Source organism: Typopeltis vanoorti, chromosome 12 (genome assembly GCF_054136105.1).
Source record: "Typopeltis vanoorti isolate ZY-2024b chromosome 12, IOZ_Tvanoo_1.0, whole genome shotgun sequence".
In the NCBI taxonomy this organism is placed as follows: Eukaryota; Metazoa; Arthropoda; class Arachnida; order Uropygi; family Thelyphonidae; genus Typopeltis; species Typopeltis vanoorti.
In genome coordinates this window covers 8,327,848-8,818,329 of record NC_143560.1, presented here as the reverse complement: position 1 = coordinate 8,818,329, position 490,482 = coordinate 8,327,848, and the positions used below count along the sequence as shown (strand labels likewise).

The 490,482-nt window shown below is 35.8% G+C and overlaps 2 protein-coding genes, 1 non-coding gene and 1 pseudogene across 3 annotated transcripts in view; 2 read left to right on the top strand and 2 right to left on the bottom strand.

Moving 5' to 3' along the window:
- Positions 1–68,035: 68,035 nt before the first annotated feature.
- On the bottom strand, positions 68,036–373,560 carry LOC150100569 (uncharacterized). The gene is made up of 12 exons (XM_090401835.1): positions 373,382–373,560; positions 342,322–347,439; positions 230,555–230,622; positions 216,570–216,634; positions 216,382–216,452; positions 199,380–199,443; positions 185,863–185,989; positions 172,104–172,308; positions 159,362–159,425; positions 150,225–150,356; positions 108,429–108,533; positions 68,036–72,884 (listed from the first exon to the last, which is right to left on the bottom strand). Exons 2-12 carry the CDS (start codon positions 347,376–347,378, stop codon positions 72,660–72,662), a joined length of 6,183 nt encoding a protein of 2,060 aa, XP_090257961.1. The 5' UTR covers positions 347,379–347,439; positions 373,382–373,560; the 3' UTR covers positions 68,036–72,659.
- Positions 77,166–77,270, top strand: LOC150100570 (U6 spliceosomal RNA). The gene has a single exon (XR_016549206.1). It is a non-coding gene; the product is annotated as a U6 spliceosomal RNA (small nuclear RNA).
- Positions 373,561–453,297: 79,737 nt separating the features above from the next.
- On the top strand, positions 453,298–454,179 carry LOC150100568 (syntaxin-1A pseudogene; annotated as a pseudogene).
- Positions 454,180–475,619: 21,440 nt separating this feature from the next.
- LOC150100567 (cilia- and flagella-associated protein 161-like) overlaps positions 475,620–490,482 on the bottom strand; it is a 27,952-nt gene continuing 13,089 nt past the window's right edge. The window contains exons 4-7 of the mRNA XM_090401731.1: positions 489,180–489,261; positions 482,229–482,387; positions 479,874–479,947; positions 475,620–475,953 (exon numbers count right to left, since the gene is read on the bottom strand). Of these exons, the coding sequence (XP_090257857.1) occupies positions 475,731–475,953; positions 479,874–479,947; positions 482,229–482,387; positions 489,180–489,261 (538 nt within the window). The 3' untranslated portion in view covers positions 475,620–475,730. The remainder of the gene's footprint in view (positions 475,954–479,873; positions 479,948–482,228; positions 482,388–489,179; positions 489,262–490,482) is intronic.

The window sequence follows — 490,482 nt, the reverse complement described above, 5'->3', positions numbered from 1 at the left end:
TAATTTTTTGTGTTGGGAAGTTCGTTTTGGTACTTGGGTTGTTTTGGCGGTTTTTTGCCGTCCTGTTTGCGTAGTTAATCAGTTGTGTAGGACAGTTGCGATTTATGAAGATCTGTGTAAGTTTTTTTATTTCTGCGTGTAGACTATTCTGATTGGTTGAAAATTTGTAAGCATTTATGAATTGTGATAAGATGACCGATTTCTTAACAGAATATGGATGGTATGAGTGAAAATGGAGGTAGTTACCAATATGCGAGGGTTTGTGGTATACTTTCGTGGCTATTTTGTTGTGTGTTCTGGTTAATGTCAAGTTTAAGAAATTGATGGATTTGTTCTGTTCGGTTTCTGTGGTGAATTTTAATCTGTTGCTGTAACCATTTAGGGATGTTTTTAAGGTGGTGATGTGTGTGGGATTACCAATGCACAGAATATCGTCCACGTATCTGCCATAAAAGGTGATGCCGGGGGGGAAGGCAATGAAAGATGTTTATGAACTTTTTATTATCAACTATATCCTCTCCAGCAGTTGTTCTTATACCATTTTTTCCAATCAATGTCATCCTACCATAATCGTTCTTATTTTTGCTGGCTACATATTGAAAGAACTATAGAAAATTCCAAAAATTTGGAATACATTTAGACATTACTTCCTAGATAGTTCTGGAATAACATCCAAACTGCACTGATCTCTTTTCTACCCAACTCCTCATTCCATGTTACAGCTCCAAGTTGTCTCCTGGCTTTTCATAATCGCCAGCCTTGTAGTTCTACATACACCCTTTCCTCATAGAAGTCCTCGCATGGCTTGCAACCATATAGGTAATCACTTCATAGTCACTCCCACCAACTAGAAAGAGATTTGATACCTCATTTATGATAATGTCCTCTGATTTGATGATCAAATTCAAGACCCTCAATCCTTGTCTGCCCTCTGTTACATACTGCCTAAGGGTAGTTGTCCCTTAAAAACTCAAGAAACTCATTTTCTTTACTTCCAGTTGCTATCTCGTCATCCCAAATATATTTCTGTAATTAAAATCACCCATAATGGTCACCTTTTTCCCATTTGGTTTGCTATTTTTCTTATACATTTCCTGGTCACCACCCTCCACATTACCAGGATTATAGCAACATCCAACAAAGTATTTCATTCTATTCACCTCTATCTCGTACTATACTGCCTGAAAACAATTACCACTATTTCCCCCCCCCCCCCCCCTTTGCATCTCTAACTTATATGGACATAACGTTTTTTCTATCATCAAAGCACCCTACCTCCCTTTTTACTCTTTCTATCTTCACAAAATATATATGTACATCATACCCTTCCATCTCCATTCCTGTTAGGATGTCATCCTCATCAAACCATGTCTTACTTATTCCAACAATTTTTTCTGGTTGAACAAAATCAATGCAACCATTTCATTCCCCTTGTTTCTGATACTTCTAGCATTTGTATAAAAACATAACAGCTCATTCCTGGGACTACGACTCGTTTTACTGTTACCACTTATTAGATGTGATCTCTCCATACTTTCCTTGAGCCATTTCTTTTTTTTTCTTACTCAACCCAGAACCTTCAAATCCAACTGTTTTCCCTACATTTCAGGTCATCCACTTCCCTTTTTGTAATTCACATCCTCTTGGGGTATCAACCTTTCTCCCCGTCCACCCTGAATCTCTCCATTTCTCTTGCACACTTGTTCTTTCATTCTCTACATTGTGCTACCCACTTCTTCATTCATAATACCACTTCAATCTCTCCCTCCTTATTCTCCTGCTGTTTCACATTGCTTCTTACTTGCTCAGATTCATTACTCTCCTTTTCAGCAGAGCCTCTCCAAATAACACACACACACACTAAAACCATTCAAATGCAGTCAATCACTTATACTACTCAATTCTTCCTTCAAACTCATTCCACACATTAACAAACTGCACTCCTTTCTCCTTGCACATTTCCGCTAACATATCATTCACAATCTTTGCTCTCCGCATCATTTCATCATAGTCATACCTGGGCAACACACTGACTACCTTTCCTATCACACTATTATCTTTTATCCTTCTCATCAACCTCCTGTGTTCCTTGTTCCCACTCAAGTCATTTATCCCTATTATCACTATCAACTCTTTTGCTCACTTGCTCCTCATATCCAGTGTCTCCATCCTTTATTCATTTTACCTCTAGGAAAACAAACCTTGTGAATCTTCTCATTTACCACACCTCTAATAATCGAATCGCCATACAACATCACTTGTGGGTCCTTCGTTACCATTTTCATACTGACATCATTTGTTTTCATCTTCTTCACTCTTCCATACATATCTGCAATTCTCTTCATTTCACTCTGCATCTGGCTCATCTTCACTAACTCAGCTTTCAAATCTTGCACCCTTTTTTGCTATCATTCACTCTTGCTGTTTCATCACCAGTCACACACTTGTTCGGCATCAGTCCCACTCACCACCTTACCATTAACTTCTTTATAGCACTTTTATCCCGTTTAGTGCAGGTTTCGCTATGATTATGCGACTGTGGGAAACCCCAACTGACTTGTCGCAGAGTCTGGGGTGGGGGACAATTTTTTTGACTGTAGATGTGTGTTCATGGGGCTAGTTTGCCTGTTCTGGTGAATGAAAAAGCCAAGTTTCTGGGTGAAAAACCTCCCAACATCTGTACAAGACCAGCTAACTCACTTTTAGTAGAAAGAGACCAGATAAAGGTTCCTTACATCTTAGATGGGAATCAAACCCAGTTCTTTTGAACCAAGGGGTTTCATCTATACCAGCTGAGCTACGGAGGCTCTAACACCTTACCATTAACTGCGCTCTGTTTTTTAACGCCGTATAAATTATCACCTGCTTTATCATCAATCAAACTTCTTTCCGCATTATCATTTCCACAGTCTTCAACTGCTGTATCAATTATGATGCCATGTGGAGTGCTTAAGGGTCAAAGCTGTATAACTGAGAGGAGACCTCCACATAGCCTTTAAAGGAATGTGGAGAACCGACCAGGGCTTCTGACCTAATGTCCAATCCTCACCTTCTCGTGGTGCACCCTGTTGGGTAGCTACTTGGATACTGAACGAACGAGGATGGGCTGGCAATTTGGGATTTAGCCGACTAAATTGTATTCTTATTGGTTAAACCAAAATAAAAAATGATGGTACGACATGACAAAATTTCATGCCAGCTGGGACGTCGCCCAGTTAAACAAGGCCCCCGTTGTTTTCGCCAGGGAACCAGGGCAAACAGCAAAAAGTCAGCTACTGCAACAAATCTGAAAACAAACCCCAACTCAACATCACCAGAGTTAAAGATCGGTACTATCAATATAAGAAGCCTGAATGGCAAAGAAATGGAGCTAGCTGAGGAATTAGATAAGTACCAGATCGACATAATAAGGGTGACTGAAACAAAAAAGACAAAAACTGGTGAGATCTTTCTGAACAATAAATACAAAATGTTATATTCAGGAAATGACAATCAAGGAAAAGGAGTAGCCATAGTATTCAACACAAAATACGAGGCTAATCTTCTTGAATGGTAGTCAGTCTCAAGTAGAGTAATGTGGGCAAATATGAGAATGGGGAACTGGATAATGAGACTTATTTGTGCCTATGGTCCCACAGAAGGTTCTACTAAGATAGAAGTGGAGGAATGTTTTGAGGCTTTAGAAAAAGCAACTGACACAATGAAAAAGGAAAATTTGGTTCTTGTTGGGGATCTAAATAGCAGAGTAGGAAATGATTTTGAGAAATACAAAAATATTTTGGGAAAATTTGGAGAAAAGAGCAAAGCTAATAAAAATGGCAAATATCTGTTGGATTTCTGCTCAGGACATGGACTGGTTAGTACTAACACCATGTTCCAACATAAAAATGTGCAAAAATTCACATGGAGAGAACAGGACAGGAATAAGAAAAGTCTCATTGACTATGTTATTGTTGATAGTGATGTTTTCTCCCAGGTTCAGGACACCAGAGTGTACAGAGGATTTGAAATTGGAAGTGATCACTATTTAGTCTTGAGCAGGATAAAATTTAATTTCATATTGAAAAGAATATGGCTGACGGAAGATGATATAGTTAGTGGGATAGAATGTGTAGGTTATAGTATGTTTAGGAGGGACAGAGAGAATAAAATTGGGGGAGGGGTGTTATTGATGATAGCTGATGAACTGCAGCCAAGGAGAATTGAAGTATTGCAGGATAGTGAAAGGAGCTCATTTGAGGCTATTTGGTGTGAGATTGATACTGGCAGAATAAAATATACAGTTGGGTGCTGCTATAGACCAGGTGATGGAATAGATGGTGGAGATGGTATGCATAAACAAATTAATGAAATTAGTGGAAGGAGGGTAATTATTATGGGGGATTTCAACTATGGTAACATTGATTGGAAGGAGGAGAGGACACATGTGAGGAAGGAAATGGATTTTATTCAATTATTAAGGGATAACTATCTGAAACAGCATGTAATTAAAAATACTAGGGGTGTGAGAGTGCTTGACCTGGTAATAGTATCTGAGAATTTGACTGTAATGAATATGACCATGTTGCCACCTATTGGTGAGAGTGATCATAAGGTCTTGACCTGGGAGGTGGCTAAAGGTGTGAAATTTGTGATTAAGACAGGGTATATGTGGAATTACCGTGCTGGCAAGTATGACAAGCTTAGGAGATTGCTTGGATCAGTGCCATGGCATGTACAACTGCAAGGGCTGGCCGTCGATAGAGCATGGGAAGTGATCAAAGAGCATTTACAGGAGGTTATGGCTGATTGTATACCTAAGGTCCGAATAGTGAAACAAGGAGGGGTTAAATGGATGAATAACACCATTAAGCTTGAGCTGCAAAAAAAGAAACAACTATGGAGGGAATTTAAAGAAAGGGGTGACCTGCAGGCACACGAAAGGTATAAAGTACAGGCCAGAAGGGTAACGAGTGTGGTAAAAACAGCAAAAGCCGATTATGAAAGGAAACTAGCTATGCAAGCAAAAGAGAATCCCAAACAGTTCTTTCAATATGCTGCAAGCAAGAAAAAAACTGTACATGGCAAAATGATTTTAAGGAATGACGATGGTAAAGAGTTCACTGAACCAGTCGATATAGTGGAGTTACTGAGCGCGCCCTTTGCAAAAGTATATCATCCAGGTGGTGACGTTGAAAAAATGAAGGAACCGTTAGTTTATATGGGAATTGTGATGAATGAAGTGGAGGTGAATAGTCTATTACAGAACCTTAATGTGAATACATCTGTGGGATTGGATGGTATACCGGCACGGGTTTTGCATGAAGCGGCTAATGAATTATCAGTGCCCTTGACGATGTTGTTTAATCTGAGTCTCAGGTCTGGCTTAGTCCCGAAGGCGTGGAAAGAGGGGAAAATAGTTTCACTGCATAAAGGAGGATCCAAGACTATGGTTGCAGATTACCGACCGATCAGCATATCAGGAGTCGTTGTCAAGGTCTTGGAGAAAGTAGTCAAGGGAAAAATACAGGAATGGATTGATGAAAATGAGATACTGTACAGAGGACAGCATGGCTTTGTGAAGGGTAGATCATGCCTCAGTAACTTGCTCAAGTTTTATAACAAGGTGACGGCTGAACTGGATAAGGGAAATGGGTTTACAGTGATACTGCTGGACCTGGCAAAGGTGTTTGACAGGATACCACATGGAATTCTAATCCGTAAACTACAACATATGGGAATGGATATAGGGTTGGTGAGATGGATAGCTGGGTGGTTGATGGAGAGATATCAAAGAGTAGTTTATTCAGGAGTAGAGTCCAAAAAACGGCCTGTGACTAGTGGTGTGCCACAGGGTTCTGTTCTTGGACCACTGCTGTTTAATCTGTTCATTAACGATATAGGGAAGGGTCTAAGTGGGACAGTTCATTTGTTCGCTGATGATGCAAAGTTGGGTAGGGCGATAGTGAATGCAGAAGATGTCAAAGTCTTGCAAGATGACTTAGATAGATTGGAGTTCTGGACTAAGGAGAATGGATGTCAATTTAATATGACAAAATGTAAGGTTATGCATTTCGGAGTGAAAAGATTAGCAGCAGTATACCACATTGGTGGAACTGTACTCCAAGAGATTGATGAGGCCAGGGACTTAGGAGTGTTGGTGGATAGGGAGATGAAGTTTAGGGGGCACATTGCGAAAGTAGCTAAATCAGCTCATCAACTCACTTGGTTGTTGAAAAATACCTTGACGAGCAGAGAAAAACAAGTTATTGTACCTCTGTACCGAGCCCTGATAAGACCTCATCTCGACTACTGTGCCCAGATTTGGTCACCTCGGTTCCTTCTTGATGGGGAGGAGGTTGAGAGGATCCAGAGGCGAGTGACTAAGATGATAGCAGGTCTATGGAATGAACTATATGAGAACAGGTTGAAGATTTGTGGGTTGCAGAAACTAGTTGATAGGCGGAAAAGGGGAGATATGATTGAGACATTCAAATTGCTAAAAGGATATTTTTGAGATCAGGACTGGTGGTGGGAGAACTAGGGGACACCCATGGAAGCTGGGCAAGAGTGTGGTTAGCAGGGGTGTTAGAGCTGGGTACTTTACTTTTAGAGTGGTAAATGAGTGGAATAAGCTGCCAGAGTCTGTTGTGGGTGCTATGACAGTGAGCGAGTTCAAGGCAAGGTATGATAGATACTGTGAGAATGTTGAACAGCTGTGTGAACATGATGTTTAGGACCTCCCTCAATGAGTCTAAGGACTCCTGGAGTAGCCTGTGGTAATAATAATAATAATAATAATAACATGTAAGAAAGTTTTAAAGTGAATAAAAGCTGAGCAATTCTCAGATGTGAACTGTAGACTAAAATACACAAAGATTATTGAAGAAAAAATGAAAGAGTTTGAGAACAGGAATCAAACCTTGGAGATTCAGTGGCAAACTCTGAAGAAAACATTGATTGATTCTGCCAGAGAGGCATGTGGTGAGGTTGTCTGCAAACTTAAAGAGGTAGTGAAGGAAAAGAAGAAAGCACACGAAAAGTTCCTGGCAAATAAGTCATCTTGTGCTCTTAGAGAATATAGAGACAAATGATGCAAGAATGCTAAACACTATGTAAAACTAGCTAAACAAAAGTCATGGGAAGACTTTGGCAAGAATATAGAAAATAAATATCAAGAAGGTGGCAAAATATTCTGGAGGTTGTTGAAGAAGCTTAGGAATGGAGGAAAGAGTGCTGTAAAAGCAGTTAGAGATGATAAAAGGTGACATGAAAATGGGAGAAAAAGATATCCTTCAAGTATGGAGTAATTACTTTGAAAAACTACTAAATGAAACAAGCAGTGATGACAGCAGAGTGGTAAAAAACACTGACCAGGCATGCAGTCAGGAATACATATCCATACTTGAAGTAGAAAAAGCCATCAAAGGCTTGAAATGTGGAAAGGCAGTAGGAGTAGATGATATTCGACCAGAAATGCTGAAGTATAGTGGTATAAGAGTCTTACAGTGGCTGCACTGCATAGTTCAGAAAGCCTGGACAGAGGGATGAATTCCCGATGATTGGAGTAGAGCTTTCATAGTACCCATACATAAAAAGGGAAATAAAACAATGTGAGAATTACAGAGGTATTTCCCTACTGAGTGTTCCTGGAAAGATCTATGCAAGTATACTTGAGAAACGGTTGAGAAGAATTGTGGAAGAAAAGCTTGGTGAAGAACAAGCTAAATTCAGGCCAAATAGAGGCTGTCGGGATCAGATCTTCACTTTATGACAAATAGTCAAGAAAGCATGGGAATATAACAGAGATCTGTATTTAAGTTTTGTTGATTTGGAAAAGGCATATGACAAGGTGCCAAGAGAGAAGCTATTCAATACGCTACAGTTATATGGTGTCAATGGGGCATTATATCAAGCAATACTTAGTCTTTATTTGAGTTGTGAGTCAGCAGTTAGAATTGAAGGAAGTACAGGAAGATGGTTTAATGTTAAATCTGGTGTGAGACAAGGATGTACATTATTCCCTCTGTTATTATCTATATGGATCACATTACGAAGGAAAGTGGTATTAAACATGATATCAAAATTGGAGATGTTAATGTCAGCTCTGCTTTATGAGGATGATGTTATACTTCTAAATAAATCCGCTACAAGTCTGCAAGATTCTCTGACTAAATTGAATAGCTGTTGTAATAGATATGGTATGAAGGTCAGCAATAAAAAGACAAAGACAATGAAAATAGGCAGAATCATTGAAAATATCAACTGTGTTGTGAATGGAGAATCTGTGAAACAAGTAAAACATTTCAGCCACTTAGGCACGATTTTTACTGAAGATAGTAAATTAAATATAGAAATAGACAACAGAATCAGCAAAGCTGGTATGGTGAGAAGTCAATTGAATAAATTCATATGGAATAAGAGAGAAATTAGTCGGAACACTAAATTAGCTGTATACAAGACAGTATTCAAACCAGTTTTAACTTGTGGATCTGAGAGCTGGGTCAGAAGTATAACACTTGACCAAAGACTAGAGACCGCAGATATGAGAGTCCTGAGAAAAATTATAGGCATGAATAGATGGCATCAATGGCAATATCATATGAAAAACGAGGATATTAGGAAAGAACTTGACATTGTCAGCATCCAGGAATGCATTAGCAGAGCTAATCTCAGGTGGTATGGTCATTTAAACAGAATGGGTGAAGAAAGATTTGCAAAAGAAGTGTTCTCTGCCAGGTTGGCAGCAAAACGACCCAGAGGAAGACCAAGATATAGGTGGATTGATACGATACAAAGTGCCTTAGAAGATAGAAATATAAGATCTGATAATGTTGGAGTCTTGACAAGTAACAGACTGATTTGGAGGAAAATTGTAGATAGGAAGTTAGTAATGATGTAATTTTTTTTCATGTAGTACTATCATATCCTGTACACCCCTTGAGGGTACATGGCAGGAATTTGATGATGATGAAATTCATATTTAAGCAAACTTCATGGTCCATCAGAATATCACATTTCCTACATACCCACACTCATTCTTTTTTTCTTATTCAGCCTTTCTACATAAATATCTGTGGCGTCTTCTTGCTCATACATATTACATTCACGGCACCATACCATTTTTGAGAAATCTATGCTGTCTACTTTATTTGTCTTTCATGCAGACCTACACAATGATTTACCTTTCACTGCCATGCTGTATCAGTGTGCTAAGTTTTACGATTTTGTAAACAAACTAGCCCAAACGTTGCAAGTGCACAACTTCTACTGCAACTCTTACACATAAACATACTTATTTACATTGAGTTAGTCAAAAAAACTTATCTGAATTGGGAGCCTTCTTTACACAAACCTTCCAGCAAAACACCAACTTACATAGAGATGTGATAGGAATTGTGTGAATATTGGATCTTCCATGATGAGTCTTCTGATTCCATGGAGATGCCTGTATAATAATAAAGTAAAAAATAGAATGCCTCCAAAACAGACCCCTGGGGTAGCACACTTGTCTTTTCCGGGACACTGCTCTTTCATACTTAACTTGCTGATACCTGTTTGACTGTTAGTCACTTATACAACTGACTAATCTGCTATCTAATCCCCATTGTTTCCTATTTAGTTAGAACATGTCATAGTTATCTGTCATTGCAAAATTTAAATATACCACTGTATATGCATTTTCCTTTTCCAATGCATTTACCATTTTGTTATGTTACATCACCAGATCTGGCTGGCCATCACAGAGAACACTGCTGTTATCAACCTATTTCTGTATCTTAGTCCTCATTTTCAACTCCAACACCTTGACTACAACTCCAGACATAGATTGGCTTATTTATAATCTTAGTATTATCTTCTCTTTTTTCCACTCTTTGGAACTCGCCCTCCTTTCTTAAATTCATTGCATCATTTCATTTTTGGGTGACTGTTATTCAGTAGTTTATAACCATTGTACATAACCTCACTACTGTTTAAAATGAAATGTAAGTGCTAACATGGTTGCCATCGAGACATGGAATACAAGTTGCAGTGATGTTTGGCATAGGATTGTTACTGTAATAAGACATATATAATTGCACCATTTCTGTACATACTTTTGTAAGGATTAATATTATAAAAACAGCAATGTGTTTTTTAATGTTTTCATCATCTTTATCTGTAAACTGCAGTAACAATAGGAGTCAAAGCATATATATATATAATGTGAACAAAGAAATTCAATATATAGTATAATATTCCAACTTAATGTTTATAATATTTATAATACTGTAAAAAGGAACATAATTATTTACTAAAATAAAGAGCCAAAAGGAGATGCAAAAATATATAAATTAAGTGGATATTAAATCCAAAGCCGAATACAGAAACTATAAAAGTTTCGTGCAAAAAATGACCAGAGAGCTTGTGGGAATACACCGCTGCCATACTACGAGTTGCCCTATCCAAACCTTATAGTAAGTGACAAACGCTCAGAGTGCCCGTATATTCACCTCCTATCAGTTCATTTTGATAAGGTTTCACTAGTCTGATAGCTGTTTCAAACTCATTGATTTTTGTCAGAGACTAGGCAGAAACCTAAAAGAGCAAGAACTCTCAGAAACCTCTTCAACGCTTCAAGTTCCTTAGTACTGAGAGTTCTTGCTCTCTTAGGTTTCTGCCTAGTCTCTGACAAAAACCAATGAATTTGAAACAGCTGTCAGACTAATGAAACCCTATCAAAATGAACCAATAGGAGGCGAATATACGGGCACTCTGAGCATTTGTCCCTTCCTATAAGGTTTGGCTAGGGCAACTCATAGTATGGCGGCAGTGTATTCCGCAAGCTCTCTGGTCATTTTTCGCACGAAACATTTATAGTTTCTGAATGAAACTTTTATAGTTTCTGTATTCGGCATTGATGGATTTAATATCCACTTAATGTTTATAAAAGGAATATAAGTAATCATTTATGATATTTCATCTGTGGAAAAATATAAACTGTGAACTATTAGTGACTGACTGACATGTATAGTAGGCAGTCTGTGTTACAAATATTGCAGATATTCATTTGGATAGATCAGATTTTACATCTGTTTGAACTGTGAGAAGAATCATCACACTAAATGTCTTGTTTTGGACAAATTGGTCATAAATTATCTAGCTCTAGATTTTGAGTTTTAAGTATTCAAACAGTTGTATTTGTCTAAAATCACTGTTGTCTTTCAGTGATTTGGATGGACTCATCTCTTCTATACCAAGTGGTCAGGCAGGCAAGAGGATTGAGTCTTTAAAGTTATACAGAACATTGTCTTGTTGCTGTTCTGTACAGTTTCTTTTCGCTACTACTAAGCAAAATTATTGTAATGCTTAACAACTAAGCATTTACTATGAATCAAGAACATGCACTCTTATTCGTTGCTTTTTTTGCAGACTGAACTGAATTGAAAATGCTAAAGATCATCTGTTGAAGTTCTTTGATATCTTGCCTGAATTCAAATAACTACAACATTTTATTTCACGATTTATTCTCACCATAGCAGACACTGCTATAACAAACTACTGAAAAGTTCTGACCAGAGACACATGGGTATAATGCTATGCTAAAACAAATTTGACACAGCAAACTATCCACTATAACAAACTCTTTTTGTGGTCCCAACTAGTTAGTTATGGTTTTTCAAGTACGGGTATAAACTTGTATCTTTCGTTTTGCATGTTTTTGTCCTGCAGTGAATCTTATTTAATGTCACCTTTTTATACTATCCTATTCCACTTAAATATAAATGTCTTAGACTTATATTATTATTATTATTCAGGCCTCCATGGAGTCAAAAGACTCATCGTGGGAGGTCCTTCCTAAGAACATAAAGTCTGTCAAGACTCATCGAGGGGAGGTCCCCCCTAAGAAACACAAAGTCTGTCATACCACTCTTTAAACTCATTGACCGTTCTCGCTCCCACCACTCCATCAGGCAATGCATTCCACGGTTCAACTACCCTCCATGCAAAGAAACCACTCCTTACCTTCTTGCTCACAGTTTCCTTTCGTAACTTCCAGGGATGGCCTCTTGTCATCACTCCTTCCCGCTGTTCAACCAAGCTAAAGAACTCCCCAGTGTCAACCCTGTAACCACCTCTCAACAGTTTAAAAGTCTCAATCATATCACCTCTCCTTCTTCTATCCACCAAACTCTGCAGTCCACATTCCCTCAGCTGATCCTCATAACTATGCTTGTACAGTCCTGAAACCATCTTTGTCATCCGTCTTTGTATCCTTTCCACAGTTAATTTATCCCCTTCAAATCCTGGGGACCAAATCTGAGAACAATAGTCCAAGTGTGGTCTGATCAGAGACTTATACAACAGAATGATAACCCTCTTATCTCTGCAGGTCAGTATCCTTCTCATAATTGCAGCAATCCTCTGTGTTACCTTCACCACCTTTGCAATATGTCCCCTAAATTTCAGGTTTCTATCAATCATCAACCCCAGATATCTTATAGTTTGGAAATTAATCCACATCCAATCTATTCCTAAGAAGTATAAGAAATCTTCATCCCATTGGTCTTCAATTTTTTTTCCATAAAGTAGTGGAGAAATTCATTAACAGTGACTTTCGACATTACTTGGAAATCTCCAGACATAAATGTTCACTGATATAGATTTTCCTATTGTTAATAATGGGAGGCTTTCTTGCTTATGTTGCATACCACTGAAAAAGTTTGAAGAAACACAAGTGGTTCTTGGTCTTTAAGCTATTTGATCAAGCTTGATCCAAAAGCCTATTAAGTAAGTTCATAGGTTGTGGTCTGTTCTTTTGTGTTTTACAACTGCATTGCAAGCTTTGTAATTAATGCTGAGCTACTACAGGGCTCCATTCTTTCACCTACTCTCTGCTTCTGTATTTGAGCCACCTTCTTTAACAATTGTTGTTTAAGACGGTGCTTCCCAAACTTATGGATGTAAAGGCCCCTTTGAAAAAATTAAAAATTTCACGGTCCCCATCAAAAAAAAAATCATCGTAATACAGACATATATTATTATAATATTTATTGTTTTATATTCAATACAAAACATACACAGCGAATATTGCAAAAATCAAATGCAAATATTACATTTTTAGCATCTTACATACACATTTCACATGTTCTTAAAACATTTTAAATTTTTCATTATTTCACGGCCCCCAAGGGGGCCGCGCCCCACAGTTTGGGAAGCGCTGGTTTAAGAGATACTTGTGTTATAAGAGTATCTTTAAATTAACACGAAAAACAAAAGGAATAAGTAATGCTGTTTATTTATTTAAGGCCATATATTTTAGCCTGAATATTACATTACAGGCCATCATCAGTGGCAACAGTAGTTAATTACAAAGTAGAATGTGAGCAAAGGATTGATTTGAAAAAGTAAGAGCATTTTATTTTTATGTTACACATAAAAATAAAATGCAATGGTATAAATGAGGAAATATTGCAATATTAATTATTCATTAGCTATTAAAAATTAATTATTGATATGTGATTGAAATAAGACTTTCTCATATCTTAAATAGAGAGAGAGGCAGTCATTCTGATGAAAGGCCTCAGTGCTTTTCTTTAAACAAGCATTCAAATTTATACCGACATCGATGAAGTAAGTGTGTTCCAGACCACTGGATGTTGTGGTCTGTATCTATTCTGTGCTGTCATGCCAGGTTTTTCAAATTTACTGTTGCTAACATAAAATCCATTTTCTTGTAATCTCTTTTCTAGAGAGCATTCAGTTTGTCCAAAGTAAGGATGATGATAGTCACAAGGAACTTGGTAGACACCAGGAAGAGCTAGAGGAAACCATTTATCTTTTGAAGATAGAAACCTTCCTATTCAACAAACTGATAATTTGTTGAATAGGAAGGAAAGTAACTACTAAATTGTATTTATTGAGAATTCTGGAAATAGGTTCTGAGATACCAGAAATGTATTGGATAGGAACTTGATGTACTGTTCCTTGTTATTTGAGTCATCTATGATGAATGGTGAGATGATTGCTGTTGAAAGTAGGTGGAGTGAAACAGAAACTTTTTAATTCCTATAATTCCTAGAATTATAGGAATTAAAAAGCTGTTGCATGGTTCTTTCTGAGAAGCCATTGAGTTTAATATATCATTCATATGTTTCAAGTTCTTGCTTTAATAGTTGAGGTGTAGAACAAACAGTATGAGCATGTTGTAATACAGTTTTTATAATTCCAGTCTTCTGTGATGGATGGTGAGCTGATTGCTGTTCAATGAAGCATCCAGTGAAAGTAGGCTTTCAATAAATGGAAGTAATTCATTCACATGATGATGAATGGAGGAATAGAATAAACATTCTATATCTGCAAATTAAATTTGCTATGGAAATGGAAAAAGACAACGAATTGTCCTTTATAGATAGTCTACTCCTCCACTCAACATCAGGTGAAGTAATTACTTCTGTTTCACTCCACCTACTTTCAACAGCAATCATCTCACCATTCATCATAGATGACTGGAATTATAAAAACTTGGCTGCTACATGCTCATGCTATTTGTTCCACACCTCAACTATTACAGCAGGAACTCTTAAACATCAAACAATATATGAAACTCAATGGCTTCTCAGAAAGGACCACACAGCTTTTTAATTCCTATAATCCTAGCTCAAATAACAAGGAAACAGCATATTGAGTTCCAATCCCATACATTTCTAGCATCTCAGAACCCATTTCCTGAAGGGGTTCTGAGATGCCACTAAATTGTATTTCTTAAGAAATGCAATTTAGTGGTTACTTTTCCTCCTATCAACAAATTATCAGCACAATTTCTATCTTCAAAAGATAAACTGTCTCCACAAGCTCTCCTAGGTGTCTAACAAATTCCTTGTAACTGTCATTGTTCTTACTTTGGACCAACTGGATGCACTGTAAAAAAGAGAATACAAGAGCGCCAATTTTATATTAGCAACAATAAATCTGAAAAATCTGGCTTAGCACAGAATAGATACAGGCACATTCTATGGATGAAACATGCTTACTTCATCAATGTCAGTATAAATTTGAACACTTGTTTAAAGAAAGTACTGAGGGCTTACTTCACTGTCTGAACTTAAGTCAAAATGACTGCCTCTCTGTGTCTAAGATATGGGAAAGTCTTATTTTAATCACACATCGATAATTACTTTTTTTAAATAGCTAATGAATAATTAATATTGCAGCATTTCCTCATTTATACTATTGCATTGTTTTATGTATAACATCATGCAGCTCTCACTTTCAATCAATCCATTCCATGTGTTTTACTTTGTAATTAATTATCACTGCCACTGACGATGACCTGTAATATTCATATCTACTCTATACTATAAAATGATTTGCTGAAATTGGAAATGAAACGGATGCAGGCTGTAACGTTTTTGTCAAGTTATTTGAAACTCAGGGGCTACCCTGAGTGTCGAGTCTTCAAAATTCGAGTCATCAGAATTTAAGGAGAACTGGCCCACCAGTCCGGAACATGGGAGGTTGGGCGCCGTAGGCGTCAGGGGGCGGAGTCCCCTAGTATAATATACAGGGTGTCCCAAAATTCATGCAAGAAGTAATTTTGATAGAAAACACAGGTTTTTAATTAAAAATTGTAATTTCTTATTGATTCATAAAGTATACAGTATAGGGTTATGCATGGAATAGCATATCGGGTAAATGGCCTCCACGGCTTTGCTGGCACATGCGCACTCTTTTGTTGAAATTTTCCATGACCGTTTTGCATAAATGTGGCTTAATTTCGTTGATACAGCGCTCAATTTCCTCCTTCAAGGCATAGGTGGTCGTGGGCTTGTTGGCATAACCTTAGACTTCAAAAAACCCCAAAGAAAAAAGTCCAACGCCGTTAAGTCACATGATCTGGACGGCCAATTCTGATCACCAAAACGGGAAATTACACGACCAGGAAATGACTCATGCAGTAATTGAATTGTTTCTCGGGCTGTATGGCATGTGGCACCTTCTTGTTGAAACCACGTCGTCCACATCCATATCTTGCAATTTAGGCACAAAACACTGGATTATCATGTCGCGATAGCAAATACCATTAACTGTTATTGCCTTACCAGCCACATTTTCGAAGAAGAATGGACTGATGATGCCTCCAGCCCAAAATCCGCACCAAACAGTGACACGTTGTGGATGCATTTGTTTCTCAACAATCACGTGTGGATTTTCTGAACCCCAAATGCGACAATTTTGTCGATTAACGAAGCCATCAAGATGAAAATGAGCCTCATCGCTGAAGATGATTTTGTTCGAAAAATAAGCATCCACTTGTTATTGTTCCATAATCCATTCAACGAACTCTGTTCGCTGTGTGTGTGTGTGGTCAGTAGGCTACAGTTCTTGAATCAATTGAACTTTGTAAGCATAAAGATGCAAATCTTTTGTGAGAATACGCTGTAGAGAGCGTCTCGAAATGCCCAATTCAAGACCACGGTGCTGAATTGATGTTCCTGGACTCTCAGCGACACTCTCACGAACTGCTTCGATGTTTTCTGTTAAACGACTTGTTGAAGGACGGCCAGAGTGTATAAGATCACTAATTGATCCAGTTTCCCTGAATTTTTTAATTAATCTTTTCACAGTTAATGAAGTTAAATCACTATTCCAACCATATTTTGTACGAAAATTGTGAACTGTAGCTGCCAAACCTTCATTATTTTTAAAATATTGCTCAACAATGAAAATGCGTTGTTCTTTCGTGTAGCGCTCCATTTTTAATAACCCTGAACTGTCACGCTGTCTTTTTTTTCTCATTGGCAACACTTTGCTGCACAAATGGCGCTAAATTTAAATCTTGCGTGAATTTTGGGACACCCTTTATATATACAGGGTGTTCGGGATAAATTTGACAGTTTCGTAAGGAAAAAGAAAATCTTCTTTGTATCTATTAAATTTAATGAATTGACAAAAAAACATTACAGGCAGAGTTAATTACAATACTATCAACAAGATTTACTCAAAATAACCACCATTAGCATCGATCACAGCTTCAATTCTGCTTCGGAACCTCGAACAAGCTGATGCTACAGTCTCCCTGGGAAGGGCCGCAAAAACTGTTTTAATTTTATCCATTAACTGGGCTTTTGTATTACTGGAAGTGCGATTGGTGTCTTTTTCAACTGCGCCCCATACAAAATAATCCATGGGGTTAAGGTCTGGGGAGTTTGGAGGCCAAACATTTGGACTGGTGAAGTCGTAGAAATTTTCAGACAACCATTTTTGACTTTTCCCAGAGGTGTGGCAAGGGGCCGAATCCTGCTGCCATACATACGGCCTACCATTGGCTACCCTTGTTATCCAGGGCTTGACTACAGTTAGCAACTCCACGAACAAAGCCCGAATTCCAATGTCAGGGTTCTTCAACACCTGTTCCTGCAGATTTGCGAGGAATTCTGCTGTACGAACGCAATCAGATCGTCTGCTAGGGATCTTTCTTCTTGCTACATCCTCGTAGTCACCATTGCAAGTCTCTAGTTCATGCCTGATTGTTTTTACTGTATTCAGGGAGCATTGGGCAGCAGTCGTAATATCCTTATTTTGATGGCGGGCACGAATCATCATGATACAAGTTATTCTCTTCCATGATTCAGGTGGGTTCCAGCTATCCATCCTTTCTGACATCTTGTATATGAATGAAGAAGGGTCCAAACTTTTAAATGAAGAGAAGTGTGTGTTAATACATGTAACTTACGGAAAAATATAATTAATTATAAATATGTCAAATTTATCCCGAACACCCTGTATATATGGCCTTAAATAAATAGTATTATTTTTTCTTTGTGTTAATTTAAAGAAACCTTCTTTAGCAGATCGCAAATTCAATCCAATTTTGGCTGATAACAATACACTACATTTCTCTTTCTTACTTGACAACTTTGTGTTACACCAATTAGCAAAACTTTGAGAATGTCTTCTTCTTCTGCAATTTTATGTAGTGATCTCAAAACCTTTCTGAAAGTCTCAAATTTCTAGACAAGATTAGATTTTCCTTTCTGATCTAATTTTGCTTGGCATAAATATATAAGTATTGCCTTCTCAGTATCCAGGAAACAACCAAGTTAGTTCTTACAATCTAGATGTCACTTTACATTTGAACACTTGTTAGTTCTATACAAATTATGTACCTATTCTATTGAATTTCTGTTCTTCACACATCAGATACTTCTGTGGTCATAAGAGAATTGGCATCAGTAATTTTTCACTTATGCATCTTGCTGTTCATTCACTGTGCAGTTCCAGAACACATTTTATTCCTATTCATTCACTTCCTCTACTTCTGCGTTAGTCATGCACTATAACAAACTGTTCCTATAGTCTTTATGAGTTCAATATAGTGAGAGTCAGCTGTAATTGTATACTACGCTGGTGTCCATAAGCTAAGGACGGACTACATTTTCACTTGTATATGAAAATATTTTCATGACTGCAGCCAAATGTGGACATAAATTTATTGCCTGCATACTAATAAATTATATTACACAAAAAATGTGTTATAAATCCCAGATACATTAAATTGCAATATGTTTTTTGGCAAAAGTTACAACTTTCCTAAGGACATAGTCAAGGAATTAATGCACAGAACTTACAGAAAACTATGCAGAGAGACATTTCAGTGTAGAATATGACCATCCCAGAACTGATGCAGTTCTCACAACGTCATACTTAACACCAAGTGATTCAGGAGGCAAACTGGCCAACTCTTCCTCCAGAGCAAGGATGAGGCCTTGTTTGTTTTCTGAAGTGGAATATTGAGCAGCAATGCATCTTCCTATTGTATCCCAAATGTGTTCTGTGGGGTTAAGATCTGGGGAGCATGCTGGCTACTAGATTCGATTAATATCTTTGGTCTCCAAAAGTATCTCCACTGCTTGTGTATGATGTGGTGTGGCATTGTCATCCATAAAAATGAATTCTTCACCCACATTGCACCACAAAACAATCAAACATGACGTTGAAGGACTTTGTTGCAATATTGTTCACCAGTCATAGTCCCTTTTTCCAGCACTTGTAGCTTGGTGCATCCATTAAGCATAATGCCTATTTGTCCCACACCATGACCCCAGCACTGCTGTATCTGTCCTTTTCAAGAACATTCTTGTGATGGTAAGCAGTACCACTTTGTGCCAGATCATGAAGAAGTGTCATCTAGAATTGGAGGAAAGGCTGAAATGACTCTCATCAGTAAAAAGTACATTAGTCCATTGATGTCTTTCCACTTTTTATGGATACAACACCACTGAAAATGGGCTGTACGATGAACTGCAGTTAAGTAATGAAGACTACAGGCCTTCGGGTGTATAGGCCTACTTGTCACAGTTTGTAAAGATATCCACATACCTGTGCTTGAATAGAGCAGACTCAAGCTGACCTGTTGTGGTGCATAAATTACGTTTTGCTGTTATAACCAAAAATCTGTTCATGCTTCATGGAAGAGCAAGGGCACTGCACCCTCTTAGCAAATGTCTGGAACACACTCCATTGGTTTGAAATGCTGCCCAGAGCATTGTATCCAGGCAGCATTTCTGCCTGGAGAAATGCTAAGGAGAAAGGTGACCTGCAGGCACACAAACAGTACAAGGCACAGACCAGAAGGGTAACTAGTGTTGTAAGAAAAGCAAAAGCAGGTATGAAAGGAAGTTAGCAACACAGGCTAAATAGAATCCCAAACAGTTCTTTCGATATGCTACAAGTAAAAGATAAAATGTATCCAGTAGGATGAGTTTAAGGAATGCTGATGGTGGGGAGGTAACTGAATCAGTTGAAATAGTAGAATTACTAAGTGAACGGTTTTCAAGAGTATATCATCCAGGCAGTAATACTACAGGAATGAGGTGAATGAAATGAAGGTGAATAGCATATTACAGAACCTTAATGTGAATACATCTGTGGGATTGGATGGCATACCAGCTCGAGTCTTGCGTAAAGTGGCAAAGGGAATTATCAGAGCCCTTGAGCATATTGTTTAATCTAAGTTAGCTCTGGGTTAGTCCCTAGGGGGTTGGAAGAGGGGAAAATAGTTCCATTGCATAAAGGAGGCTCCAAGACTGATGTAGCAAATTACTGACCGATCAGCATATCAGTTGTCAAAGTATTGGAGAAGTTGGTCAAGAGCAAAATACTGGAATGGATAGATGAAAATGGGATAGTGTATGGGGGGGGGGGGAGGGCAAGCATGGATTTATGAAAGGTAAATCATGCCTCAGTAACTTGCTCACGTTTTATAATATTGATGGCTGAAATGGATAAGTGTAATGGGTTTACAGTGATACCACTGGACTTTGCAAAGGCCTTTGACAGGATAATACCACATGGAATTCTAATCAGTAAACTGCAGTACATGGGAATGGATATAGGGTTGGTGAGGTGGATAGGAGAGATATCAGAGAGTAGTTTATTCAGGAGTAGAGTCCTAAAGAAGGCCTGTGACTAGTGGTGCCACAGGGTTCTGTTCTTGGAACTATTGCTATGTAATTTGTTCATTAATGATATAGGAAAGGATCTGAGAGGAACTGTTCAGTTATTTGCCAATGATGCAAAGTTGGGTAGAGCCATAATTAATACACATGATGTCAAAAATTTGCAGGATGATTTGGATAGATTGGAAGACTGGGCAAAGGAGAACGGATATCAGTTTAATGTGGCCAAGTGTAAGGTTATGCATTTTGGGGTGAAAAGATTATCAGCAGTATAACACATTGGTGGAACCATACTCCAGGAAATTGACAAAGTCAGAGACTTGGGAGTGTTAGAGTGGATAGGGAGTTAAAGTTTAGGGGGGGGGCACATAGTAAAAGTGGCTAAAGCAGCTCATCAGATTACTTGGTTACTGAAGAATACTTTGATGAGAAGAGACAAGCAGGCCATTGTTCCTCTTTATCGAGCCTTGATAAGACATCTTCACTACTGTGTACACATCTGGATGCCAGGGTTTCTTGGTAATGCAGAGGAGGTAGAGATATGACGGATCCAGAGGCAAGTGACCAAGATGGTAGCAAGTCTATGAAATGAACCTTATGAGAACAGGTTGAAGTTCTGTAACCCAGAAAGCGTTACAGAAATTGGTTGATAGGTGGAAAAGGGGTGATATGATTGAGACATTCAAATTACTGAAGGGTTTTTACAAGATTAATTCAGAGGAAATTTTACAGGTGTGGTGGTGGGAGAACTGGGGACCATCCATGGAAACTGAGCAAGAGCATAGTTAGCAAGGGTGTTAGAACTAGGTTTTTTATTTGGAGAGTGGTGAATAAGTGAAATAAGCTGCCAGAGTCTGTTGTGGGTGCCATGTCTGTGAATGCAAAATATGATAGATACTGTGCAAGTGCTGAATAGTTCTTGACATGATGTTTAGGGCCTCCCTCGATGAGTCTAAGAACTCCCTGGAGTTGCCCGTAATAATAGTTTTCTGTAAGCTGTACATTAAATTGGCAACTTTTGCCAAAAACGTATTGCAATTTAATTTGTATGAAATTTATAACACACTTTTTGTGTAATATAAGTTATTAACCACGCTACCTGCCAAGACGTCTATAGACGTCAAGGTTATCATGGATGCGAAGTGCATATTAAAATTGTAATACCATTGATATTACATTGAAATATATGATGGATACAAAGTGTATGAGGATGCGTATTTGATCCATAATGGCTGGTAAGGTGGATAATATGCTGTCAATAAATTTGTCCATATTTGGCTGTATTCATTAAAATATTTTCATATATACAGGCAAAAATATAGTTCATCCTTTGCTTTTGAACACCTGTGTACTTCTAGATAAATCCAGTACCAGTCTGCAGGATTCCGACTAAATAGAATAACTGATATAATGACTATGGTATGAAAATCAGCAATAAGAAGACAAAGACAATGAAAATAGGCAGAAACATTGAAACATTAACTATATCCTAAATCGAGAACCTATAGAACAACTAAAACATTTTAGCTACTTAGGCACAATTGTTAATGACGATAGCAAGTTAAATAAGGAAATAGACAACTGAATTAGCAAAACCTGTATGGTAGGAAGTCAAATAAATAAACTTACATGGATCAAGAGAGAAATTTGTCAAAACACTCAATTAACTTTATACAAGACATGTTCAAACCAATTTTAACTTATGATCTGAGAGCTGGGTTGGAAGTAAAACTCTATCAAAAACTGGAGACGATATATATGAGAGTTCTGAGAAAGATCAGGGGAGTTAACAGATGGTATCAATATCATATTAAAAATGAGGATATTAGGAAAGAACTTGGCACCATTAGCATTCAGGAATGTGTTTAGTAGAGCTAATCTCATGTGGTACAGTCACTTAAACAGAATGGGAATGGAAAGATTAGCAAAACATGTTCTTTGTGAGGCTGGTAAGAAAAAGACTCAGAGGAAGACCAAGATCTAGGGTGGATCGATGCAGTAAAAGGTGTCTTAGAAGACAGAAATATAGAATAATATTGGAGTCTTGCCAGATAAACACAGTAATTTGGAGGAACATTGTTGACTGGAAGTTAGTAATGATGTAACTTTTCATGTATTACTATCATAACATGCTGTACAATACATGTCAGGAATTTGATGATGAAAAGGAGAAAGAGGATATGATGGAAACATACGTAAGCTGCTAAAAAGGTTCGAAAGAATAACTGAATGGGAACTTTTTTTCAAACTTATCATTATAAGTTGAGTAAAAAGGTGATCAATGGTGATACAAGTAGATGATTTTGTTTACTTGTAGGGTAGTGAACAAGTGGAATGAGTTTAAGGAGAGGTATGAGAGGCATGTGTGAATAATGGTCACTGCAGGTCTCCTAAGATGAATCTTTGTGTATGTGTGTGTGTATATATATATATATATTATATATATATATTGAGGCAAGGTTTTTTTTTTATTCCTGGAAACTTTTTTTTACTCATGCATTTCAGAAAAATTGAGAATAAAATCACCCTTGGAAGATGTATAAAGGATCTTGTAAGAAAGAAGCTGAAAAGTAAATTTTTTACAGCATGAGTGAATGGAGGAATTGTCTGAATGGGTGATAAGTATCTGTTATCTCATTGATCTTTCATTCCCAGTCAACATTAATTCAAAACTGATCATAAAAAGCATTATTTCAAGCATCTGGAGTTATAAGTCTCATCATGGGAAGTCCTTCCTTCCTCTCTATAGATTTCAATAAGTATCTCACTTTGAACAAATTCAACAGTGGTGCAATTAACGTCCACTCAGGCAATGCATCCATTCATTCTTCATGTAAAAAAATTTACTTTTGAACTCCTTACAAGACCCTTTATACATTTTCCAAGGATGATTTTATTCTTTCCCCAACCTATGTCTCAATCATATCACTTATCCACTCCTCATCTGTTAAGCAAATCCACATTTCTTGATCAGTTCTCATAACCAACGTTCTACAGTCACAAGAGAGTCAAATCACTCACCTCTGGATCCTAACATTTTCTTAGGATATCCAAGTGACCTGACCTGCACACAAATTCATATGTAGATTGATCATTACAGTACCTTATACAATGACACTTCATCCAATTATCTATACCCGTCAGTGTACTTCATATTATGATAATTTTCTGAGGAATTTTCACAACTTTTGTAATGTCTCCTGAACCTTAACCCTTTATTACCATCATTCCAGATCTCTTGCCTCCAAAACCAATATAATACACCTTATTCCATTTTCTCTAATGTTCATGACTTCAGCTATATTACTTCATCGCTGTCTTCCATTCATTTGACCACCGTGCCTACATATTTAAATCCTATAAATCCTAATGGGACCAGAACAGACCAATTTGGTTTATACCCGTAATTAGTGTTATGATGATGCTGGTCTTTGTAAAGATTCTCATTTTCATTAATCCACCATCATCATGACACTAATTACGGGTATAAACCAAATTGGTCTGTTCTGGTCTCATTATCCATCATTTTCTTAGGATATCCAGGTGACCTGACGCACACAGAAATCCATATGTAGATTGATCATTATAGTACCTTATTACTATTATTACGGCAACTCCAGGGAGTCATTAGACTCATCGAGGGAGGCCCCAAATCATATTCATCACAACTATTCAACATTCATACAGTATCTATCATACCTTGCCTTAAACTCATTCACTGTCACAGCATCCACCACAGACTCAGGGAGCACATTCCACTCATTCACTACTCTAAAAGTAAAGAACCCAGCTCTAACACCTTTACTAACCACACTTTTGCCCAGTTTCCGTGGAAGTCCCCTAGTCCTCCCACAACCAGCCCTGTTCTCAAAAATATCTTCTGAATTAATTTTATAGAAACCCTTCAGTAATTTGAATGTCTCAATCATATCTCCCCTCCTCTGCCTATCAACCAATTTTTGCAACCCACAAATCCTCAACCTGTTCTCATAAGGTTCATTCCACAGACCTGCTATCATCTTGGTCACTCGCCTCTGGATCCTCTCCACCTCCTCCCCATCAAGAAGAAACCTAGGTGACCAAATCTGGGCACAGTAGTCGAGATGGGGTCTTATCAAGGCTCGATACAGAGGAACAATAACCTCCTTGTCTCTGCTTGTCAACGTATTCTTCAGCAACCAAGTGATTTGATGAGCTGATTTGGCCACTTTTGCAATGTGTCCCCTAAATTTCAATTCCTTATCCATCAACACTCCTAAATCTCGTGCCTCATCAATTTCCTGGAGCACAGTTCCACCAATGCAGTAAACTGCCGCCAATCTTTTCACCCCAAAATGCATAACTTTACATTTTGCCACATTAAATTGACATCCATTCTCCTTAGCCCAGACCTCCAATCTATCCAAATCATCCTGCAAAATTTTGACGTCATCTGCATTCACTATTGCCCTACCCAACTTCGCATCATCTGCAAACAAATGAACTGTTCCTTTCAGATCCTTTCCTATATCATTAATGAACAAATTAAACAGCAGTGGTCCAAGAACAGATCCTTGTGGCACACCACTAGTCACAGGCCATCTTGTGGAGTCTACTCCTGAGTAAACCACTCTCTGATATCTCTCCATCAACCACCCTCCTATCCATTTCACCAACCCTATGTCCATCCCCATATGCTGCAATTTACTGATTAGAATTCCATGTGGTATCCTGTCAAAGGCCTTAGCAAGGTCCAGTAGAATCACTGTAAACCCATTACCCTTATCCAGTTCAGCCGTCACTGTTATTATAATACATGAGCAAGTTACTGAGGCATGACCTACCCTTCACAAAACCATGCTGTCCCCGATACAGTATCCCATTTTCTTCTATCCTCCTCTTGACTATTTTCTCTAAGACCTTGATAATGATTCCTGTTATGCTGATTGGCCGGTAATTTTCAACAGCAGCCTTGTAACCACCTTTGTGCAGTGGAACTATTTTCCCCTCTTTCCACCCCCTTGGGACTGACCCAGACCCGAGGCTCAAATTAAACAAAATCGTCAAGGGCACTGACAATTCTTTAGCCGCTTCACGTACGACACGAGCTGGTATACCATCCAATCCCACAGATGTATTAAAATTGAGGTTCTGTAATAGACTAGTTACCTCTACTTCATTCATCGCAATTCCAGTATAAGTTGTTGGTTCTTCCATTCCTGCAAAGTCACCACCTGGATGATATACTCTTGCAAAGTGCTTGCTCAGAAATTCCACAATATCGACTGATTCGGTTACCTCCCTACCCTCAGCATTTTTTAAGATCATTCTACCATGAGCATTTTTCCTTTTACTTGCAACATATTGAAAAAACTGTTTGGGATTCTCTTTAGCCCGCATAGCCAATTTTCTTTCGTAATCTGCTTTTGCTTTTCTTACCACCCTTGTTACCATCCTGGCCTGAGCTTTATACTGTTCCCGCACCTGATGGTCACCTTTCTCCTTAAATTCCCTCCACAATTGTTTCTTTTTTTGCAGCTCAAGCTTAATAGTGTTATTCATCCATTTAACCCCTACTTGATTTATTATTCGGACTCTTGGTATACAGTCAACCATTGCCTCCTGCAAACAGTTCTTAACCACCTCCCATGCACTATCAACATCCAGCCATGGCACTGAGCCAAGCACACACCTAAGCTTGTCATACTTACCAGCCCGGTAATTCCACATGTACCCTGTCTTAATTGTAAATTCCACTCCTTTAGTCACCTCCCAAGTCATGACCTTATGGTCACTCTCACCAATTGGTGGCAACATGGTCATGTTCGTTACAGCCACATTCTCAGTTGCAATTACAAGGTCCAGCACTCTCTGCCCCCTGGTATTTTCCACTACATGTTGCCGTAGATAGTTGTCCCTTAATAATCGCATAAAATCCAATTTCTTCCTCCCATGTGCCTTCTCTCTTTCCAGTCAATGTTACCATAATTGAAATCACCCATAATAATTGCCCTCCTTCCACTCATTTCTTCTATTTGCCTATGCATACTATCCCCACCATCTATAGCAGCACCTGGTCTATAGCAGCACCCAATTGTATATTTTGTTCTGCTAGATTCTATCTCACACCAAACAGCCTCAAATGTGCTCTTTTCTCTATCCTGCAATTCAACTTCTATACTCCTTGGCTGCAGCTCATCAGCTATCATCAATAACATTCCTCCCCCCTTTTTTATTCACCCTGTCACTCCTGAACACGCTATACCCGTCGCATTCAATCCCACTAGCGTTATCATCTTCTGTCAGCCATGTTTCACTAATACCAACAATCTGTGGCCTGGAAGTGCCAACCATGGCCAAAACCCCTTCCTTCTTGTTCCTAATACTCCTGGCATTAGTGTACATGAATTGCAGAAGCCCATTTGTCCTATCCCTACTTTGATGCATTATACTAACTATCCCATTCTGATTTGTTGTCCTTCGTACTCACTCGGGCATAATATACTCATTCATACACTCAACTGCCTCCCTAAAGTCTGCATATCTACTCTCCCCCTCTTAATAAATCTAGTTTCCCTGAGTCTGTACATCCACTTCCACATCATTCATCAACACTTTTTCAAGTCTCCATACACCAACTCCATTCAAATGTAACCCATCCATCTTATATAAGTCCTTTCGCCCATCGAACTCATTCCACACCACTCTCCATGCATAACCCACGCATAAAGTCATTGGCAATTATGGCCCTCCTTCTAAACACTTCACTGTCATACCGCGGTAAGATACTCACCATCCTAACTCTCTCACTCTTCTCTTTTGCTACCTCAAATAATTCCCTCACATCCTCTATCATTTCCATTTTGTCCTCTTTCAAATCATTTGTTCCTGCCACGATTATCATCTCTTTCACCCTCTGTTTTTGCAGTCGAATAGATTCGCTGACGTCCTTTATGTTCGCACCCGGCTGGTACGACTTCGTTAAACTCTCAACTATTACACCTCTTAATAGCGAATCCCCATACAGCACTCGCTCCTTCATTTTATTGACGTTTACGAACATTCTATTATTTGCCGTCACAGACTTTTGCCGGTTATTTGTCGGTATGTTCAGCACACATTTTTCCATATGCTCCAGTTGCCTTTTAGCTCTGTGTATCGCACCGTTCAAACGGGCAATTTCACTACTCACATTGATCTCACCATTTTCATTATCAATCAAATCATCCATTCGTTCTGTATTTCTACCTTCATTTACACTTTCAACGACGCTCTCACACCTATCTGGCACTAGCACGCAATTCTCTAGCACACCGCCATTTTCTACATTCTGACTACCGTTAACGATATTACTCTCGCCACACGAAACACGCTTGAAATCCTCATTCTCTTTACACTTTCTGCACATATTAACTCCACTATCACTTTCTAACCAGACTCCCACCGCTCTTCGCAAGGCATTCATCTCACAGACAGCACATTGCATAAATTCGTTTACATCAAAACTCTTAAATAAACATGGCGATCTGACCGCCATTTTTTCCTTTATTGGTGCCATATGTACGCTATCTTATCTTAAAATTAATAATTAGAATAACAGAAAACATGCAAAAATTGCACAGACACACCAAGAAACAAAAAGCAAACAATACTACTTAAAATTCTAGTAAAATTTCTAATGTTAACACAAAATAATACTAATCTTTTCAGGAGCTCTCGACAAGCCGACGATCTAATCAGTGCGACACCAAGCGACCACTATTGAATTATACAATGACACTCTCATCCAATTATCTATACCTGTCAGTGTACTTCATATTATGATAATTTTCTGATCTATACTAATTTTCTGAGGAATTTTCACAACTTTTGTATTGTCTCTAACAAACTGTTTCAATATACCCAGATCATATTTGATTCAAACTGGCCTACAGTTTGCCACCACTGATTTTAATCTTCCACCTTTTATGCAGCAGTACTATTTTCCTTTGTCTCTTCACAAACTGTAACTGTTACCAGCAGACTGTTGAAAATGCTGAATATGCCATTAGCTCCTCTGCACCTTCCCTTAATATACATGCCGATGTCCATCCAGTCCAGAGATCATATTAACACACAATTTCAACACTTCACGGTCATGGATTTTCTGTCTTTCATCAGTGATCTGTTAACCTCAACATGAAACACACTGATAAAATACACACACATTAAACATTTCATCCATAACTTCCGTTGATGTTATCCTTGTATCATTTCCAAATGAAGCCAGTCATTCATATTCATTTTTTCTACTAGCCACATAGCTACAGAAGCAGCAGATCAAAATTCCTGGGTTTTGGCAACTTTTCCATTTTGCTAATTTCTTCTTTGCTTCTATTTATACTCCTCATGCAGATGAGTATAAATGTCAAGCAGCCCTGCTTAATTTCATAATTAATCTATTTCACCTCCATCATCCTTCTATCTTTAGAAATATAATGAATACTGCCACTTCAAATAATTACAAACCACTTCAAATAATTAATTACAAGTTAGTAATGGTTTAAGTTTTTCATGCAGTACTATCATATCCTGTACACCCTTGATGGTACATATAAGGAATTCGATGATGATGAGTAAATTATTATTATTATTATTATTATATGGGTATCTGAATGGAGTCATCGTGGGAGACCCAAACTATCAAAACAGTATCTATCATACCTCTTCTTTAACTCATTTACAGACGAAGCACTCACAACTGAGTCAGGCAATGCATTCCATTCATTCACCACTCTCCAAGCAAAAAATCTAGTTCTCACACACTTGTTAACCACACTTTTCCTTAATTTCCAGGGATGACCTCTTGTTCTTCCATCACTACCACACAGCTGAAATATTTCCCTTGCATCGATCTTATAAAAAACCTTTAAGTAATTTAAATGTTTCTATCATATCTCCTCTTCTCCGCCTATCAATGTAGGGAGCATTTTTTACACCACTCACCAACTTAGTCACTCTCCTCTGAGCCCTCTTCACCAATTCCTCATCTCCAAGGAATCCAGGCGATCAGACTTGAGCACAGTAATCCAAATGTGGAAATATCAATGCCTTATAAAGAGGAATAATAACCTTTTTTATCTCTGGATGTTAGTGTGTTCTTCAATAACCAAGTAATCATATGTGCTATCTTGGACACCTTAGCAATGTGACCTCTGAACTTCAACTCCCTAGCCTCATCAATCTCTTGGAGTACTGTTCCATAAATGTGGTACACAGCTGGTAATCTTTTAACCCCAAAATATGATTGAATCTTCTCACATATTTACATCAGACAATGATTCCATGGACTAATTTTTAGGTACAGTACCATATTTGGAAGAAAATTTCTTAGCATTGTTTTTAAACACAGATCTTGCCAGTCGGGACTGGCAGACCACGCTTTGGACACTCCTTCACACAGGATTAGATGGAGGAAAACGAATGTGCTATTTAGGAGTTGTTATAGATCTGAAAGATTATTTTTTGAGTCAGCAATGGCTTTGAAGAATTCCCCCAACCTTAACAAATATGGTTGCATTAATTTGCCAAAAATTTGGGAGACGGTTATCCTAAAAAAAACTCCTGGATAACTGTTTTTTTTTCTCTCATTAGAGGGCACCAAAAAATAGGACTTTAGATCTTTTGTCTTTTGCAATTATATTGTTTCACTCACTCACTGGCGCATTTACATGTGTGTTGTGCTCTGACGATGCCGAGTTGAAAATCAGCGAAATATAAGCGTTTTATTAACATCTTTGTTGATAAAAGTGTTTGTGGTGTTGTTAATACCATGAAAAATAAGTAATGAATAGCCAACAGCTGATATAATTTATGCAGCACAGGAATGGGATTCATATTATGTTCCATTATTAACAGCTCATCTATTGCACTTCTTTGAATTGATTTCAAAGTGTTAATACCAAAGAATCCCAATGGAAAATTTAATCTTTGTGCCATAACATAATTTGTGTGCAATACATATGCAATGATATAATTATAAGCGAGACTATAGCTAACTTTTTTTTTTTTTTTTTAATTATATTCACAAAATTTTACTTACAGAGAATGAAAATGACAGTTTTAGTTACAATGATTGATCAGCACAATAAAAGAAACATAGAACTATGAACATATGGTTTCAACATTCAGGACAATGCTTACAATCGCACAATCCTTGCATAATTTTATGCAAGAATTAGAATATGAATACAATAATACATGAATTCTAACAATGAATGATAATATTCATCTATGCAAATTAAGAAACTAAGATGTTTTGCATCTGTTAATTTGCTTACTAAAAAAACCCACTTAAGACAGTAACTATACATGTTATTAATTTTTTTTTTGATATCTATAAACTACAAAAGTATCATGCCCGAGCTTCGTAATCATTTAAAAACTAAAAATTTTTGTTCCCTTAGAGTAGCAACTTTTAAATATCTGCTTTCGTGATATTTAGGTGATAAAGGATATCAGCATAACTGAAGTAGGTACTCCAATTCTAGAAAAGTTTTGGGAACGATGAAAAATTTCAATATCCTGCACTATTTTTAAAATAAAATGATTTAAAGTATATCAGTTCTTCTGTTTTAAATAATAAATAAAAAATTTCAATATCCTGCACTATTTTTAAAATAAAATGATTTAAAGTATATCAGTTCTTCTGTTTTAAATAATAAATAATTTGATATTTATTAATGTCATTAATGGAAATATAAAAGTACCTATGTATGAGTTATAGGTAATAGTATTTATTAGCTCACAGAAGTGGAAAGGAAGAAAACATAACAATGCTTTTGATTTTAGTCAAATATAATATATAATGCTGAAATCTTAAATAATGTAGACACAATTTGAACTAACTGGATTGTGAGTGAATTTTCTGGAGGTCTTCTCTCAGTTAAGCAAGAGAAATACCCTTAAATTGCAACTGATATAAAATATATTAATCATGGCTGTTTTGGAAATTTTACATTTAAAGAAAGTGGTCAATTTGTTCATGAGGGAAAAGTGGATGAAGTCCCAAAAGAGGAGAGTAGTAGTTGAGCCTAATTCATCTAAGAAGTTATCATAAAAATCAGCTATGAAAGCCTAGGCTGAGAGAAAAATACTAACTTAATACACATAACACCTTCTGGGGAGAAAATATAAAAAAGAATGAAATACGTTAAGGGAAAAAAAAATTTAAAGAAATATTTTTGTATCTTGAATTTATCTGTTGGTTAATTGTCAGCGTACCATAAGCATCTTTGCAATGCATTCATGTATTACTAAGATGCATTTAGTGGTATACAAGTTCTTTTACAGTGCACAACCTAAACATGCATCCTTAGTTTGTAACCTTAATTTTTATTAGGATATGATTACAGATGGCCTTCATGTTTCATTAATCACTTTAAATTATAGATGGTGTTTCAAGATTACATTGTCCCGTATAACATGAAATCAGAAAAGTTACTACATCAAACCAACATTACATAATTATCTGGTCTTTCATTACAAGTTTAAATTATGCTGGAATTGAATGGGTATTTAATAAAAATTTTATTCTCTAAGTTAAAACTGTAGCTTTACAAATGTTTATCAAAATTTCTTTCCATCACAATATACTGGAGTCTAGAATATAAGAATATCATAGAGAAATCGGGTTATTCCTGAATAATTCCTATTCATGAATTATAGGAATATTCCAAAGCAGCAATACTTCAAAGTAGTTTACTGCTTTGAAGTATCAAGATATTTGGTAATTGGAAAATGGTGCAAAAAATCTCCTACCTCATTATCTTGAATAATTCATTTAAGTTAAATAACAATCAAAGCTTTATGTAATACATTTTAATATTTCTCAAAAATCATTTCATAAAATGTAGTGTGCATGTGCCTGTGTGTATAATATATAGACATACACAAATACATATGGATGCAGGGCTTTCATATATGGATTACTGCAATATTTTCCTTTCAGTGTGAAAAGACTTGAATTTGAATCCCCACTGATGAAGTAAAGAAACTTTTATATAGGATTTTTTGACTGAAGATGAGTTAACTGGACTTTTATGGAAGTGTCAAGGATTTTCCTCTTGGTTTTTTCTTTTTCAAAAACTGACACTGTGAATACACACATAAGCAGACATAATATCCCACCCATAAGGAACTAGCAAAGAAATAGTAATCTGGTTGCATTACATGTCTGTAATCCCTTCCCACAAACTATGGGCAGACTCAAACTATCCTAAGATGGAAGTGAAGAAGCTAAGATTATAAATGCAGGTTTATATTTTCTTTATTGTTTGTACTCTACATTCAGTGTTTAGCACACATTGTTTCTTTGTTCCCCAAAGGAACACTGATTTATTAAAAATCATATAAATTTAAGAAAATTATATTATGACTTCTCTGGTTAGTTTGAGAATATAGTAGATATGCCATTCTTAAAGAATGAATGCTAGCTAATAATATTTCTTAAACTGGTCTCATAGTACAACATTTTAAGTTTCATCCTCAACATCCACTAAAAGTAGATGCACAAATATAAATGCATGCATTGTACACTTTAGTAATAACACTGATGTATCTATTATTCCATTTGAAGCAGAGTATAAACTGTCAAATAAATAATAAGTATCACATTTCCATAGTATTTTTATTTATTTATTTTTTTTTTTGTATGTTTTGCATAGTAATTTAAAACAGGAATCGGAATCTGTATAAAATCTTAATTTGCTAGTGTGTGTGTATATGAGAGAAGAGTAATAATCAGCATAAATAAATAAATAATTTCTCTACTGCAGATAAAGTGTGGAGAAGATGATAGTAATGGTTGGGATGAATGCCCTGAGAGGTAGCATGAATTGTGTAGCACGAGATTTGAGGTTGATATCAGACACAGTGCAGTAGAAATGTGTTTGAGGAAAGATAGTGAGCATGTTGTCCCAGTATGATAATGCAGAATACCAACAAAAAGAAGAGCAGAAGAGAAGCACAGTGGGACGAATGAAATGACAGCGAGAATGTGCAGGAAAAGGAGTCTGGAAGATGTGGATGCATGGAGTATGTTTGAGGATAGAAGGGAGCTGTATGTAAGAGACGGATTGCATTTGAATGCAGAAGGGTGCAGGCATTTGGAGAGAGTTGTTTTCTGGGAAAGTGAGTGTGTTGGGACAGAGAAACTAGAATTGCACAAGTGAAATATTGTAGGGATGGCTTCATGTGGGGATAGTGGCTTGAGAAATAAGGGGCTGTACACTATATTACAGAGCCAGGCGGAGTAATAATGGCTATAAGAAGGCTAGTAATAAGCAGTTTTTTCTATATACAAATGCTAGGAGTATTAGAAATAAAAGGAATGAGTTTGTAGCATTGATTGACTCAGTCTCTCCAAAGGTTGTTGGTATCCGTGAATCTTGGTAACTGAAAAGAGGATGTTTTAACAGGGATATATTTCAGTAAGGAAATACCATGAATAGACATATTACTTAAAATTATAATAACGAAATTAACGCACGTAAAATATTATTTATTAGCCTGAGTATCACAGGCATCTTCAGTACATGTAAAAAGCTAATTAAACAATAACTGACAATTCCAAGGGTGCCACCTAAGTAGCTCATGTAAGATAACTTATAATACTTTTTTTAAAATAAGTTCCTTAACTTATTTAAAAAAAAACAAAACACATATATATATACAATTAAAAGTTAGGAAAGATTAGCTGATTTAAAAAAAAATACTATCTCCCATAAAGGGGATAGATGTAGACCATTGGATCTGTTTAAGTTGGGAGAGTGAAGTAACAGAGATGGGTATAGCATATTTCGGCAGGACAGGGAAGGTAAATATGGTGGTGGAGTGTTACCCATGATAAGAAATGAATTGTGCACGCTCAGGGTGGAGTATCAGTGGAAATAACACTAATGACTTTGAAAGTATATGGTGTGAGATGGATGTTTGTAGGACAAAATATTTAGTGGGATGTTGCTACAGACCAGGGAACATAGATGATAACGAGCAGGAAATGTTTAAGCAAATTAGTTTGGCAAGTGTGTGGGAAGGCTTATGTGTTTGCTGTACGTGTTGATTAATTTTAACGGTATAAATGAGAACACAGACTGATAAGAAAATAACCATTTTAACTTACTGCTGATATTTTGCTGGTATTCTATCCAGCATCTTCAGAGCACCAAAACAGTTTGTCACAATACACGAGACAACAACAATCCGGTATAGCAATGGGACTAGTTTGAACAATTGTAACGACTAAAGTCCTAATTAGGTGCTATCTATGTTGAGGGGAAAAAAAAAACACAGAGAGAAAGCAGGTATTAATTTGGTCTTAAGATGACTGTCTTCCAAATCTTTGGTAAATCTATACAACCATACTTCTTGAGGTTTGGAGTATGTTTCAAGGCGTCTGTTGATTCCAAGAAGAACAACCTCTCTGATTTATATATAATGTGTGCAGGGGTATCTAAAGCATGATCTTCTAGACTTGACTTGTCATAGTGATAGCGTCGGATGTATTTTTTCTGTTCACTGAGGTGGATGTCCACAGTCAACATAAAAAATACATCCGTCACTATCGCTATGACAAGTCGGGTCTAGCAAACCTGACTTGTCGTAGCGATAGACACCCCTACATACAGGATCAATTGGAAAAAAACAAAAGTGCTGCACAGAAGCTTTTATAAGTCAGAGAGGTTGTTCTTCCTGGAATCAACAGAAACCTTGACAACATACTCCAAACCTCAAGAAGTATGGTTGTATAGATTTGCCAAAGATTTGGAAGACAGTCATCTTAAGACCAAATTAATACCTGCTTTCTCTCTCTGTTGTGTTTTTTCTTCTTCTTTTCTTTTTTTCCCCCTCAACATAGATGGTGCCTAATTAGGACTTTAGTCTTTGTGTTGTACGTTACAATTGTTCAAATTAGTCCCATTGTTATACCAGATTGTTGTTGTCTCGTGTACTGTGGCAAACAGTTTTTGTGCTCTGAAGATGCTGGATAGAATAGCAGCAAAATATCAGCAATAAGTTAATAAATAGTTATTTTCTTATTAGTCTGTGTTCTCATCTATACCATTAAAATTAATCAACATAGTTTGGCAAGTGCAAAAGCAGATGATCATTATTGAAGGGCTTCAACTATGTGGATAATAAACTGGGCAGAGGAGACAGCATGCAATAATAAGGAAATTGAATTTCTGGATTTCCTGAGGGACAACTGTCTTAGGCAGCATGTAGTGGAGGGAACATGAAGATTGAGAGTTCTGGATTTGGTCATAGTATCAGAGGATCTGAATGTGACTGAGATGGCATACCCCCTGTTGGTGGGTGACTATGCAGTCCTGACTTGGAGAATAAATAGGCATGGAGAGGTATCAAAACAGAAGGAAGCTATGTGGAATTATAAGGCAGGTGACTATCATAGACTTAGAAACTAGCTTGCAGTAGTGCAATGGATAAAAGAATTTAAAGGAAGATGGGTCGTTAGTGCATGGGAAATATTTAAGAAAAACTGTTGACAGTAGAGACAGATTGTATAACTCAAGTGAAGAGGATAAAGAAGTTTCGAGTCAAATGGATGATAAAAGGAATAAAAGGGGAATTGTGAAAGAAAAAAGAGATTATGGAAGGCATATAAAGAGAGGGGTGGAGAGCAGTTGCATGAGGAATATAGGCTAGGAAAGTGATTAGTATTGTAAGGAGAGAAAAATTAGAGTATGAGAGATGACTGGCAAGGAGCTTTTACGCTATGTGGTGAGTAGGAGGAGAAATGATAGTTGAAGGATTATCTTGCAGGATTGAGATAGGAATCAGGTCACCAAAACAGGTGACATAGTTGAGCTATTTAATGATCATTTCATTAGTGTTCCATCCTGGTACTATAGGCTTTATTCCTTGAAGGATAATGAGTGGGGGAAGTGTAGAGGTGAATGATGTATTCCAAATACTGAGTACACTAAATCAGTAAAGCGGGGGGGGGGGGCTAGATGGAATTTCACCATGTGTTTTAAAGGAATGTGCTGTGGAACTGACTGTGCCATTAACTTGGCTGTTTAATGAATCTTCTAATGAGGCAGGTTCCTAAAGAGTTGAAGGAGGGTAAGATGTAATGAGGCAGGTTCCTAAAGAGTCGAAGGGGAGTAAGATGTAATGAGGCAGGTTCCTAAAGAGTCGAAAGAGGGTAAGATGGTACCATTGCATAAGGGTGGTGGTAGAGTGGAGATATCAAATTATAGGCCTGTTTGTATTTCTTCTGTAGTTGTTAAGATTTTGAAGAAATTGGTAAGAACTCATATACAGAATTGGGGAGATGAGAGTAATATTATTTATGTGGGCCAGCATGGATTTGTTTTAGTAATCTGGTTACCTTTTACAATTGAGAAACAAGAGCAGTGGATGAAGATAAGGCATACACTGTAATTTTTTTTGGATTTTTCCAAAACAGACTGACAGCATGCAGACTGCAGAGTTTGGTGAATAGAAGGCAAAGCGGTATATGATCAAGACATTTAAAATGTTGTAGGGTTATTATCCTATTAACACTGAGGAGATTTTTCATATGATAGAACTAGGGAAAGGAAGAACAAGGACAAGAGACCAGCCCTGGAAGTTGCAAAAGGAGGTGGCAAGTAAAAGGATAAGAAGTAATTTTTTTTTTTTTTTTGCATGGAGAGTGGTAGGAGCATGGAATGCATTCCTGAGAGGATGGTGAATGTGCAGAATGTGGATGATTTTAAGGAGTGGTATGATAGACTTTGTGTTCATCAACATCTCATCGTTGACCACCCACGATGAGTCCTGACCTCCATGGAGTGACAGGACTCATCGTGGGCAGTCAACACTAGAGAACACAAAGTCTATCGTGGTATGATAGACTTTGTGTTCTCTAGTGTTGACTACCCACGATGAGTCCGGTCACTCCATGGGGGTCAGGAAATAATAATAATGATAACTTGCATGTTGATGATTCTTGTGTATATAAACAATGAGAGAAAAAATAGTTTTTGAACTCACTAACATTACTGTTTGGCTAGCTTTCTAAACAGCATCATCAGAGCAAAATTTCCAGCTGCAGCAAGCACACAACATTCAACTACATAGTTGTAGAAACAACTATGAACTAATGTCCTAAGAAATATGTTAAGAAAATATCCTCTAAGAGTTAGTTAGTTAACCATAAAGTAAATCTGGAAAAGTCAAGCTATATTTCATTTCAGAATTTTGCAAATGAATACAGCCATATTTATTGAAGTTGGGAGAGTGCTTCATAATTGATGCTGATTCTCTCTCAGATCTATGGTGACTTCTATTTGATCTTGTACAAAGGAATATCCAGAGCATGGTCTACCAGTCCTGACTTGCATACAGATGGTCACAGATGCAACTTCTGTTCTTCAAGGCAGATGTTAAGAGATCTACCAGTGTTTCAAAACAGGCTAAACTGCACACACACTCCAGGATGTGCAAGATGATGAAGGTAGTTAGCTGAATGGGTGGTTTGAAAGTAGCATGGAGATTATTATATGCTGGTGTCCAAAACCTATGAATGAACACTATTTCTGAAAATTACAGCTGCAAATTCAGACAAATCAACTTGTGGCAATTTGTATAACTAACAATTTCAAGTAGAAAGAGAGTACAGATTCAAATTTTTGAATTACATGCAAAGGAGTCATGTGATAGAATTCAATAGGATAAAAGGCAGTGCTAAGCGAATTGTGTTTGAAGGAAGCTCTTTTCATGAAGGAATAAAGTTGCACACTTTGATGTCTTGTAATTGTCTAAACATCATCCAGATGATTTCACACAGGAAAGAATTATTGGAAAGCTTGAAGAAGGCCACAGAATTACTAATATTGTCAGAATGTAAAAAAAATATAATCGACGAAACACAGCAGGTCAGCTCCATTCAAGCACAAGTCCACAGATATCTCGACAAACTGTGGCAAGACATTTGTAACAAGTAGGCCTATATATGCCTGAAGGCATGTAGTCTGCATTGCTTTATCCACAGCTCATTGTAAAGCACTTTTCAGTGGTGGTGTTGTAGCAATAAAAATTGGACAAGACACCAATGGGCTAACATACTCTTTACATATGACAGTCATTTTAGTCTTTCCTCGTACTATGACTGGTGGACGATATTGCAATGAAGTTCTTCAATGTCATGTTCGATTGTTCCATGGTGGTGTAGGTGAAGAATTCATTTTTATGGATGACAGTATACCACACCACATCACACATAAGCAGTATAAGCAGTAGAGATACTTCTGGAGATCAAGGATATTAATCAAATCAATCTCTCCAGATCTTGATCCCCATAGAATACATTTGGAATGCAAAAGGAAGATTCACTACTACTCGAAATTCCCCCTCCAGAAAATAAACAAGGTCTTATTCTTGTTCTGAGGGAGTGGGTCAGTTTACCTCAAGAACTCCTGAATCACTTGGTGCTAAGCGTGGTACGATGTTGTGAGAACTGTATCAGTTCATGGTGGACATAATCTATACTGAAATGTCTCTCTGCATAGTTTTCTGTAAGCACTGTACATTAATTCCTTAATTTTATTTATTAGTGCATGTATCGACATATATGCTTGCTTTACGAGATTTACATTTCCCCCAAAAAAGAATATTAGTCCATCCCAATTGCAGAAATTAATCCAGAATTTATTTACAAGCCTTGAAATTTCAATCATCATATCTGATTTAGAATGAGAGTTGAAATCTGGCAATTCACTAGGTTCTCTTTTTTTATTTTTTGTAACACTTTTAGTTTCTTTTCTTGACTATCTAATGAAACCATGGATTTTATGCCAAAATCTATAGAACTTTTTGGATAAGGTATTATTAATCTAATAGTGCTGTAAAGCACAACTTTTAATCCCTCTCTTGTGTATCATTACTGCAATGCTCAACAATTTTAATAATAATAACACTTTTATTGTGTGTTAACCTCATGAAGGGTTATAAACCTATAACATATTAGTACCACAGATAGGAACCCTCCTCTAGAGACAAACATGAACTTTTTTTTCCAAGCCATTGTAGACCTCCAATAAATAGGATAGCGATTTCATACAAGGAGATGAAATTCACCTACCACTTAAGGACATTCACAGACACACTCATAGTAGGATTTGAATGTACAGCCTGATGGGAAGGGGAACAGAAATGCTCTTCACTTGGGTCAATAAGACTGCCAAACAGGTCAGCTAAAATAGATATCGATACTCACACCGAGAAAAATACATTTTGAAATTATTGAGATTTACTAGCTACCTGAAGTTGAATTCTGCCCTTCTATTTACTGCTATGAATTCTTCTATGATCAAGTGCATAGAAACTATTATTTTTAAGAGTTTTTATGACTAAAAACAATGAGGATTAAAAAGGAGTTTTTATTGGCAAAAAAAAAAAAAAACTAGTGGCTTCTTCAGGGTTTATAATTAGCACAAACCCTGAAGAAGTTTTTGTGTGAGTAAAACTAGTTGGTACAAGATTTAAATTTAATAACTAATAAAAAATTCTTTTTAAATCCTCAATTATTATTATTATTTTCTTTAAAACTATAGATGAGAAAGTGAGAGATGACTCACTGTCTAGTTTAAAAGCCATGCTGTTGCTATAAAATCACTTGAGAATTATTTTATTGAAGGCAACACATACTCAAATATGCCTTTACAGACTTGTATCTGTTTAGTGAAGATCCTGAAGAAAGCAAGCTTTAAGTTTGATGTTGAATTTTCACAATTCAGGAAACCAAAAACAAAATTTTCAAATGCTTGAAAAATGAAACGAATAATGATAAAGCTGCTGATGAATTTGTAAAAAATCATCAAGCTTTATCCTCTTCCCCACATACAGAATCTACTTCACTGTTACATTTTGCCCTAATTAAGAACTTCTGTAGATGCTGAAACCATTAGTGCATGGAAAGTAACATTTAATAATCTTCTCTTGTAGTCTAGTGAATGAAGCATCTGAACATGCAAAAAACAGAAGTAAAAAAACTTTCAAATGTGATTTTTTGTATTCAGTCACTCCATTTTATCATACAGACTCCAGCCCTCCTAGTCTTCCATGCTTTTGAGATACTGAAGATTGAGATGCCGCATTCCTCAATTATATTCTCCAGATGAGCACTGAATGGCTGTCTAGTGACATTTCCTTTTTATGAATGCAAAGACAGCAATCCCATTTAAGGTGGATAATAATATGCTGCATTTTTTTAATACTGGTAAGATTCTAAAGAAAGATTCAACACATATGCATAACAATACAAGCAAGGCATGTGTGGATGTATCTTTAATATTTTATGCTGAAACCGTTCAAGTTATCAATTTATACGTTTCAGCTATAATGATTAGATTCCACTTTGAACTATGAAATAGCATTTAAAACAGAATTTAACATAAAAAAATAGCATTTAACATCAAAATTCATATTATCAATTATTTCAGTAAAACCCATTTATTTTTTCTGAAAGTTACAGTCATGAATATTTCTCAAAAACTGTGTGACCATTTTAAAATCAGAAGTTTTATGTCCAAAATAATGGCTATATAATATTATTTGCTTTTTTTTTTAATGTCTTAATATTTTATCTAGTGTCACTTTAAGACTAGCTTTCATCATATCATTTCAAATTGCACATAGCTTTTTTTGAAAAATGGCAGGTGTGTCTAAACGATTATTCAAGAGAAACATGCAAGAAATTGCAATAATTTAATGTAGTTAACTATGTTAAGAGATGAATCGGATTTATCATGATCTGCAAAAGGGATGTTTCTGGTAACCAAAATATAGAAGGTCTGGTCCAGTATAAATTGCAATGTGTTAACAAAGTGTTTTTTTTTTCTCTTTTTTTTGTACATTGTACAAGTCTTGAGGTTCTCAAAAAAATCTACTGATCTTCAAGCATCATCACTTTTTTAAAACAGTAACCTTAGGCAAAAATTAACGTAATCCAATATTTATAACCTCTTAACCATATATATGTATAAATCACTGTAAAATTAGAAACATTTCTGTATAAATATCTTTCTTATTCACTTCTGAGATAGGCAAAGTGGAGGAGGGACAGGATTGTTTTCAGCTTTTCCCACAAATTTCTCTTTGAAAAGTGAATTTCTAATGTTTATTGAATTACATTATCTACATCACAGAAGTTCAATGTTCAGCAACCAAGTTACAAAAGTCTAAACAACTTTTTAATTAAATATAATAATTTACTGTTATCACAAGGAACCACACTGTTCACCAAGCAAGCAGGGTTAAACTGCAAAATCTGTAATATTCAGAGAAGTGTGTTCTTCCTCTCACTCTTGCAGCAATTCACGAAAAAAAGCACAGTTGTTCAGAGAGTAGTATAAGGCACTAATCAGGCCACATTTGGTTTTCTGTGCAGTAAGGAGTGGAGGGGGGGGGAGAGTGTGTGTGTGTGTGTGCGTAGAGGTGAATAATTAAGACTGTCTTAGAACTCTGAAATGTTGACTATGAGGACAGTTTAAGGGAATGTGGTCAGCAGAGCTTAATAGATAGTAAGAGGAGAGGTGATGTGATTGAAAGTTGGTGAGAGGAACCTAGATAGATACATGAGAATTAGTGCATAATAGGTGATAGGAAAATGAGAGGTCATAACCTAAAACTGCACAAAGGGCATGTGAATTAGGAAGTGAAAAGGAGATTTTTTGCATGGTAAATGGTGAATGGAGTGTCAAGGAGGGATAGTACCCTTCCACTTGGACGGTCACACATAATTGTGGTTCAGATGAATTGGTTCTCATTGGATATCCAACTCTCACTTATGGCTCCAAGAAGCTACTGTAAACTGGTAGCAACCACACCCCTGTAAACTGTGTTGACCCACAGGCTAAACTAAGTGAGGGTAGTCAGATATGGTGATCCCAAGCAGTGACTGTATTCAGTGATTCGGCTGCAAACAGCATTTGTACTTCATGTTAGGAGCGGGCGAATTCAGATCAAGGAGTGGTGGTTGACACTCGATAGGAAAATGAGAAGTCATCTGAATGAACTCAAACCAACTTAAATATACATGCTGGCTCGATTGTTGCCCGATGAAACAAGGGTTGTGCCCACTAATAGGGAATCAAGATAGTGAAGGTGAAAAATATGTTATTGGAACAAAACATCACCTAGTAGACAGGAAAAACATAACAAGCATACGAACATGGAATGTAAGAACCCTTCACTAGGAAGGGGCATTGGAAATACTTTTGCATGAATTAGACAACTATAGATGGGAAGTGACTGGACTCTGCGAAACCAGGTGACTGGAAAAGAAGAATTTCACCATGGACAGTACAAAATTTTAACTTCAGGCAGGGAGGACAACAAAGATCAAGAGGGAGTAGCACTTATATTAAAACCAAAGGCTCAAAACTTTCTATTATCTTACAATCGTATCTCACCTAGGATAATTAAAGCAAGATTTAAAGCATCAATTGAATCACTGACTATTATTTAAATATACTCACCAACTTCAGCATCATCAGAAGAAGACATTGAGGAGTTCTATACAGATCTGCAAAAAGATAGGAGATATCAAGTCAAGACCTCCTCATTGTAATGGAGGACAAACACAAAAGTAGGCAAAGATTTGGATACCTGGCCAAGAATAATCGGACAATTTGAATATGGAAAAAGTAATGAAGTGGCAAAAGACTGCTAAACTTCTGCTCAAATAATAGACTAACAATAACAACACTCTCTTCAAAACTCCAAAGAAAATGGACATAGATATTACCAGATAGATACACCAAGAATATGATTGACTATATTATTGTAAACCTAAATTGCAGATCCTTTGCTGCAGACTGTGGATCAGCCATAAGCCAGTATTTGCAAACCTAAGAATAAAGTTAAAATCTGGAAGCGCTTTTAGAGTCAAAAGGAGACTGAATGTAAATAAACTACGAGACAATAAAATTCTAAGAAAATATCAACTAGAACTAGATAAAAACCTGAAGGAATTACCAAAACAAAACATAAACATCAAAGAACATTGGTACAAATTAAAGCAAATAATATTAAAATCGGCAGAAAATACAATAGGTAAGTTAGACAGAAAGAGAAAGTAAGAAGGAATTGATCTCGAATGAAGTAAAAAGGTTAAGCAATCAAAGGAAAAGCATGAAATTAAAAGAGAACAAAAATAACTAGTTAGAATAAAAATGTAAACTATAGCAGAGAAGCTATCAAAAGAAAATAACCTCCATGGATTATAATAAACAAATAGATCAAATTGGTAAGACACAGATAACAAAAATGATAATGATCAAAAACAAAGACGGACGACTAACTGAAAGTAAAACCAAAAGAATGGACAGATGGGAAGAATACTTTAGAGATTTATATAATAAAATCAGCTCTCAGGATATTATTATTCTAGCCACTGAAATGGAAGAGGAAACAAATATCTTTACCAAAGAAATAATAGCACACAGCATAGATAAACTTAAAACTAGGAAAGCACCTAGTATTGATCAAATACACGCAGAATTCTTAAAAGCAGGAAAGGAACAACTTTTAATCGATTCCATTAAAAACACTTGAAAGGATCTACAAAAATGAAGCAATACCTACTGATTAACAACTGATTAACTGATTAACAGTTATAACTCCTATATATAGAGGCATTAGCCTGCTCAGTATTCCAAGTAAAGTTTTTACTAAAGTACTCCACAAATAAATTAAGCCATATATAGAACTAGCATTAGGAGAAAAACAAGCAGGGTTCAGACCAGGACAAAGCACAACTGACCAATTATTCACCATAGGACAACTAATAGAAAAGATGCTAGAGTACAATCAAAGTTGCTATATAAATTTTATAGACTTTCATCAGACATTTGATTCAATCCGTAAAGAGAACTATGGGAAACCATGAAAGAATTTTGAATTCCCAACAAAACTAAATAAAGAATAAAGAATCTACATGAGAAATCTGAAAGTGCAGTACAAGTGGAGGACACCTTAACCAACTGGTTCCACACAGAGAGTGGAGTAAGACAGGGGTGCAATCTGTCACTTGACCTGTTCAATCTTAAGAAGAAGCAACTAGCAAGGCCTTAAACAAAGAAGACTCTAGAATCAAAATATGTGGGAGAAATATAAACTTAAAATTTGCAGACGATATTACATTACTTGCAAGCCTGGAAGAAGATCTACAACAAATATCTGATAAAATAAAGGAAGAATGTATAAAATTTGGATTAAACCTAAATATAGACAAAACAAAAATTATGCAAATAGGAAAAAGGAACATCAATCTGAAAATTGAAATTGATAGTAAGAATCTAGAGCAGGTAGAAAACTTCACCTACCTCAGAGGAGTAATTGAGTACGATGGTGAAATTACAAAAGATATAAACAGACAAATCAATCAAGTGTCCCAAACTTTTGGGCAACTAAATAAACGTCAAGCGACATCAAACAAGTAATGAAAGTAAGAATCTATAAGACAGTGGTCCTCTCAATACTTCTCTGGAATCTCAAAAAATTATTGGGAGGCCCATTGTCTCATAGATTCTTACTTTCATTTTACTTACATTTCATTACATTCAATATAAAAATTATTAATTACTGAAACGACTAAAACAAGGAATAATAATAATAGACAAAATCCAAGAAAGAAGGCTGCAATGGTTTGGCCATGTGACCAGAATGGAAAAAACCCTGTATACAATGATGGAAGGTAAAAGATACAAAGGGTGGCCCAGAATTAGATGGTTAGACAAAATAAAAGACGACCTGAAAACCAAATCACAAAAAGCAACACCAAACTGGACAGGATTATTCAGGGACAGAAGTGGAAAGCATTCATTCGGTCTCATCATCATTCAAATAGATGATGGAAGAGAGAGAGAGAGAGAAAGAAGAAGAAAGAAGTGGTGAATGAGTGCAATGCATTGCTAGAGCAGGTGGTGAATGCTCCAAAAGTTGAATGCCATCAAAGCAAGGTACGATAGTTGTTTGTGGTCTGTGATGAGTCTTCAGATGCCAAAGAGGTTTGAGAGCAACAGATACTAAAATTTTCCTAATATGATCATTAGTAAATTGTGTGAAATGGCAGTGCTCCCATGCATATGCACACACACAGCTTTTAATCTGTTTTTAAGAAGAAGCCATGAAAAACTTTTATTTGTTATGCTGAAGTTACAAAAGTAATAATACTGATGTGCAAACCAAGTCTGTCAATATAAAAAGCAAGAGCACAGAACATATGGCTGTAGTTGAAAAGAAAAATAATTAAAATTTCAAGTTATCCATTTAAAAATAATATATACCAAAACAGTTTGCATTTCCTAGATTTACTGGAGATGACTGGCTGCTCTACTGATGCATTATATCTCACTCCAACATATCACCATATGTCAATACAATGTAAACAAATGTTTGTCTGTCTGTGATGAAATACTGATTGCATAACTGAATTTCTTTTCCTGCAGCACCACAGCATAAAAATAAATAATACGAAAGAAATAAATCTGCATAAAAAAACCCAGATAAGACAGTTAAAGGACCACTTCATAGCGAATGTTAAAATTTCATTATGCTGGTAGTGTATCACTATGTGCAGATACAGCAGTTCTACTATAATCTACATATGAACAATTGAAAATCAACTATACTAGAAATCAAAAGATTTTTTAAATATCATACTGTATCAACATTTAAAGATTGACTTAAGAAATGCTTTTAATTTATTCAAGTACATTATGTAATTACAGTAAATTATATCATACAAAATACAGAGATGATGTAGAGATAAATAGAATCACACCACCTTTCAGGAGAGTTTCTGCATAAGCTGTGATCCCTTGCATCTTTTCACCAGAATTTATAATAGAAACAGAATACCAGTGTTTTAAATTGATTTTCAATTTGAATTTGCAAAATCAAAACATGAATCTTCTAACGAAGTTTAAAATCTTAATTTTGATTAATCAAAGTATAATGTAATTACACAAACTCTAATATAATTTCAAAAGAAATTCAAGATAAAATAAAGTGGGAAATTAATCAAATCAAATAATATAACTGCAAGAATTGTAATATAATTTGAAAAGAAATTAGAGTTAAACTAGAAAATCAATATATCTCAATTTGTTTTTTGCAAAAGAACCAGACATTAATCCTCAAAAATATAACAGAAAAAAAAAAAAAAAGCAAACCATAACAATATAATTTATACATGTTCAGAATGTGCTCTGGCTAATATATTTTAGTAGAAGTGGGGCGAATAGAATGAAATACTTAGTGGATAGTGACTATGAAATGTATAATAATTAGCCAAGCAAATAGAAGGTGACTATTTGAGTAATTTTAATTATGACAATATAGCACCTGGAAGTAAAGAAAATAAATTTCTTGAATTTTTGACAGAGAACTACCTTAGGCAGTATGTAAAAGAGGATATGTAAGGATCGAGGGTCTTGGATTTGATCATCTCATTAGAGCATGTAATTATAAATGAGGTGTCAAATCTCTCTCTGGTTGGTGAGAATGACCATGAAGTGATTACATGGATGGTTGCCAGCCATGCCAGAACTTCTGTGAGGAAAGGATATATGTGGAACTACAAGGCTGGTGATTATGAAAAGCTCAAGGCCTACAGCTATAGAATGAAATAAGGAATTGAGTGGAAAGGAAATTAATGTTGCTTCTGTGCTATTCAAAAACTATCTAGTAGAAACAATGTCTAAATATATTCCAAAAGTCAGAAGATTAAATAAGGTAGGTGTGAAATAGATGAATGAAGAGGTTATGCATGCAAAACAGAGGGAGAAGACATGGTGGTTTCTGGTCTCTGGAATGAAGAAAGGTTGAGAAGATTAATGTTGAAGATGTTTTTCAGAGAATAGTGAGAGATGGAGGAAAACAAGAGGCCATTCTTGAAAACTGTATAAGGAGGGTGCAAAAAAAAAAAAAAAAAAAAAGATTGAGAAGCAGGTGTTTTGCATGGAGAGTGATGAATGAATGGAATTCACTGCTTGAGAGTGGTGTCTGTAGAGAAACCACACTCTCAAGTGTATGGTATGACAGAGGGACCTCACATGATGAGTCTTCAAATCCATGAAGATCCAAGGGTGATGATGATAATAAAAAGTTTGCCAGGGTGGCCAAATATATAGTCCATCTTATTATCCCCCCCCCCCCCCCAAAGCTATTATTTAATTCTATAATGAAGGGAAATTATCTTGAAGGAGTTTGATATTGTAGATGATATTAAAAAAATAAATAATAAAACACTGAGCAAATGACTGAAATACTGAATTTTATTAAGGTTATAATATACTATACCTCCAGCAGAGCCTATTATTAGTATAAATCCTACAGTTAAGATTTAGAAATTACTAACTAGCTAAAGTTCTCAAAATATTTGTTATTAAAATATAACACATTCTTCTCATCATTCTCTGCTTGCAGACAGGAGGTAGCTAAACCATTCTGGTGCTTTCCCATTCTCCTTACTAATTTGATCTTGTCCTATTTGATTTATATTTCTTTCTAAGCATAAAACAAATTTTTAGGGAAAGTCACACTTCAATGGTCTTGAAGAAAACAGAAGTAAATCCCTCAGCTAAGGAGAGCAGTTACTAATCCCGTCACTTAAAGTAAAGATTAAGTAACTTCCTTCTGAATTAGCAAAGCAATACACAGAATATTAAAACGCTGCTAATTAAATAAGCATTATTTATCGTCAACTAAACCAATCTGAAAGATGATATCATCATCAACACTGAATCTGTACCATACAAATATTTTGCATGACTTATTATTATTATTATTATTAGACACCTCCAGAGAGTCCAAAGACTCATTGAGGGAGGGCACCTGCTTAACAACTCCTTCAATCCACCAACTAACTGCAACTACACCAACGCCGACTACCACCACTAGTATTTCCAAAGACAATTACAACATCCATGCCCACGGCAGGATTCGAAACTGCAGCCTTTTGGCTGGAGAGCGGATACTCTAACCACTCGGTCAGCCAGGCTGGCCATTTATAATTTCTGAATTTGGTAAAATACCACCAGTAAGCAACAAGAGCTTATGATCCTCATTTAATGTGAACTCTCAAAGTAAACACACAAAATACAAAAGTCCTGCAAATGAACTGGTTTTTTTTACTGTCAAGTGAACCAATACGATATATCAGCATTCATCTGCATAAGAGATAATTTCTGAATTTGATAAAAACAGTAGCATTAAGAAACAAACTTTTCATTATTTACCTTCTAATTTAAACAAACGAATTTAAAAAAGTAAAGCATGATACAAATTATACTTTTTATAACTTACATGAGTTCTTTAATTTCTAAGCAAAAATCCTTAACTTTCTTGGTCATCCATGAAGAAACAATTATAAGTTGAGCAGAATATGATGCTCTTTATTATAAATGTTAAGCAATTACTGATCTTAACCCTATTGGATTATAATGATAGTTCTAATGAGCATTTCCTCTGCAGCGAAATATCAACAACACTGGTGTAACTTTTAATTTTTATGTTTAGTTTTATTGTGTTTTAATGTATCTATTATTTTTTGAAAAGGCATATTTATGCTATGAAAAAGATTTTGATAACTTATCTGAACATTGCAATCTAAAGGTAGTAATCATATTAGTTTATTTTTACTACATTCAACTCTTTCATACGAATAACTTAGAAAGGAAAGTAATTACACATGACAAGAAATTATATTACTATTTTCATCTTCACTTCAGTCAAACATGAGCAAACAAAGTTTGTATGTGTAATGTCTTCATGACTTCACATCAAGTTGATTTTGTATTTAATAACGTACAACATACTCCATTTTCAGGTGCATACAATGGTGTGCATTACAATAGGAGTAATGACTAAGCCAAGTTTCAATCTTTGTCGAGTCCTACTATAATGCACTTAAAAAAAATCATTCTAAAACTTATCAATCTAAAATTAAATCATTCCAGAATACCCACATTTGGTTCAGGTCGATAACACTATGTCAAATCTTTACTAAATGGTAAACAAAAATCCATTACTGTACTGAATGTTGGCTTTAATTGCCAATAATTTACTATTAGGATAACCAAAAAAAGGTACATGGGTGTTCTCAAAAACTATGAGTGATCTAAAAATATCACTCTGAAATTTAATACATTCAACCCAAATTCCAGGACATGCAGCATTGGTTTTTCTGACAACACTGTGGGCAAACATCAGCTCTAATACAGCAAGAGGCTAAAAAAAAAAAACCTCACCACCACACTGAATCTTGGCTCCTACTGTACTCTTGGGGTGTGAAAAATATGTTAAATCCTAACCATGATCACAAACTATGAGTGATTATAAAAACAAAACAACAACAACAAACACAAAAACTGGATCACTCCAGGATACTGGATCAACATTAAACCACTGTGCTGAAATTTGACCACAGCAGCAAGTCAAACCTTCACAATGCCAAACTTCAAGTCTATGTAGCAAAGAGTAAATCTGCTCTTACTTATTTTGTAGGAACGTTTGTTCAAACATCTCAATGCATCTAAAAACTATGAGTAATTCAAGAGTGATTATTTCATCACTCCAGGATACTGCGTTTCTGCTGGACAGAAATGTGCAGAACTTCAGCCAGCACAGCAGCAGCAGCAGGCTAGTTATAATTATTTTGAATTACAACTGAAGCAACTAAGGAAATGAGGCTTGTGAAATGTCTGTTAATTGTGTGTGTGTAGATTTTCTTGTTCTTCTGGCTGGTCTGTCTGTTTTATACGATGAAATACCCTGCTATGAGATTGGTCAACACCCTCCAGTAAAAAGCCCTTTGCATCCTACACAGGACTGAAACCCAGGTTTTTCCAAATGAAGAAGGCTGTCATTACTAAGCACTACAGAAGCATGAAAAATCTCACTATGTGGAATCCCAGGTCTACAAAGCAGTAGATAAAAGCTACCACAAGAAAACTGGCTGAACTCAGCAAAATGTAGGAGCTTGCCACTGTGCCAAACCTTGCCTATAGCTAGCAGGAACCTATTCAACTCCTAACTCCCTCAGTCAATGTAAGATACACCCAAAGGCAGTGGCGTATTTAGGTATAGGCCCGGGCCTAGAGCGGCAAATTTTGAGGGACGGCGGAAATTTCCGGGCTCTCATTTTTGTAATTATATTTATATTATGAATTTGCGATATAAATAGGTTATGCATGTAAATCAACATGTTCATTAAATATGGGGGGGGGCACTTTCTGCAGGAAATACCTAAATATGCCATTGCCCAAGAGGTTACCGAGATTTCCACATACAAGTAGCAAAATGGTGTACAACCATTTTATTACAATATTCTGGATTAAAGAGAAAGAGACTGATGTAGTAAGTTTTTTTTTTTTCCTACCAAGAAAGAAATTAAATTACACTTGAAAAGAATCATATTCTTGTTTTCATCCTTATTTTGTGCAATGTGATATTTGTGCAGGCTGATGCTCACTACAGCAAACTTGTATATGAACCACAGGAATATAATAATCCCTCAATTATATGACTAGTGGGAAATCAATTTGCTGATCAGATAATTGATAATTTGGCTAACTGAAGATACCAAACAATACCTTGGTGATATACTGACACCCTAATCTGTTCAAGGGTTAGCTAATTGAAGATTTAGTTATTTGAGATAACTTAAGATAATTGAGAGATCACTGCAGTTTATTGTAGTATATCATACATTATACCAATCAATGATGAAATAGCTAGAATTTTTCAGCAGTTTGTTATAATGGTGCATGTTATAGTGAGTGAGTATACAAAATTACAACCTCACGTTAGAGGCTTAATGAAGTGAAAAAGCAGTGGGAAAGGATTAAAAATAATATTCAATTCTTCCAATATTTCATATTATTATTTTGTAAATATTATTTTCAATCCTTTCTCAGTGCTGTTTCACTCCATTGAGCCTCTAACATGAGTTTCCCCCAGCATGAAATTATGATTGCTATTGAGTTAGCTCTCATCATTTTCATGGGTCTAGCTCTCATTAATTAGGTCTCAATAAAGGTTGAAGTTGAAATTGGTTTGAACAATGATATGTGGCATTATACATATTCAAGAAAAGAGTATGCTATGTATTATGGAATACAAGAACAACTTGACTTGAAGTCAACTTCTCTCTCTACATGGCAAGTAAGCCTTGACACGAAGTTATTTCTTGAGCAAACTTTTTTTTTTTTTTTTTAAGAGTAAATAAAATAATAATGAAAAGTGAATATAATTTCATGTCAAGTATAATTAACTATGCTGACCTTCAGATGATAGAGTAAAAACAAATTATTTCATCAGGTTGCTTCGAAGTGCCTATGGTTCCATAATTTATTCTGTCTATACTACCCAGATCTATAGAAAATATCATACATGGTGTTTCACCTCTCCCATGTAGAACAATCCAGATACTTGAAACCTTATCCACAACATCACATAGCAGGAATTATAAATGCATTGTCAATATTGCTAGCACACTTATATTTTCAAGTTTGCTTGTATGTTGAACAATCTAGTACTCGATGGTGTTTCTAGAAATTTCACTTCTTTAGGTTTCGGTAAATTGTTATAAAGACAACAATGCTAAAAAAATAATAATAAATAAAAGACACTAATAGTAAATAAAAAAATAAGCTAAAAAAAACTAAATGGAAAATATTCTTAATTCAGACTTCTGAACAGCATCAAAATTAATTGACTGACTACAAATCAAGTACATTTTGAACTCATGCCAAAATTAAAGTCTCAATTTGATTTCTCAAACTAAATACTTGTTAATCTATCTCAGAAATCTTAAGAATCAACTCCTAGAAATAAATAAAATTATGTAATGTCATGTATTAATGCTTAAAGATTATTTGATTTTAAAAAAATGTAGAAAGTTTTACTAGATTAAAACAATTATATTGTTTTAATCCTTTATTCAAGAGTAAGTAAAGCAAGCAAAGTTTGCACATAAAATATCTTCACAATTACTCATTTGGAACATAGAGGCTATTAAATTCATATCAACTGCCTCATTATCCCACATGCAAAAATATTTTGAAAAGAGCCACTATCCATAATGGTTTTGACCATTGAGATCTCATCAATGGGAACCAGATTCAGAAAGATAACAAGGATAAATCAATGCAGATTTATCTATTTTTTTTTTCTTTTCTATATACAAGTAGAAAAAGTTGTTTTATTAAATATGAACCTCCATAGCTCATTCAGTTTTGATGATGCCCTTTCATTGGAAAGACCTGGTTTGAATCTTGTCTAGGATGTGAAAAACTTTTATCAGAGCTTTTCATCTGAAGGTGAGTTAGCCAGTTTCATATGGAGGTGGCAGTTTTTTCTCCTGAAAGAGAGGCAAACTTGCCAGAAGAACACATGCAATATACAGAAATAGGATACTACAGGAATATGGCTAATCCATATTCCCATAACTTTAGAAGTACAACCTATTCCAACAGATCCAATTTCATTAACCTACATTGTATTGTGTGGGGCCTATGTATAAGTGAAAAACAGGATTATTAAATACATAGGTGGAAAGTTTAACCACTGGATTAAAAAGTATATTACTTGACAATCCTTTCTTTCATGCTTACACGGTGATCAGAATACATTATGGAAAATTATGGAATTTTCTCGAATTTTGAAGATTCAAATGGGGAGGTTATGCCCCCCCCCCCCAATTCCGGACTGGTAGAATGGTTCTGCTTGAATTCTGATGACTCGAAAGGAGGGTTTAGTCCCCCCCTGGTGCCTATGGCACCCAACCCTCGATTTACGGACTGGTAGGCTGGTTCTCTTTGAATTGTGATGACTTGAATTTTGACGACTCGACACTCAAGGTAGCCCCTGAGTTTCAAAACGTTTCAAATAAATAAAGTGACATGAAATGACTTATCATTTTATATCTATAGGGGAGATATATATATATAAACATATTGCTTTTGAGCCCAATTTAATTTTGTAACCTAACAGATAATAATAATAATAGGAGTCTAGCTTTGATGTGGTAAAGGTTTCCCCCCCCCACACACACACCAGAGGTCAGGCCAATAAATGTTGTAACGGTTGGTCAGTAACTTTAGCAAACCATGTAGATTGTAGTGCAGCTTGTTTCTATGTATATATGTGTATGCTCCAGGTGACACCTTGATATGAAGGTTGAAACGTCAAGGGTTCATTTTGGTTTATATTAAACTAAAGTTTTGCTCTAACACAGTATTTGTCTCCACAATTTTCCATAATGTATATTACTTTACAAGATTAAACTACATTCTTGATAAAACTATGGATGGTTGGTTGTGGTTGGTTAACACAATTATGCAAGTTTTATTTCTCAGCAGATTATTATAGTATTTGTACATGAATATTTCATGTAAAAGTAAATAAAGTACAGTATAATATCTTTAATTTCTCTTGATTATTAATGACCTTCAGATTTAAAATCTATATTGCACTTTGTATTTATAAAATGGTCTACATCAAATATGGCTGAGGCAGCTCATGAAGCTGAGTATATATATGTCAGTTTATGTGTGTTCTTAAGTCCGTTTGTTTCCTTTATAGGAGATTTGTGGAGACAGTTCCACTGTTGAGTAAAATAATTTATTACCTTAAAATAATTCATTCTATGTTTTGATTTTATATCAATGTTATCATTAGGAGTAATATACATATATACAAAACGTGCAAATATTATAACAGTGCACAATGATAAACTACAAAATTAACCTTTGCTAGTCGAATACTCTCAAGGCAAAAAAAAAAAAAAAAAAAAAAAAAAAAAAAAAAGTTAAAATGTTGGAGACTTCACTTGTTAATAATGACCTAGAGTCATAGTGTTAGCATTAATAATTCATAGTGTTAATAATTATCATAATTTTAAGGTACTGATCACGTTATCAATTAGAAAGAAAAAATGCTATCCTTTAGACTACTACAGTATTTCTTTTCTAATGAATTGATAGTCTAGAGCTGTGAAAATAGTATATAAAACTACAGTAAGTGTAAACTTAAAGGCTGGTGTTAAAAAGCCTGGTTCTCAGCATTAATTTATATATACAGAAATATTTATTGTTTGGGTACTTAGTTACCCAGTATGAACATGATTAAAAAGTTACAGATGAAGTTATCTGAAGGAGTACAGTTTGTTTCATGTGAGTAACTAGCTAACTCATTTTTTATTATAAAGCTCATATGAATGTTCTTTATATCCTAGATAGAATTGAAACCTGGGAGGTTTCAATTCTATTGTTTATTGGCAATGTCTCCTCATTCAGTATCATCTTATACGGCTCGATCCTTAGTATTTTGTGTTAATACTTTTTGCTATTTGAGAAATCAAGATGACAGTAATAATATTCCCTGCATATTTTTATTAACTTGCATCAGTTGGGTTAGTATCCAGTCTTTCTTGATCATTTGGATAGCTATTTATGGAAGTTTTTAACCAGATGACACCCATAATACCTTTATAAGTATGCAAATTAATAATAATAATAATAAAAAAATAAATAAATAAAATAAAAAAGCAAGTTTCTTCCATTCTTCCAAGGACTACAACATGAAACTCTTAGGAGTTTCACAAATATATGTTTTTAATAAAAACTTTTTTTTTTCATGTGTTTTAGGAAGTGTGCTCTACATTATGGGATAGTTAGAACTTTTAGCAAAATGCTGCTCTTATTATACAAATAACCAGCCCTGAAAATCATATCATATGCAAACTGTTTCTAGCTTACACTAGGATAAAATATAGATGAACTTCAAGTCCAAATTTCATATCAAGTGTAATATATTATCCAACCAGAATCCAAAACAGAAGTAAATACAGTATTTAGGCAGTTTTCATATATTGTTATAAGACATAATTCACATTTATAAAATGACTGGTCATTATATTATTATTATTTTCATGACACCTCCAAAATGCTCATCGAGGGAAGACACCTACACCACAACTCCCCGTCTCCACCATTATATCGAACCTCTACTACCATCATCTATATCAACACCATCTACTGCCCACCTCCACTAGTATTTTTTGTCTGTAAATTGTATTCTGAAGAGCCGATTTGCAGGATGAAAAACCCCAGTTTCCAGGAGAAAAAACCCTGCTACCTCTGTATCAGATTCGCTAACTCACCTTCAATTGAAAAAATTCATATAAAGATTCCTCCCATCATGACGAGAATCGAACCTAGACTTTTCTAATCTAAGGATGCAACTAATATATAATATATTAGTAGGAGTGATGACAGTGGTGCTAGTAGTGTTTTTAATTCCACAACTCTCTCACTCCCACCAATTATAATTTTTTAGCCTTTGTGTTTTTCCACTTAATTTTATTTTCATGATGTTACATAAAATAATACCCATGAGACAAGAATTTGGTTTATACAGTTCTATGATCAGATCAGCCTGGTATCCAAAAAATTGTTTGGCAATCCCTGCACCCTCTCCCTTCAGCTAGAAGTAGTAGTTATATTATATACCTTCAAGTCACAAGCAATTTATAGATGCATATGTGGGTATTTATAATGACACATATAAGCCTGAGAGTACTAGCTTTAGATTTAATTTGAATAATCTAAACATTCTGGCCTCACTTTCATTAAGCATAGAAAAAAAAAAACATTTTAAATCATTCATCAGAACTAGTCTAATTAGATAACATCTCTACTCTCCAACCAACCATGTGCTCTGGTCACTACTGTGGCAGTGGTATTTGAGATCTTTAGATAGATGCTTTTTGTTACTCATTGTGAGACCACCATTACCCTGTTTACTGGGAGCCAAAAGTGCTCTGTAATGATGCTACATTTGATCTCTAGACTAGGAAAACTGGATTATCTAATCCTCAGTCCACCCATGATACTACAACTAAATGTACAATTTTAAGTTGTAATTATAGGTATTACAACTTTATTAGTGGGCGGGAATCACATTAAAAAAAGACAGTGTGAAAATGTTAAGAACAATTACGTTTGCAGAATTTTGCATTTAAACATTTGAGCTTCTTTCTTAAGGATATACTACCTGCCATTTAAAAAAAAGTATTTCTGTTTATAAAATAAGAGCTAAATTAAATAGAAATTGAAAAAAAAATTTATTATTTATTTTCATAATGATACGAGATTTTGTTTTTGTTATTATTTTTTTTTAAGAGCTAAATTAAATATAAATTGAAATAATTTTTTTATTATTTATTTTCATAATGACACAAGATTTTGTTTTTATTATTTATTTATTATTATTATTTTTTTTTACACAAGAAGTTTATATATAAACATTCCTTACTATGTAGCTCGGATTAATCAGGTTTTATCTGTCTATATGTCTTTAGGACATGTAGCTTTATTTAGTAGATTAAAAAATTATAGCTTCTAATGGGAAAAACAGAATTGGTTTTAATGAAACTGTTGTTTTATAGCTAACTGCACTGGTAAACTGTATAATGATAGTGTATCACTGCTTCTTAATTCTTAAGATAAGATAGATTACTGAATAAAGTTCTGAAGTTTGCCCTTTTTTTCCCTTTTTTTTTTATGTACATTTATGCTTTTATTATTGATACTGCTTTTTTGTAGAAAATATAACTTGATTTAGCAGAGGTGAAGATAATAAGAAAAACATTTATGAGTGAATATATTAATGTTGCTTGATCATTTACCATTTTACTTATTTATAAGATATTATATCCATCTTTAAAAATGCATACTTAGATGACTATCATCCTATAACTTAAATATAAAGAGCCAATAGGCTTCACTTCGGCGATGTAACATTGTTTAAATTACTTAAATATTATTTAAATTAAGGGGATATTAAATCCCACATTGTTTCAAAACTGAATAAGAAACTCAAAGATCGGAATCAAAGAGTTTCATGCCGAATATAGTAAACTATAAAAGTATCGGCGAATACTAGCGTAAGCTAAAGCACATAGTACAAACTAGGACAACTCGTAGCAAAGGTGGGTAAAGATCTGATCTATTCTTAGTATTTCCCATAATGTAAAACACATCTCCTAGGAGATGTATGATGTTATACATTATGGTGGGAGGTCACTGCCCAGACCTCCCACCATAATGTACGGTTTCGACCTTTATTGAGGTCTCATCAGTGAGACCTCAATAAAGATAATGTTACATCGCCGAAGTAAAGCCTATTGGCTCTTTATATTTAAGTAATTTAATGGGTGCACCTTTTTGACAACTTGTATAGCAAAGTATATAAGTTCTTTTCGCTATACCCTTAGTATTAATTTGATCTACCTACTCACTGATGAGACTTCAATAAAGGTCGAAACCGGTCTGGGTAGTGACCTTCCACCATAATGTATAACATCATACATCTCCTAGGAGATGTGTTTTACATTATGGGAAATACTAAGAATAGTGATCAGAGCTTTACCCACCTTTGCTATGAGTTGCCCTAGTTTGTACTACGTGCTTTAGCTTATGCTAGTATTCGCCGATACTTTTATAGTTTACTATATTCGGCATGAAACTCTTTGATTCCGATCTTTGAGTTTCTTATTCGGTTTTGAAACAATGTGGGATTTAATATCCCCTTAATTTAAATAATCATCCTATAAAATACATAAGAATGTATATATAATATATTTCGTTTTGTTTATAACATATAAAAAATTTTATATGTTATAAACAAATATACACACACAAAATAATCTTATCAGTCATGTGTGTACACAATCAGGTAGACTCTGATATTCTTAAGGGGTAGGTGGAGTTTTCATTAACATTTTGCAATCTGATCTACTAATATGCTATAAATTAGAATCAAAAATTCAATACAATGAAGGGATCTGCCAAAATTATAAATATGCTCTCCATCATTTTGGTATATACACCTTCCTTAATGAAAGAAAGGAAAGAAATAAAATCCAGCCCTCATCGATTTTCAAAGATGTATAAATACCAATGAATACTTTGTACTTTAATGAACGTGAAATTAAAGCCAGCACTGAAGAGTGGTCTTATGAGGCACTTGGATCAGATATAGTCTGACCTAGTTAAAAAAATTGTAATGTTTTCAGCAATAACTCTCATGTATTTCTATTAAAATTAAACATAATGTGTCATAATGATAGTGTGAAACAAAATGTCATTATGACATACGAATAATGAATTTATTGAACTAATAAAATTAGCAGTTCAGTATTATTTCCACATATATCTGCAAAATTCAAAACATAGCAATCACTCAATTACCCAAATAATTCTCAGCTGGCTGGATGGTTGGGAGGTCAGAAAAACAGAGTAATATTATAACATCAGCATGTTCTTGTTTTCTACTTAGATGGGATAGCAGCTCTAATGAAATTACATGCTATTCTATAAAACATAATCACTTAAATAAAGTTTAAGGATGACGAAGAGGGAGGGAAAAATATGCTTTTTTTAGGTGGATGCATAACAGACATCTATGCATTTATGTCTCTACAATCTCCAGATTAAAATTTTACAGGTACACTCCTGTTCATAGAAACCAATCACCTTACATAAATATAGTTTTTAGAAGTTAAAAACTTCTATAAACCAGTGAAAATGGTTTATCTAATGATAAACCAATTTCACTGGTTAAACTATTTTAACCTAATTTTAAGCTAATGATAAACCATTTTCACTGGTTTATCATTAGATATTTTGTTGTATTGCATCATCAATCATTCCCTCAGTCTCTGTATATGTAATAGTTGTTGTTATTGTGACAGAAATTTTTATGCTATAAAAAGACAGCAAGAGCTAGTTTTTGCATTTTCGTGCTGAGATCACTATGGCTAGTTACATGCAGTTAACACCTTGCAGAAAAAGTATGATTCAAGCTTTGAATAGAGAAGGCTATTCCCCTCATGAAATAGCTAAAAGAGTTACTGTAATCAATCAATCTACTGTGGTATGGCTGCTGTTCAAAGTGAAGGAAACCAGATCTGCTGAACGGAAGAAAGCCACTGTCTACACCAGCATTTCCCAGATTTTTCCTACGACAGAACACTTCACAAATCCCAAAATTTTCATGGAACACCTTGGTTATTTTGTAATGTATTAATAATTAATTATAGCATAATCATAAAGAGCATTAGTACTCTTATGTATATGGTGTGACATGTTGACAAATATAAAATTACATTTAAATCAATTATAAAATTACATTTAAATCAATTATCAATCACTAGATTAATGAAATCTTGTAGCATATTGTAATTTCCTCAGGCCAACATCATTAAATTAATTTGTGCTGATTTTCATCGACATATCCCATTCTGATCACCAAAAATTTATAATATTATTATAAGTACTTATGAGTGAATGCAGACTTTTTCTTCTGTGGTGTGCTGGTAGTTTTCCCCTCCTTTTGTACATCCTGGAGATCGCTTTGTAGGCTGGAGGTGGATGAATCACTATCTGTTGCATCACCTTCAATAAGAGATTTCTTAACACCAAAATTAAACAAAGTCCCTTGTCTCTTATTCATATTAAAATTTAAATCTGTAGTCCTATTACTTTTAAAAAATCATGGCATTACGGTTTCAAAACGAGCACTTTCACCCTACAATACAAACTTGTAAAGAAAGTATTCAGTATTACTAGATTTGAGAACCAGATACAGACTGCCTTGATTTTCAATTTCAGTGGAAAAATTTTTTTTTTTATTCCTTGCTGATTGATCACTAACATTTGCAACACAGATGCTATTTTGTTCAGTTTTGAGAACAGAGGATATGCTGCCCATTGTTATTGCAGGTAATTTTTATGACCGGTCATAAACAGCGGTATTCCGTTTCCCGAATTACTTCCATTTTTAAAAATGCACGGCTTGGTCACTGACATCACGGAACACTTATTCACTTTCCACGGAACACAATTTGGGAAACCCTGGTCTACACTATGCCAAGATCAAGTTCTAAAGTGGCCCTGCCACTTTAGAACTCGACTTAGAATTCAAAAATTGCTGTGCATCATCCAGAGAACTGAAATGGGACTGGGAAGAACAAACAGGAGTTGTAGCAAGCTTTGTAACTGTCAGGAGAAGATTTATTTGACAGGGACTAATAGCCTAACCTGACCAAGCACCCTAAAAAGAAGACCTTGTTAACTAAAAAAATGAGACTGGCTTGGTTAATTTGGTGCAAATAGCATACCAAATGGACCCCTGATCCGTGGCAAAGAGTAATTTTTTTCTTACAAGAAAAAGTTTAACCTGCAGGGTGCCGATGGCAGACAGTTGGAAGATGATCAGGGGAAAAATTCAACTCTGACTGTCTGGTATCAAGTCAAATTCTCAGCCAGTTAGATAATCTGGGGGCTGCATGTCGTATCATGGTGTTGGTCATTTGCATTTCACAAAAGGTTCACAGTGAATGCACAAGTGTACTAGAAAATTTTAGAAGAATTGCAACCTACTATCAGAGATCACTTGACTGCAACGACGAACTGCATCTTTCAAGATGACTCTGCCCCTTGCCATAGGGCAAAACGTGTAAGTGTCAATATCATACGAATTGAGTTTAGTACTTAAAATAGCTTTAGTTTTTGTTGCAGATTAATAAGTGGAAATGAACACTCAATTCAGCAACTACTGTGACCAGGAAACAGCCCAACTCTCAACCCCATTGAGAATTTGTTATACAAGCAAAATAGTTACCACTTTAAAAACTACAATGATCATAAAAGAGAAGTTAATTTTCCGACGTGTAATAATAAACAGCTCATCCCACAATATAGATTGATTACCCTATTATCAGAATGGATTCTCCTTCTGTTGACATGTGCAGAAGTGTCAAAGGGTCTCGTATCTGTGGGTATACTATACTAAAAAAGAGCCAAATATTAATCAAAAATAAAAATGTTATATTACCTTCTTCATTATTTGTGACCATTGTGTTATTATCACATTTAATTACCAATATATATATATATATATATATATATATATATATATATATATATATATATATATATATATATATAGTTGCAGCAAGTGATGCATTTTCTGTGAACATGAGTGTATTATTATGAGATTTGAAGTTTTGACACGTTGTCAAACACTGTTAGTGAAAATAAGACCCTCTATACTCACGGCCCTTCACTCTTGAAGATATTAACACTGCTCTAATGGATATGAAACCAGGCAAGGCTCCAGGTTTCGATGGAATTCATCCTGATTTCCTGCTGAAAACAGGCCAAAAAGCTCGACAGTGGTTGGCTTGCTTTTTCTCTGACATCCTCCAGACTGGTAGACTTCCAAAAGAGTTTAAGAGGACAAAAATTATCCCTATCTTAAAACTAGGAAAAACCAACAACAAACCAGAAAACTACCGACCAATTGCCCTGCTATAAGCTCTTAGAAAAGCTCATCCTTAATAGAATTGCCCCTAAGATAATAGAACAAGTCCCAGTGGAACAGGCCGGATTCAGGACATAAACGAAGTTACTGTGATCAGGTTCTGTCACTCACCACACATATAGAGGCAGGCTACCAAGAATGGCGGAAAACAGCTGTAGCTTTTGTAGATCTTACTGCAGCTTATGACACAGTCTGCAAGTTGCTCCGTGCAGTCCCATGTAAAACAATAGCAAAACTAATTGATAACATGCTAAGCAACCGCCTGTTCCAAGTGTGTATGGACGAGAACAAAAGTAAACAAAGAACACTGGATAATGGATTACCACAAGGGTCAGTTCTGGCTCCCCTCCTTTTTAACTTATACATTGCAGATATGCCTCATACAGCCTCTAAGAAGTTTTATTATGCTGATGATATTGCTCTAGCCACCAGGCACACCAATTTTATTACAATGGAAGATACACTAACAAATGACCTTGCAGTCCTAGATGAATACTTCAGCAAATGGAGATTATGCCCGAATCCTAACAAAACACAAGTTTCATGCTTCCATCTGAACAATAACCAGGCTAACAAAGAACTCATGGTCTACCTCAACCACAAACTGCTACACTACAACAGATTCCCGAAATATCTGGTCATCACTCTAGATAGAACACTATCTTTTAAACCACATCTTATTAACACAGCATCCAAGCTAAAAACAAGAAACAATATACTGCAAAAACTATGTGGAACAACTTGGGGTGCCTCAGAAACAACGCTTCGCTGCACTGCTCTTGGCCTCATTTATTCTACAGCTGAATACTGCTCACCCGTATGGCTGAACAGCGCCTATGTGTATTTGGTTGATGCCCAGCTTAACACCACTATGCACCTTATTTCTGGAACTGTAAAATCAACCCCAACCTACTGGCACCCAGTGCTAAGCAACATTCTGCTTCCACACATCCGCAGATCCAACTTTCTTCTGCATGAATACAGCAAAATCATGGAAATTCAAACGCTCCCAACCCACAAACACATCCCACCCCTAGAAATAAACAGGCTAAAGTCAAGGCACCCTCCAATCTTAACAGTAAAAAATCTTGCAGAGACAAGCTTCAACATAAAAGAGAAGTGGAAAGAGTCCTGGTGTAACACTTCAACAGGGATCTTCCATGAATTAGTGGATCCAACACAGATACCTTCGGGTTTTGACCTACCTTGGAAAACTTGGTCTGCCCTTAACCGAATCTGCACCAACCATGGCAGATGTGCAGACCACTTTTACAAATGGGGCATGATTGCCTCACCCAGGTGCGACTGTGGATCACCCCACCAGACAATCATATTATAGCAGAATGTGTCCTACGTGCATACAGTGGAAACCTGTCAGACTTCATCAATGCTACACCAAGTGTAGTCGACTGGATAATCAACCTAGACATTCAGTTGTAGCCTATTCTTGATTCTTGAGTGTCTCTTTTATGACTGTATTATGTCTTCTTATTGTACATATGTCTATTACTATGTCCATATATATTGAGGATTAATGTAATGTAACTTTTCATGTGTGAGTAATATGCTAAATAATAAGTGAAAATAAGTTTTAAAATTATAAATATTGTAAACATTCATGCTATGCTAAGTAAAAAGCCTAATGAAAATTTGAAAATAAAAGTTTTTAAAGAATAGAATAGATTAAATAATCTGAGGAAATGCAATATGCAGAACATTTTCAAGTTTTGGTACTCAACTGAGGGGGGGGGGGGGGAAGAGGAGTAGAAAGGAAATGTAATGACTTCAGATTTTTTTTGCTTGTCAAGTTTAAACCATTCTTTTTTTTATTATTAAAAAATTCATTTTATTTTTTCCCATTGTTTTAAAAGCAGTTAAATTCTTTTTTACAGTATATCAGATAATGTGCATTATGCCAGAAAAAAATCTGACAAAAATAATTCGAAACTTTCAAATTACCGTTGCAATGAATAAATGCATTTTTGTTTAGTATATGGAAATCATTTAGTAACCACAAATGAATGAGAATAAGCACAAATTATGACTTGTACTGTAATGTCTAGAACAAAAAGTTGTCACATTTCTTTCATATTTTCACTTCCTCTGTATATAAGCCAAATCACATTTGAGTGCCTTATTTTTAAGAATAAATTCCCTGCTTATTTTTATATTGATAAAGCATTTTGTACTGTACATGAACTCAACATGTTTATATATACAATCGTCATTGCATTGTTCAGATATAATCAGAGCAGGTTTAACAAATTATGCCTGTGTTTAAAAAATAATATTTAATACTACAGCCACCCAGTACCATAGTATAATGTTCATCTAAGAACATTATACTATTAAAAAAAAAAAACTAACATCAAAAGTAAGTTTAAATTAATTGCAAATATTTCACGATGATTAGCATGCATTTAAACAACATGTAATGCATCATTTTATATTTATTTTGAAATATATGGATGGTTCCTTCAAATTAAGTTGGTAAAAATGGGAATAGAACATTTTTTTTAAAATTTAAATAGCCAATATTAAAAGACAATTACAAATAAAAAAACATATTATATCCAACTAAGCAAATAATAAAAGTTTGTATGTGACATAGTTCATGCTAGCTACTTGCATAGTGAGAGTAGCTGATTTTACTAAAGTTATCCTAGGCATCCTACAATGCATAGTGTATGTTTACATATTGCTGTACATCATGAAAAGTGCACCAGGTTGGTTCTGACTATTATAGAGGTCAATTCAGTAGGAAACCAGACTGTGCAGATAGTGAAGTGAACTCAATAGCAGGGAGTCATATTTCTCATGTATTAATCACATACCAAATGATTACATTACCATATTTTTGCTTGCATTAGGAATATGGATGACAACAAAAATATAATTTCTTGTCAAATATATTACTTGTTTTCTACTGATGGGATCTCAATAAAAAGTCAAACTAGTCTAGTGAATGATTCTCATTATAACATAAAACACACACCTAATTATGGATACTGAAGTCATCTTGAAAAGTCAACTACTTACAGTATGCATTAAAAGCAGTCATGAAGATATTTCATGAAAAACTTTTATTTGCTTACACTAAAGTAGCATATGGGTAAAAATATGTAATTTCTTGTCAGGTATACAGGTTACATATTCCAGTAAAAAACCACACTATGATATAGGCTTCAATTTTGAGTATAACAATCATGTAGCTTAAATTTATGCACCTACACTGCACTAAAACTTCTCTTATAATTAGTAATAATCTCTGTGGTGAAAAGCTTTGCAGTAAATGTTGAAATAGTGATAATGTGTAGAAAATAATAAATATGATATCAGAGTACCTTTGACAAGGTCGATATCTCTGCAGAAGAATTATATAATTTAAATTAAAAATGAAGCATATTTTGAAATAGCCAAACTATTCATGAAGGATTTTTAGTTCAGTATGCAAGATATATTCATTAAGTGTTTTCTACAAAATGAGTACAGTATGCTGGCTTCACTATAAGTTTATTGGAAAAAAGACCCAAGAATTAAAATACAGCTACTTAATTAAACTAATATTTTATTGACTAATAGCTAAATATCATCTAAGCTATAAAACACTAAACATATGCTGAGTTGTAAACATGATAAAATACAATAATAGTTAAGAACAGAAAGGAAAAGCTCATCTTCACTTACCTGTGAAGATGAGCTTTTGGGTTAGGGTTTTGGTTTGTTATAACCTTAATATTTAGTAAAAAGATAGATATAGAGAGGAATAACACCCCCCCCCCTTCTCTCCTGCTCATTTCCCTATCTATCATTCTTTCCTATATCAATCTTTATACTTACATTCTTCCCTTCCCTATGAAGAACATAAAGCCTTTCTTTCCTATGAAATGCTTTACAACCAGCAGTATATGCCTTCAATCCAAGCACTCATCCAGTACAAAGGTAAGCTACTTTTCTTTCCTTTCAATCCCTAAAATTTAAAAATAGTTCGGCTAGGGATAGTTAGAGATAACAAAGCTAATTATTAGCTTTGTTATCCTTAAATTAAATATATATATATATATATATATATATATATATATATATATATCGCAAGGAAAAAAAAATCAAAACTGAAATATGGATTCTGTTGCAATTTAATATATTTGAGGGTTTAGTTTCAGACCCTGTAAGGGTTGAAATGCATTCAAGTGGACATAACCCTTAAATGCACTAGTTAAAAATAAATAAAAATAAAAAATAAATAAAAAAGGTGCATGCATTCTGATTGTAAGTTATGTAGTGGAACTAAGCAACTCATTATACAAAAGGACTGTCACAAATATAATACAAAACTATTTGATTGGGATGGGGGGAAACAGAGAAGGAGAGTTTAGTTTCAGACCCGGTAAGGGTTTAAATGCATTCAAATGGATAAAACCTTAAATACACTATAATAAAAACAGTGCATGTTTTCTGGAGACATGCATTCTGATTATATGTTACTTAGTGACACTAAGCAACTCATTATACAAAAGGACTGTCACAAATATAATACAAAACTATTTGGTTAGGGGGGGGGGGAACAGAGAAGGAGAGTTTAGTTTCAGACCTGACAAGGGTTTAAATGCATTCAAATGGATAAAACCTTAAATACACTATAATAAAAACAGTGCTTGTTTTCTGGAGACATGCATTCTGATTATATGTTACTTAGTGACACTAAGCAACTCATTATACAAAAGGACTGTCAAAAATATAATACAAAACTATTTAGTTAGAGGGAGTGGGGCCTAGGTAAATATTTATTATCAAATTTACTTGGTTTTTCTGTAAGCTTTAAAAATCATGACAAAAGCACATGAATGACATTTTTAATAAAAAATTATGGACACAATCTCTTGACATTTATAACACCAGGCATGTTGGTTCTGAATTTCATTTTTTCAAAGTATCTCAAAGCAATATCAAGTAGTAGATAGAGGATAAATTAAGGGTCTCATAATAATATTCACAAGATAGTAATTTTCAAATGAGTATACATCAGTTTTTATACCATTCTTAGTATGAAACTAATATATGGATTACTGAAGTTATAATTCATCACAGTTAGTTACTACTAAGTGTATCTATAATAAATTTAGTTTAATCCTTTATCCAAGTGTGAGCAAACAAAGTTTGCACCTGAAAATATTTTCAGTAGTGGGGTAAGGTAGTACAACACCAGGCAACTCGTGGCAAAGGTGGACCAAGCTAACATCACTCCTATCTCAGTATCACCCATAATGCAAAACACATCTCCTTGCGGATATGTATAATGTTATGCATTAAGGGCCACTACCCAGACTAGTTTCGACCTTTAATTAGGTCTCTTCAGTGGGAGCCAGGCCCAGAAGTGGAGATACCAGGCAGAAGCAATGGCGAGGTCATCTTTACCTATAGGAGTTGCCAAACGGTGTGCCACCTTTTTATTAAATTACTCTGGATTTAGAGAAAGATGTTGAAAGTTTATTTTTCACTTGGTTAGACTATAATAAATTTAGTTTAATCCTTTATCCAAGTGTGAGCAAACAAAGTTTGCACCTGAAAATATCTTCAGGACTGGGATAAGGTTGACCTTATCCCAGTCCTGAAGATATTTTCAGGTGCAAACTTTGTTTGCTCACACTTGGATAAAGGATTAAACTAAATTTATTATAGTCTAACCAAGTGAAAAATAAACTTTCAACAAAAAATAAAATAAATAAAATAAGTGTATCTATATTTACTCGTATATACTGTTATCATTCCTAATGCAACTGGCAATTAATGTATTAGTGCAATTTAAATTGGAGGTGTATCAATGATTTATAAATATGTCACTCACTTTAGTCTCTTGGATGTGCACTTATATTTGATTTGCCTAATTTTTGTGTTAACACAGTAGGAAATACATGCAATGACTATTTACTGGGAGTTTATTTTACATCTTCATAGATGTTTGTTACTTGGTATCAGGAAAAATACTTCTTAACGTGAATATTTTTACAATGAAAGAGAATGACTGAAAGTCTGATATTCCCTGGTCTGGTAGTCAGTCAGGATTATGGTGAAGCATCTAAGGTCATGAGGCCAGTATATATATCATGTCTATTCAATACATTTCCTATAGATACTTGTTTGGCTAATTTAGCTGGAAAGAAAGAAAGAAAGCACTATTGCTCACAACAGCATGGTATACAATAATGGTTTTATCTACAAAAAAACAGTTCTTCAACCCTAACTACTACATCATGCCTCACACTGATGCTAAAACAACATGATTCATAATGTATCTACCTGGAAAAAGCAGAACTATTTTAGTACTAACCGCAAAATGAAAACTATCTATATTTTTGATGCCAAAATAAGCATAACCAACAACAGATATATACATTTGAGATCTTATGCATTAAGAAAGTTTTATCCCCGAAATTGGGATCAGCAACACAGGATCTACTCAATTAAATACAGTTACGTAAACCAAACATATATATATATAGTAAAATTCTTTTTATACTTTAGCTATTTATAAAAACATGTATTTGTGTCCACTTTTGTAGAAAAAGTTCTTTCTTGATTAATTTGGTGAAATAGTACTATGACGTTTTATCGAAAAGAAACTGGACTGTGCTGGATACTCAGCAACAGATTGAGTTACAGTCTCATGCTGCCAGGTGTCAGTGGCACAGACATTGTTGAGTCAACCTGCCAGATAGTTCTGAACTGTGTGCACCGTAACTTGTGTAACACACATTATTCTTATCATGTGTTTCTGCCATTCTGCAATTTCGGTGTGAGTGTAAAATTAAAACAAAGGGCAAATGTAAAATTTTGTGTAAAACGGGGGAAATCTGCCACAGAGACCCTTGAATTACTTTGTAATGCTGGTGGATGGTCATCCTGGCTTTTCGTCATCCTCCAAGGTGGTTCTGCCCTTCTTAAAATGAAGCCATGAACTGAACTCAATGTTCTGAAACTGAACTCAATGTTCTGAGTGGCACTCATATTTAAGAAGGGCAGAACCACCTTGGAGGATGACAAGAAGCTGGGATGACCATCCACTAGCACAACCCATGAAGATGTCAAAAAAATTTGACAGATCATCCATGCAGCTTGATGCATCACCATCCAGGAAGTTGTTGACAGAGTTGGGATTTCATATGAAGCAGCTCAAGCGATCATCACGGGGGATTTGAACATGCATCGTGTCACTACAAGTTCATTCCCTGTTTCTTGACTTCTGATCAGAAGGAGCACTATGTGGACGTCTGTCAATATCTTCATCAAAAACCATTGATGACCCAACCTTCATCTCAAGGGTCATCACGGGGGGGGGGGGGGAGACTTGGGTTTATGGCTACGACCTGGAGACAAAACAGCAATCGTCACAGTGGAAGAGTCCACATTCCCCAAGGCTGCAGAAGGCAAGGCAAGTCTGTAGTGTGACAAGGAGCATGTTGATCATCTTTTTTTTGACATTAAGGGGATTGTGCATCGAGAATTTGTCCCACCCAGTCAGATGGTCGCTGCAGAATTCTACTGCAATGTTTTATGGTGGATGAGAGAATATGTTCATCATAAAAGACCAGAACTGTGGCATAGTTATAACTGGCTCCTTCACCAAGAAAATACTCTCTCCCACAGCGTTTCAGTAACATGAGAGTTTTTGGTGGCTAACAGCATGGCAGTCATCTCACATCCTCCTTACTCACCAAATTTAGCCCCTTGTGATTGCTTTTTGTTTCCAAAAATGAAATTGAAGCTGAAGGGGGTAGCACTTCAACACCATTAAGGAGATCCAAGATGATTCGCAAGCAGTGCTTGATGAGCTTCAACAAAGACTTCCAGGAATCATTTGGAGAATGGCAAAAGTGGTGGGATCATTGCATGAACTCAGAAGGGATTGAGTGCAAATTTAAATGGGGTAAATTGTAAACATTTTATAGCCTAGTCCAGTTTCTTTTTGATAATATCTCGTATTATTAAATAACCTTTGAAGTTCTAACATTCACAATGAGGATTTCTAATTCATGTCCACTTCATTAGAGAAATAACTTTAAATAAAGTTACCCACTCAACATTTTGTCCTCCTTAGTGAGACTCATGAGAAGATAAACATATATTAATGTTACACTTGTCAAGAAATCATCCACATTTTACACTAAGTAGGCTGGTCTGGTTAGCTGAGTGGATAGCATACCCTTTCTCCAACCAACAGGTCATGAGTTCAAATCTCACCATGGGCATGGATGGTGAGTTGATATAACTCCTTAAGTTTAGAGGGCTTGTCTTTAAAAAAATTAAATAAAAAATAATAATAAAATAAACTACAGCATGAAGTTTGTGAATGAAGCATCTTTACAGCTAAGCTATCTGCATATCACTTAGTTTATGAAGTACTTCACATGTTCTTATACAGTTCTTATGATAAAATGTGGATGAAAACGAGAATGTAATTTATTATCAAGTATAACATACTTTCAGACCTAAGAAATAAAATCCTACAAATGTTATTACAGCAGAGTAACTTATACTGATGCAATTTTGATAATCACTGGTAGGATACAGTCCAAGAGAAACCCCCCCCCCCCCAAAAAAAACAAATGATGCACTAAAATAATAATTTATCATTGTATTGGATTTTTTTACAAGTTGATAGCATAATGTGGATAATAGAAGGAAACATTAACCAGGAGGAAAAAATATATAGCCATGTTTATCCTGTTACAAAATTCTCATATATGCCATTGATGGTTTCAGTTTAGTATGCGTGTATGCACACACACACAAACACTAGACTGAAGCAGTGGTGATAACAGGTAAAAAAAATTTTTTTTCATTGATTTTCATCTTGTGATCATTTAATTCCTTTCTTTTTTTTTTAATATCAAACCATATGCAAAATGTAATCTTTGGGAAAAACAGAATGAGGGAGGCTGTTCTAAAGGACAGGGACACAAAATGAAAGAGGAGGAAGAGAAGTTGGTTCAGTAAGTTTCAAGCTGGACAGAAAATGGAGGAAAAGTTTAATGCAGTCATCTCTGTTTAAATTTGGCCTATGGAATGGAGCTCCACAACTTCACAATCCAAACAGGTAACACAGGATGGGGTTATATGCAAAGCCATGTTATTAGTCACAGTGATTAGAGAGAAGTAATATCTTTTACACTGAGATTGCTTGAAATTATTATTTAGAACTTGAAACTCTGCTGAAATATTTGTTTGCAAGGTGAATTGGTTTCTGTTATCTGCTGACTAATTAATGACAAATTCAATCCAATTCATGGTCAATGTTTTATACAATGAGTATTCATAGATAAATAGTAAAAAAACATGGCCTCATTTGATATGTGTATATATATATATATATGTATGCATTTTTTAAAAAAATTCTTTCCAAATGAAGTTATGTCTAGAATAATGGTGATATAATGTACCATCTTTATTTACCAGAATGACTGCACATCAATGTGTTTACTCTGCTGTTTATATATTTTTATGCCACTGAAGACCACACTAAAAATATTAGAATGCTGAGTAATAATTTTGAATAAAGTTATTTCCCAATATTGTAATTTCGATAAATTTTTACCATGAAACTTTGAAATTGTATACATTTTTAAAATCAAAAGGCATCAACAAACAGCTATATAAAAATAACACACACAATATTAACAAATAATAAACTATAGAAAAGTTCTTTGCAATAAAAATGAATTACAAAAAAATTTTTTTTTGGATATTATACAATGAGAAATCACTAATTTCTTTACTGGAGTGTTCACATATCATGACACAACACATTAGTCTATATGTTAAAGCATAATGAATAACAAATCATAATTCATCAAAAGCAAGATTATGTTATTCTTCCCCTTTAATTCATCAACTGTATTTCTCAAAATCATTTCTGGTTATTTAACGGATGTTGTCTGTGAGCAAGACATATTCAGAAATGTTAAAAATGAATGTGATATATTCATGTATGGCTTGGAAAAAAATAATTTACATGTTCTCAAAAGTTAACAGCAATGATCCTCTAAAATATATATATATGTATATATGTGTGTGTGATTAGACAGAAAATTGCAGAATGAAGGAACATATATTGATTTATGATATAAAAACTGAAAATTTGTACAACATACTTTAGATATTTATACTGCAAACATCTATCAAATAGTTGAATTACAAATGACGATGGGAAAAAAAACAAAAAAAAAAAACAAACAGGAAAACAAGATTTTAAATAATTTTGTTCAACAATCCTAAAACATAATCCAAGAATGAGTAGTTGTTTTTGGAATTCATTTTGTACAGTGTGTTTCAATTATCTTCAAGTAACTGACACAAATGGGTTAGTGTGTCAGACAAGCTCTGGTATAGCCATATAACTGCACTTTCATTTAACCAATTCTTCAGTTATCTGACCAGCAAATTGATTACCCACTGCAGGCAGATAACTGAGGGATTACTGTAAACATCTATAAGTAAACCATATAATTTTTAAATACTTACGTATAAAAATCTTTATTTTTAATTCGGAAGTGAATTTTATTTTTCAGAAACCTTTTGAATTTTAAACCTCTAACAAAGTTAACATTTTATTATTTCTTTCATAATTCACTGACTACTAATTCTAAAGTATCAGTCTTAGCAGATTAATAAAAAAGATAATTAAATATACAATTCATATATCTTTCAAATAATATCCATTTTTATAACTGAACTAAATCTCATACGACTGGCTTTAGTGCAATATAAGTGAATGAATACCCTTTTCTTTTTAATGTAGAAAACTTTGAAGATAAACTTCTACATAGAGAGTGTCTCCAGAATTTCTTGAGAAATTCCTGTATCTTTCATTCTCAACATCATTCTTTCTTTGTATTCCTGTTTTTCTTCTTCAGTAATAGAAGCTTCAAATTCTTTCTCAGCTTCCTCTTTTTCTAATTTATTCCACTGCACTCCTTTGGCAAAAATTTCTTCTGCATCACTCATGGTTGTTCTTCTTACCCTTGAAATAGCTTTTACAATAGCCTAGAAAGTAAGCAATAAACCAATAAAAATATCTGATCCTGCATTGAGTATAAACTTGCAAAATTCATTATAATGATTAAATGAATAATGAATACATTCTTTTACTTCTCATGTTTTATATAAAGTGAGAGTCAATGTAAAAAAAACCAAGCTGCACAAAGCATAATTTTTTTTTTTTTTTTGTTTTAACTCTGCCATAGTCAGTGCCAAGCTTGGTAGAGCAAGTTTCCATGTGATTATTTCAGGAAGAAAGCTCTCAAAACATTAGAGAACTGAAAGGACAGAGATGAGCTAGAAGTCAGCCTTGAGAGGGCTGTCAACAAATCTCTGTCTCTTCATCATGTTAGATTACTGTAAGCTAATCCTTATCATATCTGAAAAAATAATCTGATTAAAAGATAAATAAAAGCCAAATGGATTGTAAGGCCTTTGCATTAACAAGGATTGAGGATATTGGAACATGGAAAATGAAAGTTCTGATTGGAAAGTGTGGAATCATTGAAGATAATTACATGCTTCTTTACAGTGGCATCCTTGCATGCATGAAAGAGGGCAAGAGCAGGAGCTAGATGACTCATTTGGAAAATGAGTCATCTAGCTCCTGCTCTTGCCCGCTTTCATGCATGCATTTCACCACTCTCCATGCAAAAAATCTAGTCCTCACACACACACTAATTTCTTGCTCAATTTCTAGGAATGACCACTAGCTCATCCCATCCACCAGTCATGTACTGCAAAATTTCATCTGTATCAATCCTACACAAATCTTTAATGACTTGTATGTCTCTATCATACTTCCCTTTTCTGCCTATCAACCAATTTCTGTAATCCACATAAGGGGCATTCCACAGACCTGACACCACCTTACACTTTGCCTCTGGATCTTCTCACATCTTTTTTATCCCCCAAAAATCCAGATGACAAGATCTGTGCACCTTAGTTCGAACGAGACTTCATCAAAGCCCTATAAAGAGGTTTTATTATTATAATTTTTTTAATGTGACTCTCCCTCTTATTTTGTAAACCTATAATACATTTGTATCATGGGTGGATTAAGGATTTATTTTTTTTTAAATAGTTTTTATTTTTATTTTTTTAGATAGACTGCAAACCCTGCTCTAGAGATCAAACATAGAACTTTTTTTCAAGCACTTCAGGACTCCAATAAGCAGGGAGGTAGTCTTACACTGGATGATGAAATTCATCTCCCACCTAAAGACAATCCCAAACATCCATGTCCATGGTGGAATTCAAATCCTCCCTCTGCTGATTGGAGAGCAGTTATGCTAACCACTTGGCCAACCAGGGTGGTATAATAATCTCCTTATCTCTGCTTGCTAAGGTATTCTTCAATAACCAAGCAATCTTATGAGTTACCTTAGCCACTTTTGCAATATTCACTCTGAATTGTCAGCCTGGTTGGCTGAGCGATTAGCTTATCTGGTCTCCAGCCAAGAGGCTGTGAATTTGGATCCTGCTAGGGGAATGGTTGTTTGTAACTGTCCTACTAACCATTTACCATATGTACTGCTATAACCAGTGTCCTGGTGCAGAATGACCAATTGATGTCTTTGTGCAATAAAAATCAAAAATAACTAATTAACCCTCTGAACTTTAACTCACATTCTACCAACATCCCCAAATCCCTAGTCTCATCAATTTTCTGCAATCCAGTTCCATTAATGTGTTACACAGCTGGTAATCTTTTCATCTGCCATATTAAACTGGCAGCCATTCTCTTTGTATATACTGTCAGTCTATGTAAATCATTGTGTAAGATCTCTACATCACATCATCTTTATTAATTACTGCTCTACTCTCAATTTTGCACCATCAGCAAATGGCTGAATATTTCTCCTGAGATAATTTTCCATATCATTAATGTACAAATTAAATAGCAGTTCCAAGTTGGACTACTGAATAAACTACTCTTTGATATCTCTCCATCAGTCACCATCTTATCCATATCACAAGCTTTATGTTCATCTTCATTTGTTGCAATTTATGTAAGAGAGTTCCATGCAAAATCCTGTCAAATACCTTGGTAGAGTTCATCAGTATCACTGTGTAACCATTAACTTTTTCAATCTCAGTTGTCATTTTATTATGAAAAGTGAGCAAATTACTGAGGCATGACATACCCTTCACAAAACCATTCTGCCCCTTCTTATAGTATCCTTTTCCTATCTATCTAGTCATAAATTTTCCCCCCTTAACCAACTTCTCCAGTATCTTATTACTATTTCTGAAATGCTGATCACTCAGTAATTAATAGCCTCACTCCTGGAGCCTCTTTCATGCAATGGAACTATCCCAGAAGAAATATTCAGTAATAAAAACACACCTGGAGCTGAGCCTTAAATTAAACCATCTGATGAAAGGCATTGCCAATTCCCTAGCATGTTTTTGTAATACACTAGCTGATATATCATCTAATCCCATAACTATATACACATCAAGGGTGTGTAATATCCTATGCACCTTCAGTTTATCTATCCCTATTTCCACATCAGTTCCTGCCACCACTATTACAGCAATATCGTGACCTAGATGAAACAATCTGCAAAGTGATCACTCAGTAATCCATACTTATTTCATCTGTTCCAGTCACCTTCTAACCATTGGCATCTGTCAAAATTATTCTACTGAAATCATTCTCTCTTTTATTTGTCACATACTGAAATAACTCTTTGGGATTACTATTGGTTTTCACAACTAATTTCCTCTCATACTATAATTTTGGTTTCTTTACCATAACTAGTCATCATTTTGGTCTGTGCTTTGTGCTTCTCACGTCTGCTGATTATCTTTATTCTTAAATTCTGTCCACAGGCTTTTTTTTTTTTTTTTTTTTTTTTTTTTTTTTTTTTTTTGCAGCCTGCTGAATGATTCTACTCATCCATTTAACTTCCACTTTATTTATCCTCCTGACTCTAGATATGCAGTCTACTACTTCCTTCAAATACCCCTTTAGTATTTCCCATGCATTATCAACATCCAACCCTTGCATTTTCATATGCTATGTCACTACTCCAAGCACTCTTCCAAGTTTTGTAATTACCAGCTCTGTAGTTGCACTTATACCTTAACTGAAAATTTCATATGTTTAGTCACCTCCCAGGTCAAGACTGCATTGATCACTCTCACGAATTGGTGGCAATATGGTCACCTTGGTTACGGACAGATCCTCTGATGCATTACTAGATCCACTCTTAAATCCCTGGTATACCTTCTATCACATGCTGTTTTTCAGTTAATTATTCCTTAATAACAGCATAAATTCTATTTCCTCCCAACTGTGTCCTTTCCTCCTCTTATCTATGTTCTCATAGTTGAAGTCCCATATAATAATTACTCACGCTCTGTCATTGAACTTATCTGCTGATGTATACCATCCACATCATCCTTTGCATTCCTCAAGTCTATATCTCATTGGATGGCCTCAGTACTTATCTGCTGATGTATACCATCCACATCATCCTTTGCATTCCTCAAGTCTATATCTCATTGGATGGCCTCAGTACTGCTTTCAATCTTCTGCTGAAACTCTTACTCTTTGTGGCTGCAGTTCATCTGCTATCATCAGCAACATTACTCCCTAATCCTTTTCTATAATATCTGAGAATACTATATCCTTCACAATTTATCCCACTAAGTATATCATCTTCAGTCAGGTATGTCTCACTAATGCCAGTAACATTTGGCCAAGAAGAACTAACCAATGCCTAAAACTCCTTGCCCTTGTACTGAATGCTTCTGGCATAAATGTACATAAATTGCAGCCACAATAATGGAGTGCCTTTAGGCTGAGTCCTATCACCTACTTTCTTGTACATAAATGACCTACTCACAATCACACTAATCCTATCCACAGCTTTGCAGATGATAGTACGTATACAGCAACTTTATTCACAAGTGAATGAAGTTGTTACTGTCATTGTGGAGCAGGTCACGAATAACATCGTTGCTTCGTGCAGTTCATGTGTTGTTGCATCAAGACACATGAATGTGCCTTATACAACTGTCTGGAAAATTCCACGGAAGATTCTGCTTTTCTACCCATTCAATTTCTACTCTTGCAATAATATTCCTGCAAGGTTTTGCAGCATGTGGATCACTGGGTGGCACTCTAAATGGCCTTAAACAGGGATACTTTAATTTTGATCACCCTGTACTTTCCCCCCATCTTTGTTACTTGCCTTTGGAAACTCTCCACCTGTTCCTCATCCTAAACACACAAAATTATGATAATATCATACTTGTTTATCTTACTGATGGATGATACTGTACTATGACAGTATGTATACTAAAATTAGAATGATTCACAGAAAATTAGTATAGTTCATGTGCAAGTATGGCATGCAAAATCATTATGCAATCCATTTTGGGTGCTAGCAGAAAGCAGAGCAAAGGCTGTGCATTGCATGCATTTTACAGATAATCTTTTATTTTAGTGGATATTAGTAATCTTAGTAATTATTTTTAGTTATATCTTATGTATTTTAGATTATAAAGTTGAACATGTGTGTGTGAAATTTAATACAGAATATTATTTTATAAAGCATTTTAATTCATGGCACTACCTTCACAGGACAAGGAAAATGGTGGCTGACTTTAGCATGAGGGATCTAGTATGATGTAGTGTATGCTATACGTATGGATTGCAAAGAGTGAATGGGTTGTGGTATGAAAGTGTAAATGGAGAGAGAATTTGTCATAAATTTTCATGTACCAGTGCAACAAATGCAAGTTGCGTAGAAAGCAGGAAAATAAATTGACGAATGTTAGCAATGCAATGAAGGTTAGCAGATGATAACTTAAATGAAAAGTTAAATCAGATGTGAATAATACTGTTCAGAATGAGAGCATGAAAGAAGTGGCTAATGAAGTGATGGTAAGTAGTGAAATAGCGTGTTTATGTTGTACCCTTCACAGGACAAAATAGGAACTAGAGCGACTGGACAAACAATTGTCGTGTGGTTCAGCAAGAGATGAAAAAAAAATAAAAAAATGTGCATTCGGAAAGGATGAAAGTGCAAGAAACTGCAAGTAAGGATATGGTATTGTATGGAGATTCGATGATAAGAGGTATACTAAAGGAGCAAGTGACAAAAACATGTTTCCCAGATGCAAAAATCAAGAATGTTAAGTGATCTGTTAGTTTGCAGATGGGAGAAGTGAAAGAGATTATTGTTATAACAGGAACAAATGATTTGAAAGGGAAGAAATATGCAATGAGAAAAAACATGAAAGAGCTGTAGCAAGCAACAAAAATTACGAGTAAGGAAGTAAAAACTGAGTCTGCTGCCGTGGTATGATTGGACAGAGTTCAGAAGAGGGACTGCAATTGCTAACAAGTCAATGAGAAGATTGTGCAGGAGGAATGGTGTGCAGTTTAACGTATGGAGTGAATTTGATGGACAAAAGGATATATATGCCTGATGGATTACATTTAAATGGTTTTGGAGTTAGATGTTTGGGGAAAGTGTTGTTTAGTGAGAGTTTGGAAGTGCAAAATCAGGTAAACTAGAGATATTAGGGAGGAGGCAATCAAGCATGTGTCTGGCTACCCCTGTGATAAACGAGCATGTGCACAAAAATGATTATGCAATGCTGAATGCGATTTCACAAGTTTCTGATTCAAATGGGTTGGTAATGATTACACAAGGGTAATTGTGGGTATAAAGGAGTACTGAAATGCAAGCACATGAATGTAAGAAGTAGAAGGAATAAGGAAGAGGAGTTTCTGGCATTATCTAGCTTGACTTGGCTAAAAACTATAGGCATCAGTGAGACCTGGTTGACAGAAAATGATATAGTAGTGACAGGGATAGAATGTAAAGGATATTGTATTTTCAGGGAGGATAGAGAATAGAACAGGAGGTGGGGGTATTGCTGATGATAGCTGAAGAATTATAACCAACAAAATTGGAAGTTAACGATGCCAAGAAATTATATTCTTGTTTTCATCCTTCATCTAAGTGTAAGCGAACAAAGTTTGTGTGAAGTAACTTCACGACTGGAAGCTACTTGTATATAGAGGCTAATGAGTCCACATCAATTAACTTAGTTTCCCATAATGCAAAGCACATATCCTTATGTACATGTATATAATGCTATGTATTATGGGAAGGACTACTACCCATAACTTTTTGGCTTTTATTGCGTTCATCAGTGGGAGCCAGACCCAAATGTGATACAAAGACAATTGACAATTGACATTTATTCTTTAAGGGTGAAGCAAAATGCTTTTCATATTCCCCGCTATCTGTCGTGGTTACAGTGAGGGTAAAATTTACGAGCAGTTTGCTCGCCCTGAATGGGCATGGAGATTACGTATCACTATAGGAGGCTAATATAGTTTTTGGTCTTCTATATTTAAATATGTCCGTTGGCTCGTATGCTGCAGCTTGTTGAACCAAATCGTTGGGATGTGTGGACGTCTTTAGAAAAAATTTGGAAGCTAAGGATTGTAGATAAGAGAGAATATAGGGAATATTTGTGTCTCTGTGGAGTTGGCTGTTTCTAACATACCACGGGGCGTTCAAAATCATTCTCAAGCACTTGTTCTGCACTCGCTGTATCTTAATAATGTTAGTATTAGAGGTGTGGCTCCAGGCTGGAGAGGCATAGGTGATTATAGGACGAATCGTCATCTGGTATAGCTGCAATTTGATTCTGTTGCTGAGTTTGCTATTTCTATTAATTAGCGGGTAGATCTGAGCTATGGCTTTAGATGCTTTTGCACATGCAGACTTGATATGTTGGTTGAAAGATAGCTTTTTGTCGAGAATCACACCCAAGTAATTTGTTTCTTTCTGCCAGGGAATTTTAGTATTGAATAGTAATACATCTCCTGCAGGAGACATTGGCCTTTTTGAGAAGAGAACCGCTGAGCTTTTCAGGGGGTTGACTTCCAATCTCCACTTGGAGAACCAACCCTCCAGCTTTAGAAGATTTTCTTGAAGCTTTCTGGTAACGAAGTGGGGTCTGAGAGATCTGGTTAATATTGCCGTATCGTCCGCATACAGTGCTAAAATGGAAGTCATCGGATTGTGTGGGATGTCTGACATGTATACAGAAAACAGCAATGGAGCCAGTAGAGATCCCTGCGGCACTCCAGCAAAGATATGGCGCTGGGACGATGTAGAACCATTAATTTTAACTTGCATTGATCTATTCTGAAGATATGAACGGATTAGATGAACCATTTTTAGTGAGATACCGGCTGAGATAAGTTTGTGCAGGAGTCCAAAATGCCAGATTTTGTCAAATGCTTTAGATAGGTCTAGGAATACCGCTCCTGTGCACTGGCGCCAGTTGTAGCTGGTGGTGATATATTCCACAATTCTGTGGATTTGCTGGGTAGTACTATGGTGTTGTCGAAATCCAAACTGTTCTTTAGGGAGGATGTTTAGGTCATTTACTGAGGTTTGGAGTCGTGAGAGGATGACCTTCTCTGCAACCTTACCCAGATTGGAGATGAGACTGATTGGACGATAATTCTGCGGTAAGTGTGGGTCTTTGCCTGGCTTATGTATAGGAATCACATCAGCCATTTTCCAGGTGGAAGGAAAATAGTGAAGTCTTAAGATTGCATTAATTATACTGGTCAGATGCACTATAGCTTTTCGAGGCAGCAGCTTGATCACCCTGTTTGAGATGCTGTCTGGTCCAGGAGCTTTATTGTTCTTAAGTTTTTTAATAATATCATATAATTCAACAGGTGATGCGGGTGCAATATGATCGGCACTGGTGTCCGGGAGGTTTAGTGCATGCCTAACCTGTCTGTGGATTTTGTACAGATGATTGAAATCAATGTTGTTATAAGAAGGTTTGCACTGATTCTCAAGATTTTTAAGTATGGCTTCTGCCTTATCTGCATCTGTGTGGACTATGCCCTGGTTTGAAATTATAGAGGGGAGGGATCTAGTTTTATTTTTGATATTTCTCAGTAGGCCCCAGATAGTGATCAATAGGTGAGATAGAGGCTAACTTTTTATCCCAAACTTCGTTTCTATGTGTTTTAAGTGCATCTCTTACTGCTCCATTCAATCTGTTAAGCACTGTCTTATCCTGAGGTGCGCGAGTGTTATGAAATCTCTTCCTAGCTCTGCTCTTCTCTCTGATCAGGTCCATAATGTCCTCAGGCAAACGATCAGGCTTGGGAACAGGTTTCTGGTAGAATGCAACCATTATAGCGGACTTAATCTGTTGGGTGAGGCTAGTCACTGCAGATTCCACATCTTCTGGTGTGCATATGTGAGGGACGGGTCCTATTTGATCCCGAAGTGCTTTAGACAATCTCTCCCACGATATGCCTGAATGAGAAGGAGGAGACAGGCATTCTTGTTCTCCCAATTGCAGTAGAATTGGGTTGTGATCCGACGACAGCTTGTTTAGTGATGTAAGGCTGTACTGTAGATTAATGTCTTGCAGGATGGCTATATCCAGGACATCAGCAGTGCCAGATGTACTGAGATGAGTTGGTTCGGTAGGTCCAGCCACAACAGCATGGTTTAATCCTGTGTAGCTAGAAAGGATGCGACCATTTTTGTTGGTAGATTTACTGTTCCAAGCAGGATGCTTTGCATTGAGGTCTCCAGCAATGATGACCGGTCCTTTTACTCCAAGGATGGCATCCAGATCTGAGGTCAATAATGTCTTTAATGGAGGGTTGTATGCAGAAAAAATTTTGAGGTTTCCAATTGAGTTTGTGAGAACATTGATTCCTGTGATTTTGAGGTTGGTGGTAGTAGGGTTGGTTATTGAGTGATGATTGATATAGTTTTTGATAAGGGTGGCTGTACCTCCACCTCTATACCCAAGCCTGTCGTTTCTGTAAATCTGATACCCTCTGATTTTCAGGGTGTCAGCAGGCCTCAGGTGAGTTTCATTAATTAGCAGTATATCTGGGTTGTATCTATTATTAAATTCCTGGATTTCTAACAGTTTGTTTTTTATACCGTTGGCATTCCAACCGATAATCCTAAGAGAGTTTGGGACAATTTTTTTCCTATGCATCAGAGAGTGCCGATAATATGGATTGGGTTTGCTGTAGGAATCTTTTTGTGACACTTAAGGATGGATTTGAGTTGCTGAAATCCTGCAACATGTTTGCAAGAGAAGAGGTGATAACAGCTGATAGATTTGAGTGTGGATTATTCCGATTCTGGGTTTGTACTATCTGATTGGAGCGGGCCACATCAGCATATGTTCTTACTTGATGTTGAAGATTCGTTTTCTTAAGGGGCTCAGTTAATGATGGGCAAGCACCTGTTGTCATGTATTCACTCTTGGAGAACTGAGTAGCCTGAACTTCAGGAACTCTCGCACTAGATGGCGAGGTAGATTGATGACTTGTATCATTCCATCTGTTTTTGGGGTTGTGATACAAAGGTTGAAGTAATGCAGAAGTCATATTTCCATATACAAGTAGTCAAAAGGTGTCACACCTTATGATTAAAATACTCTGGATTACAGATAGATGTTCAAAGTTTTTTTCACTTGGTTATACTATAAATTAAAGATGCCAAGAAATTATATTCTCAGTTTCATCCTTTATCCAAGTGTAAGCAAGCAAAAAAGTTTGAGTGGGAAGTAACTTCATGAAGCATAACATTATACATACCTGTAAGGATATGTGCATTCCACAATGGTACTAAGGCAATTGATGTGAAGTCATTAGTCTCTATATACAAGTAGCCCAGTTGTGAAGTTACTTCACTCACAAACTTTGTTTGCTTACACTTGGATAAAGGATGAAACCAAAAATATAATTTCTTGGCATCTTGAATTTATAGTGTAACCAAGGGAAAAAACTTTAAACAAAAAATCAGAAGTTAAAGAGGATTCTAGGTCTTGAGAATTTTGGTTCATATGATGCTGTCTGGTGTGAGTCCAATAGCACAAAATATGTTGTATGGATGCTGTAATAGACCAGGGGGTCTACAGAAAGATGCAGATACTATCAGCAGATCAGCACAATGAGACAGGTCAAGCAATCGTTACGGGAAATCTATGGGGGGAGAAAAAGATTGATGGGTAGAAAGGGGGCATAGCAAGATGGAAATGGAATCTATACAGTTGCTAAGGGATAATTACATAAAACTACATGTTATAGTCTTGTTCTGGGAAGTTGCCAAACATGCAGAATTCTCCATCAAGAAAGAATTTATGTTGAGCTATAAAGCTGGTATTCAGACTTAGAAGTCATCTTGGTGCAGTGGCATGGCTTGACAAGCTATAAAGAAAGAATGTCAGTAGTGTGTGGGAAGTGGTCAGATATTGTTCGAGAGAAGTAGTATCAGACTGCATACCCAAGGTCAAGAGGATAAACTAAGTGGAAATTAAGTAGATGAGAAGAGATATAAAGCACAAGCTGCAAAAAAAAAAGAAAAAAGACATGGTGTAGGGAAATATAAAGAAAAGGTGATGAGCATACTCATGAGCAGCATAAAATGAAGGCAAGAAGAGTGACTAGTTTGGTAAGAAAGACCAAATCAGATTGTGAGAGAAAATTAGCTAAGCAGGTCAAAGTAAACCCAAAAGAGTTTTTTATGTAGCAAGTAAGAGGAAAAATGACTATGGTAGGATGACTTTAAACAATGCTCATGGTAGGAAGGTGACAGAGGTAAAAGAAATACAAATACTTGAGTTGCTGAGTGATCATTTTGCAAAGGTGTGTCAACCAGTTAGAGATTTTGTAGTTGCTAATGTGACAGAGATGCATATCAAAATTGAGGTAAATGAAGAGGTGTTGAGCACATGGAAAATATGATGTGAACACAGCAGTTGGATTGGACAGCATTGGACAGAATTGCCTCTGATGAAGAAGTTGTTCAATCTAAGTGTCATCTCTGACAGGATTCCAGGGGAATGGTAAGATAGTTCCACTGCATAAAGGTGGCCCAAGACAAAGGCAAACTACCTTTCAGGACTGGTTGTTAAAGTATTGGAAAACTTGGTTAAAGGTAAAATTCAATATTGGGTGGATAGGTATGTGATACTCTGTGGCAGCATGGCTGTATAAAGGATAGGTCCTGTCTTAGTAATTTATTCACATTTTATAATGAAGAGAAAGTGGAACTGGATAAAGGAAATGGCTACATCGTGATATTGCTGGACTTTGCAAAGGTAATTGACAGAATACTACATGGAAAACTATTAGAAAGTTGGAGCAAATGGGAATGGATATGAAGTAACATGGATGGGGGGGGAGGGAGGAGGCTGACAGACAAACACCAGAGAGTAGTATATGGTGGAGTAGAATCTAGTAGAATGAGGGGTGACTAGTAGAATACCTCAAGGTTCTGTAGTAGGGAAAGTTTCAATGATATAGGGAAAGATTTAAGAGGGGATATTCAGTTGTTTGCTGATGATGCAAAACTAAGCATCATCATCATCAATAAAGGTGATTGCATCAAACTGCAACCACCTTTATTTACAATAGTAAATAAAGGTGATTGCAGATATTCTGTAGGATGATTTAAATAATTTGGCGTTGTTTTCAAAAGCTAATGATTGGAATGGATTGCCAAAATAAATGGTTGTGAGTTAACTAACGGTGAATGCATTCAAGGAGAAGTATGATAGGATTTGTGTGTATGATGGATGATTTGGGTCTCGATGGGTCTCTGGACTCCATGGAGATGCGTAAATAATAAGAATACCAGTAATGATTTAATAGCTATTTTGAAAATAGATACAGCAAGTAGAATTTAGAAAGAAGGAATGCTTTATGTAATTTTCCTAGATAGGATTAAAGGAGGAATGCTAGACAATGTTTGAAATTAAGGATTTTATTGTCCACATCTGAACTTTTCTCATCTCTTACTATGAATAGCAAACCTACAGTTATTTTCAAAACTTTCGGAAGGGAAAAACTGGTCTTTAGTTTTCAGGATAAGGAACTGTTTCTGCTGAAGAGATAAAGAAATTGTTCTTTCAAGAGATGTCCAGATGCAGTTCAGAAACATAATGTTATTTTTAGCTGGCATTGTGCGCCCAGATAATATAATTATTATACGGACATCTCCATGGAGTCCAAAGACTCACTGCAGGAGACCCAATCTATCCACAGAATCATACCTCTCCTTGAGCCCATTAACAGAAAAAGCACTCACAACTGACTCTGGCAACCTATTCCACTATTTACCACTCTCCAAGCAAAAAAATCTAGTCTTCACACACCTACTGACCACACCTTTATTCAACTTCCAGGGATGACCCTCTTGTTCTGGTCCCTCTAGCCAAGTGCTGAAACATTTCCTCTGCATCTATCCTATAAAATCCTTTAAGCAATTTAAATTGTTTCTATCACATCCCCTCTTTTTCTCCTATCAACCAACTTCTGCAAACCACACATCTTCAATCTACCTTCATAGGGAACATTCCACAGGCCACTTGCCTCTGAATCCTCTCCACCACTTCCACATCCCAAAGAAACCAGACTTGAGCACAGTAATCCAGATGTGCATATCAAGGCCTTATAAAGAGGAATTACAACTTCCTCATCTCTACTTATTAATGTGTTCTTTACTAGTCAAGTAATCTTATGGGCTATCTTAGTAATATGTCCTCTAAACTTTAACCATCTGTCTACCCCCACACCCACCCACCCAAAATCTCTAGGTTCATCCATTTCCTGGAGTACAGTGCCATCAATGTGATACATAGCTTGTAATATATTTATCCCAAAATGAATGACTTTATATTTCTTGACATTAAACTGACACCCATTAACTTTTGCCCATACTGGCAGCCTATTTAAATCATCCTGCAACTATAGAGATATTTAGAGATATATAGAGATTATCATTTATTTACAAATTAAACAGTAGTGGTTCTAGCACTGAACCTTGTGGCACACCACTAGTCACCTGTTTTCCCCCCGATTCTGCCCCTCCATATATCACTTTTTGATATCCATCTGGCAACCACCCTCTTATCCACTTAACCAGAGTCATATCCATTCCCATTTGTTTTAATCTGTGTAACAGTGTTCCATGTGGTATTTTGCCAAATGCTTTTGCAAAATCCAGCAAAATCATTGTGCAGCCATTTCCTTTATCCAAATCAGCCGTTACTCTATTATAAAAAGTTAGTAAATTAGTACGGCATGACTAATGCCTGTACTAATTTACTAAATCCTTCACAAAGTCATGTTGACCCTCATATATCATCATATTTTTATGTATAAATTCTTGGATTCCCTTTTTTACCAATTTTTCTAATACTTTTACCATCATGCCTGAGATACTGATTGGTCTATAATTTGCTACTATAGTCTTAGATCCTTCCTTATGCAAAGGAATAATTTTGCCCTCTTTCCACTCCCTTGCAACTCTTCCAGAGCTGAGACTCAATTAAACAGCTTCATCAGTCATTGCCAGTTCCCTTGCACATTCTCGCAAAACACTAGCTGATATCCCATCTAATCCCACAGCTGTATTTACATTGAGATTCTGCAATATCCCAAGAATCTCCAATTCATCCATCTCTGTTCCACATTAGTGTCTGTCATCTTGGTTAAAAAGCAGTAACCTTACTAAGAAGATATATTCTTGCAAAGTGGTCACTCAGTAACTAAACTATTTCATACGCTTCTGTATTCTGTCACATGCCTTTGCAAAATCCAGCAAAGATCTGATCCTATGATTTTGCCTTCCTTGCATTGCTGGCCAGCTTTCTTGCTTGAGTTTTGTAGTACATCAGCAGCTCATACTTCATGATATTACTCATCCATTACCCGACTAACCCTCCTTACCTCTAGATGACCCTTAACTATATCCCAGGCACTACTAAAATTCTTACTCTGTGATGTTTCATGCCATGGTACAGATTTAAGCATTTCCCTAAGCATGTCACAATCACCTGCCTTGTAGTTCCACAAATACCCCTTCTTCATAGAATATCCCTCATGTTTCACAATCTCCGTCAAGATCACATGGTCACTTTCACCAATTGGAGGCAATGTTGTCACCTTGGTATGGATAGCTCTTCTGATCCTATGACCAGTTCCAATACTCTCCAATCCCTAGTCCCCTCTATCACATGTTGCCTTAATCTTTTAGCAGGTGTATAAATTCTATTTCCTTTCTGCCATGTGATCCTTCTTCCTTCCAGTCCATATCTCCATAGTTGAAGTCACCCATAATAATCACTCGATCTGTACTCATTGTACTAATTTGGCAATGCATGTCTTCCAGATCATCTGTGGAACTCCCTGGCCAATAGCAACAACCAGCTGCATATTTTTCTTATTGGTCTTAATCTCACACCAGATTGCTTCAAATGAACAGCCACCCTCCCACCTGTCTCCTATTCTTTTGGCTGCAATCCATCTGCTATCATTAGCAGTACTCCTCTCCCCCTCATCCTATCTTCCATGAAAATAGTAAACCCTTCACATTCAATCCCTGTAACTACATTATCTGCTGTTAGCCAAGTTTTGCAAATGCCTATAACTTTTGGTGAGGTTGCACTAACCAATGCCCAAAACTCCTCTCTCTGGCATTAGTATATAGAAACAGTAACATCTCTTTAAATACAAAATTAAGAACGGAAAAACTCACGTAAAAAGATTAATTAATAGTATAATTTTCGCTGCGTGTCACAGGCATCTTCAGTACATTTTAAGCTAAAATTAAACAATAACTGACAATTCCAAAAAGCACCACCTAAGTAGCTAATGTAAGATAACTAAAAAGGTCAATAAATTTCCTAACTAAAAAAAAAAAAGTCCTTCACAAAAGTCGGTTCCTCATGGAATGGCTTTATAAAGAAACATGTGAAACTTTACTTCACTCTCCTAACTTAAACAGATCTGATGGTTTATGTCTATCTCCTTTAATGGGAGATAGTACTTTATAAATCAGCTAATCTTTCCTAACTTTTTATTATATATATGATTTTTTTTTTTTAGTTAGGAAATTTATTGACCTTTTTAGTTATCTTACATTAGCTACTTAGGTGGCGCTTTTTGGAATTATCAGTTATCATTTAATTTTAGCTTAAAATGTACTAAAGATGCCTGTGACACGCAGACGAAAAAAGTATACTATTAAATAATCTTTTTATTTGAGTTTTTCCATTATTAATTTTGTATTTATATCTCTGCTCACGGTACTCCCTTATTAAAACATATCTAACATCTCTTTATCCCTCCCACGTTTACTTTCTGAATTGATTATCCTATTCGATATTTTTGCTTGAGAGATTAGATTCCTCACTTGGTCATTCTAACACTAACTCACTTCATGGGTACCTCACACAAACTCACTTGCTTCCATCCTAATTGCTTATGTTTCCCTGAATTTGAATATCAACATGCTTGGTGAACAAAGCTCTCTCTAGACATCTAACACCAAAACCATTCAGATGCAGTCCATCTGCATTGTACAAATCCTTCTTTCAGTCAAACAGTGATCACATATCCACAAATTCTACATAATTCCTTTTGTACACTCTACGTATAGACTCATTGACTATCAATGCCCTCCTCCCCAGTTTGCCTCTACCATAGCATGGTAGGAGACTTACGATCTTCACCTTCTTGCTCTTCAGTTTTGCCTCTTCTAACAACTCCTTTACATACTTCCTCATAGAATACTTCTGGCCTCTCAAATCATTGTTACCAACCAAGATAATCATTTCCTCCAACTTATCTTTTTGCATTTGGATAGCATAGATTATATCGCAAATTGTAGCTCTCAGGAAACACAATTTTGTGATACTTTCGTTAAATACTCCCCTGATTATTGCATCTCCATATGTAATTTTCTCCTTAACTTGTTTTTCTTATTTGCTCAGTTAGTCTTTAATGTAATTAAGGCAATTTAATATTATTAAACTATTTTTGTTTTTGTATATACAATTAGGAAGACTCCATCATCATCAAATTCCTGATATACACCCTCAAGGGGTGTATAGGATAATTGTGACAGTACTACATGAAAAAGTTACCATTACACCATTACTAACTTCTGATTAACAATTTTTCTCCAAATTAATCTGTGATTTGTCAAGATTCCAATATTATCAGATCTTATATTTCTGTCTTCCAAGGCATTTTTACAGTATCAATCAACCTAAATCTCAGTCCTCCTCTTCATGCAAAAAATCCAGTCTGCACGTTCCTACTAACCACACTCTTACACATCTTCCATAGATGGCCCCTAGTTCTCTGATTACTTTTCATATATTGAAAAATTTCCTTTGTATCAATTTCATAAATCCCCTTTAACATCTTAAAAGTTTCTATGATGTCCTCTCTTTTCCACCTATCCACAAATCTTCAATCTGTTCTCATAATGAGTATTCCACAGACTTCTCACCTGATTAGTGACTCATCTTTGAATCTTCTTTACCACCTCCTGGTCCCAAAGAAACCCAACTGACCAAGTCTGTGCACAGTAGTCAAGATGTGGATGAATCATAGTCTTATAAAGAGGGGTAATAACTTCCCTATCCTTGCTTGTTAGCATGTTTCTTTAACATCTAGGTAATCTTTTGAGCAACTTTACCAATATGCCATCTGATGGCAATTTATTTAAATCATCCTGCAGGATATTTACATCACTTTTATCTACTATTGCTCTCCCTAGTTTTGCATCATCAGCAAACAACTGAATATCCCCTCTTAAATCTTTCCTTAAGTTGTACAAGGCAGTGATATAATTTTGTCTTTTATATTTTGATTTAATATTTAGTACCTCAAGTGCATGATTTAATTAATTAAATTAAAAGAAATTATTCCAATTAAATTTAAGTTATAAATTATGTTAAAAGTACAATTTTTAGGGTAGAAAAATCAACATTCTGAAGGAATGGAATAAATTATCTATTTTCCCATTGAAATAATCATTTGTATTACAAAAAGTTGACATAATGAATGAACTTCATAAAACCAATTAATTTTGTTGTGCATGTTGAGTGTGTGTGAGAAGTACACGATAACAAATTAAATAAAAGTCTTTCAAACACTAGCACAATTTAAGGAAATAGAAGTACAGTGGTCCTTATTCATAATGGAGCCACATATACCATAGATCATGATATAATATTGATATCAGAATGTCTCTCCCCACCTTATTCTCTTTAAGTTACCCAGTATTTGCATATGTTAGCTACTGGCTTATAGCTTATGTATGGAGAGAATACAAAATAATTATGCAAAATACAGTGGTACCTCAACTTACGAACTTAATTCGTTCCTGACCGCGGTTTGTATCTCGAAAACCAATTTTCCATTGTATCTTATGGGAAATCAATTAATCTGTTCTCAGATTCAAAAATTTTAAAAAAATTCAAAAAATAAAAAATTATTCTCAACTAAATAAAGAAAATGCAAAGAAATGGAGAAGGAATGAGAAGGAGCAGTTTTACACTATAAATATGCATTTTGTATACCATTACATATTAATTTTTATTTATGAAATCTTTGGTTTTACATGATTAATATGAAAATCATCTTCCATTAAATTGTAAAAAAAAAAAAAAATCAATTTTCTTGTGGCTGGTTTTGTGGTTCAGGAGTTTTTGATTTGTTGTCATCAGTTGCTTCTTTTTGTCTCTTAGGTGAGGGAGATTTAAAAAAACCTATCCAACGTTGACTGAATCTGTCGTTTCCTTAACACCCTTCTAAAGTGATTAATGACATTGTCATTGAAGATATTGGTGGCTCTAAAAACAACACCTTGATTTGAATGCCACTCAATAACCAATTCTTGTAATTTGCCCCAGTGCTACAAGATTTCGTTTACGTCACTTGTTGGAATTGCTCCCTTTTTGTTGCTGTCTTCTTCGTCTTCTGAAGGCATTTTGCTTTTCCTCCTCATCCCTTTCTTTTTCCTGCTCTCTTCTTAACTCCTATAGTTCTTCAGTGGTCAGCTCAACGTTGTGCTCCACTATGTCTGCTTCATCAACTTCCAAATGCACGGTCTTGCCCAGGGAGACAACTGTATCTACAATGTCAATTTCGCTTTCAGGTCCTTCCAATGCAGTTCCTCGGACACAGTCAGGCCATAACTTTTTCCAGGCTGATTTTACAGTTCTCATAGAAACATCTTCCCATGCCTGACTAATAAGACACAAACAATAAAGAATATTGAAGTCATTCTTCCAGAATTCCCTGAGGGTTAATTCTGTGTCGGTGATAACTTCGAAACATCTTTGGTAAAGAGCTTTGGTATAAAGCTTTTTGAAGTTGGAAATAATATATTGATCCATTGGTTGTAGGAGTGGTGTGGTATTAGGAGGCTAGAACTTAATTTTGATGAAATTAAACTCTTCATCCAAATCTTCTTCCAACTGTGGTGGATGTGCTGGAACATTGTCCATTATAAGAACTTTCTCAGGCAGACCCTTTTCTTGTAGATACCATTTCACTGTGGGAGCAAAGACCTCTATCATCCACTCACAGAAGAACTGCCTGGTTACCCAGGCTCTGCTGTTACCTCTCCACATAACACTGAGTTTGTGCCTGTTAACTTTCTGCTTTTTAAAGACGCTAGGATTTTCAGAGTGGTAAACCAACAGAGGTTTTATCTTCAGGTCACCACTGGCATTGTCACAAAAAGCAAAGTTAGTCTGTCTTTCATTGGCTTGTATCCTATCAATGCCATTTCCTCCTTAGTGAAGAACGTTCTCTTGGGCATTTTCTTCCAGAAAAGCCCAGTTTCATCGCAGCTGTAAACTTGTTATGGTCTGTAACCTTATGACTCCATCAGTTTCTGTAATTCCTTCATGAAGCTTTCAGCGACTTCTTTGTCAGCACTAGCACCTTCTCCATGTCTAACAACATACTATGGATACCGGTTCTATTCTTGAATTTCTCAAACCATCCTTTGCTAGCTTTAAACTCTTCGCCAATGTCTTTGCTACTGCTAGTGGATGGCAAGTTCTGCGAAAGATCTTTGTAAATAGTTTGAGCTTGTAAACAGATCATGTTTTGTAAACTCTTTGTAAACAGATCTCCTTTCAATTGCATGACATTAATCCAGACGAGTAGTAAAGTTTTCATTTCTTCCATAACTTTATTTCTTCGAGATGACATGATAGATACTCCTTTGGCCACATCCAGTTCCTTATAAAAACCTGCTTTCTTCACAACTGTAGCTATGGTGGATTTGGACAAGTCATACTGCTTGTACAGATCACTTTGCCTGACTCCATTCTCATATTTTCCCACAATCTTTTTCTTAATTTCTATTGCAATTTTCTTCTTCTTTTCTTTGCCCCCATGTTGAAAATAATACGCTGATCAGTGAAATGATGCTTATCTGGTAGATTATTCAGAAAAGAAACGTGAAGTTACAATAAAACACGCCACTTATAAAAAGAAATACATACAGTATGCATAATAAATACAAACCTAAAAAAAAAAACTTCACGAAATGTACTGTTTGTTTACACAAATACCGAAATAGATACACAAAAAAGTAAATACGTGCAGTGTTCGTCATATTTCAGATAAATACAACATAGTAACAACAATCGTTACACTAGAGATGGTTCAGCAAACACTCAGCTAAATGTGCATAAAAAAGTTTAAAAAAAAAGTATAATGTAAAACAGGCTTTAGTTCATTTGAAAAGAAAAGCATCACAGTTCATATCTTGAGTCTAGGTTTGTATCTAGAGGTCAAAATGGGATATGAAAAAAGTTCATATCTCGAAAAGTTCGTAAGTTGAGGTACCACTGTATTTTGCTAATAGAATTTTTGGTCAATGGCCAATTACAATCACCTATAAAAAAGAACAGAATAACAATTTTTAAAAAGAAAAAGTACATGTTAAAAACCAGAGAAGTTAGAAGCATGTGAACAGCACAATTGTCATTATAGTACAATATGAAAAATAAATTCTGCTGAAAAAATCTTGGTGAGGAGTATTAGCAAAATTGCCTCCCTCAAACTGGGATTCTGTAGTAGCCGTCATTATTTAAATTAGGCTGGTGAATCAGAGGTTTACAACTCTCTCTTTATATAATATTTCTCTTTCAAACCAGATGGAAAGAAGATGTGCAATTTAGTACATAAAAGGTTAGACAGTTTTTCAGATAAACGTTTAATGTAAGAAAAGGAAATTCTAACAATGTCTTCTGAATAATTTCCATCCAGAAAACATCCCCAGTTGGAAATATTCCTATGCAACTTTTCTTCATCTTTTTCCTATGTACCATCCAGGAGTCTACTGAATTCTTAGCTCTTGTGGTCTTTCATACTATGAGAAGATGGGTAGATCTGTAGTGGAAAACTTAAAACAGCACCAGGATTACACATGGTTCTGTGAATCAGATAAATCAGGTCTTACAATGTTATATCTACTAGATATAGAGTCCATTAGAAAATATAAACAGCTATGGGAAAAGAAAAAAAAAGGCACTTTTTCTATTAGAAATATTGTACAAGAAGTTAGTCAGAGATAGTCATTCTTATTTAAATGACTGTCTTAAACTGAAGAAGAAAATAATGATTACCACTATTATTTTTTTTTTTTTAATTTACACATACAAAGGTAATCCCATAAGTCTCTGGCCGCCTGACTAACTTTTAGAGGTGATAGAAAGAAAACAACTGTGTCACTTTTCAACATAATCCCCCTTTACTTCAACACACTTTTCACATCTTTGAATTAACATTTCTATGCCCTTGAAAAAATAGTCTGCACTTTTGTCTGCAAAATGGTTTAAAACTGCAGGTTTCACCTCATTGTCATCTGCAAATTTTCTTCCTTGAAGGTCTTTCTCCAGTCTCGAGAAGAGGTAATAGTCACTGGATGCTAAATCTGGTCTGAAGGGTAGGTGTTCAATCCTGAAAGCCACAGTCCACTGCAGTGTTTGCAACAACAGCTATATGGACTGGAAAATGGCCATGAAGCAGGTGAACACCATGGCTCAGCATTCCTAATCTTTTCTCCTTTATGGCATCATGCAGTTTGTGCAGGAGTGAAGCAGAATATTCTGCTTTCACAGTAGTATTTCTTTCCTTGAAGTCAATCCCAGCAATCCCAAAAGATTATTTCCATGATCTTGGTGGACTGAGTGATCTTCTGAATTGAAGAGAGAAGATGGGGGTACCCATCTTGCGCTGACCTTCATCATGTAAAGCTTCTTGTGAATGATGTGAAAGACAGTTGTTATAGAACGCTCCAATCTTCCTGAGATTTCTTTGAGTTTCAGCCATCTATCATTAAGCAGATCCTCTTCAACAAGAGAGACATATTTCTCAGTCATCACTTCCACAGGCATATCATCATGAAGATCATCTTCAATGCTCTCTCTTCCTAGGTGAAACTGTTTAGTCCATTTTATATAAATCAAGTGGATATTAAATCCAGCATTATTTCAAAGCCAAATACGGAAACTATAAAAGTTTTGTACGAAATCTGACCAGAGAGTTAATGGGAATACGCTCGTCAGCATTTAAAAGTGACCCTAGCACAGAACTTATAGGAGACATGATCGCTGCCCGAGCATCCATATATTCACCTTCTACTGGTCCATTTTTATAAGGTTTCACTGACTTGGCAGCTGTTTCAAATTGGTTGGTTCTCCTCAGAGAACAGGCAGAAACCTTAAGAGAGCAAAATCTGTCGTTCAGTACTAAGGAACTCAAAGTGTCAGAGAGGTGTATTTTTTGTAAGCAAACTCTCGGTCAGTGTGTAAAGTATTTACTAAAATACTTTAGTAAAGGCTTCATTTCAGCAATGTAAAATTATATAAATCATGAAATTTGACCAGAGAGCTTGCAAGCTGATTTATATAATTTTGCATTGCCAAAATGAAGCCTTTCGGCTCTTTATTTTAGTAAAAAAACTGTTTAGTTCATTCCTTCATGGTGGAATATGAAGGAGAAGCTTCCCAATAAACATCATCCAACTGCTGTTTGATAGCACTTGGAGAAAGCTCTTCTTTGGTGAGAAACTATCACAGTGCAGTATACTCAATTATTAACATTATGGCCACTTCAAACAAGTACCTCCAACTGAATGACACAGGTAGAGAGTTGAAACTGGTACACTTAGCTCCCCATAGATGGTGCTATCTGTCAAGGATGGCATTTTAAAATTGGCATGTCAGGCTGGAAACTTTTGGAACCTACCTCGTAACTTTATTAAATACAGATGGTACCTCTATGTCCCAAACAGATGCAATTGTTAAAATAATGGATAATCACTTTACTAAGATCTATCAATGTGTCTGTGCACCACATATGCAATGACCCCCCCCCCCTCTCCACACAGATGTATATGACAGTTTTTTTAGTTTTGTTTCTTTTCTTTATTTTCATCATTTTAACTTATAGTTTGTTTAATATATTTTTCATTACTAGTGTTATTCATGTTTTTTTGGGTAGCTGATAAGTATCTCTAAACTCAATTATTGATTCTACATCGCCAGTCACTCCAATTACATACCATCTCGGCTCTGATCAAGTCCTGTTTCAAGGTGTATGTCATCCTTACCTCCAAAAAATGCACACAGGTATGTCAAATTAATAATTCTTCTTTAATATAATCTCATTTAATTACACAGTCCAACACAATTTTTACTGACTTTTATATGAGACTTGTTTTTTACTAATTTGAGTGTGCTGATTTCAAATATCAAACCCATTTTTCTCTATCATGTCAGGTTTTTCCTCTATGGCATTTTCTTTTTGCTAATTTGTAAGTTTTTGATAGTTTTAAGGAGGCAGTACTATTTAGAGGATCAAAAAAATCGATTTTTTAATATTATTTTCTGAAAGAATGTACTTTTAAAAATCTGTTCCTAACTTTTTATCAAGAAATTCGAAAAAATTCCCAAAGATATAGCCTATTATTCAAAGCGGTGCGCAGATCAGAATCGGAGTGCTCACCGCTCTCGCTTGTTAGTAAACGAATAAATGCGTAAGAACCTGCAATGGCACATACTGGCGCTTTGAATGCGAGAGAGGCCGAAAATTAGATACATAACTACTTAACAATAACAAAAAAATTACAAGAATAATAATAAAATTATTCTTGTAATTTTATAAATTACAAGAATATTTATAAAAAAATAACAATTTTACTTACACATGAGTTTCAGGGAATAAATTTTTGTTTGTAGCAATTTCTGCTGTGTGTTCTGTTTTGGCAATCCCTTTTAATACTCCAACAGTAGTCGGCCATCATGTGAGAATCCCATCTTCCTTGGTACCGATCTTCCATAGTTTTTAAGTCTTGATGAAATCTTTCGCCTTGTTCATCGCTTACAGCACCTAAATTCTCGGGAAATCTATCGAGATGACTGTATAGGAAATGAAGCTTTATGCTCATGTTGCAACCTAGGTGTTGGAAATTTTTAAGCATCGTTTCCACTAGATCTTTGTAATTGCACGCTTTTTTGTTTCCAAGAAAATTATTCGCAACTATCGTAAATGAAGTCCAGGCCTCTTTCTCAATTTCGTTCATAGAGTTGATGAAATTTGGGTCTCTCATTAAAGTTCTAATTTGCGGTCCATCAAATACACCGGCTTTAATTTTTTCATAACTAAGTCGTGGAAATTTTTCAGATATGTATTGGAAACAGTCACCTTGTAAATCTAAAGCTTTAACATACTGCTTCATAAGACCTAGTTTGATGTGTAGAGGTGGAAAAATGATTTTTTCTCTGTCGATTAAAGGTTGATTTATAACATTCTGTTCTCCAACATTTAAGGATATTCTAAGACTCCAATGTTTCTGACTTCAGTGTTGGTTTCTAGCTCGACTATCCCAGAAGCATAGAAAACACGGAAACTTTGTATATCCTCTTTGAAAGCCAAGTAAAAAGTTCACCATTTTAAGATCCACACAGATGATCCGGTTATGGTCTGTGTATTTTAATAACTTCAGAACCTTTTTAATGTCCTCATATGTTTCCTTTAAGTGGACTGAATAGCCAATAGGAATTGAGCCATATACATTCCCATTGTGTAGTAAGACACACTTGAGACTTCTGCTTGAACTGTCGATAAATAAACGGCACTCATTTGGATGATATTGTACAACACTCATTTCAGTTAGTAAACCTGACACATTGTTACAGTAAACAAACCCACACTCGTGTTTAAAATATTGTACAAGATTACTTTCCCTGCTACGATAAAAAGTTATCTTCGTATCTTGCTCCAGTAAGTTTTTTTTCATTTAATCTTGAAGCTAACAATTCCGATGATTCCTTTGATAGGCCCAAATCTCTTACTAAGTCATTCAATTCCGCTCGAGTAAAACGTTGCGGTCCAGAACTAGAAATTAAATTTTCATTGTCTAAATCAACATCCGCGTCTTGTTCCTCAAGAACATCTGGCATATCCCGATCACGCTCGTTCTCAAGTAAAGGAAGTCCTTTATAAATTGGCACGGCTATTTCATTGGAATGAGCAACTGGCCGAATTGCTGAGTCGAGATTTGGATACACAATTTTTTTCTTATTATAACCAGAAGTCTGAACTAAACAAAAATAGCAATCATCTACGTGATTTTTCAGTTCACGCCAAATCATTGGAATGCCAAAAGCTAATTTTTGGCGTTTTCCCTTGCTCCACTGTTGTAAATTTTCTACACATGACTTACACACTTTATTTGGAGCCCATGAATTGTCCTGATCTGTAAGTTTTACGTCAAAGTATGCAAAGTACACTTTCTTAACGAAATCAGCGATATTTGTCCTTTGACTGGAAACAGTAAAGCTGCCACAAATGTAGCAGAAGGAATCTACACTATTGACACATTTTCTAGTAGTAGACATGATGTATTTTCTTCACTGCCGACTAACATGCAATTACAAGACAAAAAAAACCAGAGACTTTATTGAAACGTTATAAGCGCTCATCATACTTTCACGATTGATTAATGATTGACTGATTTCGATCATTCTTTGTCCGCTATGACGCATATAGCATTCATTTGTTTTAGGCAGTTGTCATCGCCTACTTTTCATCACCTAAATGTATTAGGTCAGTTATCAGTCTCTCTCGCATTCAAAGCGTCAGTACGTGCCGTTGCAGGTTCTTACGCATTTATTTGTTTACTAACAAGCGAGAGTGGTGAGCGATTTTGATCTGATCCGATTCTGATCTGTGCACCGCTTTGAATAATAGGCTATATCTTCGGGAATTTTTCGAATTTCTTGATAAAACGTTAGGAATAGATTTTTAAAAGTACATTCTTTCAGAAAATAATATTAAAAAATCAATTTTTTTGATCCTCTAAATAGTACTGCCTCCTTAAAACTATCAAAAACTTACAAATTAGCAAAAAGAAAATGCCAAAGAGGAAAAACCTGACATGATAGAGAAAAATGGGTTTGATATTTGAAATCAGCGCACCCAAATTAGTAAAAAACAAGTGTCAGATCATAATCAGCAGAAAAAAAATTTTTTTTTGTTGGCCAGTGGTATTATCTCTTTAACCTGGTTGAATAAAATGTACCAAAATAACTTTAGTTTTACCAGTTTAATATCCAATTTTAGGAGCATCATGATTTTATCAGGTTATTTTAAGTATAAAACTTTATTTTTGACCATTATTATGATCTGAGACTAACAAATCATCTTCACTGTTAAGCCAGTTCAAACAAGGAAGAATGTTAACAATGGATTTTTTTAAAAAAAGTTGAGCCACTATGGTATAATGAACAGAAAAGGTATTGAGAGATATAATGAAATAAGATATATGGATAAAAGCATTTTTTAAAAAATTAAAAAAAATAACAAAAAATAAATAAATGAAAAAAAAAAGCTATTGATGATTGATAAGGAGACTTTCCCAGATTTTTAGTATGGAGAGGCAGTCATTCTGATTTAAATTATGGCAACATAGTAAGGCTTTGGTATTCACTTTGAACAAGTGGTCGAATTTTTAATAGCACTGATAGGTAAGTTCTCGACTAGAAGATTCTGTGATCAGAGTCAATTCCATGCTGTGCTAAACCAGATTTCTTATTAGTGATATACAGTTGTTCTCATAATTTTTTTACACAGAACGCACAGCTTGTCCAAAGTAGGAATAGAAGAGGTAGCAATTACACAGAACTTGGTACATACCTGGAAGGGAAAGAATGTTTATCCTTAGAGAAAGGCAACAGAGAGAGAGAGAGAGAGATTTTATTGATAGAAAGAACACAGATTCTAGGTGTTGCACTTCTTGAGGATTTTTAAAATTGGTCTAGAGTAGGGTTCCCATAATGTTTTACTAAAATCTGGGACAATCTGAAATTTTTATCCCCCCCCCCAAGTCCTGCTATGCTGCCTCACCGTGGCGGCTAGTAGGGCCTCCCAAAGCGTGAAGGCCATCCCACTATGCCCAGCTAAATGCTAGCAGGTGAAGACAGAAGAGGAGATTGGCACCATCTGTCTTAATTTACTGCCCATTAGACATTCATGTCGAAGAATTTAACACAGCACACCATGCCGGCTCGGACGTCGCCCGGTTCAACAAGGTCCGCGCTGCCATTTGGTAGCAGCTCCAGGGGTGGCAATGCGAAGTTAGCGACTGGCGCTACCACTATCACTGAAAAAATAATGGAAAAACTGGATCCAGATTCAGACTTCACAACCATTTAATGACCGGAACTTGGAATATTAGGACTCTACTACAATCAGGTCAACTCAAATTACTACAACACGAACTAAAAAGATATAAATGGACTATTATGGGACTTTGTGAAATTCGATGGCCCAAAACAGGAGAGATAGTAACAGATGAAGGACATTTGCTTTTTTACTCTGGGTGTGACTGCAGTGGAAAGGAAGGTGTCGGGTTTTTGATACACAAATCATCACAAAATTCTGTCATGGAATTCAACCGTATCAATAGCAGAATTGCTCTAGTCCGCCTGAGAGGAAAACCACTCAATATCACCATCATACAGGTCTATGCTCCAACCACAGATCATGAGGACTCCGAAGTAGAGGAGTTTTATGGTTAACTTAATGCAACAATCACCAGAGTGAATAGAAAAGAGCTTTTGATTGTACAGGGCAATTGGAATGCCAAAATTGGAACAGACAAAAATACTATTGTCAAGAATTGAAAAGAAAATAGAAACAGACTATCAGATGAACAAGCAGGTTTCCAGAAGTACAATCGACCATATTTTTACAATACACATACTAGGTGAAAAATACATAGAACATAACAAAATAATCTGTTACAACTTCTTAGACCTTCAAAAAGCTTTTGACTCAATATGGCACGAGGCATTATGGAAAATTTTAGAACATTATGGTATTGACAACAAAATCATTAGGATTATTAAATCTCTTTATTCCTCATCTAATATGAGAACTGAAATTAAAAATTACAGCAGTGAACCGTTTTGGGCAGAACGGGGGGGGGGGGGGGTAAGACAGGGATGCATCTTGTCCCTTCTTCTTTTTAATTGTTTTCTGGAATATGGAATATGTCATAGATGAAGCTCTTTATGAATATGACACTGGAATAGTAGTTGGCGGACTAAGAATAAATAACTTACGTTTCGCTGACGATATCGATCTTCTGGCAGAAAGTGAAGAAGAATTACAAGAGATAACCAGCCGTGTTTTCGGAACATTAAAAAAATATGGATTATACATAAACCTACAAAAAACAAAAATAATGATAACCTCAAAATCAGACATTGAATTCTTAAAGATACAAATTGGCAATAAGCAAATTGAAAATGTAAAGAAGTTCACTTATCTAGGAAGCACGTTGAGTCAAGATGGTCGTTTAAAAACCGACATTAAATACCGAATTGCTAAGGCAACCGTGGCCCTACAGAAGTTAAAACCATTGTGGGGCGATAACAGAATAGCAATCACAACCAGACTAAGACTAATTGACACCTTGATGAATTCTGTCCTTTTGTATGGTTGTGAGGCCTGGACTTTATTGAAGGAAGATGAGAGGAGACTCCTGTCTTTCGAAATGAAAACTTACAGAAGACTTTTGAGAATTCCGTATACCGCTCACGAAACCAATGAAAATGTCCGAAAACTGATTGACTCAATAGATGGGAGAAAAAGGGAAAATATTCTAACAGTCATCAGAAGAAGATAGATGAAATGGTTTGGACATGTGGAGAGGGCTAATGGCATTCCAAAGCAAACCCTAGAAGGAATTGTTCCGGGATCAAGGGTTAGGGGCTGACCTCGATCAAAATGGACTGATAATATCAAAAAATGGACAAATTCCTCCTTTTCTCAACTGACATCAAGAACAAGAAACCGAGACGACTGGAGGAGGCTAGCAAAGAGTATCACCTACCAGCCATGAATGACCCAACGGTTCATTTAGGACTATGGGAGAAGAAGAAGGGTTCCCATAATGTTTTACTAAAATCTGGGACAATCTGAAATTTTTACTTAAAAAACCCAGGACATTTTGTAAAAAAAAACGGGACATGTTAAAAATTAAGAAAACCAAAAATAAAACTATTATATATCTTGCACTTAAAATTAAATATTGCTATAAACATACATTAACATTAAATCCACTTTAAAAAAAGGATTATTAATCACAAACATATTTAATTAGAAAAATATTTATCAGATTTATGGACCTGTTCAAAAATTTTTTTTTCTTTTGATATTTGATCATAGAACTCAGTACAAGAGAAATTCTTAAAATATGTCTTTACAATGATTAAAGCTTTTACAGTCTCAAATTTAAGTTTGTTTTTTCTATCTGTCCAGAGCGCATTTATTAATGGAAAAACACGTTCAACAGCTGCATTAGTTCCTGGCAGTGGTAAAAAAAAATAACTAGGCATTTAATACTCCCAGAATTTATACCCTGCTTTGTAAAATGAGTAAACATTTCACACCATTTATCACTGACACTTTGATCCTTCTGTTCACTCCACACTTCAAATTTGCTTTCACAATATTTTTTCACACATACAAACTCATCAAATAAGTCCTCTTCATTCACAGTAAAACTTGGTGACACTGTCTGCATGAATATGTGGCTTTCTTGTATGCTTTTCCAAGTCACAGGATCCTTTCCCTTCAAATTAATCCAATCCATAGACTGAAGAGGTGTGAGAAATGGGGTACACCACTCTTGAATATATTCAATACAGGTGCAGTAGAAATCTACTGCATAGCTTTTAAACTTTTCAACTGTTATGTGTCTTTTTTTTTCTAATTCTTGCAACTGTTTTCTCACAGTAGTTGTAAGAAACTTTTCTGCCTTCCTACAATTTAACCTTTCCACCAGTTTGTTTGTTTCATCCTTCACTTCAATTACTGTTATATCTTGCTTTTCAATACATTTAATGGTATCATAAAAGTTTTTTAACTGGCTGGCAAGGAAATGCAGGAGTGTAATTGAAAGTGGATTTTCAAAGAAATTTTTGAGACTGATAGAACATTTGTCAATAGAAAGAAAATATGACTTCAATGAAGGGAACATTTTAATAACCCTATGGATTGCAGGCAAAAGAGAGTCATCTTGTCTTGCTGCTACCCAAAACAGTTTTATACTCTGTGTTTGTGAATTCACAAAATGATTTAAGTTCCTCAACTCATACACAATATATGTGGAAATGTTGGTAAATCTTGTTAATTATTAACTGAAGCTCAATAGGTAAGCAATCTGAAGCAGTCTGCACAGTATTATGTATCACATGTGCAGGGAAACCAATTCCAATTAAATTGTTCACAGTGTTTTCTTGCATTTTGAAGTACAGATTATCCTTTCCCTTTCTCTTCTTTCCACCAAAGTTTGTATTTGTATTATCTGCTAATATAGCAATAATCTTTTTCAGGAGATCTAACTTCTGTAACACTTCCAATACATAAGAAAATAAAAGTTCTGAAGTTTCACCACCTAAATTAACTAACTCTAACACATTCACCTTCACACCTTTTTCTGGATGATAGTATCTAATGACCAGAGGAACTAATTTCATGTCAAAGTGGTTTGATGAATCGATTAGCACTGATATAAAACACACTTTTTTAGCTCTTACTCAATCTGCTTTGTCGCTAATGGCGCAATAACATTGGTTATTATTGCCTTGCACTTTGTTTGCGAACACCTGAATTTATCGTTGAAAATTTTTTTCATGATGGTTGTTGTGCAGTCCATGGAGTTAAAGCTGTGGTTATGCCCACTGCGTGATACGCAAAGGTTGCTGCCTGCGCTGACAGTGATAATTCTTTTTCCCTTTCATTCTTAGTTTTCACAATTAAAAAATTACTTATACTGCAGTTGGAAGCCTTACTTCGTACAGCAGCTTTATGTTTTTTCATTTTCACGTGGTTGCCTAAGTCTGACCGACCACCATGCGAAATGCAAAATTTACAGTTACATAAAGTACATTCCGCATTTTCATCTACACCTTTAATGAAAGGAAATTCTCTTCTATTATCATCATTAATACTGCACTTATGTTTCAGCATTATATGGTTGGAAAGCGATAAAAATTATAAAACGCAAAGTATTGATCAAGTAAGATACTGTAATAACAGAAGCATGGGAAAAAGGAACATCGCCATTAGTTACTATTAGTTAGTTATATTATTTATAATACTAATGATTATTATTATAAATAATAAATAAATAAAATTTATTATTATCAACATTGTAATAGAAATTGGTACTAAAAATGAGATAAAATCCGTTTATCCATTTTTTCCTGAAGGATACTTAAAAAAGCAGGACTTTTGGAATTAACTCGGGATATTTTTATAAAACACGAGACTGTCCCGGGAAAAACGGGAACCCTAGTCTAGAGATACATGAAATATATGGAATTGGAACCTTCCACATGCTGTTTCTGGGTTAATGGAAGTGGACTTGTAAAATTTGCTGCATTTTTGAATGGTATTCTCAACTTTAGGTTCATGTTGCTCCTTAAGTTTAAATATAAGGATATATAAGTAAGCATTTATTTTATTATGCACCCTAATTTTTGAATGAAATATTTTAAAATCATCTTAATATATATATCATCATCATCAAATTCCTGCCATGTACCCTCAAGGGGTGTACAGGATATGACAGTACTACATGAAAAAATTACATCATTACTAACTTCCTATCTACAATTTTCCTCCAAATCAGTCTGTTACTTGTCAAGACTCCAACATTATCAGATCTTATATTTCTATCATCTAAGGCACTTTGTACCGTATCAATCCACCTATATCTTGGTCTTCCTCTGGGTCATTTTCCTGCCAACCTGGCAGAGAACACTTGTTTTGCTAATCTTTCCTCTCCCATTCTATTTAAGTGACCATACCACCTGAGCTAACGCATTCCTGGATGCTGACAATGTCAAGTTCTTTCTTAATATCCTCATTTTTAATATGATATTGCCATTGATGCAATCTGTTCACGCCTCTAATCTTTCTCAGGACTCTCTTATCTGTGGTCTCTAGTCTTTGGTCAAGTGTTTTACTTCTGACCCAGCTCTCAGATCCATAAGTTAAAACTGGTTTGAACACTGTCTTGTATACAGCTAATTTAGTGTTCTGACTAATTTCTCTCTTATACCATATGAATTTATTCAGTTGACTTCCCACCATACCAGCTTTGCTGATTCTGTTGTCTATTTCTATATTTAATTTACCATCTTCAGTAAAAATTGTGCCTAAGTAGCTGAAATGTTTTACTTGTTCCACAGGTTCTCCATTCACAACACAGTTGACATTTTCAATGATTCTGCCTATTTTCATTGTCTTTGTCTTTTTATTGCTGACCTTCATACCATATCTATTACAACAGCAATTGAATTTAGTCAGAGAATCTTGCAGACTTGTAACGGATTTATTTAGAAGTATAACATCATCCGCATAAAGCAAAGAGCTGACATTAACATCTCGAATTTTGATATCATGTTTAATACCACTTTCCTTCATAATGTGATCCATATAGATAATGAATAACAGAGGGGATAATGTGAATCCTTGTCTCACACCAGATTTAACATTAAACCATCTTCCTGTACTTCCTTCAATTCTAACTGCTGACTTACAACTCAAATAAAGACTAAGTATTGCTTGATATAATACCCCATTAACACCATATAACTGTAGCGTATTGAATAGCTTCTCTCTTGGCACCTTGTCATATGCCTTTTCCAAATCGACAAAACTTAAATACAGATCTTTGTTATATTCCCATGCTTTCTCGACTATTTGTCATAAAGTGAAGATCTGATCCTGACAGCCTCTATTTGGCCTGAATCCAGCTTGTTCTTCACCAAGCTTTTCTTCCACAATTCTTCTCAACCGTTTCTCAAGTATACTTGCATAGATCTTGCCAGGAACACTCAGTAGGGAAATACCTCTGTAATTCTCACATGCAGTTTTATTTCCCTTTTTATATATGGATACTATGAGAACTCTACTCCACTCATCGGGAATTCGTCCCTCTGTCCAGGCTTTCTGAACTATGCAGTGCAGCCACTGTAAGACTTTTATACCACCATACTTCAGCATTTCTGGTCGAATATCATCTACTCCTGCTGCCTTTCCACATTTCAAGCCTTTGATGGCTTTTTCTACTTCAAGTATGGATATGTATTTCTGACTGCATGCTTGGTCAGTGCTTTTTATCACTGTACTGTCATCACTGCTTGTTTCATTTAGCAGTTTTTCAAAGTAATTACTCCATACTTCAAGGATATCTTTTATCCTGTTTTCATTTCACCTTTATCATCTCTAATTCCTTTTACAGCACTCTTTCCTCCATTCCTAAGCTTCTTCAACAACCTCCAGAATATTTTGCCACCTTCTTGATATTTATTTTCTATATTCTTGCCAAGGTCCTCCCATGACTTTTGTTTAGCTAGTTTTACACACTGTTTAGCTTTCTTACATTTGTCTCTGTATTCTGTAAGAGTAAAAGCTGACTTATTTGCCAGGAACTTTTATATGCTTTCTTCTTTTCCTTCACTGCCTCTTTAACTTCCTGTGTCCACCAGGGAGTTCTTATTTTTTTATCCTTACAGACAACCTCACCCCATGCCTCTCTGGCAGAATCAATCAATCAATGTTTTCTTCAGAGTTTGCCACTGAATCTCCAAGATTTGATTCCTTTTCTCAAACTCTTTCATTTTCTTTTCAATAATCTTTCTGTATTTTAGTCTACAGTTCACATCTGAGAGCTGCTCAACTTTTATTCGCTTTAAAACTTTCTTACATGTTATTCTTTTCAATATGAAATTCAATTTTATCCTGCTCAAGACTAAATAGTGATCACTTCCAATTTCAAATCCTCTGTACCCTCTGGTGTCCTGCACCAGGGAGAAAACATCACTATCAACAATAACATAGTCAATGAGACTTTTCTTATTCCTAGCCTCTTCTCTCCATGTGAATTTGTGCACATTTTTATGTTGGAACATGGTGTTAGTAATAACCAGTCCATGTCCTGAGCAGAAATCCAACAGATATTTGCCATTATTATTAGCTTTGCTCTTTTCTCCAAATTTTCCAAAAATATTATTGTATGTCTCACAATCATTTCCTACTCTGCTATTTAGATCCCCAACAAGGACCAACTTTTCCTTTTTCATTGTGTCAGTAGCTTTTTCTAAAGCGTCAAAAAATTCCTCCACTTCTACCTTAGTAGAACCTTCTGTGGGACCATAGGCACAAATAAGTCTCATTGTCCAGTTCCCCATTCTCATATTTGCCCACATTACTCTACTTGATACTATAATATATATATATATATATTTTTTTTTTTTTGTGTGTGTGTGCGTGTGTGGTGAAACTGATGAAATTTATTAGGGATCACTGTGAAGTCATAAAATAGGATGCTCTATAAAATAAAAAGCTTACTTATATATTTTTGCTGTATTTTTTGTTGATTGCAGCCTTCTTTGGCAATATGTTCAATGCTGCTAAATTCTGGTTTTCGATCCTGGAGGTTAACATGAGCGCAATTTAATAAAGTTTTTACAATGCCTATTTTTTTTAGATGGGTGATGCACAGAATTCTACTGTATGTAGAAGTCACTGAAGGTAGGTTTGCATTCACTAGATAATTAAAGATGTCTAAGAAGTAGTTTACTGTCCTTTTCCAGTTCCATAGTGAAGTTTATATGGAAATGGGAATAGGCTATCCAAAAGATGCTCTATCATTGTTAGAAACGATAGAGCATCTTTTGGATGAGGCCAAACAATGAAGATATCGTCCATGTTAGGTAACCTGAATAATGGTTGGGGTTATATGGAAGAAAAGAGAATTTCCTCTGTATGTTCAAGGTAAAAATTAACTAGTGACAGCAAGAGGTATTGTTGTTAAAGAACATTTGTAAATAAGGATTTGATATCAAAACTGTAACATAATCAGATTATTCAACTTTGTCATTCACACATCAGAAATTTGATGATGATATAGAGAAACCAAGCTAGTATGGCGAGAAGCCAGATGAGCATTATATGGAATAAGAGAGAAATTAGCTCATAATTCTAATGGAAGCACAACCCATATTCAAACTGGTTTTAACTTATGAATCTGAGAATAGGGTGGAAAATAAAATAGTTAATCAAAAGTTACAGACCACAGATAAAAAGATCTAGAGGATGACCAACGTTCGAGTTGATGTTATTACTAGTGCTTCATAAGACTGAAATGCTAGATCTGACAATAATGGAGATCTTCTTCTTTAGTTTCTTTCCATCCACTGCTAGATATAGGCCTCTCAATTTTTTTTTTTTTTTTGTTAGATCTCCATTCTAGTATTTCTCATTTCTTCGAGGGCTCACTTTAGTGACTAGGGGAGTGGCAAACCTGAGGTACCTGATGCTGAAAAATGCTTTACTTCGTGTAATATACATCTGATATATTATTTGTAGGCTGGTCCCTACTTTTCTTTCTTTCATTATTTTCTTTTTGCCCCTTCCCCCATTTTACTATATTTTTTCTCCTCATGCAGTGGAGGTCTGCATTCTCTCCCAATGTTGAATGCTAGAAAACTATCACCTTACCTAACAGGCTGAATTCCAAGATACCCAGTCAGCATGAGAGGATTAACCAAACAATAAATTAATTTGGAAGAAAGCTATCAATAGAAAGCCAGATGTAAACTTAATGATGTTGTGCTATTATAGTGTCCTGTACACTCTATTAGGATGCACATCAAGAATTTGATGATTATGGCATTCATTTCAAAAATAATTTCATCATTCTTGAAATGAAATAGAAAATGAATACAAATTTGGGGTGGAAAATCACTTAACACAGCCTGCATGCAAACAACAACCTTTCCTTAATCTTACCTCTGGATAAGGAGATATTAATATTTGAAGACAAAAATGAAATCTGAGGTCCCACAATCAATGCATGCATAAAACTTTTCTCTGACAAATATGCCTTTCAATGTATGCAAATAAACTATTAGTAAAGGATTAATCACTATCTTAGCAATAATTTGATTCACGAAAGCCAGTTTTTCACTTTGATATGTTCGGTGGGCAATTTTTTTAATGGAACAGTAAAAAAATATAAATACAGAAAAAAAAGTTAATTACAACAATCATATTTCCTCTAATAGTGTTCATTCTGGCAGAATATATAAATGACAACTTACCTCAGGAACCCAAACTTCAAAAACATAAGCTACAACATCAAAAGACTCATTATACTGAACACTGGTCTTAAACAACTGAAGACAATATTCATAAATTTCTTCTTGCTATTAAAAAAAAAAAAAAAATTGAACTCTTTCTTTCAATGTTGAATGCTAGAAAACTATCATACTATCATGTTGAGAGAGAGATCTGTGGTAATCTTAGGAAATGTTCTTTTTCTTCCCTTTTAGCCAATCATTAATATTAATTAATAATATTACTAATGATCAATATTTTCTCATTATTTAATATCTATTTTGTGATATGTCTAAATTTTCACTTTTGTAACTGGAAAAAAAAAAAAAAAAATGCTACAGCATAAAATTTTATTTACTTTCAAGATTATAAGGAACTTCTCCCACAGCACTCTGAAATAATCTGTAATCCAAGAGATAACTCTATCTCTGCCTTCCCAATATAACTCCACAAATATCAGTCTAAGAAAGAAGCTCTTTTCTGTTCTCGGATCTTATTCCAAAAATGTAGTGATGAAAACAAGGAAGTAATTCATTTGCTTCACTGACTTTGAGAAAGCATTTAACAAAGTCCAACATACTAAAATAATTGAATTATTAAAAAGAACTGGATTAGATGGAAAAGATAACAGGATCATCGAAAACTTATATTGGAACGAAAAGGCATCTTTTCTTCAAGTTGATGACATCATTACAGTCCATTAACATCAAATGAGGAGTAAGGCAAGGATGTGTGCTGTCGCCTCTTTTTTTTAACATATACTCAGAAGCCATACTTCAAAAAATCTTAAAAGAAAGAAAGGAAGGGATTGATGTAAATGGTGAAATCATCAGTAACATCCAATATACTGATGACACAGCTCTCTTGGTTGACAATATTCAGGATCTTCAAAATTTTCTGCAACTAGTGAACGAAGAGAGTGAAAAATGGGATTAAGAATAAATATCACCAAAACTAAATTCATGGTCATAAGCAAGAAACAAATCTTAATTCAGCCCTTTTTTAAATGGGTAACAAATAGAAAGAGTAACAAAATTTAAATAACTTGGATGCTGGTTAAATGAAGAATGCAATCCAGAAATGGAAATAAAAGTTAGAATTGAAATGGCAAGAAAAAATTTTCTCCTGATGAAATCGACACTATGTAACCGCAATTTAAATTTGGAGATTAGAGTATCATCATCAAATTACTGACATGTACCCTCAAGGGGTGTACAGGATATGATAGTACTACATGAAAAATTTACATCATTACTAACTTCCTATCTACAATTTTCCTCCAAATCAGTCTATTACTTGACAAGACTCCAATATTATCATTATCAGATCTTATATTTCTATCATCTAAGGCAGATTGTACATATCAATCCACCTATATCTTTATCTTCCTCTGGGTCGTTTTCCTGCCAACCTGGCAGAGAACACTTGTTTTGCTAATCTTGCCTCGTCCATTCTGTTTATGTGACCATACCACCTGAGATTAGCTCTGCTAACACACTCCTGGATGCCGACAATGTCAAGTTGTTTCCTAATATCCTCATTTTTAATATGATATTGCCATTGATGCCATCTGTTCACGCCTCTAATCTTTCTCAGGACTCTCATATCTGCGGTCTCTAGTCTTTGGTCAAGTGTTTTACTTCTGACCCAGCTCTCAGATCCATAAGTTAAAACTGGTTTGAACACTGTCTTGTATACAGCTAATTTAGTGTTCCGACTAATTTCTCTCTTATTCCATATGAATTTATTCAATTGACTTCCTACCATACCAGCTTTATTGATTCTGTTGTCTATTTCCATATTAAATTTACTGGGCATCAGTTGGGAACCCCTGGATTAGAGTATGCATGGTTAAATGCTATGTATGGTCTGTACTGCTGTATGGTGCAAAAACATAGACCTTGAAGACAACATTCATAAAAAAACTAGAAGCCTTTGAGATGTGGTTATACAGACGAATGTTAAAAATCCCAGCAAAAATATCCAATCAAGAAGTACTGGAACAAATGGGGAAACACGTGAACTTTTAAATACCATAAAAAGAAGAAAAACTGCATATCTTGGTCACCTACTTCATAATGAAAAATATAAGAAAAGCAATTATATTAATATCTTGTTTAGGGTATCCTCTAGTAAGAGGTAGTTGTGAGTGCCCTGACAGTGCGATTTAAGGTAAAGTATGACAGGTACTGCACATAGAAAGTTTAGTCTGGGTCTCCTGCAAAGAGTCTCCTGACTCTGTGGAGATATTGGTATAATAATAATAATAATTATAAGCTGACAATTTGTATTTGGTACTGACTTCAAGCACACATATCATATGATGGTATGACATAACCAAATGTTATGTTCAGCTGAGACTTTCTCTAGTTAAACAAGGTTTTTGCTGTTTTTATCAAGGAAATGAAGCAAACAACAGGAGGCCAACTACTGGAACAATCTCACACCTAACAGAACTCTGGACACCATCAGATTATCTAGGTGATGGCTATCTGCAGTTCTGAAATATCGGTTAAAAAGAGTTAAAGCAAGAAGAGGAATTATAAAAATACAATATCAACAAAACTGTTGTCACCAAGATGAAAACAGGGAAAATGCTTTTAAATAACTATAAGATGATTTTTTAGGCACTAGTGACTACAGAAAGGCGGGGGGGAGATACAGTATTCAATGCAAAACACAAAGATAAATTTTTTGAATGACAAGCAATTATGAGTTGAGTGATGTGGGATAATTCAATTGGGAAAGTGACAAAGGTCAATTTTTACCTATGGTCCAAGTGAAGGAGTAGAGGAATTATTTTTAGAAACATCAGAAAGCTGCTGATACAAAGAAAAGGAAAAGCTGGTTCTTGTTGAACACCTAAACAGCAAAGTAGGAAACAAATCACAAACTTATAGAAATGTTCTGAGAAAGTTTGGGGAAAAGGTAGAATCAATGTACTGGATTTCTGTTCAGAACACAAACTATTCAATGATAATTTGTTCAAGATAAATGTGCTTAAATTTATACAAGAAGAATGAAAAAAAAAATAAAAAAAGCTTTATAGATCACAGTATTGTTCACAGTAATGAATTGCCAAGGTAGAATAAAAAGGATTTCAAATAGATTTCACTATTTAGTTTTGTGCAGAATAAAACTGAATTTCATATTGAAAAAAACAAAGACATGTAAGAAAGTTTTAAAGCGAATAAAAGTTGAGCAGCTCTCAGATGTGAACTGTAGACTAAAATACACAAACATTATTCAAGAAAAAATGAGAGTGTGAGAACAGGGATCAAACCGTGGAGATTCAGTGGTAAGCCCTGAAGGAAATGCTGATTGATTCATCCAGAGAGGCATGTGGGGAGGTTGTATGCAAGGATAGAAAAATCAGAACTCCACGGTGAACACAAGAAGTTAAAGAGGCAGTGAAGAAAATGAAGAAGGCTTATCAAACGTTCCTGGCAAATAAGTCAGCTTGTGCTCTTAGAGAATACAGAGACAAATGTAAGAAAGCTAAACACTGTGTAAAACTGGCTAAATAAAAGTCATAGGAGGACTTTGGCAAGAACATAGAAAATAAATATCAAGAAGGTAGCAAGATATTCTGGAGGATGTTGAAAAAAGCTCAGAAATGGAGTACACGTAACCACAGTAATAAGATTTTTAATAAGTAAATATTTCGTCCTACGTATCATAGGACATCGTCAGTATAGTTAATTCAAACAATACTAGGAATCACATGCAGTTAGGGCGCATGCATACAATGGAATCCCTCCATGCGTGCATTAATGTGTTTTGAATGAAATTAAAATATATCTGAAAAAAAGGGGGGGGGGGAGGGGGGGTACATTAAAATGAGATAACATATATAAAATTATTTTATACAATTTAGGATGACAATTTCCCAGGCTTTAGGGATAGTAAGAACATCATTATGGTTCAAATCGGGTCTGTGTTATAGGACTTCAGCACTTTCTTTATATAAATGTTCATGTTTACATAAAGATCTAAGTAGAAGTTTGGTCTTTTTCCAATGGATCCTTTTTCTAATGGAACATACTTGATGTTCCGAAATGCATTTGCTAATGGATCTATCTGTCTGTCCATAGTAGGACAATTTACAGGAACATGGGACCTCGTACACGCCAAGTGGCATCAGAGGTGAGAGTTTGTCTTTAGGAGAAGGTAACCAATTGTGGATCTGGTTGATTGTTAGTAGCCAAAGAATTCGAATGTAGTGGTCTGAAAATGTTGGCTTGCGATAGACAGAAGTGGAGATAGAACCATCTTCTTTTCTTTGGATGTGTACAGCCAGGAAGGAGATACCCTGTGGAGATTCTTTTTCCAGTGTGAATTTGATGCGAGGATGAAGAAGGTTGATTTTATCTGGAAACAAGTAGTTCTTAGTTTAATCCTTTATCCAAGTGCAAGCAAACAAAGACAAGTAAGGAGCACTTAGTCTGCCTTTACCACGAGTTGCCTCAGTCCTGAAGATACTTCAGGTGCAAACTTTATTTGATTACACTTGGATAAAGGATTAAACTAAATTTATTATAGTCTAACCAAGTGGGGAAAAAACTTCCAAGTGTACTTCTTGTTCAGAATAACCCCAACTGCAAAGATGTCATCGAAATATCATAGCCAGATTTTTGGTTTAGGGTTAAATGCGAAAATTTTTTCTTCAAAGTGTTCTAGAAAAAGGTTGACTAAGTTTGGTGATAAAGAAAACCCCATTGCTGTTCCTTCCTCTTGCTTGTAAATTTTCTCTTTCCAAGTGAAGTATCCAGATGTAATAACAAACTTGAATAATTCAACAATATCGGATGGAAATTTTTCAGTTAGTAAGTCTATCGTTTCCTTATGGGGAGTATTAGTGAAGAGGGAAACAATGTCGAAGCTAATTAGCATGTCAGTCTCCAACAGTTGAATGTCTTTCATTTTTGCATGAAAATCGGTGGAATTTTTAATTCATGAGGCTGAGTGGCCTATGAGAGGACAGAGAAGGTTAGATAAAAATCTTAGTGATTTGTAAGTCGGGCTGCTAATAGAATCCACAATGGATCTGAGTGGAACATTATTCTTGTGAAGTTTGGGTAAATCATATATTTTAGGAGGCCTGGCATGGTATGTCCTGAGTATTTTTTTTATTGTTTCTTGATCTAGGGAAGAGGTTTCATCTAGTAAGTTGTTTAGTTTCTTGAGCTATCTTCCCGTAGGATCATAATCAAGTTGGGTATATGTATTCGATCTCAGAGTAATAAATTCATTTTTGTATATGAATTGGTATCTAGGACAACAGTGGTGTATACAACAAAATCTGTATTTAAGTTATGAGGATCTGGAAAAGGAATATGACAAGGTACCAAGAGAGAAGCTATTCAAAACGCTACAGTTATATGGTGTCAATGGGGCATTATATCAACCAATACTTAGTATTTATTTGAGTTGTAAGTCAGCAGTTAGAATTGAAGGAAGTACAGGAAAATGGTTTAATGTTAAATCTGGTGTGAGACAAGGATGTATATTATCCTGTCTGTTATTCATTATCTATATGGATCACATTATGAAGGAAAGTGGTATTAAACCTAACATCAAAATTGGAGATGTTAATGTCAGCTCTTTGCTTTATGCAGATGATGTTATACTTCTACATAAATCTGCTACAAGTTTGCAAGATTCCCTGACTAAATTGAATAACTGTTGTAATAGATATGGTATGAAGGTCAGCAATAACAAGACAAAGACAATGAAAATAGGTAGAAACACTGAAAATATCAACTGCATTGTGAATGGAGAACCTATAGAACAAGTAAAACATTTCAGCTACTTAGGCACAATTTTTAGCGAAGATGGTAATTTAAATATGGAAATAGATAACAGAATCAACAAAGCTGGTATGGCAGGAAGTCAACCGAATAAATTTATATGGAATAAGAGAGAAATTAGTCAAAACACTAAATTAGCTGTATACAAGACAGTTCAAACCAATTTTAACTTATGGATCTGAGAGCTGGGTTAGAAATAAAACACTTGACCAAAGACTAGAGACTACAGATATGAGGGTCCTGAGAAAGATCAGGGGCATGAACAGATGGCATCAATGGCAATATCATAATAAAAACGAGGATATTAGGAAAGAAATTGACATTGTTAGCATCCAGGAATGTATTAGCAGAGCTAATCTCAGATGTTTCTCACTTAAATAGAATGGGAGAGGAAAGATCAGCAAAACAAGTGTTCTCTGTCAAGTTGCCAGGAAAAAGACCCAGAGGAAGACCAAGATATAGGTGGATTGATACGGTAAAAAGTGCCTTAGAAGACAGAAATATAAGATCTGATAATGTTGGAGTCTTGACAGATAACAGACTGAATTGGAGGAAAATTGTAGATAGGAAGTAAAATTTTTTTTTTTCATGTAGTACTATCATATCCTCTACACCCCTTGAGGGTACATGGCAGAAATTTGATGATGATGATATTTGTTTTGATTATTAACAGTGCATCAGCATCTGAGGTTATAGCACATCAAGTCATTTAATTGTCATGTAATAACATGCTAACTATATATAAAGATAAAATTGGTCTGTCTGCTATATAAAGATAAAATTAACACAATAATCCTAATTAAAAATATTATATATTTATATAAAGTTTAGTTTCTTGTAAAGTTTAAGAACACAAACACAAGACAAATTTGATGGATTGGGTAAAATCTGCCTAGGTAGTAATCTATCTGGGCATTATTACATTTAGTATTTACCGCTTATTTACCATTTTTAATAATTTACCTAGACCTTATTATTAACTTAGGTAGTACTAAGAAGGTTTAAGTAGATTACTAAAAGCGGTAAAATAAAGAATTTCCTCATTAAAGAAATGAGAACGGATTATATTAAGATATGATGACTAGTTCAAGCTGATGAATGAGTATGACCTATGTGAATTCAAGCAAGAATAACTTCTTTTTCTATAAACCCTGCACAGACTAGGCTGTGTTTTGGATATAGGCTTTATTTGGTATAGTTTGTTGTTGTTATTGGTCTATCTATTTCATGATGTTTACCACTAGCATATTAACTTTTATCTTATGATTTACCTGGAATTACTGTAGGAAACTCTTAATTCCAACATTTCTTGGGATTTGACACAGGCAAATATCCAGTTGAAGTACAACATCCATGTTTCTCTCATAGTTTGAGAGAAACTTGGATATTGTACTCTGAGATGAGTGATATGCCTCTCAGATGTAAATTGTATACCAGACTTCTTAGTGCCTGTACAGAACTTGGTGAATTGGTGCATTTATTATCATTTTTGCCTCTTTACAAGGCCTTGATAAGACCTCACTTGGACTGTTATGTGCAGGTCTGGTCTCCTGTTTCTGTTGTAATTCTGATATATTGGAGAGAGTGAAGACAGGAAAATTTGTAGACTGCAGACACTAGCAAACAGGAGAAAGAGGGGTGATATGACTGAGACTTACAAACTTCTGTAATGGTGATACAAGATTTCAATTGATGGAGGGTGGGGAAAGAACGAGAGGGCATCCTTGGAAGCTGAGAATGAAGGCTGCCAAGAAGGGTGCGAGGGCTAGATTTTTCTCTCAGAGGGTGGTGCATGATTAGAATGGATTGCCTTTGGATGTTGTGCGTGCAAGCAGTGTGAATGAATTCAAGAATAAGTATGACAGCCAGTGTGTGTAGTATGTGACCTCCCTTGATAAGTCTCTGACTCCCTGGCGGTATCTCTTAATAATAATAATTTCATCTTTATATAACATAGAGCATGCTCTCTAGCATGGAGACTGACAGCATTATTGTAGCATTCAATTGTGATCTCATTCATTATTATACTGTCTGAAAAGACAGTAGATCCCTACTGAAATCTCTGATTTTGAACTGTTTGTAGGGACAGGTAAACAAATATCCAAAAATGTTTGCTCTCACAGATGTTAAAATTTTTTACTTCCTACTTAAACGGTGAAAAAATGGATGGTGAACAAATTTTTCTGCTAATTGCAATGAAGGTCTAGGTGGATATGTAGATGAAGGTTGATGGAGATTAATACAAAGATTAGATTATAACACACCGAAAATGATTCAAGGACAAGTTACTTTTTTTTACTAAATAATTTAAGGAAATTACAATGTCAACTAGGATATACATTAAAATAAATTTTAATATACTTCAATATTTCGGCAACGTCACGTTGCCATATTCAATAAACTTAAGAACAAGACACGTGCACGCAGGCACAACAAACAGTAAGTGAGGAAGAAGCAGGAAGCTACTGGCATAGTGACAAGTTATTGTTATATTTTTTCTTTCTCTTAAGTGTGTATTTATTTATTTTGTTTTATTATCTTAATTACTATCTTGTTATACACTTGTTATGATATTATCTCTCATCCCTTTACTTAGTATTGTATCTTAGCTAAAACCTATTCCTTCAGTGGCCTATCATTCCAATAGATCCCATGTGCAAATCCTACATACAAAGAGAATGCCTTAGGCTAGGGCCAATTTTCCTTGGTTGCAATTCTGGAGTTAACTCCTTTTCAGAATTAAGAAAAATTTATTTTTTGAAGCTGTGCCATCTTAATTCCTATACAAGAGAAATCTCCTTGTCAGAGAGTTACCACGCACACTGTCACACGATCTTGGAATCTAGTAATCAACATGCCCTTAAATTACTTTCTTTAATAAGCAGTCGTAACAAGTTCCCCCCACTTGAATTTTTAACAGGTTCTAATTTAAGCAAGCGGTGCATTGGCTTGAGAAATCAGGCAATTTTCTTAGGTAAAGAAAACAAGAATGTTTATTCATTCTAAGGTAATGTACATAATAATCAAAGTCATACTAAATATAAAATATTTGTTCCTGCAGGTAACACTAATCTATCAGACATGATCTAATTACAATTAATGTGTTACACTAAAAGACATCAGCAAATCAAACTATCCTATTCTCATTCACTTCTCACAGCTATGCAAGTGAATAACTACTCAATATCCAAAGATTAGATTATAACACACTGAAAATGATTCAAGGACAATATCTGTTACAATATACTTCTAGAATTACAACAATTTACCACAGGGTAAAGTACTAGAGTCCTGTCATATATTAGCAAGTCCTATCACTTATTACATTAGCACATTAACTCTTCCTAGCTCTGTTCACAGTTCAATGGACAAATAAAAGGTTTTACATTACCGACCAAGTGGTCTAAGCAAGAATTTCTTCTCGATCAATCTTTGCTGACTCCTCTTGGCTAGTTTCCTCAATCTGCTACCTGTTGTCCTCCAATTTTGCCAACTAGTGATTACGTTCACGAATCACTCCTGTGCCGATGATTGCGATACTACTCTGAGGGATGGGTGCACGTGGTTCTGTATAAAGCTGCGGTCTTCACTGGCTGTTTAGCTGTGCCGCTGCTATGCCTGGACCGGACCGCTACCTGACTGTGTGGCTGTCGTTGACCATCGTTCTTCCCGTCCACACGAATGACTTCTACTGGAATCTGAAACCAAGGGGAGAGAGGCACGAACCAAGAAAAAAAGCCCTGAGCTCGCGTCGCCAAATCTTTTATATCCTTCGCGGCTGCTCTCCCTACTACGTCACCGATTGCTGATGGTACCTAAGCCTTTTGCACTCAGTGCTATCTTCTCTCCGATATGACTCCTACGTGGGTGCCTGGCACGTGCCTCGGACTTTGCATCGTGGCTGCCTGGGGTCATGTCTATAAGCCGATTAAACTAATCTGAACTTTGCTCTAACTTTCTTGTTCCAATGTAACCTTTACAAAGACTTTTATGATTCTTGTCTGTTATTTACAGGACAGTTTACAATATAACATGTACAAAATTTCATTAAGGAAGTATACATTATTTACAAAATTACTTACACCTATGTACAAGCATTTCTTTTGGGGAATTTTGCATCTTAGTTTATTCCAGATTTAACATTACTGCTGGTGTTTTGGAGGTAAAGATTACTGTTGTTGATAGCGTGTTGAACAACATGTCCTCTGATGTTAGTTTATGCTACTCCACAGAGTACTGTGGCCATTGAGTATAAGGTATGATAACTGGAGAATAAGATTATCATGGTCATTGTGGAACACAGCTATACCAGTTAGAAGACTAATGGACAGATGTAATAATAAGTGGTTCTACTGAGATATGAATGGCAACTGCCTCTATCTTAGAATTGAGTTGGAATTGTTAGAATACAGGATGGTTGCAAGCAAGGATGTCAACTCCTCCATGGGCAGGACTATTGCTTATCTGTCCTGTCATTATGGATGATAATGATATACCAGAAAGTGGGCACCTCATAAGTTTCCAATAAATCTTTTGAAGGCAAAAACAGACCATATGACATTGATATCATGAGGGTTTTGGATTCCTCTGTGGACACAGAAGTATTCATTTTATCTCTTAGAAAGTCCAGAGGTATTTCCTTGAAACTTTGAGGTGCTCGTTCCATTTTTTTTTTTTTTAATTTTAACTAAAGGAATCTCACATATTGGAATTATTTTTGATGTTTTCAGGAGTAGAGTCAACATATATTCAGGGATTGTAAGCTATGTGAAAGTGAGTCACTCATGTATGTTAATGTCCTCTGAGACACTTTTTTCTCTTTTTTCTTTTTACCTCTTGCCTTCTCAGCATGAGTGGACTTCCACTAGATGCTGCTGTAGTATGTTCCTTCTTTATCTCCTGATATGGAATGTTTTACTATGTTGTGATCTTTATCATTTCTTTCTCATCCTTCCACATTTTACATGCTGAGTAGTGAACTGGATATTCTCCTTGCAATTAGCTCATTTTCAGTAAGAGTTATGTTTTGTACTTATAGTAAAACAGTAGTGTGAGGGTAACGACCCCACCTCGTAGTGAGTTATGAAATCCAAAAATGGGAGGCCAAGGGCCCTACATGGGGCTGTAGTAAGTATAATCTTTACTGCTGTATTCCAGCACAGATGGCAAACCCGTGACAGGCAGTCTGAGAAGGATTATTAATAGCACCTGAAGCAGTGAAGAAGGATTTGGGATGTAGAGCCTGAAAGTTGAGATAGACTGCTTTCACTGATGATGGAGATTTTAGAGTGTTAAATGTAAGGATGGTATTCCTGGTTAGTATCAGGGCACCAATCCCACATATGAGAATTCTTATGGCTGTCTCTTCTTGATTTTAGTTCGGAACAAATTTGCTCACCAGGAACACTGAAGAAGCCTACACTCATATCACTCCTCAGGGAAAGGTTCAATGTTTTGTGTGTGGAGGAGATAACTGCAATTGGCATTCCTGATATGTTGCATGGAGTTGCTCTGAGAGGACATTTTACAGGACATTTACTCATCATACGTATAATGAAGAAAGATGGGATATTAGCAGATGTCTCAGATGTTTACTGCTTTTTCGTCAGTGTTATTAAGTGATGTAGAAATAGTTTTAAACATGGTAGGAAGGTCCCTGATATGCTTGAGAATGAAAGACACTCAAAAAGGATGCAAGTCTGCCTTCAGAACTACCCACCAACCATCCAGCAAATATAGCTACACTGGATGCAGTGTCAACATCACAGTAAGCTTTTAACCTTTCCCCCTGACAGGGAAGAGAGAATTGCTGTGGCAAAGTGGCCTGCAGGCAAGTGCATGCACACAACCAGAAAGTCCCCCTCCCACACACCTTTCCAGGTCTCTACAGATTGCATTGCATAACAAACACAATGGAAGTATGCTGAATTCCTGTGATGATGGTCTGGTAAACAGGAGAGTAAAAAAGACATAGGAGAAGAATATGAGATGAGTGAAGAATGTGAGATGAAAAGAATAGAAATTGAAGAATGAAAAGGGTTAGTGCCATCATTGAGAGATTCCCTCTACCAAAAATGGGTGTCCAAATGGAGGGGTTTGGAATTTATTATTATCATTACTACCCAAGACCTCATGGAGTCAAAGACTCATCTGGGAGGTCCTTTTATCACACACACAGCTCATCATACTGTGCTTTGAACACATTCAAACTCCCTGCAGACACCACGCTCTCAGGGAAGGCATTCCAATCATTTACAACTCTGCACGAAAAAACATTGCCTCTCACTCCCCTACTCACACCTTCTTTATACAGTTTCCAGGGATGACCTTTGGTTCTCCCCTGATCTCCCATTATTTTCTGTAGAACTTCTCCAGCATTGATCCTATAACAGCCCATTACCAACTTGTAGGTCTATATCATATCTCCCCTCTTCCTCCTGTCCACCAGACTGCAAATTGCATCTCCTCAATCTTTCCTCATACTCGACATTCCAGAGGTCAGAAACTACCTTAGTCAGTCACCTTTGGACCCTTTCCAACATCTGTTCATCCTTCTGAAAACCAGGTGACCAAATCTGGGCACAATAGTCCATGTGTGGCCTAATCAAAGCCTTATACAACGGAACAAGAATCTCCCTGCTTCTACACGTCAGTGTCCTCCGCATCATTCCCAGAAGCCTTTGTGTTGTCTTCACAATTTTGGCGGTGTCCCCTAAGTTTCAGATCCTTATCCACTATCACCTCCAGATTTCTTATTTCTTCCACCTCCAACAATGTAACCCATCTTTGTTTTCCAAATTTTAAAACCTTACATTTTGCAACATTGACCTCACATCCCCATTTCCATGCCCAATCACTCAATTTATTCAAGTCTTCCTGCAAGGTCACAACATCCTCACTACTCTTCAAGGTTCGTCCCAACTTTGCATCATCTGCAAACAACTGAATATCTCCATCCAAATCTTCACCAATATCATTAACATAGAAGTTAAACAGTAATGGCCCTAAAACAGATCCCTCAGGCACTCTGCTAGTGATTTTCCTTTTCCTCGCCATCGCTCCCCCATACACAACTTGTTGATACCTATCAGACAGCCAATCTCCAATCCAATGCACCAATCTAATATTCAACCCCATCCGCTCCAGTTTGACTATCAATTTATCATGAGGTACTTTATCAAAAGCCTTTGCGAAATCCAAGTATATCACTGTGTATCCTTCTCCTCTGTCCAAGGAAGCAGTCACTTTATTGTAAAAAGTAAGCCGATTACTAAAACATGACTTCCCTTTAGCAAATCCATGCTATCCATCAAAGATGATACCATTGTTTTCAACCCAACTCTGGATCCTAGTTCTCACAAGCTTCTCCAACAACTTAACCACAACACCTGACACACGGATAGGCTTATAGTTTAATGCTTGAGTTCGATCACCTGCTTTATGAAGTGGCACAATCTTGCCCTCCTTCCACTCCTTAGGGACTTGACTGAGTGCAAGACTCATATTAAAATAATATGTCAAGACAGGTTGTCAACTTCCTGGCACATTCCTTCAGAATACGTGACGATACATTATGAAGTCCCATAGCTTTATTAACATCTAGTTTACTCACCTCCCCATACACCTCTTGCTCATTTACAGTCAGTCTCTCCTCCCCATCATCTACTGCTCTCAATCTATCCATGAAGTCACATTCACAAGACTGAAAGACCTGTATGAACTGCTCATTAAGTATCTCCACTGCGCATTCCGCAACAGCTGTCTTTATACCATTTTCTCAAATCAATGTCATCCTTCCATAATCATTCTTTCTTTTGCTGGCTATATATCGAAAGAACTCCTTAGGATTCTTTATGGCTTCATTAGCCAATTGCTGTTCATACCTCTCTTTAGCTACCCTCACCAATCAAGTCACCCTCCTTGCCTGGTCTTTGTAGACCTAATGGAATTGGTTATTTCCACTTCGCTTATGCTGCCTCCACAATGCCCTCTTTCTCTGTATCGCATGCTTAATCTCTTTATTAATCCATCTCACACCAACTTTATTTAACCTTCTCACCCTTGGAAAATACTTAGACATTGCATCTACTAGATAGTTTTTGAAAATCCCCCAAGCTGCTTAATCTCTTTTCCAGCTAACTCCTCATTCCATGTTACACCCACAAGCTGTCTCCTGAGCTCTTCATAATCAGCTCCCTTGTAGTTCCACATATACCCTTTTCTCACAGAGGTCCTCACACTGCTGGCAACCACCCAGGTAATCACCTCATGGTCTCACCAATTGGTTGATTTGACACCTCATTTATAATTACATCCTCTGATGAGATGACCAAATCCAAGATCCTCAATCCTCGCATGCCCTCTGTTACATACTGTCTGAAGTAGTTATCCCTCAAAAACTCAAGAAACTCATTTTCTTTACTTCCAGTTGCTATCATTCCAGTCTATATTGCCATAATTAAAATCACCCATAATGATCACCCTTTTATTATTTGCTTGGCTAATTTAATTATACATTTCATTATCACCACCATCCACATTTCCTAGTCTATAACAACATCCAACCAAGTATTTGATTCCATTCACCTCTATCTCACACCATACTGCCTCAAAACCACTGGCACCATTTCCCTCTTCCATTTCTACTTTGTATGGACATAACTCTTTCTCTATCATCAATAGTGCTCCCCCTCCCTTTTTACCCTTTCTACCCTCATGAAACACATCATAACCTTCCATCTCTATTCCTGGCAGGATGTCGTCCTCTTCCAACCATGTCTCACTTATTCCGACAATCTTCAGGTGAACAGACGCAATATTAATGCAACCATTTCATCTGCCTTGTTTCTTATACTTCTAGCATTTGTACACAAACACAACAGCTCATTTCTGGATCTACAGATAGTTCCACTGATACCACCCACTCAATGTGATCTCTCAATGATCGACTGGGGCCATTTCCTTTTCTGCTTATTCATTTTAAAACCCTTTTCAATTCCAACTGTTTCCTCTCGATCCCAGGTCATCCCATTCCTTTCTACACATGCTCTCACCTCCTCTCGGAGCACCCACCTTTCTCATGCTGTGTACCCCTATCCACCCTGAGCCTCCCCGTTTTCCTGTTCCTCTTGCACACCAATTTTCTCATTTTTTATACTCATACCACTCACTTCCTCATTCATAACCACCTCTTCAATCTCTCCTAACTTACTCTCCTGCTCTTCCATATCACTTCCCACTTGATCTGATTTATTCTCTCTCACTCTACTACTCACTTTTCTACCTTCCAGCAGCAGTCTCTCCAAGCGACTCACATCATAACCACTCAAATGCAGCCATCGCTCCCATACAGCTCAGTCAATCTCTCAAACTCATTCCACACATTAACAAACTGAATTCCCGTCTCCTCACACATTTCAGCCAGCATATCATTCATAATCCTTGCTCTCTGCCTCATCTCACCACAGTCATACCTAGGCAAGACGCTGACCACCCTTTCTGTCACACTATTCTCTTTTATCCTTCTAAGCAGCCTACTGATATCCATTCTGACGCTCTCTTTGTCCTCTGTCGATCATTCGTACTGATTAAAACCACTAACTCCTTTGCTTGCTCCCTCCTCATATCCAATGCCTCAATCACTCTACTCATTTTACCACCTGGAAAACATACATTATGCATCTTATCACCCAGCACAGCTTCAATAATGGAGTCACCATACTACGCCACTTGCTCATCTTTTGTTAACTCTTTGGTACCATCATGATTTGTTTTAATATTTTTTACCTGAATTTTCTTAATTTTATTCCGCATCCATTTCATCTCTTTCCTCATCCAATCCAATTCAACTTCCGAATCTAGCATCACATTCTCTCTATCATTCAATCTTGCTAATTTTCTAACTCTCAACCCCCCCCCTCTTCTCACTTTCACTCTCATTCATCCTTCTGTGCTTCCGTACTTTTGATCCAACATGCGTCCCACTTTCGCTATCATTCATTCTTTCGATTCCTTCATCATGCCATTTCCAGTTTCATTCATTTTCTCAATTTCATTTCCTTCCGCAACTCCCGCCACTTTCGATTCCTGCATCACGCCGTTTCCAGTTTCATTGGTTCTCTCAATTTCATTTCCTTCTGCCACTCTCGTCTCACTTTCGTCCTTTTTAACATCTGTTACGGATTTTACATTACTCGTTTTCTTTTTTACTGATTTTTTAACATTCTTTCGCCTCTCTTTCCCGCCATCCTTCTCTTTTGAATGTGCACTCATTTTCCCCGCGACATTCTCGCTACTAACACTTTTTGTCATCAATTTCATATTTGCATTCATCAGTTCCTCGTTCAGGTCGCACTTCACACACACCCTCCTTCCATCTGCCCTAAACATCCACAAATCATTTATGTAATCAAAAGAATACATATAGTACACCTCACACTTAACGAAATGACTGAAGTCTAAATTAAAATCATGGAATGACAAAGCTGCCGCCATGTTTTCTGCCAGTACTAATAATAACGAATTTGTATTTAATTCATAATTTTTTCTGTAATTTTGCTATTAAACTCTGTAGTACAACAATCACACCAAAAACCACAATAATACATCGAAAATATACCATCAAATCAAAGAAAACAATCAACAAATAAACAAAAATCACAGATCTTTCAGGAGCTTTCTAAAAGCAAGTTATTTCACCAGATAGTCTCGAACCCATCCAAAAAGGCTCAGAGGTAAAAAAGCTTGAGAACCACTGGGCTACAACATTGCCACCCTGAAAGTCCTAAAAATCACTTTGTTCTGCCTCACTCAATTCCCATAGGAAATGATTAGTACTTAGTGTCGAGAAGGATAAGAATGAGCATTCCATTGAAAAGAAAAATGTGTCGAAAAGTTTTAAAAGTTAAGCAGCTTTCGTATGTGAACTGTAGGCACAATAATATGTAAATATTATTGATGAAAAAACCTTTTCACTTTTTCACCAATAATATTTACATAGAACATGGTGTAGTTGTTTGATAGATAGAAAATTAGACTACACAATGGAGTTAAGAAGTTAAAGAGGAAGACGTGGAAAAGAAGAAAATGCCTTTAGCGAATATATTGTATAAAGACAAACCAAAATTATTATTATTATTATACAGACAACTCCATAGACTCCATAGATTCATCGAGGAAGGCCCTTAACATTATGCCAAGCACTATCCAACATTCACACAATATCTATTTTTTTTTTTTTTTTTATATACAATGAAATCTGTGGTGAATTCATCACTAAAAAACACATGTACTAACCACAGTGAGTAGTTTTATACATAAATATTTTATCCCAAGTATCTTGGGACATCCTCAGTGCAGGAATTCAAACAATACCAGGAAATAACATACAGTTAGGGTGCATGATTACAATGGAATCCTAATATGTGTGCAGTAGCGTGTTGTAGAATTAAATTAAAATATAACTAGGGAAAAAAAAAAAGAGATAACATATATAAAGAGATTATTTTACACAATTTTGTATGACAATTTCCCATACTTTAGAAATAGTGAGAACGTCATTACAGTTTAAATTTTGTCTGTGTAGTAGGGCTTCAGCACTTTCTTTATATAAACATTTATGTTTATATAAAGAAATTTAAACCGTAATGACGTTCGTACTATTCCTAAAGTATGGGAAATTGTCATACAAAATTGTGTAAAATAATCTCTTTATATATGTTATCTCTCTTTTTTTTTTTTTTTCGCCCAGTTATATTTTAATTTAATTCTATAACACGCTACTGCATACATATTGGGATTCCATTGTAATCATGCGCCCTAATTTTATTCCTAGTATTGTTTGAATTACTGTACTGAGGATGTCCCAAGATACTTGGGATGAAATATTTATGTATTAAAATTTATCACTGTGGTTAGTACATGTGTTTTTTAGTGACACAATATCTATCATACTTTGTTTGAACTCATTCACAGTCATGGCACTCAACCACAGACTCTGGTAACCTATTCTATTCATTCTTCATTCTACAAGCAAAAAATCTAGTCTTTACACCATTGCTAATCCCACTCTCTCAATTTCCAAGGATGGCCCCTAGTTCTCCCATTATCAGACCTGTTCCGAAAAATTTTCTCTGTATTAATCCTGTAAAAATTCTTCATTAATTTGTATGTCTCGATCATATCCCCTTTTCTGCCTGTCAACCAATTTCTGTAACCCACAAATGTATCTTCACAAATCCTTTGAGAAGATATAGAAAATAAGTGCTATGAAGGAGGCAACAAGCAGTTGGTGTAAATGGAAAATAGACTACTTTTTTTTTTTTAAACATATCAACCCTATACATGAAAGGTCACAAGACTTATAATGTAGCAGTGTTGTGTATGGGACAGTGATTTGAAGGAAGAAAGAAAGTAATCTGTTAATGTGTTGCAATATGCTAAGTTGAAAGTCAGTGGACAGAACTGAAAAAAATACAGAGGAGGACAGTCTGATGTCAATTCAAGTACAGTGTACATTATCTATACTGTTGATCAGCAAATATTAAAACTCAGGAATATTAAACTCAGTTCTTTACGTTATGCAGATAAGTTGCATTCTTAAATACATATATTACTAAGTCTTCAGGACTCTTAACTAAACTGAATAACTATAGTAACAAATTTGGTGTGAAAATCAGAAATAAAATTATGAAATCTATGAGAAGAGGCAGGTACATTGAAAATACCAACTGCATTCTCAATTAATTACTTGTTCTACAAATGAATCCAAATGAATCCATAGAACAAGTAAAACATTTCAGCTATTTAAGGGAAAATTTTTAGTGCAGATGGCAAATTAAGATGGCAATAAACAAAATTAATGGTGAGGATCCAGTTAGTAATTTGATAATCCAGTTGATATGTAATAAAAAAGAAATTAGCCAATTCACCAAACTAGCAGTATACAAGATAGTATTCAAACCAATTTGAACAGGGTGCTTAAGGGTCAAAGCTGTATAACCGAGAGGAGACCTCCACATAGCCTTTAAAGGAAGGAAGAGAACGGACCAGGGCTTCTGACCTAATGTCCAATCCTCACCTTCTCGTGGTGCACCCTGTTGGGTATCTACCTGGATACTGAACGAACGAGGATGGGCTGGCAATTTGGGATTTAGCCGACGTCCTCCCAAATTGTATTCTTATTGGTTAAACCAATATAAAAAATGATGGTACAACATGACAAAATTTCATGCTGGCTGGGGCGTCGCCCGGTTAAACAAGGCCCCTGTTGTTTTCGCCAGGGAACCAGGGCGAACAGCGAAAAGTCAGTTACTGGAACAAATCTGAAAACAAACCCCAACTCAACATCACCAGAGTTAAAGATTGGTACTATCAACGTAAGAAGCCTGAATGACAAAGAAATGGAGCTAGCTAAAGAATTAGATGAGTACCAGATCGACATAATAAGGGTGACTGAAACAAAAAAAACCAAAAACTGGTGAGATCTTTCTGAGCAATAAATACAAAACGTTATATTCAGGCAATGACAATCTAGTAAAAGAAGTAGTAGCCATAGTGTTCAACACAAAATACGAGGCTAATCTTCTTGAATGGAAGTCAGTCTAAGTAGAGTAATGTGGGCAAATATGAGAACGGGGAACTGGACAATGAGACTTATTTGTGCCTATGGTCTCACAGAAGGTTCTACTAAGGTAGAAGTGGAAGAATTTTTTGAAGCTTTAGAAAAAGCAGCTGACACAATGAAAAATGAAAAGTTGGTCCTTGTGGATCTAAGTAGCAGAGTAGGAAATGATTGTAAGACATACAAAAATATTTTGGGAAAATTTGGAGAAAAGAGCAAAGCTAATAATAATGGCAAATATCTGTTGGATTTCTGCTCAGGACATGGACTGGTTATTACTAACACCATGTTCCAACATAAAAATGTGCACAAATTCACATGGAGAGAAGAGGCTAGGAATAAGAAAAGTCTCATTGACTATGTTATTGTTGATAGTGATGTTTTCTCCCTGGTGCAGGACACCAGAGTGTACAGAGGATTTGAAATTGGAAGTGATCACCATTTAGTCTTGAGCAGGATAAAATTGAATTTCATATTGCAAAGAATAACATGTAAGAAAGTTTTAAAGCGAATAAAAGTTGAGCAGCTCTCAGATGTGAACTGTAGACTAAAATACACAAAGATTATTGAAGAAAAAATGAAAGAGTTTGAGAACAGGAATCAAACCTTGGAGATTCAGTGGCAAACTCTGAAGAAAACATTGATTGATTGATTCTGCCAGAGAGGCATGGGGTGAGGTTGTCTGTAAGGATAAAAAAATAAGAACTCCCTGGTGGACACAGGAAATTAAAGAGGCAGTGAAGGAAAAGAAAAAAGCCTATCAAAAGTTCCTGTCAAATAAGTCAGCTTGTGCTCATAGAGAATATAGAGACAAATGCAAGAATGCTAAACACTGTGTAAAACTAGCTAAACAAAAGTCATGGGAGGACTTTGGTAAGAATATAGAAAAAAATATCAAGGAAGGTGGCAAAATATTCTGGAGGTTGTTGAAGAAGCTTAGGAATGGAGGAAAGAGTGCTGTAAAAGGAGTTAGAGATGATAAAGGTGACATGAAAACGGGAGAAAAAGATATCTTTGAAGTATGGAGTAATTACTTTGAAAAACTTCTAAATGAAACAAGCAGTGATGACAGCATAGTGGTAAAAAACACTGACCAGGCATGCAGTCAGGAATACATATCCATACTTGAAGTAGAAAAAGCCATCAAAGGCTTGAAATGTGGAAAGGCAGCAGGAGTAGATGATATTCGACCAGAAATGCTGAAGTATGGTGGAGTGAGAGTCTTACAGCTGCACTGCATAGTTCAGAAGGCCTGGACAGAGGGACGAATTCCCGATGAGTGGAGTAGAGCTCTGATAGTACCCATATATAAAAAGGGAAATAAAACTGCATGTGAGAATTACAGAGGTATTTCCCTACTGAGTGTTCCTGGCAAGATCTATGCAAGTATACTTGAGAAACAGTTGAGAAGAATTGTGGAAGAAAAGCTTGGTGAAGAACAAGCTGGATTCAGGCCAAATAGAGGCTGTCAGGATCAGATCTTCATTTTAAAACAAATAGTCGAGAAAGCATGGGAATATAACAAAGATCTGTATTTAAGTTTTGTCGATTTGGAAAAGGCATATGACAAGGTGCCAAGAGAGAAGCTATTCAATATGCTGCAGTTATATTGGTGTCAATGGGGCATTATATCAAGCAATACTTAGTCTTTATTTGAGTTGTAAGTCAGCAGTTAGAATTGAAGGAAGTACAGGAAGATGGTTTAATGTTAAATCTGGTGTGAGACAAGGATGTACATTATCCCCTCTGTTATTCATTATCTATATGGATCACATTATGAAGGAAAGTGGTATTAAACATGATATCAAAATTGGAGATGTTAATGTCAGCTCTTTGCTTTATGCAGATGATGTTATACTTCTAAATATATCTGCTATAAGTCTGCAAGATTCTCTGACTAAATTGAATAGCTGTTGTAATAGATATGGTATGAAGGTCAGCATTAAAAAGACAAAGACAATGAAAATAGGTAGAATTGTTGAAAATGTCAACTGTGTTGTGAATGGAGAACCTGTGGAACAAGTAAAACATTTCAGCTATTTTACTGAAATGTTTTACTGAAGATGGTAAATTAAATATAGAAATAGACAACAGAATCAGCAAAGCTGGTGTGGTGGGAAGTCAACTGAATAAATTCATATGGAATAAGAGAGAAATTAGTCACATCATCATCATCATCACCATCAAATTCCTGCCATGTACCCTCAAGGGGTGTACAGGATATGACAGTACTACATGAAAAAATTACATCATTACTAACTTCCTATCTACAATTTTCCTCCAAATCAGTCTGTTACTTGTCAAGACTCCAACATTATCAGATCTTATATTTCTATCATCTAGGGCACTTTGTACCGTATCAATCCACCTATATCTTGGTCTTCCTCTGGGTCGTTTTCCTGCCAACCTGGCAGAGAACACTTGTTTTGCTAATCTTTCCTCTCCCATTCTATTTAAGTGACCATACCATCTGAGATTAGCTCTGCTAACGCATTCTTGGATGCTGACAATGTCAAGTTCTTTCCTAATATCCTCATTTTTAATATGATATTGCCATTGATGCCATCTGTTCACGCCTCTAATCTTTCTCAGGACTCTCATATCTGCGGTCTCTAGTCTTTGGTCAAGTGTTTTACTTCTGACCCAGCTCTCAGATCCATAAGTTAAAATTGGTTTGAACACAGTCTTGTATACAGCTAATTTAGTGTTCCGACTAATTTCTTTTTTATTCCATATGAATTTATTCAACTGACTTCCCACGATACCAGCTTTGCTGATTCTGTTGTCTATTTCTATATTTAGTTTACCATCTTCAGTAAAAATTGTGCCTAAGTAGCTGAAATGTTTTACTTGTTCCACAGGTTCTCCATTCACAACACAGTTGACATTTTCAATGATTCTGCCTATTTTCATTGTCTTTGTCTTTTTATTGCTGACCTTCATACCATATCTATTACAACAGCTATTCAATTTAGTCAGAGAATCTTGCAGACTTGTAGCGGATTTATTTAGAAGTATAACATCATCCGCATAAAGCAAAGAGCTGACATTAACATCTCCAATTTTGATATCAGGTTTAATACCACATTCCTTCATAATGTGATCCATATAGATAATGAATTACAGAGGGGATAACGTACATCCTTGTCTCACACCAGATTTAACATTAAACCATCTTCCTGTACTTCCTTCAATTCTAACTGCTGACTCACAACTCAAATAAAGACTAAGTATTGCTTGATATAATGCCCCATTGACACCATATAACTGCAGCGTATTGAATAGCTTCTCTCTTGGCACCTTGTCATATGCCTTTTCCAAATCGACAAAACTTAAATACAGATCTTTGTTATATTCCCATGCTTTCTCGACTATTTGTCGTAAAGTGAAGATCTGATCCTGACAGCCTCTATTTGGCCTGAATCCAGCTTGTTCTTCACCAAGCTTTTCTTCCACAATTCTTCTCAACCGTTTCTCAAGTATACTTGCATAGATCTTGCCAGGAACACTCAGTAGGGAAATACCTCTGTAATTCTCACATTCAGTTTTATTTCCCTTTTTATATATGGGTACTATGAGAGCTCTACTCCAATCATCGGGAATTTGTCCCTCTGTCCAGGCTTTTTGAACTATGCAGTGCAGCAACTGTAAGACTCTTATACCACCATACTTCAGCATTTCTGGTCGAATATCATCTACTCCTGCTGCCTTTCCACATTTCAAGCCTTTGAAGGCTTTTTCTACTTCAAGTATGGATATGTATTCCTGACTGCATGCCTGGTCAGTGTTTTTTATCACTGTGCTGTCATCACTGCTTGTTTCATTTAGCAGTTTTTCAAAGTAATTACTCCATACTTCAAGGATATCTTTTTCTCCTGTTTTCATTTCACCTTTATCATCTCTAATTCCTTTTACAGCACTCTTTCCTCCATTCCTAAGCTTCTTCAACAACCTCCAGAATATTTTGCCACCTTCTTGATATTTATTTTCTATATTCTTGCCAAAGTCCTCCCATGACTTTTGTTTAGCTAGTTTTACACACTGTTTAGCTTTCTTACATTTGTCTCTGTATTCTGTAAGAGTAAAAGCTGACTTATTTGCCAGGAACTTTTGATATGCTTTCTTCTTTTCCTTCACTGTCTCTTTAACTTCCTGTGTCCACCAGGGAGTTCTGATTTTTTTATCCTTGCACACAACCTCACCACATGCCTCTCTGGCAGAATCAATCAATGTTTCCTTCAGAGTTTGCCACTGAATCTCCAAGGTTTGATTCCTGTTCTCAAACTCTTTCATTTTCTTTTCAATAATATTTCCGTATTTTAGTCTACAGTTCACATCTGAGAGCTGCTCAACTTTTATTCGCTTTAAAACTTTCTTACATGTTATTCTTTTCAATATGAAATTCAATTTTATCCTGCTCAAGACTAAATAGTGATCACTTCCAATTTCAAATCCTCTGTACACTCTGGTGTCCTGCACCAGGGAGAAAACATCACTATCAACAATAACATAGTCAATGAGACTTTTCTTATTCCTAGCCTCTTCTCTCCATGTGAATTTGTGTACATTTTTATGTTGGAACATGGTGTTAGTAATAACCAGTCCATGTCCTGAGCAGAAATCCAACAGATATTTGCCATTATTATTAGCTTTGCTCTTTTCTCCAAATTTTCCCAAAATATTTTTGTATGTCTAATTTTGAGAAATTAGTCGGAACACTAAATTAGCTGTATACAAAATGGTGTTCAAACCAGTTTTAACTTATGGATCTGAGAGATGGGTCAGAAGTAAAACACTTGACCAAAGACTAGAGACCACAGATATGAGAGTCCTGAGAAAGATTATAGGCGTGAACTGATGGCATCAATGGCAATATCATATTAAAAATGAGGATATTAGGAAAGAACTTGACATTGTCAGCATCCAGGAATGCGTTAGCAGAGCTAATCTCAGGTGACATGGTCACTTAAACAGAATGGGCGAGGAAAGATTAGCAAAACAAGTGTTCTCTGCTAGGTTGGCAGAAAAACGACCCAGAGGAAGACCAAGATATAGGTGGATTGATACGGTACAAAGTGCCTTAGACGATAGAAATATAAGATGTGATAATGTTGGAGTCTTGACAAGTAACAGACTGATTTGGAGGAAAATTGTAGATAGGAAATTAACAATGATGTAATTTTTTTCATGTAGTACTATCATATCCTGTACACCCCCTTGAGGGTACATAGCAGGAATTTGATGATGATGAATCTAAAAACTGAATTAGAGATTTGATATGAGATTTCTTGGGAAAATCAGGGAGAGAACAGATGGCATTAATAGAGAACAATACTAAAAATAAATAAATCAGAAAAAAGTATTATTGGAATTTGAAAATGTGTGAGCAGAGAAGCGAATTGTAAAATGAATGGAGAGAGAAGGCCAGTAAAGAAAGCATTTTATTTTATGTTAGGATAGAAGAGGGAAAAAAAAATAACACAATCCACTCCATGCAAGCAAATATGACAAGTACTTATGTCTACTAGCTATTTTTGCCATTTGAGCACTGTTATGTGAATAAATTTCATAGCGTATGTTTAAAATCTTGCTGTTTGCTCTTCCTTTCTAAAATAAAAGATTTCAGTAATGCACAAATTGCCAATTTCTGCCATTTGCTTACTACAAACCATACATACACTATCTACCAATAATTGTCTGGACACTTTAGCAATTTACAATTGATACCAGCAGGCAAACCCTAATATCGAGTATGTCCACCTTTGGCTTTGATCACCTTCTGCACCCATCGAAGAAGGCTTTCTAATGTGAGTTCAGTGACAGATAGTGGGCATGCTGCTCTGGACCTTAATCTATTCCAATTCATTCTATAGGTGTTCAATGGGGTTGAGGTTAGGACACTGCAAAGGCCAGGGCAGTCGTTCAACACCCATCTCTTCATGCCATTCCATAACAGCTGCAGTGTAAAATTTGTCTTTATTTTAATTTTACCTTAATTATTGTATATACACTACATAGATCTAAGGTTTTCCTTTATGTTTCTAACTCACTTACACTGAATTGACGTCCTCCCACCTTTACTGCCTTGCCTTAATCATTATTGTACGTATGACTGGCCTTAATTCAAATTGACGTCAGCCATATGTCTGCAATTTATTCAATCCCTTATGCTCTTCAGACTGGCAAATTTATTTGATTTCGACTGCACCAGCCAGACTGAATTCCCGAGAGAGGGAGTGAAATGTGGAATAACGACAATGCAAGGGCTCGTAACTTAAACACAAGTTCTAATTATCTTACTTAACACTTAAGCTAGTCATTTTATAAAGTTGCATATATCCGTAGACAAGAGTATCACTACATTACAGCTACTTACAGGTCTTCCTTCACAAACAGTCTGATGTATCCAGTGAAAATTCTGTTAGGATATCTCATTCCTTTGTCTTGATTAGGATGTTTCTTGTTCTCACTAGGACATCGTGGCAATGCATTTCATATTTAATGACAGCTCTATGCGAATTCCAAGTGATGTCCTTCCCTCTCTTTATCTCTGTAGTCAACATCTGGAAGCTTTTCTATCAGGAAAATCACTGTGCAGACCTGGACTTCATCTGCAAGACTTTTCCATCAGTTCCCAGTCAAAGGTACTGGTGGTCGCGGAGAAACACGGCAACTTCTGTACTTCGAAAATTCTCAACTCTCAGAACACTCAGGAACTCCAGGGAACCTCAATGAACAAGTGAACACTGTTTCCTACTCACCAGGTTGCTTTAATATCCTTTCCCGTTCTTTGTCTTTACCTCCGCCATTTTCGCGCATATCTTCAGGTGTGTTAATGTCACTTTCGCACGCCTATACAGAAGTCTTTGTTGTTAATGATTTTCAACTTTTGCAAGTCTCTGCGATCTTCTCCCTCAGGGCATTTCTTTTGTTCCTTACTAATCTGGGCAATTTTTTTTTCGCTGACTCATCACTTTAACAAAGAATCATTCTCTTCCTTTGTGTTGATCACAATAGTTTTACAGGTAATATCACATCATACATACATCATACATGCTAATTTTTTTTTATACTTGACATCAACTTCACTTTATATTTTATGTAATATTCTGATTTAAGACCCTTAAAATAATTTATCAGCTTTGTATCATGGGGCATTGTCGTCTTGATAGTAATATGGGTCTGTTCCATAAAAACTCCACAATGTAGGCAGCACCTAATTATCCCGAATATCAAGGTATTGAGCTGCCTTCATGGAATCATGGACAATGACCAGTGGTCCCACTCCAAATCAGCTGAATGCTCCCCACACCATCACTCCTCCACCACCAAACCTTACTGTGGGTACAACACACTGTGGTAACAAGCATTCACCAGGCTGCCTGCACACCCACACTCTGCCATCAGACTGGAAATAGGTGAATCTTGATTCATCACTTCAGAGTACCGTTTTCCACTAGTCAATTGTCTAGTTCACACACTCTTTACAAGGCCAGATGAGCTGGCCTTGTTGTTTGTGATGTTTGGCTTGTATGCCACTGCTGCTCTTCTGTGGAAACCCAGTAAATGGAGTTCTTTTTGTAAAGTATTAGTGTTCACCATGGTGTTACTGGTGCTCTAAAACTCATCATGGACGGTCTGCACTGATTGTAGCTGATGTTTGTGCACCACCCGTTTTAACACCCTTCTGTCCCTGTCAGTCATTTTTGGTGGTGTCTGCCCTGGGTGTTAACCTACACTAGTGATGCCAGAACATCTCCATTTGTTGATCACATCACTATGCATTGATTTTGGATGCTCCAGTTGAGTGGCAATGGCACATATGGACATGTCACCAATGTGACAGCCCATGATGACACCTCTCTCGAAGTCACCGAGTTCATGTCGTGTTGCCATACCACCTGCATTCAACTGCTATGATGAAATACTGCTTCCTACTATCTGTAGACCAGTTCTTATGTTATTAACAAACCCAAAAAGTTTCATAACTTCAAATAACAGGGCTGTCTGGACAATTATTGAGAGACAGTATATAAATGCTTGTAATCTTTGCACTTGCTTTACAGTAAGAAATAAACATCATTTTGTAGCTGACTAGCAGCAAATGAGAAAGAGTCTGTACTATAAAACAGTAAACTAAATTAATTAAAAGAAAAATAAACACTGATATTTCCCCCCTCTCCCCATCCATTTCATGTAGATATTACTAAGTAACCACAAGCCAGAGTTACCATTATGTAGTTATGATACCATAACCCAGGGGTTCCCAACCTTTTTGTTTCTTAGAGTACATTCTAAAATTCCGATAGGGCGACGGGCACCATCTATTTTTTCAAGCACATTTTTTGAATTCGTTTGTTAAATTAATACACACAAAGTTTACATTATAATCAAATGTTTTATTACTTAAAAGTTTACATTATATAAAAATTTAAATATATATATGTAAGTCAGTGTGATCTTTGGCATTGCATTTCATTGGCCAGTGTTTAATAATTAGGAGAATATGATGATATTCCAGTTCTTAAACAGGAATGAACAACTTTGAATGCGTATCTACTTTACATTGTATGCGTTTAATACTCGTCATGTGTCATTAACGCATGCGTCATATAGCATACCATGAATTGTCGCGTGATTATTTCAAACTATATGGCACACGGTTGAACAGCGGCGGGTACACACAAATTGGTCGACGGGCGCCATGGTGAAAGCGGGCATAGGGTTGGGAACCCCTGCAATAACCTGTCAGTTTAAAAAAAAAAAAAAATAGTAAAAATTTATTTTATTATTAACTGCCATATATAAAAACGCTTTTTCTTTGGAATTACATCTATTAAGATGTCTTTCTGAAGAAGTGATGTTTTATTTTTTTTTTACTGACGATGTTAAAATTTTTCTTTATTTTTCATATCATGTTATACTGCCATTTAGTTTATACTTCTACATATATATATGGAATGATAATATACAAGTATTAAGAGGAGGAAGGACATGGAGGGGAAAAAGGTAACAAAATTCAGTCTGACAGCACTGGAACACTCATGCATTGCAAAAAGTACAATATCAGAAGTAAGTTGACTTATGAGGTGATAATTTAAAGGATATCACTGTCTTGAAGGTGGGATAAACATTAGATTACTGTATAAAAAAATAAATAAAGTCAAGGATAAAACCAATAACAACAACAACAAAGAAGAGAGAAAGATGAACAAGAATTTCAAAAAGCATACATTTGCAGTGTCAAACATCCAGGCAGCTCAGTATTCCTCTGCTTCTCTTTACCTTCTCATCCAATATTAATCTAAGGATGTCATAATAATTTCTTGTAAGATGGCCTAAATTTTGTATTTTTAGTATGTTGTTAGTTTCCATTCTTTTTAATGTCCAATTTGTTAGACATCAATTTCGGTTCACTTTACTTTTTGTATTCTTTTTGAGTGAACACATTTTGTTATTTATCCTTTTATTTTATGGAAGATTGTGTTCCAAGATTTAAATTTCAGTTACAAATTGTATTTTCTTGAATACATTATACTTATGAATAAGCTACACAAAAAGCCTCCCATTTTGAAGAAAGAAAAAAAAAAAACTTTTATGCGATTTTATTAAGTGTTAAAGGACACGAATGAATTTCATTGTTTGGTATGAGACCATCCTGCTTACTGGAGGCCTGGAAGTAGCTTGAAAAAGTTTTATGTTTAGTGTCTAGAGCATGGTTTCTGGATAATATAAAAAGTAAGTAAAAATATTAAAAAATGTACAAAACTAATAAAAATAGATTGCCCACCCATGGTACTAATGTACTATAGGTTTATAACCTTTTGTTGGTTGGAGTCACACACACACACACACACACACACACACACACACACACACACACACACACACACACACACACACACACACACACACAATAATAAATGTTCTTTGTTAATGTGGTATGCAGTTTCATTTAAAACTATACCCCAACTATCATTCCTCTCTCCATATATTTACAAGATATTTCTTCACTTTTGAGATTTTTCCATTTTTGTACCATGTAAATTTCTTTCTCCATGCACTAAAACAGCAAATCTCTCCTCATTCCACCCACAAGTCTCACACACAGCTCTCAATGACTGCACTGAGAGCTGCACGTAAGATTTCCAAATTCCACTATATCTTTAAATTATCTTTAATTATTTATTAACAGCAAAGGACTATAAATGTACAAATTAAGTGGATATTGAATCCAATATTATTTCAAAGCCAAATATAGAAACTATAAAAGTTTCGGCAGATCCAAGCGTAGGCAACCTTTCAGGTCAGGGGCAACTCATTGTAAAGGTGGAGTAAGTTCTGATCACTTTCCTTAGTATTCTCCATAATGCAAAGTACATCTCCTTGCAGACATGTATGATGCTATGCATTATGGAAAGGGGTCACTACTCAGACCCGTTTCGACCTTTGTTGAGGTCTCGCCAGTGGGAGCCAGACCCAGATGTAAAATAAAATATAAAATACCAGGTCGAAGTAATGCAGAACTCATAATTTCCCATACGAGTTGCCAAAAGGTGTTACATCTTAAAAGGTACCAAGAATTATTGAAATAAAGAGCCAAAAGGCTTCACTTCGGCGATGTAAAATTATACAAATTAAGTGGATATTGAATCCAACATTAGTTCAAAGCTGAATATATAGAAACTACAAGAGTTTCATACCGAATATAAAAACTATAAAAGTTTTGGCGGATTCAAGCATAAGCAACCTTTCAGGACAGGGTCCTGATAGAGAATACTAAGGAAAGTGATCCAAACTTACTCCACCTTTACCATGAGTTGCTCCTGTCCTGAAAGGTTGCTCACGCTTGGATCCGCTGAAACTTTTATAGTTTCTATATATTCGGCTTTGAAATAATGTTGGATTTGATATCCACTTAATATGAATAATTTTGCATCGCCGAAGTGAAGCCTTTTGGCTCTTTATTTCAGTAATTCTTGGTACCTTTTAAGATGTGACAACTTTTGGCAACTCGTATGGAAAAGTATGAGTTCTGCATCACTTCAACCTGGGTATTTTATATTTTATTTTACATCTGGGTCTAGCTTCCACTGACGAGACCTCAACAAAGGTTGAAACGGATCTGGGTAGTGACCCCTTCCATAATGCATAGCATCATACATGTTTGCAAGAAGATGTGCTTTGCATTATGGAGAATACTAAGGAAAGTGATCAGAACTTACTCTACCTTTACCACGAGTTACCCCCAGTCCTGAAAGGTTCTTACGCTTGGATTCACCAAAAACGTTTATAGTTATTCAGCATGAAACTCTTGTAGTTTCTATATATTCAGCTTTGAAATAATGTTGGATTCAATATCCACTTAATTTGTATAATTTTGCATCGCCGAAGTGAAACCTTTGGGCTCTTTATTTCAGCAGACTATAAATGTATTTCCCTTATCGGACATGTTAAGCAGCTGATTATATATCCAATCCTTAAACTAACGTCCACTCCTACATTGCAGTAGTGCATGGGTACACGTAAAGAAATTCCACAATAATGTATTCTAATTTTCAGTCGAATTATTTATTTTATTTTTTTCTTAATATGACTACCACCCATGAAAGGGTGCAAACCCAAGTACATTATTAGGTAGGCTAAGGCTGTTTGTTTTTCTTGATTTTATATAATTTTTACATAATATAGAAACCCTGATATAGAGACCAAAAATGAACATTTTCAAGCCATTTCAGGCATCCAATAAGTAAGGTGGTGGTCTCACACTAGGATATGAAATACATCTTTTACCTAAAAACAATTGCAAACATTTCCAACAACTGGATTTGAACCTGAAGCCTGCTGGCTGGAGAGTGAATATGCTACGTGCTCAAACTAATCCAGCCAGCATTATCTATATTTGAGAAAATAGAACAAGAATCTATCATTCTTAATCTTTTTTATTTTTAATTATTTATTTATCTTTATATTTTTTTGCTTTGGTCAATAGTATGGTACGGTAAATTCATTCGAGAGAAAGATTCCGGTATTGAGACCACATGTTTATTAAATACGAATAGGATAAGTGAAAACCCGACAAGTTTTGTAAGTTGTATGACTTACATCATCAGGGGTATTGGTGTATAAAAAAAGTTAAACACAACTAACAAAGATTAAATTCATAGTCCATTAGGTGTTTCCAACTGTAAAATTGAAAAAATTGAAACATTCATTACTGAATGGTGTGATTTTCTTTCTTGACTACTTGTATAAGAAACTAAAACACATTTTAGGAATGTTAGTCAAGTGAGTTTAATTTATCATACTACTAGTTTCACCGATTTTTGATATTGGCATATTCAGGGATACAATTGGTAAGCAATATGAAGGTAACAGACTAGGTTTTAACTGACAGTTCTAATTCATACAAAATTAGTATCGTGTGAGACAATGCGCATGTCTCGGGAACATGATTTATTTGTTACGAGACATAATGTAATTGGCGTGAAAGTTCATTTCTTTAATGTTTAGTGATCTAATTAAAGTTTTCCAAATTTCCAGTAGGATTAGACCTTGATTCTTGTTTAGGTTTCCTGTTGAACGGGCGACCATAGATGGTTGGTAGAGGCAAAGTGAGAAGAAAGGCTTGAAATATCTTGTCTGTTGTTTCTAACATAGCCTATGTGCTCCTTCTGTCTCATTTCGAAGCTTCTAGAGGTCTGACCAACGTAACTAACGCCACAGGAACAAGGTATATTATATACTCCAGATACTTGTAGAATGGATGAAGGTCTTTCGGCAATCTTAAAAATTTCCGAATAGTATTGACTGGCTTGAATGCTACTCTAATATTGTGTGGTTTTAGAAGGATAGACAATTTTTTGGAAATGCTGCTGACAAATGGAATAGTTATAGTACTGATGTATTTGGTGTCATCATTGTCTTTATGGTATATCTGAAAAGAGAATCTTGTTGCAGAGTCTTTTAGAATAACCATTTAAGGATAGCCCTCTGGATATTGTATTTAATTCTTTTTGTAAGTCATCCAGGTCTGTGGTGTACTGTATAGCTCTTTTCTTAAGCATATGGATAATGCTAAGTTTCTGGGATATATGATGTGACGAGTTGAAATGGAGGTAATGTCCAGTATTCGTAAGTTTTCTATACACAGACAGATTGATACTGTTATTGGTTTGTTTCTTTATTAGGATATCTAGGAATGGAAGTTTTTCATCTTTTTCAATTTCTAATGTGAATTTGATGGTATGATGGAAACTATTGATTTGGTTGAGATAATCCATTAGTTCTTCTTTCTTATGATTTCAAATGATAAAGATGTCATCTACATATCTGTACCAAGTTTTCGGTTTTGGGATAATTTGAGATAAGATTTTATTCTCTAGGTCTTCCATGAATAAGTCAGCACAAGAAGGAGAGAAGGAAATTTGGAAAACTTTAATTAGATCACTAAACATCAAAGAAATTAACTTTCACGGCAATTATATTGTCTTGTAACAAATAAATTATGTTCCCGACACACACACATTGTCTCGCACAATACTAATTTTGTACGAATTAGAACTGTCAGTTAAAACCTGGTCTGTTACCTTCATATTGCTTACCAATTGTATCCCTGAAGATGTCGATAGCAAAAATCGGTGAAACTAGTAGGATGATAAATTAAACTCACTTGACTAACATTCTTAAATTGTGTTTTAGTTTCTTATTATTATTATTATTATTATTATTATTGTTGTTGTTGTTCCGGGAAACTCCAAGGAGTCGACAGACTCATCGAGGGAGGCCCTAACATCATGTCTGGAACAACTATTCAACATTTACACAGTATCTATCATATCTTGCCTTGAACTCATTCATGGTCGTAGCACCCACAACAGACTCTGGAAGCTTATTCCACTCATTCACCACTCTCCAAGTAAAAAACCTAGCTCTAACACCCTTGTCAACCACGCTCTTGCCCAGCTTCCATGCATGGCCCCTAGTCCTCCCACCACCAGTCATATTTTCAAAAATATCTTCTGGATCAATCTTATAAAAACCCTTCAGTAATTGGAATGTCTCAATCATATCACCCCTCCTTTGTCTATCGTCCAATTTCTGCAACCCACAAATCCTCAACCTATTCTCATAAGGTTCATTCCACAGACCTGCTATCATCTTGGTCACTCGTCTCTGGACCCTCTCCACTTCCTCCCCATCACGAAGAAACCCTGGTGCCCATAACTGCGCACAGAAGTCCAGATGGGGTCTTATCAAGGCTCGATCCAGAGGAACAACAACTTGCTTCTCTCTGCATGTTAACGTATTTTTCATAAGCCAAGTGATTTGGTGAGCTGTTTTAGTTACTTTTGCAATGTGCCCCCTAAACTTCAACTCCCTATCTACCAGTACTCCCAAATCCCTGGCCTCATCAATCTCCTGGAGTACGGTTCCACTATGCGATATATGGCTGCTATTCTTTTCACCCCAAAGTGCATAACCTTACACTTTGCCACATTAAACTGACATCCATTTTTTTTTGCCCAGTCCTCCAAACTATCCAAATCATCCTGTAAAATTTTGACATCCTGTGCACTCACAATTGCTCTACCCAACTTTGCATCATCAGCAAACAAGTGAACACTTCCTCTCAAATCCTTTCCAATATCATTGATGAACAAATTGAAAAGCAGTGGTCCAAGAACAGAGCCCTGCGGCATTCCACTAGTCACAAGACGTCTTTTTGACTCCACTCCTGAATAAATCACTCTCTGGTATCTCTCCTTCAACCACCCTCCTATCCATCTTACCAACCCTATATCTATCCCCATCTGCTCCAGTTTACTGATTAGGGTTCCATGTGGTATCCTGTCAAAGGCCTTGGCAAGGTCCAGTAGTATCACTGTAAACCCATTACCCCTATCCAGTTCAGCCGTCACTGTGTTATAAAACTTGAGCAAGTTACTGAGGCATGATCTACCCTTCACAAAACCATGTTGTCCCCCATACAATATCCCATTTTGATCTATCCAATCCTGTATTCTTTTCTTGACTAATTTCTCTAAGACCTTGACAATGATTCCTGATATGCTAATCGGTCGGTAATTTACAACAGCAGTCTTGGAACCACCTTTATGCAGTGGAACTATTTTCCCTTCCTTCCACCCGCTCGGGACTAACCCAGACCCGAGACTCAAATTAAACAAAATGGTCAAGGATACTGACAATTCTTTAGCTGCTTCTCGTACTACACGAGCTGGTATAACATCCAATCCCACAGATGTATTGACATTGAGGTTATGCAATAGACTACTCACCTCCACTTCATTCACCACAATTCCCGTATAATCTACTGGTACATTCGTTTCTGCAATGTCACCACCTGGATGATATATTCTTGCAAAGTGCTCACTCAGTAACTCAGCTATCTCAACTGATTCAGTTACCTCCCTACCATCGGCATTCTTTAAAATCATTCTGCCATGTACATTTTTCCTTTTACTTGCTACATACCTAAAAAACTGTTTTAGGATTCTCTTTAGCCTGCATGGCCAATGTTCTTTCGTAATCCTTTTTTGCTTTTCTTACCACACTCGTCACCCTTCTGGCCTGCGCTTTATACCGTTCATGTGCCTGCCGGTCACCTTTCTCCTTAAATTCCCTCCATTGTTGTTTCTTTTTTTGCAGCTCAAGCTTAATGGTGTTATTCATCCATTTAACCCCTACTTGATTTATTATTCGGACTCTAGGTATACAGTCAGCCATTGCTTCATGCAAGCACTTCTTAACTACCTCCCATGCACTATCAACTTCTAGTCCTTGCAGTTGTACATGCCATGGCACTGAGCCAATCAATCTCCTAAGCTTGTCATACTTTCCAGCCCGATAATTCCACATGTACCCTGTCTTAATTGAAAATTCTACACCTTTAGCCACCTCCCAAGTCAAGACCCTATGATCACTCTCACCGATTGGTGGCAATGTGGTCATATTTATTACAGCCAAATCCTCAGATGTAATTACTAGGTCAAGCACTCTCTGACCCCTAGTATTTTCCATTACATGCTGTCGCAGATAGTTATCCCTTAATAACCGCATAAAATCCAATTCCTTCCTCCCGTGTGTCCTCTCCTCACTCTCCAATCAATGCGACCATAGTTGAAATCTCCCATAATAATCACCCTCCTTCCACTCATTTCTTCTATTTGTTTGTGCATATTGTCACCACCATCTTTTCCATCACCTGGTCTATAGCAGCACCCAATTGTATATTTAGTTCTGCTAGCCACAATCTCACTCCAAATGGCCTCAAATGTGCTCTTTTCTCTATCCTGCAATTCAACTTCTATTCTCCTTGGCTGTAGCTCATCAGCTATCATCAACAATACTCCTCCCCCATTTTATTCTCTCTGTCATTCCTGAACACACTATACCCATCACATTCAATCCCACTAGCTATATCATCTACAGTCAGCCATGTTTCACTAATACCAATAACCTGTGGTCTGGAAGTGCCAACCATGGCCAAAACCTCTTCCTTCTTGTTCCTAATACTCCTAGTATTAGTGTACATGAATTTAAGACCCCCATTATCCCCAACCCTACCTTGATGCCTTATATTAACTATCCCACTCTGGTTTGTTGTCCTTATTTGCTCTGGCATATTATATTCATTCTTACATTCAACTGCCTCCCTAAGGACTGTATATCTACTCCCCCCCCCCTTAACAAATCTAGTTTCCCTGAATCTGCACATCCACTACATTCGGCAACATTTTCTCAAGTCTTCTTACACCATAACCATTCAAATGCAAGCCATCCATCTTATATAGATCCTTTCGCCCATCAAACTCACTCCACACGTCCACAAATTCCACACCACTCGTCATACATAACCAACGCATAAAGTCATTCGCAATTATGGCCCTCCTTTTAAACATTTCACTGTCATACCGTGGCAAAAGACTAATCATTCTAACTCTCTCACTCTTTTCTTTTGCTACCTCAAACAATTCATTCAGGTCTTCTATCATTTATATTTTATCTCCTTTCAAATCATTCGTACCTGCCACAACAATAATTTCTTTCACCCTTTCCTTTTGCTCTCTAATAGACTCAGTTACATCCTTTATGGTCGCACCAGGTTGGTACGATTTTGTCAAATCCTCTACTAACACACCTCGTACTAACGAGTCTCCATACAGCACTCTATCCTTCATTTTGTTCATGTTCACATTCATACGCCTATTTTTCCTGTCATACCTTTTATTATTGGTTGGTTCATTCAGTCGACTTTTGTTCATGCACTCTAGCTGCTGTTTTGCCCTTTCTATCGCACCATTCAACAACGCGATCTCATTCAATGCATCTATCTCATCTTTTTTATTCTCTGAGAAACCATTTATACTATCATTCACACTTTCTACATTCACACTCTCATAATTCTCATGTACAACCTTGCTGTTTCTTGTCATATCGGTATTTTCTTCATTCTGAAGTTTGACAAAAAATATCACACTCACGATCCGAAATACACTTCAATTCCTCATTCTCCCTACATTTTCTACACACATTCAATCCTTTATTATCATCTATCCACACTCCGACGCCGCTCCGTAAAGCATACATTTCACAGCTAGTACACCGACTCATTTCTTTTATACTATTGTTCTTTGATAACGATGGCGAACCATCATTACTGGCCGCCATTTTCCTTCGTACAGGTGCCATAATTATTGCAATGTGTTTTATCAAATAATAAGTTATACACACCAAAAACACACAAACAGATGCACTAAAATACGCAAGGCAAACAAAACTACGCAATATTAACTAATTTTATCAACGATAACTGAAAATAATACTTATCTTATCAGGAGCTTGCATGAACACTACACACTACGATATTATTCATTACTGAATGTTTCAATTTTTTGAACATTAAAATAAAAAACTAAAATCAGGTTTAATTAATTTGTAACACCAAAAAACATAATAATAGAAAACAATTTCTTGAAGAGAGGCTCTTCATATACACATTTAGGTCATCTCGTTGATCTAAACTATGGACTCCAAAAGGAAATAAATAGAAGAGTTCAACTTGCCTGGAGTACATTCAGAAAATAAAAGCATTTTTCAAAACAATTATGTCCCACACTGTTTAAAAAAGAAGACATTTAACCAATATATATTTCCAGTCATCACATACGGTTGTGAAACTTGGTCTGTAACAAAAGCACTGGCAAATAAACTAGCAACAATGCAAAGAAAAATGGAGAGGTTGATGGTAGCCATCACATTAAAGGATAAGAAGCGAAATACCTGGATAAGAAACCAGACTCATATTACTGACATCATTCTTCACCACAAGCGATTATAATGGAAACAGGCTGGGCATCTATCCAGAAGAGAGGATGAATGATGGACGACCATACTAACAAACTTTTTACCAAAAGAAGGAAAAAAAAAGGTCGAGGACGTCCTAAAAGAAGGTAGAGTGATGAATTGTCAAATTTTGTTGGGAAAAATTGGTCAACCATTGCCAAGAACAGAGAAAAGTGGAAAGAACTGGAGGAGACCTTCGTTCAGCAGTGGACAGAAAATGGCTGAAAAGAAGATGTTAAAAGTACAGGTGATGATATGCTACTTAAGGATATCGCTTTATCTTAACCCATTTCAAGTTTTTTAGCTATTTCTGCAGCAGTTTATTGATTCCAGGAAAAATTTTGAATAATCTTAATATCCCTGTCATCAAATTATTGTTATAGAGAATTTAAATTAATTTTGCTTCAAAATCAATAAAAAACATATACAGATCCTTCTATTTTTTACTGCATTCTTTCAAATGTGAAAATCATAATTTTTTTGTGCCCAGTGTTCATTATCTGAAACCAAACTGATTTTTTTTACTGATAATAGTATTTCACTCATAGAATCTACTATGAATTATTTTAGAAACTTTTAAGATATGACTTGTAAAAAGTATTGTGGTTAAATAAAAAAAAAATTATTGAAAGTTAAGAAATGCTGCTAAGTAAAATACCAGTCAATAATTAATTATATAATTAAGTCATCGTCATCAAATTCCTGACATGTACCATCAGGGGGGGGGGGTACACGATATGATAGTACTACATGAAAAATTTACATCATTACTAACTTCCTATCTACAATTTTCCTCCAAATCAGTCTTACTTGTCAAGACTCCAACATTATCAGATCTTATATTTCTATCATCTAAGGCACTTTGTACCGTATCAATCCACCTATATCATGGTCTTCCTCTGGGTCGTTTTGCTGCCAACCTGGCAGAGAAAACTTGTTTTTCTAATCTTTCCTCGCCCATTCTGTTTAAGTGGCCATACCACCTGAGATTAGCTCTGCTAACGCATTCCTGGATGCCGACAATGTCAAGTTCTTTCCTAACATCCTCGTTTTTAATATGATATTGCCATTGATGTCATCTGTTCACGCCTCTAATCTTTCTCAGGACTCTCATATCTGCAGTCTAATCTTTGGTCAAGTGTTTTACTTCTGACTCAGCTCTCAGATCCATAAGTTAAAACTGGTTTGAACACCGTCTTGTATACAGCTAATTTAGTGTTCCGACTAATTTCTCTCTTATTCCATATGAATTTATTCAATTGACTTCCTACCATACCAGCTTTGTTGATTCTGTTGTCTATTTCCATATTAAATTTACCATCTTCACTAAAAATCATGCCTAAGTAGCTGAAATGTTTTACTTGTTCCACAGGCTCCCCGTTCACAACACAGTTGACATTTTTAACAATTCTATCTATTTTCATTGTCTTTGTGTTTTTAATGCTGACCTTCATACCATATCTATTACAACAGTTATTAAATTTAGTAAGGGAATTTTGCAAACATGTAACGGATTTAACATTAAACCATCTTCCTGTACTTCCTTCAATTCTAACTGCCGACTTACAACTAAATAAAGACTAAGTATCGCTTGATATAATGCCCCATTGACACCATATAACTGTAGCGTATTGAATAGCTTCTCTCTTGGCACCTTGTCATATGCTTTTTCCAGATCGACAAAACTTAAATACAGATCTTTGTTATATTCCCATGCTTTCTCGACTATTCATCGTAAAGTGAAGATCTGATCCTGACAGCCTCTATTTGGCCAGAATCCAGCTTGTTCTTCACCAAGCTTTTTTTCCCACAATTCTTCTCAACCGTTTCTCAAGTATACTTGCCAGGAACACTCAGTAGGGAAATACCTTTGTAATTCTCACATTCAGTTTTATTTCCCTTTTTATATATGGGCACTATTAGAGCTCTATTCCAATCATCTGGAATTCGTTCCTCTATCCAGGCTTTCTGAGCTATGTAGTGCACCACTGTAAGACTTTTATACCACCATACCTCAGCATTTCTGGTTGAATATCATCTACTCCTGCTGCCTTTCCACATTTCAAGCCTTTGATGGCTTTTTCTACTTCAAGTATGGATATGTATTCCTGACTGAATGCCTGTCGAGTGTTTTTTTCCACTGCTATCACTGCTTATTTCATTTAGCAATTATTCGAAGTAATTACTCCATACTTCAACAATATCTTTTTCTCCTGTTTTCATGTCACCTTTATCATCTCTAACTCCTTTTACAGCACTCTTCCTCCATTTCTAAGCTTCTTCAAGAACCTCCAGAATATATTACCACCTGCTTGATATTTATTTTCTATGTTCTTGCCAAAGTCCTCCCATGACTTTTGTTTAGCTAGTTTTACACAGTGTTTAGCATTCTTGCATTTGTCTCTGTATTCTCTAAGAGCACAAGCTGACTTATTTGACAGGAACTTTTGATATGATTTCTTCTTTTCCTTCACTGCCTCTTTAACTTCCTATGTCCACCATGAAGTTCTAATTTTTTTTAGCCTTGCAGACAACCTCACCACATGCCTCTCTGGAAGAATCAATCAATGTTTTCTTCAGTTTGCCACTGAATCTCCAAGGTTTGATTCCTGTTCTCAAACTCTTTCATTTTTTGTTTCAATAATCTTTGTGTATTTTAGTCTACAGTTCACATCTGAGAGCTGCTCAACTTTTATTTGCTTTAAAACTTTCTTACATGTTATTCTTTTCAATACGAAATTCAATTTTATCCTGCTCAAGATTAAACAGTGATCACTTCCAATTTCAAATCCTCTGTACACTCTGGTGTCCTGCACCAGGGAGAAAACATCACTATCAACAATAACATAGTCAATGAGACTCTTCTTATTCCTTGCCTATTCTCTCCATGTGAATTTGTGCACATTTTTATGTTGGAACATGGTGTTAGTAATAACCAGTCCATGTCCTGAGCAGAAATCCAACAGGTATTTGCAATTATTATTATTAGCTTTGCTCTTTTCTCCAAATTTTCCGAAAACATTTTTGTATGTCTGACAGTTATTTCCTACTCTGCTATTTAGATCCCCAACAAGGACCAACTTTTCATTTTTCATTGTGTCAGCTGCTTTTTCTAAAGCTTCAAAAAATTCTTCCACTTCTACCTTAGTAGAACCTTCTGTGGGACCATAGGCATAAATAAGTCTCATTGTCCAGTTCCCCATTCTCATATTTGCCCACATCACTCTACTCGAGACTGCCTGCCATTCAAGAAGATTAGCCTCATATTTTGTGTTGAATACTATGGCTACTCCTTCTTTTTCTTGATTGTCATCGCCTGAATATAACATTTTGTATTTATTGCTCAGAAAGATCTCACCAGTTTTTGTCTTTTTTGTTTCAGTCATCCCTATTATGTTGATCTGGTATTTATCTAATTCCTCAGCTAGTTCCATTTCTTTGCCATTCAGGCTTCTTATGTTGATAGTACCGATCTTTAACTCTGGTGATGTTGAGTTGGGGTGTGTTTTCAGATCTGTTCCAGTAGCTGACTTTTTGCTGTTCGCCCTGGTTCCCTGGCGAAAAACAACAGGGGCTTTGTTTAACCAGGCGACGCCCCAGCCGGCATGAAATTTTTTCATGTTGTACCATCATTTTTTTATTTTGGTTTAACTAATAAGAATACAATTTGGTCGGCTAAATCCCAAATTGCAGCCCATCCTCGTTCGTTCAGTATCCAGGGAGATACCCAACAGGGTGCACCACGAGAAGGTGAGGATTAGACATTAGGTCAGAAGCCCTGGTCGGTTCTCCGCATTCCTTTAAAGGCTATGTGGAGGTCTCCTCTCAGTTATATAGCTTTGACCCTTAAGCACTCCTATATATATATATATATATATATATATATATATATATAATTAAGTACACAGCTAAATTCAACCCTCTTACTGAGTAAATGGCATATAACTAGATTAAGCTGAATTAAATCTTAAAATCAGACTTACCTGTTCTTCATCATCAATGGGACCAAACCATAACTGGTGTTTCAGCTGATTTTTTTCAGAAGCTACAGAACTATTGAACAGTCTGTGTCGATCACTATGTATGGTATTCCTGAAAACACCTAATAAATGTGTCTAAAAGCAAAAAAAAAAATAAGAGTTCAGATGTATATATTATTTATATATATATATATATATTCATACATTAGACACTTTCCTCAGCCACCTAAACAAACAACACAAATGCATACAGTTCACAATTGAGATTGAAAAGCAGAACACACTTCCTTTTCTAGATACACTTGTCATAGGTCTTCCTTCTGGCAGTCTTTTCTTCACTGTTCATTGGAAACCGACACATACTGGCCAATATATACACATAAACTCCTACCACCACCCAACACAAAAACTAGGTGTCATTAATATTCTAAAAAACAGGGCTTTGAAGATTTGCTCCAAATGCTTAAAGATGAATTTAAAGTTATCAGCAATACTTTCCTAAAAAATGGTTACAGCCAAAATACTATCAACAAAATTCTCTACAAGTCCTCACTAAAAAAACAAAGATAAACTAGACTACAATAAAATTATAACCATTCCATACATTAAAGGGATATCAGATTAAATAAACAGAATACCACAGAAACACAACCTTAAAGCCACCTTTAAACCTCCTGCAAAATTAAAAAGCTTGCTCAACTCATCCAAAGACGCACTCCCTCTGCCGGCCCACCCTGGAGTATACCGTATTTATTTCACCTGTAATCTACCATATACAGGGAAAACAGGATGCACAATTCTTATCAGACAAAAGGAACATAAACGACGCATTAAATATAATAACTATAGTGAAGTTGGCCTTTCTGATCATGCTCTGAACACTTTACATAGAATTGACTGAAAAAGCACCAGTTGTTTACATTACACCAAAACATGGTATGAACATAAATTTAAGGAAACCTGTGAGATTCTTATCAACTACTCTAATCTTAACAATAATGATGGTCTAAAAATCCCAAGCATATGGAAGGTACGTATTCTACCCACGGAACCTTTCCCCCTAAGAGTTAACTATAAACAGGACTGCAGATAATCCAGAATCTTAAATCTAATATAACAATTTTCATGTTAAATTAGGACTGGCTTACTCAGAGCAGACAAGCTGCAAATTTGAGGTGAGAAAGAAAGAACATGTTGGAGGCATTGAGCAAAGAAAGGAAAGAACTGGTCTGACCGACTATACTTGAACTACTAGCCATACACTAGTCTGGAATATTTTTACCATGCTGTATTTAGAAGAAAACTTTTACACTTGACTCCTCAAAGAGTCCATTGACAGTTATCAATTCACAGGTCACTTAACAAAAGCCAAGTACAAGGAAGGGGATAACCGGGGATGTAAGGAAAACAGTTTCATTTGAAGAAGGTTCTGGAATGAGTAAGGAAAAAAGAAATGGTTTGATGAAAATATGGAGAAGTCACATCTAATAAGTGGTATCAGTAAAATGTGTTATAGATCCAGGAATGAGCTCTGATGTTTATATACAAATGTAGAAGTATCAGAAACAAGGAAAATGAAATGGTTGCATTGACTGAGTTTGTTTACCCAAAAATTGTTGGAATAAGTGAGACATTTTTGGATGAGGATGACATCTCGAGGAATAGAGATGGAAGGATATATGATGTATTTCATGAAGATAGACAGAGTAAAAAGGGAGGTGGAATGCTATTGATGATAGAAAAAGAGCTATGTCCATATAAGGTGTAGAGATGCAAAGGGGGAAAGAGTGATAATTGTTTTGAGGCAGTATGGTACGAGAAAGAGGTGCATAGAATGAAATACTTTGTTGGAAGTTGCTATAGGCCTAGTAATGTAGAGGGTGGCGACCAGGAAATATATAAGCAAATTAGCCAATCAAACAGGAAAAGGGTGATCACTATGGGTGATTTTAATTACAGCAATATAAATTCGGATGATGAGATAGCAACTGGAAGTAAAGAAAATGAGTTTTTTTTTGAGTTTTTGAGGGACAACTGCCTCAGACAGTATATAACAGAGGACAAATGAGGATTGAGGATCTTGGATTTGATTATCTCATCAGAAGACATCATTATAAATGAGGTGTCAAATCCCCTTCCAATTGGTGAGAGTGACCATGAAGTGATTACCTGGGTGGCTTCCAACCATGTGAGGACTTCTGTAAGGGAAGGGTATATTCGGAACTGCAAGGCTGGTGATTATGAAAAACTCAGGAGACAGCTTGGAGCTGTAGCATGGAATGAGGAAATGGTTGGAAGGGAGACTAATGCAGTTTGGGTGACATTCAAGAACTATCAAGTAGAAGCAATGTCTAAATGTATTCCAAAGGGAGGCACGAAATAGATAAATGAAGAGATTAAGCATGCAATACAGAGAAAAAAAGGCATTATGAAGGCAACATAAGGAGAGTGGTAATAATCAATTCTATGATGAATACAAAGAACAGACAAGGAAGGTGACTTGGTTGTAAGGGTAGCAAAAAGTTCAGTATAAGCAGTAGTTAGCTAATGAAGCTACAAAAACCCAGAGAATTCTTTCAATATGTAGCCAGCAAAAATAAGAACAATTATGGTAGGATGGCATTGATTGGAGAAATATGTTTCAATAAGGAAATACCGTGAGTAGGCATATTTAAATAAATTATAATACCGGAATTAACTCACATAAAATATGATTTAATAGTATAATTTTTGCCTGAGTATCACAGGCATCTTCAGTACAAAGTTGAACAATAACTGACAATTCCAAAAGGTGCCACAAAAGTAGCTAATGCAAGATAACTAAAAATGGTCATTAAATTTAATAATTTATTAATGAAATAATGTATATATATATATATATATATATATATATATATATATATGTGATCATTAGTTACATTTACTCAGTGATTAGTTATGTTCATTTTTTTTGGACTTACTGAAACCGAGAAAATAGATAACAAGCTAATTTAATGGAGCACACAACATGTTTCATCAAAACGACTTCTTCAGGTGTGGTAACACTTAAAGCAAATCAAAAAAACCCATAAAAACACTGTGCCGTTATAATAACAGACTTGTAAACTAAAGTTAAGTTTGAATTGTCGTTATAGTCCGTTCTGTAGTTCTATTGTTGTGCAAATGCGAGTATGAGTTCACACGTATACCAGTATCTAATGGCAGAACTATGTGAGTCACGAAGACTATAACTGAGGTTGCTGTTGATGTGAGAAGGGTCTGGGACAATTTCTTTGGATTCAACTATGCACCGTTCTACTTCATCGTGACAAATATAAATATTTGATGTTGCATTCCAATCTACTCCGTGTTGGTGGCCTTCATCGTTTGTGTTCACTGAAAATAAGACGTGACCTGAGAGTGCGCTTGCTCTGATTCTGTTGTATGAAATGTCTCTCTGATGTTCCTCTAGCCAGAGGAGGATTGACTTCTCAGTCTGGCCATAGTATGGCCTCCCACAATCACATATTATTTTATATACACTGGGGGACTGAAGATGGTCATTAGCCTGTTTTGGGTGGCTTAGAACTGACCTTAGTTTTGGAATAATTGAAAAACACGTTTTTATATTAAATTTTTTTAAAATTCTTCCTAGTTTCTGGGAGAGTGAGCTGATGTATGGTAAAGAAATATAACCCTTGGGGTTGATAGGGATCTCTGTGTTGTTTCGAGGGCTGCTGGTATAGTTGCCTCTTAATGTTTTTGGAAGAGTATCCATTATTTAAGAAAGTTCTTTCTAGATATTTTAGTTCATTTTTTAGTTCTTCTTCATTGGATAATACTGAGCGAGCATGGTGAGCCAATGTAAAAATGATACCTAACTTTTGTGCGGGATAGTGATGTGAGGATGCATGTAGGTTGCATCCATGTGTTGATTTTCTGAAGATTGAGATCCTTAAAGAATCAGACATCTTAGTAAGTTTCATGTCTAGAAATGAAAGGGAACCATTCTCTTCGATCTCGATGGTAAATTTTATGTCTTGGTGGACGTTGTTTAAATGAGTTAGGAAGATGTGAAGATTCTCCTACACTATGCTCCCAAATAAGAAATATATCGTCCACATAGCAAAGCCATGTTCTAGGTTTTAATGTTGCTTTACAGATGGCTTTTTCCTCAAAATCCTTGGAGAAAATGTTGGCCAGTATTGGAGACAGGGGCTACCCATAGCTAGACCTTTGTTCTGTTTATAAATTTTCTCTTCGAACTTAAAATACCTCGAACTAATGCAGTGTGAGAGGAGAGCAAAAATCTTTTTAGAGACAATTATACCAGCACCCTGGAAACAACACAGAGATCCCTAACAACCCCAAGGGTTATATTTCTTTACATTACATCAACTCGCTCTCCTGGAAACTAGGAAGAATTTTGAAAAAATTTAATATAAAAACATGTTTTTCAACTCTTCCAAAAACTAAGGTCAGTTCTAAGCCACCCAAAACAAGCTCATGACCATCTTCAGTTCCCCAGTGTATATAAAATAATATGTGATTGTGGGTGGCCATACTATGGTCAGACTGAGAAGTCAATCCTCCTATGGCTAGAGGAACATCAGAGAGACATTTCATACAACAGAATCAGAGCAAGCGCACTCTCAAGTCACGTCTTATTTTCAGTGAAGAAAACGATGAAGGCTGCCAACATCAAACGTTTATATTTGTCACAATGAAGTAGAATGTCACATAGTTGAATCCAAAGAAATTGTCCTAGACCCTTCTCACATAAACAGCAACCTCAGTTATAGTCTTCCTGACTCGCATAGTTCTGTCATTAGATACTGGCATATGCATGAACTTACGGTCATATTTGCACAACAATAGGACTACAGAATGGACTATAATGACAATTCAAACTTAACTTTAGCTTACAAGTCTGTTATTATAATGGCACAGTATTTTTATGGTTTTTTTAATTTGCTTTAAGTGTTACCACACCTGAAGAAGTTGTTTTGACGAAACATGCTGTGTGCTCCATTAAATTAACTTGTTATCTATTTTCTCGGTTTCAGTCAGGCAAAAAAAGATGACTATATATATATATATATATATATATATATATATATATATATACAATTAAAGGTTAGGAAAGATTAGCTGATTTAAAAAGTACGACCTCCCACAAAGGGGATAGACGTAGACCATTGAATCTGTTTAAGTTAGGAGAGTGAAATAAAGTTTCACACGTTTCTTTATAAAGCCGTTCCATGAGGAACCGACTTTTGTGAAGGACTGTTGTCTTGTTCCAATGAACTCTATGTCTAGTGTTGATGTTATGCTCTGCGAGTCAAGGCTGTTTAGGTTCACAGTATTGAATATAAGACTTGTGTTCTTCTAGTTGAATAAAAGCAGATCTTCCTGTTTGTCTGAAATAAGATAACCCAAAGGAGCAAGGAATCTGGTAGATGCCTGGATAATTGAGATGTGGAAGCTTGTTCTTTGGAGAACTGAGAAAGGTGGAGATTTTTCTGATGGGGCGAAAGGCAACAAAAATGTTTAATGGTTTTAAAACTTTTGCTATACACTCAGTCCGCACAGTTAGCCGAGTGGCTATGTGCTTCGCAACCATATGCCTGGGAAAGGAGTGTCTTGGACGTGGATCGCAACAAAAATGTTTAATGGTTTTAAAACTTTTGCTATACACTCAGTCCGCACAGTTAGCCGAGTGGCTATGTGCTTCGCAACCATATGCCTGGGAAAGGAGTGTCTTGGACGTGGATCGCAACAAAAATGTTTAATGGTTTTAAAACTTTTGCTATACACTCAGTCCGCACAGTTAGCCGAGTGGCTATGTGCTTCGCAACCATATGCCTGGGAAAGGAGTGTCTTGGACGTGGATCGCAGGGTTTTTCTCCCCAGTTTATCTGGGGTTTTTTGCTCCTGCAAGCAGGCAAACTGGCCCTGTGAACACATGCTTCTACAGACATAGGATACCTCTAGGAATAAGGAGTAACCAACCTATTCCATAGAATTTCAGTTCTGAATGTCTACACAGTAAAAAGTGTAGGTCTACGTATGAGTGTAAATCAGGAGGAGCTATGCATTCACTAATGCCTTGCACATAAGGGATAGGAATACAAGTTAGTTCTTCTGTATTTGAAGATACCAAAACTGCTCAAAGCTCTTTTGATGAAAGAATTCTTATAACCATTAGATAAAAAAAGTGGAAATAATATGTTGCAATTCTTTCTGTAATAGCTCATCTGAAGAACATAAGGAGTGGGACCAATGAACCACTGTTTTAATAGTTCCAGCCTTTTGACTGGGATGGCGATGAGATTCAGCAAGGATATAATGGCCTGTATGAGTCTTCTTCCTAAAAACTGAGAAATGTAGGTTACCATCTGGTTGGCAAAGAATTAAAAGATCTAAAAAGGCTAACTGCTTATTTACTTCTTCCTCTAGGGTGAACTGGATCCTTGGATGAAGTGCATTTAATTTCAAGAGAAACTGTTGTAATTCATAAGAAGAGCCATTCCAGATAGCAAACATGTCATCTACATATCTGAACCAACGAGTAGGTGAAATGTTGTCAAAAAATACGTTGTTCAAAGTGCTCCATAAAGAAGTTGGTGATAGCAGGAGAAATAGGATTGCCCATTGCTGTTACTTCGATTTGTTGATATAACTTGTTTTTAAAGGAAAAATAACAAGAATGTATTACAAAATCAAATATTTTACCAATGTCTGAAGGAAATTCTTCAGATAAAGTAATTCAGTAGTAATTCAATGCTGTCAGATAAAGGAACTTTAGTAAATAATGAAACAACATCTAAACTAATCATAATATCCGAAGTGTTCAAATGAAGATTAGAAATTTTATTTTTGAAATCCAAAGTATTTTTTACATCAGTAGCAGTTCTAGTTGAAGAAGTGAGTGGAGAAAAAGGAAAACTGCTGTGGGGGATATAGTTGAGATATTTAATGAGCAGTTCATAAAGGTCTTTCATCCTTGTGAATGTGACACCATGGAGAGTTTGAGAACAGTGAATGAGGAGAAGAGACTGACTGTGAGTGTGGAAGAGGTATGTGGGGAATTAAGCAAACTTGATATTAAGAAGGCTATGGGACTTGATGATATATCACCATGTATTTTGAAGTAATGTGCCAGGGAGTTGACATCTGCCTTGACATATTTGTTTAATATGAGTCTTACAGCAGGTCAAGTTCCAAATCAGTGGAAGGAAGGCAAGATTGTACCTCTTTATAAAAGAGGTGACAAGAGTTCAAGCATCAAATTATAGCCCAATCTGTGTGTCAGGTATTGTGGTTAAAGTGTTAAAAAGACTAGTGAGAATCAGAATTGGAAACAATGGTATTATCTTTAACAACACATATTTGCTAAAGGGAGGTCATATTTTAGTAATCTACTTATTTATTACAATAAGGTGAAAGCAGCATTGGATGTGGGAGTAGATACACAGTAGTATACTTAGACTTTGCAAAGGATTTTGATAGATTACTGCATGATAAATTGATAGTCAAACTAGAGTGGCTGGGGCTGGATATTAGACTGGTGCATTAGATTGGAGATTGACTGTCTGATAGATATCAACAAGCTGTGTATGGGGCAGCAATATCCCAGAAGAGGAAAGTCCCTGGTGGTGTGCCTCAGGGATCTGCTTTAGGACCATTGCTATTTAATCTCTATGTTAATGATATTGGGGAAGATTTGAAAACAGCTGGATATACAGCTGTTTGCACAGTTGGAACAAAGTATGAGGAGTAGAGCAGATGTTGTGGCCTTACAAGAAGACTTGAATAGATTGAGTGAATGGGTAAAAGAGTGAGGATAACAGTGCAATGTTGCAAAATGTAACGTTTTAAAATTAGGAAAACAAAGATAGGATGTAGAATTTACTCTTTGTGGTGGCATATATTGTTGGAGATGGAGGAAATAAGATCTCTTATTTAGTCCATCACAACATTTCAGACAGATTTGGTTACCTGGTTTTCAAAAGGATGAAGAGAGATGTTGGAGAGGATCTAGAGGTGAATGACCAAAATGTTTCTGTCTGGAATGTTGAATATGAAGAAAGGTTGAGATGAATCAAAGAGGTGTGTAAGTTAATAAGAGGTTGTTATAAGATTAACACTGAAGAGCTTTTTCATAAAATGGTGGAAGATTGGGGGAAAACAACAGGTTATCTTTGGAACCTGTATAAGGAAGATGTGACCAACATAGTGAGAAGTAGGTTTCTTGCATTGTGAATGAGAGTTGTGAATGATTGGAATGTACTGCCTGAGAGTATGTGAATGTGTTTAGGGAGAAGTATGATGAGCTGTGTGTATGACAAAAGGGACCTCTTAGATTAGTCTGTCACTCCATGATAATAATAATAAATCTTTTCAAATTAATAATCAGTCTGAAAGATGTGACATCTGGATTTGCCCTGCATTCACCAATGAGATAGCTTGGAAAAAAGTATATGTTTGTTTGTAGAGCAGGGTCTCCGGATTAACTGCACCTCACCTCACCTCAAAAGAGCACCAAATATTCTATAAGTTTCAAACTTTTTGAAGGTAGGACTAATATAAAAAATAATAAATATACAACAAATATAGGTATTATTTCTGGGAAATCTCCCATGTTACTCCTCTTAAAAACTATTATGTTTATGGCTAATTTGCCTGCTTTTGTTTAGGAGTGCCCCTTTAGGAATATAACAAATATAATATTCGTTATATATTTATATAATATATAATATTATATAAATAAATAAATAACACTGGTTTTGACAATTACCAGTTTGTCTTGATTTCAAATATAAAAACAAAGTTTTTGAAGAAAAATAATTTTAAAAAAATGTTCATACATGATTGTATATACTTAAACAATTTTTAAGTGGAATCATCAGACATAAAACATAGAAGTGATGTAACTGTCATATGCTAGGTAAAAAACAGACAGAAATAAGTAAATTAAGAATGAAGATACCAGTCTAGAGGTCAGAAGTCATAGATGATTACATCTTTCCTTTTCTTTTTATTTCGAAAAAGAAAAAAAAAGTTGTAAAATCTAATATGAAACATATCACAACTAATAAATAATTACAAGTATGAAATAAAACAGATTCTAATAAAACGTTTATCAAAAACATAATTACCTCAACTTTTCCATCTTTAATACAATGCAATAACTTTGCATTCTGATTTCTTCTCCGTTCTTTTCTAAACCATAAAAAGATTTTTAAAAAAGAGTGTATATAAATAAATGAATCATTACAATAGCTTTTTAAAAATTTTTAAAAGTTTTTACAAATTTTTAAAAAAGAGTGTATATAAATAAATGAATCATTACAATAGCTCTAAAATGAGACTTTAATATACTGTGTTAACATAACAATGTTTCATTAAGGCGAGTTTGAAAAAGAGGGTAATAACAGGCAGGAATTTTTCATGCCAAAAACAAACAGTGTCAGTGACTGAATATTCACAAATAGAACAGAATTATGCTAAGTATGATGTTTCAGTATGTAAATTGCCATGAAGTGTTATGTATATTTTATGTATTAGCCAGGAAAAAGCCTACCGTTTCCTTGGATACTTTCTAAGAATAAATGACTTTTTATGACTCAAAATTCATAAAAAGTCATATATTCTTAGAGGACACGAAAAATGTGCTTTTAGTTTCTAAATGGTATTGGATGGCCATGAAATGATTTAAGCAATCTGACAGCTTTATTTTTAATAACAAATGTAAATTTTTATTTTTCATAGAGAGTATGGATTCAGTCAGTGCTGTTCTACAGGTGTTCTAAATATCCCCAAGACTTTTGATTTCTTTTGAAAAATCCTATGGCCTCTCCTTAAACTGGTTTAAGGTCATCTTGTCACTGACTGTAAGTGTAGATAGATGGCTTTTTACTCAAGACCAACAAATGCTAGATTCTAAATATTAAATGGATAAGAATCCTATATCGTTATATAGCCAGTAAGTGAAACTCAAGATCGATAACTACGATCTATGAGTTTCAATGCTGAAAAACTATTGGCAAAGGCAATTCGAAGCAAAGATGGAGCAAGCTCCCTCACTATTCTTGATATTCTCTCATAATGTAAAACACAGCTCCTAGGAGATGTAATACTGTCATTACATTATGCATCATTTTAATCATTATCCCCTCATAATGTAATGACAGTATTACATCTCCTAGGAGCTGTGTTTTACATTATGAGAGAATATCAAGAATAGTGAGGGAGCTTGTTCCACCTTTGCTTCGAATTGCCTTCGCCGATAGTTTTTTGGCATTGAAAAACTATCGGCGAAGATTATAGGATTCTTATCCATTTAATATAGGATTCTTATCCATTTAATATCTATTCAATTGCCAGAAAACTAGCCTTTTGGCTTTTTATTTTAATTACAAAATGCTAGATTCCTTCAAGGCTGTGTTCTTTTAACTCATTACTGAAGTGTATTGGTGATCTTCTTTCAATGACTGCTAGTGATGAGCCACACAAATTTAGTGCAATCAGTGTTCTAAATGTGGTGTCAGTCTCAAAGAGGTCTCCCTATCCAAGAAACACATATATTACAACATTTGGAATTTGTTCTTGTCCTTCAATTATTGTTAATGAAGTCATCAAATTTAAAATTATGTCAGTGTTTTCTTGAATTTATGTTTAGATATAGTCTGAAATTTTTTTTTTTTTAGCAGAAAACTCTTTATCCCGCCTTTAAAAGACTCCCTATCCCATTCTCAAATATTATCCCTAGGGATAATAAAAAGAGTTATTTTAACACAGTTGTAGAATCCATAATTTCAAATGTGAATGCTGATCACCATGTAACACTAAAAGAAAGGATAAAAATATATATATCGTTTCTTCTACTCAAAACTGGAAATAGAAGTCACTAAAGTTATATATGGAGAACTGTGAAGCTCTAAATACTTTATTATTATTATTATTTGACACCTCCAGGGAGTCCAAAGACTCATCGAGGGAGAGTGTGCCAACAGCATCGAACGATGGGTCTCCTTACTTAACTGAGCCATTAGTAGCAGAGGCTCTACCAATCGACCAACCTTTGCTGACTTTACATTATAGTAATGTTTTTATTTTATTCTATTTATTTATTTCTACATCGAAATAATTATTTTCTTCTGCTGACTTCAAATCTTATACATACACACACAACTCTGCCATGCATGGCTCTTTTTATTGTGTAGACCAGTGTTTCTCAAACTTCAGATATCCGTGTACCCTTCTTAAATTTTCATTATTACCAAGTACCCCTAATTAATTAATTAAAAATATTAATTAAAATCAAATATCTATTTTATTTGAATTTATATGTTCATGTAAACAAAAAATATGATTTATTTTTAAATTTGGGTTCTCTAGAGATGTCAGACGACACACTCATCAATTTTATTTGATCCAGATGCAATATCAACATTTTCTTGTTGCTTACAGCTACTTGTATTTGCTATATTGCTCTCTTTTGGGATTTATAATAAAGATTATAAATCCAATCTTTAACCAATGATCCATACGTAAGAATTTGAAAGCTAAAAAAAATACTGTATTTACTCAAATATAACTCTAACTTTTTTCACAAAATGAAAGCTAAAAAATCATGATGCAAGATACGTGCAGGAATTTTTGGAAACTAAAGTTTTCAGAAAAAAAAATGAAAATGGTGCGACTTACCAAGAAACTCCTACTTGCTATCACTACTTTTGGCATCGAGAACAGTTTCTTTGTGTGCATCGTCAAAGTCATCTACCCAAATAGTGTCATCTTCTTTCCCATTATTTCAAGCAAAAATGACAAGTAATTTACAAGACGTGAGATACGTAGAGCAGCGAAGAACTGCATATGATTGGTGCGGTATTAACAAAAGATCGCGTGAACCAAAGACAAATTAGCATTTCAACAGTTGAGTTGAAATGCAAATTCCCTTCAACAGAATTCCATAATATCTGAAACACATTCACCATGTATTTCTTAGTTTTAACAGGTTAACGATGGGGTGGTGTCAAGCAAAACCATATGTTCCACTGGCAACATATGGTTTTGCTTGGTCTATACAACAGTTTCTGTTGGAGAGGGGATGTGATTCATTAGTTAGTGCTGTTTTATCCCGGTTGTCTCTAATTGCACTGTTTGCTTGAAAAATATAATGACTCTTTTAATTATGCATAGCTGAAAATTGCCATGTACCCCCAGGGGTACGTGTACCACACTTTGAGAAACACTGGTGTAGACAAATAAAACTTCTGCAACTATTAATATTAAATGTTGATCTCTATCCATTCTAAGATCTGGAAAAAACAATCTCACAAATTATTCATAAGACTATTACACTTTTTTTTATAAAATCTTTATCAAGTAGCTTTATTTTTATCCTCCTACATGTTTCGTCAATCCGTTTCTATTGGCATCCTCAGGGAATACAAATCAGTAAGCAAAAATGAAGGTTACAGATTAGGTTATAACCGATGGTTCTAAATCATACAAAAAATTGGTATTGTGCGTGACAATGTGCGTGTCTCGTTAACGTGATTTATTCGTAATGACTCATGACGTAATTGTTATGAAAGTTCATTTCTTTGATATTTAATGATCTGATAAAAGTTTTCCAAATTTCTGGTAAAATTAGACCTTGATTCTTGTTTAGATTTTCAGTTTTACGGACAACTGTAGCTGCTTCTTTAAAGGTTCTTGAATGGTAGTTATCTTCTATGTATGGCATAAGGCTCTTATCCCACTCAATGTGATGATTAGTAGAGGCAAAGTGGCATGAAAAGCCTGAAATGTCTTGTCTGTTATTTCTGACATATCCTATGTGTTCTTTCTTTCTCGTTTCGAAGCTTCTAGATGTCTGACCTACGTAACTAATACCACATGAACAAGGGATATTATATACTCCAGAGTATTTGTAGAATGGGTGAGGATCTTTCGGAGATCTTAAAAATTTCCGAATAGTGTTGATTGGTTTGAATGCCACTCTGATCTTATGTGGTTTTAAAAGGTTATCTAATTTTTTGGAAAGGTTGTTGACAAAAGGAATCGTAATTGTACTGATGTATTGGACGTCATCACGTTGTCGATGTGGTATATCAATAAATAGAATCTTGTTATAGAGTCTTTTAGGGTAACCATTTAAAGAAAGTTCTCTGGATATTGTGGTTAATTCCGTGAGTAGGTCATCCTCGTCTGTCATATACTGTATAGCTCTTTTCTTGAGACTATGGATAATGCTAATTTTCTGAGCTATGTGATGAGCTGAGTTGAAATGGAGGTAACATCCAGTATTTGTAGGTTTTCTGTATACAGATAGGTTGATACTATTATTGGATTGTTTCTTTATTAAAACGTCAAGGAATGGCAGTTTTTTTATCTTTTTCCATTTTTAATGTGAATTTGATGGTATTGTGGAAACTATTGATTTGGTTGAGGTAATTCATTAGTTCTTCTTTTGTATGATCCCAAATGATAAAGATGTCATCTACATATCTGTACCAAATTTTCGGTTTTGGAACGATCTGGATTAAGATTTTTTTCTCTAGATCTTCCATGAATAAGTCAGCAACTGGAGGTGAGAGGGGGCTACCCACAGCTAATCCAGTTAGTTGTTTGTAGATCGTTTCTTGCCAAATGAAATAGTTAGAAGTTAAACAGTGATTGAACAAAGTAGTGATGTTTCTTGGGAACAATTTCTCTAAGATGTTGATGACTTCAACCACTGGAATGTTAGTAAACAGAGATGTGATGTCCAGGCTTGCTAGTATATCCTCTTCAAAAATAGGGATATTTTTTATTTTATCTATAAAATGTTTTGAGTTTTTAATATAAGTATCCGAGACGTGAATGTGTTGTTGTAAAATCTTCGCAAGATGCTTGGATAGTTGGTAAGTGGGAGAATAGATTCCATCAACTATTGGACGTAATGGTATACCTTCTTTGTGAATTTTTGGAAGGCCATACAATCTAGGAGTAAGTGGGTGCATAGATTTTAACCTAGTCTGTAACCTTCATTTTTGCTTACTGATTTGTATTCCCTGAGGATGCCAATAGAAACGGATTGGCGAAACATGTAGGAGGATAAAAATAAAGCTACTTGATAAAGATTTTATAAAAAAAGTGTAATAATCTCACAAATTATTTCTCTCTGAAAGGAATCCAAATCCATCTAATCTTACTTTTAATAACAACCAGGTTGTGATGTGTATGCTCAGGCTCTTGGTATACACATGAAATCTATAACTGAATCCAGAACAATTTTTCTTTTGCTCTATAGTTGTTATTTCTAACCTGAAGAACCACTTGCCTACAAATATGAAATCAATCTTATGGAACAGCACTTCCATGTTTGGCAGGTGCATTCCCATCTGAGGGAAAAAAAAAAAAAAATCCAGATCTTATTCATAGTACAAGGTAATTAATGACACTCCCACATTATCTCACTTCACTTCACTTCTGGTCTGCATAACATAACACTATCTTTTATGCCTCTTTCTCTTCTACAGGTAATTTCACCACTAACCTAACTGTTAAAATGAACAACAATCAACTAACACTTAACTTCAGATTCCCAATGCTAACTACTCATCTTGATTCGCTCACTAATTCATTCCTGATACCACTTTTCACACCATCTGGTGACCAGGGTTAAAGAATAGTCCCAATGTAGCCCATGCATGTCGTAAAAGGTGACTAAAATGGGGACCCAGTACCTGGGGGTATAGCTGGTTTCCTTCTTGTAAGGTTGGGCACAGGGCTAACAACCCTGTCCTGTAAAAACTCATTTGTTAAGAAAGTCAAAAGGAAAATTAGCCAGATGGACTTCGCAGGAAAACAGAAAAAGGATTATGAATATTGGTTTGGAAGCTGGAATGTTTTGAGCCTGAACAGACCAGGAACACTGAAGAGAGTGTGTGAGGAACTACAGAGATATAGAGTGTGGATAAAAGCATTGCAGGAGGTGAGATGGAAAGGAAGTGGCATATTTGATACCAGAACACATACTATTTTTTACAGTGGAGGAGATCAAAAAGCATTTGGCACCGCATTTTTAGTTAATAAAAAATGGAAACACTTGGTTCTTGATTTTAGACCAGTTAATGAATGACTTTGTGTACTGAGAATAAAGTTTAAGATATTCAATATTTCACTTATATGTGCACATGCACCAACTGAGGACTCTTGTGAAGAAGACAAAATGAATTTCTATGAATTATAGAAGATACATGATCAGGCACCGAAACATGATGTAAAAATGGTCCTAGGAGACGTGAATGCCAAAATAGGAAAGGAAGAGACCTTCCAACCAACAATTGGAAGAGATAGTGCACACGAAGAAAGTAATGAAAATGGCATGAGACTAATTGATTTTGCAAGTAGCAAAAATATGATCATATGTACAACCTGTTTTCCACATAAAAAAGTACATAAAGTTACCTGGAGATCGGCAGATGGAATAACGGAAAATCAGATACATCATGTGATGATTGATAGATGACATGCAACAGATATCATTGATGTAAGAAGTTTTAGAGGAGGGGATTGTGATCATTACTTGTTAAAAATTAAATAAAAACAAAGGATAAAAATTAATAAAGTAAGTAGAGGAAAGAGAACACCAAGATATGACATCCAAAAATTAAAAGATGGAAAAATCAAACAAAAATATATTGAAAGATTGAGAGAAGAAATAAATGAAGAAAATGAGGATGAACATATAAATAATATGACCATAAATAAAAGATGGGAAGGGATCAAGAATAAAATTACTAAAGTAGCTGAAGAAGTCCTGGAATTCAGAAACAATGATAAAAGAAATGAATGGTATGATTTGGAATGTAGAAAAGGTGTTGAAGACAGAAATACAGCTCGTCTAAAGATGCTTGGACAAAAAACTCGAGCAAATGAGAATGAATATAGAGAAAAATGAAAACAAGCCAAAAGGATGTGTAGAAGAAAGAAACGTGAATGGGAAAAGGCAAGTCTAAATGAAATTGAGATTTTGAAGAATACAGGACAAATTAAGAAAATGTATAATAAGATAAAGGAAATTAAAGGCGGATTTCAACCCATAACAACTGCAGAGACCATGAGGGAAACTTGCTCAGTGGAAATGAGGACATTTTGAGAAGGTGGGCAGAATATTTTGAAGATCCCCTTCAGGACAAAACAAGCTTGGAAAATAACGTTCCAGAAGAAGACGAGTTTAACGAACCCCTGGCAAGTATGGGAAAAGCTGAGACAGAGGAAGCACCAGAATTAAACGAGGTGGAATTAGCCCTAAAGAAAATGAAAAAATAATAAAGCACCTGGTGAAGATGGAATACCAGTTGAGCTATTAAAATACGGTGGGCAATCACTATTAATCAAAATACATAAGTGCTTGTCAGAGGTATGGGAAATTGAATCTATGCCTACTGAATGGGACACTGCTATTATCGTTCCTATACATAAGAAAAATGACAAGTCTCTGTGCCAAAATTATAGAGGAATATCGCTGTTAGCGGTAATTTACAAAATATTTGTAAGGGTACTGGCAACTAGATTGGAACCCTTTATAGAAAAAACGCTGGGCGACTACCAATGTAGCTTTAGGTATGATAGATCAACAACAGACCAGATTTTTATAGTATGAATTATAATGGAGAAATGCTACGAGTTCAATATCAATCTGCACCATTTGTTTGTGGACTTTAAACAAGCTATGATAACAGCAATAGAGATAAGCTATTTAAAGTCATGAAGGAATTCCAAATTCCACCTAAACTGGTAAGATTAGTTAAAATGACACTCAGAAATACCATGGGTAGAGTGCAAATACAGGGCAAACTCACACCAGAGTTCAGGATTACCACAGGATTACGACAAGGAGATCAACTATCAACAATGCTTTTCAACCTATGCCTTGAAAGGGTAATACCAAATGTAATTATAAACAGAGGTGGAACTATTATGAATAGAAGTCTACAGCTTTCGGCTTTTGCGGATGATGTGGACTGTATTGCAAGGGCTGAGAGAAGCCTTAGAGAAGGTTATAGACAAATGAGAGAGGAGGTAAGAAAAATGGGACTACAAACAAATGAAACTAAAACAAAATACTTAATTGTTGCCAGAGATAAACAAAAATTGGGAACCAGCCAAAGTTTCACAGTAGATGAAGAAACCTTTGAACGAGTCCAGCAGTTCAAATATTTCCATATAATTACATAACAAAACAAGCTATTTTTATATCAGGAGTAATTTCATGCTAAAGAATGAAATTACTCCTGATATTGTTTTGTTATGTAAGCCCCCCCCCCCCCCATTGGTGAGTAAAGAGAAAAATACTTTGTGGATTCTTTCATTTCATTCCCTTTGGTCAATTATCTCACAGAATAATTACAGTACAAATTCTTATCTAAATAAAGCTACACTCAACCTACTTCCTGGCAATGTTACTTGTGTAGAGGCTTAAGTGCTGTGAGGACATTATGTTGGAGGTTTAATGGATTTTTTACAACACTCAAAAAGAATTAAAATAGAATTTAATACTTCCTATATTTCCTCGCTCATTCTTCGCCTCCAAAAAGTAACTTATCGTATGCCCAATGCATGGCTCTCCTGAAACTACGCAAAGAAAAAAGTATCGTCATCACTAGAGCGGATAAGGGTAATGTCACAGTCGTTCTTAATACCAGCGAATACAATCGTAAAATGAACATTATCCTCTGTGATCGCACTACCTACATCCCGCTAGAACACGACCCCACAGAAACACAAGTTAAGAAATTAAAAATCTTACTTAAAAAAGTAACCTCCTGGCCCCCTGACATCACGAAAAAACTTAAACCTTTCCGCTCCCGTCCCCCCCGAATATACGGTTTACCAAAAATCCACAAACCCAATTTCCCACTCAGGCCTATAGTAGATGCCACCAATGCACCTTGTTACAGACTCAGACTGTCTAAACAGTCCCTCCCTCACCGGAAATTCCGCATCCTATATAAAAAACTCGACCCACTTTAAAGCCCTCACAGAAAATTTAACCTTGAATAATACAGACATATTAGTAAGCTTTGATATCTCCTCATTGTTTACCAATATTCCCTTAACTGACACTTTATCTCTCTTAGAAAACGTTTTTCCCTCTGACATCTTAGATCTCCTTTCCTTTGCCATCAACTCTGGGTATTTCTCTTGGAAGAACAAAATCTACAAGCAGATAGAGGGAACCGCCATGGGTTCCCCCCTCTCATCCCCACTTGCCAATTTCTATATGGAAGATTTCGAAAAACGAGCCTTAGACTCAGCCCCACTCAAACCGTCTATCTGGCTAAGATATGTAGATGATGTGTTCTCTATTTGGCCTCATGGCCCAGACACGTTAGACTCCTTCCTCAGTCATCTCAATAGCCTACATCCAAGAATCCAGTTTACTATGGAAAAGGAAAAGAACAATTGTTTACCCATCCTAGACACCTTAGTCACACGCCTGCCTAATGATACACTTGCCTTCACTGTATACAGAAAACCCACACACACACAGGCAGATACATTCACAAACTCTCCCACCACCACCCCCTCATAACAATATGGCATCATTAAAACTCTTACCAAGAGACCAACATTATTACCTTGAGGTTCTGGCCAAGCTGAGAGAACAAGTGAGGAAGAAGAGACCCAATCTGTGGAAGAACAACACTTGGATTCTCCATACGGACAACACTCCAGCCCACAGTGCACTGTGTGTAAAGCAGTATCTGGCTGATAAGAAGATCTCAGTGTTCGACCTTACTCGGCTCTTTGACTCTTACTTGGCTCTGTGTCTTTTACCTTTTACAAAGTTGAAAGGCACCCAATTTCAGTCAGTGGATGATGGAAAGGAGAAAACGACAGTGCTACTGGAGCAGATAGCACCTGATGATTTGTAGCAGCACTGCTTCCAACAATGGAAAATTCATATGCAACAGAGTATTGATAGAGGAGGGAGTATGTTGAAGGGAATAACAATTAAGTTGTACAATTGTAATAATAAACCACATTTTTGCAACCAGTCTCGTTATTTAATAGCCACACCTTGTATTATGCGACACCAACTCACATAAGGTTATAAACCTGGAGTAGAGCATTAGTACCATGGATGAGTTAAGGACACTGCCTGCCCCTTTTGATTAATTATACAATCTTTTGTATTTTTATTTATTTTTTAATTAAATAAATAATTATATGGATGATATATAGAAAACCAACAGGTCAAACATATATCATCAATATAATTATGCTACATGAATGAAAATTCAATTCTCCTTAGTCCAATAATTAGTTATCTATTTTTCCAATTTTTCAACTGTGTACCAGACCAGAGGTCGCCAATCTGTGGTCCATAGGAAAATTTTGGTGGTCCGTGGAGAAATTTGGACACAGACACAGGATTGCTGACAATTTTCATCTAGGGACATTTTTGTTGTCGGGCCACTGTCGACCTACCGGCGGCGTGGCACTAGTACTGTCACAACAGTCAAACCCCTGTGAATACCGATTCTCGTCCGATTGTTTTATTTTGTTGAAGTGAATTGTCGCCTGTCAACACTATATTGGTATTTATTCCTCATGATACTCTTCTTAGGTAAGCAACCAGTGATGTTTTTATTTTAACTGTGCACAGTTAAAATATAAGTGTGATATTTAATGGCATCGAAGAGCTCGAGTTTGATAACTGTCATTTCTTGTTTGGTTGAAGATTCGAATAAAATAAACCCACAATGAGTGAGAAAAAGCAACAAAGCATTTTGCATTTCTTTGGTAATACTTGAGTTGATTAATGAATCAGAGCCTCCACAGCCTTCTAGAACACATGATCGCTTGCCAAAGCATCCATATATTCGCCTTCTATTGGTCCATTTTGATCAAGTTTCACTGGCCTGACAGCGAATCCCTTAATGCTGGATTTAATATCCACTTGATTTATAGAATTTTGCATTACTGAACAGAAGCCTTTTCGCTCTTTATTTTAGTAAATACTTCATGCACTGACCGAGAGTTTATTCACTTCCGAAAAATACACCTCTCTGACACTTTGAGTTCCTTAGTACTGAACGAGAGATTTTGCTCTCTTAAGGTTTCTGCCTGCTCTCTGAGGAGAACCAACCAATTTGAAACAGCTGCCAAGTCAGTGAAACCTTATAAAAATGGACCAGTAGAAGGCGAATATATGGATGCTTGGGCAGCGATCATGTCTCTTATAAGGTCCATGCTAGGACCACTTTTAAATGCTGGCGAATGTATTCTTGTTAACTCTCTGATCAGATTTCGTACAAAACATTTATAGTTTCTGTATTTGGCTTTGAAATAATGCTGGATTTAATATCCACTTGATTTATATAAAATGGACTAAACAGTTTCACCTAGGAAGAGAGAGCATTGAAGATGATCTTCATGATGATAGGCCTGTGGAAGTGATGACTGAGAAATATGTATCTCTTGTTGAAGAGGATCTGCTCAATGATAGATGGCTGAAACTCAAAGAAATCTCAGCAAGGTTGGAGCTCTCTATAACAACTGTCTTTCATATCATTCACTAGAAGAAGCTTTAAATGATGAAAACATGACTGTTTGAAACAGATGTCAGGCCAATGAAACCTTATCAAAATGAACCAATAGAATATATGGACAATTCAGCAAGCAATGATGTTTTCTATAAGGACCACGGTAGGGCAACTCGTAAATGCCGAGTGTATTCCCGTAAACTCTCTGGCCAAATTTTGTACAAAACTAATTTTCATAGTTTCTATATTCGCCTTTGAAATAATGCTGGATTTAATATCCACTTGATTTATAGAAAAAATATGCATATTTAAAAAAAGAAAATGAGCTGCAGAGTCTTAAAAATGATACGCTCATGCTGTGTGAAACAGTACTTATTTACATATGCAACATAGTGATCCTCTCTTATAGTTGAAGCTAACCTGTCATATTGATTTAAGTCAATAAAGGGAATACCATACTAATGATTTCATTAATTGCTACATAAAATCAGCCACCATATTTAAAAAAAAAAAAACCTAGTTGCAAATTATAACATCCTGGATAAAGGTGGTTAAAGTCAGGTAATCAGTTAAGAAAGAGAGAGAAATTCCAGTGCATTACATCTTATTTATGCTGTAAGAATAGTTTTGTAGTAAAAAAGTCAATCAGTCAGTCAATGAATTACTGACAATTACTTGCTAATAAGTAAAAATAATCAAGCTAAGTGAATATCTTGATCAAGCAGTTTCTGCAGGGGATTTCAATTAATTAGTCCATTTTTGCAAGATATTGTTTTTATAAATCTTTAATACAATGTCATCTTCTTCTTGGCCAGCAATTGCTAGTACTCTATAGAAAATTGACAATAACCCTATAGAAAAGCTCTACTTTATCAAAGTTCAACAGATTGCCAAAGCAGTTCTACAGGCCCACGGTCATATCTAGAAGCTCTTCAACAGACTCGACAACAACACCAGTTTTTATTAGTCTACCTAATTCAGTATGAAATTTTCTGTGCACCAATTTATGTAGTTTATGCTATTTCATTCAGAACAGAAGTGACGGTTCATTCATCAAGATAGCAGGAAGAATATGCTTGGCAAACTCATGAAGAAACAGCAAAGTCAGGGATCATGTTAGGTGGAAAACAGTACGACTTCAATAGATCATATTTCCACAAACTTTAGGATTTGAAGACTAAAATCAGGACTGTGTTTGAACTGTACATTCACTCAGTTTCAGGGAAAAAAGGAAGCTGTGAATCTGGATGCAAGTCAATTATGGCACTTTATTCTTATTTCAAATTGATCTCAGCACATTTTTCTGAAAGTATTATGATAATTAAAAGGAAAAATTACAAGTATCTGTTACCTTCTAACAAGAACTTCAGAGCTTCCAGATTCTGAATCTTCTTTCATGGTCCTACTTTCATTTCTAGAGTCATCTTCTTGGTTCAATATTGGTGAATTTGAGCGATCACTAGTTATTTCAAAAAAACTTTGTTCATGAACCGACTTGCTTGTTTCAGAAGGTGTACCTGTCGAGCTACACACATCGGACAGGTAATCTGGTAAATCTAAAAATGAAGTGATATATTAAGAATTTGAAATTAAATGAAACATTTGTAATATATATTATTTTATATGCAAGGACTAAAGTAAAAACGTCATGGAAACTATGGCTTGACAAATATACTCACCTATTAACCTGTTAGGTGAATGGGCAAATGTATCAATGTTGGCGAGCAGATTTTGCCAGCCAGCAAGTAGATGAAGACTGAGAAATTGCTCAGTCTTCAACCTTTTAATAAAATATAACTTTCTACACAATTTTTTTTTTTAACTTTAAGAAAAAAAGAAAAAATATAAGAAGAATGTGTGCAATATAAAGGATTACTATAGGAACAAAAATGAATGTAACAAATTTATTTTAAAAAAATAAATGTTGTTTTTACTGTTCTTCCTATTCTTCTTATGTATTGATTTCTCCTTGGAATGGTTCTCTGAACAGCAATATAACATCATTTTCACTTTTTGATGCTAATGTGTAAGAATCTTAGACAAGTAGGATTTTACATAATTTGTTCAGCCCTGGTACCAATTTTTGCTATAAATCAAAGCCAGTGATCTGAGAGTGTGCATGCAGATGTAGTCATGTATAGCTTGTCAAGTCATACTGTACAGTAACATTTGTCAAGATGATGGTGAAATATTTAGGTGAAGAGAGAAAGTGCAGCCAAATTTAGGGTGGAGTGGAAGCAATGTCATAGAGAACTGTTGTATAATAGGTCAAAAGAAAGCTTTTCGAAGCAGCCATGAAAATGTATACCTAGCATATTTGAAGTAATGGCCTTGCATCAAGGAATGGAAAGTGGAACATTTTATCTCCATACTAGAAATGGACAGATGGAATAATCATCACTGCTTGAATAGGTGTCCACTATGTTGCATACAGCTATAATGGAATTTGTATAGCTGTATTTGGGCCTGAAAGTGCACATGCTGATTTGGTCATGCTACTTCAAAATCCCAAATGATCAAGGTGACACTATTCCCAAAAAGAAGTTCCCCAAAACATCCATACTATGGTAGGATTTGAAACCTTTGGCATAAAATAGAAGTTTAGACTACCTGGTCACCAGATCAATTTGAGTCTTTATAGATATTCAGAAATACTGCTACAAAGTATAATGTATAAAAAAGTATAAAAAGTACAAATGTGGGAAGAGATATTATCCAGATGGCTGATAATTATACTGAAGAAATATAAGCTGCAATACATGAAAAAAAAAAAAGACAAATGAACAACAAAGAAATACTTTTCTGTGACTACTTTTTCCTTAACATTCATATTTTTCAAAGTATTAGGATGCTTGAGAATAACTGTTGGATCACTGAGGCAGTTAAGCCATGATGCACATGTATATTATCCCTCTCAGTGTTGAATTTGAGAACAGAATATCATGCATCTTCTCTGACCAGTTTTGTCTGTTTTATGAGGGGGGGGGGGAGAAGGAAAAAAGTTTCTTAGATGAAAAATATAACTATCTCCACATAAGACCAAATAACTTCAGCTGATAAAGTTTTACAAATGTTTTCTCAGGACTAAGATAAGATTTGAAGCCCAAGTCTTTCCTACAGAAGGATCAAGCCTGACAGAGAAAGAAGTGTTATGCATTCAAAATGCCATGACAAAGATAAGTGAGTTTGTAAGTGAATAAATGGTTGGATGAGATCTGTTACAATTCCTTATATGCTTGAAGGATTTTGGAAGCCCTCCATTATTCAGAGATTGGGTATAGCATCATATGCTTGGGAAAATAAAAGATCATACCACTGTTGAAATGAGAACAGAATACCATGCATTTCTGCTGAGAGATACTTACGAGCAATTGCACATTGCTTATCAACAGTTTACTCACAGCAGAATCACCAAGCAAATTCGGCAGCATATAGGACAGGACAACATGTTCATGGAAAAATTTGAAATTTCATAGAAAGCTATACAACACAATTCCATGATCATATATTGTCTTTTTTTTATAAAAGATGAAAGATATGCTCTAGAGTGACGAATTTTGCAAAATCATTATTTTTATCCAATAGCAGAAGCTGGATCTGCAAATCTGGTATGTCAAGTGTATTCTTGATTATTTGTAATGGAGTGGGAGAGAATGAGTGAACAAGTTAAACTTCATATTCTATTATGTTTTACAAATATAACAACTGATTCTAACTATAGTGGCTTTTAGCATATAATATGCATTATATAATTATAATTAGATAATCTGGATGTACAATGAAAAATTAAGTAAAACAAGAACCTATGTCATTAAATTACCATTAAGAAATGAACTAACCACTCTTTAACTAAATATTTTTAATAAATGTATTTTCCCTTTTTTTTTTTTTTTGTTCTTTCTTTTAATAGGAGCCTGCCTTCTTTCCAAGGTTCTTGCTCTATCCTTAATGGACTTTGCAGCACAGAGGGGCAATCTAGAGATAGTATTTTGTCTATAACTATTATGAATGAAATCAAACAGTCACAGTTAAATGTTACCAGATTTAGAAGAGCCAAGGTGGCTTTGCCAGCCTGGTTGGCCAAGTGGTTAGCAAACTGCCACAGGCATGGATGTTTGTGAATGTCCTACTAATTCTGTGTAGAAAGGGTATCTGTGATCCCTATCACTTCTTATTGGGAGTGACCATATGGTGTTTACTGGTGTTTGATGTCAAATGTGAATAACTAACTAAGGCGGCTTCCCAGAGAATGCTTTTTTAAGGGAGTCAAGAAGTTTTAGAAGTGGTCAGCAAAAACATTACACATATTAAATTTGTATAAGAATTTAATAACTTAAGTGGAGTAAAGTAGGTAAACCAGATTCATTGAACCAATGTGTAAATAAAGTAACGACCAAAATGTAAAAATATGATATTCAGGAAACAAAGATGAAGTATGGAAACAACAGCAATCACAGTGAAAAATTATCTTTAAAATTCAATAAATAACAGAAATTATTCCAACATTATCAAGATTAATCTCACTAAGATTATTAAAAAAAAAAAAAAACCATAGTAAGATAATACAAGTTTATAATAGAGATTATTCTGGAGATGATCAATATGAGAATTTAAACTCTACAAACTGAAGCTCACAATATTAAGAGAAATGGCAGTAATAGGAGACTTTAATGCCAAAATAGGCAAATATTACCATTCATACGAGTAGTTCATGGAGTAAAAAGACTCATTGCAAGAGACCCACACTTAAGATGTGTGATAATACATCTTAAAATAATTCACTGTTGGGGGTGCTCACTATCACCTCTGGCAATCCATTCCACTCATTCACCACTCTCCAAGAAAAGAACCTAGTCTGCACACCCTTCTAACCACACTCTTAGACAGCCTCCAAGTGTGACCCCCTTGATTTCCCCCCTACTCTCCATGTACTGAAAAATTTCTTCTGTGTTCAATCTTATAGTATCCCTTTAGTAAACTTATAAGTTTCTCTCATATCCCATCTCCTCTGCCTGTCGGCTAAACTCTGCAACTCACATACTTTCAATCTATCCTCATAGGGAACATTCCACAGACCTGTCACAAGCTTGGTCACTCATCTCTGAATCCTCTCCACTACCTCTGGTGCACCAGAAACACAGGTGACCGAATCTATGCATAGTAGTCAATATGCAGCCAAATCATAGCCTTATAAAGAGGGATTATACCTCTCAACCTTTACTTCAAATCTCTATCCACTATCAACCTTGGATCCCTGGTTTCATCAATTTCCTGTTATCTAGTACCAACAATATGATACAAATTTAATCCTTTCATTCCAAAGTGCATTAACTACATTATATAACATTAACATGTTCGCTGCCAACTACGAGTACACTCGTAGTTGGTATATGAGCATCACAAGCCAACTACGAGTATACTTATATGTCGATTACCGCCGGCAACGAGATTATTCATACTGACCTTGAAGAAGTGAAATTGTTTGCCGTGCGGATTGTAGCAGCAAACATGTGTATACTCGTAGTTGGTATATCAGTCTCACAAGCCAACTATGAATATACTCGCATGACACTTACCATCAGCCACGAGATTACTCGTACTGATCTCGAAGAAGTGAAAGTGCTTGGCATGCAATAACAAACTATGCCCGATGAGCGTGGCAGTGAATGTGTTAAATTGACAACCATTGTCCTCTTCCCACATGCCAATTTATTATTATTATTATTACCCTAAGATCCCATAGAGTCAAAGACTCATCTAGGAGGTCCTTTCTCATACACACAGCTCACAATGCTACACCTTAAACACATTCAAATTCACTGCAGAGAATTTGAGAGTGCAGACAGCACACTATCAGGCAAGGCATTCCAATCATTGACAACTTTGCATACAAATAACCCTGCTTCTACTCTCCTGTTCACACCCTCCATATAGAGCTTCGAGGGATGACCTCTTGTTTTTCCCTGATCTCCCACCATTTTATAAAAAATTACTTCAACATTGATCCTATAACAACCCCTTACCAACTTGTATGTCTCTATCATATCACACTTCTTCCTCCTATCCACTAGACTCTGTAAATTCAATCTTCTCAACCTTTTCTCATATTCAGCATTCCAGTGATCAGAAACTACCTTAGTCAGTCACTTCTGGACCCTTTCCAACATCTCTTCATCCTTTTGAAAACTAGGTGACTAAATGTGTGCACAGTAAGGCTGATTAGGACATGTGTGGCCTAATCAGCCTTACACAATGGAACAAAAATATTCTTATTTATATAATTCAGTGTCCTCTGCATCATTCCCAGCATTTGTCATGTTATCCTCACAATTTTGGCAATGCATCCTCTAAATTTTAGATCCTTATCCACCATCACCCCAAGATCTCTTATTTCCTCCACCTCCAACAATATATTCCCACCAAGCAAAAATTCTACATTCCACCTTTATTTCCCAAATTTTAAAACCTCACATTTTGCAACACTGAACTGGCATCCCCACTCCCATGCCCACTCAATCAATCTATTCAAGTCTTCTTGTAAGGTCACAACATCTGTTCTACTCCTCATAGTTCATCTCAACTTTGCGTCATCCGCAAACAACTGAATATTCCCATCCAAATCTTCCCCAATATCATTAACATACAAGTTAAACAGCAATGGCCCTGAAACAGACCTCTGAAGCACACGCTAGTGACTTTCCTCTTCCGAGATATTGCTCCCCACATACACAACTTGCTGATACCTATCAGGTAGCCAATCTTCAATCCAATGCACTAATCTAATATCCAACCCCATCTGCTCTAGTTTGACTATTAACTTATCATGCAGTAATCTATCAAAAGCCATTGATAGATTAATAAGAGAGGAAATAAGAGATCTTGGGGTGATGGTAGATAAGGATCTAAAATCTAAGTATACTACTGTGTATCCATCTCTTTTGTCCAATGAAAATGTCACCTTATTGTAATATGTAAGTAGATTAATAAAACATAACCTCCCTTTAGCAAATCCATGCTGTCCATCAAAGATAATCCCACTGTTGTCAACCCAGTTCTGGATCCTGGTTCTCAACAGCCTCTCCAACAATTGATACACAGATAGGCCTATAATTTGATGCTTGAGTTCTGTCACCTTCCTTATGAAGCAGCACCATCTTGCCTTCCTTCCACTCCTTTAGAACTTGACCCAGCACAAGTCTCATATTAAACAAATGTCAAGGAAGATGCCAACTCCCTGGCACATTCTTTCAAAATACATGGTGATATATTATCAAGTTCTACAGCTTTATTAACATCAAAGTTTGCTCAATTCCCCATATATTGCTTGCTCACTTACAGTCAGTCTCTCCTCCTCATCATCAACTGTTCTCAAACTTTTCAATGTTACATTCACAAGAACAAAAGACCTTTATGAACTGCTCATTAATATCTCAACTATATCCTCTCCAGCGGTTGTTCTTATATGATTTTCTCCAATCAATGTCATCTTTCATAATCATTCTTTTTTTTTTCCTGCTGGCTACATATCAAAAGAACTTCCTAGGATTCTTTTTAGCTTCATTAGCTAACTGCTTTTTTTGTACTTCACTTTTGCTACCCTAATCAACAGGTCACCTTCCTTTCCTGTTCTTTGTATTCTTCGTGGAATTGATTATTACCACTCCTCTTATGCTGTCTTCATAATGCCTTTTTCCCATGAATTGCATGCTTAATCTCATCATTCATCCATTTCACACCTAATTTATTTAACCTTCTGATCTTTGGAATACATTTAGACATTGCTTCTACTAGGCAGTTCTTAAATATCACCCAAGCTGCATTGATCTCCTTTCTACCTAACTCCTCATTCCATGCTACACCTGAAAGCTGTCTCCTGAGATTTCATAATCACCAGTCTATACGCTTTCTTCACAGAGATCCTCACACTGCTGGCAACACCCAGGTAATCACTTCATTATCATTCTCACCAACTGGAAGGCGATTTGACATCTCATTTATAACATCCTGTGATGAGATGAGATGATCAAATCCAAGACCCTCAATCTTCCTCTGTTACATAGTGCCCCAGGCAGTGTGTAACAGAAACTCTATTTTTTTACTTCCAGTTGCTACCTCATCATTCCAGTCTATATTGCCATAATTAAAATCGCCCATAACGATCATCCTTTTCTGATTTGCTTGGCTAATTTGATTATACATATTATGGACTACTCCTCTACATTACCAGGTTTATAACAACATCTGACTAAATATTTCATTCTACCTTTATCTAACACCATACTGCCTCAAAACAATTACCACTATTTCCCCCTTGCATTTCTATGCCTTGTATGGACATAACTCTTTCTCTATCAAAAACAGCCTTTTTCCTTCCTTTTTACTTTTCTATATTCACAAAACACATCATACCCTTTCTCTAGTACTGTCAGGATGTCATCCTCATCCAACTATGTCTCACTTATTCTAACAATTCTTGGGTGAACAGTCTAAATTAATGCAATCGTTTCATTTGCCTTGTTTCTCACACTTCTAGCATTTGTATAGAAACATAACAGCTCATTCCTGGATCTATAGCAAGTTTCACTGATACCACTTATTAGATGTGACTTCATACTTAACTCAAGCCATTTCTTTTTCTCCTTATTCATCTTAGAACCTTCTTCAAATCCAACTATTTTCCCTTGATTGCAGGTCATCCATCTTCATTTTGTTTACACACACACACACATTCACATCCTCTTGGAACATCAACCTTTCTTACACTATGTTCCCCTGTCCATGCACATCATGCACATTTGTACTCTCATTCTCTATACTCATGTTACCCACTTCTTCATTCATAACTACCGCTTCATTCTCTCCTTTTTTACTCTCCTGCTTTTTCACGTCATTTCTTACTTGATCAGATTCATTCTCTGCATTCATTTCTCCATATTCCAGTAACAGTCTCTCCAAATGACTCACACCAAAATCATTCATATACAGTTCAATTTGTCCTTCAAACTCATTCCACACATCAAACTGCACTCCTTTCTCTTCACACATTTCTGTTAACATATCATTCATAATTCTTGCTCTATGCCTCATCTCATCACTTTCATACCAGGACAACGCACTGATTACCTTTCCTATTTTATCTTTTATCCTTCTTTCTTTTATTATCTTTTATCCTTCTCGACAACCTCCTGATATCTAATCTTACGTGTTCCTTGTTCCCAGTCAAGTCATTTCTCTCTATTACCACTACTAACTCTTTTGCTGACTTACTCCTCATATAAAATGCCTCCATCACTTTATTCATTTTACCTCCAGGAAAACAAACCTTGTGCATCTTCTCGTTTATGCACATCTAATAATCGAATCCCCCATACAACGCTATTTGCAGGGCTTTAGCTGCCTCTTTCAAACCGATATCATTCCTTTTCCTCATTTTCACTCTTCCATACATATCTCTCTCTTAATATCACTATGCATTTGTTTCATCTCTTGGCTCATCTTAGCCAACTTAGCTTTCAAATCTTCCATCACATTTTCGATCTCATTCACTCTCTCGATTTTATTGTCAACATACAAGCTAGTTTACTATCAACCTGGCTCGCCATGTGACCTTTAATTGAACTCTGTTTTTCAACTTCCACTACATTCATATCGCTTTTGTCTTTCTTACCAGACTGTGAAGTTCATCAGATTGCTCATTCACTTTGTTACCATTGTTTTGACTCGTTTACACTGTCCTTTTTTCTATCAGACGCGCAATCATCCTCCTTGTGGCATTCTCGCTACTGACACTTTCAGATACCAATACATTACCACACATCAATAGCTATAATTTATCTACATAATTGAACAAATAAATATGGCACACCTTACATTTCATGAAACGACTGAAATCAGTAATAAATTCCTGCAAAAACAAATTCGCTGCTATCATTCTTTCACCGGTTACAATACTAAGATCTAAGTTTAATGATTTCGTAAACACACTTAAACTCATAAGTCCACACACTAGAAACACTGCAAATGAACAACTTTTACGGCAACTCTTACTCATAAACACAAAATTATTTACAATCAATTATTCCAAAACACTTATTGGAAACAGGAGCCTTCTTTACACAAACATTCCATTGAAATATTTCCTGCTGGCAAGTAGGAGGTGCTTCGTTGCATTTATTTAAGTCATGCTGCAAGATATCTATATCATCTTTATTAACTATTGGCCTTCCTGATTTTGTATTATCAGTTAACAACTGAATATCTCCCACAAATCTTCTGCTATATTATTACAAATTAAAAAGTATAAAGTCCTAGTATAGAGTCCTGGGGTACTCCACTAGTCATCCTAATTCACCTTGATTCCATCCCACAATAAACCACCCTCTGATGTCCATCTATCAGCCACTCCCCTACCCATGCCACCAACTTCAAATCTATTCCCACTTGCTCCAACTTATGTAATAGTTTTCCATGTAGTATACTGTCAAATGCCTTTGCAACGTCCAGCAGTATCATGTTGTAGCCATTTCCTCTATCCAATTCTGCTGTAACCTTATTATAAAATGTGAATAAATTACTGAGGCAGAACCTCCATTTTATAAAGCCATGCTGTTCCCTATAAAGTATCATATTACTATCCACCCATTCCTGAATTTTACTTTTAACCAACTTTTCCAATAATTTAACCACCACTCTAGAGATAGTAACTGGTCTGTAATTTGCTACTTCTGTCTTGGAGCCACCTTTATGTAGTGAAACTATCTTACCTTCTTTCCACTCCCTTGGAAACTTGCCATAGCTGAGACTTAGATTAAACAACTTCATCAGAGGCACTGCCAGCTCACTTGCACATTCTCATAGCACACGAGCAGACATATCATCCATGCCCACTGCTGTATTCACATTGACATTTTTCAATATACTGAATATCTCCAGTTCATCTGTCTCAATTCTCACATCGGTCTCTGTCATGTCAGTAACTGCAAAGTCACCACCTGGATGATATACCCTTCAACGTGATCACTTAATAACTGAACTATTTCTTCTGCTTCTGTCACTTTCCTACCATCAGCAATAAGTAAAGTTATCTTTCCATAATCATTCTTTCTCTTACTTGCTAGGTAGAAATAAAACTTTTTTGGATTTACTTTGGCCTGCTTAGATAACTTCTCTCAAAACCTGATTTAGCCTTCTTACCATACTTGTTACACTTCTTGTTTGTGCTTTATATTGGTCATGAGTATGGTGATTCTCCTGGCCTATTTTCTCTATCTTCCATGAAAATACAATATCCATCATATTTTATCCCTGTAACTACATCATTCTCTGACAACTGGTCTTGCTGATGCCAATAATTTTTGGCAAAGTCAAGCTGACCAATGCCAAAAACTTCTCTTCTTATTTCTAATACTTCTGGCATTTGTATACATGCATTTCAACATTCTCTTCAGCAGCCAGTTACTCTTATATAATGTCATCACCTGTCCATTCAGGTACAAAACCTGGGAAACTGCACCCACATCTTCACAATCGTTCCTGCACAGTAATTTCTGCTCTCACACTCATATGTCCTAGGGGTTGCTAGACACATGCTTGTTTGCTCCCCCTCCCCAATATCTCTGGTGTCCTTGGTTTTGCACTTCCAAACTACCACTTGAACAACACTTTCTCCACGTAACTAACTCCAAAACCATTTAAGTGCAGTCCATCAGGCATATACAAGTTCTTACATCCATCAAATTAATTCATTCCAGACATATAAACTGCACTCCATTCCTCCTGCACAATCTTCTCATTTACAATCATAGCCCTTCTACTCAATTCTGTCCTATCATTCCAAGGTAGCAGATTCACAATCTTTACTTTCTTACTCTTCATTTTTGCTTCTTCTAACAACTCTTTCATATCTTCTCTCATTGCATATTTCTCACCTTTCAATTAATTTGTGCCTGCCCAAACAATTAACTTGTTCACTTCTTTTTTCATCATCCACATTATTACTTTCACCAACTTCTTTCAAACTCTCATTTCATGTACTATCATTCACTGCTCCTGGTTCATTTTCCATAACTTTCACAATCCTGCTTTATAATCCTTAATATCAGTCACTTCATTTTTCTGCTCCTGACAAGACTTGCATTTCTTACATTCACTCACAAAACATTTCTGACAAACATTCTTTACGTTCTTGTACCACAAACCATTCACTGTCAGCAATGAATACATTAAATGAACACTACATTACACTAAATCCTGCATATTAATATCATCAGCATTGATGTCTTGGTTGTAATTTTTCTCGTACACATTGGTGGCATAATGTAGAATGCTTTTGAAATAATATCACATAATAATAGTCATGACGAAACAACACCCTTAACAATATAATCAAAAATAAAGAAAATTACACCAATTATATTTAAACAATATCACTAATATTTACTAAAATAAACTTATTTGAGGACAATGCTCATTTTCTGAGAGGTATCCTGAAGATATGGAGAAATGGGGAAATTTGGGATTCATGAAAGAAATGAGAGATGTGATGAGTCCTTGAATTTTGTAAGACAACATGAATGGTGATTATTAACAATTACTAACATTTTGTTTTTTCATAACGTCAGTTATAAATAAACCCTTTTTTAAAAAAAATATATATATATATATTTATCCCCCCACACACACACACGAGAGGTACAAGAACCTATACCATATCAGTGCAATGTGAATCTCATTGGTATCTACAGCCAATTTGTACACCACTAGCTAATTAATTACTACCAATATGGATTTTGCCACTCTTGATCCATAGCTGCACTTCTAAATTCACCACCCACCTCTGGATTCAAACTATGGAAAGATTTGGAGAAACCCACATAGTTGTTCTTGACATTTCTAAGTTATTGGAATGGCTCTGGCACAGAGGTCTGCTTTCAACCATTTGCGACTGGGTTACCAGCATGTCATGATAGATAGTTCCCCCTCCTCAGATTTCCCCAGCAATGCAGGAGTACCATGGAATTCTGTACTCTCACCCATTTTGTATATAATTGGCCTGCTCTCTTCAACTTCAAATCTCATCCATGCTGATGATGGTATACTCCACTTTCCCTTCTCATTTAATAAACCTTATAGTGCTCAATCATTAGAAGCCTCAAGACAGTCTATAACTAATGCTTTAAATTCTGCATCTCCTCACTATTCTTCAATGAGGGCAAGAGTGACCTTGTGAACTTCAATGCTACCAAAGCACAATCCTATATAATTTTGCAAAAGGGATTTCACATCATTTTGTCTTATTTTTGATAACCCCCAGACATCAAAAGATGAGCTGACTGACCTCTCAACCTCTGAAACAAACACATCTCAGTCACAGCTTCTGCAGCTACAAAAACCTTGGTATATTTTTCTGAACAAGGTACTACTTTTCACCTATACTAGCACTGTATAAATCCCAAATTCACTCAAATATGGAATACTGCCCACACATTTGGGATGGTACATCCAAAGCCTTGCTAACATTGCTTGATGCTATTTAGAAGACAGCAATACATGTAATTGATGACCTCCTCTCTCACAAGATCACTTTAGTCCCTATCTACAGAATCACTATAGATGTTCAGTTTCTGCCTTATACTTCTTATGCTCTGCTGAATTGCCTACTATCATTCTTCCATTTTTCTTCCAAAACTGTAAGAACAAGAGGCTGCTGTTGGTCAACATCCACCTCCAAATGTAATGAGCCAACTTCTCATCCTTCTCCTTCATTTGATCTTCCTCACTCTGTATGTCCCAAAGATTACAATCTTCATCTATTCAAAAAAAATATCAACAAATCTTTTCTCTTATCCTTTTACCAACACTTGAGATTGATGTGCCATAGGTCCTGCAGCCTTTCATTTGTGGATCAGATGTTAAAAAAAAAAAAAAAATCTGAATTAATGTGGGAAAATAATAGTAATTTTTACCAATGCTTTATAGGCTTTAAGAAAGCATTTTACTCAAAGCAGAAATAAATTGCTTGAAATTTTAAAACAAAAAATAAGAGGAAGAAATACTCAACATCATGTCAGTATTATAAAAACACCACTACAATAATAAAATATGGAGCTGCCAAATCTTATGAAATATCAGCTGACAGGTGTCTGCAGAAATATCCATTCTCACCAGATTTGTTTAACTTATGCCTGGAGAAACTTAAAAAAAGTCCATCCCATAAAACATGGGAATATATATAAAATTTTTATATAAAACATGCAGATAATATAGTATTATTTACAGATAATAAGGAAAACTTAAGTTACATGACTGAAAATCTACATAAAAAACAGCAAGGAATATGCACTGGATAAATTGTAGTAAAATGAAACAATGGCAATGTGTAATTAACAGAGTATGTTTAAAAAAAATTAATTTCTTAAGAACTTTAATTACCTATAAATTAAATTATGAAGAAACTATTAAAAACACAGGTCCTAGCAGACTTCCCTAGATTAAACAGCTCTATTAAATAATCTTCCTAAATTAAATAGGTATGTCTACTTGACCAAACTTACAAATATTTGGAAAAATACACATCACTACAAAGAACTTAAAGCATACAGATATGGTTACTCTGCACAGTTCCTTATGATGCAGAGATTTTGGCTATCAAACAGAAGGAAGAACAAAGATTGACAAGCCCTGAAAACAAGTGTTTGAGGAAGATAAATATAACATCATGGCCTGAAATGAAAACCAATTAGGAGAAATCACACTACCATATTCCAGTAATAACAAGAATAAAAAAAGTTACAGTAGTATGGAAGTGCATACAAAATGCCTACTGGAAGGTTCCTCAAATTTTCCCAAACAGAAGTGCACAATGAAAGAAAGACTGTGGGAAGACCCAGAAGGAAATGCATAGAAAACAACAGCATATGTGGACTCCTACAGAAATATAACTTGGCCGTGGGTAGATTGCGGAGAAATGTTGTTCATGGTAGCCTCAACCTGCCATAGCTGGATGCTTAAAAATCTACCTTAGATATCAAAGCAATTTATCAGTTGGTGTCATTTAAATTTTTCAGATAATTTTAACCATATTGAAATATTTATTACAAATACTGTCTTACCATCAAAGCTTTCAAAAAACTGAGCAGCATTAACATTGACACCAAGGCACCTTTTCCGAAGAAAGTCTTCAGCTTTCTGCACAGCTTTCACTAATGCTTCACCAAATGATGTTGCTCTCCCTTCAGTCTAAAATTTAAACAAATTAGGTGAATATTATTAGGTTAATATGTACAAAAGATTTCATGAAACTAATATTGCAACAAATATAACAGCAAATAATGTATAAACTTCATACATTATTTGGATTACCCTGTCTTTATACTGTTATTAAATGTTCAGCTAGCTTCTATTCCTGTAACATGGTGACTTAATCTTGGTGTTTAGGTTTATATGCTGATTATCATGCACAGTGTTGTTTCAGGAAACTGACAAAGTACCCTAAATAATAATTAAAAATTTTAATCATTACTTTTTACATTTTGCTCAAGTTAAACTGGCATCTTTAGAGAAAGATGTTGAGAGTTTATTTTTCACTTGGTTAGACTATAATAAGTTTAGTTTAATCCTTTATCCAAGTGTGAGCAAACAAAGTTTGCACCTGAAAGTATCTTCAGGACTGGGGTAAGGTAGTGCAATACCAGGCAACTCGTTGCAAAGGTGGACTGGGCCTAGCTCCCACTGACGAGACCTCAATAAAGGTCGAAACCAGTATGGGTAGTGGCCCTTGCCTTAATGCATAGCATTACACATATCCGCAAGGAGATGTGCTTTGCATTATGGGAGATACTGAGATAGGAGTGATGAGAGCTTCCTCCACCTTTGCAACAAGTTGCCTGGTATTGCACTACCTTACCCCAGTCCTGAAGATACTTTCAGGCGCAAACTTTGTTTGCTCACACTTGGATAAAGGATTAAACTAAACTTATTATAGCATCTTTAGAGATTAATACATTAGTATCAAACACCTGCTTTCTTAGAGTGCTATAATTACACCACCTAGTGGCTTTGGTTGAGTGTCTTGGTTGTTGGGATGAATGTCTGAAGATAAGGATTTCACATATGAGAGGCAGTTTGATACAACCATATTTGTTTAAGTTGGGATAGTTGGTAAGAGTTACAGCAAATTCGAGGAAAAGCCTCTCAAATTCAAATTTGCTTTAGTAGCGTAAGGTGGCTTTTTCCCCCCAACAGATTCTGTGCCAGGTATCCAGGACATGGTCTGCCAACCCAGAGCATGTTGATGAGTGCAGTGTTACCTGAGCCAATTAATTTTGCCTGGTGGACCAAGGCTTTTATGGTGCTGCATTGTTGGTGGGGGGGGGGGGTGATGTGACTGTTGATGGATTATTTACCTGTGTGTAGGCATGTGTGTGGGTTTTTCTGTAGACAGTGAAGGTCAAAGATCCATTTGGTTGTCTTGTAAAAATTTTGAAATGGACAAAATGTACTTCTAAGTAAACTGTCCATTCAAAATTTCTTTTTTTTTTTTTTTTTCTAAACAAAAAGTTGATGTTTCTTGGAAGTAGCAGAGTTGTTGAGATAAGTCTTTATTTTTAGTAAATATTTGCAATATTGCTAATCATTATTGGTGGTACTATCTTTATTTTTGACTATGTAATTGTGTGATTATGCAATATTCTTTAAAAAGTGTTCTATATGGCTAATGTATATGAGAAAAATGGCAGCCAAGACTTCAATATTCAATGATTTCAATATGAGGGATTTAGTGTAACATAGTATGTATTCAATGTAATCATTGCTGAAAGTGAATAGTTTGTAGCAAGAGTAGAGAGAGAGAGGAAGTATGTTTCGTGAACAACTGCAAGAAATGAGTCATATCAAAAGTGCAAGAATGAAGTAACTAAAATTAACAATGTAAGGCAGGATAGTGAAATTATTGCAGATGATAGTAGAAGGAATGAATGATAATGTATGAAATATGAAAGAAGTGACTGAAAGTAATGCGAATGATAAGGTAACAGTTTAGGAAAGAAACAGCACTTATGTGGAATCTTTTGAAGGACAAAACGTGAGCTGGAGCACTAGAGAAATTATTGGCATGTGGTAATGCAGGATGGAGAATGAAAGAAAAAGTGAATGGGAAAGAATAAAAGTGTGAGAAACTAGGAGAATGGAGCAGGTATTGTATGAAGATTTGATATTAAGAGGAGTACTTAATAAGAAAGTGACAAAAGCATGTTTACCAGGTGCAAAGATCAAGGATGTTAGTGAAACTGTTAGTTTGCTGAAGGAAAAAGTAAGAGTTGATTGTTTTAGCAGGCCCAAATCATTTGAAAGGTGAGAAATATGCAATGAGATAGGATATAAAAGAGTTGTTGAAAGAAGTGAAAATGAAAAGTGAGAAAGTAAAGACTATGAATGAGTCAATGAGAAGATTGTGCAGGAGGAATGGTCTACGGTGTATAGATGTATGGAGTGAATATGATGGACAGAAGGACTTGTATATGTTTGATGGTCCATTTGAATGGTTTTGGATTTAGATGTTTGGAGAGAGTGTTATTCAGTGAGAGGTTGGAAGATCCAGGGAAACTAGAGATACTGTGTGTGTGTGTGGGGGGGGAGAGATGCACTCAAGCATGCATCTAGCCACCTTTGGAACAAATGAGTGTGAGTGCAGAAATAATGACAGGAACAGCTAGGTGCAATTTAGCAAGTTTCAAACCTGAATAGCTTGGTAATGACATTATGAAAGGGTAAATATGGGCTGAAGAGGATGTTGAAATGCATGTACGCAAATGCCACAAGTATTAGAATAAGCAGAAGTTTTTCACATTAGTTAACTTGACTTGGCCAAAAATTATTGGCATCGGTTGACAAAGAATGATGTAGTTACATGGAGGAATGTAAGGCACATTGGATTTTCAGCAAAAATAGATAGAATCATGCAGGAGGAGGGGTACTAGTAATGATAGCTGAAGAACCTCAATCAATCAAAATAGAAGTTAAGCAGGATTACAGATATAAGAGAGAGAGTTCATTTGCACTGTCTGGTGTAAGATACAGGCCAGTGAGACAAAATATATTGTTCATTGCTGCTATAGACCTGGGGGTGGGGATAGAGAGTGGTCCAGAAGAAGATGTGGATGACATGCATTGGCAGATTCTCACAATGAGTGCGGGTCAAGCAACTATCATGGGAGACTTCAACTATGGGGGATATAGATTAAAAGGAGAAAAGAGCATATGGCAAAATGAAAATGGAATTTATTCAGTTACAAAGCAATTTTTTTCAGCTTGCTCTTCTATGTTGATGCTGTTAACAGATTCTGATCATGATTATAAGGTAACATCATATGAAATGAAAAAATATTAAAAGGTTGCATAATAGCTGAAAATAAAGTTTTTATGGATGGAATGTAGGCATTGGATGCTGGTGATTTGTGGAGTGTATATAGGTGTGAATGCTATATTAATTGTGTTGGTATAGCTTCCACAGTTTGTGTTTTAATGTTCTGTGTATTTTAAGTTGAATGGTAGGTTGTATATGCTAATAATAATAATAACAATAATAATTGACGTAACATATACCTGACTGTGAATGAATGCAATCAAATCTCAAGTCCAGGCTAATATCTTTGAATGTTTGTCCTTGCACTTTAAATAAAGTGCAAGGACAAACATAAAAAAATAAAGTGCAAGGAGTGAAGGGAATCAATTGATTAATTCTCCATTATTATTATTATTATTATTATTATTATTAAGAGGTCTATAAACTTTTGAATGGGTGTTATAGCATTTCAACTGATGAAATTTTTCATTATATGGAAGGTGGGGAGAGAACACGGGGACATCCATGGAAATTAAATTTATTTGCAGTCAAGAAAGGGTAAGAGCTAGGTTTTTCTCCCAAGAGAGCAATGAGTGAGTGAGTGGAATAATTTGCCCTTATGGGTAGTGAGTGCATCTAGTGTGAATGAATTTAAGGGTAGGTATGATAGCTGGGTTGGGTAATTTACAGCCTCTCTCAATGAGTCCTTGGCTCCCTGGAGATCTTAGATAATAATAATAATAATAATGATACAATGACCGGATGCCCACAATTGGCATTCAACACCATTGTACGATTCATATTATTGGTATTCAGCACCACAATAACTAATATATTACTAATGATTGTAATGCATTTTTGTTTGTAAATTGCACATGTTCCACTTCCCAGTTTACTGGATGAAAAGTTCAATTTTCAAGGAAGAAAGACCCTGCTACCACTGCATGAGACCAGCTAACTCACCTTCTGTTGAAAAGCCCTCATAAAGGTTCTTTGCATAATAGATGGGATTTGAACTCAGGACTTTCCAACTAAACTTCTTCGTCTATACTGATTAAGCAATGGTGGCACAAAATAAATTTTCAATGTTAACACATCTTTGCCCTTGCAACTGCCAATCGTTTTTTTTTTTTTTTTAATTTTATTTATGGTAATCCCATACACAAGAAGTTATTCAGCCTATAGTACATTGGTATGATGGACTGACAGAAAATGAAGAGGAGAAAAGAAATGCTCTGTGAGTTGGGAATTCAGGAGTGTCAAATAGAAGAGGAGCTGAGACCAGAATTTAGAGTTTCAGAAGTTGATATTCTGGAAGTTTTGATGATTTGTGTAGATTGTATAAATTATAAATATAATATATTTATTTATTGTTTTTTTTTTTTTAAATAAGTTAAAAAATTTATTACCTTTTTCAGTTATACATTAGCCTTAGGTGGCATCTTTTGGAATTGTCAGTTATTGTTTAATTAGTTTTATACATGTACTGAAGATGCCTGTGATACTCAGGCAAAAATGCTACTAATAAATAATATTTTACGTGAGTAATTCTGTTATTATAATTTGAATTAATCAGTTCGTGTTTCAACTGTTCAGCTCATTCAGTATTTGGATCATGTGTAAGAAAACGACTGCAATTTACTAGCCATTTGAAGCCCTTCTTTAATTAATCCTGCAGTGAGTGAAATCTATTCTTCATTATCATCATCCCCCCCCCCCCTTTTTTTTCATCAAGATTCCCAAGGATAGCTCTACTATTTTGTAATTCTAACAGCCTTATCAACCATCAATTCTTCAATATCTGCAGATGAAAAATCATCAAATCCTTCTCTGTCAACTGCATGTGCTAATCTGATGATATTAAGATATTCAGTTGTATGCAAAGGTACAGGGTTTTTCTTTTTTTCACACATTCTGGCAGTAGCTTTCCAGCATGCATTTAAAGTTGATGGTTTCAATTCTGATAATGCCAACTTAGCAAGTTTGATGCAATCCAAAATAGAAAATTTCTTCCACACATCAATAATTGTCAGTAAATTATCCTGATCTAGTTTATCCAAAATGTAATGGAATGTTCTACTTATGTAATAAGTTTTAAAGGTAGCGATCAAACCCTGGTCTAGCGGTTGTATTAATGATGTTATATTAGGTGGCAGAAAACAAAATTCTTCCTGTTTTAGAACACATTTGGGTTACTAAAATTAAGGGGATATTAAATCCCACATAGTTTTAAAACCGAATAAGAAACTCAAAGATAGGAATCAGAGAGTTTCTTGCCGAATATAGTAAACTATAAAGTATCGGCGAACACTAGCGTTAGCCAATGCAAGTGATCCTAGTACGTAGTACAATCTCGGGCAACTCGTTGCAAAGGTGAGTAAAGTTCAGATCGCTATTCTTAGGTATTTTCCATAATGTAAAAACACATTTCCTAGGAAATGTATGCTGTTATTATATTATGGAGGGAGGTCACTACCCAGACCGGTTTCAGCCTTTTTTGAGGCTTCATCAGTGAGTAGCTAGACCTAATACCGAAGTGTATAGCGAAAAGAACTTATATACTCTGCGAACGAGTTTTCCAAGTAGGTGCAACCATTAAGTTACTTAAGTATAAAGAGCTAATAAGCTTCATTTCGGCAATGAAAACATTACTAAAATTAAGGGGATATTAAATCCCACATAGTTTTAAAACCGAATAAGAAACTCAAAGATAGGAATCAGAGAGTTTCTTGCCGAATATAGTAAACTATAAAGTATCGGCAAACACTAGCTTATTAGCTCTTTATACTTAAGTAACACATTTGGGTGTTCTAAAACAGGAAGGCCAGGTGCATTATCTATAATCAACATAACTTTAAAGTTCAGATTTTCTTTCTATCAACTAAAGTTAACTTCTGGAACAAAACATTAATGGAACCATTCATTAAAAATTTCTTTTGTAACCCAACCTTTTTTGTTTGCCTTCCAGTGCACTGGTAATGTGTTAAAATCCACACCTTTCATTGCCTGTGGTCTTAGGGATCGATCAATGAGTAATGATTTTAATAAATGATCTCCTGAAGCATTGCTGCAAAATAATAGTCACAAGATCCTAAGCTGCTTTAAAGCCACCAACACTTTTTGATGATTTCACTATATATATATTCAACTTGGCATTTTTTTTCCAAAAAAGGCCAGTCTCATCTGTGTTCCAAACTTAATCAGGAGTGTAGCCACCATTTTCAATAATTTTGAACAGTTTTGAAAGAAATTTCTTGGCTGCTGGCTCATCTGCAGATGTCGCTTCTCCTTTTATTTTTACATTATGAAGTACGTATCTTTTGAGAAATTTTGTAAGCCAACCTGTGCTTGCAGAAAAATCACAATTGTTGTTTGATGTTGTTGGCTCCTATTCTGAATCTGTCTGTACAACCGTAATGCTTTCTATTTGATGACATTTCCATCTCAAGGTATTGATTTTTTTGTGAGCAATCTTCTATCCACATCACTAGGGCCTTTTCCATCTTCACTTTTATAATGTCTCACATATATGATGACAAATTGGCACCTAATTTTGTTCCATAGAGAACAGATTTTGTAATGGCCTCATCATAATTCTTAATCATTTTCACAGTAGCTTCATTCAATAAAAAATATTTCACTAAGGATGTTGAACTTTCTCTGCTAAATGATCTAAAATTTGGATCTTCATTTCTAAAGAAATAGCTTTCTTCTTTTCTTCCTCTGTCTAACTCAATTATCAACACCATTATTAATGAGGTAATATTATGAAAATATCTGAAAATAATCGATAATTCATCATCATCATCAAATTCCTGTCATGTACCCTCAAGGGGTGTACAGGATATGATAGTACTACATGAAAAATTTACATCATTACTAACTTCCTATCTACAATTTTCCTCCAAATCAGTCTGTTACTTGTCAAGACTCCAACATTACCAGATCTTATATTTCTATCGTCTAAGGTACTTTGTACCGTATCAATCCACCTATATCTTGGTCTTCCTCTGGGTCGTTTTCCTGCCAACTTGGCAGAGAACACTTGTTTTGCTAATCTTTCCTTGAACATTCTGTTTAAGTGACCATACCACCTGAGATTAGCTCTGCTAATGCATTCCTGGATGACGACAATGTCAAGTTCTTTCCTAATATTCTCATTTTTAATATATGATATGATATGATTGCCATTGATGCCATCTGTTCATGCCTCTAATCTTTCTCAGGACTCTCATATCTGCAGTCTCTAGTCTTTGGTCAAGTGTTTTACTTCTGACCCAGCTTTCAGATCCATAAGTTAAAACTGGTTTCAACACTGTCTTGTATACAGCTAATTTAGTGTTATTCCGACTAATTTCTCTCTTATTCCATATGAATTTATTCAATTGACTTCCTACCATACCAGCTTTGTTGATTCTGTTGTCTATTTCCATATTTAATTTACCATCTTCACTAAAAATCGTGCCTAAGTAGCTGAAATGTTTTACCTGTTCCACAGGTTCTCCATTCACAACACAGTTGACATTTTCAATGATTCTGCCTAATTTCATTGTCTTTGTCTTTTTATTGCTGACCTTCATACCATATCTATTACAACAGTTATTCAATTTAGTCAGAGAATTTTGCAGACTTGTAGCAGATTGATTTAGAAGTATAACATCAGCCACATAAAGCAAAGACCTGACATTAAAATCTCCAATTTTGATATCATGTTTAATACCACTTTCCTTAATAATGTGATCCATGTAGATAATGAATAACAGAGGGGATAATGTACATCCTTGTCTCACACCAGAATTAACATTAAACCATCTTCCTGTACTTCCTTCAATTCTAACTGCTGACTTACAACTCAAATAAAGACTAAGTATTGCTTGATATAATGCCCCGTTGACACCATATAACTGAAGCGTATTGAATAGCTTCTCTCTTGGCACCTTGTCATATGCCTTTTCCAAATCGAGTAAACTTAAATACAGATCTTTGTTATATTCCACGATTTCTCCACTATTTGTCGTAAAGTGAAGATCTGATCCTGACAGCCTCTATTTGGCTTGAATCCAGCTTGTTCTTCACCAAGCTTTTCTTCCACAATTCTTCTCAACTGTTTCTCAAGTATGCTTGCATATATCTAACAGTATGGATGCATATTCTTGAAGTATGGATGTCAACACATCCATACTTCAAGAATATCTTTTTCTCCCATTTTCATGTCACCTTTATCATCTCTAACTCCTTTTACAGCACTCTTTCCTCCATTCCTAAGCTTCTTCAACAACCTCCAGAATATTTTGCCACCTTCTTGATATTTATTTTCTATGTTGTTGCCAAAGTCCTCTCATGACTTTTGTTTAGCTAGTTTTACACACTGTTTAGCTTTCTTACTTTTGTCTCTGTATTCTCTAAGAGCACAAGCTGACTTATTTGTCAGGAACTTTTGATATGCTTTCTTCTTTTCCTTCACTGCCTCTTTAACTTCCTGTGTCCACCATGGAGTTCTAATTTTTCTATCCTTGCAGACAACTTCACCACATGCCTCTCTAGCTGAATCAATCAGGGTTTTCTTCAAGGCTTGCCACTGAATCTCCAAGGTTTGGTTCCTGTTCTCAAACTCTCATTTTTCCTTCAATAATCTTTGTGTATGTAATCAACAATTAATTTTACTAATTTGATATTATGCGTACAAAACGTAAATACATATGTACCGTTCTAGGAAATTATAATGGAAATACCCTTTCTAACAGAACTGAATTCAAACAAAAATTTTAAAAATAAAGCGCCATTTGAACCATGTTAAATCCAAATATACCGTGTAAAAATAGAATTGCTTTTGTTTTCTAAACTGTGTTATTTTAAAATTGTGTAAAAAAAGCCATGTAAAAAGAGAATTAGCTGTATATGAGGGTGGTCTGAAAAGTTCTCGGCCTCGACCATCGATGGCAACACTATCAGGAAGATTTTTTTTTTCTAAGTTTGTTACATCTGTTATAAGCATCCACGTGAAATTGCAAGTCATTCTATCAAGTAGGTTGTTCTATACAGCTGTTTGAAGCAAAAGTGTTGTCCATATTCCCTTGAAATGGATAAAATTGAGTATTATGTGGTTATAAAATTCTTTGTAAAAGAAGGTAACACAAAAAGAAATGAATTTGAAGTTCATAAAAGTTTATGGGCACTCTTCTCCTTCGTTTTTGACAATTAAGAAATGGGTTGCCGAGTTGAACATGGCCATACCAGCCTTGAAGATGATCCACGTGAAGGACGCCCACAAAGTGTAACAACACCAGAAATCATTGATCAAGTGCATAATATGGTACTGGATGACCAGTGAGTCAAAGTGTGTGAAATTGCTGAGACTATAGGCATTTAAAAAAAATGTGTAGGATATATTTTGCATGAAGAATTGCAAATGAAAAAGCTTTGCACAAGATGGAGCATTTTAACAAGAAAAAAACTGATTTTGTGTGTCGATTTTTTACAATGGATGAGAGTTGGATTCACTATCACACACCAGAATCCAAACAGCAGTCAAAACAGTTGACAGAAGCCGGTTGCTCAGCGCCAAAGAAGTCGGTTCCCATCAGCAGGAAAGGTCATGGCACATTGGTGTTTTGGGATGCTAAAAGCATTTTGTTTATTAATTATCTTGAAAAGGGTAAAACAATAATCAGGGAACATTATTCTGATCTTTTAACCAGACTAGACGAAAAAATTTGTGAGAAAAGACCCAGTTTGCAGAAGAAAAAAATCATCTTTCATCAGGACAATGCACCTGCCCACAAAGGTGTTTTTGGCAATGGGAAAATTAAGGGATTTCCACTATGAATTGTTGGAACATCCACCCTATTCTCCAGATTTGGCTCCCTCTGATTTCTATCTCTTCCCAAAACTAAAACTCTTCCTCGCTGGTCAGCATTTTTCTTCGAATCAAGAGGTGATTGCAGCTGTAGAGGGGTATTTTGCAGATCTTACTGAGAACCACTACAGGGGTGAGATAATGGTGCTTAGGCATTGCTGGAATAAATGTATTAGTCTTAAGGGAGATTATATTGAAAAATAAAAATTATTTTGAAATTATAAATTGGTTTTTTCATTGTTAGGCCGAGAACTTTTCAGACCGCCCTCGTATATATTTGTGCAGCAAATCTAGAAAACATTAAGAGGCTTGCCTTTATCCACATATACTCTCTCTCACTCTCCTCTCTTGACTTTTCATGGTTATTTTTTAAGCTGAAATTGTAAGCGATATGGAATATACAGTAATGGATCCTTTATTAAGCCACATATGGAGAACTATTTTGCTGATTTTGCCAGCAGCATAGTTCACTGCATAAAAAATGGGGATTCTCAACAGAGCTCGTTACATATTACTACTCAGTGGCCTTCCACGAACACTTGGAAAAGTAGTAGCACTCTAAAAACATCACTCATGTTTTCAGAGTGCTGAAACCAATGGGGAAAAAACAAACTGTGTCTTTGCTCTGGAGTCCAAAGATGACTCTGGTCAACTTACCAATAAGCAAAGTAGTGATATTATACCAAGCAATGAAACTGATTTAACAAATGACTCACATAGTATACCATGGAAGTATGGCTTTTCCACTGTGGGTATGGCATACCCCAACTTCTACTCACACTAATTGACTCCTAGATAATTTCCTTCAGTCAAGTTTTTTTTTTTTTTTAATGCATGTCAACTAGGGATATATCCAATGCTACTAACAGATCCACCAACGTTTAAGTGTGTCCAGAGAATTTAGTTATTGTACAATGACAGAACTTCTCCAAAGTTTGGTGTGCTTCACACAGTGGTGGTCAGAACATCAGTTCCAATAGCATTTTAGGTTTCTGAGGTTTAGTAATAACTACTGCAATCATGCAATCTATCTTGGCTATCTCGGGAAGAATGTTTTCACCTCCTCAATTAGGCCCACCTGCTGTTTCCTGTCCTAATATAATACACTAAAAATCAATGTCGCAGACTTCTAATAAATAAAAGCCAATACCATCATCATCATCGTCAAATTCCTGATATGTACCCTCAGGGAGTGTACAGGATATTATGATAGTATTACATGAAAAAGTTACATGATTACTAACTTCTGATTGACAATTTTCTTCCAAATTAATCTGTTATCTGTCAAGACTCCAACATTATCAGTTCTTATATTTCAGTCTTCTAGGCACTTTTTACTATATCAGTCCACCTACATTTGGTCTTCCTCTGGATTTTTTTCTTGCCAACATGACAAAGAATACTTGTTTTGCTAATCTTTCTCCTCCCATTCTGTTTAAATGGTCATACGATCTCAGATTAGATGGAATCGACCAATCTTTTCTGGCAAAGGTTGGTCGATTGGTAGAGCCACTGCTACTAATAGCTCGCAAAAAGTTAAGCAAGTTTGAGCGCGGTTAGTAGTTGGAAGGGATTCAATCGTTCGCTGCTGTTGGCACACTCTCCCCCAATGAGTCTTTGGCCTCCCTAGAGGTGTCACATAATAATAATAATAATAATAATAATAATAATAATCTCAGATTAGCTTTGCTAACACATTCCTGCATGTTAACAATGTCAAGTACCTTTCTAATATGATTCTGCCATTGATGCCATCAGTTCAGGCCTCTAATTTTTCTCACAAATCTAATATTTGTGGTCTCTAGTCTTTGATAGTGTGTTTTATTTCTAATCTCACTCTCAGATTCATAAGTTAAAATTGGTTTGAACACTACATAGATATACAGCTAGTTTAGTGTTTTGACTAATTTCTATCTTATTCCATATAAATTTATTCAGCTAACTTCCTACTATACCAGCTTCACTAATTCTATTGTTTATTTCCATATTTAATTTGCCAACTTCACTAAATATTGTGCCTAAAATGGTTAAAATATCTGATTTGTTCTATAGGTTCTCCATTCACAATGAAGTTGATATTTTCAACTGCATTGTGAATGGAGTTGATATTGAAATTGGAGTTGATATCAAAAATGCTTCTGTCTTTTTTCATTGTCTTTGTCTTGTTATTGCTGACCTTATACCATATCTATTACAACAGTTATTCAATTTAGTCTGGGAATCTTGCAGGCTTATGCCGGATTTATTTAGAAGTATAATATCATCTGCATAAAGTAAAGAGCTGAGATTAACATCACCAATTTTGATACGAGGTCTAATACCACTTTCCTTCATAATGTGATCCACATTGATAAAGCAATGAAGATAATGTGTACCCTTGTCACACACTTAATTTAAAATCAGACCATATTCTTGTATCTCCTTCAATTTTAACTGATGATTTACAGTTCAAATAGAGATTATGTATTGCTTGATATAATGTCCCATTTTCACCATATAATTGTAGCATTTCCTCTTGACACCTTGTCATATGTCTTTTCCAAATATATGAAACTTAAATACAGATCTTTGTTATATTTCCAAAATTTCTCAACTCTTTGTATTAAAGTGAAAATATGATCCTGACAGCCTTTATTTGGTCTGAATCCAACTTCTTCTTCACTAAGATTCCTTTCCCAATTTTTCGCAGCCATTTCTAAAATATACTTGCATAAACCTCATTAGGAACACTCAATAAGGAAATATCTCTGTAATTCTTGTTCAGTTTTATTTCCCTTTTTAACAGATGAGTACTAGAGTTCTACTCCAATAATCTGGAATTTGACTATCTGACCAGGCCTTTGAGTAATGCAATGCAGCCACTGCAAAGCCACTCCATATTTGAGAATTTCTCTGGTTGAATATTATCTACTCCAACTGCATTTCTAGATGTCATGTATTTTGTTTAGCACTTACTACCAAATAATTACAAATCTTTCCAAGTAATTACCCTAGACATCTAGAATATCTTTATCTTCAGTTTTCATGCACCTTTATTCAATTTCCCATTCTGAAATTTGGTCTTCAAGAAGTTTATCATTGAACTGTTTCTCCCATGTTCTGTGTTAAATACCATAGCTACTCCCTTTCCCTGATCAAAATGCTGAAACTTGTAAAATTAGTCCTGTTAATTTCAGAAGTCTTGATTTTATAGTTTCCATATAATCTCATGTGGGCTTAAGTTTAAAGTCACATAATTTCTACTATACATACCACATAGATTCTGAACAAACCAGACAAACATTGTTTTGTTTTAATCATAACTGTAGTTTTGTGGAATGAACAGATCAGCTCCCTCCCAATTTTTTAAACAGAAACTCATTCGCTTAATTATAAAACAAAACCAGCAAATTAAAAAAAAAATACTCTGAAATACATAATTCATACTTTACCAGATATTTTTTATTTCTTTCAGCATTGCTGAATGTATGTATCCTCTTCACATTTACCTTTATTCTGCAATAATCAAATTGTATTACATAAAGTATATAGTATAAGTGCTGAAGACTTTTTGTTTATCTATAAGCTAACAGCAATTCTAAAAAGTCAGGCAAATTTCCAATTGAAAATAGAAAGTGGCATCAAGTATAAATATACTTACCTTTTCAAGGTCTTATCTATGTGTCTATATGTGCATACATGAGAGAGAGAGAGAGAGAGAGAGAGAGAGAGATGTTTCTTTTTAAAAACTTTGTTTCTTACACGTATTAAAGGGTGTAGTTTTTGGCAAAACTCATAAATCAAAAGTGCTAGTGCATATAGTGCTGTAAATAGCAATATCTATCAGTTGCACTCTGTTTCTATCATAAGAAATTGGCATTTTTCAAAAGCAAAAACATTTTAACAATAATATGGGTGAAATGATGTAAAATAACCATAATTTACTTTTACAAATATTTTTAGAGACTCTTAGCTCAGTCAGTATAGATGAAGCACTTTGGTCAGAAAGACATGGGTTAAATTCCCGTCCATGATGTGAGGAACCTTTACTTAGTCTCTTTCGACTAAAGGTGAGTTAGCCTATCTCATAAAGAGATAGAGGTTTTTTTTACCCCCACCCAGAAACTCTGTTTTTTTTGTCCCTCAGAAGGCAAACTGGTCCTATGAACACACAAGGATCTACAGCCATGAATACCTGTCCTTATGGGATGCAGCAGAGGAGTGACATGCCAGCTGCATTAATTTGTCATAAACCCCTCATTAGGGAACTAACCTGTCCTAAGGGATGGATGAGAAAAGGAAGGAAGGAAGGACAATATTTTTACAATTTTTACATATTAGATTTCTTATAATTAGTTTTGGTTATCATAATTACATGCTATCAGCTCACCAACATATACAATTAATGGATAATATATATATTTAGAAAATGAAAAGTGTCTTGATTAAATTATCTATCAAACTATCAAAGTACCCTCATAACAGGAATAGAGGAATATACAGGACGCTATGATAGTATCACATGATTAAGTTAACATTATTACTAATTTCTATCAACAATTTTCCTCCAAATAAGTATGTTATCTGTCAGGACTTTAACAGATCTTATATTTAGGTTTTCTAAAGCATTTCTAACTGCATTAATCTCTAGCACTTGTGTCTTTTCCTAATATGATGACACCAAGTACCTGTTTGCTAACCTTTCCTCTCACATTCTGTTTAACTAGTCATACCAAATCAGATTTACTTTGCTCACACATTTCTGAATGCTAACAATGTCAAGTTCTAATATCTTCATTAATATGATTCTGCACTGATGCAATCGGTTCACTTTCTTATTTTTCTTGAAACTGTGGTCTCCAGTCTTTGATCAACTGTATTACTTCTAAGCTCACAGATCCATAAGTTAAAACTAGTTTGAGCACTGTCTTGTACATAGCTATACTAGTGTTGAATAATTTCTTGCATATTCCATATAAATTTACTCACTACCACATCAGTTTTACTTATTATAGATGAAATATTTAATTGTTCTATAGCTTCTCCATTCATGATACAGAGAATGTGTTTAATGTTCTTACCTATTTTCATGATCTTTGTCTTGTTGTTTTCATATCAAATCTGTTATAGTATTCATTCAAATTAGTTAAGAAATCCTGCAGAATATATTGGCTTTACTTAAGAGTTTAACATCACTTATTTATTTTTATATTAGGTTTAATGTCAATTTCCTTAATGTGATTCATATAGCTGATGAATAATAGTGGAAAGAGCATGCACTCTTTCCACTATTACATCTGATTTTACATCAACTTTCTGTGCCTCCTTCACTGTTAGCTACTAACAATTTAATTAATATTTCCTTTACACCAGTGCTTCCCAAACTTCTGGATGTCAGGGGCCCCTTTGGAAAAATTAAAATATTTCACGGTCCCCCCCCTCGAAAAAAAATCGTAATATAGACATATATTATCATAATATTTATTGTATTTATATTCAATACAAAACATACACAGCAAATATTGCAAAAATCAAATGCAAATATTACATTTTTTGCATCTTACATACACATTTGGCACGGCACATTATCTCATATTTTTATATAGATAGATATATTGTTATTGCAGATTTGCAGTACAAGCACATGAAACGTAAAACAATTAATAAAGAAAGAATTAAAAACAAAAAAGAAGTTTAAGATAAAAAAAAGTGGTAGAGACTTTCTTTTAAGATAAAAAAACTACTTAGTCTTAAAACATTTTTCATTTCTTTTAATTATTTCACGGCTCCCCTCAACAAAACCTACGGCCCCCAAGGGGACCACGGCCCACAGTTTGGGGAAGCGCTGCTTTACACTATCTATTGTAGTGCCTAGAGTGGGCTGCTCGGTGTGCATTAAACAATTGCAGGTAGACAGATAATGAAGTATGAGATTTCTGTAGTTGACAAAGTTGCAGGATGTAGTACAAATCCACCAAAGAAGAATGCTGTTATGTTTGGTGCAGGTAATGTTGTCAACATTCAAGCCAACGGCTTGTGTAATCTCTTTGACACATACAGGGTGTTCGGGATAAATTTGACATATTTATAATTAATTATATTTTTCCGTAAGTTACATGTATTAACACACACTTCTCTTCATTTAAAAGTTTGGACCCTTCTTCATTCATATACAAGATGTCAGAAAGGATGGATAGCTGGAACCCACCTGAATCATGGAAGAGAATAACTTGTATCATGATGATTCGTGCCCGCCATCAAAATAAGGATATTACGACTGCTGCCCAATGCTCCCTGAATACAGTAAAAACAATCAGGCATGAACTAGAGACTTGCAATGGTGACTACGAGGATGTAGCAAGAAGAAAGATCCCTAGCAGACGATCTGATTGCGTTCGTACAGCAGAATTCCTCGCAAATCTGCAGGAACAGGTGTTGAAGAACCCTGACATTGGAATTCGGGCTTTGTTCGTGGAGTTGCTAACTGTAGTCAAGCCCTGGATAACAAGGGTAGCCAATGGTAGGCCGTATGTATGGCAGCAGGATTCGGCCCCTTGCCACACCTCTGGGAAAAGTCAAAAATGGTTGTCTGAAAATTTCTACGACTTCACCAGTCCAAATGTTTGGCCTCCAAACTCCCCAGACCTTAACCCCATGGATTATTTTGTATGGGGCGCAGTTGAAAAAGACACCAATCGCACTTCCAGTAATACAAAAGCCCAGTTAATGGATAAAATTAAAACAGTTTTTGCGGCCCTTCCCGGGGAGACTGTAGCATCAGCTTGTTCGAGGTTCCGAAGCAGAATTGAAGCTGTGATCGATGCTAATGGTGGTTATTTTGAGTAAATCTTGTTGATAGTATTGTAATTGACTCTGCCTGTAATGTTTTTTTGTCAATTCATTAAATTTAATAGATACAAAGAAGATTTTCTTTTTCCTTACGAAACTGTCAAATTTATCCCGAACACCCTGTATACCAAAAGGACATATAATCTGGTGTGTCTTAGAGAGAGGGAGAGATGTTGAGCTTCCCAGAGAAGAAAAAACATACAAGTCTCTGTAGGATGCTCTGGAAGATCCTTTACAGTTAGGGCATAGTTAAGAGACAACTGTTTCCATCTATGTGACAGAGCCAGTTCATTTGCTTCAACATGAAGACTTGGAGTCGGCAATGTGCAAAGGCACCAGTAGCTATCTGTATTCTCTGATGATGGATGGGATCCAACTTAAATAATATTTCCATCACAGGCTACTCTACTTGCAGAACCATAGACTTGAGATCCATAATCCAGCTTTGAACCTATAAGCAATGAAGATCGATCTGCATCCTATTCAGTAGAGGATAGAGTGCGAAGGAGATTCAATGCTCTCTTGCACTCTTTTCTTAGTTTGACAAATGCACGCAAGGAACTTAAGTTTTCTGTCAAAGATGCATCCCAAAAATTTGGTTTCTGCTGCAACTGGAATAATGATTTGTCCCAATCTTAACTCAAGATATGAATGAAGAGTTCATTTTTGGCAGAAACGTACACAGACACATTTTTCTACTGAAAACCTGAACCCATTACTAAGAGCCCATGGAGAGAGATATGATCAATTCCTTGTCGAAGTCATATTTCACTTGCCTTCATGTTACAAGAGTGACAGTAAATTGTGAAGTCAACATATATAGCATTGCCTACAGTGGGAGGAAGCTGTTCAGTGATTGAGATAACTTTGATAGAAAAAAGTGTCACACTTAAGACAGAGCCTTGGGCAACACTGTTCTTGATTATGTGGATGAGATAGCATACTTGCCATTTGCACCTGGAAGACTTGGCTAGACAGAAAAGTTTCAATAAATACAGAAAGATGTCCTCTGAAACCTAGATTATAGAGGGCTTTTAATATGCCATATCTCCAGGCTGTGTTAAGTTTTTCCATGCCCAGGAACACTGAAATCAGATTTTCTTGTTTCTGGAATGTGTCTCTTATACACATTTCTTAATGTACCATATGGTCCAAAGTTGAACAATGTGCATGAAAGCCACACTGTGTGTTGGAGAGAAGCTTGTTGCTTTCTAAGAAGAAAGAAAAATGGTACATTTAAGGCTTCCAGAGAAGCCTTGAATTTACCATTTTTCCAATATCTTACAAAGGCTGGTTGGTATCCGGAGAGTTCATCGGAAAGGCAATTCATCGAAAGACAATTCATCGAATGAACAATTCATCGAACGACAATTCGTCACAAATGAAATTCATCGAAAAAACAGTTCACCGAAAAAATTTAAAATTTTCGAAAATGTTATGAGAAAATTGATCCATTTAGAACAAAACCTGAACCGTGAATAAGGAGATCACAATGCTACTTTCATAGGGAAAAATTATAGAACAATATGGTTCTTATAGGCTTTCTTGTCCGATAACTGTTTCATGTCTGTTCATCGGACTGATTTGCCTGTTTCCAGAAGAAAAGCGCAGCCGTATCTATATTATGCCTGCTAATTTACCTTTAGCAGAACAGGACTGATAAAAATTATGCGTAAATGGGATCCAACTACCCAGGTCTTTCTAACTAAATGGCTTCGATTTTGCCGACTGAACTATGCGGGCTTCATTATTATTATTACTGTTGCTAGTAGTAATATGCGACTTCAATACAGCAATTATTATGGGATGAATTTTACTCAGATTCGCTATTTGAAACTTTTACAAGAAAATGTCGAACCGTTCCAGTTTTCAGTTCAGCTATATTCGGGGTGACAAAGAAATAATGTGTCCAAATTATGTAATGTATTACAAAAACTCTCTGACTTAAATGACTTAGTAGAAGTTGTTGGTACAAGAAGCATGGTTCAGTTTTTGTTCTAAATGGATTACTTTTACCATAACATTATTGAAAATTTAAAATTTTCGGTGAATTGTTTTTCGATGAATTGCATTTTCGACGAATTGTCTTTCGATGAATTGCCTTTTCGATGAATTGTCTTTCGATGAATTTTCCTGTAACCAGGCTGGTTACAGCAAAAGGTTGATAATTATTTGTTTGTGTTGGATCCTTTCTGGGTTTTGGGATGGCAATGACAACTGACTTATGCCAAGAATCCAAACTCTTCCTCTGTAAGTATTCTGTTGTATATTAAGAGAAGGCGATTTCGAGATGATGACAGAAGATGTTTTATCATCTCATAATGGATGTTATCAGGACTTGCTGCACTGGAATGAGACAATAAAAGAGCTAAGAATTATCAACACATTAGCACAAGAAAAGTATATTTAATCTATCGAGATATTTCAGTTTGAAAATAACAAACTATCATCAGTGGCTTGACAGGAAACAGTTTTTACAAGGTAGAATACAAACAATTGATCATTCAAAATTAGAATGAGCCATGTGATGTTACATTGATAATCACGATACATTTCACTGAAGAAAGGTAAACATAAGAGTGCAGAAATAAATAACATGTATAAATTTACAATGTTAAACCAAAAACTTAATTTATAAAATCATATTAAAGATATCATTAGACAGATAGAGTATCTAGAAGGTCTTAATTTAAAAAAAAAAAAAAAGGAATGAAATTGCCGGGTACTGCACTTTTTCAGATATATAGACGACATTTTTGCAGTGTGGCCTCACAAACAGAGATTCCTTACCTTCCTTTTTAGCCAAAATCAATACTTTACACCCTCGTATCATGTTCACCATGGAAATTGAAAAAGACAACAAATTATCCTTTTTAGACATCCTTCTCATCCACTCACCATCAGGTAATTTAACAACATCTGTTTACAGAAAACCCACTTTTACTGGACGTTACATTCACAAACAACCTGCTCGTCATCCTTCTCAAAAGACAGGAATTCATACAATGTTTAATTCGACAAGCTAGAACTAATTGTTCAACTCTCCACCATTTACAGAAAGAACTTTCTACTATCAAAAATACATGAAATTAAATGGCTTCTCTGAAAGGACTACACAACATCTCTTAGAATTCTACAAGACAAACCAAAACAAAAAGAATCAATACGTCGAGTTCTAATCCCAACATATATCTCTGGAATTTCAGAACCAATTTCAAGAATTCTGAAGAAATATGATCTAACAGCTACTTATATTCCTATTAATAAAATATCCACCTATTTCTCATCGTCTAAAGATAAACGCTCAACTATGTCTCTTCCTGGTGTATACCAAGTTCCATGTGACTGCCATCTTTCTTACTTTGAACATACTGGATACTCTAAAGAAAAAAGAATACAAGAACATCAATCTTATATTTTTCACAACAAATCCGATAAGGCTGGATTGGCACAACATGGAATAGAGACAAACCACAACATTCTCTGGTCCAAAACTTGCCTTCTACACAGATGTCAGTATAAATTTGAACACCTATTCAAAGAGGGTACTGAGGCCTTACTTCAATGCCCTAACTTGAAGTGGAATGACTGCATATCCTTGTCAAAAATATGGGAAAGTTTGATCTGAATAACACATTACTTTTTTTTTAATTAAGACCTTCTAGAAACTACATCTGTCTAATGATCTTTAATATCATTTTATAAATTTAGTTTTTGTTTGGCATTGTAAATTTATACGTTATTTATTTCTGCACTCTTATGTTTACCTTTTTTCAGTGAAATGATATCGTGATTAGTGATATAACATCACATGGCTCATTCTAATTTTGAATGATCAATTGTTTGTATTCTACATTGTAAAAATTGTTTCCTGTCAAGCCATTGATGATAGTTTGTTATTTTCAAACTGAAATATCTCAATATATTAAATATACTTTTCTTGTGCTAACATGTTGATAATTCTTAATTTCATGTTAAAAGTTTCTCTCAAAAGTAGAAAAAAATAGCTATTTTTAGTTCCTGCTTAACAAATGGCAGCCTAGCACACTGGTAGAAAAGTTTAGCTACTGTTTCTTGTTCAATATTAAAATTTTAGTAGGATATGAAGCTACTGCTGAGATTCTGACAAATTTTTCTCCAAGAATGTCTACAATAACTTTGGGATCAGCAACAAGACGTCTGTTCTACTTTCATTTTCTGGATTTTATCCCATACAATTTTTGCACTAGTTGTTTGATTAATCAATGATATAAATTGAATCCAATATGATTTTTGACTCTGACATCTCACATAACATGTTTTGGTCAAGCAGTCATTTAAAAGCTATTAAGTTTGGTGCAGTGGGGTATCTATGAAATGTATCCCATGATCTGCCTTAATATTTTTTGGCTATTTGGCACTCTGGGTTCCACCAAGGCTTTGGATAGAGTGCAAATCGAGATGATGTTTTTGGAACTGATGCTGTTGCTGCTTAGGCAATACAGTCTGTTATATGTTTAACTGATAGGTGTCTGATTGACTGTTTCAGCATTAAATAAAGATGGGAAAAAAAGTATTCCAGTCAGCTTGATCCATTTTCAACATAGATATCCATGTAAGAGAACATGGTTCCTGTGAAGACAGAGTGCAAATAAAAGGAAAATTATTACTTCCTTATATATTCTCTTCAACATCGCATGTGAGCAGTGGAAAGATGGTAGGGGAACAGATTGTAAGATCGATTGCAGAATATGAGCAAGTAAGCATATTGAAGAAAGTATTGAGTCTATTATTCAAAATGAAGAGGTTGTTATTGTCAAGGATTCATTCAATGATATGACCTCATCCATTTGTGTTGGCACAACTCCACAGAGTGTTGCACCATTAACATGTTCACGTCAGGACGATCTTACTTCTTTTGCTGTGACCCAAACCATCTGGCAAAGCAAGCAAAATTACCACAGCACCCAGCAGTTTCATTCCTAAGTGTTGTTGGATGACTGTGATGGTTTCTTCGATTGTAACTATCCCCACATAGAAAGGGGGAATAGGAGATAATATATTAAAAAATAATAATTAAAGAGAATGATATATTTGATTAGTTACTATACTTGATTTACTAAAAGATATAAAGAATAGCAAACATAAGGAAGAGAAAGAATAGGGGTTAAAAATACTTTCAGTACTGTAAAATGGATTATGAAGCATTTACATTTGTGATATTATATGTGTGCTTGTGTTATAAGTATCTGGGGGTGGAGTGAAGAATACGACATCCTATGAACTCTAGACTTTCATATTTGTATTTAGGATGGGCATAATTATATATACTTATGAATAGATGGAAAGGGATTTGTTTGTAATATAAATCACTAACCACCGTTTCTTATTGGTTACATTGATAGCTCAGTAAATAACTATAGGAAGGAGCTTATCCTATGATATAATAATGCTCATCTGGTGATTCGTATTTGTGTGGGTGTGCCAGGAATGCATGCGAGTTGACCGAGGAGCAAATAATCTTGTACAATTTATTGTACTTGCTATGTGTATTTCTTTCTTTTTTTATATATTTCATTCCCCACATGTATACGGTCTGAGGACTGGAAGCAGCTGTCCCTATATAGTGAACAACATGCCCTCCCCAATAAGGTACAGAGACATTTGAGGTCTGTGTAATATAATTGTTAATAAATAATGCAATTAGAGACAACTGGGATAAAAATGGCACTACCTAACAAAACACACGTCCCCTCCCACAGAAACTATGCTGCATAGACTCAAGCAAAACTGTTTGTTGTACTATCAAACACAATAGCTAACTAAAAACAATTGCTCTAACATTTGTCCATATTTTCAATTACATGAAATAAGTGTTTGTTCGATTGCATTTGAAATTTTTGATGTCATTAAGACAGATCACAAATGCTAACTTCAAATAAAATCTACTGAAAGAGTTTCACTAATATGCCACATAAACTTTGTGTCAGTGAGCCCGCCTAATGAAGAAGCAGCACACAAATAGTAACCAGATGTCCGTGGTTATGATAAATGTGCAAAACACTTCCCAATGTTAAAATCACCCATAAGAAGTATGGGTTCAGGCAGTTGCAAGATAAGGTTATCAAGATCGATTTCATTTAACTCTACACCCAGTGGTAAATAAATTGAACATACTTTCCATCATATCTAGCAGTATCAAGCTAGATATGATGGAAAGGAGTATGACTGCCTACAAGGATAGCTATTCTGCCATGAGCAGGAAAATCTCTAGTTCTGTCCTTGTGTACAACAGTGAAATTTCTTAAGATAGGATCTTCATCGGGCTTTAAATATATTGCCTGCAACAGAAAGGCTTATGTTTCTGCAGCAAAATCTTGATATCATCGATATACTGGCAAAAACCCATAACAGTTCCAATGTAAAAATTTTTCTGTTGTTTTGGCTTTATAGATTTTTCTGATTTCTGGGTAGCTGAGAGCTTACCTTTGTCAGGTTTATATTTATCAACTAATTCTGAAAGTGTGGATGGCCTGTATGCATCTTTTCCTTTTAGCGAATACTGAAGTATCCATTTTTTTCTGTGGGGGGGATGGTTGGTGGTTTATCTTTATCTTTAATATCCTTGCCATAATTATTTGACAAGTGGGTTCTCATCAAATGAGACCATTTTTAGAGTTGACTCGGGAGTGAGACAGTGCATCATGTGATTGATATGCTCAACAGAGAAGCATTCATGATCATAAAGTTCAGGTGAAATTATCAGATGGTGGAATAGACATGTGAGTTTGAGTTGTTGTTGACATTTTCTTAACCGCTGCCTTCTCAGCATACGAGGATCTCAGACAAAGTGTGTGGTGGTGGCTGACTTTCTTTTTGCATCCTGATATATATTTTGTTTTATTTTAACCTTTCCACTTCTGACATGCATGGAAGTAAGCTGGATGATCTCCCTGATAGTTTATACATCTAGCTTGCTTTGCAGAGTAAGATTTGTTTGTTATCATGCTCTTTACTGCCACATTGGGAATAGGTGATAGAGCCACAACAGGCAGTTTGGGTATGGCCATATTTCTGACATTTAAAGCATTTCAGTGGATTAGGAATGTACTGTACCTAGTCTAGCAATAAATACTGAACTTGAACAGTTCATAAACCTTTAATCTATTAGTAAATCATTTATAACCTTTAGCACATACAAACCATATGTATAACATGCATATACACTCAAGTATGAAATAGCCCCCTTTTGCATTCCCACAAGTGTGCCTGAAGTCAACGAGATCACATATCAATGGCAGCATGTACATCCAATGGAAATGCTGCCACTACTTGCTCCAAATCCACCTTAAGGCTGGTGATGCTGGGATGTCATTTCTTGCAGGCTACTCTCTCTCTCAAGGTCACACCACAATCTGAAGTCCAATGGATTCAGATCAGGACTTCCAGACAGCCAATCAGATGGTGATAACTGGTCAGGCACATTCACCTCCAACCACTACTGTGTGGTCCTCGCCTTTGTATGCAGGAGCTGAGTCCTGTTGGAAGGTCAACTGCCCACCATGAAACAAGGTGTTGTTCAGGGGCCATACCACAGGTTCCAGCACTGTGTCTTGATACACTTGCACAGGTTTTCATCCCTTTCTAATCCAATTCCTGCAAATGAAAGATGCAAACTATCTCTTTCTTTACCATTTACACTGGATGAAGCAAGCTGAGTAAATTCTAAAAACAATGTGATAAGTGTCTACCATGAAATTATTGACATACTGCCTTGTCTGAGTGTTATTACCTAAATTAATGGAAAGTTTATCAATAGTTTATCAACACCTGGGGAACTGTCAACTAATCAGTGACCACCCAAACGGATTTTACCAATCAGGATCCATGATAGATATTGCCTACATCCCACTCCCAGAAACATGCATGGAAATTTTTGGTGAAACATGTGCTGTTATACTTGACATTTCCCAGCCATCTGATAGGGTTTGGCATAAAGGACTCCTCAGCAATCTACCACCATATGGTCTGAATTTCTTCCTTTATAATTAGATTGATAATTTTCTCTCAGGTTTTTTACATGTAATGGTGGAAGATGGTCTCTCTCTCTCTTCAGATTTTCCTATTAATGCAAGTGTTTACTCATACACATAAATGATCTGCTATCATTGATTTCAAACCCTATTCACAGTTTTGAAAGCATATTCTACTCATCCTATGCATACAGCAAGCCTTGCAAGTGCTCAAACATCTCAAACTTCATGATCATGTACAATAACTGCCCTAAACATTGATGTCCACACCAACCTTCAATGGGGTGATAACAATCTTGTCATCTCCAGTGCTTCCAAAACAGAGTTTCTCATTTTTCTCACAAAAGAGACTCTAGTTCCCTTCAACAATGCTCACTTAATACTCATGACCATATCTCTTATCAATCTTACTGCTACCATAGTCGCATCATTTTCATAGCATCCTTAGCTTCCATAAAACTTGGTATCTTTTTTGCTCAAGATGGTTTTTATATATCAAATTACTTACTCCACCTAACCTCAAAATACTGCACCTAAAATTGCTTTTAAAATTCTTGGTACTGTTCAGCTGATAGATGAGACTGCTCTATCACCACTTCTCACAGAAGGTCATTTTTTGCACTGTGTCTCTTCCACAGATATTTCTTAGAGTGCTGTTTTCAGCAGAACTAATGTGGGAGTATTAAGGCCGTTTCCGGCAGAAAGAATGAAGATAGCGTAATCCCTATGTTGGCGTAAAACAGCCAAAATAGATGAGAAATATCCAGACAAACACGTGGTGCAGAATGACGCGGAAAAAAGTTGGTAAGGTGCAATTGCTCTAATTTTGTGTGAATGTTCATTAGAAGAAAGAAGATTGTTTACGATTGTGAAATTAAGAACTTTATAGTAAGGAACTCTGTGGACAGTCACTATTTAGAAAGTTAACCTCGTTTGTGAGCAAGAAGAATTGTTTAGGAGAGATCTTTTGTAACTTGTATGTGATAGGATTAACTTGATGCGATATGAAAGGTAAAATTTAGCGTCTCAGTAACATTAGAATGGGTGATAGTTTGTTCTTACGAGTAATACTGCTAGAAGGAATTTAGCTTAACTTATTATCATTTGATTTTTATCCCGATGTGTAATTACTGTGTTTAGCATGCCTTATAAGTTTTAATTAGTTTGAATGTGTTAATCTCTTAGTTCGAGTTTATTTAGTATTGAACATAATTAAGTGTATGAATTTGTATTGTGTTTTAGATATTCCAATAAACGTGTCATATTTTCCTGAACCTGAGTCATACCTGATTATAATTCCAAATTACCACTTATAAAAATAGAACCTATTTTGGCGGGAAGGATTTTGAGAGTGAATATAAAATATAGATTTAGGTCATGACTGCAATAATCTGAATCTATACGGCAGTTAAAATAAGATATTGGGTAGGTAAACGATAGAACAACTTTATAACACTTGATATGACCACATCTGGATAACGGCTCAGCAAAATATAAATTTGCCAGTATCTGAAGAGGAAACAATCCTAGATATAAAAATAACATTAAAGTAAGAGAAGAAAGAATAAATAATGAAAGATAAACATATAACAATAGAGCAGCCGGTAGGATTTTGATCGTATAAGGTTTAAGTAAGCAAAAGGATAAATAAAGGTATAACAACTAACTGAGTATAAAGATATAAAAAGTAGAAAAACATCGATTTGACGACAGAACAACTTTATAACACTTGATATGACCACATCTGGATAACTAAGTTCAAGCTGGTCATTGGATTTTTTTTGGGAGGATGAAGAATTGGCAGAGGGAGGGGTTTGGGCAGGTGACCAAGATAGTGAGTGTTCTATTTCCTATGACAAAAAATAGAGGGTTTGTGGGTTGCAAAAGATGGTTGATAGGTGAAAAAAAGAGTTTTATATGATTAATGCAGAAGAAATATTTCAGCACTTGGTTAGTAAAAAAATGCCACTATCAGAACTGCTTTCAAACCAGCAGATATCAAAATTTCTTATGGGATCCCAAACACTAATGTTCTGTTCCAAAAACACTTTAGTGTTTACAAGATCTTTAGTTCATGCAGCAAAGTCTGAAGTGGCCATAACAGAAATTTAGGAAGTCTGAAGAAATGAACAATTAACGACATTGAACTTAAAACAGCAGGATCAATCAGGCCTTACATCCCACATCTCCAGAGAACACCAAGACATGATCTGGTCATCAACCTTGATGCCTTACTTATTCATATAACCTAGTGAAGTTATATGCTCTCAAAGCATCCTAAATAGGAAGCAAGGGTCTGAAAAAAAGTCTCACATAGAGTTATGTAGCAAATCAGACTTGTACTATGCTAGCAACCATCTAAAAGCTATGCATAACAATAAAATGCTTATGTGTAATAATGCTACATTAGTAGTTCTCAAATGGGATGGCACTGCCTTCTGGGAAGGGGAGGGGGATATAATGATTGGGAATGGAGCATTTAAAGAAATAAAATTATGCCTAAGTTTTGTTTTAAGAATATTTCATGCATTTTCTTGTTATAATTTTTCTTCTCTATTTTTTACAGCTTCATGTTCAGTTCATGTTTCATTGCTCACATGTTTGGGGTTGTGCACCTAAAACTTCCCTTAAAATCCTTGATGCCATCCAGAGGTGAGCAATTAGGCTCACAGATAATTCCTCTCTTACAGATTCACTTCAACCTCTATCTCAAAGGTACAGTGTTTCAGCATTCTCTTCTACAGGTAGTTCTATGGTCACTGGAATAGTGACCATGTAACTTGGAAATGAATGATACCTTCATTCCTCCACTTTCTGTTGCACCAATGAATATAAGAGCAGCAGCTGCCCAGCAACCCTTTAGTGTGCAACTACTAACACACCAAATCTGCTTCTCATCTTCCGCTTTTATTTTGTCCGCCTTCCTCATGATGTATTTCCAAACAACTACAACCTGCAACTCTTCAAAAATCAACAAAAAACTTCTATTTCAATCCACATCTGCACCTCACACATGACACTGATGTGCTTGTTACGTTCCTCGGCCTCTCGTGTATGGGATCAATATAATAATAATAATAATAAAAATGTATATAGAAACCAATTGTTTCCAGTTTCATCAATTATGTGAATCAAGAAATTGTATATATTAAATTATAAATTTTCTTACAGATTTATAAGCTAATGCTTAAAGCTTATTGCTACAATATTTCAAAAAATATTTTTGTTTTTATAAATTATATGTTTTAACCAATTTTTTTATTGTTGCTATTTTGTAGTATGGCATAAGGATAATTTTTTCTTCATAAATTCCTTTTGAAACAGATGTCAGAAAATAATGTTTATGAAAAGGAGGCATTGGGTTGTCAATCACTATGGTAGATGATTCACTTGGTTAATCTGTAATATAATGCTTGAATTATTATATATTATTATTATTATATTTTTTTTAAAAGAAGTGAGTTTTCAGAGCTATCTTACTGTACATATCTTTTGTTTTTACTTCCTGAAGAATCTATTAGTTTTATCTGAGGTTAGCATTTAATTAAATATGAATCAACTGGGATGTAGAGCTAGTTCACTGCAAGGACTACAGGACCTAAAAGCTGGACAAAGTGTCCAAATCTGCCAAATCAATATAGAAAGTATCCATTCCATTTACTCGTCCATCCAAGGACGGGTTGAGTCCACTCCTAATGAGGGATTTACTGGCGTATTAATGCAGTCGGCTCGCCACTCCTCTGTCGCATCCCGTAAGGGCGGTATTCTTGACTGTGTGTTCAAGGGGCCAGTTTGCCTGCCTGTGGGATGAAAAACCCCAGATAAATTAGGGGATAAAACCCTGCTGCCCATGCCCAAGACCAGCTATCTTGGCTATGGCTGAGGAAGATCCTTAAGCTCCTCACGTCGTTGACGGGAATCGAACCTAGAATACTCCTTCCCCAGGCATATGGTTGTGAAGTGCAAAGCCACTAGGCTAACCGCGCGAACATAGTGAGTATTGGCATTTAGCCCAGCTTATTGTAATTATTGTAGAGATTGGCTCTGAAATCCCATTAGTCTCTTTAATCCCCTAGCCACGTGGTCTGCTTTCTCTGAACAACTTGACAAAGGACTAGGATGGATAGCCTCCTTCCAGTCGCAATTATGACAGATTTGTAGTTATAGTGATAAGCACAACTAAAAAGACAATCCCCAGGGGATAGCATAAAGAGTATATCTCCAGGTGGGATGAGACAAGTGATAACTTATACCAGAGTATGCTGATGACTGGGTTATAGCAACTAGACATAAATCTGTTGAAATGACAGAAGAAATCCTAACTACCAATGTGAAATCCCTTGGAAAATATTTTCGCAAATGGAGACTTAAGCCTAGTGTAATCAAAACAGAAACCTCATGTTTTCATCTTAACAACAAAATGGCAGACCTTTAGAAATCTATCTTGAGGATAATCATCTTCTATATAAGCAGTACCCTATATACTTTGGAGTCACCTTGATAGGATATTATCGATCAAAACTCACCTGTCTAAAACAGCTGAAAAACTGAAAATGAGAAATAATATAATACAAAATCTCTGCAGCACCTCTTGGGGTGCTACAGCTAACTCATTAAGGTGCTCAGTCCTTGGTCTTGTGTACTCTTCCGCAAAATACTGCATTCCAGCTTGGATGAATTGTGCCCCATGTGAAACTTATAGATGCACAAATGAATAACACCATGCATCTGATATCAGGTATGATTAAATTAATGCCTATCTATTGACTCCCAATTCTGAGCCAGATCGCACTGCCAAACCTATGCACTTCTTCATGAATACAAGAAGATTGTGTCCACTAAGCAGCTTCCTATCCACTCTGACCTTCAAAACTTTAATATCAACAGACTTCGTTCTAGAAAACCTCCACTAAGAACTGCAGAGGTGCTTTTGGCAAACAACTTCTGCATGAACAATGCCTGGTCAGCAAGGCGGTTTTAAAGAATCACCAACAGAGTGCCACACTATGCCATTTATCACAGAAACCCCCTGGTTTTGAATTACTGCATAGAATCTGGTTATCTCTCAACAGAATCAGAATAGGACATGGTAGATGTGCCAATGCTTTTCATTAGTGATCCAATGCAGTTCCCCCAAACTGCGACTGTGGAGCTGAGAGGCAATGAGCGCGACATCTTATACAAGACACTCTTTAAGAGCCGACAAGGGAAATTTTAGTGAATTCCCATTTGCAACCAAAGAACCAATTGATTTTATTTGTAATCTAGATGTTAACTTGTAATTTTTTGTTTGTCATAAATTTTATTCTTTGTGATGTGTAATATGTCATATGCTAAATAAAAATAATAAATGAATGAACTCTAATCATTCAGTATATTTAACATGTCCTTTTATATTTCTCTTTAAACAGGTCTAGAAAATGTTTGTCATTAATAGTTTACAAAGTCAGACTAGTACGTGCCCTCCTTCAAGAGGACACATGATAGTCTTTCAACTATCATGTGTCCTCATGTATAATGAGAACAAGAAATATTTTTAAAAAAAAGTGTGTGTGTGTGTGTGTGTGTGTGTATATATATAAAGTTTACTAACCCATTCTTGTTGGTAGGTGTATCAATAAACATCAAAGATGCCATTTTCTCTTTTTGATATATTCTTCGAACCTATAAATTAAATGCAAATTCACATGTTAGAACAGTACGTTTTCTAGAAGTATACATATTATATTTTTGAAAAAGGGAAACAAAAAAAAAATTAAATTGTCATACAATAATACTTGCCAAAGCTGGCCAATGAAGCCTTCTCCATTCAACCCAGACAACATCATCCTCTACGAAACCAAATTCTGAAATAAAACTTTCTTCAAATATCACATAAGCTCAATATAATTAAGAAATCATTATCATAATATAAGAAATACAATATATATGTTTGTGTACGCACACAAACACACAATGAAAAACAGGAGAAAAGCTAATTTATTAAGAAATATTAAAGGTAATGAATACTTTAAAATATTCTCTAACCTTTAGAGGCTGATATGCTGTAATGTAAATTATTTCATTTAGTCTGCATAAAAATATTTTAACATATAGAAAAGTAACAGCCTCAGAAGATCAACCATCAAAAGAAAGACCAACAGTATTGCTAGGAAACATGTTAGAAATTTAAGAGAACGTTTAGAAGAAGTCAAGCATAAGAATGTTGGAGGAAAAATAGTTTGGGCACATATATGAAAGTGCTGAGTCAGTAGAAAACCCAAAATTCAAATATAGGAATAATTGATAAATGTATATATTAGATTTCTTAACAGTTCATGCTTTATCAATATAATGTACTTAAAGTTTTCATGTATAACCTTCATTTCAAACTTAAGTAATTTATATTATGATATAATTCATAAATCAATCATAGTTGATTACAAATCAACGAGGATAAAACTGAATATTTAAAAGTACATAGAAATTACAGTAAAGGGGAAAATTACCAGTTATTATTATTATACAGGTATCTCCATAGAATCAGAAGACTCATCATCGAAGATCGATTTATTCACACAATACCCATCATACTTCTGAAACTCATTCACTGATGAAGCATCCACAACCACCTCTGGCAATCCATTTCACCCATTTACCATCCTCCAAGCAAAAAACTAGTCCTAACACAATTGCTAACTACACTCTTATACAACTCTCAAACTATATATTTAGTTTAATCCTTTATCCAAGTGTAAGCAAACAAAGTTTGTGCCTGAAGTATCTTCAGGACTGGGGCAACTGGGGGCAAAGGTGGACAAACTTCACGTCACTTGCCTTAGTAACCCATAATGCAAAGCAACATATACAACTTTCACTGGTGACCCCTTAATCACTCACTTCTTGCCATGTACTGAAAAAAAAAAGGTCTGCAGTGTCAATCCTATAAAACTACTTTAATAACTTACATGCTTCTATCATGTCTCCTCTTTTTCATATATCAGATAATTTCTGAAGCCTAGAGACCATCAATCTATTCTCATAGAGAGTATTCCACAGACCTGCTATAATCTGTCATTCCCTCTGGATCCTCTTCACAAGTTCATCACCATGGAATCCAAGAGTCCAGATCTGTGCACAGTAGTCCAGTGTGGCCTTATTAAAGTATTATATAGGGGAACAATAACCTCTTTATCCCTGCTTGTTAGTGTGTTCTTCAACAACACGTAATCTGATGAACTGTTTTGGCTTACCTCTGAACTTTGACTTCCTGTCCACAATCACACTCAAGTCCCTGGCCTCATCAGTTTCCTGCAGTTCGGTTCCATCGATGTAGTACACATCTTCTGATCTCTTCCCAAAGTGCATCACCTTACACACTTAGCCACATTAAACTGGCAGCATTTACCTCTGCCCATACTGCTAGTCTGTTCAAGTCTTCCTTCAGGATTTCTGCATCCCCTTCATTTACTATTGCTCTTTCCAGTTTAGAATTGTCAGCAAACAACTGAATATTTCCTTTCAAATAATTTTCTATATCATTAATATACAAATTAAACAGAGGACTAAGTACTGAGCCCTGTGGTCCATGACTGGTCATGTCTCCTGGATTCAACCCTTATATAAACCATTTTATGATATCTGTTCATTAGCAGCTCTCTAATTCAAATCATGATTCATATCCATCCCCATTTGCTCCAATTTATGCAACGGAGTTCTATGTGGAATCTTGTCAAATACTTTTACATACAATAATGGAGTTAAATAAGGGAAATAGCTATTTCCCTTATTCAACTCCATTGTCATTTGATTATAAAAAGCAAGCAAATTACTGTCTGACCACAGAAGCAAGGTGTCATTGGCAGATTGCCAAGAAGAGTCAATTCATGTTGAAGGGGAGAAAAGAATAAGGCGATATATGAATTCGTCACCAACACATGCAATCACGTGTTTGATACATAAAATTTTCCAACTGTTGTTCAAGCAAAATAGTTACCACTTTAAAAACTAGAATTTTCATAAAAGAAAAGCTAATTTTCTGAAGTATAATAATAAATACTCATTCCACAAACTGCATTGATTACCCTATCATTGGAACGGAGTCGCCTTCTTCTGCAATGCACAGAAGTGTTGAGGGATCTTGCATCCATGGTCATACAGTACTATGGCAAGACCTACCCTTCACAAAACCATGTTGTTCCTTATAGAGCATCATATTCCTGATACTGAATGACCTATAATTTTCTATTTCTTTCTTGGAGACTCATTTACACAATGCGACTACTTTGTCCTCTTTCTACTCCACTGGCACCTTCCCAGTACTGACTTAAATTAAACAGCTTGGTTAGAGGAGATGATAATTCCCTTGAACATTCTCATAATATATGGGCCACTATGATATCTAATCCCATGGCTGCGTTCGTGCTGAGGTCATGGCGAGTGGTCTGTGGAGTGCTCCCTATGAGGACAGATTGAGGGTTTGTGGGTTGCCAAAGCTGGTTGATAGAGAAAAAGGGAATGAGATATAACAGAAACATTTAAGTTACTTAAAGGATTTTAATGGATTGATGCAGGGGAAATGTTTCAGCACTTGGCTAGAGGTAACAGAACAGGAGGCTATCCCTTTAGGTTGGGTAAAAGTGTGGTTAGCATGGGCATGAGGACTAGAATTTTCATTTAGAGAGTGATGAATGAATGGAATGAGTTGCCTAAGTCAGTCGTGAGTGCTTTGTCTGTTAATGGTTATAAGAAGAGATGCAATAGGTGCAATCTCCCACAATAAGTCTTAGAACATGATGTGGAATTACTGAATGCAATAATAATTCTTGAAATGGATTGCACTTGACATATTTTTACAAACAAGAACATGGGCCCAGAACTTTTACTGTCAATAACCAAAACCATAACTATATTACTAAGAAAAATGAAATCATAATGTATTTTTACAGACATTTTTAGGAAGATCAGTTCAGTGAATTCAAAAAATGCATAAATGAAATATGGAAGTTGAGAGGACAGAGCATTTAACAGGAAATACATAGCAAGGGAAGGAGTATTACTGGCAGCAAAAAACAATGTCCACTCAATAGATACAGTAACCAGGAGCAATTTACTGTGCTTGAGAAGAAAATATTCAGCAAGACAATACTAAACATACATGGACAAGCTATTATAAATTTGGCAATGCAGAGGATGATGAACATGAAATTGTTTACAAAAAAGGTAAGGATATTAGAAAAGTCTTAATGGGAATTTGGAGATGCTCATTGTGGTTTACATGCACTCTATAACAGATCAAAGAAACTGCTCATTACAGCATAGTTTGCTATAGTGGAGTTTTAGGAAAAAGTATTTTTACCTCCTGGAGTGGGGTCCTCTATAATAAATACCCCCCCCCCCCCAAAAAAAAAGTATCAGCAGTCCAGGGGTACAGGGTACATGTGATGAGTTTCAGCCTACAACAAACTTTCAGTGTGCCCATAAACAAATGAAAGATTGTAAATCTATAGGACATCATTATCACAGGTAGGGTAAAGATTAAATAACCCGAAAATCCTACTTTAGAGATTAAGTGTTGTCTTTATATATATATATATATATATATAATTTATATATAAATATATATATAGATAACCAGTCTTATATATATATATATATATATAAGACTGGTTAGCTGAGTGGTTAGTTTATCTGCTCTTCAACAAACAGGCTCTAGGTTCAAATCCCACTGTGAGCATGGATGTTGGCGATTGTCTTTAGGTGATAGATAAATTTCGTTGCCTGGTGTGAGACCACCACCCAGCTTACTGGAGGCCTAAAGGGGCTTGAAAAAGTTCCACGTTTCTTAGCCCCACCCAAGGTATGAATATACTATAGGTTTATAGTACATTATATCTATAAATACTAGATGGGAACCACATAAAATATATATATATGAGGGGGGGGGGGGTCTGTACACTTCTGCTAAACACCTAGAAAAAAAATGATATTAAAGCAACTGACATAACCACAAGAAAGGACATATTTTAACACTCTTTAATCCTCATGTTTCATCAAATTGTAATAATTTGTTCTTTTTCTTTTAGGATATATAAGAAGAACTGCCAGAAATTTTGAAGAAATTTAAAGACACAGAGGTGCTGGATGTCATCAATTCTTTTCATGCTACAAGTCCACAACTGAGATTCACCAAAGTTTGTGTGATTTTTTAGGGGACTGTGCCCCAGCATATCCAACAGTTGCCAGATGAGTGGCCAAGTTTAAAACTGGGCATCCTGAGACAACAGATGCCACCAAGTCAGGAAGACCTTCCACAGCAATCACACCTGAAAACATTGCAGTGCATGCCATGATTCTTGATGATAGATGAATACCAACCAAAAACATTGCAAAGACTGAGGATATACAGGGAACAAGCTGAGGTCATTATCTACCAACATCTGGACATGCAGAAGCTCTCAATGAAGTGGGTAGATAAATGTTTGAAGGACGACCAAAAGAGAGAGTGTATGCTGTCATCTCAAGGGATTCTGGATCACTTTGAGAAATCAGGAGCAAATTTTTGGCTCATATTGTGACTGTCAATGAAACATGGCTTCATCACTATGGCCCAGAGACCAAACAACAGTCAATGGAATGGAAACACAAAGGTTCTCCACAGCCAAAAAAGTTCCAAACACAAAAGTCAGCAGGGAATGTTCTTGCAGTTGTCTTTTGGGATATAGATGGTGTAATCTAATCCTTACCTCAAAAAAGGCAAAACTGTTACAGCAGCAATTTATTCAACAGACATGAAGGAATGGATGGAAATACTGAAGGAAAAATGCCATGGGAAACTGAGCAGAGGCGTGCTGCTTTTGAAGGACAACACACCTGCTCACACTACTGATGAAACCCAACAGACAATACACAACTTAGAGTTTCAATGTCTGCTTCACCTACCCTATTCACCAGATCTGGTCCCATCTGACTATTTCCTATTCCCAAATTTAAAGAAACACTTGAAAGGAACAAAATTTACCACAGATGATGAAGTCATATCTGCAGCTAATTCATTTGTGCAAAAAGGCAGTCTTTTTTCTCAGAGTATTGCAAATGATGCAGCAGCAGTGTTGTAACAAGTGTATAACACTTCGTGGGGAATATGTAGAATAATGTGTAAATTACATGGTTCTATCTCAATTCCTTCACGGTGATTATCACAACTTTTCAACACATCCTTGTATATATACAGGGTGTTCAGGATAAATTTGACATATTTATAATTAATTATATTTTTCCGTAAGTTACATGTATTAACACACACTTCTCTTCATTTAAAAGTTTGGACCCTTCTTCATTCATATACAAGATGTCAGAAAGGATGGATAGCTGGAACCCACCTGAATCATGGAAGAGAATAACTTGTATCATGATGATTCGTGCCCGCCATCAAAATAAGGATATTACGACTGCTGCCCAATGCTCCCTGAATACAGTAAAAACAATCAGGAATGAACTAGAGACTTGCAATGGTGACTACGAGGATGTAGCAAGAAGAAAGATCCCTAGCAGACGATCTGATTGCGTTCGTACAGCAGAATTCCTCGCAAATCTGCAGGAACAGGTGTTGAAGAACCCTGGCATTGGAATTCGGACTTTGTTCGTGGAGTTGCTAACTGTAGTCAAGCCCTGGATAACAAGGGTAGCCAATGGTAGGCCGTATGTATGGCAGCAGGATTCGGCCCCTTGCCACACCTCTGGGAAAAGTCAAAAATGGTTGTCTGAAAATTTCTACGACTTCACCAGTCCAAATGTTTGGCCTCCAAACTCTCCAGACCTTAACCCCATGGATTATTTTGTATGGGGGCAGTTGAAAAAGACACCAATCGCACTTCCAGTAATACAAAAGCCCAGTTAATGGATAAAATTAAAACAGTTTTTGCGGCCCTTCCCAGGGAGACTGTAGCATCAGCTTGTTCGAGGTTCCGAAGCAGAATTGAAGCTGTGATCGATGCTAATGGTGGTTATTTTGAGTAAATCTTGTTGATAGTATTGTAATTAACTCTGCCTGTAATGTTTTTTTGTCAATTCATTAAATTTAATAGATACAAAGAAGATTTTCTTTTTCCTTACGAAACTGTCAAATTTATCCCGAACACCCTGTATATACAGTATATCAACCAAACACATAAAAGGCCTGTGTAGCTCAGTAGAAGTGGAATATACATCCTCAGTACTAGGCTGCTCAAAGAAAGATCCGAGTTCAATTCTAGTCACCAATTAAAATGACTTTTCTTTGATCAGTTTCTGGGTTAGTCAATATCTGGCACTGCAAGTGGGTTTTTTTTCCTCTTGTAAACTCATGAAAACTGACAGTAGAACTGACACTATTTCACACAATAACATATTGTGTTATTGTAGAGTCCATGATTTGGCAGCACCTGTTTACCAGTCTCTTCACTGGATGTTGCTTAAAATTAGTGACAGTCTTGGGCCAGCTATTTCTGATTGGCCACTGGTGGAGACTGAACTGCCATTCAGTCTCCTTAGATAGGGCTTAAAACCGGCCTCATTCACTCCCTACAAGGGAATAAAAAGCACAAGCTGATATGATTTTCGATGACCAAACACGTAAGTCACAAGAACTATAACAGAGCCATGTTGTGCATGTGGATAAGTGGTTAAGGAGAAAGGAATATATTAATAAGTTTCTTGGAAAGCTAGAAGTTATACTCATCGATGAAAACAGCATACGATGTAAATGGAATGAAAGAAGGAAATGAGAAGTTGGTTTGATATGTTTGGAGTTAGACTGTGTATATGAATGTTGACTAGTGGCTGTTCTAGCCTAATTCTTACATGATTAGAGGAAAGAAGGATGGTAGTGGCCAGTTCAGTGGAGCCAATGCCTATGAAAATTTTCAGGTAATCTGGGTGTGTGAGAGAGATGAGAGAAGGTCGTCTGTGAACCCAAAAATTCTTAGGCGCACTAAGAATTTTTGGGCATACTACCCCAAATGTGAGAACAATACTCTGAGGCTGGTCAGATTTGGGATTTATAAAGTGTCAGTAGTTGAGCAGAAGAGAAGTAATTTAGTGAAGAATAGAAAATCTGAATGGAAACAAATACCAATTATTTTAGAGACCGAGAAGCCTATCTGTGGGTTTACAAGGATAAGCTGAATGTGAAAGCCAGCTCAAGAAGGAGAAACTGGTCTTGAATGGAAATTAGGGCATTATCAAAAGTAAGAGGGAATGAAACAGGATTAGATCTTTCTTTCAGATAATAAGACAGGACTGTGTTTTGATAATAATAAAATTCACTAAGTAGTAGTCTTCATCTATACTTGAGAATGGTGAAGATATTAGTGTTTAAGATATTGGTTATGGCAGATCTTAAAGCTTCAATCATTTGAGCACAACAGGGTTTCTTGAATTAGGAAGAGGAGAGTAATGTCATCAGCAAAAACTATGAATAGGACTTCAAGCTAGAGAGTAGAGAACCATAGGGGTACTCCAGCATTGATAAAGAAATCTGATAAGAGGTAGCCATCCACCAACATGCAATGAACAACCCGAGAAGAATCTGGCAATGCAATCACAATGGGCAGGAGGAGGCCATTAGATGGTAGCTTGTTGAGATGGCCTTGATGTCAGACATGATCAAATTTTTTGGAAATATCAAATGCAATTACAGGTTTCTTCAAATCTCTCCATGGACCATGTCCAAAGATAGGGAAGGTTTATAAGGTGGTCTACAGTAAAATCCATATTGGTGATCACAAATTAACTGATGGGTCTTGGATAATGAAGAATCTGGTTGCTGATGATCTCCATCACTTTTGAAAGTACTGAGGTGAGAGCAATGGAATGATAGTTTGATGGCTAACTTTTATCTCCCATTTTTATAGACAGTACCTTTTTTTGTGCTACTTAAGACTTCCAATAAACAGGAAGCAATTTTGCACTGAATGCATGGCAGTTATGCAACTGCTGGTACCTGTGCATGAAATATGTAAGGGCATAAACCAGCATGAAAGAATGCAACTATGTCACAGTGGTAGCATATTTAGTGGCATCCTGACATGAGTTATACAAGCTTCACCAGTGTGGAGAGAAAATACTTGTTCATGCAGGTTATGAACCTCGCAAGAATTTTATTTTAATGGCATATTGCAAAGACATAGGTGAGTTTGAAATATACTGCTTGTACTTTTAATTGCCTGATGAAATACAGGAACCAATCACTGAAAAACTTTGTGCATGCAAACTTTGTTTGTGCATGTTTGGGTAAAGAATTAAAACAATAATATAAGTTCTTGTCAAGTATAATATAATTAGTAAATCAGTGGTAAAACTTTCTACAACTCTCTCTGATCTGGTGTAGAAACATAGACTTGTACACAGAAAATATATGACCTCTGCATTAATTTAACCTTGGTATCTTCTTGGGACTAGTTCCCACTGATGAGACAAATAAAGGTCAAGACCAATCTGGGTAATGATCCACCCCATAATGTTTTTTCATTATGGGATACTTAGCAAATGACTGCAAAGTGAATGAACAGCCTCTAAACAAAAGTAGCCTAGTTGTGAAGATACTTTACTTGCAAACTCTGCTTGGGTAAAGAATTCAAACAAAAATATTATTTCTTGTCAAGTATAATATAATGAAGTATACTATCTTTGGAAGAAGCACAGACTTGAGATTCATAGTTGAGTCCTGAATAGATAACAGCTCAATATGACAGAGTAAAGAACACTGGCTTGCACTCCAGGACGTGGACTGGGAGTGAAGGATGTTCATTGCTTTCTAACACTTCTGCGATTGTCAATAGAATATGCTTAAAACTGATCCTTGTGGGACTTCCTCATGAAGAAAGTATCAGAAGAGAGAGTGGTTCCAACTTGAATTCAGAAGATTTGATTATAGAAAGTTTTTGATAAAACAAAAGGTTTTTCCTTCTAAAAATTCCCTTAAAAACTGAAGTTTTACAGGTATTTGAATATACCAAACCTTAAAGCTGAGTCATATGCTCTCGCCAAGTTGGAGAAAACCATGTCAAAGATGATAGTGAGACGTGAGACAGAACATGAACATAACAATATCCTGAGCATCTATCTATCCCAATGGATAGATAGATGCTCTTTAACAGGCCTTTAAGGCCCACAACCTTGGATTTCATAACCAAAATACGAGGATAGAATCACTCCTATGCCTCAAGGTATTCTTAGCTGTATCCCTGTGTGTTCACGGGGCCGGTTTGCCTGCTTGCGGGATGAAAAACACCAGATAAACTGGTGGGGAAAAACCCTACTGCTCGTGCCCAAGACCGGCTAACTTGGCTATGGCTGAGGAAGATCCTTCAGCTCCTCACGTCTCCGACGGGAATCGAACCTAGGACACTCCTTCCCCAGGCATATGGTTGTGAAGCGCAAAGCCACTAGGCTAACTGCACGGACCTTAGCATGCATCATTTAAAATAAAAAAAATAAATAAAAGAACTAATTGAAGGCCTTCTGATTGGCGAAGAATACGTCTAAAAAAGAATTGCATTAAAGATCATTTTTGCTGCATAGAAGCTGAGATAGGTCTGAGAAACTATTTTTAGAATTACAACCAGGTGCCAAAGATGTAAGAATTTTGGAAAAGATTATATTATATTTCAGTTTCAAGTGTTAACTGTGAATGAATGAATGGTGTCAATTTTGTTAACAGAACCAAAAATTTTTTGTAAATTCTTAGAGCTCTGTTAACAAATAAAGATCTTTGGAGATATTCAAATTTCTCCAATAAAAAGTTGCCCAACATGGGGAAGAGATGACTTACCATCATTGTAACTTATATTTGTTTATACAATTTATTTAGACAGCTGAAATAACAGAGCAGGTTACAAAATTAAAGATAATACTCAATGGAAAATCTTGTTAAAATAAATTCAGAGTATCCTCCAAAGATATAGAGGCCAATAATGAAACAATATCTAGGATTAGGTTATCAGGGATACAATTAGAATTTTGATATTAGAATATCAGCAATAGAAGTTGCATGGAAAATCCATATTATATTTTTTGCATATTGCATATATAAATCTTTTTCATATATTTTTAATATGCAAAGGAGATTTACTATAATTAACAGGCTTATAGCTTAAAATCTCTTTATTGCACCATTTTTGCTTCAAACACTTTTATTAATGATGTCAAACAGTTTTTTAAATATCCTCATTTCTAATATGTTTCTGCCACTTATGACATCTGTTCATTATCCTTCAATTTTCTCAGATTCTCATATCTATAGGATTTAAATTTTCTTAGAACTCTTCATACCTGTGTTCCAGAGGCTTTAAGTTGAATGTTTCATGTTTTAACTTGAATCGCAGATTCATATGTTAAAATTAGTTAGATCATCGTGACTGGCTTAATGTTTTGGTTTTGCATATACTTACTCAACTCACTCCTGTTTCATTGCAACTGGTACTTTCTAACTGGGTGTAATAGGAGAGATGGGAAGCTAACAGCCTGTGATAAGTATCCAAGTGATCATAATTGTGTTGTGTTTAGAAATAATTTATAATACATATGGCTACAGAAATAGAATATTGAGGAATCTATTGCTCATCATGATATTTATTAATACTAATGAGAATATAATGGAGGTATCACGTAATAATAATAAATTTAAGAAAAAAAAAAGAGAGAGAAACAGAAGATAAATCATAAAAACAGTAAGGAGATCTCAAAGAACAGTGCTCGACAGTATAAACTGCACCAGAGGAAAATAGATAATTTATTGAACTTCTAATATTTCACTGAATTAGTGAAGATCATCCTCAGAGCACAAAATTACAAATTAAAAACAATTCAAATTGTAACTGAAAAGGTACTAATGTCCTTACAGGGATCCTCTAGTTATTTTTTTTTTAATGTTTGCTTCCATCCATTAAAGGTTATTAGCAAACCTATAATACATTTGTTTTTTGTACTGTGAGTGGGCTAAGGATTTTTGTAAAATCAATTTTATATATAGTTTTGTATTTTTAATTTATTTTTTACATAGTCCAGAGACCAAACATGGAACTTTTTCAAGCCACTTCAGGCCTCCAAATAATCAGGGTGGTGGTCTCACACTGGATGATGAAATTCATCTTCCACAGTGGGATTTGAACCTGCAGCGTAGTAGTTGGAGAGCGGGTAACCACTCAGCCAACCAGGCTGGCTGATAAAAATAAACTTAATTCAGAAAAGTTGGAATAAATGTGTGTCTTAAAATGACAGTCTCCCAGATCTTTGAAAAATCAATGCAGCCATATTTGTTGAGGTCAGGGAAATGCTTCATAGCTGATTCTAATTCTAAAAATAATCTCTCAGACCTATCACAACTTCTATGCAGCAAAAATAATAATCTTTCATTTAAACCTGTGTGAAGGATTGTACTGACAGACCATGCACAAAGCATGGTCTGTCAGTACTGACCTGCACATAGATAAATGATGGATAAATGATGTTGATAATAATACCAATAATGACAAATATCATTTCTCTAATTCCTGCATTAACACCAACTCTTTTCCAAAATTCTTAAATCTTTGGTGCCTGATTGTAATTCTAAAAATACTTTTATGTTTTTCAAAGCAGACAGTAACAGAACTACCACTCTATCCAAAGTAGACTAAAGCAGGTACAAGGAACTTTATATGTGTGTTCAAGGAACTTGAACCATATGTGCAAGATGATGAAGCTAATTCTTATGAGAATGGATGAAAGTTGCTGTCACAAATACCCATGTTAATGCAAGATTCAAATCCACAGCTTGTTAGCTGGAGAGTAAGTATGCTATCCACTAGGCCTACCATGCTGTTATTACAGTGATGTGACAATACTCATTTCAACAGTGTTACATAAAGATAAACTTATTTCAAAAAGTTTGCGTCTGCCTATTTTCATTTCTTTGCTGCTGACCTTCATACCATATCTTTACAATGGTTATTCAATTTAGTAAGGGAATCTTGCAAACTACTATCGAATATACCACAGTTTTTTCCTCCCTTCTTCCCTGAACTACACTGCCCAAATAAATCATGTTATACTTATTATTTATATCACTTTTACCTGTTCTGGTCTTGGTTGTCTCAATAACAGCAATAATGACAAATATCATTTCTCTAATTCCTGCATTAGCTCCAACTCTTTTCCAAAATTCTCACATCTTTGGTGCTTGATTATAATTCTAAAATTACTTTCTCAGACCTATCACAGCTTCTATGCAGCAAAAATGATCTTTCATTTAATCCTGTTTGAATTTTGGTGAGTTTTTAGTTGCATTTCACTTTTGACATGGTCCCTTGATGAAAACATAAAAAAATCTTATACAACCAGGTCATGTCTCCATACACACATGGTCTTAACCTCGTATAAATGTGTGGTTGCAGACAATACAGTTTGGTTGACATCCCAAAATATACCATCCCATCTTCATTTAGTGGTTACTCAACAAAGCACACCACAGAAAAATTAGAATTGGACAGAAGTGCAAGCTGATTTTGTGACTCCACTTGAGGGAATATATTGGGGGGGGGGAATAGAAGCTGTCATGTTTTACCATAATTTTGCATTATGCATAATTTGGAGGGAGACTGTTGACAGGAAGTTAGTAATGACATACTATCATAATAATATATTAATGTGTTTAATAAAGTATTAGTGGAGTGCCCCTGGGTTCTGTACTAAGACCACTACTCTTTAATTTGGACATAATGATATAGCAGAAAATTTGAAGGGAATATTTTCATATCGTCTTCATCATCAGCAAACATCAGTCGTTTGCTGATGATGCAAAACTAGGGAGGGCAACAGTTGATAAAGGTGACGTAAATATCTTACAGGATGATTTAAATAAATTTGCAGTGTGGGAAAAGGACAATGGTTGTCAATTCAATGCTGTAAAATGTAAAGTAATGCACTTCGGAATGAAAAGATTACATACTTCGTATCATATTGATCGTACTAGTTTACAGGAAATTTATGAGGCTAGGGATCTGGGGATGATGGTGGATAGAGATTTCAAATTCAGAGGACATACTGCATGAGTTGGCAAAATAGCTCGGAGGATTACTTGGATGCTGAAGAACACACTGACAAGTAAAGATAGAGAGGCTATTATACCTCTTTATAAAGCTATGATTCAGCCACACATTGACCATTTTGCACATATTTAATCACCTGAGGATATCATATGAGGATAGATTGAGAGTTTAGCTGACAGGAAGAGAAGAGGGGATATGATAGAAACATAAGTTACTAAAGGGATGCTATTAGATTGACACAAAACTAATTTTTCAACATGTGGGAAGTAGGCGAAAAACAAGGGGTCACGGACTAGGTTCTTTACTTGGAGAGTTGTGAATAAGTGGAATGAATTTCCAGGTGTTTGTGAGCATCCCAATAGTAAATAGGTTTAAGGAGATGTATGATAGGTATTGTGTTAATGGATAGATTGAGTCTCCCATGATTAGTCTTTTGTCTCTATGGAATACCCATATAAATAATAATAATAATATCTTGTACATTCCCCGTACATTCCCCTGAAGGTACATGCCATGAATTTGATGACAACAAAAAAAATTACAAATGATTCTTTATAACTATGTTGATATGAAAGCTAAAAGCATTCCTTTGTGCCAATATTATCAATGACACCAAACTCAATTACAAATGGATTCTGAACTTTTTTACAAATACAGTTACCTGTATGTAATCATAAATGCTTCTTTATTCTGAAAATGTGAAACAAGTAAAATACTTACTATTTCTTGGTTCATAATCAAAAGCTGGTGGAAGATCATCTGAGTCAGAGTCTGAATCAAGACCATCTCTAAAATATAAAATAATAAGGATGTAGGATGGAAACCTAATATAAAATCATAATAATTATACAGTTATACTTCTGCAATAATATAATCATATATGAATTATGGCAATGAAAAGTATAATGCAACAGAGATCCTTGGTGAATGTGGCAGTCATGTTTAGTTAGGCTAGAAAACGTGTTTTTAAATTTAAGTATAGTGTGGTTTTTATCTCGAATTGTGCTGCAGTTGTGCATCAGTTAGATACAAGTGTCCTTCAGTGGTGTTATTGTTTGAATCTGTGTTATACATATTGTGTTTTGGCTGCCGTTTGTTTCACTACTTCAACGTGTAAAGATGGCGTCCAACAAGAAACGTACGTCAGCAGCGAGCAGGACTTCTACACGAAAGGCTGGCTCAGCGTTAGATTATTTGCAATGGATGCGTTGTGGAAACTGCTACATGTATGCGCCGAAGAATGTGAAGGATCTGTGGTCAGTCTGGCTAAATGAGAAGAACGAAAATGTCGACGTATGTGATAAGTGTCGGGATAGGATGGAGCGTTTAGAAATGGAAGTTGACATTGGGACCGTAGCAAAAGAACTTCGGCGGGAGTTCATGAAAATGAAAAATGACCATCTTCTGCATGAGGAATTGGAAGTGCTCAGTAAGGAGATACTGGAAGTGAAAACTGAGTTTAATGTGTTTAATTTCTCTGTTTAACACATTAAACTCAGTTTTAACTTCCAGTTAAAACTGAGTTTAACAGATTACTTTAGCTGAAGTAACTAGAACAGGATTACGTATGGGTGAGTCTTTGGTGAATGATGAAGTAATAAATAGTATGGGAGTCAACAAAATAAAATCATAAGAGATCTAGAAGAAGCGAGATGTCGTGAGAGTGGGGGGGGGGGGGTAAGTAAAAGAGAGTTGAGTAATGAAACTGGGAGAGAGTCATGCTGAATAGCATAGAAAATGAGTCAATGAGTGATGCTTCTGTGGACTTGAATGAAGTTAAGAGTGGTAAGATATATGGTGATTCTATGATTAAGGGTATGGAGAGTGGTATGCCTGAGGAGTGCTTGGCTGGTGGGACAATAGAATTAAAAGACAAAAGATTTAAGAACATTGTTAGATATTGTGAAGATGAAAAGTGTCAATGGGAGGATAGTGTGTGTGTGCTGCCTCATTTTGACAATTACGAATTAAGTAATGAGCAATGATAATGAATGATATGATTGCAAGAATGTGCAAAAAAAGAGGTCTGGAATTTGTTGATGTCTGGAGTATGTTTGAAGGAAAAAGACAGTTGTATGCTAGAGGTGGGCTGCATCTGAACATGGAAGGACATAAGCAATTGAAGAAGTTACTGTTTTCTGAACAAGTTGAAGTAATTGGGCAGGGAAACTAATATTGAAAAGGTTGAGTGTAAGAGAGAGAAACTTTAGCACTGATTGTATATTTATTGACCCTTATTCGCAGGATAAATTGCAGAAGAGAGGGGATAAAAATTGGCATAGGACTACTGAAATTAGTGACTTGTATATCAGTTCTAAAGCTGGTACAAGAACTAGAGGGAATCTGCAATTTTTGTATACCAATGCAAGAAGCATTCAAAATAAGAGAGAAGAATTTTTGGCATTAGTCAGTGCAACTAATGGTTGCACTGACATTAGTCAGTGCAACCATTAGTGATGCCTACTAAACAACTTAGCAGGCATTCACTAATGCCTGCTAAGTTGTAGGCATTAGTGAAATGTAGCTGTCAGCAGAAGATGTGGTCACTGGAATTGAATGTGATGGGCACAGTATTTTCAGGAAGGATAGAGAAGATAGAACAGGGGAGGAGTACTGTTGATGATAGCTGATGTGTTGCAGCCAAAGAAAGTAGTATATCAAGATGATAGACATGTGAATGAGAGTTCATTTGAGGCAGTCTGGTGTGAAATAGTGACCAATGCAACCAAATATACAGTTGAATGCTGCTATAGGCCAGGGAGTACAGGGAGATATTGAATTCATGCATCAGCAAATTAGTGCAATGAGTGAAGGCTTAGTGATTATTATGGGGGATTTTAATTACGGTGATATCAATTGGAAGGAGGAAATATCACGTAGCAAAAAGGAAATGGAGTTCATACATCTTCTATGAGATAATTACTTGAAACAGCACATAACTGAAGGGACACATGGTGTGAGAGTGTTGGACCTAGTTATTGGTTCAAAGAATATATGCATAAGTAAGGTGTCCTCGTTACCTCCAACTGGTGAAAACGATCATGTGGTATTGACTTGGGAGGTTGCAAAATCTGTGGATTTTTCTGTTAAGAAGGGGTATATATAGAACTACAGGTTAGGCAATTATAACAAGTTCGGAGTGAGCTTGCAGTCATCCCATGGCAGAACATATTGCAGGGGAAAGATGTTAGCAGTGCATGGGATAAAATTAGTGAGTATCTGAGGAAAGCAATATCAGATTGTGTCCCCATGGTCAGGAAGACAAAGAAAGTAGGAGTTAGATGTATGAGCAGTAGTATCAATCTTGATCTCCAAAAAAATAAAATGTTATGGAGAATGTACAAGGAGAAAGGTGATCAGTACACCCATGAGCAATACAAGGCTCAAGCTAGGAAGGTTACCAGCATAGTAAGAAAAGCTAAATCAGATTATGAGAAGAACCTTAGCCAATGAGATCAAGGGTAATCCCAAAGAGTTCTTCCGCTACGTGGCAAGTAAAAGGAAGAATGACTTCGGAAGGATAACTTTAGTCGGTGCTGATGGTATTGAGGTGACAAAATGAGATGTAATAGTCAAGTTACTGAGTGATCACTTTTCAAAAGTCTATCACCCAAATGAGGATAACTCTGTACCTGTAGCAATAACTAATGTGAGAACTGAAGTTAAGAAATCAGAGTTATTTAATATATTGCAAAATTTAAATGCAAACACTGCTGTAGGTTTAGATGGAATATCAGCTCGGGTTTTGCGTGAATGTACAAAGGAATTGTCAACCCCCTCTTACTTGGATATTTAACTACGTTTGAACTCTGGTATGGTCCCTAGGGAGTGGAAGTTAGACAAAGTGGTTCCATTGCATAAAGGTGGCTCTAAAACTGCGGTAGTTAATTACAGACCAATCACCATCTCAGGAGTAGTGGTAAAAGTATTGGAAAAGTTGGTTAAAGACAAAATTCAAGAATGTGTGGATCAGGATATGATACTCTATTGAGGCCAACATGGTTTTGTTAAAGGTAGATCCTCCCTTAGCAATCTATTAACTTTTTATAATAGAATGACATCTGAGTTGGACAAAGAAACTGGCTACACTGTGGTACTTCTGGATTTTGCTACGGCCTTTGACAGGATACCCCATGGAACACTGTTACGCAAATTGGAGCAGATCGGAATGGAGGAGCTGAGTCCAGGATGCGGCAGGTGATCAGTGGTGTGCCTCAGGGCTCTGTGCTTGGGCCATTGTTGTTTAATTTATATATAAATGATATAGGAAATGGCTTAAAGGGAGATATTCAGTTGTTTGCTGATGATGCAAAGTTGGGGAGCACAATAAAAAATCAAGCCGATGTTGAAAGTTTGCAGGATGATTTAAATAAGCTGGTAAAATGGGCAAAAGGAAATGGATGTCAGTTCAATGTGGAAAAGTGTAAAGTTATGCATTTTGGGATTAAAAGATTACCAGCTGTGTACTACATTGATGGAACAGTACTCCAAGAGATTGATGAGGCTAGGGACTTAGGGGTGTTGGTAGATAGGGAGATGAAGTTCAGGGGACACATTGCTAAGGTGTCCAAAATTGCACATAGGATTACTTGGTTGTTGAGGAACACACTAACATCCAGAGATAAAGAGGTTATTATTCCCCTTTATAAAGCGTTGATATGTCCACATTTGGATTACTGTGCTCAGGTCTGGTCACCTGGATTCCTTGGAGATGAGGGGGCTGTGGAGAGGGTTCAGAGAAGAGTGACTAAGTTGGTGAGTGATGTAAAAAATGCTCCCTACATTGATAGATTGTGAATTGTAGAGGTTGGTTGATAGGCGGAGAAGAGGGGGATATGATAGAAACATTTAAATTACTGGAAAGTTTTTATAGGATTGATGCAGGGGAAATGTTTCAGCTGTGTGATAGTGATGGAAGAACAAGAGGTCATTCCTGGAAATTAAAGAAGAGTGTGGTTAACAAGGGTGTGAGAACAAGGTTTTTTGCCTGGGGGGTGGTGAATGGGTGGAATTCATTGCCTAACTTAGTTGTGAGTTCTTTGTCTGTAAATGAATTCAAGAAGAGATATGACAGATATTGTTTTGCTAGTTTGGGTCTCCCGCGATGAGTCTACTGACTCCATGGAGATACCCATAATAATAATAATGTATTTGTAGTAGTATTGTTATGAATAGAACAGAATACAAGAAAAAAAATTTGGCTGACATAGTCTGCATGACATCAGTCATGACAATGGATTAACTTGCATCCTCCAGAAGACTTACCATTAGTAGCATGTAATTTCATACATTGGCAAAAGACATGTATAAGAAATGTCCATATTACAGGAGGACTGATGCAGAAAATAATCATGTTTGGTAATAGCACATTTCAAGCTAAAACTCTCTGTCAAATGGAGAAATGTTAACAGAAATAGATATAGTAATCAATATAATATTGAAAGATGTGAGGATGCAAACATACGAAGGCAATAATTCAGAAAAGATAAAGCAGGAAATCACAGTATTCCAATAGCTGTGAAAAAGAAAACAAATGGACTCAGATCGAAAATATTACTAACTGGGAGAAGAAACTTAATACACAAACAGCAGAAAGTAAAGCAAATGGTTCTAATAATGCATGCAAAGAGGCTATAAAGTGTGATGTGATTATAACCACTAAGAAGGATATAGTAGAGCCCATTTAACATCTCTATGTTAAAAGAGCAATTAAGAAGGAATTCCATCCTGGTGAACTGAGAGTCAGCAGGAGGTGTATGTGTGTGTGTGTATATATATATATATATATATATATATATATATATATATATATATAAGGAATTGAGTAAACTTGATGTCATTTCACCATGTGTCTTGAGGGAATATTCCAAGGAGTTAACAATACCTTTAACTTATCTCTTTAACATAAGTCTTAGGTTAGTCCAAGTTACAAAGGAGAGAAAAGAGGGGAAAATTGTTCTGCTTCATAACAGGGATGATAAGACTAGGTCTTTAATTATAGGCCAATCTGCTTGTCTGGAGTTGTGGTCAAGGTGTTGGTGAGGCAATTGAGAACCAGGATTCCAAACTGGGTTGACGGTATTAGAATTCTCTTTGATTTCAGTATAGGTTTGCTAAAGGAAAATTGTGTTTTATTAATTATAATAAGGTGACAAATGCATTGAACAAGGGGGATGCATCCACAGTAGTATATTTAAATATGGCAAAGGCCTTTGATAGCTAGCTACATGACAAGCTGGTAATTAAAAAAAAGAACAGATGAAAGTGGATGATGGTTTGCATGCCAGATTGAGGACTGGATGTCTGATAGGTGTCATCAAGTTGTATGGGGGAAACAATATCCCAGAAGATTAAAGTGACTAGTGGTGTGTCCTGGGGAGTCTTATTTTGGAGCTGTTGTTGTTTAATTTGTATGTAAATGACATTGGGAAGGGCTTGAATGGTGATATGCAGGTGTTTGAATATGTTGCAAAGTTGAGCCTATGTGTTTGGTTTTTATTAGTGCTAAAATTAGGTTCATACAGTGGGTAAACAGCCTACAGCCTTCTAGGCAGAGCTCATGATTTTTAGGTAGTGGATACCAAGGCAACCCTGATGGCAAAGGTTAGATTATCATAGGCTCTCTGGTAAATTTTGAAGAATATTATGGCTCCATCTATATTTGGCTGTAAAATATGACATAATGTTTTTCATTTTAATATCTTACTTATGCTAAATTGAAGCCTTATGGCTCTATAATTTAGTAATAAAAAATTGATGCTTATTAATTGTTAACTCTATCAGGTTTTACATACATTTTTGATATGTTTCTTATGCTTCTTTAGGAGAAATATACAAATATAGATGTTAAAAATCAGATGCAATTAAAACATTCAAAAGAACAGTATAAAAATAAATGATTAATCAGTTCAATTACATGCAGGTAAGCATCGTAACGTGCAGTACTATCATAGTGAAAAGCACAATGCCAAATAGCCAACATATTTAATACAAGGACCAAATGCGACTTTTTTGTTTCTATTACACTGGGTGGGGATACGTATTTCAGGTGCCTCCTTGAATTTGCAGACGTAACTGGTGTAAGTGTAACTGGCCATTTAGGTTTGTTGCCAGTACTTCGTGACTTTCACTTGCTGTGTGGAAAGCTGGGTTTTTTTTTTACACGGCAGAACACATCTTTGATGTGTTCAGTCATGTAAATTTTTCAGAGTAGCTTATTTTCACCACATAGAAAGCATCACAAAAAGCATATTTTTTGAGGAGAGAACGCAATTTAGTCAGCCATAATAGGGAGAGGTGGGGAGTCAAGGGGTGAAGACTACCTTTACTTCATGATGTTTTAATATCACTATATCATCTGTCAAGTGTTAGAGTTTATAGTCCTGACTGTCATGTTCAACCCACATCGATGCATTCCATACAATAATAACAACATGTATATATAATTGTTAACCAATTATTCCTGTATTGTAACTACCTATGATTTTTAACATCTTATGTCAGCAAATCAAGGAAGCATTTGATTCTTATGCTTTTCAGGAAATTATCCTGAAAAGCATAAGAAGTACAACAAAAAAGTGTGCAAAACTAGGAATAACATAAGCATCCATTTTTGGTTTATTTGATTTTATTGTGATGGCAGTGGCTTGATCAACTGAAGGAGAGGGAAATCAGTAGTGCCTAGAACTAGGTCTGAAATCATTTACTTATGACAGTCAGATTGTATTCCTAAGGTTCAGAGGATAAATAAAATGTGTGAAATGGATGAATCATGGAATTATATAGGTGCTTCTGAGAAAGAGGATGTTATGGAGATGTAAAGAAGAGGATATCCCTCAGCAGGAGTATAAGGCACAGGCTAGGGAGGTGATGATTATACTGAGGAAGGAGAAACTGGCATATAATAGAAGACTGGCTGAAGCAAATCCCAAGAGAATTCCACACTCATGTCGCTAATAGAAAAAAAAACTTGAATATGGAATACTGACTTCGGTTGCAGGAAATGGAACATAGGTCAATTTGCTAAAGATATGGTGGAACTGTTCAATGAGTATTGAGTATTTCATTAGTGTATTTCATGTAGAGGTTGAATAACAATAGGAAGGAGGACAGAAGAATGACACTTCAAGAATGAGAGGTATTTAGAATATTAAGTCACCTTGATGTTAATAAGGCTGTGGGACTGGATGGAATACCACATGTATTATGGGGAATGTGCAAAACAGCTGGTAGTGCCATTGACATGGTTGCTCAACAGGAACAACCATGGAGCATTCCCAGAAGAATGGAAAAATAGTACAACTACATAAGGGAAAATAAATCCAAGTCAGTAAGAAAATCCAACTATAGGCTAGTTTATATATTAGGTGTGGTGGTAAAGGTGCTAAAGAGAATGGTTAGAGACAGAATATAAACCTGGATTGATGAGAATGGAAATCTTTCGCGATAGAAGCATTGGTTTATTAAGGGAAGATATTGGAGAGAGAAATGCTTATGCAGTGATTTATCTGGATTTTGCGAAAGTATCCGACAGAGTTCCACATGGTAAACTATGAAATTGAGGAGGATGGGGATGGATAGTTACTTAGTAGCTTGGTTACAGGGATAAAATGTCCTGTAAAAGGAAAATGGGATACAATAGGTATATTTTCTGGAGCCATTGTTGTTTAATTTATACAGGATGGTCATAAATAAAGAGGAGGTGTTCAGAGCTCTATAGCAAAAAGTGTAATGGACGAAATTCAACTAAACTTGGTGTAAGTGCACTCTAGAACATGGGGTTTTGATTTACAGAAAAAACAAACAAACAAAAAGTACAAAATTCTGCCACCAGCAGACAACTGGCAGTAGAATTGCGTGATATTTGCATAATCTCACTGTTTCTACTGATGAGTTGGTGGATGTAAGGAAGACCAAAATGGATTTGCATCATTCTGATAAGAATGAAGTGCTATGGAACTCACCTAACTGGAAAGTGTGTTGCTAGTCAAGCTTTCAACAACGTGGTAACAGTAATGCTGCACTTCGAGAATTCCGCCATTTGAAGAATGACACTTCAAATGGTGGTGATGCGTAAACTTGACTGCAGTTTGCTCTGACATTCTTAGCTTGAATGAAAATGGATGATGCATGGCCATGCAAGATCTTGTGGAGTGATGAGGCACATTTTTATCTGAACGGTAGTGTTAACTTACATAATTACTGCATTTGGGCTGCAAATAATCATCCATTTCACAAGACTCCTTTACCTCACCGAAAGTCACAGTGTGGTGTGGTTTCACTGCAATGTTTATTATCGGTCAGTACTTTTTTTGAAGGGCTTCACCCAATATGACCAGTGACTTGTACCATCTCTGCTGTTTGGTATAGTGAGACGTTATGCAATTTGTTGTTCTGCAAGTGCAGCAATGCAGATGCCTTGACTCTACCATATTCATGCAGGATGGAGCACCACCTCACATTGGATTGCTGCTGGTACAGTGAATGTTACGAAAACACTCCACAGAACATAAGTCATGCATTTTCCACAGCATGGCCACCTCGTTCACTTGATCTCAACCCCTGTGACTTTTGGTTGTGGGGCTGGGGCCATCTCAAACGTGTGGTGTATGAAGGACATATTTCTGATTTAACAACCTTGAAAGACAGAATAAAGCAGCATGTGAGGCAAATCAATGTAAACTTGTTGCATTCCAGAGTAGAAAATGTCATTCACAGAATGCGGTTCTTAGAACATATGAAAGGGGGATATATCCAACCACATCTGTAAGTTATATAAACATGAAAGTTGATTTATTGTGTCTCTTCTAACCATTACTGTTTAGTTAATCTCAAACCATGTGTTTATAGTGCTGAATGTCCCCTGGTGACAGAATTTTGTACTATTTTTTATCTTCTGTAAATTAAAACTCCATATTCCAGAGTGTACTTAAACCAAGTTTGGTTGAATTTCATCCAATATATTTTTCACTACAGGAATCTGAACACTTCTTTAATTATGGCCACCGTGTATATCAATGATATAGTTCACACGGTGAAAGGGGATATTCAGTTGTCTGCTGATGATACTTAATTAGGAAGAGCAATGTCAGGAAGTTCTAATGTGTTGAGGTTAGAAGAGGATTTGAATGGGTTGGTGCTTTGGGCAAACTCATTCAAAATTCCTTACTGCACTTTGTTGTAGTAGTCATTCATTTGTTGTCTTTTCCACTCTCTCTCTCTTTTCACTCTCTAATGTTTGATTTTCTGCAGTCCAAATACCTAAACAGTGAGTTATCTTCCTTGAAGGAAGAAGTTCAATGTTCACAAATCAACTAGCTTCCCTTGTCCAGTTGCATTGTTCAAGCTGTCAGAGATAAGGTATTTGTTATCAGCAAAGATAACAGATAAATGGTATGTCTATTCACCAGATAACCAACCCTCCAACACCTGCTAATTCTCTTGACCAGATCTGCTCTGAACAACACTACAGATATCTGTAAGTTATACAAACATGAAATTTCATGTTATACAAACTTGTAATGTCTCAAAGACATCACTAGACGAAATCATTATTATTATTATTTTTTTTTATTATTATTACGGGTATCTCCATGGAGTCAGTAGACTCATCGCGGGAGACCCAAACTAGCAAAACAATATCTGTCATATCTCTTCTTGAATTCATTTACAGACGAAGAGCTCACAACTAAGTCAGGCAATGAATTCCACTCATTCACCACCCTCCAGGCAAAAAACCTTGTTCTGACACCTTTGTTAACCACACTCTTCTTTAATTTCCAGAGATGACCTCTTGTTCTTCCATCACTATCACACAGCTGAAACATTTCCCCTGCATCAATCCTATAAAAACCTTTCAGCAATTTGAATGTCTCTATCATATCCTCTTCTTCGCCTATCAACCAATCACTGCAATCCACAAGCTCTCAATCTATCAATGTAGGGAGCATTTTTTATATCACTCACCAACTTGGTCACTCTTCTCTGAACCCTCTCCACAGCCTCCTCATCTCTAAGGAATCCAGGTGACCAGACCTGAGCACAGTAATCCAAATGTGGAAGTATCAATGCTTTATAAAGGGGAATAATAACCTCTTTATCTCTGGATGCCAGTGTGTTCCTCAACAACCAAGTAATCCTACGTGCAATCTTGGACACCTTAGCAATGTGTCCTCTGAACTTCATCTCCCTATCTACCAATACCCCTAAGTCCCTAGCCTCATCAATCTCTTGGAGTACCTTTCCATCGATGTAGTACACAGCTGGTAATCTTTTAATCCCAAAATGCATGACTTTACACTTTTCCACATTGAACTGACATCCATTTTCTTTCGCCCATTTTACCAGCTTATTTAAATCCTCCTGCAAACTTTCAACATCAGCTTGATATTTTATTGCACTACACAACTTTGCATCATCAGCAAACAACTGAATATCTCCCTTTAAGCCGTTTCCTATATCATTTATATACAAATTAAACAACATTGGCCCAAGCACAGAGCCCTGAGGCACACCACTGGTCACCTGCCTCATTCTGGACTCGGCTCCTCCATACACCACCTTATGGTATCTCTCCCTGAGCCATTCTCCTATCCATATCACCAATTTAATATCCATTCCCATCTGCTCCAATTTGCATAACAGTGTTCTATGGGGTATCCTGTCAAAAGCCTTAGCAAAATCCAGAAGTACCACTGTGTAGCCAGTTCCTTTGTCCAACTCAGATGTTATTCTATTATGAATAGTTAATAGATTGCTAAGGCAGGATCTACCTTTAACAAAACCATGTTGGCCTCTATAGAGTATCATATCCTGATCAACCCATGCTTGAATTTTGTCTTTAACCAACTTTTCCAATACTTTTACCACTACTCCTGAGATGGTGATTGGCCTGTAATTCAATACCGCTGTTTTAGAGCCACCCTTATGCAAAGGAACCACTTTGCCTAACTTCCACTCCCTAGGGACCATACCAGAGTTCAAACTTAAATTAAATATCCAGGTAAGAGGGGTTGACAATTCATTTGCACATTCACGCAACACCCGAGTTGATATTCCATCTAAGCCTACCGCAGTGTTTGCATTTAAGTTTTGCAATATACTAAGACCTCTGATTTCTTAACTTCAATTCTCACATTAGGTATTGCTATAGGTATAGAGATATCCTCACTTGGGTGATAGACTTTTGAAAAGTGATCACTCAGTAACTCGACTATTACATCTGATTTTGTCACCTCAATACCATCAGCACCCACTAAGGTTATCCTTCCGAAGTCATTCTTCCTCTTACTTGCCACATAGCGGAAGAACTCTTTGGGATTACCCTTGATCTCTTTGGCTAAGGTCTTCTCATAATCTGATTTAGCTTTTCTTACTATGCTGGTAACCTTCCTAGCTTGAGCCTTGTACTGCTCATGGGTGTCCTGATCGCCTTTCTCCTTGTAAATTCTCCATAACATTTTCTTTTTTTGCAGTTCAAGCTTGATACTACTGCTCATCCATCTAATGCCTGCCTTGTTTGACCTCCTGACCATGGGGACACAATCTGATATTGCTTTCCTCAGATACCCGCTGATTTTATCCCAAGCACTGCTAACATCTTTCCCTTGCAATATGTTCTGCCATGGGATGGCTGCAAGCTCACTCCGAAGCTTGTTATAATTGCCTAACCTGTAGTTCCGTACATACCCCATCTTAATAGAAAAATCCACAGATTTTGCAACCTCCCAAGTCAATACCACATGATCGCTTTCACCAACTGGAGGTAACGAGGACACCTTACTTATGCATATAACCTCTGAACCAATAACCAGGTCCAACACTCTCACACCACGTGTCCCTTCAGTTACGTGCTGTTTCAAGTAATTATCTCGTAGAAGATGTATGAACTCCATTTCCTTTTTGCTACGTGATATTTCCTCCTTCCAATTGATATCACCATAATTAAAATCCCCCATAATAATCACTAAGCCTTCACTCATTGCACTAAGTTGCTGATGCATGAATTCAATATCTCCCCCCCGTACTCCCTGGACTATAGCAGCATCCAACTGTATATTTGGTTGCGTTGGTCACTATTTCGCACCAGACTGCCTCAAATGAACTCTCATTCACATGTCTATCATCATGATATACTACTATCTTTGGCTGCAACACATCAGCTATCATCAACAGTACTCCTCCTCCTGTTCTATCTTCTCTATCCTCCCTGAAAATACTGTACCCATCACATTCAATTCCAGTGACCACATCTTCTGATGACAGCCAAGTTTCACTAATGCCTACAACTTTTGGTGAGATTTCACTGACTAATGCCAAAAATTCTTCTCTCTTATTTCGAATGCTTCTAGCATTGGTATACAAAAATTGCAGATTCCCTCTAGATCTTGTACTGGCTTTAGAACTGATATATAAGTCACTAACTACCGTAGTCCTATGCCGATTTTTATCCCCTCTCTTCTGCAATTTATTCTGCAAATAAGGATCAATAAATACACAATCAGTGCTAAAGTTTCTCTCTCTTACACTCAACCTTTTCAATATTAGTTTCCCTGCCCACTAACTTCAACCTGTTCAGAAAACAATAACTTCTTCAATCGCTTATGTCCTTCCATGTTAAGATGCAGTCCATCTCTAGCATACAACTGCCTTTTTCCTTCAAACACACTCCAAACATCAACAAACTCCAGACCTCTTTTTCTGCACATTCTTGCAATCATATCATTCATTATCATTGCTCGTTACTTAACTCGTAATTGTCAAAACGAGGCAGCACACACACTATTCTCCCATTGACACTTTTCCTCTTCACAATATCTAATAATGTTCTTAAATCTTTTCCTACCCGATTTATACTACCTCTCAGGTCATTCGTACCCACCATAACTATCATCTTGTCTGCTTCATGCCCTCTCTTTATTGCTAAAGCCACTCTTTCTATTGTCCCATCAGCCAAGCACTCCTCATGCATACCACTCTCCATACCCTTAATCATAGAATCACCATATATTTTACCACTCTTAACTTCATTCAAGTCCACACTCATGGACTCATTCTCTACACTATTCAGCATGACTCTCCCAGCTTCATTACTCAACTCTCTATTACTTACCCCCCCACTCTCACTACATCTCATTTCTTCTAGGCCACTTGTGGTTTTATTATGTTGACTCCCAATCACTCCCATACTATTTATGACTGAATCATTCACCAAAGACTCACCCATATGTAATCCTGTTCTAGTTACTTCAGCTAAAGTAATCTCTATAGTCCTAATTTCTCTGTTTAACACATTAAACTCAGCTTTAACTTCCAGTATCTCCTTACCGATCACTTCCTCATGAAGAAGATGAAGGTCATTTTTCATTTTCATAAACTCCCGCCGAAGTTCTTCCGCTACGGTCCCGATGTCAGCTTCCATTCCTAAACGCTCCAGCCTATCCCGACACTTCTCACATACATCGACATTTTCGTTCTTCTCATTATGCCAGACCAACCACAGATCCTTCACATTTTTCGGTGCATACATGTAGCAGTTTCCGCAACGCATCCATTGTGAAAAATCTAACGCTAAGCCAGCCTTTCGTGTAGTAGTAGAAGTCCTGCGCGCCGCTGACGTACGTTTCTTGTTGGACGCCATCTTTACACGTTGATATAGTGAAACAAACGGCAGTGAAAACACAATATATACAACACAGTTCTAAACAATAATACCACTGAAGGACACTTGTTTCTAACCGATGCACAATTGCAGCACAATTTGTGACAAAAAGCCACACTATATTTAACTTTAAAAACACGTTTTCTAGACTAGCTAAACTCGACCGCCACATTTACCAAGGACACTAGTGCCGGCCAAAGAATTACTGATATTGCCAGAGTTTGAAATCTCACATATATTGTACCAGTTCACCTTTTGGTAACTCACACAACTTCAGCCAAGTTTCTTTTACTATGGGGAACATGTATCATCTAGCCAGTCAGTCTTGTGTCTGCTGAAATTGAAATAGTGGCAAATGGAATGACCCCATGAATTGTACTTCTCATGATCATACTGTTTCCACTCACCTGATCCAAAGAGAAATCATTCTAACGGAAATAAATGCCTACATCTCCCATTCCACCCAAAATACATGACAACTATCTAAACCTTAGTTCTCCAACAAATGTGGCAAGGCATTCCAAGAAAAACATTCATCATATTACAGGAAGCTCAAGAATAAAACTCCAGGATGTTGATGCTATACCAGACTTTTCAGTGCCTATAGAGAACTTAGTGATTTTGCATAAATAATTAAATAATACACTTTTGATGGCAGCCCATTTTATAAAATGTAATGAAAGCTGTATAATATAGTTACTGCATTCCAGCAAGATATGTTAACATATTACACAGTCTGGGAAGACAGAAGCAAATCCAAGCTCTGAGTTTGAACTACAATGGCATCCAAAACCTAAGAACGAACATTATTTCTGAAGATTGCAACCTCAGTTTCAGATAAATCAACTTGTGACAATTTGTATAACTGATGATTTCGAGTAGAAAGCAGAAACACATTCAAAATTTTCAAATTGCACACAAAGGGGTCATGTGGTAGCACTCAAAAGGATAAAAGGCTGCACTACGCAAATTATGTTTGAAGCTCTTTTCGTGAAGGAATAAAGTTGCAAACTCTGATGTCTTGTAATGTCTCAAAGACATCACTAGATGAAATCATGCAGGAAAGAATTATTGGCCATAGAATTACTGATATTGCCAGAGAGTTTGAAATCTCACATACATTGTATTCAGACTCTGGGTAGCATCAAAACCAGTGGAATGTGTTCCAGATGCTTGCTAAGAGGTTACCCTTACTCTACATGAAGACAAATTTTTGGTTATAACAACAAAACATAATCAATGCACCATGGCAGGTCAGCTTACAAGTTGGCTCCATTCAACCACAGGTATGCAGATATCTTAACAAACTAGCAAGATATCTGCTACAAGTATGCATATACAACCAAAGGCCTGTAGTCTGCTTCACTTTATCCACAGCTCATTGTAGAGCACATTTCAGTGGTGGTGGTGTATCCATAAAAATTAGACAAGACACCAATGGGCTAATGAGATGAGAGTCATTTTAGTCTTTTCTCTAGACCAGTGCTTCCCAAACTTATGAATGTTGGAAGTTTTTTCCCACTTGGTTAGTCTATAATAAATTTAGTTTAATCCTTTATCCAAGTGTAAGCAAAGTTTGCGCTTGAAGTATCTTCAGAACTGAGGCAACTCGTGGTAAAGGTGGACCAAGCTCTTATCACTCCTTGTCTCAGTATCTCCCATAATGCAAAGCACATCCCCTTGTGGACATGTATAATGCTATGCATTAAGGGAAGGGCCACTACTCCGACCGATTTCAACCTTTATTGAGGTCTCATCAGTGGGAGCCAGACCCAAAAGAGGTGATACTATGGCAGAAGTAATGGAGAAGTCATATTTACCTATACGAGTTGCCAAAAGGTGTACCACCTTATTATTAAATTACTCTGGATTTAGAGAAAGATGACTTCAGGTGCAAACTTTGTTTGCTTACACTTGGATAAAGGATTAAACTGAATTTATTATAGACTAACCAAATGGGAAAAAACTTCCAACATCTTTCTCTAAATTCAGAGTAATTTAATAATAAGGTGGTTTGGCAACTTGTATAGGTAAATATGACTTCTCCATTACTTCTGCCTTAGTATCATCACTTCTGACGAGACCTCAATAAAGGTCGAAACCGGTCTGGGTAGTGCAGTGGTATATTTAGGTATCTCCTGCCCCTAGGCCCGCAGAAAGTGTCACCCCCTATATTTAACGAACATGTTGATTTACATGCATAACCTATTTATATTGTAAATTCATAATATAAATATAATTACAAAATGAGAGCCCGGAAATTTCTGCCGCCCCTCAAAATTTGCCGCTCTAGGTCCGGGCCTATACAGCCTATACCTAAATACGCCACTGGGTAGAGGCACTTCCCTTAACGTATAACATTATACATGTCCGCAAGGAGATGTGCTTTGCATTATGGGAGATACTGAGACAAGGAGTGATGAGAGCTTGGTCCGCCTTTACCACGAGTTGCCTCAGTCCTGAAGATACTTCAGGCGCAAACTTTGTTTGCTTACACTTGGATAAAGGATTAAACTAAATTTATTATAAACTTATGAATGTAAAGACCCTTTTGAAAAATAGAAAAATATTTCATGGCCCCCATCGGGAAAAAAAAAAATCATAATACAGACATATATTATTATAATATTTATTATTTTTATATTCAATACAAAACATACACAGCGAATATTGCAAAAATCAAATGCAAATATTACATTTTTAGCATCTTATACACATTTGACTTAGTCTTAAAATATTTTACATTTGTTTTCATTATTTCACGACCCCTTCAACAAAACTAACAGCCTCCAAGGGAGCCACGATCCACAGTTTGGGAAGTGCTGCTCTAGACGATCCTTGATGTGGAATGAAAGTGGTACTGCTCACCATCATGAGAATGTTCTTGAAATGGATAGATGAGGCGGTACTGTTGTGAAGAGGCATTATACTTAATGGATGCAGTGAGCTGAAGTGCTGATAAAAGGGACTATGACTGATGAATGATATTGCAATGTCATGTTTGATTGTTCTGTGGTGCTGGAAGCAAAGAATTCATTTTTATGGATGACAATGTCACACCACATCATCCACAAGCAGTGGAGATACTTCTAGAGACCAAGAATATTAATCAAATCAAGTAGCCAGCATGCTCCCCCAAATCTCAATCCCATAGAACATGTTTGGGATGCAACAGGGAGATGCACTGCTGATCAAAATTTCCCTCCAGAAAAGTGGGCCAGTTTCCTCCCAAGAACTCCTGAATCACTGGTGGTAAGCATGGTATGACATTGTGAGAGCTGAATCGCAGTTTGGGATCGACATATTCCATACTGAAATGTCTCTCTGCATAGTTTTTTGTAAGCACTGTACATTAATTCCTCAACTATGTCCTTAGGAAATGCAGCAAGAACTATGTCATTAGAACAAACAGTTCTTGATCTATGCCTAAGTGTTTTTGAGGAGGCCCCCATACTGTTGAGATGGATGATATGATGAGGTAAATAGTTACAAGCGCAGCTCTAGGAATCATACAGCACAGAGGTTGAAATTGGCTTCACAGAAAATATGAAGAGGTCAATGCACTAAGAAAACATGCAATTAGTTCCATATATATATATATATTATAATGGAATAAAGGTAGAGATTTAAGGTAAATAAGAGGAAAGGGTGCAATTATTTCCATATTTTTTTACAACAGCATAAGGAGAGGCATATAGATATAAATGCAACTAGAAAGTGTGTAATTAGTTCCATATTTTTAACAAGGGGATATGGGTAGGAATTTAGAAGTAATATACAATTAGAAAATATGCATTCAAAAACTATCTGCATGCTCTGGGTTTTCCACGAAGCCGAACAACAAATTTATACTTCTGTGCTCCTTCTATGGGATTTCATGACCAGCAAACATCTAAAACAGCATGGTTTTTAAAGTATGGAAATTACATGACTTTTCTTTATTTACTTCTTTATTTACACGTCCTGGTTTTTAAGTGATCAAAAAATAGCAATAATTTTGCAATATTTACTGCCAATTTTGGAGAGACCTGTGCTCGCAACTATAAGCTAGCTGATAACAATATACCTGCATAGTATCTTCTAATGTATGTATAAAGACTTATACAGCACGTGTTTAGAAAGGGAAGAGTTTTTTTATTTAAAATTTTTTTTTTTTTTACTGAAGCATATTTTTCAATGTTGGCTATTTAAATACTAAAAAAAAAGGAATCTAATGTGACTTATCATGTCAAATGGCACAGGCATCACCCATATAGCATAACCAGATTACTGGTTTCTGTGCTTTCTTCTCCAGGTTTTTATATATATATATATACACACACACACACACACACACACACACACGCACATATTGTGAGGAAGTTCACTTGTAGTCTTTAACAAATTGTTTGTATGGTTTTGTAGTTCCCTTGTTGGATCTTCCTGAAGAATTGAATATGTAATGTTATCTTCAGAATATAAAAAAAAATTTTAAAAAAAACGACCAAAATCAACAGGTTAGTTTTCCTCAAACGTTGTACATTCAATGCAGTTTTTCCTAATTTCATCTCATTTCAAGAAAAGATAACAACAGAATGCGCTAAAAGAATTTATCGTAAAGCCAAATTAGATCTTCTTAGCGAAAGAATCGTGGAACAAGTAAAACATTTCAGCTATTTAGGCACGATGTTTACTGAAGATGGTAAATTAAATATAGAAATAGACAACAGAATCAGCAAAGCTGGTATGGTGGGAAGTCAATTGAATAAATTCATATGGAATAAGAGAGAAATTAGTCGGAACACTAAATTAGCTGTATACAAAACAGTGTTCAAACCAGTTTTAACTTATGGATCTGAGAGCTGGGTCAGAAGTAAAACACCTGACCAAAGACTAGAGACCGCAGATATGAGAGTCCTGAGAAAGATTAGAGGCATGAACAGATGGCATCAATGGCAATATCATTAAAAACGAGGATATTAGGAAAGAACTTGACATTGTCAGCATCCAGGAATGTGTTAGCAGAGCTAATCTCAGGTGGTATGGTCACTTAAACAGAATGGGCGAGGAAAGATTAGCAAAACAAGTGTTCTCTGCCAGGTTGGCAGGAAAACGACCCAGAGGAAGACCAAGATATAGGTGGATTGATACGGTACAAAGTGCCTTAAACGATAGAAATATAAGATCTGATAATGTTGGAGTCTTGACAAGTAACAGACTGATTTGGAGGAAAATTGTAGATAGGAAATTAATAATGATGTAATTTTTTTCATGTAGTACTATCATATCCTGTACACCCTTTGAGGGTACATAGCAGGAATTTGATGATGATGATAGCGAAAGAATCTCAGATACAAAACGCTGTCTAGCTTTTTTGTTCAACGAAAAAAGGTCTTTAGCTCAGAAACTTAGAGAAGTTATGGATAATGATAACTTACATGATTTTATCTTTAACAGTGAAACGCAAGCAAAACGGATACAAAATAATAATAAGATAACTCTTGTCAAGAAATTTGAGATTCTTAAGAGAGTACAAAACACATCTGTTCCAACTAAAGCTCGTATTAATCCTGACAAAGGTGTAGTAAACAAATCATCACATGTTTTAACGGATGCAGAAAAAGATATTCTAAGCAAAGGTCTCAATTTCATTCCCTGACCAAAGTTTATTCCAAAAGAATCTCTACTTACTAAAATAGAAAAGGCCAGTTCATTTATTCCTAATCATTTGGCAAAACTTCTCTGCATTGAATCCATTTTCATTATCAATAATGCTAAACCTCCAACAGATAATATTTCTCCTGCTGAAAGATACGCCTTAAAAAATCTTAAAAAGAACAGAAACATCATTATTTTACCTGCAGATAAAGGCAATGCCACAGTCATCCTCAACTCTGACGATTACCACAGTAAAATGCTTCATTTACTTGAAGATAACATTTTATATATTCAATTCTTCAGGAAGATCAAAAAAGGGAACTACAAAACCATACAAACAATTTGTTAAAGACTACACGTGAACTTCCTCACAATATTCGCTTTTCTTTATGAATGATATAATCACGTAATCACAACAAAGATATTTATTTAACCAAATATTTCGGTCTGGAAATAGCAGACCATCGTCGGTGGTATTACAAGAACAGTTTAAAAAATATACAAGCTAGAATACTAACAATAGATCGTTGAAATTAGAACATGCCGCGTGATGTTATATCACTAAGTATGAAACGAAATATTTTGAAGTAGAAACATGATTGAATTTGCTATTAAAAAAAAAAAAAAAAAAAAAAAAAAAAAAAAAAAAAAAAATATTTTGAAGTAGAAACATGATTGAATTTGCTAAAAAAAAAAAATTAATGAGTAATCTTGATTAGGCTTTCCCAGATTTTTGATATAGATATGCAGTCATTACGATTCAGGTTGGGATGATGGAGCAAGGCCTCCACGCTTTCCTTGAACAAACGTTCGAACCTATAACGGGATCTATGTAAGAGGCGCGTTTTGGACCAAAGGATGCTGTGGTCAGTTTCAATCCCGTGTTGAGCCAAACCAGACTTTTCAGGTTTATTGTGAAGAATGGATGATTGATGTTCTTGGATTCTTTTTTCAAGAGAACGTCCAGTCTGTCCAAAGTAAGAGAGATCACAGTTGCAAGGAATTTGATAAACTCCAGGAAGAGATAAAGTTGAGCGTTTGTCTTTAGGAGAAGGAAAATGAGAAGACAATTTGTTAATAGGAGAATACGTAGCTGTTAAATCATATTTCTTCAAAATTCTTGCGATAGGTTCTGAAATACCGGAGATATAAGGAATAGGTACTCGACGTATTGAATCTTTGTTGTTTTGTGGAGGATTATAAGATGTAAGAAGACGTTGAATACTTTTTTCAGAAAAGCCATTGAGTTTCATGTGTTGCTGGATAGTAGAAAGTTCTTTCTGTAGATAATCAAAAGTAGAACAATTAGTTTTGGCTCTTTTGATGAGACATTTTATAATTCCTGTTTTATGACATGGATGATGGGCTGATTCTGACAACTAAAGAAATTAAATTCTCTCCTTGATGAAGTCATCAGTTTGGATAAAGACACAATTGAAAGACTTAAAACTCATTTTGCAAGACCTCCTAGATTTTATGGCCTTCCAAAAATCCATAAGATTGACTATCCTCTTCGTCCAATAGTAGATTGCATTGATTCTCCTACTTACCGTATAGCCAAATATCTAGCTAAATTACTGAAATCTTACATTGGCAACTCGAGTTCTTTTTTAAAAAACTCCTCAGATTTCTTAGAAAAATTAAAAGATGTCTCATTACAACCTACAGATCTTATGGTTAGTTTTGATATAGAATCTTTATACACCAATGTACCTCTTAAGGAAACTTTAAAACTACTTGCTGACATCTTTCCTCAAGATATTATAAAACTATTCGATTTCGTTATACATTCTGGTTATTTCATATGTCAAAACAAATTTTATAGCCAAGTAGAAGGAACAGCCATGGGAAGTCCTCTTTCTCCAGCTTTAGCCAACTTTTATTTGGAACATTTAGAAAAAGTCCTCTTCACATCTAGTTTCCCTCTACCATCTTTTTGGGTAAGATATATAGATGACATATTTGCTATTTGGCCTCACAGTAAAAACACTTTATCTTCCTTTTTAAACAGTATTAATTCCTTACATCATCGCATAAAGTTTACTATGGAATTAGAAGAAAACAACCAGTTATCTTTTTTAGACGTTCTCCTCATCCGATCATCTTCAAATATTCTTACAACTACAGTATACAGGAAACCAACATTCACAGGTCGTTATATTCTGAAAGAATCAGCCCATCATCCATGTCATAAAACAGGAATTATAAAATGTCTCATCAAAAGAGCCAAAACTAATTGTTCTACTTTTGATTATCTACAGAAAGAACTTTCTACTATCCAGCAACACATGAAACTCAATGGCTTTTCTGAAAAAAGTATTCAACGTCTTCTTACATCTTATAATCCTCCACAAAACAACAAAGATTCAATACGTCGAGTACCTATTCCTTATATCTCCGGTATTTCAGAACCTATCGCAAGAATTTTGAAGAAATATGATTTAACAGCTACGTATTCTCCTATTAACAAATTGTCTTCTCATTTTCCTTCTCCTAAAGACAAACGCTCAACTTTATCTCTTCCTGGAGTTTATCAAATTCCTTGCAACTGTGATCTCTCTTACTTTGGACAGACTGGACGTTCTCTTGAAAAAAGAATCCAAGAACATCAATCATCCATTCTTCACAATAAACCTGAAAAGTCTGGTTTGGCTCAACACGGGATTGAAACTGACCACAGCATCCTTTGGTCCAAAACGCGCCTCTTACATAGATCCCGTTATAGGTTCGAACGTTTGTTCAAGGAAAGCGTGGAGGCCTTGCTCCATCATCCCAACCTGAATCGTAATGACTGCATATCTATATCAAAAATCTGGGAAAGCCTAATCAAGATTACTCATTAATTTTTTTTTTTTTTTAGCAAATTCAATCATGTTTCTACTTCAAAATATTTTTTTTTTTTAATAGCAAATTCAATCATGTTTCTACTTCAAAATATTTCGTTTCATACTTAGTGATATAACATCACGCGGCATGTTCTAATTTCAACGATCTATTGTTAGTATTCTAGCTTGTATATTTTTTAAACTGTTCTTGTAATACCACCGACGATGGTCTGCTATTTCCAGACCGAAATATTTGGTTAAATAAATATCTTTCTTGTGATTACGTGATTATATCATTCAGTCTTATGTCGCAAGTATCCTTAAAACAACAAACGCTTTTCTTTATGCTCTCTACATCCTCATATATAAACTGGCTATAGAAGAGAAGAAATGGAACTTCCATTTAAAATAACCCTAATGCATGGCAAATATGAATAATTCAATTATGTTGGAGAAAAAGTATGCCTTTATCAACTCAAGGATCTCTGATGTAAATGACTATGACGATAAATTCACTACTAATGGAGCCCATTTTTCTTTTTGAAAGTTTCAATTTTTTTAATGTGGCAGCTTCATTTATTTATTTTTTTTTAAAACTTTTGTTATGCAGCTTTGGAGATATAGAAGAGAAACCACAGTTTTGGATTTAAGACTTCAATTTGTTCTTGAACTAAATTGAAAAATTATAATCTGGTAACACCATCTTCATACAAAAAATTCACATCCCCAACCATTATTCAATCTTAAAGAACAGCCATAATTTACAGATTTCTAATCTGTCCTAACCGGCCCCGTGAACACATGCAGATTACAGTCATGAATACTTATGACAATATGTGGAAGAGATAGGGTCCTCACCACATGTCGTTATGCCCGTAGTTAACCATGAGTCACATCATGGTAGTCAACCTCCTAGATAGGAGATAACACATGAATGGAATGGAATCTGTCCTACTATGGCTAAACACACACAGGATAGATAGTATCATAGTCTGAGCAAAATATTGCATCTGGTAGCACCACTATGCTGCTCAGGAGCTGCAGACCATTCTTTCAACAGAATCACAGCTGGAAAAAAGCAACCTTACTTCACGGAAACAAATACAAGTATGAAAGAATCTTCCTCGAATCTACCTCTGGATTAAAAACCAATCTTAATCTCAATTGGATAAAAATTAAAAAAAATTAAAATAAAAATTAAAAGATTGGATATAAATTGTATACAACTGCTCTTCACCAATGGTGAAGAGCAGTTGTATACAATTTGGTGCTCTTCACCATTGGTGAAGAGCACCAAAATGATTTGGTGCTCTTCACCAATGGTGAAGAGCACCAAATCATGACTACTAGGTGGCACAACTTATTATTATATGGGTATCTGCATGGAATAAGAAGACTCATTGCAGGAGATGTACACTAACCTTTATACAGACAAATACCTATAGTGCCTCTCATTCACTGTCAGCACACTCACAACTAATTCTGACAGCCCATTCGACTTATTCACTACTCTCCATGCAAAAAATCTAATTCACACACACTCCTACACAATTTCCAGGAAAGTGATCCCCTAGTTTTCTCTCTATTTGTCAAGTACTGAAAAATATCTTTTGTGTAAATCTTATAGAACAGCTTTAACAACGTCTAAGTATCTGCCATGTCCCCTCTTGTCCACCTGTCAGCTAGAGTCTGCAACCCATATATACAGGGTGTTCGGGATAAATTTGACAGTTTCGTAAGGAAAAAGAAAATCTTCTTTGTATCTATTAAATTTAATGAATTGACAAAAAAACATTACAGGCAGAGTTAATTACAATACTATCAACAAGATTTACTCAAAATAACCACCATTAGCATCGATCACAGCTTCAATTCTGCTTCGGAACCTCGAACAAGCTGATGCTACAGTCTCCCTGGGAAGGGCCGCAAAAACTGTTTTAATTTTATCCATTAACTGGGCTTTTGTATTACTGGAAGTGCGATTGGTGTCTTTTTCAACTGCGCCCCATACAAAATAATCCATGGGGTTAAGGTCTGGGGAGTTTGGAGGCCAAACATTTGGACTGGTGAAGTCGTAGAAATTTTCAGACAACCATTTTTGACTTTTCATAGAGGTGTGGCAAGGGGCCGAATCCTGCTGCCATACATACGGCCTACCATTGGCTACCCTTGTTATCCAGGGCTTGACTACAGTTAGCAACTCCACGAACAAAGCCCGAATTCCAATGCCAGGGTTCTTCAACACCTGTTCCTGCAGATTTGCGAGGAATTCTGCTGTACGAACGCAATCAGATCGTCTGCTAGGGATCTTTCTTCTTGCTACATCCTCGTAGTCACCATTGCAAGTCTCTAGTTCATGCCTGATTGTTTTTACTGTATTCAGGGAGCATTGGGCAGCAGTCGTAATATCCTTATTTTGATGGCGGGCACAAATCATCATGATACAAGTTATTCTCTTCCATGATTCAGGTGGGTTCCAGCTATCCATCCTTTCTGACATCTTGTATATGAATGAAGAAGGGTCCAAACTTTTAAATGAAGAGAAGTGTGTGTTAATACATGTAACTTACGGAAAAATATAATTAATTATAAATATGTCAAATTTATCCCGAACACCCTGTATATATATATATATATACCTTCAACCTATCCTCATAGGGAACATTCGACACATCTGTCATCACCAGCTTGGTCACTCATCAATGAATCCTCTCCAACAGTTTCTGATCATCAAAGAACCCCAAGTGACCAAATCTGAGCATAGCAGTTAAGATGTAGCCGAATCATACCTTTACAAAGAAGGATAATAATCTCCCTATTTTTACTTGTCATGTGTCCTCGACAGTCAAGTAATCCTTTGAGTTATTTTACCAACTTTTGCAATATGCACTCTGAACTTCAAAGTCAACTATTACCCACAAGTCTCTAACCTCATCAACTTCCTGCAAACCAGTACCATCAATAACACACAGAATGAAACTGTTTCATTCTGAGCACAACTTTACATTTTTCAGTATTATATTAGCAGCCATGATCCTTTAGCCATAATCTTCTTCTTCTTCCATCATCTATGTAGATGATGATGATGAAGCTGAATGAACTCTTTCCACTTCTGTCTGTCTCGGGAGAGTCCGAACAATTCTGTCCAGTTTAGTGTCACTTGTTGTGATTTGGTTTTCAGGTCCTCTTTTGTCTATCCATCTAATTCTGGGCCATCCTTTGGATCTTTTACCTTCCATCGTTGTATTCAAGGCTTTAGATGGTAGTCTTTCTGTTCCCATTCTGGTCACATGGCCAAAACCATCACATTCTTTCTTGGATTTTGTCTATTATTGTTATTTCCTTATGTCTTCGTTTCTTAGTCGATCCAACAGAGATACTCCAAGTAATCTTCTTAGCCAACCCATTTCAGTAACTAATAATTTTTTCTCTTCAGCCTTTTTGAGATTCCATCATTCACTTCCATAGAGGAGTGTGGGGAGCACCATTGTTTCATAGATTCTTACTTTTGTTACTTGTCCATAATACTTTAGCCATAATACCAAGATTTAAATCATCCTGCAGAATATTGAAGTAGATATTCCTCCCCAGTTTTGCAACTGAATATCCCAGCCCTTAAATCATTCCCTATATCAATCACATAAAAATTGAAGAGTAATGGCATTAGTACAAGAATCCTTGGATACTCCACTAGTCACTCTCATTCTCATGGACTCCACTGTTCCATATACCACTCTCTGGTGTTTGTTTGTCTGTTCTCCCCCCCCCCCTCCCTTCATTCATGCTACCAGCATCATATCCATTCCTGTTTGTTCCAACTTTTGTAATAGTATTCCAAAGAGTATCCTGTCAAATGCCTTTGCAACTTCCAGCAGTATCATTGTGTAACTATCTCTCTTATTTCATTCTGCCATCACTCTATTGCAAAATCTGAGAAATTACTAAGGCAGGAGATACCTTTTACAAATCCCAGTTGCACTTCATTCAGTATCATATTCCTACCCACAGACTTCTGGATTTTACCTTTAACCTACTTTTCCAATACTTAATCACCATTCCTGATATATTAATTGGTCTATAGTTTGTTACATGTGTCTTGGAGCCATCTTTACGTAAAGAAACTATCTTACCCTCTTCCTACTCTCTTGGAACCTTGCAAGAGCTGAGACTAAGATTGAACAACTTCGTCAGAGGCACTGCCAATTCTTTTACGGTTGATCCACAGAAGTACTAGCAATTGATGTTGGAAATGTTTAACCGACCAGGAATATTGTTTGAGTGAGTTTTAATTGCTCAGAGGGGAATTCTGAAGTATTCATCAGGAATATATCGGAAGTGGTTCCTTCCAGGAACCCATCAAGTGCTTATGATTCAAAATTATAGTACAGGAGGATCTTATTACTCACTGTAGCTGTGAAATGAAAAGTAACTAAAGTAAATTTTACTAAAATGTCTCCATTCCATTCATGTTTTAAGTGAATATTTTGCTTTGGTCACCGAGATATTTTCATAGATATAAGGATAAAAATATGCACATGTAAGCAACATAAAGGAAGTCGGAAAACAGACTAAAAGTATGAAATGGAGTAATCTGTAGAAATACATAATTCCTTCACAGTTATCCACTATTGATTAGGTTCCGTCCATTCATGTTTCTTTATAATTTTTATTTAATCTCTAGAACAATTTTGGTGTGTTTACACATATTCACTTTTGCCCATCGGTTCCTTTTTACAATAATGTCTGTATTCTACCACAGTGCATACAATCATTAAAGTTATTAAAATGTATCAAGAGTAAACAAAGCAGAGGTGCATGCACGCACTGTGTGGGTTGTTATGTGAACATGAGTGCATTACATAAAATTTTAATAAAATAAAAACTTTTTTCTCGTGAAAAGGCTTAGACGTTGGTTATGCATTTTTATGGATTATTTCATGGAATCAGCTTTAGCCTAAGAAACAATCTGAACCTCAACAAATTTGGCTGCATAAGACTGCCTCAAATTTGGGAAACCTACATCAGAAGACCTTCAGCCCAATCGCCCAAGAATACCAACATTGCCCGCTAGGGGGCATCAGGACTTTAGGAGAAATAATAGCTTCCTGCGTCTTCCTCATTTACTGTTTGTTGTGCCTGCGTGCACGTATCTTGTTCTTAAGTTTCTTGAAAATGGCAATGTGACGTTGCCGAAATATTGAAGTATATTAAAATTTATTTTAATATATATCCTAGTGACGTTGTAATTTCCTTAAATTACTTAGTTAAAAATTTTTTTCATAGCCTATTCAGGTTAATTTGTGAAAGTCTGAATTTACACATGTCAGAATCTATATATGGAATGAAAAGAAGTTGGTTTGGTAGGTAAGATATACTGCAAATGGATCTTAATCAGCAGCTGCTAGTGTTCTCACACTTGGAAAAATGTGGAGAAATGATAGTGGTCAGTTCAGTGGAATACTGTCCATGAAGAAACCTACAGAAGAAACATAAGGCAGAAACTGAATGTCTATGAGAGTGACTGGAGTGAATCTGAGAGAGAGAGAGAGAGAGAGGATGGTCATTAATTAATCATAGTGACCCTTTTTTTGGGATAGCACTGAACATTCTTAGAGGTTTTTAGGTACACTACTTGAAATGTGAGCAGGTATTCCAAGGCTGGTGAATACATGATTTATATAATATTACAAGTTGCAAAGGTGAGAATCAGCGTCCTGGGCAAAAAAAAAAAGGGATAATGTGATCTTTTGGTGAGCAGGTATGGATACGATGTTTGTGCCATGAAAAACTAAAGGCACTTCATCTGTGTAATGCATCTGTAATGGATAAAGGTATGCTTCAAACACATTTTTGTAGTCATATTCACTTTTTTTAGACTAAAGAAACTCAATAATTCATAGAACTTCTACAGTTGTAACCCTAGATAGATTAATGCCTTCTGGTTAAAGGATAAGGAAATTATCCCTCTTTAAAAGGCTTGATATGGCCACGGTGTGCTACTGCAGAGCTTAGGCCTCACCTACATTTCTTGGGGATGAGAATGTAGTGGAGAGATTCAAGAGGCTACTGATCAAGATAGCGGCAACATGTTTGTGAAATACTCCCCATGAAAATAAACTGAAGGTTTCAGGATTAAAAGACTTAATTGACTGGAGGAAGAGAGAGGATATAACAGAAGCATAAGTTACTAAAAGAGTTTCACAGGACGAATGTAAAAGATTTTTCAATATATGTCAAGAAAATTAGATATTATCCCTAAAAGTTGTAATCAGTAAAAGCTGAGGACTAGAATTTTTGCTTAAGAGTAGTGAATTAATGGAAAAGGTTGCTACATATTGTTGTCAGTGTTTCAGTGAATAAGTTTAAGAGAGGTATAATAGGTACTATTTGAATAATGATCAGCATGGGCATCCTGCGATGAGTCTTTGAACTCCATGGATATGGTTGTATGTTATTATTTAAAAAAAAAAGAGGATTTGAGTGGACAGTGAAGTGTAAAATTTAATGAAGACATGTAAGTATATGCAATGTGGTAAGAAGGATGTTACAGTATTAGATGAATATAAAGAAACTGTTGGACTACTTGTCCAACAGTTTGTCAAACAGCATCTGTTTGCTGACCAAAAGGTTGTCGGTTTGAATTCCACATTGTTTGTAATGATTGTGGTGGAAGACAATTTCACTATCCAGTGTGAGATCACCACTCTTCTAACTGGAGGCCTGAAAAGTCTGAAACCAAACATGGAACCCAAAAGCAAGATTTAGGGCTATGTAAAAAATAAATACAAAAATCCACGATGCTAATAGGTTTACAACTTTTTCGTGAGTGGGAAATATGTACTTAAAAACAAACACACACCATTAACCTCCTGATATGCACCCTCAAGAGGTGCAGAGGAAAATATGATAGTACTACACAAAAAGTTTACATTATTATTATTATTAAGTTTATTATTTTTATTTTTTAGTTTTATTGTTGTTTTATTTTGTTATTTTTATTTTTTACTATTATTATCATTATTATTAAGTTTACAGGAAAGTTGGACTGCACTTAGCACTGCTAAGGCTGCTCACTATTTCCATATTTAATTTGCCATCTCCACTAAAGATTGTGCCAAGACAGCTGAAATGTTTAACTTGTTCTATAGGCTCTACAGAATGCAGTTGTCTCTGCTTACTTTCACAGGTCTTTTTATTGATGATTTTTCATGCCCTATTTGTTACAGCAGTTATCCAATTTAGTTAAGGAATCCTGGAAAGTTGGACTGCATTTATTTAAGAACATACATGATCTGCATATAAATAAATAAAGAGCTTAACATTTCTAATTGCGATATTAGGTTTAATGCTGCATTCCTTCAAAATGTGATTCTTATAGGTTTGTGGCAAATTGGTACCTTTCGTGTCACAAATATTCATTTGTAAATAGATATAAGAAAACTAAAATTCTGTGCAAAAAATTTTAAAAAAATCTTTAATAAAATTTTATTAAGAAATTTAATTTTATTATTAAGAATTAAATTAGGAATATAATTAATTTTTTTATTGCAACAATTGCAATGTTTGATATTCACCCACATGAAAATTACATATTGCAAATACATTTTATGATAGAAATTGTTATGCAAATGTGATAAAAAAAAAAAAAAAAAAAAAATTCAACACCACTGATATAGATGATAAATAACAGTGGATATAGTGTGCATACTTGTTTAACACTTGTGCCTTTTCTGGATCTAAAAAACATAATACCAATCCTTGTTATATTCCCATAATTTCTGAACTATCTGTCTTAAAGTGAAAATCTGATCCTAACAATATCTGTTTAGCCTAAACTCTGCTTGTTCTTCTCTTGGAGTTTCTCTTAGCCTCTCGTCAGGAATGCTTGCATGCATCATACATGGAATACTTAGTAAGAAATTCCTCACCAATTCTCAAATTCAGTTTTAGTTCCCTTTTGAAAGATAGTTACTATGAGAGCTCTACTCCAATCATCTGGAATTCAACTTTCTGAACATGCCTTCTGAATTATGCAGTGCAGTCACTGTAAAACTTATATACTACCATACTCAATCATTCATCTATTCCAGATGCCTACCTTCCCACATTTCATGATTTTGATGACATTTGCTACGTAAAGTACTGATATGTACTCCTGATTGTAATTCTCTTCAAGACATTATTTTGTTTGCTTCTTGTTTTATTTAATAGTCTTTCAAAATAATTACTCCAAACATCTAGGAAATCTTTATCTTTGGTTTTTATGTCACCTTTATCATTTCAGATATCTTTTACAGTACTCTTTCTTCCATTTCTAAGCTGTTTTAATAGCCTCCAGAACATTTTGCCACCTTCCTCCTGATATTTATCTTCTACATTCTTACCAAAGATTTTTTATTTTTATTTTTAAACACTGCCTTGCTTTCTTACACTTTTCTCTGTATTCTCTTAGGCCATCTGCTAACTTACTCGGAAGGAACCTTCAATGTGCTTTATTCTTTTCCAGTAGAGTATCTTTCACATGCCTCTCTAGCTCAGTCAATAAATCAATATTACTTTCACAGTTTTCAGAAGTCTGATTATTATTTTCAAACTCCTTTATTTTTCTTTCAATATTTGTATACGTAAAATCTACAGTTCATATCTGAAAGTTGCTCAACTTTGATTAATGAAGAGCCAAGAGGCTATTTTTTTTTGGTGACGTAAATTAAGTTTAGGGGATAATAAATCCCTCATTATTTCAAAGCCGAATAAGAAACTCAAAGATCGAAATCTAAGAGTTTCATGCCGAAGAACATTCGGCGAGTCCAAGCGTAAGTCAACACCTGGTGTTTCGATCACTGTCCTTAATATTTTCTCATAATGTAAAACGCAGCTCCTAGGAGATGTATTACTGTTTTACATTATGAGGGAAGGTCACTACCCAGACCGGTTTCGACCTTTATTGAGGTCTCATCAGTAGACCTGGATAATACCAAGGTTTAAGTGAACCGAACTTACATACTTTACTATGTGAATTGCCAGAAAGGTGTACCCATATATTATTACTACAATGAAGAGCCAAGAAGCTATTTTTTTCAGCGACGTAAAAGTTTAGGGGATAATAAATCCCTCATTATTTCAAAGCCTCCCATCATAATGTAAAATAGTAATACATCCCCTAGGAGCTGCATTTTACATTATGAGAAAATATTAAGGACAGTGATTGAAACTTGCTCCACCTTTGCTCCGAGTTGCCCTATTGTTGTACTACCAGGTGTTGACTTATAAGCTTGGACTCACCAAACGTTCTTCAGCATGAAACTCTTAGATTTCGATCATCGAGTTTCTTATTCGGCTTTGAAATAATGAGGGATTTATTATCCCCTAAACTTAATTTACATCGCCGAAAAAAATAGCCTCTTGGCTCTTCACTGTAGTAATAATATATGGGTACACCTTTCTGGCAATTCACATATTAAGTATGTAAGTTCGGTTCACTTAAACCTTGGTATTATTAATACCTTTGACACCATATTCAAATAGGATGACCTATGTTACTTCAACTCTAGGGTTTATAAAACCGGTTTTCGAATTCCAGTATTTCCAAAAAAAAGGTTAAACTGGTTTTCGAATTTTTACAATATATATATATATAATTAAAACAGCAAAAAAATTTATCCATCACTTTTTTTTTCTATTTTGGTTTAAGCCAGTAAATCCCAAATTGCCAGCCCATCCTCATTCGTTCAGTATCCAGGTAGATACCTAACAAGGTGCACCATGAGAGGGTAAAGATTGGACATTAGGTCAGAAGCCCTGGTTGATTCTCCACATTCCTTTAAAGGCTATGTGGAGGTCTCCTCTCAGTTATACAGCTTTGACCTTTAAGCACCTATAACAAAAGGGTTACCAATACAACTTGTCTTCTTTCTTGAATTCATACTTCTAAAGCATTTAATAATTTTGAACTAATTTCAGTCTTTAAATTTTTTTAGTTCATTTAACAGAAATTCAAATATGCCTTCACTTGTTAATAAATTGGTATCTTGCTGCTCTAAGGCCTCAGTTGCTAGACGTACTGGTCCCAACACTTTAAGAAGCTCCATGATTTTAGGATATTGAGCTTCATTCCACATATGAGAAGCACCAATATCATTCAAAGCTAAAACAACACATTCTTGTAATGTTATAAATCTTTCAATCATGGCCTCTAAACTATTCCGTCTTGTTTGGCAGTCAAGAATCAGACTTAATTCCTTTCCTTTTTCTTGTTTACATAATTCTGAAGGATGCAATCTCTTAGGATAGATTTTCTAAATAATTTGCAAATTTTTTTAATTTGGGAAATTGATTGTTTATAATTGTCAGACAACATAGGGAATTCATAGTTATTATCTAGCTCAAGAGAATTTTAAAAATCCTCACCAAAGGCATCTTCACACTCTACATCATCTTACGATTCCTCATTGTAACATATACATCGGTTTCAAGTCAAAATGGTAACATTTTTAATTAAATAATTAATTAATTTTTACATATTAATTCTAGTATCTAAAATCAGTTTTTTTAAATTTAAAAACCGGTTTCTGAATTTTACAAATTAATCCAAAAACCGGTTTTTAAAAACCGACAAACCCTATTCAACTCCTTCAGTTGGACTCATTACCATTTTTGCTCTTCAGACCAAAACCTTTTCTAACGATGGCTTTCAGGCAGGTATGCCAAATCAGTCTAAGAAAAGAATTTTGCATATTGCAAGTGGCTGGAAAACTTAGCCTATAAAGTATGATGCAGCAGCTATAAAAAAGACCATCGGTCAATCCAAATCTAACTGTGAAAGGGCTAAGTGCAACAAACGTGCCTCGCTCCTGCTTTAATGACAGCTGAGCTTTCTAGAACTCCCTTACATAGGACATTGCATAATTTCTGCTCATCCATATTTCCACCACCCTCTCTCTCTCACACACGCACACACACACACAGCAACATTAAGTATGATGCTGTCTCCCACACACTTTACCAAGAACTGCTCACAACCGGCTTCCTTTAGTCTTTTATTATAAACACATCAGAAAAATTCTGAATAGCTTTGATATTAGCAAATCTATTGATCCTCAGGGAAGTTATGCCTAAAACTTGCACTTCTGAACTAACACTTATCCTATATCATTTTTACAATCTTTCATACTTATTTAGTCTCTATCCTTCAACATGGACACAAGCCTATATCCAAATAATCTAAATAAGTATGAAAGATTGTAAAAATGATATAGGATAAGTGTTAGTTCAGAAGTGCTAAAGAAAAGAGATAAAAGACATTCCAACTATTGTCACACTGCACTCACCTTAATTCTATTGAAAAAAATGAAACAGTTTCCAACAATCATCTCCTTTAAAACATATACATCCACAGTTAATTAGTGACTACCAATATGGATTCCACCACTCCTGGTCCAGAGCAGATCTCCTGGTCAACATTACTCATCTATGGACTTAGTTTTTGGAAGATTTTGTGAAACCTGTGTAGCAGCTATAGATATTTTTAAGGCTTTTGATCAGAACTTTAACAAAGACATAATTACCAAATTATCATCCTTTGTATGATTGCCAATTTTCTCTCTGATTGTTTACTACATGTCAATGGTTTTCTTCTTCAAATTTCCCAAGGGCTCTATACTTTTGTCCATACTCTTTCTCCCATTCTTATTATTAACCTTGAATCCTACCCACAATTTTGTTGATTTTATTTATTCGTATGATGATATAAGGGCCACGAGGCCCCTTTTACAGGGAAGTATGGCACCATCTCACCTCCCCCCCCAAATTTTATCCGGGCTCGGGACTGGCATAGCTGACAAATCAGGCCTATGGCTGGGTCTTCAGTATTCCTGACTGTAATCCGTGTGTTCATGGGGTTGGTTTGCCTGCTTGCAGGAGGAAAAATCCCAGATATACTGGGGAGAAAAACCCTGCTGTCCATGCCCAAGACCGGCTAACTTGGCTATGTCTAAGAAAGACCCTTAAACTCCTCACGTCGGTGATGAGAATAGACTCCAGGACATTTTTCTGATGAGTACACTCCATTTGTCTTTTTCATTTGATAAACTTTGCAGTGGTCCAAATATCCTATATTATATACCTACTAGGTAGTAGATGACCTTCACTGCCTGATGCACCACCATCCTGCTTATTGGGGCCTAAAGTGAAGAATGCCATGTTTGGCCTCCGCCCTCCCTTCCCTTCTCCATGCAGTATGAGTGATATTCTTCAAGGGCATGCCTAACATACCTAGAAACCCAGACCATCCTCTGTTTCAAAGGTACAGTGGTTAAAACAGTGGTAACACAGGCTATACTATCTGGCTGCCAGATAGTATCCAAGACAGATGGTGGAAGCTTGAGAAACAATCTGACCTAGCTGCAGTATCTGCAGCCTCATATCCCTTAATACAAATGTGGTTTCCAAACAACAGAAGCATCCATCCAAGTCAAGCTTTGAGTGTAAATTCAAGAGATCCCTGGATGTTTCAGCACTAGACTTCTCATTGCCTGTAGGGAACTTGGTATATATTAGGTAGCAGTGAAATCTTATGAGTGTAATGCAAGCTCTATAGTGTACAGCTCAGCAGTGAAGTTTTTACATTCCTGTGAGATCTGAGCACATACTGGGATGCCTGGGAAGACAGCAGAGGATCCCACTATTTTGAACTGTTAGCATAAACAGGTACAAAAACAAAGTATTTGTTTCTATGAGCTTGAAAGAACTGCTGGTAGACAAGAGAAGGAGTGGAATATTTGGGTAACCTGCACAGAGAAAAACTGAATAGTGGAATGTATGAATACCAAGGTTGGTAGTGTCTGAGCTATGTTGTCTATCCCAATACACAGAGCTTGTAAAAGAGCTTTTATTCACAAACCAAATGGTCATGTGGTTTGTGAATAAAAAGTCTGACAAGTGTTGTACAGATTCTTCCACTAAGTGCAAAAAACAGTTAGCCACATGAGATGGCCTGGCAGGGATTTTATTTTCACAGTGGATAATAGACACAGCTGTTGACATCGAAGTGACGAATCCGGTTCATTTGGCTCAACATATAGATAAGGATCGAAGAAGTTCAAAATGCTCCAGTGCTCGATGGTGAAGAGGGACTAGCCATTGAATAACTCTCTTGAAGAAGCACAGACTTGGGACCCATAATCTAGTTTTGATGCCTATAGATCCAAAGCAAAGAACATCTGTAGCAGCCCAAGAGGGGAAGATAGGGTGTGAAGGAGGTCCAATGGTTTACGGTTCTTATCCTGCAACTGATGTATGTGAAGGAGAAGAAACTGAGTTTCTTGTTGAATATGAGTCAAGACAACTTAACTTCTGGTGTAACTAATTAATGTTTGTCTAGTCTAAGTTCTGGGTTAAAATGAAGAACACCTCTGCAACAAAAATGAATATGAACTGTCTCCTGCTGTGAAAATTTGAACCAATTTGCAAGTGCCCAGTTTTGAAAGTTCTGTAGCTTGCTGCAACTATCTTTTTATGATCTTCATATTAAATGAATGACAGATATTACATGAATATTATACGAATGACACTGTGTTATAAAACATGAGCAAGTTACTGAGGCCATCCACATAGAAGGCATTACTCACAGTTACAAGAAATTGTTTGGTTATAAAGTTAACCTTCATTACAAAAAATGTGAGGCTTAAAACTGAACTTTATGGAACTCACTCAACTTGGTATATGGCCAGGAGAGAGAGAGCTCTTCCCATTTGGACTTTTGAAGAATTGGTTGGATAAAAAGTTCTTGAGAAAAAGAGGAAGATTCCATCTGAGACCAAACTTATGTAGATCTTTCAATATTCCAAATCTCCATCATGTACTGTTTTTTTTTCATATCTTCAACAAAAGACCCATTTGCAATGAGTGAGATTGCACTGTTGCACGGAGTGATACACAGGGTGAAGCGGCAAGTGGAGCATTTGCAAAATTGTTTATCAAGCGCATCAGCAAATAAAAGGCAAAAGTATGATAAGAAAAATAAGAGTATGATCGTGAGTGTAAGAAAAATGAAGGAGCGAGCGTTGTACAGAGATACTTTAGTAAGAGGTGTAATAGATGAGAGTGTGTTAAAATCATACTTACCGGGTGCAAAAATTAAGGATGTGAGTCTATCAAAGCGCAAAAGCAGAGGGTGAAAGAAACGATGTAGTGGTGGGAACGAATGACTTAAATGGAGATAAAATGACTATGAGAGAGAGGACCTGAAGGAATTACTAGAGGTGGCAAAAGAAAAGAGTGAGAGAGTTAGGATAACAAGTCTGTTACCACGGTATGACAGAGAAGAGATGAGGAGGGCCATAATTGCAAATGAATCTATGCGCAGATTATGCAGGAGGAGTGGTGTGTCACGGTATGACAGAGAAGAGATGAGAAGGAGGGCCATAATTGCAAATGAATCTATGTGCAGGTTATGCAGGAGGAGTGGTGTGGAGTTAGTTTGATGGGCGAAAGGATTTATATAAGATGGATGGTTTGAATTTGAATGGATTTGGCGTGCGGAAACTTGAAAAAGTGTTGTTGAATGAAGCGGAAGTGGATGTGCAGAATCAGGGAAACTAGAATTATTAAGGGGGGGGGGGATATGCAGACTTTAGGGAGGCAGTTGAGTGTATGAATGTGTATAGTATGCCCGAGCAAGTATGAAGGACAACAAATCAGAATGGGATAGTTAGTATAAGGCATCAAAATAGGGGTGGGACTAATCGGTTTCTGCATTTCATGTATACTAATGCCAGGAGTATTAGGAACAAGAAGGAAGAATTTTTGGCCCTGGTTGGCTCTTCTAGGCCACAGATTATTGGCATTAGTGAAACATCACTGACAGAAGATGATATAGCTACTGGGATTGAATGTGAGGGGTATAGTGTGTACAGGAGGGACAGGGAAAATAAAATGGGGAGAAGAGTGTTATTAATGATAGCTGATGAACTGGAGCCAAGGAGAATAGAAGTTGAACCACAGGTTAGAGAAATGAGCACACATTAGTGGCTATTTGGTGTGAGACTGAGGCTAGCACAACAAAATATACAATTAGGTGCTGCTATAGACCACGTGATGGAATAGATGGTGGAGATAGTATGCATAAGCAAATAGAAGCAATGAGTGAAAGGAGGGTAATTATTATGGGGATTTCAACTATGGTAACATTGATTGGAAGGAGAGGACACATGGGAGGAAGGAATTGGATTTTATGCAGTTATTAAGGGACAACTATCTGCGACAGCATGTAGAAAATATTAGGGGTCAGAGAGTGCTTGACCTAGTAATTGCATCTGAGAATTTGGCTGTAACGAATATGACCACGTTGCCACCAATTGGTGAGAGTGATCATAGGGTCTTGACTTGGGAGGTGACTAAATGTGTGGAATTTTCAATTAAGACAGGGTACATGTGGAATTACCGGGCTGGTAAGTATGACAAGCGTAGGAGTTTGCTTGGTTCAGTGCCTAGGCTAGATGTTGATAGTGCATGTGGGGTGGTTAAGGAGTGTTTGCAGGAGGCAATGGCTGACTGTACACCTAAAGTCCGAATAGTAAATCAAGTAGGGGTTAAATGGATGAATAACACCATTAAGCTTGAGCTGCAAAAAAAAAGAAACAACTGTGGAGGGAATTTAAGGAGAAAGGTGACAGGCAGGAACATGAACAGTATAAAGCGCAGGTCAGAAGGGTAACGAGTATGGTAAGAAAAGAAAAAGCGGATTATGGAAGAAAATTAGCCATGCAGGCTAAAGAGAATCCCAAACAGTTTTTTCGATCTGTTGCAAGTAAAAGAAAAAATGTATATGGCAGAATGATTTTAAAGAATACCGATGGTAGGGAAGTAACCGAATCAGTTGACATAGTGGAATTACTGAGCGAGCACTTTGCAAGAGTATATCATCCACGTGAAGCGGCTAAAGAACTGTCAGTGCACTTGACCATTTTGTTTAATTTGAGTCTCGGGTCTGGGTTAGTCCTGAGGGGGTGGAAAGAGGGGAAAATAGTTCCACTGCATAAAGGAGGTTCTAAGGCTGTTGTTGTAAATTACCGACCGATTAGCATAACAGGAATTGGTGTCAAGATCTTGGAGAAAATAGTCAAGAGGAGAATACAGGAATGGATAGATGAATATGGGATACTGTATGAGGGACAGCATGGTTTTGTGAAGGGTAGATCATGCCTCAGTAACTTGCTCACGTTTTATAACACAGTGACGGCTGAACTGGATAAGGTTAATGGGTTTACAGTGATCCTACTGGACCTTGCTAAGGCCTTTGACAGGATACCACATGGAATTCTAATCAGTAAACTGCAGCATATGGGGATGGATATAGGGTTGGTGAGATGGATAGGAGAGATATCAGAGAGTGGTTTATTCAGGAGTAGATTCCAAAAGACGGCCTGTGACTAGTGGTGTGCCGCAGGGTTCTGTTCTTGAACCACTACTGTTTAATTTGTTCATTAACGATATAGAAAAGGATCTGAGAGGAACTGTTCATTTGTTTGCTGATGATGCAAAGTTGGGTAATGCATAGTGAATGCACAGAATATCAAAATTTTGCAGGATGATTTAGATAGTTTGGAGGGCTGGACAAAGGAGAATGGATGTCAACTTAATGTGGCAAAATGTAAGGTTATGAATTGTGGGGTGAAAAGATTAGCAGAAGTATACCACATTGGTGAAATTGTACTCCAGGAGATTGACGAGGCCAGGAATTTGGGAGTGTTGATTAACTTAATCAAGAATGTAATGCAATAACTTTTATGAAGGATTTTTTATCAGAACAGCAGTTATAAAGAAAAAAAAGTGAAACACACAGAAAAAATGAGATATACAAAAATTCTCACAATGTGAGTTAATACTTAGTTGGGTAACCTTGAGCGTTAATTACGGCCTTACAACGCCTTCCAATGGAGTGAACCAAGTTTTTTAGTTCTGCAGCTGTTATAATGTGAAACCAAGATTGAATTATTGCTTCTATTAAATGGGTTTTATTGGTGGGTTGCTTCTGACTAACAAGTTTCTTTAGTCGGCTTTAGATTTTTGATTGGGTTAAGGTCTGGGTTATTCCCAGGCCATTCCAGCAGCATTTTTGCACACAGCAGCAACATGACATGGAGTTGAATCCTGTTGAAATATAAATGCGTCATTATGTTGGAAAAGATCACATGCGAAAGGCTTCAGTTTGGGCACAAGTATTTCATTTATGTATTTTTGGGCATTTATATTCCCATTAATCATGCAAATTCTGTCCACACCTTTTGATGTCATACAACCCCAGATCATAACACTAAGTGGATGTTTTACAGTAGGTGTAATGCAATCAGATTGCAAATCTTCCCCGATTCTTCTCCTTATATATTTGATGCCATCACTACCAAACAAGGAGATTTTCTCATCACTCCAAATAACACTGTCCCATTGTTCCGCTGTCCAGTTAACATGGGTTTTAGCCCAGTTTAATCTTTTCAACCTTTGTTTGAGAGATAAAAATGGTTTTTTTTCATGGAATTCTAGCACTTAGACCAAATTCCTGCAGTCTGCGCCGAACAGTCCTTGCACTCAACTTCACATTGTATTGTGCCATTTCATCTTGTATACACCCAGATGATTTTCTTCTGTCACGAAGGCACAGTCTCTCAATTCTTCTATCGTCACTTGCTGTTGTGCACCTTTTCCTGCCTTTACCAATCTGGTTTTGTAGTGACTGAGTCTCCTTATACCTCTTCAAAAATTTAGAAATGTTTTCTAATTTCTTCATAACTGTAGCCTTGTTCACTTAATAGTACTATTTTACATCGCTTTCTGGGTGACCAGTCAACTCTTTGTGCCATTTCTTTAATTTTATTACATTTTACAAGCTCACTAAATGAAAGAACACAAAAAAAACCCAACCAACTTGATAGCCACATAACACACTGACAAATGTCCTCCTCTTACCTGCAATACATGACATCAATAGCTGAATCCTATTGTGACCTTATTGGCTCATTACCAAAACAAGATGACACCTGATTGGCTCTCTAAATACTCATGCTCATTGGCTACATTCAAATGAAGGAAAGCTACTTCATATCAACCTAAGCAAGTTGTGCTTCTTTTTTCTGGTTATTTGGCTATAACTTTTCATAGAATATAGATAATGAACGAACTTTGTGCATTACATTCTTGATTAACCACCTCTCCAGCCATTATGAATCATATACGCATCCTCATATGCTTCGTGTCCATCATATATTTCAATGTAATATCAATGGTATTACAATTTTAATATGCACTTCGAATCCATGATAAACTTGACGTCTGTAGACGTCTTGGCCGGTAGAGTGGTTAAATTATCTTTTGATTGATATTTTATTTTATGGTATTGCACCAAAAAAAAAGCGGTGTTATGAGCCATCAAACCTCAAAAATACACTTTTTCCAAAAGGTTTCCATAATTTTGGCCACTAGTGTACTTTGTCATGTGGTTCACTACATCACTGATAGTTGATGGGCTGTGCTAAAGTGGAGAAGGTGAACCAGTCAACATGTTCAATTTTCTATCATGATATCCATGATGTAGTATATGGTTGCCCATGTAAAAAAGTTTTATATCATGAGGAAATTGGTCACTACCATACAAGTTATCTCCAGTTACCCACTTGAACAGTAGGAAGGAGGAGGTACTTTCTGGAAAGGGATGTGGTTGCAAACTAGAAGGTGATTTTTTTTAGTGGGCAGGCCCATTCCCTGTCCTGTCCATATGAATCTGGCATTATGTTTTGCAATGATAGATTGTTGTTGGGTTTCAGGTATGTTTCTTGCAGGCAAGAATACTGGCTTATACTTCTGTACAAATGACCTGGAGGATTAAAAAAAAAGCTGAAAAAAAGAGATTTCAGAAAGTTGTTGCAGATGTCAAATAAAGGTTACTACCTTTATGGAAAAGCAGGAGTTGAGAAAGAGAGCAGAGCAAAACCCTGCTACATTGGGCAAGACAAAACATGTGCAGTTTGTGAATGCATTAAGTAAATTGAACAGAACTTGGAAAGGTTTAAGACAGATAGAGTGTCTTTAAATGGATTCAGTCTTGAACATTTGGAACAACTGTTGTTTGCTAAGGATGCATGGAGTCATAAACTGAGCATAGCAAAAGATAAGAGAATCTGATAAGTAGGTTGTGCAAGGACAGGACCGAGTGACAGAATGAGAGAATGTTTTTGTTTTTTAATTTTACTTCTACCATAAAATATTAAATGTTCAAAAGATTAATAATATGGTTGAGCTAAGGACATTTTTTCTTATTTTTTATTTAATTACAATTATTTTTTATATATATTTCATGTTTGATCTCTAGCACATGATTTCCATGCTATAGAGCCAAAACATGAAACCTTTTCAAGAAGCTTCAGACCTCCCTGTAAATTGGAGGAATGATCTCAACACCAGGTGATGAAAATCAGAGTAAAGAAAAGAGGGAAGAGCAGTCTGAGTGAAGAGGCAGTACAGTAACGAGAGATGATGTTAGTGAGGCATATCAATCCCACTGACTTTAAGGCATGAGACTGCCTTAAAGTCAGTGGGATTGATATGTCTGCATATTGATGCAAGGAGTATCAAAAATGAAGGAGCTGAGTTTGTGGTGATTAAGTTACTGTGTGCAAAGACAATTGGCATCAACGAAACTTGGCTAACTCAGAATGATACACTGGTGAGAATAGAAATTATTATGAGAGACCTCCAGGGAGTCAGAGACTCATCGAGGGAGGGCCACATACTACACACACCAGCTATCATACTTATTCTTGAATTCATTCGCACTGCTTTCACAAACAACATCCAATGGCAATCCATTCCAATCACGCACCACCCCTCTGAGAGAAAAATCTAGCCCTCACACCCTTCTTGGCAGCCTTCATTCTCAGCTTCAAGGATGCCCTCTCGTCCTTTCACCACCCTCCATAAATTGAAAAATTCCATCGATTGAAATCCTGTATGACTCTTTGAGAAGTTTGTAAATCTCAATCATATCACCCCTCTTTCTCCTGCTTGCTAGTGTCTGCAGTCTACAAATTCTCAATCTGTCTTCATAATCAGTATTCCACAATCCTGATATCATTTTTAACACTCTCCAATATATCAGAATCACGACGGAAACCAGACCTGTGCACAACAGTCCAAGTGAGGTCTTATCAAGGCCTTGTAAAGAGGCAAAATAACATTCTTATCTTTACATGTGAACGTTCGTTTCAGCATTGCAATTATCTTTTGAGTTGTATTTGCAATCTTTGCCACATGACCTCTAAACTTCAACTTCCTATCTATTAACACTCCAAGATCCCTAGCCTCATCAGTTTCTTCTAGCCTAATCCCACTAATATAATACGACATTGGATATCTAATCATGCCGAAGTGAATGACTTTACATTTACTGACATTGAACTGACACCCATTTTCCCATGCCCACAATTCAAGCCTATTAAAATCATTCTGTAAAGACTGCATATCAGAAGCATTGCTGATTACCTTACCTATCTTTGCATCATCAGCAAATAACTGTATGTCGCTTGTCAAATCCTTCCCAATATCATTAATGTACAAATTGAATAACAGTGGACCAAGCACTGATCCTTGTGGTACACAATTGTTTCCTTAAACTTTGCAGATTCAGATCCCCCATATACCACTTTTTGATATCTGTCGGTCAGCCATCCTCATATCCATGCTAAAATTGTAGAACCCAAACCCATTTTCTCCAATTTATGCAGCAGTCTGTCATGCTGTATTAATATTGTTATATAATGTAAGCAAGTTGCTAAAACATGACCTTCCCTTAGTAAACCCATGTTGTTCATTGCAAAGTAGATATTCACTGTCAACCCATCTGAATGTGGGTCCTAACCAATTTTTCCAAAATCTTCACCACCACTCACCACTCCTGAGATACTAATTAGTCGATAGTTGGATACATCGGTCTTTGCACCACCCTTGTGCAATGGAATTGCCATACATTCCTTCCATTCGTGCAGAATCTTCCCTGTTCTGAGACTCATATTAAACATCCTGGTCAAAGCAATGGCCAATTTAGATGAACATACTTTTAGCACACGTGCTGATATTCCATCAGTCCCTATTGATGAATTCTTATTCAGTCTGTGCAACAGCTCTAATAACTTGGCCTCACACACCTGCGTTTCTTCATCTAGTGAAGTGGTAACAGTGAGCTCAATGTTGCATTCACCAGGTTGATAGCTTTTAACAAAATGGGCACTCACTAACTAAATAACCATTTGTAATGCGTCTGTAACCCTCATGCCGTCTGGATTTAGAAGAGTTATTCTTCAATATTCATTCTTTCTTTTATTTGCAGCATATTGATAGAATTCTTGTGGGTTGTCATTAGCATGCAGAGCCAGTTTATTTTCATAATCAGACTTTGCTTTCCGTACAACAGTTGTGACTATTCTAGCCTGCTGCTTATATAATGTTCATAACGGACGTCATCCTTATGCAAACGGTATTCCTTCCACATCGTCCTTTTCTTACGAATCTCTTGCTTAATAAGATTACACATCCATTTGACTCCTACTCTATTTATTCTTCAAACTCTCAGAACACATTCTGATATCGCATCATTTAAGTGTTGTTTAAATACATCCGATGCACGGTCGATATTCTTTCCATCCAGCAACAGATCCCATTCCACTGAACTCAGAATACTCCTCAGTTGGTCATAATTTCCTGCTTTGTAGTTCAGCATGTAACCTTTTCTGAATGGAACATTCATAAACTTAGTCACTTCCCAAGTGAGTACCGCATGATCACTGTCACCAACTGGAGGCAGAATAGTTACATCTTTAACTGAAATGCCCTCTGACACTATAATCAAATCTAACACTCTTGGACCTCGAGTTCCTTCTGTCACATGCTGCTTGAGGTAGTTGTCCCGCAACAGCTCAATAAATGCATTTTCATTCTTCTCATGAGATTCTACTGCTACCCAATCAATATTTGGATAATTAAAGCCTCCCATTATGATTACTCTTTTTGCGCTCACCTTTTCTATTTAGTGATGTATTTCTTCGTCACCAGCAACCGATCCGCCAGGTGTGTAACAACACCGCACTATGTTTTAAAAGAGGTAAACCGTGAGGAGACATAACTATACATAATAAATAACGGAAAAACTCACGTAGAAATATTATTTAATGGTATAATTTTCGCCTGTGTGTCACAGGCATCTTCAGTACAATTAGGCACAAAAATTAAACACTAACTGACAATTCCAGCTACTTAGGTGGCACTTTTTGGAATTGTCAGTTAGTGTTTAATTTTTGTGCCTAATTGTACTGAAGATGCCTGTGACACACAGGCGAAAATTATACCATTAAATAATATTTCTACGTGAGTTTTTCCATTATTTATTATGTATAGTTAACACCGCACTATGTAATTTGTCTTGTTAGATTCCACCTCACACGAGATCGCTTCAAACTCACTGCCACACGAAATATTGTTAGTAGTATTACTATAATCATAGATCTCAACTCTAACTGGATTTAAGTCATCCAATATCATTAGCAACACGTCCCCCTCCTCTCCTATCCACTCTATCTTTCCTAAAAATACTGTACTCATGACACTCGATACCAGTTAGTAGGTCTGATTTTGATAGCCAGGTCTTACAAAATTCCTACTACCCCTTTGTTTCTGATACTCCTAGCATTCATGTACAGACATAATAATCTACCTGCATGTTCTTTTGTATACTCTTGTTTGCAGTCTGCCTGACACAGTTGGACATCTTGCACATCTCTATTCTTCTCTAATGCCCCTTACACATGTAGACATCTTTGTACACATGATGGGTCCGAACTGGACGAACACAAACCCGAAATTGTTCTCGCCTCGTCAACATTTCCATGACAAAGCCCATTCCTGTCATTAACACAGTTATATACCATTGTCGCTCTTACACTCGCATTCACACCATTCCTCCCTTTATAATTTAGTTTCTCTGACTCTCTGTGTTAGGTCTCATACCAGTTATTAGTTTTTCCAGACTCCTGATACCAAATGCATTCAGGTGTAGGCCATCCCTCTTATACAAATCCAATCTTCCCTCAAACTCACTCCACACATCCAAAAACTCGCATCCATTCCATCTACATAGCCTACACATCTAATCGTTTGCCGTCATAGCCCTTCTTTTTAATTAATTTTTATCAAAGCGAGGTAAAATACTAATGATTTTCAAATGTTTGAAATGTAAGGATAAAATATTTTGGAAGGATAATAAGGGGAGAAGAAGAACACTATTCAATGAAAGCAGAGGGATGTGGTGTTTACTAAGAGTAGAAGTGGAAACTACACAACTGACAGTTTTCCCACTTGGTTATACTATAAATTAAAGATGCCAAGAAATTATATTCTTGATTTAATCTTTATCCAGCAAACAAAGTTTGTGCCCTGAAGTTGCTTCACAACTGGGCAACTCGTATACAGAGGCTAATGACTTTACATCACTTGCATCAGTATCCCATAATGCAAAGCACATATCCTAACTGACGTGTATAATGCTATGCATTATGGGAAGGGTCACTATCCAGACTGGTTTCAGCCATTATTGAGGTCTCATTAGTGGGAGCCAGACTCAGAAGTCTGAAGTAATGCAGAAGTCATATTTCCATATACAAGCAGCCAAAAAGATTATTACTAATTGTTTAAATTAAGAGGATATTAAATCCCACATTGTTTTAAAACCGAATAAGAAACTCAAAGATTGGAATCAGAGAGTTTCATGCCAAATATAGTATAATAAACTATAAAAGTATCGGCGACTACTAGTGTGAGCTAATGCAAGTAGTCCAAGTACGTAGTACAAACTCAGGCAACTCGCATCAAGGTTCTGATCGCTATTCTTGGTACTTTCCATAATGTAAAACACATTTCCTAGGAAATGTATGCTGTTATTATATTATGGTGGGAGGTCACTACCCAGACCAGACCACTACCTACCCAGACCAGACCAGACCACTACCCAGACCAGACCACTACCTACCCAGACCAGATCATTTCTTGGCATCTTTAATTTATAGTATAACCAAGTTGAAAAACTTTCGACATCCATCAGTGAGTAGCTAGACCAAATTAATACCAAAGGGTATAGCGAAAAGAACTTATATACTCTGCTATACGAGTTGTCAAAAAGGTGCACCCATTAAGTTACTTAAATATAAAGAGCCAATAGGCTTCATCAGAGGTTATTACTAAAATACTAAGTTTTAATAATGACAAACCGTGAGCAGACATATAAATACTCTGGATTAGAGATGGATGTCGAAAGTTTTTCAACTTGGTTATACTATAAATTAAAATGCCAAGAAATTATATTATGGGTTTAATCCTTTATCCAAGTGTAAGCAAATAAAGTTTGTGCATGAAGTAACTTCACGACTGGGCGACTCTTATATACAGGCTAATGACTTCCCATCACTTGCCTTAGTATCCCAAAAGCTTACACTTGGATAAAGGATTAAACCAGTGGTGTGTTGGTAAATTTTTAACAACCGGCTCGCTTTATGAAAAATTTGATTCTTCACAAAGTTCTATTGTATCTTCAGATGTCTTGGTTTCTGCTTCTTCCAATTTTGTCCTTTTAATGTTTAAGAAATTTCGTTCTATTTCATTTTTTCAACTAACGGCTATCCACTTTTTCGACCGCAAAACTCCCTCATTAAAATTATTTTAATTATTAAAAAAAAAAGATAAAACCGAAATAAAAACATATATTAAAGAAAATTTTCCTATATTACCTACAACTTACCTATTATCAAATGAAATCCCGAACAAAAAAAATGTAACACTAATATTACCACTCGATCAAATGACCAGAGACTATAGCCATTGCAATTCCAAGAACTTAATGTTGCAAGTACTTGGAAATTTGCCAAAAAATAAGGCATTATTGTTTATTCAAATACCCAGTTCGGGAGTTTTGATAACGTGTTTGTGTTTTAATGAATACAGATATTGTTTAGTAAATAAAATTGTTTCCAAATTCCCGTTCGTAAATTGAGTTTGTGTTTTGAGAATTCTCCTTTATGCATTTATTTTTGATAATAATAATATATGTAAGTGTTTATTATACAATTTCAAAATATTTATGAGAAAAAGTATATGCCACCATTCATCAACTATCCTTTCATAAAGAATTTTAATAACTGGCTCGCCCGACTTAAAAACATTAAGAACCGGCTCGCTAAATTTGAAAAATTTTAACAACCGGCTCGCACGAGCCAGTGCGAGCCGGTCCCAACACACCACTGGATTAAACCAAGAATATAATTTCTTGGCATCTTTAATTTATAATATAACCAAATGGAAAAACTTTCAACATGTAAACTTATTTGTTTTTCCTATTGAATTACTTTATGGGTAAGTAATTTACATACATTTACCTTTCATATATATAAAAGAATAAAATAACGAATAAAAGTAGCTTTTTTTTCCTGCTAAACAAAATCACAAGGATGCCAGAACAAATCAAGTGGGGGGGGGGGAGAAAAAAGCATAAATCAGTACTGGTAGCATATACAACAAAGAAAAATCATCAAGTACAGTGATCTCCTACTTATACAACCCTCAATTAACTGACCCTTAAATAGGTTAGTGTGTCGATTAACCTATGGTACATTACTATGTATTTATACCTTCAGTTATCCAACCCTTCAATTATCCGAGTGATAACCCCCCCCCCACTGCTGTGGTTGAATAATTGAGGGATTTACTGTACTAATGCAGTGCAGAGAAATGACCTACATTTCTTGCAATTTCTTCATTAGAGCATTCAAAGAATCAACAGAAATGTTTAAAAATCCTAATCAATGTAACAAGAAACAAGGTATGAACCTTCATCAGGTTTGGGCATCATTCATTAAACACCTGGTGCACTCAGATCTTAGACATTATATACATCTAGTCATCATAATACAACACAAAGTGCATGCACACAACATTGTTAGTCTATTTCAAATACTGAAAATGTTAACTTCCTGTTGTATAAAGCCCAGTCAATGAAATATCAGTTTAATTTTTTTTTTAATCTCATCCTGCTGAAAACTGAAACTCAAAAAATTGTTCAACAAACAGTCTCTATATGCTGCATACACCAGACAAAAACTTTCAACATCATGCTATTTATATTTCACAGCCTCTCCTAGCACAAACCCATCACATTCATACCTTTAACTTACAAAAAAAAAAAAAAAAAAAAAACTGATGTACTTTTCTGCTCAAGGTACCACACCACTTCTCAATTTAAACCACTAACACTATATAAATCCCAACCCACTCAGATGTTGGAATACTGTCCACATGTTTGGGGTAGTGCACATAAAATCTCCATAAGAATGCCTGATGCTATCCAGAAGAGAGCAATCTGATTTATGTCTCTTCCAGAGGTATTTCTATGGAATGTTCTGCTGAAATGATCATCTTTCCTACAATTTCTTCTACAACTATAGAAGATTAAACTGAACATTGAATAGATCTCAAGATCTATTCAATGTTCAGTTTAAACATACTGAAACAACTTATTTTCCTCTCTTTCATTCTATTTACCATATATTTTGGAACAGCATCTTTTACCCTCTCCAAAGATTACAATGTTCACATGTAAAGAAGTACATAAACAGTTTGCATCTCTCTTCTTACTCTTTTTCCTACAAATTTATTTGCTACAGATTTTGTAATCTTTCATGTGTGTGTGTGGGGGGGGGGGGGGGTGATATTAAAAAATAAAAAAATAAATAAAGGAGTGGAGAGGAAGTCCAAAGCATGTTTTAAAAACTGCTCCATGTGTGGATTTGCAGGGGTAGCAATCTCACATCTGCCCTTCAATGTGTTTGCAGTTTTACCATTACATCAAGTAGTGTTAGCATATAGTAAATTAAAGAGTGAAGTTTGGGGATGTGGGTTCTTTGAATCTTTCAAAATCTTAGTACACCCTTTTCTTTTCAATGGCATACACATTTTTATTCTTCTGTATACTTCAAATTCCCTACACATTGTTATATCTTGAGCTAATACGAAGATATCAATCATTATTGTTGAAAGTGATCAATAAAACTTTTCTTGTTTTTCATGTGTTTCTTCATGTGAATTTGTGCATAGTTTTACACTGGGAGTAATTTTTTTTTATAGTAATCCCATACATGAGAGGTCGAGGGACCTATAAGCATATCAGTGCCATGTGTGGGTTGCAGATGAGGACTTGTTTTTTAAGTTTTTTTTTTTAAGAGTTACAGGTTGTAGTTGTTTGGGAATACTTCATGAGGAAGGCTGTTCCAGAGGACAGAAATGGATAGAATAAAAGAGGAAGAACAGAAGTAGATTCAATGCATTTGCAGTTGCACAGTGAAAGGATGCTGAAGAGTTGTTGATCTTGTATAAACAGGTGCAACAGAAAGTGGAGGAATGATAGCTGCCAATTCATTGGTGCAGTGACCATGGAAGTACATATATAATAGCTGCAGTGCTGAAACACTGTGCCTGTGAGATAGAGGTTGAAGTGAATCTGTAAGAGAAGGATCATTTATAAGCCTAATTGCTCGTCTCTGGATGGCACTGAGGATTTTAAAGGAAGTTTTAGATGCACCACCCCAACACGTGAGCAGTATTCTAAACATGGACAGATTTGGGATTTGTATATAGTTAAGTATATATATATGGTTCTACTAATAACTAGTTTGTGTCCTGGGCAGAAATCTAGTAAGCACCTACTCTTTTCTCCAAATTTTTTCAAAGAATTTTTATATGACTGGGTTTCATTTCTTAGTCCACTGTTTAGGTCTCCAATAAGAATCTGCTTTTCCTTTATATCAGCTATCCTCTCTAATGACTTGCAAAAACTCCTCTACATCTTTTTTTACTAAAACTTTCCATGGAGGGCTATAGGCACAAATAACCTAACTCTCCATTTTTGCATTTTGAAATCAATCCATATCACTTTATTTGAAATGGCCTCCCAGTTCAAGAAATTTAACTGCATGTTTAATGTTGAATACAACTACTCCTTCCTTTGTCAGATCTCTATTGCTTGCGTTAATCATCCTATTATTTTGAAAGGTTTCACCTATTTTAGTTTTCTTAGTCTCAGTAAAAGAAAAGTATCTTGGCATAGTATTTCTATAACTCATTCCAGCTCCTAGCTCCACTTCTTTTCAATGATGCTTCTCACAATGATGGTGCTTATCAACATAAGCAATGGTCAAGCCTGTCACTAGAAACTGGGAAAAAAAAAAAAAACAACCATACAATCTCTCCTTGATATCAATGCTGTTTAAGGTCCATAAACCCCAAATCACACAGAGACACTCTTAACTGAAGGGACTCAAACTGCACTGGCCATACTTTGTCCCATATAATTCATATAGTTTTATCAAAGACCTTGTTTAAAAAAATTTTTATTTTCAATTCTAACATAGCTTCACTTTTTATCAACATACCTCCCAAGAATATCTTGATCATATCAATCATATCATCCCTCTCCCACATGAATATTACTGTGAAATTTAATTTAATATCTTTTAGGTGGTAATTTCAAAACTAGAGTGAAACTACCACCACTATACTATGCTCATTACAGATCTGCAGTGGCTTGAACAGTTCCTGATCAAGCCACGGGATTTTTAAAATATCTAACACACGCACACACAAAGAGTACTAAATATTAATAGGCTCTACAACCTTTCTAGAGTGGGATTCAAATAAAAAAAATATCTTATGGCTGGGTAAGACCTACAAACAAATAGAAATAATGACAATGTCTCCTCCATTCCTTGCCAATATCTAAATGGGGCACTTCATAAAACATACTTAATGCATTGATAAAATCCAATGTCTGGCTGTGTTCTCCATCTCTAGCCACAGAGCTCATACTCATTAGGAATATAGTACATCCAAAACAGATTACTCTCAAGGAACTAATTTACAATTGAAAAAAAAAAAAATAATAATAGAAATAAAAAAAGAGAATAATAATAGCTTGCTCCTTCTTGATCACATGTCAACTCAACAAATCCATAACTATTATAGGATATGAATATAAGTATTACTTAAAATAAGGGGATATTAAATCCTACATAGTTTTAAAACCGAATTTAAGTAATGTTTTCATTGCCGAAATGAAGCTTATTAGCTCTTTATATTTAAGTAATATAAGTATATTCATAACATCCTCCCTCCATATGACACTATCGAACATGCAAACACTGCCAATGTAAAAATGTCAATTATGTTCTTATTTTATATTTACTTTGGTAAAGGATTAAATCAAGAATATAATCTCTTGCCCTTTTTAATATACTTTATAATCCAGAGGTAAAACTTTCAACAACTATCCCTGATCTGGAGTATTCAATAATACGGCAATAATATGCCATTTTTCCACTTGTATATAGGAAATATATGACTCCTGCATTGATTTAACCATGGTATCTTTCTGAGTATGGTTCCCACTGATGACATAATAACATTCATCTTTGGGCTTGATTCCAGGAAGTAGAATGGTTCTGCTTGGTGGCCGAACCACTTTTGTCTGCTACTGAGTAAAGTCACCAATGCAAGTGTAATGTGATCTTTTGGGTAACTCAGTGAGATTTAGAGTGATCTTGTAGATCACTGAAAGTTTCTAGAGAGGTACTATCCCCCTGCACCTTAGCAGTACTTCAATAAAGGTTGAAACCACTCTGGGTACTGATCCCTCCCATAATGCAAAGCAATATACACATCTGAAAAGAAGTGTGCTTTAAAGTATGGAATAACGAGACAACTGATGTGATTAACAGTCTCTATATACAATTAGACTAGTCAAGATACATCATGTACAAACTTTGATGTGTACACTTGGGTAAAGGATTAAGACAAGAGTACCATTTCTTGTAATTTATACTATTTATACTATACAGAGAGAAATCTTTATATGTGCTTTTTCAATTGAAGGTGAGTTAGCCTATCTCAATACAGAGGCAGCAGAAACTCAGATTTTTCACCCTGCATAAAAGAAAAACCAGCTAGTATAACATACACACAATATACAGACACAGGAAATTATGGGAATAAGAATTAGCCACCCTATTCCATCAGAGCTGTTTTCAAAAGACTATAATGACTCTTTCTTTTAAGGTTACACAGTGATCAGCATTCATGTTTATGAATTTAGGGACACAAAACACGTGTTGAAATGATTATTTTACTTATTATTAATAAAATAACAACTGGTGTTTTCACCCCTGTATTGAGATCATCACCAGAAAGATACATGTGTATATGAAAACAAGCTACATGCTCTTGCACTCTGCAAAGGTAAATTGAATCTACTTTTACTTAGCCTGACCTCTAGTGGTAAAAAAATAAATAAAATAAAATAAAAATACAATAAACCCTGCTAAAGTAAAAAAAAAAAAAAAAAACACTTCACTAAGTCTTCCTGTATTGAGATTTTTCTTTGGCTTGTTCTGGTTGTTATAATGGTTGCAAGTGGGTCCTCCACATTCTTGGAATGGTTAGACCGTCATTTTTGTTCAGATTAGGATTGTGTTTGGCATTTTACATGCCTCTTTAAATTTCCTCTCAAACCAGGTTTTGGTGCAGTGTAGGGACTTAGTACCTTTCCAATCAATTCTGTGGTATGTGTGGAGTGTGTGGTCTGAAAGGCCGATTTTTCCAAAAGGGAGGTATTTAATGTGTCGTTTGTGTTTGTCCTTCCTAACTGGAATGGTTCACCCTGTTTCCCCTATGTATGGTAGGCTACATATGCATTGTATTTTGAATCACAAACCAACATCACAAGGGGCAGCCAATCACCCACAAACTAAGTTAGGGGCAGCCAATCACCCACAAACTAAGTTAGGAGCAACCAACCACCATCGGACCATGGCCTGGTTATCAACAAATCAAACTACAACCTCATCCAAGGTGAACGCTCGCTGATGGAAAAAGGCCTAAACTATGCCATTGTGCCAAGGTCAGTAAACAAACTAGATAACATTTATCATATCGAGAGAGGTCTAAGATTCCTCCCTGTCAATCTAGCTGACAAAATATATATGGGTTTATCTTGCATACTATACTCAAACAAAAAACTAAGCAGCAACCTAAACAAAATGGAAAAACTGGCCATCAAATCCCTAAAAAATAACAAGGACATTATAATCACAAAAGCAGATAAAGGGAATGCTACTGTTGTTTTAGATTGCACAACTTACATAGAAAAAATGAACCATTTGGTATCGGACTACAGCAACTACCAAATGGTAAACTACAACCCCACGAAACGCATCAAAAAGAAAACAACTGAATTAATTAAATCCGTTAACACATGGCCAGAAGAAACAATAAAAAAAAACTAATACCTCATTATACTCACGTGGCCAGAATGGCCTGCCAAAAATACACAAAACAAACACACCACTGCATCCGATTGTTGAAGGAATCGACAGCCCTAATTACTACTTAGCCAAAAAATTAGCGGCCATACTTAAGGAATTGGTAGGTTATTCCCCTTCCTACATAAAAAGTACAACATTTCATAAACAAAATTAAAAACATTACACTCAACAACCAAGATTTATTAGTCAGCTTTGACATAACTGCCCTTTTCACCAATGTCCTGATCAATGATACTATTATGCTCCTACAGAACATATTTTCACACGACATCACGGCTCTCTTTGCCCATGGACTCTGCTCCGGATATTTTGTGCGGCAAAACAATTTTTACCTTCAAAAAGAAGACAGCCATGGGCTCATCACTTTCGCCCCCAACAACTAACTTTTACATGGAAGACTTTGAGCAACGTGCTCTAGAGACAGCATGTCTAAAGCCCAAAATTTGGCTCAGATACGTCGACGATATTTTTGCCATTTGGCCCCACGGCCGCAAAGCACTAAATACATTCCTTAGCCACCTAAACAAACAACACAAACGTATCCAATTCACCATTGAAATTGAAAAAAAAAACTCTCTTCTTTTCCTAGACACAGGCTTTCTCTCCTTCTGAGTCTACCACAAACCTAGCCACACAGGCCAGTACATACACAAAAATTCTTACCACCACCACCCAACACAAAAACTAGATGTCATAAGCACCCTTAAACACAGAGCTCAAACTATCTGTTCAAATGAGCAAGCTCTAAACCAGGAATACGAGATCATCAACCATACATTTACAAAGAATGAATACAGTAAAAAAACTATTCAAGATCCTCCAAAGAGACACCACTAAAAACAAAAAAGATTTCAAGAATGCCATTGCCATACCTTATGTTAGGGGCATTTCGGAAAGAATAGACAGAGCACTACACAAATACATCATCAAAATCACCCTCAAACCCCTGACAAAATTAAGACACCTACTCAGTTCTTCAACACCTAGCCCACCCAGGGGTTTACAAAATACAATGGTATTTTGTAAACCCCTGTATTTTGTATTTTGTACAAAATACAAAATACAAACTTACCATACACAGGGGAAACAGGGAGAGCCATCCCAATCAGGAAGGACAAACACAAACGACACATAAATACCTCCATTTTGGAAAAACCAGCCTTTCAGACCATGCACTCCAGACATACCACAGAATTGATTGCAAAGGTACCAAGTCCCTACACCACACCAAAACCTGGTTCGAGAGGAAATTTAACACCTACTACCAGCTAAGACATCTATAGATGTCAAGTTATCATAGATGTGAACTGCATATTAAAATTGTAATACCGTTGATATTGAACTATATGATGGATACAAAGCATATGAGGATACGTATTTAATCCATAATGGCAAAAAATTATGGTTTAACCATTCCAAGAATGTGGAGGACCCATTTGCAACCATTATTGCAAAGAACAAGCCAAGAAAAATCTCAATACAGGAAGTTTTTTTTTTTTTTAACATTCAATAGTAACCTGAACTATACAAGTCCAGAAGAAAATCTTAAGTAGAAGAGGACTTGAGCCCGGTTTATTGTACTTTTTTTCTTTTTTTACCACAAGATCAATTAACAGCATAGATTCAATTTACCTTTGTAGAGTGCAAGAGCATGTAGCTTATTTTCATATACACATGTATTATCTTTCTGATGATGCCCTCAATACAGGGATTGAAACGTCAGTTGTTATTTTTTTAATAATAAGTAAAATAATCATTTCAGCACGTGTGTCTTGTGTCCCTAAATTCGAAAATATGAACAACTATAATGGTGCGGTGTGCTACACAAGTTAATATGGATGGATGAGCACTATAACAGTTTGGTCTTGCAAATCATGTAATTACTTCCATGGACAGAATTTTCTAATAAAAAGATGACAGATAGCAAAAAGGTGCATAAAGAAATTAATGAAACATTGCTACAGTGGCTAAATTTGACCAGATCAGATGGACTATATACTTATCAAAATTATGGGCAATAGTATTACTTAATATGCTTCATCAATATTAATTTAATGTTTTGACCTTTAGTTATAATCAGGGATATGCTGACTGTTTTGCTATAGGTAAGAAGCACTAGATGTAACATGATTCCTAAGAATTACAATTTCCAATATCTTCAGGGATTTTTCACAGCCATTTTAAATGAACTTGGTTTTTAAGGTTAGCAGAAGATTCTTAAAAAAAAAACATTCTCATATTTAAACTTGCTGTAATGAAGCATGGTATCCCCCCCCCCCGTTTGATTCTGTGGGTGGTACTAGCCATGGTTTGCTGGCCTGACTGTAGTTGTGGCGGCAGCAGATGTATCCAGCTTGCTCATAATAGGCTAAATTATAGGAACAAGGAATTTTATTCATAACTTATTTTTGGTATTAACAACACCAAACAAACTATATTTATTAAAAGATGTTTTACTAACTACTTATATGTGTGGACAGACTTATGTGTTCGTCGAACATGTTGTTTATTATTTTAACGGTATAATAGAACACAGAAACTAAGTAAATAATTGATTTATTAACTTGATGCTGATATTTCGCTGGTATTATAACCAGCATCTTCAGAGCACAAAAACACTGTTTGTCACAATACGCGAGACTAAAACAACATGGTGTACATTAACAAAATTGTAGCAGCAACACAAAGACTAGAGTCCTGATTTTTGGCGCCCTCTATCTGAAAAAAAAAAAAAAAACCGCTATCATATATTGCTAGAGTCCTAGAAAAGTGCTAGTTTTTCCTTAATATGACTGTCTCCCAGATCTTCGGCAAGTTAATACAGCCATATTTGTTGAGATTTGGAGTGTGTTTTAGGGCTTCTGTCGCCTCTAAGAACAATCTCTCTGATTTATATGGGTTTCTGTGTAGTACTTTTGTGTTTTTCCAGTTGATCCTGTGTGCAGGGGTATCCAGAGCATGGTCTGCTAGGCCCGACTTCCCATAATGATATTTCCGGACGTATCGTTTATGTTCGCTGATGCGGATATTCACAGTTCTTCCTGTTTGACCGTAGTAGGCTTGATTGCATGAGCAGGGTACTTGGTAGACTCCTGGATGTGATAAAGGAGGAATGCTGTCCTTGGGTGAGCGGATGAGGGTGGCTAATTTGCTACATGGTCTGAATGTAGTGCGTAGTTTATGTTTAATGAGAATTCTTGAGATCTTTTCGGATGTGCCTTTAATGTAAGGGATGGTGACTGTTTTGTTGTAGTTCTCTGTGGTGGATGGTGGGAGGGGTTTCTTAGGAGTGTTTAGTATTTTGTTTATTTTTTGTGGATTGTAGCCGTTGGCAAAGAAGGTGTGGCGTAAGTGAGTCAGTTCAGCAGTAAGAGCCTTGTCATTTGAACAGATTGCTCTCGCTCTATGGGTTAGCGTTTTTAATATGCCATATTGTTGAGAAGGATGATGGTGTGATTGTTTGTGTAAGTATCTGCCTGTATGTGTGGGTTTTCTGAAAACTGAAAATGATAAGGAACCATCTGGGAGACGTGTGATGAGTGTATCCAGGAAGGGCAGACAGTTGTTGGCTTCCGGTTCCATAGTAAAGTGGATTTTTGGGTGTTGGCTATTTAAATGTGCTAAGAATGTTTTCAATGTCTCAGGGCCATGTGGCCAAATGGCAAGCACATCATCAACATAGCGTAGCCAAAGTGTTGGTTTGAGAGTGGCTGTATTGATTGCTTGTTTTTCCAGGTGTTCTATGTAAAAGTTGGCTAGGGGGGGGAGAAAGGGGGGAGCCCATGGCTGTCCCATCAATTTGTTTGTATATTTTCCCTTTCCATGTGAAATATCCTGCATGTATTGTGAATTTGAATAGTTCAAATATATCAGGGGGGAAGTGTGACTTCAGTAGATTGAGGGTTTCTATTAGTGGTACATTTGTGAACAGTGAAGTGATGTCAAAGCTTACTATTAAGTCTGAGCTTTTTAGGGTGAGGTGTTGTAAGATGCTTTTTAGGTGTGCTGAATTTTTGATAAAGGAGGGAGAATTGTTAGTGAGAGTGGCTAGTAGCTTTGCTAAATGTCTAGCCAGTTTGTATGTGGGACTATTTATACTGTCCACAATTGGGCGTAGGGGTGTGCCTGGTTTGTGAACGACCGCAATTACAACAAGACCTCGTCGTTGTGAATCTATCGTCACTCACCTTAAGCAAAGAAGCCATAACTGCTTTAAGTCGAGGGCACAACTTTGCCATAACTCCCAAGCAAGTTCCAAAAGCCGAAACAATGGCGTCCATCGAACGAGGAATTTACGACCTGCCTCCAACAATAGCTAACAACATACGTTTAGATGTGGCCAACATCCTAATCAAGTCCAAGCCTCCAAAAAGTAATATCCCACATAAGGAATTCATTGCTATAAAAGAGCTACACAACAACAGCCAGATTACCATAACAAAAGCAGACAAAGGAAATGCAACCGTGGTGATGGACACAACTGAATATGAAAACAAAATGCACACACTATTACAAGATCAGTCAACATACAAAATTATAGATCGCAATCCCACCAACACACAAAAGAATAAGGCACGAAAATTATTAAAAAAAGTCACTTCCTGGCCCAAAGACACAGTTAACAAACTCAAACCCTTCCATGTTAGAACACCGAGGATCTATGGATCACCAAAAATTCACAAACCAGGCACACCCCTACGCCCAATTGTGGACAGTATAAATAGTCCCACATACAAACTGGCTAGACATTTAGCAAAGCTACTAGCCACTCTCACTAACAATTCTCCCTCCTTTATCAAAAATTCAGCACACCTAAAAAGCATCTTACAACACCTCACCCTAAAAAGCTCAGACTTAATAGTAAGCTTTGACATCACTTCACTATTCACAAATGTACCACTAATAGAAACCCTCAATCTACTGAAGTCACACTTCCCCCCTGATATATTTGAACTATTCAAATTCACAATACATGCAGGATATTTCACATGGAAAGGGAAAATATACAAACAAATTGATGGGACAGCCATGGGCTCCCCCCTTTCTCCCCCCCTAGCCAACTTTTACATAGAACACCTGGAAAAACAAGCAATCAATACAGCCACTCTCAAACCAACACTTTGGCTACGCTATGTTGATGATGTGCTTGCCATTTGGCCACATGGCCCTGAGACATTGAAAACATTCTTAGCACATTTAAATAGCCAACACCCAAAAATCCACTTTACTATGGAACCGGAAGCCAACAACTGTCTGCCCTTCCTGGATACACTCATCACACGTCTCCCAGATGGTTCCTTATCATTTTCAGTTTTCAGAAAACCCACACATACAGGCAGATACTTACACAAACAATCACACCATCATCCTTCTCAACAATATGGCATATTAAAAACGCTAACCCATAGAGCGAGAGCAATCTGTTCAAATGACAAGGCTCTTACTGCTGAACTGACTCACTTACGCCACACCTTCTTGGCCAACAAGTAATATCCCTCCAAAAAGTAATATCCCACATAAGGAATTCATTGCTATAAAATGGCTACAATCCACAAAAAATAAACAAAATACTAAACACTCCTAAGAAACCCCTCCCACCATCCACCACAGAGAACTACAACAAAACAGTCACCATCCCTTACATTAAAGGCACATCCGAAAAGATCTCAAGAATTCTCATTAAACATAAACTACGCACTACATTCAGACCATGTAGCAAATTAGCCACCCTCATCCGCTCACCCAAGGACAGCATTCCTCCTTTATCACATCCAGGAGTCTACCAAGTACCCTGCTCATGCAATCAAGCCTACTACGGTCAAACAGGAAGAACTGTGAATATCCGCATCAGCGAACATAAACGATACGTCCGGAAATATCATTATGGGAAGTCGGGCCTAGCAGACCATGCTCTGGATACCCCTGCACACAGGATCAACTGGAAAAACACAAAAGTACTACACAGAAACCCATATAAATCAGAGAGATTGTTCTTAGAGGCGACAGAAGCCCTAAAACACACTCCAAATCTCAACAAATATGGCTGTATTAACTTGCCGAAGATCTGGGAGACAGTCATATTAAAGAAAAACTAGCACTTTTCTAGGACTCTAGCAATATATGATAGCGTTTTTTTTTTTTTTTTTTCAGATAGAGGGCGCCAAAATCAGGACTCTAGTCTTTGTGTTGCTGCTACAATTTTGTTAATGTACACCATGTTGTTTTAGTCTCGCGTATTGTGACAAACAGTGTTTTTGTGCTCTGAAGATGCTGGTTATAATACCAGCGAAATATCAGCATCAAGTTAATAAATCAATTATTTACTTAGTTTCTGTGTTCTATTATACCGTTAAAATAATAAACAACATAACTACTTATATTTTACTAAATTTCAAATCACCATCATCAGAGCACAACACAGCTTGTATATGCAACAGTGAGTAAGTCAAACAAGTATTGTTTCACTTACTGTCACATATTTCATCACACATCATCAGAGCACAACACATTTGTGTTGTACTCTGATGATGCTGATGTGAAATTCAGCAAAATATAAGCAGATAATAAAACATCTTTTGATAAAAATAGTTTGCTTGGTGTTGTTAATACCGTTAAAAACAGGTCATGAATAATCATTAACGCCTAAGCTTATCTGTTAGATCAAGGAATTTTACGTATACAAAGAACTAAAAAAAGGAAGGGGATGATCTTCAGAGGAACAGTTAAGGATAGTCCAGATTCAATTCAACTGAAAGCAGTGAAGAGGTCATATTTTCTTAAAGTTATATTTTTCTGACATATCCTGATATAAGGAATGGTGAGAGCATTTCAAAAAGAGAAATAGCCTACATAATGTTCTAATCACAGGCAAAGCTGCAAGTGCAGATAAAGAAGTGGCTGCAAATTATCCAGAGATTTTGAAGAAAACTGTGGAAGAAGGGGCTATTTTGATCAACAAATATTTAATATTGATGAAACCGGCCTTTTTTTTGGAAGCAAATGCCTTCCAAGACTTTCCTGGCCAAATCAGAGAAATCTCAGTCTGGATATAAAGTTGTACAAATGATTTTAGAGGCTTGTCAAATGAATCTAAATTAATTAAATCTCATTCTGAGAAATTGAGCGATTACAACCTACTAAATTATATGCACAGCAGGAAGATCCTGAAGAATATGAAGAAAATTTCATCACTGACACAAGCAGTGATGAAATCACTGCTTGTGTCAGTGCAACTCCCCCCCCCCCAATGAAACCAACTCCCCCCCTCAAGATTAAATCCTGAGTGGTTCACTCCGGATTTAATCTTGAGGGGGGGGGGTTGAGTAGACGATTGTCAAGTAGACAACATACAACCTATGGCTGAGCATCTGTGATCGCTAATTCATAAGTAGTATAGAAATAGAAGACACGACACAACATAAATTTAAAAATATGAATTTTAATTAGGAAAAGATTTTTGGAAAATTTTCTTTTTTTTTTTTTTTCTTTTTCTTTGGGGGACGGGGGGGTCAGGGTACGCCACTGCTGACAAGCCCAGAGAGATTTCACAGAAACAATTTGAAAATATTTTTCGTACAATCGAAGTTTTTAAGCAGCAGTACTTGAAGGCTGACCGTGATGAAGAGAGAAGAAGAAGAAAAATTTGCAGAAGTAGTATAAGAGACAATAAGTTTTAAAAGTGGTATACCGTGAGTAGACATATCGATACAAAATTAATAACGGAAAAAACTCACGTACAAAGATTATTTAATAGTATAATTTTCACTTGTGTGTCACAGGCATCTTCAGTACATTAAGCTCAAATTAAACAATAACTGACAATTCCAAAAAGCGCCACCTAATAGCTGTTGTAAGATAACTAAAAAGGTCAATAACTTTCCTAAAAAAATAAAAAAATAATAAAAAATAAAAATAAAAAAAATTAAAAAAAATGAATACAATAAAAAGTTAGGAAAGATTAGCTGATTTGTAAAGTACTATCTACCATAAAGAGGATAGATGCAAGCCGTCGGATCTGTTTAAGTTAGGAGAATGAAGTAGAGTTTCACATGTTTCTTTACAAAGGCGTTCCATGAGAAACAGACTTTTGTGAAGAACTCGTCTTTCTCCAATGAACTCTGTGTCTAGTGAAGATGGCATGTCCTGCAAGTCCAGACTTTTCAGGTTTAAAGTATTCAATATAAGATTGCTGTTCTTCTAGCCGAATAGAGGCAGATCTTCCCCTTTGTCCAAACTAAGATAATCTACAAGAGCATGGAATCTGGTAGACACCTGGATGATTAAGATGTGGAAGCTTGTCCTTAGGAGAAGTGAGAAAGGTGGAGATTTTTCTAAACGGTCAAAAGGCAACAAAATTATTCAGTGGTTTTAAAACTTTTGCTATACATTCACTGATGCCTTGTACATAAGGGATAGTAATGTGTGTTATTTCTTCTGTGTTTGAAGAGGAAGACATATTAAAACTACTCAAAGTTCTTTTAATGAAGCATTTCTTATAACCATTAGATAGAAAGGAAGAAGTTATATATTGTAGTTCTTTCTGTAAAAGATCGTCTGAAGAACAAAAGGAGTGGGCCCAATGAACCAGTGTTTTAATAGTTCCTGCCTTTTGACTGGGATGGCGATGAGATTCCGCATGGATATAATGGCCTGTATGAGTCTTCTTTCTATAAACTGAGAAATGTAGGTTACCATCTGGTTGGCGAAGAATTAGAAGATCTAAAAAGGCTAACTGCTTATTTGATTCTACTTCTAGGGTAAACTTGATCCTAGGATGAAATGCATTTAACTTAGTGAGAAATTGTTGAAGTTCATCTGAAGAGCCATTCCATACAGCAAAAATGTCATTGACATATCTGAACCAATGAGTAGGTCTGGGAGAAATGTTGCTGGGAGAAAAGATACATTGTTTAAAATGTTCCATAAAGAAATTGGAGATAGCAGGAGAAAGAGGATTACCCATTGCTGTTCCTTCAATTTGTTGATACAACTTATTTTTAAAGGAAAAATAACCAGAATTTATTACAAAATCAAATACGTTTACAATGTCTGAAGGAAATTCCTGTTGTAGTAATTCAATGCGTTCTGAAAGAGGCACATATATAAATAAAGAAACATCTAAACTGATCATGATATCAAAAACGTCCAAATGAACATCTGAAATTTTATTTTTGAAATCCAAAGTATTTTTTATATAAGTATCAGTTCTTCTAGTTGAAGAGGAGAGTAAATTTGATAAAAATTTTGAGATTTTGTAAGTGGGGCAACCTATACAATCTACGACTGGTCTTAATGGAATGCCTGGTTTATGAACTTCTGGAAGACCATACAATCTAGGTGGATGACCAAAGAAGGTTTTAAGTTTTTTCTTTTGATCTTCATTCCATGTAGATATATTATCTATAAGAGAATTAAGTCTCTTCAATTGACTCCGGGTATGATCCGATGTAAGAGACCTATAAGTTGAATAGTCGCGAAGTAAAAGAGACATTTTTCTCTCGTATTCCTTCCTATCTTGAATCACTACAGCCTTCCCCTTATCAGCTTTCGTAATAATTAAATTATTGTTATTCTTCCGTGATTTCAATGCTTTAAACTTAGAGTAAGAAAGATTAGGACGAGGAGGCTTGGCATGAAAAAGAATTTGTGCACATTCAAAACGTAATCTGTCGGCTGTTTTTTGGGATAAGGATCGAATACCCCTGTCTATGTTATGAAAAAAATCCATAAGTGGCACCTTATTCAGCATAACAGCGAAATCATGTCCTTTTGATAAAACAAAACGTTCACAGTCTGTTAGTGGACGTCCAGAAACATTTATAACTACTTTATCTATATCAATAGTATTATTACTGGATCTGGGTATGCTGACCAGTGATTCAAATTCAAATGCGTTTTAGCTTTTCATAAGAATCATTAAAGACCTTTAAGTAAGAACTTGAAGATATGCGCATTACAGTATTGAAAGTTTCAACTGTTAAAACAGATTCCAGAGCAGTTTTTATATCCATAATTTCTCTATTTAAGAGGGCAAGAGATTTTTTAGCTTCGTGTAGCCGATTATTTAAAAGAGACTTACTAGCTTTGAAGTAGATCTGATGAGCTTTATCTGATGTGAGTTATTGTTTAATTTGAACTTAATGTACTGAAGATGCCTGTGACACACAGGCGAAAATTATACTATTAAATAATCTTTGTACGTGAGTTTTTTCCGTTATTAATTTTGTATCAGTATAAGAGACAATAGGGCCATACCATCAGTTGTATGAAAAAAAGAAACAGAATGCCGGGCAAACTACATTATAAATTTAGAATAATAAATTTATATTCTGAATATGTTTTATTGTCTTTCAGCTTCATGGTTTTCCTTTAACAAGCTTCTGAGATATACCATAATTCTTTTATAAAAAATTAAGGGTCAAAAAAGAAATTTGAGGAACGAATTATACTTTTACCCATAAGTTATTAAATTCGAGAACACATTAGGCGCATTCATTGAGGGATTGCTGTACTGTAGAACTTTCATCATATAATTTTATCATATATTCACTAACTCATCTTTAAATAATACAGCACATGTTTTTAAAGAGTTCTGAACCTCTCTTATTCTATCAGAAAATATTCAAGCTTCAGATTTACCCAGCTCTCTTCCTCTTTGTATTAATTTGCAATTAAAAAATATATACATAAGTACAATAGCTTAAAAATTTCCAGATAGAGTTACCGTATTTTCCAGTGTATAAGACACACTTTTTTACCTTAAAAATTCATCTTAAAAATGGGGTGCGTCTTATGTAATGAAGGTAAAGATTGTTTCCTCTTTTAAAAGTCATACACACTCCCTTTTATGTTCCAAGATCTTTGTAGGCGGTTAATGGTGCAATCAAATTGATGCGTGACCTTCACGTGACTTCTAACGCGTCATTGGCTAAGAACGGGGAGTCCCTATTCAAGTTTCATAATATCTTATCCCAGTAATCAGTTACTGATGTTTATCAGTATTGAGTTGACGTGTTGAGATATTTTGTGTTAGGTTTTAGGTTTTTTCTAGAAAATTGTATTAAATTTCTTGGGTGCATCTTATACACCAGAAAATATGGTATTTTTATAATTTAATGTACAAGGTTGCTAGTAACATTTTTTTCCTCCTAACAAAAGCATGGGATTTCGACATTTAGCTTAGGATTCAATGTTTGTTTCTTAGCAATGACTTTTTTGCCAATTTTAGAATCTATTAGTATTGATTTTAAAAAATGTTGTATCTCCAAATAATGCAAATTTAAGTCCACACTGCATGGAAACTAATTAAATATGCTTAATTTCATAGAATAATACACAATGTACGGAACAGGAAAAAATACATAACTGCAGTAGTACGGAAACACAATATTATATAAACTCAACAGAATAAGCAAAAATAGTAAATACAACTATAAAAAAGAAAAAAAGGAAAGAAAATTAGAAAATATTTTCCCAATTTAACAAATACAGTACTGATTAACACAAACATGAAGCAAGTTTAATTGCAGTTTTCTTCTTTCATCTGTTGATGTCAGTTATTACTATTATACTACTCAGTTATACTATCAATTATAAATAACAAAATGGCATTATTTAAATTAAGGGGATATTAAATCCCACATTGTTTTAAAACCGAATAAGAAACTCAAAGATTGGAATCAGAGAGTTTCATGCCAAATATAGTAAACTATAAAAGCATCGGCGATTACTAGCGTGAGCTAATGCAAGTAGTCCTAGTACGCAGAACAATCTCGGGCAACTCGCAGCAAAGGTGGTAAAGTTCTGATTGCTATTCTTGGTATTTTCCGTAATGTAAAAACACATTTCCTAGGAAATGTATGCTGTTATTACATTATGGTGGGAGGTCACTACCCAGATCGGTTTCAGCCTTTATTGAGGCTTCATCAGTGAGTAGCTAGACCAAATTAATACCAAAGGGTATAGCGAAAAGAACTTATATACTCTGCTATACGATTTGTCCAAAAGGTGCAACCATTAAGTTACTTAAATATGAAGAGCCAATAGGCTTCAGTAACCAAAATGGCATTTAAATTCAAAGCAAAAAAGAATGAAAACTGCTACTTCTCCAAAATTAAGTTTCTGTAAAAGCAGCATTTAATTACTTTATATGTGAGCAATATCTGTAGAAAATCGGATATTTTTTAATAACTGAGTGTGAAATTGTTCATATAATTTGATGCACTCCATCTGAGAATCAATAAAATAAATGAGTATATTAATAATTAATATATGCACTAATCATTGCATTTAATGTACAGTTGGGTTAAAATAGGTTAAATAGCTTGTGATTTATAACAACTGTTTGTTAGTGCAAGAATTTCCAAGATGTTTGCTGGGTTTAGTTTTTCAAGTTCACTTGTTACACCATTGTTTTCATAGCAATTTGTTCCTATTCTTGAAAAAATGTGTTCAGAATTTTTCAGTGACTTCTCTCAGATACTGCAGCTCTTCTTAAAACGCATGCATACACTGACCTAATTAACCTTCCAACAGTTTGATAAACCTTACAAATTTACTTTCTAAATCACTGATGAATTTACACTGGACTACAATATTCATAGAGAATGCCTTAACTAAACATTTCTAAAATGCATTTTATTGCTATATTTAAAAACACTACCAATGGATCCAAGTAGTGATAAAATTGTTGTTGTGTAAAATATTTAAGAAAAAATATTTATTATTATTATTATTACATGACACCTCCAAAGACTCATTGAGGGAGGGCATCTACTCTACAACTCTCTATCTCCACTACTCACAATCCACTAACGTCATCTACCGCCCATCACAACCACTAGTATTTTCACAATCACAAACATCCATTCCCATGGTGGGATTCGAACCCGTAGCCTTATTTTATTTTATTTATTTTAGAACAAAATACTGCACATATAATATTATTTTGGTTTCATGAATTATTCAAGAAGATATTTTTTTTCCCTGCTTACCATTTTCATTTAGTTTTTCAAAATTATTCATAAAAATGTTTCTTATAAGGTTTGCTTTATGTAGTCAAAATTAAAATGGAGAATTATTATTATTATCAACACCCAACTTCGATGGAGTCAGAGACTCATCATGGGAGGTACTCACTATTGCAATGCTCATCCAACCACGTCTTAAACTGATTCAATGTGTCCACATCCACAACACACTCAGGCAATGCATTCCACTCACAAACCACCCTCCATGCAAAGAACCTGCTTCTCACTCCTTTGCTCGCACCCTCCTTATACAGTTTCCAGCAATGGCCACTTGTTCTACTCCCTTCTCCAATTCTATAAAAAAAATCTCTTCCATGTCTACCTGATAACAACCCCTGACCAGTTTATGTCTCAATCATATCCCCCCTCTTCCTCCTATTCACGAGGCTCTGCAACTTACATTCTCTCAATCTGTCCTCGTACTCCACATTCCAAAGACCACTGACTACCTTTGTGAATCTTCTCTGTACCCTTTCCAACATATCCTCGTCATCATGAAAACATGGCGACCAAATCTGTGCACAATAATCCATATGAGGACTGATCAAGGCCTTATACAATGGAATCATAACCTCTCTATTTCTGCATGTCAGGATTCTCCGCATCATTGCCATTATTCGATGTGATGTCGTCACAACTTGTGTAATGTGACCCCGGAATTTCAGGTCCTTGTCTACCATCACTCCTAGATCTCTCATCTCCTCTACTTCTGTTAAAGTTTCCCCACCAAGAGTATATTTTGCATCCCATTGTTGCTTACCTCAAAACCTTACACTTGGCAACATTGAACTGACAGTTCCACTTACCTGCCCATTCATGCAATCTATTCAAGTCCTCTTGTAAGGCATTAACATCAGCCTGACTGTGCATTGTTCTCCCCAGTTTTGCATCATCTGGATATCACTAGTTAAACCTTGTTCAATTTGTATGTTAATGATATTGGTTTGGGTTTAACTAGCCCCAAAACTGACCCGTGTCACACCACTGGTGACTTTTCTCTTTCGAGAAACTGCACCCCCCATATACAACTTTCTGATACCTATCTACCAGCCAATCAATGATCCAACATAGAAGTCTATTATTCAATCCCATCTGTTTCAATTTATTTAAGAGCTTGTCATGTGGAAGTTTATCAAAAGCCTTTGCAAAATCCAAGTACACCACTGTATATGCATCTCCTCTGTCCAAGGTTTCACTAACTTGTACATAAGTTGGTGAAACATGATCTCCCCTTAACAAACCCATGCTGATAACCACAGAGAATACTGCTGTTATCAACCCATTTCTGTATCCTACTTCTCACCAATCTTTGCAGGACCTTTACCACAACTACAGATATACAGACCGGTCTATAATTTGAAGCTACAACCTTATCAATCTTATCAGAATTTCTCAATTAGTATCATTGACATTATTATTGTCATTATTACAGCAACCTCCATGGAGTAAGCAGACTCACTGTATGGGACCAACTCAATCAGCAACATGTTTCTCATACAACCTAAAAATCATTTACACTACCTGCATTTGCAATGCACTCCAGAAATGCATTCCACTCTCCATGTAAAAAATCTACTCCTCACACACTCTTCTTCACCACATTTTTACACAATTTCTAGGGATGGCCTCTCATATTTCCTATCTTACTATCCACTCCTTCTAAACCCGAACCAAAGTGATTGCCTAAAACTTTCTCAAGTTTGGAAAGTTATATTAACTAATACTCACCATTCATGTGTTTTTAGTTGCAATTAAATTTTGCTTATATTTAAAAATAATTAAATAAATTTATTTATTTTGAATATCTATTAATGCAGATGGAGATATTCTCCTGCAGCCTATAGTACACATAATATCATGATTTCAATTAAATTGTTGTTTGTTTTAGAGTTTTCTTATAACTGTATTGATGATAGCTATGAAACTTAGCTGAAAATTTTACAAATAAAAATTAAATGCAAGTGATTCTGGTAGTAATATTTTATGATGAATGCTTATTATTCACTGTTTTTATAATTCCTTCTGTATTAATCTCGTAAACTCCATTAACCAACCTGATGGTTTCTATCACATCACTTCTTTTCCTCCCTCCACCAAACCCTGAGATCTACACTTAATATTTAATGTATTTAATATGTGCTTTTGAAACTTTGTACATCTATTCCCAGCTATTGAATCAATCAAGTTTGCTCATTTTTATAATAATCCCAAAGTAACATGTATTTACAGATATTTATAAAAGCTCTGTAAGTTTTATCTGAAAGTTGTCAGAAGCTAGGTTCAATGTAATGGATTCTTACCCATAAGAGCCAATTTTTGAAACTTATCAAAGTGTTTGAGATATAATAGGAGCTCTCTCTACATACCTTCTATTCAAAACAGAAAGTATATATATATATATATATATATATACTATACTATAAAGGAGGATCCAAGACTACGGTTGCAAATTACCGACCGATCAGCATATCAGGAGTCGTTGTCAAGGTCTTGGAGAAAGTAGTCAAGGGAAAAATACAGGAATGGATTGATGAAAATGAGATACTGTATGGGGGACAGCATGGCTCTGTGAAGGGTAATCATGCCTTAGTAACTTGCTCAAGTTTTATAACAAGGTGACGGCTGAACTGGATAAGGGTAATGGGCTTACAGCGACGATACTGCTGGACCTGGCAAATGCGTTTGACAGGATACCACATGGAATTCTAATCCGTAAACTACAACATATGGGAATGGATATAGGGTTGGTGAGATGGGTAGGTGGGTGGTTGATGGAAAGATATCAAAGAGTAGTTTATTCAGCAGTAGAGTCCAAAAGACGGCCTGCGACTAGTGGTATGCCGCAGGGTTCTGTTCTTGGACCACTGCTGTTTAATCTGTTCATTAACGATATAGGGAAGGATCTAAGAGGAACAGTTCATTTGTTCGCTGATGATGCAAAGTTGGGTAGGGCAATAGTGAATGCAGAAGATGTCAAAATCCTGCACGATGACTTGGATAGATTGGAGTTCTGGGCTAAGGAGAATGGATGTCAATTTAATGTGACAAAATGTAAGGTTATGCATTTTGGAGTGAAAAGATTAGCAGCAGTATACCACATTGGTGGAACTGTACTCCAGGAGATTGACGAGGCCTGGGATTTGGGAGTGTTGGTGGATAGGGAATTGAAGTTTAGGGGGCACATTGCGAAAGTGGCTAAATCAGCTCATCAACTTACTTGGTTGTTGAAAAATACCTTGACGAGCAGAGACAAGCAAGTTATTGTACCTCTGTACCGAGCCTTGATAAGACCTCATCTCGATTACTGTGCCCAGATTTGGTCACCTCGGTTCCTTCTTGATGGGGAGAGGATCCAGAGGCAAGTGACTAAGATGATAGCGGGTCTATGGAACCACATGAGAACAGGTTGAAGATTTGTGGGTTGCAGAAATTAGTTGATAGGCGGAAAAGGGGAGATATGATTGAGACATTCAAATTGCTAAAGGGTTTCTATAGGATTAATTCAGAGGATATTTTTGAGATCAGGTCTGGTGGTGGGAGAACTAGGGGAAGCTGGGCAAGAGTGTGGTTAGCAGGGGTGTTAGAACTGGGTTCTTTACTTTTAGAGTGGTAAATGAGTGGAATAAGCTGCCACAGTCTGTTGTCGGTGCTATGATGGTGAGCGAGTTCAAGGCAAGGTATGATAGATACTGTGAGTATGTCGTATAGTTGTGTGGACATGATGTTTAAGGCCTCCCTCGATGAGTCTAAGGACTCCCTGGAGTCGCCCGTAATAATAATAATAATAATATATGTATATATACAGTAATCTACCAACACTTCAATTATCAAAGCAGTGAGTTATAATTGAAGATTCAGATAATTTGCGTACAGTTAATTACACAGTGCTCTAACAGAAGTCAGTTGACCATGCAAGAATAGTTATTTTGAAGATAGGATAATTATAGTATAGGAATACCTCGATTATCGCAATTATTGTTGACACGAAAAATACCGCAATAATCGAATCCACGATAATCGTGATAAATAATGCGTGTAAAATGGGTGATCTTTGCCAAGGATTTTTCAAATCTATTAATTAAATTTTATATACGAAGTAAAAAAAGAAATGTGTTAAATGTGTTAAGTAAAAAATGAAGGTTCATTTAGAAAAACAAGATTATTCTTTAATCTTTATTTGTACATACAGTACATAAAATTATTCTTTCTTGGATAAAAATTGGTGTAGAGTTGTCTGGTGCAATTTTTTCTTTCTTTTTTCTTCGTATAAAACTCAGAAGCAACGGATGGAATTTTCAATTTCCTGACGAACTTTCATTGACCGCTCAACATTAGGATCGCCGTTCAAGATTTTTTTCTTTAAAATTTTCAGCAATTCTAAACATTTCGTCCATTTCTTTGAGGGTAAATTCCTTTGGTGCCATGTCGATTTGTTCATCATTATCATCAATTTGAGCATCGTAAGCACGTTCTCTCTTGAGGTTAATTAGGTCTTCATCATCCAGCTCCTTATCATGTGCCTGAAGCAGGTCCTGAACATCACCTTTTTCAATTTCTTTTAGTCCTAAATCGAAGCCAAGCTTAGTTATGTCATTGATAACACGAGTTACTTCATTGTCAAATCGTTTAAAATAATTTGCACAATGAGGAATAATCTTTTGCCATGCCGCTCTCAGGTTGCTAGATGTTACTTCACTCGATGCTTCTTTGACATTCTCAATGCAATTTTTGATATTGAATGCCTTCCAGAATTCTGTCTAAGTCATAGCTTCATCTCCTGTAGTCTTTTCTATTGCTTGTGAAAAAGTTCTTCGTAGGTAATATGCCTTAAAGGATGCGTTACATCTTGATCCATTGGCTGGATGATGGAAGTGGTATTAGGTGGTAAATAAATAACTTTTACATTTTTGCATAAATCATTCAGTGCTGCTGGATGACTAGGCATTATCTAATATCAAAAGATTTTAAAATCAAGATTTAATGACTTCCAGTACCGTTCAGCTTCAGGACTAAAACAGTTTTTAAACCAATCCTCAAAAATAGTTTTTGTCATCCAAGCATTTCTATTGAATCTCCAATGAACAAGGAGAAAATTTTTATCTAAACTTCTAAGTGGGCAAGGATTTTGTGAACGATAAATAAAGAGAGACTTCATCTTGTAATCTCCAGAAGCATTGCCACATAGTAAAAGTGCTACACGCTTTTTCGAAACCTTGTAGCCAGGCTGTGATTTTTCATTTTTTTGCTAAAAATGTTTTAGTGGGCATTTTTTTCCATAATAAGCCTGTTTCGTCAGCATTAAATATCTGATCATCGGTATAATTTCCTTTTTCAATAATTTGTTGCAATTCACCAGGAAAACGAGCTGTTGCTTTTTCATCGGCACTTGCAATTTCACCTTGTACACGAACACTATGAATGCTCGATCGCTTTTTGAACCAATCAAACCACCCTGAACTTGCAGAGAAAGTTTCTTCCACTACTGACGCCAAATCATTTTTGCTTTCTAACTGTTTTTTTTTAAAGTTTCAAACAAATTCAATGCTTTGGTTTTTATAGTCATTTGACTAAGAGGAATTCTCTTTTGGTTACAATCTTCTATCCACACTGACAATAGCGTTTCTATTTCAATCATAAGATGGCTTCTGTTTCTCGTAGTTTGGGACCCAGACGAGGTCGATGTCCTAGTTGCTTATGGTCTAAAATATGGTGAACAGTTGATTCATTTAGACCGTACTCTCTTGCAATTTTGGCTTTGGTTATGCCTGTTTCATACTTATTTATCATATGCAACTTATCTTCTAAGCTGATCACTCTACATTTCTTCTTGATAGCTGTAGACTTGATATCATCCTTGTTTCTTTTAGCATTCATCGTAGGGGTAAATAAGAAGAGAAATAAATATCCATATGTACATCAGGCAAAGGCAGAGAGTTACTGGTGAGTGGTGAGCAGGCGCCGTCGGATAAAAACGAATCGCTACAAGAGAGCGATACCTGGAGAGTGGCGACTCGAACTGGTTGCATATGTAGTGGGCTACATCTCGCGGCCATGATAATTCGAATTTGGAGCACAATAATTGGAATTTTGGTATGAAATTATAAATTGAGAATTGTGATAATCGTAACCGTGATAATCGAGGTATTCCTGTACATAGTAGATTACCATCTTCCTGTATTACCATAAACCATCTTCCCATACTTCCTTGAATTCTAACTGCTAACTTACAACTGAACAACTTACGACAACTTACGGCTAAGTATTGCTTGATATAATGCCCCATTGACACCATTAGCATTTTGAATAGCTTTTCTCTTGGCACCTTGTCATATGCTTTTTGCAGGTCTACAAAAATTAAATACAGATCTCTGTTATATTCCTACGATTTCTCAACTATTTGTCGTAAAGTGAAAATCTGATCCTAACAGTCTCTATTTCACCTGGATCCAGCTTGTTCTTCAAGTTTCCCTTCCACAATCCTTCTCAACCGTTTCTGAAGTATACTTGCACAAATCTTACCAGGAACACTCAGTAGGGAAATACCTCTGTAATTCTCACATTCAGTTTTATTTCCCTTTTTATATATGGTACTATGAGAGCTCTACTCCAATCATCTGGAATTTGTCCCTCTGTCCAGGCATTCTGAAGTATGCAGTGAAGCCACCGTAATACTTTTATACCTCCATACTTGATCATTTCTGGTCGAATATCATCTACTCCAGCTGCCTTTCCACATTTCAGGCTTTTGATGACTATTTCTACTTTAAGTAGAAATAGTCATCAAATGGATAGGATAGGAGGATAGGATAGGATTTATGGATAGGAGGGTGGTTGATGGCGAGATACCAGAGAGTGGTTTATTCAGGAGTTGATTCCAAAAGATGGCTTGTGACTAGTGGTGTGCTGCAGGGCTCTGTTCTTGGACCTAGCCCAGTCCTCCAAACTATCCAAATCATCCTGTAAAATTTTGACATCCTGTGCACTCACAATTGTTCTACCCAACTTTGCATCATCAGCAAACAAGTGAACACTTCCTCTCAGATCCTTTCCTATATCATTGATGAACAATCTGAGAGGAAGTGTTCACTTGTTTGCTGATGATGCAAAGTTGGGTAGAGCAATTGTGAGTGCACAGGATGTCAAAATTTTACAGGATGATTTGGATAGTTTGGAGGACTGGGCTAGGAAAAATGGATGTCAATTTAAAGCGGCAAAGTGTAAGGTTATGCATTTTGGGGTGAAAAGAATAGCAGCAGTATATCACATTGGTGGAACTGTACTCCAGGAGATTGATGAGGCCAGGGATTTAAGAGAGTTGGTGGATAGGGAATTGAAGTTCAGGGGGCACATTGCAAAAGTGGCTAAACCAGCTCATCAAATCACTTGGCTTCTGAAAAATACTTTAACATGCAGAGACAAACAAGTTATTGTTCCTCTGTATCGAGCCTTGATAAGACCCCATCTGGACTACTGTGCCCAATTATGGGCGTTAAGGTTTCTTCGTGATGGGGAGGAAGTGGAGAGGATCCAGAGACGAGCGACCACGATGATAGCAGGTCTGAGGAATGAACCTTACGAGAATAGGTTGAAGATTTGTGGGTTGCAAAAATTGGTCAATAGGCGGAAAAGGGGTGATATGATTGAGACATTCAAATTACTGAAGGGTTTCTATAAGATTAATCCAAAAGATATCTTTGAAAATAGGACTAGTTGTGGGAGGACTAGGAGCCATGCATGGAAGCTGGGCAAGATTATGGTTAACAAGAGTGTTAAGAGCTAGGTTTTTTACTTGGAGAGTGGTGAATGAGTGGAATAAGCTGCTAGAGTCTGTTGTGGGTGCTACAACCATGAATGAGTTCAAGGCAAGGGTATGATAGATACTGTGTGAATGTCGAATAGTTGTTCTTGACATGATGTTAGGGCCTCCATCGATGAGTGTGTCGACTCTTTGCAGTTGCCTGGAATAATAATAATAATAAAAAATAAATAAAAAAAGTATGGATATGTATTCCTGATTGCATGTTGAGTGTTTTTTTTTACCACTGTGCTGTTACTGCTTGTTTCAATTAGCAATTTTTCAAAGTAATTCCTCTAAAATCAAGGACATCTTTTTCTCCGGTTTTCATGTCACCTTTATCATCTCTAATTCCTTTTACAACACTCTTTCCTCCATTTCTGAGCTTCTTCAACAACCTCCAGAATAACTTGCCACCTTCTTGATACTTATTTTCTATGTTCTTACCAAAGTCTTCCCATGACTTTTGTTTAGCTAATTTTACACAGTGTTTAGCTTTCTTACATTTGTCTCTGTATTCTCTAAAAGTACAAGAAGTTGACTTATTAGCCAGGAAGGTTCGATATGCTTTCTTCTTTTCCTTCACTTTCCTGTGTACACCATGGAGTTCTGATTTTTCTGTCGTTGCAGACAACCTTACTACATGTCTCTCTAGCTGAATCAATCAATATTTTCTTCAGGGCTGAATCTCCAAGGTTCCTGTTGAAACTCTGTATATCTATTCACAGAGATCCACTGATGACATTGTCATTTTTATTTTAAATAAGAGATATAGCAGCATAAATTATCAAATTTACCAAAATTTCCAAAACTTCTATCCAAAATTTACAAGGAGGTTCACTGAGTTGAATAAATTTTCCATTTGTTTGTCCATTTGGTGAGGAAAGATGAACTAGTATTTAGAGAATTCTTGTGTCATATTATTATCAGGGCTTGAAAAACTTTGTGCTGGTTCACCAGTCAGGTAGACATCTCACTAATAAGATGTCGTCCTGCATGTACTCTAATATATCATAGATGTTTAATCTCCAATCACGGTCATTGAGCTTTTGCTAATACTATGGCTAACTTTTACCCTACATAACTATTAGTATGGAAGCAAATACGTTAACAAATTATATATTAGTGTTTATCGGTGTGTAAAAAAAAAAAAAGATCGTGTATTTTATAAGTACAAGACCATTTATTATTAATTTTTATTAATGATAAGATTCGCTATCATTTTGCTTCGAATGTCTCAAATTGCTTTCATGGAAAAAATAGTTTCTTTTAAAAACATTATAAAACATTGAAACATTAAATATCATAAAACTTCTCCAAAAAAACTGATGCCTACACACATAGTTAATTAGTACAGATTAACAAGGCTAGTGATGTCATATGACACACCAGCAATTCAGAAAACAAGAAATAAATAAATTTAAGTTATAATCAATATAAAGAATATTTTTAGAAATTTTCTTTATATTGATATATAAGAAAATTCCTAATTTCTTTATATTATTTTCTTAACTTTTCAAATTTTAATACCACTATTAATCATCAAATTCTGCATATTCCATTCACTGAGTAAGAAATTAGCTACTTATCAAAGTCTGCTGTGTATCTGTTTTGGGTCACGATTAATTGATTACCTCATGGAAACACTGAGCAATCTCTAAAGATAAAATGATGTGTGCATATCCTAATCTCGCTGGTCATATTCCATTATGACAAAATCAGTGATAATCAACAAAACATTTTCAAATTTTTGTGATGACCATCATTCCCCACTAGATATAATGAGTAAGGTATAAAATTATACCCTTAACATTACATAAATAAAAATAATGACTAAACCAACTCCTCTTCTGATATTTCTACTCATTAACTAAAGAATTCTCACTTGTCACAGATGAGTGCATTTTTCAAGTCTTGTATATTATTATTATTATTTCAAAATAAATGTCCATGAAGTCAACGGAATACACAGAAGTCGCATTCATCCAATAATATATTAATTACATTGAACCTTAAGCTAGTTCATACTCTAGGTATTTGCAACACATGCCAACAATGAATTCCACTTCTCTACTATACTCCATTTAAAAAATGTGCTACTCACCCTTTGTTCTAGGGTCAGTTCCTCTTCAGTTACATAAGGTATTATGAATGCTGGATGGCTGATTGTAATAAAAAATTCAGGTAAGAAGGTGTTTATTATTTATTTATTATTACTTTTTTTTGCACTAATTTGGTTTCCAATACTGTAATCCCTGGAATTCTGCATTCAAGTCACATACAGCAAGTCCATAATATGTTCCAATATTGTGTGACTACTGCACTTCTCAAGCAATTTGTCTTTTGAGGGATTAAAAACCTGAGTACCTGATTATCTAGGAGGAAAATCCTGATTATGCCTGTATGAAACTAGCTACCACCATCAAAGTTCTGACATGTACTCTCTCAAGGGGTGTTACGGGATATGATAGTACTACATTAAAAACTTACATCATCATTACTTCCTATCTACAATTTTCCTTCAAATCAATCTGTTACCTGTCAAGATAACATTATCAGATCTTATATTTCTGTCTTCTAAGGCACTTTTTACTGTATCAATCCACCTATATCTTGGTCTTCCTCTAGGTTTTTTTTCTTGCCAACCTGGCAGAGAACACTTGTTTTGCTAATCTTTCCTCGCCCATTCTGTTTAAGTGACCATACTACTTGAGATTAGCTCTGCTAACACATTCCTGGATACTAACAATGTCAAGTTCATTCCTAATATTCTTGTTAATATGATATTGCCACTGATACCATCTGTTCACGCTCCTAATCTATCTCAGGACTCTCATATCTGCAGTCTCTAGTATTTGGTCAAGTGTTTTATTTCTAGCCAAGCTCTCAGATCCATAAGTTAAAACTGGTTTGAACACTGTCTTGTACACAGCTAATTTAGTGTTCCAACTAATTTCTCTCTTATTCCATATAAATTTATTCAGTTGACTTCCTACCATACCAGCTTTGTTGATTCTGTTGTCTATTTCGATATTTAATTTACCATCTTCACTAAAAATCGTGCCTAAGGAGCTGAAATGTTTTACTTCTTCTATAGGTTCTCCATTCACAATGAATGATATTTTCAATGCTTCTGCCTATATTCATTGTCTTTGTCTTGTTACTGCTGACCTTCAGGCCATATCTATTACAACAGTTATTCAATCGAGTCAGGGAATCTTGCAGACGTACTGGATTTATTTAAAAGTATAACACCATCTGCATAAAGTAAAAAGTTGAAATTAACATTTCCAATTTTGATATGAGGTTTAATACCACTTTCCTTCATAATGTGATCCATATAGATAATGAATAACAGAGGAGATAATGTACATCCTTGTCTCACACCAGATTTAACATTAACCCATCTTCCTGTACTTCCTTCAATTCTAACTGCTGACTTACAACTCAAATAAAGACTTAAGTATTGCTTGATATAATGACTCATTGACACCATACAATTGTAGTGTTTTGAATAGCTTCTCTCTTGGCATCTTGTCATATGCTTTTTCCAGGTCTACAAAACCTAAACAGAGATCTTTGTTGTATTCCCATGATTTCTCAACTATTTGTCGTAAAGTGAAAATCTGATCCTGACAGCCTTTATCTGGCCTGAATCCAGCTTATTCTTTACCAAACTTCCCTTCTACAATTTTTCTTAGCTGTTTCTCAAGTATACTTGCATAAATCTTAACAGGAAAACTCAGTAGGGAAATACCTCTGTAATTCTCACATTTAGTTTTATTTCCCTTTTTATATATAGAGTTACTATGAGAGATCTACTCCAATAATCTGGAATTAATTCCTGTGCTGTCATCACTGCTTGTTTCATTTAGCAATTATTATTATTATGCAACACCTCCAGGGAGTCAAAAGGCACATCGAGAGAGGGTACCTATTCTACAACTCTGTCTCCATCACTCAATTCGCCAAGTACAACGAACTGCAACTACCAGCATCATCTACACCAGGGATTCTGAACCTATGGTACGCATACAACTGGTGGTACGTGAGCCACTGCCTTACTGGTACATCTAATATCTTGAATTAAATATAGTGGTACGCCACTGGAAAAGGTTGAGAACCCCTGATCTATGGTAGATGGCATAGTATTTTCACAGACAATTACAAACATCCATGCCCATGGCAGGTTTGAAACTTGCAACCTTTTGGCTGGAAAGCAGATATGCTGACCACTCAGCCAACCAGGTCGGTAAATTTTTTGAAGTAATTACTCCATACATCACAGATATCTTTTTCTCCAGTTTTCATGTCACCTTTATCATCTCTAATTCCTTTTACAGCTCTTTCCTCCATTTCTGAGCTTTATCAACAACTTCCAAAATATCTTGCTAACCTCTTGATATTTATTTTCTATGTTCGTGTCATAGTCTTCCCGTGACTTTTGTTTAGCTAGTTTTACACAGTGTTTAGCTTTCTTACATTTGTCTCTGTATTCTCTAAGTGCACAAGCTGACTTATTCGCCAGGAACTTTTGATATGCTTTCTATTCTCTTTCACTGTCTCTTTAACTTGTGTCCACCATGGAGTTCTGATTTTTCTATGTTGCAGACAACCTCACCAGAAACCTCTCTGGCTGAATCAATCAATGTTTTCTTCAGAATTTGCCAGTGAATCTCCAAGGTTTGGTTTCTGTTCTCAAACTCTCATTTTTTCTTGAATAATGCTTGCGTATTTTAGTCTACTGTTCGCATCTGAAAGCTGCACAACTTTCATTCGCTTTAAAACTTTCTTAGATGTTCTTCTTTTCAATATGAAATTCAATTTTATCTTGCTCAAGACTATATGGTGATCACTTCAATTTCCATGAAATCCCATTCAAATTCTGAGACCAGCAAATCTGCCCAGCCATGTAATATTGCTTCCATATTTGTGGTGGAGTACCAAAATCCTTTCTAAGATTGCTCGATTCAATCCAGAGGAGAACAATACAGCTAATTAAAGATATCTCTCTCTCACACATACCCATTTCAATCCCTCTCTCACAGATGTTCAGTTTCTGCCTTGTGTCGCTTCTACAGATACTTTGATGGACAATGCTCTGCTGAATTGGCCACTATTATTCCTCCATTCGCCTCCAAAATCATTAAAACAAGAGCCACTGTTAACTAACACTTTTACAGTTCATCTTGAAACTCACCGAACCAACTTAACTGCCGCCATCTCCTCCATCTCATCTACTTCTGTCCTTTGGAACAGTCCCCCCCCCCCACTCTGCCATCCCCAAAGATTACAACCCTCAATTGTTCAAGCAAAATGTGAACAGATTCCTCCTTCTTCTATTCTTCTTATCTACATATGGCACTAATGTGCTATAGGTCTTGTGGCCTTTCGTGTGTGGATCAGATATATATATATATATATATATATATATATATATATAAATAATAATAATAATTAACCTTCAGCTGAAAACGTCATTTTATTCTGATATGAAGTTCAGTTCCTCACATCAGGGATAAAATTGAAACTGTCTTTTCCAGCAAAAGGGTACATGCTGCAACGTCCAGTTGTAGTATAAATGCAATCATTATGTAATATGCAAAATCTCTACATGGTAAAAGCAAACAAATATTTATGAAATCAGCAACTAAAATCAATATGAAACAGTGCCTGACTTATGATCATCAGAAGGACATGATATATTAGTGTAATCCTTAAGTTATTTTGAACTGCTTTGATTCCATTTCTATGGATAACAATATTAAAAAGAATTAGAAATAAGAAATAAATTAAAATAATAAAAAAAATAATTAACACATTAGAATGAATAAATTTTTATGCAACACTTTGCAAATAGATTTCATTCTAATGGAGTAATTTTGTTCTTTTTTGTAATTAATATTGAGATCAACAAACAGATACACATTACTGCTAACAAAAAACTAGATCCCATGTTTGGTAGAGATGAAATTTTCCACGAAGTGTAGTGATACTATTTAATTTTTTATGAACAATTAATTACCTGTTTTTAGTAATTTATTATCATTTATTTAATTGGATTGTGTATATTATCAAAATCATTTTTGATGAATTTGGCCTTTTATCTTTTTCCACATGTATTGTAATTTTTACATTGCAAAATCTATGTACTTTGTAGTCTCTTTGTGTTCAGCATTTTTTTTTATTTAATTTTTTGAATACTTTCCAGGCTTTTAAACTACATTAAGTTACTATGTTTGGAATCTGCAAAATTTTAAGTTTTGTAAGAAAATATGATGAGACAGACATCATCTTAGATAAATTTTCTTCTGTGTGTTGGACTTTACAACCCTAAGTGTGAAATCATTTGAGGATGATCACTAATTTTAAGCTGTATAACAATTTAATATTCACCTTCAATATATAAATTATATTTATAAAAATATATAAATGACATTTTGTGCATGGATAAAATTGTTTGTTACTCAAATCTAGGAGACACCCTGACAATGTTGTCAGGGTGTCTCCTAGGGTGTCTGACAGGAAAATTCCAATAAGATATAAATTGCACAAAACATAACAAACTCAAGTTCTGAGATATACTGCTACTGGTCTGGAAGGTATCTCAATATTTTGTCACAAACTACATTATCTACTAAAACATTATCACCCTTGCCTTTTACACTATGCAGTGGCACAAAAAATTAGTCCTTTTTTTTTTTACTTCGATTTCATTATTTATTTATTTTTATTCAAAACAGATGACACATGATGTATTATCCTTTCCTTTATGCTTACACAGTAATCAAATACATCATGAAAATTATGGAAATAAGTACCGCATTACAGTAAAATTAGTTTAATATAAACCAAAATAAACATTCAACGTTTTAACCTTCACATTAAGGTCATCATCTGGGGTATACACATACGATGGTGGTCTGAAAAGTTCTCAGTTCTCGGCCTCGACCATAGATGGCAACACTATCGGCAAGATTTTTTTTTTTTCTGAGTTGGCACATCTGTCATAAGCATCCATGTGAAATTGCAAGTCGTTCTATCAAGTAGACTGTTTTATACAGTTGTCTAAAGCAAAAATGTTGTCTGTATCCCTTGAAATTAATAAAATTGAGTATCGTGCAGTTATAAAAAATTCTTCATAAAAGAAGGTTTAGTGCAAAAAGAAATCATTCGAAGTTCATAAAAGTTTATGGGCACTCTTCTTCTTCATTTTTGACAATTAAGAAATTGTCTGCTGAGTTTAAACGTGGGCCATACCATCCTTGAAGATGATCCACGTGAAGGATGTCCAAAAAGTGTAACAACACAAGAAATCATGGATTGAGTGCATGATATGATATTGGATGACCAGTGAGTCAAATTGTGTGAAAATGCTGAGACTATAGACATTTTAAAAGAATGTGTAGGATATATTTTGCACGAAGAATTGCAAATGAAAAAAAGATTTACACAAGATGGGTGCCACACTTGCTCACAGCAGATCAAAAATGCACCCGCATGAAAATCTCTGAACAGTGCTTGGAGCGTTTTAACAAGAATAAAACTGATTTTGTACATCGATTAATTACTATGGATGAGACTTGGATTCACCATTACACACCAGAATCCAAACAGCAGTCAAAACAGTGGACAGAAGCCGGTTGTTTAGCACCAAAGAAGATAAAGTCGGTTCCATCAGCAGGAAGGGTCATGGCATTGGTGTTTTGGGATGCTAAAGGCATTTTGTTTATTAATTATTTTGAAAAGGGTAAAACAATAACCAGGGAATATTATTCCGATCTTATAATCAGACTAGATGAAAAAGTTTGTGATAAAAGACCCAGTTTGCAGAAGAAAAAAATCATCTTTCATCAGGACAATGCACATGTAAACAAAGATGTTTTGGCAATGGAAAAATTAAAGGATTTGCACTATGAATTGTTGGAACATCCACCCTATTCCCCAGATTTGGCTCCCCTCTGATTTCATTATCATTACAATGTTACACACTACATGTTACAGTTAACATGTAGTGTGTAACATTGAGTAAGTGAAACAATTCAAATTGCAATGGACAAAACACCACTATTCCTATTCCCTATGTCCGAGGTACATCTGAAAAGTTAAAGTACTAATAAAATATAACCTTTACACCACATTCAAACTACATGTTAAATTAAAAGCTCTGATCTGCTCTCCTAAGGATAAACTCTATCTCGTAGCACATCCTGGAGTGCATGAAATTCCACGTGACGGTGACTTGGCCTACTATGGACAGACAAGAAGATCTGTTAACATCCTCCTTGGAGAACACGAAAAACACATTCATTACCATTATTATGGCAAGTCTAGACTAGCAGACCACACACTTTGAACACCTCTTCACATAGGATTAAAAACTAGTGTGCTATATTGCAGTCATTAAGGGGCAGAAAGAACTTTTAGAATCAGCCATGGCTAAGAGGCATTCTCCTAACCTGAACAAGTAGTTGCATTAATTTGCCAAAAATTTGAGTGACTGTTATCACAATATCAACTCCTACATAGCTGTAATACTTTTTTTTTTTACAACATTAGAGAGTGCCAAATTAAAGTAGTTCGTTTGGTGTTATAATACTGAAGTTACAAGCAATGTTCAATACCTAAGCTTGACTATTTAATTTTTTTAGTTTAAATTCATACAGTAAGTGCACAGTATATACAAAGAATACCATTGTGTATTAATTCTAGAAACAGTTAATGGAAATGTCTTGTCTATTAGAGCTTTTTACTGACAGACACTGAAATGTGCAAAGATTATCTACTTCCTTTGAAATCTCACGTCGCTATCAGTCTGACAGTGCATACTTATACCGCAATGTCAGACTGATAGTGACTATCAATTACAGCAAACGCTGCAACAGTAAGTGTCTTAGACGTATTCCAAATGAACTATATACTACACTTCCATTATCTTGACAAGGTAATTTTGACATTTTCCATAATGGTTTCAGTAATAAAATCAAATAAACAAAACCAGAAATAGCAAAGCTATATGCCTCAAATTACAACATGAATTGTTAACTGATGTTAACATGAAATAACATATTATAGTTTCAGAAGCATCTTTAATCACATTTAATAATACAGCATCTTAGATTAAAACAATTAACTAGCATATGGTTGTTTATCTGTATACTACCAAATTAATATTTTTGATAATTCTTCTGTGAAGCAAACTGATTTTATAGTCTTTCTTTATGTGACATACTTAGGAAATCTTTTATTACATGGTACAAATATGGTGGAAGTGTCAGAATGATAAAAATTAAAAAGATGTTAAGTTAATAATGTATGAATGATATACAGTCATTGTTTTTCACCTCTGTTCCACATTATGCAGAAGGTCATGTTTGCTTCAGTGTTCACCATAACATGTATGAAGTAAATGTATGAATGCCTGCAGTTATTAAGGAATATCTTTCCTTTGTCAACTGATTATAAATTGATAAAAAGTAAATACACTGCTTACTGATTAAAATTATTGTAGTACAAATGTTAATAACATAAATTTAACTACTGCATGTATTCTTTTTATTCTGAGAAACTTTTACCTTTACATATGTTCAATCAATTATATCATGCATTTAATGACATTTTTTCTGATTGTTTTGAACTTTCATTGTAACTTACTCCTATTGTATTGGGATAATACTAACTTGAAACTTTTTATGTGTGACCAGCAGCTGCAAGCCAACTCCAAAAGCTAAGTTAGTATGTATACTCTTCTAAGGATTCATTAAGGAGTTATTCAGTGAAATCTCAATACAATGTATACCCATTTAGAACTCCCCACCACCTACTGCATGCTAAAAATAACTACAAAATAAATAGCAGCAAAGGGTGTGTGGGAGGGGGAACAAATAGTATTTTATTATTTCTTAAAATAATGAGATTGATTTTCTTTTTTAAAAAAAAAATATAGCATCACATTATGCAAACAGTGTCCCCAGTTCTAAAATCTTCTTTTCATCTTTTGGAACTGTAAACAGTGTTTGCACAATTCTTAAACACCTCATAATGGTGATTTCAGGTGTCAACCTCCTTAAAAAAAGTTCATTAAAAAACTTTAATCCCATAGAAATAAGCAAAGATTCAATTTATAACATACATTTGTTTATGAAATTGTATAAAGTATATGACATACCCAACTTTACTGTGTACATTTCATCTAATTTCTTTTTAACTGTGTTTTGCAGAATGCAGTAAGCACCTATTAATTAGATTTATTTTTCTTGTCCATCCATATGAAAATTGCTAGCCTAGTTGGCAAGCGAAAGTATCTTTGTTCTCCAACCCAAAACTGTAGAAGACAGTTTTTGTCACTGGCTGAGGTTGCCATCCTGCTTATTTGAGACTTGAAAAGTACCACATTTAGAGTGTCTTGAGTGAGGCTCCTGGATTATTTAACCCTTAGACTGTACAGAGTACTAATGTTCAAGTTTACAACCTTTAATGAATGGGATTCACATAAAAGAGTTACTCTGGGGAATTGGCTATAGAGATTTTATTGAAACTATAGCCAGAGCAGATTATGATGGAATGACAAATTATAAAAATTTGTCAATCTATCTCAATTTCATTTTAACATGTATATGCAAAGTCATGAAGGTATAAAATGTTACTGAAATAATATATTATAATAACCGTGCCATGTTGGTATGGAATTAGGATATCTACATGTCCTTGTAGGAATTCACTTAAGGATCAAAGCTGGATAACTGGGAGGAGACTGTCATGTGGCTTTTTAAAGAAAAGCGAGGACCTGACCAGGCTTCTGACTTAATGTCCAATCCTCATACCAGGATACTGAATGGCAGAGGACAGGCAGTTGTGTATAACCTTCTTAAATGGTAGGTAATATCAAGTAGAGTGATGCAAGTAATATCAAAATGGGAAACTGGACAATGAAATGAAACTTATTTATACCTACAGTCCCATAGAAGGTTCTATGAATGAAGAAGTAGAGTAATTTTTTACGTCATTAGAGAAGGCAGCAAATTATGAAAAAAGGAAAAGCTGGTCCTTGCTCAAGATCTAAAACCAAAACAGCAAATGAATACCAGACACACAAATGTTTTGGAAAACTTTGAAGTAAAGAGGAAAGCTCATAATGATGGTAAGTAAATACCTGCTAGATATCCAAAGAAGTGGAGCATTGCTTAAGGGTCAAAGCCAAATAAGGAAGGAGGAGCTACATTATTCAATACTAAACATGAGGATAACCTTCTTGAATTGTAAGTAATATCAAGTGGAGTGATGTGGGACATTAGAGAAGGCAGCAAATTATGAAAAAGGAAAAGCTGGTAAAGAGGAAAGCTAATAATAATGGTAAGTACCTGCTAGATATCCAAAGAAGTGGAGGATCACTTAAGGTTCTATGAATGAAGAAGTAAGGTTATTTTTTTAAGTCATCAGAGAAGGCAGCAAATTATGAAAAAGGAAAATCTGGTCCTTGCTGAAGATCTAAAAACCAAAATAGGAAAATGAATTCCAGGCACACAAATGCTTTGGCAAACTTTGAAGAAAAGAGGAAAGCTAATAAGGAAGGAGGAGCTACATTATTCAATACTAAACATGAGGATAATCTTCTTGAATGGTAGATAATATCAAGTAGAGTGATGTGGCACAACATCAAAATGGTAAACTGGACAAGGAAATGAAACTTATTTATACCTACAGTCTCATAGAAGGTTCTATGAATGATGAAGCAAAGGAATTTTTCAAGTCATTAGAGAAGGCAAGCAAATTACTAAAAGGAAAAGTTGATCCTTGCTGAAGATCTGAAAACGAGAACAGGAAATGAATACCAGACACAAAGAAATGTTTTGGACAAAAATTTAAGTCAAGAGGAAAGCTAATAATAATGGCAAGTACCTGCTAGATATCTGCTCAGGACATGGGTTACTGCAAATACATTCTCCAACATAAAGATGAGTACAAATTCACATGGAGAAAACACAAGAAATAAGAAAAGTTTCATAGATCATGTTATTGTTGATATGTTGATTATGTTATTGTTGACAGCAATATCTTCAAGCTGTTTAGGTTACAAGAATATACAAGAGATTTGAAACAGGAAGTGATTACTACTTAATTTTGAGTAGAATAAAAGTGAATATCATCCTGAAAAGAAAAACCATCATCAATTTCCTGATACATACTCCCAAGGGATGTTCAGGTTACTATGACAGCACTACATGATTAAGTTTACATTATTATTAATCTCTTATCAACAATTTTCTTTCAAATCAATCTATTACTTCTGAGCACTCCATTATTGTCATATCTAACATTTCAAGCTTCTAAAGCACTTCTGGCTGAATCAATCCACCTATACATTGGTCTTCTGGGTCTCTTTCCTACTTTATTGCCAGCCTGGTTGGCCGAGTGGTTAGAGTATCCGCTCTCCAGCCAAAAGGCTGCGGGTTCGAATCCCGCTGTGGCATGGATGTTTGCGATTGTCTATGAAAATAATAGTGGTGATGGTGGACAGTAAATGGCATTGGTGTAGATGAGGTTGAGTGGTGGAGACGGAGAGATGTAGAGTAGGTGTCCTCCCTCGATGAGTCTTAGGACTCTCTGGAGTTGTCAAATAATAATAAAAATAATAAAATTGGCATCAAACACATGTTTTGCTTCATCCTTTATTAAAATGGCCATACTACCTCAGATTAGTTCTGCTTACATATTCTTGAATGCTAATAATGTCAAGTTCCTTTCTAACATCTTCATTCGTAATGTGATTCTACCGATGCCACAGTTCACTCCTGTAATTTTTTTCAGAACCCTCATATCTGTGGTCTCTAGTCTTTGATCAAGTGCTTTATTTCTAACCCAATTCTCAGATCGATAACTTACAACTGGTTTAAACACTGTCTTGTGTACTGGCTGTTTGATGTTTTGGGTAATTTCTCTCTTATTCCATATAAATTTATTCAGCTGATTACCCACCATACTAGCTTTGCTTATTCTTTTGTCTATTTCCAAATTTAACCTGCCATCTTCACTAAAAACTGTGCCTAAACAGCTGAAATATTTTACTTGTTCTATAAGCTCTCCATTCAGAATGCAGATGAAGCATTCTATGCTCCTGCCTACTTTCATAGTTTTGGATTTTTTATTACCGATTTTCATGCCAAATTTGTTACAGCTGCATTATCAGCATAAAGCAAAGAGCTAAGTTTGACATCTCCAATTCTAATATCAGGCTTGATGCCACTTTCTTTCATAATGTGATCCATAGAGATGATGAATAAGAGTGGAGATAATGTGCATCCTTGTCTTACCCCTGATTTTACAAACAATTTTCCTGTATTTCCTTCAATTCTGTGTAACTGCTGACTGACAACTTAAATATAGATTATGTATTGCTCTTTATAATGTTCCATTCACTCCATATAATTGTGGTGTTTTGAAAAGCTTTTCTATGGGCACCTTGTCGTATGTCTTTTTCAGATTTACAAAACTTAAGTGCATATCCGTATCATATTCCCATGATTTCTCAACTATTTGTCTTAAAGTGAAAATCTGATCTTGAAAATCTCTATCTAGCCTGAACCTAGTTGTTCTTCTCCAGTTTCTCTTCCACAATCTTTCTCAATCTCTTTTCAAGTATGCTTGCATATATCTTACTTGGAACACTTAGTAGAGAAATCCCTCTGTAATTCTTACATACAGTTTTATTCTCATTTTTTATAAATTTGTACTATGAGAGCTCTACTCCATTCATTGGGAATTCAACTTCTGACCAGGCTATCTGAATTATGCAGCATAGCCAATGCAAAACTCTTATACCTACATACTTAAGCATTTCTGGTCGAATATCGAATTATACCTCCACACTTAAGCATTTCTTGTCAAATATCATCTACTCCAGCTGCCTTTCCACATCTCAAGTTTTTGATGGCTTTTTCTACCAGCAAGTATTAATATATACTCCCATTTGAATTCCTCTTAAAAATTTTCTACTGTGATTCTGTTACTGCTTGGTTCATTTAACAGTCTTTCAAAGTAATTACTCCAGACATCTAGGCAATTCTTATCTTCAGTTTTCATGTCACCTTTATCCTCTTTGATTCCTTTTATAGTACTCTTTCCTCCATTTCTAAGCTTCTTCAACAGCCTCCAGAACTCCAGAAAAGAAAAATGTATAAGAGAAATCAAAGTACAGTAGCTTTCACAAGTGAACCTGTAGACTCAAATATACAAATATTACTGAAGAAAAAAATGAAAGTCTGGAAACAATAATCAAACCTTGAAAACTCAGCAGAAGACTTAAGAAAACATTGATTAATTCAGCTAGAGAAATATGTGGTGAAATTATCTGTAAAGATAGAAAAATGAGAACACCATGGAGGACTTGGGAAGTTAAAGACGAAGTCATTAACTTCTCAGTCCTCCATTCTCAGATAATATAATAACTTTCTCAGGTCCTATGCCAAGTAATTTGGCATAGGACCTGAGAAAAAAAAAAACCTGACTTACGGTGTTCCGTACTTATGAAAAGGCTACCGAGGTTCCCCATAAGGATAATTAATACTTAAATAATTAAATTATTAATTTGGGAATTAGTTTCTTTCGCGCATTTAAACAAACCCGCACATCACCACATTATTAAAGCAATTCTTCCTGTTATTTGGAAGTCAGATTTAAGGGCCTGGGTCACATTCCATGTTTGAAGATTGGTTCTTAAACTGTTTTATTCCTGCTGTGGAACGTTATTGTTCATAAAAGAAAATTTCCTTTAAAATTCTGTTTCTGAAACAGAATCAAAATCTGATTCTCCAGCACTAGGTCCATCCTCTCTAGCACTATCTCCATCATCATCTTCCGATTAATGTTAGCCTAACTTCTTGCCAGGGCTGTATTCATGGGTGTGCGAACTGTGCGGTGGCACAGGGCCCCGCAAAGTGCAAAAAATTGAAAAAAGAAAATGAATTTTTTAAAAATATTATATAAATTAATATTATAATTATTATATAAAAAATATTATTATATAGAAAAAGATATGTATATAATTTTACAATCAACTATTGTTGTTATAGTAAGCGTAATAAGATCGTAGTGCTAGAGCAGTAGTATTTGAAACTACTCTAAGATATATAACAATATCGTACAACATGGGTGGCGAGCCTATGGCACACCCGAGAATTTTGCTGGCACATCAACGATTTACATATGATATCCTTTTATACGCTTATAAATTGTTCAACCTTTTTTTTTTAATTGTTACAATACGTACAAGTTAAATTTTGTTTGACAGGAGAGAGCAGCTATGAAGACATGAATTCTATTGGTGTGGTATTAACAAAAGATCACGCAACCCTTTAAAGACAAATGGAACCGACAATTTTTGAGTTGAAATGCTAATTCTCTTCAACCGAATTCCATAGCATCTGTCATAACAACATTCACTATATATTTCTTAGTTTTAAGACATTCACGACAGGGTGTCATTTATCGTTCCGACAGAACTTCTCATTACCGGCGGGCTCTACTCAAGTTTCAACCCTTGGTTGATTTTTATTGCCTTGTTTGCATTATATGGCATGTTTCAATTCGTGGTAGAATTTTATTTGAAGTAAGCCTTTGTGATCTGTCATAATGACATCGAGAATTTCAAATGCAATATCAAACACTTATTTCATGTAATTGAAATATTAGACAAGAGTTTTAGATAGATATTGTGTTTACGGTGCAATATATGATTTTGCTTGCATCTATACAGCCTAGTTTCTGTGAGAGGGGTACATGTGATTCATTAGTTAGCACCTTTTTATTCCAGCTATCTCTAATTGCACTATTTGTTGAGAAATATATTACGCAGACTGCAAAAGCCTCTGTACCTTATTCAGGGATACAATAAAACTTTTTTTTTTTTTTTCTTGCATCTACAATATATAATGGCTGTTGGGGAAGGTGTGTTGTTTTTGTGTGGGAGGTATATATGCAAAACGTTTTAATGTCTTTTTTCATAAAGTGAAATCAGGGGTGCCAGTTATATTCGACGGTAAGCATTCGCCGCCAAGTCGACATCCTTCTGCTGCTTCCCCTGCTCCGCTGACTTCTATGGTGAGTTACAATGCATAAATATTTTTCTCACTACCATTTTTTTAAACCAACATCATTAAAATCAATTTAATAATACAATAATCAATTTTATACTGAATAATATTATAAATTTTTGGTGATCAGAATGGGATATGTCAATGAAACTTAGCACAAGTTAATTTAATGATGTTGGCCTGAGGAAACTACAATATTGTAGCATTAGTCCTGTGATTGATAACTAATTTAAATGTATACTTTTATATTTCTCAACATGCTACACCGTATACATAAGTGTACTAATACTCTTTATGATTATTCCATAATTATTTATTAATACTTATTTACTAAAATAAATAGCCAAAAGGCTTCACATCAGCGATACAAAATTATATAAATTAAGTGGATATTAAATCCAACATTAAAAGTTAGTTTAATGTATGAACTTTAAAAAAATAGGAACGGTATTTACGAGTAAGTTTGTTGGGACTGGGCCCTCTAATATAGTAAGAATAAATATAAATACAGTAAAAATACAGTCTTATAGAAAAAGAATTGAGAATCAGGGAATCCTTAGGATTCCGATTTTTTCCCTTTTCTAATCACACATGCGTTCATTATGCATTTTGCACCGAGCATCCGACAGTAGGCTGCTACTGTAAATGGGAATTATAAAGATAATTTAATTTAGGTATATAATAAAATGTTGATTTTTTTTGAAACTATAAAAATATATTATTAAATAAACCATTGTTCTGGCGTATTTATATGATAATGTGTACTTACATAATAAAATAATATATCGTATATACAAACACATTTATTTTTTAACTAATTTTTTCCCTTTACTTAAATTGATGCTAAAGAGCATACTTGTTTATTTATGTGCATAAAGATTTTTCATATTTGATTTAATTAATTAATTAACAAGATATCCATTTAAAATTTCCAAACTTTCAGGGGCCCCGCTATTCCATTTCGCACAGGGCCCCGCAAAATGTAGAAACGGCCCTGCTTCTTGCCTCAGAAATGTCCCTTCCAGTAAGCAAGACATTGATGCAACCTTTAATATTCTTTATTGAAATTTTTCCTATCTCCTACTAAACTTTTTATATGCATTTGTTTTTATGTTCTGTTTGGTTGAATTAATGTGAAAGAGCATAATAGTTGCTGTAAGTTATTATTACAGTACAGGGGTATCATTATTATTATTATAGTATTACACTGTATTATTGCCACATGAGCCATTATAGTATTGTTATTATTATTACCGCATATGCGCTGTTCATCAGGGATCTGAGTTACATACAAATTATTGGATTTTGTGGAGATAACTGCAATACCAATTTTGGGGGTGTAAAATGGAGAGGAGAAAACAATATTTACAGTCGATTGAAGAAGTAACTAGGAAGAAATATTGTGGGCATTGTGCGGTGCTTACATTGTTCACAACTGTCTTCAAACTGCAGTTGATGTTCTATATTGAAATAGAAGCTTTAGTAGTCAAAATTTATAAATATTTCCACATTTATACGTTCGAGTCACTCAACTAAAAGCGTTCTGTGAATTTGTAGATGTAGAGTATAAAAAGTTCTTCAACATGGCAACACCCGTTTTCTTTCGCTACTTCCAGCTATTGACAGAATACTTGAAATCTATGAGGAACTGAAATCATATTTTATTTCACAAGAACACTGTCCAATGATGATAAAACAGTTCTTTGATAATGATTGTGGTGAAATGTATTTGTGGTTTGTCCATGGGCAACTCAAATTGTTTAACAAATCTATCTTGATTATGGAAAGTACAAAAGCGAGTGGAACAGATATTGTCATTGAACTTAGAAAATTAAAAACAAATCTTGAGGAAAGGCGTGATAATAAATTTATACCTCAAGAAGCAAAAAAGTTTTTTTGAATACTGGAAAATAATGGAAGTATTAATATTAATACAATACTACAAGAGCTTACAAAATTTTATGACTGACGTCTTTCTTACATTGAGCTTTGGGAAAACAGTTTTGGTGGAACAGAATCTTTTACTTGGATAAACAACAATGAATTAACTTGGTCAAAAATTGAAGCTTCAGGTGAAAAAATTAATGAAGCACTTGCAAATAATGCAATAAACATGGATGAACTGTTTGATGAAGTGGTGATTGCAAAAGCTTTTTGGTCAGCAAACTATGACATTTTGAAAAATACAAGTTGTGAAGAAAAATGGATACAACTATTCAGTCATTTCAAAGAAAAGAACATTTCATTGCCCAATCTTGTCCAAATTATAGAATACATTTTCAGCCTGCCAGGCACATCTTCACCTGTTGAAAGGATATCTCAATGATGAATAACATAAGTTCTGAAGAAAGAGGTAGAATAACTCACTCAACAGTAAAAGCTGTATTGCGCTGCAAACTTAATAGTGAACTAAATTGTTGTGAATTTTTCGACACAATTAAAAATAAAGAATTTTTAAAGAAAGTTCACGCTAGTGATAAATATTAATAACTTTTTAATAATAAGTTATGTTCAGTTAAGAGTAATAAAAAGGTACTGGAGGCTACTGAAAAAGTTTAAAAATTGAGAAAAAGAGTACTGTAAAAGGAATCAGAGATGATAGAGGTGACATGAAAACTAATCATCATCATCAAATTCCTGACATGTACACTCAAGGGTGTACAGGATATTATGATAGTACTACATGAAGAACTTGCATCACGCTAACTTCCTATCTACAATTTTCCTCCAACTTAATCTGTTACCTGTCAAGAACACCAACATTATCAGATTTTATATTTCTGTCTTCTAAGGCACTTTTTACTGTATCAATCCAACTATATCTTGGTCTTCCTCAGGGTCTTTTTCCTGCCAACCTGGCAGAGAACACGTGTTTTGCTAATCTTTTCTCTCCCATTCTGTTTAAGTGACCATACTACCTGAGATTAGCTAACACATTCCTGGATACTAACAATGTCAAGTTCTTTCCTAATATTCTTGTTCTTAATATGACATTACCATTGATACCATCTCTTCATGCCCCTAATCTTTCTCGGGACTCTCATATATGTGGTCTCTAGTCTTTGGTCAAGTGTTTTATTTCTATCCCAGCTCTCATATCCATTACTTAAAATTGGTTTGAACACGGTCCTTCATAGCTAATTTAGTGTTCTGACTAATTTCTCTCTTATTCCATATAAATTTATTCAGTTGAATTCCTACCATACCAGCTTTGTTGATTCTGTTGTCTATTTCCATAATTAATTTACTATCTTCACTAAAAATTGTGCCTAAGTAGCTGAAATGGTTTACTTATTCTATAGGTTCTCCATTCACGATGCAGTTGATATTTTCAATGTTTCTGCCTATTGTCATTGATTTGTCTTGTTATTGCTGATTTTCATACCAAATTTATTACAACAATCATTCAATTTAGTTAAGAAATCTTGGAGAAATGTATTGGTTTTATTTAAAATTGTAATATCATCTATATAAAGTAAAGGGCTGAGATAAATCTGGTTAAATACCACTTTCCTTCATAATGTAATCCATATAGATAATGAATAACAGAGGGGATAATGCACATCCCTGTCTGAAACCAGATTTAATATCAGACCATCTTCTCGTACTTCCTTCAATTCTAACTGCTGACTTACAACTCAAATAAAGACAAAGTATTGTTTGATATAATACCACACTGACACCGTACAACTGTAATGTTTTGAATAGCTTCTTTCTTGGCACCTTATCATATGCTTTTTCCAGATCTACAAAACTTAAATACAGATCTTTGTTATATTCCCATGACTTCTCAACTATTTGTTGTAAGGTTGAAACTCTGATCCTGACAGCCTCTATTTGGCCTGAATCATCTAGTTTGTTCTTCACAAAGCTTCCCTTCCACAATCCTCAAGTATACTTGCATAAATCTTACCAGGAACACTCAGTAGGGAAATACCTCTGTAATTCTCACCTTCAGTTTTATTTCCCTTTTTATATATATGTTACTATGAGAGCTCTACTCCAATCATCTGGAATTCGTCCCACTGTCCAGGTCTTCTGGACTATGCAGTGCAGCCACTGTAAGACTTTTATAACTCCATACTTAAACATTTCTGGTCGAATATCACCTACCCCAGCTGCCTTTCCACATTCCAGGCTTTTGAAGACTATTTCTCCTTCAAGTACGGATATGTATTCCTGATTGCATGCTTATTGAGTGTTTTTTTTCCTGCTGTGTTGTTGTCATTGCTTGTTTCATTTAGCAAATTTTCAAAGTAATTGCTCCAACATCAATTCTGGTCTACACGCCAGTTTTCATGTCACCTTTATCATCTCTAATTCCTTTTACAGCACTCTATCGTCTATTTATGAGCTTTTCGAACAGCTTCCAGAATATTTTGCCACATTCCTGGTATTTATTTTCTATGTCCTTGCCAACGTCTTCCCATAACTGTTGTTTAGCTAGTTTTATACAGTGTTTAGCTTTCTTACATTTGTCTCTGTATTCTCTAAGAGTACAAGAAGCTGACTTATTCACCAGGAAGTTTTGATTTGCTTTCTTCTTTTCCTTCACTGTCTCATTAACTTCCTGTAACAACCCTGGAGTTCTGATTTTTCTATCCTTGCAGACAACCTCACCACATGGCTCTCTGGCTGAATCAATCAATCAATGTTTTCTTCAGGATTTGCCACAATCTCCAAGGTTTGGTTCCAGTTCTTAAACTCTTTCATTTTTTCTTCAATAATATTTGTGTATTTTAGTCTACAGTTCACATCTGACAGCTGCTCAACATTTATTCACTTTAAATCTTTCTTACATGTTCTTCTTTTCAATATGAAATTCAATTTTATCCTGCTCAAGACTAAATGGTGATCAATTTCAATTTCAAATTCTCCATACACTGTATTGTCCTGCACCAGTTAGAAAACATCCCTATCCACAATAACATGTAGTCAATGAACTTTTGTTATTCTTTGCCTCTTCTCTCCATGTGAATTTATGCACATTTTTATGTTGGAACATTGTGTTAGTAATAACCAGTCCATGTCCCGAGCAGAAATCCAACAGGTTTGTTATTATTATTAGCCTTGCTCTTTTCTCCAAATTATCCCAAAATATTTTTGTATATCTGACAATCATTTCCTACTCTGCTATTTAGATCCCCAACAGGGACCAACTTTCCTTTTTCATTGCGTCAGTTGTTTTTTCTGAATCTTCAAGAAATTCCTCCAATTCTACCTCAGTAGAACCTTCTGTGGGACCATAGGCACAAATAAGTCTCATTGTAGAGTTTCCCATTGTGATATTTTCCCCACATCATTCTACTTGATATTGCCTGCCATTCAAGAAGATTAGCCTCGAATATTGTGTTGAATACTACAGTGATTCCTTCTTTTCCCTGGTTTGTTATTGCCTATAGCACTTTGTATTTATTGCTTAGAAAGATCTCAGCAGTTTTTGTCTTTTTTGTTTCAGTCACCGCTATTATATCGATCTGGTACTTATACAATTTCTCAGCCAGCTCCATTTCTTTGCCATTCAGGCTTCTTGTGTTAATGGTAGTACCAAACTTGAACTCTGGTGATGTTGAGTTGGGGTGTGTTTCAGGATTTGTTCCAGTTGCTGAGTTTTCACTATCTGCCCTGGTTCCTTGGAAAAAACAATGGGGGGGAGGGCTTATTTAACCCACCTACACCCCAGGCAGCATCAAATTCTGTCATGTTATACCATCATTTTATTTGTGGTTTAAGCGAATAAGAATACAATTTGGTTGGCTAAATCCCAAATTGCCAGCCCATACTTGTTCGTTCACTATCCAGATAGATATCTAACAGAGTGCACCATAAGAAGGCGAGGACTGGACAATAGGTCAGAAGCGTTGGTCGGTTTTCTGCATTCCTTTGGAGGTCTCCTCTCACTTATACAGCTTTGACCATTAAGCACCCCCATTATTAGCTTTGCTCTTTTTCCAAAATTTTCCCAAAATATTTTTGTATGTCTGACAATCATTTCCTACTCTGAGTTTTATTTAAGTTTTATAAATCAAGAAATAGCATATAAGAAGGGGTTTCAAGAGAAAAACGTTTCAACATGCTACAGTTATATGCAGGGGCAGCTCGTGCATAGGCACCGCGGAACTGCAGCACCCCCAATTTTTCTCAATATATAAATATATTTATTAATTTATTTATATTTGTTTGTAATATTTAATTTTATCATCAACAATCCCATACAATTCTCTTATTTTGTATAGAAAAATAATAAAAATCCATCTTGTTGCACTTAGGAGGGTGAAGGATGCTAGCAGCACTGTGTCATATTAAGATGCAAGCTATTAGCGTAATGTGGCATTGTCCGTCGTGCAGTTTCACTGTTGTTTATATGCTCTATTACTGGTGCAGTTTGCACCAGTAATAGAGTGTTTGTAGTGCTTATTGTGTTTACTCCATCTCTTTAAATATTTGGGCGTCACAATTAACAACATAACATTGGTTATAGTTTTTATTTTAAAATATTATTGGGGTTATGATAATGGATTTTACTTTTAAGTAATTTTGAATTATACTAAACTGTATAATTTTATCGATAATAAACAATATTTTTTCAATACACAAAACAAGAAGAATATATTTTATTTTCTAAGTAATTTTGAATTATACCAAACTGTATAATTTTAATAATTTTATTGATAATAAACAATATTTTTTCATGTTTAATTTTTACCATAATTTAGATATTTTATCCAAACACGTATACACTGTATGTACAGTATGTGTATGTATAGTTCAAAAGTTGCAGCACCCCCCATGATTTCAAGCCATGAGCCGCCACTGGTTATAGGGCATAAATTGTGACATTATAATCTTTAAAAGTGCCTGTGGCATAATGATCAACCAATGAAAATAACACAATATCCACAGTAATAAACTTTAATGAAAATCACAGATATTGCATAGCAAAAATAACAATTCATGATCAGTACATGTGTGTAAACCACAAGCAATTCAAAGACAGGAATACAAGGTGAATACAACAATCAGTTTACCAATTACAAATGGTTACCACATGCTAGAAGAATATTTGCACAGCATCCAGTACTTCTGTCAATCAGTGTTTATCGGAAAACCTAACTTTACTGGCATATGCACAGATCAAAAGTCTGATCATCATCATGCCTCACAAAAAATCAGTCTCCTCACAATCAAAACTTTAATAGAATAAAATGGTTACAACCCTCATAAAATCCAACAGATAACTGATTCCTACATTCCAACACCTAAAGATTGTTTGCTAGATTGTAGGGTTCCTAATCTCTTATATTTCTAGCACCTTTGAACCTATTAGTAGAATTTCGAAGAAGTTTCACACCTTAATTCCACATACACTGCTCAAAACAATTAGGAGATATTTTTGTTTCTGTGGGATAATTATAAATTTCTGTAAATAATTATAACTATTGGGTACTTTATAGATGAATAAATATTTCTTACTTATGGATAGGGCGTAACTGATGAGATATTGTTTAAATAATCGATATTTATTACAAATTGTGTTACATTCGTAAATTAGTTTTATAACTTTATAATTTACAAGAAAACCAAAATATCCCCTAATTGTTTTGAGCAGTATATTTTCATATCAATAAAATTTCTCATCTGTTACCATCAACAAAAGACAAACTGCCTTTATTTTTAGCTGGTGTTTACCAGATCCATTGTGAATGTAATTTGATATACTTTGGGCAGACAGGGTGTTCTGTGGAAAAAAGAATTAATGAATATCAATACTACATTTATAAAGAACCTCAAAAGTCTGGTCTGCACAATAAGGTATTGATACTAAACACAGTATCCTGTGGGATGAAACTTGTATTCTCATTAGCATAGTTTTTAAATATGAAAAGCTTTTCAACAAAAACTGTGAAGCTTGTTTACATCAATCTAACCTGAAATGAAATAATTCTCTCGCTCTCCCAAAAGTTTGAGAGATTTTCATTTTATGTAAATATCAAAAATATTTTTTTCAAAAATTAATATATTGCTCCTAATATACAGGGTGATCAAAATTAAAGTATCCCTGTTTAAGGTCTAGTGGAGCACCTTCCAATAATCCAAATGTTGCAAAACTTTGCAGGAATATATTGTGTGCCATGTGGAAGCAATATCTGAGGAAAAAAGTAGTTCCAAACATTACCACCAGTGGACAATACAAACACTAAATGCATGGAATTTCCATATCATGTAACTCGGCAAGCACCGGGGGGGGGGTAAAAAGATGGAATAGGATTTTTCCCTTCATTTTAGTTGTTAATACCATCTGCAGTGATGGCACTAACCTTGCCCCAATGTATTTTGCTCGTGAAGATGTACTACCTAAACAATTGCAATGATGTTGCTGCACTCTGTGAATTTCATCACCTGAAAAATGGTTGACAAGGTCCACTAACTCCATGAGCTCTGTGACAAATGATTATTCCTTTTGAAGAAATAGGATCATTGGGAATTAGACCTGGAAGATGTCGCAAACTAATCAGCTCACAATGAGTGAATGAACTGTGGTTGTGGAGGCCATGAATAATAGCATTGGTTCATGCAGTAAACATGCTGTATCAAAACACATGGATGTGCTTTACACAGCTGTCTGGAAAATTCTACAAAAGATTCTGCATTTCTACCCATTCAAGATAAGCCTGATACAAGAATTGCGCCTGCAGGATTTTGAAAGTCGACTGATATTCGTCTTAACATTCCTTGCTCAAGTGGAGTTGGATGCGGCATGGCTATAGATGATTCTGTGGGAAGATGAGTCACTATCACCTGAATAGAGCTGTGAATATCCACAACTGCTGGATATAGGTCATGAAAAAAACTGCATGCAATCTAACAAATTCCTTAGCATTCACCCAAAGTGACTGTCTGGTGTGGGTTTATTTACAGCTTCGTTTATCATTGGACTATTCTTCTCTGGGAACATTCACCAGTCAGATCCTGTGACTTGCTCAATTACTGCCAAGAGGTATCGTGATATGAAAAACAATTTTGTTGTGCCACAGCTACATCAGTGCCTGTGTATGGATTCAGTCATCTTCATCCCGGATGGGGGAGTCCCTCCACACATTGGTCAATCTGTACAGAAGGCTCTTTGAGAACATTTCACGGAAGCTAGTGATCAGCCATTATGCATTTATTTATTTATTTGCATAGTTGAATTTTCCACTGCATGTCCACCTCGTTCGCCTGATCTGATCCCTGTGACTTCTGGCTCTGGCAATTTCTCAAGGGGTTTATCGGGATCATCCTGATAACTTGCCAGTGCTGAAAGAGAGCATAATGCATCATGTGCAATATCAGTTCAGACTAGTTGCATTCTGCTGAACACACTATGCAAAAGATGCAGTTTGTGGCATACTGGGAAGGGCAGCACATTGAACAGTACAGCCTGTGAATGCATAAAGGAAGTGAATAAAAATGTGTTATTTATGCTTGTGCCACTTTTCTCCTTCTTACACACACACACACACACACACACACACACACACACACACACACACACACACACACACACACACAGAAAAAATTACATCTACATTTGGTACATCTTACATCACTCCTGGTGGTGAATTTTGAAACTATTTTTTTCATCAGATATCACTTTCGCATGATGCACAACATATTCCTGTAAAGTTCTGCCACATTTGGATCACTAGGTACTGCTCCACAGATCTTAAACAGGGATAATTTAATTTTGATCATCATGTAACACCAACTGGCTTTCCTCTTCCAGTTGTACAGATCCTGCAGGCAGAGACGCTGAAATATTTGCATCACCAACGACCTTACACAAATAGTTCACAAGCCGACCAGAATACCAGATAACCCAAATCGCTCCCCAAATACCCTAGATCTCTTTACCAATGACCCTTCGAAATATACAGTGAATGTAGTGAGCCCCCTGGGTAATTCTGACCACAATCTAGTGCTCATCTTCTGCCCCATGCAACAACACTTACACAGTCACACCTGTACAAGAGTAGTCTGGCACTATAACAGTGCCAAATGGGACAGCCTCCGAGACTACTATGCTTCATTCCCATTGTTGGACTATTGTTTGCAGTCTTCCAATCAAAACATATGCACCGAACATATCACCAAAGTAATCCTCACTGGCATGATAACATACATTCCCCACACCACTCTGAACTGCTGTCCCCTATCCAAACCCTGGTTCTCCAAAAGATGTGCTAAGGCTGTACTAATGAAAAACCAGGCATACCACAACTGGCTCAAATTAAGAACTCCATCCTCCTTCAGTGCCTATACTAAAGCACGAAACAGATGCAAAAAAATTATCAATGCGTCCAAAACAGAATTTGAACAGGCAAAAAGCAGGAAACTTGCAGCCTGTCTTACTGGCAGCCATGCCTTTTCGTCTCTTGCCAAAGCAATTGGTTGCAACTTTTGCCCTACACTACTCCCACCCCTATCATACCCAGATGGCTCAAATGCAACATCAACCACAGAAAAAGCTAATCTCCTGGCTTCACACTTTGCCTGCAATGCACACATAACCGACAATGGCAAATGTCCCCTAGTCATTCCAACTGCCCAACATACAATGCCCCCTGTATCCTTTTGCCAGAAAGAGATCATAAACCTGTTGTCAAAATTAGACACAAAAAAAGCCCCTGGCCCTGATGGCATTCCTCCAATTGCCCTGAAGGTCTGTGCAGCAGAACTGACTCCTATCCTATGCCGTCTGTACACAATATCTTACTCCACTGGTATATATATCTCAAAGCCTGGAAATTGGCCTATATTCGATCCATTCCCAAAAAGGGAGACAAATCGCTGCCATTTAACTACTGCCCTTTCTCACTCACCTCAATTCTATCTAAAGTGATGGAGAAAACCATCAATTCTCAACTACTATTCAACCTTGAAGGTATCCAGCTATTAAGCAACCACCAGTATGGATTCCGCTAATGCCGATCAACAGGTGACCTGCTTTCATATATCACCCATCTCTGGACATATACCATGGAAAAATTTGGCGAATCCCAAGTAGTTTCACTCGATATCGCTAAAGCCTTTGATTGGGTCTGGCACAAAGGCTTGCTAAGCAAACTTCCATCATTTGGACTATCTCAGGACTTCTGCAGATGGCTTATCAGCTTCCTGTCTGGACGCACACTATGTGTAATGGTAGATGGCTCCCTATCCTCCCACTATCCAACTAATGATGGGGTCCCACAAGGTTCAGTTGTCTCACCAACCCTCTTTCTTCTATACATCAATGACCTACTTCAGTTGACCTCCAACCCAATATACAGTTTTGCAGATGACAGCACATTGCACTCCTCCCTTTCATCTGAAAACCCTTACCCTACACAACTCACTTCAACCCACAGAACATCAACCACAACTTCCCTTAACACAGACCTCCAAAACATCCTCCGATGGGGCTCAGATAACCTCGTCAACTTCAATGCTAGTAAAACCCAGTTCTGTCTTATTTTCCACAAAAAATAACCATTTTCCCCCAGTATTATTTGTGATAACACTCAAACCCCAGACAATATGAAATTTCTCTTCTTGGAATTACCATCACATCAGGCCTCTCCTGGCATAAACACATCACAACCATTGCATCCTCAGCTTCCAAAAAACTAGGCTTTTTCTTTCGCTCAAGACGTTACTCCACTTCAAAACAGCTGTTAACCTTAAACAAATCGCAAATCCACCCAGCTATCGAATACTGTTCTCACATTTGGAGTGGGGCTTCTAAAAGCTCCCTCAAAATGCTTGACTCAATACAGAGGAGAGCAATTAGACTGATAAATGATCCATCTCTTACCGACTCACTCCCCCCACCCCCACTTTCACATAGATGTTTAGTCTCTGCAATTTGTATATTCTACAAATATTTTCTTGGAAAATGCTCATCTGAAACAACATCAATAATTCCCCCACTCTGTACTAAATCCATTGGAACACGTACAGCCACCTCCTAACATCCCTTCACAGTACACCTTGAAACCCACAGAACAAGTTTCTTTTCATCCTCCTTCATCCCTGCTACTACTGCTGTACTGTGGAACAGTTCTCCCTGAAGTATTTCCCAAGGAATACAATATACAGCCTTTCAAATCGAATGTTAACAAGTTCCTCCTTTCCCAACCCACTACCCATATATGGTACTAAAGTACTATAGATTGACCAGCCAACCTTTCGTATATGGGCCCAACATAAAATAAATATATATATATATATATATTATATATTAGCATAAATCAGCAGTAAAAAGAACAAAGGTTTCCAAAGCTTGCAGAATGGAAAAGCTGGAGGAGAGGATGGAGTTATAGCTAAATTTCTAAAAGCAGATGGAGAAATCATCTACAAACTCTTAGCAAAACTATTTACTTGATGCCTGAAGAAAAATGATGTACCAAGAACATGGAAGAAGGCTACCCTAATTCTGCTACATAAAAAATGTGAGGTAGAAGACTTGGAGAACTACCAACCCATCATCTACTATCTGTGGTTTGCAAAGTGTTTACAAAAGTCTTAGCTCATAGGCTTTGTATGACTCTGGACCTAGCACAACCAAAAGAACAGGCAGGCTTTCGAAGCGGCTTTAGTAACATGGACCATATTCAAGTTGTACAACAGATTACTGAATGGTGTAATGAATATCAGTTACCATTATGTCTTGATTTTATTGATTATGAGAAAGCCTTTGATTCACTTAAAACTTGTGCAATACTTAAAGCATTACGTGTGGAGGAGTCATACATCAGGACCATCAAATCAGCATACACCAATGCCACAGCAGCAATTCATTTCAATGGAAACATCTCTACTGTGGAAATACAGAGGTATAAGACAGGGTGACACAATATCATGATGATGCAGACTTATAACAGAGGGGCAGCCGCCAGCCCGGCATGGCACACCAAGGCAGTACCTGTAAGCACGGAGGGGAAAGGAAAGTGCAACAAAGACCAAATTTAACTAGACTAAGGAATAATGACATCAACAAGACTGATGACAATCCCAGCCCACAAAATCACCAATCAGATCATCATAAAATAACTCTCAGAAAGACCTTCAAGATAGGAACATCTTAGGGTTGGCAGAAACTCACTGGAAAGAACGTGGTCATTTTACACACATAAGGGAAACAAGGTGTTTTTCTCAGGTCCAGACAATAACAGTGAAAAGGGAGTTGCCATCATTGTAAATAAAAACATAAAGCAGTAAAAGGATACAACCCAGTCAGTGACAGAATCATAACACTAAGATTAAACATTAACCCAATTCCAACAACGCTAATACAAGTTTATGCACCCACATCAAATGCAGAAGATGAATTAAGTGAAAAATTCTACAAAGAATTAAATGAAACTATGAATACAATACCAAGAAAGGATATTTGAATAATTCTAGGAGATTTCAACGCTAAGGTGGGATCCAATGCACATGATGATCACTTAAATGGAATCATTGGAAAATACGGACTGGGAATTAGAAATGAACGAGGAGAAAAACTATTGGAGTTCTGCATTGAAAGGTAATTAGCAATCACTAACACAATGTACAAACAGCACAGGAGGAGATTATACACATGGGTAGCACCTGGGAATCGATGTAAGAATCAAATTGACTATATTTTAATTGACAAAAGATGGAGGACACTAATCAATAACACCAAAACACTGCCAGGTACAGACTGTGGATCAGACTATCAATTATTAATCTCTAATTTAAAGATCCATCTGAAAGAAAACAAGAATAACAGCAACAAAAGATATGACTTTTCACAAATGGACAACAAATTTACGATGGACATTGAAGCAGAGCTCAAGAAACAAAAAAAGCACACTCAGGAACAAAGCACTGAATCACACTGGATACACCTAAAACAAACCATTGCAAAATCTGCAGCCAAAAACATCCCAATAAAAAAGAAGAATGGCAGTCCATGGATTACAAAAGAAACCCTAGAACTAATTGAAAAAAGGAAACAAATTAAAACAACAGATTGGCAAAACCCAAATTACCTGAACCTGAATAAAGCTATTAAGAAATCTCATCAAAAAGATAAAAATACTATATCCAAAACATCTGTAAAGAAATAGAAAGACACTCCAACTCTAATGAAAAAACAGATTTATTCAAGAAGGTTAAGGATATAACCAAAAAATTCAAACCAAAACTTAATATAATTACAGAGGAAAATGGCAAGATCTTAAATGACACTAATGACATAGCAAGAAGATGGAAAAGAATATTGCGGCGAGCTTTACAAGGACCCAGCTATTCAACAAGAAGACGAAGGAGCTATGGAAAATATGGAAATGGAGATCCTCAAAAGTGAAGTAGAACAAGCAATCAAAAAATTAAGGAATAACAAAGCCTTGATTCAATACTGGCTGAAATGCTGAAAAACCTTGGAGAGAATGCAGTCAACTGGATACATGATTTATGCAACAAAATCTGGAAGATGGCCAAATGACTGGACTAGTTCCACCATTATCCCAATCTACAAGAAAGGCAATCAACAAATGTGAAAACTACTGCACCCATTGCCCTTATCTCAACATACCAGTAAGATATTACTACATGTTATTAAGGAAAGATTACAAAGTTTTATAGACCGTCAGTTCTCAGAAGAACAAGCAGAATTCAGAAAACATCGAGGAACTAGAGATCATATATCTAACATCAGACAAATAATCGAAAAAGCAAGGGAATTCAACTTAAGCCTTTATCTATGCTTTATAGATTACTCCTCCAAGGCCTTTCCTGTATGAGAGGGAATATTGAGAAGAATAATGAGAGGGACTGTATGAGAGGGAATATTTTATACGACATCATGCAAGAATCAGGAATACCAAACTATCTAGTAACCCTCATAAAGAACTTATATCAACAAAATCAAGCAACAGTAAGAATTGAAAACTCAGTGTCCCCTGCATTCCAATTTGAAAAAGGTTCAAGACAAGGATACATACTCTCACCATTACTATTCAACCTTTACAGTGAAACTATAATGAAAAGAGCTCTAGAAAAGCGGAATGGAGGCATTAAATTAGGCGGCCGAACAATCACTAACCTACGATACGCAGATGACACAGTGATAATAGCAATAAATGAACAGGAATTAAAATTCATCCTAAATCAATTAGAATCGGAAAGCTTAAGCCATGGTTTACAAATAAATCACGACAAAACCAAAATAATGGTTTTAAACAATGCAGAAGAGATAGATGTAGAAGGAAATTGTCGACAATTTCAATTACCTTAGAGTGATCATAACAAAAAAAGATGAATGTAAAAAAGAGATAAGAAGAACAGCACTAGCTAAGAAAACGATGACTGATTTAACCAAGATCTGGAAAGACAGGCACATCTCCAAAAAGACCAAAATTAAGCTTATAGAAACCTTAGTTTATTCGATCTTTCTCTATGCTTCTGAATCTAGGAATGACAAAAGATGACAGAAGAATTGAGGCGTTCAAGCTCTGGTGTTGGAGAAGATTGTTAAGAGTGTCTTGGACAGAAAAACAAACAAACAAAAGTATCCTAGAAGAACTGAATATCCACACAAGACTGATAAACATAGTTGACAAGAGAATAGTACAATATTTTGGACACGTATGTAGAAGGGAAGCAACTGCCTGGAAAAAATAATCATCCAAGGTAAATCATGTGGGAAAAGAAAAAGAGGGGAAAAAAAGAAAAAAACTTGTAGAAACCTTAGTTTATTCGATCTTTCTCTATGCTTCGAATAAACTAAGGACAGAAAAATGAACAAACAAAAGTATCCTAGAAGAACTGAATATCCACACAAGACTGATAAACATAACTGACAAGAGAATACTGCAATATTTTGGACACATATGTAGAAGGGAAGACAACTGCCTGGGAAAAATAATCATCCAGGGTAAACCATGTGGGAAAAGAAAAAGAGGAAACCACCTTACAGGTGGATTCACCAAATATCAAGAATCACTGGACTTAAACTAGAACAAGCGATAAGAGAAGCATAGGAGAGAAAGAAATGGCGAAGTATCATCAGGAAGGTCACGAGTCCTCAGACATGAGGAGATCAGAGAGAGAGAGAGAAGACAGGGTGACACAATATCTCCAAAATTATTCGCAGCATGTCTAGAAGAAATATTCAAACTTCTTAATTGCGAAAGGAAAGGTCTGAATTTAAATGGAAGATATTTAAGCCATTTATGCTTGGCAGATGACATAGTTATCTTTACTTCAATTGCACATGAATTACAGGTTTGTATCCAAGAACTCCAAATTGCTAGCAAAACAGCTGGACTAAAGATAAACCTAACGAAGATCCAAGTTATGTTCAATAACTATGTCCAACCAGAAATAATAAAAATCAATAATGATGAAATTAAACAAGTAGATTATTATATATACTTAGGACAATATATATCAATGGAAAAAAATATCATGGATGAAATTAAAAGACTCATGATGCTTGGGTGGAAAGTATTTGGAAAATTACATTCAATATTCAAAAGCCAACTACCATGATGCCTGAAAAGAAAAGTTTTTAACCAATTTATTCTTCCTATATTGACATATGGCTGTAAAACATGGACACTAAAAGCAAAGGAAATTCAAAAATTAAGAACACAATTTATTATTATTATTATTATCATTAGTCATCTCCAGGGAGTCCAAAGACTCATCGAGGGAGGGCATCTACTCTACAACTCTGCTTCCACCACTCACAATCCACCAATTGACCGCAACTACACCAATGCCATCTACTGCTGACCGCCACCACTATTTTTTCCACAGACAATCACAAACGTCCATGCCCACAGCGGATTCGAACCCGCAGACTCTTGACTCGAGAGCGAACACACTAACCACTCGGCCAGCCAGGCAGACCGAGTGGTTAGCGTGTGCTTGGTATTACAAGATCACAAAAGGAATACGTGGATAAGAAATCAAACCAAAGTCTCTGATATCATAGGAAGAGTGAAACGTGAAGTGGCAATGCAGAGGTGAGCCAGGCATATTCCTCGAAGACAAGATCAATGATGGACAAAAAAAGTACCGGATTGGATCCCATGAGAGGAAAAATGATCATGATGCCGACCTAAATCACAGTGGATTATATTATCAGATTTGCAGGAGTGACATGGGAAAGAAGCACCATGGATAGACAGTTCAGGAGTAATCTTGGAAAGGCCTTCATCCAGCAGTGGATCGACAATGGCTGATGATGATATATATATATATACAGTCACCCATCAACTTACATCCGTGATCCCATAAGGAAATAACATTTTAGACTATACTTTCGAACAAGACGCAAGTGAGCGTAAAGCAAAAAGGTGTCTATTTAGCAACAATGCATCATGTTTGGTGGCAACAGTGCATTCAGTGACAATCTCCCTTGGCAGTTGGCACGTGGCTGTTGATTTTATGTTTGAGAAATAGGTTATTTGTGCATTTATCATTAAATATTTCACAATATTTTGTACAACGTGGCCTCTACACGTCCAATCAAAAAACCTAGTGAAGGATCACAGAAAAAGAGGTGAGCAATTGATCTCGAGATGAAGTTGTAAGTTATAAAGCAACATGAAGCTGGTAACATGTAGAAAGGCTTATGTGTTCGTCGTATATGTTGACTAATTTTGATGGTAATATATCAGAACACAGAAAGATAAGTAAATAATTATTTATTGACTTATTGCTGAATTTTCGCTGGTGTTATAACCAGCATCTTTAGAGCACAAAACACAGTTTGTCACAGTACGCGAGACTACAACAACATGGTGTAATAATGGAACTAGTTAAAAATTGCAGCAACAAAGACTAAAGACTAATTAGGTACCCTCTATGTAAAAAAAAAAAAAAAACAGAGACAGAAAGCAGGTACTAGTTATGTCTTAAGATGACCATCTCCCAAATCTTAGGCAAATTTATACAGCCATATTTATTAAGATTCAGGAACATGTTTCAAGGCTTCTGTTTCTTCCAAGAACAATCTCTCTGACTTGTAAAAGCTTCTGTGCAGTACTTTTGTTTTCTTCCAGTTGATCCTGTGTGCAGGAGTATCCAAAGCATGATCTGCTATGCCCAACTTGCCATAGTGATAGTGTCGGATGTATATTTTATGTTCCCTGATGCAGATGTCCACAGTTCTTCCTGTTTGACCGTAGTAAGCATGATCACACGAGCAGGGTACTTCACAAACTCCTGGATGTGATAAAGGAGAGATGCTGTCCTTGGGTGAACAGAGGAGAGTTGCTAATTTGACACATGGTCTGAATACAGTGCGTAACTGATGTTTATTGAGAACTTGAGATATCTTTTCTGATGTGCCTTTAATGTATGGGATTGTGACTGTTTTGTTGTAGTTCTCTGTGGTGGATAGGGGTTTCTTGGGAGCATTTAGCATTTTGTCTATTTTATGGGGATTATAGCCATTGACTAAGAAGGTGTGGCGTAAGTGAGCCAGTTCATCAGCAAGAGCATTGTCATTGGAAGATTGCTCTTGCTCTGTAGCATTTTTAAGATACCATACTGATGAGAAGGATGATGGTGCGATTGCTTATGTAAATATCTCAATGTATGTGTGAGCTTTCTAAAAACTGAGAATGATAAGGAACCATCTGGAAGACGTGTGGTGATTAGTGTATCCAGGAAGGGCAGACAGTTATTAGCTCCAGTTCCATTGTAAAGGGGATTTTTGAGTGTTGGCTATTTAAATTTGCTAAGAATGCAGGATATTTCACATGAAAAAGGAAAACATACAGACAATTAGATGGGACAGTTATGGGCTCCCCCCTTAGCCAACTTCTACATAAAACACCTGGAAAAACTTGCTATCAATACAGCCACTCTCAAACCAACGCTTTGGCTACACCACTATGTTGACGATGTGCTTGCTATTTGACCACATGGCCCAGGCACATTGGATACATTCTTAGCGCATTTAAATAGCCAACACCCAAAAATCCACTTTATAATGGAACTGGAGCTAATAACTGTCTAATGGACATTTTCATTTAAAAAAAAAAAAAAAAGTTACACCAGAAGAGCTGCAGCCTGGTCCTTCACATATGGAAGGTAATGAAGATGTGATTGTGGAGGAAGATTTGGTAGGTAGCTTGCTATTAATTCCCTCAAATACTCCTTTACAATTTCCCATGCACTATCAACAATCAACCCTTGAAGTTTCATATGTCATGCCACTGACCCAAGCAATCTCCTAAGTTTATCATACTTACCAGCCTTGCAATTCCACATGTACCCCCCCACTTCACTAAAATTCCACACATCACTAATACATTCCATCACATGCTACCTCGGGTAATTATTCTTTAGTAACTGCATAAATTCCATTTCCTTCCTCCTATGTGTCCTCTCCTCCTTCCAATATAGTTGAAGCCCACCATAATAATTACCTGCCCTCCACTCATTGAGCTTATTTTCCAATGAACACTATCCCTTTCATCCTTTACATCCCTTGGTATATAGAAGCATCCAACCGTATATTTTGTTCTGCTGGCCACTATCTCACACCAGATGGCCTCAAATGTGCTATTTTCACTGGCCTGCAGTTGCACTCTAAAACAAATTGTGTAGAGGAATTGCATCACAATAATTATGAGAATCAGTTGACTAGTTGCAGTCTGAGGAATTTACCTAACATGAAGCAGAGAAGAGATTTAAACGAAGTTTAAAAGTTAGGTCAGAGCATATACAAGATAGACAACAAGGGTTTTCTGCATTTAGCAGAACCAGGCTGGACCAGACAGCATAATAAAAATATTGTGAAGAACAGAGCAAATGTATGAAATTTATTTTTTACTGTTAGGATATGTGGAATGACCCTCATTCAACAGATTACAAAAAAGATGTCAACTGATGTCACTTTAAAAGAGAATTAGATAGTTGTGATGGCTGGATGATAGGGTAATTGAATTTGTATACTAATTATACAATTTGGCAGTGATGAACATGTTGGTACTGTTGTGTCTGTGTATAAATGCATATGAAAAAAAAAAAAAGACAAAAGATAAAAAATATACTTATAATTAGAATGCCCTCGTGTGACGAGTACTTGGACTCATTGGAATGTAATAATGATAATTATTACTTTATTACATTATTACATTACACCTATATTACATAATATAGGTGTAATGTAATAATGATAATATTCAAAAGGGAGATTGGGAAGTCTTAAGAACTTAAATTTCATCATGTTAAAATCAATAACTATTTTTGGAGAGTTGAAGCCTTTTCACAGTATGAAAGTAAGGTATATGATGGGATGACAACAGAAATATGTAAAAAAATCATGGAATAATTTTCCTTTATAATAACTATCTTTGCAAGAGAATTCAGCATGTACCAGCATCATTCAATTTGGAAATGAGAGAAAGAAGTAACAAGTGAAATACTATGAACTACTCCTGAAATCCCCCCCCCTCCTTGTGTGTGTGTGTGTGGTGAGAAAATTCCAATGAATTTTTATATTCTAGTATAAGTTATACCAAGCGGGGAGGGGCGGCTCTGCAGATTGGGGAATATATCTCATACTAGAATATAAAAATTCATTTGGAATTCATAAAAATGTACATTACAATAAAACTTTACCGTATATTACATTGATATTATTATACAGAATTCATTAAACGAACTTCAATGTACTTCCGGAATAATTTCTTAGTTCTATATTTAGAACTGAAATTCATTAGTTTCCAAAACAATAATATAACAATTTATGTTGCATCTTATACTGTTTAAAATAATGTTCCCAAAACTGCAATCTGCAGAGCCTCCCCCCCTCCACACACACACACATGCAAAAATAATCATAAAAGCCAAAGAAATCCAAGACTTTAGGCTAAACACAGTTTAGTACCCAACCAAGTACTTATTTTTTTGATTTAATAAACATAGTTTTTGTAAATAAAATTCAGAAAAATCCCATCTGGTAATAAAATAAAAATGAACTCACTTGTCAAAACTTCTTTTTGTTCTACCAGCAGGTCCTAAGCTTGATTTAGAAATAACATCTTGACCTCCCAGTTGTCTAGGATCTGCTGTGAAACCATTTTCTTTTGACTCTTCCCCTCGGATTCTTTGCCTTCTGTCCATATCTTCTATTCCCCACTCAAATATATCAGATCCATCAGATAAACATTTTTCTCTGTAATGATGAATGAGATTTTCAACACGACTGGATGTAAATCTACAATTTACACACTGATAATTCCCTATTTTACCAGGACTGCTTGGTGGTTGACATCGAATACGAATATCACAATGCTTTTCTGGAGTTTTTACTTGTGGAGTACTTTTTGAAATGTCTTTTGTTGCAGAAATGTATCTTTCTGAAAATGCTCTTCCATGTTTCCTTCTAACACGAGAGGGTGAATGTTTAGTTGGTGTTCTGAACATTTCACATTTTGCAGGATGCTGCGGCCCATTCTTCAAAGAATCAAAATCAACAGTATTTGTATGCCTCCTGGGCCTACCTCTTCTACTATATATTATTGAAACTTGGCTTGTTCCCTTAGGCCTTTCCTCTGGAATTATATTATCAATAATCTGAACATTATCCAAGTTACTTTCTGGAATATTTTTTTCTTTCAAAACTGCATCTGTTAAACTGCAGTCTTCCGCAGCCGTACCTATCTCTTCTTTATCCATATTTCGATCAAATTCAAGTTTTGCTTTTTTTTTTGCATCTTGATTTTCTTCATCCACAATTTCAGCAGTCCTTTTTGGTATTCTGCAATCTTCAGTAACATGATCTGTTCCATCATTTATTTGTGAACTAAGATTCCATGTACTTTTTGACTCATCCATCCTTTCTTTCTTCTGAATGGATGACAAGTTTTCTTCACTAAGAGACTTTTGCCTTTTTCTCTTAGTTAGTCGATCAATATCACTGCATGCCGAAAAGTGTGAGTTTTCACTTTCAGTGCATAAATTTTCTGTCACATCAACCAAGTCAGCAGAAACTGCCGGTGATCCTACTGTCTCACTGCTATCATACTTAGACACAGTGCGGACTTCTGAATGGGGATCATTATTATCTTCTAATCTGTTCAATCTCAAAGATGAAATAATTTCATTTTCATCAATATTATGTTCTTTGCACAAGAGCACTTCGCTTTCATCCAGAGAATTTTTATGCTGAAAATTATTTTGTTGCACTACAGATTGGTCAAGGTCGGTATACAAGTCTTTACCTTCAGAAGTTAAATTATTTATGACTACATTTTCATGTTCAGTTATACTTTCAGTATCATGAGCTAAATTTGAAACCTTTGAATTCAGCTGTCCTTTTTCAGGATTAGAGTCAACTATACTACCTTCAAACTGTGGATTAAGAGATTTTATATGTTCCCCATGAATCTTTATATCATCATTAACTTTTGTTTCTTGTGGCAATTCTGTTTTTTTATACTGTGGAGTTATTCGTATAATGGTTGGTGAAGTCCGTGTTCCACATCTTAAATGTCTATTAGCTGGTGAAACTGGTGCTCCTATTTGTTTTAAAGAACACTGAGTGGATGAAATATGCTTTGAATATGGACTTATGCTGCTTTGCATCATCATCATCTGCTTTTTTTGACACTGACTTAAAGAAATTTTAGCTTCAGTAAAATCTTCAAATTTATTCTGCTGTAAAATATTAGCCTTTTGATTTATACCTATGCCACAATTAATTTCACTATCAGTAATCTTTTTGGTATCATCACTTAAAACAGTATTCATACTATCATTATGTTCAATATCAACTGCTGCACTAATTTCTTTATAAGTTTTATTTTCAGTATGTTTTTCATGTTGCATGGCACTTGGTGTATTATTTTCAGAAATATTTACTTCAGTTTCTGTAGCACCAGTAAATAAATCCTTTTCATGGACAGTCTCCAATCCAGAAAGATTTTCACATGGAACTGCTACTTCATGTGAAGCTTCACTAACAACATTATGGACGGAAGAAGCTACACTAGTTTTCTTACTTTTGTTTGTCTCTAAAACAGCTGATGTATTTACAATCTTCTGCTTTGTTAAATGACTGCCTGTGTCTTCTGTTTTTAATAAATGGACTTCAGATTCATCACTCTCTAATGGTTGCTTACTATATACATGAAAAGTTGATTCAATTTTATGCACTTTATTATTAGGTTGCGATCCAATTTGTTTATTACTTGATTTTTCATTAATGTTATCACAACAGAGAATGCTTTCATCATTTTTGCTAAATAAATCTGGTATATTCTTTGTATGTGCATCTGATTTCATGAATTCTAAACAAGCACCAGAATCACATGGCACTTTTTCAATTTCTGATAAATGTTCAGCATCTTTTATATGATCTGAGGAATCCCACTGAGGTATGTGTTTCTCCTTCTGGAACTTTAAACCAGTCATGCAGGTATTTCTATCATCATGATTTTTGCATGACTGATTCCTTGTTTCTGTCTCAATGCAGAAAACATTATGTTCCTTACATTCACTTACAAGCTCAGCAGAAATGATTGCTTTCTTTTGAAATGATTCACTATTATCACTGTTAATAACATCCTCAGTAGAAGTGATTGCTTTCTGAAATGATTCAGCATCATTAGTGCCAATCACATCATCTACAGAAGAAACAACTGCTTTTTGAAATGATTTCATATTCTCAGTGTCACTTACAACTTCTAAAGAAGAAGCAATTGCTTCCTGAAATGATTCTGTATTATCCGTGTTACTTACGTTCTCAGTAGAACTTACTGATTTGATATTATCGGTGGTACTCACATCTTCAAAAGTGATTGCTTTCTGAAATGATTTAGTATTATTATCACTGTCTGAAAAAGTTTGCTCTTTAGGGAGAATTATTTCAATAAAATTTGAGTTGTGCAATGACTTAGGCTTTTCTGAAAAATCAGAACTTTCTTCCTGGTTGCCTACTTGTTCACTTACACAGTATTCTAAAGTTTGGTATTCACTGCTTAATTTACTATTGTCTCTGGTTCCAAAATATTCATTTTTAGTAGAGAGTGAATGTGCCTTTATTTCACTTTCTTTATCTATATTTAAGGAATTGAACTGATAGTTTTCTTCATCTTTGTTTAAACATAATATCTCTTTATTATCTGCACTTGGGACATTAATTTCTGATTTAAGATTTAATGGATTTGAAAAAGCACTGCTTTCTGCAGGAATGCCAGAGCGTATTATATCTTCATTGGGTGTGACTGGAGTATGAAGCCTTTCCCATGAGGATTCATCTTTATGTTCAACAACTTTACTAGTCACTTCAGTCAAACTAATTAATTTCGTAGAAGTAGACTCACTAGTTTCATTATTATTTTTTACACTATCATTACATTTATTTTCTGTATCTGTTAAGGTACTTTTCTTTTTAACAGGATCATCATAACTTTTAGCTGAATTATCATAATTAATAGTTGTTGATTCTACATTAGATGAATGATGATCCTTCTCATTTTCTGAATGCAATGGAAAGGATGAAACACCACTGGATTCATTGAACTTTTCTGAAGCATCACTGTGAGTAGTTACAGGATTTTTATTAGCTAGAGAAATATTATCTGAATTATATTCTTCCTTGTTTTTTTCACATGAATCTATTAGATTTGTTTCATTTACATTTGAAGTTAGCTCAAAATGCTTTTCGATTCCAACACAATGCTCTTCAGGAGTTTCAGCTACATTAACATCTGAAAAATTAAAATCTTTAGCTTCAGGGGATAGTGAAAAGAGTTTTGATTTTTCTAATGAAACGTCTGCCTGATTTGGTATGGATTCAGCATCTGACACTTTTTCTATTACTTTAGGATTATCTTCTAGTGTTAAATGTACTACTTCTAGTAAACAAATGTTTTTTTCTTTTTCATAATTTTTATCTACCACTTTATTTTCTTGTAATGTTACTAAAGGATGATCCTGTTTTGAAGGTACAGAACTGTCAGAAGCACGAACTGTCTGACCAGAACAATCATCAGATTTTTTTATATCGTGAGAAAATATGTCTGGAGTCTTACTTTCATTTCTTTTAGCACATGGTTCAGATACATCTGGATCAGAGGCATGAAATGAAGTTTCATTTTTAGAGCCACTAAATGAATGCTCAGTATTTTCAGGGTGATTTATAGTGGATTTTTCACATAAATTAATGCTGTTCTTATCCTGATGATTCCTAGAATGTAGTTCTTGTGCTATGCAAGCCAGCTGCATTAGTTTTCTGTCTTTTTCCTTTTCAGCAGTAGGAGTAACTAAGAGTGATGCAGGCAGTTCCTTAGATACACTAGCAGCTGATACTGGGATAAAAAGCATTTCTGCTTTTATTTCTTCTTTGTTTCCCAATGTTTCTTCTGGTACAGACCAATGTAGATTAGAAGAACTTACATGCACAGTTCTTCCCACCTGAGAAATTTTTGGTGTTAGAGATGAAAGCTCACCAGAAAGTTTATCATGATGATCTAGATAATGAACATTTTCAGAAGGCTGGTTATGTTTGACCTCTTGGGTGACTACATCAGAATGTTCACTAACCATGCTAGAATGTACTTCTGATGCTTGTCTTGATGGAGCACCTAAAACTTCAAAATGTGGAGATGATGGTGAATTACTGAGAAACAAAGTATGACTTTTGCTAACACTTTCTGCTGCAACAACACCAGCATCAACCATAGCAGTATGAGCAAGCTCTGCTACAGTATGTTCTGAAGGAGATTCCTGATCAGTACTAACAACAACAATAATCTCGCCTGTATCATCATCACCTGGAGTTAAAATGAGGTGCTGTCCATCTATCTCTATTTCTTGTGGTTGTAAATAAATTGTATTGTTATCCTGAACAACATGGAGTTCTGATGGCTGGACTTCCAAATATCCAAGTACCTGTTCATTAATATTTTGATCAGCATTGTGAATATTCTGAGAAGTCAAAGCTTCAAATTTAGCAAGGACAATTTCACCCTGATGTTTATCTCCTGAATCAGGATGATCATCAGACATGTAATCACACTTTTCTGTTGCTTCCATTAGTGCAATTAACTTGCAGATTATTTCATCTTCAGTATAAACACCTTCACAATATTATGACCTGAAAAAAGAGAAAACTACTAATAACAAAAAATATATATATAATATAAACATAAAAAAGGAGGTTTTATGCTATGCCTAATGTAACTCTAATATAAATTTGCAATGCAATATAACTTCTAAATATCCAAGTACCTGTTCACTAATATTTTGATCAGCATTGTGAATATTCTGAGAAGTCAAAGCTTCAAATTTAGCAAGGGCAATTTCACCCTGATGTTTATCTCCTGAATCAGGAGGATCATCAGACATGTAATCACACTTTTCTGTTGCTTCCATTAGTGTAATTTTTGAGTTCTCAAATAGAATAAGTTTTCAGTTCTTATTCTCCATTCTGGTGGTAATTTCCTTATGTAATACTGTTACATTATATTATTCTCCAGTTATAAATATAGTAGGGTTTGCTTAATATCTGAAAGTATACTTCCTAATTGCATATCTAGGATGTGAACTGAAAACATTTTTTATTAAATAAAAATTGTGTTGAATTATGGAAAGAAAACCAGAAATTCAATTTTAAGATTACAAGCATTCGGTTAAATGGATAGGATTTCATGTCTTTCACAAAAGGATCCAAGCACTGTTATATGAAGCCATCATTCATGTTCTCATTTTAAATTCCTATTGTTCTAGGGAATTTATTGGCTTTATTATGAATAGGCATTTTTTTTTTTCTAGTGAAAGCAATAATTTTTAGATAGTTGATTTGGGAAATATTTCTTATAAATATCAAGTGCACATTCTTGATTTTGAGTTCTCAAATAGAATAAGTTTTCAGTTCTTATTCTCCATTCTGGTGGTAATTTCCTTAAGTAATACTGTTATGTTATATTATTCATCATCATCATCTTCTTTATACCCTCTTTTACCTTGCAGTGTCGAGGGTCCATTGATCATCGGACCTCAATCCGTTTACAGGATAAGGTGGTCAGCCCTATGCCCCGGTATATCCTATGGCCTGTAGTGTTAAGTTCTCAAGGCCAGTTTTGCCTGCTTTGCGGGATGAAAAACCCCAGAATAAACTGAGGAAAAACCCTGCTGCCCACGCCCAAGACTGGCTAACTTGGCTATGGCTGAGGAAGATCCTTGAGCTCCTCACGTCACCGACGGGAATCGAACCTAGGACACTCCTTCCCCAGGCATATGGTTGCGAAGCGCATAGCCACTAGGCTAACTGCGCGGACGTTATATTATTCTCCAGTTATAAATATAGTAGGGCTTGCTTAATATCTGAAAGTATACTTCCTAATTGCATAAATTTCTTGATTTAAATTCAAACATTTAAACATGATGGATAAGCAAGCAATATCCAGTTTAATTTCTCTTTGATTATAAATACACTTACAGTAATCCCTCAATTATCCAACCAGAGAAAGAGATTTGCTAATTGGATAATTGAAGGTTTAGATAACTGAAGGTACAATTATGTGGTAGTATACCAGAAGTCAGATGACACACTAACTCTTTCAAGGGTTAGTTCATTGAAAATTTGTTAATTTGAAATCAAAAAATGGAGAGATCGTGGTATAAATTTTGGAGAATTAAGAGCTGAGTTCATTATATTATTATTATTATTATACAGGCCCCCCCCCCTAGTGTTTAACTTGTTTGTAAATGATATATCATATGGACTGACTGGGGATCCTCAGTTATTTGCTGATGATGCAAAGTTAGGAAGAATTATAAGTAGCACTGCTGATGTTAATTCCCTTCAGGAGGATTTGAATAGACTTTTTACTTAGACAAAAGAGTGGGATTGTAGTTTTAATATCGATAAGTGCAAGGCGTTGCATTTGGAGTGCAGAAATATAAGGATGTGTACTATATCAATGGTGATATAGTACACATCCAGATTAGAGATTTGGGAGTGATGGTTGACAGCAGACCGAAGTTTAGAGGACATACTGCTAATGTTGCAAAGGCGCCACATCATAGTGCTGCTATGATAACAAGTGCCACTAATATGTAAGGATAAGGAAGTGGTTGTGACACTGTATAAGGCACTGGTTAGACCACACTTAATTAGACATACTGCTAATGTTGCAAAGGCGCCACATCATAGTGCTGCTATGATAACAAGTGCCACTAATATGTAAGGATAAGGAAGTGGTTGTGACACTGTATAAGGCACTGGTTAGACCACACTTAACTACTGTGCTCAGATCTGGTCACCTGGTTTTCAATGTGATGTGGAGACATTGGAGAGGGTCCAGAGAGACGAGTGACTAAGACAATATTGGGACTTTGGAATAGTGGAGAGAGGGTGAAGAAATGTGGATTACAGAGTTTGGTGGATAGGAGGAAGAGAGGTGATAAAATAGAGACATTTAAGTTAGTGAGAGAATTTTTTCAGATTAAATCCAGAGGGGATTATAAAACGAGTAGATGGTGAGAGGGGAAGAACAAGAGGTCATTCCTGGAAGTTGTGTAAAAGTGTGGTGAGGAGCAGATTTTTTACATGGAGAACTGTCAGTGAATGGAATGCATTACCAGAACGTGTTCTTAATTCAAGGAGTGTTAAGGATTTTAAAATTCTATATGATAAATATGTTGTCAGTTGAATGAACCTTCCATGATGAGTCTGCTGACTCCATGGAGGGTATAATAACAATAATAATAATATTTATAAGACTTGAATGGTCCAGATAAAATCAGCTAACCAACCAGTATGCTACATGTAGCATGACTAATAATATCATAAGAATCAAGTGTTCATATAGGATATAAGGGATGAGATTTCTACATTATAAGAATGTGGGCATAAAAAAAAAAAAAAAAAAAAAAAAAAAAAAAAAAAAAAAAGGGTTAAATGTTGAGAATTACTGTTGAGAGAAAGGGCAAATATAAAATATATATAAAAATTCTGAAATAGAATCAGTCTATAGGAAGAAAGAATATCTGACATATGACTGAAAATATGAAGAAGCAGGAAGTGAAACAATATGTAACATTGAATGTGAAGGAGCAGGAAATTGGAAATGTCAGACTGTAGTCAGGATAGATGAGAGAGGGATACAGTTATAGGAAGAGTATAATGCTCATTGGATAATCTTAACAAAACAGTTCATTTAAGATGAGTGTTTCACAAGAGAAGTGCTATTTTGGATTGTTTGAAATTCCTGTCAATTCTACAGGCCAGCCTCTAGCTGGGTTGCCTACTTCATAAAATGAACAACTTGAGTTTCCAAACTTTTCATCTCACTAGTTCCACCACTTCCATATGAGACTGGCAAACTCACCTTTACTTGAAAAGCCCTCCTAAAGAATGGAATTAAAACACATTATTTGCAGCTATCATAAGAGGAAAGAGAGAGAGAGAGAGAGAGAGAGAGAGAGAAAGATTATTATAGCTGTAATCACAAGCATTAAAGCACATACCTGTAGATCCAGTAATAAATTAAGAAATACACATACCAGCCATTGAATTAGAACCCTTTATTGCTGATGTACATAAACATCACCTATGTAGGATACATGCAAAATACTTAATTGTGTGCATCACCCCATGTTCTTGGCAAATATTTAAGAATGCTGTTGGTCAGTAACTATCAATAGTGTTGATCAAAATGGGAAAAATAAAGGATCTTCTGGAGTCGATAAAGGGCTTATTGTGAATGCCGGTGTCTGGCTGGAATTATTTTGAAAACAGTAGAGCTGAATGGTTTCTCAAAAGGTGAGATATCCCGAGTGTTTAATCAGTGGAAAAATAACTCGCATTGCTTGTCTAAGAGGTGTAACTGTGGTCCTAAGACAGTCTGTAAGGAACGAGATCACCATCGTCTGCGAAGCTTGTACAGACAAACAGAATTTGCTGTGTGCAGTAATTGACCAAAGCATTTAATGAAGGCTGTTCCCAACCCATATCTTGCTGAAATATGTGCAGGGAATTGAAAAGGATTGGTATTGGCAGTCGCTAAAGGAGGTCCAACACAGAATTAAATAAGTTTTTAATTCAGTGGCCAATATGTGTAGATATACGCACAATCAACTCTCATTATTGCAAACACTGTCACAGTGAATGAACCTACTCTTGAAAACCATCGATAGAGTCTCTGCCAGTGTTCCAAAGCACCAAGGCTGTGATAAGAGATATTCACTATAGCAAACATATCTACATACCACATTATTCTGTTGGCTGCCATGAGTTTACTAAAAGTTTTATTTTTAATATAATTAAAAATAAAATTTTTATTTATATATATTTTAGCCTGTTTTTGTTTAGGAGTGTCCCTTATATTTAATACATTGGCTAACATAACTCAAAAGGGGGGTATATATATATAATTTAGGACATTACGGGCGAGTGTAGAAGGCAATTATGGCAGAATAAAAAATGTTGAAAAATTATGTACATACCTTGATTTTGGTTTAAAGATGCCTTCTAAATCCAAGCTCTTGTGGAAGGGGGGGGGAGAGAGGGAAAGAACATGGGGATGTACTTGGGACACGGGAAATAAGTTTGGGAACCCGGGTTACTATTAATAATATATATATAAATATATATATATATATTATTTTGTTGTGGGGAGAGGGGGGGAAGGAAGGGGAAGGGTATCCTTATGTGGAAACTGGGGCAAGGGTTTACGGGGTGTGGACCGTTTCGGTCATCGTCTGACCATCATCGGAACTTTGTGGGAATGACTGTAGGGCTATGTCAAGGCTGCAAGATGTATCTGCCAAATTTGGGCATTTGTTGTCGCTAAATGGCCGGAGGCATGGCTTAATTTGTAAGTTTTGGAACGTCCAACATTCGGATATTAGGTAGGGGCGGTGGACGTTGATAGAATTACCATCACATTTTATGGCAATAGTTTCGGATATTCTAAGCATCGTTTCGTTTTCTTGTTTGTCAATGATTATGGCTTTGTCAATTTGGGGAATGTGTTTTAGTTAAAGGGCGTGAGCTGCAATTTCAGTCTTCCCTGTATTCTGTGGTTTGTTTTTCTTTTTGATGTTGCGATGTTTTTTCGTGTTCAGATATTCTGGAATGGGAATATTGCAAGAAATATTCTAGGAACATTCCCAGAAATTATACTTAAGTTTTATTTTTATTTTTTTTTTAATATAAGTTAAATAACGAGTACTTTCTATAAATTTTTCAGTTGCCTAAATATATGTTAGTGCAGCATAGTCACTAATTATTTTTGCAAAATGAGTCTAATCATTTTTCATAACTGTGAATGTCTGGTTACTTAGTGAATGGAGCTATTCTGAGTCAGCCTCCACTGGTAACACAGTACTACTGGCAAATGGAATAATCAGCAAATTAGGAGCAGATGGGGTAAAGCAACAATGCATCAAGCAAATGACTTGATTTGAAAAAGCTTGTTTACCATGCTTTTCAACATGGATTATTCACTGGCGAATGAAACTAATATGAAATAACATATGGCACTGCTCCAGAATCTCCCCTTCATCACACTTTGCCTCATCACATTAGCATGATCTCATCTGATAAGAGATTCCTACACAGTAAGTTATAAAACATAATACAAATAACAGCATGATTATTCTGTAATCATTATACATTTATTATTATCAAAATTTTATTTTGAACAAAAAACCCATAGGAATTACAGTCAGAAACTTAAAAGATGTAAACTATGGTAACATCAAAGCCTATTTCAATATTATTTCAATAGCCTATTTCAATCCATTTTTGTAACCTCAGACTTGAGTGTCTTTGGAATAATGATCTAAGGAAAAAAACAAAGGATATAATTTTATAAGAAAACAAACTGAACTAGGCTAATACTTCAGTAAACGAATTCATCAGCACAATGACAAAAATGAATGCAAATGAAATAACTAATATAACTAATAGGTGGCATACGAGGGTGGTCTGAAACGTTCATGGCCAAATAATAAAAAAACAAATTTATAATTTCAAAATTATTTTTATTTTTCAACATAATCTCCCTTAAGACTAATACATTTATTCCAGCAATGCTCCAGCACCATTATCATGTCCCTGTAGTGGTTCTCAGTAAGATCAGCAAAATACTCCTCTAAAGCTGTAATCACCTCTTGATTCGAAGAAAAACGAGGAAGAGTTTTAGTTTTGGGAAGAGATAGAAGTCAGAGAGCCAAATTTGGGGAATAGGGTGGATCTTCCAACAATTCATAGTGCAGATCCCTTGATTTTCCCATTGCCAAAACACCTTCGTAGGCATGTGCATTGTCCTGATGAAAGATGATTTTTTTCTTCTGCAAACTGGGTCTTTTCTCAAGGATTTTTTTGTCTAGTCTGGTTAAAAGATCATCATCAAATTCCTGACATGTACCCTCAAGGGGGTACAGGATATGATAGTACTACATGAAAAATTTACATCATTACTAACTTCCTATCAACAATTTTCCTCCAAATTAGTCTGTTACTTGTCAAGACTCCAACATTATCAGATCTTATATTTCTATCATCTAAGGTACTTTGTACCGTATCAATCCACCTATATCTTGGTCTTCCTCTGGGTCGTTTCTGCCAACTTTGCAAAGAACACTTGTTTTGGTAATCTTTCATCGTCCATTCTGTTCAAGTGACCATACCACCTGATTAGCTCTGCTAACGCATTCCTGAATGCTGACAATGTCAAGTTCTTTCCTAATATCCTCATTTTTAATATGATATTGCCATTGATGCCATCTGTTCATGCCTCTAATCTTTCTCAGGACTCTCATATCTGCAGTCTCTAGTCTTTAGTCAAGTGTTTTACTTCTGACCCAGCTCTCAGATCCATAAGTTAAAATTGGTTTGAACTGTCTTGTATACAGCTAATTTAGTGATTTGACTAATTTCTCTCTTATTCCATATAAATTTATTCAGTTGACTTCCTGCCATACCAGCTTTGTTGATTCTGTTATCTTTTCCATATTTAAATTACCATCTTCGCTAAAAATCATGCCTAAGTAGCTGAAATATTTTACTTGTTCTATAGGTTCTCCATTCACAATGCAGTTGATATTTTCAGTGTTTCTATCTATTTTCATTGTCTTTGTCTTGTTATTGCTGACCTTCATACCATATCTATTACAACAGTTATTCAATTTAGTCAGGGAATCTTGCAAACTTATTTAGAATTTATTTAGAAGTATAGCATCGTCTGCATAAAGCAAAGAGCTGACATAAATATCTCCAATTCTGATATCATTTTTAATACCACTTTCCTTCATAAAGTGATCCATATAGATAATGAATAACAGAGAGGATAATGTACATCTTTGTCTCACATCAGATTTAACATTAAACCATCTTCCTGTACTTCCTTCAATTCTAACTGCTGACTTGCAACTCAAATAAAGACTAAGTGTTGCTTGATATAATGTCCCATTGACACCATATAACTGTAGTGTATTGAATAGCTTCTCTCTTGGCACCTTGTCATATGCCTTTTCCAGATCGACAATGCTTAAATACAGATCTTTGTTATATTCCCATGCTTTCTCAACTAATTGTCGTAAAGTGAAAATCTAATCCTGACAGCCTCTATTTAGCCTGAATCCAGCTTGTTCATCACCAAGCTTTTCTTCCACAATTCTTCTCAACCGTTTCTCAAGTATAGTGGCATAAATCTTGCCTCGAACACTCAGTAGGGAAATACCTCAGTAATTCTCACATTCAGTTTTATTTCCCTTTTCATATATGGGTACTATTAGAGCTCTACTCCAATCATCGGTAATTCGTCCCTCTGTCCAGGCCTTCTGAACTATGCAGTGCAGCCACTGTAAGACTTTTATACCACCATACTTCAGCATTTCTGGTCGGGTATCATCTATTCCTGCTGCCTTTCCACATTTCAAGCCTTTGATGGCTTTTTCTACTTCAAGTATGGATATGTATTCCTGACTGAATGCCTGTTGAGTGTTTTTTCCCACTGTGCTATCACTGCTTGTGTCATTTAGCAATTTTTCGAAGTAATTACTCCATTCTTCAAGGATATCTTTTTCTCCTATTTTCATGTCACCTTTGTTATCTCTAACTGCTTTTACAGCACTCTTTTCTCCATTTCTAAATACATATTTATTTTCTATGCTCTTGCCAAAGTCCTCCCTTGACTTTTGTTTAGCTAGTTTTACAGTGTTTAGCTTTCTTACATTTGTCTCTGTATTCTCTAAGAGCACGAGCTGACTTATTTGCCAGAAACCTTTGATATGCTTTCTTCTTTTCTTTCACTGCCTCTTTAACTTCTTGTGTCCACCATGGAATTCTGATTTTTCTATCCTTGCAGACAACTTCGCCACATGCCTCTTTGGCTGAATCAGTCAAGGTTTTCTTCAAGGTTTGCCACTGAATCTCGAAGGTTTGGTTCTTGTTCTCAAACTCTTTAATTTTTTTTCAATCATCTTTGTGTATTTTAGTCTACACTTCACATCTGAGAGCTGCTCAACTTTTATTCGCTTTAAAACTTTCTTACATGTCATTCTTTTCAATATGAAATTCAATTTTATCCTGCTCAAGACTCAATAGTGATCGCTTCCAATTTCAAATCCTCTGTACACTCTGGTGTCCTGCACCAGGGAGAAAACATCACTATCAACAATAACACAGTCAATGAGACTTTTCTTATTCCTTGCCTATTCTCTCCATGTGAATTTGTGCACATTTTTATGTTGGAACATGGTGTTAGTAATAACCAGTCCATGTCCTGAGCAGAAATCCAACAGGTATTTGCCATTATTATTATTAGCTTTGCTCTTTTCTCCAAATTTTCCCAAAACCTTTTTGTATGTCAGACAATAATTTCCTACTCTGCTATTTAGATCCCCAACAAGGACCAACTTTTCCTTTTTCATTGTCTCAGTAGCTTTATAGAACCTCAAAAAATTCCTTCACTTCTACCTTAGTAGAGCCCTCTGTTGGACCATAGGCACAAATTAGTCTCATTGTCCAGTTCCCCATTCTGATATTTGCCCACATCACTCTACTTGAGACTGCCTGCCATTCAAGAAGATTAGCCTCGTATTTAGTGTTGAATACTATGGTTACCCCTTCTTTTCCTTGATTGTCATTGCCTGAATATAACATTTTATATTTGTTGCTCAGAAAGATTGCACCAGTTTTTGTCTTTTTTGTTTCTGTCACCCCTATCATGTTGATCTGGTACTTATCTAATTTCTCAGCCAGCTCGATTTCTTTGCCATTCAGGCTTCTTATGTTGATAATACCGATCTCTAACTCTGGTGATGTTGAGATGGGGTGAGCTTTCAGATTTGTTCCAGTAGTTGACTTTTCGCTGTTCGCCCTGGTTCCCTGGTGAAAACAACAGGGGCCCTGTTTAACCAGGTGATGCCCCAGACAGCATGAAATTTTGTCATATTGTAGCATCATTTTGTATATTGGTTTAAGCCAGGGGTCGGCAATCTGCAGCTCCGGAGCTGCATGTGGCTCATTGAGTGAATAACTGTAGCTCTTTTCGTTATTAAACAATCTATTTTTGAATAATGCAAAATTAATGTTATTTATTAAATTAGAAACTAAAAACACTAAATTTAGCATTTGCAATAAATTAAGGACATTTTACATTTAATCAAGTACATTTTACATTAAGTCAAGAATATTTTACAATTGAAAATAATACATGCGATGCTGAAAAATTTAATACTTTCCTGTTTGAACTCTTTGAAATCTTACGCGATATTCTTTACATTCCATTTACATTTTACAAAAATTCTGCTTTATGGTGGATATGACTTTCCATTTAAATGCACTAAATAAGAAACTAAAGGGAAATACAGCAGTTTTGCTTTTAGAAGAAGTGATTTCGTTTGAACAAAAATTATATTTGTTTGCGACAGACTTAGAGAAAGGCACATTATTACATTTTCCTACATTGAAGAAATATCAACAATATTAAACTGAAAATAATTGCATAAATTTAACCTTTTTCAAAGAAACTGTGGTAAATATGCGATCTGAATTTAATGAGAGATTTGAGGAATTTAGAAAAAACTAGGCAACTATGTCATTTTTATTGTGACCACTTGAAATTAATCCTGCCGAATTAAATTTTTTACCTTCTGCTGGAATTCATAAGGCTGCATTTTAACTTCAGTTAGAGGACCTGAAAACCCAGGATTTGTGGAATTCAAAATTTAGAAATCTTAAAGCTGACCTGGAGGAGTTGGAAAGACAAAAATCTACCCTTGAAATACAAAAAAATAGTTTGAAATAGAAGATCTTAAAAAGCAAGATCAGATTGTATTTGACACGTGGAATTGTTTACCGGACACTTACATTCGGTGACTTCAAACATACGCATTTCGACTTCTATCGATTTTCAGATCGACATATTTCTGTGAGCATATATTTTCTAATATGAATTTTATTAAAAGTAAGTTGAGAAACCTACTAAACAACGTGAGTCTTTCGTCATGTTTCAAAATGAAAATTACGGCGTATTCGCCGCATATTGAGACACTATCCCAAGAAGTTCAACAGCAAAAGTCGTGCTAAGAAGATATTTTAAATGAAAAAAAAAATTAAAGAAATAGGTATGTTGTTGGATTTTATACATGTTTTTGTAAGGAGGAGCAAATCTCTGTATTATTTAATACATATAATTTCGTGTGACATGCCATCCCTGTGTTTTAGAAGTATGATAACGTGTTACTGTAAAAAAATAATAATAATAAAAAATAAATAAATTTAAAAAAATAAATAATTTAATTATAATATTTTTCAATATAGTTTCTAAATTTAAAGAAGTAATGAGCAATTAAATAATAAATAAAATACTCGGGGGGGGGGGGGGTGCTTAAGGGTCAAAGCTGTATAACTAAGAGGAGACCTCCACATAGCCTTTAAAGGAATGTGGAGCACTGTTCAGGGCTTCTGACCTAATGTCCAATCCTCACCTTCTCGTGGTGCACCCTGTTGGGTATCTACTTGGATACTGAACGAACGAGGATAAGCTGGCAATTTGGGATTTAGCCAACCAAATTGTATTCTTATTGGTTAAACCAAAATAAAAAATGATGGTACAACATGACAAAATTTCATGCTGGCTGGGACGTCGCCCGGTTAAACAAGGCCCCCATTGTTTTCGCCAGGGAACCAGGGCGAACACCGAAAAGTCAGCTACTGGAACAAATCTGAAAACAAACCCCAACTCAACATCACCAGAGTTAAAGATCGGTACTATCAACGTAAAAAGCCTGAATGGCAAAGAAATGGAGCTAGCTGAAGAATTAGATAAGTACCAGATCGACATAATAGGGGTGACTGAAACAAAAAAACCAAAACTGGTGAGATCTTTCTGAGCAATAAATACAAAATGTTATATTCAGGCAATGACAATCAAGGAAAAGAAGTAGCCATAGTATTCAACACAAAATACGAGGCTAATCTTCTTGAATGGTAGTCAGTCTCAAGTAGAGTAATGTGAGCAAATATGAGAATGGGGAACTGGACAATGAGACTTATTTGTGCCTATGGTCCCACAGAAGGTTCTATTAATGTAGAAGTGGAGGAATTTTTTGAGGCTTTAGAAAAAGCAACTGACACAATGAAAAAGGAAAAGTTGGTCCTTGTTGGGGATCTAAATAGCAGAGTAGGAAATGACTGTGAGACATACAAAAATATTTTGGGAAAATTTGGAGAAAAGAGCAAAGCTAATAATAATGGCAAATATCTGTTGGATTTCTGCTGAGGACATGGACTGGTTATTACTAACACCATGTTCCAACACCATATTACTAACACCATGTTCCAACATAAAAATGTGCACAAATTCACATGGAGAGAAGAGGTTAGGAATAAGAAAAGTCTCATTGACTATGTTATTGTTGATAGTGATGTTTTCTCCCTGGTGCAGGACACCAGAGTGTACAGAGGATTTGAAATTGGAAGTGATCACTATTTAGTCTTGAGCAGGATAAAATTGAATTTCATATTGAAAAGAATAACATGTAAGAAAGTTTTAAAGCGAATAAAAGTTGAGCAGCTCTCAGATGTTAACTGTAGACTAAAATACACAAAGATTATTGAAAAAAAAATGAAAGAGTTTGAGAACAGGAATCAAACCTTGGAGATTCAGTGGCAAACTCTGAAGAAAACATTTGATTCTGCCAGAGAGGCATGTGGTGAGGTTGTCTGCAAGGATAAAAAAATCAGAGCTCCCTGGTGGACACAGGAAGTTAAAGAGGCAGTGAAGGAAAAGAAGAAAGCATATCAAAAGTTCCTATCAAGTAAGTCAGTTTGTGCTCTTAGAGAATATAGAGACAAATGCAAGAATGCTAAACACTGTGTAAAACTAGCTAAACAAAAGTGATGGGAGGACTTTGGCAGGAATATAGAAAATAAATATCAAGAAGGTGGCAAAATATTCTGGAGGTTTGTTGAAGAAGAGGAATGGAAGAAAGAGTGTTGTAAAAGGAGTTAGAGATGATAAAGGTGACATGAAAACTGGAGAAAAAGATATCCTTGAAGTATGGAGTAATTACTTTGAAAAACTGCTAAATGAAACAAGTAGTGATGACAGCACAGTGGTAAAAAACACTGACCAGGCATGCAGTCAGAAATACATATCCATTCTTGAAGTAGAAAAAGCCATCAAAGGCTTGAAATGTGGAAAGGCAGCTGGAGTAGATGATATTCGACCAGAAATGCTGAAGTATGGTGGTATAAGAGTCTTACAGTGGCTGCACTGCACAGTTCAGAAAGCCTGGACAGAGGGACGAATTCCCGATGATTGGAGTAGAGCTCTCATAGTACCCATATATAAAAAGGGAAATAAAACTGAATGTGAGAATTACAGAGGTAATTCCCTATTGAGTGTTCCTGGCAAGATCTATGCAAGTATACTTGAGAAACGGTTGAGAAGAATTGTGGAAGAAAAGCTTGGTGATGAACAAGCTGGATTCAGGCCAAACAGAGGCTGTCAGGATCAGATCTTCACTTTACGACAATTAGTCGAGAAAGCATGGGAATATAACAAAGATCTGTATTTAAGTTTTGTCGATTTGGAAAAGGCATATGATAAGGTGCCAAGAGAGAAGCTATTCAATACGCTGCAGTTATATGGTGTCAATGGGGCATTATATCAAGCAATACTTAGTCTTTATTTGAGTTGTAAGTCAGCAGTTAGAATTGAAGGAAGTACAGGAAGATGGTTTAATGTTAAATCTGGTGTGAGACAAGGATGTACATTATCCCCTCTGTTATTCATTATCTATATGGATCACATTATAAAGGTAAGTGGTATTGAACATGATATGAAAATTGGAGATGTTAATGTCAGCTCTTTGCTTTATGCAGATGATGTTATACTTCTAAATAAATCCGCTACAAGTTTGCAAGATTCTCTGACTAAATTAAATAGCTGTTGTAAGAGATATGGTATGAAGGTCAGCAATAAAAAGACAAAGACAATGAAAATAGGCAGAATCATTGGAAATATCAACTGTGTTGTGAATGGAGAACCTGTGGAACAAGTAAAACATTTCAGCTACTTAGGCACGATTTTTACTGAAGATGGTAAATTAAATATAGAAATAGACAACAGAATCAGCAAAGCTGGTATGGTGGGAAGTCAACTGAATAAATTCATATGGAATAAGAGAGAAATTAGTCGGAACACTAAATTAGCTGTATACAAGACAGTGTTCAAACCAGTTTTAACTTATGGATCTGAGAGCTGGGTCAGAAGTAAAACACTTGACCAAAGACTAGAGACTACAGATATGAGAGTCCTGAGAAAGATTATAGGCGTGAATATATGGCATCAATGGCAATATCATATTAAAAACGAGGATATTAGGAAAGAACTTGACATTGTCAGCATCCAGGAATGCGTTAGCAGATCTAATCTCAGGTGGTATGGTCACCTAAACAGAATGGGCGAGGAAAGATTAGCAAAACAAGTGTTCTCTGCCAGGTTGGCAGGAAAACGACCCAGAGGAAGACCAAGATATAGGTGGATTGATATGGTACAAAGTGTCTTAGATGATAGAAATATAAGATCTGATAATGTTGGAGTCTTGACAAGTAACAGACTGATTTGGAGGAAAATTGTAGATAGGAAGTTAGTAATGATATAATTTTTTCATGTAGTACTATCATATCCTGTACACCCCTTGTGGGTACATGGCAGGAATTTGATGATGATGATGATCAAATACTCGGTTTGATCCGCATAAAGAATATTTTATTTTTCTTTGATAAGAAAGTATTCATTTATTTTCCATTATTTAGCTATATTTTAATTTTTTAAAATTAAACAAATGAGTTTAATTTTAAACTCATGCACAAATAAATCCACATGTAAAAATCAACATTCATAAAATAGATTTTTAATTAAAATATACTAATTCAGCCGTATACAAAATGAACACCGTGGACCACACAAAAAACCTGAGAGGGTCGCATGCAACCTGCAGACCATTATTTGCTCATCACCGCATGCAGCTCCCTAAATTTTTTTTTAACAGATATAATTTTAAAAATGGCTCTTCAAATCAAAAAGGTTGGATTGAAGAGTTTAAACCAATGGTTTAAACCAATAAGAATACAATTTGGTCACTAAATCCCAAATTTCCAGCCCATCCTCATTCATTCAGTATCCAGGTAGATACCCAACAGGGTGCACCACGAAAAGGTGAGGATTGGACATTAGGTCAGAAGCCCTGGTTGGTTCTCCACATTCCTTTAAAGGCTATGTGGAGGTTTCCTCTCAGTTATACAGCTTTGACCCTTAAGCACCCCCTGGTTAAAAGATTGGAATAATATTCCCTGGTCATTGTTTTACCCTTTTCAAAATAATTAATATACAAACTGCCTTTAGCATCCCAAAACACCGATGCTATGACCTTTCCTGCTGATGGAACCGACTTAGTCTTCTTTGGCGCTGAACAACCGGCTTCTGTCCACTGTTTTGACTGCTGTTTGGATTCTAGTGTGTAATGGTGAATCTCAGTCTCATCCATAGTAATAAAGTGACACACAAAATCAGTTTTATTCTTGTTAAAACGTTCCAAGCACTGTTCAGAGATTTCATGCGAGTGTGTTTTTGATCTGTTGTGAGCAAGCGTGGCACCCATCTTGTGCAAAGCTTTTTCATTTGCAATTCTTCACGCAAAATATATCCTACACGTTCTTTTGAAATGCCTATAGTCTCAGCAATTTCACACAATTTGACTCGCTGGTCCTCCAATATCATATCATGCACTTGATCAATGATTTCTTGTGTTGTTACACTTTTTGGACGTCCTTAACTTGAATCATCTTCAAGGATGGTATGGCCCACGTTTAAACTCGGCACCCCATTTCATAGTTGTTGAAAACAAAGGATAAGGGTGCCCATAAACTTTTACGAACTTCAAATGAATTTCTTTTGCTGTTAAACCTTCTTTTATGAAGAATTTTATAACCGCATGATATTCAATTTTATCCATTTCAAGGGATACAGACAATACTTTTGCTTCAGAAAGCTGTATAAAACAAACTACTTGATAGAATGACTTGCAATTTCACATGGATGCTTATGACAGATGTACCAACTTAGAAAAAAAAATCTTGCCAATAGTGTTGCCATCTATGGTCAAGGCCAAGAACATTTCAGACCACCCTCATACACACTACAAAGATTCCATGGAGAAGGAGTCAAATGATATACATCTATACCAGAGTAACCAGCAAAAAAAAATTCTCTCCAACCCCATTGCTATTTGTATAGTCCTATTAAATAATGACTATTGTTTTTCAGAAATAACATATACTCAAATATTAATTTAAAAAATAATAATAATTAATACTTTCCTATATTTCAACAGTGTTACATTGCTATCATCAGTGATCACAAAAATAATGATATGTGTATGCAATCACTAGAGTCCTAAATGGCAACTGCTAGTGTGTGTGCTGAATTGGGTAGTGTTGGCCATTGGGAAGCATACATCTTAGTATGTATGCTTCCCAACTTTGGGGCAGACTCATGCACCTAAATTTGTTGAAATTTTGAGTTTTTCAGGGCTGAGACAGATTTGAAGTATAGCCTTTCATACTTTCATTTGCTGCCTTGTAATAGACTGGCCTTCTTCCAATGCATCTTGTGGTGGGTGTCCAAAGCAAGTCAGAAAGTCCTGAGTGGCTGTATTGGTAGAACCAGATGTATACAGTCCTTGTGTTCAGAAATTCTGATATTGGTTATCCTGCCTGTTTGGCCATAGCAAGGGGCCTGTTAGGTCTAGAGATGCAAATTTCTTATGTGGTCTGTAAAAAGTTGTAAGGTTATTTCCTTAGGATTTTTGTCAATTTTTTGGATGTGCTCCAGATATATGGAATGGTGATAGATCTTAAGTAATCTCTGCTCTAGGGATTACAGTTAGGGGTTTTAATTTTTTTTTTTTTTTTTTTTGGGGGGGGGGGGGGGTAGTAGCCATTAGTTAAGAATGTGTTGTTGAGGATATGATCAAGTTCAGTAGTTAGGGCACTGTTATCAGAACCTGTTATATAGGGATTTTATAATTCCATATTGTTGGGAGGTATGTGTAGGTTTTCTGTAAACAGAGGATGCTAGTGATCCATCAGACTGGCATGTAATCAGCGTGTCTAGGAATGGGAGACTGTTGTTATTTTCCTTTTCTAAGGTAAAATGGATCCTGGGATGTTTATTGTTTAAATGTGTTAAGAAATTGTGGAGCATATCCAGGTGATGTGGCCAAATGGAGAATATATCATCTATGTAGTGTAGCCAGACAGTGGAAGGATTTTATTTCAAAGGTCTCCATGAAGAAGTTGGCCAGGCAATGGAGAGAGTGGAGAACCCATGGCTATTCCATCTATCTGTTTGTAGAATATTTCTTGCCAAACGAAATATCCTGAGTTCATATGAGGGGGGGGGGAGGCTGGAAAGTTCTGATAAACACCCCTACAGCAAAAATGATATTAAAGCAATTGATATAACCACAAGAAAGAAAGAGCATAATCTTAAAACCCTTTAACCCCCCCCCCCCATATTTCATCTGATATAAGCAACAGTTGCTTTAATAAATATCATTTTTGTTCTAGGTGTTTATCAGAACTTTCCAGCCCCGCCTCCTTGGTAAAATGAAACAGGTTGAGATATCGGGAAAAATATGGCTTGAATGAGGTCTAAAGGATCTGAGTGGAACATTAGTGAATAAAGAGAAGACATCAAAACTAACAATTATGTCAGTGTGTTGGGGTGTGAAGTTTTCTATACTGGCTTTAAAATGGGCTGAGCTTTTTGTGTGAAAGTGTGCTGGCAATATATTGTGTGAGCCTTTGGCTAAACATCTGGCTAATTTGTATGTGGGTGAATCAATGCCATCCACAATGGAACATAATTGCTCATTTTGTTTATGGATTTTTGGTAGTCCATATATCTAAGGGGAGGGTTCCAGAGTTATAAAGTTTTTATTCTTATCATTATTATTATCAACATATCTCCACAGAGTCAGGAGACTCATCATAGACAGTCACACTCTCACATTCACAGCTCATCATACCTCAACCTTAAATGCATTCACTGTTCCTGCACTCACCACACTCTCAGGCAACGCATTCCAATCACCCACCACTCTCCATGCAGAAAATCTACTCCTCACTCCCTTGCTCACGCCCACCTTATACAGTTTCCTGGGATGGCCTCTTGTTCTCCCCTTCTCCAGATATTCTATGAAAAATCTCATCCACGTTATTCTGGTAATTACCCCTTACCAACTTATATATCTCGATCATGTTCCCCCTTTTTCTTCTATCCACTAGGCTCTGTAATTTGCATTCTTTCAATCTGTCCTCATATTCCACATTCCAGAGACCAGAAACCAACTTAGTCAATCGTTTCTGGACTCTCTCCAACATCTCATCATTCTTTTAAAAACCTGACAACCAAATCTGCACAGAGTAATCCATATACAGCCTGATCAAAGTCTTGTACAATGGAATCACAACATTCTTACTTCTACATGTCAGTGTTCTCTGAATCATTCCCATAATCTGCTGTATTATCCTCACAATTTCAATAAAATGTTCATGAAATTTCAAGTCTCTATCCATCACAACCCCCAAATCCTTCATCTTCTCCATCTCCTCCAAAATATTCCCACCAATCCTATACTCTGCATCCCATCTTTGCTTCCCAAATTTTAAAACCTTACACTCTGTAACATTAAACTGACATCATCATCACACACTCACCCATTCAGACAGTATATTTAGGTCCTCTTGCAAAGTTACAACATGTGCTCCCCTTCTCAGAACTCTCCCCAACTTTGCACCTGCAAACAACTGTATATCACCATTAAGCCCTTTCTAGTATCATTTACATACAAATTAAACAACAATGGCCTCAAAACAGACCCTTGGGGCATGCCACTAGTGACTTTCCTCTTCTGGGATATTACTACCCTATACACAACCTTTTGATACCTATCAGACAGCCAATATCCAATCCAATACACTAATCTAGTATCCAACCCCATCTGTTCCAATTTAACTACTAGTTTATCATGTGGTAATCTACCAAAATTCTTTGCAAAATCTAAATATACTACTGTATATGTATCCCCCTTGCCCAATGTATTTGTCACCTTGTTATAATAAGCAGATTGCTAAAACATGATCTTCCTTTAGCAAACCCACGCTGATCATTAAAGAGAATTCTACTGCTATCCACCCAGTTCTGAATCCGGTCCTCACTAGCTTCTCCAACACACTGACCACAATTCCAGACAAGCAGAATGACCTATAATTCGAAGCCTTAGTCTTATTGCCTCCTTTATGGAGTGGAACAATTTTGCCATTTTCCATTCCATTGGGACCTTGGCTAATCTAAGACCCATGTTGAAAATGTATATTAAAGGTGTTAACTCCCTGGAACATTCCCTCAAGACATGCAGTGATATACCATGAAGGTGCATGGTCTTGTTGATATCAATTGAAAGTTTATTTATCACTAGGTTAGCCAAGGTCCCATGATAAATTTAGCTTAATCCTTTATCCCAGTGAGAGCAAACAAAGTTTGCACCTGAAATATCTTCAGGACTGAATATAGTGTTGTACTATCTAACCTGGGTAAGTAGTACAACACCAGGCAACTCGTAGCAAAGGTGGAGCAAGCTACCAACACTCCTATCCCAGTATCTCCCATAATGCAAAACACATCTCCTTGTGGATATGTATACTGTTATGCATTAATGGATTGGCCTACCCAGACTAGTTTCGACCTTTATTGAGGTCTCTTCAGTGGGAGCCATGCCCAGAGTTGGAGATACCAGGCAGAAGCAGTAGCAAGGTCATCTTTACCTATAGGAGTTGCCAAAAGGTTTGCCGCCTTTTTTTTATTAAATTACTCTGGATTTAGAGAAAGATGTTGAAAGTTTATTTAATAAAATTTACTGAGATAAAGGATTTAATAAAAACACTGAGATAAAGGATTAAACTAAATTTATCATAGTCTAACCTAGTGATAAATAAACTTTCAACATCTTTCTCTAAATCCAGAGTAATTTAATAAAAAAAGGTGGCAAACCTTTTGGCAACTCCTATAGGTAAAGATGACCTTGCTACTGCTTCTGCCTGGTATCTCCAACTCTGGGCCTGGCTCCCACTGAAGAGACCTCAATAAAGGTCGAAACTAGTCTGGGTACTGGCCAATCCCTTAATCCATAACAGTATACATATCCACAAGGAGATGTGTTTTGTATTATGGGAGATACTGGGATAGGAGTGTTGGTAGCATGCTCCACCTTTGCTACGAGTTGCCTGGTGTTGTACTACTTACCCAGGTAAGATAGTACAACACTATATTCAGTCCTGAAGATATTTTCAGGTACAAACTTTGTTTGCTCTCACTGGGATAAAGGATTAAACTAAATTTATCATTGTTGATATCAAGTTTACTCAATTCCTCATATACCTCCTGCTCACTTATCATCAGTGGTTCCTCTCTCATTTCCACTGCTCTCAAGCTCTGCATTATGTTACAATCACAAGGATGGAATACTTTAATGAAATGCTCATTTAACACCTCTACTATATCCTCCTCAGTGTTTATTATTATCCCATTATCACTGACCAACATCATCCTCCCATAATCATTCTTCCTTCTGCTGGCCATATATCGAAAAAACTCCTTAGGATTTCTTTTAGCATCATTTGCTAACTGCTGCTCATACTGCACTTTTGCTACCCTTACTAAGTGGGTCATCTTCCTTGCTTGCTATTTGTACTCCTCATGTAACAGATTATCTCCATTTATCTTGTGCCACCTCCACAATGCTTTTTTCTTCCAGATTGCTTGCTTCACCTCTTAAGTCATCCATTTTACACCTACCTTATTTAATCTCCTGCATTTGCTCTTGGCATTTCCGCCCTAGATGGGTGCAACTCCTCTGCCGTCATCAATAACACTTCTCCTCCCCTTTTGCTTTGTCTGTCTTCGTGAAAGATTACATATCCCTCCATCTTTATTCCTGTTGGAATGTCATCCTCATTCAACCATGTCTCACTTATGCCAACAATTTTTGAATGAATGAACTCTATCAATGCTACAATTTCATTCCCTTTTCGAATACTTCTATCATTTGTAAACATACAAACTAGTTCATTTCTGTTTCTATAACAAGTTCCACTGACTCCACTTCTAAGACATGACTCCTCTACATTCTCCCCTATCCATTCCTGTCTACCAGTGATGATTTGGTATTTGAAACAAGGGGGAATGAAATCATCACTGATACTACACTCCGCCCCTTAAATATCACTCTACATCCTTGACTGTCTTAATCCTTTTCACTCACACATCTACTCCTGAAACCATCATCTATACTATTCATGCAGTGTCCTCATGTCCACCCTGACCACCCCCCCATTTCCCTGTCCACTCTCTGTTTGTTCTCTCTTATTCTCTCCACTCACAGCACTCACCTCTCCATTCACAAACTTGCCTACCTTACTCTCCTGCTCTTACACAACACCCCTTGCTTTCTAAGGTCTCACAGTCACTTCATTCTCTCTTGCAGCAACAGTTTCTCCAACTGAGTCACATCAAATCCATTCAAATGTAGCCCGTCTCTTTTATACAACTCTATCCACCCCTCAAACTCATCTCACACATTCACAAAATGAACTCCTTTCTCTGCACACAACTCTGACGTGCCATTCAAAATCTTTGCTTGCCTTCTCAACTTGGGCAACATGGTGACTACCTTAACTACCACAGTGTTATCTTTTATTCTCCTTAAGAGCCTCGTGATATCCCTCCTTACATTCGTCTTGCTGCCAGTCAGATATTAGTGCCAACTACCACTACCAACTGTTTTGTTTGTTTACTTCTCTTATCCAATGCTTCAACCACCCTACTCATTCTAACACCTGGAAAACAAACCTTGTACACCTTTTCATTCACCACACCTCTTATCATAGAATCCATACATTGACACTCTCAAATCATTCGATATTTCTTTCAAATCTTTCCTTCCATTCTTTCTCAGATTTCCATGCAAATCCAAAATTCTCCTCAGCTCATTCCTCATATGTTTAATCTCTTGCCTCATCTTCACCAACTCTGCTTTCATATCTTGAATTAGTTTTTCAGTGCCATTTATGCAAATCACATTTTCACCATTTTGCACTTCCACTGTCTTACCACTCACCACCACTAACTCGCCACTGACTCTCATACTGCTTACTGCCGCTAACCTGCCGTCATCTATGCATGCTGTCATACCATTACCATTCAAGCACTCAACCGGATTGTAATCTCTGCTTACACCCATAACTAAACCCACAATCTTTTGTCCACTACTGCTTATATTCAATGATATCTCATAATTCATAAGTATGCTGCACTTCTTACACACCCAAAAACGCTCTCATCTCTCTCTTATTTTCCCTCTCCACAAAAACATCTTCAATCTCTCCTCAAGTATACATACTGCATTCATGGCATCTCGCCACTTTCGAAATATCCATGCCACTTGCATTCGTTTTTTGCACCATCTTACATGTCACTGCCATTTCAGTCATGCTCAAAGCTGCACACAAGAAACACAAAAAATATGATAAACACAGAATTATAACTACACCAAACAATGCCTACCGATCACAATTATCATACAACGATATTTTAAAAACTATCACCAAACCACATGCAAATTCAAAATTTAAACTTATCTTTTCATAGTAATCTTGAGGAACACAGAGATGAGAGACACATCAAGGAGGAAAAAAAATTTCTGCTCACTATAAAAAAAACCTATGGAAAAGTTTCAAGTGAAGCCCTAGAGACACAATGAAAACTATAAAGAAAATATGCTACAGTAAATTATCCACTATAACAAACTATTCCTCTGGTTCGTTCCTACAAGTTTGATAAAGTGAGTTTGATTGATGGTTTATTGGCACAAGGACAGCAAAGGTCATACTGTGCCAAAGCAAATGTTACAGCAGTATAGAAGGTAATAATAAATAGTAAAGTGATAATAAATAACATAAAATGGATTAAACTTACATATATATATTTTATTAATATAAAATTTTTGTTCTGGTATCAAGGGTCTCTTCAGAAATAATCCCAAATCAAAAATGATCTCTTGAAGCATTTATACAAAGACAGTTGTGAAACCTTGCTACATCGGCCGAAAATAAACAGAAATGAACTTAAATCATCCCTCTTATGAGAAATAGTTTTTCACAAATTCCAGAATTTACTTAAATTTAATTATATATATATATATTTATTTATATTATTAAATCTTGTTAAAGTTAAGTTATTTTTATATGAACCTTAATATAATTAAACCATAATGCTCTACATTATGTATGTGCAGTTTACAAATGCCACTAGTGAAAACGATGCTATCTAGGTGGTAGAACAGTTCTCCAAAAGGCAAATCTTCTCTCAATAATCATCTCCCTTTTTATAATGAAGTGATAGTACAGTTGGATATCACTACACTATATTGCTGCTTGACCTCACGAAAGCATTCGATATAATATTGCAGAATACTACATGAATAAGAAGGCAGCTATGGTGGAGTAGAATCTAAGAGAATGCAGGTGAGAAGCAGCATGCCGCAGAGTTTTATATTGTAGCGTCTGCTATTTAATTTGTATATTGATGATACAGGGAATAACACAGGGATGGAGGGAGGGAGAAAATACCCAAATGTTTGTTGATGATGCAAAACTAAAAAGGACAATAGTTAATAATGGGAATATCAAGATCCTGTGGGGTGATTTAAATAGACTGACAATGTGGACAAATGATAATGGCCTTCAATTTAATACAGCATAGTGTAAGGTTGTTACTTTGGGATGAAAAAATTAGGAGCTATTATAAAGTAGAGAAAAGAGCTAAACTTTATGGACAAGGAGCTGACTCCTGTGATCTACTCATAAGGTTTCAAATAACATATTTAACATTATTGATTAATTTTGTTATTACAAAAAGAATATGCACTTAAAAACATATCTGAATATGCTTGAAAGGAAAGATGAATACTATATTTGTTGCATTTAAAGGATTTTTTTTTTTATTTGATTTAGTACCAAACTCGATAATGAAGCTGAGCTTGATAATGAAAATATGAAATAATACAACATAAAAAGAAATATAGAAAACCTATTATGTGGCTAGTAGATGTACAGCATGATGGCCATTCCGAATCAAAAGTCATCATCAGATTATGAAAGGCCAAAAAAATTATAAGCTTGTTGTGAGGCTTAGTTTGTGAGTGAAGGTGAGTAATTAATGTTATTCAATTACCATGTAGACATGGATTATGTAAGGTCTGTGCATTTTTATTGTATACTGGTTAGTTCTTATAAGAATCTGTGCAAGTTTAATTTTATTTTTAATTTTCTGATTAATTTTAATCTGTTTTTGTTGTCCTGAAAATCAGCAATGATGACTTTTTCAATAAATGAGGTTTGTTTTTAATTGTATGGCATGTAATGATATTTCAGTTGTAGGAATTTTGTTGATATTGCTAAAAATAACATAATTTGAAAACCACATATGCAACATTTTCAAGACTCCATTAAGTGGATAATGGTCTCACCAGACGATGAAATTCATTTATACCTAAATAAATAAATATCAACCTATAAAATAAAATTATCAAAAAAGTCTTATAGTCTTCCATAATCTAGAGAAAGAATCAGTAACCTTTTCACATTCGCAGGCCGCATTCAACTTTTATTTTTAATAATCGGGTTGCAAGCGTTTTTTTTTTTTTTTTGCAGTTCAATTCTAAAGAATTAATAATTTCTTTTACTTTTATGAACAAATCATTGCTGGTTGTAGTACCTTTTAAACTACACAAACTGGCCAATTCTTCATGAACTTTAAAGACACTATCGATGCCCCGAATAAATATCATTAACTGCGTAGTGTCTGTTATTACATCAGTACTTTCATCCATTCCCAGAACATAACAATCAAATGATTTTGCTTTAAATTTAAGCTGCTTAAATAAATTGGTACCGATTTCTTCTATTCACCTTGTATAAGAACTAATATCTTGAAATAACATCTTCTTTTCTGGGCATATTTATCCATTTACAGCTAATAAACATCGTTTAATAAATTCTAAATCTGCATAAGGCCTTTCTTCTTTCACAACCAGTTCCGCTACAACATAACTAGCACAAACAATCAATTCATTATGAATACTTTGCTTCTTAAATATGTTTTGCTGAGCAGTCAAAGAAGCTTGTAATTTATTAATTTGATTTTTTCTAAGTTCACAGTTCAAATCCTTGTTGACTTTCATGTTCATTCTCATAATGACATCTGTTATTATATTCTTTCATAACAGCAACACTTTTATGACAAAACAAAAAGACTTACCCCCAATTTCAATAAAGAAGTGCTTGCTGTTCCATTCATCATTAAACCTTCTTCCTTCATATGCAATTTTATGTTTTCTTGAATCCATTTTTGAAATTATTTTCAACAAATATATATTATCTGAAAATAATAGTTAATGTTATTGAAATCTTGAATTATATTAAAAGACGGACCAGAGAATGCGACTGCAAAAGTGCACCAAAATCTCGGTTGTCGTCAGATGAAGTCACCTTTGTTATCCTCATTCATGATGAATCACAGTTGACTTGTGCCAAGTTGCACGGTGATATCACAAAGTATAGGTATAAAATTATTTTAATTTATTATTCATATTATAAAATGTGGCCTGTGCAGTTAGCCTAGTGACTGTGCACTTCACAACCATATGCCTGGGGAAGGAGTGTCCTAGGCTCGATTCCTGTTGGAGACTTGAGGAGCTTAAGAATTTTTCTCAGTCATAGCCAAATTAGTCGGTCTTGGGCGTGGACAGCAGAGTTTTTTCCCTGGTTTATCCTGGGGGTTTTCCTCCTGCAAAGCAGGCAAACTGGCCCAGTAAACACATGCTTCAACATTCATGGGATACTACTGGGAATAAGCTGCAACCAACCTATTCTGCGGAATTATCAGTTATGGAAGCTTACATGGTAAAATTATCGGTTATGGAAGCTTACGTGGTAAAAGGCCTGCACAAAAGCGTAACATAGGATGAGGATTATAAAATGTATTATTTAAATAATTCAACATGCAGGCCACATGCCATATAAGTAGGGTCAACCTTTTATGGGCTGCCAAAAATGCACGTTTTAGCTGCATGCAGCCCACAGGTTGCTGACCCCTGATCTAGAGACCAAACATGAAACTTTTTTAAGCCACTTCAAAGTCTCCAACAAGTTGTGTGAAAGTCTTACACCTGATGAAATTCATTTAAACCTAAATAAATAAATATTTACATATACAGCTAATTATCAAAAAATCTTGAACACTTCCATAATTTATGTAATGCTTTTGGGAATGGGGGAAAGTATGTCTATAAACTAGAAGTCGATTATATTATACACATGATGTACTGAGATAGAAAAGTGGTAGAGGAAATAAAAATTTGTATTTAAAAAAAAAAAAAAAAAGCACTACCTAATTTATGAAGAGCTCTTCCAAGGAAAAAAAGCACATTGGTTGCCTAGGACCTTCTGGAATTTCATCCATGCAGATGGTAATGTAGAATGCACTAATGCACAATGAATTAAATTTGAGGTATAATAGGCACAATAATAGAGTGGACTTCAACAATGGTTATTCTTCATGAAAGCTTAAAAAAAAAACCAGCATCATGTTTTTCTTCCATCTGGAAAAGAAAAAGTAATAAACTGCTAAGAAAGAGGAAAATAATGAATGACATTTTGATTTGTAGTTATAAGTTTATGTGGCTCTCACCTATGGAAGGTTGTAAACCAACAGTATGTTAGTACAGTGATGAGTTAAGGTTTTTTTTTATTATTATTGTTTTTTTATTTATTTTTTAAATATTTTTATTGAATTTTTATATAATCTGAAACCTCACTCTAGAGACTAATGAAATTCATCTCCCATCTAAAGACAATCACATATATCCATACCCATGGCAGGAATCAAATCTGCAGACTACTCAGAAATAAAGTTGAACAGCTTTCAGAGGTATAACTGTACTCACACACACATGCAAATCCTACTGCAGAAAAAAAAAAAAAATTAAAGAGTTTGAAAATAAGAACAAAACCTTGGAAACTCAGTGGCAAAATCTGAAGAAAACACTAATGATTCAACAAGGATGGCACTTTGTTGTTTGCAAGGACAGCAAAATCTGAACTCTCTGGTGGATTCAAGAAGTTAACATGGCAGTCCTGATAAGATGTTGAAAGTTTATTTTTCACTTGGTTAGACTATAATAAATTTAGTTTAATCCTTTATCCAAGTGTGAGCAAACAAAGTTTGCACCTGAAAGTATCTTCAGGACTGGGTCAGGTAGTACAACACCGGGAAACTCGTAGCAAAGGTGGACCAAGCTAACATCACTCCTATCTCAGTATCACCCATAATGCAAAACACATCTCCTTGCAGATATGTATAATGTTATGCAATAAGGGAAGGACCACTATCCAGACTAGTTTCGACCTTTATTGAGGTCTCTTCACTGGGAGCCAGGCCCAGACATGGAGATACCAGGCAGAAGCAATAGCGACGTCATCGTTACCTATAGGAGCTGCCAAAAGGTGTGCCACCTTTTTATTAAATTACTCTGGATTTAAAGAAAGATGTTGAAAGTTTATTTTTCACTTGGTTAGACTATAATAAATTTAGTTTAATCCTTTATCCAAGCGTGAGCAAACAAAGTTTGTGCCTGAAAGTATCTTCAGGACTGGAGTCGGGTAGTACAACACCGGGCAACTCATAGCAAAGGTGGACCAAGTTTAATCCTTTATCCAAGCGTGAGCAAACAAAGTTTGCGACTGAAAGTATCTTCAGGACTGGGACCTGACCCCAGTCCTGAAGATACTTTCAGTCGCAAACTTTGTTTGCTCACGTTTGGATAAAGGATTAAACTAAATTTATTATAGTCCTGATAAGAAGATATCATATCATACAACTAGAGGCTTAGCAAGTAAGCAACTTATAAATATCTCATTAAAGTTGAAATGTTTCAATCAGATTACCCTTTTGTCTTTCATCCACCAAACTATGCACAGATTGCATGCCCTCAATCCATCTTCACAGCTAATATTGTATGATTTTCCTACTCTAACTTCTTTTATTCCTAAAGGGAGAAAGAGTAAATAGAACTCTTTTAGCCCTAACTTTTGGATGATCAGTGAGCAGCTTTAGCCATCAGTCATAACGGAGCCCAGGGCTATCAATAATTTCAAAGGCATCTCAGAGGATAGAATGTAGGTAGACCACTGCCACCATCTCATTTTCCTAAACCCTTAATCAAAGAAAAAAGTCTAACAGAAAATTCTCAGTCAGTAATTAGAATTCGTACCCTTTCTAAAGTTTCTTAATCCCTTTCACATCTCAGTGACAAGTTCTGACCACAGTAATCAAGATGTGGTGTTTTCAGAACCTTATAAACATAAAAAGAGGTGAGAACAGAACTAAAACATCTGGAGTAACAGGAGAGCTAAGCCTCTAGTATTCTGTGGAATATACACAAATGATATAATGGCAGCAACTATTATATTGGCTGATATCAATTATGATGGTTGATGTACCTCTGTTTACTGATAAACTGTTGCCCAGCCTGCCACCATTTAAAGATTAATTTTGCAAAGTATTATACAAGATTTGGTAGCAAGCTGGGCCTACAGCATATATGTTTCCAGTCATTAAAAATGTGGCAGGCAAGAGATGGGGCGGGGAGGCATGAAATGTAAACATTGAGAAGAACAGGATGATTTATAGGATGATGTAAACATTGAGAAGAGCAGGATGATAGCAGGGTTTTTTTCTCCCGAAAACTAGGGTTTTTATCCCGCATACAGATAAATTGGCTCTTCAGAACACATGCAATTTACAGACAAAAAATACTAGTTGTGGTGGTGGTGGTGGAGGTGGGCGATAGATGGCGTTGATGGAGATGATTCGTAGTAGAGGTTCGGTGTAGTAGTTCAGACAGTTGTAGGTGTCATCCCACGATGAGCCTTCGGACTCCTTGGAGGTATCAGGAATAATAATCATAATGATCTCATTATCACTATCTCAGGTTTCAGTAGCGACAATAGTGGTGCAACTATTGTCGCTACTGAAACTTGAATAATGTGAACTGTGTGAACCTAAGGATAATGTGAACTGTGTTGTTGAATCTTGAGTAGAGATAGAATGCTTAGAGAGGGAAACAGAGGTACTGAGTTGAGTATTTGTGTAAAGGCAGAAAATAGAAGACTAGAAAGGATGACTGATATGGGACAAACAAGAAGTGTGAGAGAAAGTGGAGACTGACAAATGGATGAACAAGGGAAAGAGACAGAGAGAGAGCAAGCATACAGGAGCAAGGAATAGAAGAATGAGATGAAGGAAGATGATAAGTGAAAGAGAGCAATGTAGAAGAGTGCTGGAGGAGAGAATGTAGGTGAGCAAGGAATGAATGTATCTGTGAAGATGATGTGGAGATTCAATGATTCAAAGACACACACACAAAAGAGTGTAATAGGTAATGGCATTATGTCCGGATAACTGTGAGCTCAAGGGATGTTGAAATGCATGATCAAAAATAAAGGAGAAGAGTTTTTAGCATTGTCAGCTCAACTTGGGCAAAAATTACTGCCATCAGCAAGATCTGGTTGTAAGAGAATGATGTAGCTACACAGATAGAATATAATGAATATTGTATTTTCAGAGAAGACAAAGAAAATAGGGCAGGAGGAGAGGTATTATTAATGATAGTTGAAGAATTTCAACCAATAAAAATAGAAGTTAAGGATGTAGATCTGGGGGAAATGGTTCATTTGAGGCTGCCGCCTAGTGTGAGATAAAGGCCAGAAGGACAAAATATATTGTCAGCTGCTGCTATAGAGACCTGGAGATGATGAAGAAGATGTGGATTAGTGAAGGCTGAGCAATTATTATGGGAGACTTCAACTATGATGATATAGATTGGAAGGAAGAAAGGCCACAGGGCAAAATGAAAATGGAATTTATACAGTCACTAAGAGATAATTGCCTGAAACAGCACATGATGGAAAGAACCAGGGATTTGAGAGTGTTGGATCTGGTAATAGCATTAGAAGATCTATCTATAACTGCAGAAGCAACTCTACCTCCAATCAGGAAAAGTGACAATGCAGTCTTGTCCTGGGAGGTTGCTCAACACTTGGAAATTTCCATCAAGAAAGGGTTTATGCAGAACTACAAAGGTGATGATTATGACAAACTCAGGAGACAACTTGGTGCAGTGCCATGGCAAAAGAAACTACATGGAATGAATGTCATTAGTGCATGGGAAGTGGTCAAGAGGATTAATTGGATGACTAGCAATATAAAGCGGGAGCTGCAAAAAAAGAAAACATTGTGGAAGGAATATAAACACCAAGCAAAAAGGGTAACTAATATGGAAAGGAAGGCTAAATCAGATTTCAAGGGGAAAATCAGCTAAGCAGGTCAAAGTAAATCCAAAAGAGTTTTTTTGCTACATTAGAAAGTAAGAGAAAGAATGATTATGTAAAGATAACTTTACTCATTGCTGATAGTAGGAAAGTGACAGAAGCAAAAGAAATAGTTCAGTTATTAAGTGATCACTTTGTAAGGGTATATCATTCAGGTGGTTACTTTGCAGTTACTGACATGAGACTGATGTGAGAAAGGTGGATGAACTGGTAATACTCAGTATATTGAAAAATATCAATGTGAATACAGCAATGGACATGGATGGTATGACTGTTCGTGTGCTACAAGAATGTGCAAGTGAACTGGCAGTGCCTCTGATCAAGTTAGCTATGGCAAGTTTCCAAGGGAGTGAAAAGAGGGTAAGATAGTTTCACTACATAAAGGTGGCTCCAAGATAGAAGTAACAAATTACAGACCAAGTAGTATCTATCTCTTAAGTGGTAATTAAAGTATTAGAAAAGTTGGTTAAAAGTAAAATTTAAGAATGGATGGATAGGAATATAATACTTTACAGTGACCAGCATGAATTTGTAAAAGGTAGGTCCTGCCTCAATAATTTATTCACAATTTATAATAAGGTTACAGCAGAATTGGATAAAGGAAACGGCTACACCATGATACTGTTGAACTTTGCAAAGGCATTTGACAGAATACCACATGGAAAAGTATTACATAAGCTGGAGTATTACAACATATGGAATAGATATGAAGCTGATGGCATGTATGGGGGGGGGGGAAGTGACTGATAGACAGGCATCAGAGGGTGGTGTATGACAGAATGGAATCAAGGCAGATGAGAGTGACGGAGTGCCCCAAGGTCTGCACTAGGACTACTACTGTTTAATTTGTATATTAATGATATAGCAGAAGATCTGAAGGGAGATGTTCAGTTGTTGCTGATAATGCAAAACTAGAGGGGGCAATAGTAGCCACAGAAAAATGACAATTGGACAGAAGCACAAGCTAGTTTTGTGATTCCACTTGAGGGAATATATTTAGGGAGGAAAAAAAAATACAAGCTGTCATGTTTCATCATAATTTTGCATTATGTATAATTTGGAGGGAAACTGTTGATAGGAAGTTAGTAATGATGTAACTTTTTCATATAGTAATATCATATGATAATGTATTAGTGGAGTGCCTCAGGGCTCTGTACTAGGACTACTACTCTTTAATTTGTACATTAATGATATAGTGGAAGATTTGAAGAGGGATATTCAGTTGTTTTGCTGATGATGGAGGGCAATAGTAAATAGTTGAGAGAGAGAGAGAGAAAGATCATACTGTGGAAATTATTGGGGCATCACTATATGCCTGAATGCAAGCAAAATCTTTGCTCATATTCTTGACAATCAACTTCTCTCACTTACTAAAAAACTCTCTGTCAGAATCTTAGTGTGTTTAAAAGCCATCCAATGAACAAATGATATGATCCTCAACTCATTGCAACAAGACAAATGTTATGAAACAAAACCACCTGCTTTTTGTGGTCTTCACTGATTTAATGAAAATCTTTGTCTTAACCAGAAGTAGAGAAACTACCAAATACTAGTTATCTACCAAATTTAATTATTATTTTGAAAGTGCTACATGAAAACATGTCAGCATTCCTGCTCTTTACTGTTTTGTTGCAACAATTCTTTATCTCACGGATGGAAAACTTCCTCCAGGAATCAAAATGGCATCTAGGATGGAGGAGAAACTTTTTAACCTTAACAGACCCATTCATTTTTAGTAAATTATGGAAGCAACTACTGTGATATATTAATTACTTCAGTTTAATATTAACCAAACTAATCACCTGACAATTCAACCTTCATATCAAGATCATCATCTGGAGTTTTTATTTATTTATTTTATTTTTATGTTGCGTCCATACACGATGGGTAGAGGATACAAAAAGGAGAAACTTGTCTATATTTGATTTAAAGGCCTTAGGAATACATAAGTGGGAAGACTGTTCCACAGTATAGCAGTAGCAGGGAAGAAGTAGGAGGAAAAAAAACTTGTTCTGTGTGTTTCAAAGTGTATTGTGAAGGGATATTGGGTGACAGTCGCACATGTTACAAACTTAGTACTGAGTGGGGGAATTATTGATGCTATTTCATATGAACATTTTCATATGAACAAATATTTAAAGAATATACATATTGCAGAAACCAAACACCTGTGCGAAAGTGGGAGAAGCGAGTTGATAAGAGATGGGTTATTAATCTAATTGCCCTCCTCTGTAATGAGTCAAACATTTCATGATAGCTCTTAGGGGGCTCCACTCCAAATGTGAGAAAAGTATTCAATAGCTGGATGGATTTGTATAAAGTTAAGAGATGTTCAGAAGTGAAGTAATGTCTTGAGTGCAAGAGAAATCCTAGTTTTTTAGAAGTTCAGGAGGAAATGGTTGTGATGTGTTCATGCCAGGAGAGGCTTAATGTCGGGGTGATTCCAAGAAGAGAAATCTCGTCTTGTCTGAAAATCTGAGTGTTATCAAGGGTAATACTGAGAGGAAATGGTTCTTCTTTTTTTTTTTTTTTTTTTGTCAGAACTGGGTTTTGCTAGTATTGAAATTGACAAGGTTATCTGAACTCCACTGGAGAATGGCTTGGAGAACAGAATTGAGGGCAGTGGTGGTTGATGTTCTGTAGGGTGAGGTGATTTGTGTAGAGTAAGGTTTATCAAATGAAAGGGAGGAGTGCAATGTGCTGTCATCTGCAAAAACTGTGTAGTGCATTGGAGGTTAACTGAAAGAGGGTTGGTGAGAGAACAGAACCATGTGGAACTCTAGCATTAGTTGAATGGTGAGAGGATAAGGAACAATCCATCATTACACATAATGTCCAACTGTGGAAGTACTGAGACAGACGAAATGATGGGAGAAGCCTTTGTGCAAGATCTGGTCAAAAGCTTTGGAGATATCAAGTGCAACCATTTGAGAATCACCAAACTACTTCATGGCATTTGTCCAGAGATGGGTGATATACGCGAGTAGATCTCCTGTTGATCGGCAGCGACGGAATCTATACTGGCAGTCATTAATTAGCTGGGTGCCTTCGAGATAGTATAGGAGTTGGGAATCGATAGTTATCTCCATTACTTTAAACAGGACTGAGGAGTGAGATAAGGTGGTAACTTGATGGCAGTGATTTGTCACCCTTCTTGGGAATGGGTTGAACATAGGTCAATATTCAGGCTGCGAGATAGATACCAGTAAAGCAAGAGAGTATATACAAGGCACAAAGGCTAGGAGTCAGTTCTGGTGCACAAACCTTCAGGACAATTGAAAGAATGCCGTCAGGGCCAGGAGACTTTTTTTGTGTCTAATTTGGACAATTTTTTTTTACCTCTTTCTGGTGAAAAGATATTATTATTTCCCAAGACCTCATGGAGTCAAAGACTCATCTGGGAGATCCTTTTATCACACACACATCTCATCATACCATGTCTTAAACACACTCAAACTCCTTGCAGACACCACACTCTAAAGCAAGGCATTTCAATCATTCACAACTCTGCACGAAAAAACCTGCCTCTCACTCCCTCTTTATACAGTTTCCAGGGATGACCTCTGGTTCTCCCCTGATCTCCCACTATTCTCTGTAGAACTTCTCCACCATTGATCTTATAACAACCCCTTGCCAACTTGTAGGTCTCTAACATATCTCCCCTCTTCCTTCTCTCCACCACTCTGCAAATTACATCCTCTCAATCTTTCCTCATACTCAACATTCCAGAGGTCAGAAACTACCTTAATCAGTCGCCTCTGTACCCTTTCCAACATCTCTTCGTCCTTCTGAAAACCAGGTGACCAAATCTGGGCACAATAGTCCATGTGTGGCCTAATCAAAGCCTTATACAATGGAACAAGAATTTCCCTACTTCTACACGTCAGTGTCCTCCGCATCATTCCCAGAAGTCTTTGTATTGTCTTCACAATTTTGGTGATGTGTCCCCTAAATTTTAGATCCTTATCTACTATCACCCCCAGATCTCTTATTTCCTTTACCTCCAACAATATATTCTCACCAAGCATAAATTCTGCATCCCATCTTTGTTTTCCAAATTTTAAAACCTTACATTTTGCAACATTGAACTCACATCCCCATTTGCTTTCCCAATCACCCAATTTATTCAAGTCCTCTTGCAAGGCCACAACATTTTCACTACTCTTTATGGTTCGTCCCAACTTTGCATCATCTGCAAACGACTGAATATCTCCATCCAAATCTTCACCAATATCATTAACATAGAAGTTAAACAGTAATGGCCCTAAAACAGATCCCTGAGGCATTCTGCTAGTGACTTTCCTTTTCCTTGACATCGCTCCCCCATACACAACTTGTTGATACCTATCAGATAGCCAGTCTCCAATCCAATGCACTAATCTAATATCCAACCCCATCTGCTCTAGTTTGACTGTCAACTTATCATGAGGTACTCTATCAAAAGCCTTTGCGAAATCCAAGTATATTACTGTGTATCCTTCTCCTCTGTCCAAGGAAGCAGTCACTTTATTGTAATAAGTAAGTAGATTACTAAAACATGACCTCCCTTTAGCAAATCCATGCTGTCCATCAAAGATTATACTATTGTTGTCAACCCAACTCTGGATCCTAGTTCTCACAAGCTTCTTCAACAACTTAACCACAACACCTGTCACAGAGATAGGCCTATAGTTTGATGCTTGAGTTCGATCCCCTCCTTTATGATATGGGGGGGGGCATTGTATATTGGGCATCTGGAATGGTTGGGGGGGACATTTACCATGGCCAGTTATGCATGCATTGGAGGCAAAGTATGAAGCCAGGAGATTGGCTTTTTCTGTGGCTTTTTTTTTATAGCCATCTGGGTATGATAGCAGTAGATAAGATATAGTATTGGGCAAAAGTTACAACTAATTGCTTTGGCAAGAGACCAAAAGGCTCAGATGCCATTTGGACATGCTGCAAGTTTCCTTCTTTTTGCTCTTTCAAATGCTGTTATGGAAGTATTGATAGTTTTCTTGCGTATTTCATGCTTGAGTATAAGCACCAAGTAAGCCAGTTGTGTTATGCTTGATTTTTTAACTGTACAGCCTTGACACATCTTTTGGAACATCCAGGGTTTAGTGAGGAGATGGCAGTTCAGAGTAGTGTGTATTACACACACATACAAAGAGACAAGCTACATCACAATAATCTGGTCAACTGTTAACATTATTGGCCTGACCTCCGGTGAAAAAGAAAACACTCACTACTTCAAAGCTGGAGTCTAGAAATCACTAACAGATAAGGAAGCCTGTGAAATTTTGATCAACAATACTAATCTAAACAATAATGAGGGCCTAAATATCCCAAGAATATGGATGGTATATATTCAGACCATATCACTTCTGTTTCAAGTTTTCCAGCAAATCTCACTTTAGGACTTTAAGCAATAATTTCAGCAACTATTTCACATATTGGCAATACTGTTTTTGTTCTAATATCTGTGATTTATTCTAATTTATCTAGCCTAACTTTTGTTAATTTATCTGTTAGTAATTTCTAGCCAAACAGATAACAGGACTCAAGCGTTGATGTAGTGAGGTTTATTTAATTCATCAAAGGCCTGGTCAGTAGTGGTAATAGCTGACCAAAGTATGTGTATTGTAACTGTGGAAAGGGTACAGAAGTGGATAACAAAGATGGTTTCAGGACTGTACAATGTTATTGAAAGTTTATTTTTCACTTGGTTGGAGTATAATAAAATTAGTTTAATCCTTTATCCAAGTGTGAGCAAACAAAGTTTGCGCCTGAAAGTATCTTCAGGACTGGGGTAAGGTGGTACAACACCAGGGCAACGCGTTGCAAAGGTGGAGCAAGCTACCAACACTCCTAACTCGGTATCTCCTATAATGCAAAACACATCTCCTTGCGGATATGTCTGATGTAGTGGCCCTTCTCTTAATGTATGGGTAGTGGCCCTTCCCTTGATGCGTGGGTAGTGGCCCTTCCCTTGATGTATGGGTAAGTGGCCCTTCCCTTAATGCATTGGGTAGTGGCCCTTCCCTTAATGCATAACATCAGACATATCCGCAAGGAGATGTGTTTTGCATTATAGGAGATACTGAGTTAGGAGTGTTGGTAGCTTGCTCCACCTTTGCAACGAGTTGCCCTGGTGTTGTACCACCTTACCCAAGTCCTGAAGATACTTTCAGGCGCAAACCTTGTTTGCTCACACTTGGATAAAGGATTAAACTAATTTTATTATGTACAATGTTAGTTATGAGGATCGGCTGAGGGAATGTGAACTGCAGAATTTTGGTGGATAGAAGAATGAGAGGTGATATGATCGAGACTTTTAAGCTGTTGAGAGGCAGTTACAGGGTTGACACTGGGGAGTTCTTTCACTTGGTGGAACAGCAGGAAGGAGCGACGACAAGGGGGATGGGCATCCCTGGAAGTTATGAAAGGAAGCTGTGAGCAAGAGGGTGAGGCATGGAATGCAATGCCTGATAGAGTGGTGAGAGCAAGAACAGTCATTGAGTTCAAGCAGTGGTATGATACACTTTGTGTTTCCTAGGGAGGTCCTCCCACGACGAGTCTCTTGACTCCATTGAGGCTTGAATAATAATAATAATAATAATGTAGCTTGTCTCTTTTTCTATATATGTGTATGACTGTGTAATAAGATGATATGACCTTGATATGACAGCCTAAACGTCGGGTGATTATTTTGGTTTATATTCCCCTTCCCAGGTATGGTTCCCTAATGAGGGGTTTACAATGAATTAATGCAGCCAGCTCATTCCTGACTGACTCTTTTTACTGACTAACAGCCAGCAGTCATATGCTGCTGCATCCCCTAAGGGCAAGTATTCATGACTGAAGATCCATGTATGTTCACGGGAGCGGTTTGCCTGTTCTGAGGGATGAAAAACCTGAGTTCCCGGGTTAAAAAATTCTCTACCTCCGTATGAGACCGGCTAACTCACTTTTAGTCAAAAAAAAAAAAAACAGATAAAGATTCCACACATCATGCACAGGAATTGAACCCAGGCCTTTCTGACCAAAAGGCTTCTTCTATACCAACTGAACTATGGAGGCTCTTGGGTTATATTAAACTAAAGTTATTACTAGAGTATGGTAGATGTCTCCATAATTTATTAAAAATGAATGTTGATCACCATGTAACTATGAAACAAATGCTTAACAGACTCCAGTCGGTGGGGAAGATAACTGAAACTTGTGAAACTCCAATATGCTGGCAAAATTGTTTTTTCTTGAATTTTAAAAGTGGACTTCAAATCACTGATGACATTTTTCAAGAAGCCTATGTAAGAATTGGCACATAAGTGTAAACAATGAAAAGCAAATGCTTTGCCAATCTGCTTCGGCTGATTCAGAGCAAGCACTTTTAACCTGAAATTTGAAAATTATTTGAAATTTGTTAGTGCAACTTTTGGACGTTTGAAAAAAATAAGTCTTTGATTCATGCTACAAACACATTCATGATTTATAGTAATGCTGTCATTCCAATTTTCATGAATGTCGCTACACGACATTCATGTTACAAATACATTCTTGATTTATAGGAATACTGTCATTCCAATTTTGTTGGATGGTTGTGAAACAATGATCTTTGTTTCACAACCATCACAGAGTGCAGGCAACTGAACCCAGATCTTTCTGACCAAAGGACTTCTTCTATACTAACTGAACTACAGACGCTCTACGGAGGAGAACTCGGAAGAAATACTATTAATAATGCTTTCAAAGAAGCTTAAGATTCACTGAAAAGATGAAAAGAAGATACAAATAATAAAAGAACTTCAGAAAAGAAGCAACACATGGGGAAATGCTGCTGACCGTCAATGTTTTCCGTAAACACATCACCACTGTAGAAGGTCATGTGAATCATACATCAGTCTAACCAGCCATCTCAAAACTCACCAGGAGATTAATTTTGAATGATACACAAATACCTCTTTTCAAGTGACTATCAATTAAGATGATGAGGAGGATTTAATGTATCATAGGGGAAAAAAAAAAAAAAGAGGAGAGGAAAGAAATTTAAACCAATAAAATTAAAAATTAAAATTAAGTCACAACACAGGTTTCTTGTGTTGTGGCTTAATTTTCTATTCTTGAATAGTGTGGATTGAAATATGGCACTCTTTACCAATGACCAATAAATGTTTTTTTTGTTTGTTTTTTTTTAAAAAAAACATAACTTCAGTGTATAAAACATAAAAGGCATGTTCAAAAAAGACCGAACTTTTTAAATAGCACACCAACCAGTACAGAGAGTGTGCCTAGTGGCAGGTTTTGACAACAAACTACCATTTGCCCCATTCTGCTATGAGCATTAGTCATCGAGTTACATCCACTGAAGTGAGCACATGCACAGGCTGTTTCCGTCAGATTAGTGGCCAAGTGACAATAAAAGAGCTTGAAGAACAATGTGTGTGTGTGTGTGTGTAAAATTTTGCAAACTTGGTAAAAATTTTACACAGACATTTCAATTCCTTAACCAAGCATACGTTCCCTCGACACCGCAAGGTAAAAGAGGGTAAAAGAAAGATGAAAAAAAAACAAAAAACCAAGCATATGGGAAGGACTGTATGAGCTGAATGCAATGCTATGAGTTGTTTAAGAATTCATGGATGAATTGGTCAAAGATCAAGGAGATGTTGGTTGTGTTTTTTGACTGGAAAGGCATTGTCCATTATGAATTTGCACCATGTGGTCAGACAATAAACAAAGAGTTGTACCAGGAAATTTTAGCGCTTTTGAGGGATCTGTGCATAGGAGGACACCTGAATTGTGGTAAAACCAGACTTGGGTGTTGCACCACAACAATGCCTGGCTCAAGCATTGCTCCTCATCTGTAGTTATATGGCAAAACATCAGACATCTGTTGTGCCCCATCCCCCCCTATTCTGTGGACTTAGCCCCAGCAGAATTTTTCCTGTTTCCAAAACATTTTTTTTTTTAACATCATTTTTAAACCATAAAGGAAATTCAGAAAAATGCAATAAATGCTTCCTGAAACAGAAAGTGTGTTTCAGGAAGCTTCTAACAATGGAAGAAACGTATCGCCAGGACTACTTTGAAGGGGGACAGTGCTTAAAATGTTGTAAAATGAGCAATAAAGTCTTTATAAGCAAAAGTTTGGTCTTTTTTTGAAAACACGCCTTGTATTTCCTAACAATTCAGTTCCACTGAATGAATGAATAGAAACTGTTATAAGGTAAGATAATTTTTTAAAATAAGAAATGTCTCACTTTTCCTTTTTTTAAATATCTTATTCTCCTCTATTTTTTTTAAATTTATACTTTTAATGAGTTTTATATAATATTTGGAAATAGTTTCTTCCATCCATCAAATTGTGATGCAAATACAGTTGTGAGATTAGATGAGATATCAGTATGTATGCTAAAATGCGTGCAAGAGAACTAGCTTAGCCTTCACTTTTGTTTACCTTGACTTTCAGCAGAATCAGGATCCCAAATTACCGAAAAGGAAGTCAGCTAATTCCATTACACAGGACTGAATGCTGAATGATGTATAGGGCAGTTGAACTAATATTAAAGGCCAACAGTCACCAGCCCCAGTAAAAAAAAAAAAAAACTTATTAGGATCCATATTCAGAATATGGTGTACATCACTATGATGCTTTCTAAAGAAAGAATAGAATGACTTGATTAAGAGGTCTTGCATTAACAATCTACCATTTTTTATGATAGTGTAACAACAAGGCAAAGGGCAATGTTGTTATTATTAAACTTTTTACAAAGTTCAATCTGACCAAATACTAAGAAGACTGTTATTATCCTTCCTTTATCTAACCCACCTATGGTTCCATGAGTTCAAAACTTTTCTGTGAGTGGAATTCATAAAAATAAAATCACTAATGCTTTTTATTACCAAAGGAGAGTATGCAAAGCCATTTAGCCTAAACTAATTATTGAAGACCGGAAGCCATCTGGGGAGGAGAATATAGCAGACAACTGCTGTCATCTCATGGCCTGTAATCCTTTGTATTACTAACATAATGTCTGAAATGGCATCAGTTATATGGTTGAGTTTCATGATTAAAAACTCCAATTTCAGGGAGAGAAAATCGATCCTACTTATGCATGCAGCAGGCAGAGATCAACTCACTCAGAAACTCATTGAAAAAAAAAAAAAAAAAAGGCTTAGAAAAAGTTCCTCCAGCTGATGACTAGAAATGAACTAATAATGGGATTCATATAATAATATGAATCCCATTATTAGTTCATTTTGGGATCATCTTTTTTTGGGATTCATATAATAATAATAACACTATGCCAACTAATTACTATTTACAACCAAAAAAATAAAAAAAGTAAGCACTCCATAATTACTATATATAAGCAAAAAAACAACAACAAAACAAAGAAAAACAAACAAAAAACATAATATAAATATGTTCAGTAATTTGGCAAAGCACACAACAGAAGACAAACAATTCAATCTTTGTTGGCTTAGCTGGCTGAGTGAATAGAATTTCCAACCAACAGACTGTGGATTTAAGTCTTACCACACCATGCATGTAATTTGCATACTGCAAATACTATTAAACCAAAAAATTAATATAACAATACTTTCATTTACTTCAATGCTAACTGTAATTCCCCCAACATCCTCTTTGACTCTTAAGTAGATATGCAGTTGTAATATAGTATTGGTGTAAGCTTATTTTCACAGTTTGCAATGTGAATTAGCTTAGTGTGATTATATACTTGAACATACATAATGAAAAGGCTTTTTAATAGTGTTATTTAAAAAACTCAATTATAGTACAAAGACAAGTCCAAGACCAGATGACATCATTGACATTACATCGTGAAAAATTAATCTGGCTCCATTGAGTGAGTTCACCATTTTCTGTTGTTTCTGTAAACTTATTTTTCTTTTTTATTAAATAATTTTATTGATATATTATATAAATTCATTTCCTCTTTTATATATTAAGAGGATGTTATGGCCTTATAGGAGGACTCGAATAGATTGCATGAATGGGCATGTAAGTGGAACTGTCAGTTCAATGTTGCAAAGTGTAAGGTTTTTGAGATTTGGTAAGCAACGATGGGCTGCGAAGCATACACTTGGTGGGAAAACTTTAAAGGAAGCAGAGGAGATAAGAAAGCTAGAAATGATGGTGGACAAGGACCTGAAATTCAAGGACCACATCGTACAAGTTGTGAAGACGTCACATCAGATAATGGCAATGATGTGGAGGACTCTGACATGCAGAAATAGAGATTATGATGCCATTGTGTAAGGCCATGACCAGGCCTCATATGGATTATTGTGCACAGATTTGGTTACCAGGTTTTCATGGTGTAGAGCATATGTTGGGAAGGGTCAAGAGAAGATTCACAAAGGTGGTCAGTGGTCTTTGAAATGTGGAGTACGAGGACAAATTGAGAGAATGTAAGTTGCAATGCCTCATGAATAGTAGGAGAAGGAAAGATATGATTGAGACATATAAGCTGGTCAGGGATTGTTATCAGGTTGACATGGAAGAGATTTTCCATAGAATGAAGAGGGGGTAGAACAAGAGGCCAACACTGGAAATTGTATAAGGAGGGTGTGAGCAGAGTGAGGAGCAGGTTCTTTGCATGGAGAATGGTTGGCAAGTGGAATGCATTGCCTGAATGTGTTCGTGAATGTAGACACACTGAATCAGTTTAAGGCATGGTTGGAAGAGAACTGTGTGCAATAGTTGTACCTCCTACGATGAGTCTCTGACTCCATGGAGGTCAGATGTTAGTAATAATAATAATAATAATGATGATAATAATAACTGAAGCTGATGTTCATTTAAAAAAATTACGACTTAAATAAAAAATTCGCTTTGGACTGTAAAGTAGATTTTTACAATAAAAAAATATGTAATTTTATTGGACGCGATATTAAAAACTAACTAGTTTTTAATATCGCTTCACCATCAAAATCCCTAAGTATACTCTGAACTGTTTCAAATTTCACAGGTTTTTTTTTTATTATTATTATTGCAAAAACTATGAGCACATGATTTATATGAAATTCAAAACATTTAAACTTTGCTATTTTTAAGAAGCACCCTAACATACATATAGCTCAAATATGGTTTAATCAACATTTTATACAATGCCAAATTACATTCTTATATCTAATTGTCTGTCCTCCCCAGTATGGTAACAATTCTCTGATTGACACTGATACAATATGCCTCTTGCCATTTATTATTATTGTTATTATTACATGAACACCTCCAAGGAGTTCTAAGACTTATTGGAAATCCAAACTATTAACATAATATCTATTTGTACCTCTTCTTGAAACCATTAACAAACAAAGTACTCAACAATTGACTTAGACAATCCACTCCATTCATTCACTAGTCTCCAAGTGAAAAATCAAGTCCTCATGTCCCTGCTAACCAAACTCTTACCCAATTTCCAAGAATGACCACTTCTTCTGCCCCTTCTAGCCAAGTGCTGAAACATTTCCCCTGTATCAATCCTATAAAATCATTTAAGTAACTTAAATGTGCCTATCAACCAACTTTTGCAATCCACAAATCTTCAATCTATCCTCATTCTACAGACCACTCACCATCTTAGTCAATCGTTTCTGGATCCTCTCCACCACTTTCTCATCCCCAAGAAACCCAGGTGACAGACCTAAGCACTGTAATCCAGATGTGGTCATATCAAGGATTTATAAAGATGAATGATAGCTACCCTTTCTGCTTAGCATTCTTCAATAACCAAGTAATCCTGTGAAAAATACCCTGGTCACTTTAGCAATATATCCTCTAAACTTCAACTCTCTATCTACTACTAAACCAAAATTCCTGGTTTAATCAATTTCCTGAAGTACAGTTCCCTCAGTGTGGTATACCAGCTTGTAATCTCTGTATCCCAAAATGGATAACTTTCCACTTTTCCACATTAAATTGAAATCCATTATGTTTTGCTCATATTGTCAGCTTATTTAATTCATCCTCTAAAACATCTACATCACCTTGATTAACTATAACCCTACAAAACTTTGCATCATCAGCAAACAATTGAATATCTTCCTTCAAATTATTTCCTATATCATATGTACAAATTAAACAGCATTGGTGCAAATTTAAAGCCCAGCAGCACACCACTAAAATCATCTGCCTTTTCCTGAATTCTGCTCCTCCATATAATACTTTTTGGTATCTGTCCATCAGTCACTCTTTTATCCATATCACCAGTTTCACATCAATCCCCGATCCGTTGCAGTCTGCATAACAGAGTTTTATGTGGTATCCCAACAAATGCCTTTGCAAAATCCAGCAGTGTCATCATGTAGCCATTCCTTTATCTGACTCAGATGTCACTCTATTATCAAAAGTTAGTACATTACTAAGGTATGATTGCCCTTTCACAAAGCCATGCTGCCCCTCATAAAGCATTATATTCGTATCCACCCATTCCTGAATTCTGGAAAAGTTTACCAACTTTTCCAGTACTTTTATCACCACTTCCAAGATACTGATTGTTCTATAATTTGCTACCACAGACTTAGAACTTTCTTTATTCAAAAGAATTATTTTCCCCATCCTCCATTCTCTTTGCTAGAGCTGAGACTTAAATTAAACAGCCTGGTCAAAGGCAGTGCCTGTTCCCCCCCCCCGTACATTCTCTTAAAACGCAAGCAGATATCCCATCCAATCCCAGAACCGTATTTGCATTCAGATTCTGCAATATATTAAGTACCTCCAATTCATCAACCTCTGTTCTCATATCAGTTCCTGTCACCTCTGCCATAACAATATCTTCACCTGGATGATATACCCCTTGCAAAGTGGTCACTCAGTAGATCAACCTCTACCATCCACACTCATTTAAGTTATCTATCCATAGTCATTCTTCCTCCTACTTGCCACACAATGAAAAAAACTCTGGGATTTCCTTTTGCCTGCTTGGCTAGTTTCTTCTCACTGACTTTATCTGACTTTGCCTTCTTTAGCATGAAGCTACCTTTTTTTGCTTGATCCTTGCACTATTCATTAGTTAGCTGATCACCTTTCTCCTTATATACCCTCCACTTTTTTTTTCTAGCTCTTTCTTAATAATATTACTCATCCGTCTGACTCCTAACTGATTTACTTTCCTGACCTTGGATATACTTTTACTACCTCCCAAGTCAAGACACATGATCACATTCACCAACTGAAGGAAATCAAGCCACCTTAGTTATGGACAAGTCTTCTAATAGTATAACAAGTCTCCTCCATCACATTCTGCCTCAAGTAATTATCTCCAAGTAACAGTATAAATTCCATGAAGCAGAATGTGATGGAGGGGACTTGGGGTATGAGAGTGTTGAATCTCACTAATCAACTCTCTGAACTAGTCTACTGAAATCATTTTGAAGTGAGAGTGCATCAGAATTCTCTGCTACTGTTCCCAATCTGCAAGCAACTTAATATCTCCCATCAAACCTTGGACTATACTATCAACATATCAATTAAATAACAGCAGCCAATGAACACAATCCTGTCAAAAACAAATGTCATCTGCTTCCTTCAACATTATTTCCCTCATAAGCTCAATGATTGCTAATTATTCCCATACTACCAATCTACTATCCATTCCCATCAATTTTATTATTAATCATGTAGTATTCTCTTAAATCAAATTTCTTTACAAAATACAGAAATATTACTGCAAGTGTATCTCCTCATTCCAATGGAGCTATTGCTGTAAGATAGAAAACAAAACCAGATTGATGAAACAATGCCTATGCTTCCCCTTAACATATGTGACCATCTCTAATGATTCCTTCTAATTCAAACAACTTTGACAATTTCACCGTTGCTCTTAAAATTGAAGCTGATCAAAACTACTGTAAGACTTTGTTAAAAACCAAGTTAATGCACAGCTAGTACTTCTGCACATTCCCCTAATATGAATAGCTATATTCCATCTAGTTGCATAACCTCATTAACATCAAGTTTACTTAATAGTTGAAGCACTTTGTGTTCTTTAACTTTACGTCTCCTATCTTCTGCTAATAATTGTACTCAATGTTACTCCTGTCTCTCAATAAGAAATACACTAATGAAACATTAAACATTTCAACTACATCAGAGCTTCTGAAACAGACTTATTCTCCATTTTCTCCTTCCATACCACACCTATCACTTTACACTCCTAATGAACCTGTCAACTGTTTTCCCTGTTTATACCTCTCCTCCTCAATATCTTATTCTTCCTCCTCCTCTGCAGTTCCTGCCTAATCTCATTATTTGTTGACTTTGTTGATCCTCCTAAATCTAGGAATGAGGGCTGAAATTGCTATTTTCACATGATCTTGAATATTACCTGGGTACTGTTGATGTCCTCCCAACCAAGTCCTCAGCCTGTGATATGATTTAGCCTGCCATAATCTTCTACTTTATTTTTAAATATATTCCACCTTCTCACTGGAGCATGAACCTGACTGTAATCTTCAATACGAAAATTACATGACACTTTCACTCACCATGGAGAAGAACAGTTTCTTCATTTACTATCACATCCTGAGACATTATCACCAAGTTGAGCACCATGTTCCTCTTGTTGCTTCTATCATATGCCATGTCATGTAACAGCATCCCTCCAATTCCTACAGCAAAAATCACCACAGTTCACTTTTACTTCATACCTATGCAACCTCAAAATCATTAATTTTGTCTCTCCTTAATTATAACACTAACATAATTCACTTCATCTACAGTCATTAAGAGAACTCCTCCTCTTTATTTCTGTAATTCCTGAAAATAATAAACTCTTCATATTTTACATTCTGATAGGAATATGAATGTATCCTCTGTCAACCAAATATCCCTTATGCCTACAATCTTGGATCAAACCAACCTATTAATAACAAAAACTGATTACCCTTAATACTTCTTGGAATTTGTATATAAACACAACACCCTAGAGATTCATATACTAAATGACTAAGTGTCTCATAGCCACACATGCATACCAACTTATCTCATACTCATCCTTGATATTCTGACCACTCGCATTCTCATAATTTACAGGTAGTTGTGTCTCTGACTCAACATATCTTCTCACTTTTTCTCTCTCACCGAATGGTAATCACTCCAAACTCTCATTTTCTGTCATGCAGTTCCCTCTATTTCCTCAAATTTCTTCTAGATATCAGTGAATTCCAGGTTTTTCTTTCTACACATTCTGCTCAACTCCTGAGCATTGCCACTCTGTACAAATTCCATTCATGAAAAACTGTAAACCTACTGTAGACTATCACCACTGATAGAGGCTGTTAGATAAACTGAGAGCAATGCTGCAAAGTAAGTGCTCACAGTACTTTTTTCAAGCTACTTCAGACCTGTAATAAGTCTCACACTATATGACAAAAATCATCTGCCAGTTAGATTTTCAAAAATATTCATGGCAGCAGGGATTTAAAACCATAGCCTGTTGATTAGAGAGTGGTACACTGTCCACAAAGCCAACCAAAACCAGCAAATATATCCAGGTGAATGACTTACCATACTGCCTCACACTTTAATCTCTCTTATTACTCCCAACTATACTCACAAATCCCATGCCACATCATTTATATTGACTTGCATGTTATTTATGCTAACCAGTACATCCATTTCCAGCACTCCCTCATTCCTCTCAACAGACCAATTGAACAATGATTATCCAATTCCTGATATATACTCTGAAGGAATGTATCCTGTATATCCCTTCAGATATACTTGCTTTATTACTAACATAAAGTTGTTGATAGAATCAACAGAGAAATATGTTATCTGTCAGCATCATATTTTACATTCCATCATATCTTACATTTGTCTTCTAAGGCACTACCCAACTGCATCAATATACACAGATCTTCTCCTAGGTCTTTTTCTTTGTCTTCTTCTAGGTCTTTTTTTCTAGTCATCATACCTGTTTTAGATAACCTTTCTGCTCCCATTCTGTTTATGCAATCATACAACACTGGATTAGCTGTGTTCACATTCTTGAATTCTAACAATGTCAAATTCCTTCCATCCTGATATCTTTATTTTTAATATGATTGTACCATTGATGCCATATGTTCACTGTCCTAATTATTTTAAGAACTTTCTTATTTGTGGTGTCTGTCCTTTAATCAAGCGTTTTATTTTTAATCTGACTCTTAGATCCATAAGATAAAATGGTTTGAATACTGTCAATTTAGTGTTTTGGCTAATTTCTCTCTTATTCCATACAATTTATTCAACTGACTCCATATCATACTAACTTTGATTATTCTATTATCTATTTCAATATTTAATTTGCCATTGTCATTGCCTATTATGCCAAAGTTCTATTTATTTTCAACTGAGAATGCAGTTGATGTTTTCCAATTTTTTACCTATTTTCAAATAGGTAAGAAATTGGAAATTTCTTATTACTACTTATTTTCATATTGGTTACAGTAATTAAAGTCCTAAAACATGATTTATTTAGAGGTTCAACATCATCTGTATAAAGTAAACAATTGAGTGGAACATCTCCAGTTGATATCAGGTTTAATGCCACTTTCTTTCATAACATGATCATGCAGACGATGAATAACAGCAAGGATAGCATGCACATTATCATAAACCAGATATTACAAGAAACCATCTTCCTGTACTTTCTTCAATTCTAAACAGCTGACTTACTACTTAAATATACTGTGCATGACTCAATATAATGCCATTATAAAATTATAACTGCAGTATATTTTTGAACAGCTTTTCTCTTGGCACCTTAGATGGTTTTTATCTCTGATATATTTTCATTATTAGATTATCTGTCTTAAAGTAAAAATTAACCCTGACAATCCCTATCAGTTCTGAATCCAGCTTGTTCTTCCTCTAAATTTTGTTTTCACAATTTTTCTATTTTTCTTAGCTTCTTCTCAAGTATAATTGCATATCTTACCTGAAACACTCAGAAGAATGAATAATATGAGAATGTAATTCTCACATTGTCATGTTTCCCTTGTTCTTCCTCTAAGTTTTACTTACACATTTTTTCTATTTTTTCTTAGCTTCTTCTCAAGTATGCCTGCTTATCTAGAACACTCAGAAGAGTGAATATAGGAATGGATGAGAGATCTACTCTAAATACAGAATTCAACATTCTAACCAGGCCTTCTGAATTATGTGCACAGCCACTTCCCTTCATATCTGAATATCTAACTCTGGTTGCATTTACACATTTTAGGTTTCTAATGGCTTTTTCTACCTCACGTATTGCTATGTGCTCCTGATTCCACTGCTCTTGAATAATGTTCCCTCTAAGAGCTGTGTACATGAGCACACTGACCAAAAAGGGAGTGAACACCTTGTAACTATGCAGACAAAATTTCTGCTTTCAGAATTTCTAATTTACCGTCAGTACTTTTTTAACACACTAAAAAATGAATTATATGATAAAGTGTACTTGTAATTGGAGAAATTTAGTAATTTCTCCAATGTCTCCACTTATTACTGTGATCAATTTTAACTTAATACACTCTAATTAGCTACTTTTAGCCTGCACAATGTCGGCAAACTGATGCTGATGTCAGCAAGTTGCAGAGGCATAAAATATTTGTTTAGTGTCTATTGTCTAGACAGTTAGTCACTGAAACTTGTGCAAATAGTGATGGATTTTGATAGTTGCATAGATATAAGCAAATTAACTTAGTGCTTTCAATTTTACAGGTTTATAGCTAGATGAAAAAAAAGGGTCACATTAATATGAGAAATATTATATTAGCAGTTTTAGTGCATTAAATTCTCAAACTGTCACAGTCAAAATTAAAGTGGAAAAGAACTCACTCGCAAATTCGTTTCAATTTCAGTAGCTGGACAAATATTCATAATATCACATAATTTGTTTATAAACTGGATGTATATGCAGTATTTTAAGTAGCTGAAGGATTAAACCGTTAGGCTATGTGAAATATTTAGCATGAAACATACAAGACCTCTTAACAAAGATGTCAGCAATTTTAGGCATATCAAATTAAGTTTGTGACTTGTAAATTTTGCTATTGTCAACACAGGCTGCTGCACACATTCAGTCTGAGACTGGAAGCTTACACACAAAATGTTTTTCATGCACACATGGGCTGGCAAAAATTGAAGGGAATATTGCTCTTGAATATGTTCTAAAAATTGTTTGTGGTTATTTCAATTAACAATCTTTTAAAGTAATTATGTTTCTTCTTTTCCAAGACTTTAATATCTTGATTCCATCATGAAATTCAAAATTTTCTTTCAAACAATGTCATTCAAATGCAGTCCTGGCTGAATAAATCAATGTTGTCTTCATATTTGCCAATGAGTCTCTTCAAAGTTTGATTCTTGTTTTCACACTTGTTCATTTTTTATGTGGTAATATTCACATATCTGAGCCTACAGTTCATGTCTGAAAGCTGCTCAAGTTGATTATTTTTAATGCTTTCTATTGAACACTTTCACTCCACTTTTTTTCCATTCGCACTTTAAATGCTTTTGCTCCCCCCCCCCCACATCATTTCCATTCATTTCAGTCAGACATTCAAATACATCACTCTGTCTCACTCCAATCACTGAGTGAGTGAAAACAATTACATTCTCAGTGATGTACAGCATGAACCATTCATTAACTTCATCTTGTATTCTGAGTTAACTTCATTACAAATAGACTTCAGGGCACACAATTACATGTAGTTGGGGAAAAAATCAACAGGAGGTAGGCTGTTACAAAAGCACTAATATCTATTGCCTTTCGTTACTGAATACGCATTATTTACTTCTGGTTCATGGAGGTGTAACACAAAAAAATTAATTATTTCATTTAGTTGCAATTCACTATAGAGGTATCAGTATACTAAATTCCTGTTACAAAATATACAGCAGAATCTTAAATAGCAAACTAATGAAATATTCCGAAAACTTTATTTTAGAAGTACAAAATGGATTTAGAAAAGGATGATCATGTATTTATTATCAGCTGTTTGGAGAGTTGAGTAAACTAGATGAAAATAAGGCTGTGAGACTTGATAATATATCACTGCGTATTCTGAAGGAATGTGCCAGGGAGTTGGCACCTGCCTTGACATATTTTTTTAATATGAGTCTTGCACTTGGTCAAGTTCCTAAGGAGTGGAAAGAGGACAAGATTGTGCCACTTCATAAAGGAGGTGATCGAACTCAAGCATCAAACTATAGGCCTATCTGTGTGTCAGGTGTTGTGGTTAAGTTGTTGGAGAAGCTTGTGAGAACTAGGATCCAGAGTTGGATTGACAACAATGGTATAATCTTTGATGGACAGCATGCATTTGCTAAAGGGAGGTCACTTTTTAGTAATCTACTTACTTATTACATTAAAGTGACTGCTTCCTTGGACAGAGGAGAAGAATACATAGTAATATACTTGGATTTCGCAAAGGCTTTTGATAGAGTACCTCATGATAAGGAGACAGTCAAACTAGAGCAGATAGGGTTGGATATTAGATTAGTGCATTGATTGGAGATTGGCTATCTGATAGGTATCAACAAGTTGTGTATGGGAGTGCAATATCCAGGAAAAGGAAAGTCACTAGTGGAGTGCCTCAGGGGTATATTTTAGGACCATTACTATTTAACTTGTATATTAATGATATTGGTGAAGATTTGGATGGAGATATTCAGTTGTTTGCAGATGATGCAAAGTTGGGATGAAACATAAAGAGTAGTGAAGATGTTGTGGCCTTACAAGAAGACTTGAATAAATTGAGTGATTGGGCAAGCAAATGGGGATGTGAGTTCAATGTTGCAAAATGTAAGGTTTTAAAATTTGGAAAACAAAGATGGGATGCAGAATTTATGCTTGGTGAGAATATATTGTTGGAGGCAGAGGAAATAAGAGATCTGGGGGTGATAGTGGATAAGGATCTAAAATGTAGAGGACACATCGCCAAAATTGTGAAGACAACATAAAGGCTTCTGGGAATGATGCAGAGGACACTGATGTGTAGAAGTAGGGAGATTCTTGTTCTGTTGTATAAGGCTTTGATTAGGCCACACATGGACTATTGTGCCCAGATTTGGTCACCTGGTTTTCAGAAGGGCGAAGAGATGTTGGAAAGGGTACAGAGGCGACTGACTAAGGTAGTTTCTGACCTCTGGAATGTCAAGTATGAGGAAAGATTGAGAAGATGTAATTTGCAGAGTCTGGTGGACAGGAAGAAGAGGGGAGATATGATAAAGACCTACAAGTTGGTAAGGGGTTGTTATAGGATCGATGGTGGAGAGAATAGTGGGAGATCAGGGGAGAACCAGAGATCATCCCTGGAAACTGTATAAAGTGGGTGTGAGTAGGGGAGTGAGAGGCAGGTTTTTTTTTGTGCAGAGTTGTGAATGATTGGAATGCCTTGCCTGAGAGTGTTTAAGACATGGTATGATGAGATGTGTGTGTGTGATAAAAGGAACATCCAGATGAGTCTTTAACTCCATGTGATCTTGGGGTAATAATAATAATAATAATAATGTATAGACCTGGCCTTTTATCTAAAATTAATAATAGAGAAAAGAAGAGAATACAATTTAGAAACACATATTGCATTTATTGACTTTGAAAAAGCATTTGACAAAGTTAAAAGAAACATATTATTTAACATATTAAAAGAAAGACAAATACCAAATAATATCCTAAAAGCTATCACAAGTATATATGAAAATAATCAAATACAAATAAGATTAAATCACAAGCTATCATATACAAGAGAGATAAACCAAGGGGGTCCGACAGGGATGCCCCTCTCAGCAACTCTTTTTAATATGAAATTCTTCTTTTTGCCGACAACCAAATAATAATTACAAATTCTGAAGGTAAATTACAGAAAGCTATTTTAGATCTAAATGAGATAGTCAAAGATTATGGTATGATAATATCAACAGAAAAATCAAAAACTATGGCCTTTAAAGGACAAGATGCAGCAAGAACTAAAATAGTAATAAATAACAAGATCTTAGAACAGGTGAATTCATTTAACTACCTAGGATGTATGATCACATATGAAAATGAAAAAGATAGAAATGTAAAAATCGCAAAATATTTAAAAATAACAGGTGTAATTAACTCTATATTTAAACCAAACCTAGTTCAAAAACCAACCAGACTAAAGTATACAATACATTAGCCCTACCAGTCTTAATGTATGGAAGCAAAATCTGGACAATAAAACAAAAAGACAAACAAAGATTAATAACAGCTGAAATTAGGTTTATGAGAAAAACTGCAAAGTATACCCTATTTGATCACAAAAGAAACGAAGAAATTATGAAAGAATTAAATCAAGAACGAGTAATAGAAAAAATTAAAAAATATAAACATAAATGGATGGAACACATTCAAAGAATAAAAACAGAAAGATTACCAAAACAAGGAAATAAAACATTTCCTAATGCCTTAAAGTACATGGCATTAGGAAAAAGAAAACCAGGACGTCCTCTTAAAAGATTCAACATGACTTCTAAGGCAGGAACAGGCCATACTAGGCCTAAATTCTTGATACGCATGATGATGAATGAGTTGTAATTTAAACTTAAGCAACAATATAAAAACAGAGTATTTACTGATATTCTCTTTCAGACTACAGTAGTGTAAACCATGTTCTAATTACTATGCACAAATAGAAGTTATTGTTTCCACATATAACGTACTTAACAAAAAATTATATTCTTGTTTTAATCCTGTGCAGAAATGTAAGCAAACAAAGTTTGTGCATGAAGTATCTTCATGACTGATCTACTTATATATAGAGGTTGTTGATATCACATCAATTTCCTCTATATCTTATAATGCAAAGCACACTTTCTTTGATGTGCATGTTGATATGCAAATATCTCATCAAAGTATATGGAAAATATATGATTTAACCTTCTGCATTGATTTAACCTTAGTATCGTCCCACATCCAGTGGCGTATTTAGGTATTTCCCGCCCATAGGCCTGCAGAAAGTGCTACCCCCCATATTTAATGAACATGTTGATTTACATGCATAACCTATTTATATCGTAAATTCATAATATAAATATAATTAAAAAATGAGAGCCGGAAATTTCCACTGCCCCTCAAAATTTGCCGCTCTAGGCCCGTGCCTATACCTAAATATGCCACTGCCCACATCTACTCTTACTATGAGACCTGTTGGGGAAGTAACTCTTCCAATAATACAGAGCAATATACTCATCTAAAAGGAAATGTGTTTTGCATTATGGGATACTAAAGTAACTGATGAAAAGTCGACAACTTCTAAATAAAAGATGCCAAGAAATTATATTCTTGGTTTAATCCTTTATCCAAGTGTAATCAAACAAAGTTTGCACATGAAGTATCTTCATGACTGGACTACTTGTATATAGAGGCTAATGACTTCACATCATTTGCCTTAGTATCCCATAATGCAAGGTACACACTCTCTTGTGTGTGTGTGTGTGTGTGTGTGTTTGCCTTAGTATTCCATAATGCACAGCATTACACGCACCCAAAAGAATGCATACTTTGCATTATGTGATATTAAGGCAATTGATGTGAAGTCATTAGCCTCTATATACAAGTAGCCCAGTCATGAAGATACTTCATGCATAAACTTTGTTTGCTCACACTTGGATAAAGGATTAAACCAAGAATATAATTTCTTGGCATCTTTAATTTATTGTATAACCAAGTGAAAAAACTTGCGACAACAACCTCTATATACAAGTAGGCTGGTTTGGTTTGGTTTACTTGGATTTTGGCCAAAGCAACTCCTGTTATGAGGCCTGTGCATTATGTCTGTAAATTGCATGTGTCTAATGGCCAGTTTTTCTGCTTTGCAGGATGAAAAACCCGATAGACTAGTAACAAAGATATTGCAAACTTTGTTTGCTTACACTTGGGTAAAGAATTAAAATAAGAATATAATGTCTTGTCAAATATAATATACTTTGTGACCAAAGTATATTATATGAAAAAATCTTTACAAAATCACTGTTCCACAGAAAAACACATAATCATGACTTCACATCTACTTTGTTTAGATAACAAGCAAATATTTCATTATACACACACTAGCCTGGGGAAAAGAACTTACCAGGTCCTGAAGTAGAAAAAAAAAAAAAAAAAAAGCAGAATTTTGTAATTTATTGTTATTTTCATTTACAAATAAAAAAAACTTATGCCTGAGCCCTTAAAAATGCAGCCTGGGGAATCTCACCCCCTCCCCAACACTTCTAATTGCAACTGCATACACATACATATATAGACAGGTCTGTAGAAGAAATTTTCCTTGCCAAAATAGACAGTACTATAACAAACCAATATTAAGTACCATTTATTTTTAATATGAACCATACAGGCTACAAAACCTATAGTACATCAGTAATTTGTATGTGTGTGTGTACATGCTAGAGGTTCAAAAGAAAGGAACATAATGATATTCTTTTAAACAACTATTAGAGTTCTTAAAGAACATTAGATCAAGAAAGCTTTTCCACAGAACAGATATAAATGAAATGAAAGAAGTTGGTCTAGTTGATCTGTAATTAAGCTGTACATGTATGTTGACTAGCTACTGCTTGTATTTCAATTTTATATGCTTAGAGGAAAAAGCAGAGAAATAATGATGCAGTTTACTATAGAAGCACCTTTAAGAAAAAATATAAAGAAGGAACAATACGAAATGGTAGGTGGAATGAGACTGCGATAAGGGGTTATCAGTAACTCTATCCTCTCTCTTGAAATTCCTAAAATTTCTCAACAAGAAATTTTAGGAAGATTTTTGATGCACCATCCTAGATAGAAGACAAATAACATGCAATGTATTTACTGGGTAAGACATTATAGCCAAGATTTTTTTAAACAATAATAACAAATGGCCTTAGTCCAAAACATTAGAAGTAGTCAACATCATGATGCCTCCTTTGAATTTTAGTGCTGAGATGATACCACATTGGTGAATACTCTCCATCCCCTAAACTTGATACCATACCTGAATCAACTTTCTCATACAAGAATCTTTTTCTGCACTGTTTTGAAGTCCAAGAATTAGATGCAGCAATCCAAACTATATTTGGCATTTATGTAATGGAGTTATGATGTCATGTTTAGGAGATACATCTTTCAGGGATGAAGGCCGTTTGTTATTGGTTGATCTCTGGTGTTCCCTGTACAATTTTATAAGTGCTTCTTCTTTGCAACCAACCTAAACTTCCAACTACTCGCATCATTTACTACTTCTGTGGATAGTGTCAGAATATTTTAGTCTGTATATCTTAAATCTATGCATGTTTAGTTTCGGTCAATCTTTCAATATATAACAAATTTAGTTTAATCCTTTATCCAAGTGTAAGCAAACAAAGTTTGTGCCTGAAAATATCTCCAGGCCTGAGGTTAGGTGGTACATCCCTTGGCAACTCATAGCAAAGGTGGACCAAGCTCTCATCACTCCTTGTCTCAGTATCTCCCATAATGCAAAGCACATCTCCTTGCAGACATGTATACTGCTATGCATTAAGGGAAGGGCCACTACCCAGACCGGTTGCATTATGGGAGATACTGAGAAAAAGAGTGATGAGAGCTTGGTCCACCTTTGCTCGGAGTTTCCTGGTGTTGCACCACCTTACCTCAGTCCTGAAGATATTTTCAGGCGCAAACTTTGTTTGCTTACACTTGGATAAAGGATTAAACTAAATTTGTTATAGTCTGACCAAGTGCAAAATGAACTTCCATCATCTTTCAATATATAATATATACATATATGCTACTGTCATTTCTTCAAATGTACATCATGTGAAGTGTATATACATGTGATTGTTGCTTATCACCTCATGTATCTTCAACAAATGCATTTGTTTCTTTTAAAGGGAAATTATTGCACAATTAACGCCAAAATGACAAACACAGCTGTGCCATTTTGGCATTACAAATGTTAACAAGCACCCACCCACCCACCCACATCGGTGGAAATTTTTACAACTGATGTTTTATGTTTGTGTTAGTGATACAATAAATCTGCTATTACTATTAGATTTTTTTTTTGCATTATAAAAAAGGTATATGAAAACAACCATACAAAACACCAGGATATGCTGGGAATACCAATATGCACAAAACCTATGTTCCAATTCTCTGAATATCTACATATAACATGAAAGTTACAAAATAATGAGCATGGTTCCATTTTATTTTGAATTTTTAAAAGTTCATTTGCTTAATAAACTTCATATTTTCTTATAACTGCATGCATCTGATATATGTAAAAATATAAAACTTGGCTAAAAATTAAGAACTGTTTAATTTTACTTTTTGTATATAAATAGTTTAATGGGGAGAAGAGTAATTAATGCTTGTTCCTACAGGCTTTCTTTAGCCTTCATAATTATATTAGTTTTAAAGGTAGTGTGTGTGTCCGTTTTTCTAGTGAGCATCAAGATGCTTCAAAATCAGAGACCTCATATCTGAATTTTGCTTTAAGTAACGTTTTTCCCCTTCGTAATTTTAATATATATGCTTTTGTCAATTTATGTAATCCAAAATAACAAGGATAATTTGCTTTTTTATTTCTTTTCTTTATTTATTTGTTTTTGCTTTTTTTGTTGTTTTTTTAATAAAACACTTACACACGTATACTATCACGAATTCCTACTTGCCTATAAGGGTATGATTGTTCTTGCATGACAGGTGCACTCATTAGAGGATTGGTTATACTCTTCCTTCCTTAAACAGTAGCTTTAACATATTTGCTTGTTTCAGTTTTTCATGAAATCTCCTTCAGAAACTAATCACCCTAAATTATCAAAGTAACATAGTCTTAAGCCTTACCACTTATAGATGTCCCGCACTGAAATAAACACTGCTAAATTCATCTTCTGCAGTGTTCATTCCAAAAATGTATTAATTTTTAAAATGTGCATAACAAACATCGATAAGCTTTTATTGGCTTATATAATAAGCACAAGTCAGTTACGATATGCTTAAATATTGAAAATGGAGTTAAATGGGTGATAATGTTGACGTCACTCTGTTGTAGGTAGTATCGATACTTGCGTGCCAACCACCCTTGTTCAGGGACTGATAACTTTTTTTTTTTCGTTGCCAAAGTTAGCAACAATTTTTCCCTCAGTACAGTTAACTAAAATAACAAATAATATAACACGAAATAAAAAGAACAGGAGAAGCAGTATAGGGATGTTTTCATTATTTAAATATATATATATATCTATCTATCAAAATTCTGGCGAACAGATTTTTTTAAAAATAAAACTAATAGAAATATATAGTGAAAATAAATCCGCTAAGTTATATATATATATATATATATATATATATATATATATATATATATTAAAATATGCTAATATGTAATTATTTTGAAATAGAAACTAACAGGAGCATATTATATTATGCAATATATAAATATTGCAAAATGAAATATACTGTGGAGTGAGACTCCATGGAGGCATCGTAATAATCATAACAATACAATAATAATAATAATAATAATGCATTTTGCTATTAAATCTACTTTCTTGTTCTGCTAGCATTTATAGCCTTTATATCAAAGGCCTACCAGTGGACAAACTATTATTCTAAACACCGCAGTTTACAGTTCTAAATATTAGTTTTAAAGTAATAAAATACGAACCGTGTGGGTATTTGAAAGTGGTGTCTTTTATTAGTTCGATATTACGACTTCGTATTTTCAGGGTTGCAAGGGCCGTTGACTTCAAGGTTACGGAACCCATATCAGCAGCGTATTTCATGCTTCTACGTTTAAAGTAAAAGAGGATGTCAAGTTAAAAAGGAGCAGAAAAGATATTGTGCTGTATGGGGATTCTATAATTAAGGGTGTGAAGGATGGTAAAGTAATTAAAGCGTGTTATCCAGGGTGTAACTGAGGCTGTGAAATTGCAGAAAGATAGAGCGAGTGTGATTATTGCAGTTATAGGGACGAATGATCTAGGTAGCGAAAGATTTTCTGTGAGACAGAATTTCAATGATTTAATGATAGCAATGAATGCAAAGAGCGTGAGTGGAAAGATCATGAGTGTGCTACCAAGATTTGACAGTGATGAATTAAACATAAGAGCAATTGTAGTAAATGGAATGATGTCAAGATTGTGTAAAAGCTTTTGCAAAGAAATGAAACTGAATATTCATTTTATGAATGTCTGGGATGAGTTTGATAAAAGGAAGGAGTATTTTAAGAGGGATGGTTTGCACTTAAATGGATTGGGCACTTGGCATTTATAACATTCATTCATAAAGGATAGAGTAAATGGTCAAAAACAGGAAAATGGGATTTGCTATGGAGGCAGGTGATAGAGTCAGCTGTAAATTATTATTATTATTATTATTATTATTATTATTATTATTATTATTATTATTATTATTATTATTATTTTAACGGTGTCTCCATGGAGTCAAAAGACTCTTCGCGGGAGACCAGATATTGACACACTAATCATTATTTACACAATACCTGTCATACCTCACCTTAAATTCATTCATAATTGAAGCATTCACAACCAGTTCTGGCAAAGCATTCCACCCATTCACAACCCTCCAAGTAAAAAATCTAGTCCTGACATCCTTGTTAACCACACTCTTACACAATCTCCAGGGATGGCCTCTCGTTCTCTCACATCCTGCACTGGTCTTAAGAATATCATCAGTATCAATCCTATAAAATCCCTTTAACAATTTAACTACCTTTATCATATCTCCTCTCCTACGTCTATCAGCTAGTTTTGGAGCCCACAGGTCATCAATCTATCCTCATAGGGAACATCCCACAGACCTGCAACAATCTTTGTAACCTGCCTCAGAATCCTCTCTACCACTTCTGTATCACCAAGAAATCCTGGCGACCAGATCTGTGCAAAATAGTCCAAATGCGGCCTTATTAATGCCAGATGTAACATTCTAGAGTGTTACATCTGGTAACACTCTAGAATGATCTGATAACATCGGAGAACATAACAATAAGTAATTTAGTTACACTGTCTCCACTTGGGGGAAGCGATCATGTGGTCTTGACCTGGGAGATTGTAAGTTGTGCTGAATGTTCTGTTAAAAAGGGGTATATGTGGAATTACAAGGCTGGTGATTATGACAAGCTGAGAAGATAGCTTTCAGCAATGCTATGAGAATTTGAAAGAGAGAGATGTTGATGATGTGTGGGTGATTCTCAAGGAGTATTTAAAGAAAGCTGTATCAGAGTATATTCCCAGATGGTGAAATCAAGTAGGAGTAAGATGGATGAATAATATTATTAAGCAACAGTTGCAGATAAAGAAAAGGTTGTGGAGGAAGTATAAAGAAAAAGGTGATGAGCATTCCCATGAGCAGTTCAAGGTAAGCAAAGAGAGTCACCTGTATGGTAAGGAAAACCAACGTTAATTATGAGAGGAAGCTAACTGATGAATCCTAAAGAGTTCTTTTGCTATGTGGCAAGTAAAAGGAAGAATAACCATGGAAAGATTACTTTAAAAAGTGTTGATGGTAGAGAAATAACAGAAGCAAATCAAATAGTTGAGTTGCTTAGTGATCATTTTGCAAAAGTGTACCATCTTGGTTGTGATGGTGCAGTGTTAAATGTGTCATTCATTGATGAGAGTCTAGAGATAGATGAAATAGAGCTGCTTAATATATTAATGAACCTTAATGCTAGCACTGCAATTGGATTAGATGGCATATTGGCCCATGTGTTACGAGAATGTGCAAGAGAATTAGCGCCTCCTCTAACCAGGTTTAATTTAAGCCTCAGTTCTGGTAAAGTACCAATAGAGTGGAAAGAGAGGAAAATAATTCCACTGCACAAGGGAGGCTCCAAGACTGACGTTGCAAATTATAGACCAATCAATAAAATATATCTGGAGTGGTGGTTAAGGTTTTGGAGAAATTGGTAAAAGTTAGAATTCAGGACTGGGTGGACAGCAATATAATACTTTATAAGGGACAACATGGTTTTGTGAAAGGTAGGTCTTGCCTCAGTAATTTGCTTACTTTCTATGATAAAGTAACAATAGAGTTGGATAAAGGAAATCCTTACTCAGTGATACTGCTGGACTTTGCAAAGGATTCGACAACATTCCACATGGAACTCTGTTGCATAAATTAGAACAAATGAGTATGGATCCGAAGCTGGTTATATGGATTAGAGGATGGCTGGTCGACAGATATCAAAGAGTGGTGTATGTAGGAGCTGAGTCCAGGAGAAGGCAAGTGACTAGTGGTGTACCTCAAAGTGCTTGGTCCTCTATTGTTTAATTTGTTCATCAATGATGTTGGGAATACGTTGAAGGGAAATGTCCACTGTTTGCTGATGATGCAAAATTGGTAAGAGCGATGGTCATTTCAGATGATGTAGATATCTTGCGGGATGACTTGAATAGGCTGGCAGTATGGACTAATGTAAATGACTATCAGTTTAATATGGCTAAGTGGAAGGTGATGCACTTCGGGAGGATAAGATCACATGCTGTGTACTATATTAACGGAACTGAGCTGCAAGAAGTTGTCGAGGCAAGAGACTTGGGAGTCATTGTGGAGTGAAAACTTAAGTTTAAAGGGCATATTGCAAAGATAACCAAAACATCACATCAAATTGCATGGTTTTTGAATAACACACTAACAAGCAGGGACAAGGAAGTTATTGTTTTACATTATAAGGCACTAATAAGACCGCATTTGGACTATTGTGTACAGATCTGGTCACCTGGATTTCTTGGTGATGAAGAAATGGTGGAGAGGATTCAGAGGCGAGTTACAAAGATTATTGCCGGTTTGTGGGATTGTTCCCTACCAGGATAGATTGAAGATCTCTGGGCTTCAAAAACTAGCTGATAGACGTAGGAGAGGAGATACGATAGAAGCATATAAATTATTAAAGGGATTTTACAGGATTGATGCTGATGACATATTTAAGACCAGTTCAGGAAGGGAGAGAACGAGAGGGGCCATTCCTGGAGATTATTTAAGAGTGTCGTTAACAAGGGTTTTTTACTTGGAGGGTTGTGAAGGAGTGGAATGCATTGCCAGAGGTGGTTGGGAATGAAATTAAGGAGAAATATGACAGGTATTGTGTAAATAATGGTTAGTGTGTCAATGTGGGGTCTCCCGCGATGAATCTTTTGATTCCATGGAGATACCATTATAATAGTAATAATAATCTTAGAATCCCGAATAGAATGTGTGTGTGTGTGTGTGTGTGTGTGTGTGTGTGTGTGTGTGTGTGTGTGTGTGTGTGTGTGTGTGTGTGTGTGTGTGTGTGTGTGTGTGTGTGTGTGTGTGTGTGTGTGTGTGTGTGTGTGTAAATCTGAATGATTATCTGCAGCAAACAAGGGAAAAATTTCTAATTGAGGTGAAGAAAGAGGGTTTATTTAAACTCATGGAGGCAAAATTGGAATACAAGACCCAAGTAAAAGTGAGAACTGAAAGATGGAAATAATAAAGGTCGAAACCGGTGCGAGTCTGGCTCTGATGATTTGAGAGGCTCTGCTTGGGGGTAGACTTTTGCCTGTCTCTGAGTGGGGCCACCGCTGAGATTATGGCTCTGCTTGGTGGTGGTGGGGTGAACCTGCCACTGGGTAGAGCTAATGCTGAGAAGTTCTTCTCAGTGATGGGGTGAGCCCGTCACTGAGTGGAACAATGCTGAATTGGGCGATCTTTCGGAATCATCTTATTTTTAGAGACCGCTTCACCTATACAAAGGTTGAAACCAGTCTGGATAGTGACCTTCCACCATAATGTATGACATCATACATCTTAGGAGATGTGTTTTACATTATGGGAAATACTAAGAATAATGATCAGAAATTTAACCGCCTTTGCTACGAGTTGCCCTAGTGTTGAACTATGTGCTTTAGCTTACGCTACAATCCGCCGAAACTTTTATAGTTTACTGTATTCGGCATGAAACTCTGATTCCGATCTTTGAGTTTCTTATTCGGTTTTGAAATAATGTGGGATTTAATATCCCCTTAATAATTTAAATAATGTTACATCGCCGAAGTGAAGCCTATTGGCTCTTTATTTAAGTAATTTATAGGTGCACCTTTTTGACAACTCGTATAGCAAAGTATATAAGTTCTTTTCGCTATAACCTCAGTATTAGGATCATTAAGATGGCGGCACTTGAGTGTTCACTGTGTTTCTACTTTTAGCGTTAGATGAGCGAATGAGTGTTGACGATAGTAATGCAAGTATGTTGTGAAACTCTGGTTTTGTAGTGTAGCTGCTAGATTAACTAGCAGAGACGCGATTATAGTTTTTAAATTATATACAAGAACAGCAAGTTAACATCACAGGAGTGGACTGTAATTGGGCTACTCGATAGGCCTAACCTACGTTGGAATCGACATTGTTGATTAATTACTAAAAGCAACTGAATCGTAGGGCTCACTGTCCCACGTTGTTGAGGGTTTTTTCCGTAGCGGTTACATAACTCCAGGAGACTCCTGATTGGTATGGAAGATATCAAGGAACAGATTAAGGCTCTAGACAAGGAGGAGTCATTATAAGTTTTAAAACTTAGCAAAAAACAAAGCAAAGTTTGAGGCTGATTGGCAGGGTTATTTAAACTTGTACGCCTAAACAAATGATCCAGAAGTAGAGGATGAAGAAACCCAAGGGGAATTCACAACTGTTCCACCATCTAAAACCCCCCGTCATAACAACTCACAAGAAGAGCACTCCAACAAAGGGAGAACAGCAGACGATCTTATGGAAGATGACTCACCCATACAGGACGCGCCGAAAACCTCGGAGTAGGGCTCTCCAGTTATTCTTCGGGACAAGTAGAAATGCATTTCTGTCATATCAGCTCTCAGTGAGCAAAACATCACATACTCCTGGGCAAAAAAACTGAGATGAGGGAGTCAAAATCCAGCCAGCCACTGTCACTGACTACAGGCAGATGACAAGGCTACTGGACACCAAAAATCTTCCTTACCATACATTCGCTTTACCGAGTGAAAAGACCTCAAAGGTGGTAATACGTGGAGTCAGAGAAGGAATCACTCCAGAAGAAATCTCAGCTGATTTAAGCAACCAGAGCCTGACCACAATCAAAGTAAATAGGATGCTCAGGTCTGATAAAAGGCCAATGCCTTTAGTACTCGTGGAGATTGATTATACCCAGAAGAAAATATATGAGTTGACTGCTGTCTGCAGCCACAGAATTACTATGGAACCTCTAAGAAAGAGAGCGTCAGCAGGACAGTGACAGATGTCAGCAGTTTGTGCATGCCCAAAAGCTCTGCCGGGCCAACTTCAGGTGCTTAAAATGTGTTGAAGGCCACCAGACCATCATATGCACCAAGCCAAGATCTATGTCAGCTAAGTGCGCAAACTGCGGAGGTCATCACCCCACCAACTATAAAGGATGCATAGCACACCCAAAGAACCGCGGGTCTCCCAAAACCGCTCATCCATCACCCAGTAGTGACACCCTAGGCAACTGTGCAGATCGCCATCCAGTTCAAATAACCTCCACCTTGACAGCTCAGAAAGGAAATCAACCTAAAACCAGGACCAAAACATATGCTGAGGTTGCACGATCCAAGAATACTTCCTCCAACGAATTTACAAACTCCAACCTTAGATCAGTTCTAACTGCTTCACTAGCTACCATGCTCAGGAATTCAGCAAAAAAAATCCTTCACGATCCTCCACGAAGAAATTCCTTCAAGGTACCATTCCATTCTGACAGCACTCAATCATGAACAATAGGAAATATAAACCTAACTCCCTTACCATAACTGCATGGAATGCAAATGTATTGAACAACAAATTCCTTGAAATACAAGAGTTCACTCACAGATATATAATTCTAGTTAATGAAACACATCTCAGGCCAGCTAATAACCCTAAATTACGGAACTACGCAATGTACAAAACAGACAAGACTCACTGCCAGTGGAGGAGGCACAACCATATTCATTAAAAAGTACATAAGCCACAATGTACTGACCAATCCACAAACCAAGAACCTAGAGATAACAGGCATCGAAGTCAATACAAACAATGCTGGCAGTATCAAAATCTATGCAGTATACAACCCACCCAGCATTCCATTACTGGTATCTGACTTGGACTCCATTCTCAGCTCCATAGACTCCATCATCATGGCTTGAGATTTCAATGCCAAGCATACAGCTTGGTATAGCTCCACAATCAATGACAAAGGCAGCATTCTAAACCATTACTCAACGCAAAATTCTGTGGTTATAGCCGGACCCACAGAGCCCACTCATCACAGTCCAAATGGAAGATCAGATGTACTGGACATCGCAGTCCTTAGAAACATCAGATACCAATACCAACTGGAAATGCTAAAGGAATTGTCATCTGATCACAACCCCATTCTGCTCAAGCTCGGTGCACAAGAACAATTCTCTCGTCCACACTCCTTTATATCATGGGAAAAGCTCTCAAAAACTCTCTCAGACCACATTGGCCCAACATCCATCATCCATAACAAAGAGAAGATATATATAGCTGTCAACAACCTTACTTACCAAATTAAAAGAGCACTAACTTCAGTCACACAAACCACAGTTTTTTATTCCAGTGGTCGGATCCCTTAGGAAATTATGGACCTGATCATGCTGAAAAACAGCCAAAAGGAGGTACCATATCACAAAAGCTCCATAAGATAAAACAACTTTTAATAATTTAAATAGACAAGTCTTGGAAGCTATACAAAAACATCGAAATCAAGATTAGGAAACCAAACTGAACAATCTGAACCCAGAGGATAACTCCATCTATAAATTCTTGAGAACTCTCCACACTAAAAGGCAACTCATACCCCCAGTTCAGACCAAGAAAGGAGCAGCTCACATTGACCAAGAAAAAGCAGTAGCTTTGGTTGACAATTTGGAAACTCAGTGTAAGCCCTCTTAAGAGAATTTAAACATCAGTCTAATCTACAAGATTCACTGCAGAGTCAGGCAGGTTATAATAGAACAAAAAGAGAAGGCAGAACTCATCACACCCACTTCTCCCGCAGAAGTTATAAATATCATAACCCACTTGAATATCAACAAGGCTCCAGGCTCAGATAGATTCACAAACAGAACAATCAAATAACTCCCCAGAAGAGCCATTATGCACCTGGTCAATATTATCAATGCAATAATCAGATTCAAATATTTTCCCTTAGAATGGAAAACGGCTGACATCACACACCAATCAAAAAGATTGGGGAAAACCCTCAACTCCCCGAAAGCTACAGACCTATCAGGCTACTGTCCAGCCTAGGTAAGGTGGCAGAAAAAGTCATCATTATAAGGCTTCAATCAGCAACAGATAAACTAGGTATTATCCCTAATGAGCAGTTCGAATTCAGCAAAAACCATAACACCACACATCAGATGCACCGACTAGTTGAATTTATCATCACAGGTTTCAACTGGAACCTCCACACTGCTGCGGTGTTTATAGACACTGTAAAAGCTTTTGACAAGGTGTGGCACCAGGGTCTGCTCTACAAACTCATCAAATTTAACATGCCAACCAATTTAACAATAAAGACAGATTTATGCAAGTAAAAATAAATGAAACCGCATCAATCAGACGCAAGATTCTTGCAGGTGTGCCACAGGGTTCTCTTCTGACCCCCTGCTGTTTTCTATCTACACAACTCATATTCTACAAAATCCAAGTTCAACAATCACAGCATTATATGCGGATGATACTGCTTTATTAGCAAGATCTCTCAGTCCCAAACTAGCTATCAAAAGACTCCAAAACGATATTGACACATTGGAGAAATGGATGATGGACTGCAGAATCCAAACAAACCCACTGAAGAGTTCAGCCATTCTGTTCACCAAAAATAGGTTTCAGATCTAGGAAGACATGCACCCTAGGTGTCAAGATCCCATGGCAGAATGCAGAAAAATACCTTGGTGTCATACTGTACAAAAAAACTCCAATTCACCAATCATATAAAACACATAAATTAAAAGACATCCAAAGCAATCGCCCAGCTCTACTCCATGATCAATAGAAGAAGTAAACTGGATATCTAGAACAAACTACTCATATATAAGATGGTAATAAGCCCAGTCATCACTTACGCATCTGCATGGAGCTACACCTCCAAAACAAATATTCAAAAACTGCAGAGGATACAGAACAAATGAGTGAGAATGATTCTGGATGCCCCATGGTTTATCAGAAACTCCCAGAATCACCGAGAAGTCAACACTCCCTACATCGCATCCCTCCTCCATGATCTAGCAGCAAAGTTCTTCACCAAGACAAACAACCATCAAAACCCACTGATCAAGAAAGCTTCAGACTACAAAGAAACAGAATTCTACAAATAAAAAAGACCCAAGTCAATTCTATTCTCAGCTGAACACAGCTAATCTCACTGCCCTTCTTGGGCAAGCTTAACGCTCAATAACTCTCCACTCAAAGAACTCCCCCTTAGACAAAGGGGAATATGAAAAGCATTTATGCTTCACCAATCAAGTCAGCAATGTTCTACGTTCTACCTCAGTATTATCTAGGTCTACATACTCACTGATGAGACCCCAAAGAGGGCTGAAACGGGTATGGGTTAGGCTTGGGTTCTGAGAGGCTTTGCTTAGGGATAGGTTTTTGTTTGTCTCTGAGTGGGGACACCGCTGGGATTATGGCTCTGCTTCGTGGTGAAGGTGAGCCTGCCACTGGGTAGAGCCAATGCTGAGAAGTTCTCGGTGACGGGGTGAGCCTGTCACTGAGTGTAACAACGCTGAGATGGGCGATCTTTCGGGATCGCCTAATTTTTAGAGCCCGCTTCACCTATACAAAGATACATAGAAACCGGTCTAGGTAGTGACTTTCCACCATAATGTATAACATCTGTTGTACATTATGGTGGTTACATTATGTACAACTATAAATGTTGTACATAATGTAAAAAAACATCTGGAGATGTGTTTTACATTATGGGAAATACTAAGAATAATGATCAGAACTTTACCTACCTTTGGTACGAGTTGCCCTAGTGTTGAACTATATGCTTTAACTTACGCTACAATCCGCCGAAACTTTTATAGTTTACTATATTCGGCATGAAACTCTTTGATTTCGATCTTTGAGTTTCTTATTTGGCTTTGAAATAATGTGGGATTTAATATCCCCTTGATAATTTAAATAATGTTACATCGCCGAAGTGAGCCTATTGGCTCTTTATTTAAGTAATGCTGATTTGTTTCTACGATTCCAAGGGTATTATCCACAAAGAGTTCGTTCTGCCTGGCCAAACAGCCAATGGTGAGTTTTATCTCGAAATTTTGAAGCGATTGATAGCGAGCATTCGTCGCATACGGCATGAATATTGTGACGACCGACCGTTTGTCAAAACATGCTGTTACTCTTTCACTGTAATATTTGCTGCTTTCGACAACAAAAAGATATAACAGGTGGCTCCACTAATTTCTTCTATTTCCGAAAAGTTCCCCTTGATACACATAAATAAAAAAAAAAAAAAATATATATATATATATATATAGAAAGTATTTTACCTTGGGTATAATAAATGAGTTCCAAGGTAAAATACTTTCTACATCTATCTCTCCTGAGATTTTTATTTAATAACGTTAAAACACCTTATGGTAACTTGTTTTGGTAAAATACTTATAAGCTCTGTATTACTAAAATCTTGGTATTTCTAGCCTGGCTCCCACTGATTAGACCTCAATAAAGGTCGAAACTGGTCTGGGTAGTGGCCCCTTGCCTTTAATACATAGCATCATACATCTCCTTCAGGAGATGTGCTTTACATTAAGGGTAAATATTAAGAATAGTGATCAGAGCTTATCCACCTTTTACCATGAGTTGCCTTGGTCTTGCACTACTTGTGGGATCACCTAAACTTGCAATACTTGCAGGCGCAAACTTGACTTGACTTCTTGTCTGTTTGCTTACTTGGGAAATGGAGTAAAACCAGGTTTAAAATAGCTTGGTATCTTTAACATATACAGTGTCCCAAAATTCACGCAAGAAGTAATTTTGATAGAAAACACAGGTTTTTAATTAAAAATTTAAAAATTGTAATTTCTTATTGATTCATAAAGTATACAGTATAGGGTTATGCATGGAACAGCATAATCGGGTAAATGGCCTCCACGGCTTTGCTGGCATATACGCACTCTTTTGTCGAAATTTTCCATGATCGTTTTGCATAAATGTGGCTGAATTTCGTTGACACAGCGCTCAATTTCCTCCTTCAAGGTGTGGGTGGTCGTGGGCTTGTTGACATAAACCTTAGACTTCAAAAAACTCCAAATAAAAAAGTCCAACGGCGTTAAGTCACATCATCAGGGCGGCCAATTCTGATCCCCAAAACGGGAAATTACACGACCAGGAGATGACTCATGCAGTAATTGAATTGTTTCTCGGGCTGTATGGCATGTGGCACCGTCTTGTTGAAACCACATGTCGTCCACATCCATATCTTGCAATTTAGGCACAAAAAACTGGATTATCATTTCGCGATAGCGAGCACCATTAACTGTCATTGCCTTACCAGCCACATTTTCGAAGAAGAATGGACTGATGATGCCTCCAGCCCAAAATCCGCACCAAACAGCGACACGTTGTGGATGCATTTGTTTCTCAACAATCACGCGTGAATTTTCTGAACCCCAAATGCGACAGTTTTGTCGATTAACGAAGCCATCAAGATGAAAACGAGCCTCATCGCTGAAGATGATTTTGTTCGAAAAATAAGTTGTTGCATAATATCGTTGCAAAATATCGTTGTTGCATAATCCATTCTACGAACTCTCTTCGCTGTGTGTGGTCATTTTAATAACCCTGAACTGTCAGCTGTCATGCTGTCTTTTTTTTTTCTCGTTGGCAACACTTTACCGCACAAATGGCGCTAAATTTAAATCTTGCGTGAATTTTGGGACCCCTGTATATATATATATATATGTAGAAAGTTTTTTTACCTTGGGTATATATTATGTTAAAGATACCAAGCAATTTTTATAAGGTAGGTTTTTAATCCTTTTTCCCAAGTAATCAAACAGACAAATAAGTCGAGTTTGCGGCTGCATGCAGTGCAACACTAGGCAACTCGTTGTAAAGGTTGAGTTAGCTCTGATCACTTTCCTTAGAATTTTCCCCTAATGCATATCATAATGCCTTACAGAGATGTGTGATGCTATGCATTAAGGTAATGGTCACTACCCATGCCTGTTTCTACCTTTATTGAAGTCTCGTCCGTGGGAGCCAGACCTAAAAAATGCCAAGGATGAAGTAATACAGAGCTTATAAATATTTTACCTAAACAAGTTGCCATAAGGTGCTTTGACCTCATTAAATAAAAATCTCAGGATGACAGTAAGATGTATAAAGTTTTTTACCTTGGGTATATATTATGTTAAAGATACCAAGCAACCTTTTTATAAGCTAGGTTTTTAATCCTGTAATACTTGACTTACTTGTCTGTTTGCTTACTTGGGAAAAATGATTAAAAACCTAGCTTATAAAAAGGTTGCTTGGTATCTTTAACATAATATATACCCTAGGTAAAAAACTTTATATATCTTACTCTCATTCGGAGATTTTTATTTAATGAGGTCAGAGCACCTTATGGCAACTTGTTTAGGTTAAATATTTATAAGCTCTGTATTACTTCACCCTTGGCATTTTTTTACTGATGAGACCTCAATAAAGGTCGAAACATGTATGGGTAGTGACCATTATCTTAATGCATAGCATCATACATCTCCGTAAGGAAATGTGCTTTACATTAGCGGAAAATTCTAACGAGAGTGATCAGAACTTACTCCACCTTTACAACGAGTTGCCTAGTGTTGCACTACGTGCAGCCGCAAACTTCACTTACTTGTCTGTTTGCTTACTTGGGAAAAAGGATTATATATATATATATATATATATACCGTATTTTCCGGTGTATAAGACGCTCCTATGTATAAGATGCACCCAAGAATTTAATACAATTTTCTGGAAAAAACCTAAACTTTACCTAAACCAAAACCACGCTCACAGGCTACTTTGACTGCATGTGTATGAATCATTTTTGTTGAAATGGCAATGCCATTTTGCTGATTTTCTTGCACCCATCTCAAAACTTCGGTCTCTAGTTCTGGCACTTCGCAATTTTTCCACGTTCCGCGCGCTTTTCATTATCCAAATTGTACAAAATCTCCTTCTGACCACGCCAAGTTCTAATCATTTTATCTGTAGGCGGAGGTCCAAAATGTCTTTCAGCTTCCCTATTCCCGTGTTCTTCCGCATATTTTACAACCTGCAATTTGTAACTTGAAGTATATGAATGTCGCCTGTTTTTTTGCATCAGTAAAATCTACGGGGAAATATCAAACTGAACACAAAATATCTCAACACGTCAACTCAATACTGATAAACATCGGTAACTGATTACTCGGATAAGATATTATGAAACTTGAATAGGGACTCCCCGTTCTTAGCCAATGACGCGCTAGAAGTCACGCATCAATTTGATTGCACCATTAACCGCCTACAAAGATCTTGGAACATAAAAGGGAGTGCGTATGACTTTGAAAAGAGGAAACAATCTTTACCTTCATTATATAAGACGCACCCCATTTTTAAGATGAATTTTAAGGTAAAAAAGTGCGTCTTATACAGCGGAATGGTATATATATATATATATATATATATATATATATATATATATATATATATACTAGTGATTATAAAATAACGTCAAGTGTTCAGAGCCCTCTAGCGAGTAATGTATTGGACGAAACACACCAATATTCGGTAGACGTACACAGTGGAAAATGGGGATTCGATTTAACGAGAAAAAAAAAACGTACCAAAAGTCGCCAACAGGGGAAATTTTGGCTCTGCCAAATTCATTTTAGTAGGTGTGACTAATGAATGACTAAATGGCAAATGAGAGACAGCACACATCAATTTCATGACGTTTATTGTTAATTACAAATGAGGTTTAATATGACCACCATTCTGATGTTCCAGGAACTACTTACGGTGCACAGCATTTTCCACAGTGGCTCACAACATATCGGAATTGACTTGTCTCACGTGTAACGTTATTCGATCTTTCAAAGTTGGAATATCGGGTACATGTCCTTGATACACAATGCTTTTAAGAAATCCCCACAGCCAAAAGTCACAAGGATTGAGATCAAGCGATCTCGGTGGCCATGGCGTTGGAAATGCACGACTAATGATTCTTCTGTCAGAGAAATGTTGTCACAAAACATTCTTTACCTGAAGTCCGATGTGGGGTGGTGCACCATCCTGCATGAAGATGGTCGAATCGAGACATCCTGTTTGTTGCAGTTGTGGAACCACAAAGTTCTGTAGCATATTGGCATACCTGTTAGCATTGACAGAGCAGGTCACTGGTCCATTTTGGCGATTTTCCTCGTAAAAGTATGGACCGATGATAAAAGATGCCGTAAATCCGCACCACACTGTGACTTTGGGCGAGTGGATAGGCATCTGCAGACACACGTGAGGATTAGTTGCAGCCCAAATGCGACAGTTGCGTGTGTTAATATCGCCGTTCAAATAGAAGTGCGCTTCGTCACTCCATAAAATCTGCCACGGCCATGCATCATCCACTTCCATGCGTGCGTGCGTGCTAAGAATCTCAAAGATAAGTCGATTCGTGTGGTCGCATCACCAAGGCGCAATTCTTGAACATGATTGATTTTACAGGGGTAAAACTTCAACATCTGTTATAGGATTTTCCACCGTTGTTTATGCGATATCCGTTTGCCGGGATATTGCTCGTGCTCTGCTGGTACCCTGCACATTCGTCATCTCCTGTTCCACAATAGCAGTTCTATCTTGTTGGTGATTGATTGGTTTGCGTCCCCTGCCTACCCGCACTGCTAGATTTCCAGTAGTTTCAAATCGCCGAATCAGTTTTCGTAAGTTTGTTACGCTAATCGGTCCTTTTTGTAAATTTTTCATACGCCGAAAATCACGAAGACAAGCACTGGCATTATTGTTCGGCTGATAATAGAGTTTGACTAACAAAGCACGCTCACATAAGGTAAAAGGCATCGAAAAGCAGTTCGTCTACGAATGATAAGAAATCTCACTGACTTTCCTTTTATTGCATGATCGCTCACAAGAAACGCGATAATGCAAATTAATGCATTTTACTGTAAACAGCGCCAAAATTTCCCCTGTTGGCGACTTTTGGCTGGCAAACAAGTGCTGCCATCTCTTGGTACCTAACAAGATATGTTACTGTCTGAAAAAATGTGGGTACTATGGTCGATTTTCTTGAGTTTACGGGACGAAAAACCCGAGTTTCTGGGAGGGCAAGCGCCACTTCCATTGAGCTACACAGGCCTCCATATATATATATATGGAGGCCTGTGTAGATATGTAGAGTGTAGATATGCCTGTGTAGATATGTGTAGATATGTTACTGTCTGAAAAAACTCACATTTTTTCAGACAGTAACATATCTTGTTAGGTACCAAGAGATGGCAGCACTTGTTTGCCAGCCTCTTCATTAGTGGCTGCTATAATTAGCTATAATTGGTGCTATAATATATATATATATATATATATATATATATATATATATATATATATATATATATATATATATATATATATATATATATATATATATATATATATATATATATATATATATATATATATACTGTATTTTTCGATAGATAACGCACACTCCCAACATTTTCATCACTCCTTTTGATGTATGGATAACGCGAATGCCCCAACTAGCAGTAGAGTTAGGAAGTACAGACAGACTGACGGCAGAGGATTTCTTTAAAAGTACGTGCATTGCTAGTAGCAGTGGTCGCTTTTTTTAATTCCAAATTTTACAATTTTTACATTATTGGAGAGTATAAGTAAATCATTATTTGTTTATATTTTGTTATTAGATCTGAATTACCCATGGAAGACAGAAGTACTTCTCAGAGAAAATCCTACACAGCACAGTTCAAGCTTGATGTGGTAGAAGTAGCAAAGGAAAAAGGGAATCGTGAAGCTATTTATTGTTTAATGTTGGAAAAAGTAGTGTTCTGAATGGCGAAAGACTGAAACAATCCTGAAATGTTTACATACGAGGAAATGTGGTATGAAGTTTAGAAGGTGCTTGTGGCCAAACATAGAAAAAAAAAACTGTCTGATTGGGTTGTTTGTGAAAGAGCTAAAGGTATGAGAATATCTACTGTCCACGTGTTGCAGGAATCGAAAAGAATTGCATAAAATGATAATATAAAGGATTTCAAGGCCTACCCATCTTGGGTTTTTGGATTTATGAAGAGAAACAATTTAAGTATGCGCTCCTCCACTAGTGCTGGACAAAATTTGGCATGCGACTGGGAAGCGAAAGTAGCTAAATTTCTTTTTTTTTCTGAGAGAAAACTTGTGTGGGGTTGATGGTTGTCACTTTGGGAATATGGATGACGTTCCCGTAAGTTTTGACATGCCTAGTTCTATAACTCTGAAGAGAGCAAAAGAGGTTTCAGTTGCTACAACTGGGCACGAAAGGTCTAACTTTACTCTGGTTCTCTGCATAACTGCAGATGGTTCCAAACTTCCACTGATAGTGATTTTCAAAAGAAGGACTGTTCCAAAAGGTTGTGATTCCAAAAATATTATTGTTACCGATAATGATAGAGGTTGGATAAATTCCGAAATTATGAAATTTTGGTTGGAGAATGTGTGGTGAAAGAGAAAAATGGCATTTTTCAACCCAAAATCTTTGTTAGTGATGGATTCGTGTAGGGCACACACGACAGCAGAAGTTAAAACAATTGTAAGTATTCCAAATTGGTCGTCATTCCAGGTGGTTAACAAAAAAAACTCCAACCCCTTGATCTTGCAGTAAATAAACTATTCAAAGACAATTTGCAGGGTATATTTATTTATATAATTTTTATAATTATGTATATAATTTATATATATATATATATATACAGGGTGTTCGGGATAAATTTGACAGTTTCGTAAGGAAAAAGAAAATCTTCTTTGTATCTATTAAATTTAATGAATTGACAAAAAAACATTACAGGCAGAGTTAATTACAATACTATCAACAAGATTTACTCAAAATAACCACCATTAGCATCGATCACAGCTTCAATTCTGCTTCGGAACCTCGAACAAGCTGATGCTACAGTCTCCCTGGGAAGGGCCGCAAAAACTGTTTTAATTTTATCCATTAACTGGGCTTTTGTATTACTGGAAGTGCGATTGGTGTCTTTTTCAACTGCGCCCCATACAAAATAATCCATGGGGTTAAGGTCTGGGGAGTTTGGAGGCCAAACATTTGGACTGGTGAAGTCGTAGAAATTTTCAGACAACCATTTTTGACTTTTCCCAGAGGTGTGGCAAGGGGCCGAATCCTGCTGCCATACATACGGCCTACCATTGGCTACCCTTGTTATCCAGGGCTTGACTACAGTTAGCAACTCCACGAACAAAGCCCGAATTCCAATGCCAGGGTTCTTCAACACCTGTTCCTGCAGATTTGCGAGGAATTCTGCTGTACGAACGCAATCAGATCGTCTGCTAGGGATCTTTCTTCTTGCTACATCCTCGTAGTCACCATTGCAAGTCTCTAGTTCATGCCTGATTGTTTTTACTGTATTCAGGGAGCATTGGGCAGCAGTCGTAATATCCTTATTTTGATGGCGGGCACGAATCATCATGATACAAGTGATTCTCTTCCATGATTCAGGTGGGTTCCAGCTATCCATCCTTTCTGACATCTTGTATATGAATGAAGAAGGGTCCAAACTTTTAAATGAAGAGAAGTGTGTGTTAATACATGTAACTTACGGAAAAATATAATTAATTATAAATATGTCAAATTTATCCCGAACACCCTGTATATATATATATATATGTATATAAATAATTTGAATGACTCTATACCGAGAAAGAAAAGTTTAATGTTAAGATACGACTAGTTTCGTTGAAATACAACTTCTTCAGGTATCACAGGCAAAGCATTAAATAAAAAATAACAGAGACATGATAAAATACATTAACAGATCTAGTATAAAACACACAAGTACATTTAAAAACAGGAATGCGTGCTTGAGTTCCAACTGAAGTTGACTACGTGCATGAGCTGACACGAGTGCGCCAGTATTGGACAGTGGCAATGTGTGCATCAGAAATATTGTAACTAAGGCTGTTATTAATATGAGATGAATCAAGCGATATTTCTCTAGATTCAATTATTCTTCTTTCAAGTTCATCTTAGCACACATGGATATTATAAGTTTGTGGCCAGTCTACGAGGTGTTGGCGGCCTTCATCCGAGTTGATAGAGAAGAGAACTTGGCTAGAGAGAGCGCTGGCTCTTGTTCTGTTGTAGGAAATGTCTCTTTGGTGTTCTTCCATTCTTAAAAGGATTGATTTAGCTGTCTGGTCGTAGTATTTTTCTTTTCTTTTCTTTCTCGGTAGAGAGTCATTTAAATTCATCTTTATATACATTTTTTACCGAGTAAATTATGATCAATAATATATATATATATATATAAAGAATAAGTTGCTGTAAAAATAGATATTTTTAAAAAACTAAAACCTTTACTACATAATGTGCTTATACTGTAAGCATAATTCTGTTTCGCCTAATTTGTCATTACAATATTCAAGTTTAAACAGTCTCTGAAATGAAAATCTAAATTGAATATTTTATTTGATTGCATAAAACTATCGATGAGTTTTTATCATTTCGAGTCGTTTTACCGTGTTGCTTAGTAGAAGTGACCTTTGCACTCTACGGCGCTTGACCGCACGAAGAAAGAGACTTGTGTTCAAATCTAGTCGCCGACTAAAGGAACCTTTTTCTAAGCCTTTTTTCGACCGGTTCCCGAGTAAGTCGATCTCTGGCACCGCCAAGCGGGTTTTTTCCCCTGGAAACTCGGGTTTTTTTTGTCCCGTAAACTCAAGAAAATAGACCGTAGAAGGCACACTATTTTCAGGCATTAAATATATTGTGTTAGGGGAAGCACTTGTTGAGCCGTCTCTCTTCACTGCATACCGATTAATTAGTGATAGCCTTGAGCTAGCTGTGTCTGAATGGGTACCAGTCGAGACTGAACTGCTTACTCAGTCTCCAAAAGTTAGATAGGTCTAAAACGGCCGCGCCTACTCTTTATACGAGAACAAAAAGGCGTTCGCTGATTATATATATATATATATATATATATATATATATATATATACAAATCGTCTCTCACTATATCATTAAAATACTTCCGTTCAGATCTAATTATAGCTCTAATCCAGAAAATTTAAATAATATGTTAATACATCACTTTACTGTTACTAAGATATGGAAGATATATGACTTCTGCATTAATTTAATAGTAATGGGTCACGCTCCTGATGAGACCTCAATAAAGGGTCTCATCTGTGTAATGACCCTTCCTTAATACTTACAGGGTGTTCGGGATAAATTTGACATATTTATAATTAATTATATTTTTCCGTAAGTTACATGTATTAACACACACTTCTCTTCATGATGTCAGAAAGGATGGATAGCTGGAACCCACCTGAATCATGGAAGAGAATCACTTGTATCATGATGATTCGTGCCCGCCATCAAAATAAGGATATTACGACTGCTGCCCAATGCTCCCTGAATACAGTAAAAACAATCAGGCATGAACTAGAGACTTGCAATGGTGACTACGAGGATGTAGCAAGAAGAAAGATCCCTAGCAGACGATCTGATTGCGTTCGTACAGCAGAATTCCTCGCAAATCTGCAGGAACAGGTGTTGAAGAACCCTGGCATTGGAATTCGGGCTTTGTTCGTGGAGTTGCTAACTGTAGTCAAGCCCTGGATAACAAGGGTAGCCAATGGTAGGCCGTATGTATGGCAGCAGGATTCGGCCCCTTGCCACACCTCTGGGAAAAGTCAAAAATGGTTGTCTGAAAATTTCTACGACTTCACCAGTCCAAATGTTTGGCCTCCAAACTCCCCAGACCTTAACCCCATGGATTATTTTGTATGGGGCGCAGTTGAAAAAGACACCAATCGCACTTCCAGTAATACAAAAGCCCAGTTAATGGATAAAATTAAAACAGTTTTTGCGGCCCTTCCCAGGGAGACTGTAGCATCAGCTTGTTCGAGGTTCCGAAGCAGAATTGAAGCTGTGATCGATGCTAATGGTGGTTATTTTGAGTAAATCTTGTTGATAGTATTGTAATTAACTCTGCCTGTAATGTTTTTTTGTCAATTCATTAAATTTAATAGATACAAAGAAGATTTTCTTTTTCCTTACGAAACTGTCAAATTTATCCCGAACACCCTGTATATATATATATATATATATATATATATATATATATATATATATATATAAGGAACAAAGAACAGTATCTACATAACATAAAATAAAACAAAATGAAGAAATAGAAATAGAATGGCTTAATATAAAAACGATACTAAATGCAGCAGCAAATGAAAGCTTAGGAACGACCAAAAAATTCAATAAAAGAAAAAAAACCGAAGATCTGGGATGATACAATCAAAGAAATAATCAAAAAGAAAAAAGAAGCTTATCACAAATGGTTAAGCAGTAAAAGATTAGAAGATGGAATAGAATATAAAAGAATAAGAGCCATAGCTAAAAGAGAAGTCAGAAAAAGACAGAGAATCATGGAATAAATTTGTTTCTAATTTAGAACATGATTTATATAAAATAAGACCCAATGTATATAAGATTTTGAAACACCTAAATGCAGATACCAAAGAAAACATAAAATTAAACACTGAATCCAAATTAGAAGAATTTCTAAATTACTACACAGAACTGTGGATAGACAAATATTTTAAAAAAGACAACTGGCAAACAATTAACGAAAATGAAAAGGAAATAACTGAAGAAGAATTAGAAATCAGCCTGAAAGAAACAAGAAACGGAAAATCACCTGGAGAAGATAAGCTAGGTTCAGAACTATATAAATACGCAGGAACAAGATTCAAAGGAAGACTCTTATTATTTTTAAATAAAATTTACTCAACTGGTATCCCCCCAATAGAATGGAAAAAAGCAATTGTGATTTCTATCTTTAAGAAAGGTAATAGAGATGACCCTAAAAACTATAGACGTATCAGTATACTAAATTCATGTTACAAAATATACAGCAGAATCTTAAATAACAAACTAATGAAATATTCCGAAAACTTTATTCTAGAGGTACAAAATGGATTTAGAAAAGGACGATCATGTATAGACCCAGACTTCTGCCTAAAATTAATAATAGAGAAAAGAAGAGAATATAATTTAGAAACACATATTGCATTTATTGACTTTGAAAAAGCATTTGACAAAGTTAAAAGAAACATATTATTTAACATATTAAAAGAAAGACAAATACCAAATAATATCCTAAAAGATGTCACAAGTATATATGAAAATAATCAAATACAAATAAGATTAAATCATGAGCTATCATATACAAGAGAGATAAACCAAGGGGTCCGACAGGGATGTCCCCTCTCAGCAACTCTTTTTAATATCTACTTAAATGAAATAATAATAAAATGGAGTAAAAATTTACATCAAGGAATTAAACTTTCACCTACAGTTAACTTAAACACTCTCCTCTTTGCAGACGACCAAATAATAATTACAAATTCTGAAGATAACTTACAGAAAGCTATTTTAAATCTAAATGAGATATCCAAAGATTATGGTATGATAATATCAACGGAAAAGTCAAAAACTATGGCCTTTAAAGGACAAGATCCGGGAAGAACTAAAATAGTACTAGATAACAAGATCTTAGAACAGGTGAATTCATATAACTACATAGGATGTATGATCACTTATGAAAATGAAAAAGATATAAACATAAGAATTGCAAAATATTTAAAAATAACAGGAGTAATTAACTCTATATTTAAACCAAACCTAGTTCAAAATCAAACCAGGCTAAAAGTATACAATACATTAGCCCTACCGGTCTTAATGTATGGAAGCGAAATCTGGACAATAAAACAAAAAGACAAACAAAGATTAACAACAGCAGAAATGAAGTTTATGAGAAAAACTGCAAAGTATACCCTATTTGATCACAAAAGAAACGAAGATATTATGAAAGAATTAAACCAAGAACCAGTAATTGAAAAAATTAAAAAATATAAACATAGATGGATGGAACACGTTCAAAGAATGAAAACAGAAAGATTACCAAAACAAGCCTTAAAGTACAAGCCATTAGGAAAAAGTAAACCAGGACGTCCTCTTAAAAGATTCAACGATGACTTCTAAGGCCGGAACAGGCCACACTAGGCCTAAATCCTTGATACGTATGATGATGATGATGATGATGATAGATGTATATATAAGGATGACAATGAAGTTACTGCTTTATTTTGTCTAAAGACAAGTTAGTAATATTTATATTTATACGACAAGCAAAAGCACAAAAAAATGGCATAAAACAAGACATAAAATAACTAATAACATATTACATCCTGTTGAACACCTGTTGGAAAGACAATTTCTATACAATAGTTCTAAGACAGTTCATTAAGAAAGCAATGCGAGCTAGCTTCACTGCATCTCTATAGGAGTCACCTGCTGTGGCACTACGTAGCTCCTTTCATTCCTAACCCTGCAGTTCCAACACGCCTGTGAACCTGCATTATGTCTGTCGTACCTTGTCCCAATTTACCAAGACTTTGTCCTTCACTCCAACCCATTGCTTTTAACCATCTTATTACCCATGTTATCACTACTGATACCCTCCTTTATTGGTTCCTCATATGATACATGTTCAAACTGTTTCAGATATTTTGTCTTCAACTTGCTGGTGTGCACTACATCTGGCTGACCATTTTTTTTATGTGTTCCTTAGCTCTATCACGATAACCAGCCTCCCTTTCTTTCTTCACAAGTTCTGCAAGTTCTATAGTTGAAAGCTTTGTCCTTTTTTAAAACATCCATATTCTGTTTATGAAGATCAGATAACTGCTGATGTCTCTAAAGAGCTTCCTTACTAGGAAATTGTCTTTTACACAGAAAACAAGCCATTTTATTTCAGTCAGTAAGTTTCTGTTCCTCAGCTTTTACTCTATCTTCAATGCTTAAACTTTCTTCACCAACTGTACCCTACCTCCACCTTCTGGTTCAGAGTCACTATCACTATATGCTGCAACAAGAGTAGGCTTTTCCTTAGGGATAAAGGAACAAGATAATATATTTTTTTCACCCTTTTTCAAAACTTCATCAAAAAATATGCGCCGTTCAGCTGGTGATCTGCTTTCTAAAATAGCAAAACTAGCATCAGCTGTAGCAGATAGCCTAGACACTTTTGAAAGCATTAATTCTTGAGAAAGAGTCATTATTCTTGTAGAAACTAAACCCCGTTTTGCACTTTCTTTCTTTTGGTTAAGAGTTTTTGCCCATCTTTCCATTTCTTTTGCAACCTTTCTAGCAATTTTTACTTTATCTTGCTTCTCTTTCTTTTTATTTTTTGATTTATCTTCTTGGTTAGTCTAACTATCTGCCTCTGCAGAAGATGTCGTTGCTGCTGTTGTTACAGATGACGGTACAGGTAGGTAGGTTTGTTTTTCACCATCCCACATGAGATACTGTTGCCTTTTAGAATTCTAATAGTACTGCGAGTTAGCATCATAACATAGCGCTGTTGTCGGGTCATAATAAAAACTAAAAGATTTATCATACTGATAAGTTGTTACATCTGGTGCAGGATACTTCTGATAAATGACACCATCTACTACCACAGTACCTAAACTAGAAATATGAGCATTTTCTGTCTGTTGTGCAGTTCCTTTTATCTTCTTGAGACTCATAACTATAACTACTACTCTGGGTCTGTGTGGATGAGTCTGCTTCCTGATAATGATAAGATGTCTGGCTCTTATTTGGTTTGATCTGTAGTATTATTAGTCCACTGCCCTGCAGCTAAAGCCATACTGGCTGCATTGTCCATGGCTGTTATTGAAAGATTTGCATAGGAAACTGTGATTTGTCTTCCATCAATACTAAATTTTTCGCCCATTGATAAGAACAAATCACGAAGTTCTGTAGCATCAGAAACAGAATGCAATTCTACAAAGCAATATCCTCGGGAAGTATTAATAAGGGGATCCTTAGCTATTCGCAAACTTTTAATGGAAAGTGTAGTCAGCTGACGGAGCATAGACATTATCTGCTCTTCTGTTTTTAGTATGTCCAAATTACGAAATAACAGGGGTGTTAGACGAAGAAGAACTTCATCAAATCCCTCACCTCCCCTTCCTGCTTCAGTTTCTTCTCTGCGAGCATTACACTGAAAGCATATATCTCTTCTAAAATTATTAACTCCACATTTTGTACAGTTCCAGTCAGTTTTGTTAGAATCCCGGCAATCAAATCCACTTCCATCTTTTGTAATACTCTAATGTAATGTGGCACAATGCGTTCCATCAAACAATATAACCCCCTGTGTAAGCTCCTTCCAACGAACAGATTCAGAAAGCAGGTGAAATTCTACAAAGGCAAAGCTTTGTGGTTCACCTGTATCCTTTTTTCGCACTAATCTGATATCTTTAGGTTTTAATCTACAGCGTGTAACTTCATTTCTTAGATCAACTTCAGTTATATGTGATGCTATTCCACGAACCCAGATAGTATGATAAGGAATCTCTTTCTCCTGTGCTTGGTCCTGCTCTCTTTCTCTATCTCGTGACCTATCCCTACTCCATTCCCGATCTAGGTTATGGTCTCTATCTCTCTTACGGCTACGCACATATTCTCTATCATTATCACGGTTATTTCGTCCATTATCACCGTCTATGCGCCTCTGTCTGTCTTCTCGATTTTCAGCTTCATCATACATATTGTTATAGTTGGAACTAACCTCCCTACGAGTGCTAAACCCTCGGTCGTGACTGTGGTCTCGATCTCTGTTATGATTACTATCTCCATTAAAATAACTATCCTTATGAGTGATATAATTTTCATGCATAGATACATCGCGACTGGATGGCCCATCATAAAATCTTTTTTCTTTTCTCTCAGAGTATTCTCGTTCCCTACCAATTTTGTAATCCCTGTTTCGAATATTATCTTGACGTCTATTCCTATCTCTCTCCCTTTGCCGATCTAAATCTCTAGATGCAGAATATAATAAGCTGGTATTATTATTTAACTCGGAATTCTTCCGATTACTGTGTTTAGAACTACCTGTTCCTTCAGTGCTAGCATCAATAGCCCAAGGATGTATACTAGATAAAGTTGTTCCATAATATTCTGAGCCTGGTGAGAGATCCATGTCCAGCTTCACTTTGCCAATAAAAATAAATGAAAACTATTACTCAATGCACTGCTGATGGAGTGCAATGAACGTGCAGTCAAATGGACTTCATATCCACTGCGAAGTATGATAAATACACTTGAAATCATTAAATGACAAGCAAACTTAGGAATATGTCCGAATTGCCTGTTTTAGCGTATCCTACGCACATTTCTTGACTGAGAACACTATATATCATGAAAAATAAAAGTTGAATATTTTGCCCAATGTTTAAAATTTGGTTAGATCTCATTGTGATTTTTATTAGCGGATGCGTTAATAAAAATCACAATGAGAATCAAAATAAAGCCAAAGAAAGCGAGAATATCGCCTCACCTTTACTTGAATATAACGACCTTTATATGTACTTTACAAGTTATAGTACTTCTGATAAACTTCATGGGCACTATACTATAATTAACAATCATGGATAATTATCAATATACGCAATTAAAAAAATACTCCTCAAACATTATGGAGATACTGAGGCATTTGCTGTAAACAGAGCATTATCTATATATATAGATATACTACTTGTGAATATGCTTTATTATTATTATTATTATTATTATTATTATTATTACTATACAAAATATATCAACAATCTATCAACAACAGAGGGAATTAAAAACAAAGAAAACAACAACGGAAACCCAGGTGAGCCATCTTTAAATGCATTACTTGAAAATAGATTACAAAACCTAAAAGACTGTTTAATCGATTTTGTTGGAGAACTATTTAAAAAACATACCGCACAAATTACAGAAAAATTCAACCAATATGAGGAATTTATTAAATTTAATAATAACTCGATAGAAGGTATGTTACAGACCGTTAGAGAAATTAAAAATTGCGTCAAAGAGCTAACTGAAAGACAGCATAATTTAATTAAAGAGACAACGAACCTACGGCAAGAACTAAACTCTCTAAAGCAACAGTACGAACTCTCAAACCAACAGCAGCACAAAAATGACCTCCTCATAAATGGTCTCCGAGAAATAGCTACGGAACATCTAAGAGACACTGTAATACAACTAAGCCAAAAAATCGGCTCTCCCATTGAATCAAGAGACATCCAATCAGTGTATCGGTTACCACAAAAAATGAAAAGAGAAAATAATACCCGTCCTTCTCCCGTCGTAGTGCGACTCACCAACAGCCTAACAAAAACTACACTTATAAAAGCTAGCAGGATTAAAAATCCAGTAGTAAAGGATCTGAAAGGAGACCACGACAACACCCCAATATGCTTGTCTGAATACCTTACTCCACACTATCAGAAAATATTCTACCAAGCAAGGAAAGTAAAAACAGAAAACAATTACCAGTTTATATGGATAAGAGACAGCAAAATATTCCTTAGAAAGACACAAGACGCAAAACCAATCGAAATAAAATCCGTAGATGACCTCAACAGGCTGTCACATTGAAAGGAATATTGACAACTCGTAAAGAAGGACCAGCACCCCAACCAACATGAATGCACACCATCAAGCAGACGTAATCACCCCGGAACATGATAATTGCCACATTCTGAAATTAATATTAGAATGGAAACAACTGACAATCCCCAAAAAAGGACTATCTATTCTCCACATCAACATCAGAAGCATTCAAAAATACTGGCTGAACCTGCAAGCTTATCTGAAGGAAGATATAGACGAAATAGACATTTTAATACTGACTGAAGTATCTACGACAAACGAAGAGGCATCCTCCTACCAAATGGCACACTTCCAACAACACAAACACTGCAGACAAACAAAACGAGGCGGTGGTATAATAATATTTACCAAACATAAACTAGAAGTAACAGAAATAAACTATAAATTAGAATACGTAGAAAACATATGCATCGAAATTAAAAACATCAAACAAGAAAACTCCCTGATATTAAACGCAATATACAGACCACCCAACTTAAGCACCACAAAATTCCTAGAAGAACTAAACAGATGGCTTTCAGCCACGAAAGTAGGCACCTCAAAATACTTGATAATAATAGGAGACATTAATATAAACATTAGGAACATAAATAACAACACAGAACAATACCTAGCCCTATTATCGGCATATAACATAACTCCATCCATACAGTCGTATACACGAGAAGAGATAGTCGGAAACACAACAACCACAACCTGCATTGATCATATAAATATAAGGGCTCCTCCAAACAGCCACACAGCAGCCGTCATAACATGCTAACTAGCAGACCATTATTTCACAGCATTGCAGTTACACACTGAACCAGAACTCATAAATATCACTAAGACTACAAAACAGTATCATAGCATTGTAAACGAAGCAATAGTGAACGATGAAATCAGAAAAACAGACTGGATGCAGATAGCATCTTTAGACTCTGCTGAAGTTGTATATAATAATCTTAAACTTGCATTTAACAAAATATATAACAAAGCATTAACAAAAATAAAAATACGCTCCCAAACGAAACAAAATCCATGGATAACAGACAGCATACTAACAGACATACAAAGAAAAGATGCCCTATGGAAACAACTTAAGAAGTCGCCGAACAATATCGCTTTAAAAGCTGTCTAAAAACTACAAGAAACAACCTTTCCTCACACAAACGAACATTCTCCACTAGGTCCACGAGCAACCCAGTCGATGTGGTTCCCCACAGTAACAAAAGAAGAACTATCACTGGCAATTCAACAAATTAATCCTAACAAAGGACCGGGGATGGACGGAATCAGACCAAAAGACATCGAGAAACATTCAACCGACCTACTTCCAGTTATACAAAAACTGTTAAATAAAATCTTCGAAACGGGACACATACCTGAAACACTGAAGACTGCATTAATCACACCCATACACAAACAGGGAAAAAGAAACATAATAAGTAATTACAGACCTATCGCCACGCTGCCTGTAATCAACCAAATCATGGAGCGCATTGTACATCAAAACTCTCCACATACGTTGAAAAATTTCAAATCATACCCAAAACACAATATGGCTTTCAAAAAAATAAAGGAACAGCAAAACTCCTGGAAGATTTCACAGATCTAATAAACGCTGCATTGGATAAAAACAGAATAACATTAGTGGTATTCATTGATGACCTAACAAAAGCATTTGACACACTAACACATAAAACCTTGTTAACGAACTTAGCCATATCGGAATTGGAGGTCGTCTACTCCAGTGGTTTAAAGCATGCACGAAAAACAGAAAGCACATCATACGTATAGGATCAGCACACAGCAAAGAGGTACATGTAACCTGTGGAGTACCACAAGGAGCTGTCCTATCTCCCATTCTATTTAACATATACACACACACGACATAAGCCAACTCCCCCTACAAAGTAAAATCTTCCAGTATGCAGACGACACTGCCATAGTATCCATTCACAACAATGCAAATATCGCTTACAAAAATATGCAACACGACATCAATCAAATTACTAACTGGTTAACCGAAAACGGCATCTATATAAACCCTGGAAAAACAAAGCTAATGATATTCAAAAACCCCCAAACCCTGCCCATAGAAACTAAATATCTCACTATCAAACATTCATCCTCCTATACACAAAGTGCAGAACCTAAAATCACAACCATCACACAGGTGAAAACAACACGCTACCTTGGATTCACTTCGATGCAGATCAAAGTTGGAATAGCCATACAAACTACCTACATACCAAGCTTAGGATAATAGCAAGCAAACTATACAGATTAAAAGACATTGCCCCAACCCACATAAAAATACTAATCTATAAAGCATTATGTGAAAACATTTTAAGATATGCAATCACATCATACGCATTCTGCGCAGACTACAGACTTAACAGGCTACAATGGTTGCAAGATAAAATGATAAAACTGATATTCTGGGAACAATCCACTCTTATGCAGGAAGCACGGACAAAACACAAAATATTCAAGGTGAAACACTTACGCCACTACACAGTCATGTTAAAACACTACTACAGCCCAACATATAGAGTAACCAGAACAACATATCAAATAACAAGACCACAGTCAACAAACTACATAACATATAAGTACAACAATCACCACGGCAAAGCCACCCGAAACTTCTACGTACCTGACATGATAAACAAACTGCCGTTCGACAACAGAAACCTAGGAACATACAGAGAGCTGAAACAGGCACTATATAAATATTATAGCGAGAATGAAAATTAGAGCAATTCCTGTTTCTCTCTCCCCCACCACACATACACACACACACACACACACAAACCTATGACAACACCCCCCTTCTCAAAATCACTACAAGAACACAAAGAAACAAACACACCATGTCTAAATCCAACCCTATTTGCACAAAAAAAAAAAAAATAAATAAATAAACTGTAATAGCAGTCGAAGTCTTTCAAGCACGTACCAACAAACAGTAAAATCAACACCTGGCTTGTGACCAGTATAGGAACACAACCACGAAACCACCACCCTCTGTCATCTATTATCTTCCTCAGATAAGCTCTGCTAAGCTTCGAGGAAGAAAATTACTAACTTGCAAGTATCTGTTATGCACACTTGTAATGCGTTATAAATATTATATATATATAATTACTACAGCAACTATGTATGCAATTCATCTGAGACATAAAAAAAAAATTCTGTATAATCCTTATTGTAAATACTGTAAATATTATTATTGTATGTAACTTATACTGAGACATAATAAAATGTTTAAAAAAAAAATTAAAATTGTATGTATGTAATTTATCTGAGACAATAAAATGTTAAAAAAATTTAAAAAAATTATGTAATTATGTGTAATGCACATGTAATGTAAATGTATATAGATATATACAGCATGTATTTGTATGCAAAAAAATCTTATTATTATTTAAAAAATATGTTTAGTAGTACGTTTAAATACCTGTATGCAGATTAGCGTTCAAGTTTATATTGTAAATATTATGTGTGAATAATAATACAGTTTGATTAACTGGAAAAAATAATAATATTATTATTATTATTAACGGAACTCTTCTCAATTTTGATGTTCCTGAGTCAATAATAAAACTAACTTACTTAAATTAAAAAAAAAAAAATACAAATACACAAAAATTATAGAATATATGAATATATAGAAATATACAAAAAAGCAAGAAAACCTACACAAACGAGGCGACAAACAGACAACAATCCATGGATAAATGACGACATACTAAATACTATTACTGTAAAAGAAAATCTATGGAAAAAACTTAAAAAGTCACCCAGTAACACACATTTACAAACCTGATACAAAAACACAAGAAATAAACTAACAACAGAAATTCGTAGGGCAAAAAGACGCTACTACTTCCAAAAATTCATGGAATATAACGACAACATTAAGCAAACATGGGCTACACTCAACGAATTAGTAACGCGAAAAAAGAAAACTTTAGCACGAGATTTTATTGCAAAAAGCTTCGGTCAGGACACAAACCAAGAGGAACTAGCAGACTCATTCAACCATGCTTTCAGAAACAACATCACACAACTCAAAAAAGACAAACTACCAACGATGAATAAAAAAACTAACGACAAAAAGTCAACAACAAACGATGTACTTTCCACCCATAATAAAACAGGAACTGAAAGAAGCAATCCTACAGCTAAAACCAAAGACAGAACACTTTAGGAATAGACAAAATAAGACTCACAGACCTTATAAGAAACATTGAGCAAATAAATTCAATACTTTTGAAACTCGTAAACATAATATTCGACACATGCATTATTCCACAACAACTAAAAACTGTAGTAATTACGCCAATATACAAACACGGCAAAAGAAAGGATACACAGAACTACAGACCAATAGCTACACTACCAGTCATCTAAAAAATTCTAGAAAAAATAACACACACCACAATAGACAACAGAACTATTTAAGAAGTACAACATTATCTGACAAAACCAATACGGCTTTCAGAAAACAAAAAGCACCATCACTTTATTAGAAAACATCGCCGACACAATAAACAAAGTTCTCGACAAAAACAAGTACGTCAACCTTATACTGCTGGACCTAACCAAAGCATTTGACACACTTGAACATGACATACTGCTCACCCAACTATACTCAATAGGTATAAGAGGAACACTGGTTCAAGAACTACCTCTCAAACAGAACACAAGTAACAAAAATAGGTACATGTCACAGTCGGGGTATACAAATAAAACACGGTGTTCCTCAAGGCACCATATTATCACCACTCTGTTCAACATATACATTAACGATGTTCATAACATATCCATAAGAAGTCAAATATTTCAATACACAGATGACACTGCGCTACTAGCAATCCACACAGACATTAACACAGCTCTCTGCAAAGCACAACAAGACCTAAATGAAATCACAACATACTTCCACCAAAACGCAATTCTAATGAACGGCACCAAAACACAGATGTTGATAATACACAACCCAAGAATCATACGCCCTGCATCACTATCGATACATTGTCACACATACCGCTTCATTAACAACAAAAATACCTGCCAGTGTTCCGAAATCAAACCTGTAACACACGCAAAATACCTCGGTCTCTATATAGATTCCCACCTTAAATGGACAAAACATATAGAATACCTACACACCAAACTTCGGATCATCGCAGCAAAACTCTTCCAAGTTAAAGACATTATTCCACCCAACATAAAAAAACTCCTATATCACAGTATCTGCTAATCCCTACTCAGATACGGAATAACAGTCTATGCAAATACATCAAACAGCCACCTAACAAAATTAGAAACATTACACAGGAAAATCGTGTCAACAGTGATCTGGACACCTTACACGCAACAACCAATATCCGACAAGCACATGGCGATACACAGAATTCTGAGCATTAAAAACCTGAAACACTACACGACATTAACAAGGAATTACTTCAACATCACCTATCGAAACAACAGAGACACATATCGTATAACACGATCTACAACAACTCTCTACATCCCCACACCCTTCAACAACTAATACGGTTCTTTGGTGAGATCACATCAGATACCCACGCAACTCAACAACCTACCAAGAAAGTTAAAACACGTAGATAACTACAGAACATTAAAAAAAGAATTCTGTAAAATATACCAACAAAGTTAAGAAACCATTAACACTAATATACACATCACAAATCACTAGCATTCAATGCCCACATCCCATAGATAAACAGTAGTAACAACACAAATACTGAAGGCTAAATCCCACTCTCTTCATAAAAGCTAACCCAAGCTTCGAAGTAGGTGGGATTAACTTGCCTCACTCATCTACAAGTAATCCTTATAAGCAAATGCAGAAATTTGTATGTATAGTCACTCTTTCTCAAACTTAAAAAAACAAAAAAATCTGCATATTGTACTGAATCTTTGTAATGTACAGAAAATGTCTCATGTATACGTAAACACTATGCATGATAAATCTTCTCAGTGTGAAAAAAAAATACTATTCTTCTTATTATTATTATTAACATGTCCCACAGAAGAAAAGAGACAAAAAACAATAATAGACGAAGAAATAGTCAACCACGAAATAAGAAAAACAGACTGGGAATACCTGACATCAGATTCAGCAGATATCTTATATAACAACATTAAACTCTCACTGGAGGAAATATGTAAGAAAGCTACAAAAAAAAATCCGAATTCGTCCAAAAACAACACAAAATCCTTGGATAACACAAAACTTAATCCTAGAAATACACAGAAAGGACGCTTTATGGAAAGAATTAAAGCGATATCCAAATAACACAGCTTTAAAAACTGAATATAAGATAACCAGGAATCGCCTTACAACACAAATCAGAAATGCAAAAAGAAGCTACTACAGAGACAAACTAACACTCGCACAAAACAACATGAAACACGCCTGGCATCTGATTAATGAGATGCTAGATTTTGTTCCCACCACCACCGCCTCCGAAACCATAAAACACAGCTTCATGAAAGACGGAAAACCTAACCAACACTAGCAAATGACTTTAACCAATACTTTGCAGACTCCATTCAAGAACTGCACAGAAATATTCCCCCAATCACAAAACGAGACCCTCCACTTGGACCACAATCAAAACAGACATTATGGTTCCCAACCATAAAAGAAGCAGAACTTCTCTCTGCAATACATCAAATCAAACCAAACGAAGGCCCAGGAATTGATGGTATCAGACCTAAAGATATAAAGCAACATGCAACTAGTTTAAGTCCTATCCTACTAAAATTAATAAATAAAATATTTAAAACAGTACAGATATCAAGTATGCTAAAGACAGCCATAATCACACCCATATACAAACATGGAAAAAGAAATTTAATCAGCAATTACAGACCCATAGCAACATTCCAATTATCAATCAAATTATGGAGCAGATCATACTGAAGAAATTCACAGCATACACTGAGATCTTTCATATTATCCCCAAAACACAATATGGTTTTCAGAAAAATAAGGGAACGACATCTCTCTTTGAAAACTTTACAGACAATTAATACCGCCTTAGACAAAAACAAAATTGCCATAGTAGTCTTTATTGATCGAACTAAAGTAAAATTAATGATATTCAGAAATCCACTGGCTCGACCAGTTGATAACAAATATATAACCATCCAACATCCACTTTCCAACATACAAAACACACAGAACAGCAAAACCACTACAATCACTCAGGTTGAAACAATACGATACCTTGGCGTTTACTTCGATGCAGATATGAACTGGAATAGCCACATAAACCATCTACACAACAAACTCCGAACAATAAGTGGCAAACTCTACAGGTTAAAAGACATGGTTCCCATAAGCCTAAAAACACTAATATACAAAGCACTATGTCAAAATATACTAGGATACGCTACAACAACGTGTGCTTTCTGTGCACCCTACAAATTAAATAGATTAATGTCGCTACAGTACAAAATGATAAAACTAATCTTTTGGGAACAAAGAGAAAATCACGACCTTATAAACATTGCAATGTCAGAACACAAAATACTGACAGCAAAACATTTATGTCACTATGCAGCTTTGCTGAAACATTATTTCGAAGCCAACTACTGGGCAGTCAGAAATACATACCGTATAACAAGACCTCAGACTACTAATTATATCACATATAAATACAATAATCACTACGGAAAGGCCACGCGAAACTTCTACATCCCAGACATGATAAACAAATTACCTTTTGAATACAGAAACCTTACAAACTACAATAGCCTGAAAAGAGCTCGGAGGATGAAAGCAGAGAAATTAGTTCTCATCCAAGATGTATCATATGTAACCAAGTGCATGTAATGTACGTAGCACATGTAAACCAAAGTATTTAATGTATGTATTATATGTAAACAAATGTATGTAACTTAAGTATTATATGTAAACAAATGTAAGTAATGTATCATATGTAATCAAATGTATGTAATTACTGTAACAAAAGTATGCAATATAGAGTGATTATATCCATTGATATTGTATATATAGAGTGTAAAATTGCAAAGAAACATCTGTAAAAATCATTATTATGAATATTATAATAATATACGTTCTAAACAGTTACTCTTATTATTATTATATAAAAAAAAAACTTTATGTACGAGAAAGTATTTGTAATGCATAATTGTTTTCATATAATGTATATAATTTATCTGGGGGAAAAAATATTATAAAGTATAACAATGTATGCTTTCTGTGCACCCTACAAGCTAAATAGATTAATGTCGTTACAGTACAAAATGATAAAACTGATCTTTTGGGAACAAAGAAAAAATAACGACTTTATATACACTGCAATGTCAGAACACAAAATACAGACAGCAAAACATTTATGTCACTATGCCGCTTTGCTAAAACATTATTTCGATGCCAACTACAGGACAGTCAGAAATACATACCGTATAACAACACCTCAGACAACTAATTATATCACATATAAATACAATAATCACTACGGAAAGGCCAAGCGAAACTTCTACATCCCAGACATGATAAACAAATTACCTTTTGAATACAGAAATCTTACAAACTACAATAGCCTGAAAAGAGCTCTAAGGACATACTATGGACAAGAAACACGCCATTCCAAGTTATCGTGTGTGTGTGTGTGTGTGTGTGTGTGTGTGTGTGTGTGTGTGTGTGTGTGTGTGTGTGTGTGTGTGTGTGTGTGTGTGTGTGTGTGTGTGTGTGTGTGTGTGTGTGTGTGTGTGTGTGTGTGTGTGTGTGTGTGTGTGTGTGTGTGTGTGTGTGTGTGTGTGTGTGTGTGTGTGTGTGTGTGTGTGTGTGTGTGTGTGTGTGTGTGTGTGTGTGTGTGTGCGCATGCGTGCGTGCGTGCGTGCGTGCGTGCGTGTGTGTGTGTGTGTGTGCGTGTGTGCGTGCGCGCGCGCGCGCGAGCGTGCGTGCGTGCGTGCGTGCTTTCTCAATCATAGATTTCGTACCTTCCCAACACAGCAAACAAACCAATAAATAATAACCAACTGGTGTCATCTTCAGATAAGCTTACAAATAAGCTTCGAGGATGAAAGCTGAGAATAACATCTCATCCAAGACAAAAAAAAACTATGTATCATATGTAACCAAATACATGTAAAGTACGTATCACATGAAAACCAATGTATGTAATGTATGTATTATATGTAAACAAACGTAAGTAATGTTGTATCATATGTAATCAAATGTATGTAATGTATGTAATAACTGTAACAAATGTGTGTAATGTAATAAAAAAATTATTATTATTATTATTATTATTATTATTATTATTATTATTATTATTATTATTATTATTATTATTATTATTATTTTTATTGTTAATTTTGAAATATAAATGTAATAGATAAAATGTAGAAAAAAAAACTGGTATGAGTATATTTATACTCATACTAGTGTAGGAGTATATTTATAATAATATATTTATACAAATTTAATCCATAGCCAATATTGTCAAAATGAAAGTTCTCTTAGCATATTATATTAATCATTGTAAATATGTATGCGAAAAAAACGTAAAATACAGTGTTATTATTAATAAAAAAAATATTATTAATATTATTTTCAATTTAAAAATAGCATTGTGAAAAAGTGAAATGAATCCATTCGGCATTACCAGCCGATAACAAAAAAGAAACTATGAATATAATTTGAGAATTAATTGAACTGCAGATGAAAATATAAATGTAAATGACAAAATGCTGAAAAAATTTATCGAAAAAAAATATTCCACAACCAATGTCTTTAATATGAAAAATATCTCTCTCTTAACACATGAAATGAACAATTGTAAATATGTATGAAAAAATGGAAAAATGAAAAATACATTGTTAGTTATTATTATTTATGTATTTAAATAAGATATTGACTTAACATTAAATACCGAATATTTGTAGTGAAAATATGTAATAGTAATATTTCAATTGTATATTTGTAAATATTTTGTATTTATGAAGAGGATAATAAACTTTGTCAAAAAATATATTATTATTATTATTATAATTGCAAAATTGAAATTTAAATCGCAACCACAGATATCACCTCTATTAACCGAGGCCCACAAAAAAAACAAAAAAACAAAGAGACCGCCATCAATCATCGTTCGTTTTACCAACAGAAGTCTGAGAGACTTCTGTTGGTAAAAACGGCCTTGTTGTTGTTGTTGTTGTTGTCGGCCTTGTTTTCTTGCAGCAAGCAAGAAAACAAGGCCGACAACAACGATCCTAACTGATAAGAAACTCCCAACACCAATCTATATAACGGAACACTGGACTCCATACTTCAAAAATCTTTTATATCAAGCAAGGAAGACAAAATTAGAGAAAAACTACAAGTTCCTGTGGACTAAGAATTCACAGATATTTATGAGAAAGAATGAAAACACTCGAGTACACATAATTACAAGTGAATCCGACTTACACAGCTTACCAATATAAAACACGAACTTTTTCACATCCTTAAGAACAAGATTAGAAATCACTTAAAAACTATATAATGGAGATTTCAAACATAGGCGAACATATCCAGTCAGACAACATAAACTTCAAGGTCTTTGACTCTTTGAAGAAATGGTCAGACAATATTTCCACCAATACTAACTTCACTATCGTACACACAAACATGAGAAGTATAAAAAAATACTGGCTTAAATTGATAACACAGCTCAATTATTCCATGATAAACATAGATGCGCTAATACTGACCGAAGTTGCAATAAACGACGCAGAAATTCACGCATACAACATAAATAATAACCAAGATTACAACTTATGCAGACCAAACAAAAGAGGAGGTGGCATAGTGGCATTTATCAAAGAAAAATACAATGTGACTGAAAAACAAACTCATTTCGAACTTTCGGAAACATTAATTTTGGAAATCACAAATAGCCACAATAGTATCAAATACACAATAAACACAATATACATCCCCCAGATAATAATCCACTCAGTTTTCTTCACGAGTCAGAAACATGGCTAAGCGACATCGAACTGCGTACAGCACACAGGCTCATCCTAATAGGAGACATTAACATAAATACTCTTGACCACGCTTCCTCAACCACTAACACATATCTTGATATACTAAGTCAGTACAACATAAACCCTACCATTAACTCCCCAACAAGAGAAAAAATACTCAATAACTCACTAACACAGTCATGCATTGATCATATCAACATACGGGCTCCCATCCATACATATACATCATCAGTAATTAACATCAAAATTGCCGATCACTACTTTGTCTCAGCTTCGTTTTATTACGATACCTACCCCCCCCCCACCCACCCACCACCACAAAAGTCGACAAAACTCGATCATACTAAAGAGCATTGTCGATAACCATGTAAAAAATACAGACTGGAATTCCCTTCTTAAAATAAATGATCCTATAACATTATACGAGAATTTTCAACTAAAGTTCACAGAAATATACAAAAAAGCAACAAAGCCTTTACAAACGAGGCGACAAACAGACAACAATCCATGGATAAATGAAGACATACTAAATACTATTACTGTAAAAGAAAATCTATGGAAAAAACTTAAAAAGTCACCCAGTAACACACATTTACAAACCTGATACAAAAAACACAAGAAATAAACTAACAACAAAAATTCGTAGTACAAAAAGACGCTACAACTTCCAAAAATTCATGAAATATAACGACAACATTAAGCAAACAAGGGCCACACTCAACGAACTAGTAACCCGAAAAAAGAAAACTTCAGCACAAGATTTTATTGCAAAAAGCTTCGGTCAGGACACAAACCAAGAGGAACTAGCAGAATCATTCAACCATGCTTTCCCAAACAACATCACACAACACAAAAAGGACAAACTACCAACGATCAACAAAAAACTATTGACACAAAGTCAATAACAAACGATGTATTTTCCACCCGTAATAAAACAGGAACTGAAAGAAGCAAACCTACAACTAGAACCAAAGACCACTCCAGGAATGGACAAAATAAGACTCACAGACCTTATAACACACTTTGAATAAATAAATCCAATACCTTTGAAACTCGTGAACATAATATTCGACACAGGCATTATCCCACAACAACTAAAAACTGAAGTAATTACGCCAATATAGAAACACGGCAACTGAAACGATAATCTGAACTACAGACCAATATCTACCCTACCAGTCATCTCAAAAATTCTAGAAAAAATAACACACACCAGACTTCAGAACTATTTACAGAAGTACAACATTATCTGACAAAACCAATACGGCTTTCAGAAAACAAAAAGCACCATCACTTTATTAGAAGATATCGCCGACACAATAAACAAAGCTCTCGACAAAAATAAATACGCCGTCTCTATACTGCTTGACTTAACCAAAGCATTTGAACATGACATACTACTCACCAAACTATACTCAAAAGTTATAAGAGAAACACTGCATACGTGGTTCAAGAACTACCTCTCAAACAGAACAAAAGTAACAAAAATAGGTACATGCCACAGTCGGGGTATACAAATAAAACACGGTGAACCTCAAGGTGGCATACTATCACCCACTGTATTCAACATATACATTAACGATGTTCATAACATATCCATAAGAAGTCAAATATTTCAATACGCAGATGACACTGCACCACTAACAATCCACCAGACATCAACACGGCTCTCTGCAAAGCAAAACAAGACCTAAATGAAATCACAACATACTTCCACCAAAACGCAATTCTAATCAACGGCACCAAATCGCAGATGTTGATAATACACAACCCAAGAATCATGCGTCCCGTATAAATATCGATACACTGTCACACATACCTCTGCATTAACAACAAAAATACCTGCCAATGTCCCGAAATCAAACCTGTAACACATGCAAAATACCTCGGTCTCTATATAGATTCCCACCTTAAATGGACAAAACACATTGAATACCTACACACCAAACTCCGGATCATCGCAGCAAAACTCTTCCAAGTTAAAGATATTATTCCATCCAACATAAAAAAACTCCTATATCACGGTATCTGCGAATTCCTACTCAGATACGGAATAAAAGTCTATGCAAACACATCAAACAGCCACCTAACAAAATTGGAAACATTACACAGGGAAATCGTGTCATCAGTGATCTTTACACCTTACACGCAACAACTAATATCCGACAAGCAAAGGCGATACACAGAATTCTGAGCATTAAAAACTTGAAACACTACATGATATTAACAAGGAATTACTTCAACATCACCTATCGAAACAACAGGGACACATATCGTATAACACGACCTACAACAACTCTCTACATCCGCACACCCTCCAACAACTCATACGGTTCTTCTGTGAGATGACATCAGATACCCACGCAACTCAACAACCTATCAAAAATTAAAAACACATAGATAACTATAGAACATTAAAACACGAACTCTGGAAAATATACCAACAAGGTTAATATACCATTAACACTAATATACACATCACAAATTACCAGTATCCAATGCCAACATCCCATACATAAATAGTAGCAAAAACATAAATAGTGAAGCCTAAGTCCCACTTTCTTCACAAAAGCTAACCAAGCTTCGAAGTAGGTGGGATTAACTCGCCTCACTCAACCACACCTAATCCTTATAACTAAAGAAGCAGATTATGTAATAAAACAGTTAGTATACAACAATAAAGAAGATACCGATTATGTGATAATATTATTAATTTAATACTCTTATGTAACATGAAAAAAATAATGTAATAGTTATTCTTATAATTAAAAAATTATATAAACAACAAGAAAGTTGTTATACAAAAAAATTCTGAATAATCTTCATTGTTATCATTAGAAGAACACGTGTTTTAAATACATAATATAGAGGCAAAAAATACTATTAAAAATTTTAGTTGAAATCAATGTAGAAAATGCAGCACTTACAGCTGAATTCTGTAAAATCATAAGTTGCAATGTCACTCAGGATGTCTATTGTATGTAAATATTTTAGAAATGAATAATTACTATTATTATTATTATTATTATTATTATTATGTTTTTATAGTTTTAATGTAGTGCTAACTCCTGTTTTTTAATTTAAAAGTGTCATAAAGTAACTCTACTTGTCACGCTGAAGACAGTGACATATAATTCATCAAAATTGGCCAAGTGGAATCCAAAATCAGTTGCCTGTGTAGCTCAGCGGATGTGGCGTTTGCACACTGCCGCGCTTGGCCGCACGAAGGAAGACTTGGTTTCGAGTCTAGTCGGCGACTAGAGGAAATTTTTCTAAGCCTTTTTTCGACCGGTTCCCGAGTTAGTCGATTTCTGGCACGGGCAAGTAGGTTTTTCCTCCCGGAAACTCGGGTTTTTCGTCCTGTAAACTCAAGAAAATCGACCGTAGAACCCACGTTATTTCAGACATTAAATATATTGTGTTAGGGTTAGGGACCACGAGATGGCGGCACATTTGAGCCGTCTCTCTTCACTGCGTACCGCTTAATTAGTGATAGCCTTGGGCCATCTGTCTCTGATTGGGTACCAATGGAGATTGAGCTGCCCATTCAGTCTCCAAAAGTTAGATAGGGCTAAATGGCCTCGCCTACTCCCGTATACGGGAATAAAAAGGTGTTAGCTGATTTTTTTTTTTTTTTTTTTTTTTTAGGAATCCAAAATCTGAGTGTGCTAAAAATTGAAGCGTACACCGCGGTTGCTAACGAGTATAGAACGAAGGACGTCGCCATCTTTGTAGCTGTCCAAAGGAAGAAAGGTGAGTCATGAAGTGCAACAAGTGCCTGAAGGAATTACCATCTGACAGAAGTCATATAACCTGCAGGAAATGCCATAGGAATCTTTACTTTACATGTTCCGGACTTTCAGAAACAACTTGGCAACGTAAATCCAATGCCAAACGAGAATGGAAGTGCCTGAACTGTAGAGAGAACTAAGAAACGCCGCCACCCAAGGCACAACTGATTACACCGGAGGCAGAATCGGACGATGAACTGAACAGACAACAAAATACCGGTGAGTCTTATAATTTGAATTCCGTAAATTTATTTCTAGAAAAAGGTTTAGAAAATATTAAAGCCAGCTTGGTAGATCTTGTCCAACAACTATTTGATAAACAGAATAAAGAAATAACAAAAAAAAAATTAGCGAATAGGAAGAGTTTGTTAAATTTAATAATTCAAAAGTCGAAGAAGTCTTACAAACGGTAAAAGACATTAAAACCAGCATTAACGCATTAACTGACAGGCAGCACAAATTGATAAAAGACACATCGGAACTCCGTCAAGAATTTAATTCCCTGAAACTACAATACAAAGTTTTAAACCAACAACAACATAAAGAAGACCTTGTCATAAATGGTCTTCCAGAAACTGAATCCACAGAAAATCTCAGAGACGTGGTTTTAAAGTTAGGCCATGCAATTGACATCCCCCTAGAGCATAATGATATTCAGACCATAAATCGGTTTCCCAGAAAGAACAAAAAACAAGGCTCGCCACGACTCGCACCAATCATAGTTCATTTGACAAGCAAGGCTACAAGAGACTATCTCATAAAAGCCAGCAGACTGAAAAAATCAGTAGTCAAGAATTTAAATGCATCGCAGGACAATACGCCAATCTTTCTATCTGAGTATTTAACACCTTTCAATCAGAATCTTTTGTACCAAGCAAGAAAAGAAAAAAACAGAAAAAAATTATCAATTTTTATGGATCAAAGACGGCAAAATATCCCTGAAAAAGTCACAGACTTCAAAGTCTATACAAATAAAAAGCTTGGAAGATAAAGACAGGTTGCCAGAGTGAAACAAAAGACTCCAACTTAGTTCAATAAGAAGATCTCAACACAACAAAAATGAATGTGAACCATCAGATAGATGTAATTACACCAGAATATATCAGTAATTGTACTTTCGATATAATCGCTTGATGCATGGAAACAAAACACAGTACAAGCGATAGGTCTCTCAATCTTGCATATTAACATCAGAAGCATCCGAAAACATTGGTTATTGTTACATGCTTCTCTGAGGGATTACACTGATATTATTGATATAACGGTTCTTATAGAAGTATCCATAACTAATGACGAAGCGACTGCTTTCCAAATTCCAGGCTTCCAACAACATAGATCATGCTGCCAAACAAAAAGAGGGGGTGGAATATTAATATTTATCAAACAAAAATTAATAGCAAAAGAAACGGCCAATCAGTTTGAGCATGCTAAAACCCTTGGCCTCGAAATCACTAATACCACTAATACACAGCATCCCATAATACTAAATGCTATTTACAGGCCACCAAACCAAAACATGATAAAGTTCTTGAACGAACTCAATTGCTAGCTTTTAAGCCAAGAAATATGCTCAACCAAACACCTAATGATAATTGGCGACATAAACATAAATATTGCAAACGAAAACCAGAACAATACTGTACAATACCTAGACACACTATCAATGTATAATCTAATACCAACAATAACATCATGTAGTAGAGAAGAAATATTCGGAAATACTATCACTGCCTCCTGTCTAGATCATATAAACGTCCGAGCACCACCACCAAATAGTTACACTGCATCAGTCATAAAGTGCAAAGTAGCAGACCATTACTTCACCGCTCTAAACCTGCACACCAAGACAATATCCATGCAATGTCCCACAGAAGAAAAGCGACAGAAAACAATAATAGACGAAGAAATAGTCAACCACGAAATAAGAAAAACAGACTGGGAACACCTGACATCAGATTCAGCAGATATCTTATACAACAACATTAAACTCACACTGGAGGAAATATATAAGAAAGCTACAAAGAAAATCCGAATTCGTTCAAAAACAACACAAAATCCTTGGATAACACAAAACTTAATCCTAGAAATACACAGAAAGGACGCTTTATGGAAAGAATTAAAGCGATATCCAAATAACACAGCTTTAAAAACTGAATATAAGATAACAAGGAATCGCCTTACAACACAAATCAGAAATGCAAAAAGAAGCTACTACAGAGACAAACTAACCTCTGCACAAAACAACATGAAACAAACCTGGCATCTGATCAATGAGAAGCTAGATTTTGTTCCCAACACCACCGCCTCCGAAACCATAAAACACAGCTTCATGAAAGACGCAAAACCTATCCAACACTAGCAAATGACTTTAACCAATACTTTGCAGACTCCATCCAAGAACTACACAGAAATATTCCCCCAATCACAAAATAAAAATAAAATTAAATCAAAACAAAACCTAGTAAAACTAATAAATAAAATATTTAAAACAGGACAGATAACAAGTATGCTAAAGACAGCTATAATCACACCCATATACAAACATGGAAAAAGAAATTTAATCAGCAATTACAGACCCATAGCAACATTACCAATTATCAATCAAATTATGGAGCGGATCATACTGAAGAAATTCACAGCATACACTGAGATCTTTCATATTATCCCCAAAACAGAATATGGTTTTCAGAAAAATAAGCGAACGACATCTCTCTTTGAAAACTTTACAGACGCAATTAATACTGCCCTAGACAAAAACAAAATTGCCATGGTAGTCTTTATTGATCGAACTAAAATATTCGATACACTTACACATCAAACCTTGTTAGAAAAGCTGAGGCATGTTGGAATAGACCGAGCTCTTCACAGGTGGTTTACAAACTACCTTCAAAATAGAAAGCATATCACACGTATCGGGTCAAACCGAAGCATAGAGCTACCAGTAACCTGTGGAGTACCACAGGGAGCTGTACTCTCCCCAACTCTATTCAACATTTACACGCCCGATATTAATCAGCTACCACTCAAAGGTAAGATATTCCAATACGCAGACGATACTGGAATATCTTATCAGTATCGATGCCAACTACAGGACAGTCAGAAATACTTACTGTATAACATGACCTCAGACTACTAATTATATCACATATAAATACAATAATCACTACGGAAAGGCCACGCGAAACTTCAACATCCCAGACATGATAAACAAATTACCTTTTGAATAAAGAAACCTTACAAACTACAATAGCCTGAGAAGAGCTGTAAGGACATACTATGAACAAGAAACACGCACCCAAAATACCATACAAATTTAATGAAACAATATATTCGTTCAGGCTTCCAGTTCAGCGATGCATCAGTGCATTCCAAGTTATTGTGCGTGCGTGCGTGTGTGTATGTGTTAGTGCGCGCGCGCGAATTTCTCAATCACAGATTTCGCAGCTTCCCAACACAGCAAAAAAAAAAAAAAATTATAATAACCAACTGGTGCCATCCTCGGATAAGCTTACATATAAGCTTCGAGGATGAAAGCAAAGAAATTAGTTCTCATCCAAGATGTATCATATGTAACCAAATGCATGTAATGTACGTATCACACGAAAACCAATGTATGTATTATATGTAAACCAATATACGTAATGTAAGTAATACATGTAAACAAATGTAAGTAATGTATCATATGTAATCAAATGTATGCAATGTAATAAAAAAAATTCTTTTAAATGTAAATAATGAGTTTACACTGTATGTTTGTGAGAATTAGGAAATATAATATTTGGATTGCATATGTGTAAATACTGTTGTATAATCACACCTTTTCAAACTTGAAAAAAAAATTAATAAACTACAACATGTAATATAATACTACTTATGTAACTCTGAACAATATAATTCTAAATTATTATTATGATTGTTATTTTAAAAAAAACTGTTATCAGCATTACAATTTAAATCTCATTATATGTAGCACAAAGTGATGAACCTTGTAAAATAATATACTGAATAGATGATCATTGTACATATGTAAATATTTGAAAGAACAATAAAAAAAAAATTATCACAACATACTTCCACCAAAACGCAATTGTAATCAACGGCACCAAAACACAGATGCTGATAATACACAACCCAAGAATCATACGCCCCACATCACTATCGATACATTGTCACACATACCGCTGCATTAACAAAAAAATACCTGCCAATGTTCCGAAATCAAACCTGTAACACACGCAGAATACCTCGGTCTCTATTTAGATTCCCACCTTAAATGGACAAAGCATATAGAATACCTACACACCAAACTCCGGGTCATCGCTGCAAAACTCTTCCAAGTTAAAGATATTATTCCATCCAACATAAAAAAACTCCAATATCACGGTATCTGCGTCCTACTCAGATACGGAATAACAGTCTATACACATACATCAAACAGCCAAAAAAAAACCTAACAAAATTAGAAACACTACACAGGAAAATGGTGTCAACAGTGATCCGGACACCTTACACGCAACAACCAATATCCGACAAGCACATGGCGATACACAGAATTCTGAGCATTAAAAACCTGAAACACTACGTGACATTAACAAGGAATTACTTCAATATCATCTTTCGAAACAACAGGGACACATATTGTATAACACGACCTACAACAACTATCTACATCCCCACACCCTTCAACAACTCATACGGTTCTTTTGTGAGATCACATCAGATACCCACGCAACTCAACAACCTACCAAGAAAGTTAAAACACGTAGATAACTACAGAACATTAAAAAACGAACTGGAAAATATACCAACAAAGTTAAGAAACCATTAACACTAATATACACATCACAAATCACTAGCATCCAATGCCTACATCCCATACATAAACAGTAGCAACAACACAAATAGTGAAGGCTAAATCCCACCCTCTTCATAAAAGCTGACCCAAGCTTCGAAGTAGGAGGGATTAACTTGCCTCACTCATCTACAAGTAATCCTTATAAGCAAATGCAGAAATTTGTATGTATAATCACTCTTTCTCAAACTTAAAATAAAAATAAAATAAAAAATTATACAAAAAATTCTGTATAATCTTCATTGTTAATATTAGAAGAACATGTGTTGTAAATACATAATATAAAGGCAAAAAAGTATTATTGAAAAAATTTTAATTGAAATCGAATGAAGGACTTACAGCACTTAGTGCTGAACTCTGTAAAATTATAAGATGCAATGTCACACAAGATCAATCTTGTATGTATAATTAATTTTAGCAATCAATAAAATATATTATTATTATTATTATTAAAAAAAATATTCTGTATATTCTGTATTCAAAAAATGCTGTATAATCTTTATTTTTAATATTAGAAGAACATGTGTTGTAAATACATAATATACAGGCAAACAAGTTTTATTTAAAATTTTAATTGAAATCCAAAGTAGAAAATGCAGTACTTAGTGCTGAATTCTGTAAAATTATAAGTTGCAATGTCACTCAAGATGTTTATTGTATGTGTAAATATTTTAGCAATTTTTAGCAATAAAAAACCTCCATGGAGTCAAAAGACTCATTCGGGAGGTCAACTGTGATACATGCAGTTAATTATACCGTGGATTAATTATGTTCACTACCTCTTAGCTCACCACACTCTCGGGTAATGCATTCTAATCACTCACCACTCTCCATGCAAAAAACCTGTTCCTCACGCCCTTGCTCAAACTCTCCTTATGCAGCTTCCAGGGATGGCCTCTTGTTCTCTTTCTATGCAAAACCTCCCGCCATTTATCTGGTAATAATCTGTTAACAGCTTATGTCTCAATCATCTCCCCTCTCATCCTTCTATCCACCAATTTCTGCAAATAGTATTTTGTCAATCTGTATTCATACTTAACATTCCAGAGACTAGAAACCACATTAGTCATCCATCTCTGAACCTTTTCCAATACATATTCATCCTTTTGAAAACCAGGCGACCAAATCTGCGCACAGTGATCGATATGCGACCTGATCAAAGTCTTATATAAGCAAACCATGACATTCTTCTACAAGTCAGTGCCCTCCGCATGATTTCCATTGTCTGCTGTGCTGTTCTCACAATTTTAGCAACATGTCCTCGAACTTTTAGGTCATTGTGTACAATCTCTCATGTCCTCTACCTCTTCAAAGGTGTTTCCAACGATTGTATACTCCATGCCATCACTGCTTCCCAAATTTCAAAATGTTACACTTTGCAGCATTGCATTGACATCCCCAATCATCTCATTTACCCATTCAGCCAGTGTGGCTTTGTCTCTTGCAAAGCCACAGCATCCACTCAACTTTGCATCATCTGCAGACAACTGCATGTCACCACTCAGACCTCTCCCAATATAATTACATATAAATTAAACAGCAGTTGACCTAAAACAGATTCTTGGGGTACACCACTAGTAACTTTCCTCTTCTGGGATATCGCACCTCCATAGACAGCTCGCTGATACCTATCAGACAATCTCCAATACAGCGCACTAATCTACACTTCAACCACACCCTTATCCAATGCATTTGTCACTTTATTATAAAAAGTAAGCAGATTGCTAAAACACGATCTTCCTTTAACAAATCCATGCTGGCTGCCAAAGAGTATTTTTCTGTTGGCAACCCAATTCTGAATCTTGGTTCTAACTAATCTCTCTAACACCTTAACCCCCAACTACAGACACACAGACTGGTCTGTAATTCATACCCCTAGTCTTATTAGCTCCCTTATGAATTGGAACAATTTTGCCCTCTTTCCACTCCTTTGGAACTTGACCCGCAAGACTCATGTTGAAAAGATATGTAAAAGCTCTTGTTAACTCTCCAGAACATTTCGTCAAAACACGTGAAATAGCATCAATTCCTACAGCCTTATTTACATTAAATCTATTCAATTCCTCATATACCTCCTGTTCACTTACAGTTCCTCCTTCTCCTTTCCCACTGCTTTCAACTTCTGAATGATGTTAATTCATAAGAATGCAATACCTTTATAAATTGCCCATTAAATATCTCCACTGTATCCTCTGCAGCGGTTATCATTCCTCCGTTTTCACCAATCAATTCATCCTACCATAATTTTTTTAAAATTCTTCTTCTTCTTCTTCTTATTATTATTATTAATATATTGACATAAAACGTTCGTTTGGAACAGAAGAGGTCGCCATCTTCGCCAACCGGCATTCATGACAGAAAATCAATTAGAAAAGGGAATTGTTTACTGAAAGTGTTTCATGATGACTGTGGCACAAATTTGCGATTTATTTGGTGATTAACTTGAAATTAAGGACGCGAATTCATATAGAGTGCAATCGCCTTCATATATGGGATTTCAAAATGACCAAAGACAGATTAGCTGCGTTGAAAGCGGCTCAAGGTGACGACGATGTTGCAGTCAATGTTGATGATATTGGAGGGGGTGGCTTTATGGAGGAATTTTTTCTTGACGTTGAAGGAACCAGGGACAACATTGAGAAAATCCAAACAAATGTGGGAGAGGTGAAAAAGAAACACAGTGCTATTCTCTCAGCTCCTCAGACAGACGAAAAGGTGAAACAGGAGTTAGAGGACTTGATGGCAGATATCAAAAAGACTGCCAATAGAGTTAGGGCTAAATTAAAAGTAATGGAACAAAATATTGAAAATCTAGAGCAGACCAGTATGATGATGTCTGCTGATTTCAGGATACGCAAAACACAACACTCGATGTTGTCACAAAAATTTGTGGAAGTGATGACAGACTACAACAAGACTCAGGCAGATTACAGAGACAGATGCAAATTAAGAATTCAGAGGCAGTTAGAAACAACTGGTAAGGTAACCACAAATGATGAGTTAGAAGAAATGTTAGAAAGTGGAAATCCAGCAATTTTCACACAGGGAATAGTAATGGAAACTCAACAAGCCAAACAAACTCTAGCAGATATAGAAGCACGACATGCAGATATTATCAAGTTGGAAAATAGTATTAGGGAACTACATGATATGTTCATGGATATGGCTATGTTGGTTGAAAGTCAAGGTGAAATGATTGATAGGATTGAATACCATTGTGAACATGCTAGAGATTACATAGAAACAGCTGTACAGGACACTAAAAAGGCTCTAGCCTACCAAAGCAAGGCCCGAAGGAAAAAAATCATTCTAATAATTGTGGCTGTGATACTGATAACCATTGTGGTCGTCGTCATCATCAACGTTTCAGGAGGCTTTTCCTAAACAGCAGAAAATCCAAGTTTGCACCAATGTTTAGGTTAATTTGCAGAAAATAAAAATTGACACTACTGATGTCACATCAGCATAATTACCAATATGAAGCTGTGTGACTTTCAAATGTTTTATGTTAGATTTAACATCATTAAAAATTTGTCACCTATGATTTTTACTTCATACATATTTATCAGTTTTAGAAAAATATCAGTGACAAATTTTGGTTTTCATTTGGTAATGTATTATGAAGATTAGTATATGCAGTTATATATCAAGTGGTTATTGTTTAGAATAAGCTCAATTACAGAAAATAATTGGAAGGGAAACATGATTAGTTTGGAAAATAGCATAAAATTAAACACAAAAATTGCATTAATTTTGTACCATGATTGTAGCAGTTATAGCAGTCATAGCTGCTATAACTATATTAATAGTTAATATACTGCCAGATCAATGTCAGAATATTATTTTTGCTTTTGTTAATAGTAAAAAGTTATATTTAAATTTACCATGTTAGCTGATGCATCTTAAATTATTAATTGATATAAATGGTTATAGTGTTCATATTAAAAAACTAATTCAAAATTCCTATTATTGCTCCTAACATATTATTGTAAATATAAATGTAGCACTATGGTATTCCTTATAACATGAACTTGAAGTTTTTGCTACATGTCATCATGAAAATGAAAGTAAAAAATATAATAATTTTTTTAAAAAAGTAAGTTTTAGATGTTTCTGTGAAACATTTTATTATATCCCTGGAAGTTACGAAAGGAAACTCTGAGAAAGAGGATGAGGAGTGGTTTCTTTGCATGGAGGGTAGTTGAACCATGGAATGCGTTGCCTGATAGAGTGGTGAGAGTGAGAATGGTCAATGAGTTTAAGGAGTGACATGATAGACTTTGTGTTTCCCAGGAGGGACCTCCCTGGATGAGTCTTGATAGACTTTGTGTTTCTTAGGAAGGACTTCCCACGATGAGTCTATTGACTCTATGGAGGCCTGAATAATAATAATAATAATAATAATAATAATATTTTGTGATGGTTGTTTATTTTCTTACTTATTGAAGCAATAATGTGATTGCTTTTGCTCTCAAAAAAAGGAAAAAAGAAAAAAAAAAGAATGTGTGTGTGAGTGGGAAGGGGAGCAACATTTTGAATTATGGGTTGCAGACCTGAATATAGAAAGAGGAAAACGCATTATTTTTATTTTTTTATTATTATTATTTTTAATAATGATTATTAAATTACAGAAAATCCATTCTTTTTCTAATGAATTATCAGAATTTCTTAAATTTTGTTATTTGCAATTTTGTCTTGAATTATAGTATAATGTGCTAATTCAGCCACAATTTGTTTTCATTTTTTTTTATTAATATTGCCATTAAAATTATAATAGAATTTGGAACTTTCTCAATACTAAAACATAATCGTTATATAATTATCGGTATAGAATTTTTATTTTCTGAATTAAGTACCAAAGTTGAAGATTACATATTTGATAGAATCACTGCACTGCCAAATGTGGGCTTTCAAACATTATTTCAGATTAAAGTTTGCCACATATTTATTTACTGATTTCACCCATATTGAATTATTCTTCAGATCTTATTTTTCCTGGTGCTCTCATTTCTTCAAAATTAGTAAGTTTTTAACTTTCATTTTTTGAGAAGAGAATCTGGTGCTAAGAAGCTGTTTGAATCCAACATTTGAAAGGAGGGGGGGGAGTGTGTAACACCTATACACAACCTTGACATTTTTTGCAATTTTTTTTATTGTTACTTTCAATGAACATAATTGTTTTACTCTGAAAGTAAAATCCTACTATATTTCAAATAAGATTCAAATGAGCACAAATGTGCTTTCTTTCCTTTCTCATTCCAGAACACCAAAATATAATTAGTTTAAGGGACCAAAAAATTAAATTGTATAAATAATTAACATTAATGTCCCTTATTATCAGCAGTAATAAACATTATTCCAAATTAGTGTGCTTTACTCAGTTTATCTTTGCAGTTTGATACATTTATTAGACTCCCAATATTAATTTTGAAAATATACAGTTAGCTTTGTATATGTTGCAAAGATTTAATCCAGATCCAGAGCTCTAAACTTCATATCTTGATCATTAAAGGATGTTGATAATATATTTTGCACTTCATATTGACATTTTTGTTATATATAATTGTAACTTGAAATTCATTGTTATGCTTTAGTTTCTTTTGGTAATTTATTATTATTATTATAAAAACCTCCATGGAGTCAAAGACTCATCATGGTAATTTGCATGTATATGTACATTATGTATTCAAATGATTAGCACTTTTATGTAATACCGATTAATTATAATAAAATATAATTTTTTTATAAATAATTATTATTTGTATGTAAATGATATTTGGAGAGGTCTGAATGGTGATATGCAGTTGTTTGCAGATGATGCAAAGTTGGGGAGAGATCAGGAGTAGAGCGGATGCTGTAGCTTTGCAAGAGGACTTGAATACACTGGATAGATGGGTAAATGAGTGTGGATATCAATTCAATGTTTCAAAGTGTAAGGTTTTGAAATTTGGGAAGCAGAGTTGGGATGTAAAGTACACAGTCTGTGGAAATATCTTGGTAGAGGAGAAGAAAGATCTGGGAGTGATTGTAGATAAGGACCTAAAATTTTGGGGACATGTTACTAAAATTGTGAATACAACACAGCTGATAATGAGAATGATGTGGAGGACATTGACTTGTAGAAGTAAGGATGTTATGGTTCCTTTGTATAAGGCTTTGATCAGGCCACATATGGATTACTGTGCACGGATTTGGTCACCTGGTTTTCAAAAAGATGAAAATGCATTGGAAAAAGTTCAGAGGCGATTGGCTAAGGTGGTTTCTGGTCTCTGGAATGTAGAGTATGAAGACAGATTGACAAAATGCAATTTACAGAAATTGGTGGATAGAAGGAGGAGGGGGGGGGATATGATTGAGACATATAAGCTGTTAAGATTAATGTCGGGGAGGTTTTGCACAGAATGGGTGAGGATAGCAGGAGCAGGAGAACAAGAGGTCATCCCTGCAAGCTGTATAAGGAGGATGTGAGCAAGGGAGTGAGGAGCAGGTTTTTTGCATGGAGAGTGGTGAGTGATTGGAATGCATTGCCCGAGAGTGTGGTGAGTGCAAAGACAGTGAATATATTTAAGGGATGGTATGCTAAACTCTGTGAATAACAGCGGACCTCCCATGATGAGTCTTTGACTCCACAGAGGTTTTTATAATAATAATAATTATTATGATTATTATTCTGCATCTCAAAAAATCGATTGTGGAACTTGTACTATTACAGACAATATTACGGTCACGTTTGGCGACAGCTGTCACTCTTTTACTCCTAGTGCCCTCTGTTCATTAATATTCCGTGATCACTATCATTAAATAACGAAGGATCGAGACTGACGCCCATCTGTCTTCAGAAAAGATGAGTAGTTCTAAATGAATTCCTCTTACATCCCACAAGGAAAAAGGCCTTAGTGGATTTAATTTTTATTTATACTTTTGCATCATCTGCATTAATCCGCCTTAAGATAGACTTAAGTTCAAGTCTAGTTGCCAACTGGAGGAACTTAGCCTTTCTTCGACCTGTCCCGAGTTAGTCGATGTCTATCACGGGGAAATGCTCCCCCCCCCCCCAAAAAAAAAACCAAAGAAACTTGAGTTTATCGTCCCGTAAATTCAAGAAAGTCTACCGAAGAACCTGTACTACTTCACTCAAGAACATATCTTGTTAGGGTTAGGTACAGAGAGAGAAAGATGGTAGCACTTGTTTGTCAGCCTCTTTACCGATTGCCTACATTCTGTGTGGGAATAAAAGCGTTAGCTGATTTATTTTATATTTTGATGTTTGTCAGGTTTTCGTATTTTATTAAATGCAGGTTACTATATCAAATAAATAAATAAAGATAAAAAACTTATTCTTTACATATATACAGTAGGCAAAGCCATTTTATCCCTATCTGATTTTTGGAGATTGAGGGGGAAGTGCAATCTCCAGTAGTAACCAATCAGAGATACCTGGTCCAAGGATTTCACTAATTAAACGAAATATGTAATTGGTTGTTGCTATAATCCAAGGGGAATAAGGGAGAATGTACATAGCATGTATTGGCAAATTAGCACGATGAGTAAAGGTCAAGTAATTATTATGGGGGATTTTAACTTTGGGGACATAGATTGGGGGAAGGAATGGTCACGAGGAACAACGGAAATGGAGTTTATACATTTGTTAAGAGATAATTACCTGAGACAGCATGTGATGGAAGGGACAAGAGATTCTAGAGTGTTAGATCTGGTCATAACATCGGAGAACATATCAATAAGTAATTTAGTTACAATGTCTCCACTTGGGGAAAGCGATCATGTGGTCTTGACCTGGGAGATTGAAAGACGTACTGAATATTCTAATAAGAATGGGTATATGTGGAATTACAAGGCTGGTGATTATGGCAAGCTGAGAAGTCAGCTTTCAGCTGTATTATGGCATGAGAAATTCAAGGGGAGAGATGTTGATGGTGCGTGGGAGATTCTCAAGCAGTATTTGAAGAAAGCTGTATCAGACTGTATTCCCAGAGTCAGAAGGAGAAATCAAGTAGGAGTAAAATGGATGACTAATACTATTAAACAAGAGTTGCAGATAAAGAAAAGGTTGTGGAAGACATATAAAGAAAAAGGTGATGAGCGTTCCAATGAGCAATATAAGGTACAGGCAAAGAGAGTAACCTGTATGGTAAGGAAAGCCAAAGCTAATTATGAGAGGAAACTAGCTGATGAATCCAAAAGAAACCCTAAAGAGTTCTTTCGCTATGTGGCTAGTAAAAGGAAGAATATCCATGGAAAGATTACTTTAAAAAGTGTTGATGGTAAGGAAATTACTGAAGCTAATCAAATAGTTGAGTTGCTTAGTGATCATTTCGCAAAAGTGTACCATCTTCGTAGTGATAGTGCAGTGTCAGATGTGCCATTGACAGATGAGAGTATAGAGATAGATGAAATTGAGGTGCTTAATATATTAAAGAACCTTAATGCTAACACTGCCATTGGGTTAGATGGCATATCGGCCCATGTGTTACGAGAATGTGCAAGAGAATTAGCAACTCCTCTAACCAGGATGTTTAATTTAAGCCTCAGTTCTGGTAAAGTGCCAATAGAGTGGAAAGAGGGGAAAATAGTTCCATTGCACAAGGGAGGCTCTAAGACTGATGTTGCAAATTATAGACCAATCAATATATCTGGAGTGGTGGTTAAGATTTTGGAGAAATTAGTTAAAATTAGAATTCAGGACTGGGTGGACAGCAATATGATACTTTATAAGGGGAAACATGGTTTTGTGAAAGGTAGGTCTTGCCTAAGTAATTTGCTTACGTTCTATAATAAAGTAACAGTGGAGTTGGATAAAGGAAATCCTTACTCAGTGATACTGCTTGACTTTGCAAAGGCTTTTGACAGGATTCCACATGGAACTCTGTTACATAAATTAGAGCAAATGGGTCTGGATCCGAAGATGGTGATTTGGATTAAAGGATGGCTGGCGGACAGATATCAAAGAGTGGTTTACGGAGGAGCTGAGTCCAGGAAAAGGCAAGTGACTAGTGGTGTACCTCAGGGCTCAGTTCTTGGTCCTCTATTGTTTAATTTGTGCATCAATGATATTGGAAATACCTTGAATGGAAATATCCACTTGTTTGCTGATGATGCAAAATTGGGAAGAGCGATAATCAATTCAAATGATGTGGATATTTTACAGGATGACTTAAATAGGCTGACGCTATGGACTGAGGTAAATGGCTGTCAGTTCAACGTGGCTAAGTGTAAGGTGATGCACTTCGGGAGGATGAAATCGCATGCTGTTTACTATATTAACGGAACTGAACTGCAGGAAGTTGATGAGATAAGAGACTTGGGAGTTATTGTGGACAGAGAACTTAAGTTTAAAGGGCATATTGCTAAGATTGCCAAAACATCACATCAAATTACATGGTTGTTGAGGAACACACTAACAAGCAGGAATAGGGAAGTTATTATTCCACTCTATAAGGCATTAATAAGGCCGCATTTGGACTATTGTGCACAGATCTGGTCGCCAGGATTTCTTGGTGATGCGGAAGTGGTAGAAAGGATTCAGAGGAGGGTTACAAAGATTGTTGCAGGTCTGTGGGATGTTCCCTATGAGGATAGATTGATGATCTGTGGGCTCCAAAAACTAGCTGATAGACGTAGGAGAGGAGATATGATAGAGGTATTTAAATTGTTAAAGGGATTTTACAGGATTGATACTGATGATATTCTTAAGACCAATGCAGGATGTGAGAGAACGAGAGGTCATCCCTGGAGATTGTGTAAGAGTGTGGTTAACAAGGGTGTTAGGACTAGATTTTTTACTTGGAGGGTTGTGAATGGGTGGAATGCTTTGCCAGAACTGGTTGTGAATGCTTCAACTGTGAATGAATTTAAGGAGAGGTATGACAGGTATTGTGTAAATAATGGTTAGTGTGTCAATGTCGGGTCTCCCGCGATGAGTCTTTTGACTCCATGGAGACACCCTTAAAATAATAATAATAATAATAATAATAATAATAATAATAATAAACATGGAATCTCATGGTCTCTTTTCCCGTATGTTTACTCGCTGAAAATAGTGTGGATCCTGCAGTCGATTTTCTTGAGTTTCTGGGAGAAAAAGCCGGCTTTCCTGTGCCAAATATCGACTAATTCGGGAAACGGTCGAAAAGAGCTTAGTAAAATGTTCCCTACTCGGCCACTCATTCCATTTCATTCCTTTACCTTACATTTAAACCCTGTTTAGCTTTTTGGAGACTGAGTGAGCAGTTCCATCTCCACCGGTAGCCAATGAGGTACAGAGCAGTACGCCCTCGACTTATCGCTGAACACAGTGCTGCTTTGATGGAGGAATAAAGACAAATTCCACCTGATATTTGCCGCACATTGCTGGAAATCCTTCCGCAAAGGGTGCAGGAGGTGATATAGTAATATATAGTAATATATTTTTTTTAATAATAATAATTTTTATTGATCTCTCAAATATTTACATATATATATTTATCATCTTGAGTAACATTCAATATATTATTTTACAAGGTTCAGCACAAAGTGCTACATATAATGAAATTTCAATAATAATAATGATGATAACAGTTCTTTTGCTATCTTTTAACCACCTTACTGGCCATTATGGATCAAATACGCATCCTCATACGCTTCGTATCCATCATATATATTTCAATGTAATATCAATGGTATTACAATTTTAATATTAACTTCGTATCCATGATAATTTTGATGTCTATAGACGTCTTGGCCGGTAGCGTGGTTTTAAAATAACAATCACAGTAATAATTTACAATTATATAGTTCAGAGTTACACAAGTTATATAATATTACATGTAGTTTACTTTTTTTTTTTTCGATGTTTGAGAAAGAGTGATTATACAACAGTATTTACACATATGCAATTAAAATTGCGCCTCCGTAGCGCAATTGGAAGAACGACGGTACATTGCGCCCTTCGATTGGAATAGGCCTAAGTTCGATTCTCGTCGCGACGGGAGGAATCTTTATCTGGTCGATTTCAATCGATGGTGAGTTAGCCGATCTCATACGGAGGTAGCAGGGTTTTTCCTCCGGGAAACTCGGGTTTTTCATCCCGCATACATACAAATCGGCCCTTCAGAACACACGCAATTTACAGACAAAAATTACTAGTTGTGGTGGTGTTGGAGGTGGGCGGTAGATGGCGTTGATTCGTAGTAGAGGTAAGGTGTAGAGATAGTTGAAGATGTCCTCCCGCGTTGAGTCTTCAGACTCCTTGGAGGTATCAGGAATAATAATCATAATATTATATTTCCTAATTCTCACAAACATACAATGTAAACACATTATTTACATACTTTTTTAATAATAAGAATAATTTATTACATTCTTTTTTCATACTACATAGTAATATTATATTAATTATATTATCACATAATAATCAGTATCTTCTTTATTGTTTTATATAATTTACTGACTGTTTTGTTACATTTCTGTATTTGATTATAAGGATTACGTGGAGATGGGTGAAGCAAGTTAATCCCACCTACTTCGAAACTTGGGTTAGCTTTTATGAAGAGAGTGGGATTTAGCCTTCACTATTTATGTTGTGTTTATCCATTGGCTGTAGGCATTGGATGCTGGTGATTTGTGATGTGTATATTAGTATTAATGGTATCTTAACTTTGTTGGTATATTTTCTAGAGTTCGTGTTTTAATGTTCAGTAGTTATCTATGTTTCGATTCCCGTCGAAGACGTGAGGAGCTGAAGGATCTTCCTCAGCCATAGCCAAGTTAGCCGGTCTTGGGCGCGGGCAGTAGGGTTTTTTCCGCCAGTTTATCTGGTGTTTTTCATCCCGCAAGCAGGCAAACCGGCCCCGTGAACACACATGGATACAGCCAAGAATACTTTGAGGCATAGGAGTGACCATTCTATCCTCGTATTTCGGTTACGAAATCCAAGCATGCTTGGAAGGTTGTGGGCCTTAAAGGCCTGTTAAAGCCATTGGGATAGATAGATAGCTATGTGTTTTAAATTTCTTGGTAGGTTGTTGAGTTGCGTTGGTATCTGATGTGATCTCACAGAAGAACCGTATGCGTTGTTAAAGGGACTAGGGATGTAGAGAGTTGTTGTAGGTCGTGTTATACGATATATATCCCAGTTGTTTCGATAGGTGAAGTAATTCCTTGTTAATGTCATGTAGTGTTTCAGGTTCTTAATGCTCAGGATTCTATGTGTTGCCATATATTAGTCAGATATTGGTTGTTGCGTGTAAAGTGTCCAAATCACTGTTGACACAATTTTCCTGTGTAATGTTTCTAATTTTGTTAGGTGGCTGTTTGATGTGTTTGCATAGACTGTTATACCGTATCTGAGTATGGATTCGCAGATACCGTGATATAGGAGTTTATGTTGAATGGAATAACGTCTTTTACTTTAAGGAAGAGTTTTGCTGCGATGTCCGCAGTTTGGATCATCGCAGTTTGCCACCTTAAATGGACAAACTGCGATGATCCGCAGTTTGTCCATTTAAGGTGGCAATCTATGTAGAGACTAAGGTATTTTGCATGTGCTACAGGGAGACTAAGGTATTTTGCATGTGCTACAGGTTTGATTTCGGAATATTTCCAGGTATTTTTGTTGTTAATGCAGCGCTATGTGTGACAGCGTATCGACATTAGTGCTGGGCGCATGATTCTTGGGTTGTGTATTATCAACATCTGTGTTTTGGTGCCGTTGATTAGAATTTCGTTTTGGTAGAAGTATGTTGTACTTTCATTTAAGTCTTGTTGTGCTTTTCAGAGAGACATATTGGTGTCTGTGTGGATTGCTAGTAATGCAGTGTCATCTGCGTACTGAAATATTTGACTTCTTATGACCATGTTATGAACAACATTAATGTATATGTTGAATAGAGTGGGTGATAATATGGTGCCTTGAGGAACACCGTGTTTTATTTGTATACCCCGACTGTGACATGTCCCTATTTTTGTTACTTGTGTTCTGTTTGAGAGGTAGTTCTTGAACCAGTGTTTCTCTTATACCTATTGAGTATAGTTGGGTGAGCAGTATGTCATGTTCAAGTGTATGAAATGCTTTGATTAAATCCAGCAGTATAAGGATGGCGTACTTGTTTTTGTCGAGAGCTTTGTTTATTGTGTTGACGATGTCTTCTAATAAAGTGATGGTGCTTTTTGTTTTCTGAAAGCCGTATTGGTTTTGTGAGATGATGTTGTACTTCTGTAAATAGTTCTGTAGTCTGGTGTGCGTTATTTTTTCTAGAATTTTTGAGATGACTGGTAGGGTAGCTATTGGTCTGTAGTTCTGAGTATCGTTTCTTTTACCAATGTTTGTATATTGGCGTAATTACTGCAGTTTTTAGTTGTTGTGGAATAATGCCTGTATCGAATATTATGTTCACGAGTTTCAAAAGTATTGGATTTATTTATTCAAAGTGTGTTATAAGGTCTGTGAGTCTTATTTTGTCCATTCCTGGAGTAGTCTTTGGTTTTAGTTGTAGGATTGCTTCTTTCAGTCCCTGTTTTATTACTGGTGGAAAATACATCGTTTTTTTATTGACTTTGTGTCAATCGTTTTTTGTTGATCGTTGGTGGTTTGTCCTTTTTAAGTTGTGTGATATTGTTTGTGAAAGCATGGTTGAATGAGTCTGCTAGTTCCTCTTGGTTTGTGTCCTGGCCGAAGCTTTTTGCAATTAAATCTTGTGCTGAGGTTTTCTTTTTTCGAGTTACTAATTCGTTGCGTGTAGCATGCTTGCTTAATGTTGTCATATTCCATGAATTTTTGGAAGTAGTAGTGTCTTTTTTTGCCCTACGAATTTTTGTTATTAGTTGATTTCTTGTGTTTTTGTATAAGTTTGTAAATGTGTGTTACTGGGCGACTTTTTGAGTTTTTTCCATATTTTCTTTTACAGTAATACTATTCAATATGTCATCATTTATCCATGGATTGTTTTCTGTTTGTCGCCTCGTTTGTGTAGGCTTTTTTGCTTTTTTGTATATTTCTGTGAACTTTAGTTGAAAATTCTCGTATAATGTTACAGGATCGTTTATTTTAAGTAGGCAATTCCAGTCTGTATTTTTTACTTGGTTATCGACAATGCTTTAGTATGATCGAGTTTTGTCGACTTTTGTGGTGGTGGGGGTGGGGGGGGGGTAGGTAACGTAATAAAACGAAGTTGAGACAAAGTAGTGATCGGAAATTTTGACATTAATTACTGATGATGTATATGTATTGATAGGAGCCCGTATGTTGGTATGATCAATGCATGATTGTGTTAGTGAGTATTTCTTCTCTTGTTGTGGAGTTAATGGTAGGGTTTATGTTGTACTGACTTAGTATATCATTATAACACAGATATGTGTTAGTGGTTGAAGAAGCGTGGTCAAGAGTATTTATGTTAATGTCTCCTATTAGGATGAGCCTATTTATTAGGTTGAGCATAATAATAATAATAATAATAATAATAATAATGATAAGCTAATTCCTTTTATTGAGAATAATAGCTATGAATTAAGTTACAGATTGGTGACATTTTGCAATAATGTCACTTTATTCTTTTAAATACTTATTTTGGAACATTATTTATTGTTCAGTCAGGTTGAGTAGAAATGTAATCAGTTCTGTAAAGTAAACCTGTTGATAATCTCGATCTTATTACTTCATCCTATAAAAGAAACTCTTCGATACTTTGAACTTAACTGGTTGATGGACTGAGTCCTTGACTCTTTATCCCTTCATCTGGATTTTAGATTGTGGGTGATGAGATTATTGTCGGTAATTTACCCGCTCATTGTGAGCATGTTGTATCAGCTTTCTCTTGCGATGGAGGATTTCGGTTTTTTATGTTTGAAACGATCTGAGGGTTTGTAGTCCGCTGCCTGTCGAACTAGCTGATTTGGGTGATTATCCGTGATTGTGAAGAATTTCTCCGCAATGCTTGTCATGTAGGTCTTAATATCTGGAAGATTGGCTTCTTGATGTAACTGGATGTTTCTGATGAACCATGGGGCATTAAATGCCATTCTTAGGCATTTATTCTGTATTATCTGAAGTCTGTTGATGTTGCTTTTAGTCGTGTGACCCCAGGTTGGAGAGGCGTAAGTTAGTTGCGGTCTGATTACCGATTTGAAAAGGAGGATTTTGTTGCTTATGCTTAGGAAGCTGTTCCTGTTCAAAAGTGGATATAGCTGTGCTGTAGTCTGACTTGCCTTAGTGGCAACACTGTCCATATGTGACTTGAAGTTTAGACGTCTATCAAGATGAATTCCCAGATATTTGGTAGAATTGCGCTAAGGGATGATTTTACCAAACATTTGTATGCTTGTATTCGGTTCTGCTTTACGTCTGGTGAAAAGTACTGCAGAGCTTTTGTTTGGATTAATTGCGATACGCCACTTGGTGTACCAATCCTCCAATTCATTGACTGCTCTCTGCAGCTTGATTGTGGCCAGGTGTGGACGGAGGGATATGGCTATAATGATTTGTCATCGGCATATAGAGCGGTGATAGCTGGAGACAGTTTGGGGAGATCTGCCATGTATATGGAGAAGTGTAGGGGAGATAGCAGAGAGCCTTGAGGGACTCCGGCCGTGATTCTCCTCTCTGTGGATCTGATACCGTTGAGTTTTATTTTAAATTTTCTGTTATTTAGATATGATTTGATAAGTAGAACTAGTGGAAATGGAATACCAACTTCGTGTAGTTTAAAAATTAGTCCATGATGCCACACTCTATCAAATGCCTGAGTGATGTCTAGAAAAAACTCTTCGATAATTTTCTCTTTTGGTTTATAGTGCAATATGTTATCTATAACACCTGAGGTGTTGCTAAAATATTTTCAGGTCCTTAGGTCCCTTCCTATCACATTGTTATTTAATGCTTAAAATAGCTTTAACATTTCCATCTGCTAATGCACTTTTTTTTTTTTTTCCCAAAGTAAAATAACAGAAGAAAACACTGGGAAATGAGATAAAGCACACATGCCCATTAACCTCACTATATTATTGCATGACAAAAACTTTTTTTTCGAGTAATACAATTATATCCAGACCTATGAACTATTAAGGAAGAAATAGCTAGAAATAATGGATATTAAAGATTCATCCTTATTGCATAGTTGAAGAAAATGAAAACTTTGAAAATTTCGAAAAATACTTGCACTTGCTTTAAAAGTATGACCGCGATCCCGAGGAAACCCTAAAACATGATGGTTAAAGTAATAGGTCCATATACATATATGGAGCAAAATATTATTATTATTAATACAACGTTACACCTCCAAGGGGTTCAGGGACTCATCGCTGGATGGTACTCTACTCTACTACATAATTCTCGCCGTCTCTCCTACCACTTAATTCTCCATTTACAACATAACGACGCTGCTACTGTCTACGCCATCTACCGTCCACCAATAAAGTGACATTAAAATATTAATATTTAATAACTTCTTGTAAAGTAACATTAACCACCACTAACAACAGTATCTTTTTATATTGTTTAATATTGTGTTTTTGTCTGTGCACTGCGTGTTTTTCTCATGGCTGATTTGCTTGTACGCGGGATAAAAAATCCCGTTTTTTTGGTAGGAAAAAAAACTCTGCTATGTACGTATGAGATCGGCTAAGTCACCTTCAGTTGAAAAAAAAAAAAAAACATATAAAGATTCCCCTCGTCACGACGAGAATGGAACGCGGATTTTTTCCAGCCGAAAGGCACAATGTTCCGCTGTTTTTCTAATTTCACTATGGAGGCAATTAAAAAAAAAAAAAATATTTTAATAATGTATTTAAAATATTCCATTTTATATTTCAAACCAAAGGAACGTTATTATTAATATATAAGAACTTGTAAAGTAACATTAATTTGTCTTTCTCGTTAAAATAATGAAATAAATAGTTAAAACAGTCATTAATATAAAGATATTTACATGATTTTGTTGACGGATGATTTTATATTTAATTTAGTTAATTAAATCTGATAAAAGATGACAAACATTGTTTTGTTTGTCAAAACTATATTGTGTTTCTATTAAAGAATCCAGCAGCGGATTCTTTAACAGAAACCGCTGCTGGATTCTGTTAGAAAGGTATTCGTAGTTTCGCTATTATCGATGATGAGCGAAGCCTTACCTCGTCTCATGGCTAAGATCACCGACAAAAACGGTTTTTTCATTTAGCAGCAACAAGAAGAATCGGGATTAAAGTACCTGTAGACTTTTATTTTTTATTTTAATACTGAGGATATCAGCAGACATCATCTGGAAAAGAAACTTTAGCTTCTTCACATCGCCGATAAATGTTTCCGGTTGCCTTTCATGAACTTTTCTCTGCTTTTAGTGAAGCCCGGTTGTTGTGACGTCATTTACGCAGTCGCAACGTCATGGAGAATACGGTGCATGTTGTACTGTGATGAGAACAGCTGACGGACACCAGAAAAAGAATAGCCACACACACAGAGAGATACGTTTTTTTTTTTTTTTCTTTTTTAAAGGAACGGATATAGGAGAAAGGAAAGGGAGAGTTGTAATTGATTCCCTTAAAAAAATACTGTATATACAGGAATGAATGATGATTTTTAGTGATTTTCTTATTATTTTAAAATTCCTGTTATGAATTAATCTATCATTGTGTGTGTGTGTGTGTGTGTGCGTGCGTTTCGTTTTCTTCCCATAGTAACCCTACCAGGAGGTAATTTATTCCCACATGCTTCATTGCATACAATGCTTATATTACATGAAGCTTCCAAGTACTGATTGGCATTTACATTTTCAATTTTGTATCAATTTTTATATATACATATATTAACAATATATAATTCACACAATATCAATAATTGTATTACTAATTAGATTTTTGGTAATTAGATTGCAAGCACTGGAAGTTGATCTTATTGGCAAATGTAATTAATTCGGAGTAATACTTTTCGATAAGTCTCTGTTTTAACACGGGTCGCTTTTCTCCGGAAGTGATGACGTGTTGTATTAGAGACATCCGAATAGAGTCCAGTAGCTGACAGTCATAAAGTATGTGGTCAACTGTCTTTTGAAGGTGTGGATTACAAATGCATAAGGGCGATTCTAGGATATGGAATCTGTGAAAGTAGTGTCTTAGTTTTCCGTGTCCCGTTAGTAGCAGTGAAAATAAATCCAAAGGGTACGAAAATCACTAAATCTCTCTCTCCGAACTCACTTCGCAACACAGCTAATTTTATAGCCTATTCATCAAGAGACGAACAGTTGGACTCGGCGAGAAGCTGAAAATTAGCCGTGTTGCGAAGTGAGATCGGAGAGAGAGAGAGAAAGCTTTTGATCACATCAAAAGCTTTGATGTGATCAAACAGAGTGTGCACCATTTAATCTTTGAAATGTAGCCGTATATTTAGGTCATTCATATGCAACGAGATGTCGGTCACAAAGGAAAAGTCTGTCATCCACTTCGTATCGTTAATTTCCGCAATAGGATTCCCCTTGGTTTGCATGAACTGCTCTATTTCGCTCCTTAAGTCAAAGACTTTTAAGAATCTGCTCAGCCAACGCACATCACTATAATAAACCACATCGCCGTGATCCGCTTCGCACTCTTGGGTCAAAAACTCTTTGAATTGACGATGATTCAATCCTCTTGCCCTGATAATGTTGAGGACAGTCACAATAACTTTCATGACATTCTGAAATCAAATAGTTTGTGCGCACAAATTCTCCTGGTGGATAAAACAGTGTAATGGACGAAATATTTTCCTTCTAGTTCCGGTTCTTTCCGTAGCAGCGCAACAAACACTTCGTTCTTTCCCACCATCAGTTACCACAACTTCGAGGTTGGTTAAGCTGAGGTTGAAACGCTGGAGCGTTTTCTTGGAGGCTTCAAGAATATCAGTGCCTTTCGTCGTTCCCTTCATAGGTACGAGCGCTAGCAGTTTTTCTGTCACATTGAATTGTTGATCAATGCTACGGACAAGATAGCCAGTATGTATCTGTATCCTTCACATCTGTGCTCTCATCTAAAGCAAATGAATATGACGTAAATTCGGACGGCCGTTTTTTTAAAGTTCCTTCAATGTCATTGGCAAGTTCTTCGACACGTCGTGCTACAGTTACCCCAGACAGACTCGGTTTTTTAAACAGTTTCTTATTATTTGGGGGGCACAGAATATCCCCAGCAGCGATGAGACACTCTTTCACAAACTCGCCGTCCAAGAAGACTTGAATTTTTAGCAATTTTTTCAGCTGACTCACGTTTCGCTCTCTTCCCTCTGCCTTTTAAACTTGCCCTTCTGGCATTTTAAATCAATTTGGAGATGGTTCACTTTGTCCACACGAAGCCACCCTTGAAGGTGTTCGAAATTGGAAGCATGCTTTGTCTCATATATATTGTATTCTTTCGATACTGACACTGACTCACGACAAATTAAACACGCTGGCTTATCGTCGATCGGCACAAAAAAGTACAAATTGGTCCACTTTTCATTAAAAACCCGACAACAATCACTTGATTTACGCTTTTTACTCGTAGACGCCATAGTAATGGAAGGTGAACTCAAAAAATGATCCAAAATGGCGTGTAACAGTTATTATCCACTGAATATGTCTCACACTAATGAAAAAAGTCTGGCAATATAAAACCACAATAGGCTATGGCTGACACGACAAACCTGCGTGCGCTTATACACAAATATCACACTTTTCACGACTGACTGACTGATTGTGGATGAGATCCTCTTGTATTTATATGAAAATAACGAAGTATCGAAAACCTTCGAGATGTATCTGGAGGGCACTAGACAGCGCACTCGAACGAACTACTACTTCAGCCATCTATCTGTGACATTAGTACTGGTACTTAAGTACCGCTTGGCGCTGGTAGATGGCTGAAGAAGGACGTCTATTTAATATTTATTTTTATAGGATTTTTATGTAAAGTATCACATGCACAGCGTTCCTTGTGAATCTGGAAAGCATCTTAGAAATTCTAAATACCGCAGTATAGCTTATTGGCCCTCAGACTTCATTGAAATTATTTCTTATTTAATCGCGTTTTAATGTTAAGTAGTTATTTTTAAAAAATGGCGGCGGGCCATGCGTTGAAGACCCCTAGAGCTCTCTAGAGCGAGATTCCGAACCAGATTTCTTGTCTGTTAACGCTATATGGTTTTTTTTTTTTTTTTTTTATGCTGTCTATAGTGCTTCTACTCTCACTGTAAGTTGTTGCTGTCTTTTGATGAGAAGTATTCAGTTCTATAGTTCGCCCACGATTTGTAGGTCTCTGCTTCGCGTCTTTCAAAGAATAGTCGATTCGTGCTGAAGGGGAGAAAGAAATGAAGGACGTCCGAATTGGTCGCCAACACGCGAAATCACGTGCTTTATAGGTAAAATTTTCCAAATGTTACACAAGCAACATAGTTAACTACGATAATCATAAAAGAGAAGTTAATTTTCCGACCGGTAATAATAAACAAGTCATTCCACAATACGGACTGATTACCCTATTATCGGAATAGATTCTCCTTTTTCTGAGATGCGTAGATGTGTCGAAGGATCTCTAATCGGTGGGCGAACTATAATTCCCAGAGATATGTAAGCGATTGAACTCTATCAAGTTGTTCTGTTTGGTTGTTGGAACATATAAAACCAGTCTAAAGCAGCGTTCTTGTATAATGGACTGTCTGTTATATGCAATGAAAGAACAACCGACGTTCCCTTCGATTTTGCTTCCGTCAGTGTATATTTGGAAATCGTCGCTTTCAGAGCTTTCCCTCTCCTTAATGTATGTCCACTTTGCTGGGTGAAGCCACCTACTGTAGTGAAGCGGGCGTTCGTAGCAATTTGGATCGATGTTGTAACTTTCATTATGTCCTCCGGAAGTTACGTCATATATAAGAGATAATTCTTGTATTTTCAGGCGGATCGATGTTGGAGCTGCAATAACGCAAGCTGCCTCGAAAGACATTGTCCTGTATCCTTTAATTATATGTATGGCTATAAGGCATTGAACTCTATTTAGCTTTTGTCGGTTTTTCTTTGATTTTAGTGTATGTTTCCAGGCAGGTGCATCATAAGATATCAGTGGTAGTATAGCTCTGGTATACTGTATATTGTTTTCAGCGCTCGTTGGCCTAATTCCCACTCAATAGCTAGGAGGTTTACTACTTGTAAGCTTTTTTCGTCAACATATGAGATGTGCTTATTGAAGGTATTTTCATCTATTATCACTCCTAGGTATTTTCACTCACTGGCTACCTCGAGAACTTCTCTGTTTAGGAAGGCAGTTACAGGTTGTTTTGATTTTTTACGTGAGATGTGGAGCACTTCAGACTTGGTGCTATTGAAGGTAACTTTTATCTCGCGTGCCCACTCTGCAATTTAAAAAAATTGCTTCTTCGTTGGCCGTTGCTTCTAACTGTAAGCCGTCGCGTCCCCGAATCATTATCATGGCATCATCGGCGAAAGCTATGACTTTTGTTTCGGTAGTGAAAAATAAGTCTTAAAAGCGAGTCGTACTGGATGTTCCAGAAGCCTTGTCCACAGCAGGAACCTTGCGCACAGCTTCGTTTGACTTCTTTCGTTACAGTTGTAGTTTTTAATGTCATGGTTACTCTTCTGTCTATAAAATAAATTTTTGTAAGGTAGAGTAAGTTTTTGGGACATTTTAAATCTATTAATTAATTGATTATAATCGGCCACCATGCAGCATCGAAGGCTCCTTGTACATCGAGTGAGATCAGTAGTACATTTTTTTTTTTTTTTTGCTGTTGTCTGTCTTCTGTGAACTCTATAATTGCGTCTACTGTGCTGGACTGAGGTCTAAATGCATATTGATTGCTGCTTAATAAGTATCTTGAGTAGACATAGTGCATTATTCGTTTTATTAGAAGTTTTTCTAGTACCTTACCAGCAACGTTTATGAGACTGATTGGTTTGTTAATTTCGTCGGATGTTTCGTTTCCTGGTTTGATTATGGGTATAATTTTTGAGCGTTTTCATATTGAAGGAAATCGTCCTCTTTTAGCCATTTGTTGTAAACTGTTGTTATGAATTCGGGGAATTCGAGAAACGCTCTTAGGAGTATATTGTTGGTTAATCCGTCTTCTCCAGGAGTTTTCCTTGGATCCATTGATCTTAATACCGACTCGATTTCATTAGTTGCATTTTTTGTCTGTACGTTTTGTGGATTTCTTCATCATCGGGAATAAACTTCTCTATCATAATAGCTGCAGCAGTTTCTATTAATTTTTTTGTGTAGGTGCCTGTTTTCTTGATAGTTGATAATATAGGTGTTGTCTTATTCTTGCTTGCTGCTAATTTATATATGCAATTCCAAGGATTCGATACGGTTGAAACTGTACAGAATTTTTTCCATGATTCTGCTTTCGCGTTTGTAATTTTGGACTGATAGCTGTATTTGGCTTTATAGTACTTCTGTCTTCTACTCTCTTAAATCTAGGTTATTGTATGTTCTTGGGTATAGTCGTCTTAATGCGTTAACACGTTTTCTTAGGACTGTTAGTTCGTTGTTCCACCAAGGCACTGATTTTCTTCCATCGATGTTTAGCTTCTCGGTTGTTCTGAGTGTTTGGTCGCTGGATTTTATCAGACCTGATGAAAGCGCAGAAGCAAGGAACTCTATATCGGTTTGTGCTGATGCCCAGATGGCTAGATTTTTGTCTAAGCTGAACTGTTTGCTGTTCGCATTAAAGTAATGCTCTGAGATTAGGCGTGAAAATTCTCTTTTTAATGCTTTTATAAATTTCTCTAGGTTGGTTTTATTGGTGAAGTATTTGATGTTAATGCGATGGTTTGTGTTGTCTATTCCGTTTAAATTTTTGTTACTGATAATGAAACATTATGTGATGGTCAGAACAGCTTTCCTCTTCTTCGTATTTCCATTCAGAAACGTGGGGTAAAATAGCGTTGTTTGCCATTGTTAGATCTATGAAGCTGCTTCCTCTGTATTTTCAAATGATGGAGTGTTGCAGTCGTCGTTTAGTATGTGTATGAAATTTGATGCTATGAACTCTTCCAAATTTTTACCGCTATTGTTTGTGCTTTCGTTAAACCATAGAACCGAATTGGCGTTGCTATCTATTCCCAGAATTAGGCCGTGGTTGATAGTAAAATCCAAGATGTTGCCCATTTTTTCTAAGTCGTATTTTATGTAAGCGTGATAGTTTAGATATATACTTGCAGCAAAGGTTTTAATTCCTCTGTACGTAATTTCGATAAGTACCGAGTCCTCGTTGCTATGCTGAGAAATTAATATCGACTTCGGGGTTGACAACGAGTATTGCAACTCTCTTTCTGTCTGATCCTTTGGAAAATATTTTATAGTTACTTGGAAAGCCGTATAATTTGATGTTGATGTTGTAGGGTTCTTGTATTAATGCTAGTCTTATTTTGTTTTCTATTTATGAGTTCTGTTAAGTTACTTACAACCTTTATAGAGCGTTGAAGATTTATTTGAAGGCATGCCAGGAAAGTAATGCTGTTTCTGCTAGCTTCATTGTTGCTCTCCATAATCTATGTTTTGAATTTTCAGCTGTCTATAGTAGTTACATGTCGGGCAGTCTTTGCTTAGTGCCATCTTTGCAGTCGTTTTTGGTTTTGGCATGCTTGTTGTGATTTTAGCAATTTATGCAGTTCATCTCGGACTTATTTCGTGGGAACTCGCTGAACTTATTCCTTAGAGCAAAATGGGCAGGTGGTTTTTCCCCTGCAGTCTCGTGTGTGTGCTGATGGAATTTATTGCGGCTAGAGTACCTCAGAACGCTTATTTGCCATTGTACAGTAGTCTGTACAATGGCAAATTCTTCACAGCAATTTTACACCGATTCTCAACAATTTGGTCCTTACGGTTGGATACACTTCTATAATCAAGTTTTTCTTGTTCGTTTTTTTTTTTTATTTGTCATGATAAATTTCTGTGTCATCTTTGTATCGCCACTGAAGAGTGCCTTCTGCATGCGGATCGAATCAATTGCATTGTTCGTATCAATTTCACTGGGAATGTCATATATGAAAAGTGTTTGCATTAGAAAGTGTTTCTTACTGGGATTTGCTACTAACGTGTCTTTAAATTCCTTAGAGATTTCGTTATGTAGCAAATCTATGTTGGTCTTTTCTTTGGATTCAATTAAGACTCCTCCGTTATTAAGGCTTTTCATTTTTGTGATTCCGATTTTGATTTTTCTTGGGTCTATTTTTTCTTTGATGATATTTTTTAGTTTCCTCGCTGTTTTGTTGAGCTATCGGTTTCACTATTAGTTTATAGCATGGATTGTTTTCAAATTTGTCTTTGTTTAAATCATTGTTTTTAACGACTTGCGAGTATAGCTGAGGGCTAAGTTAACCTCTTCCTGATTGCTTGTAGCTGCCTGTAGTTCTATTGCTACTTTAGTTTCGATTTTCCTTTTATTGAAAACCTTCGTTAGTTCTCTAACTGCGGTTAGTATGTCCTGTTTTAAATCGTGTGTGTGTGGGTGTGGGTGGGTGGGTGCGTACGAGAGAGAGAGAGAGAGAGAGAGAGAGAGAAAATGGAAAGAAAGTCATACAATGTTTACAAGTTCCATAAACATTGTATGGCTTTCTTTCCAAGGTAGTTGTATTCTGTTTCATAGCAGGATAGTCAAAGCCTATGATATGTTATTAATGCTTTGATACCTGTTCTAAATAGAAACTGAAATGCTTGCAGTAAAGCACAGATGAAGATACACGTGTGAGTTGTCATTTGTTTCGTGTATAATTACGTGCAAGAACATTTGCGGCTGTTTTGGTGTTTTAAATTTTAAATTTAGGCAGATATTTAGAAATATTTTAATCTTATCAAATAGCACTACAAAAATCACGATCTTTATCAAAGCACAAATTTTTAAAAAGTTATCTTTAAATATGCTACTACAGTAATTTTCTTTTTATATTTTCGCTTGTCCACATCAGATTATCAGCAGGTTTTGAAGTCTAGGACGTTTTTGTAGTCGTTTCCACTTCCACTGCAGTCGGTGGCATGATGCCATAATTGTTTGGATTAATTCGTTCTTGTCCTTTCAACTTTATGGCTGTGTCGTAAGTGATGGGATCAGCAAGTGGAGCTTTGAATTCCCAAAGATTAGGTGGCAGTTCTACCCTGTACTGTGTAGCGTACGTGTGTACTGATACTTCTTTTTCCACTCCAAACATGGACCTACAATAAAAATAAAACATATTTTTATGGAAGCGATTAATCTAATTTTATTAAAATGTGGCTCAGCTCAACATCAGCACTCGAAATCTGCAGTTTTCAAATAATATCATACTAGAATAAATATATAACCATTAAATATGTCTATATAGTTCGGTATTTATTCCTCATTTTAAATGGTCATCATCATGCTTGTCAAGGATTTAGGCCTACAGCGGCCACTTCCGACCTTAGAAGTCATCGTTGAATCTCTGAAGAGGACGTCCTGGTTTTCTTTTTTCCTAGTGGTTTGTAATTTTAGGTTCGTTTTGGTAATCTTTCTGTTTTCATTCTTTCAATGTGTTCCATCCATTTGTGTTTATATTATTTAATTTTTTCTATTACTGATTCCTGGTTTAATTCTTTCATAATTTCTTCGTTTCTTTTGTGATCAAATAGAGTATACTTTGCAGTTTTTCTCATAAACTTAATTTCAGCTGTTATTAATCTTCGTTTGTCTTTTTGTTTTATTGTTCAGATTTCACTTCCATACAATAGGACTGGTAGGGCTAATGCATTGTATACTGTATATAATGTATTGTAGGGCTTATCTATTGTATATAACTGAACACATAAGGTTAATTTATAATGAACTCATATGGCCATCAGAGTATTTCGGAAAGGACTGAAACCATTGATCTCTTATACTCATCACCACAAGCATTGTAACTACAAGTGGTTTACAAGTTAAAATTATCAATGTATTATCTCTAGAACGATAGTCTATTTAAGAGGCACTACGTGTAATGTTCAAATTCAGTTAGCAAAATATATATGGAATTAAATAAAAGAAAAAGAAACCGCCACATTTATTTAAAAGCAGTCAATTGCATAACATTTAAGTTGAATGAAAAAACACTGAAAATTACATAAAGATATGTGATTTTTGAAAACGCAGTTGGAAGAATGAGGGAAATTTCTCCCTTCGATTGGAAAATACCTGAATTCGATTCTCCTCACGAGGAATCACTCTGTGGATTTAGTTAATTGAAGATCAGCTAGCCGATATCTTACAGAGGTAGTGGGGTTTTCTCCCACATACAGGCAAATTGTCCAGAGAACAACCAATTAAAAAATACTCTTAATTGGTGGTATAGATGACGTAGTATGTTGATGGAGATTAAGTTGTGCGGACAGTGATCCGTTTTGTACAGCCTTCCCGCGACGAGTCTTTGCACTCCACAGAAGTGCTGAATAATAATAATAAATGAAGATAATCATGTAAGCTTATTATGAATCGAATCATATCTTGCAATAATGATTATTAATGCGAATGTGTTAAATTTGGAAACAGAAAATCCAAATAACGCAGTAAATGAGCAACTATTAATGGACCAAATCGAGCAAATTTGTAAAATTTTTGCCTATGTTTCACAGACATCTTCAGTACAGAAATGTACTGAAGAATGTACAGCAGAACAACAGGAAATTCTAAAAATCTCCATAAGAATAGCTAAAGTAGTGTAACAAAAACGCTTGACATTTTCCTAACTTACAAAAATAAAAACTATATACTCTATATATTAATAAAGGTTTAGCAGATTTTAAAGTACTATCTCTTGTTAAAGAGATAAACGTAAAGAAAACCATCGGATCTATTTAAGTTTGGACATATGAACAAGGTTTCACAATTTTTCTCATGATGATATTTCGTAAGAAATCGGTTCTTATGAAGGATTTTTGTCTTATTCCAGAGAACTCTGTATCTATCTATCTATTTATCTATCTATCTAGTAGACATATACCACTTCCTCATGTCAGTGTCCCCATCCTCACCATTCTTATATTCAGCCTTAACACTCTCATCTACAAGGCTGCATATACCACACAGTTTTCAGTGGGATCTGCCATATAAATCAAAATGTGCCAAACCAGATTCCGAAATACAGTGGAGACTATGGCATAACATCTTGCCAACTCCTTCAAAGCTCTACAAATTTAAGCTAAGAGAAACGGATCTGTGTCTATTCTGTGACGTTTCAGGCACCTTGGAACACACATATCTGACCTGCCCTGCAAACAAAGTGATAATCACCTATGCTCTGAATACCGCCTCTAGCACCTGTAACTACACACACAGCCAAGAAGACTACTGGAATTTAGTCCACACAGAAGAAAACAGACACAGAACATGCAATTTCATCTTCATCTGCGCTAAGGCCGTCATCTACAGCTTTTACCTAAAACAGACAAGAAGTAACCAGCACCCATCCATCACTGAAACTGCACAAACCCTCATGCACATCCTCCGTCGGAAACTAAAAAGCAGGCTTCTATTGGAACTTGAGCACTTCAAAGAAACAAGAACTGTCGCGAAATTCCTAGAGGAGTGGAATCCAACTGGTACCCTCTTCTGGATTGACGACGACAATGTGCTTCATCTGAATGATAACTCAGACTGAAACTGAACTGTTAATTTTGAATATTCATTTATATCTCTATTGTACACCCGAAAGGAAAATGTTTTTCTTTCTCTGTAAATATATACTTATAATATGTAAATAGTCATTGTTGCCTATCGTGTAATGTTTATTTTAACAAGTTAAATAAAAAAAAAAAAAATAATAATAATATCTAGTAGACATATCATGTCTGTTCAGGTTCATAGTATGTGGTGTAAAACTTTAATTCTTCACGAGGAATAAAAGCAGATCTTCCAGGTTGTCCATCATAAGATAAGCCACCGAAGCTAGGAATCTGGTAAACACCTTAAAAACTAAGAGGAGGAAGCCCGTCCTTAGGAGATGAAAGAAAAGTGGAGATCTTTCTGACAGGATGAAAGGGCACAAATGTTCAGGAGTTTTAAAAGTTTCGCAAGACGTTCAGAAATTCCTTGGACATAAGGGAAAGGAATGCGACTAATTTCCTCTTGAGATGCTGAATGTCTTATTAATAAGACATTCTGCTTAATAAGAAAATTAACATACAGCAATTTCGATCTAAAATAAATGTGCTTCAGAAACCAGTTCAGTTTAGAAAAAGAAGATAATCAAATAGCCTTTTCGGATCTGCTACGAGCAGATCCGAAAAGGCTATTTGAAAGAAGAAGACTAATACAGACCGTTATATCCATGCAGAATCCTGCCATCATTTTATTCTCAGAAGTAGGACTAGATAGTCCTACTTCTCTGCACTGTCATCAAGACCTTAATACATCGTGTCCACTCTTTATGTTCTTCAGACGAACTCCTACAGAACTCCTACTCTGATCAGAGCAGTATTACACTATTACACTATAGATTTCTTCTATTTTGCTTTCATAAAGCATTTAACAGCTGAACTATTTTTGTTTTCTACTTTACTATCTTGCTTCTTTTTTCACAGAAACGTGATTTTTAAAATCACTCTGAGTTTCAATTTAGTAATGTTAATGCTTTAATACATGAGGCACGTTTCAACCAAGATTTCGTTATAAGTTCTCCTCACTAGTCATGGAAAATATCACCATCATCTTTTTCCCTTTTGTATTAGGACCGATGGCGGTTCCTGCTAACTTGGCTTCTTATAAATCTGATACTGCTGGTGATAGGCCATCTAGTCCTATCTGCACTGTCTGCTATGACTTCAAACTGCGTGTATTCTTCTGGACGGTTTGTGGGATGAAAAATCCGAGTTTCCGCGGTAAAAAAAATAAAAAAATAAAAAATAAAAATTCCTACCTTCGTATGAGAAGTGCTTACTCTTCAGTTTAAAAGCCCCAATAAAGGTTCTTTGCGTCGAAGACTGAATTTGAAACTAGATTTTTCCAACCAAAGGGCATCTTCTATGTCGACTGAACTATGAAGGCTCAAAGTATATATATATATATATCGTGTTTTTAACATGAAATCTAGCAATGGCAACAAGAAAACGAAGTATAAAATGGAAAAAAAAAAAAAACATACCTGACAATAACTTCGGGTTCAACAGACAGGTTCTTTCCGGTATATACATGCTGTATAACAATCTCAGTATTTACCTGTTAAAACATGGGGAAAAATGAAAAATTATTAACTTTAAAACAAAAAAAAGTCAAGTTTTTTAGAGAAGGCACAGACTATTGCTAATTTTACTTCTGTAAAATTAACAATATTCTCTTGAATTTGAAGTGTTAAGGATTAAAGTTATATTATCTTTCAAGTCTGCAAGATAATATAAATTGAATTTCCATAGCAAGAATGCCTTTAAATGATGAGGATGCGGTAGCCTTTAGCCGTGCAAAGGAGTTGTAATAAGGCTAACAGATTATTCTCAATTGGATTGAGATCTGTATTATGAAATGACGACAGAAGACGACTAATCTCATCTGTATCTTTCACAACTCATTTTAGATCTGTCATGGATGAAAGGTACATTACCATTTTCAAAGAAGACATCGCGTTAAGTACAGAAATGTAGTTTAGGATTTATCTGCTTTAGAATCCTTGTAAAACACAACGGCATTTTGTCCTTCAATCAAAGAAATCAGCACGCCAATTGCATGCCATGTGAAATTCATCACACTATTATTCCATCTCTTGCAGTTTGTAAAGCTGAGGTAAGAAATAAAAGGATACACATTTTCATGTGGTTATCTTCTCTATAGCTAAAGCTTTTATTCTAAATCTACACCTCTGAAGTAGTTATTGTTTCAGAGTTCTGACTGGAATACGCTTGCAAATAGGCTGCTGGCTTTCGAATTCTACATCCATATTTCGCTTTGCATAGTTCAAAAATCGAACACTCCAAACATTACTTTTGACACCAGTTTTTGTGCATATTGCAACAGCTGTCTATCGCTAAAAATAAAAAAAAAAGAATATTTACAATATATTGTACAGTATTACATTCTACAAAATTTCAAACAAAAAGATAGTATAAGAAATAAAGATTTCAAAAGTTTCATATACACACACACATACATCAAATTCCAAATTAAATAATTTTTCCTGTTTTCAAATTACAAAACCATTGATCTACTAATCGTGACTTTTCAATGTCACTGCGACGTGTATATTCCAAAAGGATTTTTGTGGTCTAAGACGGCGCTTCCCAAACTGTGAGTCACAGCCCCCTTGAGGGCCGTAGGTTTTGTTGAGGTGGGGGGGGGGGGTATGAAATAATGAAAACAAATTTAAAATCTTTTAAGACTAAATATTTTTTTTTATCTTAAAAGAAACATTTAATTTTTATTATTTATTATTTCTTTTTTGTTATTTTTTCATATTTTAATGGGGAAAAAATCACACATTGGTTCACAAATTTTGCTTCCTGCGTATTTCGGCGCTTAATGAATATTAGTAAATATTGCTTATTGGTATAAGTTTAATTTCAAAGCAGAAGTCTAAGAATTGCAGTTTCAAATATTTCACCTGATACTGACTTTTTGTGTAGTAATTTTGAAACATGTCCATCCCATTAAATTGTTATTAAACTTCTTTTATGTTTTCAGTTCTTTCTTTATTACTAATCGTTTTACGTTTCATGTGCTTGTACTGCAAATGTGCAATAACAATATATCTATCTATATAAAAATATGAGATATTGTGCCATGTCAAACGTGTATGTAAGATGCTAAAAATGTAATATTTGCATTTTATTTTTGCAATATTCGCTGTGTATGTTTTGTATTGAATATAAATGCAATAAATATTATAATAATATATATCTATATTACGATTTTTTTTCGAGGGGGGGCGTGAAATATTTTTATTTTTCCAAAGGGGGCCCTGAAATCAGAAGTTTGGGAAGCACTGCTCTAAGACGACAGCTGTAAAAGATGTAGTTCCTATTTCTAGGAATGTGCAGACTGCTTCAGTTAGCGTTTAGGGAAAAGCGACAATTTTTTTCCTCTTCTTTCCGGTTCTCGCTAAATTTGAGATGAAAATTCGCACCAGGTGACTGGTAAGTCACCTGGTGCGAATTGTCTATCGCTGAATTGTTTTAAAAAAGAATATTGCCTACAATGTAAGATTCGCGCTCCATAGTTCTAAAACTACTGGAATTATCAAATAATCAATACATTTTTCGCAGTCAACAAATGTATTATTGTCATTATTATTTTGTAACTGAAAGTAATTTAGTAACTCTAATAGACTTCGAGCTACTAAATTCACTGCAGTTTAAAATCGTTAGAAAATTTTCCAACTGCTTTGGTTTCAGGTACAAAATCTTTGCTTACCGGTGTAATTAGAAATGAGTCTATGGTGTTTCATTAGTGTGTCTCTCAATTCCCAGTTCAACCCCGTATGACATTTAACACAATACTCTGATATTCTTACCGGGATACCTTCGCCTTCCATTTCCATTCGAAACCTTGGGTTTTTAAACAAGGCTTTCCACAAAGTCTGAGGAGTTTCTTCCGATTGCAATACGACTTCTTGATGTTTTGATCTTCTTGCATATTTATGAACAGTAAGATGGTCTGAGTGCAGTTTTAGCTGTAAGAAAAGTGAATAAATAGCTTAATCGAGCTTTTGTTTTCAGATGCTGCATAACTTTTTGGAAGCTTAAAAAAATGTAAACTTAATTTCATTATCAGTAGTACTTACAGGTCTTTACGGCCCGCTGTAGGCTAAGTAAGTATCTTTGGCTTTCTAATTTTAATTTTTATTACGAAACAGTTGTTAGCTTTTAAAGTTATGGCTGTAAACTTGTGCATTCTACTGGATAATGTGCAGGAAGAAAACAATTCTACTTCCGCGTGAGATTCGATAATTCTCATTCAAAAGAAAAACACTTATAAATGCTCTTCTCATCCTACGCTGGTCTTAACAGCCAAAGAGTATCGTTAATACCAGCTAAACTATGGAACCTCTTTAAACTTATGACCAGTGCGGCTTACGCTGCATATGATAAAAATTTTCACTCTTCTGAATCTTAAGAAGTACTGCATTTATTGCATTTTAAGACATTTAAGCCAATGATATGAATATTGCCACGAACAGAGAGGAACTTTTATCCATTACCTGCGTTTGTGTTTATAACAACAAAACTTTTCCAACAGGAGGAGCTGTAGTAGGCTTTACTTAGCTCTACTAGTTTCAACAAGTGCAGTTCAGTGAAGGTGCCTTAGAATATTTTATCAGTTTATTCTCAGACTATCCCTTGAATCACTTTTTCCCCCCAAGACACCTTTACTTAACTCCACTTGTTTCAGTTTGTGAATTAATAATAATAAAAGAATCGGAACCCATTTTGCAAATAAAATATATGATTGCAAAAATTGCAGCCATGTTACTTGACTATTATCGATAATAAAATGGTTAGAGAGATAATAATAATAATAATTTTTTTTCTTTAAACATTTTATATATATATATATATATATATATATATATATATAATACATTACATGAACATAATTGTGCATAACAGATACTTTTAATCTACAAAATAATCCGCTACAGCGGATTATTTTGTAGTTTAATCCGAATCACCTCTTGATTCGAAGAAAAATGCTGACCAGCGAGGAAGAGTTTTAGTTTTGGGAAGAGATAGAAATCAGAGGAAGCCAAATCTGGGGAATATCCCTTAATTTTCCCATTGCCAAAACACCTTTGTAGGCAGGTGCATTGTCCTGATGAAAGATGATTTTTTCTTCTGCAAACCGGGTCTTTTCACACGAATTTTTTCGTCTAGTCTGGTTAAATGATCGTAATAATATGCCCTGGTTATTGTTTTGCCCTTTTCAAGATAATTAATAAACAAATTTCCTTTATTATATAATTTCCATCCGAAGACACCGATGCCATGTCCTATCCTGATGATGGAAAGTACTTTGTCTTCTTTGGTGCTGAACAACCGGCTTCTGTTCACTGTTTTGACTGCTGTTTGGATTCTGGTATGTAATGGTGAATCCAAGTCTCATCCATAGTAATAAATCGACGCACAAAATCAGTTTTTATTCTTGTTAAAACGCTCCAAGCACTGTTCACAGATTTTCATGCGAGTGCGTTTTTGATCTGCTGTGAGCAAGCGGGCACCCATATTGCGCAAAGCTTTTTCATTTGCAATTCTTCGTGCAAGAAAACCCTACGCGTTCTTTTGAAATGCTTATAGTCTAAGCAATTTCACGCGCTTTGACTCGCTGGTCAACCAGTACCATATCGTGCACTTCATCAACGATTTCTGGTGTTGTTACACTTTTCAGATCATCCTCGTATATTACGAACTTGGACACAGGTATTGATCACCAAAAAAAAAGAAAAAGAAAAGTATACAAGTCTCTGGTTGTGGTTATGAAAAATGAATGCAGTTATACAGCATTCTTAATGGCGAGTAATCTCTACTTCACACACACACACACACACACACACACACACACACACACACACACACACACACACACACACACACACACACACACACACACACACACACACACACACACACACACACACACACACACACACACACACACACACATCAGCATTAATTTTTATGAAGTTGAAGGCATTTGAAATGCTAGACATGTCAACATATTTTTAAAATGTGTTGTCCAACATTTAATTTTCACGGGATCAAAGGTAAAAACGTTGAACCTTTTGCTTGAGTTCTAATTGACGCGTTAGAGTTTGTTGAGGAAGGTTGAGAAATTTGGTTCACCAACAAGACATCGACAACATGAAGAATAATCCGCGAGTTAAATTTGTATCAAACACAAAGTTCGTTTTGATAGAGAATTTGAAAATCATGGTTCCTGAAAAGAAAAAAAAAAAGATTTAAAAGCACAAAAATCAAAACTTTTTTAAGAATATACTCTCCAAACAACCAACTTAACTTCCTAAAAGGAGAGTTTCGTCCACTCTCCAACCAGTGGACCATGGATTTGGATTTCAGAGTCGCATGGATATTTATAGATGTCCACATTTGATAGGATGAATTCATCGCCCGATGTGAGATCTTCACTCTCTTAATGGAGACTGGAAATGGCTTGGAAAAGTTCCATGTTTACTATATAAACAAGACATCGGATTACCTAATCCCTATCCCAGCTCGATGTATTAATGTACTATAGGTTACCAGTCTTTCGTGTGTGGATTTGATATATTAAAAATAAAAAGATAAAAAATAAAAGGCATAATTTTCTTTTCAAAGAAGATTGATAAGACCTTGTAGGCATTTGAAAGCAATTGCAAATTAATTTCATAAAATGCTTTTCTTATTACTGTTTTCCAAGATGACTATTTTGAAGGGGCTAATGTGAAGTACAATATATAAATAAAATCTCATTTGTTACGCTTGATCCCATTACTTTATAGTCACAATTTATAACTTTTCGAAAAGAAGCGAAGTCATTTCAATCTGCTGTTCGTTATTAATAGTTCTTATTTCCATGTCATCTTTTTATACCCCTCTCTCTCTCTCTCTCTCTCTCTCTCTCTCTCTCTCTTCATTTCTTTTTTAGTGTATCTAAGGGAAGAACAGTTATATTTTCATGCAGAAACTTTCTTTTATTTGGAATAATTTTCTTTTGCTGTAACATCAAAAATGTCTAGAAGGAAGACTTTTTTTTTAATCTAAAAGTGATCGTTTTTTATCACAGTGAGAATATTTCATACTGCTCGGATCCATCCTCAGCAACTTCACAAATCATTCAGGTCTAATTCTGATATCATTAGGTTTCTTCATCTCTCTCTCTCACAGGTTGCATCTGTGTTAAATGTTCATATGTCTTAGGTCATCTTCATTACCACGTCCATCCATCATGCTCGTGGTATTCCTAGAGATCTTTTCTTGTCAATTTGTAAGTACATGTTTAATTAGCTAATCATTTGCTCTCCAAACCATGTAATTCTCTTACGTCTTATAAATGATAAAATGTTAGATGTTTGTCTGATTATGTTTTCGTTCATACAGTCTAGTATTTTGATTGCAAGATAGTTCATATTTTTTCTCATTCCTTTCGCAGCCTCCGAAGCCGTTTGGTCGGAAAGACTTGGGTTCGATTTCATCTGGTCTCTGGTCTCTTTCAACTAAAGGTGAGTTAACTGATCTTATACGGAGATGGGGAGGGGTAGAGTTTCACCCGGAAACTCGGGTGTTTCGGCCCCCAGAACAGGCAAACCGTTCGCGTGAACACACACATCTACAGACATAAGACACACCGGGAGGCACAGGACCAACCACCTTATCCTCGAGACGGTCCGGGTTGTGAAGTCTACAGCTGAAGAATCTCAATGGTTATGAAAAGACTAGACAAGGTTTTCCTTTCAATTATGATAAGTTTTCTATTATCTCCCTTTGTTGTTAAACATGTTTCACAACCATAGGTTAATATCAATTGTAGATAGCTTAAAACAGACTTTTTCTTTTGATTTTCTTGATAGTATTCTAGATTTTAGAAGTTGTAAAATTGATAATATCCACTATTAGCCTTCTCATTTTCTCTCCTTTATTTCTTGATAAATATCAATATAGCTGTTAATGACGACTAGCCAAATGGCCTTTTGTCATTAACAAAATTAACAAATGCTTTTAAAGTCAGACTTGGATTTGTGATGATTCATTTTGGATTTTTGCTTGCTTCTTTGCACGCTGAGTATAAAGTTGAATTTTTTGTTAAAATCATCTGCAGTGTGCTGAATCCTTCCCCCCCCCTCCCCTTTTTTTTGAACTTGGTACACTTGTGACTTGGAAATAAAAACCATGACTTGGAAAGTAACGGAATTTTGGATGGGGTAGGGAATGATGGCTTGAAAAATCTCTACTTGAGAATAATTTCCGTAACTCACTAACAGCAGCAAGAATTTGAGTCAGAAAAGTTGAAGCGTAGTCATTGGAGGAAAGGGCAGAATTTCTTGAGATCATCCTACCTGGCACTCTTTTGCGCCAAAGAATATGAGATTGGAATACCCAGGAGAGGATGACCCAGGAGAGGTCATTTTGTGGAAGAGGAATCTTTCACAAGATTATGGTCTCAGTTACCAAGAGGAGAGGCGACTTGTACAGAAACATTAAGAAGAAATCATAGGGTATTGAAAGAGTTTGGAGAGAGTTATCAGGTACAGTATGCGATTTGGTAGATATACAATTTATCACTGCTTATGGCAAATATTTCATCTCTTCCAGCGGAAGTAGAACTGGGAAAGGAAGGCCAGTTAGGAGTTATGGGCATTAATGCCACCTAGAAGGATGATTTCGCTTACAATCCACAATCCAGCTACTTTGAGTAAGTGGATTGTAGAAAGTCAGTCTTCAGGAATAAGAAGTTAAAAAGTCGGAATAGTTTTCGGAATTTGGAGATCTGTAAATAGAGCAGATGGCTGTTGCTAAATTGGATTTCAGTTTGGATATCTGTTAAGAATAAGTCTGGTCTAAATATCGATAATTATAATATAATTTATATTGGTATTTTTGTCAGGGGGGTTGGTATAAATTGGATGTGTGTCTGCTTTTTTATTATTTTTATTATTTTCTAAAAAAATACAATCGTTGTGATACTGTTTATTATTTGGTGTACATTTCATAGTTTGATTTAGGAATAATTGTAAAGAAAGGCGGGAAATCATCTACTGTTCAACTTTACATCTATGTGTGGAGAGATTATCCACATAAATATCTTCTTCTTGTTTCTCAGTCATTTTCGATCCACTACTGAATGAAAACTTCCCCTATGATCTTCCAATTTTCCCGGTCTTCTGCTCATCCATCTCTTCCAGGGAAATGGATACCAACCAGAAATCACTATCTGGTTGGTATCCATTCTGTTACATTTCTGGTCCGTTCCTCGAGCCAGATGTCCTGTCCATCTCCATTTGGATGCTTTTACAATTTCTATTACATCCAAGACTTTTGTCTGCGATCCATCCTTCCACTTTTTATCCATTAATGTTATTCCTAGGAAGATTCTCTCCATTCTTCTTTCCGTCACCGGTATTTGTTTTTTTATTTGTTTGGTTGGTGACCAGGATTTTGAGCCGTAGGTGAGTACTGGTAAGATGCATTGGTTGAATGTTATGCTTTGCAAGCAGATGGGTAAGTTATTTTGCCAGATGTGGTTGTGAATGCTTCATCTGTGAATGAGTTTAAGGAGAAGTATGACAGGTATTGCTGAATAATGGTTAATATGTTAATGTTGGGTCTCCCGCGACGAGTCTTTTGACTCCATGGAGGCACCTTACATAACAATAATAATAATAATAATAATAATAAAATTTCCCCAAATAAATTCTAGGCTAACTGTATCCTTTTAATTTCACTCTGCAATCCATTTTCAATGTCACTGAAATGTCATGGGCATTGAATGTCATTCAATACCTTTTTGACATTCGGAAGAGAGAGATTATTCCGAAATACTACTGCAGCGATCGCACCTGACATTGTAATATGTGGGGGAGGGAGGGAGGCGGGATGATGACATTTCTCCAATGCCACCGCTGCTTATTTAATAGGCTGAATAACTCTCTTTTTCATACTACCCATTCCTGTGGTAACGAATTGGCCATACGAAGTCATATGAAGCCAACGAATATGAAACAAATCCTATTTTCATAATACTTAGCGCATATGATCCAGAGTGAATTAATTCAGAGTTGCTCTCCATTTCGATAGCATTCGAGACAAACAGCACAATAATGCTCAGTGATTAGTGTCATTCAATAAAAATAAGAGAAGATAATTAATCCGTAGCTTTTATGACTACCGTTACGACGTAAGTGGGAAGATCTCCTTTCGATCAACAGTGACAGAACATGTACTGGCGAATATTAATTGGGGATTTCGAGGTAAAATAAAAGTTGATTCCGTTCAGAAAATGACTCCAACAATTTTATTAGAAAAGTACTTCATCTATTTATAGGAATAGTGATATTTTTTGCAACGGTACAAACGTTCACTTGTACGAGTCCTCGAAATACTGATTTTAGAAAACTCATGAGCCACTCACCTATAAAGGTAGCAGATTTTCTTTCTTCCAGAAAGTCGATAATTTTCTCCTGAATAGAAAAGCATTCGATGAACAGATATTGAACTCTCTTTGCCTTAGTTGCGGTAACATGTATTTAAAGAAAAAACTTCGTTAGATATCAGATCATGGAGATTGGCAGGAAACCAGGATGTTTGGCAATCCTATATTAAGGGAGGGGGGGATATTCCAAAAGTGTATTCCTAAATTTAACACTGAAGTTGAACATATAAATATTCAAACCAAGCGACACTTTTTGTAAAATACATGATCACAAAAGAAAGTTCTTCATTATTATTAAACACATCAATGAAAGATTACTTACGTCTCCTACTTTGTCCAAAGTGCATAGCATGAAGGGCTCACAGTACATCAAAGGTAAAGTCATGGAAAATCGTTTATCAATCCTGAAAGGAGAAAATATTTAAATAAATTACTCAACATTAACTTAAAAACATGTAAATCAGTGCAGCACCAGCTTAAAAATATTTTGGAAAGATTAAAAAATAAAGTTTAATTTTGGGAATTAGATTCGTTTGTTTGATTTATTTTTTTAGTGTTTACTTTGACTGATTTCAAATGATAATTTATACTTTAGTTTAATAATAATTATTATTATTATTATTATGCGTTGCTGTTGCTTACTATTTCTCTTGTTTGTTATTACTATACTATCATGGAATCATTGCTTAACATTACGAGTGTATGCAAATTTTATTTAAGAGTTAAATGCGAATTTATTTTTTAATTTCACTCTTACTTTAGAAAATACTATTACACATAGTGAAAATGGTTTGTGAACACTTAGGTTAATGAATTTCTGTTGTGTACAAAGTAATGCTAAAATGTTTTTTAAGGCCGAATTTAAGCTTTCGGAATTGAAATATTAAAATACTTTTTCAACTCTCGAAACCAAATTATTAGTTCGTTGAAGACATCCAGTTTCAAGCTACCATTTAACATATTAAAGAGAAACTTAAGGTAGTAATGAGGATAAGAATGGATGAACAAAAAAATGGTTTGGGAGCTTAGGTGACCTCAAACAAACACTAAGTATGAAAAGCCCATGAAATATGCTATGTTTCGAAAAAAAGGTTCCGTTTGATTATTGCAAACATTGCTTATAAATTACTGCATTTCAAGTATATTTACAGTTACACAATGGAGAGCACTTCGTATTGAAGCAGAAGACTTAATGCATATTTACTCCAGGCACGTTTTGATCTAACATACTCATGTCAGATGGTGATTAGTTTTATCTGTTACACTGAACTCTTGCTAATTGCACTGCAGTCTCTTAAGCTGCTTCATTGTGAATGGAAACATCTTTGTCTTTTAATATAAACATGCTTTTAATGTTCTTTTTTTTAGTAAGCATGTATACATTTTAGCGGTAGGTGTATGTTTACGCATACCCTGAAAAACGATTAAAAGTATAAGAGAAACTATTTTTAAATTAAAAAATTTCTAATACTGTACCTACTTCAGATTAAGCATAGGCATTAAATAAATAACCTACTGCTCTTATAGATTATTATTTCTACATTCAGTTGACACTTCACAGTCCAAGAGTAACAAGAAACATGAAACAGCATATTGAAATCTTTGACTGGCAAATGAGTCCAATT

Bases quoted from the DNA above. Each gene is read 5' to 3' on its own strand.
- LOC150100569 (XM_090401835.1), bottom strand. From the start codon at position 347,378: ATGGAAGCAACAGAAAAGTGTGATTACATGTCTGATGATCATCCTGAT. The intron at 185,990-199,379 runs GTAAAGTATGAA...TTTAAATTTTAG, and splicing joins AAAGAAATAAAAAATATCTG to ACTGAAGGGAGAGCAACATC. The intron at 150,357-159,361 runs GTAATTATGTTT...TTTTGCTTTTAG, and splicing joins TTAAAGATGGAAAAGTTGAG to ACACATTTATTAGGTGTTTT.